Source organism: Pleurodeles waltl, chromosome 9, assembly GCF_031143425.1.
Source record: "Pleurodeles waltl isolate 20211129_DDA chromosome 9, aPleWal1.hap1.20221129, whole genome shotgun sequence".
Lineage (NCBI taxonomy): Eukaryota > Metazoa > Chordata > Amphibia > Caudata > Salamandridae > Pleurodeles > Pleurodeles waltl.
Window position 1 is genome coordinate 207,163,937 of NC_090448.1, and position 576,716 is coordinate 207,740,652.

General features: G+C 45.2%; 1 protein-coding gene across 4 annotated transcripts; it reads left to right on the forward strand.

The window, feature by feature from the left end:
- Positions 1–83,199: 83,199 nt before the first annotated feature.
- Positions 83,200–420,974, forward strand: FAM3D (FAM3 metabolism regulating signaling molecule D). Of its 4 annotated transcripts, none has more exons than XM_069206542.1 (11): positions 83,200–83,350; positions 100,801–100,947; positions 220,106–220,153; positions 311,237–311,344; positions 325,653–325,676; positions 351,906–352,029; positions 375,818–375,876; positions 379,289–379,339; positions 387,161–387,245; positions 391,461–391,587; positions 420,647–420,974. In XM_069206542.1, the coding sequence occupies exons 3-11, from the start codon at positions 220,141–220,143 to the stop codon at positions 420,734–420,736; spliced, it is 681 nt and encodes a 226-aa protein (XP_069062643.1). In that variant the 5' UTR covers positions 83,200–83,350; positions 100,801–100,947; positions 220,106–220,140; the 3' UTR covers positions 420,737–420,974. The 4 variants fall into 4 exon arrangements, with proteins under 4 accessions (XP_069062643.1, XP_069062646.1, XP_069062645.1 ...); XM_069206544.1 differs by lacking the exon at positions 83,200–83,350 and adding an exon at positions 83,392–83,502; XM_069206543.1 differs by lacking the exon at positions 83,200–83,350 and adding an exon at positions 83,393–83,506.
- The last annotated feature ends 155,742 nt before the right edge of the window (positions 420,975–576,716 follow it).

Here is a 576,716-nt window from a genome sequence, read left to right on the forward strand (position 1 = left end):
GGGATGCCCATGATAGAGGTATAAAAAGTTACCTTAGGTATCACAAAATACCTGCGTCCACATCCAAAGTAAACGCCAGATGCGAGATGCCACAGAGCCTTTCATTAAATGTGCGTTTAGTGAAAAGAAATGGAAAGCGGGCTGCAAATTATCAACAGGGGCCAAATTGTATTGGTGGTTAACTCTATAGGTGCATGTGTCGGCCAATGGCCGACACTCGCACACCCTCCCTGGTGCAGGCCACAACATTTGCTCGACACCAGAGAGGGTTTTTTAGAAATGTAAAGTGCTCTGGAGACACAGAAGAGCGATCACCCCACCAGAGGTTACAAATATTACAATATACAATATAAAAAGAATTGACTGGGCGTGTTTACCCTTTTGAAAATAGGTCAAAGCCACCCCACCCCCTGGGGGCATTTTTGTTAAAGAAAAAAAGTAGAAGGACCAATTCCCTGTCTTTCATGCTCCACAAATTGACATAAAGTCATACGCGGCACTCACAGGAATCTTGGAATTTCTTGTTTATTCTATAATCAATTAACCCAACACCTATACATTTATATATATATATATATATATATATATATATATGTAGATACACACTGGAAGATGAAGATCACAAGAAAACAATAGAAACTGGATCCCAAAGGATGCAATGAGTCACAAGAAAATGTAATATCCAAGAAAGAAGTGAATCAACCAGATGATCTCACCAAAGAACAAAAAAGAAATTCAACTACATTGTTTCAGCTTCCGCCTTCCTCAGATAGTACAAGATGGTTTGCTCAGTGGCTGCACAGCTGAGACTGCTGGATTTTCAAAAAGCATCATGAGTGAAGTTTCCAATTGGAATGTGAAATCAATGCAATCCTGAGAACTCTTCAGATATGCAGAAATCAAGTGGTATTGTCAGTGATGTTCAGTCCATCTGGATGCAGTGATTTTAAATGGTACATCCAGAAATGTTCTCTGATGTCCAGTAGCTCTTCCTTTAAAACATGTTCCACAGGGAAAATGTTCAAATCTGATAGTAAATGGTCCACAAGGTTAAAATGATTGGGTACCGGCTGGTCAAGTTTCTTGTTAATTGTTGCTGATTTGTGGTTCCTTTTTACATCTAAGACAGCATCTTACGTGTCGCTCAACAAGCATTGTTTCTGTGATTCAGTGCCAACGTCAAAGCTGTAAAAAACAATATGTAGAGAGAAAGAGAGACTCTATTAAGGAAGAGAAATCTCTTTCTCTCACGTGCATATATATATATATATATATACATATATATATATATATATGTGTGTGTGTGTGTGTGTGTGTATAGCAACATCAGTTTTGTCAATGCATGTCTGGTTTCCCTGGGGGCTGATTGCAGCCCCCAGGGAATCAACACACACACATAAAAGTGAAGTACAGAAAGAGAGAGACACTCTCGACATATATATATATAGTAGCGAATATACTGGTTGTCTCGTAGCATGCGTCTTCAAAGCAACGCACATACTCCAACCCCATATAAGGACTACTATTGACTGTTGTGTGATCCATTCCTGTCACGGGCACTAAGCCCAGACGCAGCAGTGGGGTAGCATTTTTATCACGACAAGTTGGGGAATCCTGGATGGCAAGCAGTTTGTAGATCCCTGTATATTCCTGTAGTTTACGTCACAGAAATGCAAGGAAAAACATTGCTTTTCTTCAATGTTTTACTGATGCAGGGCATTCTGGGGAAAAAAAAGTTTTGGGAAACCTCATAAGCGATACCTCCCTGGACTCCCTTTGATGTCAACTTGCCAGAAATGTCTGCATTTGATAGGTTTCCCTAAATGGTTCCTGAACCCACAACTAATTAGTACACTCACCTTAGTTATCATTATTTCCACAATACATTATAGGACCTTCACAATCATGGACACTAGGCCTAACCAGACAAGTGGTGTTTCATTTTTATCAGGAGATCTCGGGAAATGCTGGGTGGGAGGAGGTTTGTGGCTCACCTCAGATTCCAGAACTTTGCATCGCTGAAACATGAGGAAAATGTGTTTTTTTAGGTTTGCTAAGGTTCCTTGGTAACAAAACCAGGTGAGAGCCACACAAGTCACCCCATTCCTGATTCCTTAGGTATCTAGTTTTTAAAAATGTATAGGTTTGCTAGGTTTCCCTTGGTGCCGGCTGAGATAGAGGCCAAAACCTATAGCTAGGCACTTTGCAAAAAACATGTCTGTTTTCATTGGGAGAATGTAATGTAGGCCTACCCGCACAAATGAGGTACCATTTTTATCAGGAGACTGAGAAGAACACAGAATAGAAGAACAGGTGTTATTGCCCATTGTCTTTCTCTACATTTGTGCCTTTCAAATGTAAGACAGTGTATAAGAAAGAAGTCATTTTGAGAAACGGCCTGTAATTCACATGCTAGTATGGGTACCCCTAAGTTCAAAGATGTGCAAATGTCCACTGCTTCTAAACTCCATATCTTGTGCCCATTTTGGAAATACATAGGTTTCCTTGATACCTGTTTTTCACTCTTTATATTTCACCAAATGAATTGCTGTATACCCAGTATACAATGAAAACCCATTGCAAGGTGCAGCTCATTTATTGGCTCTGGATACCTTGGGTTCTTGGTGAACCTACAAGCCCTATATTTCTCCACAACCAGAAGAGTACAGCAGATGTAATGGTATATTGTTTTAAAAAGTCTGCCATAGTTAGAAAAAGTTACATAAGAAAACATTGACAGAAATGGGTGTTTTTTTCAATTTCAATATTTTTTTTATTTCAACTGTTACTTTCTATAGGAAAACCTTTGAAGGATCTACACAAATGACCCCTTGCAAAATGTTTACTTTTATCTTGTTTTCAAAAATGTTTAGCTGTCCAGGATCCACCAGTGGTTTCACACCGATTTGTGTCACAAAACTGGAAAGAGGCTGAAAGCACAAAAAATAGTTCCCTGATAAAATGCCAAAACTGTGTTGAAAAATTTGATTTTCTAATTCAAGTCCACCTGTTTCTGAAAGCTGGGAAGATGATGATTTTAGCACCACAAACCCTTTGTTGATCCCATTAGCAGGGAAAATACAGATGCTTTCTTCATGAGCACTCCCCACCCCCCTCCGAAAAAAAATGTTTTAGCTGTATTTTGGCTAATTTCTCAGTCTCCTCCAGGGGAATCCACAAAATCTGGGTAGCTTTAGAAACCTCAGGATGTTGAAAAAAAAGGATGCAATTTGGCTTGGATAGCCTATATGAACAACAAGTTATGAGGCGAAGCACAAACTACCCCAAATAGCCAAAAAAGGGCTCAGCTCTGGGGGTGGAAAGGCCCAGCAGCTAAGGGGATGCAAGGCCCATATCTTCATGTCTGTTAATCCTTACGGAATAATAATTAACCTCAGTATCTAAAGGCACTGTTATACATGGTATAATGTACTTCGGCTAACCTTGCATACCACCTATGGGATTAGTTAAATACAAAATTGTTTAAAGTGTGATTCTACCTTTTTCCTTAACAATACAAAATACATAGGCCCTCATTATGACAATGGCGATAAATACTGCATACCAACACGGCGATAGCCGCCAAAAGACCGTCGCCATGGCTACCATCTGTCCGCTATAATATGACCACAGCTGGATTTCTGTCACAAGAAGGTCAGAAACCTGGCTGTGGCCATACTGGCGGATGGCGGTGACGTGGCGGAGCGACCGCCAGCAACACCACGGCAGTAGAAAAATAATGCGGCCTGGAGATGTTCTTCTGGCGGGCGCTGCTGGCGATAGCAGCACCCCGTCTCGTCCCCTGCCAGAAGCACCCCCCTGGATCCAGGTAAGTTGGGTTTTGAATATGGGATGGGGTGGGGGCATTGTGTGTGTGTGTGTGTGGGGGGTGTGCATGTATGTGTGAGTGTGTGCATGAATGCAAGTGTGTGTTTAGTGTTGTTTGCTTGCATGTATAAATGTGTGTGAGTGCGTGTATGTATGGAAATGTGAATGCGTGTCTGCATGTATGTTTTGATGTGTGTGCAGATGTGGCGTGAAATAATGAACGTGTTACGACTCTGTCGTCCATTACTAGGTGGCACTGCAAGGGGACTGTCGGAAGCCTGGAAATCTCCTTGAACACTTTTCTAGAGTCCCTTGCTACCTCCCGTCTGTTTCTCTTTTCGCCATGGTATACTTTTGTAGTATTACATTTGCTCATGGGACTGCAAATCCCATAATGCACAGCCTGGTAGTCAGGAAAGCCTGGATTCTATTTCCCATTGTTTTCTATGGGAGAAGTCCAGTTGCTCCTTTTGACCGGATCCTCTCCTCCAGGACATGCGAGTGTCTGAAACTACACACACCTGAGACCACTCCTGTGCAGCCCAGTCATGTATTCCAACCGGGGTTTTCTGCAGCTTGGAACTGCTTATAAGCAGCCATTTCCTCAAGATCCCCGTTGTGTATTGGAATTCGATTCCTTTGTGTTACAGACCCCTTATCGGGTGGTGTTCTAGTCTTGTTCCTGTTCTGTTCCAGCTTGAACATGTTCCCTGTTCCTCTGCCCTGCTCCTGATTGTTCCAGCCAGAGTCTGCACCCCATCTCTTAGCCTTGTACCTGTTTGTTTCCTCCAGAGACTGGTCCCTGTTTCTCTGTCCTGCTCCTGCCTTGTTACAGCCTGAACCTGCTCTCTGTTTCCCTGTCCTGTTTACTGCTTATTCCTACTCCCTGTATTCCAGCCCTGTCCTTGCCTGTTCCAGCCAGACCCTGCTCTCTGTTTCCGAGTCCTGTCACTGTTTGTTCTAGCCAGAAGTTTGCACCCTGTTTTCCAGTCCTAGTCCCGCCTTTGCTTCAGCCTCAGTCTGTTCCCAATTCTTGCCTCTTAGTTTTTTTCCTTCTGTTTCCGTTTCCTCTCGGTGTTTGTGTCTGGTAAGTGTTCTATCAGTCTTCACCAGTGTATAAGTGTCCTCCTTTGTACTGGGGTTGGCTCCTGGTTTACAGAAGCCAAATTCCAGCCCCCATCCTTGTCTAGTGTTATATGTTGTCTTTCGTGCCTAACAGTGACACTGTGCTATTGCTGTTTTTACAGGAATCGCCACTGTGTTTCCAGCTGGAACCACAAGAGCGTGTTTTGTGCATGAAAGTACTATCCTTGTTTGTGCTCTAGGGTCCAGAGACAGAATCACTTCTGCTACCTCCTTTCTATGGGGCTGGCAGGGTGACTATCTGTAAGAGCAAACTGCACAGAGGCATTGACATTCCCTGTCAATGTGGAAGGTTCTGCGCCCTATTCTGTGTGCAATCCCAGCATGTTTGTCCATTAGTAATCCGTTTCCCGTTTCTTCACACAACGGTTGCACTGCTTTTACTTTTCTGTTTCCTGTGCCTGTCCATAGCTGTCCTTTCCTGTGTATGCCTCTAGCTGCTCTTTTGCCCCAGTACACTACCTCTTTAGGATATTCAGTGACCTCAAGGGACGTCCCAACCAGAGTCCTGATCAGACCCGCCCAAATCCGTGACTTAATGCACAACCCAAAAATTTCAAGCTCCCCAGGCAGCAAAGGCACACACAGACCTAAAATGTTTTGCTGTCATGTTAAGACACCCCTTTCTAAACCTATACATTCTCTGAAGACCTCTAAAAAAGGCTTTAGTTTAAAGGATAGACTTATTAAAGAAAATCAAAGATTGCAAATTCAGTACTACATTGCGTGGCTTGCTGATCCATCAATGTTCAACTATTATCATATCTGTGATTATGACCCCCAATCCCTGTCTGTAGAAGAATTACAAAGAAGTAATGAGTTTTTGGAGATTCTGTTACCTCAAACAGGGAAGAATGTTCCTAAATGTGAAAGTGCTTTTGCTACCTCTGCACAAGACACTTACTCTCAAGAAAAACTGGTTAATTCCTCGCCTCATGCTAGTGCATCCCAAGTTCACTTCCAGGACTCTGCTATAACAAAGAACCCTGATACTATCCAAGAAGCCACACTAGGGATTCCATTGTTTTCTGATGCGTGCTTCAGCCCATCTAGGTCAGTTTCTCAGAATTCAAAGTGCAGTGCTGACTCTTATAAAGACCTACCAGTCCCTCAAATCCTTCAAGTCAGCAGGCTAGACCCTGTATCTGAGGGCTCAGTAAAGACTGTGGTATTCCTTAGTTCAACACAAATGGCTTCTGCTTTTCCCAAATTGGATGACAGTACATCAGTCTCAATTCTTAAGTGCCGTGCTGACTCTTGTAAAGGCCTACCAGTCCCTCAGAACTTTCAAGTCAGCAGGACAGACTCTATATCAAAGGGATCAGTAAAGACTGTGGGATTCCTTAGCTCAACTTAAGAGGCTTGTGCTCTTCCCAAACTTGATGATAATACACCAGTCTCAATCCCCAAAAGCTCTGCTAAACCCTTTTCTATTGTGAGTGGGTGTGATAACAATGTAGACATATACACACTAAAAGAGCAGTTTTGGCAGATTAAAAGGCAGATATTGGACTTCTATGATGAATATGTTGTAACATACACACAAAATCTTGCATGTGGGCTCTTTTCATCAATGCACATTTCACTGTTGCCGGAACAAGACATTTTGTTTATCTGTAAGGTAGAAGAAGCAACATAGCAGCTGATGGAAACTACTGCAAGGCAATTTGAAAACCCGAAAAAAGAAAATGATCACCAGCTTTGGCTTAAAGAACAGCATGCTACTTCATGTGCCCCTCCAACGACTACTATAGAGCAGATTTTCCCTGCTATTAATGAATGTCAAACAACTGCTCCAGTTATAAATATATCATCCTCTTTTTCAGACTCTCTCTCAGCTTGTAATTCTCCAGAGAATGTTCCGGTACAGTTGACTGAATCTCTGACATCTCTGAGAGATTTCACACATTTTGATTCAAAGGATGGATCAGAGTCTTCAGAAGGTACTGTCTCAGCCCCTCTATCAGAACAAATAAAGCCAAAGGAAGAAGAGAGTTCTGATGCAGACTCCAAAAGCTGCACCTTAAGAAACCAAGAAATTACTTTACTGGAGATTAAGGGCAAGTTGTGCAACAGTGTTGAAGAATCTGAATCTAGTGATGACATTGGTTCCTGCCAGGCGGTGAACAAACCTGCAGATAGTGCTGTTCAAATGACATACACACCAGAATTTTCAGATTGTGGGGACACTGCTGCCCTTTCAAACGCTATCATAGAATTTTCAGATAATGAAGAGACAGTTCCTGTTTCAAGTGAATTAATGGATTTTTCTGACCGTGACGAAATACCCGCAGTTACTAAGAATGTAATGGACTTCTCAGAAAGTCTAAAAATCTCAACTGTGTCAAACCAAACTGTGGAGATTTCAGACAAGGAAGAAAGCCAGCAATCTAAAACTAAACAGCATACCGTAGGAAATGAGAGCCTTCTCCTAGAACTGGACACAGTTGCAGCCTCAACTACTGACCCTGACTTGCTGTTCCCTGCCACTGTGTATCCTGTTTCCAGCTCAACGGCTAGTGAAGAACGGATATTTGATCTAACGATATCTGATATTGATGTAAAACCAGCCACACTAATGCCACCTGTAGTGTCTCTGAAATTAAAGACTCCTGAAAACCAGCAATCTGAAACCAAAGCTCAAGTACTGAAAGATGTAATATCTCCCACTAAAATTAAAGACTTCAATTTGAATCTTGCATTTGAAGATCTGATGAAAAGTAATGTTCCTTGTGTTTTATTACAAGAAACCATCATCAACTCGAAGGCAAGAGCTGAACATTTGGATAACAATGTAAGGGAGATTTCTGAAGAGACTCCAGTTCTATTTCTTTTTAAAGAAAACATTTCTGATACCACGAATACACCACAGTGCACTTGCAATAAAGAAATCTCAATCTTGTCTGACCATCACCCTAAAGAATTAGCTTGTGGCACTTCTACATCTTCAGATGTTAATCAAGTTTCTAAAGACTTAAAAACTCTTGTTGATCCTGTAATTGATACTCCGAAGTCATCCAAAACTAAAGAACATTCTGACTTTTTCATGTATACCTTGAGAACACCAGTTACCCATGTCTCCCAAGTCTCTATGCTTTGCAAGCCTCAGACCACAACCAATGCAAATACTGCTGCAGAAACAGACATATCCTGATTGTCGGAAGGTGTTACAGACCTGACAGTTACAAATACGCCAATTATCTCCTCCAAAGAAGAAAGTACTGAACAGGAAACTAATGTCCTAAAGAATACCACCCATAATGCCATTCCAGATCTCCTTGCTCCTGAATCCACTTCACCAGAAACCTACTCCATGCACTCATCCCATATCAATCGAACAATAAAGAGGAAAGACATTGGAGCCCATATGGGTATTCATACATGCTTTGCTCATTGGATGAGTGACCTGTGGCAGGACTGTAAACTTATCAACCAAGGCTGGTGTTGGATTTTCTTGCTGTGGCTTTTCCTCTTCAACTGTTTTCAACCAAAGGATAGCCTTCTCTTCCTAAGCAGACTGTTGGGAGGGGGTATACTGTTACAACTCTGTCATCCCATTTCTAGGGGGTGCTGTAAGGGGACTGTCGGAAACCTGGAAATCTCCTTGAACACTTATCTAGAGGCCCTTGCTGCCTCCAGTTTGTTTCTCTTTTCGCCATGGTATACTTTTGTAGTATTACATTTGCATTTGCTTCATGGGACTGCAAATCCCATAATGCACAGCCTGGTAGTCAGGAAAGCCTGGATTCTGTTTCCCATTGTTTTCAATTGGAGAAGTCCAGTTGCTCCTTTTTACCCGATCTTCTCCTCCAGGACTTGCAAGTGTCTGAGACCTCTCCTGTGCAGCCCAGTCATGTGATTCCACCTGGGGTTTTCTGCAGCTTGGAACTGCTTATAAGCAGCCATTTCCTCAAGATCCCCGTTGTGCATTGGAGTTCGATTCCTTTGTGTTACAGACTCCTTATCGGATGGTGCTCCAGTCTTGTTTCTGTTCTGTTCCAGCTTGAACCTGTTTATTGTTTTTTTTCCCTGCTCCTGATTGTTCCACCCAGAGTCTGCTCACTGTCTCTTAGCCTTGTACCTGTTTGTTTCCTCCAGGGCCTGCTCCCTGTTTCTCTGTCCTGCTCCTGCCTTGTTACAGCCTGACCCTGCTCTCTGTTTCCCAGTCCTGTTTACTGCTTATACCTACTCCCTGTATTCCAGCCCTGTCCTTGCCTGTTCCAGCCAGAGCCTGCTCTCTGTTTCCCAGTTCTGTCTCTGTTTGTTCCAGCCAGAAGTTTGCACCCTGTTTTCCAGTCCTAGTCCCGCCTTTGCTTCAGCCTGAGTCTGTTCCTAGTTCTTGCCTCTGCCTCTTAGATTGTTTCCTTCTGTTTCCGTTTCCTCTCGGTATTTGTGTCTGGTAAGTGTTCTATCAGTCTTCACCAGTGTATAAGTGTCCTCCTTTGTACTGGGGTGGCTCCTGGTTTCCAGGAGGCAATGCCAGCCCCATCCTTGTCCAGTGTTATACGTTGTCTTTCGTGCCTAACAGTGACACTGTGCTATTGCTGTTTTTACAGGAATCGCCACTGAGTTTTCAGCTGCACCCACAAGAGCATGTCTTGTGTATGTAAGTACTATCCTTATTTGTGCTCTAGGGTCCAGAGACAGAATCACCTCTGCTGCCTCCTTTCTATGGGGCTGGCAGGGTGACTATCTGTAAGAGCAAACTGCACAGAGGCATTGACATTCCCTGTCACTGTGGGAGGTTCTGCGCCCTACTCTGTGTACAACCCCAGCGTGTTTGTCCATTAGTAATCCGTTTCCTGTTTGTTCCCACAAGGTTTGCTCTGCTTTTACTTTTCTGTTTCCTGTGCCTGTCCATAGCTGTCCTTTCCTGTGTATGCCTTTAGTTGCCCTTCTTCCCCAGTACACTACCTCTTTAGGATATTCGGTGGCCTCAAGGGGTGTCCCAACCAGACACCTAATCAGACCTGTCCAAAACCGTAACAGAATGCATGTGTGCATGTATGTGTGGATGAGTGCGTGTCTGCATGTGTGTGAATGGGTGAGGCAGGGATGTAATGGGGGGGCTGGGGGAGTGTCTGGGGAGGTTTGGGGGGAGGGGGACCTACCGCCATGGTTTTCGTGGCATTACGAACGCCACAAAAACCATGGTGGTAGGCAGGGTCATGATACCGCCGGCGGCACAATGGCAGCCAGCGGGTTGGAGATGCTTATCTCCAGCCCGGTGGCTGCTACTGCCATGGAGGTCGGAGTGGTAGATTGGCTTCAGCCAACCTGCCAATGTCATAATGTGGCAGAAGTACCGCCAGCCTGTTGGCGGTACTACTGCCACATTAGCTCTGACCACCGGGGTCATAATGACCCCCACAATCTTTTGATCCTCACAACTGAAGGATCATTTGATAATTGCTCGTTTTCACCATATGGTGTGGTTCTGGAGGCAAGTCTTGTATTATAGAACAATTTCTTTAAGTCTAGGTTTCTTGGGAGCTTTTATTATTTTGAGATGACTTTTCACTTAGTTCACTTGAAAGGTGTGATTTTTAAAGCACTCTTGCACTATTCAGTGTTATATTTTTACTGAGATTGCTTCTTTTCACAAACCTTTTAATTCTTCTACACAGTTCACCATGTGGAGCACTCTTTCTGGATACAATTTCACTCCCGCTTTTTTGTCCCAAGAGGTTAGGCAATAACGGTTTCCTTATGTGTATATATGTATATGAAGAGTATCCCTGTCCTTTTGTTTTGCTCATACCTCATTCATATGATTTCAACCGTGAAAAAGGTTTGTGACGAAACACATGTTGGCTGTCTACATGATGTAAAGCAGTGTACCAAGGATTGACCTACTATTAAAACAACATTGATGTTAAAACTATTGTCTGCTCAACTTCATGGGAACAGTTGAATCTGAACTGTCTGAAATGAGTGCTGTGGTACTATTTCTGAGGATTTAATTCAATAACTTTGGACTCACTGTAATTGGTATCTGGGGTAGTAGGATACCTGTTATCACTTCAGCACCAATCTCTGCACTAAGTGTGGTTGTTTGTACTTTGTCCGCTTACATAATCTGGTTCAGGAGGTGCGGTCTGAATTCTACTACTACCCGCAACTTTGACACCTACAAAGATTGGCCTGCTGCTTGGGTTATTCCCTGCACTGATACTCAACCAAGGCTGGCGTGCAAGACACACAGCCTCACACCATGGTGAAAAGGGGAGTGTGCACTGTCTAGAATGGGATGTGAACTGGAGGTTTATCCTTCCAGAACAAATTCTTATGGGCTCAATTTACAAAGGTGTCAATTTACTCATGTGTAAGTTTATTACTACACCGAGGTGTTTTTTGCTATTACTATTTTTCATTTATACCTATGTGTAAACTTACATGTGAAGCCTCCTACTAAGCATATTGCAACTGTAAGGTTATCTCTAGTAAATGTAATGCTTTATTTAAATGTCATCTACTAGATGGCCATGTCTGCTACAGGTTAGAAACCTCTGCATGTAGGGTAGAACCCTTGCACGGAGATGGTGAACTGCTTATTGGAGATGGAGACTTCTGAATAAAAAGGAATAAGCAGATAATATTCATGTGGCCCAAATCACATAAACAAGGCATCTATTCAATTAGGACACATAAATACCACATGCACCCATCACTATGACTTTCTCCTCTTCAACTACATGACTGTGCAGCCACCACGAACCCTCACCTCCCTCCAGGATGAAGACAACGGCTTTGAAGAGGAAGCAGAATGCTGCTGATCATGATAAAGCCATTGTAGGGAAATTTGTAGTTAAACTCTATAAACACCCACATGGGCTGCCTCCATTTAGCCACGTGGGCAGTAAAGCACAGAACACCGCCTTATGGCAGGGAGAGACAGACTGTCATTCTATTGGGGGAGGATGAATGGACTACTGAGGACATAAAGAAAAATGGCAGGATAAGGAGAGATAGGTAAGAGAAATGTTCTCAAAGATTCAGCTGACTAAAGTTCTTGCAAGATGCCCACTTGGGTCCCATCTAGATCTTACCCATTGGAGATGGCTCTCTTTTCAACAATGCTGCCTCTCCTACTAAATGTGCTGTTTTTTCCTGGCAGTTCTTATGTTACCCCTGGAAAAGGGGTAAGCACTGAGCCTCTTCTCTGTCCCTAAAGTGTATTGTATAACCACTCAACAAACTCTGCCCTTCCCCCAAACCTACACTGATTTGCACAAATCACATACATCTCAAACACACTCTCTGGCCCTCATTACAACCCTGGCGGTCGGTGATAAAGCTGCAGTAATAGCGCCAACAGTCTGGCAGTAAATACCACCAAATTATGACCATAGGGGAAACAGTTCAGACAGACAGCCACTTTACCACACCAACTGCCAGGGCGGAAGCCACAGGCACCACGGCGGCAACTGCCTACAGCCAGGCGGAAGCCAATGTTCCGCTCTCTGTATTAAGACACAGAAAACCACCACCTCTTCCAGGGCGGTACCAACAACATCAAAAGCCTGGCAGAAACAGATCTTAGAAGTCAAAGGACTCACCTGTGGAGACTCAGGGAAGAACCATGACGCCATGGAGCCCGAGCTGTGCATATTTCCAATGCTCTTTCTACGTCCTGCTCCACCACGAATACCAACAACGGCGAAGACGACCACTGTGAGTACAGCCACCTAGCACACAGGGGAGGGGGGAGGAAAAAGAAAGTGACACACACATGCAACATACATACACACACCCACCCCCAACACCATACACTCAAGGACAACACCAATAGATCAAAGTGAGTGTAATAAGATAAATATAGTAGCAATATGTGCATCCAAATCAAAAAGTATATACATATGTACAAACGAAGGGACACTGCCCAGTCCTCAGTGTTTCGTGAGCCACAGGGCCACATTACAAAGTCCAAGGCCCCACTTGACTCCTGCAACAACACAGAGAGAACACTGCAGGGGCATCAGTTCGAAAATAGGCAGGCACCTCAGGGGGCCGGGGGGCACCTCAGGTGGCAGATGACAGAAGACCAATGGTCCTGGAGAGGGCAACATGCCCTGTGCTTCGTCCTGGGAAGTGCGAGGCCACAGTCTCTCAAGTGGGTGACTCGCCCACTGGCTCTGGAGGGGGCAACATGCCCTGTGCTTGGTCCTGGGGAGTGCAAGGCCACAGTCTCTCAAGTAGGCGACTTGCCCACATACTCTGGAGGGGACAACATGCACTGTGCGCTGTCCTGGGGAGTACAAGGCCACAGTCTCTCAAGTGGTTGACTTGCCCACATGCTCTGGAGAGGGCATTGTGCCCTGTGATCTTCATCCTGGGGAGCATGGGGTGAGTGGGTGTCATACCCACTGGTTCTGAAGGGGGCATTGTGCCCTGTGAAGCAGATCTTGGGGAGTGCAGGGTCACAGTCTCTCAGCTGGGTGTCTGACCCACTGGATTTGCAGGGGGCAGGCTGCACAACAGCCTATGGAGACAGGACTACACACCTGTCTGCCGGTGGTGCTTCTGCTGCTGGTGGTAGTTGTGGGGGGAGGCTCCAGCCCATCCCCTGTAGCCTTGGACGGCTGCCCCCTGGTGGTGCTGCTGCTGGTGACAAAGCTGGTGGTGGTAGTGGGGGGAGGATCCTGCCCATCCCCTGCAACCTAGGATGGCTGCCCACTGGTGGTGGTGGTGCTGGTGGAACTGGGGGTGCTGCTGCTGGTGGTGGGGGGGAAGCTCCTGCCCATCCCCTGCAGCCTCGGACGGCTGCACCACCATGGTTGATGGTGTGGGCTCTGACCGAGTCCCAGCACAAGGCACCTTGTACTTACTGCCTGCTGGTGCAGGCCCCTTGCCCTTCCTGCCAGCAGCTGAGGATGGCTCCTTGCTCCATTTGGCAGCAGCTGGGGATGGCTCCTTGCTCCTTTTGGCAGCAGCTGGGGATGGCTCGTTGTACCGTTTGACAGTAGCTGGGGGTTGCTCCTTGCCCTTCCTTGCAGCAGCTGGGGGGTGTCTCCTTGCCCTTCCTTGAAGCAGCAAGGGGTGTCTCTATGCCCTTCCTTGCAGCAGCTGGGGGTGTCTTCTTGCCCTTCCTTGCAGCACTTGGGACAGGCAACCTTCCCATGTGGTTGCCTGGTGCCTGGGATCCTTTCCCACCTGGGGTTGTTTTGACCACCCTGGCCTGACGTGATGGACAGGGGGGAGGAGAGGGAGGGAAGAGGTCAACGGAGGAGAGGAAACGCTTCTCAGGGACATTGGGGCGGGAAGAGGGAGAAGGGTTGGGAGTGGAGGAAGAGGGAGTAGTTGTAGGAGGTGTCTGACCGCTGTATTTGGGTGCAGGTGCATGGGCTGGATACTGTTGGAGATGAATGGCTGTTGGGTGTCTGAGTGCTTTTGTTTGTGTACTTTGGAAGGAGGGGGCACAGACACAGGGGAGAGGACACAGGGGACGTGTGCATGGATGTGGGGGTGGTAACTACCAGTGAGGTGTGTGATCTGATAGGTGTGCTGGTGATGGTGGTAGTGGATGAGGATGTAGTGCATGCAGGTGTGAGTGTAGACGCAACTGGGAGGGAGATGGAGGACGATGAGGAGGGGGACACAGTGGAGGCGGTATATATTGGCATGTCTGCATCTGGATGGTGTTTGTGTGAGTGCTTGTGGGATGAAGTGTGGTGCTTGTGTTTTCATGTGCCACTCTTGTGTGTTGTCCTGTGTGCATGCTCATCTGCCTGTGTGCTTGTGATAGGTTGGGGTTGAGGGGAATGGGACTGAGAAGAGGAAGTTGGAGGGGGGAGGGTGGAACAGGTACAATGGCTGCCATCAGAGAGGAGGCCAGAGCCTGATTGATCTCTGTTGGGCCCCCAAGCCAGTGTGAATGCCCTCCAGAAATGCATTGGACTTTTGCATTTGGGCTGCCAGCCCCTGGATGGCATTCACAATGGTTGACTGCCCAACAGAGATGGATCTCAGGAGGTTAATAGCCTTCTCACTCCGGCAAGCAGGGCTAACTGGGGCAGAGCCTGAGGTGCCTGGGGCGTAGGAGATGCCCACCCTCCTGGCTGAGCAGGCAAGGGAAACTCACTGAGGGGCTGCTGGGAGGGTGGTGCTGGTATGGAGGTGGCGGCTGTACCTGTAGCTGGGGTGGGCACAGAGGAGGTGTCCGCCACCACCAGGGAGCTTCCATCGGAGGAGGTATCAGTGTCCGAACTGTCCCCTCCAGTCTCCACCGCAGTGCTCCCCTCGCCCTCCATCCCACTGGTGCCCTCACTGTCGGTGGACTCTGCCTCCTGGATCCTGTGGGTTGCAGCTCCCTCAGTCACCGGTGCCCCTGCTCCTCCGCACAATGCTGCTAATGCACATAAGGACAGGGTCACAAAACAAAAAGGGGGGAGCGACAAAGAATACACTTGGTCAGTGGCTGCACCAACACAACTGTTGGCGCACACAACACACCCACACACAGGGAACCTTCCTTCACACTAGGCAATGCACTACCAGAAACAATGCTAGTCACCAGGGCATGGGGAGGGACACATACCGCCAACTGCAGCATATGTGGGACCCACACACCCCTGCCCAGTAGTGGATGCCTACTAGCTAGGTTGGAGGAATTCACATCAGAACCCTGCCCGAAATGGGACCTACTCTGCAATGCCAGGCCTGGCATAGGGGGACCCACAGGCACACATCCCCAACCCGGATTCCACCCCACCAGATGTAAGAAGAAATGATGGGCACTGTACTCACCCCCTTGTTGCTGCTGTGATGCCCCCAAGTGCCCATCCAGATCCTGATAGGTCACTGCCATTATGCAGGCCATCAGGGGGGTCCGGGTTCGATGGGCACTCCTTCCTCATTGGGAGGCCATCCCCAGCTGCGCCTCCGCCGTCTTCCGTGCCCAGCGTTTCAGGTCCTCCCACTGTTTCCAACAGTGGATACTCCGCCTGCCTTAGACCGCCAGGGTCTGCACATCCTTGGCAATGGCACGCTATATACCCTTATTTTGATTGGTGCTGACCTGCAGAGGAAATACACACAGGAAAAGGTATTAGTCAGACCGTCCTGCCTGTTACACTCATGGCCCACCATATCCCTTCCCATCCCCTTACCCACAGACATGGCCTTGCATACATGATGCATGCTGCCCAGGGCCCATCCACCACCCCCCCCACACGAGGCCTTCACTCGCACCACTCCATGCATTGATGCCCCATGCATCGTGCTCACAGTGTACTCGCATGTTGGTCTGGAGGCCCATGCAGCAGTCGGTACTGGGGTAGGACCCCAACCACCAGTCTCTCCAACTCCGCCGAGGTGAAGGCACGGGCCCTTTCCCCAGTCACAGAAGCCATGATAGGTCCAGACACAGGTCAAAGCAGCACATGCATTGTAGGTCCTCTTCTGCTTAAGTCAGGTAGCAAGTGAGTGAACAGATAGAAAATGGAGGTGACGTCCGTGGCGGTGCATACCATCACCGCCGGCGTACATCACCATTGGCCTCTATACCCCATAGGGGCCAATATTATCCAATGAGGAGTTGCACGGCGGTTCCCGACCGCCTCCCGCAACAGCGCACAACATCAGCGGAATTACCTCACTTCCATTTGTCCCTTCATACAGGACAGCCGGACACCATTTGGGGGGGGGGGCAGGCCATGGGTCCTAACTGCATCACAGTTCACTATTGTACATTCAGGACATATGCCACCAATAAATTGTAAAACTCACATTATGCATTGAACTGTAGTGGTTAAAATGTACAGGTTATGACAGGCTCCTCACTCTTTTGCCCCATAGATTGCAACCACTGCAGATGAATAGGAGATGGAGACATCCCCCGTGTACAGACCCCTGGTGGACTTGGCAACAATGGAGGACAGGCACATCATCCTCAACAGGAGACTTGACAGGGCCACAATCACAGAGCTGTGTGGCCAAATGGAACCTGACCTGGTATCTGCTATCCGTCACCCCACTGGGATCCCCCTCTTGTGCAAGTACTATCAGTGCTTCATTTCTTGGCAACTGATTCTTTCCACGTGACAGTGGGCTTGGCAGCAGGAATGTCACAGCCAATGTTCTCAATAGTGCTGACTAGAGTGTTGGCTGCCCTGATAAAACACATGAGCAGCTACAACGTTTTCCCCCAGGTCAAGGATTTGGCCACAGTGAAGGCTGACTTCTATGTAATGGGACATATCCCCAACATTATTAGGGTTATTGATGGAACACATATTGCATTTACCCCTCCACCCCCTGGCAAAATGAACATGTCTTCAGAAATCGAAAAAGTTTTCACTCTATGAATGTGCAGATGGTGTGCCTGGCGGACCAGTACGTATCCCATGTCAATGCTAAGTATCCTGGGTCTGTGTATGATGCATTTATCCTGAGGAATAGCAGCATCCCAAATGTGATGGCCCAACTGCAGAGGCAGGGCGTGGCTAATAGGTGAGCCCTGGCTCCCACCCAGTGGATGTTGGTGTATGGGTATGGTATGGGCCATAAGGGTTAGTGTGTGGCTAACCGTTGTCCCTCGATATTTGCAGGCGACTCTGGTTACCCCAACCTCTCTACTGACCCCTATGAGGAATCCCAGGACAAGGGCTGAGGAACGTTACAATGAGGAACATGGGCGAACAAGAAGGATAATTGAACGTACATTTGGCCTCCTGAAGGACAGGTTTTGGTGCCTCCATCTAACAGGAGGATCCCTGTGCTTCTCACCCAAGGAGGTCTGCTAGATCATCGTGCACAACCTTGCCTTGAGACGCCATTTGCCTTTTCTACAGGAGGAGGAGGCTAAGATGGCCGTGTAGCAGCAGTGGTCCCTGTGGACAGTGAAGATGAGGAGGCAGAGAATGAAGATGAGGACAACAGAAGTGCAGTGATTCGTCAATACTTCCAATGACACATAGGTAAGACAGTGTTACTTCACATTTCATTGACTGTTTTATGTTTGACATTGTCATCGGCAGGCTGCAAATTCCTACTTCTATGCCCACTCACTTATACTTTGGCATCTCTTTTTGTAGATGTTGGTGCCCCACTGTCGCTCATGGTGTGATCACTACAGCCAACTACAGGTCTTTCCTTTGTAAACATTACTGTACAGTTGAATTACAATGTTTAAACCTTGTTAAACGAATACATAAATCATTTGACATACTACATACTTGTATTTCTTCAAAGTGTGTTTATTGCAGTGCTGTGATGAAAAGGGGAAGTTCAGTGGGCTGGGGGGATGATGGAGGAAAGTCCAGGTGAGAGTCCAGTCTATGTGTAGCACAGGTGTATTGTCCAAGGGGGCATAGGAAGGGGAGCAATGGCAGTTCAAGGTGGACAGGGTGACAGAATGGGACACAAAGGTGACAATCAGGTTAGTCTTATTTCCTGGCGGGGTCTTGGCAATTATCTCTGGCTTCTGCCTGGATCATAGAGAACATTTGCGGGGTGGTTCTCCTTCTGCAGGGGTAGGGGTGCTGGTGGCCTGTTGGTCCTGTGGCGGGGCCTCCTGTCCACTAGCGGCATTTGAGGTGGAGGGCTGTTCATTAGTCTGGCTAGTGGCAGGGGCCCGCTGGTGTTCCACTGCCTCTCTCATACTGTTGGCCATGTCTGCCAGCACTCCTGCAATGGTGACCAGGGTGGTGTTAATGGATGTCAAGCTCTCCCTGATCCCCAGGTACTGTCCCTCCTGCAGCCACATGTTCTCCTGCAACTTGTCCAGGATCTGGCCCAGCATATCCTGGGTATGTTGGTATGCTCCCAGGATCGCGGTGAGTGCCTCCTTGAGAATTTATTCCCTGGGCCTGTCCTCGCCCTGGCGCACAGCAGTCCTCCCAACTTCCCTGTTTTCTTGTGCCTCTGTCACCTGAACCGTGTGCACACTGCCACTGACCCCAGGTCCCTGATTGTCCTGATTTTGTGGGATGCCTGGGGTCCCTGTAGTGGTGGACACACTGCTGATTGATGTGTCCTGAGGACAGAGGTATGGGCATGCTGGGTGGGTGATGTGGTGGTGTATTCTAAGTGGGGAGGTTAGACTGTGTCTGGGTAACTGACTGTCTGGAGATCCCTGATGGGCCAGGTTTGCTATCCAGATCTAGGTGACCAGAGCTGCTGTCATCACTGTGGGCCTCTTCTGTGGGGGGGACCGGAAATTGCTGGCACCTCTTCTCCGGTGACATTGGCTGGGATACCTGTGGGGATGTAAATGTAGTGTTATTGTTTCTGTGTGTGACATATTGTGCGTCTGTGGGTTGCCCTCTATGGTTGTTATTGCCCTGGCAGCTTTGCCTTGTGTGAGTTGTTATTTGGTGGGCTAGCTGATTATCTCTAGTGTGCATGCTTTAGTGATAGTTGTCCATGTAGGTCTGTGAGTGGTGTCCATGCATTGGTGGTGCAAGCAGGGCTTGGCATTGGGATGGGTGGGTTGTGATGATGGGGTGTATGGGAGGTGGTGGAGTGATGGGAGTGAGGGTAAGGGAAGGGGTATGTGATGGTATACAGGTAGTGGGGTGATAGTAGTATAGAGTTGACTTACTAGAGTCCAGTCCTCCTGCTACTCCTAGTGTGAGTGGTGTAGGTGAGGGTGTATAGGGTGATGTGTTGGGGTGTGTGTTGTGGGGTGCATTTGTGGTGTACAAGTGATGGTGGTATGTGGCTCTGTTTGTGTGGGTGCTCTTGCTGTCTCTCTCTGTTGGCAATTGTTTGTGGTCGTAATGGGTTGTGGGTAATGTAGGTGTGTGTTTTACAGTGGTGTGGGTGTGGTGTGTGTATGTGTGTCAGGTGTGTGTAATTTGGATTGTCTAGTGTGGTGTTGTTTTGTATGTGTGTGTGTATTTTGAGTGCGGCGGTATGTACCGCCAATGGTTTAGCGCCATTGAATGTCCGCCTTTGTGATTCGTAGGTCATAATGTGTTGGGCGTTGTTCTGTTGGCGTAACGGTGTGGGTTTCGATACCGCCAGTTTATCACTGACCTTTGGGCTGGCGGACTTGTGTGTGTGGCTGTATAGTGACGGATTGGTGTGTGTGTGTCATAATTTGGTGAATGGATATCCACTGCATCGGCGGTATGTTGGAGGCAGTCAGGATGGTGGTAAGTGGGATTTACCGCCAATGTCATTATGAGGGCCTACCTCACTAAATAATTTGATGTGTATATTTATTTCATTTTATAATTTCTTCCTCTCATTCCATCAGTAATCTGAGTAAACTGGTTGCCACAACTTGGGCTAATTTTGCGGGGCAACACACAGGGTCACCTCTAAACTCAACCTGACAAGACACATTGGTATATTCTAATGCTGCCAATGCTAATAAAAAAACTGTAGAGGATTCTCATTACTTTGGTGCACTCTAAAAATGTTTTAAATTAGTGTTTGATTTGGACAAATAACTACTTAACTAAAACCTGGATATTCATTTTCCTAACAATAATATTCTCGTACATTTTTATAAACATGTTATGGCTGTTTGTTGTTGTCCTACACACAATCTGCAATTTCCTCTACGTTATGCTCATAGTGCTGCAACAAAACCCATACTGACTACTCAGTGCAATTGGCGGTAGATACAGGCAAGTATAAAACGTAATCTTTAGGATTTGGATTTATCCTATCTCTCTGCTTGTAACTGACAGGATGAGTGCATGTATAGTGCCCAACATTCCTATATCCACCTGTGTCCATATTTAATGTAATAATCAGTTATGATATGCCTTATCAAATGTATTTATCATTATAGTTTGAAATGTAATGAAACCACAAGAATATTGAAATTAGCCTTTTAGTTAATGTGCATTCGAAAGGCTGTGTGTGTCATGCTTTGTACCAAACCCATCATCACACCATCATCATACATGACTTGGGATAGGGTAGTCTTCTTCTTGTCTCTCTTTTCTATCAGCTAGAGTTAAACAGCAACCCTTGGTATCCACATTCCAACCAACACCAGAGCTCACATCAGGTAAGATGTTAGCAGCAACTACTGGGCCCTTTACCATCTAGTGATCAGGTAAATTTGAGAATATGTGATCATTGTTTCTACAGCTCATTATTTTCCTTTCACAGTATCCTCTGAATGGTATTACAATTTTGGTATTTAAGGAACATATATTGCATTATGGTTTATTACTTATGTTGCATGCGTTTATCTCTACTTTGGCATCATTTGTGTGTAAGACCACTTAAAATACTTTGAATCTAAAAATGTCTTTAATATATCATTTTATTCTCCCAGGTGCTGGATTATCAACTCCAACTTTTAAGGCACTGGTTTAGCAGCTCACAACAAAGGGGCCATGCAGAAAGAAAACGTCTATGGCAGGAATTGACATTGTATATCTATAATAATTGTATGCGAGGGTCAACATCTACCTTCATATGTTTATTTCAGTAATCATTTTACCAACTTCAAGAATAATTTATTTCTAAAATGTTATTTTAAGGTAGTCTAAAGAAGTATTTTCTAACAAAATGTTATTTTAAGTATTTCAAATATTTCTACCTTCTTGCAGGTACTGGGAACACTACTAGGTGCAGCGCTCCCCTAACGCCACCATGTGTGCACCATACTTAATATATGGAGCACCATGGCAGTAGTTAGGGAACTAGTGTCAGAATTGCTTTGCAGGATTAGTGTAAAAATAAATGACGCTAATACTTCAAAGCACCCAGAGGACAATCTTTTAGATTTCTTTGTACCATTTTTTCGGTTCCACTAATGGGGGAACCCCCTCATGCATACATTATACCTGGTGCATGCGTAATGTAGCGCAAAGGGTTAAAAAGTGGCACAGTGCATGCATTGCAATACATTGTAAATATGGCGCAGCGTTTTTCGCCATCCAGAGCCACAATGGTGTTAAAAAAATGATGTTAATGTGTTGTTAGAATGATGCTAGGCCCCTCTAAATCTGGACCTGAGTCTGATGATTATGCAGAACCATCTACAAGCGGAGGATGGCAGGCAATCTAGATAGAAAACCCAAGAGGTACCTTTGTAGAGTATCCTACACATTCCTTCCATGCAGGTGCTTCTCTCATCTTCTCTCAGTCATCTGAGGAAGAGGACACCAAGACGACAACCCTATCTGTGGTGGGCAACCTGCTGACCAAGGGCCTGATTTAGAGTTTGGGGGATGAGTTACTCTGTCACAAATGGGACAGATATCCTATCCACCGTCTTACAATGTCCATAGGATATAACGGAATCGTAACACGGAGGACGGGATATCTGTCAAGTGTGTAAAGGAGTAACACCATCCACCAAGCTCTAAATCAGGCCTCAAGTCAAATGGCCGCATAAATTGTAGGGATTGATGAGGTTGATGTAGCAAAATCTTGCCCTTTGTGAGGATAATTGTTTTCAAAAGCAGTTCACTGAGTGGAGTGATAAAGATTCAATGGGGGCTACTCTCCCATTGATTGTGGACTACCTTAAAGGACTCTCTCAGATGACTGACAAGCAGACAATGGATAACATTGTGAAATATCACCACAATATAGCAATGGTGCAACATGAACATCATTGTAGTTTGATTAAAAAGGGTGCAAAGCAACATGCCATAACCTTGAAGATGTTAGTGGCACTAACAAAAATGCTAATGCCAATCTATAGGACCAACGCATGCCTACAATTATTAAGAGGGACCACAACCTATGGGGCCTACAACACCCGCAACCCTGTTGTCAATCCCCTTACAATACCTTCACCTCCACCACATCCATCACCATTACCTCCACTACCGCTACATCATCTAGCACTGACTCAACCACCAAAAGCTCCGTTTACAAAAGGACTATCACAAATAGACTCATAGTAAGACTTTGTATCCAGCATTGGATAGGCAGAGTCACAGAATAATTCCCCAATAGTAATTTTACATTTTTAAACATTTTCTACCCTACTTACAACACACACATCAAAACACCTTTAAAAGCAGCATTTGTATGTTCTATTCTCACAAATACCTCTTTTTAATTGTCATCTGTGACCAATTTTGAATTTAAAACTTAGCGAAAACTAAATTATAATTGATTATTTGCTGACATTCTATATTGATGATGTAACTCTTTGTGAAGTGAATGCAAAGAACAAGAATTTAACATTTTTTGTGTTCTTATTTTTTTATTCATTAAAGCATATATATGGTAGAATTAAAAATAAATAATAGACAGTCATTGGGATTAGGCAAAAGGAAAATAAAAAGTGTCTTTTTTCTCAGTGGAAATTTAAGCTTGAAGGGGCAAAAAAAAACATGTTGGGAAATGTTAAGGACGGGGTCATCCTTTTTGCTCTGATCACAACCATGCTTTGACTGATGCTGGTAGTCACTGACTCTGAAAGTGCCCTGGGCTCTGCTAACCAGGAGCAAGGACCAGTGTTCTGTCCTCTAAATGTATATGGCCCTATAACGGTATACGGCAAATGGTGCCTTATTGTCAAAGACTACCTACCTATAAGTCTCTGGTATAGGGTAGGGTATGAAGGTTTCAAGACCCCCCCAGTGGACCTAATGCATTTAAGAGTGAACTGCTGTGGTGTCTGGTATTATTTTAAAACCAGGTCTGCTGTGCAGTCTGGTTTAAAAAAGAGCTATGGCCAAATTCAACTTTGGAATTAAAAGTGCTTCTAGCATCTAACACTACCTTTTCATTACCTATACATAACCCTTAATGTCTGCCCTAGGTGCCATAAGGGCAGGGACCATTGTTACAAAAAGCAAGGGAAATGTAAAAGATGTTTTATAAGCCCTGTTAAGGAAGAACAGCCAAAGACATGTCCCCTATTGTAGTGCTGCTAGTACCATAGGCTACCATGAGGAAGGCTTTATTAAATGTGTTAAAATGTATCTTTGATTTGGAGCTAGCTAGCAGTACCATTCACACTATCAAATTATTGGTCACATTGAATTCAACAACTTGCAAAGGTTGGATTTAATATACCTACTAAAGGAAAATAGTTTTAAAATTTACTTTCCTGAAGCTGCTCACTGAGGAGGTGTGAAGAGGCCTGGGGCTGCAACAGTACAGCCATTTGGTGGTAGGAAATTTGCTTCCTAGAGACACCAAGGAGAGGAAGGGGCTGGGGAGATAAGCTGGACTTCAAAGGCAGAATAAATGAGTCACAGGATTCAAGGTCAGCCCCCACTTAACTGATCCCCAGCCAGATGCAAGCAACCCCCCAAATTTGATTAGGAGAGGGGCTGAAAGGGAAATGTAGCCAGTAGTAAGACACACTTTTGGGTTGGGATACACAGATGCACACACCAAGGAGAGATTTTCTCAATTTAGATTTTTGGAAGAATATTGCATTCTTTGCCAGATTTCTGCCACACTTCACAGGACGTGGTCATAGCAGAGAGGGATATCCTTACCCCTGCTGGTTAGGGTGCTCCTCAACCTGCCAGCCCAGAACAGGGAGTAAATATGTGAGATCTGCAGGAGTTCCTATGAACACTGCCTGGACCAAAAGAAGAAGAGGAAGGACTGCCCTGCTGAACCCTTGGACTGCACCATTGAAGGCCTGCCCTCTGAAAGACTGTACCTGCTGCACTCACAAGACTCCGCCAAGAAAGAACTGTGCCTGACTCAAAAAGAAATGAGTGGACTCCATGATCAGCAACGGAAACAAAACTGCTCAAATAAGTCACTGGCAAAGCCAAACAGAAGAAATCCCCAGCTGACTATTGGCAATTGGAATTTTCCTGGACTGTGTAGATGCCTTGTGGGAAATTGAGCCCCAGCCCCCATTCAGATTCTCTGAGCCCTTTGCCTGAGCTGGTGGACACTTATTTTCACCATAGAAACTCAGAAAAAAACAGATTGCAATGTTTGGAAACTTTTCTGCAAAGTTTTGCAGAAAAGCTCCAGAAGGAGACCAGCTCGATGTCGAGAGCCAAGCTCCCGTTGTCGAATTGGGACAGCACTGGTCTGGCCCACTGGCAGCTCCTCACCGTCGATGTCAAGGACAAAGATTTCCAAAGGCTCACGAGATATCGCGCTACAGCAGACCACCAACATCGAATCAGACTCCAGACCCAAGGAACCTGTGGGCTCGTTGTCAAAAAAGACTAAAGGGCTCTTTACGACTTTGGCAGTCAGAATGAGTCAACTGTCAAAGCCGCGGGGAGGAGGCTGCTGTCATACCATACCATGGGCATTGGCTGTGCAGGGGCCCCCATGCGGTCCCCAGCACTGTCTTTTGACCAGTGTTTTTCATGACAGCGACCTCACCATGAAAAGGCTAGCGTAAAGTGGACTTGTGCTGAACTCAGCACCACCGTGGGTGAGAACGACTCTGACCGCCGCCACCTCGATGGGATCCATGATCCTCGTGGTGGCGGCGGTCCACTGGCGGTCTGACTGCCAGGGCTGTAATCTGGTGGTCGGACCACCAGGAATGCGGTAGTCAGACTATAATGGTGGCCTAAGTGTGAAGGTAAGCCTTTGACCGGGACTTAGCCCTCAGCCTATCCAACCCACACTCCATTGCGGTCTGCCTATAACTTTGACTTTGTCCCAGTTGACTGCGACCAGATAACTGAGAGTGGTGCTTTAAGCTGTTTGGCATTGCAATGCACATTTGTTTATGTAATCTTTACAAATTCATATCTATGGTTCCCTACATTGTATTTTTGTATTTTTATGTCATTGCAAAGACAAAATATTCTCTAATTTTAAGATTGGTGTTGGAATATTATTGTATTGTGTTTTATAGTTATTTGCTGTTTTGGTGGTATTATATGCTTTATACATACCTGCCTCCTACATTAAGCCTAACTGCTTGTTTGCAAAGCTACCAAGAGTTGAGCAAGGATTAATTTACTGTGACGTGACTGGACCTATTAGTGATTGTGGTATTTTTACCTGTGGAGGGTGAGCACCTCCACCTACTAATATTCCACTGCCCTACAAGGTCTATGTACAAAAGTGCACAAAATAGAAACATATACGGAGCAAACTGTGTCCAACATAATCCATAAAATATAGTCCAAAGTCCTAAAACAAATATCAAATCATCCAAAAAACTTTGAAGGAATCTTAACTTAGTTGATTTTCAATTCTTCCCCCGGGATGATGGAATCTTCTCCTATTGTCCCTCAGCCATATTGGCGGTGTAGAATACAAATAAGCAGCAAAACGGAGGATGGTTTGGTGATGCGATATTGGCCCAAAATGACTAGAAGATGGTTGACTTCCAGTTCCTGTAAGCAACTTCCTCTTTGTCATGGTTGGCAGAAATATCCACCTGCAAGTGTGACAGAGACTTCTGCATACAGGCAGAGGGGGGTTTGCATGCTGAAGCGATCAAACCTCCATGGGGAAAAACCTACAATATGGGGGGAACACAATTATAGTGAGTGCTTTTTTACTTGCTATATGTATGTAATTAAGGTGCCCACAATATCAGAGTGATTTCATGCTTGATTCTGACCTTTTGTGAGTAAAATAGTGTTGTCTCAGGATTGTATATGTGAATACTGTACTAATCCATAACATTTCATTGACTAGATACTTTCCAGTTCAATAAATGCAGCAACCAAATTAGCAGTTCTGTTGCTAAATATATTTTCCATTTGAGGCTGCACCTGTAAATACTGACCTCAGTTCTTTTCCCAACCTTAACAACCCGGATGTGACTCTAGACCATGGGTAATGTCTACATAGATGCCATGACAAGTGGGGATGTTTTGCAGCACTCCACAGACTACTAATATTGTGCACTCAGCATTTGAAGATTACAGAAGTAACCAACCTTTTAGGTCAAGGCACCTTCATTGTAACTTAAGACTACCAAAAATGTGTTCAATGATGGTGCATGTACGTGTCTAAACCATATCGTATCTCTTTTAAGACAGTGTGGTTTGACACCTGAAGGTAAGGAGGAGATGAAGAGAGAGAGCATACCCAGCTCCCCATGTGGCTGTGAAAATCATGTGTATCTAATGTGTAGTAGTGAGTAAAGAGTATGTTTGTATGAACCCCCAAAAGCGTACACATCCCCAGTCAGAGATGTTGTTACTTGCCTATTAGCCACATCCATCCATCAAAATCTCCAGCAAACCAGAGTGCAAGATGTGCCTGGCAAAAAATGCAGCTATCATGTGTGCTTCCAGGAAAGGATACACATTGAAGCAGCACCTAGCATCATAGACAGTTTGCACATCAATGGCATACCAGCAGTGTCTGTTGCAAAAGAGGCAGCTGAATTACCACATGGGTGCAGTCAATGGCAACTATGACATAATGGAAGCGGGCAAAAATGTAAACTTTCCTTGCCACCCATTGACTTTTCGCCAGTGAAAGTGGCATGGCAATAAACTGGTGTACTCCTCTTTACTGCGCCTAAGTGCCCAATGCAAGCATCAACATTGGCTTGCCTATAAGATGCCTATGTTGTAAGAAATGACTCTCTGGGAAAGACCCAGTAGCATGAAAATACACTGCTAGCAATATTTTAACAATATTCTGCCAAAGTAGTGTTTCAAAAATATCATGAGACACCAATATTGTGTCACAAAATATCATGATGTCAAATATATTGGGACAGACCACAGAAAATAATAATATTGGGCCACATGTATCAATGATAAGAACTGTGATTTCCAAATTGTGATTCTTACTGAAATGCAGCTTGGAAATTGAAAATTCCTAATGTCCCACAGTTTTGTTTTTTAAATAGCAATTTCTAGTGGGACATAAATCGACCTTCCTTATGAATATTAACAAAGTAGGTTACAAAATGCGACCCACTAGGAATAGCAACCATCACAGGGTTGGAAGCCTGCTGGGGTCAGCAGACCACTGTGTCTGTGATTGCTTTATAATAAAGCAACTGTTACTTCTAATGCAGCCCGTATTCCTGAAAAGGAAAGAGGGATGTGTTTCAAAAAAGAAAATGAAACTTTTTTGTTTCATTTTTTAGAGTAGGTACTGGCCCGTGGGAAATGTTTTTTTATATATTATAACTGAATAGTGTAAAAAAAAAACTGCTGCATGCCAAATAAAGATTTTCTGCTTTTTCCCTTTTTCCACTATTGTTATTTTGTGCCTCCATTATTTTTATGGGAGTGTGTTGTTGTACCTGTGAGTGGCAATGTGTGATGCTTGGCACACTTCAAGGCTTATCTGGAGTACATATGAACATTTTTTCTCACTTTTCTCACCTTTCTTGCTATCACCTGGAGACCTGCTCTGGATGGGTGGGCCACCTGGACACAGGCTGTGAGTGTTGGGTGCAGATTGGGCAGGACTCGCGGATCCAGGGCAGTTCTGGAGTCATTGTTGGAGTTTCTTGAGGACAGGGCAGATGTCCTCTGGAGTTCTTGGTCCTCTGCTGGGCAGGTAATCTTCTGGGGGTAGTTGAGGTTGCTGGTCCTGCAGGATGTGTCACCTTTTTGGTGCAGGAGTCTGTGAAGCTGCAGACAGGCCAGTAGGGCTGGGGCCAAGTCAGTTGATGTCTGGAGTCTTCTCTGCTGAAGTCAGCTTAGAAGTCCTTCTTCTTGCTTCTTTCTTCTTTTCTTCTTGAGGTCACCAGGAATCTGGTGAGCTATGTTCAGGGGTGCCCTTAAATCCTAGATTTAAGGACGTTACAGGGGTTAGAGGGCAGTAGCCAATATCTACTGTCCTTTAGGGTGACTACATTCCTATCCTTATTGGTCCCTGTCCTCCAAACCAAGATGGAGAATTCTGTAGGGAGGAGGTCACTCCAGATCTAGACACCTTAGGGGTGGTCCTAGCTAGAGTGGTCACTTCGCCCAGTTTTTCCTAATTTTCCTGCCAGACTTGCCACCAAAATTGGGGCCTCGTCTGGGGGACAGTCATCTCCACTAGCTGGAGTGCCCTGGGGTACTGTAACAGGAGGCCTGAGCCTTTGAGATTCACTGCCAATTGTTGCAGTTCCTGCAGGGGGAGGTATGAAGCACCTCCACCCAGAGCAGGCTCTGTTTCTGACCCCAGAGAGCACAAAGGCTCTCACCCCATGGGGTCAGAAACTTGTCTTTTAGTAGCAGGCTGGCAGAGGCTGGTCAACCTTACACTAAAGGGTTGGTTAAACTACAGGGGATGCCCTCTGGGTGCATTGTACAATATATCCAACACTGGCAATACTGTGGGTTACTGTGCAGAGAAGTTTGATACCATATTTCCCAGCCTTCAGTAGAGCAATCGTGGAGCAGTGGAGTCCGCAATGACAAACTCCCAGCCCATGTACTTAATATGGCCACACTATACTTACAATGTCTAAAAATGGTCTTAGACACTGTAGGGGCATATTGCTGATGCAGCTATGGCCCACCTGCGGTATAGAGCACCCTGCCTTAGGGCTGTAAGGGCTTCTAGAGGGGTGACTTACCTATGCCACAGGCAGTGAGAGGGATGCCATGTCGACTTTACCTTTTTTTTTCACACCAGCACACACACTCTGCAATGGCAGTGTGCATGTGCTCAGTGAGGGGGTCCCTCAGGGTGGCACAATACATGCTGCAGCCCTTAGGGACCCTCCCTGGTCACAGATCCTTTAGTAACACTGGTACCTTTTATAAGGGACTTAGCTGTGGGCCAAGGGTATGCCAATTGTGGGAACAATGGTATAGTTTAGGGAAAGAACACTGGTGCTGGGCCCTGGTGAGCAGGATCCCAGCACACTCTTGACAGCATTAATATCATGCAAGAAATGTGTGGGGGGGGAGAAACAATGCCAAAAGGGGCACTTTCCCACACAATGCCCTCCCGAACAAAAAAGGCTGAAACTAACCTTTCCCGAGAGAGTCTTCATTGTCTAAGTGGAAGAACCTGGAAAGTCTATTTGCATTCTGATGGGCAGTCCCTGGTCTATGTTCCACTGAAAATTCCATTCCCTGTAGGGAGACGGGTCACCTCAAAAGTTTAGGGTTCTCACCTTTCATTTGCATTAGTCATCTGAGAGGTCTGTGGTTGGTTTGAATAGTAAAGTGAGTACCAAACAAGTATGGTCCTTTTTCAGGAACCAAACCATAGGAAAGGCTACCATGTCAATGGCACTCCAACTCTGTTCCCTGGAGTGTAACCTCCTGTTAATGAAAGCAACGGGCTGGTATGGCCATCATCATTGGTCTGAGGCAGGGCTTCTCCTATCCCATGTTCAGAGGCATCTCTCTACACAATTACCTGCTTAAAGTAGTCTGGAACTTTGCGAACTAGTGCTGAGAACATTGCCTCCTTCAGGGTGTCAAAGGCCTTTTGACAGTCAAGAGTCCAGTTTACCATTTTGGGCATCTTTTTAGAGGTCAGTTCTGTGAGGGGGGTCACAATGGACCCATACTCCTTCACAATCCTCCTGTAATAACCAGTCAAGACAAGGAATTCCCTGACTTGAGTCTGGGTTTTTGGAGCTTCCCAGTCCAGAATTGTCTAGATCTTAGGTTGCACTTGGCCTCCACCTACAAGGTGGCCCGAGTATACAACAGTGCACTGCCCTATCTGGCATTTTGATGCCTTGATAGTGAGTAGTGAGGCCTGCTGATTGCAGAGCCTGCAAGACCTTTTCCAGGTGGATCTGGTGAACCTGCCAGGAAGAGTTAAAGGCAGCAATATCATCTAGATATGCTGCACTAAATGACTCCAATCCAGCAAGGACTTGATTCACCAACCTTTGGAAGGTGGCAGGGGTATAACAGTGTACTGATAACGCTCATCGGGTGTAGAGAAGCAGTCTTTTCCTTTGCTCCTGGTGCCATGCACATTTGCCAGTACCCTGCAGTTAAGTCAAAGGTACTGAGGAGTGTTGCTGTACCTAACTTATCTATCAGCTCATCTGCTCTTGGAATAGGGTGAACACCTGTCTTAAGGACAGAGGTGAGACCTCTGTAGTCCTCACAGAACCTCATCTCTTCCTTTCCATCCCTGGAATGAGTTTTGGGGACCAAGACCACTGGGCTAGCCCAGGGACTGTCAGAGGATTCAATGACCCCTAACTCCAGCATCTTGTTGACTTCAACTTTGATGCTCTCCTTTACTTGTTAAGACTGCCAATAGATTTTATTTTTGACAGGAAAGCTGTCTCCTGTGTGGCAGCATGGTTACACAGCTATGTCTTTCCAGAGGTTAAGGAGAAGAGCTCAGCATACTGCTGCAGGATGTGCCTGCAGTCAGCCTGCTGTTGGGCAGAGAGGGTGTCTGAGTAGGAAACTCCATCAACTGACCCAACTTTAGGGTTGTGTATAAGAAGGTCAGGGAGAGGTTAGATCTCTGCTTCCTGATCCTCACCAGTAACCATCAGCATGGTTAAATCAGCCCTTTCAAAGTACAGTTTAAGGCGGTTTACATGCATCACCCTTTTGGGGGTCCTGCTAGTGCCCAGGTCTACCAAGTAGGTGACCTCACTCTTCTTTTCCAGGATGTGGTAAGGGCCACTCCATTTGTCCTGGAGTGCCCTAGGAGCCACAGGCTCTAGAACCCATACCTTCTGCCATGGTTGGAACTCCACCAGTGCAGCCTTTTGATCATACCACTACTTTTGGAGCTGTGGTCTGGCCTCAAGGTTTTTGGTTGCCTTTTCCATGTACTCAGTCATCCTAGAGTGGAATCCAAGAACGTAGTCCACCACATCTTGCTTAGGCTTGTGGAGAGGTCTCTCCCAACACTTCTTCACAAGTGCATGTGGTCCCCTGATAGGGTGGCCAAACAGAAGTTCAAAAAGGGAAAACTCTACTCCTTTCTGAGGCACCTCTCTGTAGATGAAAAGCAAGCATGGCAGAAGGACATCTCATTTCCTTTTGAGTTTTTCAGGGAGCAGCATGATCATGCCCTTCGATGTCTTGTTGAACCTTTCAACAAGTCCATTGGTTTGTGAATGGTTTGGGATGGTGAACTTATAAGTCACCCCACACTCATTCCACATGTGTTTTAGGTAAGCTGACATGAAGTTGGCACCTCTGTCAAAAACCACCTCCTTAGGAAACCCTACCCTGGTAAAGATACCAATAAGGGGTTTGGCTACTGCAGAAGCTGTACTAGACTTAATGGGGATTGCTTCCGGATACCTGGTCGATGATCCACTACTATCATTATATACTGGTTTCTTGAGGCTGTGGGTGGTCCAGGTAGACCGACTCTGTCCACACCAACTCTTTCAAAGGGAAACCCAACCACTGGTAGTGGAATTAGGGTGACCTTTGGGAGGACTCCTGCCTTACCATTGGCTTGACAGGTGACATAGAAGCTGCAAAACTCCTTCATCTTTTGAGACATGTTGGGCCAGTAGAAATTGCTGAGAAGTCTATTCCATGTTTTAGTTTGGCCCAGATGCCCAGCTTGGGGGACGTCATGTACTAAAGTGAGGATGAATTCCCTGAACTGCTGATGCACTACCACTCTCCTGGTTGCACCAGGTTTGGGGTATCTGGCCTCAGTGTAAAGGAGTTCTTCCTCCCAGCAGATCCAGTGTGAGCCACTGACATCCTCCTTTTCCTGTGCAACTGCTTACTGCCTCAGTCCTTCAAGAGTGGGGCAGGCTCTTTGTCCCTGGCACAGCTAGTCCCTAGAGGCCCCCCTGGGCCCAAGACCTTTATCCGATAAGGATCACGTTCCATGGCCTCAGTTCCCTCAGAGGATGTTAGGACATTTTCCTGAGAAGAGGAGTCTTGTGTGTGTTGCTGTACAGAAACTGGCCCCCAGTCTTCTTGCCCTTTCTCTTGGAAGGTTGGGCCATTATTCCGGGCTCCAACACTTCTTTTTCAGCCTGTGCTCGACTTTGTGCTCTAGTTTTCACATACACCACCTCAGGGTTTCTCAGCATGGATGCATGGGTTTTGAGATATACCTCAGCCCAAGCTGAGGACTCCAGGTCATTCCCTAGTAGGCATTACAATGGGATTGCAGAAGAGACTACTACCTGTTTCAGGCCAGTAACCCTTCCCCATTCTAAGTTTACCATAGCCATGGGATAGACCTTAGTCACATTGTCAGCACTAGTAACTGGATATGAGTGTCCGTCCAGCCAAGCACTCTTTTTGGGGAAATCAGTTTTTCTGTCACCATTTTGACACTGGCACCTGTATCCCTCAGGGCTTCTACCTCACTCCGATTAAACAAGGGATGCTGTCTGAATTTGTTCATATTAGGGGGCCAGACAGCAAGCATGCCAACATCTACCCCACCCTCAGAAACTAAAGTAGCTTCACTGTGAACCTTGATTTGCTCTGGGCGCACTGGTAATCACACCTGGAGACTGGCTATACCACTTCTACCTGGTGCAGTGCTAGGGGGATTCTTTTGGGGACAGGCCAAGCCTCCAGTTTGGTGTCCATGCTGTTTACAGTTTAAACACCAGGCTTTTTTGGATCAATGTTTTTACCCTTGCAACCATATGAAGATTTTGAAGAGGCTCAGGGCACACCCTCCTGAACAGGTTTTTGAGGCCCTTGAGAAGTCTCTTTATTTTTATCCTTAGGTGTCTTGCCACCCTTCCCTTGGGGAGGCTTTGTAACCCCCTTTTTTGGTCACCCCAGTGGAAGTCTTGGTTACCATGACCTTGACCCAGTGGTCTGCCTTCTTTCCCAATTCTTGGGGAGAAATTGGACCTAGGTCTACCAGATATTGATGCAACTTGCAATTAAAGCAGTTATTTAAAAGACATTCTTTCACAAATAGATGATAAATCCCACTATAGTCATGCACTCCACTGCCAGTTTTCCAACCATCTAGTGTTTTCACTGAGTAGTCTACAAAATCAACCCAGGACTGGCTTGAGGTTTTGTGGGCTCCCCTGAACCTAATTCTATACTACTCAGTGGTGAATCCAAAGCCCTTAATCAAGGTAGCCTGCATGTTGTAATAGGATTCACCATCTGCTCCAGTGAGTGTGAGGAGCCTATTACTATACCTACCAGTGAACAGTTCCCAAAGGAGAGCTCCCCAGTGGGACTTGTTCAATCTTTTTTTTCCACAAGCTCTCTCAAAGACTGTGAACCATTTGGTGATGTCATCATCTTCCTCATACTTGGTGACAATCCATTTGGAGATTTTAGGGGTGTCAGAGTGTTCTCTGTCCCTAATTATTAAGTTGCTGCCACAATTAATGGGTGTTAATCCCATTTCTGATCTCTCCCTTTCTATAGCCAGGAGCTGTCTCTCCAAAGCTACTCATTTGACCATCCTTTATAAAAGGAGATCCTCTTCAATGAGGCTGCCCTCAATGTTCCCAGAGGAGCTGGACTCCCCTGTGGGAGACCCAGATCCTGTGAGTACTATCCTTGGGGTCAGGGTCATTTGGACCCTGTCCTGCCTATTTAGGTTAGGAGGGGGAGTTCATCCTCTTAGTCCCTAGCTTTTTCCCCATCTGAGGGGAGGTCTTTCTCCTCAGTAGGGTGTTCCTTGGCATACTCTGCCAAGAGCTCCTGGATCTTAGTCTTGGTAGGGTTAGAACCAGTTTTGATTTGTTTTAGTCGGCAGAAGGACCTTAACTCTCTCTTCCCAAGATGGAGGTAAGGGGTGAGGTTGAGCTCCACAACCATGTCCTCTGAGCTGCTCATTTTGTTACTAAAGTTGGGAATTAATTTTAGGAAATAAGAACTGCTTCATACTACTTACCCCTAACTTTGGTAACTTTAAAATCTAAAAAGAATGATAAGGGGACTTAACCAAGGCCCTAGTAGGACTTCTAGAAATTTAGAAAAATAGTCAGTTCAAAATTCAACTGAATCTAAAGGCAATTTTGGAACTTAATTCTGTGATCAGATATTGATTGAGTAGTCAAGCAAATGCAGTCATAGACTCCACCACTAATCCACCAATGTAGGAAGCTGGTTCTGTATATAATACCTCAAAATGAGATATAGTGTGCACACAGTCCAGGGGTTCCCCAGAGGTTTAAGAGAGGCCAAAGTAGATAATACTAATGTTCACTTTTGTGGTACTGTTGGCGAGCGGTTAGGCTTATCAGAGGGAAGTGGAAAGCATTTGTTGTACACACACAGTCAAGAAATGAGTCACACACTTAGGCCCATATTTATACTTTTTTAGCGCCGCATTTGCACCACTTTTCGATGCAAAAGTGGCACAAACTTACAAAATACAACTATATTTTGTAAGTTTGCGCCACTTTTGCATAAAAAATTTTACGCAAATGAAGTGCTAAAAAAGTATAAATATGGGCCTTAATGACTAAGTCCAGGCCAATTTTTTTAGTATAGTAAAAATTAATTTTGTTACTTTATTACTTGAACCAGAAGAACTTTGTTGCGGGTAAGTACACTTGTAAGTAGATATTAAGCATATGTATCAAATGTACTTTAGCAGATAAAACAGTTTACAAGTAAGTAGCAATTTTCTATTTAAAAGGTGAAAGTGTAATTTTTCATAGCAGTCAATAGACTCCTGGGGGGGAAAGTGTTAGCACAGAAAACAGGTTAGTACACGACTTACGATTTCACTCTTTGGAGGTTAAGATGTCCAGAGGTCGAAGTTTAGGTTGACCCCAACAGTGCACCACCAGCAACACAGGGCCGGTTGGTTGCAGCGGTCAAAGTTGGCGTTGGGTTAGCAATGGAATCCCATGAGGACTGGAGGCGCTTGAAAAAGATCTGCTTGCAGGTAAGTATCCACGTCTTCGGAGAGCAGACATGGGGAGTTTAAGTGAGCACCAAGGGGCCACAGGTAGGCACCAATCACACACCCTCAGTGGCATAGGGGCAGTCGGGTTCCGGGTGCAAATACAAGGCTGGGCGCCCAATGCTTTTCAATAGAGGGTCCGGGGGTCACTGAAGATTCTGCAGGTTGAGTTCAGGGGGTCGTTTCCAGAAAACAAAGGCTGGACAAGGAGGAGAGATGCCTGCTGAACATTGCTGGACCGTTGGTTGGGTCCCCAAAGCTTGGGGATTGCAGGTGCAGGGGCACCTTTAGGTGTCAGGAATCTTTGTCCGATCTGGTCGCGGTCAGGTTTTGGGTTTCAGGCTGCAGACGTCATTGTATTGGCCAGGAGGAATCAACCCAGGGTAGACAAAAGGTCAGAATCACCCAGGGAACCTGCTCTGGATGGATGTACCACCTGAACACGGGCCATTGTCATTGGGTGCAGAGTGGGCAGGACTCGCAGATCTGGGGTGGTTCTGGAGTACTTTTTAGAGTTTCTTGTGGACAGGGCTGCTGTCCTCTGGAGTTCTTGGTCTTCTGCTTGGCAGGCAGTCCACTGGTGGTTTGTAGAGGTTGCTGGATCGCCCTTTTGGCGCAGGAGTCTGTGTAGCTGCAGACAGGCCGGTAGAGCTGGGGCCAAGTCAGTTGGTGTCTGGAATCTTCTCTGCTGGGGTCAGCTTAGCAGTCCCTCTTCTTGCTTCTTTCTTCTTTTCTTCTTGAGGTCTCTAGTAATCTAGAGAGCCAGGTTCAGGGGTGCCCTTAAATCCTATGTTTAGTGGCTTTACTTTACAGGGGTCAGAGGGCAGTAGCTAATGGCTACTGTCCCTGAGGGTGGTCACACCCTTTCTGTGCCCACTCCCTTTAGTGAGGGGGGCACATTCCTAACCCTATTGATCCCTGTCCTCCAAACCAAGATGGACACCTGAGGGGTGGTCCTAGCTGGAGTGGTCACTCTTCCCGGTTTTTCCTAAATTTCCCACCAGACTCGCCGCCAAAAATGGGGCTTCATCCGGGGGTGGGCGTCTCTACCAACTGGAGTGTGCTGGGGTGCTGTAACAAGAGGCCTGAGTCTTTGAGGTTCACCGCCAAGCGTTGCAGTTCCTGCAGGGGGAGGTGTAAAGCATCTCCACCCAGAGCTGGCTTTGTTTCTGACCCCTGAGAGCACAAAGGCTCTCACCCCATGGGGTCAGAAACTTGTCTTTTGGTGGCAGGCTGGCACAGACTGGCCAGCCTTACACAGAAGAGTTGGTGAAAGTACAAGGGGCATCTCTAAGATGCCCTCTGGGTGCATTGTACAACAAATCCAACACTGGCATTAGTGTGGGCTTACTGTGCTGAGAAGTTGGATACCAAACTTCCCAGCCTTCAATGAAACCATCATGGAGATGTGGAGTTTGTAATGATAAACTCCCAGCTCATGTACTTAATATGGCCACACTGCACTTACCATATCTAAGAATGGTCTTAGACACTGTAGGGGCATATTGCTCATGCAGCTATGCCCTCACCTGTGGTATAGTGCACCCTGCCTTAGGGCAGTAAGGCCTGCTAGAGGGGTGACTTTCCTATGCCACAGGCAGTGGTTTGTGGGCATGTCACCCTGAGAGGGATGCCATGTCGACTTTACTTTATTCTCCGTACCAGCACACACACTTTGCAAAGGTAGCATGTATGTGCTGAGTCAGGGGTCTCTCAGGTTGGCGCAATACATGCTGCAGCCCTTAAGGACTCTCCCTGGTCATGGAGCCCTTGATACCAGTGGTACATTTTACAAGAGACTTAGTTGTGGGCCAGGGGTGTGCCAATTGTGGGAACAATGGTACAGTTTAGGGAAAGAACACTGGTGCTGGGACCTGGTTAGCAGGATCCAAGCACACTCTCAGTCAAGTCAGCATCAATATCGGGCAAAATGTGAAGGGTAACTATGCCAACAAGGGCACTTTTATGCACCATTGACAGCACTGGGAGAATGCTTCAAGTGGGAAAAGGTGGATTTCCAAACTGGGTTGATTGTAATGGGCATTGGGGAGCCTTTAGCCTTTGGGCCCAGTGAAGATTTTTACCTTTGGACTTGGATTAAGCTGCAAGCTGTAGCCAAAGAGGGCTCAACAAGACTGGATACCATCACTCGGAGGGCAAGCCGAAAATTATTTGCTGCTACAGAGAAGAACACAGAGGGAGCTACTGTGAAGTCAGAATGACCAGCAATGCACATTGGAAGGATCGGCTGGCAGGGACCTCCCAACAAATGTATCCAGCCTCCTGGAGCTACAACCTGCAGCTTCATCCTGCTGGAGATTTTCAGCTTCAAAAAAGTGACCAAGTGCGAAGGTAAAAATCTTCACTGAGACTCTGTCCAGCAGCTCCCAACAATGACGCCTCCTACATGGATACCATCTACTGATTTGCCCCACTGAACTCTACCTCCTCAGGAACTTTTCTTCAGAAGTTTTTCTAAGTCTGAATGCAAGCCATCACCGGGACCAATCCATCTTGTGTGTCCGACAAGTGTTGAATTGCGGTTGGTTTTTGATTTTGCTTCCGTCTCATGCAGTTGGCTGTTTTGCACTGAAACCTTTAAACATTCATAACTCTTGTTCTCCTGTTTGGATTTATTTTCTTGTGGTGTCCTTTTATTCATTACAACTTATTCTAGTTTTTTGGATTAGTTTATGTTGTGTTTTCACTTTGTTACTGTCTGTGTGCTGCAAAAATACTTTACACATTGTTGCTAAGTTAAGCCTAGTTAGGTTACCAGGAATACCCCTGAAAACATTTTAACCATTTTGAAATGAAGTAATGTTTGTGTTTGTAATAAATTGAGTCCATATCCAGAAATACCCTTAAAATTCTAAGCCTCAGTTGAAATTTGTTCATTAACTTGGAATGGGTTTACTGACTGCACAACATCGTCAGCATTAGTGCTGATTTTAATTTCTACCCTGTTCAGTACTACCTACTGGTGGAATACATGAATTCTTACTAGGTTGCCTTCGGTAAGGCTCAATGTACAGGGCAAACAATAGAAAAGATGGTAGGCAATGCTGTGTATCACTACATATTCTAAATTAGAAAAGCTATGCCGATCTAAAACCAGTCTAGTAATTGGGTTATGGTAGAGGATTTGCACAAAATTCATAAATGTATCACTGGTAACCATAATAGTCATGCTTGACCAAAGATATACCCAAGAAACCTGATCAAATGTCTTTTTGGTATCTAGGAGGATCATACCAACCTGTCTCGAAATTGTGTTAGCTATGTCAAATGAAGTGATAGCAGCGTTGATATGGTAAGTGGCATCTCTATTGGGGATAAAACAATGGTGTGGTCATACCAGAACTATGCGCAGTAAGCAGGGTGGCCAGTATTTTGCCATATATTTTAGCATCTGAATGTATTAAAGAAATAGGTTCAAAAAAAGGATTGTTTGCAAAGCAATGGTTTTATAGTTCCAGGAAACTGGAGTGTCCCCACCTTGAGCATCAATAACAACAAACAGCTTAAGCACAGGTGCAAGTAAGTCTGTGAATGTTTTGTAATACTCAGGTGGTATAGAGTCATTGCCACCGCCTCCCTTTATGGGAGAGACGGTATAGCCACCACCAAGTATAGCAAAGTGATATTGTCATTAAGAGCCTGCAGCTGATATTCACCTATTTCGGCGACGGGTAACTATTATATAGCTCATGGTAAAAATCCCCACATTGGTCAAGTATAACTTGCGAGTCAGCTTGCTGTTTCCCCTCTTAATCCTCAATATACTTTAACTGCATTGTGTGCCTCATTTCCTAAATTTTGTATGCTAAAACTCTTCTAATTTTATCACGTATTCATATTGAGACACCATATTGGCCTTATATGCTGTATCGACCTTCTCCCTTTAAACTCGATCATCATCACTAGGATATCTCACCAATTTGTGGTGTACCTTTTGCTCGTAAGGGTCTTTGACCGAAAAAGCCTAAGCTTGATTCCATTCCCATTTGTGTAATTGTAAGTGTAATTGATGTTTCTACATTGCTGAAGCTTGTTTTGCTTTAGAATGAAGTGCATAGTTGCCCTCTTTATATAGGCCTTTGAAGTGTGACAGACCACATTAGGAGCCCAGGAACCTCCATTAACCACTATAAATTCTGGTAATAAGCTAGTCATTCTATTGTAGTCTAGGTTTGCTACTAGTGACCTTGGAAAAGATAATCTGTGCTCATCCTTGTGGAAATCCGATACTTGAAGATTTTAATATATAGGAATATGATCTGAAGTGATCTTAGGACAAACTTCAATTTTTGAGACATGAATCGAGCCCTGCGAAATAAACAAAATATCAATCCTAGAATAGTGTCTATGTGGTTCAGAGTAATAGGAATACACGGAGATATCCAGGCTAAGTGTCCTTCCTGTGTCAACAAAACCATTAACTTTAGCTCTTTAATAATATGCTTAATTTTGATAATATGAGGGTTTGCAGACTGATTTGTTGCATCTATGTTATCATACAACTGAAAATGCCTAATATTATCAAGACCCCAGAATAGTATACCAGCTCAAAGTTTTGCATATCAAACATTTTGAAGTCATCAGTATTTGAGCCATACAGCGTGTGTATGGGCTATATTCTATGTTGAACTTTGCCCTGGGTGATTGCCGAACTACCCTGCTGGTTAGGTAGCATTTTGAGGTTTTTAAATTCAAAATGTGGAGAGCTTAGAATGGCCACCCCACAAACTGAAACCTGTTGAGCAGTACATATAATTATATTATAGCCCAGTTGCTTTAGTGGTGCCAGATATGTTGATGCTAGATGAGTCTCAGTGAGACCCAATACCAATGGCTTATATATTTATACTTCTTCCCTGTCTAATTGCCGGTTTTGGGGGTGATTTAGACAAGCCACATTCAAACACATTAGTTTAAGCTAATACAGTGTATGTTGGTTTGTTCCTCCCCTTCTACACTTGCCTTTCTTCAAATCAGTCCAGCAGATTGAAAACATACCAAGTTTAGCCATACCGAGTTTTTAATCTGAATACCCCTAGAAGCCCACCCTTGTGCGAGAAAGAAAAGCTTCACACAAACATAACCCACAGACTCATACCACCCTGCCCCCACTTGCTTGGGAAAAAAATCAATCCACTCCATCGTGGGTAGCACTCGATGGCAGCCCTCAGTGCATCTTCCCTCCTCCCCAGCTCGACAAACAAGGTATACCTATATATACGTGAGAATATGGACAGTTCTTCTAAACCTGATATAATACCCACATAATGTACATCACTGGATCTTAATAGAACCTGAATCCAACCTATTAAACATTGGGCATCAGATATCAAAATCTAATTCTTCCATCGGAAAAGACAAAAAAGACGTATAGCAAAGACTCTTAATTTAATGTCAGCAGCACCACTAGTCAGCTCAGCTCTATCAGGTGGCCCATTCTGCACGTCCTGCTTTTGACATTGCCAAAGGAGCAGGATGATGAAGTATACCACTAATAGTGGGTGAGGGCATTTTTATGCCTCAAGAAGGGATTCCTTAGATGGTATCTATTTTCAAACTCCATCTCATCAACGCTTAGGTATGTATGGTATTTACATATTGGAAAGGTTGATTGATGAGTAAATACCTTTTGCTTCCTTGTGTGTTAATTGCAGAAGAATAGTCACAGCACATCATTCCTTGAAGCACATTATGTTTCATCACTATTCTGAAATTTTAAGTGAGCAGGCTCCTGGATAATTACTTGAAACACAGCCACATTCAGAGAGTCAATCATTTGTCGCAGCTTCTACCCGTGATCCATCACTAGCTTGCAGAAATCAAAGAGCACAGGAAATTACACTGAGCCTACAATCAACACTGTAGATGGCATAGCTTTTAAATAGATTGACTGATGAAAAAAAAGTCCCAAATGTAAATCAAAATAGAGCCGGCCCAGTTCTGTTGGCATTTGGTTTGACATCAATGAAGGAGATAGGGAGCTGGTGTGCATGCTGAATCTGACAGTCCAGGTCCCAGTCCAAAAGGTATGGAAAAGCAAGTTGAAACAGCTGAATAATGTACTGCACAGGGTCATCTCCTTCTTTCCCCTCCGAGATCCCAGGACCCTGACATTGTTCTGCTGTTGGTGCTTTTCCAAGTCCTCCAGTTATGGATTGAATCAATGAGAGCTGGCCTTCATGCTCTCTACTTGCACTTGATTTCAGTGTGAAAACTTCTTCCGAATAAGGCACTCTCTGTTGAATTTCGAGGACCTTAATAACTAGTGAGAAAACTTTTTCAGCCATATCTGATGAATCTTTCTGTAGCCAAAGGTTATCAGCCCTAACCTCTGAGTAATGCTTCGAGGTTTCAGAGCAATGGGTTTGAATGAGTGGGTAATAGTGCAAGATAAGGCTCTGAGTTATCACTAGTATAATTAGTAAAATGTTCTGACTCTCCCACTGAAGTATGAGGTTGATATTCACAGTTGTTGAGGTTATCAATCCAAAGGCTCATGAGGAATGGTTGGCTCCAAGCACGCCTGTACTGCATGCTACTTTGGTCAATACTTGTCTAACAGTCAACATCCTGTCTGGAAGATTGAGCACGGATAATTGAATCCCTACCAGCCATGGAGATACTCTTCCACTTTGATATTTCACATGTACACAATTTGGGCTGCCCTTGTAGCTCGGGACAAGCTTTCATAATGCATGGGCCATTAGTTGAGCACCTTTCTTTTTTGGCATTGTAATGACCCACTGCAGTATTGAACTCTCCTTGGGGAGGCCATTCTACACAGTAAGACCTCCTCAAGCTGAGGACCTAACAGGAAGATCTAGGTAGTCAGATAGAGGTGCAACTGCATTCTGCCCACAATGCACGCTTTACCGACATTACCTAAAGTTCAAGGAATTCAAAGCATCTCTTGGGATCTGACCCTAATCTCTGGGTCCTGTAATCATATCAGAGAGCTGAGTGATGGAATTCCTTTCCTCAACCTCCTGGAAAGGGGCAGTTTTAAGGGGAGAGGCCACATTTTCCAAACAATAAGTCCCAGCAGGTGCTCACTGGGATATCCAGGTTACATGTCCTCCATGTCTCACCTAAAGCATGAGCCCAAGCTGGGTCTTTAATAGAATGTCTAATTTTGATAATATGAAAATTGGTTTCTTGCACCTAGTTTATAGTTCATAATACGATTGAAATCTCTTAATATTATCATGTCCCCGGACCAGTGTGCTGCTTTTGTGACATGTTGATCAGGACGCTCTAATAGTGACACCAAAGTCTGAGTAAAATCAATAGGTTGGACAGCAGCAGTCCCATCATTGAGCACCAGTTAGTTAGCAATCACTGTAGCGACTCAAGGAGCAATATTAAAAGCTTGATTCAGCTCTTCACCGTGAGAAGCATTCCAGCCATGCAGTGAGGCAATTCGATTGAGCAGTGCAGCAGCATGCTCTGAGAGAGCAAGTGGAGATGCTTGTCTGTGTGGCTCAGTATCGCTGCCACCGACGGCTTTCAACAGTAACTCGGCTACCAGCCGAGTGGCATTGGGGGAGAGAACTGACTCTGGTCCAGCGCCCATACCAGCAAATGATTCAACATGAATTGTGAGGAGTTTCAGCACTGTTCAACCAATTTGTGATTAAGCTGGTCACTGCTTCGAGCATCCTCACAAACCTGCAGAGTTGGATCCAGTCGCAATGCTGGTCAGTATCTGGCATCCCCCACACCTGCCTTCACTGGAGCTATTCCAGAAACTCAAGCAAAGTGTGTGAGAACGGTTCTCCAGGGCACAGATTTGCGAGCTAGTGAGGATTGGCAGTACAGTAGCTTCATCTGTCCCTTCCTCACAGATCTACATAGGGCAGGAGGCAGTGACTTCATTTGAGTGGAGGGAGCAAAGGAGAAGGTATGCACTCACAGAAGCCTCAACCTGCCGCCATCTTTTTTCCTCGCACCATGCCTTGCACAGTGGACCTTTCAAGTGAAAAATGCTTTGAGAGGACCACTTGGGTGCAAATAGTTTGTACTACTCTACACCTAAAAGTCAGTGATTTATGACAGTTCTCACATACCTGTAGGTTCTAAAGGACCTCCTAAGTGTGCAGGGCATAGTCTTAAGTCATGCTCTGTCATCATGTTTGCATAATCTACTATGCATAGTATTACAGCATGGGCAGTGGGTGCAGGTTTTCAAATATGGCTTTCAGCAAAGCCCCTTCACAAAGCATCTATAGCATTAGAGCACAGCAGCACACCCAGTGCAGGATCTGGCATGTGACAAAGCTCTGCACGGTCTCCTCATGTCCCTGGAACCATCTGCACATTTCCATTGATTTTGAACACTTAACCCAGGGCACGCGAGGTAACAACTGGCCATGCTGTGCAATCAGTTTCCCTGCTATAGAACATGCTATGCATAACCTCCAACCTTCTGCCATGTACTGCATGCCCAGGATGCAGACTGTGGCCTTTCATTTAATAACACAGTCCACTCAATCCCCAGATCTCAGAGCCTCCAGCATTCAGTCGTTGGTCATGACCCTCATGCTTTGTGTGCAAGATATGGCCCTTTTAGGTGTCCAGGCCAGTGATCGTCTTTTCAAGATAGCAAAAAATACCCCCATTCTGGAATGTGTTGCAGTCATTTAAAGATGAATACCAAGTGAATATCCAGGTTTCCGAACGGCATGTCACGGCATGCAAACTCTGCTATGAAATCCTTTATGTTTTTTTCCAATTTGGGGATGCAATTTTTGTTTTTGAGGCCCCCTCATCTTACCCTCGGCCACAGTATTTTCATCATGATCCCCAAGTGCACCGTTTTTTACCAGAAGTAGGATTCTCTAAGCAATCATCTTCACGTGAAGCAAAAGATGAGTTCAATAACATTTTAACATAGCTGTGCCTATTAGATTGCAGTGGACCACAGACTAGTTAAGAGAAGCAGACCCCCAAAATGGGTGACAACAAAACTTGCTGCCCGAGCCAATCATATTTGTTTAAAATTGGAACTGCACAGGTTTACAACTGTAATTATCTATATTCCTCAAACCAGTTACCCTTTTGAGAATAAAAAAAACGCACACAACGTGACCTGAGTAATGCTTGCAAATAGTCTAACTACTGGTAATCACTCGGGGTAGCATTCAAGCCCATAATTTTTTTGCCCACCAAATCACATTAGATTAGACCCAGCCATATGCGAATCAGCCTTAGTCCTGTTTAAATAGAAACAGTCCAGCCTAGACTGTCAGGCCAGTCCTTCTCCAAACCCAGTCAAAAGCAACGCCTGACCAGTTTCGGACAATTTGGCCTCTTTAGTCACTGACGCTCGATTCCCCTGCCTGGGTCCAAATAGGCCCTGGCTAGGCAGTTTAGACTGGACTGTTTCTACTGGATCAGGACCAAGGCTGACATCTGTAGGGTTGTGTCCAGTATAAGGCTATCTTCCAGAATTCTTTCCCAAGAGGGAGTTTTTTTTAATGTTCCTGTCTATGGAGAAGGAGGTTCCTTCCTGTGACATTTTTTCGTAGGGTGGTACGCATTCAACATGTTTTTAGTGAAGTTGTCTGAATCATTTTTATCATTTGATTGTCTTTGTTTATTTTGCGGTTGGTACACAATTTAATAGTTGCACTATGTATTTTGAAAATACTTTTCTGTGGAGCATTTCTAAATGTTTATCAGTGCTACATTTATAGAGCAAACGATTGAGATGTATGTCATTTACATACATTTTCAAGACATCTCTCTTTCACAGAGTCAGCTGCAGTAGACAGTATAATCTATTGTTATCAGTAATATTTTCTTCTCCAAACCATTGTAACACTCTGTCACCAGAAGGTTGACATCCACTCAGACACACAAAAATCAGCCCACCATCATGGAACGGGGATTCATGCAGCCTGAGTGCTCCAGTTTGTTTGTGAAAAATACAATTTCCTGGTGCAACATAAAATTCCCCTCTTGACTTGAGCTCCTCAGCAAATCATCTATTTGTTCAGTCACATTTGGGGTGTGACAGGGTAACTGTTGTCTAACCTTTTGTTGTCAACAGAAAAAGATGTTCAAGAATCACCAATGAAACAGGGACTTTAGCTCCGCCAAGGTGTTGAGCTATGCAAACATATGATGGGTTCACACTTATGTGATTCAACTTACCAAAAGGTTCTATCACAGTTTTGACAAATTTCAATTGAGTTTTAGGTCTATAATAAATAATGTTTGTGTTAGAACCTTGATAGAAGGGCCTATTGGTAACTTCAATCATTAATATTCAACCTCAACAGGAAAAATGAAGTTCCCGCCCCCACTAGACCTAAGAGGTTGGATCTTGGAAGTAAGTATGAATTAATCAACAAATTATTATTACAAATATGATGCAAGACGTTAGGATGGACTGCAGAGATCCGGGCTACGCTTCTTTTCCCAACAAGGAAAAGCTGTACTTTATATCCAGGATCTTGATGTGAATAACATGCAAAGGCTGTTTTCACCTGGTATAAATAACATGCAAACACCATGGAAATGAATAAAAAGGAGTTTGACAACATCAATATTTGTTCAACACTGGATTTCTTTGTGATGCACTTGGAAGATATATAAATAATTAAATAAGTTAATACTATCAGGGGATTTAGTACCCCTCAACGTTTGGAAAACTTGACAACCAACAAAAATAATTTATAATGGATTGACGCCATCATCAAAGCCAAAAATATATTTTTCCTAAATATGCCATGAATTATGCAAATTTAATTATGAAACCCACTACCCTACACAAATCACAGTGACACAATATGTATATACACAGGTTAAAGAACCTTACCTGTAACATGCACCAGGATCATTTGAGACTGACTACTTTGAAGGCACAGGAACTTACAGTATTATTTAAGTTTGTACAGACAAGTAACGTAAATGTGCCAATTTCGTATAAGCTAATTTTACCATGGTTTAACGAGATGAGTACAGGCACTTTACACTTGTTAGCAGGGGTAAAGTGCACAGAGTCCCTCCGCCAACAAAAACGAGTTCACTAAAGTGAGGAACTGAAAGAAAAGGGGGGGAATACTGTGCCAAGGATGCCAGGTCTAACAAGGTATATCCTGGGTTCAGTGTGACTGCTTCATATGAGTTGGGTGTTCAGTCCCACTGCCTATGCTTGTGTAGCAGATCAATGCTTGTTCAGTTCAAGTTCTATTTTCATCCTTCACACCCATCCTCATGTGTACAGACCATTGCATACTTAACCATATATGCCTCTGCCATTGTCATCTCATTCAAATCCAGCATCTTACACAGATGAAGACTTAAGTGAAAGTTGTGGTTGTGCACTATCCTTACTCATTGGTCCAGGCAGGTCAACCCAAATGATTTGTTGGCACATGAATGCTCGTGCCACATCAGTCTATATTCAATCTGTATAACCAACAGCTTCAATTAATACCAGTGGATGCCCTCCCCGATTGAATGAGTGAGTCTTCTCATGATGTGTAGGAAGGCTATCCTGCTGTGGTTTCGCTGAGTTCAGACGTTGGGCAACATCTTGTCAGACATGGATTTTTTGCACTTGCTTTTGTTCTTTTTCCTACTGGCAGAGATAGGACACTTGTATTGTATTGTATTGTAATCGTATTTATATAGCGCTTACTACCTCTGACGAGGCGTTGAAGCGCTTTTCGATGAGTAGCACGCTACTCCGGAACCCAACAAGAATTAGTGATGGATTAGTATCGTTTAATAATGAGAACAGTTTTAGTATTATTATGAGTTAATTTGAGCCGCGGATATGAGAGTTTGTTAGTTAGATTGACTGGAGTAATGGAGGGGTGGAGGAGAAAAGAAATCAAGAAGTGTTAATTGGGAGTATATCCTTCATTTACTCAACCCAAAGGCTTGGGATGAATAAGGGGGGCGGAGGGGGAAGAGTATGTGGAAGGGTTAGGGAGAGCATAGTAGCAGGGTGAGATGAATGCAGGAGAATTTAGTAGGGTTGTGTGGGAGGTCACAGAGGTAGAGTGAGGTTTGGTGAGTTAGATGTGGAGGTGGAGGGAAGAGCTTAGGCAGAGATATTTAGGAGATGAAAGTGGTAGAAGGGATTTGGGATGAGTCAGAGTGAGAATGGAGGATAGTTTGATAGAGACATGACATAAGAGTGATGAGTAGATAAGTGTGATAAGATGAGAGCAGGAATTCATAGATATCTAGTATAACAACCCAAAAACCAGGAGCCATGCAATGATCCACGAACATGGCAAGCACAGAAAAAACATATACACATACATACACACATATATACAGTATATATATATATATATATATATATATATATATACACACACACACACACACACATGAATACACACATATGCACATACAATACATAATTAGAATCATGGGTAAAAAAATACTTAGTCAGACAGGTTTAAAGAGTGTGTGTGTATTTTATTGTTATGACAGTAGCAATACATATTTTCCAAAGAAACTATAAATAAATAGAAATATACATATAATCTAAAAAAAATATGTATCCACATAGGCATATGCAGTTCATAGTTGTTTGAAAAAGGTGGTTATGAAGGAAAGAGCCCACTCTTGAGTAGTTTTCTGAAGACAAGAAAGTTATCTGTGGCTCTTATAGTTGGGGGTAATGAATTCCATAGTTTGGCTGCTTGGACGGAGAAGGATGTACCACCTACAGTCTTTTGATGCTACCAGAAGCACAATTCCCAGCTGTGTTTACATCCAGCTTATTCAATTGGCCATAACTGCCTTATGGACTTTGGTGCTATTACCTGTTTATGCTGGGCACTGTGTTGTGGCATGTCACTGCTGCTGTGGTTGGCAATGTTTGTTGTTCTAGTAGTCTGCTCTATGCAACTGGTGTACTGTTTTGTGGGATCTCAATGTGCCCTGATGGCAAAGCATTATGATTTGTCACCAGTGCTGCAGAAGCAAAGTGGTACCTATGTATATGCTTGTATGAGTGTGTTTTGTGAGTGTTTGTGTGTATATTAAACATACACTGTGGGGACAAGAAATAAAGAGTGTGAGAGAGAGAGAGAGAGAGAGAGAGAAGGTGACTGAGCAGTAGAGAAAGAGAGAGTGCCATAAAAGCTGTGGTTTTGCTCCCCTTCTCCATTACTTGTATTTGGCTTGGTGCTCGTGCCTCTTTCCCTATCTCCCTTCCTGCATCTAAGGATACGTCTAGTGTGTGGGGTCCATTTTCCAGGTGGTTGCAAGTTTTTGTGAACTGTAAAGAGACACAAATGCATGCTATGCTATTCATGCAATTGCTGGTGCATTAATCTTGATTATATACTAGCAGGGCATGCTTTCTTAATCCTGCCTTTTACTGGAGTATGGAGAATGTTGTACATTTACTGCAGCAATCTCGAACTTGGTCCCTGAATGCTGTAATCTTAGGGTTTATGTTTCATCCTAGACTCGAAAACTTGCGGCTGGTATTTTTCCTACATGGAGGAAAGATTCTCACAAGAAATGACTGGTGCAATGACGCTGGACGTACAAAAAATGTGATTGAAGGTGCGCTGAATGCCAGCCATTTGATGTTTCTCATTTGACCATCAATTTGTGTCTCCGTGTGTGGACAGGCTTTTCCCACTACTCTGAGTGACAACGACTGTACACTTCACTCAGTGGCCTGGTTGGCTACTTTTTCGTTTGCAAGATCACTATGTTTTCAGGTATGTATTTTGGGGTTATTTGCATCAAGTTTCATGTGTTTGCGGGGTGGATCTCCATCTGCAGGGGGTGGGGTGCTGGTGTCGTGTTCCTGTGGCGGTGCCTAATGTCCACTAGCGCCGGCGGAGGTGGAGGGCTGTTCATCGTCCAGGCTAGTGTTAGGGACCCCTTGTTGTGCAACAGTGTCCCTCCTGGTGTTGACAAGGTCTCGCAGCACTCCTGCAATGGTGACCAGGGTGTTGTTAATGGACTTCCGGTCCTCCCTGATCCGGAGATAGTGATCCTCCTGCAGTCACTGGGTCTCCTGAAACTTGGCCAGTACCGTTGCAATCGTCTACTGGGAATGATGGTAAGCACCCATAATGTTGGAGAGGGCCTCGTGGAGAGTGGGTTCTCTGAGCCTGTCACACAGCAGTCCTCCCAGCTTCCCTGTTTTCTTGAGACTCTGTCCCCTGAACCGTGTGCCCACTGCCCCCAGGTCCCTGATTTTCTTGGGGTGGTGGGTTTTCCTGGGTTCCCTGTGGTGGTGGACACACTGCTGATTGACGTGTCCTGGGGACAGAGGGATGGGCCCGCGGGTGGGTTCTGTGGTGGTGTTTCCTGAGGGGGGAGGCTCTGTGGTGGCTTGTGCAAGTGTCAGGTGAACCGACTGTCCAGAGGTCCCTGATGGGCCGGGCTGGTCATCTTGATCCAGTTGTGCAGAGCTGCTGTCATCACTGTGGGTCTGTTTCGTGGGGGGACTGGATATGTCTGGTACCTCCTGTCCGGTGACGTTGGGTAGGGGTCATGCAGGGGTGTAAAGGCATGATTATTGCATCTGTGTGTGCCATTGTGTGCAGTGGGTGAGTGACCCTGTACTCCAGTGCTTGCATTCTTTGATTGGTCCTTGTGTGATATTTGGTTTGAGGTCTGTGTGGGTATCTGTAGTGGACATGCTTTGGTGATCGGTGTCCATGCTTTGGTGTTGCATGCAGGGCTTGGTATTCGGATGAGTGGGTTGTGCACCCCCTCCCTTCCTATGGCGGCCGCTGCGCGGCAGAGACAGCGACCCTTGACACTCGGGTAGGTTGCATCCCCACCGCTGCAGCTCCGCCTGCCCAGGTACCTGCCAGGTAGCTTCTGCCTTCCTGCATTTACTTTCCTCCTTTGTCGGTCCTTCCTTTGTCTCACTGTTTGTACTTGTCTTCTGTTTGTATCATTTCTCTGTCTGTCTGTCTTTGTCTACACTTGGATCTTTGTCTGTTTTTGGCTCTTTGTCTACACTTGGCTCTTTGTCTATTTTTTTGGCTCTTCGTCTGCTTTTGGCTCTTTTGCCTGTTTCCGTTTCTCTGTTCCCGCCTAGCGCTTCCCGTGTTTCCCGCCGCCGCCACCCTTGCGGCCCGCCCCCCCTGCTCCCATTTGCTCTCCCTCCCGCCCGCCTCCCGCCTCCCAGCTGATCCCTCTTCCCCCCCTCCCTTCTTATGGCGGCTGCTGTGCGGCTGCGCCACTGGCGTGCCAAAGTCCCGCCCGTCTGCGCCCGTCTGCGCCTGGACCGCGCTCAGCGACAGAACCCCTGGCCCCCACCGCACTCAAAGCACCCGACTTAGATACGACACCAACTCCCTCTACGCACTCAACACCGGTCGAACAGCCTCCTGCTACCAAGCCAACCCCAAACGAACCCATGGACCCTTCACCTGCCAAGCCTGCAAATACACATTCCACCGTACCTGCAGACCCCCCACCGGCCCTCGCAACAACAACCACCTCAAGTGCATCCCCCTCAACACACGCTCCGTCCACAAGCACGCCATCGAACTTTGGGACCTCCAGGACACAACAGCACCAGACGTCGCCTTCATCACAGAAACCTGGATGAACGCCTCTTCGGCTCCAGACATCGCCATAGCCATCCCTGACGGCTACAGGATCGCCCGGAAGGACCGCGTCAACCAAACAAGAGGAGGAATCGCCATCATCTACAGGAACACCCTCAACATCACGACCACCACCGAAGACACCCCCCTCGCCGCCGAACACATACACTTCCAGGTCCACACCGACCCCAAAACAACCCTCAGAGGAACACTCGTCTACAGACCCCCGGGCCCACTCACCCAATTCAGCGAGACCATCACAGACTTCATCAGCCCGCACGCCCTAGCCTCACCTGACTACTCCTCGGGGACCTGAACTTCCACCTGGAGAAAAACAACGACAACAACACCACCACCCTGCTCGACAACCTTGCCAACCCCGGACTCAAGCAACTGGTAAGCAACCCCACCCACACCGCCAGTCACACGCTCAACCCCATCTTCTCCGCCAGCAACCACATCTCCTTCAGCCACTCCTCCGAACTACACTGGACCGACCACAGATGCATCCACTTCACCTTCAAATGAGAGACTCACCACCTCCGCACAAAGCAAATCCCCCGCAGACCCTGGAGCAAAATCTCCACAGAGCAGCTCCTCTCTACACTGAACCAAAACCCGCCGGCCATCGTCACCGACGCCAACAACGCAGCCCACAGCCTCACACAGTGGATCACCAACTGTGCCGAAAACCTCGCACCACTCAAAAAACCACCCTAGCGGATCCAGCATCCGGAAACCCCCATGGTTCACGGACGCCCTCAAAGAATCCAAGATATCCTGCCGCACCCTCGAAAAAACCTGGCGCAGGGAACGCCCCACAGAAAACATGACAGCCCTCAAGATCGCCATCTGTAAACACCACCAGCTGATCCGCTCCACCAAAAGAACATCATTCAAAGAGCGACTAGACAACAACACCCACAACAGCAAAGAACTCTTCAACATCCTCAAAGAGCTCTCCAATCCCAACGCCAGCTCCAACATCATCACACCATCACAAGAACTCTGCAACTCCCTCGCTACATTCTTCCACCGTAAGATCGTAGACCTACACGACAGCTTTGGACTCCAGACCCCACCCCACACCACCGAACCTACAGCTCCAACCACCACTACTCTCAACGCCTGGACCTCCATCAGCTCAGAAGAGACCAGAAGCATCATGAACACCATCCACTCCGGCTCCCCCTCGGACCCTTGTCCCCATCACATTTTCAACAAAGCCGACTCCGTCATCGCCCCCCATCTCCAGAACATCATCAACAGATCGTTCTCTTCAGCCACCTTCCCCGAGAGCTGGAAACACGCGGAAGTCAACGCCCTCCTGAAAAAAAACACGGCTGACCCCAATGACCTGAAGAACTTACGCCCCATCTCTCTTCTCCCCTTCCCGGCCAAGGTCATTGAGAAGACCGTCAACAAGCAGCTGACCGCTTTTCTTGAAGCTAACAACTCGCTCGACTCTTCCCAATCTGGATTTCGGGCCAACCACAGCACAGAAACCGCCCTCATCGCAGTCACCAACGACATCAGAACCCTGATGGACAACGGAGAAACATCCTCCCTCATCCTCCTGGACCTCTCAGCTGCCTTCGACACCGTGTGCCATCGCACCCTAACAACCCGCCTCCGCACCACTGGTATCCTAGGACAGGCCCTTGACTGGATCACCTCGTTCTCGGACCCTGGAACAATGGGCAAAGCTTCCATGGGCAAGAAAAAAGGCACAGGGTCTGGCTTGCCAGCCCCAAAAAGTACTGAGGTTCAGGAGGAATCCAATCCAAAGGGGGAGGATCTGACCTCTAACGGGAAGGACTCCCTCCCCTGCAAGCTCTGCCTGACTTGGCAGAATTGCAAGGGGCAGGTGAGCCCACCAGAGAAGAGTTGTGCCAGGGACAGAAAGTATCCCACTCTTAAGGGTCTGAGGCACACTACCTCCAGTCAAGAACAAGGGGAAGTCAGGGGGTCCCACAAGGGCTATTGGGAAGAAGGAGATCCTACACTGAGGTAAGGAACCCCAAACCAGGGGCAACCAGGAGAATGTTTCTAATCCAAGACACTCCCTTAGCAGGGCATTTGGGGCAGACCAAGATCTGGAACAGGTTGGTCAACCATTTTAACTGGCACCATATGTCAAGTAAAGTAAAGGAGTTCTGCAGCCTCTGTGTCATCTGTCAGGCCAGTGACCAGACAAGGGACAAGCCAAAGGCTCCCTTTCTCTCAGTAACTGCCAATGGTTGGGGCTCCCTTTGAAATGGTAGGGATTGACATTGTTGGTCCTGTAGACCCACCAACTGCCTCAGGTAACATATAACTTTGGAGGTAGTGAACCATGTCACCAGTTGTCCAAATGCAATACCCCTCAGGACTGTCACTGCTCCCCAGTGGTTAGGGTCCTGCTTGGTGTGTTCACCAGAGTAGGATTCCCAAAGGAGGTGGTCTCAGATGTTATGTCTCTCTATCTGAAAGTAACGTGGGATGAGCGTGTTTTTACCTATAAGTTCACCACCCCTGTCATCCCCAGACCAATGGTATTGTAGAGAGATTTAACAAGACCCTGAAGGGCATGAACATGCATTTGTCTGACAAACTCAGGAGGAGATGGGATGTTCTCCTCCCATGCATGCTGTTTGCATACAGGGAGGTGCCTCAAAAGGGAGTTGGATTCAGCCCCTTTGAATTTCTCTTTGGGCACTCTGTAAGAGGCCCATTGTGTTTGGTGAGAGAGTCTTGGGAGAAGCCTCTCAAGGAGTCCAAGCAGATTGTGCTTGATTGTGTGCTGGGCATGGCTGAGTACATAAAGAAGGCAAGCAGCAAACTGTAGGCCAGCCAAGAGCTCATGACGCTCTGGCATGACCAGAAGGCTACCATGCCTGATTATCACCCAGATCAGATGGTGTGGGTTTTGGAGCCTCTGGCTCCTAGGGCACTCCAGGCTTACCTGTCAAAAATAAGTTGTACATGTTGTCAGACCAGGTAAAAGCCAGCATCAAAGCTGAGATAGCTAAGAAGAGTTAAAAGTAATTGAGCGCTCTGATAGTCCCTGGGCCAGTGCAGTGGTGCTGGTACCCAAACCTAATCCCCTAGGTGGGAAGAAAGAAGTAAGATTCTGTGTAGACCACAGAGGTTTCAATGCAGCCACTAAGATTGACACTTACCCCATACCTAGAGCTGATGTGCTCATTTATAGGTTGGGGGCTGCTAAGTTCTTGGGTGCATTTGACTTGACCCTAGGATACTGGCAGATTGCCTTAAGCCCTCGAGATAAGGAGAGGTCAGCATTCCCCCTCCCCCACAGGTCATTTTCAGTTCAAGGTGATGTCCTTTGATTTGAAAAATGCCCCTGTCACCTTCCAAAAGTTGGTCAACAGAGTCTTGTCTGGGTGGGAATCTTTTAGTGCATCTTATCTGGATGATATAGCTGTATTAATTTCCACATGGGAGGATTACCTGGTCCACCTGAGGCAAGTGCATCAGGCCGTGCTCCAGGCAGGCCTGACTATTAAGGCAAGCAAATGCCAGATAGGGCAGAGTTCAGTGGTGTACCTGGGCCACCTTGTAGGTGGAGGCCATGTGCAAGCTCTCCATCCAAGATCCAAACCATCCAGGATTGAGAAGCTCCTAAAACCCAGACTCAGGCCAGGACCTTTCTTGGTCTGAGTATTACACAAGGTTTGTTCAGAATTATGGGACTATTGTGGCCCCTCAAACAGAACTCAGCTCAAAGAAGCCGCCCAAAAAGGTCATTTGGACCCCAGGGTGTCAGAAAGCCTTTGACAGTCTGAAGGAGGCTATGTGTTCAGCACCAGTGTTACTGGCCCCTGACTATAGCAAAGAGTTCATAGTGCAAACAGATGCTTCAGAGACAGGGATTGGGACAGTGTTAACACAAGTCAGTGAAGAGGGCCAGGGTCAGCCAGTTGCCTTCATCAGTAGGCGACTACTCCCTAGAGAGCTAGGATGGAGTGCCATTGAGAGGGAGGCCTTTGCTGTGGGCCCTGGAGAAATTGAGGCCATACCTGTTTGGCACTCACTTTCGTGTTCAAACTGACCACAGACCTCTCAGATGGCTCATGCAGATGAGGGGGGGGGAATCCAAAACTGTCTAGGTGGTCTATTTCCCTACAGGGGATGGACTTCACAGTGGAGCATAGACCATGGAGTGCCCATGCCAACACAGATGGCCTTTCCAGGTTTTTTCATTTAGCTGTTGTGGACTTCCAGGGTGTATGTTAGTAACCATCACCTTTCACCTGGGGTGTGGAATGTAGAAAAGTTCTCTTTTTTGTCTGGTCATATCCAAACTTTTTGGATAGATACTAGTGGTTGCTGACTCTTGGGTGTGCCCTGGATACTGCTAACCAGTGCCAGGGCCAGTTGTCTGTGTAAATTGAGCTAATTATAATTTGCTCTATCAATCTACGTATAAGTCCCTCATATATTGTAGGGCATGTACGTTTAGGGACCCCAGCATAGGCATAGGTGCACTGCTGAGATGCCCAGTGTCATTGTAAAGGCAGGCCTGCCTTGCTGGCTGCTTTTAACTTAAAGTTACCTTCAAATTTGACTTTGGAATTAAAACTACTTCCTGAAAGGTATGCCCTGTGTGTCCCCAGGGTTGGGTGCAGTGTAACTATAAGCAGGGACCTTATAAATGATGTTTTATAAGCCCTGGTGAGAGAAAAATAGCCGAATGTGTTTTTCCCTCATTGTAGTGAATGGGCTCCATAGGCTAACATTGGGAGACTTTATTTTTAATTAATCGTCTCAAAAGTATCTAACTATTTCAAGTAAGGTATCAAACTGACTTTTGTAATAAATCCAATAACTTGCCAGTATTGAATTTAATATAACAAATTCAGGGAAAGAGTTTTAGAGCTCTACCTGACCCTTGCCAACTTCAGCCCTGTAGTGCCCTTCTCTGATTGGCCAGCCTCTGGCAGCCTGGTCATGCTGCCATGATGAGGTGTGAAGTGGCCTGGGCGGATGACCAGGGAAGTGCATGAAGGAGGAGATCTGCCTCAGCAGATGGTGAAACAGGATGGGGGTAGAGCAGCCAAACTGGACTTCAAAGGAGGGTAGAACATTTGGGGCAGCTCTGGACCTCCCCCATTCCCTGCAAACCCAGACAGCCAGGTGCCCCCCAGTTAGATTTAAAAAGGGCTAGAAAGGGGTGTGTTAAGGGAACTTAGCCACACTAGTGGGTGGACTCAGCCAGATCTAATCTCAAAGATTGAATTTGTGCCATTTTGGACTTTTGAGGAATGTTGCTCCATGGGATTGTTTTTTGCCACACTTCCCAGGGAGTGGTCATCAAAGATGGTGATGGCCTGCACATGATTGATCAAGAGCCATTCCCCTCCTTTCCACCCCAGGAAGAAGGATAAATATGGCAGAGCTGCACCCACACCTCAGATCCGTACAAGGAACAATACAAGAAGAAGAATGACTTCCCTGCTGGACCCCTGACCTGCACCTGGACACTGCACTCTGAAGGACTGCACATCTGCACACTTGGGCTTCACCACTAAATGGACTTTGCCTGTCTTCAACTGTTTCAAGAAGAGACTCCCTGTTTGCTAGAGGTAGGAAATATCTGACGAGAGTCCCCTGCATCAAAGCTTGAAGAAACTGACCAGCTGACCTCTGTCCAGTGGTTATTTTTGTGTTTGAGACAGGTGCATTCTAGGAGCTGGAGTCCTAACACTCAAGGAGCACCTCAGAGCTTCTCGAACCTTGGGGGTAGTTGTGGACTCCTAAAGGACCTTCAAATAACTTCTGGAAGAAGATCCAGAAGTTTGGAGACGATTGGAGAACTTTCAGAAACTAGCTCCATAAAGGGACTGTCCCGACATCGTGAGTCAAGATGGCTTACTACAACCATGACCTAGCCTGACTTGCAAGTTCATCCCGCTAAAAATGTCCAGAGCCCCAGACTTCCAGGATTTCACTGGGGTCTCCTGGAAAGGTAATCCAAAAACATCAACTCGAAATCTGCTCGCTGTGGAGGGTCATCCAACGTCAGAGATAAAAAGCTCCAGAAAAGTGACAAAGTCTGAATGACAAAAGTTGACTGAGGTTAACCGCGCAGCCTATTTGAGGAGAGCTCCAGGTACATCAGATCCAATTTCAAGTTCAGCCTGGCTGAAGATTTCTGTCCTGAAAAATCGACTAAGTCCATAGTTAGAAGTCGTCACCAAGGTCTCCTGCGACGCATTTCTGAAGAGGGCTCCAGGGAGGTTGGATCCAATCTGCGTCTTCTTCCCAGTGAGAAATTTGTCCTGAAAAAAAAAAAGAAGTCAGAATGTAAAACTTTGACCGAGGCCTCCCGCTCACTGTAGCTGAGCAAGGCTCCATTGCGGTCAGCCTCAAATTTTGACTTTGCTCCGGTCGAGTGTGAGCAGATGTCCAGACTGGTGCTTTTAGGTTCTATGCAATAAAAAAAAGTATTGTTTAAAAATTCATATCTCCGGTTCTCCTTATCTGATTTTAATTTTATGGCAAGACCGGAGGCTCATATTATGCTTCTCTAACTTGCTTTATTTTCAACAGCAGCAGTCAAGAAACTACAATTCCCATGAGGCTAAGGGTAACAGTAAGCCAATGGGAATAGAAAACGTATTGTGTAAAGCACCGATAGGAACTAGGCACATAATATAATCACCATACTGGCCTGTGACCAGCCCTCTTTCTTGCTCCTCGCAGTCAAGATAAGTGTTGCGTCATGAATTTTTCTTATATCATATACATTATCAATGGTGTTATTATTGTTATTGTTTATACGCCGTATTCCGCTTTATTGCACAAACTTTTATTACTGTCTCTCTTGCCGAACTATTCCTTCTATATTCGGAGCTCCTCCCCTACCTCGCACCTCCTGGAATGCTGCTCGCCCTCTCTCCTTAGCCCAACGGTCTGAACGGTCGCAACGTCCGTTTACCGCGTCCAACCCGTTCCTCGCTGTCTCCTGATTCTGCTGCTCTTCTGCCTTGCTGGCATGCACTAATCCGCTTCCAGTGCCTTCCGATGGTCAAAGCCTCTGTTTCTTGAACCCCTCCTTCCTCCGACTCCGGTCACGCCCTGAGGGGCGTGTTCTTACATTCCCCACCATCTTTTTCTCCCAGAATTAACCCTTTCCTGTCCTGACATAATTTTCAGCTTGTTTTTTCTCTCATAATGAATAACATTAATTCTCCTGGGCACTCAAATTATGATGATGTTTCATTTAACCAAGATTTTGGTAATTTTATCAATGAAGCTGTGTCTAAAGCCATTTCTGTTACTATGGGAAAAATGACCAAAAACATTGAATCCTCTATTCAAAGTATGGTCTCCAAATCCTTACTGGCCCATTCTGCGGGGGATAGCAGAAAACGTAAATTTAAGGATTTGTCAACCCAAATAACCCCTCTGAAAGTCACCACTGCTTTGACTGGTGAAGTTTCTTCACCCCAGGTTGAGGACGAGTCTCCTCCCAAGCCTCCTTTTAAGGAGGGGAATTCATAGGTATCTCAAAAAAAGTTTACTTCCAAATCTAAGCACACTTTGAGCGTGCCAAAAAAGATTGTAATTTCACATATTTCTGATACGGATGATGATATGGGTGACATAGAGGATATGGATGATTCTTCAGATATATGGGGGTCCCAATCCCAGTCCTCCCCTCCTCCAAAAAAACCTAAATTTGACCTTTCCTCTTCGAACCCTTTCGCAGCCAAAGTGATCTTAGACTCAGACGGTAGTCCCATGTTTGATCCCTCACTCCTTCATCATCCCAACTCCACAGAATGGTTCCCTTCTTCCCATGTAGGAGACTACATTGCATCAAGACTAAGACTTCCCCTAGACAAAAACACGAGGGCCAAATTAAGATCTGAATTCCCTAGTCCTTCCCTTTGTTCCAACATTACCTCTACCCCTTCCATAGATCAACCTCTACTTACATTCTTCTCAAAATTCAGCAAGGATCCCCATAAAGGAGTCGACAAAGCCTGGTCGAATTGTCACGATAAACTCTTAGACCTGGTAGGCCCGTTGGCACGTATTTTTGATATGGCAGAATCGGCCAGAACGGAAAACTCAGACATTGATCCTATGGAACTTTACCTATGAATTCAGAAAGCCTTCTGTCTCCTAGGCAATGCAAATGCCGCCATTACTCATGAAAGGAGAAAAGGCCTATTGCTCAAATTGGACCCCAAACTGGCTAATCTGGCTTCAATGGATCCAGGTATCAAGGCGGACGGACTCCTTTTCGGAGATTCGTACATCAAAGACCTAGGCAAATTCGTCTCTACCTTTGCCTCCATTGATAAAGCCCAGCAAGCCATCAAAAAAGTTTTTACCCAACGGGTTTTTGCGAGGGCCGGTACAGGCAGGAGCAGCTCTACCGGCTGTTCCTTTCGGTCACAAGGACTCAGAGGCTCCTTCAACTCCTCATATGGAACACAATCTTTCAAGCCCCAGTTCTACCCCCAACGAGGCAGAGGATACCGGGGCCGAGGTCAGAGTGGATTCAGAAACAACAACCCTCAAGGAAAGCCTCATTTCTGGCCTTCCTCCAGTAGGGGGAAGCCTTCGCTTGTTTGCAGCAAAATGGCACACCATAACAACAGATCCATGGGTTCTCAATGCAATTCAAGGTTATTCAATAGAACTCTATTCAACCCCTCAGCAGATATATCCCCCCTCCTCTATGTTTTTCTGCAGAAATGTCTTCTCTCATCTCACAAGAGATTCATTCCCTTCTTTCCAAACAAGCCATCCAACTTTCCCTACCGGATCCCTCAGGCTTCCTAAGTACTCTCTTTCTAGTTCAAAAGAAAAACAACAAATTAAGACCGGTCATCAACCTCATATCCTTCAATCGCTTTGTTTACAGACACTTCAAAATGGAAACCATAGTCCATTTCAGAGATATTCTCCTTCCTTCCGATTACATGGTTCGCCTGGACCTTCTAAACCCATATCTCTCCATTCCTATCCACATGGATCACAGAAAATTCCTCCAATTTCAGTGGCTCAGACAAACTTACCAGTTTTCTTCCCTTCCATCAGCACCGGTAACGGCTCATCTCAGGTCCTTATGCATCAGGCTTCTCATCTATCTGGACGACATCCTCCTTATGCATCAGAACCGTCTATCTCTCCAGTCTCATCTCCAAACCACGTGTTCTCTCCTGTCCCAACTAGGCTTCCTCGTCAACAAGGACAAATCTGTTACAGTCCCTTCCCAAAAAATAGAATTCTTGGGTTTCGTAACAGACTCTTCTTCCGCTACCCTTCATCTCCCTCAACAAAAAGTCAAATCTATAAAACCAGAAATTCTAAAGATTTTTCACAGCTCCCAGATTTCTCTCAGATCCCTAGCCAGAATAGTGGGTCTCCTTTCCTCCTCAATTCAGGCCATCTTTCCCAGTCCCCTTCACTATCGGGCTCTTCAAAGATTAAAAATTTGTTATCTCAGGAAAGGCCTTTCCTACTCGGAAATAATCTTTCTCGATCAGGAGTCACGTTCAGAACTTCAATGGTGGATAGACAATTTAGATGCCTGGAACGGCCAAACTATCTTTGCATCAGCCCTGGATCTTGTGTTAGAATCAGACGCAAGCCTAACGGGTTGGGGTGCCCGTTGTGGTCCAATCTCGACTGGAGGTTCCTGGTCTTTAGAGGAGTCCAAATTGCGTTTAAATTATTTAGAGATGCTTGCGGGCTCCTTTGCAATCAAAAGCCAAGCAAAAAACAAGGTTCAATGCACCATCCTCCTCCGTATGGACAATGTATCAGCTGTCCGCTACATAAACCACTTAGGGGATACCAGGTCAAAGCCCCTAGCGGATTTAGCAAAAAGCCTATGGGAGTATTGCCTTCACAACCAAATCTCTCTCACTGCAGAATATCTTCCAGGCTCCCTCAACAAGACCGCAGACTGGCATTTTCGCTTTCTCAGAGACTCCAGCGACTGGAAACTCCACTCCTCATTGTTCCAATCTCTTCTCCACAAGTGGGGACCTTTCACGATAGATCTGTTTGCCTCCTGTGTGAACACCCAATTACCCCTGTTTTTCAGCTGGAGACCAAACCCGTCAGCACTAGCCTCAGATGCTTTCCTACAAGATTGGTCCTCTTCTCTCAATTACGCCTTCCCTCTGTTTATCATGATTACTCATGTCCTTGCTCAAGTCAGACCTCAGAAAGCAACACTAATAATTGTGGTTCTCTTTTGGCAATCCCAAGTTTGGTTCCCACCTCTCTTGGAACTAGCGATCGACTACCTGGTCCTCCTTCTGTCTTTTCCTTCCTTGCTTCGGAACACTCTGGGTCATCTGCACCCCCTTTTTACTCAACAACTTTCTCACTCTTTCAGGCTGGAAAGTATCGGGTCTTCCCGATCTTCCATTCTTATTTCGGCAGAAGCTTCAGACTTTATTAACAAAGCCTGGGCTCCGGGCACCAGGAAAGCTTACAGTTCCGCCTCTCTCTGGACAAGCTGGTGTGTAGGAAGGGACCTCAATCCCTTTTCAGCCGATATAATCTTCATTATCAATTTTCCAGCCACCCAAGCTAGTGGAGGTAAGTCATACAGAACAATCAACTGTATAGATCAGCTATAAAATAATAAAAATAATAATAATAATAATAATAATAATAATAATAATAATAATAATAATAATAATAAATAAAATTAAGACTTTCCTTCATAAATTACTAGGAAAATCTCCACTGTTTTGGTGTCAAATTAAAGATAAAAATATTTTCTATATTTATAAATTGGTTTCGGATTTTTAAACTGTTTCCTGTGTTTAATTTAATTATTCTTTTGTGATACTTGAACGATTTACACACTTTGGCACTCATTATGACATTGCAGTACATCTCACTTACCGCCATGCTGACTGACGCCAACATACTGCTGCGGGGATCCGTTCACCATATTATGACATACACCAATCCGTCACTATTCAGCCACATACACAAGTCCACCACACCAAAGGTCAGTGATAAGCAGTATCCAAACCCACACCGTTACGCCAACAGAACTACGCCCATCTCATTATGATGCACAAATCACCACGGCGGACATTCAATGGCGGTAAACCATTGTTGGTACATACCGCTACGCTCAAAATGCACACACACATACAAAACAACACTACATTGGTCAATTTGAATAAGATACACCTGACACCCATACACACACCACACCCACACATCCACATCACTATGCAACACACACCCACCTTACCCACAACCCTTTACGAATACAAAGCATTGCCAGCAGAGAGACACCACGACCACAGACACAACCAGAGCCACACAACGCCATCACCAATTCACCACCCACGCGTCCCACATTACACATCCCAACACATCACCCTACACACCCTCACCCACACACCTCACACAACACCCATGGCCCCACAAAGACACCCCCGAATCTCAGAGGAGGAGCTAAGGGTCATGGTGGAGGAAATTATCAGGGTAGAGCCACAGTTATTTGGAGCATAGGTGCAGCAGATATCCATTGCAAGGAAGATGGAGCTATGTCGGAGGATTGTGGACAGGGTCAACGCCTTGGGAGAGCACCCAAGAACAAGGGACTACATCCGGAAGAGGTGGAAGACCTATGAGGAAGGTACGTTCCATTGCAGCAAGACACCAACTCGCTGTACAGAGGACTGGCGGTGGACCCCCACCTCCTCCCCCACATCTAACAGCATGGGAGGAGCAAGTCTTGGCAATCATGCATCCTGAGGGCTTGGCCAGAGTAGCAGGAGGACGGTACTCGGGTAAGTCAACTCACTATTGCCATCATCCCCCTACCTGCATGCCATCACATACCCTCACTCTCACTCCCATCACTCCAACACCTCCCACACACCCCATCACATAACACTCATCCCAATGCCATACCAATGCATGGACACCAATCACAGACTTGCATGAACACCTATCACCAAAGCATGCACACTGGAGAGAATCAGCTAGTCCACCACATACCAACTTACATAAGTGAAAGTTGCCAGGGCTAATACAACCAATAGGGCAACCCACGGATGCACAATATGTCACACACAGAAACAATAACACTGCATTTACATCCCGCAGGTACCCCAGTCAATGTCAGCGGCGAAGAGGTGCCAGCACAATCCAGGCCCCTAACAGAAGAGGCCCACAGTGATGACAGCAACTCTGGTCGCCTGGATCTGGATGACCAACCTGGCCCATCAGGGACCTCTGGACAGTCGGTTATCCAGGCACAGTCAGTCCTCACTGTCCACAGGTTCCACTGCTGCCACACGGCCGTCTCCATCCTCCTCCTCCTGCAGAAAAGGCACATGGCGTCTCAGGGCTGGCTTGTGCAACATGCAGCATGCCACGATTATCTGGCAGACCTTCTTTGGTGAGTAGCACATGGATCCACCTGTTAGATGGAGGCACCGAAACCTGGCCTTCAGGAGGGCAAAGGTACGTTTGATAATCCTTCTTGTTCACCCATATGCCTCATTGTAACATTCTTCTGCCCTTGTCCTGGGATTCCTCACAGGGGTAAGTCACCTGCAAATATCGAGGGACAACAGTTAGCCACACACTATCCCATATGGCCCACACCATACCCATACACCAACATCTACTGGGTGGGAACCTGGGCTCATCTATTAGCCACACCCTGTGCCTCTGTAGTTGGGCCATCACATTTGGGATGCTGCTATTCCTCAGGATAAAGGCATCATGCACCAACCCAGTATACTTTGCATTGACATGCACACCATCTGGACATTAATTGAGTGAAAACTCTTTCAATTTCTGAAAACCTGTTCATTTTGCCGAGGGGGACAAATGCAATATGTGTTCCATCAATTGCCCCAATGATGTTGGGGATATGTCCCATTGCATAGAAGTCACCTTTCACTGTGGCCAAATCCTCCACCTGGGGAAAACAATGTAGCTGCACATGTGTTTAATCAGGGCAGACAACACTCTGGTCAGCAGTATTGAGAACATTGGCTGTGACATTCCTGCTGCCAAGCCCACTGTCACTTGGAAAGAACCTGTTGCCAGGAAATGGAGCACAGATAGGACTTGCACAAGAGGGGGGATCCCAGTGGGGTGACGGATTGCAGATTTTAGGTCAGACTCCAATTGGGCACACAGCTCGTGATTGTGGCCATGTCAAGTCTATAGGTGAGGATACTGTGCCAGTCCTCCATTGTTGCAAAGTCCACCAGGGGTCTGTGCATGGGGGTATGTTTCCATCTCCTGTTGCCATCGCCAAGGACGTGCGAACCCTGAGGAACTACAGCAGGCAGAGCAACCATTGTCGGAAACAGTGGGAGGATCTGAGACGCTGGGCATGGAAGACGGCAGAGGCCCAGCTGGGGATGGTCTCCCAACGAGGAAGGGGTGCCCGTCGAACCCTGTCCCCCCTGATGGCCCGCATACTGGCGGTGGCCTATCCGGAGCTGGATGGGCGCTTGAGGGCATCACAGCAGCCACAAGAGGGTGAGTGCAGTGCCATTCATTACAACATACGCATGGTAGGGGGTACCTGGGTGGGGGTTATGTGTCAGTGGTTGCCCCTAGGCCAGGCCTGACATTGCAGAGTAGGTCCCATGTTGGGCAGGGTTCTGAAATGATAATCCTGCTACCTAGCTTGATGGCATCCACTACTGGTCAGGGCTGTGTGGGTCCCAGGTGTGCTGCATTAGCGGTATGTCCCCCTCACCATGCCCTGGTGGCTAGCATTATTACTGGTAGTGCATCGCATTGTGCGTAGGGCTGTTCCCTGTGTGTGACAGTGGTGTGTACGCCAACGGTGGTGTTGGTGCAGCCACTGACCCAGTGTATCCTTTGTCTCTTCCCCCCCTTTAAGTTTTGTCATCCTGTCCTAATGTGCATTAGCGTCATCTGGCGGCGGAGAAGAGGCACTGGAGACAGAGGGAGCTGCATTCCACACGACCCAGGAGGCAGAGTTCACTAGCGCTGAGGGCACCAGTGGGACAGAGGGTGAGGGAAGCACCATGGCGGAGACTGGAGGCGACAGTTCAGACACAGATACCTCCTCCGATGGAAGCTCCATGGTGGTGGCGGACACATCAGTGACCACCCCAGCTACAGGTACCATTGCCTCCCCCGTACCAGCACTGCCTTCCCAGCAGCTTCTCATCGTGTTGCCCTTGCCCACTCACCCAGGAGGGTGGGCATCTCCTTCGCCTCAGCACCTCAGGCCCTGCCCCAGTTAGCCCTGCTGCCCTGAGTGAGGAGGCTATTGACCTTGTGCCATCCAGGGGCTAGCAGCCCAAATGCAACAGATGCAGCATTCCTGGACGGCATTCACACTGGCTTGGCGGCCCAACAGAGATCAATCCAGGCTTTGGCCTCCTCTCTGATGGCAGCCATTGTCCCTGTTTCCACCCTCCCCCCTCCAACTTCCTCTTCCCAATCCCATTCCCCTCACAAGAGTGGCACAGGGAAACACAAGCACCACACATCATCCCACAGGCACTCACACAAACACCATCCAGATGCAGACATACCAACATCCACAATTTCTGTGTCCCCCTCCTCCTCCACCTCCCTCCCAATTCAGTCTACACTCACGCCTGCATGCGCTACACCATCATCCACTACCAGCATCATCACACACACCTCACTGGCAGACACCTCTACAACAGCCATGCACACGTCCCTATGTCCTCTCCCACTGTGTCTGTCAGTGTATGACACCCACTCACCCCATCCTCCCAGGAACAGAAGCACAGGGCACGATGCCCCCTCCAGAACCACTGGGTATGACACCCACTCACCCCATCCTCCCCAGGATCAGAAGCACAGGGCACAATGCCCCCTCCAAAACCAGATGGCAAGTCACCCACTTGGGAGACTGTGGCCTTGCACTCCCCAAGACCAAGCACAGGGCATGTTGCCCCCTCCAGGACCACAGGGCATGTTGCCCCCTCCAGGACCAGTGGTGTTGTTCCATCTGCTGGCTGAGGTGACCCCCCTGTTCCCCATCCACCTGAGGTGTCAGCCTATTTTCCAACTGATGCCCCTGTAGTGTTCTCTCTGTGTTGCTGCAGGTGACAAGTGGGGCCTTAGACTTTGGCCTGTGGCCCATGCACATTGAGGACTGGGCAGTGTCCCTCGAACTGTACATATGTATTGTTAGAAATGGGGTTTTTGGGTGGCAGTCAGGTTACCCTCTGTCCAAGCAAGAACCCTCACTCTAGTCAGGGTAAGTCACACACAATCCAAAATTAGCCTGTGCCCACCCTCTGGTAGCTTGACACGAGCAGTCAGGCTTAACTTAGAAGGCAATGAGTAAAGTATTTATGCAATAAATCATACAATACCACCATATAGCACCACAAAAATACACCTCACAGTGTTTAGAAAAATATATAATATTTATCAGAACAATTGTAGGTCAAAACGAATAAAGTTGCAAGGTGAATTTGTAGAGATATCACTGAAAAGTGATATAAAGTGTCTTAAGTCTTTAAAAAGCAAACAAAGTCTCTTTCAAGCACAAAGTATCTGGTTTGGAGTGGAAAATCTCCTCAGAGGGCCGCAGAAGAAGAGATACGTGGAAAAATGGTGTGTGCGTCGATTTCTCCCCAGCACACACGGACTTGCATCGTTATTTTTCACACGGGGAAGTCGTGCGCCGTCGTCTCTTTCTGTGGATCGCAGGGATTACCAGATGTCCCGGGTCTGTGCGTGGATTCTCCTGCTTGTTTTCCAGCTGCGTGTCGTTCTGCGGGCTGTGCGGGCTGTGCGTCGAAGTTTCGCTCTCACGGCAGGCATCGCTTCGATTTCTCCTCTGGAGGTCGGGTGGCTTTGTCCTTGCAAGGCCATGCGTCAAAGTTCCGGTCGTCCCAAAGGCGGTGCGTCGATCAGAGTCGATGTGTGGCGTTTTTCTCGCCAAGGAACAAGCTGTGCGTAGAAAATTTTGGTGCACGGAGTGTCCAAGTGAAAAAGAGAAGTCTTTTTGGTCCTGAGACTTCAGGGAACAGGAGGCAAGCTCTATCCAAGCCCTTGGAGAGCGCTTTCACAGCCAGACAAGAGTTCAGCAAGGCAGCAGGCCAACAGCAAGGCAGCAGTCCTTTGTAGAAAGCAGACAGTTGAGTCCTTTGAGCAGCCAGGCAGTTCTTCTTGGCAGGATGTAGTTTCTGGTTCAGGTTTCTTCTCCAGCAAGTGTCTGATGAGGTAGGGCAGAGGCCCTGTTTTATACCCAAATGTGCCTTTGATGTGGGGGAGACTTCCAAGAGTGGCTAAGAAGTGCACCAGGTCCCCTTTGAGTTCAATCCTGTCTGCCAGTGTCCCAGTACGGGTTGTGGCAGTCCTTTGTGTGAGAGCAGGCCCTCCACCCTCCCAGCCCAGGAAGACCCTTTCAAAATTCAGATGTATGCAAGTGAGGCTGAGTACCCTGTGTTTGGGGTGTGTCTGAGTGAATGCACAAGGAGCTGTCAACCAAGCCCAGCCAGAAGTGGATTGTAAGGCACAGAAAGTTTTAAGTGCAAAGAAGTGATCACTTTCTAAAAGTGGCATTTCTAGAATAGTAATATTAAATCTGACTGCACCAGTCAGCAGGATTTTGTATTACCATTCTGGCCATACTAAATATGACCTTCCTGCTCCTTTCAGATCAACAGCTGCCACTTCAACAATGTATGAGGGCAGCCCCAATGTTAGCCTATGAAGGGAGCAGGCCTCACAGTAGTGTAAAAACGAATTTAGAAGTTTTACACTACCAGGACATATAACTACACAGGTACATGTCCTGCCTTTTACCCACACAGCACCCTGCTCTAGGGGTTACCTAGGGCACACATTAGGGGTGACTTATTTGTAGAAAAAGGGGAGTTCTAGGCTTGGCAAGTACTTTTAAATGCCAAGTCGAAGTGTCAGTGAAACTGTACACACAGGCCTTGCAATGGCAAGCCTGAGACAAGGTTAAGGGGGCTACTTAAGTGGGTGGCACAACCAGTGCTGCAGGCCCACTAGTAGCATTTAATCTACAGGCCCTAGGCACATATAGTGCACATTACTAGGGACTTATAAGTAAATTAAATAGTCCAATCAGGCATGATCCAAAGTTACCATGTTTAAAAAGGGAGAGAGCATATGCACTTTAGCACTGGTTAGCAGTGGTAAAGAGCGCAGAGTCCAAAAGCCAGCAAAACAGGGTCTAGAAAGTGGAGGGAGGCAGCCAAAAAAGTTAGGGGTGACCACCCTAAGGCATGTCAGGTCTAACATGTATATACTGTTAGATTGAATTTTCGTGTTTCTACTGTATTATTACACTCACTTTCATCAATTCATGTTGTCTTTGGATTCTTCCTGAGGGGTACGGGGTCAATATGTTTTATTACTGCAGTTGTATGAGTGTATGGTGTTGGGGGTGCGGGTGGGGGTGTGTGTTCTGTGTGTGTGTGTGTCACTCTCTTTATCCTCCCACCCTCCCCTGTGTGTTAGGTGGCTGTACTCACTGTGGTCGTCTTCGCCGTCGTTGGTGTTCGTGGTGGAGCAGGACGTGGAAAATCATTGGGAAGATCTGAAGTTCAGGCTCCATGGCAGCGTGGTTGTTCCCTGTGTCTCCAAAGGTGAGTCCTTCCACTTCTGAGCTCTGTTTCTGCCAGGCTTTTGATGTCGTTGGTACCACCCCAGAAAAGGTGGTGGATTTGTGTCTCTTAATAAGGTGGCTGGTACATTGGCTTACGCCTGGCTGTAGGCGGCTACCGCTGTGGTGGCTGTTGTTTCCGACCTGGGGGTCAGTGTGGTAAAGTGGCTGTAGTTACCGCCAGCCTGTTGGAGGTATTACTGCCACTTTATCTCCGACCGCCAGGGTTGTAATGAGGGCCTTTGTCTCCTAAGTTAAGCCTTGTCCCTCTTTGCCAAGCTACCAAGGGTTGAGCAGGGGTTAATTTATTGAGACCAGACTGGACCTACTGCGGGTTAGTTGCCTATTGCTAAGTGTGGGTACTTACCTGACCTTACCAATAAGCCACTTTCCAACAAATACAAATATGCAGATGCTGAATGTAAACTATAAACTCCAGATAGGTTTACCATATGGCCATATCTCAAAAGTAAGGAATAAAAATAGCTTCTGGAGGGAGCAGCAGTGGGAGTTGGCCGAAATAGTGCCTGAATGGTGTCGGTAGCAGTTGACAGACACTGAGGAAAGATGTTTTGGCTCAAGTAGCTAATTAAGGATTCTGCAAAGAAGATTAACAGAGAGGTGCACAAATGGTAAATATTGGGTGGCTACCAAGCCCTTTTTTAAAACAAAAGAGTATCGCAGTGCAACACAACACAACGCATGCACTCGTAGGTTCAACCCTAAAAAGATCCAGGAGCCATATTGAAATGGGAGCTTACAATAGGTCACTGGAAGAAAACCACCATATTGCATAGCTTACTTAAAAGTCTGTTCCCAGCTCCAACATGGAGAAATTGAGTGCCACAGCTATTCCCTTTATCGCGTGCAATTGATGCTTGACCATGCTTGACCATCCCAGGGCCGAAACACACCACTGTGCTGAGACCAGGTTTAAACATCTGATAGTGGACGCCAGCTGCTGTGTACCAAGTTTCAGCATCTAAGGCTGGACCATCCTCTCTCCATGCAACCGCAGAGTCCTACCCAGCTGTTGGTATACTGGCAAACCACCTCTGCATCACTTTGGACCAGGACACCAGAAACAAGGGGATAGAAACCAAGGAGTGCCTTTTAAGCCCCCTGAAAGCCAGTGAATCCTTCTCTTCTCTGATTCACCTTGCCTAAAACCCTGTGCTGCTCTTCTTGTCTCAAGTTCACCTCTTGTCTCCTATGATCCATCATTCACCTGCTCAGCTCCACCTCACCTCTTCCCTAGTTCAATTGGTGCCTACCATAATTCACTTTTTGCTTTGCTTGTTTCACATCTTTCTCTCCTGACCTGGTTATCTTTCACTTTCAATGAATTTACCTCATATATCGCCTTGTTAGACTCCTCCGTTCTGCTGTTTACCCTTCTCCCTTGATTGACATACCCTAGCCTTTGTTTCACCTATGCTCTCTTGTAGCCCATCCTCTATCACAGCTGCAACCACCCCCTCCCCACTATTTCCAATTTTCTGTTCCTGACCCACTTCCCCTAGAGTTCATATCCCCTTCCCCAACTGCTCTTCCACTTTCCACTAGGTTCCCACTCCTTTTGTCTTATTTATGTCTTCTTATTCATGTTTTTGCCTAGCTGTACTTCTCTCAGAAGTGCTATATCTGGTAAACAAATATATATAAATGCATTATCGTTATGCTGGAAACACATAGCTGACATGTTGAAACAGTGGTGTGATTGCTGCATGTTCATACAAGACAAAACAATCTGACAGGTTTACATCATACACACATTTTATCTATTTTCACATCTATAGCCCATTCGTTAGAAAGTGGGTTTCTGGTTGGCAGAGGCATGCACCCTGTCCAAGTAGGGACTACAATCCTAGGTAGGATAAGCAACCACACATTCTAAATTAACCTGTGCTCACTCTCCTGTAGCTTGGCACAGAGCATGCAGTCAATTTATAAGGCAACTTGTATAGTATTTGTGCAATAAATCATATAGTAACACAGTATAAACACCACAAAAAGTACTCCACACAAGTTTAGGAAAATAGATAATATTTAGCTGAATAAAATAAGACCAAAGCAAGAATCCAATATCCGTAAGTCAATATATGACTTTTTAGAGGTTTAAATAAGTCTTAGTCCATAGGAATGAATGGATGTATCATTTTAGCACAAAGTATCTGAAATGCATCAAAAATAATGATGCAGAGGGCGGCAGAGTAGGTGATGCATCGGAAAGTAAAGTGATAGGTTGATTATTCTGGTACGGCGCAGGTGATGCCTCGATTCTTTCCTCGCAGGCAAAGTGATGCGTTGATTTCTGGGTCGGCAGCCTTGGCTCCTTACAGCGGGCGGGGATATTTTGACGCCTAGGGACAATGCGTGGAAAATCCAAAATGCGGTGGGAGGATGAAACAGGTGCTGTATCGCTCTGGTAGGTGATGCAGTGATTTTTCAGCCTGGAGATAGGCGCTGTGTCGAATCTACAGGTGATGCATTGATTTTTGCAGGTGTTTTTCTCTCTCTGGTGAAGTGTTTGATGGCCCTGAGACTTCTTTAACAGAACGAAAGCTCAGTACAGGCCTTTGGAGATCACTTGTGGGGGAAGGCAAAGTCCTTCCAGCAGAGTCAGGGAGCAGCAGACAGCAGGGCAACAAGCAATAGAGCAGTCCTTCCAGAAAAGCAGTCCAGATGAGGATTTTTGGCAGCACAGCAGTCCCTCTGACAGAGTCCAGTTGTAAGTTCAGAGGTATCTGATTTTAGGGGGTCACAGACACAGTATATATACCCAAATGTGCCTTTGAAGTGTGGGAATCGTCAAAGAGTGGTTTTGAAGTGCACCAGTTCCCCTTTCAACCCACTATTAAGTGTAAGTGAGAGCCCTCTCCACACTTCCTGCCCAGGAAGACCCATCAATATGGAGATGAATGCAGATGCAGCTGAGTGTCTGTTGTTTATGGCCGTCTGGGTAGAATGCAAATGGGGAGCTGTCAACCAGCACAGACCAGATGGAGTTTGGAAACAGGCTGTAAGGCACAGAAAGCAGTAAGTGCAGAGGAATGTCTCTTTCTAAAAGTAGCATTTCTAAAACAGTAATGTTATATCCAACTTCAACAGTAAGCAGGATTTCTCACTACCATTTCAACCATACCAAACATGACAATGACACTGCTCTCAAATGAGAAATTACCATTTAAAGGTATGTAAAGGAATTTCCAATACTGGACTGTGAAAGGAGCAGGCTTCACAGTAGTGCAAAAACGACTTTGGGTGTTTTTCACTAAAAGGACATTGTAAAACTTACAAGTACGTCATGCCTTTTACTTACATAACACCCTGCTCTATGGGTTACCTAGAGCCTACCTTAGGGGTGGCCTATATGTAGTAAAGGTGGAGTTTAAGGCTTGGAAAGTAGTTTTTAATGCCAAGTCGAAGTGGCAGTGAAACTGCACACACATCCCTTGCAATGGCAGGCCTGCGACATGGTTGAGGGGCTACTTATGTGTGTGGCACAATCAGTGCTACAGGCCCTCTGGTAGCATTTAATTTACAGGCCCTGGACACATGTAGTGCACTTTATTAGGGACTTATAAGTAAAGTAAATATGCCAATTGGGTATGAGCCAATGTTACTGTGTTTAGGGGAGAGAGCACAAGCACTTTAGCATTGGTCAGCAGTGGTAAAGTACACAGATTCCTAAAACCAGCAAAAATTAAAATAGAAAAATGGTGGGAGGAAGGCAAAAAGTTGGGGGAAAACCGCCCCAAGGCTGTCAGATCTAACACCAGTTGTGTCCAGGATATGAGGTGAAGGTCGGGGAGCTGGGTGAGGGACTGGGGATGGGGGAGAAGACAGTAGTGATGTTAAATGTTCAATGTCAACAGAGGCCACATCTAAACCCTAGGAGAGAGGTGTTTTGCATTGGACAAGGTATATCACAGGTAAAGGGCACACGTAATTAAAAAGAGCAAAATCCTGAAAGTATGCAAGTTGATTTATGCACTCCCTTGCTTGAACCCTTCTCAGCATTGGCCCATCTACCATCTACTCTGGTTCACTTCCTCTCCCTCCTGATTTACACTGGTTCAAGTCCTGTATGACCTTTCTTCACCTTCTCTGCCCTGAGTTCACTTCCCCTCTTTTGTGTTCACTTCATATGTGCCTGATCCACTTGTCACTCATGCTAGCTCTTTCTCACTCCCAGGTTTGAAGCACCTCTCTCATGAATTTTCCATTCTGTCACATGATCCACAAGCTATGTACACTGGTTTACATGCTCTCTCTCTGGGTACGCACTCCTCTCCAAACATTTACTTCTGGGCACTCATACTCTGTTCCCTGTTTCATCACTGCTATCACTGGGTACACCTGTTCACTGACATGGTTCACCTGTCCTCTCCCCTGACCGGCATTTGAATTCCCATTGTTCACACACTCTCTGTTCTAGTTTATCTCCCCAGTTTTCATATCCTCTCTCCCCTGGTTCAGCTACCTCTCTCCTTTACTTCACCTTCCACCACACTGGTTCACTGCCAATCACAACTTTTATTCCCTGTTCTCTCTTCTAGCCAACCCTTCTCCATCTCATCTTATCCTTGTTTCATTCATCCAATCCACTTGTTTACTTTTCTACCCTGTTAGCTGGCGTTCCGCATTCCCCAGCTCACCACCATTGCCACCTCCTACATCCAGCCTTTACTGCATGAGCAGTCCTCTGCTCCCACAGAAATTGATTTCCCTAATGTAGGAGGCTGGCCTGGTTTGTAGTGGGTACCAATGGTACTTACACCTTATACCAGGTCCAGTTATCCCTTATTAGTAGAGTGTAGTAGTGCTCTAGCAGCTTAGATTGATAAAGGTAGCTATAGCAGATCAGCCAAGGCTGAACTAGGAGACATGCAAAGCTCATGCAATACCACTATTATCATATAGGTACTATATTATAAGAAAGAGAATACTCATAGTTACTAAAAATAAAGGTACTTTATTTTAGTGACAATGTGCCAAAAATATCTCAGTGGACATACTCGCTTAGGAGGTAAGTAACATACACAAAATATACACAAAGAACCAAATCAGGTAAGTAAAACAGTTAGAAAGTAGTGCAAACACTGTAAAACACAATAGGATGCAATAGGCCTAGGGGCAACACAAACCATATACTAAGAAAGTGGAATGCGAACCGCAAATGGAACCCTAGTCTAGTGTAATGTGTAGAGGGTCACTGGGAGTGTAAGAAAACACTAAGGGTGTCCAAGATACCCCACCCCAAGACCCTAAAAAGTAGGAGTAAATGCTACTACTATCCCCCGAAACACACTAAACTCGTGATAGAGGATTCTGCAAAGATCACAACAGACTGTAAAGCACTGAAGACGGATTCCTGGACCTGAGAACCTGTAAAGAAAGGGGACCAAGTCCAAGAGTCGCTAAAGTGTCCGGGGGGGCAGGAGCCCACTAAACCCCCAGCCGAAGGTGCAAAATTACCGCCTCCGGTTGGAAGAAGAGGCTGGTTTTGCACCAACGAAAGGAGGTAGGAGGTTCTGCTTTGTGCAGAAGATGTCCCACGGCGTGCTGGTGGATGCAGAGTTGTTTCCTCTGCAAAATACCTCAAACAAACCTTGCTACCTGCAAGAGTCACGGTTAAAGAAAAGGGTGCTGCCCGGGCCCAGGAAGGACCAGGATGTCGCCACTCAGGAGAGGAGACAGAGGGGGTCCTCAGCATTGCAGAGAGCCCATTGGAAGGAGGGAAGCACCCACAGGAGTCCTTGAACACGGGTTCAAGAACACTGAACATGGCAGTCATCTCAACACTGCAAAGAGAGGTCCCACGACACCGGAGGTCAACTCAGGGAGCTGGGCATCGCAGGACAGAGTGTTGCGGACCTAGGCTCAGCTGTGCATGAAGGATTTCTTGGAACTGTGCACAGAAGCCCTTGTAGCTGCAGATCACACAGTGCACAGGATTACTGTCTTTGGAGGGGAGGCAAGGACTTACCTCCTCCAAATTCAGACAGTTGGACTACAGGACAGTCTGGGCCACTTGGGTCCACCACCTGTGTTCCAGGGGCCATGCTCGTCAGGATGAGGGGACCCAGAGTAACGGTGAGGCTCTAGTTTGGTGCCTGCTGAAGCAGGGGGAGGATTCCGTCGACCCAAAGGAGATTTCTTTGTGGCTTCCAGTGCAGGGTGAAGGCAGGCAGCACCCAGAGCATGCACCACCAGGAAACAGTTGAGAAAGCTGGCTGGATTAGGCGCTACAATGTTGCTGGTAGTCCTATTGCTACTTTGTTGCAGTTTTGCTGGTGTCCTGGAGCAGTCAGCGGTCGATCCTTGGCAGAAGTCGAAGAGAGAAGTGCAGAGGAGTCCTGATGGTTTCTTGCAAGTCCTAATCTGAAGAGAAGCCCAAAAGAGAGACCCTAAATAGCCCTGAGAAGGGGATCGGCTACCTAACCAGGTATGCACCTATCAGGAGGGGTCTCTGACGTCACCTGCTGGCACTGGCCACTCAGAGGTCTCCAGAGTGTCCCCACACCTCTGACAACAAGATGGCAGAGGTCTGGGACACACTGGAGGAGCTCTGGGTACCACCCCTGGGGTGGTGATGGACAGAGGAGTGGTCACTCCCCTTTCCTTTGTCCAGTTTTGTGCCAGAGAAAGGAACTGAGGTGCCCTAAACTGGTGTAGACTGGCTGGTGCAAGGAGGGCACCATCTGTGCCCTTCAAAGCATTTCCAGAGGCTGGGGGAGGCTGCCCCTCCCCAGCATGTAACACCTATTTCCAAAGGGAGAGGGTGTAACACCCTGCTCTCAGAGGAAATGCTTTGTTCTGCCTTCCTGGGAATGAGCCTCTCAGACCCCAGGAGGGCAGGACCCTGTCTGTGGGGTGGCAGCAACTGTAGTTGCAGAGAAAACCCCAGAGAGCTGGTTTGGCAGTACTGGGGGTCAATGGTGGAGCCCCCATGGTGCATGGGATTGGCGCCCCAATACCAGATTTGGAATGATCTTAGACACCTTACATGGCCATATTTGGGGTTACCATTGCGAAGCTACATATAGGTATTGACCTATATGTAGTGCACGCGTAAAATGGCATCCCCGCACTCATGAAGTCTGGGGAATTGGCCCAAAACAATGTGGGGGCACCTTTGCTAGTGCAAAGGTGCCCTCACACTTAGTAACTTTGCACCCAGCCAGAGCTGGACATATAGGTGACTTATAAGTTACTTAAGTGCAGTGTAAAATGGATGTGAAATAGTGTGTGCACTATTTCACGCAGGCTGTAGTGGCAGTCCTGTGAAGGATTTGTCTGAGCTCCATAAGGGTGGCAAAAGCAATGCTACAGCCCATAAGGATCTCTTGGAACCCCAATGCCCTGGGTACCTAGGTACCATATACTAGGGACTTTTAAGGGTGTCCCCACACCTCTGGAAACAAGATGGCAGAGGTCTGAGACACACTGGAGGAGCTCTGGGCACCACCCCTGGGGTGGTGATGGACAGAGGAGTGGTCACTCCCCTTTCCTTTGTCCAGTTGTGTGTCAGAGAAGGGAACTGAGGTTCCCTAAACTGGTGTAGACTGGCTGGTGCAAGGAGGGTACCATCTGTGCCCTTCAAAGCATTTCCAGAGGCTGGGGGAGGCTACCCCTCCGCAGCATGTAACACCTATTTCCAAAGGGAGAGGGTGTAACACCCTGCTCTCAGAGGAAATGATTTGTTCTGCCTTCCTGGGAATGAGCTGCTCAGACCCCAGGAGGGCAGGACCCTGTCCGTTGGGTGGCAGCAACTGTAGCTGCAGAGAAAACCCCAGAGAGCTGGTTTGGCAGTACTGGGCGTCCATGGTGGAGCCCCCATGGTGCATGGGATTGTCCCCCCAATACCAGATTTGGAATGGGGGACAATTCCATGATCTTAGACACCTTACGTGGCCATATTTGGGGTTACCATTGTGAAGCTACATATAGGTATTGACCTATATGTAGTGCACGTGTAAAATGGCATCCCCGCACTCACGAAGTCTGGGGAATTGGCCCTAAACAACGTGGGGGCACCTTTGCTAGTGCAAAGGTGCCCTCACACTTAGTAACTTTGCACACAGCCAGAGCTGGACATATAGGTGACTTATAAGTTACTTAAGTGCAGTGTAAAATGGCTGTGAAATAGTGTGTTTACTATTTCAAACAGGCTGTAGTGGCAGTCCTGTGAAGGATTTGTCTGAGCTCCTTATGGGTGGCAAAAGCAATGCTGCAGCCCATAAGGATCTCTTGGAACCCCAATGCCCTGGGTACCTAGGTACCACATACTAGGGACTTATAAGGGGGTTCCAATGTGCCAATTAGAATTGGTAAATAAAGTCATTAGCCTACAGTGACAAAGTTAAAGGCAGAGAGAGCATAAGCACTGAGGTTCTGATTAGTAGAGCCTCAGTGACACAGTGAGGCACTACCCAGGGATACACATAAGGTCACAAACTATGAGCACTGGGGTCCTGGCTAGCAGGATCCAAGTGACACAGTCAAAACACACTGACATACACTCACAAACAGGCCATAAGTGGGGGTAACCATGCTAGAAAGAGGCTACTTTCTCACACTTAGCCAGCCAGAATATATCCCCAATAAGGCCACCCCTATCCCAGCATGCCATAGAACAGAAAGTCCCACCTAACCACATCCTGCCATGTCCAAGCATAAAAAAAACAAAATGTATGTTGGGACCGGGAGGGGGGGATTCAGGACTGAGATGAGGAAGACCTGTAGTCGGAGTAATGAAGTTTACTGGTAAGTAACCATGCATTTCTTCTGGCTGACTTCCTCTCTCCCTATGTTTTGACTTTCTCTTTTCATGATTCTAGCCAAACCTGCCTTAGATTAGGGGGGAAACACAGTGTTCCCTGTATTACGATCCAAGAGGAAATGACCACGGAACACTTGGTCAAGAAACAAAAAGATGTTTATCTCTGGCTTGATTAATTATTTCCAGACATCTATTCATTGAAAGCATTGGTCAAGATCTTAAAAGGGTGCTTATCATGGCTAATGGCCTCTAGTAAAGTTTAAATAAGATTTCAATTGAAAGCCATCTCTCGGTTTCTAATAAGCATTGACACCAAAATAATAAACTCTAAAAAAGCAGTCTGAATATACATGATATTACCCCCTATTTTGTGAAAAAATATACTCGCATTTTCCTAAAGGCAAAAAAAATATATATAAATATTCTTTTCAAATATGTGTATTAGACATTGAGTTAATTTTAGTTGTTGTTTAGGGTCGAGCCAGATGGAGCATCGGCTAGAGCACTGGTTGGCGCATGCGTCTTGCTCACGGGACATTTATGTTAACAAAAAAGGACTTGAAGCCCGCCTGTTGATTGCCTCTTGTTGGCTTGTCTGGTACTCTTCTTTTCAGCCTCGTAATTCATCACTGCAGGAGTGGCATCATTTCTATTCCTCTCTGTGGTGCAACAGAAGGCATGTGACTGGTAAAAATGCACCCAGCAGGACAAAGAAAATTGCAAAGTTTTATTTTCTATAGTTCACTTTCTTTTTCCGTTTGCCAAGTCTTCTTTTCTCACATTGCACTCATGTTTCATTTTGTTTTTGCTTGTGTAGACTGTTCTTGAATTATGGTGATTATCTTGTTCTAAATTTTGCAAAGCAACATTATTTCTTTGTTATGTGTAATTTCCAGAATATGTTTTAACATATAATTGTGCAGTACACCCCTTATCCACCGCACTCCAATCAATGCTAATCCACTCCATCTCACCCCACATCAATCCACCCCACTCAATCCAGTTCACCTCAGACCAATCCAATCCACCCTACTCAAATCCACCCAACTCCAATACAAACCACTCACTCCAATCCAGTCCCATCCTCCCTACCCACCCCATTTCGATCTGCACCACTCCAATCCAAACAATTGTCCTCACTCCTATCTGCCCCACTACAATCTGCCCCACTCCAACCCAAAACAGTATGTCCCACTCCAATCTGACCCACTCCAATCTGCCCCACTCCACAACAATCTGAGCTACTCCAAACCAATTTGCCCCACTCCAATCTAAAACAATCTGTGCCACTCCATTCCAACACAATCTGACCTACTCCAATCCAAAACAATCTGCACCACTCTAAAACAATTTGCCCCACTCAAATCTGCCCTAATCCACTGCAAAACAATCTGCCCCACTCCAATCCAAAACAATCTGCCCCACTTCAAAACAATCTGCACCACTCTGATCTGCCCCACTCCAACCCAAAAACAATCTACCCTACTCCAATCTGCCCCACTCCAATTCAAACAATCTGTCCCACTCCAGTCCAAAATAATCTGCCCCATCCAATCCAAAACAATCTACCCACTCCAATCCAAAATATTCTGCCCCGTTCAGTCGGCCCTATTCCAATTCAACAACAATCTATTACACTCAAAGCCAAAGCAATCTGCTCCACTCTAATCTGCCACACCCAATATAAAACAATCTGCACCACTCCAAGCTGTCTGACTTCAATCTAAATCAATCTGCCCCACTCCAATCCAAAAATATCACCCTAATCCAATCCAAAACTATCTGCCCCACTCCAAAACAATCTTCCCCACTCTAATCCAAAACAATCGGCCCCACTTCAGTCTGCCCCACTCCAATCTGCCCCACTCCAATCCAAACTAATCGGTCCCACGACAATCCAAGACAATCTGCCCCACTCCAATCCAGAACAATCTGCCCCTCTCCAGTGTGCCCCACTCCAATCCAAAACAATCTGCCCCACTCTAATCCAAAACTATCTGCTCCACTCCAGTCTGTCCACTCCAATCTGCCCCAGACCAACCCAAAACAATCTGCCCTACTCCAAACCAAAACAATTGGCCCCACTCCAATCTGCCCCATTACAATCCAAAACAATTGGCCCCACTCCAATCTGCCTCATTAAATTATGCCCCACTCCAAACCAAAACAATTTGTACCACTCCAAATCAAAGCAAGCTGCCTCTATCCAATCTACCCCACTCCAATCCAAAACAATCTGCCCACTCCAATCTAAAACAATCTGCCCTTCTCCAATCTGCCCCGAGCAATCCAAAACAATCAGCCCCACTTCAATCTGCCAGTCTCCAAACCAAAGCAATCTGCCCCACTAGAATCCAAAACAATATGCCCTGCTTCAATCCAAAACAATCTGCCCCACTCCAATACAAAACAATCTTCCCCACTCCAATACAAAACCATCTGCCCCACTTCATTCTGCCCCACTCCAATCCAAAACAACCTGTCCCACACCAATCTACCCCACGCCAATACAAAACCATCTACCCCATGCCAATCTGCCCCACACCAATCCAAAACAATCCATCCCACTCTAATATGCCCCACTCCATTCCAAAACAATCCACCCCACTTCAGTCTTCCCCACTCTAATCCATCCCTCCACCCCAACCCAATTCACCCACTCAACTTCATTCCACAACACTCTGATCCAAATCACTTCAACCCAATCCATCACACTTCCGTCTAATCCACCCACCCAACCCACTAAAGTCCATCCAATCCAACACATCTTACTCCATTCCACTCCAGTCCAATCCAGTCTGACTTAATACACCCCACTCTAACCCACCCCACTCCAAGCCACCTAAATCCACCCCGCTCCAATCCAATCCACCCACTCCACTCCTATCTAATCCACCATAGTCCACCCCATTCAAATTCAGTCCACTCAAATCCAATCCACTCCATCCCATTCCAATTCACCCCAATCAAATCCACCCCAATTAAATTCACCCCAAACAACTCCAAAAATACCCCCACTCTAATCCCATCCACCCCACTCCAATCCACCCCACCCCAATAAAATTCACCTCAATCCAATCCACACCTTCCCAATCCACTCCATCCCACCACAATCCAATGCACCCTACCCCAATCCAATCCATCACAATCTGATTGCCTCCAATCCTCCCCACTCAATCCAATCCCACCTCACTCCATCCCAATCCACCCCACTGCACTCCAGTCCTCTTCAATCCAACACACCCCAATCAATCTCCCCCATTTCATTCCACCATACTCCAATGTAGTCCACCCCATGCAAACCACCAAACTCAGATCCACCCCACTCCAATCCACCTCACTCTACTCCAATCCACCCCACTCCAGTTCAGTCAACTCCACTCAATACAATACATCCAGCTGACCCCACTCCAAATCAATCTACCCCACTCCAATCCACCCTATTCCAGTCCACTATACCCCACTTCAGGCAAATCCACCTCTCTCCAATCCAATCCTCCCCCTCCAGTCTAATCCAATCCACCCTACCCCACTCAAGTCTAGTTCACCCCACTCCAAACCACCCAACTCTAATCCAATCCACCCAATCCAATCCACTCCAACTCAGTCCTTTCACTCCAATCCAATCCACCCACTCCAATCCAATCTTATCCACCCCATGCCAATCCACCACACTCTAGTCCAGCCAAAGACAATCCTCTTCCCCATTTCAATCTACCCCACTCAAATCCAAACCACCCCTTTCATTCTACCCACTCCAATCCAACCCACTCAGTCCACCCACCTCTACCCCAATCCAATCCACCCCACCTAACTCCAATCCACCCTACTACCTCAATTCACTCCAACCCACTCCACCCTACTCCACTATACGTCACTTCACTCTATGTTACTGCAGTCTATGACACTTTGCCACTGAACCACTGAACTCTACTCCCCTCTCCTCAGCTCTAAGACACTCAACTCCCCTACTCCACTCTACAACACTCCACCAGCAAACAGACTAGCAAATACACTATACAACACTCTGCTCTGCGACACTCCATGCCACCAACATTTAGCCATGCTGAACAACAATCATACTGGAGTACAACGTGACAAAAACACATTGCCAAAGCCAATAGCTCTTGTATCGGCAAGACTGATTGGCTTTGCCAATGCTTCTTTTATAGTTTTCATGTAATCAGGCAAGGACTTCAAAGCACTAATGAAAACGTATGATCACAAACATCTAAATCGCTAGAAAAACGGCACTTCTGTCAAACGTCCTTTAATATAAAAATAAAAGTATATGAGTAGATAAGTCACCAATATATTAAAGTCACGAATCCTAAATATAATGGGACAAACCAGGATAGGGTTGTTACAGTTTCCTGTTATAAAGTGACAGCACTGCAAACAGCGTATACTAATTTGTTCCCCAGGAGTGTCTTACCTGTTTTTGAGACTCGTTTCCTGCTTTCAAAGTTGGAAGAAGGGGAGCTAAACCTTCAAAACTGGTTTGTAGAAATTGTAGAACATTTATCGAATATTGATTTATGCACAGTTCATGGTTAAAGTGGACACAGTCATTCCTAGGTCTTTTCCAAGTCTCCTCGGACTTATCGGTCAGGATAACCCGTAGACAATGAACAGCACTAGGCCACTCACACCCTTACAATAAAAAATTTGATAAACCTGACTCTGAAACCTGGTGTACAAGTGTGCATGCGTAAAACCTTACTAAATGCCATTTGCAAGTGTTCTTTTTAATTCAGGGGGATTTTTGTTCTCATGGAGAAACCCCTTCTATGTTCTTTCCAATTGTGGCAGTGTTCCCTCACGGTTCCACGCTGAATAGGCATTTACTCCTGCCCGCGGCAGAAGTAAATATAAACCCATATCTGAGGTGGGAATGAGCTCTGTAAAGAGTGTACATGCCCACAATCTCCTGAGTTTTCAACTAAGTTCCACTGCATCCTGCTCTGGAAAGGCCATTCTTCCGCATCTGGAAGCCAATGTATTTTACTCCAAGCATAATATTACACGATACTAGTGTAATATCATGCCCGCGTAACTTGATTTCGGTTACAATTTCTACTTTTGTGATTTGCAAAAAGAAACCTTCTCGCCCAAATAAAGCCACGGGTCCGCCTCAGTTAAGCAAGGGCACGCAAATAGCTTCGCCTATGTATGTAGGTCGAGAAGTTGAGACGTGAGACGGCTCGTCTGCTCTGGAGCGTGTATGTCGCTGTGCTCCTCCTACGCTGCGCCTGCTATTCAGCCTCTTGGAGCTGTGGGGCGAAGCGCTGCCGACCCATCCCTCTCCCCTTATTGAATTCCAAAGCTCTAAGGGTAGGAAGACTACTAGCTAGCTAGATATAAGAATAGTGAAAGGTTTCAGTTAAGATGTTTGCATAATATCGTTGGATAATAAGTCAAAGGACACATAGACTCTCGTGTAACACTTAGGCACCGGGCTGTAACCACAGTCTGCTGCGTAGTCTGCAAAGCATTGTGCAACGCTCGTTTCCTTATTGAGACATCGCTCCAGGAACCTGTTGCGATTAAGCGGGTGGAGCCAATTACAGGTGTGCAGTTAGAACATATAATTCAGGTTTTGCAGGCTGTCACCGTCGGCCCGGCCCTTCATCTCCTTGGCAACAGAATGACCCATTGCACCCGTACGTAGACTGTGCATATTCTATAGCAGGCACGGCAGCCGCTGAGCGGTGAGCTAACGTGGGGCACGTCTGTACACCCCTCTCTTAGACTGGTTTATCCCGTGTCGCGCGGAAACAAGAGCACTCCAAGGTAAGTTTAGTTAGCTGAAACCTATTACTTGACAGCATCAGTAAACGATCGCAACTTTTCCAAAACTCTGTTATCGTACAGCATAACCAACAGGAAAGTTCCGATAACTGCTGGTCTATGGCAAAGGCATGCGGTTTCTGGTTAAAGCGTCAGTGGGTAAAAATGTTCTGACTTCAGGACACAGTTTATTTATGAATGTCAAGGTCACATTTGTTGATGGTGCCTATGGCTAATAGTAACATACGTCGGTCGTTATTTTTTTGGAGGGGTGGAGATGGTGAAACCCCTGTAGTTTTTCTGCAAGCCGTGTCTTTCTTAATTCTAACTACATTTTCTAGCCTGCATAAACAAACGTTATATTAGTGAACTTACATTTTCGTGGCCGTTTATGTATTTTTTTTTTCCTTTTCGCTTTTTTTATCACTCTGGTATAATCCCCGAGTAAGAATAGTTTCATACTGGTTCTTCTGTGGCATGAGAGGGCTACTGTAGTAATAGGTGCATTTAACAGTTTATTTCCAGTGTTATGAATGTAATACGATCCAATGTTTCAGTCAAGGAGCTTTAGTGACACCATGTGAAATGACACCGAAGACTAAATGCGTTGTATATGCTCCTCGAAAATAAGACTGCGTTGTTTTTTATCTCCTGTTTCTCCATAAAAAATAATCTTTCCACACAATTTGTTCCTCCATGTCACATAAACCCAGTAGACCGGACAAATATAAAGCTCAGCAGAATGATTTGGTGACCATCATTAAGTGATGAAATTCATGTTATATTGGGAACTGTGAAATACCAATGCATTTTTGCAACAAAAGCACCCAAATCTGTATTATGTAGTGAATGTGTCTGAAATTTGCAAATTTATGAATATTGTGGCAAATTATGTGGGAAATACAGTAAATCCATAATGAGGCCTCTGAGCTCATCGTGTATTATGCCACCAGAACACTCCATGGCAATACTGGACCAAATCATCACGCGCGGGCGCGCACACACACACACACACACACACACACTCTCTCTCTCTCTCTCTCTCTCTCTCTCTCTTTCTATTACTGTCTCTCTCATAGGTCTGCATAATAGTTTTGGCCCTGTTTGATGAATCTTCACAAAACCTTCCAAAAGAAAGTTAATTCACCGTAGCTCCTTCCTGGAAAGTTTCGGGGTGATCATCAAGTGGGAGACAAGACAAAAAGGAGCTCCCAAATCACAAAATCCCCATGCATTTTCCATAGACTTCTTTAAGATAGGCTACAGCAAAAATGGCTAGATGCTATTACACCATATTTGGCAGGAATGTAGATTTTGGTCCACAGATAGTGCTTTTTGTGATTTGGTGTAAATACGTTTTGGTGTAAATACATAGTTTTTGAGAAATTAAGGGTAAAAAATAATTGTACATATGGCTGATTGGGCTTGCAAGACTCTTGAGACATTCTTGCAGGAGCGCCAGTTAAAAAAATGGATTGTCCTGATTGGCCCAGGGAGCTTTATTTCCCTTGGGCTATCTTGCTCTTGCAGGAGTCAGGATCCCACAAGAGCGAGCACTCTGATTAGCTACCAACAACATCAGAAAAATGTTACTGGCAGCCATCACAGGACTAGGGGACTCAGTCTCCTGTCCTGAAAGTAATCAATAAAGTAGTAGGCGGTGGCAGGGTAGGGATACCTAGACCACTTAGGCCTTGGGGCTCCCCCATAGCCCAAAAGGGCAATATGGTGGATGCCCTGGACAGGCACTAGGACATCTACCTTTAACAGTGCCACTCCCAGGTGATGTCGTCCCTGGGACCGAAATCATCGCAGGCAGAGGGCCGTGTCCCTCCCCTAAACATAACATTGGAACCAGGGGATAGGGTCACCGGAGCCAACATTGGTCCAGGGACAGGGGTCAAGTGCCCCCTCCCCATAAACATAACAGTGGGTCCTGGGTCCCAGGGCCAAAAGCGGCCTGAGGAACGAAGTTCCCGTGCCCTTCTCTCCTTGAAAATAATGCCAGGTTCCAGGGTATAGGGTCCCGAGGGCCGAAATCATCTGAGGGATGAGAAACTCATGCTCACCTGCCCCTTACAATTTATGGAATCCTCAGAGCCAAAATTGGCAGAGCAGGGCATCCACACATGCCCCCTCCCCTTTATTTAAAAGAATGCCCCCTCCCCTTTATATAAATATGTGGCCCCAGGGGATGGGGATCCCAGGGCCCATAATGGCTTGGCGAGAAGGTCTGCGTCGCTCATCTCACTTTTATTTTAATTAAGAAACAAACAGCCATGAAGGATGGGGTCCCTGAGGGCCAAGCCCTGTGGTCAAACCCCCACTGTGCAAGGCCTAAGGTTGGCTGTATTGGGGTGTCGGCTGCAAGGCCTGGCCGCATTTATGTATGGCAATTCAGTATTACACTACGTTTTAAAAAACCCTAGAACTTCACTTAAAAAAGCAAAGGCTAAAGTAACGTTATAGTTAGATGTGATAAAAATATTTTTTATTTTATCTTAGAAATTCACTAAAAATTCTGAAGGTTAAAATAACGTTATAATTAGGTGAATATGCACTGTTTATGACCTCACATATTGCTTCACTCCTGACGTTCTATAACATCATTTATGACATCACTGATGACATCTCAAGTGACATCATTGATGACATCAAGGATGACATCAGTGAAGACATCATTTAAAGAGTGTCATATTTTGATTTGTAGTTTGCATAGTGGCGCCTAACTACCATAGTACTTCTTTACATGTTTTTTAGAGCCTGTGTCCAGCTAAAGGGTGTGAGTGAATACAAAACACATGTGCTCCTAATACATCATAGTTGTGTACAGGTATTGAACATGTTACAAATGTTTATAGGTGACAGTTGAGAACTTGTGTTTAGTATGTTCCACACAAGATCTTAGGCTCTGTAAAAAATGTTTGCAACAGGGCAAAGATTCAACATATAACATACTAAGTGTTGTAAGCAACCTTTAATTATTAGACAGATCTGTCTTAGCATGACTCTTTCAATGTAACATTGAAAGCTGTGTGCACAAAGTATTCAGCTATGTACATGTGCATGTTTTGCATTCTGAAAATGGTGTATCTGTAAAGTTTGTCTGACAGTACGAAGGCTGCAGGATGAATGATCTTTAGCACCTTCAAACCTGGATTATTGTAAGCGAATCATGCCTTTCTTGCTGTGTTGCTGATTGCATTTCTCTCTTTTCAATTACTTAAAAGGGAAACAATGTGATGAGTAGCAGCAAAGGAAGGAGGACCCATGTTTTGAGCCAGCAGGGCTGGCCTGGATATAGTAAATGGAATAGATTCATCACCTGTATTATTAGGCTGAACGACTAATCTTGGGCAGGGCTGAATTAAGATGTTCTACCACATTCCTAAGAAGTTATTTAACACACAGTTACCCAATATTAGCACATATAAAGTCAGAGCCAGATATGGCAATGCACGTCAGACAGACGGTATTAATGCATTTCACCATGTGAGGAGGAGGAGGTGGAGCCATAGAGGGGCTGGACCTCGTACTCATAGCTCCCTAAGAGGCACTCTGCCCTCCACCAAGCCTAACACCCTCCCTCACCCCAAATAAACAAAGGGTCGCTGATGCTGTTGCTTATGTCCTTGTGGGTTTTCACACCTCCTAATGGACATTGGCTGCTTACAGACACACAGAAAAAGTGTTGGAAATCCGCTATATTTAGAGGTTTCCAGCTCACCTTAGCTGCCACCATGTGATTTCAGCTCATCGGGAGACCATGTGAAGGGAGCTGAAATTGTGTGACACACTGTGGCTCCATGTGAGTTGGCAAGCCTGGTCAGAGATGACCGAATTAAAGGGTTACAAGATAATTCAGAAGAGAAATCTCACTATAAATAACTAAATATATGATTAATTTATCACAATAGATGCGCCTATACACGTTCATGTTTGTCAGAGATGCTACAGAAATAAGAAATATGCTAAAAAAACAGTATTTATTCACATTCATGTAATTGACAGCAGAACTGTGACAGACACTGTTGGCCACATGCCAAGCATATTCTTAAAATGCACTTTTAATAACAATGTGCATGCAAAGTCCATCAGCCAATGGCTTCAGGTGAGACTCATGTTATTATTATTTCTGTATAATGATGAATGTATTATTTATTTACTAAAGCACGTGTGAAATAAGCCTGGTATGCACACTTCAGTGTCTAATGGAGATCCAAAAATGGGATGCAAAAAGGCAATTGTTTTAGGGGTTCGCCTAGGGGCAGATGAAATCCCTCCAGACAGATCCAAAAGTCAAGAAGACCCATGGAAATGAATCAGTGACGGCATCCTTTTGTTTCAATGGGACATGTCAGAGAGTTAATTCAGAAAACCAAACTGTGGTTGCCTTAATTTACAGAGATTCATACCAGTAAGAAAACTGCACATCATGTAAAGGTTAAGTTTTCAAAATGCCTCTGGAACCTACTGTATTTTATCTGATTCTGTCCAACAAAAATCTCTCTATCCCCCATGAGGCTAAGCTCTGTATGAAGACTGCCTCGATCCTCATTTATTTGGCTGCTCTGCATGTGCTGCTCGTCATGTGTTAGAGTACAATGACCATGTTGCTATACAGCAGGATTTAGCCAGACTAAGACATTGAACAGCCACATTTATATTTGTCCTGGCCAATGTGCCCAACAGGAGCCATTCTTAAAAATCTTCTAACTTTTTAGATTCACTTACCAAAAAATGTTTCAAGGCTAAAAGCATTACAAATTAGATCTTTAAGGCCATCATGTCACTTCTCCAGCCTCTCCTCACTCAGTTGTCATCTTGTTCCCACGCACTGCATACTACCATTAACATCTCCACAGTGAAAATCAGGCAAACATGGAATCACTTTTGGTTGTATCATGAATTGGAACAACTTTAAACCTAGGTATCCAAATCACTTTCAGACATCCTCATGGCTGATAAGAGCCTCCAGAACATTTGATGGAAATGTGATGCTTATTTGGGACCTGTAAGGCTCTGACACTCAAGTTTGTGCCATGTTCTTTTGTAGGGAAGACTTTAATTATTAAGACATTGACTGGGTGATGTTGGATGCATCTCTGTGGTGCCTGTGCACTAATGGGTGCAGCTGATGTCCTCTGGAGACTGCCAGAGGGATATTGTGGGCTGCTTGTTTGTTGACTAGGTATAGGTTGAGACAATGAAGTGTACAGAAATTCTAAAAGAAAATGAGATCCAGCTATTCAGAATGGAAAGTGAGAATTGTGCATTAAAGAATATATGCAAATAGTGATACTCTCTTCCTAGTTTTGGCTTCCAAATGCCAAACATGACGACAAAGTGGTCTCTTCCATTGATTCGTTACTTGCATGTCACTGGTCATTTTGTGTGTCCTCTAAAGGTAAAGTCTTGATCTGGTAACCTATTAGAGAACATTGTGGAGAAAGAGGACATCCTATGACAGTATTGACTTTACGTGGGAGGTTTTTAATATAAGATAGCCCTTTCCTATTCTCTTTCTTCCACGCTTTAACTTTAATCTTTCCTATAACAAGAGACATCATTGTGATACCTAATTTATAAAGGTGATTGATAAACTTACTAGTTGGAATTAAGTAATCTGGGTGAACTAGGCAAGTTGAATTACTGGACTAAGGGGCGGATTACGAGTCTGGCAGTCACAAGACCACCAGACTTGCGGTGGTGGTCATATTGCCATGGCTGTGGTGGTCCAACCACCACATTATGAGGTTGGTGTGCAGATCCAGCAACCTACCACCGTCCCCGCCTGGATCCAAGATCCCGACTGGCTGATGGGGTCCTGGTTGTAATCAGCCAGGGCAGCACTGAACTCAGCGATGCCCTGCTGATTAACATTGTTCTCTGCCAGCCATTTCATGGCGGTTTCACCACCATGAAAAGACTGTCAGAGAACAAGTGCAAAGGGCCACAGGGCCTTTGGCAAGGGCAGTGCAGGGGTCCCCTTGCACAGCAGCCTTGAAATGTGCACTGTCTGCTGTTCAGGCAGCTCACGGTTCAAGGGTGCTGGTGCACCCTGAATGCTGCTGGCTCAGTTATGAGCCGGGAACACTACTGCCACACCTTCCCACTGGGCTGACCGGCAGCCCAGAGGGAAATATGTAATGGGGCTGGTGGAAAGACCGCCAGCACCACAGTGGTCTCCTCGTTGGGAGTTTGGCAGACGGATGTTTCCGCCCACCAAACTCCTAATGACCCCCTAAGTTTTTAGGTCAAGCAGTTACTGATTATGCTAAATTTAACCAAGGTTAGGTAAAATTTTCTTCACAAACTGGACTTTGTAGTACTACACAACATACTGCAAAATAGTACAAAATGCTATTCCAAAACCTTTGTGCAGAGTTTACACCTCCGCCTTTCCTATCTTTTTCTGCCCGAATGTGGTGTCTCTGCATGTAAATGTGGGAGGGACAGAGAGAAGCGACTCAATAATTAGAAATACTTACTACTAAAGAAGAGGAGAAAAGGGAGGAGTGAGGAGGAGTTAATAGAGAGTAAAGTAGGGGTTTAGGGAGAAAACGACTACCCATCCACAAACGAGTGAATCCATTCCTAATCTCAAATTGCACTTCTAAAGTTACTACAGCCAAAAAGGGACCCAAAATGATATCAATGTAGTTAAGTCCAGCACCACACATGGCCAGCCACTGGTACTGCTACACTGTCCTATAGAAGTCAATGGAGTAACGGCCTTAAAATAAATCCCTATAGAAAATAATGTTACATTAAAAGAAATTAATTTCAATAGTTAAAATTATAAATAAATTTAATGTTAATTTGAAAATAGTACATTGTTGATTTCTTTATAAAATATTTTCATAACATTGCATTAAAAACTATGTGTAAAATACATAATAAATGCATCTATTCATCACTTTTAATGAATGCATAATAAACAAACAATTACTTTACATTAGAAACTATTTAATATTATAGTCTTACATTGGAAGAATTTATTTTATTGTAATTAAATATACCTTAAACAATTACATTTTTAATCCAAAATTTAGTTGATAGTGCTGTAGCTTTCTCTTTTGTTCTACATTAAAAAAATATATAACAAAATCATTAATATTATAAGTAAAATATATATTTACAAATATTTTCAAAGTTGAGTAAACTTTTTCACAATTCCCTATACTTTACCATGGGAAGATTCCTCAGTGGGAGTGGTTATCTCTGTATGGTAAAGTATACAGAAAGGTTCCCTGTTCCTTACCGTGGAATATCATTCTTTTTATGCTGATTTCCACATGTTTTCCCCTAATCTTTTACACACACATAATCTAGTGTGAAAACAAAAACTTGGAATATTGACAGCCCAGTAACTCCCATTAGAATTTACAGAACACTTATCATGAGGTCCCAAGTCTTCTGCAATAAAAACAAATGGACATTTTTTCCCCAGGGCAAGTCTTCCATTGGTGTCAGTAAAAATGATGGCATTTCTGACCCCCAACTAGGCACAGGCATATGCCTCCAAAAAAGAAGGTGCAGCGTTAATTGCTTGATGACAGTAAGTTCAAAACCTTCATTGGAAACAACAGCTGAATTTGTAGCAGAGGCTTATGAGGAAAGTTTATTTAGAACTTAGCCCCCCTCCCCACAAAAAATAAAAACAAACCACATTTAGGAACTGAGTGGCAAATTAATTAAGGGGGCTTGGGTGGGATTTTGGATAAAACAACCTAATGAGAGCCATGCACGTCACCCCACCTTGGATTCCCCTAGGTGTCTAGTTTACAAGTTTGCTAGGTTTCCCAAAGAACCAGCTGAGCAGCTGAGCTAGGGCCCAAAAACCACGGCTACCCATTTTGCAACAAACAGGTCAGTTTTGCATAAAAAGGAATAATGAATACATCTTGTGTTTTGGGCTGTTTCCTGTCGCAAGCACTAGGCCTACCCATGAAAGCGAGGTCCCATTTTTATTGGAGGGCTTCGGAGAATTCTGGGTGGAAGGAAGTGCCTAGCTGTGTGCAGATTCTAGAACTTTCCAGTACAGAAATGTGAGGAAAATGTTCTTTTACACAAAGTTTGAGATGTGCAAGGTGTTCTGGGTAGAACAACCGGGTAAGAGCCATGCAAGTCACCCACCCTAGCTTTCTCTATGTGTCTAGTTTTAAAAAATGTCCAGTTTTTCTAGGTTTCCCCTGGTGCCAGCTGTGCTAGGGCCCAAAAGCCACAGCCACCCACTTTGCAAAAAAAGTTCAGTTTTGTGTGGACAAATTTGGTGTAACCTTGTTGCATTTTGGGCCATTTCCTGTCGTGGGGACATGGCCTACCCACACAAGTAAGGTCCCAGTTTTATTGGGAGACTTAGGAGAGCACAGAATAGTAGAACAAGTGTTAGATAGAAGTCATTTTGAGAAATACCCTCTAATTACCATGCTGTTATGGGCACCCACAAATTTGGAGATTTGCAAATGACCCCTGCTTTTAAACTCTATATCTTTTGCCCATTTCAGAAATACATAGGTTTCCTTGACACCTATGTTTCACTATTTATATTTTACCATATGAATTGCTCTGTGAAAAGCATTGCAAGGTGCAGCTCAGTTATTGGCTTTGGGTACCTTGAATACTTGGAAAACCCACATACCCTATACAGTATATCCCCTGTTAGAAATGGGGTCTCTAGTTGGCAGATGTACACACCCTTTTCCAAGTAGGGACCACAATCCTAGTCAGGGTATGTCACACACAATCCAAATTATCCTGTGCCCACCCTCAGCTAGCTTGACACTGAGCAGGCAGGCTTATTTGAGAAGGCATTTGTGTAAAGTATTTGCACAATAAATCATGCAATAACACAGTGAAAACACCACGAAAAGACACCATACAGGTTTAGAAAAATATAAAATATTTATCTGTGTAAATTAAAGTACAAGTTGAAATATCACTTTTGCAATGATAAGAAGAGTCTTAAGTCTTTAAAAAGCAACAAATGTCTCTTGTGTGCACAAAGTACCTTGTATGCACACAGACGATGCGTCGATTCTTTTACATGCAGCAAGGACTTTGCATCTAAGTCCGATACGAAGGCTTGAATCCTCTTTGCAATGCAGGGTCTTTTGACGCCTAGGGACGATGTGTGGAAATCCTGGGTGTGCTGGATGAAGTCACAGGTGCTGAGTTGATCCGGTGGGCAATGTGTTGGGGTTTCTGTCATATGGCAGGTGCTGCAACGATTCCTCACACATGAAGTCGGTCTGCATCGTTCTTGCTTGGCGATGCGTCGATCCCAGTGGGCTGTGCGTCGAATTTCAGTCACAAGTCTGAAGCTGCGTCGATCTCCATCCAGAGAGGTGGGCTGTGTCGGCGATGCAGTGATTCTTTCCCCACTAGGCAGGCTGTGCATCGACTTTCACCGCACAAGAAGTTCCTTGGAAGAGTAGAAGTCTTTTTGGCCTGGAGACTTCAGGAAACAGTAGGCAAGCTCAATCCAAGCCCTTGGAGAGCAATTCTTAGCAGAGTCAGAGGCAAACTAGACAGCAGGCCAACAGCAAGGCAGCAGTCCTTCCCAGCAAAGAAGTCTAAGTGAGTCTTTTGGGAAGCCAGGCAGCTCCTCTTGGCAGGTTGCAGAATCTGGTTCAGAGTGTCTGTCCCTGGTAGTGTCTGAGTTGGTAGGGTCAGGGACCGAGTTTATATACCCAAAAGTGCTTTTGAAGTGGGGGAGACTTCAAAGAGTGGTTTTGAAGTACATTAGGCCCCCTTTCAGTACAGGTCTGTCTGCCAGAGTCCCAGTAGGGAGTGTGGCCATCCTTTGTGTGCGGGCAGGCCACTAGCCTTTGAAATGTAAGTGTCAAGCCCCCCACCCTTCCAGCCCAGGAAGACCCATTCAGTATGCAGATGTGTTCAACTGTGACTGAGCATCCTGTGTTTCTGGTTGTCTGGGGGAAATGTAGAAGGGAGCTGTCACCCAGCCCAGCCCAGACGTGGATTGGAGACAGGCTGTAAGACACAGATGGATTTTAAGTACAGAGAAATGCTCACTTTCTAAAAGTGGCATTTCTAAAATAGTAATGTGAAATCCAACCTCACCAGTCAGCAGGATTTTGTATTTTTATTCTGACCATGCTAAATATGACCTGTCTACCCCTTTCTGATCAGAGTCTACCACTCAAACAGTATATGAGGGTAGCCCTAATGTTAGCCCATGAAAGGAGCAGGCCTCACAGCAGTGGAAAACGAATATAGCAGTTTTCCACTACCAGGACATATGAAACACACAGGTATATGTCCTGCCTTTTACCTACATAACACCCTGCCCTGTGGGTTATCCCTACCTGAGGGGTGACTTATATGTTGAAAAAGGGGAGTTTCAAGCTTGGCAAGTACTTTTAAATATCCGCGATGCCGGTGGAGCGTCGATTTCTGCCACAAAGCTGGCGGTGTGTCATTTTTTTCAGCCGCATCTCGGAAGGTGCGTCAAATTCTTCCCTGCACAGCGGTCTGTGCGTGGATTTTCAGTCTTGGTCTGCCAGCTTCACCTTCCAAGTCCCTAGGAACTAGATAAGGCAACACTTGGCAGGGGACGAGTCTCAGCAGAGAGTCTAGGTGCTGGCAGAAGAAGTCTTTGACGTCTCTGAGACTTCAACAACAGGAGGCAAGCTCAGGACAAGCCCTTGACAATTTCTTCACAAGCAGGAAGGCACACAAATTCCAGTCTTTTTCATCTTGCACAGGCAGAAGCAGCAACTGCAGGCTAGCTCCACAAACCACAGTCTCAGGCAGGGCAGCACTTCTCCTCAGCTCTTCAGCTCTCCTCCAGGCAAAGGTCCCTCTTGATGTCCAGAAGTGATCTAAAGTCTGTGGTTTTGGGTGCCCTTCTTATACCCATTTTGCCCTTTGAAGTAGGCTTACTTCAAAGGAAAGTCTCTCTTGTTTGTGAAATCCTGCCTTGCCCATGCCAGGCCCCAGACACACACTCAGGGGTTGGAGACTGCATTGTGTGAGGGCAGGCACAGCCCTTTCAGGTGTAAGTGATCACTCCTCGCCTCCCTCCAAGCACAGATGGCTCCTCAGGATATGCAGGCTACACCCCAGCTCCCTTTGTGTCACTGTCTATAGAGAGGTGCAAACAGCTCAACCGTCAAACTGAGCCAGACAGGGAATCCACAAACAGGCAGAGACACAGAAGGGTTTAAGCAACAAAATGCCCACTTTCCAATCTTAAAATCAACTTTACTAAAATATGTATTTTTAAATTTTGAGCTCAGAGACCCCATACTCCACATGTCTATCTGCTCCCAAAGGGAATCTATGCGTTAATCACATTTAAAGGTAGCCCCCATGTTAACCTATGAGAAAGGTAGGCCTTGTAACAGTGAAAAACGAATTTGGCAGTATTTCACTGTCAGCACATATAAAACAAACTAGCAGGTCTGAGCCATGTTTACAGGGCTACTAATGTGGGTGGCACAACCCGTGCTGCAGGCCCACTGGTAGCATTTGATTTACAGGCCCTGGGCACCTCTAGTGCACTGTACTAGGGACGTACCAGTAAATCAAATATGCCAATCATGGAAAGCCAATTAAATACACATTTTATACAGGAGCACTTCACTTTTGCACTGGATAGCAGTGGTAAAGTGCCCAGAGTAACAAAAGCAGCAAAAACAGTGTTGAGCACACATCAACAACCTGGGAAACAGAGGCAAAAAATTAGCTGAAACCACGCCAAGGATGAAAAGTCTAGCAGTTACCATGTTTTAAGGGAGCGATCATGTGCACTTTAGCACTGGTTAGCAGTGGTAAAGTGCAGAGAGTACTAAAACCAGCAAAAACAGTGTCAAAAAAGTGGAGGGAGGCAGGCAAAAAGTTGGGAGTGACCACCGTACAGTTGTCAGGTATAACATCCCCACAAGCAGGAGGTATTCCTGCTAATTATCTGTACTTTTTTATTTCAACGCTTGGTTTATTTGGTGTACGCCTAGAAGAATCTACATAAATGAGCCCCTGCTGAATTTAGAATGTTGCCTAGTTTTCAGAAATGTATATCTTTCTCAGATCCATCATGGGTTTCACATCTGTTTCCACCACAAATTGGAAAAAGGTTGAAAGCACAAAATAGGAAAAACAGAATATCTCCCAGTAAAGTGCCAAAAATGTATTAGAAATGTTCTTTTTTTTTAATCAAGTCTGCCTGTTCCTGAAAGCTGAGAGAATGATGATTTTAGCACCTCAAACGTTTGCTGATGCCATTTGCAGGAAAAAAAAAAAACAGGCGCTTTATTCTGTGCACTTTGTTTTGCATTTTTTCACCAAAAAATAAAATCTAGCTATATTTGACTAATTTCTCAGTCCCCTTCAGGGCAACCCACAAACCCTGAGTACCTTAAGAATCCCTAGGATGTTTGAAAAGAAGGATGTGAAGTGAATTTGGCGTGGATAGCTTATGTGAACAAAACTTTATGGGGTCCTAAGCGTGAACTACCACATCTAGGCAATAAAAGGCTTAGCACTTGAGAGAAAAGGCCTAGCATTGAAGGGGTTAAAACCATAACACAGACATTGCTTATCAATAATTAGAAATGTGATGGACACATTTTAGCAGCTAAGGGGCATATTATAAGCCCCTAGTCCCACCTTGTACCATATTAGTGTCATTTAAAAAAAATGCTAATGTGGCCCAACAAGGCCATAATCCCACCGCCTAATTTACAAAGTGGTGCAATGCATGCATTGCGCCACTTTGTAACCCTTTGCGCTACATTATGCCCGCACCAGGCATAATGTATGCAAAGAGGGCGTTCCCCTGTTAGGGAGGGGGGGAATGGCACAAGGAAATCTAAGAGATTTCCTTGCGTCATTTTGTACGGCACATTTAACGCTTGCTCAGAGCAGGCATAAAAGGGGGCTTACAATATTTATAATGGGCCCCTATATACTCTGCAGGAGTAGTACCAATATTTTGGTGCTACTCCTGCAGAGTAAATCAATACCGTCATGAAAAATTACACTATTGCCCCCTACCCTGCTCCATGGTGCGCTGTATATTAAATACACCGCACACATGGTGGAGGTAAGGGGGCGCTAAGCAAACACTCTCTAGTGAAAGACCTTCAGTCTGAAGCATGTTAAACTTAGTGGCTTCAGGTAGCAATAAGATTAAGGGGGCATATTTAATAAACTTTCATGTAAATCAGGGCAGCAAGCAAAGTTGCTGTGCTACGATGTGTGAAAGAGAGGGGGCAGAAATGCTTCATATTCTCAAAGATATGGAGCATTCCTGCTCTCTCCTTGCACTGCTGCATTTCAGGTAGTCTAGTACCAATGCAGGCACCCTTGAACCGTGGTGAAAGGGTGCCTGAGTGGCAAAAGGAATTGTTTTGTCCAGGAAGGCAAACCTTCCTGCACAAAAACAATCTCTCTGCATTTCCCTCTTTGTATTTGAGCAGCAGGTTGCAGTACACATAGAAAGAGGAATTAATGAGGAGAAAAAAAGGTTTTCTCTTCGTTAGACCATTCTTTCAGGCAATTACAGGTATACAAACCTTTGTAAATCTAGAGTTGCATGAAATCCATGGGTGGATGCATGGGAACACCCATGTTCCACCCATGGAATGCCTCCCAGAATGAAATGTAATGTAATGCAGTGCAAGCCACTGTATTGCATTACATTTTTTCAAAGCCACGCATGGCTGTGCAAATTGCCAGTTGATTGGATTTGTAAATATCTACTAGAATTTGCATCATAGATGCACCACAAACGTGGTGCAACCATGACACAAAATGTTAGTACATATGGCCCTAAGGGACGTATTTACAAGCCCCGGTGGGGCAGCGCAGTGCAGCAAGTGTCTTTGCTGCGCTGCCCTGCACCACTAGGAAAGAAAATAAATGCACTGTATCTACAAGATATGGCACATTTCTTTCCTCTCACTCGGCCCTGGTGCAAAATGGGCTGCCTAGCACTGACCCAGGCACCCTTGCACCTTGGTTCAAGAATGTCTGCTTCTCAGACAGGATAGTTTTTGTGTCGGAAGGAACACCATCCTGCACAAAAACAAGCCATGGAGGCTTTTCCACTTTCTCAGTGTGCTGGAAAATACAGCACACAGAGAAAGAGAGAAAAATGCAGAAAAAAATATATTTTGTCTTGTTGCATTTTCCGTGAGGAGGCATAAGATTTTGAAGCATTCCCAGGTTCACAGATTCCTGTGATTCTGGGAATGCGTCAAAAGTCATGACTGTTGTGTGGGAAAACCCATTGCAACGCACATGGAGCACCTCTCTGAATCAGTATAATGCAATGCAGCAACTTGTGCTTTGTTGCCTAACATCATATCTACAAGGCCATGAAAAGCCACGCAAAGTGGCTTTTGGTGGTCTTGTAGATATAGGCCTGTACAGTGCACAGATGTTGCGTTACAAAAAGTGAGGCACAGGCAGCGCATAGGGCTTGTAACTGAGCCCCTACTAGACTATAAAAGTTATCCATTGCCTATAAGCAATTTTAATTTAATTCATCTAAATTTTCATTGTACTGCTTATCACGATTCATACACAATTATATAGCCTTGTAGTTGCAAAATACAAGTTCATTATGCTAGCCATGATGCACAAACATTAGAAAACCTAAAAGGATCACAAGACTCCATCCAAGCTAAATGTTCGGAAATCGTCGGGGGGGTTTTACTGCAAAGCTTCAAAATACACATGCCAGTTTTGAAAACTTCGAATACGGAAGTAGAACTCAATCAAAGCAGTAGTTTAGAGCTGAGCTAAAGCTGCAAAGTCGATTTCCTCAAAAAAGCTACTTGCTTCCTAAGCAATGGTGCCAAGGGAGTAGTCAGAAAATGAAAATATCCATACTTTGAAATTTCACTAATGATACGGCACGAGGAAAGCAAGTAAGCCCTACCTTTCTGAGAATAAGACTCTTTAACCTTAAATCATCTCATCTCTGCTTCCATCGTTCCTTTCATTATTCACAGCTTCCCTTTAAATTCCATCCGTTTTCATTCATTAGTCCTATCACCTATGCATATTTACATCTTTCTATTTTCCATTGTCCATCTAAGGACCTATCTTTTCACATATAGAGCTATCCAGCCTTCCTCTTTTCACTCTTCTGTCCATCCTTCCATTTGGCTATCCATCTCTTCATCAACCATTTCCCTCTTTCTTTCATTCTTTCTCCTAGTGATATTTTCACCCTTCTATTCAGAATTCAACCATCCCTTCTTCCACTCACTCTTCAGTTTTTTTTTTCATCCACCCTTCCTTCCACAAGGGCTTTTCTGTTTCATTCCTTCCGCCTTTTATTATTGTCACCCTTTCTTCCTTCTCCCCTTCCTCCTATCTAGTTTCCATTTACAACAATTCTTTCTTTCATTGCATTATTTTCTTTACTTGCCTTTCTCTCTCCCACAGCTGCTATTTGCTATTCTCTGTGTTGTGTTTTTTTCTTTGCCCTGACTTGACTTACAGAGCTACACTTCACTTCACTCCACCTCTCAGCCATGCCCTGTTAAGGCTTTAGTGCATTTTATGAGCTTTTGTCGGCCGCTGTACAGACTGAAGAGGCCAATGTAAAACTCATCAACTTTTAGTGGCCTTTTTAAATTGCTAGCGCAGGGGATTCGAGACATCGCTGGTCAACTCAGTATTTTGAACAGTGACAACAACAAGGACTCCATCTTATAGCCCATGTGTGGATTCCCAAAATGTTTTGAGGGGTAAGAGCAATGTTTACCAGTTATATTAGTTTCACCCGTGGCTGCATTTAAGCACCACCATCTAGATTTATGGTGGTGAAATACATCACATACTATACTGCCAAACAAGCAGTAAAGTCCATATATGCATGTAGCAGGCAATAATGGAGGGCTGAGATACGCATGAGAGGACTATTGTGATGAAGATCACGGTTATGTAATCAGGGGTAGGTTACCATTTCATTCATGCTCCCTGAAGAGAGGGAAAGTTAGGGGAATATGCATGGGAAGCATTATTTCCCTTAAAATGAAGTGAAAGGTATTTTTTATGCCTCATTTGACTGACTTACGTCGTTTGAGGAATTCCTTGCGACCACCATTTTGTTTTTTATTTGTCACCTCACAATATTGTTTTTTGCTTTATTCATCACAACCTGAGAGTTTCTTTTTGCACTTTTTGGTTTAAAAGTTTATATTTATTCTCTCTGTTTATTGTATCTTGCTTTTTGGAGGGTTTGATCCAGTTTATTGTGTATTTCAGACTACTCTCTTTTCTGAGGTGAACCTCACTTCATTAACTATATGTTTTACTATATATTGGTGCTGAATTATATGTCTTTGCTTATGGGCAGATCTAGGAACTTTCAATTGACTAACAACAAAGTACAGACCAATACATGTTCTGAAAATATTCCTTTGTCAAACTCACTTGCTCCTTTGTCAAATATGGAGAATGCTGGGACTACTACTCTCAATGCTACATTCTCAACACCTGTTTCTGCTTCTACTGTTATTAATGAAGTATCGTCCAAGCTTCTGGGTAACTGTTCGATGTCCACGAATAAGAGAGCTAAAAAGGATCCTCCATCTCCTATTAAAGTTGTAGATACCACATCTGTGGAGTTACTTCTTGGGGAAATAAGGGCGCTTAAACCATATATGGAAGATACAAGTAAACAATTATAAATATTAGACGACAACTGGTTTCTTGTGGAGAACAGAGCCTCTCATGTGGGTGGAAGGAAGAGTGGAAGTGCTTGAGGATTCAGTTGCATCTATCCAATCTCGTCAATCTGAAGTTACTATGATGACAAAGCACACAGAGGATATAGAAAATCGGACCTGAAGAAATAATCTACGTATTTATGGTTTGCCTGAAGGAATTAAAGGTTCAGACTCTTTATCTTTCTTGCAATCATTTCTGCCCAAAATTCTAGACCTGCCTACTTCTCCTGCTTTAAATGTACCTAGAGCACATAGACTTGGTCATTCTTCACATTTGGCTACGACATCAAAGAAACCAAGATGAATGATACTTTATTTTTTAGAATATGTAGAACTGCTAAAAGTTCTCAGAGCAGCAAGAGCTAAAGGTCAGATCACATAGTCAGGTTCTAAACTATTTTGTGCTCAGGATTATGCTAAGTCAAGGGCGGACAAACAAAAGAAATTCCTGGATATGCGTCCAGCATTGATGTCGCTTAATGCTCGATATAGTCTCTTCCATCCGTGCTTGTTCAAGGTGACTTACAATAATAAGACCACAACATATGAAGATCCAATATTACTTCAGCGATTTATTGATTCTTGTAGAAGTGAAACAATGGATACTTCCAAAATATCAGAGACTTGACTGATGTATTGATTTTTGTTTTTTGTTTTTGCTCTTATTTAATATATTTTCTCACTACTGATTCATGTAATATCGAAGGGATTTGACTGTTTCCTATGTTCCTCTCTTTTTAGATTTTCATTCATTAATGCACCCGTCTTTTGTGGTAGCAACCTGGGTGGCGGGGTCTCTCTTCCCTTCCGTATCTGCAGTCATGGAGTGAAGGTTGCGTCGTCTTCCCTTTGTGGTTTCACCACCCTCACGTTGTTTTTGTCTTATAGGTATGTTTTTATTCCTTGCTTTGTGTTTTTTCTGTAGTTTTAATGTTTCCTTCTCTAGTATATTCTGTTCGTTTTCTTTAACTTCATCTCCTCTGCTTTTACTATTTTTTCCTCCTTTTATTATTCCTGTTTTCTCATGTTCATAGTTCTATTTTTCTCTTTCTGTCCGTCAAATTCTTTCTTTTGGTTCAATTTCTCCATACTAATAATTGGTTTGTATGCATTATTTCATGGTTATTTTTCTTATTCTTTATATTAGATGACAATTAGATTTCTTTTATAGAAGGTTAAATGTTTGGGATTCCCAATAAAGCTTCAGAACACATATTTTAAAATTGAGAGCTGATATTGCCTTGTTGCAAGAGACTGTTATTATAGGTGATGAGGTGGCCAAACTTAAAAGACAATGGGTAGGCCATGTTTTGCTTCCCCAGGTAAAAGAAATGGAGTTACTATACTGTGCCATAAAGCTTTGAATATTTCAGATTTTTCTCAAGATTTTGATGAGCAAGGTAGATGGGTTATAGTTTCAATGAATATTAATAAAGTACCTTTACCTATATTTAATGTTTATGTTCTAACCCAACCAGATAAATCTTTTTGGAATGTAATATTAACTAAGTTAATGACTCTTTCGGATAAATATTTCATTTTTGGAGGAGATTGTAATATGGTTATGGATCCTTTTCTTGACTGTAAATCCAATTCTAGATTTGTAGCATTCACCATATTTTCACAGTTTACCTCCATAATTAAACAGAGAGCATTGACGGATGTTTGGAGATTGTGTAACCCCACATTACAGGAATTTTCCTTTTTTCCCCCAGTACATTCTTCCCAATCGAGAATTGATTATTTATTTGTCTCACAGCATTTCATACAACACGTTTTGAGTTCGGAAATAGGTTCCATATTAATCTCGAATCATGCTCCAGTGAGTATGTATCTTGATCTTATCGCACATATTCAGCCAAGTAATAGAGGGAGATTTAATAATTAATTACTTCTCAATACTAATTTTATTCAGCTTTTAGAAAATGATACTCCTCAGATATACGGGATGTATTCAAGGCGGCCTCTAGGGATTTTATTATTTTTTATGTTGCCAACAAAAGAAAAATGGCTAGTAAAAATGACTTTGTTTAATGGATCATATCAAATAACTAGAAAACCTATACTACTCTTCCAAATCTACAAGTTGTCTTAATGAATTACTTTAATCTAACTCAAAAAACTCAACTGATATTGCTATTCTTTTCTTCTTAAGTCCTGTGCTAGATAATACGGGGGGAAAAATAGATCAGGAAAACCTCTAGCAAATTACCTTAAAATCAAAAAAGATAGAACAAAGTTAGAATCTATTTATACTTTCTCCAACTTTTCATTACGTAAGAACGAAGGAATTTTGGATGAATTTGTTCATTTATTCACACAATTGTATACTCCTGATTCTGTTCCCACTCAGGATCTCATTTATCAATACTTGTCTACCATTAATCCACCTGTACTTCCCTCTATTAGTTCCAAGATTATTTGAACTTTTTACCTATTTTGTTAATGCAAAATCCTCTGGAGGGTCTTTCAAGAGTCCTTAATAGTTCTTATACCAAAAGATAACAAAGATCTAAAGCTTTGTAAGAATTATAGACCTATATCTCCAGTAAATGTGGATTATAAAAGTTTTGCTAAAATTATTGCTATGCATTTGGAATTGATTCTCACTAAGTCAATTGCTAAAGAGCAGTCAGGCTTTATTGAAGGACACTTACCATTGAATAGCACACGCTTATTTTTTAAATATTTTAAGAAAGCCTGTGACGTACAAGGACTCTTTATCTTCAATTGCTCTAGATGCTGAAAAAGCTTTTGATCGTGGTAATTGGTTCTTTGTTTTTTCAACGCTTTCATGGTTTGGAGCTAAATTAATAAATCTTATCTTATTATTGTATTCTTCTCCTAAAGCCGCTATTTTTCTAAAGGTCTCATCTCTCTCTTGTTCTCACTCCATAGAGGAGTTTGTCAGGGATGTCCGTTGTCACCGCTTTTGTTTGTTCTTGCCTTGGAACCCTTTTTATTGAAACTTAGAGCTAATCTAAATTTACATGGTTTCCAATATGGGGAAAGACAGATAACATTTTCGGCTTATGCTGATGACATATTACTTTTTATATCAAATCCGAAATCTTCACTTCCTTCCTTTCTATTCGAAGTACACAATTTTGCTTCTATTTCAGGGTATTAGTTAAATAAAGAGAAGTGTGAAATACTTTCCTTAAATAAATTCTGCTTTCCTGAAGATTTTAAATCTTAAAATTTTCACTGGAACAAGGATCAAATTAAACATCAAGGTCTGTGGTTTAAACCTTCTTTTAAAGATACAGTTTCTTGTAATTTTTTGCAATTATTTTCTGTTGTTGATTCTCTTATGTCTAAATGGAACCCTTTATGTTTATCCTGGTCGGGTAGATTAGATTCTCTTAAAATGATGTTACTTCCTGTAATCCTCTTTTATTTATCAAACATTCCAATTAATATCCCCTGTTTTTATTTTAAGAAGCTGAACACTAGTTTAATTAAATTTGTATGGAATATTAAGAGACCCAGAATGTCCCTCCAAAAGTTAATGAGACCTAAATGCAGCGGTGGGCTAACTTTCTGAATCCCTGCTCTTATCATATAGCTTTTTCTCTCAAGAAAGCTTCTTGTTTATTGAAGGGAGATGATTCTGCTTTTTTACCTTTATGGGTTGAAGTTGAAAAGTAATTTGTTGTTCCCTTTACATTTCTGGAGGTATTAACTCTGTCAAATAAGCCAACATCTATCTCCCTCCCGATTTTGAACAACTCATGTAGAATTCTGCAGCCTATTTTTGCTTCATACAATAAAGACAAAGTGCAGTTTCTTAATTCGTCAATTTGGTACAATAAGCTCATTAAGCTGAATGATAGCACCATCTACTGGAAATCATGACATTTGAAGGGGTTAAGATGGGAGCATCAATTATTTTAAAATATTTCCCCTCTTTCTTTTGTACAGGCACAACTTATTTTTTCCTTTCCAACCTCTTTTAATAAAAAAAATATGACGCTCTAATACATGTTGTAAATAGTTCACATCAATCTTTTCCATTTCAGCAAGCTCCTTTGGCCCGTCCTTATCCAACTAAGAATCTGTTATTAAAGTCTGCATCAGCTTCTTGTCTTTATCAAACTATTACAGAGATAGACCTAAATTAGCCTTATTTATGGAATAAAGTGTGGATTAAAATACGTAAATCCTTCTTTATGGAATAAAGTTTGGATTAAAAAACGCAAGTCCTCTAGAACAGCTAATGCAATTCAAAGGCTATTTTTTATATATAATAGGTTATTAATTACACCTTCTTCTTTACACAAAGTGAATTCTAACCTATTGTCCTCTTGTTGGTCCTTTAATAAGCCAGTTTCGGGTCTTAAACTCATGCTTTTTGAGTGTCCATATACATTTAAATTTTGGGTTAAAGTATGGAGTCAAATTAATACTATTTTGAAAACTCAAAATACCTTAAGCTTTGCAAATATATTTTTAGGTACCCTTGCCGCTGACTGGTTTCTTCTTCCGCAAAATTCTATTGTAATCTTGGATTTATTGTTGGCCGTTGCTTTTCAACAAATTACAAAAAATTGGAAGAACTCGTCTCAATTATCCTTTCAGGCTTGGTGGTATGGTGTATGTTATAATCACAGGCTGGATAGAGCTTACGTTTCCCCTGTATCCCTTGCTATTAAAAGGGACATGTTATGGTTACCTATTTCAAATTACCTAAACTCTGGCTTATTTATCGTGCAGTCATTTCCCCAGAAATGAGGAGGTTTCTAAACCACCATGAATTGTGTTTCTTTCCCTTTTTTATTGTACTTACTTACATTTTCTATAACTCTCTCTCCTAATACATTTAATAGATGCAAATATACTTATATTTTAAAGTATTAATATATTTAGTGTGCTCTTCAATTAAGCGTTTCTCATGAAATTGAACTGCTATTGTATTATTCCATTCCTGTCATCAAATGTATTTATCTTTTGAATATTGTGTTAATTTTCAATAAACTTTCTCTTTAAACTTAAAAAAAATGTAAAAGAGCTTACTGGGTTATACAATAAATGCAAATACCTGCATGCAACCTGTACGCCCTGAGTTTGGACCCTCCTAATCTTTCATTCAATTAAGTTTGTATTGCGATATTATTACTATGATTACACATGCATCCATGTATGGACATGCAGTATATCAGAATCCATAGTAGGTCAGGCCCGATATATCAGAAGTAAAATGCCTCAACCACTACTGTTGGGCTAAGTAGCCCCTGCGTGCCCTGTGGCCCTCTGAAAATGGTTCTGACATCTATATTATATTATTCACCATTCAGTCCACCATTTGCAGATACCTAATACCTATGATGGAGGAGAATGTTTACAGTCACAGAAGTTCCTAAAAAGGTATTAGTTTCTCTGATCTTTTCTGAACAGAGAGAAAAGCTGTGTCGGTATCTGCAGCCACTATAGTCAATCAGAGTGATTAAGAAAAACCTGTGCAGTACAGTTGTCTGCAATAGCAGAGATATCTAACGGTTAGTGAAATGCTGCAGTAGAGTGAAGTAGAGGGGAATGAGGAACAAAACTATTCATAATTTGTATGAGAGACAGAGTGATTACAATACATTGCCTGACCGTCGTTAAGGGTAAAGGGATAGACAATTAAGCGATCTGGAGCTTGTCCCAGCTTAGTAGAAGAAAGTGTAATGCCTTTCCTTAGGGCCCTGATGTAGTCATCAGTTATTGGGGAATATCTGTGTGGTCTGAAAACCTGGATAGCCAAGTTACTTTGCCTATGCAATTGATTGTCTCAAGACCTGACAGTATGATGCAGTAATTAACACTCTACAGTATCAATGCCCAGTCAGTGCTTTATTTCAGAGATTAAGGGCTCCATTAAATAGGTAAGCAGATAGTCAATAGTTAAGTTATAACTAAGATATATACAAAAAACCTAGATCCCCTCATTTATTAATACTCAGCCAAATTAAATACACATGTTTTTTTGTTAATTGGGTCTGCGAAGGGCATATAATATAATGTGTATTAAGGGTGGTGATTGGAAAGTGGCATTCAAAACTTGCTGTGATCACTATGAATATTTAGTCATGACATTTGGTTTGTGGAATGTCCCACAGCTTTGCAACACCTTATAAATTTTATTTTCCTAGACAATTTGGATATGTTTATGATTGCGTATTTTAATGGTTTACTGATATTGTTAGAAATTAGGTTTCTCGTTGGCTCGGGTATGCACCTAGACCAGGCAGAACCGACACACTCAAGTCAGGGCGAGGGAGTAACACACCGAAAGTAAGCCCTGCTCACCCCCTTGGTAGCTTGGCACGTGCAGTCAGGCCTATCCCAGAGGCAATGTGTAAAGTGAATGCACAACACACACAATACATGTGTTGTGCTGGCCCCACCGCAAAGGAAACACAACACCAAGTTATATAAAAAATAAACTGTATTGTACACAACATCATTAGACCAAGCACAACATGTCAGTAATACCCTGCTACCCAAGCAGGTGTCAGAACATTACACAGTACTATTACTCTGCAAAAGTCAGCAATAATCCCATAAAACACATCGGTTACTTGTTATTCTGTCACATAAGCATTAGTCAGGCAAACATTGCTAAAATGCACATATCATGGTAAAACACATATCCACATAAATGGCAATAAAAGGAGCATCAGAAAACACATGGAAAGTCATGAAAACATATCATCGTAAATCCACATGTCACCTACACGGTCAAACAGCATCAGGAAGGTCTGTAGGCTCAATCATATTGTGCAAAAATAACATTAGCGCTGCACATATTAGGGAAAACACATATTACCACCAAGGTCAAAACAGGATCCTGAAATGTATATTAAGCCTCCCTCTGCGCAAAATGTCATTGGAACAACGGGAATGCCCAGAACCATCAAACATTCCCTACTTTGCATGTGCCACATCCCTGAGGACGCCAGCTCTCCTTTAGCTCACAGCAGGGTTTGGGGTCACAAAACCAGCTTTGCGGGAACGGGGCCTTCATGGAGGTCTCCCTCGCACCCAGCAAGCCGTACAATCACAGGCAAGGGGGCCTGCGTGCACCCCCTGCTACCCACTGGGGAGACCTCTTCCCACACAAAAATGGTGCCAAAAGGGGGCGAAACAGTCCTAATGGCCCCCAGAGGCCACAACCGGCTCTCGTGAGGGCAGGAAGGATCAATTAACGTTTTGGAGGATTTGCAATTCTGTTGCAGCGACCAGGGAAGAGGGACTTACCGTTGCCTCCCTGCGTCCTGCTCCTCGGTGTCCCTTTCTCACCTGGGGGCACCACGCACACCCTTTCTGCTGGGCGGATGAGGCTTCCTTGCTGCCCGGTAAAAGGAGAGAGGCTTTTGCAGCTTCTTGCAACTCAGGGTACCAATCGTCTCCCCCAAGAGCACTACGCTGGCATTGCAGTCCTGGGGTGGCCCAGGGGGCAGGAGGGACCTCTGATGGGGGGCACCGATGGGGGGAGGCACTTCAATGAATTCTGGGCAATAGTTGGTGCCTGCCTGTGCCTGCTTAAACAAATAAAACAAAGCGCTCCTTTCTGGCTATGCTCAAACACAGGAGCATTCCAATCTAGCGCTGTCCTCGCACTTGAAGATATAAGATGACAGGGGAGCAAGGGCCTCAGCACCCAGCCACTGGAGACAGTAAAAGGGAGCACAGGGCAGTAAGGGCCGAACAAAGGCCAGCGCAAGGGGTTGCAATCAGTGGCAGGTCATCCTAGTGACCCAGCAGGTCACAGGTCAGCACAACAGTAGCAGTCCAAGGTGGGCCCTGGTGAGTACATACATCAGCATTCTGTGTCTAGTTCAGTTGTTCATAAATGTCTCTCTTAAACATGGGGAAATCCCCTGCAGTTATACTCAGTTGTGTACAACTTTTACAAAGAGGGGAGAGAAGAGGTTCCAACCAGTTCCAACTTGTTCTAGGAGTGTCCCCTGTCTCCTCTAACAGAGGCTCCAGACATGAGTTGGGGGTAAACAAGCCCTTTGTGTGAGGCCAGGGCACAGCCTTTAGAAGTGCAGGTATGCCCTGCCTCTACTTCACTCAGCCCAGGAAGACAATTCAATATGGAGATGCATCTCTGTGTCACCTCCACCCTCCCGGTGTACAGGCTGTCTGAAAAGTATGCACAAAGCCCAACTGTCTCTCTGCCCCAGACATGGATTGGAGTCAAGCAGCAAAACACCAGAGTCATAAGCACAGAGAAATGCTCACTTTCTTGAAGTACAAAAGGATGATAGACGACGTGATCACCCTTCATCAGCCAGGCTAGCTTGAACCCATTGGCACAATGAGCAAGGTACCCACGTCTTGGCATACCTTTCCCACTTAGGGCAACTTTAGCAACACAAGGGGATGGTGGACGGAGTGCTGAAACTTTTCAGATACTCACCCCCCAGTCACAGAGCTGGGTTTAATCCATTGTTCTTTGGCTCACCATGCCACCCCAGTCCCGTGCCTGCTATGGCAGCAGATTCAAGCTAATCTGACTGATGAAGGGTGATACCTTGAAACTGGTCCTAGGATGCTTGTTTCTGGTCCAGGGAGGACCTGGCCTAGCAGTTCCGGGCTTAACTGTTTCCATGGGGAACAGGGTCAAGACCGATTTGCATATGTCTGGGTTCAAACTGGACTGGCAAGGCAAGCAAAAAAAGTGATGGATTAAACCCGGATCTGTGACTGAATGTTTGATTTGTTCTGCATTCTGTCCATCTTCTGTAGTTTTTGCATTTGTCACCCTAAGTGAGAAGGAACAGAGTCAAGACCAATTTGCATATGGCTGGGTCCAAAGTGGAAGGTCATGGCAAGCAAAAACACTGATGGATTAAACGCAGATCTGTGACTGGGGCTGAATGCTTGACTTGTTATGCATTCCGTCCATCATCTGTTGATTTTCTTTTCACCTTCTAGAAGTGGCATTTCTATCATGGTAATGAAACATCCACCTATACCATTAAGCAGCATTTCTAACTTCCATTACAACAATACCAAACATGCCTACAATACCCCTCATAGATTAGACAATAGCCCCTAGACTTAAGGCAGTGCATTTCCAATGTAATCCTATGAGCAAGGCAGCACTCACAGCAGTGAGAAACCAAATAGGCTGTTTGTCACTACTAGGAAAGGCCACACAACCAGGCATATATCCAGCCTTATACATACAAAGCACCCTGCCCATAGGGCTAGCTAGGGCCTACCTTAGGGGGTGACTTACATGTAGTGAAAGGGGAGTTCCAGACCTGGCAAGTAAATTTAGATGCCAGGTCTGTCCCTGTGGCAGTAAACTGCACATGCATGCCCTGCGCTAGCAGGCCTGAGACTATTTGAAAGGCTACTTCTGTGTGTGGCGCAAGCTGTGCTGCAAGCCCACTCTCAGCATTTAATTTACAGGCCCTGGGTATAGGGATACCACTTTACAAGGGACTTACAGGTAAATTAAATGTGCCAATTAGGTGTAAGCCAATCATACCAACTTTAGAAGGGAGAGCACCTGCACTTTAGCACTGATCAGCAGTGATAAAATGCTCAGCGTCCTAGTGAAAACAACAAGAGGTCAGAAAAATTAGGAGGAGGGAGGCAAATGTGGGGATGACCTTGCAAAAAGGGCCAGTCCAACAGATATACTCTAAAAATATAGAGTTACACCTAATGCATGTGCAAGAAGTACTTAGCAGGCCATAAAACATTGCTTATGGGTGCAGCTAGAAAAGTGTGAATTTGGAGTATCTCAAGTGACCTTCCTTGATTTTTAAATATTAGGAAAAGGAATAAGCAATGATATGGACTAAGCCAAGACTTTGTCAGATTGGCCAACACACACACCAGTCAAAAAACGCAAATTGGTAGGGCATTTTAGCCAAGACTAGGTTGATATGTTGTATGTGGGATTTTATGTACTTCTTCTTTAATGTTCTACTAAATATTAAGGGAGCAGTGATTTAGATGCTATGGGGCCTAATCACAAACTCCATTTTTTAGTACTGAGTACTAGTACAGCTGTACTACTCACATACTGTGAACAAATGTTCACAAATCTATGTGCAGAGACCTCTGCCTCTCCTATATTTTCTGTGCAGAAATCTATTTCCAGCAGTGTGGTGGTGAGCTCAGTGTATGGAGGTACAAGTTTTTTGTAGTAACTGATGGTGGGTCATACAAAAGTAATAGACCTAAGTTTTGAGATTGAAAAATTGAGCTTTGTTGCTCAACCAAAATATACTCCTAGTTTACTAGCAAAAGGGGCAGGGCACACAAATCCATGTAGTTGCCGTTTCTGTAGTATGATGTACCTCTTGCAGTACTGCATGCTGTAGTAATATTTTGTACTTTACTGTACTGATATGAGTGCATGTGGCACTGCATACATACTTAAACGGATCCGGGTTTTAGCAATTGCACATTAAGAAAACATCTGTGTTTCTTCATATTGAAAGTAAATGATTTTCAGTTTAGTCCTGTGCCTAATTTTATTCCTTTGGCATAAATCAGTGTGTATTCCAGTATATGTGCTATCCAGTATATGTGCTATATGTGTACACAGAGAAGGCCACCCTTCCATAACATGCGTAGAACTTGTAGTTATTGCAACCATTATGCATGTATTTTGAGGTCACCAATCTCTAGTTTACTTCCAGTCACTTTTCCAATTTGTTAAACTTGTAGCCCACCAAAGGCAAATCCTGCTCCACAAGACAAACACAAAATATGATGATCCACCACAACCTTTACGTGCTTATTGTAGCAGAACCACGCATTAAATGAATAATGTGGCATCTTTTTTAATCACACAATGAAAATTCTAATATTTTTCTTTTTTTCAACAATATTTTTACAGACTTACAACGCGATAAATATGCATAACTGAAATTTGAATAATGAAAAAAGGCTTTTGTGGCTGTGCAATCTCTAAAACTTGTAACAGGACAAAAAAGCGTACCATTGCATTTGAATATTAAGGCTGCTGTTTAGGAAATTACAGATCCCAAATCTATTTTCTTCAGCACCCCGGACCTTATGCGAGCTGGGTGTAATGAAATGTACAGTCTGTTTAACTTTGATGTCATGCAGGCATGCATGAGTTCACATCTATATAATTGAATATGGGCGTGCTCGTGGTGATCAACGACCTGTGCGTCGGGAACCTGATTCGTTGGTTACGGTCAGAAGACACAGGATGAGGTCACTACGTTGTGGGCTCCTTGATGTAAGAAATAAACTTTAGCCTAAAGATGAACCTTTTCCTGCTCTGGAGTCCTGTTTAATCACTTATGATATCTGGCTACGAGCTGCACAAGACATTTATTTCTCCAGGAGCCCACCAGCTTTCTTTTAGTGGATCTTGGCTGCATTTCCTCACAATAGTTGGTTCATTCCTCATCGCTGGAGACTTGCGATCACTGAATGAGGTGAAATTATTCTGCTGTTTTGAAACAAGTGCCTCCTCACTTCCTTGCGCTTCCTCACGCTGCCGCACATTTGCTGTCTTGCTGTAAGCCATCCCTTATTTTAAGCATGGTGGCCGTATTGGATTGAGGAGAATTCGTTTTTGGAGCGATTTAAGAGGATTATTCACATCTGTCATTTGCTTTCTTTGTATTTATGCATTAATCGTCTGATGTTTTGATGATTAGTGTTCCAGCCATCTTACTTTGGGTTCAACTGTGAAAAGAAATGTTCAGGTCAGAATTTAAGGCAATTTAACAACAGTTGATAAAACATTTCTAATTTTCCTTAAAAGGCACTACAGTCCTGGTAGGTGGTAATTCAGTTGTTATAATAAATATTTGTAAATATTTTTTCATGGCTGTTCCTCTGCAAGTTGTTCAGCTTCCATCATTTTTACCAGTACCTGAATACTTACATCAGAGATCAGTTTGTGTGCAGTTGCTACTCTAAGAAAATGCAAGAGAGAATATTAAGCTGCAGGGATCCTTCTCTGTCTGAAGTAATTGATATGGTAAAAGGAATTGAAAGCGCAATTGTGTCATCTAAATTTATTTAATCTGTGTCACCTAGTAACTGTGTGGTTAATTCCATCCAAGGTTCTGATTCAATTAATGCGCTAGCATTAAAAATAAGGTTACCAAACCTGTTTATAAAAAGTCCACCTTAGCATGCTTCAGATGTGGTTCCACTTCACTTGTAGGAAATAGCCCTAAATGTCCTGCTTTAGGCAAAAAATTCATTAAATGTCACAAATTAGGTCATTTCCAATCTGTGTGTAGAGGTAAAAGTGTACTACAGGTTAGTAATCTTCAAATGCAGAATAATTTTGTCCCTCTGCAGAATGATTTTGATAAAATGGTTTTAACTGTGGAGTCTGCAGATTCTATTCAACCAGGTTTCATATATAAACGTCATTTTTGTCAAGTGATCATTGCTAATTGCTACACATTGAAAATGATGGCTGATTCTGGTGCACCTGTTTCTATTATCCCAGATCAACTTTATTACGCTAAATGGTCTGAAAAGTTTCACTTGTATAAAACTGATATTTCTCCCAAAGCATACGGGGACAATGATAATTATATGTTAGGATTTTTCATTGAAATGTTGTCATATTTGGGCAGACAAATTACTTCCAAAATCTATGTTGCTGTCAAAGGCAAAAATATTTTGGGCAGGCAAGACTTAGCAAACATGGGTTTGAAGCTTGTTCCTGGTTCTGACAATCCTGTACAAGTCAATGACATTCAAATTTCTTACATATATGACACTATTGACTTTCAAGCTGTTTTTAATTAAAAAATTGGAAAAATAGACAAGTTTGAGCACGCAATAAGATTGAAGTAGAATGCTTTTCCTATTGCACATAAAATCAGAGCTACTCTGTTAAGTGTGAGAGGATTTTAAAAACAAATTAGATAATTAAATCCTTGAAGGTGTAATTACTACCACTGATGCGTCTGAATGGGTCAGTCCCATTGTTGTAGTGCGCAAAAAGGATGGTGACATTCATTTATGTGCTGGTCTGAGATCTCTTTATAGGAATATTATAGCTGATTGTCACCCTCTGCCAAAGATTCAAGATCTTCTTGCAAATATTGGTACTGCAAAATTGTTTAGCTTAATGGATCTAAAATCTGCATATCCCCAAATTCCTTTAGCACCAGAGTCAACTGATCTCACTACATTTATGACTCCATTTGGAGCATATACGTTTTTGAGATTGTCTTTCGGTCTGGCTTCTGCTGTCAGCGTCTTTCAAAAACCTATGGATCACATTTTGAAAGGAATTGATGGTGTGCAGGCTTACCAAGATGATCTGCTTATTTTTTCAAAGTCTGTTTCTGAACATCTAGTTATATTAAGAAAGGTTTTGAATGTGTTTAAAAAAGCTGGCATCACTTTAGGTCTTAAATAGTGTACATTTCTAACAAATTAGTTGGATTGTCTAGGTCATTTTATTTCTTCTGAAGGCATTAAACCTAGGTTGTCACTGACTCAAGCCATCACTGATGTTACCCCATCAAAAGATAAAGAAACACTTAGGTCATTTCTGGACATGACAGAGTATTATTCTTGTTTTGTTCCGGGTTATGCTCAAGTAGTGCAATCCCTGCGGTCTTTGCTCAAAAAGGGCATATCTTTTGTTTGGGACAGTTCTTGCGTTAAAGCTTTACAATTATGTCAAACAGTTGATTATAAAGGCACCAGTTCTATCGTCATTTGTTTCAAGTTATAAATGTAGTATCCCGGTTGATGCTAGCCATCAAGGGTTGGGTGCTGTCCTTTGTCAGTGGGTTTCTGGGCAGGAACCTACTATCTGATTTGCTTCCAGGAGTCTAAAGCAGACAGAGGCCCTCATTCTGACCCTGGCGGTCGGCGGAGAGACGGCGGTCGGACCGCGAACAGACCGGCGGTATTAAAAATGGCATTCTGACCGCGGCGGTCCCCGCCGCGACCGACCGCTACTTCTCCACTCCGACCGCCACGGCGGTCATGACCGCGGGGCTGGAGTTTGCGCACTCCGGCCCGGCGGTCGTCCCAAGACCGCCAAGGGTATTATGACCCTGCCTACCGCCGCGGTTTCTTGCGGGCGGGAACCGCCGTGCGAACCATGGCGGTAAGCACTATCGGGGTCAGGGAATTCCTTCCCTGGCACTGATAGGGGTCTCCCCCACCCCCCACTACCCACCCGAGTCCTCCCCCCACACCCTCCACCCCCCTGCCACCCCCCAGAGGTGGTACGAACCCCCTCCCCACCCCCACCCCGACATGCACATACATGTACCCCGACATGCACACACCCCCAACATGCACATATACACACCCCCTACACACACATACACAACGGGGACACATACCCGCACACATACATGCCGACATGCCCACCTGCCGAACAGCACACATTACCCATAGACACAGCAGCACCCCCCGCCCGCATACACGCACTCACACACCCCCTCTACACACTCACACGCACACCCCATGCACGCACACATCACACAACACCCCCCCACCCCCTCCCCTCACGGACGATCAACTTACCTTGTGCGTTGGTTCTCCGGGAGGCGACGGGAGCCATAGGGACGTGACCGCCAACAGAAGACCGCCAACAGAAGACCGCCACACAGAAATGTGGGTCGTAATTCTGTGGGCGGTGTTCTGCTGGCGTGGCGGTGGAGGTTGACCAGTCTCCACTTTCCCGCCGACCGCCAGTGTGGCTGCTGGCGGTTTTCCAGCGGAACGCTCCCAGCGGTCAGAATGCGCACAGCGGCACACCGCCGCGGTCGGCGGTCTTCACCGCGGCGGTAACTCAGCGGTCTTGCGAAAAGACCGCCAAGGTCAGAATGAGGGCCAGAGTCTCATTGTAGTACAATCGAGAAAGAAGTTCCTGTGTGTTTTTGGGCTGTTGAAAAGTTCAAAACATTTATATGGGGTACTCAATTTGAACTTTTTACAGATCATAAACCGTTATTACATTTGTTGAATGGAAATGGAACAGGCAAAGCATCTTCGAGATTGGTTAGGTTGCTTTCTCGCCTACAAGAGTTCAATTTTGTAATTAAATATATTTCTGGAGGTCGAAATGTCAGGGCAGACTGTCTGTCCAGGATGCCACTACAAATTGTCAGTCTAGATGATGAAAATGAAGAGATAGAATGTGTTGTGGCAACGATTGAGGATGTTTTGGACTCTGTGGGTGGTTTTCAATATAAAGACTGGGTGGATGCATCTCAAAGATGTAGTTTGTATATGTAGATGTAGATTGACCCCTGACCTGCTTTAAGGCCAGGCTCGACTCCTCACGTCTGGTGGATCCTTCATTCTGCCCCGTGTCCCTGGCCCCGTCCCTGCTGCCTCGCTGCAGTTTACAGCAAGAGCTTCCAGCATTTTCTGCACTCGCTCTACATTTCGTTCCATATATATCAAATTTCGTTTTTACATGTGATTTCGTTTAAATCTGTGGCATTTGTGTGCCCCACTTTGTTTTTCGCGCTGCTCCTGCTGCCTTGTTTTTCACTCCGGCTCTTGCCGGTTCCCCGGCCCTGCTGCTGCATCCCCTGCGGCACCGCCCCCCTCGTGCTCCCATTGGTTCCACCCCCTCCCTCCTCCCAGCTGCTCCTCCCTCCCACCTCCCCCTTCTTAATGGCGGCTGTTGGTGCGCCAGAGGCAAGCCCGTCCGTGCCTGGACCGTGCCTAGCGCCAGGACCCCTGGTCCCCATGACCACCACGGGCAGCAACACCATTACACCGCCAGCACCCTCCACGCACTCAACACCGGACGATCACACGCCTACTTCCTGGCCTCCTCTGTCCACACCCAGGGACCATTCACCTGCCGGAACTGCAGCCTCACCAGCCTCGAAATCACCACACCTCCGGCTGAACCGGACAGCAACTACCTCCGATGCATCCTACTAAACACCCGCTCCGCACACAAACATGCCATCGAATTCTGGGACCTGCTCGACTCCTCTACCCCGGACGTCACCTTCCTGACAGAGACCTGGATGAACGCCACCCCGGCCCCAGACATCGCTATAGTCATTCCGGATGACTACAAGATCACCCGCAGAGATCGCACCAACGGAACTGGAGGCAGAATTGCCATCGTCCACAAAAACACCATCGCGGTTACAACCTGCACCGAAGACACCCTCAGCACAGCTGAACACCTGCACTTCCAGATCCACACCAACCCCAACACCACCCTCAGAGGAACCCTCATCTACAGGCCCCCTGGACCACAGCATCAGTTCTGTGACTCCATCGCTGACCTCGTCAGCAGGCACGCCCTAGCCTCCACCGACTATGTCCTCCTCAGCGATCTGAACTTCCACCTAGAGAATAACAACAGCCCCAACTCCACCACCCTGATCGACAACCTCGCCACCCTGGGATTCATACAACTCGTCACAACTCCAACACACTCCGCCGGCCACACGCTGGACCCCGTCTTCTCTGCTAGCCCCCACGTTGCCTTCAGCCACACCACCAAACTCCCATGGACCGACCACCGCTGCGTCCACTTCACCTCCGGAAAACCACCATGCACCACCGCACCCAACAGATCCCCGCCGCAACGGGAGTAAAATCAACCAGGACCAGCTGAACACTAGCCTTGCCCAAAAACCACCAAACGAACCCACCAATCCCAACCTCGCTGCCTTCAACCTCTGGCGCTGGATCGACGACTGCGCCAACATACTTGCCCCGCTCAACAAACCTTCCAACAGAGCTGCCAACAAGAGAGGCAGCTGGTTCACCCCGGACCTTCAAGCCTCAAAGCAAACCTTCCGGAAACTGGAAAGAAAGTGGCTCTTCGAACAGACACCGGACAACCATGCCGCCTTCAAGAATGCCATCCGCAATCACCATCAACTCATCAGATCTGCCAAAAAAATCTCCTTTGAAGACCGCCTGGACAACAACGCACACAACAGCAAGGAGCTCTACAACATTGTAAAGGAACTCTCCAACCCCAGCTCCAGCACAAACGACATCCCACCTTCACAAGACCTGTGCAACTCCCTCATCACTTTCTTCCACCACAAGATCACAGACATACATGACAGCTTCAACAGCCAGACCACCCTGCCAATCACCAACGCCCCAGACTATCCACCCACCCTCAACTACGACCCTCTGCTCGCCTGGGCCAACATGAACGAAGACGACACAATCAAAACCATGAGCACTATCCACTCTGGATCTCCATCAGACCTATGCCCGCACCACATCTTTAACAAAGCAAGCGCCACCATTGCACCCCACCTCTCCAAAGTCATCAACATCTCCTTCAAGACTGCGACCTACCCCGAAAGCTGGAAGCATGCTGAAATCAAACACCTACTCAAGAAACCCCTGGCAGACCCGAGACTGTGGCTCTCATCCTCCTGGACCTCTCGGCCGCCATCGACACCGTCTGCCACCGCATTCTACGCACACACTTCCACAACCCAGGGATCTGAGACAAAGCCCTAGAGTGGATCACCTCCTTCCTTTCCGGCAGAACCCGGAGTGTCCACCTCCACCCTTTCCGCTCCGAAGCCTCCAAGATCATCTGCGGCATTCCCCAAGGATAGTCCCTCAGCCCTACACTGTTCAATGTCTACACGGTCCCGTTCGCCCACGTCACCCGACTACACAACCTCAACATCATCTCCTACGCCGACGACACCCAACTGATCCTCTCCCTCACCAAGGACCCCCTCACCGCCAAATCCAACCTCCACAATGGAATGAAGGCTATCGCCGAATGGATGAGGAACAACAAACTGAAGTTGAACTCAGATAGGACATAGGTCCTCATCCTTGGCACCAAACCCTCAGCCTGGGACGACTCCTGGTGGCCGACCACTCTAGGAGCACCCCCAACACACACTAACCAAGCACGCAACCAGTGCATCATCCTTGACTCAACACTCTCCATGACCAAGCGAGTCAGCGCTGTCTCCTCATCCTGCTTCAGCACCCTCCACATGCTCCGCAAGACCTACAGATGGATCCCCACAGATATAAGAAGAACAGTCACCCAAGCCCTCGTCAGCAGCAAACTTGACTATCGAAACGCCCTCTACGCAGGAGCCCCGGCCAAACTCCTCAAACTACTGCAAGGCATAGAAAACGCCTCTGCACACCTGATCCTCGATGCCCACCGCCCCAGCCACATCACTCCCCTTCTGAGAAACCTACACTGGCCCCCCTGTCAACAAAAGGATAACCTTGAAGCTCCTCACCCGCGCACACAAGGCGCACCACAACACCAGCCCAGCCTACCTCAACAGACGACTCAACTTTTACACCACTTCCCGCCAACTCCGCTCAGCCGACCTCGCCCTCGCTACCGCATCCGAAGAGCGACTACCGGAGGCAGATCCTTCTCCCACCTCACTGCCAAGACCTCAAACAACCTTCCCCTGCCCCTACGACAGACTGAAGACCGGCTAGCTTTCAGAAAGCGTCTCAAGACCTGTCTATTTGAGCAGTAGCAGCACCCCCCCACCCTCAGCGCCTTGAGACCCTCCTGGGTGGTAGCGCGCTTTACAAATGCACTGATTGATTGATTGATTTTGCTAAAAGCAATGGTTTAGGTAAGAGAAGGGTGGCCAAAAGAACGCTCTCTGCCTGATTCTTTAAAATCATTTGCTCAAATTTCAGCAGAACTTTCATTAGTTGAAGGAGTTTTGATGCATGCTGATCATTGTATTCCACCTGTATCTTTACGCAGTAGATTAATTGAGTCTGCACATCAAGGACTTTTAGGTATCGGAGGTACTTCTAGAATTTTAAAAGAATATTTTTGGTGGCATTCAATGGATAAGAATGTTTCTCAATGGATTGACAAATGTGAAACATGCTTGTTATCTGATAAACATTAGAAAATTTCACAGACACCGTTACATTGTGTCCCTGTCCCTGTTGAGTCTTGGAACAAGATTGCATTGGATATTGCTGGTCTTTTTGATTTGTTACCCCCTGAACAAAGATTTCTAATGGTAATAGTTGACTACTGTTCGAAATGGATTTACTTTGAGTTTAGAGCATCTGTTATAAAGTTTTAACACAGGATTTTTAATATTGAAGGAGCACCAAAAGAATTGGTAACGGATAATGGTTCACATTTCACTTTGACTCAATTGAAAACCTTTTAGATTCACATCACATAAAACATCTCAAGGTTGCACTGTATTCCCCGTCTTCAAATGGTCTGGTAGAAAGAATGAACAGATTTTTGAAGGAGGGGATACAAACTGCACTGGCTGATATTACTTCGATGAAAACTTTTTTGAATACAAAAGTTTGGTCTTTTCTGATCACCCCGCACAGCACAACAGGGGTTTCTTCGTTTCATCTGTGATGAAAAAGAGACCCTAGGACTGTAGTTTGTCCTGATTGGATTAAAGACTTAGCAGGGCAACCAAAATGTTATTCATGCTGAGACTCAAATAAAATGAGAATTAACTCAATGATTAAACAAAATTTGCAGAAAACTCATTTTGATACTACACATCATGTAAAAGAACAGAATTTCTTAGTTGGTGATTGGGTTTTAATCAAAAGTCCGGTCAGAGTTAGAAAAGGTTGATCTATTTATTCTTCACCAGTTCGCAAATTGAAAGTATCTAAAGGTTCTTTGGTATTGGACAAAAAGGGGTGGTGGAGTAGAAGATGTGTAGTTAAACTTTCTAATTAACAGGCACAAAAGATTTTGGATAGCAAAAACATCCAAGAAGATGGTTTACAAGATACCTCTCATTTGTTTGTTAATCATAAGCAAAATATTGATGTAGTCAGTGATTCGGAAATTATTCATTCGTAGGAACATGGCAATGAAATTTTAGATCCAATCTTAAGTGCATCAGGAGATGATCCATCTGTTGCAGGCATGTCACGTGTTGCTGACGAAAGTCTTCACTCTCACGATAAAGTTTGCAGGACATCACGTAATGTTTCTGTACCTTATAAGTATAAGGATTTCTTTCTCTTTTAATTTGTTATCAAATAGAATGTTTTATTTGCAAAAGAGAAAGAAGCTGTAATGAAAAGTCTGTTTAACTTTGATTTCATGCAGGCGTGCACAAATTCACATGTATATATTTGAATATGGGCTTGCTTGTGGTGATCAACGACCTGTGCGTTCGGAACGTGATTCGTTGGTTACAGTTAGAAATAAACTTTAGCCTGAAGATTAACCTTTTCCTGCTCTGGAGTCCTGTTTAATCACTCATTTCACTGGGTTAGCTCTCTATGATATCCATAGACAGATGTTCTGAAAAAAAGCCATAGTGATGTGTAGATTAGGTATGAGGAGAATTTTTTCTTAGCTTTGGTTATGATGCCAGCTCTCGTTAGTTGCCGGTGGAAATGCAGCAAATATAGCCTGCAGCGCTCTGATTTACTAATAAATATGTAAGACACAGGGACCGTTTGTTCATATGTTTCACAGAGCACCCTGTTTCAAATCAAGTATTCAAGGAAACACTTACTCCAGTCTTACGCAGAATTTTAACCTACTAACTACAATGATTTTTAAGAGTTGGAAAAGCTTAGAGGAAAACTGAACAAATAAAAAAGTTTGAAGAATTATCAGAGGAATCATATTAGGTGTAGAAGGATTGGAGCTAATTTTTTTCACATTTTTTTGTCAGATTGAATCACCACATTTCAGCTTGGCACCTCCCATTAGCCTCCAATAGGAAGTGACTGTGTGCTGCTGGTATGTCACCCCTTTGATCTTGAATCAATAACAATTTTTTCATGCCACTTTTGTCCATTATTTAAGGTTGAAAGGCCCATTGGCAGCCAATTATGCACAAATGTTGGGGTTTTACCGAACTCTGGATGCATAGAAATTGGATCCACTTATTTGAAGCTAAATCCTACATCATTGTGTTTAGTAACAAAATATATATTGTTGAATTCCATGTAGTGGGAAGGACACCCGGATGTGTAAAACACGTTTTGTCCTTTCTTTTCTGGGAAACATTTCTGCTATGGAATAAACCCTTTCACATGCCTGACGAAATCTGATGATGATCCGGTCCCCTTCCCATCCTGTAAGGGAAGTTACTTCAGCCCTCGGCCGCAGTACCTTTCCAATCATTTACATGTTGAGGGAGAGTCAGATTTTATTGTGTAAATGTTCACAAAAGTACGTTTGAGGCCACTGATAGTACTATAAGGCAAACCACACCTTGTGATACCCACTTATCATCTCTTGTGTGGGATTTACTAGAGTTTCAGCCAGGCATAAATAGAGGATTTTTTTACAGTCGATAATTCCTCTGTGAATAAGGCCCAAAATGTCATAAACACAGTTGCTTTTTAATGATTGTGTCTAGGCCACAAAGGCTTCTTCAACACAGTCTACCACTAACTCATATTCAAAATATTACATGTTTTAGTCAATAAGTAAAGAGGATCCTTGTTCCTCAAGTCTTTCACAGTTCCTTACAGGGAATTTCGGCCTGGACCTCATCATATGGACTGCTCTACATCTGTTCCTTGAACTGGCGCATCAAACGTTGCACAGGTGTCTAAAGCCCTAACTCTAACTTGGTAAGTTCCTTCTCCTTCCGTGAGCCACAAATAGTATGTCCATCATACTGTGGTATTGGATCTATAAAATATCATACAAATTCACTACTGTTGGCCAGGTTGTGGAAGTCTTTTTCTTTTCTATAGCATATAATTCTTTCTTATTCTATTCAATGTTCTCCAGTAAACGAGAAGCACTGGTGTAATTATCCACATCTCTAACAGGTTATGTTAACCTTCCAGAAATGCAAAACCATTGTAAATACACAAAACATGTACCAAATTTTGGGTGAATGCAAATGTATGTTCCCTCCTCTGACGCTCCCCTGTAAATGTTTATTTTGCCCCCATATGTGGAAACTAGTCATGCAAAAAATAATGCATGCATAAGTTGCAGAGAATACATATACAAATACAGATTCATGCTTAAGCGTCTGTCAGACCACTGTATACACGCAACTTAATTATCCAGGCATATGTGACATGAGAACCTCAAAAATATTGCAAAATACATCATGCCTGGATTATACATGCATGTATTTGTACATTATCACAGTAAGTGGGAGTTTGGAAAACTAAAGGATTCTGCAAACTGCTGAGTGCCCAATTATGCACTCCATGTCGGCCTTATAAGACTGTTATCATCGGTAAGCTAGTAATTAACCATAGGTTTTTCCACAATGTCAATAACCTACCTTAAGTATAAAAGTCAGACCATTTGGGTCTGATTTTAGACAGTGCATATGCTGTCTCCTGCGAGACCTTTTGTTTTTTAACGGAGGGCTTACAGATCTCTTGTCTTCATTGTCACTGTTTTTTCTTGCTTTTTTTTGGCCAGCTGCCCTAGGCTTCATTCCTCTTCATGTTTGTCCCTCCCCTGTAGCACCATGCATAATTTATACCCTTTCACTGCTCATTGTTTTATGTGCTCTTTTTTGTTCTTTGTGTTTAAGTACTGTATGAGAGTGTGTGTTTTTCAGCTATCTCACTCATGTATTTCTCTCCCTCCATATTCCTCTAGCCTGTGGACCCTCCACTGTCCATCTGCCTGCCACCAGTCCCAACTCCCATCCTTTTTTGTCCATGTTCTTTTTCCCAGTCCCTCACTCCAACTGTCCATTGCCCGTCTGGTTACCATCAGCCTGTTCTGAGTACTTCCAGTGCCTCCCTCCATTGTCAGTTTTGCCCTCTTCTGCTATCCCTCTGTTCCCCCACTTTCTTCCTTTCATTGTCTGTGTTGACTCCCCCACCTTCCCTCCCTCTGTTGTTACTGTTGTCCAGCCAACCATGTCTCTGGGGTCTATGTTGGGAACCCCATTCACACTCTCTCCATTGTCTATGTTCCCACCAAAACCACCCTCCATCCATTATCTGTGTTGCCCCCCTTTGTTTTCTGCAGTATGATGCATACACTCCTGGCTGTATAATAGCCCTGATTTTTCCCAACCCACCTAGCAATAAAAGAAATGCTATGACGCACTACCTATTGATTGTGCAGCAGCACTTTTTCACACTCCCTTCTTTTTATGTGTTTTCCCTCCTATGTGCCCTTCAACCTTGCTGCCTTCCACTTGGCCCTCCATCCCTCCTTCCAGCAATTAAAAAAAACACATTAGTGCTGCCGGTGCTGACTGCATCATAGCATTTTTTTAAAAACTTTTAGCCATGCTACAACATGGCAAAAAAAATAGACAAAGATAATACCTCTAGTAGGTGAGACCTATTGGCTTTGCCAATGCTTGTTTCACTAATGGTGCCAACCTTTAATCCTTAGCAATGGTTCCATGGTACTTGAATATACCAAACTAATTCTGTGAAGCTGTTCAACTTGTTTCACGAGATCCCTTTCCTAGAACATTGCCTGCTCTCTTGGGTCAGTGCAAAGCTACTGGATGACTTTAAAGGAGTGAGTGAGTGCTTTGTTATTTAGTGACATGCTTACGTCATCTTCTTCGTAAACATTCCTTTAAAGGTGTGGACCGCATTTGTGGGTTCATTATGAAGTATGATTGGAGCACTAGTCTGGTTGTGACATGAGACTGCACCGCTTTTCTCTAGTCAAAGACTAGACCCATAGTTTCCTTAAAATGTAGGGCCTGATTTAGATATTGACGGATGAGTTAATCCATCACAACGGTGACGGATATCCCATCCGCCAATATCTAAACCCCATAGGATATAATTGGATTTAGATGTTGCTGGACGGGATATCCATCACAATTGTGATGGAGTAACTAATCTGCCAGTATCTCAATCAGGCTCCTAATGTTGAATTAATCTAAATAAATTCACTTGAGCAACTATGTAAAATATACATGAAAAATAAATCATAGACTCAGAGGAAAAGTTATTGCAAGTTTTACATTTCATTGATTTTTTTTTTGATTTTTTTTATTAGATAATAAAATAAGATGCACCAAAGGAAAATGTACTTGTTCACATCTTTTGTAGATCCACCACTGTGTGTCAACAGTTAACTTTTATAAGCTATAAAAGTGATTCTAGCTTTTTTAATGTCTGTGGGGCAAAATCCCTGATTTAAAAAATTAAGAATTGTATTAATTTGTTTTATAAAGCATTTAATATAGTGCTTAATTTGTAAAACAAAACAAAAAATAATAAGTTCCAGGACCCTTCTTAGGAGGCCACTGCAACTTGCATCACTCATTGTCCCTGTCAGCTCTGCCACTGCCGGTACCAATACGGCAGCTAACTATCACACCTTTTTCAAGTGTGACAGTTCAGACTTCCCTGGGCCATCTAAAGCTATAAGATTAGTCTATGGTAGAAGTGGAAAAGTTTTATTAATCACATTCAGTTTCAAGAAGAAGGCTTTAGACAGAGCACAAGTTAGTTAAGAACAGCTTAATATTCACTAAGAATCTCTACCACCTAAAAGCTTTTATTTTTTGGGTAATGGCCTATAAAAGAGAGGCATAAGTGAGATCACCAAACCTTCATCTTGTCACTAAAGGTGTAAATTCTTTGTTTCCTGCATTCATCTGTGGCATATTTGAAGCATGTTTTGAGAATGGCTGTTGGAATTTGCCCTTTTTGCAGGGTCATCCCCCAATCTTTTTTCCTCCTCCCTCTTATTTTTTCTGACCTATTTTTGTTGGCTTTAGAAATCTGAGCACTTTGCCACTGCTAACCATGGCTAAAGTGCATATGCTCTCTGTGTAAATTGTATTGTTGATTGGTTTCTCTGTGATTGGCATATTTGATTTATTAGTAAATTCCTAGTAAAGTGCACTAGAGGTGCCCAGGGCCTGAAAATCAAATGCTACTAGTGGGCCTGCAGCACTGGTTATGCCACCCATATTAGTAGCCCTGTAATCATGTCTCAGACCTGCCACTGCAGTGTCTGTGTGTGCAGTTTTAAACTGCCAATTCGACTTGGCAAGTGTACCCACTTGCCAGGCTTAAACCTTCCCTTTTCTTGCATGTAAGGCACCCCTAAGGTAGGCCCTAGGTAGCCCCAAAGGCAGGATGCAGTGTATGGTTAAGATAGGACATGTAGTAATGTGTTTTATATGTCCTAACAGTGAAATACTGCTAAGTTTGGTTTTCACTGTTGCAATGCCCATCCCACTCATAGGTTAACATGGGGGATACCTTCAAATCTGATTAAAGTGTAGATTCCCTTTGGGAGCAGATAGACAGGTGTAATTTGGGGTCTCTGAGCTCACAATTTAAAAATACATCTTTTAGTAAAGTTGATTTTAAGATCGTGTGTTTGAAAATGCCACTTTTAGAAAGTAAGCATTTTCCTGCTGAAACCAGTTCCCTGACTCTGCCTGCTTGTGGATTCCCTGTCTGGGTCAGTTTGACAGTTGGGCTGGTTGCACCTCTCACTAGACAGTGACACAAAGGGAGCTGGGGTGTAGCCTGCATTTCCTGATGAGCCATCTGTGCTAGGAGAAAGGGGGGTAGTGGTCACGCACACCAGAAAGGGCTGTGGCTGTCCTCACACAATGCAGTCTCCAACCCCCTGATGTGTGTGTGGGGCCTGGCCTGGGCAAGGCAGGATTTCACAAACAAGATAGACTTTCCTTTGAAGTAAGCCTACTTCAAAGGGCAAACTGGGTATAAGAAGGGCACCCACAAACACAGACTTTAGAACACGTCTGGAAACCAAGAGGAACCTCTGCCTGGAGAAGAGCTGAAGAGCTGAGGAAGAAGAGCTGCCCTGCCTGTGACTGTGCTTTGTGGAGCTATCCTGCAGTTGCTGCTTCTGCGTGTGCTAGAGGACATAGACTGGACTTCCTTCTTGTGAAGAACTCTCCAAGGGCTTGATTTAGAGCTTGTCTCCTGTTGTTTGAAGTCTCAGGGACAGCAAAGACTTCTCTCTGCCAGCACCTGGAGCCTCTGCTGAGACTCCTACTCTGCCCAGTGGTGCCCATCCAGTTCCTGGGACCCTGAAAGGAGAAGCTGGCAGCCCAAGAGTGGGAAATCCACGCACCGACTGCCGTGCGGGTAAAAGATCGACCCAGCTCCAGTCTGCAGCTGAAAAAGTGATGTGCCGCCCTCTTTGCGGGTGAAAATCGAAGCTCGCCTGCAACGCGACCGGAAGATCGACGCCCGTGGCTGGAGAAACGATGTGCAGCATCGCTGACAGAGGCTAGTGAGATCGCAACCCACGCTGCGTGGTTTTCAGATCATCGTGCGGCATGATTTCCGACGCAATCATCGCTGGGCATGTAAAAATGATGCAAAGCCTGCCCGGACCTGAGACTGCAGTTCAAATCGGCACATCGCACTCCTGCTGAGAGAGGAAATGGCACACGCCGACTCGACTGAAGAAGAAACAACGCACAGTCTCACTCGCGAGTGAAATCCACTCACTGCAAGCCCTTTTTGATACACACTCGCCCGTGCGGGGTTATTTTTGACGCACCCAGGTACATTTCCACGCTAACAGTGATAGCGTTGCGTTTAAATTTACCTGAAGACTCTTTTTGGTTTTTAATTCATAGCTTGACTTGTGTATTGTGGATTTTTGTCATTTTGGTCTTGTTTTGTTTAGATAAATATTCTCTATTTTTCTAAACCTGTGTTGTGTCATTTTGTAGTGTTTTCATTAAGTTACTGTGTTAGTTGGTGCAAATACTTTACACTTAGCACTCTGAAGTTAAGTCTTCTGCTCTTGCCAAGCTACAAAGAGGGTGAACGGGAGTTAGCGGAGGGTGATTCTCTTTTACCCCGACTAGAGTTAGGGTCCTTGCTTTAACAGGGGGTAACCTGACTGCCAGCCAAAGACCCCATTTCTAACAGTGGCCATGCCATACATTATAAATACAATCTATGACACCAGTATGTGGTTAACATTAAAAGAAAAAATACATAGTATGGTACATATTGCAATAGAAACAGGCTAAAAAAGTGGCAAACCATCAAGGATCATACAGATTCAGTGAGTTTCCCATTGTAAAGAAAAAATGTAAAGTGGTCATCTCTTAGCTGAAGAACAAAGCCAGGAGAAAATTACATTTGACTGCCAAATAGGCTTAGGTTATCTATGAAAAGTAATTAATCGAAATTATGATCTACTATTGACACGTCTAACTAAAGCGTACCTTGACATGGAATTTATCATCTCTGTGAGGGTTATCTTTAAATGTGTTCAATTCAGGCTAAGCCCAAATCCATGGTAGCCCACAATAAATCTCTACCACTGTTTTGTTTTTAGCCATTTCAGGATTCTAGTTAGGGAAGGTTGGGATAAGGTCAAAAAGTTGGCAATGCCACTTGCCGATTAATGCTTTCTGAAAAAATGAATCACCATGAATAAGGTCTGAAGAATAGCAAACATTCTTAGGGAAAAATTTAAACTGATCAGGTTTTGCGATGTAAAGCTGATCACAGAGGCAGTGGCTATTTTCCATATTTCCTAACTCTCTATGATACATGAAACAGTCTGGACCACAAGCTTTTATTGGATGCCTGGAACAGTCGACCTGGTTTAAAGGCACGTATTAACAGAACTGCCAACTTTTCCTTTCAGACCAGAGTCAGTGGAACAGAAGTGGATAGGCCACATTATAATCTTAAAGAGAGATGTCCAACATTTGACCATATTGTCAATATTCTTCTCCTACATACATTATTTCTATTTAAAATCATGATATAAAAGTGTATCTGCTCTATACCCTGAAAGGCTTCCGAGGAACAGAAACGCCTGAAGATACATTGGACACCCCTTTTGTTTGTTTTTATTGGAATCAATAAATTAACAACCTATTCTCATATTTGAATATTAATTTAAAGATTGCTATCTTACCTCATGATTATTATTTTAGAAACTCAAAATCAAGCCCTGCTTTTTGAGACAGTTTGTCCTTTTTTTATATTTTGAATACATTTATTCATTCAAACATGGTTTGTGACCTCTAAGTTATCCCACACTTTGCCATTTTGTACTGCACCATTCCTCAATGGACAGAGATACTCAAAGTTATGTATCCTGGATACATTTATCCATCAGTGACAAAGTTCTGGAGATTGTCTGTTTTTCCAACTTTGTGTGATAAATGTACAGACCACTAACACTACTATGAACACAATTCTGTATGTGCCCTGAATTAATCCAACTAGGTGATGTGAACTCCCCAACGGACTGATTATCAGACTCAGTTTCACTTAAACTTCATCAAGGAGCTAACGGCCCTCACAATTTTCCTCCAGTAGCACCCTTGATATCGATTCTTGTTTTGTGGCTACCTTTGTCACCACTGTTCTTCAACATTTACTTGAGACCGCCAGCCCAGGTATACTAATAGCTGAAATTCAAAATGGATGCAGGCGACACTCAGCTTCAAATCTGACTGGGTAGCCATCAGGGGTGTCGAATTTAATAAAATATCTACTTGTCCATGGACCAGGTTGCTTCTTAAATCTACTTTTCCTATACAAAATTCTACTTGTCCCTTTGGTGCCATTTAGTGTGGAGACACATTGTGGAAGCAAATTCATTAAGCAAGAGCTCTGATAATAGTTTCTCTGATTATGCTAGGGCTATTACTATAGTAGGGCTTGAATACTTGCAATTTCAATCCCTGCTGTAGCAATTTCCTTATTTTGCCACCTTTCTGCAGATCTACATTCTGGGTCTGGAGGAAGCAGTAAGCAATAGTTCCAGGGCTGGAAGGCCTTTGAGTCTACAAACCTACTAACTTGCATGTTTTAAGGTTTTTCACCAGCTTTTCTCTAATCTTTTCCTATGATGAGAAAGATTGGAAATGTACTTCTGACACTGGCAGAAGTATAAGTTCTTCCAGGGCTGGGATAAAAGTGGTTGGAGGGAAAGTGAAGTTGGAAACGCTCAATAGATTTTCACATGAGCAAATCTACACATGCATATTTTCTTGTGCTAAAATACAGTTCATAGATATTTTCTAGGAGTACAATTTCCTGGTCTACTTTTGTAGGTTCTTGTGAATTCATGAAAGCCACTAACTAATCCAAAGACATATACCATTGGTGCACTTTTGTGAACTTCTTTAGGAATTGGGTCCCTAATTAGGCCTGGCATTAACAAAGACATTTTGTTTTTATTAAACTTCTATTTCTTTCTCTATCAGTTGGCTTTAATGTGAGTGATCACATTCTGCTCTTCCACAGGGAGCGTATTGGCAACCAAAGTAGTTTTGTTCAGTGCCAGGAACTACTGAGGCAATCAGTGGCATAACGAAAGTGGAGAGTGCCACTGTGAAAAGAATACTGAGGGCCCCCTCCCCTTCAGACTCACTCAGGGCAGGTGCTGTGCTGAGGGGCCCCCCTAGAGAGAGACTGTGGGGCCTTTGTTATGCTACAGGTGGCAATGTGTGCTTCTGAAGACCAAAAACTTTTTTTTCTTTTTGCCAGTATTTGTTACAATGATGAGGGCCTGGCAGCTCCCACAACAATAAAGTGATACAAAAACCATATCAAAACAAGACATGCATTGACATAACCAAAAGACTCACAAAAAGTGTTGGATTGGTTGGCTGTGCCAGTGCTTGTCTATTTTCATGCTTCCCATAATCTTGTTGAAAATGGTTACACTGATTTTCCGTTAGGAATACTTTTTAGAAATACTAGCATGCATCAACACATTTTACTAAATGATGCTTCAAAGAAATAGCACCTAACATTTCACAGTAGCGAAAGGTTTTTTTACTACTTGCATTTTTTTCTGAACATTTATTTTAAAGCAAAGAATCATTACTCTTGCTTACAAGCTTCTGCAAACATTTGCATCTTATCAAAGAGCATTCTGGGAGCATTATACTTAGCCTCATATTGGTAAACTTTTCAAACGCATTTAAACGTTTTTTTTTTTTTTTACTGGAACCACTATCAGTAGTGCACTGTGACCTTAAAACATATATTTACAGTGCTCACCCTAATAATGAAGGCTTTTCATTCATGAACGATAAATACAAGTTTGAACAGTATTAACATATAGACCTGTATTACCTCAGCTGGGGCTGGTTCCATTTTCTGTAAACCAGCACCCAAAGGGTTTAGGCTTACTTGTCTCAAGGACAAAATAAACATGAAAACCTGTTGCCCTTGACCCAAAACAATAGGAATTCTACATCCTATAGCAGTTGCAGAACATCATAAAGTACTTAAGACACAGAGTCCACCAAAAGTAGGCATGTCACTATACCGGTACTTGGTCATCTGTTCTCAGAAAGTGGATTATTAATTTATAGAGTGGTTTTGCCATTATAAATGTAGTAAAAACATCCTAGTTAGGCTTATACCACATTTTATGAATATCTGTCCTCCAACCATGATAGCTGTGGCACACAAAATAAACTTCCCCAGCGAAATGTGTTTTCAAACAGTACCAACATTTCTAATGTCACTAAAACAATACAATTACATCCCCAAATTAATTTAGTAAACCAGAGAAAAAACGAATGAGCACAATTACACCTATTTGGGAAAGGTAAACAAGAAATGTGAATGCTAAAAAAATGAAAGCATGAATCACATAGAACAGGTAAATCACCAATGTAAAATATCAGTTTGCTATTGTCAAGGATGTAGTTGTGATTTCAGGACAAATGTGATCGAGTGGAGGTCTGGTAAGCTAAGTGGGTCACACTGCTTAAAATATTTACCTCGGGACTTGGTTTACTCTTTGGAGCTCAAACACTTACAGAAAGGCAGGATTCAAATCTGAAGCTGGCAGTGTCGCTCACAATTTCATACATCATCATCAAGCTCCTGCTAAAGGCATTGGTTTGGCACCAAAAGCTCTGAATGTGACAAAGCTAGATTTTATAGCCATTGAATTATCTTTGCCATTGGGTTACATTTGCCACTTTACCCAACTCCAAAGTTTTATATTTGGGCTTAGTCCTTTTTGCGGTTCTCAAAATCCACAAGCAGGGAAAGGATGGAAGTTGTAGTCGGGCAGGACTCCATCAGGTTGAATACCTTTACAGAGACACAGCCAAATTCAACCACCGCAAATAGTTCTGAGTTGGATGAACCTAGTTTTCTTGCCCTCTGATGGTACTCCTTCCCTGGGGATGCCTCTATCTGGTGTCCTCATTGATCAGTTGTGCCATCTTGGAGACTGGAGTCCTTTTGCTTTTTGTGCCTCTGGAAGTAAAAAGAGGAGATCAACAACGTAACCATCGGAAGGCTGTTTCAGTCTGTGGGTTCCAAAAGGAGTCTGGAATCCTTAAATCATATTCTATCAGTTATGCAGAATCTTCTTCTTTAAGGATGTTTTCTTCACACGTCCAGGAGTGTTCTGAATGATGTGTGGTGGTGATGGGGAGCTTTCAGTTTTATCATATGCAATAGCCAGTGAGTGGAAAGTTCCCTCTATCCAGTACTACCTACTTTCTCATAATTCCCCACCTCCTTTTACAGCACTTCCTCATTTAGCTTACTGCAAACCTTCCCACGAAACATAAAACAAGATGGATTCCACCACAGTGCACCTGGATGTACTCTTGCCTTGCCCTGGCTATTCCTCTATTTATGTGACGTGTTACCCTATATGTCATGGTTAGAATTGTATTTCAACCAGATTGACATAGGGATCAGATAGCATGGAATGGTCCTGGAAATGAATGATGGCAGTTGATGCCAGTCCTGCTTGCAATGTCCAAGTTAAATGTAGAGCTGTTAAGGGTGTCCGTCATTTTGACAATGGTTCCTGTTTCCTCCCAAATGACTAATCACTGTTTATTGATGATATGTGCACAACATCCCTGGATTTCCAAACTCAGAGTTCAAGTTATTGTCTTGCAAGAGCAGAGTCATTAACAGCCAACTAAGGATGTGTTGAGCCTCTGGAGTGTGACTGAGAGGTAAACTGGGCCTAAAAGAGTTTCCTCTAAGTTCAAACAAAGTACCTTTTCTGAAAGTTTCTTTTCCACCAAAGGTATCAAGAATCTAGGGGCATAAATTTACAAAGAATGCAAACAATTAAAGTAAATGTCGCTACACCTGTATTTGGTCATCCATTCTCAGAAAATGGATTATTGATTTGTGGAGTGGTTGCTATCACCAATTTAGTGAAAACATCCTGGTTAGACTAATACCAAGTATTTAGAGAATCTGCACTCCACCCCTGATATCTGTGGCACACAAAAGCAAGTAAAGTTGCTGTGAAGCATTGCTTGAATGGGAAAGAACAGGGTTGCATCACACCTGCTTAGAAGTGGTGCAGTTCTGATCTCTCCTGCACTGGTGCTCTTGTGGCTGCCACGTGGCAATGCAGGTACCCTTGCACCATAGAGCAAGTGCGTCCGCCTTCCCCTCAACATGGTTTTTGTGCAGGAAGGGGTTCTTTTCTGCACAGAAAATATACGTTAAGGCTGTTTTCTTTTTTTGTAGGTGTGCTGTAGGGAAAGGAGTTTGGTGCAAATCCATGCTTACAGTTCCTTGTCGGGGGGTTTTCTGCCAATGCCAATGGGTGGTTGCATGGAAACGCCCATGCATCATCCATGGAAAGCCTCCTTGAAGCAAAGTGATGCAAGGCAGGGTGCTGCCTTGCCTTACTTTGGGTTACAAATCAACACAATTGTGATTTGCGTTAGTTTGTAAATACCAGTAGAAGATGATTTCGGTGGATAGAAAAGCACATCTGAAATCCCACAGGGGAGGATTCTGCCATTGTTGCTGCCTCCCCGCCGGGTACGTTACGAGTTTCCCACTGGGTCAGCGGGTAGAAAACTCAGTTTCCACCCACTGGCTCAGCGGGAAACGGCCTACAGCATTGTCTTTGGCTTACAATCAAGCTGGCAGCAATGCTGTAGGTTGCAAAGCAGACAGTAAACATTGTGATGGTGCTGGCTAGGGGGGCGACTGCACTGCCCATGGCAGAGGAAACTTTGCAACACCTCTGTAATAAAGGATCTCCCATCAGAAGGAAAATCTAGAAATTTGAACCACATGTGAACAGACTGTTTTAGTTCACTGGGCTCTAGAGGCGATAAAACAAGAATAGACAATTATGTTTATCTGTCTCCCACCTCCATACTCTGGAATCTTTATGACTTTCAGAATTAGAACTCCTGAGAGAAGGAAGTCCCTGTTGTGAGAAATCTTGGTCTAGAGGCCCCAAGGCAATCAAAGGTTAGTGACCTCAATTCTATAATTTGGGGTCTTTCATTGTTGGTGTCCAGGGCACATATACTGAGGACCTTCAAACTGTGAACAAAGTATCTCTTTTAGCTTTAAAAATCAAAAATAAAGAGCTTGAATACGACGTTGGCGGATGGGATACTCCATCACAAATAGATATAATAGAACCTGTACTATGGCGAACGGGATATCTGTCACATTTGTGATAGAGTATCCCATCCACCAAGGTTGTTATCAGGCCCAAAGTCTTCTCCTGCCTCAAATCATGTATTTCAGGCAAATGCTAACAAATTCAGCTGGGCAATTTGTGCACTCTAGTTGTCGTAGTTGGACTCTTATTACAAGATGAGACTGCTGGTTTGGGGATGACAGCACTTTTGTTTGTAGGCGACTGGGCCACTCCTACAACAAGTCACAACTGTCGGCCTAACCCTCCCCGCTCACAAGCAGTACCTCACCAAAAACCCAGACAGTAAAAGGTGATTTCTGGCAGCCTTACGCATTGGCTATAGGGTGCAACATCTCAGGTAAGTCGTGTTGGAACGGAAGTTATCCTTTTCTCACTTTAGCAATAAGTTTACGTCACACACAGGCAATGAAGGAGATGCAGGAGAGTTTTCAATATATTTATTGAAAAGACTGCAATCTACAGTAAAATGCATGAGCTGCAATGATTAGGATAATGCATAATAAAAGAAGCATGATTGTAAAGATGAGAGCTGTGAATACAAAGGCTCCCATCATCTTGCAATAGAGATGATATGGAAAATCCATAGCATAGAGAACCTAATCCTTAACTTAATGAGAGCTAGGTGTGATAAACCTAATCTTCCAGTACCATGTCCATAAGAAGTGCCCACCAACCCTTGTTACCTCGGAATGAGGTCTAGGTCAGACTCCCTGGGGACACAAAGGCTGAACTGCAGTGAGGTGATGTGCAGCATAGATGGCATCTGGAAGGAATCTCTCTGATAACCTTGTCAGTGTGAGATCTATTTATACAAATCATGTAGGACCCCTGACACAGGTATGATCCCAAACAGGAGATAAGCGGGCAGGCTTGTGGCAACAATTATGTAAACACTTCTCACCAAATGTACATTATGTTCCTGTCACACATAACTGGGAAAGGGTAATGATGTAAATGCCTGCATACATCACTTGACTATGATGCTGATAGTGATGTCTTCACATAGTGTCACTGATAGCCCAAATCAAAACATGTCTCTAACTGTAAACAATAGCAGCCATGTTAAAAAAAGTAATAAAATAAATGAGCTAAGACAGAGCAAGCTAAGTAAGTTAAAAGTCACTAGGTGATGGGGCACAGACCTGCAAGCCAAAGGGCTAAGCTAATCTCCTGCTACCCGATAAAAACTATTATTGATTCAACACATTGTCACACCACTTTTATGTGACATTCACCAGAGGGTGTCCAGATCTCTCCATTACTATTCAGCCTCTTGCCTGCCTACTTAAACAATTATGGGTTAAAACATACCTTTATACTGATGACACCCAAATTGTTATCAGTCTAAAAGAAGGTCAGGCGAACCTGGCTTCTGGTTTTCTGGCCTTACTTGATAGCATGTAGAGGCACACAAATATTTTTTAAATTAAATCAGTCTACATCAGAAATTCTTCTTGCTTTAAATCTTTTATCTTGTGGGATTCCACCCAATGGCCTATAGTTAGGAACCTGTCCCACCCCAGCTTCATGTGTTGAAAACCTAGGGGTACATCTTGACTTGGATCTCAACCTTGAAAAACACATACATAACATCACAAATTATGTTTATTGCATATTTCTGCTCTCAGATCAATCATGCCATTTTTTTCTCTGCCTCACAAAATCAGCTTGGCCAATGCATTTGTCCAGTCCCGTTTGAACTACAGAATCTCTACCTATTTGGGCCTCCCACCAGAATACTCTCATTGGTGCAATACTCTCATTGGTGCAATACTCTCATTGCTGTAATACTCTCATTGGACTATCTCTTTCAATTTCACTGACTCTCTGTCAGACAGCACAATATCCTTAAATCCACTTGTTTCATGTTTATAGTCCTCCAGAGGTCTGTCCCTAAATCCCTAGTCAACAAATTCAAAATCTATGCCTCCTTTGCTCTTCCAAGACTAATTTTGAAATGCCCTACTTTGAATATGAAAAATAAGGTGACAGAACCTTCAGAATATAGAAAACAAAGCTGTGCAACAACATACCCACATAAACAGATCCCTGCTACCTCTATTAATGTTCTTGGAGGCAATAAAAACCTAGGTATTTACTTAAACCAAATTACATTGCACGGTGGCCTACCCTAGCAAGCTATTTAGCACCAACTGACTCGGTCTGGAGTGTTATCTGTCCTTTACAAAAAATGCATAAATAGACATACAAATGGACTGTCTTCATGAGTATGTTTGATTCACTGTTTAAGAATACACCACATCAATATGTAGGCAACTGAAAGATTTAATAATGGTAATTTTAGAAAGTTCAGTGAACACTGAGGCACGAAGAAAGCCACAGTTGGCTCGTTCACGCCAAAAAATGACGATGACCCTGTGATAGCTAAGGTTTATGGTAACACCAACACATCATCACTGGAATGTGCTGTGATTCAGTTGGAAGAATGGCACTGTTTTAGGAGAAGGTAACTCTGCTGGCCTGGATAGATTTTACTTTATTGTGCACTTAGAATAAATACATCTCATCGACTTTGTTGTCAGAATGGATTACTTCATTTTGGCGCCAATCAAGGAACCACTGGGAAAACAGAAGAAGTGGATACTGTTACAAGCAGAAGAAGATTTAAGCTCTAAAACAGCACTTTGATAATTACTTGGAAAGACAGTGACTTTTACCTTTTTAAACATATATTTGAAGATTCCCCTTATTTCTTATCGGATTTGTTGTATTTTCCGGCTCAAGCACAACTTCAAAAGGTCTCGAGCAAAACTTGAAGAAAATTTCACAGCGCTCTCTCACAAGACAATTCCCTAGAGACATCCATCTAGAATATCTCGATTTTTGCTGGGATGTCAATGTGCGTCAACAGTTCCGATCAGCAGAGTTGCATAGCAACACAGCAACATGTCCGATCAGTTGGGACTAGGACGTCAACATACATCAACACGTATGATCAGTGGAGTTGCATAGGAATGCAGCAACACGTCCAATCAACGGAGTTGTGTTAGCCCTCCAAACTTAAAACCAGCAAGATTTTTCTACAGACCCTACAAACAATAAATAAGAGGAAGTGTGCTCGCTGATGCGCCCAGCGTTTAACTTTAAAAAACAAATAAACAACAGGAAGAAAAGTGTGCTCATCGCTGATGTACACATCATAGTACTATTAAACAAACATTAAACAAGAACAATAACGTTACCATTAGTAAGGCAACAGTTGAGAACAAAGGGAATGCTCACCACTGATGTGTACAGCATTTTACTTAGGGTGTTTGACAGTAACAGAAAACAAAGTAAGTGCCCATAGCTGATGTGCTCAACGTCTTATGTCTTTCCTGTGGTATATCAACATAGTTCCTTTGGTATATCGAAACAAGACTGCTTATTATATTGAAGTGAAACTGAGGTGACACACACACACACCAGAGACCACTGATTTGCCAGAGTGGCTTTAGAGAAACACTCTCAAACGCCAATATGCAGTGTATTATTGTACAGTATTATAATTACCTTGTTGTGCAGAATGTACCGGTAGCACCTTTCTTTCTGGTTTCCCCGGGGCAATCCTCCAGTACCTTGGCAAAAAAGGAAGAAGGTTTTCAACCAATACGCCAGGGTGTGTGGGACCTCTCTCAGTGCAGAAAGAAAGACTTCACTTCTTATGAATTGCCTAGGTACGGAATTCCAAGAAGTATTTGAAAATCTTCCAGATTTGTCTAACAACAATGCAGCAGTTCTAAAAGAATATGAAATATGCATAAATTAGATTTACATTATTTACCTCAAGTCAGTACAGTGTTAGAAAGGCATCAATTTGGCAAAAGACTGCAACATTAAGGTGAATCAGTTGAACAATACATAACCAAGTTACGATGACATGCCTCGACTTGTACATTTGGTAATTCTTATGAAGAACGCTTAACAGATCAATCTTTGTTAGGGTGTGTGCTCGAGAAAGCCAAAGAGAATATGTGGCAAAAAGATAACCCATCATTAGACGAAGTAATTGCAATTGCAAAAAACAACAAACACTCAAAAAAGTGTGTCAAAGTTCTTCGAACGGATAGCATGATTTTGGAGAAGAAAGGTAAAGATGAAAAAGTAGAGGTAAAACAAATTATGAGTGAGGCTGCAGTAAATTACAATGCAAAAGTTAGAATAACCATGCAACCTAGAAAAAAGTTTACAGGAAAATGTTTTAGATATAGGAATTCTGTTCATATGGCCAATGATAAAAAATGTCCAGGTTGGAAGGTAGTCTGTAATAGCTGTGGAAAGAAAGGCCATTGTTCTAAGTGTTGTGAACTTCAAGACTCCAAGCGCAAATGCCGCCAAGCTGAGAAAATATGGAGACTAGAACCCTACTCAACCAACTTCTCCACCCTCAAAACCACCATTCGCACCCATCACCAACTCATACGCACCGCCAAAAGAGATCACTACAAGACACGCCTTGACAACAACTCCCAAAACAGCAAAGAACTCTTCACCATCATCAATGAACTTGCCAAACCCAAAGCCAGCAACATAGACCCCTCTCACACACACAGCCCCTATGTGACACCCTTTCCAACCACTTCCTCCACAAAATCCTGGACATCCACAACAGCTTCATATCACACACACCCACCACACATACCCCTCACTCACCCAACTCAACCCCCACCCAAGACCCCCCACCACACTATCCACATGGACCCCTACCACACACGAAGAAACCGAAAAAACCATGAACTCCATCCCCTCCGGTTCCCCCTCCGACCTCTGTCCACACCGCATCTACAACAAAGCTAGCCCTACCATCACCCCCATACTCTACAACATAATCAACTCCTCTTTCGACTCCGCCACCTACCGAGACCCCTGGAAGAACGCGGAAATCACTGCTCTCCTAAAAAAAACAAGCTGACCCGGAGATCCTGTCCAACTATCGCCCCATCTCCCTCCTCAGTTTCCCCGCCAAGGTTGCAGAGAAATTAGTCAACACCCGCCTATCCCACTTCCTCGAAGCAACCAACACCCTTGACCCCTCACAATCTGGGTTCCGCAAGAACCACAGCACAGAAACCGCCCTCATCGCACGCACTGACGACATCAGGACCAAAGTCGACAAAGGCGAGACCTTCGCACTCATCCTCCTAGACCTCTCCGCAGCTTTTGACACCGTCTGCCACCACACACTTCGCACACGCCTCCACAATATAGGAATCCACCACAAAGCCTTAGACTGGCTCACTTCATTCCTCACCGACCGAACCCAGAGAGTCCGCCTTCCACACTTCGACTCCAACACTACCAAGATCACCTGCGGAGTCCCCCAAGGGTCCTCCCTCAGCCCCACATTCTTCAACATCTACATGATCCCCCTAGCCAACATTCTCCGAGCACACAGAATCACTATCCTCTCCTATGCACCCAACTCATCCTCTCCCTCACCTGCAACCCCACCACCGCCAAAACCAACCTACACGCCACTCTCCTAGACACCGCCAACTGGATGACCACTAACTACCTCAAGCTCAACTCAAACAAAACCGAAATCATCATCTTCGGCCCCAACAAAACCACATGGGACGACTCCTGGTGGCCCACCACCTAGGTCCCGCACCCACCCCCGCAACCCACGCATGCAACCTTGGCATCATCCTCGACCCCTCCCTCTCCATGACACAGCAAATCAATGCTCTAACCTCCTCCTGCTTCCACACACTCCGCACTCTAAAAAAATCCTTCAAATGGATCCCCCCAGAAACCAGAAAGACAGTCACCCACGCACTCATCAGCAGCAGACTGGACTACGCCAACACCCTCTATGCCGGCACCACACTCAAACTCAAACGCAAACTCGATGAATCCAGAACACAGCTGTGCGCCTCGTCCTTGGCCTCCCCCGCCATGAACGAATCTCACCACACCTCAAATCCCTTCACTGGCTCCCCATAGACAAGAGAATCACATTCCAGATCCTCATCCACGCACACAAATCCCTCCACAACACCGGCCCAACCTACCTCAATGAAAGGGTAAACTTCCACACTCCCACATGCAACCTCCGATCAGCTGACCTCGCCCTAGCCACAGTCCCCCGCATCCAGCACACCACCACAGGAGGCAGGTCCTTCTCCTACCTCACCCCCAAAACCTGGAACTCCCTCCCCACCGGCCTTCGCAAAACCAAAGACCTGCTGGTCTTCAGAAAGAACCTCAAGAATTGGCTGTTCGACCAGTGACCCTCCCTGGTCCCCCCCTCCCCAGTTTACCCCCCTCCCCAGAGCCCTGAGACCCTCACGGGTGAGTAGTGCGCTCTACAGATTTCTTTGATTGATTGATTGATTGATTGATTGATTGAGAAAGGTTCCAATGGCAGTAAAGGAGAAGATGAAGGAAGAAATTGACAAATTAATTGAAAATGGCATCATTGAAGAAGTTGAGGCCACTGAATGGGTAGCTCCGGTGGTGATGGCACATAAAGTCAATGGTGATGTAAGATGGTGCGTTGATCTCAGAGAACAATGGTGATACAAGATTGTGCATTGATCTCAGAGAACTGGATAATGCTGTAGTTGTAGATCATTATCCTCTTCCCATCACTGATGAGATGTTATCTTCTCTTGATGGTGCTAAACATTTTTCATCTCTTGGCCTGACGTCCTCCTACCATCAGATCATGTTGCATCCACCATCCCAACATCTCACAATGTTTATTACGTCTTTTGGTTCATACACATTTCTCAGAATGCCGTTGGCTTGCCTCTGTATTTCAGAGAGCAATGGAGAAAGTATTAAAAGGCATAAATGGAGTAAAAATATATCAAGATGATTTCCTGGTGTTTGGGGGTGATTCGAATAGACATGATCAAAGATTGATGGAGGTTTTGGAGAGATTACAAGAGAGTGGCCTAACATTAAAATCCGATAAATGCAAAATTGATGTTTATAATATTGAGTACTTAGGTCATGAAATTTCAGAAAAGGGAATTCGACCAAGAGCTGAGTTAGTAAATACCATTAAAAGTCTTCAGGATCCTCAGAATAAAGAAGAACTGTTAACATTTTTGGGAATGGCAGAATTCTACAATAAATTAGTTCTGAGGCTTCAGGAAAGAGCAGGAAACATGAAAAGCTTGTTTTGTAAGGGAAGAAATTTGATTGGCTGCTGATTGTCAAAGTGAATTTCAAGACATTAAAGAAAGCCTGGAGAATGCATCAGAATTAGGAAGTTATAACTCCAAAGATGAAACCATCATAATGACGGATGCCAGCTCTAAGAGTATGGGGCAGTTTTGTTACAAAAATCATATGGAAAGAGTAGGACTATATTATTCATTTCAAGAGGTCTTAGAGGAGCAGAGTGTAACTACTCTGTTGTGGAGAAAGAAGCTCTAGGTGTATACTGGGCAGTGAGACAATTAAGGAAGTTTTTGTGGGGGCATAGGTTTAAAATAGTAACTGACTCCTCGCCTCTCACAGATGTGTTTATGAAGAAAGGAAGTGACATGGTCTTTCTGATCCAGAAATGGGTGGTAGCTTTATAGGAATTTGAATTTGGAGTATCCTAAATGCCAGGTGTATTGAATGTACAGGTGGATTGTCTTTCACGATTGTATGATGATCATAAAGATGAGGACATAGAAGAAGGAAATTATTTTGCTGGTTAAGAGTTTGATGAAGAAGTAAAAGGATGCTTGGCAACAAATGCAGTGATCCATGAATTGGAGTGGAAAATGAGCTGTTAACTGATGAAACCCTACAAAATGTTATAAAGATGACACAATTTGAGTGGTGCACAAAGCAGGAATGTGATGACAATTTAGTAGCATATTGGCAGGTGAGGAACAAATTAGCCATAGTGGATGGTGTCTTAGTAAGGGGTAGCAAGTTAGTTCCTCCGTTTGTCATGAGAAACAAATTAATTAATCAGGCTCATGCTAGTCATACGGGTATCTCTAAGACAAAAGAGAGAGTAAGAGCTAGTTATTGGGGGCCTGCAATTAATGTGATGGTGGAGAGGAAAGTCAAAATTGTTAAGAATGTGTGTTTTCTGATAAAGTGTTAAAGTGTAGCACATAACCAATGGTCATAAGAGAAAAGGCCTTGGGTCCATGGGTTGACATAGCTCTGGATACACTTGGTCCAATTAGATTAAAATCACATGATTAGTATGTCCTTATTTGCATTGACATGTATTCAAGTTGGCCAGAAATTAAGGTGATTAATTCTGTAAAATCTAAAGATGTTATTTGGTTCCTTGAAGGACTCTTTGGGAGAGAGAGTTTCCCCTCTTCTAGTCTCACTGATAATGTTGTCCAACTAACTTCAGAGTCGGTAGAGCTGTTTTTGAGAGAGGTATTAAACACAACAAGCATTTGCAAAGCAATAGGTCTCGCGTTCGCTCGAGTTAGAGCTATTAGCATGTAAATTGCTAACAAGACTTTTCTTGCCACATAAACTGAAAATGAAAAGTAAAACAGTTTCACATAAGCTAGCCGATGGCCGACATAAGCACTAAGCAGATACACAAAAGGAAACAGAAGTTCCCTCGCAGTCAAGCATATCGGCAAAAGTTCAATTATCCATGTAACCAGCAAAAATGCACATTCATGTAACCAGCAAAAGAGCAATTATCCATGTAACAGGGTCGATGTCATGCAAAGCACCCAACTACTGCCCAGAGAGATCACGCGGCCTCTGAATAAAAAGAAAAAGTAGTCCAGAAAACATATGGAAAACATGGAGCCTTGTATGTTTTCAGTAGTTGGCCGGCTCCAGGAGGACTAAACACCAAAAAAGGCATGACATATGCATGCCTTTCACTAATGAAATCAAGCACATTTTTTAAGGCAAATCCACAAACCAACCAAACGGATGGGCGTGCAGTAGGCTTGGTTAAAAGCCCACAGAGAGATTACGATGGGGACAGAGCTCTTTGCGCACTCAACCCTAAAAAGGCAGCGCTATATAATCCAGACTCTAATGGAGTTGTTGAGCAATTTATCATAGCACTCAAAGAATACCTACAATTGTCTCAAATGCAAGGTGTGAGATGGGAGGATGAAATGCAGAACAAAGTGCGCAACACAACACTCTACTACTGGTGTTTCACCATTTCAGTTTTTTAAAGGTAGGTTGCCTAATTCCGAAATTGCTCCTAGATGGGTACAGGATAAAAGGAAAGAGATAAATGATCAATTAGGTGATGTATTGGGCTGGACAGAAAGAGAAAGGAAGCAGAAGGATAAGAGGAAGACAAATGATGATGTTTTCAAAGCAGTAAAAGATACATCTGTGGAAGTGGGTGATTGGATTAAAATCAAATCCCCTGGAAAAGAGGGAATGTTGTCAAAATACAAGGGACCCTTTAGGGTCATAAAATTATTTAAAAATGCAATAAGAACAAGTGATCACAGGATTTGGAATCTTAATAGAGTAGCGAAATGTAATCCTGTTGAACATAGCTCAGAGCGAAAGTCTGAAGGTCATTCTGAAATGGACTCTAAACACAAGCTCAATTTGAGACCAAGGCAGAAAATAATGAAGCCAGCTCGGTTTAAAGATTATGTGTAAAATAAGTGTTCTTAGCATTTTAGTAAGTTACATATTTTTGTGTCAAGGCTTTTGTTGTAGTTAGTCTAGAATAATTTAAATTAAAGTATAGTCTCCCTCTTTAGTATTGTTTGTAGTTATAATAATATAGAAGTGTAATGTTAGGTGAGGGAGGTGATGTAATAACTAAGGTTTATGGCAACCATTACAGAGTTCTGTTTCTATGGAGCAAGAGTTCCAAGTGATGATGTGGTGATAGAACATCAACACATCATCACTGGAATGTGCTGTGAGTCAGTTGGAAGACTGACACCATCTTAAGAGGATGTAACTCTGCTGGCTCGGATAGATCTCACTTTATTGTACACTTAGAAAAAATACTTCTCATCTACATTGCTGTCGGGTGAATTACTTCATCTGAAAGATATAATGGTAATTTTAAAAAGGTCAGTGAACACTGAGGAACTAAGAAAGCCACAGTTGGCTCATCCATGCAAAAAAATGACAATGACCCACTCTCAAAGGTTTGACTTTATCACCTTATTGGGGTTTATGTGATACAGCAGAAAAACGAAACTCAGTGCTCCATAAGGAACTGATTGACAGTGACATAAATCATAAATATTCTTTGCCAGACCTGCATCTGAACTCTTGAGTCAGACACCTTCCCCAACATTCTTCTAGGTATGATCACCACGTTCCTTTGCTGGGCCCCCTCTTTTATAACCTACAGTGGTGTATAGTTGAGGGTAATCTTGCAAAGTGATGGTTAACTATACTTTTATTTGACCAACTGTGAACTCTCATCACTTCAAAATTAGTGATCCACATGAAAGTAGAAGAGTAATACAATTGGAGGGAACTACGAGACGTGAATGAATCAGAACATTCTCCCAATCTCCTCAGTGTCATCCGGTAGTGGTGCATGGAGGCAGCGAGACAGTAGGTTTTAATTTTAAATGGAAGGAGAGAACATGTTCTCAGCTCCTGGATAAATTAGCTTGCAGTTTCCATCCCTGTGCATATATCTTATCAGACTAACGTTAATATAAATCAAAGCTGGCATCTCTGAACGAATTCATATTACTAATGTGCTGTTTAACATGCCCATTTGGAAACTAAATGAAAAAGGAAAGGTTGTGCAATGACTTAAGATGCTCAGCAGTTCAGGCTCCATATAGAAGGACAAATGTGGTACAGTCTAAGAAAATTTCAAAGATGTACATGTATTTTGGAATACACTATTCATAACAAAATGTAAAAACTATAAACGTATCTCCTATGCAAAAATAATGCATTTGTATTGAGATGACACTTTAGTCATATTCATCACTAAAGTGATAAATATATAGCCTCAGCAGTCTAAAATATTCTAAAATTGTACTTGAAATGTTGCACAGTGCAATTTCAGCACAACGTAACATGCATCAACTCTCTTGTGACAGTCAGCATCAACATTGTATTGTTACCACAGTTATTAGTTGTCTTCCTCAGGACAGATAATATGAAATGAATACTTAGACAAATATAGATAGATAGATAGATAGTTAGTTAGATAGATAGATAGATAGATAGATAGATAGATAGATAGATAGATAGATAGATAGATAGATAGATAGATAGATAGATACATAGAACTGATCATATCCCTGCTGTAACTGTAAGTAAGATAAGGCACTTTCAGATGATATTCAAAGTTTGAATATCCTATGTTGGGGAGAGCGAAAATCAAGTTCCTTATCTGTGCAACAGGCCAAGGATACAAGAAATTCAAATTGATTGTAGAACACGGCATGAACGGCAAATTCACCAAAATGCCGGATGTCACATCACATGCCCTTTAAACTTCGATTTCACTTACACTCAAATGCCTACACATACACACACATTTACACTTACACACACATCCACGCTTTCATATACTCTCCCTCTCAGGTAAACACATACTAACCTGCAAGCATGCACAAAACATACATTTAAAAGCATTTTTTTGTTTCCTTAACTGCCAGAGAAGGATATATTCCAGCTAATTGAACATCATTTTTTATTACTCTAATAGCGAATAATGAAACATTATTCACTACATCTTTTTTTAGTACTCTAATAGTGAATAATGAAGCACTATTCACTATCAGTGTAATAACAAATGAGAGAAAACAATGTGGTGCCCCAGGCGACAGCCATAAGGACAAGCTGCCTATCAGGGGTGGCTCCACCTCTATGGTGGAGGAGCATCACCCCTCGACCAGCTGCAAACCTTTAAAAATAAAACAATAATAAATTATGTTTGTTATAGTTTTATTTTTAAATGGGTGGGGCAATGGGGGTTACAAGCACTGAGGGGAGTGTTCTCTACATTTGTTTCTGGCCGGCCATCTCGGGCTGGCCAAAGGGCTCTCCCCAACCCAGCAATGTGTTGCCCGGTTGGAGGGAGCAAGCCCAGTCTGCATTGGAGCACCCAGCCTGGGCAGCACAGCCAATCATATTGTTGCTTTGAGCAGTATCATGATTGGCCACAGGGCAGGCTGGGTGCCTGGAGTGAGGCGGAGAGCGGCGGTGGGTCGAAAAGGTCCAGGTAAGTTTTTTTTTTCTTCGTTTTTTTTAAAAAAAAAATGTATTCCCTCCACCCGCCACTTTTCCCAGTTGCCAGCCTCAACTGCTGCCTATGTGTTCTCAGCTCAGATTTTGCCACCTCTGAGGCCAGGGGTCACAAAATCAGTGCCAGGGGTCACAATGGGCAAACCAGGGGTCACAGATGTAACACATGGTGACCCCAATCTTTGTCAATAAGTATGTCCTCACCAATAAAACGCACTACCTGAGGGGAAGAATTACAATCTAGCTAAGTAACTCAGTTCAACTCTATAGCCCTCCTTACAAGTGGCCCCCGAGGTGATGCGATAATTATTGCATCTTTCAAAATCATATAACAAAGGCACTGGAATGTTAAAGGCACAGTAATTATTACAAGTTATAAGTTGTGCCTTTAAAATGGGACCTATCATGTGGGTTTTGGTGTTTTGTTCTCCAAAATCCACATGTACTGGTATTTATTTAGCATGTTTCCTCTGTAACTTACAGCAGATTTGATCTGGTGAAATTTATCAGGGGGAAAATTTCATGGAATACAGTACTTACCAGTGTTGCGTAGGTTCTCATTATCCTAATGAGGCTATTGGATTTGCGTGGCAGAATCACCTGAATTGTACTGTACTGAGTACAATCCACACCACTTGACACCTGCCGGCCTAATCCGGGTCTTCCCCCTAACTAGCAGCGCCTCAACTCTGCCCCAGAGCAGAGATGATTGTGCCAAGCGGGCGCATGACAAGAAAAACTCCTCAGGGGACTCATGATCAATCAGATTTCACCCCTTTCTCTTAGTTACATTAGCCTCACACAGGCAAAGTCAAACTGAGGCAGGATATAGTTCAATAAGGGTTTATTGATGTATCTGCTTCTTAGATAAAATAGCATGTATTGCAATAACTAGGATGATACATCAATATAGGCAAAAGTGTGACAGGGAGAGTGAAACACAAAACACTGTCACTAGGAGTGATATATATCTTTCCTACCTAAGCTGTGTTAGAGCACAGAGTGATAAGCCCTAATCCGCCCTTCAGGTTTCCCCCCTGGGAAGACATTATCCCCCATACCTGAGCAAGGAACCCTGTTGTCTTGCCATGGAGGCTAGGGATTCAGTAGTCTAAACAAGCAGCTGTCTCACTGCAGCCTGGAGGAAATCACAAAGTGAAATACTAAGAGCGTGATGCATTCCTAGGCAAAAGGACAATTAGATAGAGAAAATAAAACACCACCACAAATGTGGCTAATGTTAGAAGAACAAAGTGATGCTATGGTGAATAAAATGTGACTGGGCTAAAGTGCACAATAATGTGTATAGAATAACCCTTGTCTCCAAAAAGGGAAACATTGCTTTTCAAAAAAACAAAAATCCAACATTTGTCACTGTAGGAGACAGTGGGCTCTTTAAAAAAATATATATGTTTCTGAATTGGAACTTAGAATGCATGGATTGTGATCTGCTGTCTCTTGCTGACTGTGCTGAGGTAGCTCTTCTCCCATAGGAGCCGTGATGTATGCATGCAACACCTTCACCAGGTGCGGCCAAGGTGATGAATACAATGAGTGAACTGCTCGGGGTTCAGTCCTCTGCTGGCTATTGGTGTGGTGCCCCACGTTGTGTGAGTGAGAGCTGAGTGGGCCCACCACATGGGCCGAGAAGCCACTGTACACCACTGGGGATGGGCAAGAGCCCCATGTCACAATAGCACATTGGATGACGAGAACAGAGGAGCACTTACAGACCAAAGAATCCAAAACACCGCCGCTAGGCTCATCCTGGACATCCCTCACTGCAGCCACTACATTCCTCTCTGGTCCAAGCACCTGAGATACCCCCACTGGCTCCTGATTGAATAGAAAATCACCTTCAAGCTCCTCACGCATGCCTACAAGGCCCTCCACAAAATCTGACCTGCATACCTCAACCACTGCCTTGCCTTCCACACACCCACCAGACAACTCTGTTCTGCTCACCAGGGCCTAGCCATCATCCTACAGATCCGCAAGTGCACAGCTGGAGGAAGATCCTTCTTCTACTTCGTCACGAAGACCTGGAACTCTCTTCCTCTTCATCTCAGGCAATATCCCTCGCTGCCTCAATTCATGAAGGACCTGAAGACCTGGCTCTTCAACTGAACTAGAAATCCAGCAATTCAACTGAGCTGCAGGCCCCCACCACCAACCCCTCCAAGTGCTTTGAGACATGAACAGTTGTTTAGTCACGCTTTAGAAGAACCCTGATTTATTGACTATGTGGGTGGTGCCAGTACATGGCCAACCTGGCAACCAGCTGATTGAAGCACAGCAGCAGTGCTACTTTGCACTGTGCAGGCCCTGCTGCAGCAAGGGTACCATAAGGAGGCTCTGGCCGCATCATCAGGGAAGCCACAATGGGAGCAGTGTTCAGCAGAGGTGTGCAATTAAGTGGAAAAAATATGTTAACAGTGAAACTCAAGGTCTAAATATTTATTACAGGGCCATGGATGCTGAAAGGGGCCCCTAGTCAAGTTGCACATTGACAAGGCAATCCAAGCAACAGCTCTCCAACATCGGAGTGTACCATTTCATCTGCATGGCCAGGTCAAAGCCAAGCGGGGAAAACTCAATTGAAGGGATGTAATCGAAAAGGTATCATGATCTACCCTGTGGGTGTTGCCCCTTGTGATAATAGAAAAACCCAAACAGGCAAGTGGGTTTGGTCTGTGCATAGACATGAGATATGAAACTGCCTCACAAGGGCACAGGCAAGGAGTGCTGCATCACCCTATAATGGATCATATAATAGCAGATTTAAATGGGGCCAATTGGTTTTCACACTAGACTTGAACGCTGGATGTTACCAGTTGGTCCTGCATCCACGCAATTGATACATAACAACTTTTTCCAAGCACATGGGTCACAGAAGGTACAAGGGACTGAACTTTGGACTATCCTTAGCTGCTGAGGTGTTCCAGAATGCAATAAGAGAGACACTTTTGGGCCTTGAAGGCGTGCTTAATATCAGCAATGATATTCTCATTTGTTCTACCACTCTGGCTGAGCAAAACTGCTGCCTCAAAGCCATGCTTCAGAGACTCAAGGACAGAGGTCTCATGTTGCATAAAGACCAGCGCTTGTTCTTCGAGTCTAAGATTGAGTTCTTCAGGTTTGTATTCTCAAGGGAGAGGTTACAGGTAGGCTGCAACAATCAAGGAGGCCCCAGCACAGAAAATAGCAAGAGGTGTGCAGTTTCTTGGGCATGTTGTCCTGTTGTGCCTGTTTCCTGGCCAATGTGGCCACCTTGTCAACCCTTACTATGGCTAGAAAGATATGGACTTGGGGCCTAAAAAACAGGATGCACTGGATAAAATAAAGGGAGCCTTACTAGCAGATGCCATGCTGACATACATCAACCCAGACAGAGGAGACTGCATTGATGGGGGGATGCAATTTCTACGGGCCGTGCTGAACACAGGAGCAAGAACCAGTTGTGTGGGCCATATTGGCATTCACAAGCAGAGTCCTTATGGCCACTGGGGTGGAGTATGTGCCAATTAAAAGAGTGCCCAGGCAATGTAATGGTATGTCATCATTTTCACCTTTATGTGTATGGACGTGGCTTCAAAGTGGTAACCAAGTCACTTCTGAGCTTGTTTCCAAGGAATGGCTCCTCATCCTCCCTCTTGAATTGAGAGATGGACTGGGAAGTTGATGCCATAATGTTTCAGTGTTGTGTATCAACAGGGGGCCAGGAATCCAGTGGACTTCCTATCCCAGCGCTCCCATGATCAGGATGACAGCCCTGCCCTTGATAGTGGAGAAGATGAGGAATTTGTCCAGATGGTGTTACAGACCACCTGCCCGAGGGCAATGACAGTTGAAGATATCCGGCTAGATACACTGGAGGATGATGGCTTAAGGAGAGTGGCAGGGGCTATCGTCAATGATGCATGGAAGTAATTCCTCCAATATGCAAACCAATGGCATCTGGAGTAAAAGACCCGCCTGTCACATCTGTGGAGAATCAGAGGGCATCATCATGTGAGGGCATGATCTTGTCATTCCCAGAGCCCTGGAAAAACATGTGATTGTGTTGGCACGTGAGAGATATCAAGGTGCAGAAAGGCTCAAATCGAACTTGAGAGGGAAGATCTGGTTCCCGGGCACAGACTCCAAAGTTGAAGAGATAATACGCCAGTGACCTACGTGTCAGATAAGGGGGTGCCCCAGGTCGCTGGTGCCCATGGTGACGGAAGAACTAACATTGACTACATGGGAGAAGGTCAGCATAGACTTTGGGAGTTACCCAAACAGGAGAGTTGCCATGGTTATGGTCGATGACCAGTTGAAGAACCTGTAGTGAAGCTCGTAGTGATGGTGTAAGCTAACATCAACCTACTACTGGAGAAAACACTGGCAACCTATGGTTTATGAGGAATCATTCAGACTGAAAATGGGCCTTCATTTCAGGGGTTGGAGTTTTGCAAGAACCTGGTGGCGCTGGGGATATGACATCAGAAGATAATGTAGCAGTGGGCCCAGGCCAACAGCACTGTTGAAAGATTTATGAGATCTCTGAACAAGGCATTACGAGTGTCTGTGGTTTGCAACTGGAGATGTTAGATGAAGCGGGTGCCCAATTGAGGAGGAGAAGAATGAATGATAGGGGGAGAGCCAGGCTTCAAGAGAAGTGACTATGCTGCTGGCAGTCGGCAGTCAAGTGCTTTTAAGAAATCCCCACCCATGGTGGAAATTTTGGACGCTGTTCAAGAGTGAAGCGTGGATGGTGATGGCTGTAAAGGGGATTATGGTGATGACACAAAGGGGAGGTGAGATAACTACAAGGAACACTTAGGGCCTCATTATGAGTTTGGCAGGCAGCGGAGGCCACCCTCCAAGCTCTTTGGGCCGGAAGACTGCCACTCCGGTTCTCCACATGCTGGCCCTATTACGAGTTTCCCACTGGGCCAGCGGGAAACTCACCACAACATTGACGCCGGCTCCTAACCGATGTTGCAGTATGTCGGGTGCGACAGCCAAGTGCATGAGGCCCCCGGTACCCTGTCTCCACCCACTTTTGGATGGCTGTTGAACCTCCATGCAAAAGCTGGTGAACATGGGGGTCGTAATCCCCAGGGCAGCGCTGCTAGGATTAAGACTGTTGGCACCGCCGGACCTGCCAGGCCGGCTGTCAGCCTAAAAGTAGCATAGCTGGCAGTCCGACCGTGGCTCTTACGTGTGTTTAAATATTGGTGGTCTGACCACCATGGGTGAGTGTGGCAGTCTTAAGACCACCGCACTTGTAATGAGGGCCTTAGTGATTCAGGAGGCCCATGACTCTGTATGGAGAAGAGTATGGAAAAGATTGTGCAGCAGGGGAGAATGATGTAATCCTGCGGTGAGCTGAGAGTGCAATGGCTAGTAGCTCATAAACGTCCTAGTCAAGGGACCAACAAAGAGTGGTAATGGACAAAAACGGAGTGAAACCTGCGGCATCGGAATCAGAAGAGCCAGCTGTCTTGTAGAGCATGAGATATGAACTGAGGGCCAACCTGGCACCAAGGCTTTGAGAGTTTGTGTGTGCCACAGTGGACACCTTCCCTGATATCTAAGGTTGGATGGGTGTCCTGAGCTAGCTTGGCTCCAGTAGGAGCTGTGACATCTGCATGCAACACCTCAGCTAGATTCCCACTAAGTGATAAATAAAATGGGTGAACTGGTCAGATTTCAGTCCCATACTGACTATCGGTGTGGTGTCCCTCATTGTGTGAGTGAGTGATGACTGGGTCACCCACATGGGACGAGAAGCCACTGTACACTGCTAGGGTCAGGAGAGGGCCCTACAGCACAATAACACACTGACCACCATTTATGCATTCATAGCCAATGGCAGAGGGTTACAAATAGCAACCTTCCCAATTAATTCATTAAGCAGGTACTTTTGTGATAGTCTGTGAATGGGCAATTTGCAAGAAATCTCTTCCTACCTACGTCACAATACAAACTGCAAATTCACAAAGTAGTCAGCGTGGAAGGTGCAAACCCTGAGTTATGAACAGGAATTAGTTCATCAGATTCACAGATCCTTTATTTGCTTTGTAACTTAAGGAAATGTTCTTCCTCAGTGGATGTTTAACTATTTAAACCAATAGCATCCATAATGTTTAGGCAACTTTTTTTTAAATTATTTTTATTCATTCGGTCTAGAAATTTAGACCATTAAAATACAAAAAAAAACCATTCTTACATAGTAAAGTATTGCATAGTCAAATTTGCACCATTTGAACATAGGTAATACTATTGAAACATAAAACCTGCAATCATATAAATATCGACAATGTGCTACTTGGCACTAAAACTTTAAGCATACTTAAAAACAATAAAAACTGTATAATAAATACTTGGATATTAAGTTTTTGTAACAAATATCATAACAATTCGACTAAAAGAACATCTCTATAAACTTGTAAGGTCTCATCTTTTCCTATACGGGGATACAGGTTCGTAACAAAGAGATTCCTGAAAAAACCTCATAAAAGTTAGATAGAGTTCACTTCAATGACATAGTACCTATTGTATCTGAAGATTTAAAAGTTAAACATCAAAAATATAAATTTCATGTAAAAACCACCTTCTATATGCGAAAAAACTGATTCAGGAACCCATGGCTGATATGTACCTACGACGAATAGACAGGCTTCAGTTAAGTATTTGGAGACTGAGCTAACTACCAGTGTAGAAGTATCGTATCTGCATATTCTGGTAGCGTTAGCTCGGTCCTGCAATAATAAGTTTTTACAAAGGGGGATAATCCACCTCCTTCTAGGGCTCTTGTAAAGGGGTCAGAAAAACAGCATGTGCTCAGTTGTTTCCTTGCAATGGTGGCAAAATATACATCTGTCAATCAGAGAAATATTTGATGACCAACAAGCCGTGAAGCTATTAATCTGCAGGATGCCATATCTTAGCTGGAGAAATAGAGTACGAGCATATGCAGGTATAGGGAGATCCATGAAGCTCTCGGACCGGGGTTCGTGTTTGAGCTGGAGGAATTCTGATGTTACCCTGCCCGCCCTATTGCGGTGCAGTAAATCCTCATTGGTTTTCTCCCAATACCTTTTTTTGACAAGTTGTCTTGCATTAGAGGGGATCAACTCAGGGTGTTTCCAATAGAGGGGAAAACCTAGGTTGTCCCAGGCAGCTTTCATCTCCTTCAGCCATGGGATTTTCTTCGGACCTTGGGGCGATGCTAAGAGTTCTCTTATCGCCACCCTGAATGGTTCAATTTCGGTAGTTTTCCATAAGCGAATCCAGTAGGAAAGGGGTCTCAGGGGTGCTGTGTTTTTAATGCTATTTAATCCTAAATCAAGCCTGAGAGGGGTCATTGGTGTGCCTTTTCCTAACCTGGAAACCTGTCTAAGGAAATGATTTAAAGGGTCCAATTTTCTATGTGAGCCCCAAAGTTCCGCTCCATACAAGGCAGCCGCACGGATTTGTACATTATAAATCTCAGCAATTATATTCAGGGGGGGACTCGATGCCTTTCTAGCTCTACGAGCTAGTGCCCCACTTCTTTGGCTTATGATAAGTGCTCCTTTGTCAATAGCTGCCTCCCAGCTACCTGTATTAGAGAGCCTGATACCTAGATAGTCAAATTCTTCCACTTTTTCCAACGGAATTGAGTTAATTACTATTCTTGCACTGGATTTTTTCCTTGAGGTGCTGAAAATCATAAATTTTGTTTTCTTAATGTTGACATCCAGCCCATAGTCTCTGCAAAAATCGCAGAATTGGTTGACCAAATTTTGGATTCCTATTGGTGATTTAGCTAGAAGAATAGTATTGTCTGCATAAAGCAGACATGGAGTTTTCTTTCCAGCCAGTTTGGGCGAGTCATTAATACAATTTTCTAGGTAGTGGATGCAGTTGTTAATATAAAGCAAAAAAAGAGTGGGGGCCAGAACACAGCCCTGTCTAACACCTCTTTTAATAGCTACACGGTCTGTCAGTTCACCATCCTTACCGCACCTGATTTGTGCATAAGTATTATCATGTAATCTAACAATGAGTTTCAAAAGACCAGATGGGACCCCCATGTTTGAAAGAGTTAACCAAAGCATATTCCTGGGGATCAGATCAAAAGCGGCTCTGAGGTCGATAAAAATCACATACAAATTCCCCCTCCCCCCGGTCCACATTCTTCCATTTGATTGCCAGGAATCTTAGGGTTTGGTCTATAGTGCTAACTGCGGGTCTAAACCCCGCTTGTAAATCAGATAAAACTTCAGACTCCGAGATCCATTCATCTAAGTGGGACAAAAGCTGTTTTGCATAGATCTTTTGGGAGTTGTCAAGTAAACATATCGGTCGATAATTAGCAGGATTATTGGGGCAGCCTTTCTTGAAAATGGGAACTATCTCAGCCCCATTCCAAGAAGATGGAGCAGGAGCTCCCGCTGCAACTGCATCGCAGGTTAAATTGAGATAAGGTGCCCAAATATCAGGTCTTGCCTTATATAGATCGCCCGGGATCTTATCAGGGCCGGGGGCCTTTCCCCATTTAAATGAATCAATTGCAGCTCTAGTTTCATCAAGAGTAAATTTGATCGGGGAGGCTCCTTGAGTTATTGGAACGTCGCGGGTCCTAACAGATACTTCAGGTGGACCATCATATAATTGGCCGAAATGCTCCGCCCATACTGCAGAAAGAATAGTAGAGCCGGGTAAAGAGGCTGGATCGCTACAGTCATCTGCTATCAATTTCTAAAACTTGGAAGTGTCATTTGTTTTGGCAGTCTCCAAAATAGCTGCCCATCTAGCCTCTTCCCAGGTTCTGCGCGCCTTAAGACATTCCTGTTTATAGTCCTTTCTAGCTTTTCTTATGAGTTCTGCATGATCTTCTTTTAATGATCTCAATAAGTTGAGCTGAGCTTCTCTACATGAGTTACTAAACCACCGTGCACAGCCCTTTTTCTTGGGATTGCTAATAATCTCTTTTGTAAAGAGAAGCTTTAAACAATCAAACAGTTCAGTGTGGGCTAATAATATCCCCTCAACATCATCGTCCTCATTATAAGGAATCATATGTTGCATTTGATCAGCTAATAAGTTATATATTAATGAGAGTTGTTCGGGGGATGAAACAACAGAGTCCCATTTTACATTACGTCTGTTATTTGATAAGACGAGCTGTTGTACATATGCCTTAGAGTGGGGAGATTCAAGCGAGGAGAAAAGGCCTCTGGTCGTTAAAATCAATGGATCATGGTCACTCTCGTCGTGCTCATGTACCCTCATGTCAAACATGTAACCCCACAATCGAATGTCAAGGAGTATGTAGTCAATCTGGCTCCTGTGCACTCCACGCCTAAAGGTGGGGTGCAAGTTAATATCAGAGAGAGAGCGACCATTACAAGCTCGAAGACCGTGTGTTAAAGTAATATCAGCCACTAGATGCGCTGTTTTGTTCAGTCTCGGTTTTTTGTATGCAGTTAACTGGTGGATGCCCCAATAGGCATCCTCTTCTTTGTATAGCTCTTGGACCAGGGTATTGGGCTCAAATGAAACATTAAAGTCCCCTGCAATCAGAATAAAATGGGATGAAATATTGTTGTGGAGAAGGGTGTCCAATGAAGTAAGAGCATCAGAGTCGTAAAGGCTGCCTACACTTCAATTGTAGATATTGATTATTAATAGGGATCTATCCTCAAGATTAGAAACTAGTAAAGCCTGTAGATCAGGGCAGCCCGTATCTATGGCTTCGACCTTACAGCTGAGGGAACTGCTTAGCCATATTAATAGCCCTCCCGAAGGTCTCCCAGTGGGCGTCTTACGTGCTGCCACCCAATAGCTTTTAAAACCTGATCTGTATTTGTGTCCCAGTTCCCAAGTTTCTTTAAATAGACAGATCTGATGTTCGTCAATGAATTGGCCCCATCCAGGACTTTGCAGTTTGCTCTCCAAGCCAGCTATATTCCAGCTAAGAACTGTGATCAGGAAATTTGTTTTAACGTGACTGGCTTCTCTCTGGGAATGTACCCTAAGAGGGGAGGTATAATCAGCAACCTTACTGTTCCCCCAAAACATGTGATAACCCTTTTTTCTGTTACCCTGTGAATTGATCGCCCCATTGCGTACTAAGCCAGACAAATTCATATCTGTTGCATTGATAGGGGGGATATGCCCCAGGTTGTTAGTGGCAATTGTCATGAGTGGGTCTCCCTCCTCAATGGTTGGGGGTATGGTACTCTCAGGGGTTCCCAGATTGACTTGGTCTATCAAGGGCAGTGGTGGAGATGGCGTAGAGGTACTGGGGGCAAGGTAAGCAGTGTGCTCAGTTTCGTAGCTATACATAACCGCTCCACTTGATCCGTCAGTTAGTCAATCTATCTCAGAGAGACGGGTCAGAGAGCATCGCGGGTCAATTTCAGGATTTGACTGTGGCTGGGAGCCGGGGGGAACTCTGTGCACCAAAGACAGCTTGCTATATGCAGAAGTCGAGGGTGATGGATAAAACACTTGTAATCTGCTTAAGGAAACAGCCCCTGGTAAAGCATAGGGTCTATTTGCATTTGTAAAGAGCAGTTGAACAAGACCAGGCAACTTTATTTAAGCCAATATTGTTGTGCCTGCTAAGCCAGTAGTCAATAAGTCATATGGCTATTGGCCGGTGTTGGCTAAGTGGATAAAAAGGGCTGCGCACAAATACAGAGCTATTCGCCTCTAAAATATTTGGAGGTTGCCGTGGTGCAGCTGTTAAATCCATTATAAAGCTTTATAATCACACAGAAATAATGTTAGCTGCAGGGTTTTGTAAGAGCAATGCAGTTTTTAGAGCAGATATATTTCCTACAGTGTGTACAGTACAGCTTATTACGCTAAGCACAAAGAAGACTTACTGCAAATTGCTGCCATTTAATATGGACACATATGCATTTACGAAATGAACTAAACTACCTAAAGCCTGCTTTACTTTCAGTGGTGCTTAGGCAGACTCATTTATCATAGTAATGTTCCAAGCGTGCTTTCCACGTTGGAAGACTGGGAACAAAATGGCCATGATGCGCTGGAAGAAGCAAAGCTGTTTATCAACAGGCTGATTCAGCTCTGTAATCTCAAAATAATTAATTGATGTCATTTGCCTTGAATACCTAAACAAGATAATTATGTAAATTTGTGAAAGCATTTGCATATATTAAAGGACAGGAAATATGGAGTTGTACTAAACCGTGTGGGAAGAGGACAGAGGGGGAGCATGCAGGAGATCCCCAGCTTCCACTCTCAGCAGTCCTAGAAGAGAGCGGTGGGGGTCAAGCACCTATTGACTGACAAACGAAAACACACAGTTGCAGCAGGTAGAGTGGTTCTAGGGCCCGGGGGAGTAGGGTCCCACTCTACCATAATTATGGTTCTTTCTTAATACCAGTCCAGCATTTATGCGGCCTAGTTGGTCCCTTTGAATGAGTACATAAGTACTCTTGCTACATCACTGCTAAGTGAGCTTAAATTGATGCTACAACTATTTTGGATATATTAATTAATTTTTACATTTTAATATAGCATTCACATTGCATGAGAGCATGAGAGTGCTGTCCAACTGAGGTACAAAATCACAAGAGTAATATAGCGAGTCACCCATGAGTTACCTATGGCTTGAGTTTCCTCCAAAGTGAGGACAAATTGCTAGTAGATAAAGCAAAGAGGAGGATGTAGCAACCATTAATTGAAGAGGATTCAAAGAGCAAGTCCTGTTCATTGGAGATACAGAATGGATGAACAATAGGTGGAGACAAGAAGAGGTATGAAGGAAAAATGGAGTTATAAAAAGGTAAAAGTTGTGGAGAAGTAGCCAAGAGAATAAGGTGATGTTCATAAAAAGGAGTAAATGGAACCTGATTGAACCGGGTTGAAAAAGTTTTTAGGTAAGAAGAAGTTTAAGATAAGCGGTAATGTGTAGAACATGGAATGCTGTATTAAGGCCTGTTTCATAATATGACCTTACCTGCCCTTTCTAAAATATTTACCTTCTTCACTTGTCAAGTTGAGAGTATCTGCTCTTTTTTCTGACTTATGTGATATTTCCTGACCCTTTGTTCTGATGAGTGCTGTGGTTTGCAAATTTGAAAACTCACCAATAGGCACCCTTTATTGAACTGTTGCAATTTTAAAAACATCTAATGTTTTACACTTTGCTCGATGCAAACATCTTCCCATTCCCACTAAACTGCTGCAAATTCCCAGTCCTCCAATTCATGTTGCACTAGAATTTGGACAAATGCCATGACATTTTAAGGAGAGTTTATCAAGTTCAATGATGTTCAAAAAGGAAAATGTATTTTTAGAAATTCGGTTTTGAGTACTTCTGTAAAAAACTATGTTTTTTAAATCTCATTTTTAACAGAGTCTAATGAACATTTGTGTTGGAAATGGCCTCTCTACAGGGTCACCCCCAAACTGTTTGCCTTCCTCCTCTTCTTTTTCTGACCTAATTTTTGCTTGTTTTAGGACTGTACACTTTGCCACTGCTAACCAGTGCTAAAGTGCATATGCTGTCTCCCTTAAAACATGGTAACATTGGTTCATTCCCAATTGGCATATTTGATTTACTTGTAAGTCCCTAGTAAAGTGTACTACATGTGTCCAGGGCCTGTAAATTGAATGCTACTAGCGGGCATGCAGCACTGGTTGTGCCACCCACATAAGTAGCCCCTTAACCTTGTCTCAGGTCTGCTATTGGAAGGCCTGTGTGTGCGGTTTTACTGCCACTTCGACTTGGCATTTAAAAGTACTTACCAAGCCTCAAACTCCCCTTTTTCTACATATAAGTCACTACAAAGTTAGGCCCTAGATAACCCATAGGGCAGGGTGCTAGGTAGGTATAAGGCAGGACATGTACATGTGTGTTTTATATGTCCTGGTAGTGGAAAACTCCTAAATTGGTGTTCCACTACTGTGAGCCCTGCTCCTTTTAAGGATAGCATTAGGGCTACCTTCGTATACTGCTTGAGTGGTAGATTCTGATCAGAAAGGGGTAACCATGTCATATTTAATATGGCCAGAATACTGGACTTTGCTTTCTGAAATTCTGCTTGTGAAGTTTCTCCAAGGGCTTGGACTGAGCTTGTCCCCTGATCTGAAGTCTCAGGGACTCAACATACGGCCTCACTTATAAGTAAGGAATCGATGCATCGCTTGCTTTTCTGATGCACCGTCATCGTCACCCTTGTGGCTTTATTTTTTACACATACCAGGGACTTTTAGCTAAAACAACACACCCATTGATTTCTTTGGATTAAGACTCTTTTTATTTTAAAAATTCCTATCTTTGTTTCTATATTTTGGATTTTTGTTGTTTTGGTCTTGTTAATTTAGATAAATATTGGCTATTTTACTAAACTGGTGTAGAGTCCTTTTGTGTGTGTTTTGTACAAATACTTTACACATTGCCTCTGAGATAAGCCTGACTGCTAGTGCCAGGCTTCCAAAGAGGTGAGCAGGGGTTATCTGAGCTGTGTATCTCTACTACCCCGAGGGTCCCTGCTTGGACAGAGTGCAAACTGGCTTCCAACCAGCGACCCCATTTGTAACAACCTTGATTTCACAATCTTTCAAATTTGTCATGCATTTCCTACACTTCATCAGGAGTGATTTGATATTCTAACATTGGTTAAATAAGTAAATTGTAAACTGCTTGTTGTTAGGTAAAAAAATTCATTGCTACAACTGTGAACTACTTAGTTTTAATACTAGGTCTCAATTTACCACCTGCTCTACTAGGGTCGGAAATGTGTGTGCAAGGGCACCTGTGGGAGGGGTGGATCTGGTTGATGGGGCTTGTGCAGGGATTGGGAAGAATGTTCCTGACATAGGAGAGCAGTTCCTGATCACGCAGTGCTTTGGCTGAGGGTCATATTGGGCACAAGGAAATGGTTTCGGATTCAATGCAGCCCACTCCTAAAGCTATTGTACAGGACTCTTCCCCAGCCAGTAAACTGGTAAATCAGGTGTGGGCACAGCAGCTATCTCATAATTGTCCTGAGCGGAATCCCACTGTGTGATTCAACTTCGCACGACTTGTAATTGGGCCCCTTGTGTTTACAGTCCGCTATATCTAAATGTATTAGTAGAACCATTAAAATCAATGTTGAGAGGACGGGCGGTTCAATTCATAATTGAACTGCAGAAATGGAGTCCGGTCTGGTAAAAACACATGAGACAAATTGTGACAAAGTCCAGTAATAACGTAGAAGGCATTTGAGAAGCTTCATTGGCAGTATTTTAGAAAAATGTGCCAGGTGTGTTTTTTTTTCATGGAAGCCGGAGGTTGTTATTCTTGTCAGGTTAGGGCGCACCTTGACATTTGTAGCACAGAGGTACACCCAGTTCTCTGCACTCTAGTGGCTACAGCGTTGTTGCCAGCCGGCAAGCCTGTATATTTCTGAGAGCTACGAATGAAAGAATGCCTGTCACTCTACACAATGCCCTATCCCTGAAGTGGAAAAAACAGGCGCGGTGGAGCGAGATGGCGCACATTTGCGTAAGGACGTGTATCCTGCCCTGCTGCTAACACACTGGTTAGCTATAATGCTGATAAGGAGTGCAGTTCACCTTAGACTGCGGTGGAGGGGGGTAGCGCAGTGAGGGCGATACAAAGGTGAATGTGGGGGTTTGTGACAGTGCTGAAAAAGTTACCTCAATTTTCCATTACAAACCAAAGCCACACTTTACCAATGCCTCCTGTTAAGACGCACTTTATTTATCTCCCTAGGGACCCTTTTAAAAAAATTAGAGGCGCTTATTAAATTCAATAGTTTTTGGCCTTGATCGGAATCAAGGTACATTGAGTCGTTTTTGGACGCTACCGATTCCTTTAACTTTTTGGGAAGAGTTTTTTTTTTTTACTTTTAATGTCTTAGTCTGAATTATTTTTTTTTGCACTTAGACCTGTTGGTATCGGACAGCATGAACCCTAAACCAGAAACAGACAACTCGCTCTAAGAATAGTTAGTCATAAAGCGAGCAGAGTAGTGTTTTCCTGAGTTTGGTGATTTCATTATACTGGAAAAAATTGCATACTGGCTCAGAAATCCAATAAACAGAAGTGCCCTTTCGAGCTCCATCTGACCAACTTTTTGATCACAACTTTTGATTTCGAGCTCCATCTCAGCCAAGTTCCTGGAAATTTGACTGGATGCATCCAGGAACCTACCACTGTCTGAGAGACTATGCTATTACTACATCTCTGATTGTAACGGTAAACTTTTTCTATTCACTAAACCGTCAATGCCTATCTGATAATGTGCACTCACGAAATAGTTTAACTTCATCCGTGGTTCCACCAAAAGAAAGCAAAACGCAATTTAGATTTTCCGAAATTACCATACCTTCTTACATATTATCTTTGATTCCCATTTCCCTCTGTGGTAAATACTGCATAATTCACTAGATCCAAAAGCGTTATATTTAGTTTTAGACCTGGGGTAGCCAGGATGTTTCATTGTGAGCAATGCAGGGGGAGGGGTGAACACCTTTCAGCCATTTATTTTTTTGGGTCAACCACTGCAGGGCTGGCTTTAGCGTTGGTCGGCCCCAGTGCTACAATCTTTTTTGGCACCCCCGCCCAATGACCTACTTCTCCACATATTCCCTCCCTGCTACCCTCCAGTAGTACCCCTCCTCTCTCCATTCTCCCTCTCTCACATGTATTTCTTTTGTTTTAGATTGCTACTCATACCAGCACTTTACATCTCAGACATATTATACAGGGACAGTGAATCATACATGTGTGCATTTGCCAATACCAAATTTATATAAGGCAATGAGGATTACAAGGTGTAAGAATCACATGGCACCCATACTAGTAAGAAGTATATTTTACAAGTGTTTGGTCTGGAGAAGCAGAAACTCAGGATTTATAACATACCGCAGTGGTTGGAGTTGGCCCCTTTTTGTCAACTTTAGAAATATACAGTTAAAGACTGGGGGAAAATAAAACCTAACTGTAACCTATACTATGCAGTTTGCTTGCAGCTCTTTGTGATAATGCACTGTGCTGTTAGAATTGTAACGTATGAACTGCAAGTAATAAAAGGATCTCTATGATAAAATACTCTGAGTTATCCACATAAAATACAGTTCTGTGATCTGCATGGTGCACGTTCTTAGCAACCTTCTGAACTACTTTATGAGTCAAACTGCCACTGGACAAAACTCGATCTCTCTCCAGCAGGAACATCAATTACCAGAGTTATATTGCCATTCTTAATGTTGCCTGAAAACTGCTGGCCACACAAGGAACTCTGCTTGCAGATGTTTTTAAACTCATATGTTATTTCTAAACAGCACCCCAAGGTCCGCCCTGAGCCACTGCTTGTTTATGGTGCCCTTCACATTTCCAGAGAGCCTAAAGGAGTATTGCAAAGGTTTACATTTTACAGCAGTGAGTGATGAAGGCAAAGTTCGTCTCAATGATCCCAGCAGTAGCATGGTTGACAAATGTTTGATTTTCGCCGGTACACAAGAACAAGAAGTGACTGTGACTTTGAAAATGGATGATTTATGCTAGCTTGACAATCTGTTCCAATGCTGAAGTGATAGACACTCTGCATGCACAACATGAAGTGTTGGCTCGTAATGCCAGCACTAAAGGGATCCTAAACTCTGTTCCAGGCATCCTGGTGAAACTGATAATCTTAGTGCTGGTGAGAGAGGTGTCCTCATTTCCCATGAGTCACTTTAGGATGACAGTGACAGTGACTCTGTTCCTCGCAGTTGTTCCAAGGAGGGCTAATTTAGAGGCAGACAAATATAACATTGTCTAATTGTATTGTCCCTCAAGATTTCACTTCTAGAACTCTGAAGGAAGGGCCATGAAGGTAGAGGCACACCATGATACTCCACCATGCTGAACACAAGATGGTGTCTGGATATACTCACCTGCCATATGAAATCGGGGGGGATTCACCACATAATGTGGAGCAGGATTCAATGACAAAGCAACAAGAAAGAAGCAAGTGCTTACAGTCATGGAACCTCAGAGAAAGCTGCCCACATTCAACACAAATCAGAGTTGGGTGGAGTGGAGTGCAAAAGAGGGGGACATTGCCGCCCCATATGAAAGTTAGAGGCAAAGGTCAGGGAACACTGATGTGATGAGCCCTTGTGCCCACACTTTGATCTTGACCTGCTGTTCCTCAAAGGCTCCTCATAACTAATACATGGGATTTCCATCTCCAATTCTGCCCCTTGTTTCTGGCTGGCCCATAGCTTTTGACACATGTCCAGCCTGTTAAATAACTTTTTGGTTGGTGTGGGTAAGTATTGCACTTGCTGTCCTATCCAGGTGACCACAGCTAAAGAATCACTTGTGTGCACGTTCATCATATCTTAGATCTTAAATAGGAGGCAGCACTTTTTTGGCACACTCTAGACCAGTGATGTAGGTGAGCAAAAGAGTATAGACATGAGAGCCCAAGTGAGTAGTGAAGGAAGATTCATTTTCAAACTTGGGGGGCATACTCCCTGATATGGTACATATGAGCTCAAAAGCTTGGGCTAGACATGCACATTAAAATGTTCTAATGGCTGAGATATCTATAGGACTGACTGAGCCATTACCCTTACATTTTGAACAATGGACCAAAAGGAACTTTGGGTCAGCCCCCTTAATCCATTTGTTTGCTTTATGTCAGCCCCCCACAGTAATTGCTTGTTTAAAATCTGTCATTTCAGATAACCCATAGAAGTATTTTGCAGGTTTAGACTTGGGTGATTAGTATAGAAGAAGTTGCTTTCATATATGAATCCTTTTTTATGTTAATCTTCTCTTCTGAGCTGTGTAAAGTGCCACCATTAGGACATTGCTCCGCTATGCGGCTTTCTGTGCTCCTCCATGTTTGAGCTCTGCTGCTCCCAGGCAGGCAATGAATGAAGAAATTCATGGGTCAATTAATGGGAGGAGGATGTGGAGAGTCCTGGTGATGAGGAGAGCCCCTGAGAGACATCATGAGTTTGTGGAAAATCCCATGGCTATTCAAGAAACCTTTCACTGAGTGGCAGGTGCCTAGATGCTCTTACGTGGAAAACAAAAAGTTAATTATATAGCCAATAAAATGTTATGCTCATATGTCAGTGTTTGGTGGTAGCACTGTAAATGTTATTTTTAGCCTTGTGCCACAAGATCTGCACTAGCTGCAGAGTGGGGGCAGGTGCAGGCCACAATCACCAGTACTATTAAAATCAGCATATGCAGAGATGGCACAATGAGCACTGACCTACTGGAGCCCCTGAAGGATTTACTGGAAGCCCCACAGTTCAGGGAACTGTGCCCCCTCCCTAAACACAACACTGGTCACCTCTGGCCAGACTTCTTCTCAATTTCTGTTAAACAGAATGGGACATACCACACCTCTCCACCATGCTAGCAGTGTCAGAGCTGACTTGAATTAAGCAGCATCATCTCTGTTCCACAATGATAGATTGTTAGAAATTGGGTCTCTAGTTGGCAGAACCATGGACCTTGTCCAAGTAGGGACCACCAGTGTAGCCAGGGTAAGTCAGATACACACCCTATATTAACCTGTGCTCACTGTCTGGTATATTGTATGTGTAAAGTATGTAAATGCCCCTGTCCATAATCATTTTAAGATCCTCTTTGGCCCTCAGAAGAGCAGTTTCTGTGCTGTAACCCTTGCGGAAACCAGTCTGTGTAGAATGAAGAATGTTATTGGTTTCCAGGTATTCTGTAATTTGCCTATTTATAATTTTCTCTAGAGTTGTACTAGGAAGTAGAGAAACAGATATGTAGTTTCCTATCATCTCAGGGTCTAAGTCACGTTTTTTCAGCAGGTGACGGATGATGGCATGTTTCCATTACTTAAACACTGATGGTACTATCACCAGAGTAACAGAAATAGTAGCAGTAAGAACTCACCACTTGAGTACCCCGGGCGTACAGCTGCAAGTCCCCTCTCTGTGAATGCACTCTTTTCAACTCTACAGGTCTCCAAGGATCTGGATCCATCAGTCTATCAGTTCATATCTCACTGCCAGTATCATAGCTGAAATTGGTAAAAAGTCTTCAAGGGAGGGTGGGTTACCTAGTATTTGGTGGAACACCTCCATGCCCTTGTTATCAGCAGTAAGTGGCTCAAAGGTGGAGCAGAGAGGCCCCCCTCAGCTCATGGACCCAGCAGGATGGTCACAGATGTGAGGTGAGCCACTCTGACATCAAGTAAGGAATTTAGGAGATGGAGCTTCGCAGCTGTGCAGCCATCTTGGTTGCCGGCATGGCTACTCCCCTTCTTTTAGGGTAATGCTGACAGGTATAATGATCTACAGAGATTTGAAGATTGTACTTCAGATTAAAACAGTTTTTTTAGCACATGGTAAATATTTCACAAAATAGACAAAATAATGCTGTCATAATCTTCAGCGGATTCATAAATATCTTAGAACTGTTGCAGTTCTTGGACCACTATTGAAAAACTGAAGTGGCTGCACTTCATACACAAGGGAGGGAGAGGCAGATCAATATGTGGCAAAACAATGGTCAGAAGGCGCGTTTTGTAAACAGGTGAGATTTTCTGGTTGAGATATGGTATGCTTGTCATATATCTAGGTGATTGTTCTCAGGGTCGAGCCATCGAGGCTCTCTTTTGTACAGTAAATGGCTTGAAGCCTGCCTGTCACTTACTATTTGAGGGCTTCTCGTTAGTATTCTTTACAGCTCCTTAACTAGCCAGGTCAGATGTAGCAGAATATCCAGTCACTTCTGTGGAGAACCGACCAAGCACAGATTAATTCTGTGCCCGTCTGCTGCTCCTGACATAATTGAGGTACTATTTCTTGCCCACTCCCGCTGCCTGATCCTCCCTTAGTTTATTTATTTCCAGTTTTAGTAGCGAGCTTTGTTCGCGTGCACACCATCAGTGAATTTTGCAGGCAAGCCTTGGTTTCATTTTCTATTTTTTAACATTTCTCCCTCATAATTTGTCTGACTGTGGTGTCCTCTTTTATCTTAAGTCGGTTGTCTCTCCTGTTTCTCGATCCGGCTCTCTAACTTTTCTCCCTGGCTCAACTTTTTTTCAAACTGCCTTATAACCCTTTTCTTTCTCCTTTCTCTCTTTTGTACTTTGCTCTTCAAATTCTTGTGAGTAAGTGTGCCATACACACCTGAGCCCTTACAGCCTCTTTGCCTCTCCCTACTTTATCAGTGTCTCTATAATGTCTGTCCAGTTTCTGTTCAAACTGTTAGGTTTTCCCCTCTAGTTCACTGCCTCTCATCTCCGTATTTCCATCCCTAGGAACAGAAAGAGTTAAAGGGGGACTTTTTTAGCAAGCCAACTATTATGCAACAATAAATCAAAATTGTTGCAACTTTGTTGCTTTCTTCCAAGGACAATGCACACAGCAGAATTCAGCTAGACAGCAACAAATACGGTTTATTATTGTTTGCAGTCACTGCAAAGGTGTACGAGGGCCACGCTCCAGCCCTCTTTCATACCCATGGCCCACGATTAAATCAAAGACATTGGGGAACAAAACAATTCCAAGAATAAGCAACACACTTAACATAATTCTCATTACTTGCGATACTCAGTGTTTAATTTGTAACAAAATATGTGCCTGGGCCCTCGTCAGGAGGCCACTGCAACTTTAATCACCCATTGTCCTTGCCAGTGCTGCCAGCGACATTACCTACATAACTTCTAGCATAACACTCCTTCACAAGTGATAATTTAAACTATTCCAGGCTTCCAAAGGTATATGAATGGCTTGGGTGACAAGAATTATTTGTTTTTAATGTATATTCAATTAATAAATAGTTGTTCCTCTGCTCATCTCTAAGTTACAGTGCCACAGTGTGACAGGCTATCGTAAGTGCTGGTGTTCACAATTAAGTGCAGGTTCTGAGCACCGAAAACCACTGGTTCAAATTAAGCACTGGGGATACCTGGTTCACATAACCATCTATATCAAAAGCAGCTTTTTTATAACGATAAATACGCCCAATCAAGGTAAAGCATCTGGAGCTACTAATAAATGTTAGCGTTGCGCACACCTTGTCATCATTACAACAATCAACACCCAAGACAGTAGTGACTGCATAAGATGGAGTTATTAACTGTTATGTCTAAAGCTATATAAACATAGAATTGTCTCTACATGACTACAAGACTGTGTTTTAGAAATACAAACATTTAGGGCCTGATTCTAACTTTGGAGGACGGTGTTAAACCGTCCCAAAAGTGGCGGATATACCACCTACCGTATTACGAGTTCCATAGGATATAATGGACTCATAATACGGTAGGTGGTATATCCGCCACTTTTGGGACGGTTTAACACCGTCCTCCAAAGTTAGAATCAGGCCCTTAGGGCCTGATTCTAACTTTGGAGGACGGTGTTAAACCGTCCCAAAAGTGGCGGATATACCACCTACCGTATTACGAGTTCCATAGGATATAATGGACTCGTAATACGGTAGGTGGTATATCCGCCACTTTTGGGACGGTTTAACACCATCCTCCAAAGTTAGAATCAGGCCCTTAGTCTTCAAAAGTCAGTTTGATGAATGCAGTCCTGCTTTTCTGTTAAACCCATGGGCCCTCATTCTGACCTTGGCGGGCGGCGGAGGCCGCCCGCCAAAGTCCCGCCGTCAGGTTACCGTTCCGCGGTCGAAAGACCGCGGCGGTTATTCTGACTTTCCCGCTGGGCTGGCGGGCGGTCGCCTTCAGACCGCCAGCCAGCCCAGCGGGAAAGAGGCTTCCACGATGAAGCCGGCTCGGAATCGAGCCGGCGGAGTGGAAGCTGTGCGACGGGTGCAGTTGCACCCGTCGCGTATTTCACTGTCTGCGCAGCAGACAGTGAAATACATGTAGGGGCCCTCTTACGGGGGCCCCTGCAATGCCCATGCCAGTGGCATGGGCACTGCAGGGGCCCCCAGGGGCCCCGCGACCCCCCCTACCGCCATCCGGATCTCGGCGGTCCGACCGCCGGGATCTGGATGGCGGTAGGGGGGGTCAGAATCCCCGCGGCGGTGCAGCAAGCTGCGCCGCCGCGGAGGATTCAATGGGGCCGCGGTACACAGGCGGGACCCCGCCAGTGGTGCCGGTCCGACCGCGGCTTTACCGCCGCGGTCGGAATCCCCATTGGAGCACCGCCGGCCTGTCGGCGGTGCTCCCGCGGTCCTCCGCCCTGGCGGTCAAAGACCGCCAGGGTCAGAATGACCACCATACTTCTAGTTTGGTTAAAAATCATAACCCTTAGTTGTGCTCCAAAAGAACAAACAAAAAAAATATATATATATATATATATATATATATATATATACACCCTTTTTCCTCTATATTATAGTGTTTATTTTTGAAAAATAAGTGGTCCCTAAACATCAGCTTGTAATTCTTTCACTCCAGCTCCTTCACTACCCACTTTCACTCCAGCTCCTTCGGTTGCACACTGTAGTGACTCTATCATTGCATGATTTTCTTCGTGGCCTAATGTTCACACACACACAAATTATGGGGGTCATTCCGACCTTGGCGGGCGGCTACCGCCGCCCGCCAGGCGGAAACCGCCATGCGGCCGCCAATGCGGCTGCACTCACGCGGCCCCCATTCCGACATTCCCGCTGGGCCGGCGGGAATGAGGCCGCAACACAGGAGCTGGCTCCTAATGGAGCCGGCGGTGTTGCGGCCGTGCGACGGGTGCAGTTGCACCCGTCGTGCTTTTCACTGTCTGCTATGCAGACAGTGAAAAGCTGGCCGGGGCCCTGTTAGGGGGCCCCTGCACTGCCCATGCCAGTGGCATGGGCAGTGCAGGGGCCCCCAGGGGCCCCAGGACACCCCTTACAGCCAGCCTCTTCCTGGCGGTGCAAACCACCAGAAACAGGCTGGCGGTAAGGGGGTCATAATCCCCATTGCAGCGCTGCCCTGGTGGATTATCACCGCTGGGGCATAAACGGCGGGAAACCGCCGGCCCCGGCGGTGCGACCGTGGCGGTACCGCCGCGGTCAGTATAGGGAAGAAAGCACCGCCAGCCTGTTGGCGGTGCTTTCGTCATTTTTGCCCTGGCGGTCTCGGACCGCCAGGGTCAGAATGACCCCCTACGACTGGTAAAGTTGGACCTGCAACATGACCAGTCTCCATGTGCCTCTCCTAGATTGAGCATGTACAGAATTGGGATAAGGCCCCAATAAAGCGATATAGGAGTTGGGCCAACAGCTAGAATAAAACACGCATTGGTAAAGCTAAAAGGTCTTGCCTATTCATGATCTACAAGCTTTGTCAGTGCGTTTTTAGCCATGCTGTGCAATATGGTTAAATGTGACTTTAAACAAAATCACTATGACACTTTCAATGCTGGCCACTTCATAGCACTTTTTTAACCCTTTTTACTTTCAACCATGTTGCACAGCCTCTGTGCTGCTGTACAGCACGGCTAGGAAAAAAACACTGAGAAAGTCAGTAGATCGTGAGTAAGGAGACCTAATGGCTATGCCAATGCTTGTTTCTTATGTGGGCAAACTTTATGCCAGTAATGGCTCCAGATTTCTTCTAACTCAAGTACACACCTTTAGGGACCCAAGACTACAGTCTGTGTCCCTGGAAAGTGCACCACCAGCGCAGGTGACAGGATGCTATTTTTTAATCCTGAGCATGGGAAGAATTTTTTTTTCCTGTTAATCAGAATTGACCATAATGGCTACTGACCCGCTCGTCCAAAAGTTCCATTCTTATGTCATGTCCAGTCCCTGCTCTGATATCTATGTGAACATGACAAGTGTGTGTGTTGTGTATGATGCTGGCTAGCAGGACTCAGTGTATATTTTAAGTGCATCTGTGCTATAAAACAGTGGAATCCATAATGGATAGCCCTTGGCTTTGACATAGCATAAGTTTTAGGTGTTGAAAGAGCCACTGCAGACAGTCGGAGGGCACTGAGTGAATTTCTGAACTGGGTGGTGTAGCCCCACACACTAAAGTTTAGAGGGATGGAGACTGGACTATACTTAAAATAGTAAAAAAATCAAGGGATTGTTGATTAAGTCCTCCCAGAGCACTTCCATTTGGATGATGGCAGGGAAATAAAGTTTCTAAGAAGGACTTGAGACTTTTGACTTTTCTTAAGTGACCCACCCATATAGACAGATGACAGTTAGGTGCGGAACTTCACATGCATAGTGCTTGTGTTATTTGTACTTTTTCTTGGATCTGGCATCATCAGTACCTGGTGTGAGAGCCATCACCTTAAACAATTAATTATTTGCATATGTAATATGATTAGGAACCACACAAAACTTGTTACTGAACAGTAGACTGTGAATCCACCTCACTCACCTGGAAATTATAAAAGTGGAAGCACCGGCTCTTGTCCAAGCTGTTTCAGGGACCAAGGGTGGGAATATTTTCCAGTGGAGAGTAAGACCACAGATAAAACGAAGTGCTACTGTAAAGCAGGGCTGGTATCACTAATAGCCAGTCTCCCAGAGCACGAAGATGTCACCTGAAACTGTACACCGAATATTAAACTGACCTTTCCAGCTTCTGGCTGTTCGGGATAGCTAGTGCGTGAGTTATGTTTTTTTGGTCCTGGCACACCCCACAGGACCACAAAAAACGGCCTTACACTGGCCGTTTTAAGCCGGCCCACCTGGAAGTGCCTGATTGTCAAATTGCCTGAAAGGCCAGACCAAAAAAATGCAAGTCTTAAATGTGGTCGACAACATCCTATCATCCATATTGGGTGCAAGTACACGTTCTGTGCTAAAAAAAAAAAAAAAAAAAAAAAGGAAAAAACTCAAGTTTTTGTTCTAGTCATTCGTGATTTTTTTGGTCCGGGTGAAATTTCAGTTACAGTGACATAATTCATGTAAACTCTGGAAATTCGTGTTACCTTTCTTAAGCAAAACTCCATCAATTATCTACAATGCATAAATATACCGTGGCATAATTATTGTGCAGACATCCGGAACAATGTGAGTTATCAGAACACGAGCGGCCATTTTTCATAGCACTCTTGTTTTTCGTGCATTTATTAAGTGTAAAATGCATCTTTGCACCCATAATAATATAGTATTGAATGCTCCTTTTACATTTAGTGTAATTACATTGAGGTTAGCACAGTTTTCCCAACATTTAATATAATTACTCTAAAGCAAATTACGTGAATTTCGCGCACTCTTAGTGTTCCCTTGCTCAAGCACTAACATTTTACCATGAATTGGGTGTCATTGCACAACATAGTGTAAGGGCATAATTTGGGGAATTTTCCGCCACATGTGTAGTGCAGAATTGCGGAAGATTATGCTGGCACAGTGGAAATTTAGTCTACAAATTAAGGCAGCTAAAAAAACTAAAGAGAAAGGCCTAATCTATAGCTGGGTGTAAGAGCGGTGAGACTTTATAGGGTATGAACTCCCTCATTCATCAAGAAGTCAGTTACTGTAATTTCAGTTGTTTACCATCTCTATTTGTCTAAAATAACAGACCGTATTTAAGGGTACATTCTTTTTCTTACTAATTACAGGGTGTTGAGATAGATTTGTGCGTTCTGACCTCCGAGACGTGTTTCAATGCACGTATCTAGAACGTAGGGTAAACTAAAGAGCAAATATTTACATTTCCGCAAGGACCAGAGATAGATTGTGTAGGGTGTGAAATTCCTCAGTTATTAAAGATGAGTCAGTACATGCAGTTCCAGCTATTTACCTTATGAATTTCAGTTTTGCATCCTCTATCTTCGCCGGTACAGGGTGTTGAAGAGACAGATCTACGAGTTTTGGCCTGAGTCCCGACTTCAGGCATGTGACTAGGGAAAGATAAAACGAACAGGCGAAAGTGAGAACAAATAAGTAGGAGAAAGGGAAACAAGTATTTTTAAATAGTGAGACTTGAGACTTCTTTTAGTGTGAGTGTGAAGATGTGCCGAGTGTGTAGTTTTACAGGTTGTTGTGCTTGCCCGTTGAATTCTAATGCGGTGTATTGGTAAAAATGGACATCCTGGGTGATCGATTACAATATGTGCTCTGGAAAAATGATTAATGTTTTACAAAGCCAATAAAAATAAATTTATAAAGTGGGTCATATTTGCATCTGCATTTCGTCACATTGTGTAAGTCGGAGCACACATTATTATCTGGGTGCGCCTCAGCTAAAAACACCAGTGATAGTTGCACATAGGAAGCCCTATATAAATAAATGGACATTTAAATTACTTGTTGGCATTCTTAATAGAGAGGTCAAGGACTGAGCAGTAATGGAGTCTGATCTCCCCCTTCATCGTTGTACACAGGCTCAGTGCAAATTCGGACAAAACAGTACATTTCTGCTGGGCCAGAATACTTTTAAAGTGGCAGTACAAGTACATGGAGCAGGATGGCTGTGCATTTAATGCACAGTAAGAGCACTATACAGCAAGCCACCTATACTTCTCAAGGAAAAAAAGCAAGCCGCTCACAGGAGGGCTGCTGGTCTTTCATCGGGGCAATCGAGGCACACATTTTTAGGGACGCTGCAGCCCTTTCATTGACACCGTAGCATCACTTTTGACAGCCACAGCTGAATGCTCGAGAACTGAATGGGCATAGTTTGGATTCCCCTACACCCTTGAAATAAGGACAGTTGCACACAGATGGGCACTGCCAGAGTGTGCACTACTGCGCTGGGCTTCTCGTCATTTTGCTATAATTCCAGGACATGCCCCGACCTCTGGCATACCAGAAAGCACCTGCCACTGCACAGGGATATTGTGTAGCCCTGAGCCTTGGCCTTACTTTGCTCTGTTGTGCCAACTATGCCGGCGCAGTCTGGAAGCACGTGAAGCTCTCAGCTGGACTTGAGATGCTAGGTAGCTATAGAGAACCTCTGGGTGAGGTGCTAACACAATACTCCTGGCTTACCTGCCTGTCCAGTGTGCTTCACAACACATCTCTATCAAGAAAAACCATCAAGGAGCCAGCAGGGCCTGAGAAGTGTAGATGACAAGGCAGGTATATCTTAAATTTGCTGACACTACTTCAACAGCACAGGCTTTTCCCGGGACACAAGTCTTGTGGGAAACATTGCTTGGTGGGTCAATGTGCCTGCTGAGAAAATCTGTATGTAGTCTTCTGAAACTTAGGATGCAATCCTTTGATATTGTTTCAGTAGATAATTGTGCTTTTGCCCCAGGGATCAGCAGATAATCATCATATCCAGCAGATCTGTTTTATGTTTCCACATGTCAACAGGGCTGCAGTATTTTCAACAGCACAGTATCGGTACTTTATAACAGCATTTACGCGGAATGCTCTTTATTTGGGACCACATATGTTTCCTGTACCTCTTCAATGCATTCAAACCGAACCATTCTCAGCATGGCAGCGTTATTTTAATGGTGCACTACTGATATTTCTCAACAGGACTTCTATACCCGGAATCGTTGAAAATTAAAATTTGGCAGGAGAACAGCAATATTTTAACAAAATCAAAGAGCATTTGTCAAAAAAAGCTGGTAGACTTTCAACTGAACAGTGCAAGTACTACCAAGAACCGAATTATGTTGTCTTATCAGAAAGTAGAACGAGTACTGATTTTTCTCAGCAGGACTGGTTTCATGTAATATTTAAGTGCCAGTACTTCTTATGTGTAGGGGCTTCCATACTTTAAATAGGCAGGTCTTAGCAATTCTGAGGAGTGATGCTATTCCTTAAAGTGGTCTGTAGTCTGGATTCAATTGGCCTATTATTCCTACACCTTTAAAGTATCTCTGCAAGCAAGTAGACATAACCTGATGAAGTAATCTGTGACAACAGCGTTAATCGCTCACAGGAATCATAAGATAACCAATTTACCCTAAATATATAGTTAATGGCATAAGAGTGGTTTAATATTTCTAAAGTCAATAGACTAGTAATGAACTGACAAACAATAAATCAACAGGCACGAAAAAAGATCCCCTCTAAATGTATTCATCAGCATTTGGAATGGTGGATCCCAATTTTGTTTTCAACATTCACACCGTTTACGGTAGCCCATGAATTCAAAACAATTGTATAATTGTTCAGATGCACGAGAAAAGGGGACACACATGACCCATGGTCCTGCCTGCCAATTAGCATCCTGCATTTAGAGTAGGAGTTGTTTATCAAATCCATCTCCGAAGCTGTATGAAGAAGAAAACATCCTGAACCTAGTATAACCATGGGCTAGTATAAGGTAGCTTCCCAAAATGGTTGTAATCTTGCATCTTGTTGAGGAAATAATAATATTTCAGCCTTTCAGCATTTACACCTGAACCTTTAATAACACCAGTCAATCTTTCTGAACCTTTAATACCATCACTAAATCTTTCTAGCGCCCAGGTACCCTAAAAAACAGTTCTGGAAGAAAACATTGTTGAACAAAGTCACAATAGATGCAACAAAAGAAATATGTAAATGTCTGGTATTCTGGAAATTTCCCAACCTCTTTATCGATCTATGTGACTAAATGCTGCTAAATCAAGTAGGCCTATGCTGTGCTTTACAAGAATGCAAGAAGAATTATGAACTTCAAGCAAATTCTCTCTTGAAAGATGTCTTCTAATATGATGCTATCCAAGAAAATAGGGAGGTGGCTTTTTTTATGATCACAGTCATGTAACTAAGGGAACCAAAAAAACTTAGAAACATTAAGAACAATAGATGTACATGGCCCATCGAGATCAATGGATCTCTTGAGGCTATATCCCAATTTTGGATCCATAATCTTGGCGTGCAATTATTTTTGGATCCAAAACTTTAGATTTGCACCTATTTTGGATCCTCTAATTTCAGATAAAAAGTTTTGCGTTTGGTGTGCGAGTTATGATTTGCATGGCTTTTGTGTGAGTTATGTTTTGTTGTCTTAACAATACCTTATGAATTTCAGTGATTTTTTTGGTTTCATTTTTTTATTTTGTAGCTGTAACTGTATTTAAACTTTTGTAACTGCATTTCTAAGATTTTTCTAAGATGTATATATATTTTGGAACTATAACTGTATTTTAACTTTTGTAAGTGAATTTCCAAGATTTCTCTAAGATTTGATATGTCTATTTTATAACCAGTTTCTCACCCAACAAAACATGACCAGTGGCTGCTCCCTTTGGACAACCCTCATTATGCTCAGCCTTTAGACATGCATAACTATGGTTCAGCCAGACCCTGTGCACAGTCCTCAGCATGAGGGCAAATCCTTCAGCACATGGAGGTTAGCAGTGCACAGTGGGCATTGGCCGTGGGCAGCCTGGCCCTGCATCATACTTGCTGTGTGCTGCTAATCTCAACTGCAGATCACCTACACCTGTGCACCTCAGGGCTTGACCGCAGGGTCCTATTGAGCTGTGGGCAGTCAACCACTGCTATTCCTTGCCCTAGGCCCCATGCAACAGGAGCTGTAAAGCAGCCAAGTCCTGCCCCTAACTTGCAGTGTGTGGCACACACACACATGTGGCCATTGGCTAAGCACAGCAGCAGAGCACTTATTATAATTTCCCATTTTTGGCAGGATTTGCGAATCCTCCAAGGGCCCTGTGACAGAGTCCAAGACTGGTGAATCCACACATACGTAGTGAATCTCATACAAAATGTAATGCTTCTGACCTCACAGTATTGTCAACAATGAATAATAACACCTAAAAAAAAATCCAATTAAATAAAAAATACTCAAATAAATACTACCCCATTCATGATCATCTCTTTCAAAGTGAGAAAGGTAATGTGACATGTAATCTCATCTGTAAGATTATTTACGTCATTTGTAATTAGATCTGCCACAACATGAGATACGTATGAGCATTTCATTTTGTGCACAAGTTATCATTTGTATGGTTGTTTACAAGTTTTGATTGTGGTCCATAACTTGCGTATGTTAGTAATATTTTTATTTTCATTCATAACCATAAAAGCCTTTAGCTTTGTTTTTTAAGTGAAATTCCTAGTCTTTTTAAATCTATCTATCTATCTATCTATCTATCTATCTATCTATCTATCTATCTATCTATCTATCTATCTATCTATCTATCTGCTCACTTAAAAAAACTAAGGTTACAGGGATGTTATAGGCAGGCTCACATTTTAAACATACAAAACCATTGAAATTCACTTGTTATGGTTATCTCAGGTTACTATAACTTGTTCCCTAAGGTAACTTTAACCTGCACCCTCCCCATGCACAGTTTATTTCATGAAAAATGTCACTGAAAATATTACATTGATATTATCAATGATGTTCTCAAAGATGTCATGAATGCTGCAAGTTCTAGGGTAATTAGCATAGCATGATGAGGGCGCGAGTTATAGTTGCCATAGAGCACACGTTATAGTTACTTGGAATAACTCTAACTATAATAGGCAAATTTCAGTGGTTTTGTTCATTTAAAATGTGAGCCTAACTATAACGTCCCTGTAACCCCTAGTTTTTCAGTGAATTTAAATGGTTTTTTAACATCAAGTAATTTAAATTACTATACAATAATTTAACCACAGCCGCACACAACCTTTGGTAGTGCCCAGTGGGGGTAGGCAGCAGGGCCTGGCCTGTGGCCAGTCCCCACTGCCTACCCCCTATGATCACCCACCCCGCGTTGCATGCAGTGGGGGTTTGGCCACATGATGCACGGCCTTTAGCCATACATTACATGGGGTTGGGTCTCAGCAGCAGTTGACAAGAAAGAACCCACTCGTCACAGTCACTACATGAGCTATTGTGCTAAAAAAAGGCAAGGATGCAAACACCTCCATCAAGGATTACAGATAGCTTTTCAAGATGGAAATGCAGAGAAAATGTACTTGCTTTGCCTGGGCCATGCCCAAAGGTAGGCTGAATAGTACTTTACAGAAGTGGAGCTTCAACGTGAGCACCTGCTTTGTTTGTATCTGTACGTGCTTGCCACTGATGTTGAAATTCTGTAAAATGATCATCGTGCCAGAATAAATCCTGCCATGTGTATTTATCCAACAAGAGGCCACTGTTTTGTGAAAAATGTCTACCCAACTGGAATACTTTCTAGTGGGTTTTATTTTTATTTTGGGGGACTGTGGGTGGAGCGTTAAGGCCCCCATGGTCTCATCCAGTTCCCGACTCCTGCAGGTGCCGGCATTGCTCCCACAAGCAGGGAACTGCTTTAAATTGCAGCTCCCTGCTTGCAGGAGCAATGTTTCAGCATTTTCCCTGCACGCATTTTTATGTGAAGGGAAAGAGATGAAGACTTCTTTGACAGCTCCTGCTTGTAGAAAGCAAGTTATGTTTGCTTTTGCTTGGTGGGAGTTGTCAGCAAAACCAAACTGCTACCCCTTCAAAGGTGGGCACCTCAGGAGGTAGCAGGGTCTGGCCCTTGGGGGTGGAGGTCTCAGGACCATCTATGGCTCAATGATGTGGGCCACGGGGCCCCCCTTCATTGTTTAATTTAGACCCAAGGAGGTGGTGGTCTTCGGGGCAGAGGGTCTGCAACAGACCCCCTTCATTATTTTATGTCTGCCGTCAAGAGGTGGGTGTGCCTGGCCTGCAGAGGGGCATGGCCCCCTATGATTTATATAAATTGCCCCTGGGAGGTGGCAGACCCGGGCCAGCCGGGGGGCCGTGTAGGCTTCCCCACATTCATTCAGGATCCTTTTCCTCAGGGAGACGGAGGTCCCCTGGGCATAAGCAGGCCCAGTCAGTCCATTCACATTCATATTTTTCAGTACCCTGTGGATGTGGCAGTCCTTGGGGCAGTGGGGTGGCTGCCTGGCCCCCCGCATTCATTTACATGCTTTAGCCCTGGGGGGGGCAGGAGATCGTGGGCCATCTGGGTGTCGTGCAGGCACCCCCACATACTAAATTAGCAGTGCACTGGGGAGGTGGCAGTCCCCAGGGCTTTGATAAGCCCTTGGAGGTGGGTCCCATGGACCCCCTCCTATTTTTTGGCAATACCTCTGGGACCTGGCCCACCCAAGGGGAAAAATAAAAGCAAACACGGGAGACTGTGCTTGCTTTCAAAATAAAAAAAATTGCAGTGAAATTCAAGAGTCTTAAAGTGGCTGCCAACACTTCCAGCCAATCAGATATCTGTACAGGATCGTTGGTATTTGCAAAGGTGTCATGCCTCTATATATACACATTTGGATTTCTTTTCATTTCTCCTAAAATACTGAATGAGTTTACACCAAATAAGAAAAAGTCTAATTTGCAGACCAGGAGCTATCTTTCTGCCAAATTTGGTGTTATTCTCTCTAGCGGTTCGGGCTGCAGGCGTGTGTAAAGGGTCTATGGGAATTAACATCGGAAACTCACTTTTTTGACTCCACTTTTTTCTCTGCCCCACTTGACAGATCATTCCAACACTTCCCATGCACAATAAGATTCTTCAAACAATGCCAAAAATACAGGCAAGCCAAAAAACGCTTTTTCAATGACGCCCTAACTATAACTACCTACTGACGACCAGCAGTAGGCAATATCTATATATATCTATACCTATGTATCTGTATCTATATATACCTACTTATCTATATATCCCTATCTCCATCTCTCTCTCTCTCTCTCTCTCTCTATCTCTCTCTCTCTATATATATATATATATATATATATACATATATATATATATATATATATAGATATATATTGCAGCGCTCTGTGCTCTGTGTCCTAATAGACCACAAGAACAGCACTCCGGGCAGTTGAGCAATATTATCACAGTTTATTTAGTCTGCGTGCTAGGTGTGTTTTTTCCCAATATCTTCAGAATTTATTTGCTCGACATGCTAGTAGGTTTAAAGCACCAATGCGTTTTGGCTTCTACGGCCTTGAGCACAACGCCGACATGCAGTGTGCACCATTTCTTGTAAACAAAAATAGAAACAACACAAACAATGGACTAATTTAACCAAATCCTATAATATTCAGAAGAGACAAAAACACAAATAATTATTAAACTTCCCATTCCATAATGTAGAATAATAGCTCTTTTGCAAATGATATCGATGATATTGTCACCATTGGTCTCCGCCAATGATCAAACTCCTCCAATCAAAAAAGATATTTGTTGTAACCACTGCACGTACTAAAAACACACAATTAAAAACAAGACATTCTTGGGGAAATTCAGATGTGTGATTTTTTACACTTGAAGTCACAGAGACATATAAATCTCTTCATCAGTATTCAGCCCATTTGGTTCCATAGTGTCCACTCTAAGGATGTACTTGAATTCTAATTATCGCAAACATTTCTCTGTATCACCTCCTCCAGGGGATTTTCTAACACAGTCAGTGACACTAAGAGTCATACAACCTGGATCACTGCTATAGTACTAAAATAAATGTCTGGCTACTGGATAAGACTCATACTTATTCCTTATAGCCCCTAGGTGTTGTAGAATTATCTTGTGCACCTGCAATATCGTGCCACCTATGTACTTTATATGACAAGTGCACTCTAATAGATACACAGCATACTCAGTTTCACAATTTAGAGCTTTCTTGATGTATATCTTCTCTCATATTATTACTATTTGTGTTGCATTCTTCCCATGCTGACAAGCTTTACACTTACCACATCTCATAAAGCCATTAGTCGACTTCAAACACTGCGTCTTTTTGTACAGACATAGGGGGTGATTCTAACATTGGCGGGCGGCGGAGGCCGCCCGCCAATGTTCCCCCGTCAAAATACCGCTCCGCGGTCGCAAGACCGCTGAGGGTATTTTGAGGTTTGCCCTGGGCTGGCGGGCGGCCGCCAAAAGGCCGCCCGCCAGCCCAGGGCAAATCTACCTTCCCACGAGGACGCCGGCTCAGAATTGAGCCGGCGTAGTGGGAAGGTGCGACGGGTGCAGTTGCACCCGTCGCGTATTTCAGTGTCTGCTTTGCAGACACTGAAATACTTTGTGGGGCCCTCTTACGGGGGCCCCTGCAGTGCCCATGCCATTGGCATGGGCACTGCAGGGGCCCACAGGGGCCCCGCGGCACCCCCTACCGCCATCCTGTTCCTGGCAGGAGACCCGCCAGGAACAGGATGGCGGTAGGGGGTGTCAGAATCCCCATGGCGGCGGAGCGCGCTCTGCCGCCATGGAGGATTCTGGAGGGCAGTGGTAAACCGGCGGGAGACCGCCGGTTTACCCTTTCTGGCCGCGGCTGAACCGCCGCGGTCAGAATGCCCTTGGGAGCACCGCCAGCCTGTTGGCGGTGCTCCCGTGGTCGGTGACCCTGGCGGTCACCGGCCGCCAGGGTCAGAATGACCCCCATAATTTTATACCAACTTGTCCTTCATAGAGCATGTCTTCCTGTATGTAATCATGGGCTTGGCACCCTCATCCTTTCCAATTACTGGATCTTGCCTAATGATGGCCCAAAGCTTTTAGAATAAATGCCAACCCCTGCTATGTTGTATCCTGAAATATGTGATGAATCTGCAGGGGTCATCGGTCTCATGCTGTCTTGCCTTATGGTCAAACAATAACTTATCTTTCATATCTGGCTGCACTACTTGAAACTTCCTTTTAAGTTTCCTTACTATATATCGTCTGGCTCACTGTCTACCAATTGCATCTTATTACACCTTTTAAAGGGCTGCACTGGAACTGGAAATTCTTTTGAGCCTAAGTATCTTCCCAAATAGTATTCTATTTTTTAATGGCTCAGGGTGTGAACTGGTGACATGCAAGGTAGAATTCCCCACATTGTCCTTCCTCTAAATCATTGTAGTGATCTGAGAATTTTCCACCCCAAACCTCACATCAAGGAAATCAACACTCAAATCACGTATATGGCTAGTAAATCTCAAAATTATTGACAGTAATTTGATCTGCAAATATCTGCTGATTCTTTGTTCCCTTTCCACAATATAAATAGATCTTCAATGAACCTGTCCCAAACCACAATGTGAGAATACCAGTGCTCCAGTTCTGCACCATGTAGTACCTGCTTCTCCCACCAGCCCATAAGCAAAATTTCATAGCTGGTGGCCAAGCAGATACTTATCGCTCTCTCCTGCATCTGTTGCAGCAATTTATCATTCATCATAGAATAAAATAAATGCATTAAAAACATCATTGTATCATGTTCAACAACATCTCATTGTGATTATAAAAACTGATTGGCCTAGATCTTTAAAAATGCCTTACTGTCCTAAGGCCATCCTCGTGTCTAATACTAGTGTACAATAATGTTACATCCAAGCACATCATTAAGATTAAGTAATTATCTTCCCACTCAATATCAAACTTTTGTCTTAGAAAATCGAGATATCTTGTATATATGATGACAGGTTCTAGACTAGTGGCGGTAAAATATATTTGATAAATTTAGATACATTTTTTATAGACTATTAATAGCAGATATGGAAGGCCTGCCGGGGGACACTCCTTAATTTTGTATATTATGGGTATCAAAGATAATATTGGTATTCTGGGCTTAATTATTCTTAAGAAATTATATTCATCAAGATTGTTCATTTCTTTAAATCATAATAAAACTAATTTCACCTTCTCATACTTTGTTTGTGAAATCTTTTGATAACATTTTCCGTCCAATTGAGCATATGCTTCTTTCAAATAGATGTCTCTGGGCCACAGTACTACATTAAACCCCTTATCAGAGTTTCTCACAACACAATCAATGTTTTTTGCCCATTTATCCATCACATTTTTATATTTCACTGTTCTTGGTGTAGATGCCTGCTTCTTGACACTCACTTGCTGTCTCAGTGTTTTAAACTCCTGACGCATGTCTACAGTACACTATCTATATTGTCTTGTGGCATTTTTGAAACAACCTGTAATGTAGAGTTATCATAATCCTTCTTATCTCACTGAAACGTATATGCTTTCTTACCTTTGATAGATTCTTTATATTTCAACTCCTTCATCTCCCATTATACCTTGGTCTCTTAAAATATCTGAAACTGACATTTGTGGCATTACACCCTCTGCACTCCATTCCAATTTGGCAAGCTTTTTAATCAACTTGGCATCAGAAGCCAACAAATTGCTCTCAACCGATTGAGAGATTCTCCTATCCTTTCCACTCTTATATTCGGTCTTGAAATACTTTTTAAGTTTAAGTTTCCTAGAGAATATATACAAGTCTATCCTGCTCTGTACATAATTGAATGAGGCACCGGACAAAAGGATAATCCTAATGAAATATCTCTAAATCATCATCAGATAATGGGGTACTGGTTAAATTAATTACCATTTTGGCTTTCTTAACTTCTTGGAGAAACTCCTCATCGTCATTCCGGCAGGATTGTCTCCTCCTCTTCCCCTGCCCCCCTTTTGCTGCCTCTTCCTTTTTATTGTTGCTTTGGCTGATGGTTTGACTGACGACCTAATCTTTAAAAAAAATTCATCTTAAACTGTGGTAAATAGTCCTGTAGGTGCTGCGTTTCCTTCCCTGTCAGATCGTGGCCCAGTATCCAAACTCGAATCACATAGTGATAAATCCTGTCTAACTTGAGTCACTTCTCTCGTGAACTGTCTCCTGATATTGTCAAAAAGCTTTGAGAAGGTATAAATGTGCTCATTATCATAATCCTTCTTATCTAGCTGAAATGTATAGGCCTTCTTACTTTTGATAGATTCTTCATAATTCGCCAGTCTCTTTCTCATTTCTCCTTAGAATTTCTCCACCATATCCTTGTCAGTCTGCCTTAATATTTGTTCATTAATCTGTTTAATCTGGACCAGCAATGCATCACGGTCCAATAGTACATATTTCACAAGGAGACCCATCATCTTTTTTTTAGCTTTCTGCATTTAATTCTGCCCATTCTTTAATTAATGGGTGGGGGTTCTTGTATGTGGGTGTGATCATAATGCTGAGGCCCCTGAGGATCCTACCCACTTCCATATATCTTGTCAGAGATTGGATCTCCCACCACTTGGAGATGTCCTGCTGTGTCAATCTCTCTAATCTATGCAATAAATTTGACAAGTCCATGGTATCTGTCTTGCTGGTGCCAGGTTGAGCCAAGACATCACCAGTTCTGTCAGTGAGCTTATCACAAAAAAATATCTGCTGCTGCATACAGCCTTGTCTCTATTTCTTCCTCAGCCATCGTATGCTTTCCTTCTGCCAATTGCCAATTTCTTTTGCTCCAGTTATACTGCCCCTAGGTGGAAACAAATTTCCTGTGGCTGGCTCCGGCTTCGTAAAAATGTGCACACCGCTGTTAATAGGATTGGAGCAACCACCAGGGAGTCCTCCGACTTCCCTGTTGCCTCACCTACCTGTTCAGCAGTTGTCAATACATTACTGGGGGCTTGTTGACATGTAATGATCCTCCTGTGTTGTGTATATTTAGCATGTAGCCTAAACTCTGGGGGTAGTTTTAGAAACGCTCACGCCAGAGTGTAATAAAACACTGCAGCACTCTTGTGTCCTAATAGACTTCAAGAATGGCACTCCAAGTAGCTGACCAATATCTTCACAATTTATTTACTCGGCATGCTGGCATGTATAAAAGCGCCAGCACTTTTTGGCTTCTACAACCTTGATCACGACAACATATATATATATATATATATATATATATATATATATATATCTTACTGGCTGTCACCACTAGGTATTTATAGTTGGGTCTGCTTTTCCATAAAAAGCCCTTTTTTTTGGTTTGCTAATAACTTTGACCCATTTGATGAATCTTCACAAAACTTTCCAAAAACCAACCTCACACAAGTTGACACACGCCAGCTCCTTCCTGGAAGGTTTCAAGGTGATCTATCAAGTGGGGGCCGAGAATAAAGGTGTTTTTACAAAAAAGCAAAATCCCCATGCATTTTCCATATACTACTTTAAGATGGGCTGCTGCAAAAACTGCTGAGCAGATTTAAACCAAATTTGGCAGGAAGCTAGATTGTGCTCCACAGATTGTGTTCTGTGTGACTTGGTATAAATCTGTTCAGTAGTTTTTGGACATTAAGGCTAAACAACATTGTCTTATCCAGGTGGCTGGTTGACACCTGTTCGGTATAAGTCAATAAGGATGCTCAATGAAGGACCACACGCCAATTATGAATACAATTTAGCTTTACTATAATTTCACGTAAATGCAGGCATTTAGCACATTAACAATAGTCGAATAAGAATAGCAATGAAAAGCATCTATTCATATATATGTACACTACAGATAGTATCTATGTATACGAATGAGCAAAGAGTTCATTGACAGAGTAAGAATAGCAAATTAAAAAAAGCATCTATATATATGTATATATATATAAGTACACTACAAAGAGCATCTATGTATACATCTGAGTAAAGAGTTCATTGACAGATATAAACTTGGAATAACTGTATACCAACATGTGATACACTACGATGTTCAGGGAGAAGAATGTTAACGAGTTGAATACTTCAGATAAGCTTTGATTTACTGCAGGCTAAAATGGATATTTCAATTACTGTGGCAGACTCACACTACAGTGTTCAGTAAGGCAGGAAAAAAACTATAAACGAGCTGAATTTTTCAGATTATAAACACAGTGCAAGTATAATAATCAATCATAATAATAGAGCAGAGAAACAAAAAGCCTTTCATCCCTGGGTGGAACTCAACTTAGTCCACGAATGCTGGGAAGCCCTCTACCGCCCGCTTGGACCTCTCTCCCCCTCGAGCGTCACGGTTTTGGAACAGCAAAACAGGGAGGCAGCTCTGGGTCTGAAGATGACAGTTTCATAACTCCATCTGCGAGCTTCAAAATTCCCTCACCCACCTTTCAGTGTTTAAATAACCTGAAGCTTGGATTCTACCCCCTTCCAGTATTTTCTAGCTATGTTATCAGTATATGTCTCTTGGCTGCCTTGCCATTCCCTGGCCATTGTTTTCATTCCATCTTTTACTGTGGTCTCGTTCTCAAGGTTGAGACTGACTCTCCTTTACAGCCTGTTTCTCACACATGCAGCTGCGAATAAGTTTATCTACGAAATGTCAAAAGAAAACAAGCTTGTTCTGGCTTCGGCAGGCATCACGATCATCTACACTGTTCAAGCTAATTAGCCCTTTGCGTTACAATGTCTTCGCACCTTTCCCTACACTGATCAAACATATAGATATCTGCACAATTAGTCTCCAGAAATGCTCTTACTGGCCAATTTAAAGGGACTAGTCAATCCTGATTGGTTGATGATAACCTGAACAGTGTGTTTTGGCAGCCATTACAAGACTCACTGAATTGGTTTCTGTGTCTCGAAAATGAATTAAGAAATACGTAAGTGGGCAGGGTGAGTACACCCAGACCTCAAAGGGCTTGTGTGTGGGGCCCACTGGGAGCCCCCTTTATTGACTGGCCACATTGTGGACAACATGCTTTGGCAGCCATTACAGAACTATGGAACTTGTGCCCTCATTACAACTCTGGCAGTTAGTGCCGCCTACCACCATGCTGACTTCTATGGGTATTATGACCCACACAGAGAAATCTGCCACTATACAGACACCCACACAAGTCTGCCAGACCAAAGGTCAGTGATAAACTGGCAGTACCAAAACCTACACCGTTAAGTCAACAGAAATACACCCACAGCATCATGACCCAAGAATTACCAGAGTTTCTCACACGGTACAGACCGCCACGCTCAAAATACACACACACATACAAAACAACACCACATTGGACGATTCAAAATTCACACACCTGACACACCCACACCAATATAAAACACACACCCACATTTCCCACAACCCTTTATGACCCAAACATTTTGGCAAGTGAGAGAGGGACAAGCCAGGAGCACCCACTGAATCAGAGCCACAAAACACCATCACCCATACACCATCCACGCACCTCACAGCACACACCCCAACACATCACCCCACACACCCTCACACATACCACTTACACTACACCCATGGCACCACAAAGACACCCCAGGTTCTCAGAGGAGGAGCTAAGGGTCATGGTGGAGGAAATCATCAGGGTAGAGCCACAGCTATTCGGATCACAGGTGCAGCAGACGTCCATTGCTAGGAAGATGGGCTATGGCGGAGAGTCGTGGACAGGGTCAACGCCGTGGGACAGCACCCCAGAACAAGGGATGACATCAGGAAGAGGTGGAACGACCTACGGGGGAAGGTGCGTTCCGTGGTAGCAAGACACCAGGTAGCTGTACAGAGGACTGGCGGTGGACCCCAACCTCCTACCCCACAACTAACAACATGGGAGTAGAAAGTCTTTGCGATCATGCATCCTGAGGGCCTCGCAGGAGCAGCAGGAAGACTGGACTCAGGTAAGTCAAATCTTTACTACTTTATCCCCTACCCTACCTGCATGCATCACATACCCCTGGCCTTACCCTCACTCCCATCATTCCATCACCACACATATACCCCACCATCGCAACCCACCCATCCCAATAACAAGCCCTGCATGCAACACCAAAGCATGGACCCCATCACAGACCTGCATGGACACCCATCACCAAAGCATGCACACTAGTGACAATCACTTAGCCAAACCAAGCACAACTCAGACAAGCCAAAGCTGCCTTGCTAATAACAACCATAGAGGGAAACATATCCATGCACAAGATGGCACATGCCGATACAATAACACTGCATTTACATTTCCACAGGACCCCCACTCAACGTCACTGGAGAGGAGGTACCAGGCACATCCAACCCCGCCGCCTCCGAAGACGCCCACAGAGATGACAGCAGCTCTGCACGCCTGGGTCACGATAACCAACCTGGCCCATCAGGGACCTCTGGACAGTCGGTCACCCAGCTACAGTCCCAACCCACCACAGAGCCTCCCCCCTCAGGAAACACCAGCACAGCACCCACCCAGCGGGCCCATCCCTTTGTCCCCAGGACATGTCAATCAGCAGTGTGTCTACCGCTCCAGGGACCCCAGGCCACCCCACAAACACAGGATGGTCAGGGACCTGGGGTCAGTGGCAGTGGGCACACGGTTAAGGGGCCAGAGGCACAGGACAACAGGGAAGCTGGGAGGACTGATGTGTGATGGGGAGGACAGGCCCAGGGAACCGACTCTCCACGAGGCACTCACCAACATCCTGGGAGCCTACCACCATTCCCAGGAGACCATGGGCCAGATAGTGGCCAAGCTGCAGGAGACCCAGCGGCTGCAGGAGGGAGAGTACCTGGGGATCAGGGAGGACCTGAGGGACATCCATACCCCCCTGGTCACCATTGCAGGGGTGCTGGCAGACATGGCCAACACCATGAGGGATGCAGTGGCACACCAAAGGGCCCCTGACACCAGCCAAACCGAACAGCCCTCCACCTTTGCTGGCGCTAGTGGACAGGAGGCCCCACCACAGGAACAACAGGCCACTAGCACCCCTCCCCCTGCAGAAGGAGAAACACCCCGCAAACGGTCCCTGCGATCCAGTCAGAAACCAGACAACATTGCCAAGACCCCTGCCAGGAGATAAGACTCTCCTGATTGTCACCCTCTGTCCCACTCTGTCACCCTGTCCATCTTGAACTGCCATTGCTCCACTTCCTATGCCCCCTTGGACAATGCACTTGGGATACAAATAGAATGGACTCTACCCTGGACTTCCCTCTATCAGCAACCCAGCCCATTTCAATACCCCCTACACTTATTAGCACATAAATAAACACCCTTGGAACAAATTAAAGTATTGAGTCTTTGAATTCTATGACAAATGTATTACCTTCACAAACGGTAAACATTGCAAATCAAATGTACTGTAATATTCACATAGCTATGACCTGCAGTGGGCAGCAGTAAACACACCAGGAGCCAGAGTGGGGCACAGAGATCTGAAAATAGAGATGCCAAAGGGTACAGTAAGTGGCCATAGAAATAGGGAAATCAGGCTGCCATGTTCAATGTCAAACACAAAACTGCAATGGAAGGTGAAGTTACAGTGTCTTACCTGTGTGTCACTGGAAGTACTGTTGAATGAGTGTACTTCTGTTGTCCACACCTTCTTCCTCTGCCTCCTCTCTGTCACTGTCCACAGGCTCCACTGCTGCCACACGACCATCCCCAGGCTCACCCTCCCGCAGAAAAGGCACTTGGCGTCTCAAGGCCAGGTTGTGCAACATGCAACGATGATCTGGCACACCTTCTTGGGTGAGTAGTACAGGGATCCATCTGTCAGATGGAGGCACCGGAATCTTGCCTTCAGGAGGCCAAAGGTTCTCTCAATGACCCTCCTTGTTCGCCCATGTGCCTCATTGTACGTTCCTCTGCCCTTGTCCTGGCATTCCTCAGTTGGGTCAGTAGTCATGAGAGCTTGGGGTAACCAGAGTCACCTGCAAATATTCGAGGGATACCTGTTAGCCACACACTCACCCTCAGGGCCAAACCCACACCCACATACCTACATCAACCGGGTGGGGACCATGAGCTCACCTATTAGCCACAACCTGTGCCTCTGGAGTTGAGACATCACATATGGTATACTGCTATTCCTCACGAGAAAGGCATTATGCACAGAGCCAGGATACTTGGCATTGACATGGGGGATGTACTGGTCCGCCAAAGACACCATCTGCACATTCAGAGAGTGAAAGAGTTTCCTATTTCTGAACACTTGTTCATTTCTCGGGAGGGGGGACAAATGCAATATGTGTACCATTAATGGCACCAATGATGTTAGGGATATGTCCCAGTGCATAAAAGTCAGCCTTTAATGTGGCCAAATCCTCCACCTGCGGGAATACGATGTAGATGCGCATGTGTTTCAGCAGGGCAGACTACACTCTGGCCTGCACATTTGAGAACATTGGCTGAGACAACCCTGATGCCATGGCCACTGTCGCTTGGCAGGAACCACTTGCCAGGAAATGGAGCGCTTACAGGACCTGCACTAGAAGGGGGATACCTGTGGGCTGGCAGATAGCTGAAATCAGGTCTGGCTCCAATTGGCACACAGCTCTTGGATTGTGGCCCTATCAAGTCTGTAGGTCAGGATAATGTGCCTGTCCTCCACTGTCGCCAGGTCCACCAGGAGTGTGTACATGGGGGGATTCATCCTCAGCGTTTGTACTGTAGGGTGAAAAACAGTGAGCAGAGGGTCATATTCACACATATGTCAATATTAATATGCATTTCTTCATTTACAGAAACAGTATGTGAACTCGAGAGTTAGTTGAAATGCCAATGTCTGCTGTGAAGTTAGGTGCCATGGCCTGTACCCCCTTGAAATGGCGGCTGTCTGACCTGTGAGGAGGGACAAGTGGAAATGAGGTAATTCCACTGGCGTTGTGCACCATTGCGGTCGGCAGTCGATGACCGCCGCGCAACATCGCATTGGTTATCATTGGGCCCTATAGGTTCCAGGAGCCAATGGCGATGTACGCCAGCAGTGACAGTACGCACTGCCGCGGACGTGATCGCCATTTTCTATCTGTTCACTTACTTGCTACCTGACTTTCAACAGGAGAGGACCTACACTGCAAGTGCTGCTGTGACCTGTGTCTGGAAGTGACAATGGCTTGAGTGTCTGGGGAAAGGGCCCCCGCCTTCACTTCAGAGGAGTTGGAGGGCTAGTGGATGGAGCCCTACCCCAGTACACTTTACTCTATGGTCCTCTAGACAAACAGGTGAGTACACTGTGAGCATGATGCGTGGCCCATGAATGTATGGATTGCTGTGTGTGTAAGCCCCGTGTAGGGGGGGTCTGAGGGACCTGGGCAGAGTGCTGCATGTATGGTGGGGAATGTATGTGCGTAAGGGGATGGGAGAGATATGGTGGGCAATGAGTAAGAAAGTCCGGACGGGATTACTAATCCCTTTTCTGCTGTATTTTTTCTGCAGGTCAGCGCCCATCAGAAAAAGGGTATTTGGTGTGCCGTCGCCAAGGAGATGCGGACCCTGGGGATCTTTGACAGGCGGAGCAACCACTGCCGCAAACGGTGGGAGAACCTGCGCCACTGGGCAAGGAAGATGGCGGAGGCCCAGCTGGGGCTGGCCTTCCAGCGAGGAAGGGGTGCCCGTCGTACCCTGACCCTCCTCATGTTCCGCATCCTGGCGATGGCCTATCCGGAGTTGGATGGGCGCTTGAAGGCATCACAGCAGCCACAAGGGGCTGAGTTCAGAATCTGAATCATGACTTTGCACGCGTTAAGGTTTTACCTGGGTGTGGGATGTGGGCTGTGGGTGCCCCTAGGCCAAGGCGAACATGGCAGGGTATGTTCAGTGATGGGCAAGATCATATGCACTCCAACCCCAATAGTGTTAGTGGGCATCTACTACTGGGCAGGGTCCTGTGGGTTTCAGGTGTGCAACTAATGGCGTGAGGTATTGTACCCCATGGGCTGGTGACTAGCACTGTAACTGGTAGTGCATGGCCTAGTGCATAGGTCTGATCCCTGTGTGTTGTGTACGCCAATGGTAGTGTTGTTGCTGGCATTGACCAAGTGTATCCTCTGTCTCTCCCCCTCCCTTCTTGTTTTGTCACCCTGTCCTTATATGCATTAGCACCATCTGGCTGAGGAGCAGAGGCACCAACGATGGAAGGAGCTGCATCCCACATGGGCCTGGAGGCTGAATCCACTGACGATGAGGGCACCAGTGGGACGGAGGGTGAGGGGAGCACCACGGAGGAGACAGGAGGGGACACTAAAGACAGCGACTCCTCCCCGATAGAAGCTGGCGGTGGCGGACACCTATGTGCCCACCCCAACAATAGGTACAGCCGCCACCCCCGTACCAGATTCGCCCTCCCAGCAGCCCCTCAGCATGTTTTCCGTGCCTGCTCACCCAGGAGGGTAGGCATCTCCTTCGCCCAGGTACCTCAGGCCCTGCCCCAGTCAGCCCAGCTGCCCTCAGTGAGGAGGCTGTTGACCTCCTGAGATCCCTCTCTGTTGGGCAGTCAACCATACTGAATGCCATCCAGGGTGTAGCAGGGCATTTGCAACAAACAAATGCATACCTGGAGGGCATTCACTCTGGCGTGGTCTCCGCACTGATGGCAGCCATTGTCCCTGTCTCCAGCCTCCCCCTCCAAATTCCTCTACCTATTCCCAATCCCCTCAACCCCAGCCTATCCCAAGCACATCTTCAGACCAGCAATCACCCGAATCAACACACAGAAGTGGCTCAGGCAAACACAAGCACCACACTTCATCTCACAGGCACTCACACAAGCACCATCCCCATGCCGACACAACAACGTCCACTGCTTCCACTGTGTCCCCTTTCTTCTCCTCTTCTACCCCCTCCCAGTAGCGTCTCCACTCACACCTGCATGCACTACATCCTCATCCACTACCCCCATCACCAGCATGCCTATCACTACACGTCCCTCACTGGCAGTCACCACCCCCACATCCATTCACACGTCCCCTGTGTCCTCTCCCACTGTGTCTGTGACCCCTCCTCCCAAAGTACACAAACACAAGCACACACACACCCAACAGCCATCCACCTCACAACAGCATCCAGCCCATGCACCTGCACCCAAACACAGCAGACTGACACCTCCTACGACTACTCCCTCTTCCCCCACTACCAAAACCTTCACTCTCTTCCCGCCCCAGTGTCCCTAAGAAGCTTTTCCTTGCCACCATTGAACTGTTCAGTACCCCTCCTCCCCCTGTCCTTCACCTCGGGCCAGGGGTGCCAGAACCCAGCCCGGCACCTCAGCCACCCAGTCCATGGCCACTGTGGTTTCTGCAGCTGTGAGAGGCTCCAAGGAGGCACTCATCAGCCCAGTAAATGTGTGCCAGCAACACCTGCTAAGGCCAAGAAGGGTCCGCCACCTGGCAAGGGCAAGAAGGGGACAGCAGCCAGCAAGGGGAAGGAGGCACAACCAGCCAGCCAAGTCAAAGACTCAAGCTTGCAGAAGCAAGGGGGCACCACCATCTGCCAAGAGCAGGAAGGGGCACAGAACACCAGCCATGGTACTTCAGCCGTCCGAGGCTGCAGGTGAAGGCCTGGAGGCTACCACGACAGCTGCCAGCACTGCCACCTGCACCACGGACAGCACCGCCACCTGCACCGCAGCAAGCACCGCCACCTGCCCCACCACCAGAAGCACCACTGCCAGCAGCAGCAGCCCCAGTGGGCAGCCGTCCGAGGCTGCAGGTGAAGGCCTGGAGGCTTCCACCACCATTTCCTGCACCGTCACCTGCAGCGCAACTGGCATACACTGAGCAGCCTTCACCGCCGGAGAGCAGTGTGTAGTGGTGACTACATGGGCTGCAGTGCGTCCTGGCCCCTGCTAAAGCTGTTGTTGTGACACCCAGGTGAGAGACTGTGACCTTGCACTCCAAAACATCTGCATCACAGGGTGCAATGCCCCCCTTCAGAACCAGTGGAAGAAGGCATCCACTCTGCCCCTCCTTGCCAGGATGAAGCAGACTGGGCACAAGGACCCCTCCAGAACCAGTGGACAAAGGCATCCACTCAGCCCCTCCTTGCCAGGATGAGGCAGACTGGGATCAAGGTCCCCTCCAGAAACAGAGGAAGAAGGCATCCACTCAGCCCTCATTGCCAGGATGAAGCAGACTGGGCACAAGGCCCCCTTCAGAACCAGTGGAAGAAGGCATCCATTCCAGAGACTGTGGCCTTGCACTCACCAGGACCAAGCAGTGGGCAAACCACCCACTTGAAAGACTGTGGCCCTGCACTCCCCAGGACCAAGTGGTGGGCAAACCACCCACTTGAGAGACTGTCAGTCATGAATTATTTTATTTGGCTTAAACCTTAAAAGTATAAAAATAATAAAATATACAAAATTCGATATAAAAACCTACACATAAGCACACAATTATACAAAATAATTTAAAAAGGATTCCCTATTGCATAGTACATTCACACACATAATTCATAATTCTAAATCTTGCTAACAAACTCTACATACATAATTCTTTAAGTTATTTTAACCTTCGACCAATTTCATTTCCTAGTAGTTCTTTAAAAATACTGCATGGTAAACAAATCATTCCACATACAATTCTAACGGACTCAAATCTTTATAATGACATAAAGTGCAATTTCCAATTTAAAGTGCTCTACATTTTAAATCTGGCTGCTTTATAACGAGGCAAAATTTCCATATTTCCATCAACCAATTTAAAAACAATCTATTTGTGCCATTTCAAATTCTTAGTTCGTCTTTCCTCCCTACGGTATCCCCGGCACTGTAAGTTCAGTTAAGACCCCTCTTAGAAATTGGCCTAGTGCACAAGTTACATTCAAAAAGCTCATGTCTATCAATAGTCTAAGCACTTGATCCCAGTTAATAATTTTACATTCCTTAAAAACTGGTTATAAAAACTTCTTACGTACCTCTAAAAACCAATAGCAATCCAAAAGTAGGTGTTGCATGCTGAATTTGTGTTGTAAGCCACATGTGCATGTACCCTGAGTATCCTTAAGAAAAGATTTTGCTTTAGGGTCCATATAGCCTAGATTCAGCCCAATTCTGAATTTTAACACTGCGTCCGTTAATCTTTGGTTAGGTGGGGCCTTTATATAGGGAATGTTTTCCGGGTTCCTCCATCCCCCTACCATAGCCTGAGTTGATAATTTACACTCTAAATACTTCAGATCTATTTGAGAGACTGGCTTTGCACTCCCCAGGACCAAGCAGTGGGCAAACCACCCACTTGAGAGACTATGGCTTTGCACTCCCCAGGACCAAGCAGTGGGCATGGAGCCCACTCCAGGAGCAGTGGCGTTGTCCCATCTTCCGGCTGAGGTGCCCCACATTCCCTGTCTCCCTGAGGTGCCTGTGTGTTTTCAACCTGATGCCCCTGCAGTGTTCTCTCCGTATTGAGGCAGGAGCCAAGTGTGGCCTTGGCCTATGTGTTTTGGCCCAGTCGGCCACGGACAATTTTGAGTAGGCATTGCCACTCCTTTTGTATATATTGTATATTTTGTACATACTGTTTTTTTCTTTATGAATGTATTTCTTAAAATTACTAATATTACACTCATTTTACTCCATTCCTTTTGTTCTTGCTTTATTCCAGAGGGTTATGGGGTGTATATGTAATGTTGCATGTGTTTGTGTGTATTGTGTTGGGGGTGAGGGTGGTGGTGGGGGTGTTGCGGGCTGTGTGTGTGTGTCATTCTCTTTTTCCTCCCCCCTCCCCTGTGTGCTAGGTGCAGTACTCACCGTGGTCATCGTCGCCCGCGTTCATGTTCCTGGTGTCGAGAAGATACACCAGCATGGGGAACACACCTGCAGCTCGGGCTCCATGGCATCCAGGTTCTTCCTTGAGTGTCGAGAGGTGAGTCGTTTCCCTTCAGTGTTCTGTTTCCGCCTTGCTTTTGATGGCATTGGCACTGCCCTAGAAAAGCTGGCGGATGGGTGGGTTGTAATGCAGTGGGCGGTACATTGTCTTCCGCCTGGCTGTTGGCGGTTACCGCTGCAGTGTTTGTTGCCACCGCTGTGGTGGTCAGAGTGTTAAAGTGGCTGTATCTGTTGACGGTTTACGCCGTGGTCATGATTCCCTTTTTTTTACCACCGGCCTCTTGGCTGTATTACCGCCGCTTTATCACCAACCTCCAGGGTTGTAATGAGGGCCTCTGTCTCCATTGAAAATTTAGAACACATAAAGGGTGATAATAGATTTTAGTTACAACCAAAATAATTTGCTAGTGGTACAATGCTAATTTTAGGAATTGGGGCCATAACTACTGCAAAGCGTGTCAGGTAGCACACAGTGCCTAATCAAAGGTGAGAGGGATGGCACAGCCCTAACAACTTTAAACTGATAAGGGGGGACCATCCTGGGGCTGAGAGGACCCATTACCCATAAAAAAGACTCCCTGAACCTCCACCAGACAGGGTGGACCAAGTGATGGCAGTAATTCAAAGCTCCTGGAAATCTGTGGAAATTACCCAGTTGTGAAACTGAGCTTTCTGTGTAACCGTAAAACTATGGATTGGGTTGGTGAAGGAGAGAAAACATTAGCCGTGCTGTGGCCACCGACGACTGATAACCAACAAGCCCATCAATCTGTACAGAAACATGCATGCACACTAGAGGAGAGGGCAGAAGATGCCGAGGGGTGCTCTCGTAGGAGCAATAGCCAAATCCCGGTCGTGCCAGAGGGAGTGGAGGGCTAGGGCCCTAGTCCTATCTGGAGACTTGGCTTTGCTCCTTCGCCTTTGCCTCGTATCTCCATTCTTTCTACAAAGTCCCTGCCACCAAACCTCCAGCACTGGAGCATATCATTGAGACCCCAGATGGGCTCCGAGTGCCGCAGCCAATGTTGCAATAGAGGCCATTCCCATGACGTAAACAGTGGCCCGCAAATTCTCTCCTCCAGAGGAGATTCTGATACCTCTCCTGCCTCCACCCAGACCTCACCATCCCTTTTACTAGTGACCTCTCAGATGGCGGAAATCATTATTTGAATGCTCTTTTTGCTGCCTAATTGGAAACAACCAAGCTCTTGCATCCAAAATCTAGGGTTAAATTCTCACTTTTCCCCCTATGCATGGAGTCTCAGAATATTGTGCCTATGCGACCGCTCTTCCCCCTCTATCCCTCTCCCTTCTCTATTCCTTACCCAGACAAATCTAGGAATAGATGACGGCTTTCTCTCCCCACTGAACAAGTTTGCCTCCCCCAACCTTTCACACCACTGCTATTCCACTCTAGTACAAGCACGGGTAGGCACAACATAACCAGGTTGCGCTTTCCTTGGCTCAAATATATGCCTTACAGCCCGCCGGCTTACCCAAACATTCACCACAAGCCATGTTTCCAACCCTCTCCCTTAGATGACAACCTTGGAGATATGACACCCCCTTCTTCACGTTTGGTTGACCGGGCTCAGACCAATGAAGATGCCAACAAATAGGGTGGATCCACTCTAGCACCTTTTCTGACACACCGTGAGGCCACCACCTCACTCACCCAGATGGTTTCTCCTTGTGTCAAGTTTGATTGTGCCACCAGTTGCAGTAGGCTCTGCAAGTTTTTGTACCAACCAGTTATTACCCATACAAGCCTTCTTATCACACGAAGCATGGAGACAGCACGGAGACAGCACAGAGACAGCATGGAGACAGACATGCAGTGGAACACATGTAGTACAGGGAGATGGGTGCAGACACATGGAGGTACTTACGAACACACCTCAGGTTCATGGGGATAAGTTACCCTCATTATACATGTAATAACTCCGCTCAATACCACTAGGTTCTTCACTCTTAATGTCACGGGGATGTACACTGCACGGAAGCACTACTCAATATACTCCTGTATTAAAAGGCAACAGGTGCAAATAGTCTTCCTTCAAGAGACTCGCACTATGGCAGGGGAACTGTTACACCTTCAGAAACGATGATAGGGGTCTGTATGTACTACCACTTACTCAGCATATGAGAGGAGGACCCTAGTATGTATTTGCCCGGGTGTTCCCTTTCAGGTACTTGATGCAACCAATGACAAGGAGGGCCGCTTTTTACTACTTAAGGGATGGCTAGAAGGCATCCACATTCTCATAGGGAGCACATACGCCCAAACTCCGATCAGGAGACATTTGGACAGCACTAATAGCAAACTCAAATGCCTTGGATATTAGGAGGCATCTATAACTGTGCAGTCGACTTGTGCTTGGACCACTTCCACCTGCTGCTGCTATGCACCTTCCCCTTTGTACAGGTGAAATGCTTTGCAGGGTGGGTAAGACGTTGGACACTGGCAGACATGTGGGGGGTCCACATCCCAACTCAAGAGTCTATACATTCCACTCAGCACTACATGACTTGTACATGTTTTTAGACCATAAACTGTACTCACTCTCTCTACTGTCATTGGTCAATAGTGTGGACTACCCTTGCTGCATGGTCTCTGACCAGGATGCCCATGTGATAGATGTGGGTGTCCTTCATCTCCGAAATCCTACTTGATGCTTTCCCCAAGACTGACTAGATGACCATGTCTTCCAAAACACCTAGGAACCTCACATACAAAGACAATTGAATGGAAAACCTTCAAGGTGGTCATCCAGGGCATTTGTACCCATGAAATCTTAGGGCTCTGTAGGACACTTGACAAGGAAGTAGCAGAAGTGGAAAAGCACCTACCATCACTGGAGTCAAAGGCAGAGCAGGATGCCAACCAGCGTGCCACATTGGATGAGGCAAAGTGCCATCATACAGCTCTTTCTGGAGCACCTACTGTGTGTTAATCTCATTGCTTAAGTGGCTAAGACCCACAGAGAGGGAGATACATTCAGCTGTCACCTCAATTGGTTGATCTGTCAGGAGCTATGAGAGACTCCCATCCTGGAGCTAACTTCCCCCACTGGTGCACCACTGCATGTGCAAAAAGACATTCTCCAGGATTTTTACAGGTACATCTCTGGAGTTTATAGGGTGCCCCGCCAGGAACTGGACAGTGTGGATAAGTCGCCCCTATCACATCTCTCCCTCCCCAGATCATTGCAGACCAAAGGCCTTGACGCTCTTATCACAGAGACAGATGTCAAACAGGTGATTTGAGACCTTGACAGGAATAAGCCCCTAGGTCTGGATGGTCTTCCCATATAGTACATCTGCAGTTTTACTGGCAGCCTAACACCTCGATTAGTGGCAATGTATAACAACACCCTAAAGTCATGGGAGCTGCCACTCTCCCTGTGGGAATCTTTGTTGGTGTCCATTACGAAGCTGGGCCGAGTCCTCATATTGATCTATTGCCATACTATGAACCGACTATAAAATATTGGGCAAACTTTTATCCAGCAGATATGCACAGGTCCTTCCAGAATTCATCCATCTAGTCAAATTAGGTTTGTCCCTGGGTGCAGTAGCTCACAAAACCTTAGGCATCTGTTTCACATTCAGGAACATATACAGGACTATTTCCATATGCAGCATGCCTGGTACTTGGCATGGAAAAAGTGTTTTACGTTCTAGAATGGGAGTACCTATTCCAGGTTCTTGTGCAGATGGGTGTCACATTCATCTACGTTCTCGGTGTGATGTGGCATCTGACAGGGGCACACCCTCTCAGCCCTGCAATTTGTGATGGCATTGGAGCCACTTGCCATTAGACTATGGATGAATTGCCAATGCTGTGGTATACCCCTTGTGGACAGAACATACGCAGTGTCAGTGTATGCCAATGACCTACTATTGTACCTCTGAGATGTACGAACAGATTGATACCCCATTTTGTATGTGTTCAAGCTGTTTGCCAGGGACACAGCTTTGAGGCCAATTGGGGAAAGTCCTCTGTTTTTCCTCTACAGTCCACCTGACCCCACAAGAGATATACCTGGGAGGGACACTGTTTTGCTGTCAGAATACTGCAGTCTGATATCTATGGGTTTATCTATATCACTTCTCAACTGACCTCTTTATGGGCAACATGAAGCCCTCACTAATTGCACTGAATTCACAGGTGCAATTCTGGAATAGGTTGCCACTGACCACCATGGGGAAGATTGCTTTTTCAAAGATGGTGATCTTACCCAAGCTTCTGTACTACTTCACAAAACTACGCATAGACCCCCCACCCCCAGGGGCTTCTGTCAGTTCGACACACACTGCTGATAGTTGACGACATATAGCTCTGAAAAACATGCAGTTACCTACTGGTGGGGTGATTTGGGTGCTTCATTGTTTGAAGCCTGCTACCTAGCGGCCCAGCTGCAATGGGTTGCCAGTGGCTGGCAAGCAAACACCTAGAGGAAACATATCACAGCCTCTGATGGCTGCCATTTTCCGCAGCATCCTGCTCCCTAAACTTCCTCCCCAACCCCTGCGATCCCTGCAGATGCAGGTGGTACACAAATATATCACCAGACTGCAAACCATAATGAGGCAGAATATGCTCTGTGATCCCCGTTGCTAGGCTTTTCACAATACCCTGGGACATATTCTGTAGCAGAACTGCACAGTGGCAAGATCGGTCACTGACCACAGCCGGTGACCTTTTCGCAGACAGTCACTTCTTCCCTTTACACATCTACAAACAGACTATGAACCCCCCTCCATAGGGACAATGCCTCGCCTGCCATCAACTGTATATTAAGTGTTGTACTCTGTGGTCCATAAGGGATGAGGAGCCTCCGACTCATGCTGTCCTCCAGGCACTCATCCCCATGGGTGGAGGGCTGTCATCTAATCACATGGTTCGACAGAGCACTACAAAGCCATACAAGTGCTCCCCTAGAGCCCTTGCACACAAAGTGGGAGGACGACATGGGAAGGGTGCTAAATGACACTGAGTGGGAATGTTCTCTCCCTTTTCCTTAATGTCTATCCAGAAATGTCAGAATTAAGAATATACAATTTTGCATACTAAACTGCGCATACTTGCCCACCATACAGCAAAACCGTTATTTTCTCCACAGCAGAACTTTGATGCCCCTGTTGTAATTCAGAGGATTCAGATTTTCACCACATGTTTTGGTTCTGACCAGCCCTTGCAGCCTACTGGCAGGTGGTGCATGAGGCACTGTGGGAGGTCATAGAACTCTCAGACATAGACACCTGCAAGGTTTGCACCTTAGACATCTTCAGGCACAAGAAGATGTACACTGTGAGTTCTTGCTTTGTGAAGTTTGCCCTCTTACTTGGTAAACAAACACTTACCCTCCAGTGAAGAGCTCCAGCTGCCCCCCACTGGTGGTGGCATGGCAGGGAAGGAGAAGCCCTGCAATTCAAAGAGGCTCGCCACCTGCAATTCGAGTCCTTGCCCCTGAACTCTCATTCCAACCCTGTTTGGCTGTTATTCTGTCACTGCCCTTCCTACCCACCCTGCACAGTTAGCTTAGTACCCATACCCACCTCCTCACTGCCCTTTGTTGTCTGAGTTTATGCACTTGCCTGTTTTCTCCTGCCATGCATGGTCCGATGGGCTGCCATTGTCTTCCAATGCCTGTTTGCATGCCCTTGCTCCCTCCCTTTTGTCCACACTGTTCTATGGACTGCAACTGCCCCTCTTGTCTACCCTAAGTATTCAATGCCTGCACAGCATAGTCAGATGGCTGCCGCCTATCCCTGCCTTCTACACCCTGCCCTCCATGGGTGCGCTAGGTCTGGGGGCATGGACAATATAAGGTGGGGGACTCACAGGGCCCCCTTCCAGGGGCCTATGTTTGCCTCCAGGACCGTCACCTCCTTGGGCTAAAATGCTAATCATATGCGGGGGCCGTGCACCCCCCTGCAGCCTCAGGGACCACCAACTCGCCAGGACTAAAATGAATAAATGAGGTGAGTCTGTGTTGGACTGCCTGCCCTGTGGACCGCTACCTTCCTAGGGCTTTCATGAAATGCAGAGGGGCTGTGCAGCCCTCCCGCAGCCCCGGGGCCTGCTCCCTCCTCGGGGTTACAGTAAAAGAGTGATGGGGGTCCATTTCGACCCCTGATCCCTGGGGACCACCATCTTCCCTGTGCAATGCTCATTGGCATGACCCCCCCCATCACGGAGCCATTGACGGCTCCGAGGACCGCTATCCCCACAGGGCCGGCTCCTGCTATGCCCCAGGGTGCCCACCCCTGGGAAAGAGCTGTTGGCTTTTGCTTGGTGCAAGCTGACTGTCCCCACAAAGCAAAATCAAACAAAGTCTGCTTTCTGACAGTGAGAGCTGTCAAACAGCTCCTGCTGTCAGAAAGCACAGTTTTCATCTGTTTACCTGCACACACATATTCAAGCAGGGAAACAGATGAATATATTGCTATTTAAAGCATCTCCCTGCTTGTGGTAGCAATGCCAGATCCCAGGGGATGTGAGGAGCCAGCTAGGACCATGGGGGTCTTGAGGCTCCCCGCGGTCCTGTCACTCTCTTTCTCTCAATCCCAAATTGGGTTGGAAAAGAGAGAGAGAAAGATTGTCATTGATATGGTTGCTCCATACAGTGACTTACAAAGAGTAATACTAGCAAGATGTTTGGTACGAATGTTATAGTTACGCTTTGATGCAGAGGAGAACAGAGTCACTTTTGGCATAAAGGTCGGGATCTTGTGTTGTCACTCAGGAGACTGAAGGTTCAAATGCATTCTTCTTTTCAATGTGTCCAGAAAAAATCTCATTCTAAGTATATCATCCATCACAGTCTAAAATACTCTCTCTCCCTCTCCCTCTCTTTCTCTCTCTCTTTCAATCTGTTTCTCCCACACAGACCCTTGAGTACCCACTCACAGTCTGACTCTAACTCTCACACACCCACTCACAGACCCACTCAGATCCTCATGCACCCACTCACAGCTGCACTCAGACCCCCACATACCTAGTCACAGAACCACTCAGACTCTCACACACCCACTCACAGACCCACTGAATCCCTAATGCACCCACTCATAGATCCAGACAGACACTGATGCACCCACTCACAGACCCACTAAGACAATGGCATATCAAAGGTCACCACAGCAACTGCGGTACAGGGTGTCCCTGAGCTCCAGGGAGCCCCCTCAGCACAGCACATTGGGCCGAGAGATCCTGAGTGAGCCCGGAGAGAGGCCCCTCGATGTTCTTTGCATGGGGGCTCCCTCCAGATTTGTTACACTACTGAACTAAGACACTGATGCACCCACTCTCACACTCAGACAGACACTCCCACTGCCATTCTCACACCCGGAGACACCCTGTCACACCTATTCTCACACCCAGAGAGGCAGGTTGTGGCCAACTTCCACTGCGCATGCCCAAAAGCTGTGTGGAGCGTGGCGTTGGGTGTTTATTGGGGTTGGCTGCATAATCTGGCCACAGGCCAGACCCTGCAGCCAACCACCACTGCACATGGCCAAAGGTCATGCACAGCATGGGGTTGGGTTGCAATAGGGATTTGCCGCAGGCCTTATGGCAGTGGTTGGATTAACATATGGTAGTGAAAATTAATTTACATTTAAAAATGCATCGAAATTCACTGAAAAAAACAATGGTTACAAGGACAATATAGTTAGGAAATTGAATAAAAAAAAAAACATAGAAATTAACTGAAAAAAACAAAGGTTACAGGGACATTATATTTAGGCTCACATTTTAAACGTACAAAACCATAGCAATTAACCTGTTATAGTTAGAGCTCTCTCAAGTAACTATAACTTGTGCCCTAAGTTAACTATAACTCGTGCCCCCAACATGTAGTTTTTTTGTCAAACATTTTACACCACAAATATTACATTGATATTATCAATGATTTCATCAGCAAATGCCATAAGCAGAGGGGCCATCCTAAATTTGTCAGGATTTCATCTATACCCCAGTATGTAAGGATGGTCCAGTGGGCAGTTTCCAATGTCAGAGCAATGTGAAGGCCCCTGCCTGATTTAAGCAGGAAAGTAAGCATGTTGGGAAATCACTGGATTGTGTAAGTGGGAAATAGAGGCAATTGCATGTTGAAAAATGCACCTGTGTCATTCAGAACGGCATCCCAGAATTGTGCAAGCTTGGGACATTCCCACAGTAGATGGAGTAATGTCCCTGGGAACCCACAGTGCCGCTAACATTCTGCGCAGCGCAGGGTTGCCATTATGGAAACAAGGAGGTATGAGATACCATTAGGCGATGATCTTGGTGGCAGTGTCAATACTAGCAATGCTGTGTGCTGTGTGGCCTACTCTATAGTACACCTTCTCCCATTCTTTGGGAGTCAGCTGCCTGCCCCGATTGAGCTCCCAACGTTTCTGCCCTGGAGACCTAGGTGATAGAGAGGCCTGTACTTAGATGCTATACAATTCTGCGATCAGGTTTTTATCTAAAGTTTTCATTATCAGCCACTTCTCAAATGTTGTTACGGGCCATTGTGCTCCGGCTCGGTTGGGTGCGAAAGTTGGTGTTTCACTTGTATGTAATGTAGTCTCTCCTCTCATGGAGTGTGAAAGCCTTGCATATCTGTTCAAAGGAGAAAGGGCCATCATCATTGAAGAAGTGGCTGACAGAGCGAAAGCTGACATGCTGCCATTGTTAGAACACGGCCTGGTCTAGACTCCACGTGAAGTCTGCATTACCCACTATTGGCATCAAAGGGGAGGGGAATGTAGAAAGACCCTTGTGTATTGCTAATCTGTTCCAGACCCTTAAGGCAGATCTGGTAACCGGAGAGGAATAAAGGCCCCAAGTTTGTTGCAATGGAGGTAGACACTGGACCTTCCACAAATGAGCTCCTGCACCTCCTTGGTCCATGAAGAGCCAATGTTTCTCGGAATCTTCCAGCAACCATTCCACCATATAGCGGAGTTGCGCAGCCCAGTAATATTGTAAGATGTTCAGGAGCCCGAGGCCCCCCTCAGATGGGGGCTGGTAGCTCTATTCCAAACTCATGCGCTGATGTCATTAGGCCCAGATGATGCGGTTCATCGTTGTTTGCAAAGACTGGATCGTCCCTGGGGGAGATTCGGTCGGAAGTGTCTGAAAGAGGAAAAGGATTCCCTAGAGGGCAGTCATCTTTAATGCTGACACCTTGCCAAGCAGGGATAGATAGTATAACTGCCATTGGGCCAGATCTCCTTTAACTTAACTCGAAGGAAGGTCTGGTGTTTCAGGGCTGCTGTTTCTGCCACTGTTGAGGCCAACAGTATACCCAAAAATGGGATAGGTGTTGATGTCCATTGTATCAGGTATCAACAGGTTAGCAATGCCTCTGTATCCAGAGGTACTGAAAGTTTTAGAGCTTGAGATTTGTGGATGTTTATCCAAAAGCAAGAAACTACTCCAAACACCTCCACCTCTTCCAAAAATGCCAGAAGGACACTTAGAAGGTTATCCAGTGCTACAACAACATCATCGATCTAGATACAGATTGTGTGTTCTTCCCCCCCAAAATGAACTCTGGTAATACTCCAGTCGTTCTGCACTCTTTGGGTGAATGGCTCCAAGTGTAGCGCAAACAGCAAGGGTGGTAACGGGTATTCTTGCCATGTTCCCCTGCGAATAGGGAATGGAGCCGAGGTCTTACCATCAACTCAAACAGTCACCCTTTGATGGCCATAATTGCTCAAGATCCAAGTGCAAAACTGCACCCCACAGTTGAAGTAAGTGTTGCTGCCAATTATGGCCAGTGGACGTGGTCAAATGTCTTCTCAGCATCTATGGCCAGAAGCCTTTTTTCCCTTTGGGAATGCTTGACCATGTCGATCAGATAAAGAATCCTTTTGATGTTGTCACTACATTGGCGGTGCATGATAAATTCCACCTGGTCTGGAGCTATCAGGCCTGGCATTAGTGGATTCAGTTGAGCCTCTAATATACTAATAAATAGCCTAGCATCCACGTTGAAGAGGGAAATGGAATTATAAGTCCTACATTGGTTATGTCCTTCCTGGACTTGGGGATGACAACTATAGATGTTTCTGTCACCGAGGGCAGCACTGTGGAAGGGCCAGTGACCGAGCTGAAAAGCTGGGTCAGTATCAGGGCAAGCATAGTAAAAAAGGTCTTGCAGAATAGCTCCAAGTAACCATCTGATCTTAGCGATTTGAGGGGATTTGGATGGGCAAAGGCAAAAATAACTTCCTCAATTTAGATCGGGCGATCCACCTCAGACACCTGGTCTCCTGTCAGATGGGTTGTGAAAGACACCTGAAGGTAAAGGTCTGGGTTTTCTTGTCATAGAGATTGCTCTGAGTATACGTCCTTATAGAATTTGTGGAACCGGGAGGCAATGGGACCATCTCCCTTGATCTCCGCACCATCTTCCTCCAGTAAGGGCTCAACTCCTGCAGTCTGCCATTGTGCTTACAGTCTATTAGCTAGTAACCGCCAGCATCTGTTCCCCTCCACATAAAAGGAGTGTCTGAGATGGAGTAGGGAATATTCAGCCTTATCGAAATCTAGCCCCGCAAGTTGTTTTCTGGTCGACTCTAGCTGCTGCCAGACCCAAGGGGCGCCTCTGTAATCATGTATGTGTTCTAGTTCTCGTACCTGCTGTTGTAATTGCTCCTGTTTGTCCAGTGCAGCTTATTATCAACTGCCGAGATTGCAACAAACACTCCCCAAATAACTGCCACAAAAGTGAGACTGATGGGTCAGCTGTGTCATTTATGGTAAAGTAGTGAGTGATTGCCAGTGTAACCTGCTTCGACCACCTCAGGCATGTGTAAGAAGGTTTCCTTCAATCGCCATGGCTGGTAGTACGAGGTCTAGAGACACCGCGGCATGGCTGGGAGATGAGTGTGGTTCAATTTCTATGGAGGTAAAAAGGGCCTTAGTCCCTAAGAAACGGTCCAATCAGACATAAGTCTTGTGGGCGTGGGAATAAACGGCCAGATGTATCATTCTTCACAATAGCAATTACCTAATTGCGATTTTTAGCGAATCACAATTAAGTAATCACTATTGGAATGTATGAAACTCCAGGAGTTTCATACTGCGATTCGCAAGGGCTTTCAAATGGACCTACCTCATTCATATTCATGAGGTAGGTCACAATTTGCGAGCCATTGCGAATGGCTACAATCATAGGGATGGTGGCCTGCTGGGCTCAGCAGACCACCATGTCTGTGATTGCTTTTCAATAAAGCAATCTTTTCGTAAATGCAGCCCATTTTCCTTAAAGGAAAATGGGATGCGTTTAAAAATGTAAAATGAAAAGTTGTCTTTTCAGTTTTTAAGAGTAGGCAGTGATCCCACGGACCACTACCTGATCTTAAAAAATGTTTTTGCATGCATTCACAAAGGGGAAGGGGTCCCTTAGGGACCCCTTCCCCTTTGTGAATGGGTTCAAAACAATCATACATACCTCTGCGATTCGGTATTAGGAAGGGACGCTCTTGACACGCCCCTTCCTAATACTGAATCAGTATGTAGTCTCAAATCCATTTTGTGATATGGTAACAAGTTACCGAATCGCAAACTGGACTTGTTACATACCAAAATTCATTTTTTCGATCGCTATTGCAAACATATTTGATACATGTGGCCCAAAATGTGTAGTCTTGAGTCTGGGGATGGTGTGCTCTCCACAAGTCCTGCAATCTCATCTCTCAAAGCCACTGAGCACCTTTTAGGGATAACTCCCTGGCTCCCCGGTGTCTGTGGGAAGAACGGTCCAGGTCATTGTGAAATACCAGATAAGGTTCTCCCCAATCAGTATCAGCCTATCCTGTAGTGTCATGATCTCCATCACTGCTCTGCAGAGGAATCATTCCTGCCTATCATCTGTGGGATATAAAGAGCCTAGAATGAAGGAATAATCAGCCCCTAATTTCTGTAAATTTAGCACCCACTTTCCCTCGAATGGAACAGGAGACCAAAATGACCACCCCAGCCGTCTAGTTTGCTGCTGAAGAAACAATTTTTGAGGAAAAGCCTGTGACTTAAGTCTTTTGGCATTCACTCGAGACCAAGGGCCAGATGTTCCAAACTTTTTGCACATCGCAAACAGCGAATTTCACTGTTTGCGACGTGCGAAAAGCACATCACGATGCCCAAGGTGTTCCCCTTCCTAATTGCGAGTCGCAGCGCGATGCTGTATTGTTTTGTGACCGCGAATGCGGTCGCAAAGCAATCGCAGTTACCACCAGTGTCACACTGGTGGTAACCCATTCGCAAAAGGGAAGGGGTCCCCATGGGACCCCTCCCCCTTAGTGAATGGGCTGAAAAACATTTTTTCAGAGCATGCAGTGGTCCTATGAACCACTGCCTGCTCTAAAAAATTGAAAAAACAAAAACGTTTCATTTTTTAGTTTTGTAATGCATCTTGTTTTCCTTTAAGGAAAACGGGCTGCATTACAAAAAAAAACTGCTTTATTTAAAAGCAGTCACAGACATGGTGGTCTGCTGTCTCCAGCAGGACGCCATCCCTGTGAGTGCTGCCACTCGCAAGGGGGTCGCAAATTGCGACCACCTCATTAATATTAATGAGGTGGGCCTTTGCAACCCCCTTGCAAGTCGCAGATGGTGTCAGGGACACCATCCTACATTCTGGATTGCGACTCGCAAATTGCGAGTCGGTCTGACTCGCAATTTGCGAGTCGCAATCCAGATTTTTACTACATCTGGCCCTAAATGAGCTTCTTGCAGGAGGCTTATATTAGACCCTTGTTTTTAGAACTTACAGCCTTATGGTGGTCATTTTTGCCTGCCTCCTTCCACTTTTCTGACACTGTTTTTGCTGGTTTTAGGACTCTGCGCACTTTACCATTGCTAACCAGTCCTAAAGTGCATATGCTCTCTCCCTTAAACATGTAACATTGGTTCATCCCCAGTTGGCATATTTGATTTACTTATAAGTCCCTAGTAAAGTGCACTACATGTGCCCAGGACCTGTAAATGTAATGCTACTAGTGGGCCTGCAGCACTGATTATGCACCCCACTTAAGTAGCCTCTTAACCATGTCTCGGGCCTGCCATTGCAAGGCCTGTGTGTGCAGTTTCAGTGGCAAAGCGACTTGGATTTTAAAAGTACTTGCCAAGCCTTAAACTCCCCTTTTTCTATATAAGTCACTCCTAAGGTAGGCCCTAGGTAAGCCATAGGAAAGGATGCTAAGTAGGTAAAAGGCAGGACATGTACATATGTGTTTTATATATCCCGATAGTGGAAGACTCCTAAACTTGTTTTCCACTACTGTGAGGCATGCTCCTTTCACACAATAGCATTGGGACTGCACTCGTATACATTTTGAGTGGTAGATGCTGATCTGAAAGGGGAATCCAGGTCATATTTAGTATGGTCAGAATGGTAATAGAAAATCCTGCTTATAGGTGAGGTTAGTATAGTAGTAGTAGAGGTGAATATCTGCATACTGAATGGGCCTTCATGGGCTGGAAGGGTGGAGGACCTAGCACTTACATTTGAAAGGCCAGTGGCCTCCCCTCACACAAATAACCGATAATCCTCCACTGGGACCTTGGCAGACAGGACTGGGCTGAAAGGGAACTTGTGCACTTCAAAACCACTCTTTGAAGCATCCCCCAATTCAAGGCATTTTTGGGTATATAAATTGGGTCTCCTACCCCACCAACTCAGACACGTCTTGATCTACACCTGAACTCTGCCAGAGGAGCTGCCTGGCTGCCCAAGGGAGTCATCTGGACTGCTTTGCTAAGAAGTACTGCAGCCCTGCTGTTGCCCTGCTGGCCTCTGACTTTGCTGGAAGGACTCTGCCTTCCCCCAGAAGTGCTCTCCAAGGGCTTGGAGTGAGCTTGCCTCTTGTTTCTGAAGTCTCAGGGCCAACAAAGTCTTCACCTCTTCAAGAAATTCCTTGTGAGACACAAGACCTGCTGCAATCAATGCAAAGCCTGCATTGCAACTGAGAAATCGCAGCACAGCCGACTGGAATGACGCAGCCCCAACTTCCCGACTGGAAATTTGATGCAGCGCCTATCTTGCAACGGAAACCACCTACCGGATTGATGCAGCGCCTGTGCCTTCTTCCAGCGCATCACGGATTTTCAACACATCATCCCTGGGCATAAAAATATCCCCGCATCACAGTAAGGAACTAAGACTGTGGCCCTCATTACGACTTCAGCGGTCTTAAAAAAAGACCACCGCAGGCGCCACATTACCGCCAGTGCTGGCAGTATGCGTGGCACCCTATTTTGACATTTCTGCTGGGCCAGCGGAAGGAAACAGTGTTTCCGTTCACTTGGCTCAGAGGAAAAGTCACATCAACATTGAAGCCGGCTCATAATAGAGCCGGCGGCAATGTTGATGTGCAGCGGGTGCAGCAGCACCCGTCGCACAATTCACTGCCCGAAATTCGGGCAGTGAAATGCGCGATGGGGCTGTGCCTGGGGGCCCCTGCGCTGCCCATGCCAAGTGAATGGGCAGTGCAGGGGCCCCCAGGGGTACCTCGAATCCCTCTTACCACTAGCCTTTCCATGGTGGTGTTTACCGCCATGGACAGGCTGGTGGTTGGGGACTCATAATCCCCAGGGCAGCACTGCCCTGGGGATTATGACCGCCTGGTGGAAGCCTGGCGGCATAGTGGAGAGGCTGGCGGTATGGCTGTGCCTAATGTGCCACAGTCATAATACACTGGCGGAACACCGCCAGCCTGTTGGCGGTGTTACCGCCAGTGTTCCGACGGCCACCAGGGTCATAATGCCCCCTGTGTGTTGAAAAGACAAAACCCATTGCAGCGCTGGAAAAAATGATGCATCGTCTGTGCCAAGTCGGAACATCTGATGCAGCACCTTATTTTTCCATGCATCTCCTCCTCTGCGGTCTCCGTGCGCTGATATTTTTGATGCATACCAGGTACTGTGTGTAACAAACAGACAACTGTTTATTTTTAAGGATTGAGACTTTTAAATATTTTAAATGTGATATTTAAACTTGTGCTTTTTGGATCTTTGTCCTTTTTACCTTATTTTTTTAGAGAAATATTATCTATTTTTATAAACCTGTGTGGTGTATTTGTGTGGTGTTTTCACTGTGTTACTGTATGATTTATGACACAAATACTTTACACATTGCCTTCTAAGTTAAGTCTGACTGCTCAGTGCCAAGCTACCAGAGGGTGGGCACAGAATAATTTGGATTGCGTTGTGACTTACCCTGACTAGGATTGTGGTCCCTACTTGTACAAAGGTGTATACCTCTGCCAACTAGAGACCCCATTTCTAGCACTGCCTGTTCTAGGTATGATGTAATGGCTCAACGTTTGGTTGGGTTATTGAGACCTTTCACATTGAGTGTGGTAACCCTTAGCTTGTTGTGTGGTGTGTGAGTGAGTAGTAGCCGTTCTAGTGGCCCCCATCTAAATTCCAATCCTCTTTTCTTTGGTGGATGCCAGCCCTCTGCACAACTCCGCTTTGGTGGAAATCTATAGCATGTTGCACCCCTATGAAATGTGAGTATCCCCTTCAAAACATCAACATGAACAATAACAAAAACAGTGTCCCTGGTAAATCAAGACTGGTGACCGAAGCCAGCGATATTCCAGTGGAGTCTCTGTGATAGGGGTCTATGGCGAGTTTACCTCCTGGTCTGCGTCATCTCAGCCCCTCTGCCTCGGTAGACCCCCCTCCCCAGACTCAGCAAAGGTGATGAGTGAGAGCCCACATTAAACTTCAGGTTGTCTCTTGTTCACCGGAGTCATTGGTCAGAGTCTCTATAACCACTTGTCTCTCCTGTGCCACAGTTATACAGGGTCAGGTCGTTGACCTCTGACATGGGTCGGGCCTCTCTGCCATCTGGAGCGTTTTGTGGATTTCTGTCCCCTGGGGCCAGTATTGGCATTGACATCAGTGTCATCCTGGATCTTCAACACTTTGCTGTCTTCCATCAAGGATCGAAGCAGTTAAAGTTAAAGTTTCTCATCCCAGTGAGAGATAATGTGGAACTGATGACCCGAGGAGTAGAGGATACCTTTATCCCAGAGATAGGTGGTCACTGGGCCAAATTTCTGCCTTTTTTGAAGTGTTAGTGCTAAATGATTTTGGTGGCGCATCAATGTGTGACTTCTGAACATTAGGGGATGCAACTCTCTTACCTCATGTAGAATCTGCTCTTTAAACGGAAAATTATGGACACACACCAGGATGTCAGCAAGGTGTGAGGTCTCTGGGCATGGAGGGCCGACTCCACGCACCCTATCTAGCTTTATGTTCATTTCCAGAGTAGTTACCCAGATTTGGGCAAAGAGGGCTCTCACATATGGTCCAATGTCGTCTCCCTCTGCAGAGGTTAGGGCCCCTCTTATTCATATATTGTTGTGTCTTGACCTGTTTTCTAGGTCTTCCATGAGTGCGTGTAGGTCAACCTGCTGGTCCCTGAAGCAAATGACCTCCTGCTGGAGTTGCTCAATCTCTTCATCCTGGTTCCTGCAGACTGTTTTTAGATCTGGGGCGAAATATTGTTTAACTGTTTGAAGATCGTGCCTGAGAGATGTGAACAGGGCCTCTAGAAAGAAGAGAGTCACTGGGTCCTCTGTCCCCCTCCAGGTGCAGGTCCAGGCTGACAGAGGGGAGCCAATCTCCAGACAACCTCCATGCTGGCTTTGGGAGCAGGTCCTTAAGGGAGAGGTATTTTTTGGTATGTGCCACCATATTTAGTCTCAATGACAAAATCCCCTACCACAGAAAAAATTACAGCTCATGGACAATCCTGGGCCCCCAAAGATGCGCTGGCCCCTTGTTGGTGGAGGTGTGTGGTTTAGAAGCTGAGGGAATGGCACAGGTGTGGCTACAGGACCAGGGCCCACCAACCCTCAGTGTAGTCTTTCGCACTTTCTCTGAGTCCCCTCCCCGTTGCTGCAGGCCACCTCACTGCACCTTTTCTGTTGCATGTAATCTCCCTCACAGAGGTTAGGGCCCCTCTTATTCATATAATGTTGTATCTTGACCTGTTTTCTAGGTCTTCCATGTGTGCTTGTAGGTCAACCTGCTGGTCTCTGAAGCAAAAGTCTTCCTGCTGGAGTTGCTCAATCCCTTCATCCTGGCTGAGCTTGTTATCCCCCAAGGTAGAAATTCTATCCTCCATCTCAGCCAGGACCCTGCGGACTGTTTTTAGATCTGAGGAGAAATCTTTTTTAACTGTTTGAACATCATACCTGAGATATGTGAACAGGGCCTCTAGAAAGAAGAGAGTCACTGGGCCCTCTGTCTCCTCTCCCTCGAGCTGCAGGTCCTGGCTGGCAGAGGGAGCCAATCTCCAGCCAACCTTCCCTGCTGGCTTTGGGAGCATGTCCTTAAGGGAGAGGTCTTTTTTGGTACGTGCCACCATATTTAGTCTCAATGACAAAATCCCCTACCACGGACAACAAAATCACAGCTCATGGACAATCCGGGCCTCCAAAGATGTGCTGGCCCCTTGTTGGTGGGGGTGTGTGGTTCAGAACCTGCAGGACTGGCTACAGGCCCAACAAACCTCAGTGTAGGCTTTCACACTTTCTCTGGACCCCCTCCCCGTTGCTGCAGGCCACCTCACTGCACCCTTTCTGTTGCTTCTCTGGATGGCACTCACAGATCGTGCAGCAGGCCCCAACTTTGCTCCTCCTCAGACTGTCCAGTATCTCCCTCCGCCGCTGAGGATGGGGCCAGTCCTACCCTTCAGCACGTGGGCCCACACCTAAGCACTGGATGCCTTCTTGTCTCTGCCAGGGAGATCACCATCTCATGTAGAGCATGGAGGCCTACCTGTCCACTTCCTAGAGTGTAGCACGTTTCAACAAACTAGGCCGATAGGTTTGGGGTCGCAGTGGTTTCCAGCTTGGGACAGAGGTGCAGGTAGAATGTGCGTTCTGGGGTGTGGTCACTCACGAGTCCCAGGCACGCCAGGCTCCTTGGCACAAGAGAGGTACTATGCTCCAGTGAGTATGCGAAGATCATGGGGCAGCTATTGCCAGCCTCCTCTAAATCACAGTCTGCCCCATATGGACCTGGCTATGAGTCTCTATGCTGCAAGAGGCTTATGGCAGACAGGGAGACTCAGCGTCCCTATTTCCAACTCCTCATGTAGGTGGGTGCTCCAAACTTAAGGACGCAGGGCTAACGAAGCAGCCTATTTTCTGCAGCAGCAAGCTAAGTAGGCATCAGTAGGCAGCTGGAGCAAAGCGCTTTGGGCCTGCAACTCCTGCCCACTCAAGGACTCTCCGCTCTCAGTTCGCACCTGGGAAACCAGATGAAACAGTTACAGGTGTGCTCGAGGGACCTCCTTGGCTATAGCCTACTGCTGTGGGTTCATTTGAAACCCTGGCTTCGGCACATGTATTTCAGCTTAGGCCTGCGGCCTGTGCCCTTTTACCTAGTTACATGCTATGTTTTCATGTATTCATTTGAATTCATTTCAGCATGGCCTGCTTTTAGCTGGGATGTTTTACTTTTCTAATCAGCTGTTATTCTCTGAAAGTGTTGTTCTTTCAGTGCATTACATTTCACCGCATACCTCTGCTCAAGCTGCTCAAGGATGTACATGATAATCTATTTACTATTTTCTGCTACAAGAGTGTGCAGCCAGACTCAACACTTAGTCACGTGATCATGTCATGCCTGTTTCTCAAAACGCAACATTTGTTATAAAAACATCCCACAGACCAATGAAGGTAAGAGAGGTAATTCCAGCTGGAGTTTCCATCCTATGCTGTATTCATTGCCACGTTGCTGACTTCAGAACTGTCTCTGCAACCAACTGAGGGGATGACAGACAGACCCCTGTTTTCAGGTATGGGGAGGGTGTTCATTCCATGGACTAAGTACAGACAGAAAAGGGCTATCACTGCTATATTCTCATGCAGACGCTAGAAAGTGTAGGTAGGAATTCTTAGGCACAGTTTTATTCCAATATGTTGGGATTGTTTATTTGCTTTTCACTCATGGTCACAATTTGGACTCTGCTATGTTTCATCTTACTAATAAATGCAGCTCATATATTTTATCGTAGATTGCAGTCTTTTCAATAAACGCATTGAAAATGTTCCTGCATCTCTTTGTCTGCCTATGTGTGTGTGATAACAAGAAAAAGGGGCAGGATCTGCCTCCGATGACTTCCCTGAGGAGTCAGTGTCATGTATCAGGCTGCCACAAATCACCTTTACTTTTCAGGTTTGGCTGAGGTGCTGCTATCTAGCCGAAAGGGTTAGGTTTACAGCTACCAGACGGTGTGGGATTGACTCAGTCCCCTACATATGGTGGTGAATCCGCCCGAAACCAGGAGTCTTATCTCCATGGTAAGAGTCATACAACATGGAGCCACCCATGTTGGAAAGGTACTAATTTTACAGGTCTTCTGAGTATCTCTTTCTCACACATTCTAAAGGTACCCTAATTACCTTATAAGGGGACGTCAGTAGTGTTAGGGAAAAATCCTCCTCATCTAAATAGGGAGTACCTATCTCAGGCTGTAGGTTGTTCAAGTTTGAACCGCAAAAGGAGGCTTCCGTTGGTGTTCCCAACTCTGATTTCTGTCTTTTGATATGGCAAACCACAAACAGTAAAAATCCCAGAAAACTGTAGACAGCAAGTCACACAGTTTCTCTTAGCTAATGGACTAACCAATGAGGGTGGGGAAGTTACATTTGTGGTTGAGGCACACAGGGCATACAGAACAGAAATATTCTACTCATGGGTCAACTTTCCTGAAGTTAATGCAGACTCAAATGCATTTCACACATACAGAATAGCGAACATACCACAACAATACAGAGCATTCCAATAATTAGAGATACCCCTAACTTACCAAGAACACCATGATTGGTTTACTGGCTCCCTCCCACATGTAATACAACCTGTTAGATTAGATCCCTTAAGTAATGATGGACCTACATGGCCAACATTGGCTACATATACACCTCATCCCAATGTACAAGGTATACAGCAGCTGAATATACATATTATGCAATGAGTGTGTAGCAATCTATAGAAGCTTGATACAATTTGTAATGCAGATCTTAAACCTCCCCCATCCTCACCCCAACGAGGGCTGCTCCAGCTTTAAATCAATTGGCCATTACAGCGATAAATCCACCAACTGTCCTTTCAATAATGGGAAAAGCACCCACTGAGAGGGAGAAGATTCTGTTTAGGGACTGTGCGGTGCCCTGCCGCTGCCCAGAAAGTTTGTAGGAGCCACAGGTCTAGTCCCATCAGCGGCTCAGCCAATGTCACTTTGGTCTGGCAGGGGCAGCCCATTAGTGTCAGCCTTGAGTAGCCATGCAGTCATAACGCCACAGCACCAGGTGAGTCCCTCCTAGGGCCACCAGAAGATGGGCAACTGGTGGAGATCCCCGGCCCTGTTGAAACCTCAGCTTGGTTGTGGGTGGTGGGAGGCTCTATTATAGCATGGATCATCTCTGTGGTAGTGCAGCCATTGCCATCTTGCTGCTCATGGGGCAGTGCAGCCGCAGCTTCGATTCAGCTGTGATGGGGCCATCACCATCAGTCCCAGCAGGGCCCCTGATGCTCGGGAGGTTCCCGATCATGGGGGGACATTGCGGGGCTCTTCTTGGCTGTAGGCACGGGGATTGAACAGGGTCTGCCAGCAGATGGATCGGAGGGACGAGGAGACGCATCCTATCCATGAGCCATCTTGGTAACGCCCCCATTTAAAGGTGGGCCATGGTGCAGATCGTTGCACAGCGCCCTATATATAATACTGCCACAGAAGTGTCATGAAATATACAACAATAAAGAAGAGAAAAATGTTTAATAGTAAAAGAAAATGTATCATTAGGATGCATGTTCCCTTTGATTGTGTTTCAGACACTACAGTGAGGCAAAAGAAAGTTTTTAATTGTTACAAAAGGGAAAACATAAACAGCCGAATTACGTGCATCGCACTGGTGTCTGAGAGATTTTGTAGCTGGAAATTGGAAATTTTGACATCAGCGTTACCATTGGCTGTGCAATGCAAATCGCTATTTCAGTCAGTTGTTTCAGGCTTCTTTTACTGATGGTTAAGTTCAAATGTAATTTTACACATTTCAGTTAGTGAAAATGCTGATACAAAATTCACGGTCACCAGTGTACATTTGCTCTGTCACTGGTGTAGTGCATATAATCAGTCCATAAGTGTTTAGGGTTCGGAGAAACCAGAATGGGGGCATTAGGGTTACTATGCTTTGCTTTCCGCCTTCAAATTTTCCAAAAATATCGACGAGTAGAACATAAAGTAGTGCAAATACAGTGGATCTTAAGGATTGTTCCGGTCCTGGGCAAGACGTCTTGTGCAGATCCCTGTTCGAAACAAGTTTGAATTCACTATCCATATTCACCTCTTTCAAGCTCTCACGATCATCCCAAACAATGGTGAATTATATGTAAACTATTCAGATTCCAGGGAACCCCAAACTCTTGAAAGCATAAGCTGCTAATCATCAGTCAGCCAGAGCACCAAAAGAAATATTGAACAAGCAGTGAGTAGGTCCTTTCTTTTTGAAGTAGGATCTTTATTTTTTGTTACCATGCGCCAACAATATTTTATATGGATTTTAGTGTGTAGGAAAGCTTTGGTAAGGGTTCGTTGGTGGGTGTTCAGTTGTCCACTAACGTCTCCTGCCCTGCCCTCCCCACTGACGGGCGTTTTAGAGTTCAAATACCGAGTAAATTAATTTGCTTTAGAGAAATTAGTTTTACATGCATTTCTGAAGGAAATCTCATGAAGATGTTTTGTTTTTTAATGGTCAGTCATGCAACTCTGCTCGTCCCCAGGTGGCTGAGGAAACATCTTCACTTCCAAAATTGTCTGCCCTAGACATTTGACTTTGCTTCACTGTAGTTAATTTCCGTATCGTAGTACGCTTCACCAAAAAGAGAAAATCGACTCAAACCAAGATCTCACTTTCAGAGTCTAGACAATTGCTGTGGTCATTTATACATGATACAAATGTGATTACTTCATAAAACTGTTATCCATTTACCACTCTGCATACAAATGTTGATACTCATCTAAACCTATATTCACTTTATTTCACAAATACAAAAAGTCCACCATGCCTGAATCTGTACATATGACATTCAGATTTGATCAATAAGTGCACTGCCCTGAATTTTTTGTTCTGCATTGTATTCCCTCGGTTGCGTGAGATTAAGGATTAATGAGTATACTATTAAATAGGTGTCAAAAAACAGGCCACTCTTTTCTCCCTCAAAGCAGTGTAAACAGTCAAGATGACATAAATGTTTTGTGCAAAATTAAAATTGTGGTATTGTATTTGGTGGTCAAGTGTGTGTGTGTGTTTCTGTGTGTGTGTCTGTGAAATTTACCCCTGTTCCTGCAATAACATTTTAAAGAGTTTCCTTGCCTGATTATACGGGGCTTCCTTCATAATTCTGCAGATTAACTACCAAAAAGCTGGTGGAGCAGAGATACTTTCTGCACCTCTCAACCACGGCAGGCTTTCTGAATCTCGACATCTTGCACCTATTCTGCGGACATTTTTATCCTGAACATCTCTTGCATCATGCAAGAGAGCTGCTGCAAGGAAAATAATAGTAGTGATAAATCCACTATGGGACTCCAGCATGATGGACCTGTTATCGCTTATGTTTCTGTTTTTCAAACACACTTGCCCATTTTGAGAAACAAATGTAGCCAAGGTTCATTTTGTATTGTGAATTTTCCTCCCAGCGGCCAACGCCACCATGATTGACATTTTAGACATGGGCAGATGGGACGTGGCACCGACAGTATTCGATAAGCGGCGTTAATTAGGGTGGCTGCTGTAATACTATTCATACAAGTACCCTTCTGCCTCAAGACCGTTCTCAGTCTCAGAGCTTGTGGCAGCCATTTAGAGAGGGTAGATGAATCCCGTCTTCATCAGTACACTCAGACACACGAGGGTAGCTGAGAGGAGAGCATGTCTTGCAGCTGCCATAGGTCGAGCAAAGCAGCACGCAAGCACTGCTTTTCCGACTTGTTGGTATGTATCTGGACTTTGAACCACACACTCCGCATGCCCATCACTGTCACTTGTTCATGAGCTTGCCTTTCAAAAATCCTTTGTTATCATTGGTAAATGCTTTAAGTTTATCCCTTCTTGGGGCACTTTTGTTATCGCCTTGGGGAACAACTCTGTTGCATAAATAATTGCGATAACTTTGACTGCGAGCAACTTTCATTTTCCTTTTGTGTCTCTCCTTCGTGCTGACATGGCTGTTGTGGCGCTTTGAATCGGCTCTCTTATGTCAACTGTTTTACTTCGTATTTTCAGTTTGTGTGGCAAGAAAGGTCCAGTTAGGAATTTACAACGCTAACAGCTCTAACTTGAGAAATCGCGAGACCCAGTACATTGCAAATGCTTGTTAAATATCCGATTCCCTACTCCACTCAGATCCGTAGTCCTTTCCTATATATCAGATGGCAAATAACGCAGCGTTAAAGCAGTCAAATGCAGTGAAAGTAGCCAATGTCAGCCGTGACCCAAGTTTCGATAACTAGTTAAACCCTTAGAACAAGCATGTCAGAGTTTGATGTTTCACACTCCTAAAAGACTGGGATCCAGATGGTGTTACAGGATATTTGTCTCATGCATTTGACCATACTTTCTTAGCCAGTCACACAATGCTCACCTAGAAAGAGTTTTTTTTTTCATGAAGCAGTTTAAGTTACAGAACACATTTCTTGGCAGCTAGATTATGTGAACAGCTTAGTGGGACAGCCCATTCTAGATTCTGCTTCCCTCCTTAACTCCCCCCACCTTTGGATAAATGAAGTTACATGTTTTAACGTAGTTCAAGCTGGGAATCCTGCTTTTTTACCAACAACAGCAGGTGTGAAATCAAAACACAAATTAAAAGTTTTTTCACTTCATTCTGAATAGCTTAGCAAACGTGGCCTCTGCGGGGTAAGCCTCTGGATTCGCTGCATGTGCAGAGAAAGTAAAACACCAGCCGCAGCAGGACACCAGCTACAAACTCAGTGCAATTAGTATTTCAAGTCTGTAGTCGAAGCGGTCACCACGGCTGCAGATTTTCCGCTATATAGATATAGCGTGTTTTTAAGGATGGTACATAAAGAACTGTTTTCACTGAAGCCTCTGGTGCAACTACTGCTCAGGACTTTAATTAAGGTACAGAACGGCACCTCTCATCCGGTTTGGCTTAGCTGGTGCCCTGTGAGACCGAATAGTAAACAATGAAAAGTAATTGAGATTTTCCTAGCCTTGGTGTCAGAAAGACTAGTTTTTATGTTGTTAGTTTTTATGATGGCTATCAGGGGGCTCGTTATGTGATTGGTTAGCCCCATTGTGATGTATTCTTGTAGTTTTTTTCCCAGGGTTTCTGGGATAAGTAGTTCTTGGCTGCTATTTAATAAAGTGAGAAAAGTAAAGCATAATATCAGCCTCCGGTCTTGTAATAAAATCGGGAGCTTAGTTAGCTAAATATCCAAGGCACTGGAGGGTACAATATTCACAAATCCATTTTGAGGTCTGGTCAAGCACACCCAGTCACACAGCACCATGCGGACAGACAGGCATGCTCTACCTAACATACTCACCCACACACATGTTCATAGACACACCATCACCACCAAATACACACAAAATCTACACTACACATGCTAAAAAAATGACACACTTATTCAAAGACGTACATAACACTGACATTCCTTGGACACTCCTGTGGAACATCACGCAAGCAGCAGGTTTCGCAGGTAGTCTACAGTAAGGAGGTACCACAGGGCACCAAAATTGTTCCGTACCTGGTAAAAGTGGGAATGGTAGATAGACCATCCATTTTCGTAACTCCTCTCATTTGATAGCTGTCCTTGATAGACAGTAGCATTGGTTCAATATGGAGAGGCAGATATAGCTGAAGCTCTTATTGGATGGCTGCTTCCTCTTGTCAGGCTCCAATCATCCGCTGTAGATAGGAGATAGAGCCTTACGAGGACATTGTCTGCACATACTATTCTCTTTGAAAAGTTAAGCCCAATGTCTCACTTTCATTAAGTACACACTTCATGTATGGGATATTATGGGCTGCAATTCTACCTGAAACCTCACACATTCACAGTGTGCAGCTGAAAGCCAGTAAGCATGCTGAAGGCTTTAACATGGCTCAGGCCGTGACTTTGGTTACTGCACAGTGGTAAAAATGGCGAGACCCGTTTCCCAGCACTAGAGTGGACCAGCTGTCTATGTTGATCCCATTTTTCCTAAAGATCAAGGGCCTGATTATGATTGTGACAGTGCAACAGTCGGACACCCATTATGATGGTTGATAGGCCGCCGCCAATTCCTCAGAGCCACTGCTGCAGCCAGGGCCGGCTTTAGGGCTGGTGGCGCCCTGTGCAATGGTCTTTTTTGGCACCCCCCATCCCATGACCACCTTCTCGGATTCTCTCACTACCACACAGCAAATGTTCCCCTCATTTCTCCATAGCCCCCCTTTCACATATTCATTTGTTTTAAAATGCTGGCTTTACTAATCCACTCAGCTATCCACATAAAATATAGTTGTGTTGTTTGCAGCAGGCACGTATCACAAGAGGTTTCTTGATATTTTAATTGCTTCCTGAAGGCTGGACGCACAAGGAACTTTTCAGCAGGTGCTTTTAAATCGCAAGGTTCGAAGTTATTGCTAAAGACTGCGCACCACTGAGGTCAGCACCACTCGCACCACCCTAAAGCTGGCCCTGGGTGCAGCAGCTCTACTGACATTTTGGTCTTAGCTGGGTTTACGGTTCTCTCTTGTTATGTTCATCATCGCAACTCCACTGAAGTCAATGATTTTGGCATTGATTTTGGCAAAACCGGTGCCATGTTTTTTGCACCTCAGCACACATGTTGTGCTTCGAATTAAAAAATCGAAACTGGAGTTTGTTTCAGAGTTTACCTTGGGTATCATTGTTAGAACGATGGAAAACACACATCCAGTTCCCTTGTATTCTCTCTGTTTTCTCTTTTTTCTTAATTCCTGGGGCATTCGTGTGGTCAGGTTACACACCTTTCCCTAATGGGTGTGACCTTGTATGTGTGCCACTTCTTAACTATCTTCACCCTTCCTCACACACACTGTTCTCCACAGATCTCTTAACTCTCCACCTCCTGTTGAGTAGTTCTTGAATTCCAATATGGGAGTCCTTGCACAGAATCTGCTACAGTAAATGAACCCCGTATAGCTAAAGATGGTGGATAGCATTGAAAGCTAAGCGGGGATGATGTATTGCCTTGAGCATTTTTATCTACCTTGGAAGCTTCTGTGTGTTTAAGAATGGAATGTAGATCAATAAATACTTTAGTCCAGTCTATATTTATATATACTTAGTTAAAATATTTTCATTTTACTTCTTCGTTGACAAAGGGTCAAAATGTGCTATAAACATACTTGCATTTTATAAATATAATAGTCATATTTCCTCCTTGATGACTTGCTAATAGACGTAACCTTTGTTTTTCTCTTGCAGACTTCACCTGGGGTCTTTAAACAGGTTCCTCAGTGATGAGGGCAACAGGTAAGAAAACATGATTACCTTATGACCTAGTAATAGGCCCGACATACAACAGAAAATTGCTCTTTAGTGACTTTTGTTTTTGTGTATGTGTGGCATTCTGGGGGGGAGTTTGCTTGGATGGTAGAATGAGCTGGTGGCTTGGTAAATTGTTTCATTTGTGCATGTAATCATCCATGCACCAATTCATCCAACTATTGTCTCATTCTGGTGTTCATGCACTTGCCTATTCAAAATTTCACACAAACACACAAATTATATAAGTAGCATTTCCAGGTGAATACTTGACCCATTGGCTTAGTCACTGCTGCCTCACTTTCAGGCTTTGCTGATAATGTGTAAAACAGTGCGATATATTGTTTCAATACATTGATAACTGTACTTCAGTATGCAAGATGTTTATATTTTTAATATTTTTGAAAATGAAGTAGGAAGTCAATATGTGCATCTCATTAGTATTGTGATTTTCAAATTGATTAAATTGGCTGCAGATAGCTGACCATTTCACAGTGTGATACCTATACAGGTCCCATGTGTCCTTTTCACTATGCTTCTATAATAGTATTTCTTGCGAGGTGTACTTCTATCTCGACTTCTATCTCGACTGCCTGTGAGGGAAAACGTGACTATTCATTAGCACCTGCTGGATGATTTCTGTTTCTATAGTAAAGTAGAAAAGATCTGCTCTGAGTTAGCAGGTCAGATAGCTGAAAAAACGAATGCATCCATTTCTCGAATATTCTCTGGGGGTCAGAGGTTTGAATGTGAGCAGGTCCACTCAGGTACACGTCTTTTGCGGTACATAAAATATACATAATTAAGTTGGATAACGATTAACACCTATTACCTTCACAAGAGACCAGCCAGTTGATGGCCTGTGCTACATAACTTTATATACTGTTATTATTGTCAGGTGTTGTTCTGAATGCAGATAGGCTTTCTGTTGCTGAGTCGTAAACAATGGACAGAAAGATTATGAGTTATGATTTTTCGAAGAAAAGGCGAAACACTTTGATGTAAAATACTGGGGATCTCAAATGCTGTGAGCTTGGAGGGTGAGGGGGTATCGGGCGTTATCCTGGTGGATTTGTGCCTGCATGGTGGAAATCTGTATACTTTCAGAGGCACCACCACTGCTTCGGCTCCTCTGAAGGCACTTAAAGTTTGCTTAGCAGCTGCCACGTTTAGGTGACCGCTCACCAAACCTTTTTTACAAAAACAAATTACCCTAAAGGGAGTCTGTTTTTGAAAAAAAAAAGAAATGCTTTGACACCTTTGAGGGTTTCTCCCAGGATGTGTGAATCATTTTCGAAATAGCCACTTAGAGACAGCAGATCATTAATTACTAGCTCATAAAAATAAGTCCACTGAGGGCCAGCAGAAAATAACCTAACACAGTTCAGTTTTTAGAAAAAAATGTTAGTGTCCAAAAACAGTTTACCTCAATTACAACAGCAAATGTCTGTGGTGAGAAACACATATATTATTTCAGAACTGATTTTCCATATGTTCCTAAGTTGTCAGGAAGTCTCCTCGTGAGTGGTTATGGCCATGAATTCAAGTTAAAGAGTGTTTTTTTCACCCCTAGACGTGAAGGCCCCAGCCAGAAGTCTTGTTGCAGTTTCGAAGAAAACTGGACACCTTCCTGCCATCAGTCTTAACCATAGGCAGCTTTAAACGTACCAAGCCATAGGGGGACATTCCAGGCTTGGCTGGCGGCAGGAGCCGCCTGCCAAGCGGGAACCGCCAGAAGACCGTACCGCGGTCAAAAGACCGCGGCGGTCATTCTGGGTTTCCCACTGGGCTGGCGGGCGACCGCCAAAAGGCCGCCCGCCAGCCCAGTGGGAAACACCCTTCTACGAGGAAGCCGGCTCCGAATGGAGCCGGCGGAGTGGAAGGTGTGCGACGGGTGCAGTAGCACCCGTCGCGAATTTCAGTGTCTGCTAAGCAGACACTGAAATTCAAAGTGGGGCCCTCTTACGGCCCCACGACACCCCTCACCGCCATCCTGTTCCTGGCGGTCAAAACCGGTGAGGGGGTCGGAATCCCCCATGGCGGCGCAGCAAGCTGCGCCGCCATGGAGGATTCCCCTGGGCAGCGGAAAGTTGGCGGTACACCGCCGACTTTCCGTTTCTGGCCGCGGCTGTACCGCCGCGGTCAGAATGCCCAAAGGAGCACCGCCAGCCTGTTGGCGGTGCTCCCGCGGACCCCGGCCCTGGCGGTATTTACCGCCAGGGTCGGAATCACCCCCATAGACTGGAATGGTATATACTCAGAACAATTGTTCACCTGGAATTCGTTCACCCACTTCCATCGGTAGGCGGAGAAATCAACTCTGTGCATACATTTACTTTCATAAAGTAATTGATAACTCTAGCCTTAGAGTTGATTTGATTAAGATACAAGAAAATCACTTGTAGTGTAGTTACTCGCTGATCACATAACATATGCACATTTAGAACATGAAAAACTTAATAAACAGTCATGACGGTGCAAGTACACTGTGTCAAAATGTGAAAAAAAACATAGAAGTGATTAGAGAGGGATTTCGATATACAGGCAACAACCTTCAATATGTGCTTTCAATTACACACCTGTGATAATGAGTATAATGGCGGTTCCTTTTAGACCAGCAGTGATTAATGTGCTTCAATGTCTATGGCGTTTCAGACTCTTTTGAAATGTCAAGTTCTCTTCAGGGCGAATAGATGACAGGGACACCTGAATGAAGGAAGGCCATAGGGAAGCCAACTGGATCGATTAATCCCGAATGAAGAAAGGCCATAGGGATGTAAATGGGTCAATAATACCAAAACGTATGAGAATTCCAATTCCACCTATAGGTGAATTACATGGAGTGCACAGAGTGCAAAGACTGCAAAACAGGAAGAACAGGGGTGGTCTCTGCCATACAGAGTGGATTAGTGCCAGCGAGCCAGTAATAAATCCACACTCACATTGGATGAAACGTCCAAAGCAGGATATTGGAGACCGCTCAACATCACTTTCCCCGCTGATGAATCATTTGTCTTGTGCATAGATAGGAATAGGAGTTAGGCTCAGCCACTCTCTCCAGCAACAATAGAATCACAGTTGGTCATATGATATCACTTCCAAGGTGTCTTTCTTGTACTTGATTCTTCTGTGCACTTTGGGCGGCCAACTCCTCTATGTAGTAATGCACTGACTTCCAGCTGAGGTGAACCAAATGACATAGAGGTAATTCAGCAGTGGTTCTCAGAGGGACTTGAACAAATCTATAGTAAATTCCCACATTGTGCCCTCCCCAACTTAGAAGCAACTCTTCTGAGATATTGCTAAAACAAATCCAGGCAGTACTATTCTATTATGGAACTGCCTGAGCTTCCCTTGTGCATGTTTATTAAAATTGGGTTCCTCCTTCCCCTAACAGTACAAAACCTATCCAAACTTTTCCTGTCTCACAGTTGCTTCCCTGGATGACGGGAATCAGCCATGCTGTGGAAGGACCAGCTTCAAAGGCCACAATATGGGCCTCAGTACGAGTCTGATGGTCAACAGACCGCCAGACATGGTGGCAGTCATGACCCCCACCGGTTTGGCAGTCTGACTGCCAAATTAAGAGTTTGGTGGTCAGACAGTCAAACAACCACTGTCTCTGCCAGGTACGATGGGCTGACAGCACTGTAAGTTGGAATCAGCCAGAGCAAAGTTGAACTCAGTGCCTCCCTGCTGATTACAACCTGTTTCTTCACCAGCCTTTTCATGGCAGTTTCACTGCCATGAAAAGGCTGTCAGAGAACAGATGAAGGGGGCTGAAAGGGGGCCCTGCACTGCCCATCCCTATGCCATGGGCAGTTCAGGGAGTCCCCCTGTCCAGCATCTTCGTGATGGGCACTGTCTGCTGTGCAGACAGTGTGCCTGATGAGGGTGCTGATGCCCCCTGCGGGCCGCGACATTGCCGCCAGCTCGATTACAAGCCAGTGACAATGCTGCCACCACTTTCCCGCTGGGCTGATGGGGAGAAACCTTGGTTTCCACCTGTCAGTCCAGCCAAAAAGTCTGATTGGGGCCAGTGGGGAGGTCGGTAGTAAGGTGGCAACCACCCCTTCAGAAGTTCGGCAGACAGGTCAGCCCGCCCACCAAACTCGTAATCGGCCCTAGAATCTCAGTTTGTTCTAGGAAGACTCTGATGAACGTTATTTCCTCCTACCCCTGGGTCACTACAATAGGACATTTTTACCAGAGTCACTGAAGAAAAGGATAAATCCTGTTCATGAGCTGTCATGGCTCAGGCACAAACAGAGATCTATTTAAAAAAAAACATATTTGTGGCATTTGTATAAAAACTCTAAGCTTACTACTGAGTTGGGAGGGTTATTCAGAATTTGGTAGACAAGGCACTTCACCCCAAACACAGCAGAGTACTGTATCCACAGAAATGAGAGGTCGCAAACTCTATTTAGAGTCAGGCAAACCATCATTTTCCCAACGTCGGAGCCCACACATGCTCCATTAATAGCATCCTTAAACAGATGGCGCAGTTAACATCGGGCTATTGGTGTATAAACCTATCAGTCCTTTTTAAGGCGGATGTTGTGACATATTGTTTTCTGATTATTACTTTTAGGTATGGCCTGGTAGTCCAAAACAGACAAAATGACCCCAAACCCTGTGAGAAATCTTCAAGGGTGTCAAAGCCATTTATTTTTATTTTTTTTAAAAACAAACTCCCTTTAGGGCAATTTGTTTTTGAAAAAAAAAAAAAAAAAATGCTGCTTAGTCACCTACAAATGATGACTGCTAGGTAAACTTGAAGTGCCTCTGTAGGCTTAGAAAATCTCTGCCATACATATGGAGATCTCTAAGTATGGCAGGCAATAATCCACAAGGAGGGCAAAGGTTATAAACTACGCTTCTCCCCCGGCCCCCGGCTCACAGCAGGATGCCCACATAACTCTAAACAATCTAGTATGTTTTGAATACTAAGCAAAATATACAAACTATTGTGCCAATGGATTTTCTATGTGATACTTTTATATGTAATGCAGAACTGCAAAAAATAGCATGACATTTTAGCCTGTGCAGTGTCATTTTAGAAATCTGTTGCTGTAGTGACATTGCAAGTTACCCACTTAGCATGTCTCACTTCTAAACATTATTGTGACTATTCACAATGGTAACTTACACTTGTGAGTAATTTACAGGTGTAATTTATTCGTTCACTTTTGAGCATCCTTACTACTTTCACTACTGGTACAATCCAAATGTAAGGTTACTCAAAATTGTAGACTTACACTTCTTCACCCACTAAAAGAGGGGATGGGGCCAAATTAAGGAGTGTACGTGATTACTGTAAAAAAGAAACAGTAGTAAGCTCAGCATCACAAATGGCCCACTACTGGTACTGCAACACCCTCCTCAAAAATAGTTGAGGTAGGGACTTAAAAATAAATGCATTGGAAATAATGTTAAATTAAAATACCTTATTTAAAATAGTTAAAAATATAAATAAATATAATTGAATGTTGAAAAAAGACATAAACCTAGTATGCATTTATTATTTAATTATCATGTATTTTAATTATCTTTTCAGGATTTAAAAATGAATGTAATATTATTTTCATAAAAATATACATAAATTACTTTTAATTAATTCTGTATATCACCTTTAATAATTATTGATGCATACCCAAATACAGCTTTTTTTACTTTCAGTGTGAATTTATTTTGTATAATTTAAACTATTAAATTAAACTATTAAACTACTAAATTTAAACAAATAAAGAGAGATAGATAGATAGATAGATATATAGATAGATAGATCGATAACCTTAAATTAATATTGAAAATACGAATATTTTTGCTTATGTATTATAAAGTTTAATGAACTTTATTAATTGCCCCTATACTTTACTATTGGCCCTGCTCTCCATCCACCCAGTACAGGACAGTCTCCACCCAAACTCTAGAGTCCTCATATGGTATACCAAAGGGAAATTTAAAAAAACAGGTTTATTTAACTCAAAGCTAATTACTAAAAATATTTTTTATGTAAAATATATAGTAAATTAATATATTAAATTAATTTGATATTTTATATATTTATGTGAATGTAGAACACAATACAAAAATCTACAACATTGTTTATTTATTTTGAATTAAATGTTTAATTAATTGAAATAACTTTAATTAAATAACTAAACAATTTCTGAGATGTATATTAACAAAATAAATGCCCATATTAAGTAAAATAAGATTTGTTTGTTTTGCATTAATACATATTAAAAGTGGTTATAGAATTCAATACATTAAATTTAGTTATGTAATAGTTAAAGTTCATGTTTCATAAATTTATAAATTCATAAAATTTGTTAAAATATTTTATACTTTCTAACATTCTTTTTAGTGAACAAACATGCAAAGGTATAATAACACATAAGTTGGCAATCTCTAGGTCCAGTACATCCGCATACATTACAATTGGGGATATATCAGTTACATACATTCAAAATAAAGCAAAACATACACCCGCCCTCCCCCTATAAGTCCTCGGGGGGACAAGTTGGCAGACCCGGGCATTTACACAGGCCTCCACCAGCTGCTGGCTGGACTCAACCACTGTCTCTATATTCACTCCACTACCCCTACACTTCGGAAGATTTTTGGGGACATCCCTGGGCCTTGTTTAATATCTGTTTTCCCTGCATTTGCCAGTTCATATTTTGGGACCATTGGGTCACATCCAGGGTCGTCCCACTGTCCCTCAACTGTACACCATCTGTCTTAGCCACCATCAGTGAAACATTGCAAAAGAGCAGCATATATATAGTGGGTTTGGTCACTCAAAATCCCCAGGAGAACCAACTTCACGGGATGTCCTGTGACATGGCATAGTAGATGTCCTATCTTAGACCAAAGTGGCTGTATCAAAGGGCACTCCCAAATGGCGTGGATCAGGGTTCCTACCTTTGACAACCACAAGTGGGCCATGACTGTTGGAAATGAGTGACCCATAAATCTGCAAGATGGAATGTTTTTTGAGTAGTATTCCAAGAGTTGAAACTCCAGTGGGGAGTTGTCCTATATGGACTCCAGTAGGGGCCATATTTGCCAGCACATGCTTAAGCTGCATATACTGGTAACGCAGGCTATCAGCCGGCTCATTCTGCGGTCGTAACTCATCAAAATACAGCAGACCCACAGGGCCCCACACATCCCCAAGTTTGAAATGCCAAGGAGGTCCAATTTTTAAATTCAAGACCTAACCTACCTTGTGGTTTAATCAGGTCTGTTAGCAAGGCTGAGTTCCATAGTGGTACCTCCAACGTGAGTCACTCCTGCCAGGCCTGCGCCAGAGTGGCTTCCCGCCAAAATTCTAATGACCAGGTCAATGAAGGTCAGTCGCCAACACTCTCTCCCACCGTACAGCTCTTAGGGTATTGCCTCATGCCCGTAACCCTCCTATCATCCACAAACAATCACTGATTGTGAGAAATTGTGGTGACCGATAGTAAATTTATGTTAGATAAGGCTATGCCCCCACCACCTAAAGACCTTGTCAATATTTGTAGGGTGATCCTAGGGGCCCCCCAAACCCACAATTTTGGCTGGAAGTTATTTTTTATAAACTGCCACCCGTCCCATCAATGACAGTGGCAATCTTCTCCAAGGAGCAACCTCTAACTTCTAGTCTTATTGGATTTCCTCTAGGTTGTGCCAGTTGAACACTGAGTGGTCCCTAGTGGTATACATCTCCAAGTACTTACAGCTTTCCATCTTCCATTGCAAATGACTACCCCAGAGCACTGGGGGCTTCCACAGTGTAGGTGGGAATGCTATGGACCTATGGCAATTTATGTAGACTCCTGTATAATGGCCCAATATAGTATGTATTTCTAATAGGAATTGAGTGATTCGACTGTGTTGCATAAAGATGGAGATCGTCTGCATATAAGGAGATGATATCCTCTCAATCTAATTCAAATTTGATCATGCACAACTAGGTTTCACACCCTACCCAGTTGCCTAGTGGTTCCACTGTCAGGGCTTACAACAAGAGGGAGAGTGGGAAGCCCTGATGGATTCTGCATCCCAGTACAAACTCCTCAGATACTATGCCATTTTTCTGGACTCTTGCTCTGGGGATCCGTGTATAGTAATTGGACAAATGCTCAGAATTCCAAGCCAATCCCCATCTCTCTCAAAACTGCCTGGATGAATGGCTATCACAGAGAGTTACATGCCTTCTCCACATCAAAAGCCAGCACAACTACTGGCTTGTGGAAGGTGGCCGCCCACACCAGGACCCCAAGTAAGCATCTAAGCATCTGCCTCGTCAATCTGTTGGGCATGAATCCCAACTGGTCCACATGATTGAGTTTATCAATTATTTGGTACAATTGGTTGGCCATCACTTTGACCAGTGTTTTAGCTTCAGTGTTAAGGAAGGTAAAGGAGGTGCAGCAGGCACACTCCTCAAGGGTGCCTGCCATGTTTATGAATGAGGATAATGGCCGTTCTAAGGTCTATGGGCAGCATCACCTCGTCTCTAGCCTCATAGACCATCAGTAAAAGATGCTCTTCGACCTAACCTAAACATTTGAAGAATTCTGCTGGCAAACCATTGGAGCCCAGAGTTTTCCTGAAATGCATTTGATTAATGGTGTCCTGGAATTCAGACACCTTAATCTTTCAGTATATCAAGGCAGCATCCTCTGTTGATAGGAATGGAGTAGGGAGAACCTGCACAAATGCTTCCTTCTCCTCTGAGGAGCAGTGGAGTTTAGGCTTAGACGAATACCCATGTAATGCCCATCCCTAAGTCCACCCAAGCCAGCGTATCTGTCCTGAGGCATCTGACCCATCTTTGTCCCTCCTCTCTATGTACCAGCCAGGCCAGCAACATGCCCGCCTTGTTGCCTACCTTATCTAGCCTATGTTATCTCCCTCGAAGAGCTTCTGCATTTTGTTCACAACCACCTGCTATCTTCCTCTTTCTTATGGAGCAGGTCACCTCTTGTTGGACCAAGTGGGATTCCAAATCCTGCGCTACATTTTCACTTTTGTTTAGGACACCTCTGATGATAGCTTCAAGGTGTCCCCTGATGACCACCTCGTAGGCTTCCCAGAGGGTCACACCCAAGGCCACTGACTCTGCATTGTCACTAAAGTAGTAGTCCATAACCTAACACATCTGAGCCCTTGTGTCTCAGATGCAGAGGACCCATGTATCCAGTCTCCATTCGGGATGGCCCAGGATGTATGTGGAGTATAATGTTGTTAGTAGTGGGGAGTGATCGGCTATCCCCTGTTGAAGGAAACGTGTGCCACCTTATCATGTCCCTGCAGCTATGAGGCAAAGAAGTAATCAAGCCTGGAGAAGTACTATTTTCTAAACATCGTATAATAGTACTCACTATCAGTAGGGTGAGCATTACACCAGAGAGGCACTAGCACAAAAGCTGTCAAGAATTCTTGTAGGTGTCTGTTGTCAATGGCTGAGTGCTTGGCTGTCATGAATCTGTCCAGGTCATGGTGAAGCTCAAAATTAACATACTCTCCAATGATCAGGAGCCCTGCATGGGCCAGTGTGATCCATGTCCCCAGTCTCTCTAACAAAACAGACTACAATCCCAGTGGAAAGTACAGTGACACCACTACAATCTTGTCCCCATTCCATTCTAACAAAACTTCTGCATAGCACCCCTCCCTATTCATCCAAACCTGTGTAACAGTCAGTGAGAGTGATCTGTGTGCTAGGATTCCTACCCCACGTAATCCTGACATAAACCCCAAATGGACCAGGATATTGAACGGACTTCTGCCTATAAAGAAACAGTAATTCCCCACCTTATGTGTCTCTTGTAACAGGACCAGATCAGCATTCGGTTGAGCAAGGTTTCCCATCATTGCCTCACTTTTCAATTGTGGCCAGGCCATTCACATTCCACTTTATGATCTTAAAGCCCTCTCCCTTCTGGCCAGCCATCAGCAAGAGTCAAGTAAGCAATGTGCATTTTCTAGATCCTAAGGTATCCCCATTTTATAAAATCCTTTGCCATGTCCAGTACTTAATTTGAGACCGTGGTTGCCAGTAGGAGGCCCCAGCATCTGTTTTTGGGGATCGGCATATATTTCTGCTTAATCGTTGAGATTTTGCATGTTTTGTGTTTTCACTTTACTACTGTGTACTTCAACAATACTTTACACTTTGCCTCTAAGTTAAGCCTGACTGCTTTCTGGCAAGCTAGCAGAGGGTTAAGCACAGGTTAATTTAATGATGTTTGTGGTTCACCCTGACAAGGATTGTGGTTGTTGCCAGAGTGGGGCTTTCACCCTCCTCAACCAATAACCCAATTTCTTACATTAATGTTCAGTTTTGTAAGACATTTCTTATATATAATCTGACAACAGATTCAACTTTTATAAATTACCTAAATTGGCTTTTTTTCTTTTTCAAGTTCAATTTCTAACTCACATCTACTCCACCTGTGATACTTGCTTGAGAAGTTGGAGCTGGAGTTTAACATTGTTGACAGTCTCAAATTGGCAGAATTGAGGAAGTTTTGCAGGGAGACATGGCTAACCCTGGAGAAGGGGGCCACAAAATTTCAACAGGCCTCAGACTGTCAGGGTCCTAGGGCCTCATTATGAGTGTGGCAATCTTACTACCACCACACTCGTGGTGGCGGTCTGGACCACTGCCTATGCGGTAGTCCGACCACCACATAACAACCCTGGCGGTCCAACCACCTGGGAACTTCCAGCTCCACCAGGATCTTGGATCCCGGCGGTCTGGCGGCGGTTGAGATCCTAATCCACCAGGGCAGCGTTGCATGCAGCACTGCTCTGCATATTACGACCTCGTTCTCTGCCAGCCTTTTCATGGTGGTAACACCCCACTGTGCACTGCGCAGGCACTTGGCATTGGCAGTGCAGGGGCCCCCTGGTCCAGCACCATTGCAATGCTCACTGTCTGCTTTGCAGACAATGAACATGGTGCTGGTGCTGGTGCACCCTGCTGGCTACAGCATTGCCGCCGGCTCAGCTACCAGCCGGAGACAGTGCTGTAGCCTGTTTCCCACTAGGCTGGTAGGCAGAAACCGGGGTTCATATTTGCTATTGTAAATATTGAAATAATTATTTAAATTATAGAAAGGTATCAAATTTAGATGTAATAATGTAACATGTAATTTCTTTTTCACAAAAAATGTATTTAATATTTGTAAAGTAAATTTTTATTTGGTAAAATATTTATAATGATTCTTGTTAATGTTGAAAATTATAATTTCATTGTAAATAAAATGTTGGATTTTTTTGCTATGTATATTTAATAAAGGTGTTGCCTAAATCAATTATGAAAATAGAATAAACATGAATTATTTATAATGTGTAAACTAATGTTTGTGAGTATATTTATATGTTATAGGCTTATTAAAAATTATTGCACAATATTTGATTAAATAATTTTTTATTGTTTATCATTGGAATAAGTTCTGTTTTTGGGAAATATATTCTCAAATCTATTAGTTTTAATGTAACAAACACAATTTTTTATATTTAATTTGAAAAGTAGTAAAAAAAAATTGTCTTTTATGATTTTCATTTTTAGATTGTGATTTTGTATGTTGTGTTTCATATGTTAAGAATAATAATAAATATTAATAAAATATATGACAGTTTAATAATAATTTACATATTTTATATGTTAAGGTTTAATTCCAAATAAATTAAATATATATACATTTTTAGCTTAAGTTGCTGTGGGCATTATTACGACATTGGCGCAGACGGGCGATTGCACTACAGGCGGGCCAACAGCCACATTACGACCCTGGCAATCAGACTTCCAGGGGACCTCCGTTCCCGCCAGGCACATGGTTCTTCAGGGCTGACAGCGGTTGGAGCCGTTGTCAACCATGGCAGCACTGAGTTCAGTGCCACTGCGGTGATCACAATTCCAGTTCCCGCCAGCCTTTTCATGGCAGGTACACTGCCATGAAAATGCTGACATAAACAGTGCAATGGGCGTGGGCAGTGCAGGGGCCCCCCTGCCCAGTACCCTCATAATGCACACTGTCTGCTTTGCAGATGGTGTGCATTCCAAGGATGCTGTAGTTTCTATGATAGTAGCCTTGGCTCTGTTAAAGGAGGCGAGACCAATACAGTAGCACTGTTCCCGCCAGGGTGACCTGCAGAAATGTCGTAACATAATTTTCCCGCTGGTCAGTCCGATGGGAACATCATATTACGATGGGGGGTAGGCAGCTGGGTTCACGCCTCATCCCTGTGGGTTTGGCAGTCAGCTCATCCAACTACCAAACTCGTAATGAGCTGCAGTGTCTTTGAATCAATTTCAATTATATATTATAGATCAAATATTGTGTGTGAGTATGGATTATTGTTTTTGGATAATACATATTAATGTCTAGCAACTTGCCAAAAATGCTCATGGAACTAGTAAATATCACCCCTATGGTGACCAACACCTTCACCAAAGTGGGTTAGTTGTAAGTGGGAATAGTGAATGTCACTTAATTAGTATTTAACACCTTCCCCACATTAGTTTAGATTGGAATTGGAATAGTAAATGCCACCCCTTTAGTGTCTATCATCTTCCCCAAACTGCTTTACTTTGGAGTGGGAATAGTGCATGTCATTCCTTTTGTATCTAATACCTTCTTCAAAATTATTTATGTTGGAGTGTAAATATTTAATTACTCCATTTACTTGTTAAATACCTTAAATTGTATTTCAGTGCAGTATCATTTAATTAGTAATGTTGGATACATTCAAAACACTGTTGTTACTTGTATATTTATGATAAATTATACTGTTATATAAATCTTTCCTAGAATTAAGACATGTAACATATTTTTCAGTTTGTATTCATTTTTTAAAAGTTTATTTAATGTGTATTGTTACATTTTTTAACATATATATATTTGAAGTTTAAACATTTATAGATAAATAAACTATTTATTGTAAAATGTTATTATTAAATAAACAATGTAAATTATATTTAACTCCTTCGCTGCCAGGCCTTTTCCCCCTCCTGTCCTAGGCCTTTTTTTGCCTATTTGGGGCAGTTCGCGCTTAGGCCCTCATAACTTTTTGTCCACATAAGCTAACCAAGCCAAATTTGCGTCCTTTTTTTCCAACATCCTAGGGATACTAGAGGTACCCAGACTTTGTGGGTTCCCTTGAAGGAGGCCAAGAAATTGGCCAAAATACAGTGAAAATTTCGTTTTTTTTAAAAAAAATGGAAAAAGTGGCTGCAGAAGAAGGCTTGTGGATTTCCCCCTGAAAACGGCATCAACAAAGGGTTTGTAGTGCTAAACTCAGCAGCTTCCTAGCTTTCAGGGACAGGCAGACTTGAATCAGAAAACCCAATTTTTCAACACAATTTTGGCATTTTACTGGGGCATACCCCATTTTTGCAATTTTTTGTGCTTTCAGCCTCCTTTCAGTCAGTGACAGGAATGGGCATAAAACCAATGCTGGATCCCAGAAACCTAACCATTTCTGAAAAGTAGAGAAAATTCTGAATTCAGCAAGGGGTCATTTGTGTAGATCCTACAAGGGTTTCCTACAGAAAATAACCGCTGAAAAAGAAAAATATTGAAATTGAGGTGAAAAAAACATCAATTTTTCTCTACGTTTTACTCTGTAACTTTTCCCTGCAATGTCAGATTATGGAAAGCAATATACCGTTACGTCTGGTGGACTCCTCTGGTTGCGGGGATATATAGGGCTTGTAGGTTCATCAAGAACCCGAGGAACCCAGAGCCAATAAATGAGCTGCACCCTGCAGTGCGTTTTCATTCTATACCGGGTATACAGCAATTCATTTGCTGAAATATAAAGAGTAAAAACTTGCTATCAAGAAAACCTTTGCATTTCCAAAAAGGGCACAAGATAAGGTGTTGAGGAGCAGTGGTTATTTGCACATCTCTGAATTCCGGGGTGACCATATAGGGAATGTGAATTGTAGGGAATTTCTCAAATAGATGTCTTTTTTTACACACTCTCCTATATTTGGAAGGAAAAAATGTAGAGAAAGACAAGGGGCAATAGCACTTGTTTTGCTAATCTACGTTCCCCCAAGTCTCCCGATAAAAATGATATCTCACTTGTGTGGGTAGGCCTAGCGCCGGCGACAGGAAACACCCCAAAGCGCAACGTGGACACATCCTAAATTTTGGAAAATAACAGAGGTGTTTTTTGCGAAGTGCCTACCTGTAGATTTTGGCCTCTAGCTCAGCCGGCACCTAGGGAAACCTACCAAACCTGTGCATTTCTGAAAACTAGAGACTTAGGGGAATCCAAGGAGGGGTGACTTGCGGGGCTCGGACCAGGTTCTGTTACCCAGAATCCTTTGCAAACCTCAAAATTTGGCTAAAAAAACACATGTTCCTCACATTTCTGTGGCAGAAAGTTCTGGAATCTGAGAGGAGCTACAAATTTCCTTCCACCCAGTGTTCCCCCAAGTCTCCCGATAAAAATGATACCTCACTTGCGTGGGTAGGCCTAGCTCCGGCGACAGGAAACACCCCAAAGCGCAATGTGGACACATCCTAAATTTTGGAAAAAAAAAAGAGGTGTTTTTTGCGAAGTGCCTACTTGTAGATTTTGGCCTCTAGCTCAGCCGGCACCTAGGGAAACCTACCAAACCTGTGCATTTCTGAAAACTAGAGACCTAGGGGAATCCAAGGAGGGGTGACTTGCGGGGCTCGGACCAGGTTCTGTTACACAGAATCCTTTGCAAACCTCAAAATATGGCTAAAAAAACACATGTTCCTCCCATTTCTGTGGCAGAAAGTTCTGGAATCTGAAAGGAGCTACAAATTTCCTTCCACCCAGCGTTCCCCCAAGTCTCCCGATAAAAATGATACCTCACTTGCGTGGGTAGGCCTAGCGCCGGCGACAGGAAACACCCCAAAGCGCAACGTGGACACATCCTAAATTTTGGAAAAAAACAGAGGTGTTTTTTGCGAAGTGCCTACCTGTAGATTTTGGCCTCTAGCTCAGCCGACATCTAGGGAAACCTACCAAACCTGTGCATTTCTGAAAACTAGAGACCTAGGGGAATCCAAGGAGGGGTGACTTGCGGGGCTCGGACCAGGTTCTGTTACCCAGAATCCTTTGCAAACCTCAAAATTTGGCTAAAAAAACACATGTTCCTCACATTTCTGTGGCAGAAAGTTCTGGAATCTGAGAGGAGCTACAAATTTCCTTCCACCCAGCGTTCCCCCAAGTCTCCCGATAAAAATGATACCTCACTTGCGTGGGTAGACCTAGCGCCGGCGACAGGAAACACCCCAAAGCGCAACGTGGACACATCCTAAATTTTGGAAAAAAACAGAGGTGTTTTTTGCGAAGTGCCTACCTGTAGATTTTGGCCTGTAGCTCAGCCGGCACCTAGGGAAACCTACCAAACCTGTGCATTTCTGAAAACTAGAGACCTAGGGGAATCCAAGGAGGGGTGACTTGCGGGGCTCGGACCAGGTTCTGTTACCCAGAATCCTTTGCAAACCTCAAAATTTGGCTAAAAAAACACATGTTCCTCACATTTCTGTGGCAGAAAGTTATGGAATCTGAGAGGAGCTACAAATTTCCTTCCACCCAGCGTTCCCCCAAGTCTCCCGATAAAAATGATACCTCACTTGCGTGGGTAGGCCTAGCGCCGGCGACAGGAAACACCCCAAAGCGCAACGTGGACACATCCTAAATTTTGGAAAAAAACAGAGATGTTTTTTGCGAAGTGCCTACCTGTAGATTTTGGCCTGTAGCTCAGCCGGCACCTAGGGAAACCTACCAAACCTGTGCATTTCTGAAAACTAGAGACCTAGGGGAATCCAAGGAGGGGTGACTTGCGGGGCTCGGACCAGGTTCTGTTACCCAGAATCCTTTGCAAACCTCAAAATTTGGCTAAAAAAACACATGTTCCTCACATTTCTGTGGCAGAAAGTTCTGGAATCTGAGAGGAGCTACAAATTTCCTTCCGCCCAGCGTTCCCCCAAGTCTCCCGATAAAAATGATACCTCACTTGCGTGGGTAGGCCTAGCGCCGGCGACAGGAAACACCCCAAAGCGCAACGTGGACACATCCTAAATTTTGGAAAAAAACAGAGGTGTTTTTTGCGAAGTGCCTACCTGTAGATTTTGGCCTCTAGCTCAGCCAGCACCTAGGGAAACCTACCAAACCTGTGCATTTCTGAAAACTAGAGACCTAGGGGAATCCAAGGAGGGGTGACTTGCGGGGCTCGGACCAGGTTCTGTTACCCAGAATCCTTTGCAAACCTCAAAATTTGGCTAAAAAAACACATGTTCCTCACATTTCTGTGGCAGAAAGTTCTGGAATCTGAGAAGAGCTACAAATTTCCTTCCACCCAGCGTTCCCCCAAGTCTCCCGATAAAAGATACCTCACTTGTGTGGGTAGGCCTAGCGCCGGCGACAGGAAACACCCCAAAGCGCAACGTGGACACATCCTAAATTTTGGAAAAAAACAGAGGTGTTTTTTGCGAAGTGCCTACCTGTAGATTTTGGCCTGTAGCTCAGCCGGCACCTAGGGAAACCTACCATACCTGTGCATTTCTGAAAACTAGAGACCTAGGGGAATCCAAGGAGGGGTGACTTGCGGGGCTCGGACCAGGTTCTGTTACCCAGAATCCTTTGCAAACCTCAAAATTTGGCTAAAAAAACACATGTTCCTCACATTTCTGTGGCAGAAAGTTCTAGAATCTGAGAGGAGCTACAAATTTCCTTCCACCCAGCGATCCCCCAAGTCTCCCGATAAAAATGATACCTCACTTGCGTGGGTAGGCCTAGCGCCGGCGACAGGAAACACCCCAAAGCGCAACGTGGACACATCCTAAATTTTGGGAAAAAACAGAGGTGTTTTTTGCGAAGTGCCTACCTGTAGATTTTGGCCTCTAGCTCAGCCGGCACCTAGGGAAACCTACCAAACCTGTGCATTTCTGAAAACTAGAGACCTAGGGGAATCCAAGGAGGGGTGACTTGCGGGGCTCGGACCAGGTTCTGTTACCCAGAATCCTTTGCAAACCTCAAAATTTGGCTAAAAAAACACATGTTCCTCACATTTCTGTTGCAGAAAGTTCTGGAATCTGAGAGGAGCTACAAATTTCCTTCCACCCAGCGTTCCCCCAAGTCTCCTGATAAAAATGATACCTCACTTGCGTGGGTAGGCCTAGCGCCGGCGACAGGAAACACCCTAAAGCGCAACGTGGACACATCCTACATTTTGGGAAAAAACAGAGGTGTTTTTTGCGAAGTGCCTACCTGTAGATTTTGGCCTCTAGCTCAGCCGGCACCTAGGGAAACCTACCAAACCTGTGCAATTCTGAAAACTAGAGACCTAGGGGAATCCAAGGAGGGGTGACTTGCGGGGCTCGGACCAGGTTCTGTTACCCAGAATCCTTTGCAAACCTCAAAATTTGGCTAAAAAAAACACATGTTCCTCACATTTCTGTGGCAGAAAGTTCTGGAATCTGAGAGGGGCTACAAATTTCCTTCTACCCAGCGTTCCCCCAAGTCTCCCGATAAAAATGATACCTCACTTGCGTGGGTAGGCCTAGCGCCGGCGACAGGAAACACCCCAAAGCGCAACGTGGACACATCCTAAATTTTGGAAAAAAACAGAGGTGTTTTTTGCGAAGTGCCTACCTGTAGATTTTGGCCTCTAGCTCAGCCGGCACCTAGGGAAACCTACCAAACCTGTGCAATTCTGAAAACTAGAGACCTAGGGGAATCCAAGGAGGGGTGACTTGCGGGGCTCGGACCAGGTTCTGTTACCCAGAATCCTTTGCAAACCTCAAAATTTGGCTAAAAAAACACATGTTCCTCACATTTCTGTGGCAGAAAGTTCTGGAATCTGAGAGGAGCTACAAATCTCCTTCCACCCAGCGTTCCCCCAAGTCTCCCGATAAAAATGATACCTCACTTGCGTGGGTAGGCCTAGCGCCTGCGACAGGAAACACCCCAAAGCGCAACGTGGACACATCCAAAATTTTGGGAGAAAACAGTGCCTACCTGTGGATTTTGGCCTGTAGCTCACCCGGCACCTGGGGAAACCTACCAAACCTGTGCATTTCTGAAAACTAGAGACCTAGGGGAATCCAAGGAGGGGTGACTTGCGGGGCTCGGACCAGGTTCTGTTACCCAGAATCCTTAGCAAACCTCAAAATTTGGCTAAAAAAACACATGTTCCTCACATTTCTGTGGCAGAAAGTTCTGGAATCTGATAGGAGCCACAAATTTCCTTCCACCCAGCGTTCCCCCAAGTCTCCCGATAAAAATGATACCTCACTTGTGTGGGTGGGCCAGGTGCCTGCAGCAGAATAAGGCCCAAAATCTGAAGGGATAGAAGGGATAGCACAGCAAGTTTATAAGGGCATATTCTTTTAAACATCTTTAGACGGACTCTGCTTTGGGGACCCACATAAGTGAGGTGTCATTTTACTTGGGAGACTGAGGGGAAAACTGGGGAGTAGGAATTTTGTGCTGGAGCGGTGATCCCACTAAGAAAAATCAGGAAAATATTCTTTTTTATGCAAATTTTGAGGTTTACAGAGGAGTCTGGGTAAGAAAATGTTGGGGGAGCCACACAAGCCACACCTCCCTAGACTCCTTGGGGTGCCTAGTTTTAAAATGTTTCTTGGTTTTGTAGGTTTCCCTACATGACGGCCGCACCCAGGACCAAAAACATAGGTGGGCCCTCCCCCCCAAACACAGGTATTTTTGGAATATATCACTTTGATGTGTGCACATACGTCCGTGATGTGCCAAACACTAAAATTGTGAAAAGAAACACACTTAGGTTATGTGAAGAAGACCCCTCACCCACCAACCAAGTTGGTGGCATGCTTCATCATCGGGGTCCCACCCGAGGCACCTAGCGTGTCTCAAGTGTGCTGCGACGCCTGATTACAGCGGAGCAGGTTTTGTCATTTGTACCACACATACTGGTTGGATTTGGCACGAGGGTGAGTGATGGTTCAGTAGATCAAATTTTATTAACAAGAGATTTCACAAAAGTGAAATGCACTGGTAATAACTGAAAGGCCAAAAAACTGAACCAATGACTCACAGCTCGTGAGCTGTAAAGTCACGACAAGGCACCAACCGCTTTACAGTCCATTCACACACCTTTCATACATGACGTGCACTAGACCATTCACGCCGCCAGCCACGGGCCCAGCACATTACAAGACTCGCATCCACAGACAGCGCCAGTCAAGGGCCCATCACTTTCATACGCCCACATGCCTGATACAGCAATCACACCAGCTGATGAGTGTGTGGACTGGCGTTTGGCCGGCACTGCCAGCCAAGCGCCACCCCACCCACACCACCAGCCAAGCGCCACCCCACACACACCGCCAGCCCAGCGCCACCCCACACACACCGCCAGCCAAGCGCCACCCCACACACACCGCCAGCCAAGCGCCACCCCACACACACCGCCAGCCAAGCGCCACCCCACCCACGCCGCCAGCCAAGCGCCACTCTACACATGCCATCCCCTTTTTTTTGTTTTTAAACAACAAAGAAACCACTAATCATAAATTAGTACAAAACTACAAACACAAAAGCTCTAACTGAATACATGACTAATGCCAACCGTGAAACCGAACATATAAAAATATAAAACACCAGTTTACGCTCACGGAATTTCCCAATAATTCTTCTGTGTGTGGTAGCTCCTGAAACAGCCACCCACACACAGCCCAGGCTTTGAAGGACAATCAGGGCAGTACATCCTAGTCTCCTTCCTGATACCTCTTCGAGCACAGACTCTACATCTCTTAGCAGGAAAGTTTTTTTTGGCCGTGGGAGGAATGTGCTCAGCAAAGTGACGATCTTTCAATCTAGCCACATCCTCCACCACTGCTTCTCTAGGAACTCTTACCTGTTCCAGCACAACAAGGCTAGCTATGATAGACTCCTGAAATTTCACAAATGTCATCCTTGACTCTGGAGAACTATCCTTAAACACAACAAAAGCATTAAAAGTTGCCAAGTGGAACAAGTGAAGCGCTAATTTCTTATACCACACATAAGACTTACGAGCAGCAGTGTAAGGTTCTAACCTCTGATCTACTCTATCAACACCACCCTTGTGCTTATTATAGTCTAAGATGCACACAGGTTTGCGCACTTCGGCAACCTGACCCCAAACAGCCACAGGTGAAGTACTCTCATCATGGATGGTGCTTAGCATGTATACATCCCTCTTGTCTACAAATTTCAGAGCTAGCAGCTCATCATTCCGCAAGGCACTGCACTGTCCCTTCTCAAGTTTTTTACAGACAAGCTCTTTTGGATAGCCTTTCCGATTAGAGCGGATTGTGCCACAAGCAACAGTGTCCACTCTGAACAACTCCTTGAACAACCGAACTCCAGTGTAGAAGTTATCTACATATAAATGGTGACCTTTGTTAAACAGTCGTCTACCAAGTTCCCACACAATTTTCTCACTAACTCCAAAAGTGGGAGGACAACCAGGGGGGTCAATATTGGAATCCCTACCAGTGTAGACCCGGAAATTATAAACATATCCTGTACTACTTTCTGACAGCATATACAATTTAATTCCATACCGTGCCCTCTTGCTAGGAATGTACTGCCTAAAAACCAAACGACCCTTGAACAGGACCAAAGACTCATCTACAGATATTTCTTTCCCTGGAACATAGATCTCTGAAAACCGATCTACCAAATGATCAAGGACAGGTCTAATCTTAAAAAGACGGTCAGAATCAGGATGATCTCGTGGCAAGGCTAAAGCATTATCTACAAAATGCAACATCCGAAGAAGAAGCTCATACCGGTTACGACTCATGATGGCAGATAATATAGCAGTTGCCATCAAGGGACTAGTAGACCAATATGAAGACAGCGACGGCTTCCTTATCAGCCCCATCAAAAAAGTTAAACCCAAGAACTTTTTCAACTCTTCCAGATTTGTGGGAATCCACCGGCTAGCTCTAGAGTGTGGCCTAAGTCTGGCAGCGTTGTCCCTCAAAAACTGCTCTGCATACAAATTAGTCTGCTCAACAATCTCTTCCAAAAATATATCGTCCATAAACAACTCAAAAAAGTTGACGGGCAAAAAGTTTTCCGTATTAACTCGACACCCTGGAAAACCAGTAACCGCAGGCAACTGTGGCTGCTCCATGTTTGGTGCAACCCATGCGTCAGGTCTTCCAATGGGAAGCCTTTCAGCCGCTGGCTCCTGCACCATTGGCACATCACTGTCCTCCTCTAAAACAGGCCCTTCATCAGCACTGAGAGTGGCTTCATCATCAGATGATTCATCTCTGACAGAAAATTCACTTCCAGAATCCTGCACTTCCTCCTCTGCCTCAGATGCAGAGTCAGTCTCATATTCATGGTCAGAAGATGACTCAAAAAGCACACTAACAACCTGCTGAGCAGTCATCCTACGGCTGGCCATGATCCTTCCTACAAAAATTAACTGGACAAATACACCACCAACAACCAGCACTGTGTAAGATAAGTAACAAAGTATAGGTTTATCACTAAGAATTATAAACTCAAAAACTACACTGCTCCCTTGCCTGAAAAAGCTTGACTCACCAGCAACTACTCTGCACAGCCACAGCAATCACCAACGATATCCCACTAAAAAGAGAAAAAAAAAAGCAAATTAGACATAAGACAACACAATAATCATTGTGCATAACTCTAAGGACAATTTCACACACAATCCTGCATTCAGTACACCACCTACAAACGTGTCATTCATGCATTGCAACAATGCTCACTTGGAGTAAATTTATTTACTTACCTAAAACATGCAACTACGCAAACCGCAGGACAACTACTGCCAAAACTGCAACAAGCCACAGCAAAGTCAGCAAAAGCTTTGAACTAGAACAAAAAGGAGAAAAACTGTTATTATCATAAAAGCAAATACTTTGCCAGTTGACAAACACTCCGCCATTAACCATTTTTTCATTTTCCCTTGTGTCTAGTCTTCTCTGCTTGGGGGAAGATGGGCCTAAAAAAAATAGGCCAATCTACCCCCAAGGGGAGGGGGCAGAAATCGCCCAGATTACATTGCACCCTTTGGGGGGGGCGACCCTTGCCCAAGGGGCCACACCCCCACACAAAGCACATACACACACACATATAGTATCCCTGCGCTATGGGGATTCTGCCCCCCTTGGGGACAGAAAGGCCTAAAAAATAGGCATATCTGCCCCCAAGGGGGGCAGAACTGCCCAAAAATACATGTGAGCCCCTGGGGGCGACCCTTGCCCAAGGGGCCGCCCCCCAACACAAAAAATAAAAACCAACAATAAAATCCCTGCTGTCTAGTGGCTTTCTGCCCGGCGTAAAAATAGGGCCAATCTGCCCCCAAGGGGGGGCAGAAACGACGATAAATACATTGCGCCCCCGGGGGGAGCGACCCTTGCCCAAGGGGCCACCCCCCAACACAAAGCACACATACAAACATATCCTTCTGGCGCTATTGGGATTCTGCCCCCCTTGGGGGCAGAAAGGCCTAAATAAAATAGGCCTCTCTGCCCCCAAGGGGGGCAGAACTGCCCAAAAATACATGTGGGCCCCTGGGGGCGACCCTTGCCCAAGGGGCCGCCCCCCAACACAAAAAATAAAAACCAACAATAAAATCCCTGGTGTCTAGTGGCTTTCTGCCCCCCTTGGGGGCAGATCGGCCTAAAAATAGGGCCAATCTGCCCCCAAGGGGGGCAGAAACGACAATAAATACATTGCGCCCCTGGGGGGAGCGACCCTTGCCCAAGGGGCCACCCCCCAACACAAAGCACACATACACACATACTATTTCTGGCGCTATTGGGATTCTGCCCCCCTTGGGGGCAGAAAGGCCTAAAAAAAATAGGCCTCTCTGCCCCCAAGGGGGGCAGAACTGCCCAAAAATACATGAGGGCCCCTGGGGGCGACCCTTGCCCAAGGGGCCGCCCCCCAACACAAAAAATAAAAATCGACAATAAAATCCCTGGTGTCTAGTGGCTTTCTGCCCCCCTTGGGGGCAGATCGGCCTAAAAATAGGGCCAATCTGCCCCTAGGGGGGGCAGAAACGACGTAAAATACATTTGCCCCCAAAGGGGAGCGACCCTTGCCCAAGGGGTCGCTCCCCCACACCAATAAACACACACACATAACGAAATCCCTGGTGTCTAGTGGCTTTCTGCCCCCCTTGGGGGCAGATCGGCCTAAAAATAGGGCCAATCTGCCCCCAGGGGGGGCAGAAACGACGTAAAAAAAATTTGCCCTCAAAGGGGAGCGACCCTTGCCCAAGGGGTCGCTCCCCCACACCAATAAACACACATACACACACACACATAACGAGATCCCTGGTGTCTAGTGGGCATTCCTGCTGCCCGATCGCATCGCGATCGGGCAGCAGGAATGCTCAGAGACTTTGAGGGAAAGGAAAACCCTTTCCTTTCCCTCGATGCCTCTCTCAGAGCACCCCCACCCCGCAGGAAGGTGAAATACTTACCTTCTTCCTTGACGCGCTGGAAGCAAATGGCTTCCAGCGCGTCATTCCCCCTTTCCATGAAATCAGCGCGCGATCGCGCGCTGACGTCATGGGGAGGGGGGGGGGTGGGCGTGAAAGGGGAAGGGATTCCCCTTTCAGCCCTGGCCTGGGGGTGTTGGGGGGCGGCCCTCGGGGGAAGCGCTAGCGCTTCCCCCGACTGCCAGTCCCAGGACGTAATGGTTACGTCCATGGCGCCACACGGGCGCTGCCATGGACGTAACCATTACGTCCCTGGCGGGGAAGGGGTTAAATAGTATTTCATGGTGTACATTTCCCAGGTTTATTTCTAGTGTTGAACACCTATTAAATTGTTTCATATACATATTTTTAACATAATTTTAGCATACATTTGTCACTAAATCTTAAATAATTGTAAATTTTTTGACCATTATTTAATTTATACTTTTTAAACTTTTTACATGGTTTAATGTTTGTTTTTTATAGCTTTTAATACATTTGTTCAACATGTTTTTTACATATGTTCCCATTTATTTCTTTGGGGAGATAGTTGTTTTTGAATTTCATTTTGTGACCATTTTTTACCAGGGTTTTTGAGGGTGTGGGATGTAGGGAGGAGGACTAGAGGTTAAGTATAGTGTTGTTTGTGGGTTTTTTGTATCATTAGTTGTATTAACTGTAGTGTTTTTACTTAGGTGTTGGTTTGGTTTTTCATACACTATTTTAGTAATGTATTGATATGTTTTGTTATTCTGTTTATGTTACTTGCTTTTTTATAATTATGTATAATGTATACTTTTCGGAATGTAATCTTTCATGCGGGTGGGTTTTCTATTTTACTTTGCAGGTTTTTCCCTACAAATGTGTCCTATGGGTATTTGGACCCAGCACGTTTTTAAAGAAAATCTTGTTTGGTTTACAGTAAACCAATATTTTTTTTACTTTGATTTCCTTTTTTCGGGTTTCCATGAGTTTTTCTTTACTTAAATACTTTTTGGTTTTATTATGATTCCTAGAATATTTTGGATCAATGGTAACCTTGCTCATTCTGTAATGTGTGTAAAAATGTATGGACTGTAGGTTGGGTTCTGTGTTGTGTGGATTGGAAGGCATTGTGCCATCCTTCAACTGCGTTGTATGGTTTGGCTTCCTGTGTCAAGGTGCTGTCATGCACACTCCATCGTGGTGTGGTGTTTGGAATTTGGGTCAGCACCTGTGTCTGGAGCGATAAAGTCTGCCAACCCAAGTATCTTTATAATAATTAATTAAGGGCCTTAGTTTGTGTTTGTTTTGTTGGTAAAAAGAGATTTCTTATAATAAATTGTAGTGGTTAGCTACTTCGCTGACAGGGACATAGGCTAGAGCCATATTTTGTTTAAGCAAATTGACAGTTTATAACATATTATATACTTAGTGCACAGTGTTGGAGGCGTCTCCATATTCTTTGATTGTGATGGTAGTAACAGCCTTATATGGTTGTGTGGGGCTAAATTTGTAACATGGTTTGAAATATGGCGTGCTCAAAGTTTATGATAATTTTTTTGTGGGTAGCAGTTAATTGTTTATGTTCAGTGTGACTTAAGAGTTTGTGGTAAGTGTTAGTTTGATTTTTGGTGGTAAGGCATATATAAAAGGGATATTTGTGTTTTGACATTCACCATGTATGGCGTACATCTGAGTGAATGATTTGGGACACATTTTGAAGGTTCTGTCCATTATCCAGCTTTGACAATGGCTAGTTTTAATATGTAAACTGCTGTAGAAAATATAAGGAGTTGCCTATCATTGTTTAGGTTGTCATAAAACAGGAAGAATTCCTCATTATGTGTAGTTTTTCAGTGCTCAGGTATTTCAATATCTTGGTATCATCTAGTGGAGGAGAAGCATCTCTGGTCGCTTTTTTGTAGTTCTTGTAATTAAGGGCCATATTATGAGTTTACAACTCACATCATGGAAAGAGAAACTTGGCCATCCTGCATCCGGAGGAATTGACAAAAATACCTGGGGGAGTGGAGTATGGTAAGTCAATACACTAAAAATGTCACCAAAATGTATTGGCATGCATGCTCATTGCTCACCCTTTGCCACCCTCACTGTTGCACCACCCAACAGTCCAGTGTCCACCTGTCCAAGACCCCTGTCTGACCGCTGACAAGTGAATTAGACCCACCTGGGGAACCTACATCTCTGTATAGTGGGTGTAGAATGGGGATTGACAGCACTACAAATCCCAGCAAGCACTGTCCCAACATTACGAAAACCATAAACAGTGTAGCATACTCAAAATTGGCATTTATTACAAATTCCACACTGGAGTGTACTGACCTAAGAGGATGGCATCTGTATCGTCTGTGAGTAGGACAGGCACTGACAGCAATGCTAACGCCAGAAGGCCCTCCTATTTTCACTCCACTGAGCCACCACACTGTCCTCTGCTCCAATGACCCTCCTCCCTCTACTCAACCAGTGAACTGTATTCACCTGAGGGGATGGCATCTGTACAGTCTATGGGTAGGACAGGCCTTGAGAGCAATGCTAAGACTAAGAGGCACTGCTACTCTAACTCCACTCAGCCACCACACTGCCCTTTGCCATTATGACTCTTCTCCCTCTATTCAACCATATTCAACCAGTAAACTGTACTCACTTGAGGGGATGGCATTTGTACAGTGTGTGGGTAGGACCAGCACTGACAGCAATGCTAAGGCCAAGAGGCACTTCTACTCACTCCACTCAGCCAACACACTGTCCTCTGCCACTATGACCCTTTTCCCTCTACTCAACCAGTACACTTTACTCACCTGAGAGGATAACCCATGTATAATGTGTACATATCTCGAAGTAACATGACTGTATATCCAAGGAGGGCCTGTCCATGTAACTCCAAGAACCAGGCCAGTCCATAGAACAATGTGCATCTGCATGTGAACTCACAGGTAAAGTTTTACCACCTGGGGTAGGGTGCGTAGGAGGGATGGTGTGGGCCAGCGGCATGTGGCTGATGGGGATTGTACTGGTCAGGATACCATCGCCCAAGTCTTGGAAGAATACCAACAATCCCAGGATGTGATGGGCCAGGTACTTGCCGAAGTCAGGGAGATCAAGGAGCTACAGATGGACATGGACTCCTTAATGGGGGTCCTGAGAGACATCAACACCACCCTGAGCAGGGACAGTCAACAACACCAGACCCCTTCAATTGGCCAGTCAAGTCCAGCCTCTACTACATCTGTGGCAGCCACTGGAAGGAAGGCCCTGCCAGGGGAAAGACCTGCCTCAGACACACTGGCCTCTGTAGCTGAAGAACCCTCCCACAAGCAGAGACATACATCCAAGCATCCAGGAGGTGCAGATGGCAAGACACAAACCACTGCCAGCAAGTGAGCCCTACCTGATGAAACTCCTTTGTGTGCCTCTAATTCACTCGGTTGACTGTTCTCCAACCACTTACCATTTTCCATGCTAGTAGAACACTGAACTCTGCACTCCAAACGTTGTGGTATCTACTTTAATGATTACAACCACCATGACTGAGGCAGTCATTATGAACATAGGCGGTGTAAACCATGGCTGTCTGGACTGCCATATTATGTTCATGGTGGGACCGACACAGGCAGAATTCCGGAAGGCTACCGCCACCAGGCGCTGCCTGCCGGATAACGTACCTGTGTCCACAAACCTTTCCCTGGCGGTTTCCCCTGTCAGGAAAAGGCTGGCAGAACGGGGTCCTGGGTCCCTCCTGGGGACCCCTGCACTGCCCATGCACTTGGCCCCGTGCACAGCCCCGTCACTCATGTCACTGCCCGATTTACGGGTAGTGATATGTGCGACGGGTGCTACTGCACCCGTCGCACTGCTACATTGACGACGGCTCCATGTGGAGCCGTCAGCAATGTCCAGGCCCAGCATTCCGCTGGGCTGGCTGGCAGAAACACTGTTTCAGCCCGCTGGCCTATCAGAATGTTGTTTACAAGGCCGGCGGGGTCCTCAACGGGCTGGCGGTCTGTGTTTAGACCGTCAGCCTATACATGGCGGGAAATCCCACCGTGTTTATAATGAGGGCCTTAATCTTTCAAGGTCAATTTTTTTGGGGGAGTGTAACCTTAATTTCCTGTGCACATGTAAATAAACATGCCTTACACTAAAACAGTGCCTACTAGTAATTTGTCTTCATTTTGAGATGTTGAATGTGAAATCCATGTGATGCAAAGAAAAAATACATAAGATGGGAATGGATGGAGGGAAATGGCACAGGTAGTGGCATGCATAGTTTTACTACCAACACAATGACAGAAGTACCTAGTCACACCAAAGATTTTATTGCACTGTATAGCACATAGGCTGCCAAAATGTAATGACTGTCCTAGCCAAGAATGGCAGAACTATGTTGAGTCAGGCTAGATATATCAAGGTTCCGACGTCCCCCAGACCACAGAACAAAGAGCAATTTCAGACCTCATCCAGTAGAATAGGCTTTGACAGAAACAGATTTGTAGATGTTGTCATTAGTTTGAGGCTCATCACATACCAAAACAAGGTCTACCAACTTGGCATATGCCATGACACAGACAGTGGGCAGTATAACAGCCCCTATTCATAGGTCCATCCCATTACAATGAATAAGCATCTGGTGGTATGACACCAACCTATGTCAGTGTTCTGGCACAGGTGCTGTGGCCTGCAATGAGGAAACGCTTCGACAGCTACTTACAGGTCATAGTGGATCATTGCCAACATAATGTGAAGGGAGAATGCATGGCTTGCTCTGGATGACAACCAGTGGCGGCTGGCAGCTTTAGGAGGGAGGGGGGCATGCAGGGCACACACACACACACTCATTCTTTCACACACAGACATGCACGCACGCACATCCATTAACAACACTCATACCATTCAAACTTGTACGCACGCACCAAACATTCATTTAAAACATCACACACACTCATTCTTTCACACAAGCACGCATGCACATCCATTAACAACATTCATATCATTCAAACATGCACGCATGCACCAAACATTCATTTTAAAAGATCGCACACACTCATTCTTTCATACACAAATGCACGCACATCCATTAACAACACTCATAACACTTGATCATGCATGCGCGCACCAAACGTTCAATTTAAAACATCACACACATACACACACACACCCACTTACCTTCAGCCTCGAGGTCCCAGGAGGGTTGGGAATGCTGCCTTCCCTCATTGGCTGACCTGAGGTCAGCCAATGAGGGAAGGCATCAGTCCCAGCCTCGTCACAGAGTGGGATGGGGTCAGTGAGACTACTGACCCCACTCTGTGACGAAATGTCACTGATTGACACTCGCCCTGGGCGCATCAGGGCTTAAACCTGATCACCCAGGGCGAGTGTCAGTGGGTGAAGCTTTCCTCATCACCCAGGGGAGGGCCTCAAGGCACCTTTGCTGAGCCGAGGAGGTCACGCCCATCGGAGCTGTGACCTCCTCAGCCCAGCAAAGTTCAGCTCAGGCAGCCAGGAGTCTGCGCAAATCGCACATAGCTCACTCCTGGCTGTCTGAGCTGAAAATGAAGAGTGTCTGTCAGGCTGGCCTTTGTTCATCCTGACAGACACTCTTCATGAGAGGCAAAAGGTGGGAGGGCTTGGCCCCTCCACCCTATAGGATGGGCCGCCACTGATGACAACATGTATCAAAGTCATATGATCACACACATGGGGCATTTGAATTAACACACCACATCAAACAAGTGTATAGAGCACTTCAGATTTCCTCCCACCCCCTGTCATTGTTGCTTTTGGCAAAGGACTCATGTACCCCAAGTTCCTTGATCAATCCATAACCACTTCATAAGTCAGGACAGCTACATGCCAATGTCACAACTCTGAAATGCCCACATGAGGATGGCATGGTGAAGAGCCCTGAATAAAACACAATGCAAGGAGTTCTTGCAGGAAAAACACATACATATGAGCATAACCTTACATCAGAGTTCTGTAGATCCATACACATCTCCAGGAGACTGACAGAAACAAGGAAGATAATGATGGTATTAGCTTTTTTCAGTCAGAATTTGCTATTATACATTGGCTGTACACTGCATGGCATGAGATCCCCTGCCCTTTGTGAAAAACATGTCCTACTCAACACATCCTGTCAACTACAGTTTCACATAGAATCCCAGGATTCACAAATTATCACACATGTACGCTCAAGTAAAGTATTATTGATTGATGAGATCTGCCCACAACTCTTCACCTTCCTCCTCATCACTGTCATCCTCATTTGGCATTCCAGGATTCTCACCCGGTGACACTCCTAGCTCCCCCTCATCTGGTAAATATGGGATGTTCCTCTTCAAGGCAAGGTTGTGGAGCATGCAGCAGGCAAATGATCATACATACTTTTTTGGGTGAGTAGAGGAGGGCTCCACCAGTCTTGTCTATGCTCCTAAATTTGGCTTTCGGTAGCCCAAAGCCTACTCCACTGCATGCCGTGTTCTTCCATGGGCATCGTTGAAGCAGGCTTCCCCTGGCGTAGTTGGGTTCCTCACAAGTGTCAACAACCATGGACGGTTTGGATATGCAGAGTCCCCTGAAGTGGAAGGGGACATATGTGCAACAATCAGTCCCTCTCATTGTTTCTTCTGCAGTACACATTTGATATAAACATTCTCTCTGGGTACAGTCATGACATCAGCTGTGGAACTGCGCTGTTCCGCATGATGAAGACATCATGGACTGAACCTGGATAACAGGCACAGAGCTGTGAAATGTAGAGGTCTGTGAAACAAACAACTAGGACATTGATGACATGGAAGTTCTTCCTGTTCCAATAGACTTGTTCATTGCCATGTGGTGGAATCAAGGCAACATACGTACCATCAATGGCTCCCACAACATGTGGGATGTGTGCCAAACCATAGAAGTCAGCCTTCACATGGACGAAATCCTCACGCTGAGGAACCGGATATAGCTGTCCAGGTGTTTCCACATTGCTGAGACTACATCCTTCAACTCAAGACTAAACATAGGCTGGGACATCCCAGCAGATAGGGCCTCTGTATTTTGGAAGGACCTTGTGGCCAGGAAGTGCAACACCACCATAATGTGTACAATGGGTAGTATGCTATTTGGATGAGAAATGGCAGGCAGTAGATCTGTCTCCAACTGATGACAGAGACCCACAGTTGTTTGCCTGTTCAAACAATACTTCTGGATGATGTACCTGTCTTCCATGGCCTGAAGGTCTGGTAGTGGACGGTAGACAGAAGGATGTCTGATCCTTCCCCTCCCTGAGTACCTATGTAGGACAAGAAATGAGTATAGCCATCATCCAATTAATTTCTTGCAACATACATAATGCATGTTATTGATATACTGTGACAAGGCATGCCATGAGCAGATGACATGATGCTCAGTGCATGTTACCACTGTCAATTCCACAGAAGTAACATGCGTTCCCATTGCTTCACCGCAAATGTGTACACATTATCTACCTGGACAGCTAAGATTTTTAACATTAAAGATGCTACTTGGAATGTGACATAAGTTTTCCAATTTAAAATGACTAGGGTGGGTGTCTGTGGGCAAAATAAACTTGCAAAATGTGCCTGGAAATGTACAAAAATGCTGTGAAAGTAGGAAAACAACCATGACAGGACAAGACCAGCACTTATCAGTTGCCCAGACCATTTTGCAGACTTGTGACACATTTTTATTTGCCAAATACAACCGAAAATGCTCTTAAAAAGGCAGGTGCCTAACCTACTCTGGCAGAAGTCGTCATGGCAGTAGGCAGTTGCTGCAGCGGCGGACGAAGCCATAGACTAACATTGTTGCCAGTGGGAGTCTTGGGCCGATGGCTGTATCCGCCGGCGGTGACGGCTGTGTGTGTGGCAGGCGTGACCACCATGTTATGAATAATCCTTCACTTGACTACTGACATGGCTGCCAGCCAGACATCCATAAGCTGAGCTGCTGTGAACTGCCTCTGGTAGCAATCATGCCATGTCCAGATGGTGACTGGGCCCCTGCCTTCTCTCTGGATGAGCTGGAGAAGCTGGTGTAGGAGGTCCTACCCCTATATGAACAGCTCTATGGTGCACCAGAGGAACATGTAGGTCCCTCATGTTCACTTTTTCACAGGACATCACAATTTTTACCTCCTTACAGGCTAGATTGTACCCATGTGTGCCAAAATGTGCAGTAAAGGGCATGGAGCTGCAGCCGCTGTGATTTAGGAAGCCACAGAGTTTTGTCCCATAACTTTTGAAAACTCTGTCAGGATGCCAGGGCATATCCCACAAGATGTCAGTTGACCAAGCTAGTTAGTGGAGGGTGGTGGTTTGGTCTGCAGATTGGGAAATGTGTGTGGTCGTGTCCATGTTCTCAGTGACTGTTCCCATGCAACACCCATTAATTTTGATGCATCCCCAGATCTACAAGGATATGTAAACCCGAAACCTCTGGATGCGCAAAAACCTTATGCTTTCCCAGCGGAGGCATAACTAGGAGAAATATCTTTATTTATCCTCTTTTTCACCTCTTTCTATTTGCATAGAAAGAGGATAAAGCCTCCCAGAATTGTTTTTGTGCAGGAAGGTGCCTCTTCTTTAGGATACTCGTAAAATTCTCAATGAGTCAGTTTGCCTGGGGCCACTAAGGTGCACTCTTTTGATGCTTTATATTCCGGTGCTCCAGGAATTCTTTGAATTCTCAACTGTTGAAAGGCGGGCAATTATCAGACTTCAAAATGGCTGCAACGCCCAGTGTCACAAAGATGCCATCTTCTCTTTTAATGGCTCATTCGTGAGTTGTGGATGAGAGATCTTCAACTAATGAAAAACATGAGTATTCATCCACAGTCACTATAAGGTGATGTCCATTATCGAGTGGACCAAAACATTTGATGGCTTTTTTCTCTGCAGGCTTAGGGAGTTCTGGCATATTAAGAGTATGTTGAATAACATTTGAAAAAAGCATTTGCATAGATGAGAGGCCTTGAGTTCTTTTTGAACTCTCTCATCTAAATACGGAAACCAAACTCGGTTTCAGAGAGCTCTTTTTGTGGCATGATACCACAATTTCGTTTGTGAGGCACTTCAATTTTTTTCTGTCACAGACTCTCTAGAATCAGAATTCTTCACTCTTGCAGTATAACTCCCTCCTGAGATATGGACAGTTCATATTTGACATTTCTGTATTTTTTTATATTTACCATGACTGGTGAGAGGTCGAGTGTGTCAGTTCCATGACTGATGTGTAATTCACTCTTTTAACTTCAATATGTCACTATTATGGCTTGAGGCAGTGATAATCTAGGCTAACAAGATTACAGCTAGCGTATTTGATTTTAACAATGTAATTAATTTAGGCTTCCGCTGACTTGGATAGAGTACCTTGACCTTGTTTAGGCACTTTCGAAAAGTAGTCAGCAAGGTTTTGATCCTACCCAGATGAACCACAATGGTATAATTGTACTCTTGCAATTGTAGTCCCCATCATTCAGTGTGAGAAGGCATATTGGCTTTGGTATTGCCAAAGATAGTCAGTAAAGTTTGACGATCAGTTACCAGCATAAAAGGCTTTCCATACAGGAATACATGGAAATGTTCACAAACCCATACCACAGCTAAACTTTCTTTCTCAGGTTGCGAGTAAGCACGTTCTGTTTGGGACAAACATCTACTAGCATATGCCACAATATGCCTTTGAGCATTTGGGTGTCCACTGTTCTGTGCAAGGATAGTGCCTAACCCAACTGGCCTAGCATCAACAACAACATCTGTATGAAGCTTAGGATCGAAGCATGCCATTACAGCAGCATTTTCAATGGCTTGTTTGATTCTCCAGAAACTTCTCTCAAATTCTTGTAACCATTGAAATGAAATATTTTTCTTTGTCAACTCTCTTATTGGAGCACTTACAGTGGCAAAGGCTTGTATGTATCTTGAACAGTAACTGGCCATGCCAAGAAATGAACATAACATAGAAACATCTTTTGGGGGATCAACATCTGACAGTGCTTGTACTTATGCAGGATCGGGTGTCATACCCCCATCAGAAAAAATAAAGATGAAGAATTTTAGGTCTGTGTTGTGGAACTCACAATTTTTTGCATTCAAAATCAAGCCTGCATCGGTAAGTAAACAACATACTTGTGAGAGAGTTCTATCATGCTCCTGTCTAACTCTGAAAACTGATATCATCTGTATAATTTAAGGCATTCACAACAGGCTGTATGATAAGTTGAATGATGTTTTGGAAATGTTCTGCAGCAGATGACACACCATAACTAATGCCCTGATTTAGATATTGGCAGACAGGTTGCTGCATTACAACGGTGACGGATATCCCATTCATCGAAATCCAAATACCATTATTTTCTACCAGATTCCATATAGCTCACCAGCTATCCATCACCGTTTTGACGGAGTAACCCATCTGCTAATATCTAAATCAGGCCCAAAGTCTTTTGTATTGACTCAGAGCAAAATGTGTAGAAAAGGTTGTAATGTACCTTCCACTATTTTTGTGTTCCAGCTGATTATAACTGTTAGAAATGGGGTCTTTGGTTGGCAGTCAGGTTACCCCCTGTCCAAGCAAGGACCCTCACTCTAGTCGGGGTAAGTCACACACACTCCAAACTATCCTGTGGCCACCCTCTGGTAGCTTGGCACTGAGCAGTCAGGCTTAACTTAGAAGGCAATATGTAAAGTATTTGTGCAATAAATCATGCAATAACACAGTGCAAGCACCACAAAAATACACCACACAGGTTTAGAAAAAAATAGAATATTTATCTGAGTAGATTAAGGTCAAAACAATCAAGATTTGATAAATACAAGTTGAAATATCACTTTTGTAATGATAGAGTCTTTAGTTCTTAAGAAGTAATAAGTGTCCCTTGCAAGTACAAAGTACCTGGTTTGCATCCAAATTATCCGCACGGGACTGCAGAGAAGGAGATGCGTGAAAAACGGGAAGGTTTGTGACGGTTTCTCCGGGCGCAAACAGACTATGCATTGGTGCTTTTCCATGCAGCAAGGGTTTTGCATCGATTTTGGGCTCGCAGGCTTGGATCCTCTTAAGGTTGAGGGGGATTTGGACGCCCCTGGGATGATGCAGAGAAATCCTGGACGTGCAGGACAAATGTCGATCCGGTGGGTGATGCGGGGAAACTTCTGTTGCACAGAAGGCGCTGCTTCGATTCCTCTCGCAGGAAGTCAGGTTTGGCGATGCGTTGATCAGGTGGGTCGTGCTTCGAAGTTCCGGTCCCAGCGCTGGCGCTGCATCAATCTCCACTCGGGGAGCCGGGCTGCTTCATCCCAGTTAGGCGATGCAGTGATTTTCTAACCGCAGGGAAATCACCGCAGGGCAGACTGTGCATCGATTTGGGGAGACTGTGCTTTGATTTTTGCCTTCTTTGCAGAGATTAAGGCCCTCATTCTGACCCTGGCGGTTTGAAACTGCCAGGGCAGAGGGCCCGGAAGCACCGCCAACAGGCTGGCGGTGCTTCATGGGCAATTCTGACCGCGGCGGTAAAGCCACGGTCAGAAAAGGGCCGGTTTACCCCTGGCCCAGGGAATCCTCCATCACCGCCATGGGGATTCCGACCCCCTTCCCGCCAGCCTGTTCCTGGCGGTATACACCGCCAGGAAGAGGCTGGCGGGAACGGGTGTCATGGGGCCCCCTAACAGGGCCCCATAATGATTTTCAGTGTCTGCTATGCAGACACTGAAAATCACGACAGGTGCAACTGCACCCATTGCACCCCTGCAAATCCGCCAGCTCCATTCGGAGCCAGCTTCCTCTTTGCAGGGGCTTTCCCGCTGGGCGATCTTCTTGAGATCGCCCGCCGGCCCAGCGGGAAAGTTAGAATCACTGCGGCGGTCATTTGACCGCGGTGCGGTGTTTGGGCGGTTTCCGCCCGGTGGGCGGCGCCCGCCGCCCGCCGGGGTCGGAATGACCCCCTAAGTCTTTTTGGCCATGAGACTTCAGGAAACAGGAGGCAAGCTCAATCCAAGCCCTTGGAGAGCATTTCTCAGCAGAGCCAGAGGGCAGCAACGCAGATGCGAAACAGCGAGGCAGGAGTCCTTTACAGCAAAGCAGTCAGGTGAGTCCATTGGGCAGCCAGGCAGCTTCCCTTAGCAGTTTGCAGGTTCTTGTTCAGAGTTTCTTTCCCAGGAGGTATCTTGTCAAGAGGTGTCTGAGTTGGTAGGGTCAGGGACCAAGTTTACATACCCAAATATGCCTTTGAAGTGGGGGAGACTTGAAAGAGTGGCTTATAAGTACACAGGGTCCCTTTTCAGTTCCATCCTGTATGCCAGGGTCCCAGTAGGGTGTTTGGCAGTCAATTGTGTGAGGGCAGGCCACTGTCTTTTAACATGTAGGTGTCAGAACCTCAACCCTCCCAGCCCAGGAAGACCTATTCAGTTTGCAGATGTGTGGAGGTGTGACTGAGCATCCTGTGTTTGGGGTTGTCTGAGTGAAATGCACACGGGAGTTGTCAACTTAACCCAGCCAGACGTGGATTGTAAGGCACAGAAGGATTTAGGTGCAGAGAAATGCTCACTTTCTAAAAGTGACATTTCTAAAACAGTGATATTGAATTCAACTTCACCAGTCAGCAGGAGTTTGTATTACTATTCTGGCCATACTAAATATGACCTTGTTACTCTTTTCAGATCAGAATCTACCACTCAAACAGTATATAAGGGTAGCCCTAATGCTAGCATGTGAAAGGAGCAGGCCTCACAGCAGTGTAAGATGACGTTTAGGAGTTTTACACTACCAGGACATATAAACTACACAGGTACATGTCCTGCCTTTTACCTACACAACACAGTTACCTAGGGCCTACCTTAGGGGGTGACTTAAATGTAGAAAAAGGGGAGTTTAAGGCTTGACAAGTACTTTTAAATGCCAAGTCAAAATAGCAGTGAACCTGCACACACATGCCTTGAAATAGCAAGCCTGAGGCATGGTTAAGGGGCTACTTATGTGGGTGGCGCAATCAGTGCTGCTGGCCCACTAGTAGCATTTAATCTACAGGCCCTGGGCACATGTAGTGCACTTTACTGGGGACTTACAAGTAAATTAAATAAGCCAATTGGGTATGAGCCAATGTCACCATGTTTTAAGGGAGAGAGCATATGCACTTTAGCACTGGTTAACAGTGGTAAAGTGCGCAGAGTCCTAAAACCAGCAAAAACAGTGTTGAAAAGTGAAGGGAGGCAGACAAAAGTTAGGGGTGATCACCCTAAGACTGTCAGGTCTAACAATAACCTTTATTTAAATCAAGGCAAGAGAAGACCTTTGCATCATTTCATTATGTTATCATGTCAGCAATGTGTGAACCTTGATGTCATCCTTGTTCAACTGCCTTGTTTGCCTGACGCATGTCAACGCATATACACACAGCTCCTCCACTGTCCTTCTGAGCACTACCACTATGGGAGAAACCCATGGCACTGGACCAATAGAACGCTCAATAGTGTCATGCTTGAGTCACTATTCAAGTTCTTTTTCAACAGCTTCTTGTAAATGAAAAGCAATTTGCTATGTCTCTGAGCAATCGCATGGACATCCTCATTAATATGCAGCTGTACTTTCATAGTCTTAAACTTTCCTAAGCCATCAGTGGCTGAGTTGACAGGCACATGATGCTGTACCTTGAAGCACATGGATGGGTGCTTGCATCTTTCTTTTCTTGTGTTTACCACTACAAATGAACCTTGACATTTTATGGGCATCGATGCAGCCCATATATACACTTTGGTTTTCGATGGTGTAAAGCAGATGAAATTGAGATAGTTCAATATATTTCTTTTCAGGCATTATGTTTTTTGATGCACCACTGTTGACAATGAAAGGTATTGAAGAACCATTTATTTTCAATGTAATCTTTGGACAGTGTTTGTATGATTTTGGTGTTTGTCAACTTTTCTTTGACTGACATTTTTTCTTCACATGTGACCAGTAGAATATGCACACGTTTCTCTGAGGTAAACATTGACATGGCACAACCGTCTTCCTCACTTTCACTTGATATTGAGGTGGAAATACTGTTTGGCGATGATTTAGATGATGATCAACTTTGTTCAGTGTTCATTTGCCTTAAATGTTACTGCTTGGCCTTGTGGTCGTACGTCAAGTGTTGCTTCTGGAACATATTGTATTGGACATTTGCACTACCTATGCGTATTGGTTGTTGGGGCTACAGTTCCTAGAATGAACCTGGTCAGAATCCCCAAATAGCCACTGGACACTGGTCAGCTGGGCTCTTCTTGCAGGACTTGATGCAGGGGACTCTGGTCAACTCCTTTATACTTGTGGCTTACAGGGTGACCACTCCTGGAGTTGCAGAAGCAAGGCAAAGTCACTTTCTGAGTGAAGCCCAAAGTGTGCAACTGGTGCAGTCTTTCTGGGTGAAGTCCTTCAGGTGCAGACTGTCAGGATACTTCAATTCGATTTCCTCAGAAGCAGAAGATAACTCCTCAGTCCCGACCCGAGCTACTCACAACGAATATTAATCCTTCGTGCTGAGTACACCGGAGGGGGAAAGGGGAATGGGATAGTAGAGAGACTGCCACAGAGATGATGAACGCCAGTACTCAGTCTGCCTCTTCACATCTAAGATTGGATACAGCACCTGCAAGAGTCACAGTCGCAATTACTAGGGACATACAACATCAGTTTTTCACTTTCTACTCTCAACACTTAATTCTCTTTAATTCTATTATTTCTTCACTCACCCTGAGTTCTCTGTAGCCTTGCTTCTCTCTATAAATGATCTTATTACTGATTCTGGAAGAACTTCTCAATATTTGTTAGAGATTGGTTTTATGTTGCTAAATATATATATATAGTTGGTGATAATGCGTTCTTCAAATCAGCTGATGTTATTTAATTTCTTCTGTCTTATTGTGACTTCTGTCAATACTTGTATTTGTAAATGCTTGATTATTAAAGTTCGTTTCTCCTTTCTTACTTTGACATTTGTTGATAACTTGTATTTGTAAATGCTTGTTTATTACAGTTAGTTTCTCCTTCCTTACTTCGACATCTGTCGATAACTTGTAGTTGTAAATGCTTGTTTATTTAAGTTTGTTTCTCTTTTAAACTCTATTTTGGTTTATTACCATTGAATTTGTAAATGCTTATTTGTTAACAGTTTGTTTCTCCTTTAAACTTGGCCTTTGTTTATAACCTTGACATTTGTAGATACTTGCTCTTTTAAAGTTCGTTTTTTCTTTGACTTTAATATCTTAACCCCTTCGCTGCCAGGCCTTTTCCCCCTCCTGTGCCAGGCCCTTTTTTGCCTATTTGGGGCAGTTCGCGCTTAGGCCCTCATAACTTTTTGTCCACATAAGCTAACCAAGCCAAATTTGCGTCCTTTTTTTCCAACATCCTAGGGATTCTAAAGGTACCCAGACTTTGTGGGTTCCCCTGAAGGAGGCCAAGAAATTGGCCAAAATACAGTGAAAATTTCGTTTTTTTCAAAAAAATTGGAAAAAGGGGCTGCAGAAGAAGGCTTGTGGTTTTTCCCCTGAAAATGGCATCAACAAAGGGTCTGCGGTGCTAAACTCAGCAGCTTCCCAGCTTTCAGGAACAGGCAGACTTGAATCCGAAAACCCAATTTTTCAACACAATTTTGGCATTTTACTGGGGCATACCCCATTTGTGCAATTTTTTGTGCTTTCAGCCTCCTTCCAGTCAGTGACAGGAATGGTCATGAAACCAATGCTGGATCCCAGAAACCTAAACATTTCTGAAAAGTAGACAAAATTCTGAATTCAGCAAGGGGTCATTTGTGTAGATCCTACAAGGGTTTCCTACAGAAAATAACAGCTGAAAAAGAAAAATATTGAAATTGAGGTGAAAAAACCATCAATTTTTCTCTACGTTTTACTCTGTAACTTTTCCCTGCAATGTCAGATTATCGAAAGCAATATACCGTTACGTCTGCTGGACTCCTCTGGTTGCGGGGATATATAGGGTTTGTAGGTTCATCAAGAACCCGAGGAACCCAGAGCCAATAAATGAGCTGCACCCTGCAGTGCGTTTTCATTCTATACCGGGTATACAGCAATTCATTTGCTGAAATATAAGGAGTAAAAAATTGCTATCAAGAAAACCTTTGCATTTCCAAAAAGGGCACAAGATAAGGTGTTGAGGAGCAGTGGTTATTTGCACATCTCTGAATTCCGGGGTGACCATAGTAGCACGTGAATTACAGGGAATTTCTCAAATAGATGTCTTTTTTACACACACTCCTATATTTGGAAGGAAAAAATTTAGAGAAAGACAAGGGGCAATAGTACTTGTTTTGCTAATCTATGTTCCCCCAAGTCTCCCGATAAAAATGGTACCTCACTTGTGTGGGTAGGCCTAGCACCCGCGACAGGATATGCCCCAAAACACAACGTGGACACATCACAGAAAACAGAGCTGTTTTTAGCAAAGTGACTACCTGTAGATTTTGGCCTCTAGCTCAGCCGCCACCTAGGGAAACCTACCAAACCTGTGCATTTCTGAAAACTAGAGACCTAGGGGAATCCAAGGAGGGGTGACTTGTGTGGCTCGGACCAGGTTCTGTTACCCAGAATCCTTTGCAAACCTCAAAATTTGGCTAAAAAAACACATGTTCCTCTCATTTCTGTGGCAGAAAGTTCTGGAATCTGAGAGGAGCCACAAATTTCCTTCCACCCAGCGTTCCCCCATGTCTCCCGATAAAAATGATACCTCACTTGTGTGGGTAGGCCTAGCACCCGCGACAGGATATGCCCCAAAACACAACGTGGACACATCACAGAAAACAGAGCTGTTTTTAGCAAAGTGACTACCTGTAGATTTTGGCCTCTAGCTCAGCCGCCACGTAGGGAAACCTACCAAACCTGTACATTTCTGAAAACTAGAGACCTAGGGGAATCCAAGGAGGGGTGACTTGTGTGGCTCGGACCAGGTTCTGTTACCCAGAATCCTTTGCAAACCTCAAAATTTGGCTAAAAAAACACATGTTCCTCACATTTCTGTGGCAGAAAGTTCTGGAATCTGAGAGGAGCCACAAATTTCTTTCCACCCAGCGTTCCCCCACGTCTCCCGATAAAAATGATACCTCACTTGTGTGGGTAGGCCTAGCGCCCGCGACAGGATATGCCCCAAAACACAACGTGGACATATCACAGAAAACAGAGCTGTTTTTAGCAAAGTGACTACCTGTAGATTTTGGCCTCTAGCTCAGCCGCCACCTAGGGAAACCTACCAAAACTGTGCATTTCTGAAAACTAGAGACCTAGGGGAATCCAAGGAGGGGTGACTTGCGGGGCTCGGACCAGGTTCTGTTACCCAGAATCCTTTGCAAACCTCAAAATTTGGCTAAAAAAACACATGTTCCTCACATTTCTGTGGCAGAAAGTTCTGGAATCTGAGAGGAGCCACAAATTTCCTTCCACCCAGCGTTCCCCCACGTCTCCCGATAAAAATGATACCTCACTTGTGTGGGTAGGCCTAGCGCCCGCGACAGGATATGCCCCAAAACACAACGTGGACATATCACAGAAAACAGAGCTGTTTTTAGCAAAGTGACTACCTGTAGATTTTGGCCTCTAGCTCAGCCGCCACCTAGGGAAACCTACCAAACCTGTGCATTTCTGAAAACTAGAGACCTAGGGGAATCCAAGGAGGGGTGACTTGCGGGGCTCGGACCAGGTTCTGTTACCCAGAATCCTTTGCAAATCTCAACATTTGGCTAAAAAAACACATGTTCCTCACATTTCTGTGGCAGAAAGCTCTGGAATCTGAGAGGAGCCACAAATTTCCTTCCACCCAGCGTTCCCCCACGTCTCCCGATAAAAATGATACCTCACTTGTGTGGGTAGGCCTAGCGCCCGCGACAGGATATGCCCCAAAACACAACGTGGACATATCACAGAAAACAGAGCTGTTTTTAGCAAAGTGACTACCTGTAGATTTTGGCCTCTAGCTCAGCCGCCACCTAGGGAAACCTATCAAACCTGTGCATTTCTGAAAACTAGAGACCTAGGGGAATCCAAGGAGGGGTGACTTGCGGGGCTCGGACCAGGATCTGTTACCCAGAATCCTTTGCAAACCTCAAAATTTGGCTAAAAAAACACATGTTCCTCACATTTCTGTGGCAGAAAGTTCTGGAATCTGAGAGGAGCCACAAATTTCCTTCCACCCAGCGTTCCCCCACGTCTCCCGATAAAAATGATACCTCACTTGTGTGGGTAGGCCTAGCGCCCGCGACAGGATATGCCCCAAAACACAACGTGGACATATCACAGAAAACAGAGCTGTTTTTAGCAAAGTGACTACCTGTAGATTTTGGCCTCTAGTTCAGCCGCCACCTAGGGAAACCTACCAAACCTGTGCATTTCTGAAAACCAGAGACCTAGGGGAATCCAAGGAGGGGTGACTTGCGGGGCTCGGACCAGGTTCTGTTACCCAGAATCCTTTGCAAATCTCAAAATTTGGCTAAAAAAACACATGTTCCTCACATTTCTGTGGCAGAAAGTTCTGGAATCTGAGAGGAGCCACAAATTTCCTTCCACCCAGCATTCCCCCACGTCTCCCGATAAAAATGATACCTCACTTGTGTGGGTAGGCCTAGCGCCCGCGACAGGATATGCCCCAAAACACAACGTGGACACATCACAGAAAACAGAGCTGTTTTTAGCAAAGTGACTACCTGGAGATTTTGGCCTCTAGCTCAGCCGCCACCTAGGGAAACCTACCAAACCTGTACATTTCTGAAAACTAGAGACCTAGGGGAATCCAAGGAGGGGTGACTTGTGTGGCTCGGACCAGGTTCTGTTACCCAGAATCCTTTGCAAACCTCAAAATTTGGCTAAAAAAACACATGTCCCTCACATTTCTGTGGCAGAAAGTTCTGGAATCTGAGAGGAGCTACAAATTTCCTTCCACCCAGCGTTCCCCCAAGTCTCCCGATAAAAATGATACCTCACTTGCGTGGGTAGGCCTAGCGCCGGCGACAGGAAACACCCCAAAGCGCAACGTGGACACATCCTAAATTTTGGAAAAAAACAGAGGTGTTTTTTGCGAAGTGCCTACCTGTAGATTTTGGCCTCTAGCTCAGCCGGCACCTAGGGAAACCTACCAAACCTGTGCATTTCTGAAAACTAGAGACCTAGGGGAATCCAAGGAGGGGTGACTTGCGGGGCTCGGACCAGGTTCTGTTTCCCAGAATCCTTTGCAAACCTCAAAATTTGGCTAAAAATACACATGTTACTCACATTTCTGTGGCAGAAAGTTCTGGAATCTGAGAGGAGCCACAAATTTCCTTCTACCCAGCGTTCCCCCAAGTCTCCCGATAAAAATGATACCTCACTTGCGTGGGTAGGCCTAGCGCCGGCGACAGGAAACACCCCAAAGCGCAAAGTGGACACATCCTAAATTTTGGAAAAAAACAGAGGTGTTTTTTGCGAAGTGCCTACCTGTAGATTTTGGCCTCTAGCTCAGCCGGCACCTAGGGAAACCTACCAAAACTGTACATTTCTGAAAACTAGAGACCTAGGGGAATCCAAGGAGGGGTGACTTGCGGGGCTCGGACCAGGTTCTGTTACCCAGAATCCTTTGCAAACCTCAAAATTTGGCTAAAAATACACATGTTACTCACATTTCTGTGGCAGAAAGTTCTAGAATCTGAGAGGAGCCACAAATTTCCTTCTACCCAGCGTTCCCCCAAGTCTCCCGATAAAAATGATACCTCACTTGTGTGGGTAGGACTAGCGCCCACGAAAGGAAAGGGCCCAAAACACAACGTGGACACATCACATTTTTTTATAAAAAGCAGTGCCTACCTGTGGATTTTGGCCTGTAGCTCAGCCGACACCTGAGGAAACCTAGCAAACCAGTGCATTTTTGAAAACTAGAAACCCAGGGGAATCCAAGATGGGGTGACTTGCGGGGCTCTGACCAGGTTATGTTACCCAGAATCCTTTGCAAACATCAAAATTTGGCCCAAAAAACACTTTTTCCTCTCATTTCGGTGACAGAAAGTTCTGGAATCTGAGAGGAGCCACAAATTTCCTTCCACCCAGCGTTCCCCTAAGTCTCTCGATAAAAATGGTACATCACTTCTGTGGGTAGGCCTAGCGCCCACAAAAGGAAATGGCCCAAAACACAACGTGGACACAACATATTTTTTCGCAGAAAACAGAGGTGTTTTTTGCAAGGTGCCTACCTGTGGTGTTTGGCCTGTAGCTCAGCCGGCCCCAGGGGGGGGGGGCAGAAATGCCCTAAAATAAATTTGCCCCCCCAACCCCCACCCTCCCCCGCCGGGAGCGACCCTTGCCTACGGGGTCGCTCCCCCTGCGTGACATTGGCACCAAAAAACAAATCCCCGGTGCCTAGTGGTTTCTGCCCCCTTGGGGGCAGGTTGACCTAAACTCAGCCAATCTGCCCCCAAGGGGGGCAGAAATGGCCTAAATACAATTTGTCCCCCAGGGGAGCGACTTTTGCCTGATGGGTCGCTCCCCATCTCTAAAAAAAAAAAAACAAAGAAAAAAAAAAAGAAAAAAAAGAAAAATTCCCCTGGCGCCTAGAGGTTTCTGCCCCCCCCCCCCCGGGGGCAGTTCGGCATAATAATAGGCCGATCTGTCCCCCGGGGGGGCAGAAATGGCCTAAAATAAATTTGCCCCCCCATCCCCCACCCCCCCCCGGGAGCGACCCTTGCCTACGGGGTCGCTCCCCCTGCGTGACATTGGCGCCAAAAAACAAATCCCCGGTGCCTAGTGATTTCTGCCCCCTTGGGGGCAGATTGACCTAAAATTGGCCAATCTGCCCCAGGGGGGCAGAAATGGTCTAAATACAATTTGCCCCCCCAGGGGAGCGACCCTTGCCTGATGGGTCGCTCCCCATCTCTAAAAAAAGAAACAACAAAAAAAAAAAAACACAAAAAAAAAATTGCCCTGGCGCCTAGAGTGTTCTGCCCCCTCCGGGGGCAGTTCGGCCTAATAATAGGCCGATCTGTCCCCCGGGGGGGCAGAAATGGCCTAAAATAAATTTGCCCCCCCAACCCCCACCCCCCCCCCGGGAGCGACCCTTGCCTACGGGGTCGCTCCCCCTGCGTGACATTGGCGCCAAAAAACAAATCCCCGGTGCCTAGTGGTTTCCCCCAAGGGGGGCAGAAATGGCCAAAATATAATTTTCCCCCAAGGGGAACGACCCTTGCCTAAGGGGTCGCTCCCCACCTCAATAAAAAAAAAATGAAACAAAAAAAACAAAAAAAAAAAAAAATGGTCCCTGGTGCCTAGAGGTATCTGCCCCCAGGGGGGGCAGAAAAGGCCTTTTCAAAAAAATGCCCCCCCTGGGAGCGACCCTTGCCCAAGGGGTCGCTCCCTTTTGTCAATTTCTACGAAAAAAAAAAAAATCCCTGGTGTCTAGTGGGGTTTCAAAAACCGGATTGCAAGCAATCCGGCTTTTGAAACCCTCGGAGGGACTTCAAAGGGAAGGAAATACTTTTCCTTCCCTTTGAAGCCCCTCCGGGCCTCCCAAGTGATTGAAAAAGAAATGCTTTTGCATTTCTTTTTCAATCGCGCTGGAAGCAGAGCTTCCAGCGCGACGAGGGAGGCCCCTGTGACACATCAGCGCGCGCGCTGACGTCACAGGGGGGGGTGGGGGGGGTGGGGGGGTCAGGGGTGGAAGGGGAAGGTCTTCCCCTTCCATCCCCGACTTGGGGGGGAAGGGGGGTGCACGGGGGGCGCGCTAGCGCGCCCCCAAGTTCCCCTGTGCCATGGACGAGATGATCTCGTCCAAGGCACAGGGGAACTGTAGCCTTGGACGAGATCATCTCGTCCAAGGCACAGAAGAGGTTAAACAAGAACCTTGTAAACATAAGGTTAATTCATACATTAACTCTGTAGCCTTGCCGACTTCCACAGGAACGGTCTACTATCAAACTCTTCGAATAAACCTTGACAATATTTATCCGTTTTCTGTAATATAATCTTCAAATGTAATTTTACCTCACAGGAGTTTCTGTTCTGAAGCGCGCTCTCTCTCCACACAGCTGATTCCTGTCAGACCTCAGTTGAAGTGCAAGGCTTCCAGCTGGAGAGCTCGTAACCTAGCAACCAACCGATTGCAAGACTAGAACTGTAACTAACCTTCAGGACTCACAGCGGCCATCTTGGATCTTCTCTTCTTGATTCTTCCTTTGAAATAAGCGCAAAATTACTCTGCAAACCTTCTTCCATTTTGGGCTTTGCTGTCTCCACTGAGGATATCTCCTTGCTTTTCTCATGCACTTCTTTGATTTGACTTGGCAAGTTTGTGTGGTCATGACAGTACTCCCACTCAAGGAACAGTTCTCCAATTTAGGTTTGCTTGAGTAGGTTCTATGAAAGTTTCTCACTAATCTTGAAGCATGTACATACTCGTGCGGCTCCCAGGATCGTTCCTCTGGACCATAACCTTTCCAATCAATTACATAATAAAGCTGGCCATTGCGGATTTTGGAATCTAAGATTTGATTGACCTCATACTCTTCTGCAGAGCTAATCTGGATAGGAATTGGAGGGGAGTTTTGACGTAAATTTGGAGGACTGTTCTTTAACAAGGAGAAATGGAAAACAGGATGTATCTTTAGATGAGCTGGCAACTGCAATTTAACTGCCACTGGATTGATCATCTTGTCAACTTTGAATGGGCCTATAAATATTGGCTGAAATTTGCGATTTCCTTTGAGACGTAAGTGACGTGTGGATAACCAAACTTTGTCTCCTTTTGAATAAATGGGGCTCTCTCTTCTTTTTCTATCAGCCTGAGTCTTATATGAGTCTTTTGCTTGAATGATGTTTTTTCTAGCCCTAACTAACGTGGTCTGCAAATCCCTCACCATCTCTTCTACTGCAGGCACTGAATCATCTTCTTTACCCAACATTACATTAGGATGTCTACCATGGTTCAGATAAAAGGGGGTGAACCCAGTGGTGGAATGAACAGCATTATTGTAAGCAAATTCAGCTGCCCACATCAACTCGGGCCATTCCTTCTTTTTATCGAATAAATTGAGTCTTAAATACTGTTCTAACTCTTGATTCACTCTCTCTGTTTGCCCATCGGTTTCAGGATGGTAACTGGTAGAGTAACGAGAATCAATTCCTAATCTTTTACTAAAGGCCTTCCAAAAGCGAGAAACAAATTGGGACCCCCTGTCTGAAACTAGAATTTTTGGGATACCATGGGCGCGTACTATGTGTTGTGTAAACAACTGTGCAACCTGTGGGGCTCTAGGGATTTCTTTCAAAGGAATGAAATGCGCCATCTTAGTGAAAGTGTCTACAAAAACTAGGATAGTGTTAAAACCTTGACTACTAGGGAGGTCCACTATAAGATCCATAGTAACAGTATGCCAGGCCTGGGGTGCAGTGGGCAAATGTCTTAACAGACCTTGTGAAGCTGTTCTATTTGATTTCCCTCTTTGACATTTGTCACAAGTTGACACATATTGTCTTATCTGAGTTTTCATTTTTGGCCACCAAAATTCTCGTTGTATTAGATTTTGAGTCTTTTGAATTCCTTTGTGTCCAGCCAGTTGATCGTCATGATAAGCCTGAAGAATTTTTTCTTGCAGCTCCACAGTCGGAACATACAGTGCACCTTTAAAGTATGGCAAACCTTTTTTGATTTCTCTTCCTTGGCCTTCTTTGGACCACTTCAGCATTCCTTCGAATGTTAAGTTTTCTTGAATTTTTTTGGTTAAATTTTCATACAATATGGCAGATATGAACTTCTCTTGTGGAATAATCAATTATTTTTCTGGAGGCTCTTTAACTGCACCGGTATCAATTCGAGATAGAGCATCCGCCTTCCCATTTACTTTTCCTGGTCTGAAAGTGAGAACAAAATCAAAGTCTGCAAAATATAGGGACCAACGCAGTTGTCTAGCTGTTAGAGTTCGAGCTGATTTTAAAAACTGTAAATTTCGGTGGTCCGTGTAAACGGTCACTTTATGCTTAGCTCCCAAAATGTAATGCCTCCACTCACGAAAAGTTTCTTTGACTGCCAATAGCTCCTTATCCGCAATTGAATAATTTATCTCTGGTGGTGTTAATTTTCAAGAGAAATAGGCCACTGGATGTAATTGACCTGTATCTTTATGACGCTGGGAAAGGATACCTCCTATGGCAACATCTGAAGCATCTGCCTCCACATAATATGGCTCATCTGGATTGGGGTGGGGCAAGATTGGAGCTGAGACGAAGGAATTCTTCAAAAAATTAAAAGCATTTTCAGCTTCTTTTGTCCACTCAAACTTCACTCCTTTCTTCAACAATCGAGTAATGGGTGTAACTGTTTGAGAAAAATTGGATATGAATCTTCAATAAAAATTAGCGAACCCCAAGAAACTCTGGATCTCTTTGACATTGCAAGGAGAAGGCCAAGGTTGCACTGTCTTTATCTTGGCAGGATCCATACTAACTCCTTCTGGTGACAAAATTAATCCTAAGAACTGAACTCGTTCCACATGAAATGCACACTTCTCCAATTTTACATAGAGATGGTTTTCTTGCAACCTTGTGAGGATGGATCGAACATGGGAAATGTGCTCCTGTAGATTGTCGGAAAAGATTAAAATGTCATCTATATAAACCACGGCAATCCGGTCGAGGAATTCTCGTAATATATCATTAACGAAATGCTGGAAGGCAGCGGGAGCATTGCATAACCCATAAGGCATCACTTGATATATTCAAATAATCCGTATCGAGTCCGAAAAGCGGTTTTCCATTCATCCCCTGAAGCCACTCGATTCAAATGATATGCTCCTCGCAGGTCCAATTTGGTGTAGATTCTAGCATTCTTTACTTGATCTAATAAAACTGACACTAAATGCAGTGGGTATCGATTCTTGATGGTAACCTGATTGAGGGCTCGATAATCAATGCAAGTTCGAAGACTCCCATCCTTCTTTGGTATGAAAAATAGTGGGGATGACACTGGAGATTCAGAAGGACGAATAAAACCATTAGCAAGATATTGATCCAAATACTCCTTTAAATGTTGATTCTCTGCTTCGGTCAATGCGTATATTCTGCTACATGGCAATATCGCACCTGGCTCCAGTTCAATTTTGCAGTCGTAGGGTCGATGTGGTGGCAATTTCTCAGCCTCCTTTTCATCAAAAACGGCGACTAAATCCTCATATTCTTTTGGGATTTCTGCTGTCTTTAGTGCACAGATCATTGAAGAGTGTGATGATAAACAGGCCGCTTGGGACTTGGTGGACACTTCCACTCCATCATGAAAGCAATTCTCTTTGCAGTAAGAGGAATTCATCTTGATCGTTCTTTTGCTCCAATCAATTTGTGGATTATGTTCTGTAAGCCAGGGCAGACCCAAAATGAGTTGAAATTGTGGAGCATCTATCAAATTAAAGATTATCTGCTCCTGATGTCCACCAAAACCTTGCATCTGAATTGGTTCGGTCTCATGGGAAATGGGTCCTGAAGAAAGATTGGTTCCATCCACAGCTCTTACTACTTCCAAAGTAAATTTCTTGAAAAATCGAATACCCATTTTACGAGCGTATTTGATATCACAGAAGTTGCCCGTGGCTCCAGAGTCTATCATAACTGAGATCCCTTGAATTTCCTTCTCAAGGGTCTTAACTGATACTGTTTGTACCAAATGTGGTGCTGCGGTTTGTAAGGTATTCGCTACTCGTTGATCTAAAGGAGTTGTCTTGGGTTCTGCTTTCATCAGGGCAACTCCCTCTACTGATGAAGCTGGCCTTTTCCCGACTGAAGAGCTTTGGGTTTCTTGGGACAGTTTTTAACAAAATGCCCAGATGCACTGCAATATAAACATAGTTGATTCACTCTTCTTTTCTCTTTTTCTTCCTTAGATAAAGGACCTCGGATGGAACCAATTTGCATTGGTTCTTCTATCGTTATCCCTTCTCCGGCTCTCGTATGATCATTTCTTACACAATCAATTCTCAGGGGAAATGGTCGATGCTCTCTTCTCTTTTCTGCTCTTCGTTCAGTTAACCGGTGGTCAATCTGTAACACAAGATCAATTAACTCCGAAATTTCGGTGGGTCTATTTGGAACTTGTGCTAAGGCATCTTTCAATTCATCTCTCAGTCCACGATAAAATATGGCGGCTCTTTTTGACTCCGGCCAGGCAGTCTCTACAATGAGTTTATTGAAATGAGCCAGATAGGCTACTAGATCTTTATTACCTTGCCTGATTTCCAGTAGTTCATTGTCAGTGGCTTGAGCTGCAGTTCGCTGATCAAATATTCTTAAGAACTCTTCCTTGAAATTTTGGAAATTATATAAAACAGGATCATTTCTGGAAATTATTGGCATGGACCAAGCGGCCGCATCTCCTGTCAGATAAGACAATATAAATGCCACTTTGGACTGGTCTTCGGAAAAAATGACTGGTCTACATAAAAAATGCAATGAGCATTGGGTCAGAAAAATCTGCGCCTTATTTGGATCCCCACCGAAGCGCTCGGGTTGAGCCAAAGGAATAATAGGGGAAACCGCATGAATTACTTGAGTGGATATACCTGCAGACTGTGAAGGGCTAGGGATTTGTGAAAACACAGATTCATTTGATTTAGCGGTGTTCCCTAACTCATTTATTCACTGTTTTATTTGGACTGTTTCTTCTATTGTGTTATTTAATTGTTTCTGTAACCCTTCCAAAACGGTGGCTAATGCTTTTATATCAATTCCTTCTGCCATTCTGCTCAGGAGGAAATCTGTTTTCTTTCCCCCTAAAATTAGGGTGATGGCACTTCAATCTGTCAGGATACTTCAATTCGATTTCCTCAGAAGCAGAAGATAACCCCTCAGTCCTGACCCGAGCTACTCACAGCGAATATTAATCCTTTGTGCTGAGTACCCCAGAGGGGGAAAGGGGAATGGGATGGTAGAGAGACTGCCACAGAGATCATGAACGCCAGTACTCAGTCTGCCTCTTCACATCTAAGATTGGATACAGCACCTGCAAGAGTCACAGTCGCAATTACTAGGGACATACAACATCAGTTTTTCACTTTCTGCTCTCAACACTTAATTCTCTTTAATTCTATTATTTCTTCACTCACCCTGAGTTCTCTGTAGCCTTGCTTCTCTCTATAAATGATCTTATTACTGATTCTGGAAGAACTTCTCAACCTTTGTTAGAGATTGGTTTTATGTTGCTAAATATATATATATAGTTGGTGATAATGCGTTCTTCAAATCAGCTGATGTTATTTAATTTCTCCTGTCTTATTGTGACTTCTGTCAATACTTGTATTTGTAAATGCTTGTTTATTAAAGTTTGTTTCTCCTTTCTTACTTCGACATTTGTTGATAACTTGTATTTGTAAATGCTTGTTTATTACAGTTAGTTTCTCCTTCCTTACTTCGACATCTGTCGATAACTTGTAGTTGTAAATGCTTGTTTATTTAAGTTTGTTTCTCTTTTAAACTCTATTTTGGTTTATTACCATTGAATTTGTAAATGCTTATTTGTTAACAGTTCGTTTCTCCTTTAAACTTGGCCTTTGTTTATAACCTTGACATTTGTAGATACTTGCTCTTTTAAAGTTTGTTTTTTCTTTGAATTTAATATCTTAAACAAGAACCTTGTAAACATAAGGTTAATTCATACATTAACTCTGTAGCCTTGCCGACTTCCACGGGAACGGTCTACTATCAAACTCTTCGAATAAACCTTGACAATATTTATCCGTTTTCTGTAATATAATCTTCAAATGTAATTTTACCTCACAGGAGTTTCTGTTCTGAAGCGCGCTCTCTCTCCACACAGCTGATTCCTGTCAGACCTCAGTTGAAGTGCAAGGCTTCCAGCTGGAGAGCTTGTAACCTAGCAACCAACTGATTGCAAGACTAGAACTGTAACTAACCTTCAGGACTCACAGCGGCCATCTTGGATCTTCTCTTCTTGATTCTTCCTTTGAAATAAGTGCAAAATTACTCTGCAAACCTTCTTCCAGTTTGGGCTTTGCTGTCTCCACTGAGGATATCTCTTTGCTTTTCTCATGCACTTCTTTGATTTGACTTGGCAAGTTTGTGTGGTCTTGACACAGACCAGGGGTTCAGTAGGGAAGTCCTTCTTCTTCATTATCTTCTTCCAGCAGGGATCTCAATTGTTGGGAAGCTCTGCCATATTTGTCCTTGCTCCTGGGTTGCTAAAGATGGGGGGTGCCACTGACCATTGGGGTTCAGGGTACCACCCTCTGAGGTGACCACTTCCTGTGAAGTGTGGTAAAAATGAATCCCAGTGTTGTGTAGCCATTTTAGTTATAGCTCCAGACATGTTATTTTATCATACTAGGCTGGCTGCTGTGCACTCTAACCTAGATATATTTTATTTGGCTTTGTTTTATTATTCCTATAATAGCTAGTTTTGCAGTCTTGTTTTATTTTTCTCTATCTAGGTGTTTTTGCCTAGGGCAGCACTAAGTTCTCAAACAAGACATTCTTCCTCACTTTGCTTCTTTCAAGGCTGTAGTAAGATAGGTTGCCGGTGAACGTGGTATAAATTTTGTCTCTGACATTCATAGAAAAACACACATCCTTATGTAGGGACATTTTCTCAGAACATCAGCTGTTTTATTATAAAAATGCTTCCCTGTCCCTTACACGTTAGAGGGAGATTCCAGCCAGAGAACCACAACTGTATGCTGATTGCTGAATGCTTTGCTACAGCTGCTTCTGCAGACTTCAGGCCTTTGCTCAGGTATGGGGGATGATGTCTTCCCAGGGGAACCTGAAGGGTAGAATTAGAGCTTAACACACTGTGCTCTATTATAGCCTAGGTAGGAATTAGTCTATTGACTCTAGTGACAACATGGTAGCGTTATTTCTATGCTTTACTCTCCTTGTCACCATTTTAATCTTGTCATGCTGTATCGTCCTGGTCATTGCAGCACATGCTTTGCTATCTAAGATGCAGCTGCTTTATTAAAATGTTATTGAAACATATTCTGCCTCTGTTTATCATTGTGCATCTGAGACTAATGTAACTGAGAGAAACGGAGGACACCTGAGTGACCACGGTTTCCCTGAAAAATCAATTATGTCCTGCGCTCGGCTGCCCAATCATCCCTGCCCTTGGGTAGAGTTGATGCACTGCTAGTTAACCGGAGCAACACCCAGATTGGGGTGACAGGTGTCATCTCTAGTGGGTCAGACTCAGTGTCCCACACCGCTGGCAATTTTGCCACTCAAAATCCAGTAGTCTCATTAAAATAATGAGAGCCTACGCGACACCAGAAAGCAACATTCTTTAAAAATACGACATGGAGGAAATCTCTCCTTGAAGGTTATACTGGTGTGGTCATGTTTTCCTAACACACCCCTTCCAGCCCCTCTCCTAATCTAATTATTGGGGCTCCCATCTGGCTGGTGGAACAGGAAATGGGGGTGGTCCAGTATCTGTCCCAGGTGGCTTTATCGCCTTTTAAAACCACTTTGGCCACTCTTTACGATCCTGCTCTGCCATCTTCTGTAGCTGTTCTCCCCCCACCAGATGCTCCCTTTTTTTTATCCCAAGCCACTTCACACCTCATTAAGGAAGCTTGGCTCACGCTGCCAGAGACTGACCAATCAAGAAAGGGCACTAAAGGGCTTATTTTGGTGTCTGTGATAGTTACAATAAGTCCAACCTATGCAAGTGGTGGGATTCATTCTGACTTTTATTTTGATGCTAAACTTGACAGATTTAGCTCTTGTCTAGTGAAAATTAGACTTTATAAATTTTAAATAAGACTTTGAAAGTACTTTTAATTCCAAAGTAAAATTTGGGGTTAACTTTAACTTAAAAGCAGCCAGAAAGACCCACTTGCCTTTAAAATGACACTGGACACCACAGCAGTGCACCTATAGATGCACTAAGTATACTGGGGTCCCTAAACCTATATACCCTACCATATACCAGGGGCTTATAGGTAGGTTGCCTGGGCCAATTATAATTATGCCTAATTTGCATATTACATTTTAATCAGAGCACAGGCCCTGGGACTGGTTAGCACTGCCCAGGGCACCATCAGAGTCAGAAAACACCAGTTCTAGTTACAAATTGGGACAAAAAGGGTGGGGGCTTCTGCAATCAGCCCAGATTTCTCACAGACACCTTCCTGCACAAATATATCCTCAGAGGCATTTTCCTCTTTCTACGTGTGCACAGGAATTAACGAGGATGAATAAAGATATTTCTCCTCGTTACACCTCTGTTTCAAAGGAGTAGCATTTTCAAATATTCCCTGGTTTATTATTCTTAGTAAATCTGGGAATGCCCGAAAATCCATGGGTGGATTCATGGGAATGCCCATACACTCCACCCATGGAACACCTTACCAATGCAGAGTAATGCAAGGCAGCGACTTGCTCTTCCTTGCATTACTTTCGATTTACAAAGCCATGCAAATCCATGTACCGTGGCTTAGTAAATCCGAGTTAAGGGCTTGTGTTGCCCTGCGTCATTTTAAATGATGTAAGAGCAATGGAAACCCTTAGTAAATCTGGGGATGGGTTTGTTGTTCTTTACGTTTTACCCAGATTAGCCTTAATTACTCAAAATAGGGTAATCTCATAATTTCGGTAATTTTGCATCACAGCAGTAATGTAAATTACAAAAATTATTCAAATTACTCTGACATTATTAAAATATCAACCACCCCTAATTTTTACCAAATGTAAGTCCCGTTGTGCGTGACATAACAGTTTTCCGTAAATTGTTGGGTATTTTTTTTTTTTTTTTCTAATTTGATATTGTTTGAAGCAGCTTGAAATATTTTAAACGCATTTTTATGGGAAAATGCCTGCTACTTTAGGCTATGCCTATGAGGAATCAAGCCGAAGTTTTGCCATCTAAACTGTCGGTTGTCCAAGCAAGATTCATGTCATTAAGTTGGTGGGGTATACTTTCCTAAATAAGTAAATGAAAATCCGATAATTATACTATTTCAACTTCACCACACACCCTGTTGTCTGATGAAAAATGTATGCTACGTTAAAAGAATATCATCTAGATAGTGAGTCTTTAAGACAGGAACAGTGTGTTCAGTCCTGATAGCTCGATCTATCCCCAGCACATCACGCTTCAGCTTTAGTCTGGCAGTCTACGAGAGATAACATTAAAAACACAGAGACCTTGCAGTTAAGTAAACCGGAAAATAAGCTATTTATTTCCAAAAGCAATGGACCATAGGTTACTTTGAGGTGTTCCATTTTACTGTAGGCAACTAAAAATTATTATCTTCAGATATATTTCGCACGCTTCTTACTGTTCTTAAGTGGAAAACATATTTCATTCTCATATCTAAAACAAAAAATCGTTGCAGCAGATCTAATGTAGCGACCAAGACACTCACCTGGAAAATGCTTTAAAAAAAGGCAAGAGCACTGGAAACTACATCTGTGTCCTGCCAGCTCCAAATCAAATCAGACACGGAACATTACTTCAGAATTCGGTTACAAAGGTTTTCCAAAAGGTCTGGTTTGTTTTGCTGAGATTTATTAAAGTTTGATGTACATCCATTGCTGGAAAACTCGCCTTTGAGACAACAGCAAGCGTCCAGCTGTCATAAACACGTTTCTTACAAGGCTATGACACGTCGACGCTGTTCTTCTGCTCAGCCTGAGACGCGTCTGGTGAAAGAATCCTAAGAAAACCTCACTGCGGTGCAGGAAACCATACAGATAAGAGTGCAATGATTTTGTTGACTGTGATAAACGCGTCTGCACACAGAACGTGTGATTATGTTAATTGTCGCATCTTGGAAATGCCAGGGGAGTTTAAGAAATGTGATGCGCAGTTTATAAGGATGGTTAATTACCCACTGCGCCAAAATCACATAAAGAAAAGTAATAGTGGTAAATGATAACTAGGGCACATCTTGAAAATAGGCCCCCGGGCAAGTTGTTAATGCTATAATAGTGAAGTTTATAATAAAGACTTGTGTAATGAAACCGTGTCATTGTAAAGCGCAGCACGCCAGAGCAGTCCCGAATGGAGGAGGCAGGGTAAGAGAATCTAGTCACAACTGGGACAAAGTGATTAAAGCAGAGGTCAGCATTCACCACAGAGTTACGTATACGCCTGCTTTCATCAGGAAAGTATGGAAGCAGCATGGAAGTTCAAGGCGTTTAGGAAACAAGCTTATATATAAATGGTTATTTGGCGAGATGACTTACAAGGACAAGCCTGAAAATGGAACCATGAAGTTTTATATGACTGAATCTCGAAAACTCTAGAAAATAATCATTGACAAAGCCAATAGGTCCAGTTTTGTTATGGTGTGCGCACAGAGAGTAACATACATACATCCTTGTACAGAACACAACACAGGCATGGCCGATGTGGATTCTAACAACGCACATTAAAGTACTAGTGATGAGAGGGAAGTCACACGATCCCACAATACACGCCACACATACTGTTATATAGCCACGTGTACACTTTTATATCGCATATATAGGAATAAATAGAGGCGCGCATACAGCATACACGCACATGCAGCACATGTAGACATAGAAGGCCAGGCGACCAAGAAGCATCAGAAGGAGTCGTAAGGTGAATTCCTGAATCACCTGCGTAAAACCAAGTTTGAGAGGGCTTGTTAAATTAATTTATTACTCCTGGAAACATTAGTTAGTGGTGTTGGTGGCTAAATGAATTTATTAGCAACGTGAAGCTACGGGGAAGAGAACTTGGGAACAGTACTGATTTATTAGTGGTAGACCATAAGAGTCATTCAGAAGTAAGGCAATGAACCATGGAGCTTATTTACAAGCCCTGTGTGCTGCATTAGAGCATCACTTTTTTGAGGCTCCAGTGGCGCATATTGCAAGGCCATATCTGCAGGGCCACATAAACCACCCTGCATGGCTTTTCGTGGCCTTGCAGCTATGGAGCGAGGCAACGTACCACAAGTAGCTGGGTTGCCTCACTCTGTTATAGAGAGGAATGCCACGGGCGTTATGGTGGGTGCTCCCACTGAACACCCATGGCATTTGACACATTCCCAGATTTACAACATGCTGTAAACCTGGCAATACATCAAAAGCCTACACCTCCCCAAGGGAGGTGTAAGGGAGGCACAATGAGGAGAAATACCTTTGTTTTGCCTTGTTTTTTACCTCTTACTAAAGGTGCTGCATTGTGCAGCACACATAGTAGGAGGAAATCACCTCTATTGATTTTTTTTGTGCAGGAAAGTGTCCCTTTCTGCACCAAAACAATCATACCTACAACTCAGACACCCCTATGCCATGTGCAAGGGTGCCTGCATTGCTGCATGACAGCCAATTATGCACCAGCGCAGTGGGAGAGGACAGGAATGTGCCGTATTTTATACATACAGCACATTCCAGCCCTTTTCTTTTGATGCAGGGCAGCACAGCAAGAAGACTTACTCCGCTGCCCTGTGCCAACAAATTGTAAATATGCCCCATGTCTTCTACAACCAGATGCATAAGCAAAATGTACAGGGGAGAGGCTCATGCTTATTGTTATTGATGGTAACATGCATGTCTGATTTGGGCTCAGTTATTTGTAAGTTGAATGTGTTGCTACAAATCACACTCGTTACAGTTTTGCTAGAAAACTGCTGTTCTGGCTTACTTTAGTATTCACAAACAGACCACATTTTATGATAGCTAAAGAAGATAAGGCACCAGTCCTTCTACACATATCTATGTGTAGCCAAGGTATAGTCATAATGCAATGACTATGATGGTTATTTCACTTACAGCAGCAATATCTGTGTGTAAATTGCAGGGGTCCAATTTAAGTAGTCATAAATAAACTCAGAGTGTAAAACACCTTCATAAAACACCTTCTAAAACGTGACCTCTGTCTAACCCACAGAGAACGTGTAATGTATCATATTAAGATTTGTTTTGAAATTAATGGTCTCCTGGCAGGGATATATGTGTAACTTGTAGGGCTCATTTTCCAATTCAGGCAAAAGAGCTCAGTGGATCATGTTCCACCAATTTTCCATTATTCCAAGATTTTAACCTTGAGTACCAACATGCTGGGCGTTAATTTAACACTCAATATTAGTATGAATGCACATATATGTATACATATCTTCATTACATAGTGAATACAATGCATTCATAGCCATGATATTTTTGTGCTATTTTAACGAGGGTCGGATTTATCTTGCTGCCCCCTGTTCTTTGGCTGTCATCACACACATTTTTCAAGCATTTTCTCGGGCAGCCGTTTGCCATTTGCAGAGTCTGGTAAAACAGCATGTTTTATCTCTTTCCTGAGTTCTAAAATGATAGGGCAGTATGTATCCCAGGGCCTGATTTAGAGCTTGGCAGAAAGGGTTTCAAATTTGAGTAACGAAGAACAAAAAAGACACAATAATGACCCAGTGGGAGAAAATGACCTGGGTGTGGATGTCAATAAATTTATTGTTTTTGAAAAAAAACAAAATTCCAATTTGAAAATTTGTTTTTGAAAAATAGAAAATGTTAAAAGCTTGGTGGATGGCTGTCAGAGCAGATGGCCGCAACCCACAAACCTTTTGCACCTTTAAGAGAACAGCCATGACAGCGGTTCCTTTCAATGTGCCAAGATGACCACTGGGCAGGCGGTCATCTCTTAACTTGGCATATGGTAGGCTTAAAGGGTACAGAGTTGACGTCCTCCGCCACCCTCATGAAACGTAGTCTGTCTACCAAAGCTTAAATCAGGCCCTTAGTACCCTGTAGGTATTGACTGTGATCTGCTGAGCTCTTTTTGAACTCCGACGCCTGTCCCCATCCCATTTACTCCGACAAAAGAGACTGATAAGTGTTCAAGTGAAACATTTTGAGCCTGGTGCACTGGTGTGAAGGAGGCAGATCCCACCATACAGGATGCACGTGTGCTGGCGAACTGAATACCTTTAGTTCACTGGGGTGCCAGGGAGTACAATGAGAGTTGCAAACGTGTGCCATTTATGGGAAAGAATCTGTCATTCCCTTTCTCTCACTTTTCATTTACTTTCCTAACTTTCATCATCCATTGATGCTCATTTGATGCACCTGACCTTCCTGCTCCTGAAATCTGCCTCTGAGTCACTCACAGAGCTCTCTGTGGACCGGCCTGAGCCTGGACCAGTAACAGCGGCTGGCTGAATGATGGGGTCATGGTCGTTACTCTGATCACCCTCCTCTCCTTTACATATTGACATTTGTTGTGAAACAAGTGAGAGAGTGATTACACGACTGAGCAGAGTCACTGCCATTAATATGTTTTCTATTAAATGGGCAGTGAAGAACCAGCAGGATTTCAAATTAAAAGTTTGAAGCAGGGGGCAACGCTCAGGCACGCCATCATCTAACACGTTTGCATTCCACTAAGACTGCCTCTGACCTCCCTACTGTGCACTGACATGTGGCTCTCAGTACCGTGCTCACAAGTCCCAACACACGCGGCTACAAGTACTGTGCATTTTGTAAGCACAAAAAGCTGTTATTGCCCAAAAGGCTAATCAGCTGAGTCTTACAACACTACTGCATGACGCAGATAAAAGTTAGTGGAAACCACGTCCACTATGGACTGAACTGGCTGCTGCACCAAGCACTGTCAAAATCAATCCGTCGGGTGTTGTCTGACAGCCTTTTGACATTTTCAATGCTTGTTCTGTCATACGTTTTTCAAAAACATTGCTGCTGGAACTGGCAGGCCCCCTCTAATATTAAATACGATGGAAAGCAGTTTTAGGCTGAAAAGCATAAATTGCAATATTAGTGGCTGGTACTGAAGGGAACTTCACTTTTGTGTGTGGATCTGATCCACGTTAAAGAGTCGAATGACTTCACTCACAGTGACATTAGACAATAGCTAACGTGGTTTAACCCATTGCACCATGCTGTATGCTTTAATGGGATTGAAGTAAAATGAGAATGACACAAGAGATAAATGGATGAAGAGGGCTGGATATAAGTAAATAAATATACTATTTTTCTAAATTTAAAAGCTCTTGGCTAATGCCTGACCTGAAGAGAAAAACAATGTTCTGAATAGGACAGTTAGAAATGCCTGTGTATAACACTCCATAAATGATTAGATATTCCAATACAGCTCTTCAATTCTATGTATTCCTTATTTATAGCGTATCAATGATCGAATGTCACTTAGTAAATATATGCAGACATTTTAACAGAAAGGTGGTAAATAATGAGCAAAATATAGCAGGAAAGTAGATAAGTGCTGAGAATATCATTCTATGTAAGATAAGCAACCCAAATTCTACATGCACATGACTTACGATTACAAAGGACTGTAGTTAAAAATGCCATTTCAGGTCTTTAAGTTCATTGATGTTTGAACCTCAGATGTCAATACTTGAACGAGGTCATCATCGGGACGTTTTTTTGTAGGAGCTTTAAAAACTGCACTATTCATCGGTCCACCTATAATGTTGGTGTAATGGGGCGTTAGTAATGAACACATACAATTTGAAAAAAAGTGAGACAGTGCTCCGTCTACACTTGTTTGAGTTTGGAGACGGCAGGGAAAAACAGGTCAATGCGAATCATGGAAGCAGGGAACGAAATCAACTTGCACCGCTTTTTCAAGAATGGATAAGGAAAACCTTGTATTGTAGTGCAATGGACAATTGGATGCTGTTATGAATGAGAGTTGCAATCAACCAATGAATAATGAATATGAGATGCTGAATTTGCGTCTGACGCAACAACCTGTGACTGAAAAGAGTGAGCCTTTTGCCCTTCTCTGTATGGATTATATCAGCTGTTCTTGACATCTTAAACTGTCACTAGCCAGACCTTTAAAAAGGGTAAACAAAGGGAGTGGCAGAAGAGAATATTTCAGACACTTGAAATATTTTATTGCGGGCTGTGGTGCTGAGGAGGTTGTCTGCTCACTGCTAAAGTCCCTTATCTCATAAACCTCTAAGTAAAATTGAAGCCGGGGAAATACAACACTTTTATTCTGCAATTGGGTTCCTAGTTGGCAGAGGTAGGCACCCTGTCCAAGTAGAGACCACAGTCCTAATCAGGGTAAGTAAGGTACACTCTGTAAATTAACCTGTGCTCTGGTAGTTTGGCATATAGCAGTCACACTTAACTTAAGAGGCAATGTATAAAGTATTTTTTTAATACTTTAAAAACAGTGACACCGTAAAAACACCACAAAAAGACCCAATACCAGTTTAGAAAAATAGGGAATATTTAGCGGAGTAAAACAAAAACAAAACAACAAAAATCCAATCAATAGAAGTCGAGATATGAACTTCTAAATATTATATGTGAAAACAGTGCTTGGAAGACTATAGCGGTTAAAAGGTCAAAAGGGACCGGTGCAAAGTCAAAGTCCAGGTCGACCGCAATGGAGAGTAGGCCGGCTACACAGGGTCCACTGAACATTACCTTTGTTTGGAGTAATGCGTTGACGACAGGAAGACAATGCATCAAAATTTCTGCCGCACTTGGACAATGTGTTGTCATCAAGCTCTTATGGAAGTGAATGTGATACAACGTTGGTGGGCTGCGCAGTACGCCGGTGGTGGGTCCTGCAGTGGTGAAGCTGCTGTGTCAACAACGGGGATGTGATCCGAGGATTTTCCTGCTGCACCTGGGATGATGTGTCGAACCTTGTGGTTGTAGGGATGCTGCGTTGTATCCGTGAAGCAGCACATAATTGTTTTCTGCAACACTCAGGGAGATGTGTCACTTTTTGCAAGGTTCAGCTGCAAAACCCACTGCTGAGGGCCAGGAATGGAGGAGGCACCTCAGGCAAGGGTAAGACTCACAGTTGACCAAGTCCAGCAGCACCAGGAGAGTTACAAGCAGTCTTTGATGTCCCTGAGACTGCAGAAGAACAGGAGGCAAGCCAGCAAACCCTTGAAGATCCTCTGGTCAGCAAGATGGCTCCAGTCCTTGCCCTTAGCAGGGCAGGGACCAGCAGGGCATCTCAGCAATGCAGAGAAGCAGTTCCCTAGAACAGCCAGTCCAGGCAGAGTGGCAACCCTTACAACAAAGCAGTCTATACTCCAGCAGACTTCTTCCGTAAACCAGGAGTGATCTGAATTCAGTGGGTCAGAGGCCCAGTACTTATACCCAAAAGTGCCTTTGATGTGGAGGGTGACTTCAAAGGATCTTTCTGAAGCACATAGGACCCCCTTTCAGCCCAGCCCTGGCTTCAGACTATCAGTGGGGGGTAATCAGCCACTTTGTGTGAGCTCAGACCACTACTTTTTGAAGTGTAAGTGTGAGACCTTCCAAACCTCCTCCCCAGGAAGGCCACTAAATAGGCAAATGAATGAAGAAGCAGTTGAATGTCCTGTGTTGTGGGTGTCTGAAGGGAATACACAAATGCAGCTGTCACCCAGCCGAAGCCTGACATGCATTGGAGATAGGCTGTGGGCACACAGGGCAGGGAGTACAGACAAATGCCAACTTTCTAAAAGGGACATTTCTAAAATGGTAATTATCAATCCGATTTTACCACTAAAGAGGATTTATCATTACCATTCCAGTGATACCAAACACGATGCAGATGCTCCTCTCTGATAAAGAATTACAGCTTACAAGTATTTTAAGGAATTCCCAATGCTGACCTAAGAGAGGAGCAGGCTCACAATAATGATAAATGACTTTGGGAGTTTTCATTACCAGGACATGTAAAACTTAAAAGTACATGTCCTGCCTTTTGACTACATGGCACCCTGCCCTATGGGCTAACTGGAACCTACCTTAGGGTTCACTTACATGTAAGAAAAGGGGAGTTTAAGGCTTGGCAAGAGGTTATAAATGGCAAGTCGAAGTGGCAGTAATCTATACATACAGGCTCTGCAGTGGCAGGCCTGAGACATATTTACATGGCTACCTAAGTGGGTGGCACAATCAGTGCTGCAGGCCCCCTAGTAGCTTTTATTATTACTGGAAATGGGTATGTGGTATAGCACCTTAAAGGGACTTACAAATAAACTAAATATGCCAGTTGTGGCTGCATCAGTGTTACAATGTTTAGGGGAGAAGCACATGCACTTTATAACAGGTTAGCAGTGGTAAAGTGCTCAGAGTCCTAAGGCCAACAAAAAGATACAGCAACAACACAGAAGACCATCATAAGTATACCAGGTCTAACATTATGGTTTTCTTTTATTTTAATTCACATGAAGGCTTTTATGTTTTATTTGTGTTTTCTGCTTTATGGAGTATCACTTCTGCCATTTCAGACTGCTCAGGTAAACCTCCATAGAATTATTGCATGACTGAAAAGCATGCTTCAGAAACTAAATTAATTTATGAATGAGGGACCAGGCTCCTGGATTTGCCATGAGCTTCCCTTTTTTCACTAATTGTCCTGGCAGATTTCAGCAAATTTGGATTCTGTTTTCAGAGAGGGTCAACTAAAAACAGTGGGAGGCACTTTCTTATGTTTTTCAAAGCAGGATGAGTAAGCACATGTGTGAGAGGATGGTTCTGACTATCTGATCCGTCCCGATTTTTTGCTTTTTGATCTCCTGATTTCAACCTTTTACTGGGAGGAAGCCTCATAGTTGGGGACTCACCCACAGTAAACTCATGGTAAAATGGTCTGCGCATGTTTACCGCCGATGCCATCTTGCTAAGGAATGGCTGCCTTGGCACCACAAGAGTAGGAGGCCCAGGGCTGGTTGCACGTGATCATGTGTGCACAAACATGTGCACCTGCATGAGGGCTGCAGGGGGGAGGATTCCTGGTGTGCGCAGCCCAACAAATGCGCTTAGGTACCCTGGCACAGAAGGAACTATACAGAGTGGGTGGTGACCTGGAGTAGGCCTCATGAGATGGGTGTACACATGTGAGGGATAGTCAGTGTGCTTACTGTCTTTTCACTGCAGGGACACACAATTAAATGTCAATGGGAAAGGATGGCCTAGTGTACAACTCCAGTCCCCTAGGGTCCACAGAGACCAGAGTCGCACCAATGTACACTGAAACCTGTATGAAAAGAATAATGCAGTATGTTACAAAGGCATAGTTGCACAACTTATGGTTCATTCAGGAATGCCATCTTTCTCTGACTTCGCTCAGAATTAGGGTCAATTACTGCTGTGTCCAGCAGGCTGAGCGGGGCCTTGCATCAATCAGTCAGCTGTCTTCCCATGCCAGGAAATGGGCGGTGAGGCCCTGGAAGGTATGTCAGGGGGGAGGAGCTAACACTTTCAGAGCACATGTAGCACTAACTCCTGGATGACGCCATTATCAGCTATCCCAGAGGACTGTGCAGGAAGGGGGGGAAAGGGGCAAGGACGTAATGTGGCACCTCTGGATTGGTCAGAGGTACAGGCCTGCTGGACACTTCCACCCCCACTTAAAAGGTCTTGCACAACACAAAGGAGGGTCTCTCTCTTTGCTGTGCTTCACAGCAGGACCCTGGGACAGAAGACAGGTGATATGGACAATTGGAAAGAACAACCCACTGGAGCAGGGAATCTGCCACTGAACGACTTCAGACCCAGCGAGGCGCATGCCACGGCCAGTTAAGCTGGTCCCCTTAACCCCTGAGGACTATTTGGGGAAAGACTGGGCTGGCGCAAGGACAGCATGCTACCCAGATGAAAAGGAAGGCATCAGATGAAAGGCTGGCGCAGGGATTCAGTGGGCCTGACCCCCTACAATTTGGGAATGTTTCAGGCCAGGAGGCCTAATGAAATAGCTTCTGGTGGCAAGGGCTCACCACCAGGACCGAAGTGACACCAAGATCGTCGAAATCGGCCACTCAGGCCAAATATATCATCAAGAGAAGGGGGGGCCCATGAAGAAGCAAACCTGGGGAGCACCATCACGCTCCCAGCAAAGTTGTGGGCAGGGTCGCAACCCCTAAAGATGCTGGACGGGGCCCTGGACCCCATTCCAGGGCCCCACAATGAAGTGAAGCCGGGGGACGCTGTCACACCCTTGAGAAGATGCCCGGCGGCAGAGGGTGGGGCCGGTGGCCAAAGCAAGGCCGGGGAGTGCCAAAGATGAAGTCAGGGTTGCCGTCGCGCCGACTGTGAAGATGTCCAGAGGGGCCCCTGACCCCATCCCAGCGCCCCGATGGTGCAGAAGAGGAGGGGGGAGTGCTGCCGCACTCCCTCAAGTAGCCTGCCTGGCCGCAGCAGCTGTACCCATCTGTCCGCAGGAGTAGGCAGACACCATATAGCAGGATGGCTGGTCGGCAGGATAAGCCAGGGGTGGGCTCCCTGTGTGGGACCACTTACCTCATTTTGGGGGGTGTCTGGGTGAGACTGGGCACCCCCCAGGTGATGAAGAGCGACTCCGGAGGCATTGCGGCTCTCCCTGGCGCAGCGGGAGAGATGCTCATCACCTATGCACCCCACCCCACAATGCCTTGCGGGCACAATGATTTGTTTTGGCTCCTTGCCAGCTTGTGGTTGCCCTGAGAAGATGGGGCCACCACTAACAGAATGCCCATGGCCAGGGGGAATTGCAGGAGCAGTGCAGCCTCCCCCCAATGCAAAGTTGGTGTCCCCACCCTAGGGTGGTTGGGATAGGAGAATTATAACCCCCCCAAGGGTTCCAAAGCATTGTGAAGCACATGTTTGTTGGAACTTTTGTTGCGTAGTATTGAGTAGTATGTAGGTAATAAATGTGCTTTTACTTTATCAAAAGCAAAAGCACAGACTGAACAATCATTTATTGAGTGTTATTCTTGTGTGCTCGTGAATGGTGATTACTAGCCCACCTCCTTTGAGTAAGCATTGAACTGCTCTGCAACGCTACCCTATTAGAGCCAAGCGCTACAATGGGTGTTCGGTTCCCAGTGGTGGTCCAATGTGGACCCATTACTTGTGCAGGCTACACAAGTAATGACCAGCCTTCCAACAACCTGTTATCACAAAGCAATTCAATTAACAGGTATGATACTTGGTTTTAAAAATGTATTTTATGTATTTCCTTAGTAACTCCTTGTCTGTGTTTCTGTGTTAATAAGTGGCACAGTCATTATGTGCCCTTCGTTTGATGTAAATTTGTAATCCCTTTTCAGTTTTTTCTCCAATGTCACAGTTTTAGATTGCAAAATCTGGCCACCCTATTTATGGGGTTAATGATGTGATATTTGCTATGATCCATGCAAAGGAATAACTCTGCAGTGCAGGGGGAATCCACCATTCAGAGGGCCTGTATTCAAATTAAAGTCTGTAGATACCTTTGAGATAGGGGAGACTGAAGCCCCCACATTAAATTATACAGGGAGGGGGATTGTTTTTGTTTTATACCACAGGGTCCATTTTACACATCTGTGCTGAATGCTCAGAATCAATTGAACAGAAGCTAGAAGTGCTTGTCTGTTTTTTCAAGGACCCACATTGTGACCAGCTTTATTATTTGATTGGTCATCAGTCTTTCTGTATTCTACTCATTATACACACAAACACTGACACACACACACACATATATATATATATATATATATATATATATATATATATATATATACAGATATATATATACATATATATATATATATATATATAAAACATATATGTAAAAATATATGTACGTAGTAGGATGATGTATATACATAATATATATATATATATATATATATTCATATATATGTATATATGTATACTGTATATATATATACACATATATACATATCTATCTATCTATCTATCTATCTATCTATCTATATATATATATATATATATATACATATATAGTATGATGTAGATATATATATATGTGTGTATATATGTATATATATATATATCTACATCATCCTATATATGTGTATATATATATATATATATGTGTATATATATATATATATACACAAATCCTACTAGCAGTCGCCAGTAAGGAGTTGTAGTTAGGGCCAGGTTTCCATAGGAAAAGCGTTTCTTTTTTTGCCCATAACTTTGGCACCATTTGACTAATCTTCATGATTTTTTTTTAATTAATATGCCACTCACTTCAGCTGCTGTCTTGAACGTTTTAGAGTGATACATCAAGTGTGGGTCCCAAAAAGCATTTTCCCCATGCAATTTTCCAGAGGGTCTTTAGACACAAATACAGCCCGAACCATTAAACGGAATGACACCAAATTTGACAGAAAGCTAGGTCTTGTTGCACAGGTTGTCATTTTTATTATTTGATGTAAATGCATTGAGTAGTTTTTGAGACATTAGAGAAAAAATCAGTATAGATATCTGGACAGTTGATGTTGAGATATGGTCTGTTTGGACAATTTAAAGGAGGCTAGTCAATCTTGATTGGTTGATGACACCCTGAACAATATGTTTTGGCAGCCATTACAAGACTCAGGGACTTGGTCCCTATGTCCTGAAAATGAATAAAAAATATGTAAGTGGGCAGGATGGATAGACCGAGACCGAAAAAGGGTATATATAGGGGATCCCAAATGGACCCCCACACCTTTATTGTATGGCCATAACATGGACAACATACTGTGTCAGCACTTACAAGGCTCTGAAGCATAGTCCCTATTGAAATGCATTGTTGTGAACAGAAGGTTCTGAGGGGAACGTTGTGGTATCCTCACTTCTATACAATGTCTTTTCTCCCTGTTATATGTCCCCTGCTGCTCAGACAGTGTGACTTTGAGGTAATAGAATGCTGCTGTGTGAATTGTTTGCGTAAGGTCAGTTAGAATGTGTGGGCTGAGCCATAAGGATGCTCCTCCCGGTGGAGCTTTTCCGCTACCTTCATAACATCTTCTACCTGTAACTTGAGACTCATACCTTGTGAATAAATCTGATCTTGTTTCGCCTACACTACTGTTATCCCTCCATCATCATTTATCACAATAGCGACAAGCTGAAAAAGTACCAAGCATGAAGACTACAGCATTTCTGCAGGAACATGAGAGGAGAGGAGATTAAAACCGAAGATTACCTGAAACTATACAATAGACCTAATACTAAAATGGAACTTATGCTAGTGCAACCTGAACGAATTGAATTGCCCTAAAGGCCCCACTGATGTCTTTAACAGCTGAGAGCCTGCAGTTTGGGGCATTCTTGCTTCTTTTCATCAATTTCAACCCGAGCTTTCTGACATCTTTATCAAAGCAGGAGATGGACAGCCTTTCTGACAGCCTGCAGTCTACTCAAGTCACAAGTGCGTGTCTACTTGCCTGATTTGACCCGTTTCTACTGAATGCTGTATTTACACTTACGGGTTGGCAAGCACCAAAGAATTGGCTTGCTGAAGTTTATTTGAACACAGTTCAACCCCAAAGCCATATGCAGCACTGCTGATTAATCACCCAGCAGTGTTCCCAGTCAATTTCTTAAAGACTTTACTTTGATTCATTCTGGGTGATAGCTGAACCTTCAGCAAGGGAGCGGTTGATCTTTTTTACTTGTGCCTATTCTCACTGTTCAGACCCCTACTTCTTTGTTTACTTCATCCCTTGCTGTGCTATGCTCACCAACAGTAATAAAGGAATTCAGTACCTCCACAACATATCACTGAAAATGAAGTAGGATTATTTTCTCCACCATTCCCAACATCAAAAAAGGACTGTCAATCTCTATAGTTCAAAACAAATCTTTATTATTCCAGTTGTTCTGTGATTCTCTGAGGTGTCTCCAGGTATTTTACGTTTCAAAACATTTTCGGGTCATAGATCACTCATCAGGAGCTTTTATCATTATTTCTGGATATGGTTCTTTATTTTCTGTCTATTGGCTCACACTGTGCTTAATTGTCTGCCCTTTTGTATGATCTATGGTGGTCTGCATTTACTGTGTATTGCCTTTTGTGACTTTGTGTGTGATAATTTTATTTAGCTGTGGACTGAGTTCACCATTTTAACTTGGCAACTATGTACTCTAAGGAGTAAACCCCGTGTGCTGTTTGTGTGTGAGGCAGTATACTGTGTGAGTGTTGCACCTTATGCCTATGATACTTACAGTGGGGCTTATGTTTTTTTGCCCATATGTTTTTTACTTTCACTTGATCTTGCAGTTTCTTGTGATGGGGCACGGATCCTGCAAACTAAACCGTACTTACATTCATGTTGCTGGTGATGGGCAGTTGCATTGCACCCAAAGCATCATTGCTTTTACTTGTACTGGGACACACCAGACATTACCTACTGTTACTGGTGATGGGGCACCTGTGTTGCACCCAAACTATAGTAATTGTTACATGTTGTGGGGCATAGTAAATGCACCAAGACATTACTGATTGTTACTGGTGATGGGGCACATGCGGTGCACCCATACCATATTTTTTGTTGCATGTGTTGGGGCATAGTATTTGCTCCCGGACATTGCTTTGTGATGGGATAGTTAGATGCACCCCAAAAAATAATTATATTGCTACGACTTACTGTTGCTGGTGATGGGCATTTGCATTTCACGCAAACTATACTTGCTTTTATTTGTACTGGGTTACACCAGACTTTACGTACTGTTACTGGTGATGGGGCACCTGAGTTGCAGCCGAACCACACTAATTGTTACAATGTCTTGGGGCATAGGATATGCACCCAGATGTTGCTTACTGTTGCTGGTGATGGGCCATGTGTGTTGCGCCCATACCATACTTTCTGTTGTGTGTGGGGGGGGCATAGTATTTGCAACCAGACGTTTCTTTGAAATGGGCCTGTAAGTTGCAACCCAAATAATACTTACATTTCTACTACTTACTATTGCTGGTGATGGGTGCATTTTCTTTACGCTCAAACCTTTTTTTGGGGGCATATGTGTTGCACCCTCAGAGGAATGTTTTTGCACTTTATCGAATCTACCTATGTAGCTGGTTGATGGGCTGGTGTATTGCACCCACAGGGGCAAATGTATTGCACACTTGTGCTATATTACAGAGTCTATGGGCCTCATTGTGAACCTGCCGGTCACTAGACCGCCAGTTTCGCAGATAGCGCTCCGAGTGCCTCATTTTAACCCTGGTGGTCAGACCGCAAGGGAACTGCCAGCTCTGCCAGGATTGGAGATCTCAGTGGTCTGAAGGTGGTGGCTGTCCTAATCTGCCAGGACAGCACTGCAAACAGCGCTGCCCTGGGGATTACGACCCCCTTCTCCGCCAGCGGTTTTATGGTGGTACCACAGCAGAGAATGGGTGCAGTGGGCCACAGGAGGGTTCCTGCACTGCCCATGCACTTGGCTTGGGCAGTACAGGAGCCCTCCTGGCCAGCACCCTCGCAATGTTCACTGTCTGCTTTGCAGACAGTGAACATTGTGAGAGTGCTGGTGCACCCTGCAGGCTACAGCATTGTTTCCGGCTTGATTATGAGCTGAAGACAATGCTGTAGCCTGTTTCCCACTAGGCCTGCAGGTGGAAATTTAGGTTCACTAGGTCACATAGGCGGCAGCCACCCTGTCAGGAGTTTGGCGGACGGAGTTTTCTATCTGCCAATCTCGAAATCAGGCCCTATGTTTCTAGTTTGAGGTGGCACTAACTTTGCACCTCAATATTTTATTTTCTGCTCAGGAGGGAGAGTGTGAGTGGTTCTCCCATGTGATTTGTTCCCCTGTCCTTAGTATTTCTGTTTAGGTCTGTCAGTCTATGTGATTGTTATTTCTGATCTCGTGTTTAATTATTTCCTTCTCTGATCCATTTATTTTATGTATTGTGTGATTGAATTTGTACTTCCATCATTTGTCTTCTTTTTTATGAGATTTAGTAGTCCTCCTTATCTGCATTATTATTTCATATTGTTTCTGTAAAGAAGGGAGGTGTGTGGTATCCTCATTTCTATGCCATGCATTTTCTCCCTAGTTATATTTCCCCTGCTGCTCAGCCAGTGTAACTGTGAGGTAATAGGATGCTGCTATGTGCATTGTATGAATGAGCTCAGTTGGAATGTGTGCTCTGAGTGGCAAGGATGCTGTTCCCTGGGGGGTCTTTCTGCTACCTTCATAACATCTTCTACCTGCAACCTGAGACTCCTACCACGTGAATGAATCTTATCCTATTTCACCTACACTGTTGTTACACTGCATCATCATTTACCACAAACATATAAAGGGTGATAACAGATTTTGGTCACAAAATAAATCACTTGTTGATGGTACATACTCATTTTAGCAGTTGTGGTGTTTTCTGAGGTGACTTTACCATGTGAAAAGAGGTTATGGAAGGTGCTCCGGAAGCTAAAAGGCGATCATATTTTATTTAAATTCAAACTATCTTTCTCAGCCATATGAGAATGAAGTCTCACATTCTGAGTAAGGCGTACTTCCAACAGGAGCAGTCTCTCAGTTGTTTCCCTTGTGTTCTGCTGCAGCTTCACAGAATGTTCTAAAGCATAATTAGAGTGCTAACAGTCTTACTTATGACAAAAGTCTGGCACACATGAAGCCATCTTGATTGAATAAAACTGTTAAAAGTTCAAACATTAATTTATAAACTAACAAAATGAAGGGCCCATTTTGTCATAGAAATTATGGTTAGTGCTGTAGCCCTGGTAATCTGCAGCTAAGATGGCCACCAGAGAAAAAAGAGCCCAAATGTAGCACAAATATCACCCAAATGTAGCCGAAGTATTGCCCAGGGACAGAATGAGCAAAACACCACATTTTTTATTTTGTTGCAGTTTTATATAGTGCAGACTTGACCCAAAGGTATTGGAGTGATTTTCATGAGCATCCGTTACATTACACAGTGACACATTCATTTTGATTTAGGCATGGGGAGATTGAGGGCCTGATTTAGATCTCGGTCGATGGAATACTCCATCACAAACATAACGGATATCCCATCCGATGTATTAAGATCTCCACAGGATATAATGGGATCATAAAACATCAGAAGGAATATCCATCATGTTTGTGAAGGAGTAGTCCCCTCCACCAAGATCTAAATCAGGCAGTGACTCACAATCACAGGATGTTGAGCTAGCACCAAAACTCAAACCTGGTTCCCCAGTTACAAAGTCTGCAGCTCTGGCTGTAACGCCATATGCTCTTCCCTAAGTGTAGCATATAATCAAGAAATCAACTGGATTAAAAAACAAAGATAGAAAATAATTTAAAGGTGCTTTGTCACTGTTTCAGAACTCAGAAAATATGTTCTCATTTTAGTTTTTTAGAGCACTAACCATATTTTGTTATGGGAATAAGACCCTCCCATTTTTATTACTTCTAAAGGAAATGCTCTAGGTATTACAGTTTTGAGTACACCAAGATGACGTCAGGGGTGCCATACTTTTGTAATAAATATAGAATGTTAGCAGTCTAGTTGTTCATTAGAATACCTTGGGGAGGCAGATGTCAGGGGCTCGGACTTGGATAATTGAGCGTAGAGAGGAAATGGGACAAGTTAACTATGCTGGACAGATTGTAGGGGCAGTAACAGAATAAGGGACGATGGAGGGCTGGGGAAAGAGGGGCAGGGCCAATAAACCAACCATTCAGGACAGATAAGAAAGACTTTAGCAATATAACAGACTATAGAAGACAGAAGCAAGAGGTAGTAGCAGTACAACCATGCTTGCCAACAAACCTGATTCAGGTAGGAGACTCCTGATGTTTTTAAGCCTAAAGGGGCTTTATTTTATCTGTCTCCTGACTAACATCTACTCTTTATTATTGTAAATCAATGAGGAAAATCAACTCACCACATTTATGCTTTCAAATTCTCGCTCTTACCAAGTTTAAAATGATGGCAAGTATGGTACATTGCATCAGGGAGGGCAGGAGGAATGGGGCAGGGGTATGGACTTGGATAACAGTGGACAGGAGGCAAAGGCACCAAACTGACCTTATAGGGCAGGCGTCAGGAGTAGCAGCAGCACAATACCCGAGACAGGGCAAGCATAACAGCAGTGCAGCACAATGGACCGTGAAAAGCAATGGGAAGGTGACAGGGCCATGCACATGGACAGCAAAGAGCAGAAGGGAAAGAGGAAAGGGTAGCAAGCTCACCATACCTGATGGAAAACTGAGATTAGGGGGAAGGGGGAAGTGCAGGAGCAGCAAGCTTACCATGAGGGTAGGGAGGATGGGCATTGGAAGCCCAACACACCAAGGAGGGCAACAGTGAGACTATAATGGCAACACACAGATAATGCAAAGAAGGTGGAAGGGAGTCATTGGCAGCAAGCTGACCACACTGGGCAGGTGGGAGTGGCTGTGGCAGCACAGTAGACCCTGCAAGGCATGTGGGAGGGTTAGTGACAGCACAAAAGCCATGGTGGGCAAGAGAGAAGGGGCTGGGACATCATAAAGGACCATGGAGAACAGAAGGGAGGGGTAGGGGCTGGACACGGACAAGCGAGGGCAGGGTAAGGGGCTTCACAACAGTCCATGCAGGTCAGGCAGGAGGAGCAGCTGCAGCACAACAGAGCATGAAGGGTAGAAGGGAGAGGGCAGCAAAGTGGACCACTGATGACAGGAGAAAAGGTTACATGGATGTTATAGTTAGGAATTAGCATTTAAAAGTTCCCAAAAAACAATTTTACAGGGATGATATAGTTAGGTTCAGATTTTAGACACACAAAACCATAGAAATTAATCTGTTACAAGTAGAGTTATTTCAAGTAACTATAACTCGTGCCCTAAGGTAACTATAATTTGTGCCCTCGTCATCCACTGTTAATTACCCCAGAAATTATATCACTCATGACATCTTCTATGGCATCGTTGATATTATCACTGCAACATTTGCAATAAAGTTATTGATGAGAAAACTGTGCATGGTGGGGCTGTGAGTTACAGTTACCTAGTCCACTGCATGGACAATACACATCTGTTGAGTGTGTATACATATTTAATTGTATATGTATGTATGTGGTGATGCTATTGTATCAGATAATCTAAGATAAAGTGGCAATGCAGGATTGATCATGGAGTTAACCTTGTATATGAGCCAATCTATCCCAACAGATGATAGTCAATTAAATAAATATTGAAATAAGAAGGGACATGAGCCTTCTAAAAGTTCAAAACAATGAAGGTTTATTAAATAACGAAATGCAGTACAGAAGTCAAACATTATAATCAAAAATATGGCATGAAGTCAACCCTCAAAGATAAAATGATGATGCAGGTCTGCTCGCATACAGTCAGGGGAAACCAAATGTGGCTCACCTCCAAAAACATCCTCTTTTATAGAAAAAAAAACAGCGAAAATTGCATTGTCACCACAAGGTGATCAGACATCATTACAGAAATTGACAAATCAACACACAATGTGCTACAGCATCATCTAACAGTATGTCAACTCAGTGTCCTAATATGAGTATCATAACACCCCTTTTGTCGTGGTGTCATTGGGTGTGTCACTACAAATCTGATTACACTCAAAAGATTGGCAATCCTATAATGAATAGACTCACAGTAACATAGGCAGTAAGAGCCTTGAATGTTGCAAAGGCTTCCTTCTGAGTTCCTCAAGAACAGCATGTCAACACAAAGCATTATAATAATGCACATTTTGTTAATTTAAGTGAAAAGAGAATTGCAAACACACATCATGGCTGCCTTAGGAATCAAAATGGAGCATTGGTTTAGTTTGGGTGTAGTTGGGTCAATTACAGGAAAAATATAGTTTTGCATGGTACAATGTTTTCGTTTTAGTGTAAAAATGCTCATAACATTAAGCACACACATTTAATAAATCAAAATCAACTCTTACATATATATATATGTACTCATTCTTAATGCAACATTTGTGATTGTATGTTCATGTTTGGTCAGAGCTAGATACAAACATTATGATTTCTTTTAAACTTTTGAGAGCTTATTCTTAAATGTTATGTCACATCTCAAGGCACGGTAGCTTTTGTGCTAGTAAACATTATTGCGTTACCAAGCTACCAGTGGTACTGAGACCTGAAGTACTGATATTTTTCTATTATTTGGTGCCCAGTACTTGCTGCACATTATATTTCTGATTTACTTAAATTCCCTGTTGTTCTCTGAACTATTCATGGACCAATCTAATGGTATCCCCTTCAAACAATTAAAGAACATAAGTACTATTAATTGTTCTTCAAAAAGTCCATTTAAATCTGTAGAATGGGCCAGACTTCAAGTGCAAAGCTGAAAAGTGTGATTAATGACCCCTGTCACCTGTTGAAACAATTTATAATTCTGTGCGGAAGTAAATTCTTAATGAAGCGATGAGACTTTGATCTTTTATGCATGCCACAAATAAAAAACTAGAACCGATCAATGATAATTGGATGGCCATGGAAAAACAGATTGTGGCTGTTGAACAAAGAATGACTGACATAACAAATTCAACTTGTGGGGTGCCACAGGGTTCATCTTTTAGTCCTATGTTGTTTAATCTGTACCGACAACCACTGGTGGAGATTATAACTCCCTTCAGGATTTCTATAGTCTCCTACACTGATGACACCCAGCTGTTTTTCTAGCTCACTCCTGACTTGGATCCCTCAGCTTCCATTTTGGAACTGTGTCTGGAGCAACTAGCCGGCTTGATGAATAAATCCTGTATTAAGCTTAACGGAGCTGTGAGAAAATGGGTTGTTGGTTGACTGCGTTGTGATCTCTGGTCAAGCAACAGCCACAACCCCTTGCAGGGTGAACCACAAAAAGTCACTAAATGAACCTGTGCTTAACCCTGGGTAGCTAGGCACAAACAGCAGTCAGGCTAAACTTAGAGGCAATGTGTTAAGTATTTATGCAGTACACAGACAGCAACAAAGTGAAAACACAACACAATAAAAATCCCAAACCAGTTTAAAAATTAGAGATCATTTGACACTAAAACCATGATAATCTAATTAGGAGAACCAGAAAATGGCCACCTGGGCACGTTTAGCAACATAACCGAGGGTCCAGGAGTGGAGGGAGACATCTTGTGGGTGCAAGACTCTCTCAGGCTGGGTCCAGGTGCAGGTTTAGCATGGTGGGAGCCTGTTATATCCCTGTGGCGCAAAACAGGAGACCAACTGATTTAGCCCTTGGAGTCATTTCTGGAGTCCTGGGTGTATGTGATAATGCAGGGCTGGTCTCTGAAGGCCCCAAGCAGGATCCAGGCAGCAAAGCAGTCCTTCCATGTACAGAAGCAGTTTGGTAGAGTGCACAGCAGTCCTCAGAGAGTCCTTCCACCGGTCCAGTAGTGAACTGAGGAGCAGGTCTGAGATCGCTCTTTTTATACCCTGGTGCCCTGCTCCTAGAAGTTAGGAGACATTTCCAGAAGGGTACCCTGAAGTTGCAGGAATTTCCTTTCTCCCCTGCCATGGCTCCTGGCTGGCTGCACTGACAATACAGAGTTGTTAAGCCTATTTTGTAGTGGCAGAGCCCAGCCTATTTAGTTGCAAGTGGGGCTATGCTTAGCTCCACCCCCATCGGGTCAGTTAAAGGCCCATTCAGGCTCTGCTAAAACCCCTATGGTGTGAATATCTGTGGTGAATTCACAAAGTCCCCAATGTTAATACACCCAATTGTGATCTAAGGCAGGTTACAGGCACAGAGGGCTAAGGGCAGGAAAATGCCAACTTTTTAAAAGTGGCCTTTTCAAACTTGTGATAATAAATCTGACTTTACCATTAAAGAGGGTTTATCATTACAAGTTTATAGGCACCAAACATGACATATCTATTACCTTTGTTTTAGGAATTACAACTTATTAATTTTAGTAGAGAGTCCCTAATGTTATCCTAAAGGAGGTGGGAGGGGTAGTCCTCAGTAGTGAGAATACTAATTTGGGGGGTTTTCACTAGTAGGAGATGTAAAACTAAAACATACATGTCTCACCTTTTAATTACACAGTCCCCTGTCCTTTGAGCTACTTAGGGCCTACCTTAGGGTGACATATGTAATAAAAGGGGAGTTCAAGGCTTGGCAACGGGTTTTAAATGCCAAGTCGACACAGCAGTGGGACACTGCCTTCAGGCTGAAATGGCAGGCCTGGGACAAGTTTTAAGGTGCCACTTAAGTGGGTGGCACAATAAGTGCTGCAGGCCCACTGGTAGCATTTGATTTACAGGCCCTGTGCATATGGTATACCACTCTACAAGGGACTTACATGTAAATTAAATATGCCAATCAGGTATATGCAAATCAAATCATGTTTAGGAGAGGGAGCACATGCACTTTAGCACTGGTTAGCAGTGGTAAAGTGCACAAAGTCCTAAGGCCAGCAGAGCAAATATCCAGACAAAATGGATTGGGGGAAGACCACCATAAGGCTGATAGGTGTAACAGGAGCTAAAACGGAACTTATGATTCTCAGGCATTGTCCTTCTCCTCAACATGCCATGTGTTGGCCAGTATGTGTTGGGCCCTTGCCTGCCCCCAAAATAGCAATAAAAAGCCTGGGAGTATGGCTGGACAAAATCATTTCTATGGAAACCCAAGCACCAAACTATCAGCCAGCTGGTTCAGAATCCTGGGGAGGGTACGCAATGTTCTGGCTTTGCTCCCTTTGCTCCCCCAGCCCGTGAGAAGAATGATAGTCCATGCATTGATTCTATCTCACCTGGACTAAGGTAACCCACTCTACCTAGGTACTCAAATGGCAGTTATTCGGAAACTACAAGTTGTGCATAATGCTGCTGCCTCACTTTGTTAGCGATCCCCAGGTTTGAGTCAGCCAATCAAGGTCACGGGTGACCTCCACTTGCTCGCAGTTGCTCAAAGAACTGAATTCAAAGCCCTTTGTACTGCACATAGAGTCCTTCATGCATCTGGGCCACCTATTTTATGTCAGCTCATTCACCCTCATGGTTTTTCAACATTAATGTGGCTAAACTCTGGAATTCCCACCACCTGGCCATTCAATCCATGGACAATGAGCTTCTCTCTTGAAAACTCTTCAAACTTGGCTTTTTATGAACTCATTTTCCAGGTGGTACCTCTTTTCAACTAGCGCTGGGATGCCTACGGGTCAGAATACCCTTTTTAAATTCTATAGTATAGTAGTATAAATATCATTACATTGACTAAGCAGGTTGAAGAAACTCAAAATCAAAATAGGCTAAATAATCCTAGATTTTATGGTCCTTGAGAGGGTGCCAAGAGGGATAATATTCTTACCTTCCTAAAGTCATGTATCCACGGTCTAGGCATATTTTTTCACAGGTATATCCCTTTGTTAAAGGCAAAAAGCTCATCATTTTAGTAAGAAACTTCTGCCACATAGCAAAGGAGGGAAACTTGGAGGAATCATTATGTTATTGCTGGAGTAAAAAGAACTCATGCGAGTTGTCCAAGCCACAAATGTTGAAAAATCAGCTAAACTAGTTAAGTAATCAGCTATTCTTATATCAAGATTTAGTAGATCTTGCTATGAGGCTCACTTTAAAAGAAATAAACATAAGATACAGATATGTTCACCTTACCTCCTTAAATCATCCCTAATGGCAAATCTTACCCATTTAATGACTGTGGGGGTGATTCTGATTCTGGCGGGCAGCGGAGGCCGCCCGCCAGAATTCCGCCCCCATTATACCGCTCCGCGGTCAGAAGACCGCGGAGGGTATTATGAGTTTTTCCCTGGGCTGGCGGGCGGTCTCCAAAAGACCGCCCGCCAGCCCAGGGAAAAACTCCCTTCCCACGAGGATGCCGGCTCAGAAACGAGCCGGCGGAGTGGGAAGGTGCGACGGGTGCAGTGGCACCCGTCGCGTATTTCAGTGTCTGCAAGGCAGACACTGAAATACTTTGCGGGGCCCTCTTACGGGGGCCCCTGCCGTGCCCATGCCATTGGCATGGGCACGGCAGGGGCCCCCAGGGGCCCCGCGACCCCCCCCCTACCTCCATCCTGTTCATGGCGGCTTTCCGGCCATGAACAGGATGGCGGTAGGGGGGGTCAGAATCCTCATGGCTGCGGAGCGCGCTCCGCAGCCATGGAGGATTCAAACGAGCAGCGGAAAGTCAGCGGGAGACCGCTGACTTTCCGCTTCTGACCGCGGCTGAACCGCCGCGGTCAGAATGCTCGTTGGAGCACCGCCAGCCTGTTGGCGGTGCTCCCGTGGTCGGTGGCCCAGGCGGCCACCGGCCGCCAGGGTCAGAATGACCCCCTGTGATAGACTTAAAGCCTATCTCAGAAAGTGTAGAGTGAAATAAATGGATATATCACAGACTAATGTTAAGTAACTCAAGTAAACAATTTCTGGTATCTTAATGATTATGTTAACATTGTTGTTTGTGGGATGGCTGTCTTCATGACATCCACACTCTTGCATCACACTCTTGAACTGCCTTTCTGTCCCTTTTGTGCTTATTATATCTATTTTCGTTTCCTTTTATCTTTACTTAGTGTTTTTATTTATTTTTCCCTTCATATTTCAGGTTCTCTCAAAATGACTATTGGCTTTTGGGTTGGTATTTTCGTACACACACACACACAAATATATATATTTTGCCAGTATTTTCATTGTGTCAATGAACTGCATGTAAGAGGCTTGTACAACCCCATCAAAAATCTACGCATTTAAACTCATCTATTGAGAAGTAATTCAACGGTAGTGCTACTCCAATAAACTCACTGCAGTGATATTGAGTCTCTTAAACAATAAATGCAATAGGTATGCAATGTTTTTTATTCACAAGCTATTAGTCAAACGTAGTATGGAGCTTTTATGACACATATCCATACATTTTTCGGTAGTATCACAGCAGCATTATGATGAAGGAAGTTAGTCCCAATTAGATGCCATTGCCAATTCCGTTTACTTAATAATCGTAAATATATATGCACAATGCACAATGATCCAGCTTTTCAAAATATAATTCAATTGAAAGTTATATTGATTGACAATGAAATCTTTATTCTGACATGTGTTTCCAAGGATAGTTTTTTCCCAGAAAATCATATAAAGCTTTTGAAAGTACAAGCAACACTAGATTTCTTACTGCTGGGATAATTTTAAATTCCAATCCAGACTCCAGGGCATACATTGTCTTTCTCATCCTCATCCTCATCTATGTATTTATTAAAGAATTGACTATAGGCCTGATATAGAGCTTGGCAGAGGGGATTACTCCATCATAAATGTGACGGATATCCTGTCTGCCATATTACAGTCCCATAATGGCCTATGGAGATCGTAATATGGCAGACATGATATCCATAGCATTTGTGACATAGTAACCCATTCACGAAGCTCTAAATCAGGCCCTTTGTCTTTACTAGTAAATCTATTACTGCTTATAGAATTGAATCACAAATAGGGTACATCTTTATGTACATTTCATGCTCCTGCAATAACTTCTGTTCATCATATCTTCATAGGGAAGTCCTAATGGTAGATAGTGTTTTCAATAATTATTATTTGATCATTTATTTTAAAAGAACTCCTCAGTGCTTACACGAGAATATTTTCTCATTAGTAAATTAAGACACTTTTTGTATAATCAGGATGCTCATAAAACTGCATGAAGAGCGGTGCATATTTAATATTTGCAAATGAGCACTACTTTACATTTCTCTTAGCTATTCCTGTTAAATCAAATGAAACATTTAGACTATTTATATCTTTGCCTCAAGATTCTCTGATATGCTTTCTGACATTGAGGCAGTAAAGCTTGAGCTCAACAAAATCACTGTTTTAGAAGCCAAGAAATGCTCTTTAAAAATTAAAGAAATATATTTAGAAGGCTAAAATAAGAATTGAAAAGTATTAACAAATTGCTTTAAAATTTAAAAAAGAGAGTAACCCTTACAGAAAGGATAAAACATGCCAATGTCTCATTTCAGTATGCCAAAGCTCCAGGTCATGGTGGCCTGTCAATAAATTTAAACTCCCAGCTTTTTATTTTAAAATCTCCTAAGCTACCTATCTTGCTGAATCTTTTATATATGATGGAACTAAAAACTGCTCTTTTTTTGGAAGCTGCCATTACACTTATTCCTAAACTGAATAAAGATAACCATTACTGTAAGAATGTTGTACCACTATCTTTGAAAAATTGTGATTGTAAAATGTTTGCCGAAGTATTAACCTCTAGTGTAGAGTCATTTATTGTGTCTTCTATCAATCTCAATCAATCAGGATTGATTGGGGGCTGATTGTACTCAGACAATACTAGAGTTTAGTTAGTTGTTATATTGAAAATATCTTCATTAAAACAATCCTAGCCTTCATCACTTGATGCTGAAAAGGCATTTTTTCTGATTAATTGTTTCTGATAACATTTTCATAGATCACATTCTACCCTACGTTTCTTAATATGATATATATTATTTACACTTTCAGTTACAACATGGTACTAGGTAACCTTATCTACTTTGGCAAATGTCTTGAATATTTCCCAAATTCTATTAGAAATAATCTTTATATTATGGGCTGATTGCAAACATGACTATATAAAACTCTGTGCCTATGCACAAGATATTATATTAGATGTGTCAGATCCTGATTCGTCCTTACAAGTGTCTTTCTATGCTAAGTGTGAGAAATTGCATCTTTTTATGTGGTCATCCCCCTTTTTTGTGGACTGATGCTGCTGGCTTTTAACTCCAGCCTGCTATCCAGTGAACCATGTATTATGTGCCCTGACCACTAAAACATGGTAATATTTGGCTAACAACTAACTGGTATATTCACTTTCCCAGTAGGTCCATTGTACATGCTGAAGGAAATACACCATTGTCATGGAAAGTTGGATGTCACCAATGGATTGCAGTGCATGTTGTGCCGTCCACTAGGCTGACAAAGAAAACATCGTTTGAGGGCTACCTTTGTGGCTTGACCTGTAGCAATCAAGCCTACAGGCGGACATGTCAAAATAACCCAAAGTAAACCTTTTTGACAAGAACGAGACAGACTTTTAAGTGTTAAATCAGTCACTCCTAAGTAGGCCCTGTAGCTCACAAGGAGAGGTGCATAGTATTTAAAAGTGGTACATGCAAAAACTTAATGTTGGCACGTATTTAAAGTAACTAGCCTCCTAGGGATATTTTGACTGAAAAGTGTTGTAGTTGTCCTATGAGAAATAAACAGTTTAGTATAGCTGCCGAGGAGTGAACAGCTGATGTCCCCAAAAATATCCCTGGCTAGCATACAAGCTTCCTCCAGGGGCAGAAAAATTGTACCATATTAGATTTGCCTCAAAATAATGCACTGTCGGGTAGTTTGTCATAAAACACACAGAGTGTGCAGCAAAAGTGGGAAGTTTTGTCCTTGGAAATGTTTCCATTAATGGTTAAGCAGTGTCCAGAAGTTACCCCATCTACTAGCCTGTAAATTCTACACCTCACTCACAACTCATCAGAACACTTTCTGGGTTTGTGGAAGAACAGAAGATAGCTACACCTGCTGTTTTTGACTTGTGCTGAGACTTGAAGGGCTGGACTTGCTGCCACTTGTAACAGTACTTAGATGTAGACTCCAAGGGTCAGTTGGATTACCTTATTTGTGGCCACAAGGACACAGCATGCTGCAAAGGGCGTTTTTGCTGAAGTGCCCAGCTGATCAGTAGCTTCAGGAACTTTAATGGACCTTGCAGTTGGCTTCTGCTGGAGTGGGTCCTGGCCACCAGTCCTCTTCCCAAGGTCCTATGAGCCTTATAAGCGACAAAAAGGAGATGTTTCCGAACTCTGATAAGTTGAAACTTAGAACATTTTGGATTTCCAGTCCCTCCGGGAATATAATATTATATATATATATATATTTAATTATATTTTAACCAAAAATTATGTTACATTATTGTTTACATTCAAATGGGTATTAAAACAAGTTAAAAGAAAATAATACAGGTTTTATTTTTAGATATTGTTCAACATTAAATTACATTTTTAACATTATTTGCTATCAGATTTTATTTTAAGTCTCTACCACCATTATTTTTCATAGGAGCATATTGAAGTAAGAGTGGCTGGCCATGTGTGGTGCTGAATCTACATTTACTGCTGTTTGGGCCCTTTTTGGTGGTAGTAACTTTAGAAGTGTAGTTTGTGAATAGCAATGTGTCTATTCATTTATGGATGGGTGCAAGGCCCCCTTAAACCCTCCAATAACACCACCTAAACCCCTCCCTACTGTTTTCATAACCCTTCACATTTAGCAGTAAGCATGCCCCTTTTTTCAGGCACTCCTGAAGAACCTCCCACATTTAATACTATGCACTGAACTTACATGAGTAAGGATTTCCCCGTAGAAAAGGTAGGAGGGCTGGTGGTGAAGGTTTACACTGGTTGGATTGTAAATGGCATTTTGTAGTAAGTAAGTAGTACTACTGTAGTGATACAGTAACTAGCCCCTCCCCCCGAGTCACAAGGTTTGATTCCTTACAACCTGGACTAAGAACTCAGCTAATGTGATAAACTGAATCAGAAGCTCAGTAGGACTACAAGCATTACATTACCCAACGAACACTAAGAAGTGCTTCCTGGTATTAAGCAGCACCATAGGATGTGTCAGGGATGATTAGTGGATATCCTAAAGGAATGACACTCTGAAGTCACCAGGAAACCAAATATGAGTTTAAAATGCAGCAAGAAAGCAAGGAAGACTAGTCTATGATTATTCTACTTGGGTTTTGTTGTTTTGGTATGTCACTAAAGTATTATTTCTTTTTCCTTTTGTTTCCTCCATTTTTGTCTGTTTGGATTATTGGCGCTGGGTTTAGAAGCATGTTTTAGGTCTCATCTAAATATTTTATATACTTTTTAGATTCTGGGAATATTAAAAGCATATATGAACTTTTGGCAGTGTTTAATTCTTTTATTGAATAGTGAAATAGTTGGCTTATGAAAATCATGAGCAGTATGCACTATTACATTTACCCACAGAACGGATCAAACCATTAGTTACATCAGTACCTTGTTTTAACAAGTCTGCGTTGAATGCAGGTCCACTAAAAACACCCCAGGTTCTGAACATTCAATGCAAGGTGTAGCGACAGGTACCTGTAAAAAGAGTGCTGTCACCATGCACATGAAATAGTGGTGAGCACATCACAAGACTCTCCACATACCAACAAAATACACACCAAGATGTCTCATATTTATGTGTGATACCTTCAACTCAGCCAGGCTTTTTACACAGATGCGCTTTACAGCTTCTAGTTTTTGAGCTCATAGTTACATTGTTAACAGCAACATTTCAAGTTCCTGATTACAATGTGAAATCTGCTTAAAAAACAGGACTGACTTAAAGTGAGGACACTAAGCAGCTATGAATGTCCATCAGCAGCACCACCTTAATGTAGTCATACAAAGAGAGCCCAAAAATACACAGCAAGCATGCTTCTCCTCTAATTAACTATGTGCTTTATAACAATAACAACATAAAATGAACATGCTTTGTAAACACTGAAATTTAAAATGTGTTGTCTATTTTTAGGGTTAGGCAGCTGAATAAACTCTGATAAACACTAATTTTAAAAGGTTTGGAAAACACTAAGAAAATGCCAGTGAAATCCACCAATATTAAACACTGAAAACAAGACAGCCTACATGTTTCTGATTGGTTGATTTCGATACTTACAGTGCTGATGTGAGAGGTCTGGTTTTTATTTGACTTTCAGCATTCCAAGGGAGAACATTGCTTTCTGTGCTATCTTCAGCCAACCCTTTAGTGATTTCTTATTTTTTTATTTTTTCTGTTTAGTGAGGACACATCAGCCACTCTCTTGTAAGGGAATTTGCTCCCTCCATCCCATCATCTTACCCTGCCTCTCAGCGACAACTCCCTGCTCTTTTTGTTCTTTTTTTTATTTCTACGAGGACCCAGAAGCTATATATTGCAACCAGGCAACATTCTTTGTGGCATTTGATTTCCCTTCCACCATTCATGCCATTAACATCCACGTGCCTCTTGCCACCCATTCTCTTATGGTTTTGTGTCTTTTTTTAAATTTGCTAGGGGCCAGCAACTAGAATCTGTTATCAGGTTGCTCACTTGTCTGCCATTGGGCAATATCCACCACATACTTGTTTTAGTTTCCGAGTTGTCCAGCTGCCATATTGTAACAGTAAATGAATACTAAAGTAAAAAGATGACCCCTACATTGGCATGTGCCCAGAGGGTGTCCATCTTTGAATGATATTTATTTTGCTTCAAGGGAACTCGTTTCAAGATGCCCACCATGTATGGACACAAAACCATGGTACCCATCATGAAAGGATTTTTCCTGACGCATATGAAATATTCCACAGCAATGGACACCAAGCATACACAGTGGCAATCTTTGCATGATTTTTATTTTGCTTTAACATAAATCCTTTCAGTATCACAGCCAAAACAAAAGGGCTGACCTGTTGGCTTTGCCAATGCTTTTTAAACATATGAGGGAAAAGTTTGTTTAATAGAGAAATCCTGATATATTTAGACATAATATACTTTTCCTTTATGTTGGTAGTTTGCATGATCTTTGCTGGGTCTGTAGGAGGTCTCCTATAAATCACCAGAATTTCTTTGGTGGATGCTAAAAGGGGTCTACTTGGTATGTGTACTTTATCTATCACTGTGGCCTATGCATTCATCAGTTCTTTTCCTCAGTTGGCTATCAGGATTCAGTACTCTCTACAGATGATCTGGAGTGGTGTGAAGCAATCACTCCCTCTGAGTGGCCTGACATAGGGAGTGAGGGTGCTGATGTGTCAGGGTCACTATTTACAATTCATCTTCTGTTCATTGACCTGTCCATACTCCACTCACTTACAAACCATGTTCTCCCATAGTAGTCTGTTCTCTACCTACACCAAGCCATCTCCCTCTGCACTGTACTCTCAAGTGGTCCCTGCACTCTTGCCATGTGCTCTTCTTTGGAGCTCTTGACCTGCACACTACTGCTGCATTTGATGTTTGGCCCTTATGCTGTGCCCTGCAACCCTAACGTCCCTTTTGCATTTCCTCTTAAGTATGTTCTACATTTGCCTACATCCATGCACTTCTTTTCTCCTGCACCCTCTTTCTCGGTCATCCTCTTGCACTATGCTCAATGCTTCCCTTTTAATGCTTTCCCTGGAAAATGAATATGCACTCCTCCTGCACTCTGCTATGTGGCCTGCACTACTCTTTGAACATAACTTGTACTGCACTCTCTAGTGCTGTTCTTCCTTTGTACCATTCACAGCTCTCCACTTCAGGCTTTGCTTCTATTTCACTGTGCAGTACCCTACTATCTTCTCGCACCTTACACTTTGTACCTACAGTTCCTTGTGCTGCACCCCGTATGTGCTGCACTTTCCATATGTTACAATTTCCTACACAATGGTTTGTCACTTTACTCTGTACTGATGTTTCTATTACTGATGCTCTATTGATTCCCTTTCTTGACCAAGTACTTTATTTTGTTGGTAATCCAGAAGCTCTCATGTGGGTCAGTAGTGAGTCCAATTTTGGCTGTATCTCTTATGTGGACTAAAGATGGTCTATAATGTATATGTAAAATTTCTCCTATAACATGCCCCTCCTGCTCCTATGTTCTTCTTCTCATTCCTAACAAATACAGATTGTCCTCTATGTTCAACCTTGAATAAAATTCTCTGATAGAGATTCTCAGATGCTCCCTGTTAGAACTGGGGTTTCTGGTTGTCAGAGTATGAACCCTGTACAAGCAGGAACCACCATGCTAGGGAGGGTAAGCTAGATACACACTTACACACTTAGAGATAACCTGTACTCACCCTCTGGTAGCTTGGAACAGAGCAGCCAGTCTTATCTATAGAGGGAACGTGTAAAGTATTTGTGCAACACACACACAGTAACACAATTCCCCACACAAGATTTGAACAATATATTATATTATTATGAGTAAAACAAGACTAAAATGACAAAACCCAATAGGTAGAACAGGAGTAATTAATTTTGAAAGAATAAACCAAAAAGTAGTACTTAGAATCCAAAAGCACTTATGGGTTACTAGAGGTCGCTCTAGACCGGAGTAATTTTGAAAGTTCAGGCGATGGACAGCAGGCCGGCTACAGGACCTGTGCAGTGCCCACTGAAAAAGTACCTTGGATGGAAGAATCATCTATGTCGAGGACTCGAAGCACAGAGCAGAGGTGGAAATGCGTCACTGTAGATCGTGAAGATGTAGGCAATGCATCAGTTCCAAGCTGCATAGTACTGAGGAAGTGTTGAAGTTAAGCAGCGATGGTGATGCGTCAACGTCGAGCTGCCCAGAGTAGAATATGAGGTTGGAATCTGGGGATGATGCTTTGTGATGTCAACGATGCAGTGTCCATGGCTCGAACAGCAGCAGGGATGCGTCAGTGTTGAGTCGAAATGCACTGGTTCCAGTCAGCCCAATGTCGTTGATGCGTTGATTTTCTTGGGTTGCAGCACAGATTCTCACTTCTAAGTGCCCAGGACTGTATTGGCACCACTTAGCAGAGCAAGACTCACAGCAAACAGAGTCAAGGTGCTGGTTGCAGGTTGCAGACAGTCTTTGATGTCCCGGAGGCTGCAGAAGAACAGGGCAAGCCAAAAAGCCCTTGGAGTCACTCAGGGTTCAGGTGAGATGGGTTCAGTCTTTGCCCTCAACAGGGCAGAGATCAGTAGGCAGTAGGGGAGCTCATCAAAGCAGAAAGCAGCCCTTCCAGGGCAGCAGTCCAGCAAAAGGGCAGTCCCTGTAACACAGTAGTCCTTACTCCTGTCAGAGATCTTCACAGGTCCAGCAGTTTAATGATTTGGTAGTGTCAGAGGCACAGTACTCCTACCCGGTTGTGCCTCTGAAGTGAGCGTGACTTTAAAACAGGTCCTAGAAACACACAGGTCCTCCTTTCTTCTCAGCCTTGGCTCCAGAGTATCAGCAGGAGGTAATCAGCTGGTTGTGTGGGACAGAGGACACTGCCTACCCAGGTGTGTCACCTCTTTCTCCCTCTTCCTGCCCAGGAAGAACTATCAGAATGCAGATGAATGCAGATGAGTTCCCCATCACACTCACTCTTACTGTGTTTGTGGCTGTCTAGAGGGAATGCACAAAGTGTAGCTGTCACCCACCCCAGACTTGTATTGGAGACAGGTTGCAGGCACTGAGAGCTGTAAAAGCAGAGACATTTCCACTTTGTAAAATTAGCATCATTTACCCTAATTCCGAACTCCACTACTCCTAGCCCTACCATACAGTACACTTCCAAATAAAGACTTGGGTCCAGTCAGGTACATTTACTCAACCTTACGCTCAGCCATGGGTAGGTGTGGCTGTAAGCAGTAAGGCTTATCAAAGGAACAATGTGTAAAGCACTTAACAACACCAAACAACAGAAAAAGAAAGTCACACAACACAGAAGAAACAAGACACCAGGTTAGAAAAATAGATTAGACTTTTTGGTCTTAGAGACCTTGATCATCAAAATCCATTGGAAGGTTCCGTAGATAAAGATTTTTAAAGAAAAAAAATAACTTTAACATCATCCACAAACAAGCAGTGGTCAACAAAAACTTTGTAAACTTTTAAAAAGTTTGGAAATTTAGTTCAGCAACTCCAGCCAGAGATAGGCAACTAAGTCTGGCAGAACAGATGTCCACGGGGCCAGAGAGGATACTATGCACAGTTACCTGGCCACCAGAGGGTTTTTATAGTAAGATCCAAACTTTACAGGATGACCTCCATTGACGATAATGAAGTGGTCCTGATGCTGAGGGATGCATGCTCCAAAATGCTCAAAGATGCTCTGAATGCTGTGCAGTCCACGGGTGTGAAGTCTGGTCAACTTCTCGGTTCACAGGTGAGAGGGGGTGACTCTGACCAAGGAGTTTGTGGTCCCACAAAGTCCTATTTGCAGGGCTCCAAGAGCTGCTGCTGCAGACCGTGTACTTTTACAACACAGCGGTCACAGTGCAAATCCAGTCACAACCAACACTCACTAATCCAGCAGACAGCAGGGCACCTTTTGGCTATCTCCAAATTGTCCTTGAGGGTGCCCGGTGTTTGGTAGCAGCAAGACTTCTGCTGTGGCTACCAGAGAGGAGACTTGGGATCCTGCATCTTTAATGTCCTCAGTGTTGTTCTGGGGGGCCAGACCACTGACCTTTGGAGTCACTACTTTGGTCTTGGGCTGGGGATCAGTGTTTCCCCAAGCTAGGCAGGCAAAACATGGTCCAAACTCTACTAGTCCAAAGTACAGCAGGTGCAGTCGCTCTGGCATAGCAGCCTCTCTTTGTGCTCTTCCCACGCGTGCAGAGTGGTCTTCTTCTCATCCTCTTTCCAGACCCAGTGAGTACTGGGGGCCACATATTTATCCCAGGAAAGTGCCCTGAGGGGGACCACTAGGTCACTAGCATATGGGTTTCTGGGTCCCCTCCTACCTAATGATGAAGTTCCTGTGATGTGCAACATCGGGCTATCACAGAATGCCACATTCTAGCCCCTTCCAAGATGGCATGACCCTTTGTCAGTTGTGTGGAGCAAGGTATCCCACCCTAGAGGTGTGGCTACCAGGGGATAACAAGCCCACATTAAAAACAGTTTGGGAAGAGTTTCCCACTTCTGGCCATCTCCATACTGCCTGCAAGGACAAAAGGCATCCTCTTCAGGGATGTTGGGGCAGGCAGCCCATCAAAGGTAGCTTCTTCTTTGAAGCACACCTCTGGGCTAAACCCCTAAGTGGTCATCCTGTCAGAGAATGTGACTCCTCACTGCTGTGGCACTATCTTTGTCCTTGAGCCTGGAAGTCATTCATACATCTCCCCAGATGGGCAGAAAGCTGTCTGTGCGAGAGTACCTTTGTGAGGCTGCTGGAGGAGCAGAATACAGAGTGGTCACTTTTCCAAAAGTATCTGACTAATAATAGTGACATGAATTGACTTAAACATCAGATTGTAATTAATGTCACAATTCATTTCATACTTCACATGACCCAATTTGGTAACCTCAGTCAAGCATTAGTCAGGTGAGGACGCCACCCCAGTCGCCCTTTGTTAGCCAATGGAGCTACCAACCTTACCCACAGCAAAACAACAGTTTGGAAGTGTTGCTGTCAAGACATATCGAAGTATGCATGTCTCACTTAACAAAATACAGCTCCCTACCATAGGGATCTCTAGGCCTTCCTTAGGGGAGACTTGTATATCATGTTAAGGGGCAGGGTGCCATTAGTTTGAATGGCAAAGTCAAACTGAGAATGGACATACTATCCTTCTAGTCTATAGTGGGAGGCTAGAAGCCATTTTGTACCTTGTCCCATGAAGAGTGGCACGGACAGTGCTGCAGCCCTGAGTGGACACTCTGCCTTACATGTCCTGGGTACCACATACCAGGGACCTATAAGTAAGGCAAGCCTTGCCAATTGGGTGAATCCAATTCGACGTATGTGTTACATTGTTCTTCCTGGGCACCATCTGCTGCTCTTCCTCTGCGTTGTGCAGAGCAGCTCCCGAACTTCTGAATGTTTCACTCCCATTGCACACTGAGTTTGACATGGGCTTTTTATTTGCCTCCCATGTGTGATTTGTTTTTCTCCTTCTGTTTTCAAAAATTACTTCACTGAATAAATTATAAGTACTTTGTCTGACCTCTATGGGACTTTAAATGGTTGCCTGTCATCCAGTCGTCTTAATTATTTGTCCTAACAGAGACCCATGCACAGCAAATGAAGCACTGTATTTCATGTTGGGAGACATGATATTCAAAATTTCCTCCAGAGATGCAACTTGAAATGAGGAGATAGGTACACTGCCAAAAAAGAGAAAACTTTAAGTGTGCATCTTGAACCACATGAGCAGCAGGCATAGTATTCCTCACTCTCCTATTCTAGCAATAGTGCAGGACAGCATTAAAGCAAACATCAGGAGTTGTAGATTTCAAATTAGATATTACTTTTAGAATCTGAGTGTATGGATTGTAGGTTTATAGGTTTTTTGTGTACTGTGCTCATTATATCTAGAAAGAAAGAAATATTGTCCACCCTGCCCAAAAGTGAGCTTTACATAAAAAATCATTTTTTTACAAAGACTGCATAACAATGAATAGGAGCAAGATGTACGAAATCATTGTACAGCTCCAAACTCTGCCTTTCACTAAATATTAGTGTTTAGGAGCTCAAAATATATTTTACAGTGTACTAAAGCACTTTTGCGATTAAGAAAAGCCTTCCCGATCACAAATGGGCTTTTGAGATTCGTTCCAAATCGCCATTAGGAGAGGGTATGAAAGGGGAGGCCACTCCTATTTGTGAAGTGTAAAGTGATGCAACAGTGACCACAATTGTAGCTGCAAACACTTGAAAAGTTACGAGTATCTCAAAAGAATTGTACTGCTTCCTTCCTATTGAGCATCCTTGGGGAGGCCACTGAGCATTCTGCGGGCTATGGGATAAGTGCATGCCTCCCAAATGTCTTCCGAAATGGAAATACGTTTTAAAGCATCACTTTAAGATGCATGGCCTGCCTTCAAATAAAGACGTTTCTGTTTGGAAATGGTGTTACAGGGATGGGTGTGTTCTATCCTTGCAGACCATCACTCGTGTTCATAGCCAATTCCACTGGATCACAAATAGCAACCTGCCTAATTAATATTCATAGGCAGGTCTTTCTGTGCCACCCTGTTACTGGAAATGTGAAATGACTACTTATAAGTCAACAGGCCACATAACAAAATGACAGTCAGATCAATAAAAGTGTGCAGTTTGGACCCATTTAGACCTGCCTGTTATTTCTGGCCTTTCGTATGGTAGTGTTGTCACAGTGTTGCTGTACGCCATGGTTTTCACCTGATTTTTCATTAAATGTTCTTTATTTTCTTTTTTAGGTCTTTTGCGCCTTGCAGTGGTTCTGATCACATTATTTACAACATGGATGCTCACGCGTACATATTTTGAAACATATCTGAAATCGGACCAACTCAAACACGTTTTCGGTAAGATTAGTTTGAGTAAATATAACACCTGTGTTAATCTGAAGTTTGAATGGTATTTTTGGGGCTGATTTAAAATTTGACAGGAGGCCTGTTTCTTCACTAGGGCAACAGAGTTTCCTCTCCACCTACAACTAAATGGGGCCCTTTGTGATCGATAAATGTTACAACAACATCAAGCACTACAAATGTTGCCACATCCAGCATGTGGTTGGGTGTTCATCACCCGGTGCGCACAGCTTTTGACTATGCATGCTGTGAGTTTGGTCACAGTGCTTGGACGGCCCTGCAACCAACCCCCCATTGCAGCACACAGCTGATTGTGTCATGTAACAATATAAAGGGTGTCAGTTTAATTAAGGCAAACCTACTGGCTTTATCAAAGGTGGGCCTATTAGTTTATCAAGGAATTAGCACATCAAAATATATAAAGCAGACATATTGGCATTGTCAAAAAGCCAAATAAATATTTCATAAATTCATGGATTGAAAAGTTTAAGAATGGTCTTTGTCTCATTTTATTTTGAAAAAAACGTGTTTAACCCCTTGGGTGCCATGGACGTAATGGTTACGTCCCGTGGTGCAGCGCTGAGGGCTGGGCCCCCGCCTCCCTGTAGCAGGGCTGGATCACAAAATGAGGTATCATTTTTACCGGGAGACTGGGTGGAACTTTGGGTGGTAGGAAATTTGTCTTGGTGTGGTGATTCCACACAAAAATGTGGGAAAAATTTGACTTTTTTGTCAATTGGAATTTTGCTGAGGATTCTAGGTAAGAAAACACTGGGGGATCCACGCAAGTCACACCTCCCTGGACTCCCTCAGGTGTCTAGTTTTCAGACATGTTTAGTTTTGGTAGGTTTCCCTATATGGCTGCTGAGCCCAGGACCAAAAACGCTGGTGCCTCCCTCTCCGCAAAAACAGGTAGTTTTGTATTCGATCATTTTGATGTGTCCACATAGTGTTTTGGGGCATTTCCTTTGACGGGCACTAGGCCTACCCACACAAGTGAGGTACCTTTTTGATCTGGAGACTTGGGAGAATGCTGGGTGGATGGAAATTTGTGGCACTTCACAGATTCCAGAACTTTTTGTCACCAAAATGTGAGGAAAAAGTGTTTTTTTGGCCACATTTTGAGGTTTGCAAAGGATTCTGGACAACAGAACCTAGTGAGAGCCCCACAAGTCACCCCATCCTGGATTCCCTTAGGTGTCTAGTTTTAAAAAATTAACAGTTTTGGTAGGTTTCCTTAGGTGCCGGCTGAGCTAGAGGCCAAAATCCACAGCTAGACACTTTGCAAAAAACAGCTCTGTTTTCTTTGGGAAAATGTGAAGTGTCCACATTGTGTTTGGGGGCATTTCCTGTCTCAGGCAATAGGCTTACCCACACAAGTGAGGTACCATATTTATCGGGGGACTTGGGGGAACAATGGGTGGAAGGACATTTGGGGCTTCTCTCAGGTTCCAGAACTTTCTGTCACTGAAATGTGAGGAAAAAGTGTTTTTTGGCCACATTGTGAGGCTTGCAAAGGATTCTGGGTAACAGAGCCTGATGAGAGCCCCACAAGTCACCCCATCCTGGATTCCCCTGGGTGCCTAGTTTAAAAAAATACACAGGTTTGATAGGTTTCCCTAGGTGCCGGCTGAGCTAGAGGCCAAAATCCACAGCTAGGCACTTTGCAAAAAACACATCAGATTCCAATGTAAAAATGTGATGTATCCATGTTGCATTAGGCCTACCCATGCAAGTGAGGTACCATTTTTATTGGGAGACTTGGAAGAACACAGAATCGAGGACAAGTGTTATTGCCCCTTTTCTTTCTCTACATTTTTGCCTTCCTAATGTAAAACAGTGTGTAAAAAAGACGTCTATTTAAGAAATGCACGTTAATTCACATGCTATTATGGGGACCCTGGTATTCAGAGATGTGCAAATAACCACTGCTTCTAAACACCTTATCTTGTGCCCATATTGGAAATACAAAGGTTTCCTTGATACCTATTTTTCACTCTTTATATTTCAGCAAATGAATTGCTGTATACCCAGTATAGAATGAAAACCCCTTGCAAGGTGCAGCTAATTTATTGGCTCTGGGTACCTAGGGTTCTTGATGAACCCACAAGCCCTATACATATCATTGCAATCAGAAGAGTCCAGCAGACGTAACAGTATATTGCTTTAAAAAATCTGGCATTGCAGGAAAAAGTTTCAGAGTAAAACGTGGAGAAAAATGGCTGTTTCGTTCACCTCAATTTCAATTTCAATTTCAATATTTTTATTTTATTTTAACTGTTATTTTCTGTAGGAAAGCCCTGTAGGATCTACACAAATGACCCCTTGCTGAATTTAGAAGTTTGTCTACGTTTCAGAAGTGTTTAGCTTTCTGCGATTCAGCATTGGTTTTACACCCAGTTCTGTCACTAACTGGAAGGAGACTAAAAGCACAAAAATAGGAAAAATGGGGTATGTCCCAGTAAAATGCAAAAATTATATTGAAAAACGTGATTCAAGTCTGCCTTTTTCTGAAAACTGGGAAGATGGTGATTAGAGCACCACAAACTCTTTGTTGATGCCATTTTCAGGGAAAAAAACACAAGCCTTCATCTGCAGCCCGTATTTTGGCTAATTTCTTGGTCTCCTCTAGTGGAACCCACAAACTCTGGGTACGTCTAGAATACCCAGGATGTTGGAAAAAAGGACGCAAATTTGGTGTGGATAGCTTATGTGGACAAAAAGTTATAAGGGCCTAAGCACGAACTGCCCCAAATAGCCAAAAAAAGGCCTAGCACCTGAGGGGGAAAAGGCCTGGCAGCGAAGGGGTTCATAAAAAAAAAGATTTACAAAAAAATAGTGTTTGAGTCTTTTTTTTTTAAATTCAAGCTACAAAGTGCAACCATAAAACAAGGAGGATCTGCACTCTAGCTGAAGTGGGTAACGCTCCAGCATAGAGTGCTTTAAAAAAATATAGTAAGCTCTCCCTGGGTCATGGAGCCTGCGGGTCATGGGGAGCGAGTTGGCCCTCCTCTGCAAGCCACCTTTGAGCCCTGGGGACCCCAACCCTTGGGAAGAATATAAATTAAAGGGGATGGGGCATGTGGCTTTTCTCCTTCAAGCAACTATTGACCACAGAGACCTCTTACACAGAGCTGAATATAAATTAAAGGGGAGGGGGCATGTGCCACTATTGTACCCCGCGGACCCTATCCCCTTGGATTAATTTAAAAAAAGGGGAAAGGGCCCACAGCCTTTCTCCCCAAGCCGCTGTTGCCCCCTCGGGACCTCGTCCCCCAGGAACACATGTCTCAATAAAAGAAAGGGAAGCCAAGTGCCATCCTCCTGCAGGTATCCATGACAGAGACATTATTCCCCCAGGAAGCAATACTTGACAGTGTCCCAGGGTGCTAAACCCCCAGGACACAGTGGGTTCCTTTCTGGGAGAGTGTGGGCATACACTGCCGCACTTTCCTGGGCAGGGAACTCAGATTTGCTCCCAACCAGTGGTAAATGTAAAGAAAATGCTGCTTCTACACTGGTGGGATCAAACGAAAGGTGTCAGCTACTGCCATCACCCAGTTCAGTGCATTCCCCGATGACCCCCAACATTGTGGGGGCACTGGGGCATCCACCTATAAAAAAAGAAGTGGCTGACTCCTGCAAGGTCAGCCAGTTGGGGCCCTGGGGGCCAGTGTAACTGAGGTGGCCCAGGTGGGCACCCAGGCTTCCAGTTAATAAAACATATGCTGACTCCTGCCGGCTACACTAGTCGTGCTGGTTGGGAAGCTGTCCGGGGCCTGGAGGTCCCTGTGCCTCAAACAAAATAAAAGGAGAGTGTGTCCCAATTGGGTACCTGGAAATCTACTAAAATTAAAAAGAAGAAAAAATGGATAGCAAACGAGTGGCAGTAGACATTCTTTTATTATTTACTGCTCTGTAAAGGAGCTCTCCATAATGTCCTGCTAGGCGGGACATCATAAAGCAGTATTTTAATGTTTTGGAGACTGCAAGGGGTGTAGCAGCTCCCCATTAACATTAAAAATGTCAGTCTCCTTAGTCATTAAATCCATGACCCAAAGAGAACTTACCATATTTTTTTAATCCACTCCTAGTTGGAGCACTAAGCTCTTCAGCACCAGTTTAGGGCCTTAGCTTGATTTTATGATTGCAGTTTGTGGGCTGAAAAATGTAAAAAGAAAGACTAAAATATATGTTGGTTTTATTAAAGAAAAAACAATATGTCTCTGAGTCTTTCAACACATATTTCAGCCTCTGTAATGTATTAATAAAAACTATGTTAAAAGAAATACTCGCAGACGTGTTTTATTTTCTGAAAACTGTATTACACTTTTTTCATAATAATCACAATTACTAAACATTCTATTGTATGAATTACTGAAAAATACATTAGATTAAAAATGTTGATGATTTTTGGAGGCAGATGATAGTTCTGCTTCATGTATGTTGACATGCTTACCCCCTGAGAAAGTCAATAGGCTCACATTTTACACTTTGGTGCTGTGGCTATTTGCCAAATTTAGTACGTCTGCCTGAGTGCGGCCAGGACCTGCAAGACCTACATCACGCTGTGCATCCAAGAAAACTATGTGTGACGTGGGATTGGCTGCTGTAGGAGGCTGGCCTGGCTTGTAGTGGGTACCAAGGGGTACTTACACCTTGCACCAGGTCCAGGTATCCCTTATTAGTGTAGAGGGGTGTCTAGCAGCTTAGGCTGATAGAAAAGGTAGCTTAGCAGAGCAGCTTAGGCTGAACTAGGAGACGAGTGAAGCTCCTACAGTACCACTAGTGTCATATGCACAATATCATAAGAAAACACAATACACAGATATACTAAAAATAAAGGTACTTTATTTTTATGACAATATGCCAAAGTATCTCAGGGAGTACCCTCAGTATGAGGATAGCAAATATACACAAGATATATGTACACAATACCAAAATTATGCAGTAATAGCAATAGAAAGCAATGCAAGCAATGTACAATCACAATAGATTGCAATGAGGGCACATAGGGATAGGGGCAACACAAACCATATACTCTAGAAGTGGAATGCGAACCACGAATGGACCCCAAACCTATGTGACCTTGTAGAGGGTCGCTGGGACTGTAAGAAAACAGTGAGGGTTAGAAAAATAGCCCACCCAAAGACCCTGAAAAGTGGGTACAAAGTGCACCTAAGTTCCCCAGAGAGCACAGAAGTCGTGATAGGGGAATTCTGCAAGGAAGACCAACACCAGCAATGCAACAACGATGGATTTCCTGACGAGAGTACCTGTGGAACAAGGGGACCAAGTCCAAGAGTCACGATCAAGTCGGGAGTGGGCAGATGCCCAGGAAATGCCAGCTGTGGGTGCAAAGAAGCTGCCACCGGATGGTAGAAGCTGTGGATTCTGCAAGAACGACAAGGGCTAGAAACTTCCCCTTTGGAGGATGGATGTCCCACGTCGTGAAGAAGCTTGCAGAGGTATTTCCGTGCAGAAAGACCGCAAACAAGCCTTGCTAGCTGCAAGAGTTGCGGTTAGGGTTTTTGGATGCTGCTGTGGCCCAGGACGGACCAGGATGTCACCAGTTGCCTGAGGAGACAGAGGGGGCGCCCAGCAAGACAAGGAGCCCACTCAGAAGCAAGCAGTACCCGCAGAAGTGTCAGAACAGGCACTACGAAGTGGAGTGAACCGGAGCTCACCCAAAGTCACAAAAGAAGTTCCCACAACGCCAAAGGACAACTCAGGAGGTCGTGCACTGCAGGTTAGAGTGCCGGGGACCCAGGCTTGGCTGTGCACAAAGGAAATCCTGGAAGAGTGCACAGGAGCCGGAGCAGCTGCAAATCACGTGGTACCCAGCAATGCAGTCTAGCGTGGGGAGGCAAGGACTTACCTCCACCAAACTTGGACTGAAGAGTCACTGGACTGTGGGAGTTACTTGGACAGAGTTGCTGAGTTCAAGGGACCTCGCTCGTCGTGCTGAGAGGAGACCCAGAGGACCGGTGATGCAGTTCTTTGGTGCCTGCGGTTGCAGGGGGAAGATTCCGTTGACCCACAGGAGATTTCTTCGGAGCTTCTAGTGCAGAGAGGAGGCAGACTACCCCCACAGCATGCACCACCAGGAAAACGGTTGAGAAGGCGGCAGGATCAGCGTTACAAGGTCGCAGTAGTCGTCTTTGCTACTTTGTTGCAGTTTTGCAGGCTTCCAGCGCAGTCAGCAGTCGATTCCTTGGCAGAAGGTGAAGAGAGAGATGCAGAGGAACTCTGATGAGCTCTTGCATTCGTTATCTAAAGAATTCCCCAAAGCAGAGACCCTAAATAGCCAGAAAAGGAGGTTTGGCTACTTAGGAGAGAGGATAGGCTAGCAACACCTGGAGGAGCCTATCAGAAGGAGTCTCCGACGTCACCTGCTGGCCCTGGCCACTCAGAGCAGTCCAGTGTGCCAGCACCACCTCTGTTTCCAAGATGGCAGAGGTCTGGAGCACACTGGAGGAGCTCTGGGCACCTCCCAGGGGAGGTGCAGGTCAGGGGAGTGGTCACTCCCCTTTCCTTTGTCCAGTTTCGCGCCAGAGCAGGGCTGGGGGATCCCTGAACTGGTGTAGACTGGCTTATGCAGAAATGGGCACCATCTGTGCCCATGAAAGCATTTCCAGAGGCTGGGGGAGGCTACTCCTCCCCAGCCCTGACACCTTTTTCCAAACTCCTTTGTTCTGCTTTCCTGGGCCAAGCCTGGCTGGACCCCAGGAGGGCAGAAACCTGTCTGAGGGGTTGGCAGCAGCAGCAGCTGCAGTGAAACCCCAGGAAAGGTAGTTTGGCAGTACCCGGGTCTGTGCTAGAGATCTCTGGGATCATGGGATTGCCAGGATGGCATTGGGGGGGCAATTCCATGATCTTAGACATGTTACATGGCCATATTCGGAGTTACCATTGTGGAGCTATACATAGGTAGTGACCTATGTATAGTGCACGCGTGTAATGGTGTCCCCGCACTCACAAATTTCGGGGAATTTGCCCTGAACAATGTGGGGGCACCTTGGCTAGTGCCAGGGTGCCCACACACTAAGTAACTTAGCATCCAACCTTTACCAGGTAAAGGTTAGACATATAGGTGACTTATAAGTTACTTAAGTGCAGTGGTAAATGGCTGTGAAATAACGTGGATGTTATTTCACTCAGGCTGCAGTGGCAGGCCTGTGTAAGAATTGTCAGAGCTCCCTATGGGTGGCACAAGAAATGCTGCAGCCCATAGGGATCTCCTGGAACCCCAATACCCTGGGTACCTCAGTACCATATACTAGGGAATTATAAGGGTGTTCCAGTATGCCAATGTAAATTGGTAAAATTGGTCACTAGCCTCTTAATGACAATTTGGAAAGAAATGAGAGAGCATAACCACTGAGGTTCTGGTTAGCAGAGCCTCAGTGAGACAGTTAGTCATAACACAGGTAACACATACAGGGCACACTTATGAGCACTGGGGCCCTGGCTGGCAGGGTCCCAGTGACACATACAACTAAAACAACATACATACAGTGAAATATGGGGGTAACATGCCAGGCAAGATGGTACTTTCCTACAGCTGCTTTCACAGATTTTGATGCAGGGCCAAAGGTCATGCACGGCATGGGGTTGCTTGCCTTTGAGGGGTCAGACACAGGACGGCAGGCCCTGCGGTCAACACCACACCAAGCACGGCCTTCTGCCATGCATGGCAGGGGTTTAGCTGGATCTGGGGGGTTTGTGGCTGCCGACCCCACACCGTGCACCGCCAAAGGCCATGCACGGTGGTCGGTTGGCTTTACATATGGTACGAAGATATTAGTTTACATTACAAAACAATAGCCTTAGACATTTACTGAAGAAAAGAAAGCTTAAAGCAATGTTATAGTTTAGTGAAAATATCAGTGAAAATATAACGTTTTGTCAACTCCACTCTCAAAACCAATAAGAAGAGCATATCCATGGGCTGTATAATTTGTTCTAATGGTAAGTAATTTACAGAAGAGTAGTGGAACTGTGTCGTAATTTCAGTCTCTGTAGTGTTAAGTGCGTGAGACCATCCTCAGGACTAATTGCATTTGTGAAATCTGAGATTTCATAAGACCTCTCTTAATGAAAACAAAACCAAGAATTAAAAGTACACCTGTATGTATAAGTAATAAAGGGTGAGATAGTGAGCACTGCAATTGAGAAGTCACACATCTCTCACTGCAATTGTATGGTGCATGCTTAAAAACCATGTCGAAAATGTGTGAAAGATATTAAAATGCACTGAAACAATAAAACGATGTTTAGGGACATGTGATTCCCCATGGGTGTAGAGAAATTGACCAGACTTGATCTAGAGAAGTGATAGAAATGGGTAAAATATTATGAAAAAGGATGCTTCACAAGGGCAGTGCAGGACCAGAAATATAGTAAAATCAGATAAATGGCACATAAGTACTCACTAATTAACACTTGTTAAATATACCAAACAATGGCAGAGTCCTAAGTTGAAATTTGGCCAGACCTGTGAAGCAAAAAGTGTGGAAATTCATTAAAAAGTGGCACAATCAACTGTGGGCTCTGTTTCAAAATGGAACGTATCTGCACTGCACTGCACTCACCTTTAGTATGATGTGGAAGAACTAGCACCAGTGGCCAACAGTGAATCAAGTACACCAGTTCTCCTTCCTTGAAGTTGGAGTGGGGATGGAGCGCCAGCTTTGCGTCTATTTTTAAAGGTCAATATGACACTCACATTGCATACTTCCTGATTGCAACACTAAAACGTTGCTGAGCATAATAGTCATATTAAATGGGTCCTAATTTAAGGAAAACTGGTAAATCACTCAACTATCTTCACATTAGTATGAGGAAATTGATGTGGTGAGAAAAACAAATTCTCTGATGCAGTTCTTGGACCAAGTTTTCAACAATGGATGATACAATATGTAGAGTAGCAATCAGAATCCCAAATTGAATGGTGGCCATCCTAAAAGTACTTCATATGAGTGAATGTTAAAACTAATAGCTATATTGGAAGGCTAAATCAGAAGCAGTCAATTTGTAAACGAAATTTCAGATTCGGTTCTTGTCAAAATAAATCACAGCCAAAATACTTTGTATGAATTAATGTAGAGCCAACATAACTTTAGTTGGAGTAAAGTCAAAGTAGAATTACATTGAAAACACTGTGCGGTAAACAGTAGATTATGGTCATGGAAAGAACATGTATATATCTCAGTGGACTGAACTTGGTGAATTGATTCCAATGATATGTAGAAAACATGTGGCTAAATTCATGGCACAGTGGTGGCTATGCTAGAGTTAACCAGCATGGTTTAATATAATGGGTCATTGATATTCAGATGTCATTTGATCACCGTTTGAATGCATCGAGGTGAATGGGCACCAAAATGACATTTGTATTTGGACAGTAATTAATGTGTGAAATACTTGGATAACCGACCATGCTATACAACAGAGGCAGGCCTTTTGGTAACAATGGACATGCAAAGCCTCTACACCAGTTACTTATATACTTCTACAATGTCTACTTACTTGCAGAGCAATCAATATTATACACAGCAATTTTGTATGTTACTGAGACAGTATTTCTAAATGTAAGGTGCCAAAAGTCCAAAGTTGTAAAGTCTGCAGTGAGATATATGATGCACTGTGGAAGAGAAATCAACTACTTTCCTAATCCTCTTTTCATGTTACATGAAGGTTAGCATTGCTGGGAGTAAGGGCCTCATAACATGGTAAAATTGAAATTCTGATGGTATAACCTGTGAACATCCATCCACCATAAGTATTTATCCAATAATACAGAATAAATTTGTGAACCTGGAAAATGTAAGTAACAACAGGAAAGACTAATTTTTACATCTGATCTACAGGCTTTTTTATATTTCTTACCAGCTTTGTGTGATCATAATATAATAAATAGAAGATATAGGTATAGATGTGTTTTGGGTCTTCCTTCTTCATCCATTAGTCTGTTCAACTGTCATTGACAATTTGCTTCTACTCTTCACTGCATATTGCAGGGATACTGCAGGGATCAATGGGTCAGTCCAATTCAGCCATTGGCCCTTTTGCACTGTGACTGATGGCATTTTTCCTGCTCACATGAGCACGTCTACCTAAAAAGAAGAGCACCTCAGTGTCATGAGAGGGAGATTCATACTTTACATTAGTTAGGGCCTAACTATGAGTAGGGCAGTCCGACCGCCACATCTTGGTGGCCCGACTGCCAGATTAGGATCCTGGTGGTCAGACTGACAGGAGACTGCCGTCAGGATCATGGATCTCGATGGGTTGGTGGCAGTGCAAGTCATGGTGAAGCACGGTAGAGCCAATGTCAGCACCGCCGTGCTGATCACAACTTGCCTTTCTGCCAGCCTTTTCATGGTGGGGTCACCGCCATGAAAAGGCTGTTGGAAAGGCAGGAACAGGGCCACGGGGGGCTCATGAACTGCCCATGACCATGTTGTGGACAGTGTAGGGGCACACCAAGGCAGACAGTGCGCATTCCAAGTGTGCTGCTGGTGCAGACAGTGGAGCGGCATTGGCCTTGCCTCTATTGAGGGCCAAAACCAATACCGCCGCACACTCTGCGCCAGCTGGCCTGGCAGGACCTCAATATACTGCAGTGGGGAGGCCGCCTCTCCACTGTTGTATTGGCTGTCCAGTGGTCAGACTGCCAATTTCATAATGAGGCCCTAAGTCTTTTTTCTTTCAAGTCTGTTTTGTTTTTAGTCATCATTTGGTTTTAAACTAATGGCCCAATTCACAAAAAAAGTAATAAACCTGTACCTGTAGATTTATGTCTAAATGTAGATGCTGATTTACTAATTATTGGATTTCAGAAATAGTCTCAGAAGTGTGCTTGGAAAGTTATGTGAGGCACAGTTTCTAGACATAATTCTTTGAATGTCATGTGACTACTTCCAAGGGCTTCTAATCCCATTTCATAGTGGGAAAGTCCTTATTAGGATTTTTTTTTCTCCAAGAGGAACGCATTTTGCCCCTGATGGAAAAGCCCTTCCCCAAAGCTCCCACTAACCGCGAGTGTGATTATTTGCCCTTCCCATCCTGGAAGTAGAGTTGCTCCACTGCTAAGCCAGAGTAAATCTCCGACCTTGGATAGGATGGAAAGGGGTCTGGTTGCAGTTTGGGAATACAAACAAACAGATATGCTTGTGTGTGTTTCAAAACTTCCAAGGCAAAACAAATCTTGGGATGGCCACACTCATGTGAGCAAGACTACCCATGTAAATGCCTGCTCAGAATCCCTTTGTGAATGACTTTTTGACATCAAGAAGTCAAATTTGTTCTTAAACTTACATTTAAAGTGGAATTTAGCTCTGTGAATCAGGCTGTACATCTTTAGGTTACAATAATTTGAAGTCAATTGTATACCTTTTCTTTGTGCCAATAAAAATCCTATACTGTTGTGAATTAAAACTAAAAATAGTTTCCATGCCTGTTCTAAGTATGTACATCTGTCTCCTAGGAAGCATTTGATCCGTTCCAGTAAATTTATGTTAGCTTGGCGCAAAAGCAGTCAGAATTAACCTAGATACAAAGTGAAAAGTACTTATGCAGAACTTCAAACAGTAATAAAGTGAAAATACTACATAAGCCCTGCATCAACTTAGAAGAAATAGAGTTAAATTTATTAAATTATTCGAGACCAAAATGACAAAAATCCAATGTGTAGAACTGGAAATATGAAATTCTAAATATTTCAAGTAAGTAAAGTGCCTAATAGCACAAATCCAGTTGCCTTGGGGGGGCCTGTGAAGAGAAGGGAGAGCATTGTGGACGTTCGGTGATGTAGTGCGGAGAGCAGGGTGGGTGTAGTGAATGGATGCCACTGTAGTGCAGGGATACTGTCGGACTTCACGGACAATCATTGGTGATGCTTCGCCTTGGCGGTCACTGCGGGCTGTCGAGGATGTAGTGCGAAGTGCAGATCTCCTGCTGCTGTGCATCACTTCTTGTTGCTATGGCGTGAAGCGTCAGGTTCACCTGAGCTTCCCATTGGTGGCAGTGGGTCGGCAACATCTTAGTGCAAATAGGCCTGCTTGTGGTACCAAAAAAAAGCAAAAACTTCAGAATTTCTCATTTTCTTGAGGAGAGAGCTCAACTGACACCACACCAAGAGTCCAGAACCTGAAGGGCACCTCTTGGGGACCAGGAACTTACTCCAGTAGAGGGCAGCCTGGATCAGGCAGGTTGGGTGAGCAGATGCAGGAAGACCTATGGAGCTGGTTATGTCTCTGTAGCACAAACAGGAGGTCAGTCAGCTTTCCCTTGGAGTTACTTCAGCCTTGGATGAGAAGTGCAGTTACAGTCTTCCTTCTCAGCAAGCAGGGCAGCAGGCAGCAGAGCAGCAGAATAACGAGGCAGCAGAATAACGAGGTAGCAGAGTGGCAGTCCTTCTTGCAGCAAAACAGCAGAGCAGTCCTTCTGTAGTATCCACAGGTCCAGAAGTGTACCAAAGAGTTAGGTTTCAGGGTCCATTAATTATACTTGGCGCCCACTTTGAAGTAGGAGAAGATTCTGGAGGTTTCCACCACCAGAGGTGCTTACTTGGAATGTCCTACCTCCCTGTCCTGACGCCGGCTTTTCTGGGATCGCGGAATACTAGTGTCAAACCCTTTATGTGTGTGCTCTGGAAGAGCTTTTGTGATGTACACGTCAGAGATGGCCCATCCTGCCAATACCTATTCTTCTTTTCCTCACTGTCTGTAATAAATGTACACAGGAAACAGGCTGCAGGCACCAAATGATTATGACAAGAAAATGCCAATTTTCTAAAAGTGGCATTTTCATTATTGTAACCTAAAAATCAACTTTACCATTAACAACCGTTTTTAATTACACTTCTTTGGCCACCAAAACCAATGTTCCTACTTGTTCCTAATTGAAAGTTATCACTCAATAAATGTAATAAGTTAACCCAATGTTATCCTATGGGAGAGGCAGGCATGCAGTACCAACAATCAAAGTTAAGACTTTTTCACTCTCAGGACATGTAAAAGGTAAAAGTGCATGTCCAAAATTGTAAATACAAGACACTCTGCCCTATGGCCTGTTTATGGCACACTCTAGACGTAAATATCAGTAAGGAAGGGTTATGCCTCGCAAAAGGTTTATTTTGTCTTGTTGAAATGACAGTTTAAAACTGCACACACAGACTGCAATGCCAGGTCTGAGACATGTTTAAAAGGGCTAAATAAGTGCTTGGCACAATTGGTACTGCAGGCCCACTAGTAGTATTTAATTTACAGGCCCTGAGTACAAGTAGTACCCCTTTACTAGGGATGTACAAGTAAATTAAATGTGCCAATTGGGTGTAAGCCAATGACTCCATGTTTAAAGGCAAGAGCACACACACTTTAGTACTGATTAGCAGTGGTAAAATGCACAGTGTCCTAAGGTCAACATAAACGTGATCAGCAAAAATGGAGGAGTATGACAAACAGTTGGGGGAAAGACCACCCAAAGTCTGACAGGTCTAACACATTCAGTTCCCATGGTTAAGTGGTGGTATGTTTTCGTTTTTCTTTTCATTTTTGAGGCATATGCTTGTAATAAAAAATATATATTGCAACTGCCTGCCGAGACCAGACCTATTGTATTTTCCAGGGCCCACTATACTCATGATGACATGTTTTAGCTAAGTGACAATATAATACAACATAAAGTTCTGGATATCAATTCAGACATTGATAGGAAGGAGTAATAAAGAGTAATATATTAAGTTAAGGGCAGTTTGTGAACTTTTTTCCTAGAACTATAAAGAAATGAAGCAGAAGAGAATTCCTTAGCCAAAGAATACTGTTACCAATGTTACGATTTGGAGCTTCTTTCTTCCAAGGTAGAAAATGTATAGAAAATCTCAAGACCTCGAGAGAGATTATAAAGGTCTAACTATGTAAAAATATTTGTATGGAAAAAAATATTATTGGGTATACATATTGATAATAAAATGGAAATGTAGCAACCTCTGAAAAAAACCTCTGCATAAGTCAAATCTTGCTGGTTTAAGAGAGACATATTATATTGGAATAATGTTCAACACATATGAGTAAAAATGCTTTACTGTAATTATCTGAGTGGAGTAAAATGAAAATGCTTGTCCGCATGAGTAATTAATTTCTCGCAATAGATTTCCTTTGTTATTTTAATTTAAGTATTTAAAATGGATGTAAAATCCTATTTCTTTCCTAAATTTGTACAGTTTTCTATAGTGCCAGTTTTGAAATTATAAAAAAATGCAGCTCCTATTTAACAAATGTTGTTTTTATCCACCTAGATTTTGCACCAAAAGAAATTGCTGGTGAGTATAGAATTTATAATAACATTTATTCACCTATTTTGGATTATACTGAAGTGACTCGTGTAATATGACTAGGGAATCCCACACACATCAATAATGTTGTCATGTTTAGTAAGCATCAAATCTTTAATGAAAGAATACTCCCAGCTTTTTCGATTATTGATGCAAATGGAAGTGCAAGGTTTTTTCAGGGTGAACAATTGCATTCGACACACAAAGGAGGGTAGGTTGCAAATAGGGTGGGTGAAAGCTTCTGCTCTGCTGGCAGAGTTATGTAGTTTTGTTCACTCCACACTCCGCTTGGAGAGCTGAGTTCCAGCAAAACTCCACCAACCGCCACAAGTTTTTTCTTGTGCGCGGCCCTCCAACATTAAGTTGGCGATTGAGAATTTGCATCCCTGGCATGATATTCGAGCAGTAGAATGCCTCCCAGCTAGATTTCTCAGCAGGTTGCGAAGATTCACTGTGAAAATCGACTTGACTGGCAGAAAAAAGTAGTACCAGCTGGTGCGCCACATGGTGCCATTTGTGCTGATTTTACAGTGCTCCTGGCACTAAAAATCAGCATGAGCAGGACAGCGTGCCACCCACTTGTGGAACTCTGTGAAAACGTGCTGACTTTTTACAAAACTCTGCAAAATTCCTCAGAGTGAAACTATTAGAAATGGGGTTTCTGGTTGGCTATGGTATGCACCTAAGCCAGGCAAAACTCACCCACTCTAGTCAGGGCAAGGGAGTTACACTTCCAAGATGACCCCTGCTCACCCCCTTGGTAGCTTGGCACGAGCAGTCAGGCCTATCCCATGGACAATGTGTAAAGCGTTTGCACAACGCATACAACACACGTGACACACTATCCCCACCACAAAGGTAACACAACACCAAGTTCTATAAAAATAATCTGTATTGAACACAACATTATTAGACCAAACACAACATGTTAGTAATACCCTGCTACTCAAGCAGTTGTCAGAACGTTACACAATACTGTTACCTTGCAGAAACCAGCAGTAGTCACATATAACACATAAGTTACTTATTATTCTGCAACACAATCAGTAGTTAGGAAACATTACTACACAATACGCTTATCATGACAGTATCATAAGTGCCCATACTAAGAACATTAGAAAAAATATGGCAAGTTATGAAAACATATTAGCACATCATGCCTATAAAAGGAACATTGGCAAATATATGGCACATCATAAAGAAAACATGTTAACAAACAAGTCCCAGTGTGCCCCTACATGGAACATCCGAAAAGAATATGTCTATAAAAGTACCTTTTTTTAATGATGAGGGCACATTCAGGGCCACAATGTAACTGGGGCCCCTTGTGCTCCTCTGTGCTAAATGGGGGCCGATTTTATGATGGGGAAGGGGGCGGCGCACACCCCCTAAAGTTTTTCCATTGGGGCCCTTCCTATGGCCTGTGCTCAAATCCAGGTGCCTGTAGATTCTGTGGGCCTCCTCCCGGGCATGACTGGCCCACCCGGGGGGGGGGGTCACCTCCCGGCAACAAAGGTTCGAGCAGTGCGGGGGGCCTCTGATGAGGCTTCCTCCCACCCGCGACCTCTGGCAACAGCAATAGGGGCCTGGTGGGGCAGGGAGCATCCAAATAGGCTTCCTTCCCTGCCAGTCTTGGGGAGCAGAAATGAGGGCCCGGTGGGGTGGGGAGCCTCGGATGAGGCCTCCTTCCCGCCCTTCTCCACAAAGGGCTGACTCGCCCACACCCAACCTGGTGCGCGAGTCAGCTGCAGCCCGCCCAGGCCACAGCGGTGAACAGGCACCAAAGTGGATGGCTGCTATGCCCCGGGGGTGCTCCTTGGAGCATGCTTCGCCCCGGGGGGCACGCTAGGAGCACACACACGCCTGATCTCACTCTATGGTGCCCCCGAGCGCACCCGGGCAGCGCGTCTCTGATGCGCTCAGACCATTAGATCCCCCGGTCGCGGTGGTGATTTCCAACACAGCAACACGCTTACGAAGGGCTTGGGGGAAACAATAAAAGTGTTCCATGAGGCGCTATTGATTTAAAAGACAAGGCGCTCTCGGGGCACTTCAGGACCAGCAAATAAGGCATTCTCCAGGCACGGTAACCATCCCATAAGCAAGGTGAAGGCAGGGCTCCTCATGCGCTGTAAACTAGCAGTTGCAAGTGTCAGGGGCCACAGCACCCAGCCCCTGGATACACAACAAAATGGATCACAGGTCGGCAGGGCCCACCAACAAGCCAGCACAAGATTTATGCAGACAGTTGGCAGTTCCTCCTAGAGACCCAGCAGGTCACAGGTCAGCACAGCAGCAGCAGTCCAAGTCAGTTCCTGGTGAGTCCCTCCAGCAGCATTCTGTGTCCAGTTACAAGCAGGTTTAAGTCCCAAAGTGTTACCAAATTGTGGGGGAAAATCCCCTTTACGTATAATCTGTTTTGCAGTGGGTTAACAAAGAAGAGGAGAGGAGGTTCCAACCAGTTATAAGTGGTTCTGGGAGTGCCCCCTCTCTCCTCCAACAAAGGCTCCAAATACTAGTTGGGGGTCAACAACCCTTTTGTGTGAGGCCAGGACACAGCCTTTATAGACGCATGTGTGCCCCGCCTGCCCCTTCTCTCAACCCAGGAAGACCATTCAAAATGCAGATGCACCTCTGTGACACCTCCACCCTCCCTGTGTACAGGCCATCTGAAAAGTATGCACAAAGCTCAACTGTCACTCTGCCCAGACATGGATTGGAGTCAAGCTGCCAAACATCAGAGTCCTAAGCACAGAGAAATGCTCACTTTCTAGAAGTGGCATTTCTGTAATGATTATAAAAAATCCACCTACACCAGTATGCAGCATTTCTCACTACCATTACAACCATACCAAACATGCCTTCGCTACCCATCACAAATCAGACAATACCCCCTAAACATAAGGCAGGGCATTGCCAATGCAATCCTTTGAGAGGGCAGCACTCACAGCAGCGAGAAACCGAATAGGCTGTTTGTCACTACCAGGACAGGCCACACAACCAGGCACATGTCCTGCCTTCTACATATATAGCACCCAGCCCATAGGGCTATCTAGGGCCTGCCTTAGGGGTGACTCACATGTAGTAAAAGGGGAGTTCTGGGCCTGGCAAGTAAATTTAGATGCCAGGTCCCTGTGGCAGTAAACTGGCACATAGGCCCTACGCTAGCAGGTGTGAGACAAGTTTGAAAGACTACATCTGTGAGTGGCATAAGCAGTGCTGCAGGCCCACTTGTAGCATTTAATTTACAGGCCTTGGGTATAGAGATACCACTATACAAGGGACTTACAGGTAAACTAAATATACCAATTAGGTATAAGCCAATCATACCAACTTTAGAAGGGGGAGCACCTGCACTTTAGCACTGATCAGCAGTGGTAAAGTGCTCAGAGTCCTAGAGCCAACAGCAACAGGTCATACAAAGGAGGAAGGAGGCATAAAGTCAGGGGATGAACCCACAAAAAGGGCCAGGTCCAATAGAAACTCTGCAAGTTCTGCCTAGGGATAGTCACAAATATCACTTCCAATCTCTTTTGGTAGCATTTCTAGACAGAGACCCACCTTATACAAATCATTTCTGACCCTTCTTCTCATAGGGACTGTCCATCCCAAGCTGCCAGAAGGGGCTACCTGCAGAAGGGTACTGAAGGAACCCAAACCAATCATGGACTGTAGGAGGCTGGCCTGGTGTACCTATGGTACTTACACCTTATACCAGGTATCCCTTATTAGTGTAGTGTAGTCAGTGTTTAGAAGTCAGGCTTTCTAGAGGTGGCTGTGTGTGTGAAAGTAGCCTCTTTCTAGCATGGTTACCCCCATTTTTGGCCTGTTTGTCAGTGTGTTTGACTGCGTCACTGGGATCCTGCTAACCAGGACCCCCGTGCTTATGCTCTCTCCCCTTTAAATTTGGTTGGTGGATACTGCTAACACAGTATTACACTCACAAGTGGCATACTGGTGCCCCCTTGTAAGTTCCTCGTATATAGTACCTAGGTACCCAGGACATTGGGGTTCCAGGGGATACCTATGGGTTGCAGCATTACTTTTGCCACCTTAAAGAGCCTATGCAAATGTTTCTACATGACTGCCATTGCAGCCTGTGTGAAATGTTGCATGCACCATTTCACAGCCATTTACACTGCACCAGGTCATCTATAAGTTACCCATATACCAGGCCTTTCAACCCTGAAAGGTGGGTGTAGAGTACATATGTGTGAGGGCACCCCTGCACTAGCAGAAGTGCCCCCACGTCATCCAGGACTATTTTCCAGGACTTTGTTTCACACATTCACTGGACATAGGTCAATACCTATGTCCAGCTTCACAATGTTAACTCCAAATATGGCCATGTAAGGTGTCTAACATCTTGGAATTATACCCTAATGCTGATTCTAACATTGGTTGTATAATTCCATGCACTCTGGGGGCTCCAGAGTGCACCCCCAGTACTGATGTACCAGCCTCCTGAGGTTTTCCGGCAGCCTGAGTTGCTGGCACCTCACTGACGGGTTTCTGCCCTCCTGTTGCTCAAGCAGCTCGAGTCCAGGAAGTTACATCCTCTCCATTTGGAAATAAGTGTTACAGGCATGGAGGGCTAGCCTCCCAGAGCTTCTGGAAATGCTTTGAAGGGCACAGATGGTGCCCTCCGTGCATAATACAGTCTACATCAGTTCAGGAACCCCCAGTCTCTGCTCTGGGATGAAAATGGACAAGGGAAAGGGGAGTGACCACTCCCCTGTCCTTCACCACCCCACAGGTGGCACCCAGAGCTCCTCCAGCGTGTCCCTGGGTTTTGCCATCTTGGATTCCAAGGTGGTGGGGCCCTCTGCCAGCAGGTGATGTCAGAGCTCTCCCCTGATAGATGCTTACCTGTGTAGCTGACCAATCCCCCTTTCAGGGCTATTTAGGGTTTCTCCTCTGGGTGTTTCCTCAGATTCGGATTGCAAGACTCCGGCAGGAATTCTCTGCATCCTTTACTTCACCTTCTACCGACGAAACTGCATCTGGACCCTCCAGGAACTCTACAAACTGCAACAAAGAAGCAAAGGTGACTTCTGCAACATTGTATCTTCAGCTCCTGCCAGCAGGTGCAACTGTTTCCAGGTCATGCATCCTCCGTGGATTTCCTGTCTTCAGCCTTCACCAGAAGAACAAAGGAATCTCCCTTGAAGTGAAGGAGTCACTTACCTGCTTCACTCTGCAGCGACCACCAGTGGTATGGGTCCCAACTCCTGATGAAGTGTGTGGATCCAGCAACAAGGGTGGTGGACTGACATGGTCCCAATGGTCTTAAGGTCCAGCTGTCCAACTTTGGTGGAGGTAAGAGCTTGCCTCTCCAGACAAGAGAGTTCGCCCATGCACCGCGTGTTTTGCAGTTGCCAAGGTTTGTGTGTAACTTTCCACAAAGTTATTCAGGCACAGTACAGCTCTGGCCCCCAGCACGCCTTCCTTGCGATGCACAGCTTCCTGAGTGGTTCTCTGGCAATGTGGGATCCCTTTGTATCATGCTGCGAGGGCCTCCATTTGCACCTTCATTGTCCCCGTGCTGTGGAACTCCTGTGTGTGCTGCTTGGTCTTCTGAGGACTCTCTGAGTTGCTGAGAGCCCCCTTTGTCTCCCCCTCCTGGGTAGAGGCCACCAAGTCCCTCCTGGTCCCGGTCAGCACCATTTTCCGCCAACCGCAAGCTTTGCTTGTGCCAAGGCTTGTTGACGGAATCCAACGATGCCAGCCAGACTGCTGTCATCCATCTGGCGAGGGACATTATCTTCACCAACCAGGAACCCGCATCCATCTTCTTGGGTGCAGAACTGACTGTTCTTCTTCACCCGTTGTTCTTTTGCACCTTCTTCCGGGTTAGCAGGGTCTCATGTTTTTCATGGACACTCAGTGCTTCTTGGACTCAATCCCCTTCTTTCACAGGTCTTCAGGTCCAGAAATCCATCATTGGTGTCTTGCAGTCTCTTCTGGTTCTTGCATAATCTTCTATCATGTGTTCTTGTGTGTTCTAGGAAAGTTACTGTGATTTACTCCTGCTTTCCTGGGCTCTGGGGTGGGTTCTATCACTTTCCTTTGGTGTTTTCTTACACTCCCAGCACCCCTATACACAATACACTTGCCTAGGTGGGAAACCGACATTTGCATTCCACTATTTTAGTATATGGTTTGTGTTCCCCCTAGGCCCATTGCTGTCAGAGTCACCAGATCCTCGGGGTCTGCGCACGTTTCCAACATGTCCACCACAAGACAGCTCCAATACTCTGATTAGAATGTCACAGAGACTAAGAGAGTCCAAGTGGGGAAAAGGGGATTAGATAGGGAACAGCTGGGAAGGAGACCTGTAGGAAACAAAAGGTTAAACACAGAGTATCAAGATTATGTCACATTAAACTTTTACTAGACTATGATTCTAAGCATTGTCATACTGTAACTATGGATAACTTAAGCATGGACTAAATAACTAGGCCTCAAGACGTCTGGTTACCTGGGAAGAAATTAAGAATGATTAATACAACTTCTCAATGAATCTCTTAATGAAATGTTACACATTGACTAGAAACATAAGCACCCTCTAGAATTATGCCTTCAGAATCAAACATAGTCTTTTTGCATGAGGACAAGGAAATAATCTGAACGTTTTCTGGAACACCATAGGAGTTGTATTAAGGGGGTTATTATGCACATATAATGTAACATCTAGAATTCTAACACTTAGGGGGTCATTCTGACCCTGGCGGTCCGAGACCGCCAGGGCTAGTATGACTGAAAGCACCGCCAACAGGCTGGCGGTGCTTATTTCCCCTTTCTGACCGCAGCAGCAGCGCTGCCCTGGGGATTATGACCCCCTTACCCCCAGCCTGTTTCTGGCGGTTTTCACCGCCAGGAAGAGGCTGGCGGTAAGGGGTGTCCAGGGGCCCCTGGACAGTGGCATGGGCAGTGCAGGGGCCCCCTAACAGGGCCCCGGCCAGCTTTTCACTGTCTGCCTAGCAGACTGTGAAAAGCGCGACGGGTGCAACTGCACCCGTCGCACGGCCGCAACACCGCCGCCTCCATTCGGAGCCGGCTTCTGTGTTGCGGCCTCATTCCCGCTGGGCCGGCGGGCGCAAACTTGGTTTGCGTCCGCCGGCCCAGCGGGAATGGCGGAATGGGGGCTGCGTGAGTGCGGCCGCATCGGCGGCCGCGTGGCGGTTTCTGCCTGGCGGGCGGCGGTAGCCGCCCGCCAAGGTCGGAATGACCCCCTAAGTTTTTTAAATGCAGAAACATGAATTGCGCACACTGCAAGCGATCTGAAACATCAAGTTTAATTGCGGGAAATGAATCGCGCATTATGCCGATTCCAACGTCACCTTGTAAGTGCCACGAAATGGTTGTGCAACAATGAATATCATGAGTTCAGCACAAGAAATGAATCGCGCGTCTTGCCAATTTGAATGCCACCATGTAAATGCCATGAAATGGTAGCGCACAATGAATATCATGAGTTAAGCTCAAGAAAAGAATTGCTCATTTTGCCGATTCGAATGCCACCATGTAAATGCCATGAAATGGTAGCGTACAATGAATTTCATGAGTTTAGCTCAAGAAATGAATCGCGCGTCTTGCTGATTCGAATGCTACCATGTAATGCCATGAAATGGTAGCGTACTTATGAATATCAAGAGTTACACACAAGAAATTAATTGTGAATCTTGCTAATTCGAATGCCACCATGTGAATGCCAAGAAATGGTAGCGCAACAATGAATATCATGAGTTCAGCACAAGAAATGAATTGCGCGTCTTGCCGATTTGAATGCCACCATGTAAATGCTATGAAATGGTAGCGCACAATGAATATCATGAGTTAAGCACTAGAAATGAATCGCGCGTCTTGCCGATTCGAATGCCACCCTATAAATGCCATGAAATGGTAGCGTACAATGAATATCATGAGTTAAGCACAAGAAATGAATCGCGCTTCTTGCCGATTCGAATGCCACCATGTAAATGTCATGAAATGGTAGCGTACAATGAATACAAGAAATGAATCGCGCGTCATGCCAATTCGAATGCCACCATGTAAATGCCATGAAATGGTAGCGTACAATGAATATCAAGACTTACACACAAGAAATGAATCACACGTCTTGCTGATTCGAATGCCACCATGTGAATGCCAAGAAATGGTAGCGCACACTGAATATCAAGAGTTACACTCAAGAAATGAATCACGCGTCTTGCCAATTCGGGTATCAACATGCAAATGCCAGAAAAAACCAAGCACACATTCACATGCACAAGATAAAATCTTTCATCATGAAAATTAGGCCCAAGAACGCGAACATCTTCGAGAACAGGATCGGGGGCTCAACCCGACCTCCGTCTTACCGCCCTGATCAAGGATCACCAACACAATGAAGGGCATGGCCTGGAAGATCAAAGTAGGCCTCCGGAACAGGAGCTCAGGAAGTTGCATCTGCTCTGCACCGGGACCTCTGAATAGTGAGCACTTGGAGCTGGGCTGGCTCCCTTATATAGAGTCTTGGCCCAGCCCACAAACCACACCCAGTCATGCTGCAGAGGAAGCTTCTAGAAGGCCCTGGAAAATTTTCAGTCTTGGCCTGCCAGCTTCACCTTTCAAGGGCCTAGGAACTGGATAGGGCACCGCTTGGCAGGGCAGGAATCCCAGCAGAGAATCCAGGTGCTGGCAGGGCAAGTCTCTGATGGCCCTGAGATTTCAACAATAGGAGAGAAGTTCAGTTTCAAGCCCTTGGAGATTTCTTCACACGCAGGAATGCACAACAACGTCTAGTCTTTTCCCCCTTTCACTGGCAGAAGCAGCAACTGCAGGATAGCTCCACAAAGCACAGTCACAGGCAGGGCAGCACTTCTCCTCAGCTCTTCAACTCTTCTTCTTGGTAGAGGTTCCTCTTGATTTCCAGAAGTGATCTAATTTCCAGGGGTGCTGGTGCCCTGCTTACACCCATTTCTGCCTTTAAATTAGGCCTACCTCAAAGAGAAGTCTCTGTTGTTTTCGAGATCCTGCCTTGCCCAGGCCAGGCCCCAGACACACACCAGGGAGTTGGAGATGACATTGTGTGAGGGCAGGCACAGCCCTTTCAGGTGTAAGTGACCACTCCTCCCCTCCCATCAGCCCAGATGGCTCATCAGGAAATGCAGGCTACACCCCAGCTCCCTTTGTGTCACTGTCTAGAGGAGAGGTGCAAACAGCCTAACTGTCAAACAAGCAGAGTCCCGGAATGGTTTACGCAAGAAAATGCCTACTTTCTAAAAGTGGCATTTTCTAACACACAATCCAAAAACCAACTTCACTAAAAGATGTATTTTTAGATTGTGAGCTCAAAGACCCCAAACTCCACATGTCTATCTGCTCTCAAAGGGAATCTACACTTTAATCATATTTAAAGGCAGCCCCCATGTTAACCTATGAGAAAGATAGGCCTTGCAACAGTGAAATCCAAATTTGGCAGTATTTTACTGTCAGGACATATAAAACACATTAGTATATGTCCTACCTTAAACATACACTGCACCCTGCCCATCGGGCTTCCTAGGGCCTACCTTAGGGGTGTCTTACATGTAAGAAAAGGGAAGGTTTAGGCCTGGCAAGTAAGTGCCCTTGCCAAGTCAAATTGGCAGTTTGAAACTGCACACACAGACACTACAGTGGCAGGTCTGAGCAATGTTAACAGGGCTACTAATGTGGGTGGGACAACCAGTGCTGCAGGCCCACTAGTGGCATTTGATTTATAGGCCCTGGGCACCTCTAGTGCACTGTGCTAGGGGCTTACCAGTAAATCAAATATGCCAATCATGGAAGCCAATTACATACACATTTTATTTAGGAGCACTTGCACTTTAGCACTGGATAGCAGTGGTAAAGTGCCCAGAGTAACAAAAACAGCAAACACAGAGTCCATCCAGCATTCATCAACAACCTGGGAAACAGAGGCAAAAGGTTAGGGGAGACCATGCCAAGGATGTTAAGTCTAACAGGGGCACCTCTGCTAGTGCTGTGGTGCCCTCACAAACAGGTATGTTGCACCCTGCCCTCTGGTATAGAAGGCCTGCCATAGGGGTTACTTATAGGTGACCTGGTGAAGTGAAAAATGGCAGTGAAAGGGTGCTTGCACCTTCTCATGCAGGTTGCACTGATAGTCCTGTAGAAGCCTTTGTATGGGCTCCCTATGGGTGGCACAATATATGCTGCATCCCATATGGATCCCCTGGAACCCCAACACCCAGGGTACCTAGGTAACATATAATAGGGACTTATAATGGGGCGCCAGTGTGCCAATTGTGGGTGAAATACAGAGTTTTTGGAGAGAGAGCATAATTACTGAGGTCCTGGTTAGCAGTACCCCAGTGAACACAGTCAAGCACACTGATATCAGCAGAAAAAGGGGGTAACCATGCCAAGAAAGAGGGACTTGTTAGGCTTTGTCAGTAGGGCATAACTTGGAGCCTGTAGCACAGCGAGCAAGTGGCCCGTCAAGGCATACCTGTAGGAGGCTGGCCTGGTTTGTAGTGGGTACCTTGGGTACTTACACCTTATACCAGTCCCAGTCCCAGTTATCCCTTATTAGTGAAGTAGTAGTGTTCTATCAGTTTAGGCTGATAGAGGTAGCTATAGCAGAGCAGCTTAGGCTGAACTAGGAGACATTCAAGGCTCATGCAATACCACTTATAGTTACACAGTACTTATACACAAGTAAAGACAATACTAAGGGGGTTATTCTAACTTTGGAGGAGGTGTTAATCCATCCCAAAAGTGACGGAAAAGTGACGGATTTACCACCAGCCGTATTACGAGTCCATTATATCCTATGGAACTCGTAATACGGCTGGTGGTATATCCGTCACTTTACCGTCACTTTTGGGACAGATTAACACTCCTCCAAAGTTAGAATAACCCCCAAAGTGTTACCAAAAATAAATGTAGCTTATTTGGGTGACAGAGTACCAAAAATATCTTAGAGGCAATACTCCTTCTGGAGATAAGTATTATACACAGTATATATATTAGACACCAAAATAAGGCAAGTAATTAGACATAGGATAGTGCAAACAATAGGAAATGCTATAGAATGCAATGGGAGAAAATAGGTATAGGGGCAACACAAACTATATACCAAGAAAGTGGAATGAGAATCACAAATTCCCTCCTAGACAAGTGTAGTGTGTGCAGACTCGCTGGGAGAGTAAGAATACAGTAAAGGTAAGTAAATTACCCCACCCCCAGAGCGCGGAAAAGCAGGAGTGAAGCACTGCAAGTTTCCTTAGGACACACTACACCTCGTGATATGGATTATTGCAATAACCAACCAAGTCTGCAAACAACAACTGCTGGATTCCTGGACCTGAAGACCTGCAAAAGAAAGGGACCAAGTCCAGAAGTCGAAAGAAGTTCTTGGAAGGACAGGAGCCCCTGCCAACCCAGAAGAGGGTGCAAAAGAAGAGTCCCCATTTCGACGAAGACTGCAGTAATGCACCCTAGGAAGATGCCAGTGGGTTCCTGTGTGATGCAAAAGATGTCCCATGACGTGAAGATGGATGAAGACAGGATTTGATGTTGGAAGTCACTAACAAGCCTTGGTTACGACAAATGTGAGTTTTGTGTCAAAATGGTGCTGGCTGGACCTAGGAGGGACCTGGGGGCCTCAACTCTGTGTGAGGAGGAATAGGGGGCACTCAGCACTTTAGAGAGCCCTCAGGATGCCAGACGGCACCCACGGGAGTCCCAGGGACAAAGGAGGTGCAAAACGCGGTTGGTGCAGCACTACAAAGAAGGGTCCCACACCACCGGAGGTCAACTCAGTGAGTTGAGCATCGTAGGATAGAGTGCGGGGGACCTGGGCCAGGCTGTGCACAAAAGAATTTTGCAAATAGTGCACAGAGGCTTCAGAAGAAGATGTGGTGCACAGGGCTACTGTCGCTCTCAAGGAAGGCAAGACCTTACCTCCTCCAAATTGCATCCGCAGGACTTCTGGACAGTCTGTGTTGATGGGGTCCACCCTCTGTGTTTTTAGGAGCATGCTCGTCGCAGTGAGAGGAGTCCAGGAGTACCAGTCATCGACTTGGAAGGTGTCTGCGTAAGCAGGGGAGTCACTTTGTCACCACACAGGAGATTTCTTTGGTCCTTCTGGCGCAGGGTGAAGACAGGGAGTCCTCAGAGCATGCACACCATGGAAACTGTTGCAGTTGCTGGCTGGAGCTGAAGTTGCAGAAAAAAATCATCCCTTGTGGATACTTTGTTGCTGTTACAGCGGTTCCTGAAGCAGGCTGCGGTTGATCCGAGTTCAGAGGATGAAGTAGTAGTTGCAGAGGATACCTGCTGGAAACTTGCAAGTAGAATCTGAAGAGAACCCACCGGAGAGACCCTAAATAGCCATGAGAGGGGGATTGGCTACCTTATTAGGTAATGGCCTATCAGGAGGGGTCTCTGACATCACCTGCTGGCACTGACCACTCAGAGACCTCCAGAGTGCCCCCACACCTTGCAATGCAAGATGGCTGAAGTCTGGGACACACTGGAGGAGCTCTGGGCATCACCCCTAGGGTGGTGAAGGACAGGGGAATGGTCACTTCCCTGTCCTTTTTCCAGTTTCGCACCTGAGCAGGGGACAAGGGGTCCCTGAACCAGTGCAGACTGGCTTATGCTAGGAGGGCACCATCTGTGGCCTTCCAAGCATTTCCAGAGGCTGGGGGAGGCTACCCCTCCCCAGCCTGTTACACCTATTTCCAAAGGGAGAGGGTGTAACACCCTGTTTTCAGAGGAAATGCTTTGTTCTGCGTTCCTGGGACTGAGCTGCTCAGACCCAGGAGGGCAGAACCCTGTCTGTGAGTTGGCAGCAGCTGTAGCCTCAGAGAGCTGGTTTAGCAGTACTGGGGGTCCATGGTGGAACCCCCAGCATGCATGGAATTGGCTCCCCAATACCAGATTTGGAATAGAGGGGACAATTCCATGATCTTAGACACTTTACATGGCCATATTCAGAGTTACCATTGTGAAGCTACATATAGGTATTGACTTATATGTAGTACACGCGTGTAATGGTGTCCCAGCACTCACAGAGTCCTGGGAAATGGCCCTGAACTATGTGGGGGCACCTTTGCTAGTGCAAGGGTGCCCTCACACTTAGTAACGTTGCACCTAACCTTCAGCAAGTGAAGGTTAGACATTTAGGTGACTTATAAGTTACTTAAGTGCAGTGAAAATGGCTGTGAAATAATGTGTGCATTACTTCACACAGGCTGCAGTGGCAGTCCTGTGAAACGGTTTGACTGAGCTCCTTATGGGTGGCAAAAGAAATGCTGCAGCCCATAACGATCTCCTGGAAACCCAATGCCTTGAGTATCTAGGTACCATATACTAGGGACTTATAAGGGGGGTCCAGTGTGCCAATTGAAATTGGTAAATGAAGTCACTAGCCTACAGTGACAAATTTAAAAGCAGAGAGAGCATAAGCATTGAGGTTCTGATTAGCAGCGCCTCAGTGACACAGTCAAGCACTGTACAGACACACACATTAGGCCATAAACTATGAGCACTGGGGTCCTGACCAGCAGGATCCCAGTGTGACAGGCAAAAACATACTGACATACAGGTAAAATTGGGGGTAACATGCCAAGAAAGATGATACTTTCCTACAATACCCTTATCCATGTATGGTTTTACATCAAACACACAAAAGAGAGAAATGCTTAAAAATGGTCTAAATCTTTTGACTTCTAGGGACCCTAATTTAATTATTATCGGAATCCAGGGACCTCCACTGAATCATTACGAGGACCCCAACCTGAGGAATCTCAATAATTTGAACCACAAAACAATACACCAAAATACAGAAACAAATATTAATCAAACAAATACACAAATAATGACAAATTTCCGTAAATTCTCAAACAAATACAAAAAATTGAATATTCATTTGGAAGGTTGGAGCTCTTGATAATTGAAGTGAGGCTTCACATCGCCTATACTGTATTCTGTATGATGCACTTGCACTGGTCCTACTGACCAGTCTGCAGATACCAACTTAATTTTTAGCTTCCAATTTCCTTACATTTACAGAATCGAAAAAACATATACATATACACTTTAATAATGTGTTAATATTATTAATTTTCCAAGCAGTCTTGCACCCCCTGAGTAGGCAAAGGCAGCTTCCAGGGGTCCCCGGACCACAGGTTAAAAACCACTAGTCTAAACCACTTGCCAATCACTCTGGGTAGCATTCCAATCCACTGCCCTACTTTAGGCAGATACCTGCCTTAATCAAATCAGTACTGACCCTGCTCTTTATAGGAACAGTCCATCCCATACTGCCAGGCAAGACCCCTCTACATGGGAACACATGCAACCCAAGACCAGTCTCAGTCTTCAGTGAGGTGGGTCTCAGTATGATATTGTTCAGTCAAATCCCTTTTTTCCATTAAGTTCAACTGCGGCAAACCAGAACTATTTAATTTTCAGGTTGTTCCTGAAATGTATGTAGTTCAGTTCTAATAAGATGCTTCCACATCACTGATATGGGGTCAAAACCCTTTTGAATGAAAGTGACTACTAGACAAAACATCTTGTTGCTAGTGATCACTAATTTATCCAGGAGGATTAGGAAAACTAGGATGGACTGGCAGATGGTGGTGGATTGATGCTCATGATCATTAGTAACATATGGATTTTAGGATCTCAGGAATTCTTTTACTGTAAACAGGCAGGTAACTTGAGTTTGCTATTAGTTATCAATCTAGTTAAGCCTAGGGGAGTGTAGTCAGCATTAGAATGGTACATGAGGTCATGGTCCAGAGCAGTGGTTCCCAACCTTTTGACTTCTGTGGACCCCCATTTCATCTTTACTGGAACCTGGGGATCCCCACTGAATTGTTATTGGAATCCGGGGACCCCTCCACTGAGTCATTACTGAAAGCTGGGGACTTAATCTGCTCATATTTTTTAATTTTTTAAGCAGTCTCGGACCCCTGTGAAGGCTTTGCTGACCCCCAAGGGTCCCTGGACCAAAGGTTGGGAACCACTGGTCCAGAGCGTTGGAAGATGTTGGAAATCAGTGGTGTTTGGGAAGCTTCTTGTGGGATTCTGCACTAGACTACATGGTAGTTTTGAAGGAATGAACAGAGGGGCTTATTTACAATCCCCCGTGTGCTGCTGGAACATCACTTTTAGAGATAGTGTGGTGGATCACACTGCAGGGCCATATCTACAAGGCCATGTAAAGTCACCAAGAGTGTTTTTTAATGGCCTTGTAAATATGGACTGAGGCACGGCTTCACAAGTTGATGTGTTGCCTTACCCTGCAAGAGGGATATGTGCCATGTGCGCCATGGTGGGTGTTCCCACATAACACTCATAGCATTTGACACATTCCTAGATTTTAGAGATTTTGTAAACATGGGAATGCTTCAAAAGCCTACGCTTCCCCAGGGGAGGCATAAGGGAGGTGCAAGTAGAAAGAATACCTTTATTTCTCCACATTTTTCCTTTCTCTCTGTGTGCTGCATTCTACAGCACACAGATAAAAAGGAAAACACCACTTGTGATTGTTTTTGTGCAGGAAGGTGTCTCATACTGCATAAAAACAATCATCCCTACAACGCAAACACCCTTGCATGGTGGTGCAAGGGTGCCTGAACTGGATCTTGGCAGCCCATTGTGCACCAGCACAGAGGAAAAGGACAGGAATGCACTGTATCTGATAGATACAGTACATGCCTGCTCTTTTTTTTGATGAAGGGCGGTGCAGCACGAATCCTTGCTGTGCAGCCCTGTGCCAATACCTCATTAATGAGGGCCCGAGTGTGAACTTTTGAGATTGACAGTTGAGAAAGGACATGGACCAGGGGAGTTGGACTTTGAGAATCTTTATATTTAAGTGAGATAAGCACACTTGTCGACAGAGTTGAAGGCAAATTATGTCATTTACAAAACAAATTCTTCATTGTCTTTGGAAAGTGGGTTTTGCCAGCTCTTTGCAGCAGTAGTAAATTGTTGCCACTGATGTAATTATACTCATGGGCCAGCGAGTCGACTGTTGTCGCAAGGCACGTGTCCGCCATAGGAGTCCCTAACCCTGCTTAAGGCTTGATGCCCAAACATCAAGCCTCATGCAGACTCCTGATCTATCAGCCACTTCTTTCTCACCAGCAAAGTAATTTTCTTTGAATCCTGGGCACTGTACCCAGAGCTAATGCCACCTTCACATCCCAGAGCCCACATTCATCCCAGGTTCCTGCTGATTCCAGTGCAGGTTGTCTCTCCTTTCCGGGATGGGACACCCTGTTGGTGGAAATAAGCACATTACTGGAGCTGGTGTGTTAAACTTCACCCTGGCAAACAAGATAAAGTTGGGATCTTCGCAGAGAAAGAATTCCAAACGCCATCCAACTTTGTAGGTGGGAAGTAAATATTTGCCCCCCCTTGGTTTCTATTGTAAAAGCAAAATGAGCTAGGTAGCTACCATCATTCTGAGTAGGTCATCTGAGGTTTCGATTTCAGGCTCATAGTGAGCCGTTGGATTAGGCAGGATGTTGAAGTATATCCTTTCAAGAGGTGTTTTGTGTGAATGCAAGCATTTTGTTGTGCGAAGTGCCTTCACTACAAATGGCGCCATTCATTCCGATGAGCAAAGTGAAGGGAGTTAGCGGGCTCCCTGAAATAAGGAGCGCCGCAGAAACATTGTAAAGTGATATCCCACTGCAGATCTCACCTTTTTCAAGCAGGCAAAGATAGCAGGTGGAATACTGTGGAAGTATATGCAGAAGTCAGCAGGGTGGTCCAACTTCCTAATAACATTCCCGAAAAATGCATGATTTCTATCATTTCTATCATTTCGTTCCCATTGGAACTACTGAGCCCACTGATAACAGGAAAACCCTGAGTGGGAACATAAAAGAAATTATTACAGGCCTTAATGCTTTTCAAGACTTGGAAATATTTAAGGCAACATAGTAGGGTGACCTTCGAAGTGAAATGTGCCTTTATTTCTTTCTTCACTGCCACTGAAAATGAAAACGTTAATGGGTTCTAGTCTGTGGCTGTAGGTCAGTAGACATCTGAACGGTGCTAAGTGGCTGTGGTAAACTGAGAGTCGAGTTGTTTTAAGGTGCTGACTTTTGAGCTTGAAGTTTGCTTCTTAATGGTGACCATGACTTTAGGTTGATGTGCGTTTGGATAGGTACAGTTGTATTGCTTTTACATTAGTGTAATGAATTTAAAACTTTAAATCTGCAGATTGATGCGAGCAGTGTTTAGCAGCCGAGGCTTTTATTGTCCTACATTTTCTTTACCTTTGAGGTGCATTTTGAAGCGCCATTAGTCTGTATGGACAACTACCATGCGCATCTACGCAATAGTGCCAGTAGTCTTCGGCTGTCTAAAAAGTTTACTACTGATCAGTGAATGATGCAAAAAGACTCTGGGCTCTTGAATGGAGATGCCATTCAATAAATCTAATTTTGCTCATCTAGTGTTTAATAGTTAGATATTTTCTTCTGGATGTTATTTAATTTGTATTGTTATTTTTTGCTTTTCAGATCTATTTTTGTCCTGGACTAGAATCACTGTACCTCGAATGTTATTCTAACTCCAGAGAAATATAGTGATAGGTGCAGGTATTGCATGTAAGCGTCTGAGAGAAGAATGACAGTACACATAATCTAGCATGTTAAAATTATGTGCTTTTAGATGAGGGTCATTATTTTTCATAAGTTGGTTTCAGGCTTTTGGGTGCAGTATTTCTTGGACAAACAATGCACTCTGATAAAGTAGTGTTTTCTTCGTTTTTTAAAGGTACTATTTATGTTACTTACTGGTAATCTTCATTACCTCGATTAGGGATCCTCCTCGTCCCAGTCCTAACAAATGAGGTATGATCCGCTTTTAATAGAAATAGCACTTAAGTCCAATTTCTTTCTTTCTTAATAAAAATAGCTCCTCCCCCCAACTTCTACTGTTATGTTACCAAGCTGTGCCAAACAATGTGCGACCAGGGAGGGAATAGGGAGGGAAGAGGACTCGGGTGAAGGGGGACCCCAATTCAGGGTAATGAAGATTACCCGTTAAGTAATGGGAACATTCCTCTCTCATGAGCCCCTTCTCATCCCAGTCCTAACATATGAGGAAATGACAAATTGCAAAAAAAAACACCAAGGTGGAACCAAGAGTAGAATGCAAACCAATTTTATTAGAAAATGGGAATAACAATTACTTCATTGCTGGAGACAAAACAGCTGAACCAAAGTCTCAATCCAGATTCTAACAGACAGATAGACAATAGTGAGTAAGGAAAGTATGAGTGACTACCAAGTGTCAGCCAGGAAAGTTTCCAAGAGGGAAACTCCCCCAGCCTTAGTCCAGGAAGTGGAAACTGCCCTGGTGGAACACCCTTGGACATCATCAGGGAGAGGTTCCCCAACAGCAGCATATGCATGGGGAATAGCCTGCCGGACCCACCTACACAGGGTCTTGGTAGAAACCTTCTTCCCTTAGGCACAGAGCCATAAGCAACAAACAAGGATTGTGACATCCTGAAAGCCTTTATGTGCTCCAAATGAATCAGAAGGTCCCTCCTGACATATAGGGTAGATGCAAGAAAAGTGGAGGAGTCAGGAAAAACATGCAGAACAACCTCCTGTGCAAAATGAAAAGAGGAAGGCACCTTAGGAATACATTTAGGGACCACTCAAAGTACCACTTAGTCTGGAAAAAACTTCAGATAGGCGAAAACAGACAGAAGTGCCCTTAATTCACCTAAATGTCTTGCCAAAGTTATGGCCACCAAGAACACCACTGTCGCCGACAAGCAGACCCACTCAGCATCCTTCAAATATTCATAAGGAACAACAGGTAAACCTTGGAGAGCAACCTACAAAACCCTGAAGGAAGCACCTTCCTGATTACAGGCTCTGTAACCTGAAACCCTTAAGCAAACACAATACCAGGGGCGACAAGCCTGAACAGCAGCCCACTGAGCAGAAAGAGTGCTAGGGGTCAAACCTTTCACAAATCCATCACTCAAAAAGTCAAGGACGTTAAAGGAATCAGTGTGGGCTGGATCCTCATGCTGAGCACAGCCCCACTGAGAAAAGACCCCTAGTGTTTCTTATAGAATTTTCAGGATAGATTGCTTATGAGAAGACTAAGGGCCTGATTCTAACTTTGGAGGACGGTGTTAAACCGTCCCAAAAGTGGCGGATATACCACCTACCGTATTACGAGTCCATTATATCCTATGGAACTCGTAATACGGTAGGTGGTATATCCGCCACTTTTGGGACGGTTTAACACCGTCCTCCAAAGTTAGAATCAGGCCCTAAATCTTCAAAGCAACATGGGTAGAGCAACCTAAATGTACCAACCCTACCGTTCAATAGCCAAGCCATCAGACCCAGCTGAGTTACTGTCTGGTGCAACAGCTGTGGAAATTGCAAAGGAGACTGGTTGTGAGGGAAAACAAAAATCAGATCCTTGGCCAGAGACATAAGGAGAGGAAACCATTGACGGCAGGGTCAATAAGGTGCAATGAGGATTACCTGAACCTTTTTTTACCCTGAACCTCCAGAGGACCTTAGGCAGGAGGGGAATTGAAGGAAAAGCATACAGTAACCCCGGCAGCCACAAGACTGAGAAAGCATCCACCACCCAAGCCAAGGAAATGGAAGCTCTGTGTAAACTAAGGACAATGTGCATATCTAGGGGAGGCAAAAAGATTCAGCCAAGGGACTTTGAACTTCTGACACATTTGGTGAAACTGAGGCAGAGCCAAGTGGTAAGTCACTGAGGAAAGCAAGTTCCTGCTGAGTCTGTCCGCCCAGAAATGCATCTCTCCCCTAATGAACTCTGCCCTCAGATGCAGAACATTCTCCTCTGCTCAGGAACCAATCAGGGATGCAACCTGATTGAGGGGTATGCTCCTTGTGCCCCCCAACTGTTCAGGTAAGCCCTTCCACCTTGATGTCAAACCACTACATTCTGGCCCTTCAAATGTTCCTGAATGGCATCCAATGCCTTCATTAGCTCCATGAGTTCCCTCCAGTTCGAGGACTGCTGACTCACCCACTGAGACCAAGGATCCACCCTCTCCAAGTGATTTTAAATCAGCTCCCCGCACTCACATGCTGGCATCTGTTGTCAAGAGAATCAGGGGAGGGAGGGTAAATGGGACACCTTTCAACAGATGTCCCCAAACTAACAACCAGGAAAAATCTTGTTAAATCTGATCAGAGTGAGGAATCATGAACCCAATGACTGAGGATGTGATCCACGATTGACTTTAAATGAAATCTCGCCCAGGGGACCACAGCAGTCGAAGCAGCCAACAGACCTTGCACTTTCAACTAGCATCTTGTAGAACTTAGTGAATGTGTCAACAAGTCCCTCATGGACAACTGGAGAGAACACACTCTGTCGTTTGAAAGGCAGCACCCACTTGAATATCCAAAGGAGCTCCAAAAAACGTCTTCGCCTGTGAAGGAGTAAGGTGTGATTTCAGGAGATTCACCAAAAAGCCGAAGTTGCTCAAGGTCTGAAGCACTAATCCCACATCTTGGCGTGCCTTCAAAATGATAGATCATTCAACAACCAATCATCCAGATAAGGATACAGAACAACACCTTTTAAATATAAGAAAGCAATAAAGGGAGCAAATACCTTTGTGAAGACCCAGGAAGACATAGCTTGGCCAAACAGCAGGACTTGGGCATTGCACCACTTTGTAATCCTTTGCGCTACATTGTGCCTGTGCCAGGCATAATCCATGCAAAGGGGGCGTTCCCCCGTTAGGGGGACCAAAGAAATGAGACAAAGAAATCTAAGCAATTTCCTTGCAACATTTCTTTCGGCACTTTTAACACCTACTCAGAGCAGTCATTATAAGGAGGCTTCCATTGCTTACAATGGGCCTCTGTGTGCTTTGCAGGATTAGTGTCAGGATGTTTGCAAAGCGCTGGACTAGCGTAAAAAATGTAGGCGCTAGTCGCCTAACTACTGCTTTGGTGCAACATATTTTAAGTAAGGTGCACATATGCTGGTGTAAGGGGGTGCTAAGGGGCACAAGAAAAGTGGCACTGCACTGTATGCCACTTTTCATAAATATACCTCTAAGTTTCTACAAAAGTCCAGTTGTGTAAATCGAAAACTAGTAATCTTACTCAAAAGTGTAAGTTTCAACAAAAGTGAAATTTGTCAATAGCACTTTGTAGTAAATTTTGTAGTACAAATGTAGTACTGCAAAACTTACTATAAAGGGCAGTTTGTCAATGAAGCCCCCAGTCTGCTTACCAGAGGATGGCAAATTGCCAACAGGTTTTGTTTTTCAAATATGAGATGACCAAAGTAATATGTGCTGCTATTAAGCAAGGTGAAATATTGGAAAATGAACAGGTGGAGCTGATGGGATAGATAAGAATTTCATTCAGTGGCGTTTGCATTAGCCACTCAATTGCCTGATACTAGCCTGACTAGTAATAGAACAGATGCACTTAAGGAAAAAGAGAGACCATAGTAGGTATTGTCTGATATTGTACCTGACTTTTATTCCTTTACAGACTACTAAGAATGTATGCAGGAGTTGTATCTTGCAGGAGAAAGGTGATGCAGAATAGACAATGGAAGTGAAATGGAACATTTCCAAGCTTTTAACCTTGATGTTTCTTTTAGTCCCCCATGCCTTCTTTGAAATGATAACTTTTACATCAGATGCAGTGAATGAACCAGATCTGCCCTTGAAGATAGCTCTAGTGTGCTTGGAACTTGACACTTTAATTTCTTCAATACTCCTAGTGCAGCCAAAACATCCTGTTTTAGAGACTTTACCCATTCAGGAAAAGCAACAGGTTTGTGGGTGATTTTGAAAAGGATTTAGATAGATTGTTCAGCACCATTTTCGATTTAACTTACGAAAAGGGTGTTTGGGGGAATGGGTGGTGTGAAGCTGCAAGAAAACCTTGGACTGTATGGTGGATGCATTTTCATAAACAATGTCCTTCAAAGCAAACTAAAAAGTAATACATTCCACAAGCATCATAAATAATGTAGGCATGCAATTGGACAATACCTCTTTGCCTTTGAAAACTCTGCTAAGCAGTGTCCTTCACTTCTACCTTCCTGTCAGCTTCTTTTCATTACTTCTCCAGGTTCTGTCTAGTAAATCATCAGTTAAATGTTATCACTAGAAGCCTTCTGGACCCAGGAAAAAGGATTGCAACCCAGATCTCACTCTATCAGGTATTAAACAGTGACCTATCCCCAAAGCAAAACTGATCTGATAGACTCAGGCACTCATTATGACTTCAGCAGATGGAAGTGCCTGTCCGCCGAAGCCGTACGGTCAGAAAACCGCCAGTGCGTTGACCTGACCGTGAGGGCTGTTACGAGTTTCCACATACTGACCCAGCGGGAAACAACCCACAACATTGATGGCATCTCATTATAGAGCCGGTGGCAATGTTGCGGTGTATCGGGTGTCTGCCAAACAGATAGTGAGAAGCGCAACGAAGCTGGCCATGGGAGCACTTGCCAAGTGCATCGGCAGTGCAAGGGCCCCATGAGGCCCCCAATGCACTATCTCTGCCAGCTTTTACATGGAGGTGGAACTGCCATGTAAAAGCTGTCAAAGAGGGGACTCGTAATCTCCAAGGCAGTGCTGCTTGCAGTGCTGCCCTGGCGGATTGAGTCCGCTGGCACCACCAGGCCATTGGCTGGCAAAAAAGTGGCAGTGCTGGCGGTCTGGCTGTGGTGCGTTCGCCACGGTCATAATATGGAGGCCGGACCGCCACTGTGAGCCTGGCAGTCCTAGGACCGCCAGTCTCGTAATGAGGACCTCAGACTCTAAAGCTAATGCTACTGTTATACCACTCTTTTGACCTATGGCCTCATGGACTACAAGTCATAATAATGTCATAAAATGTATATTTATGTAGATGCCAAAATGCCAATACCTCAATTATGATATAGCAGCCAGTGCTGTCTTGTTACAAGAAAATATGTACCATCCACTTGAATTATTGTTCAGATTTAAGGTTTTAAATAAACTATACAAAGGCAATCATTTTGATTCCAAACACCAACTTTCTGAAAATATGAGTTTTTGCTCCTAGCTTTATATGGTAGTTAAATTAACTCCCTTATTCCAAGAAAAGTTTCTCATGTGCCAAAAATAAATATTTTTATACAAAGTATCAAGGTCTTTTGTTATTTCATGCCCACTATGTTAATAGCAACCCATTGTTGGGGATGCACAGCTAGCAGGAATCTACCACTCCCTTGTAGGATGGCATTTTCATTAGACTGACTCACTCTGCATCATGGAGCAGACAAACTGGCCCCATCTATTTTTCTTCTTTCTCTCTTTCTCTCTATTGGCTTCCTATGGATTTTAACAGATGCAAGCAGGTAAGGTCAAGTTTTTAAAATCCAAGGAAATCGAGCGAGTTAGTTGGAGATAAATGATTGAGGAGAGGAGTCTACACTGAGCACCCCATACCATGATTTCATATTATGAAAGAGTTATGTCCGAATAATGCATAGAAATATTTATAAAGAGGGGAGAAACAAAATCATACCACAAGGCACAAACGATAATACATCTTAAGAACAAGCAAAAAATAAAAAAAGACGCAAATTAAATTTGCAATCGATCTAATACTACTTGGTCACTGTTTTAAAGAATAATCAGCAACATCAATATAACAAGATTTGGATGTTTTCATATAGAAATATCTTTTAGACTCTAGTTGCCAAAATAAATAAAAAAAACATCAATAACTGATTGTCCTGTTTCTAGATGCATTGCCTTTTAAAAAGCTAGGTACACATGAAAGAAAAAATTAAGTAGTCCACAAACATCTGTATTGGGTCTGTGTCCCAGTCTTATACCACAGTAAGCCTTAAAAAAAGTCTTCACAGGGAACCCTTTCATTACTTACATCATATCTTCACCAGATTTCCCCTATTTCAGAACATATGATGTATTAAGCTTGACCAGGACCACCATCCCATGGTATCAGTCATTATCTACAAAAGTACAATTTGCCTATTCCTTTGTGTTACAAGCCATTATGCCCATTTTCATTGCAATCTCATTATACCCAGAAACTTTGCAAAAATGAATTAAGAGGTCACATAGACATGTGTTCACAGTTCACCGACCTGCCAGGTCAATAGAGGCCTTGGCTTCTACTTCCCCAGAGGAAGACTGCCCTCCATATTTTGAGATTCTAACATCTTGGCCAAGAGCCGTTTCTCCTATCTCTTATGCACTGGGTGTTTTCTCGCATACCGCCTTGGTCATTTGCATTTTTCCCCGAATTTCTTTTTTAGTCCCAAACAGAAAAAATGTATGTCAGAATTACCATGCGAAATAGGATAGGATTTATGATGTATACTGACAAATGGCCCGGTGACGGGTGTGCAGTCTATCAAGCCTTTTTATCAAGAAAGGCAGCTGAGGCTTTTCTGCCTGTAAGCTAGCACAGTGCCATTCGTTGAAAAAGGCAGATGAACCCTGAGAGTGGAGTGTGGGTTGAACCCACTTCACCAATATCAAAATGAGATCCCAAGGCTTGAAAACATCCCTTTAGCAGTTCTCGAATTCACTAATAGTATTAACAGATCATAAGAAAGCATAATACAGTGTTTTGTGCTGGATAACAGTTTTGTTGTTCTGCTCATTCCTGTACTGATTCATATCACTGTACCTCATCATACAGCTAGGTCACATCTTTGGAAATCTCATTATAGTACATCAAACCACTAATACCTGTGTTCTGTGACACGAGTAGGACCACTCCTTACAAGGATGTGAATGAGACACATGCATCAAGCATTAACAACATACAGCATCAGTAGGAATACAGTTTAACTTTAACACAGTACAACATACCATAATGCAAATAATCCCAAGTGTCACACCCATGTCAAACATGACAGTGAAAAAAGCTACATAAACTATTAACATTGCATAAGCACACTAACAAAGACCCTTGCATCAGTATCAGCATTCTCCACCATACCTCACAGCTCCCCCTCACCCTCTATACTATGGCACTGTGCCACATTATCTTCTTCAGGTAAGAACTGTGCACCAATTTCATTTAGCAGACAGCATGTGGCACATATCACAAAATAACAACATTGTCTCATGCACACACAGATCTACTTTCCATACCCCTGTATTTAATTGAGGTGAATTAGGGGTTCTGGTGATGGCCTCGAAGTCCAGATGCCATTAACTGCACCTCTGATGGGCCAAAACATAAAAACATTCTAGGAAAATACACACAGACCGATCATTCAGCAGCATTCATACCAATCATTACAAAAGCATTTATACAATTAAATGATTACAGGCAAGAGTACTGTGTCATTGTTACTACATCATTGAATTGGACTGTCTGTGTCGTGGCAATTGATTTTCCCCACCTGCACTTAACTGTGGATTGTGCAACCGTTTACCCCGAGAAATTTGATGGCTGAGACATACTTCACATCCCCGTCTGAAGAAAACACCATGTTCAGTCTTCTATGTGTCAAGAAGTGATGTGGTAGTTTTGTAAATGGCTTATGATACATGTACATCTTTGCATTTATGCTATAATAAAGATAGGATGGGTGCACGGTTTTATGTTGCCTCTAGTCAAGAACTATTTTTTGACCCTCATCCTCCAGCAATGTGGTCACTTCTTATTGGGATCATGTGGTACCTGCCTCCTAGTCGTGCCAGTGCCCTTGTTTTGGATTGACCTATGTACGGTAGTACATGCCATTCTTATACAGAACCAGTGTTAACTAGAGGTTGATTTTCAGAGCCTTTAAGGACTGACATAGTTCAAATTTCAAGGATACTGTTTATGCGTCCCTCATCTGGTGACTCTTTCTCTCTCTCCCTGATTAGCTAAACCTCTTAATTTTGCTGTGTATCAACTACAAGTAATGCTGTTGCCTACACTGGGGCCCCATCTGATTCCTATCTCATCAGACTCATGAAATCCCCTTTTTACAAAAAACTGGCCCTTGAAACAAATAGGGAGTGGAGCACATGCCATTCAATGAAATGATTAACCATCATTCTTTGATCTCATGGGGTAAGAGACACAAGACATGCTCTAACCTGGGAACCCCGTCTACCACATAATCATAAAAGACCACTGTCATAACTTTAAATAAAATCTGATATATTAAGACGTGTTCTGTTTTCTTTCCATTTAGCTACACGAGCACCGGCAAAGAAATGTGGAATTGAAAAACAGTGCCCTGAAAATTACTATGCATTTAGAATAATAAGTGGAGCGGCTAATGTTGTTGGCCCTTCAATGTGCTTCGAGGACAAAATGTAAGTCTTGGGGGAAGAAATGGTTTGCTACTATAGTTGTACTACTGTTTAATGTTCTGTGCTACCTTTTAAACTCATTACCACAAATTCACATCATAGAGTTATATATTTAAAATTGAATGATAAGTGGTAACTGATGCCCACCAAGATTCCACCTTCAAAGCATGCCTCGCATAATCTCCTTTCTGGTTGACTGCCTCAACAGCTCAATTCTCAATTAATGTGTTCCTAATTATGAATAAATGTACTTTTATATTTACTTCCGAACAATAGTTGACCAAACGTCATTGTTTAATGGGCTTATATCTCCAACGTGCTCCTCCTTCCTCTAATTTTTATTTTTAAAATAGCACAGGCTAGTACGACAGACCTCCATGCAGCTCTCATTGAACCACCTTTCCAAAACTGGGGGTTAAGCTTGTGTGAGAAAGCCATCCTTTTAGCCTGGTCAACCCATTTGTTTCTGACAGATACTGGTGGTAAATTACTTTGACTGTGCCCTGGACTCTGCTATTCAGGCCCAGGGCCAGTGCTGTGATTAAAAAGGTACATGGTATTTATCTATAATTACAATTGGCAATGGCAGAACCTTGTAAGACCCTAGTATATAATAGGGCAAGAGGGTTTCACACTACCTACAAGTCCCTAGTATGTAATAGGGCAGGGAGGTTTAGAGGCCCAGAAGATTTCCTGCTCTGGAAAGTGCACTGTTATGTTACCAGCTGTTATTTTTAAAGGCAGCCCTGCCTTGCAGACTGTCTTGAAAAAGTGAAATGTGTGCAAATTCGACTTTAGAAATTAAATGTACTTCCAAAGTGGTGCTCTATCTTAGTTTTTTATGTCACCCCTAAGGTCTCCCCTAGGTTCCCCCGAGGTGGGGTGCCATGTAACTATAAACAGGGACATTATAAAAGATGCTTCATATGCCCTGGTGAGGAATAATAACATCCATTTCATTTCCCCCATAGTAAATGCTTAGCTCCATAGGCTAACATTGGGATATTTCACTTAAGTATAAATATTGCTAGGAAGGAGCTAAATGTGTTATTCAAGTACTCAAAAGATTGGTAATGATAAATCCAACAACTTATCACTGTTGAATTTATTATAACTAATACAGAAAGAAAAGACATTAAAGGACTTTATTTTCTGTGACCAAAAATCCAGCCTGCTGGTGGCCTTTCCTGATTGATGAGCCTTTACAGGATCAGTCAGGCTGCTTTGGTGAGGTGATAGATGTCCTGAATAGAACAGAGGTTATCTGGTGGTGGGAGCTCTGCAGCTGCACAGCACAGGCCAGAATGGGATCTGGGTAAATCAAACTGGTCTTCAAAGAGAACAGGGCAGAAAGGGATGCTAGCCAGGTCTACCCCCTCTCCCTGTACCCCCCACCCAGATGGCAGGCCAAGGAATTTAGTTTGCAGATGGTCTGGAGGGGGAGTGTTAATGGAAATCAGCAACACCAGTAGAATGGTTAAGCCATGTCTTACTCTGCTGGAGAAATCCTCCATCTTGTTTTTTTGAAGTGCTGTCCTTTCTGGGACAAGAATCTGCCAAACTTTGGAGGAAGTTGTCATGTTTTTGGGTGGCACCCTGCATTTCATTGGACAGGGGTGCCCCCCTTCGGATCCCCACAGACTATTGATTAAATATGTGAGAGATACATAACAACTCAGGTGTGCTACCTGAAACTACAAAGAGAAGAGGGACTGCCCTGCTAGTCTGCACCCAAAGGACTTTTCTCTGAAAGACTGATACTGCCGCACACTGTGAACCACAGCTTTGAGGAATTTGCCTTGCTTCTAAAAGGACTAAGGAGTGGACTTCCTGAAAGCAAGAGGTTAACAGAGCTTCTCTGCACCAACTTTCAGAAGAAGACCCCAGTCTGTTGTGCATCCAGTGGACTTTTATGGATTTGGCCAGGTGCATTGTGAGAATTGTGGTCTCACACTTCCAAGGGCCAATGCAGTGCTGCTACACCCTTGGATATGTGTTTTGGACACTGAGACCCAAAGGAGAACTCCTGGAAGGAGATTCAGAAGTTTGGAGAATTTTGGAGAACCTTTGTAAAAAAACTCCATAAGGTGACCGACCTCTCAACGAGAGTCAATCCGCCCCTGATGAGCGCAACCCAGCCTGAATTTCAGGTTTGTCCCAATGAAGCTCTGGAGCTTTTCCCCCATCGATGAGACTTCTAGGATTCGACCATGGCCTCGCTGAAAATGAAGCCACCGATGTTGCATCGGATCCTGGCCTGACGACGAGCATCACCTAATGGAAGAGAGACAAATTCTCCAGAAAAAACAACTAATTCCAAAGGTATAATGTTAACTAAGGCCTCCCGCTAGGTGTAGTTGACCAGGGCTCCATCATGGGTGGCCTCAAATTGTGACTTGAGCCCGGTGAAGCGCGACCATATGTCCCCAGTTGGCATTATATGTTTTTAAGCACTAGAAAGCACATGTTTTAAAATGTATCCTTAAAAAAATTATATCTTCTTTTCCCTATATTAGATTTTTGTGGGATAATTATTGTGTGTTGTGTCTTACTTATTTACTGTATTGGTGTATTTAAATGCTTTACATACCTGTCTCCTAGTTAAATCTGCCTCATTGCTAGCTACCAGGGTTTGTGTAGTAAGACCTTGAGTAGTAGAACTTATGTTGGCAGGTTGACCTTGCTGCTAGTGGTAGGTGTATACTTATCCCTGCTAATCACCAGCTTCCAACAACTCAGAATTGTGGTACTTTGTTTTCCCATTAGTTGTATACATTTGTTGTTCAATGGTGCAATACCGGAGCTTCACTCATTGTGAGTACCAGATTCATTTAAGAGTACACAGTCATTCTTACCCAAAATGGTAAATCCACTATTCATTTTTTTACTGCATTCTAATACTGTTTAAGGGAAACATAATAATTACTTTATATAAATAGAGACATTTTTGTGTTTTTGCAACACTTCTTATTTATTGTCCCGAATTCATGAAATATATTGCAAGCAGTTCACTGAACCACAAATAAATGATAGCCCGAGAGTCCATTGTTATTTTTCCTGTTTTATAGGAAGATTTACCTCCGTATCTAAAATATGTAACTGTATAAAATGCCTTTGAGCATTGTAATCTAAAGCCACACAGAAATATGACTATCTGGGTTTCTCATATTTTATTATGTATTAAAATTCTGCAGAAATAATTGTTGTTGCGTCCTCGGATATTGTTTATGAGTATTCCCACAATTTACATTGCAAAAGAGTCAATCCTTTTTGAATTCTCAAGTAAAAATATACATTTGCACTTATAACTTCAAATCGACTTAGAATAATGGATATTACAGAAGCAACAAGGCATAAAATGTTAATTGTGCGATGAAACAAATGCAACAAAAGTAAAAAAGTGTATTGTTGGAATATGCCTAGGATATATTTTTGATTGGTTAAAGCAGAGGTTATGCCTAAATATTTTAAAAATACTGAGACCTCTCTTTGCACCCATTTGGGATATGCGTTGCTAAAGACACCCTCTTATAAAACATGTAAAAAAATGTACAAGACACACTTATAAAACATGTATTTGTTATGCAAGTCTAGTTTGTATGCTTGAATAACAATATCACGAAGAGGAAATCCGCAAAGTCCACATTTAATGCCCTATTCCATTGTAATTCGGTGTAATTTATTGATAATATTTGACTGGAAACTTTTGAATATTTACCATTAGACTATTTCTTACCATTTTCCTATGTACTATTTAATTAAATCAACGTGTTTTCTTTTGTTCGTACTCATAAATGAAGAATATGTGATATTTCACAAGGCCAAGGCTAATTTGGAGTTGAGTAGAATTTCCTCCACCCGAGTGATAGTGTAGTGGAGGAAATTCCACCACTCCCAAATTTAGCACGTCCTACCCAAACTTGAGAGTTTGCTCTCATCATCCAGGCTGATATCACCAGATACTTTATATATATATCTAGGCAAAGAATTGCTCGGAATATTTTCTATATCTTAATGGTAAATGTTTATGGCCATAGTTTGCTCATTAACATTTGCTTAGAATGACACATTTCCTTTTCCATTTTTTTTTTATTGAGAGTCCGTCCGCGGCACCCTGGTCTACAGACCACCCAGCCCACGCCCAGCATTCATCGACGACATCAGCATCCATTGACTACCTTCTCCTCTGCGACCTGAATTTCCACCTCGAGGACCGCAGCGATCCAAACACTACCGCACTACTCGACAACCTCGCCACCCTCAGCCCTAGACAGCTGATCACCGTGCCCACGCACATTGCAGGACACACACTGGACCCCATCTTCACCTCAAGCAAACAGATTACCATTGAGACCATCTCTACCCCAGACTGGACTGACCACTTCACCATTACCGCACCCAGTAGCCGAATCCGCGCCCCCATGAACCCCCACAGGAAATGGAATGAAATAACCAATGAGCAATTCCCCACATCTCTCCCAAATACCTCCCGCGTCCCTCCAATGATGCCAGCACCTCAGTACGGAATCTCAACGTATGGATCACCGAATGCGCCAACACTCTAGCCCCCCTCTGTCTAACATCATCCAAGCGCATACCAAAGAGAGCCAGCTTTTCACCAAGAACTCCAAGAATCCAAACGCACCCACAGGCGCCTAGAGAAGAAATGGAGGAATACCCAAATCAGAGAAGACCTCGCGTCCTTCAGAGCCACATCCCCCATTCACTGCCCACATATCAAGAATGCAAGAAAGAACGCACTCCGGGAGCGCATCAACTCCTCCACACACATCACAAATTAATTTTTCTCAGTCGTAAACAAGTTCACAAATCCCCCCTCCGAAGTCACTAGCATTCCCCGTCTCAAGACCTCTGAGACAAACTCACCACCTTCTTCCACACAAGATCCAAAACATCTATGACAGCTTCCTCCAGGAAAACCAACCCAGCACCAGAACCTACGACCGACCCACCCCCATAGAACCCATCCAGACGATCCACAGCTGGTCCACGCTCACCAGAGAAGTAACAGAAAGCATCATGAACAGCACCCACTCTGGAGCCCCCACAGACCCTTTCCCTTACCACAGCTATGTCAGAGCCAGCACATCCATCGCCCGAGCTCCGTAACATGAAAAACCGCTCATCAACACTGGCACCTTCAAAGAGGACAGGAAATGAGCCAAAGTACTCCCCCTCCTCAAGAAACCCTCGGCCGACCCATCAGAATTAAAGAACTTCCGGCCCATCTCGCCAAAGTACTGGAAAAAACCAGCAACACACCACTGCGAAATTTCATCGGTCAACAACTCTCTGGACAGCTCCCAGTCCAGGTTCAGCCGCAACCACAGCATGGAGACAGCTCTGCTTACAGCCACCGATGACATCCGATCACTTCTAGACCGTGGCCACACTGCAGCACTCATACTTCTCGACTTCTCAGCGGCCTTCGACATGGTCTCCCACAGCACACTATGCACCAGACTCCACAACGTAGGAATCCATGGAACAGCCCTGAAATGGATCCACTTCTTCCTCTCTGGAAGGACTCAGAGGGTCAGGCTCCCTCCCTACACATCTAAACCCACAGGAGTCAGCTATGGAGCTTCCCAAGCATCCTCTCTGAGTCCAACTCTTTTCAACATATACATGACCCCACTCGCAGCCATCATCAGAAGCAACAGAATGGACATTGTGTCATATGCCGATGACACACAACTCATCAATACCTTCGCTGAAGACCCGGACGCGTCCAAAAGGAATTTCCACCCGGGAATGGAAGCCTTCGCCACCTAGATGAGAGAAAGCTGCCTCAAGCTCAACTCTGACAAGACAGAGCTCAACATTTTCAGAAATTCCACTTCTGCATGGGATGACTCCTGGTGGCCCACATCTCTCAGCACCCCGCCTTCACCGATTGAGCACGCCCGCAACCTAGGCATCATCCTCGGCTCCTCATTAACTATGACCCGACAGGTAAACTCAGTCACATCCTCCTGCTGGCACACCCTCTGCAAACTCTGGAAAATTTCCAAATGGATTCCAGCAGACTGCCGCAGGACAGTCACCCACGCCTTAGTCACAAGCAAGCTTGACTACGGCAACGCTCTCTATGCCAGCTCCACGAGAAACATCAAAAAGCTGCAACTCATCCAGAACGCCTCCGCCAGACTTGTCCTTAACCTCCCACACCAAGAACATATCTCCCAGCACCTGAGGACCCTCCACTCACTCCCGATAGAAAAATGAATCACCTTCAAGCTACTCACCCACACGTACAAAGCCATACATAACGTCGGACCGGCATACCTGAACCCCTGCGTCTCCTTCCACACCCTGCCAGATCCCTCTGCTCCACTCAACTGGCTCTGGCCACTATCCCTCGCATTTGGAAAACCACCACTGGAGGATGATCCTTCACCTACATCACAGCAAAGAGCTGGAACAACCTACCCCTAAACCTCAGACAAACCCATCGCTCACCATCTTCACGAAGAACCTCAAGGTGTGGCTTTTAGGATGAGGCTCCACCCTCCCCCTTCTACTCTCACCCCCCAGCACCTGGAGACCCTCACGGGTGAGTAGCCGCGCTCTACAAAAACTGATTGATTGAGTGATATATAGCAAGAATCTACCCCCAAGATACAGCAGAGAACTTTTTGTCATTAAGGTTAGTGGTATATCTTCCTTTGCTGAGTGCTTCACTGTTTGTCTTGTTCAGTATAGGGGCCTGACACGATTTTACGGTTTCAAAAGGCCAATTTTGTCTTTTGCGACTGCTAAATGGCCTTTTCTAATGTACCATTCCCATTTCGAGAGCCGACATGCAAATACTGACTTGCAAAACAAGGATTGCGAATCGCAAAACATATAGTCATACATCTGGACGTAGGATGTATGATTTCGCACAAAATGCTGCTGGACTCTCTTGGTGATGGTCAGTTGAGAGGAAAAGAGAAGAAATCAGAGCAGGAAGTATGCTGTTTATTCTTATCTTCTAAATAGTTGTCACAGATTAATAAAAAACTATCTGTTTTACATCTTGAATATACCTCAGGACATGCAAGCAGAACTGTATCCTTTGTTAAAAGACTGAAAATCAAAGGGGGCAGGTTAAGGATCTGTTTTCGAAGAAATAAGCTTTCAGTACATACTGGAGCTTTTTACCATATTAGCAAAATGTTTTATATTTGCCTCCGAAAATACTGTATCCAGAATATCAACTACCACTGTATCATCAAAGTAAATGAATATAGATATTTATCTATGTAGCTTGACAAAATATATCACCAAGATAACCGTATGTGCAGTAAAAGGAAGCACTTCTGTATTTACCTGTGCACTTACTATGACGATTTAGTGTTAGTCGATATTATGATTGCAATATTTTTTAAGGTTAATATAATAAGCTCGAGAATTTGGCATACATCACTTTTTGGGGTTGGCAGAGACCATGAATGTCATAGGTGACGCTGTGAGCAATGCTCAGCATCGACATAGGAGCACAACACTGGTTTGAGAAGTAGAAGTGTTTTGCACGCAGGTTTTGTACAATGCCACTTATTTGCTGAAATGTCTTACGTCTGCAAAAAGATAAGTAGAAATTAATACTACGGTGGAAGTAGCAAGCAGAACGAAGAGGAAAACGAATAAATATTCATTCATTAAGGGCGAGTGGTGGCTCACAACTCGATTTTTGAATTGGGTTCAAGGCATTACAACTCCAACAGCGAAGTATGTCCAGCAATAAACCAGGAGTGTTCCATTTGCAATGAATTAGGACAAATTGCAAAGGTCTGTTGATATTAGTGGAACATGAAACAGTACAAGGAACTGAAATTCTAGTTGCTAAAGTTAGTTTTGTGTACGATTCAGAAGAACCCCGTGATGATGCAAATTAATAGCTCTCTTATTTAACATACAATATTACAGGCATGGGGCTTGACATTTTAGTGAAATCCTGCTCTCCATCTACGTTAATGTAGTTGCTATTTCTGTTCATTTTGGCCAGGTAGAAAACAAAAATATTAATCTCAATCCCAGTTGGTACACAGGGAGCGATGTGGACATAATTAGATTTTATTTAATGTTCTTTTAATTAATAGCAAGCCTAATGGCGAGTGCATACTGGTCACAAATGCAAATGGTATTAGAATGGCAATATCAAGAGGACCTAAAATGAGAATATATAAGTGCACTCAGTGGACGTTTTCAGAGAGGATGAATTACCTAAACCACTGAGGGGTGAGTAAGTAATGAGATATCAAGTTCTCAATATAGTTTTACAAAACATGTTGCAGCCAGAATATTAACTGCAAACATATTGTGGTAAGTATATATAGGTAAGTGTAGATTAGTTATACTTAACTGCACATATGTGTAACTACTGTGTGTGAGAAAACAGGGATTTTTTGAAGATGTCCCCTCACTTTTTGCCCCCATTTTGACTGATACTGGAGTTTTCTGAATCTGATTGTGCCTTGGACTCTATTAACCAGACCCATGGCCAGTGCTCTTTTGAAAAGGTGATCATGTGTATTTAAAACTAGTACTGACAACCTACCTGTAAGTCCCTAGTATGTGGTAGGCCAGGTAGGTTTAGCGGCCCAGAATATTTAATGCACTTGGCTGAAGGAAAATCAGTGGATCTCTTACAACTGGACTTTTATCTTTCCTCCTTCTGTGAAAGTTCTTCCTGTGTCCATAGATTGCAGAGGGTCCTGCGGACAAAAGATGCTTATGCTGCAGTGTTGAAATTCCAAGAACCATTAGAAGCTAGGTATGTTGCTTTGGGAATTGTTAGAAATGGGGTTTTTGGTTGGCAGTCAGGTTACCCCCTGTCCAAGCAAAAGCCCTCACTCTAGTCAGGGTAAGTCACACACAATCCAAAATCAGCCTGTGCTCACCCTCCGGTAGCTTGGCACGAGCAGTCAGGCTTAACTTAGAAGGCAATGTGTAAAGCATTTGTGCAATAAATCATACAACACCATAGTATAACACCACAAAAATACACCACACAGTGTTTAGAAAAATATAGAATATTTATCTGGATAATTGTAGGTCAAAGCGATCAAAGTTGCAATACGAATTTGTAAAGATATCACTGAAAAGTGATATTAAGAGTCTTTAAGTCTTTAAAAAGCAATAAAGTGTCTTTCAAGCACAGAGTACCTGGTTTCTGGTGGGAAATCTCCTCAGAGGGCCACAGGAGAAGAGATGTGTGGAAAAAGGGGTGTGTGCGTCGTTTTCCGCTCAGCACACACAGACTTGCGTCGTTCTTTTCCACGCGGGGAAGTCGGGCGTCGTTTTCCGGCGCGCAGACAGTCTCTTTTTGTGGATCGCGGGGATTACCAGATGTCCCGGGTCTGTGCGTGGGTTCTCCTGCTTATTTTCCGGCTGCGCGTCGTTCTGCGGGGCTGCGCGTCGAAGTTTCGATCTCACGGTAGGCGTCGCGTCGATTTCTCCTTGGAAGTCGGGCGTCGTTTTCCCTTGCGAGGCCGTGCGTCGAAATTTTGGTCTCACGGCAGGCGTCGCGTCGATTTCTCCTTGGAAGTCGGGCGGCGTTGTCCTTGCGAGGCCGTGCGTCAAAGTTTCGCACTCACGGTAGGCGTCGCGTCGATTTCTCCTTGGAAGTCGGGCGGCTTTGTCCTTGCGAGGTTGTGCGTCGAAGTCTCGATCGTCCCGAGGGCGTCGCGTTGATCAGCGTCGGTGTGCGGCGTTTTTCTCGCCGCGAAACAAGCTGTGCGTCGAAATTTTCGGCGCACGGAGCGTCCACGTGAAAGGCAGAAGTCTTTTTGGTCCTGAGACTTCAAGGAACAGGAGGCAAGCTCTATCCAAGCCCTTGGAGAGCACTTTTACAGCCAGACAAGAGTTCAGCAAGGCAGCAGGCCAACAGCAAGGCAGCAGTCCTTTGTAGAAAAGCAGACAGGTGAGTCCTTTGAGCAGCCAGGCAGTTCAGCAAGGCAGCAGGCCAACAGCAAGGCAGCAGTCCTTTGTAGAAAAGCAGACAGGTGAGTCCTTTGAGCAGCCAGGCAGTTCTTCTTGGCAGGATGTAGTTTCTGGTTCAGGTTTCTTCTCCAGCAAGTGTCTGATGAGGTAGGGCAGAGGCCCTGTTTTATACTAAGTTGTGCCTTTGAAGTGGGGGTGATTTCAAAGAGTCTCTAAGAAATGCACCAAGTTCCCTTTCAGCTCAATCCTGTCTGCCAGAGTCCCAGTAGGGGGTGTGGCAGTCCTTTGTGTGAGGGCAGGCCCTCCACCCTCCCAGCCCAGGAAGACCCATTCAAAATGCAGATGTATGCAAGTGAGGCTGAGTACCCTGTGTTTGGGGTGTGTCTGAGTGAATGCACAAGGAGCTGTCAACTAAACCTAGCCAGACGTGGATTGAAGGGCACAACAAGTTTTTAGTGCAAAGAAATGCTCACTTTCTAAAAGTGGCATTTCTAGAATAGTAATATTAAATCCGACTTCACCAGTCAGCAGGATTTTAGATTACCATTCTGGCCATACTAAATATGACCTTCCTGCTCCTTTCAGATCAGCAGCTGCCACTTCAACAGTGTATGAGGGCAGCCCCAATGTTAGCCTATGAGGGGAGCAGGCCTCACAGTAGTGTAAAAACGAATTTAGGAGTTTTACACTACCAGGACATATAACTACACAGGTACATGTCCTGCCTTTTACCTACACAGCACCTTGCTCTAGGGGTTACCTAGGGCACACATTAGGGATGACTTATATGTAGAAAAAGGGGAGTTCTAGGCTTGGCAAGTACTTTTAAATGCCAAGTCGAAGTGGCAGTGAAACTGCACACACAGGCCTGGCAATGGCAGGCCTGAGACAAGGTTAAGGGGCTACTGAGGTGGGTGGCACAACCAGTGCTGCAGGCCCACTAGTAGCATTTAATCTACATGCCCTAGGCACATGTAGTGCACTCTAATAGGGACTTACAGGTAAATTAAATAGTCAATCATGGATAAACCAATCAATAGTACAATTTACACAGAGAGCATATGCACTTTAGCACTGGTTAGCAGTGGTAAAGTGCTCAGAGGTCAAAAGCCAACAACAACAGGTCAGAAAAAATAGGAGGAAGGAGGCAAAAAGTTTGGGGATGTCCCTGTCAAAAAGCCAGGTCCAACATGACCCCCCCACCAGCCTTAAGCCAGGGGAGAACAATCACTATCCTGATGTACTTCCCTGTTTGAGGCGACAGAACAAGGACCCAGGCCCACAACAGCAGGGGCATGCTCCAGTTCTTCGCCTTCCTGACTCCAATTGGATCCCTCTGTCCATACTCTCAGGGCCCACTAAGCCCATCCATGGGGAACCTTTCTCCTTTCCTGCGGATCCCATCTGTGCAGCACCTAACCTTACATTGCTCACAGATGTATCTCAGGAGCAGGATAGTACCACCAGGACCAACACAGTGGTGTTGCCCATTCTATCCCCGGGGTGGGACACTTGTCCCCTCCCCAGGGATAACTCTGTCCACCCGGACAGCAAGCCACAGTGATTACTGACAGCTGCCAGGGATGAGAGCCAGGCCCCAGGCCTCTCAAAGCTCTCCAACCACTGTGGCTGTGGAGAGTGGGGGGCGGTAGACCCAGGTGCTGGGCACCCGTTAACCACTCTCCCTTCCACCAGGTCAGGGATGACAGCCTGAACCTGGTCCTCCCCTCTGGGGCTTTGTACCCTCCCTCCTGGAGCGGTACCCCCAGAGTCCAACATGGCCAGGGGGCTTACAGAAGTCGCCCTGTACCATTCCTCCACCAGTGCAGGGCTGTTAACCTGCCACTGGCCCTCCAACCTGGGGTCTGTACCTTCAGGTTGGACTAGGGCCCGGGGTGAGGCTTCCCTCCCCCTGCCCTCCCTTCTGGGGTCCAGCACCCTCCAACTAGGAGTGGCCTCCTCAGAAGACAACATGGTAGGGGCACTGTTATCAGTAGCCCCTCCCTCCAGGTCCGGGGGGACACCCTGAACCTGGTCTTCCAGCCCAGGGTCTGTACCCTCAGACTGGATCACCGCCTGGCAAACCAGGACTTCCTGGGAGGCACACCTACCCCCCACCAGGTCAGAGTTTAACCTCTGCACCTGCCCATTCAACTCAGAGTCACCACCCTGAAGTTGAACAATTGCCTGGCACGCCAGGACTTCCTGGAGGGCACACTGACCCTCCACCAGGTCAGAGTTTAACCTCTGCACCTGACCATTCAACTCAGAGTCACCACCCTGAAGTTGAACAATGGCCTGGCACACCAGGACTTCCTGGAGGGCACACTGACCCTCCACCAGGTCAGAGTTTAACCTCTGCACCTGACCACTCAACTCAGAGTCACCACCCTGAAGTTGAACAATTGCCTGGCGCCCCAGGACTTTCTGGGAGGCACACCTACCTCCCACCAGGTCAGAGTTTAACCTCTGAGCCTGGTTCCCCAACCCAGGGTCACCACCCTGAGGTTGGGCAATTGCCTGGCACGCCAGGACTTTCTGGGAGGCACACCTACCTCCCACCAGGTCAGAGTTTAACCTCTGAGCCTGGTTCTCCAACCCAGGGTCACCACCCTGAGGTTGAACCATTGCCTGGCAGGCCAGGACTTTCAGGGAGGCACACCTACCTCCCACCAGGTCAGAGTTTAACCTCTGAGCCTGGTTCTCCAACCCAGGGTCACCACCCTGAGGTTGAACCATTGCCTGGTATACCAGGACTTTCTGGGGGGCACACCTACCCCCCACCAGGTCAGAGTTTGACCTCTGAACCGGGTTAGCCAACCCAGAGTCACCACCCTGAGGTTGGGCAATTGCCTGGCACCCCAGGACTTTCTGGGGGGCACACCTACCCCCCACCAGGTCAGAGTTTGACCTCTTCACCTGGTAAGCCAACCCAGAGTCACCACCCTGAGGTTGAGCCATTGCCTGGCATCCCAGGACTTTCTGGGGGGCACATCTACCCCCCACCAGGTCAAAGTTTAACCTCTGAACCCGGTTATCCAACCCAGAGTCACCACCCTGAGGTTGAATCTTTGCCTGGCATGCCAGGACTTCCTGGGGGGCACTCTCACCCCCCACAAGGGACACGCCGTCCCCAAGGGCCACACAAGAGTCTGGTTGGCGCAGGTCTCCCGACCTCTGCCCATCCGGCAGAGTCTGGGTTTCCCCCAAACCAGAAACGGTCTCACCTGGGTCATTCCTGGGGGGCTCTGTTCTCAGAGCTGACCCCTGACTTTCAAGATCCTCCACTGGGGTCTGCCACCCCCTCTCAACCCTATGTCTGGACTTCTGCACCCCCCCACTAGGAGTGGTACTGCCAGACACCAGAACTGTTGGGATGCTGTCTACAGTCATCCCCCCAAGTTCTTCGGACACTGCGGGGCTTCCCTCAAAAGGTGGCCCTACGGTACAGGTTAGGCTCTGAGACCTACCTGGGACACTACCATCCTCTCCCACCTCACTTGGTCGGGAATCACCTAGACCACTCCCTTCAGGAGCACCCCCAAATGCCTCTTCAGACTCTCTGGTACTCACCCAAAAGTCTGCCTCCACTGTAAGTTCCCTGGGGTCAGAGAACTCACACTCCACCTGGTGTTGGCGTAGCTCTGGAAAATAAGGACCAGACATATGCTCTCCAGCAATTACATCACTCTGCCCTTCACATGTATTAACCACAGTACCCTTCACCCAACCACCTAGTAACTCAACCTTGGAAAAGCACTCTACTTCACCCTCCTGAGACTGGTGAGACAGTATCTGACTGTCCCTGACACTCAACCCAAACTCTTCTGGGATGTCTCTACACTCTATATCCAGGACGTCCACCAGGGGGGAACCCTTTTCTCTGTCACTCTCTGCTAGAGTCAGTAAAGTGTCCCTCCCCCCAGTAGGAATATGACTCCCTGTGCCAGTTCCCCAATCCTTCTCAGGGACCCTGTGCATAACGGGAACTACCTCATACCCTTGAACCGCCTGGGGTGTGTCAACTCTCTTCTTCAAGTTGGGCACCACATCTCTGGGCTTGTGCCCTTCTTCAGCAGTACTAGATGCAAGATTTTTGCTGCCACCATCTGAACTGGACTCAGCCCTTCCGGCCTCCAGTTTCAGCTCTTTACAGCTCAGCTCTTGAGCTGCAATCTTTTCTTCTTCCAGGGCTAAGAGACTTGCTGCCTCAGCCCTTTCAATAAACTCATCTAGCTCTTCCATCCACCGTGCTTGAGCCATGAGCCATTCTTTTTTCACTGGGTCTCTTTCCTCATCTGAGTCGTCCTCCTCCTCCTCTGAGGGGTACTTAGTCATTTGGTTTCTTGCTGCCTCTCTCTCTGCCCATCTGTCTTCCTCCCAGACTATGTAGGCACGTAGCATCTCTGCTTTAGTAGATCTCTTTGCTACAGGAAGGCCACATTCTCTGCAAAGCTTCCTTAGGTCAGCCTTAGTGAGGTGGTCAGTAGGCAAAAAGAATAAGTAGGTAAGCGATCCCATTCTGATAGGATCTTACCAGCCAAAACCAAAATCCAAAGTCCAAAATATCAATAGCATATCCAGGAGGACATCAGAGACCAAAAGTCAAAAAAGAGATAAAAAATCAAGTTGACCTTCAACTGTGGGTAGGTAGTGAAATACTTAGCTACTGTATGTCACTGCACAAACACAAGTCCTATCCTCACCGCTGATCACCAATGTTAGAAATGGGGTTTTTGGTTGGCAGTCAGGTTACCCCCTGTCCAAGCAAAAGCCCTCACTCTAGTCAGGGTAAGTCACACACAATCCAAAATCAGCCTGTGCTCACCCTCCGGTAGCTTGGCACGAGCAGTCAGGCTTAACTTAGAAGGCAATGTGTAAAGCATTTGTGCAATAAATCATACAACACCATAGTATAACACCACAAAAATACACCACACAGTGTTTAGAAAAATATAGAATATTTATCTGGATAATTGTAGGTCAAAGCGATCAAAGTTGCAATACGAATTTGTAAAGATATCACTGAAAAGTGATATTAAGAGTCTTTAAGTCTTTAAAAAGCAATAAAGTGTCTTTCAAGCACAGAGTACCTGGTTTCTGGTGGGAAATCTCCTCAGAGGGCCACAGGAGAAGAGATGTGTGGAAAAAGGGGTGTGTGCGTCGTTTTCCGCTCAGCACACACAGACTTGCGTCGTTCTTTTCCACGCGGGGAAGTCGGGCGTCGTTTTCCGGCGCGCAGACAGTCTCTTTTTGTGGATCGCGGGGATTACCAGATGTCCCGGGTCTGTGCGTGGGTTCTCCTGCTTATTTTCCGGCTGCGCGTCGTTCTGCGGGGCTGCGCGTCGAAGTTTCGATCTCACGGTAGGCGTCGCGTCGATTTCTCCTTGGAAGTCGGGCGTCGTTTTCCCTTGCGAGGCCGTGCGTCGAAATTTTGGTCTCACGGCAGGCGTCGCGTCGATTTCTCCTTGGAAGTCGGGCGGCGTTGTCCTTGCGAGGCCGTGCGTCAAAGTTTCGCACTCACGGTAGGCGTCGCGTCGATTTCTCCTTGGAAGTCGGGCGGCTTTGTCCTTGCGAGGTTGTGCGTCGAAGTCTCGATCGTCCCGAGGGCGTCGCGTTGATCAGCGTCGGTGTGCGGCGTTTTTCTCGCCGCGAAACAAGCTGTGCGTCGAAATTTTCGGCGCACGGAGCGTCCACGTGAAAGGCAGAAGTCTTTTTGGTCCTGAGACTTCAAGGAACAGGAGGCAAGCTCTATCCAAGCCCTTGGAGAGCACTTTTACAGCCAGACAAGAGTTCAGCAAGGCAGCAGGCCAACAGCAAGGCAGCAGTCCTTTGTAGAAAAGCAGACAGGTGAGTCCTTTGAGCAGCCAGGCAGTTCAGCAAGGCAGCAGGCCAACAGCAAGGCAGCAGTCCTTTGTAGAAAAGCAGACAGGTGAGTCCTTTGAGCAGCCAGGCAGTTCTTCTTGGCAGGATGTAGTTTCTGGTTCAGGTTTCTTCTCCAGCAAGTGTCTGATGAGGTAGGGCAGAGGCCCTGTTTTATACTAAGTTGTGCCTTTGAAGTGGGGGTGATTTCAAAGAGTCTCTAAGAAATGCACCAAGTTCCCTTTCAGCTCAATCCTGTCTGCCAGAGTCCCAGTAGGGGGTGTGGCAGTCCTTTGTGTGAGGGCAGGCCCTCCACCCTCCCAGCCCAGGAAGACCCATTCAAAATGCAGATGTATGCAAGTGAGGCTGAGTACCCTGTGTTTGGGGTGTGTCTGAGTGAATGCACAAGGAGCTGTCAACTAAACCTAGCCAGACGTGGATTGAAGGGCACAACAAGTTTTTAGTGCAAAGAAATGCTCACTTTCTAAAAGTGGCATTTCTAGAATAGTAATATTAAATCCGACTTCACCAGTCAGCAGGATTTTAGATTACCATTCTGGCCATACTAAATATGACCTTCCTGCTCCTTTCAGATCAGCAGCTGCCACTTCAACAGTGTATGAGGGCAGCCCCAATGTTAGCCTATGAGGGGAGCAGGCCTCACAGTAGTGTAAAAACGAATTTAGGAGTTTTACACTACCAGGACATATAACTACACAGGTACATGTCCTGCCTTTTACCTACACAGCACCTTGCTCTAGGGGTTACCTAGGGCACACATTAGGGATGACTTATATGTAGAAAAAGGGGAGTTCTAGGCTTGGCAAGTACTTTTAAATGCCAAGTCGAAGTGGCAGTGAAACTGCACACACAGTCCTGGCAATGGCAGGTCTGAGACAAGGTTAAGGGGCTACTGAGGTGGGTGGCACAACCAGTGCTGCAGGCCCACTAGTAGCATTTAATCTACATGCCCTAGGCACATGTAGTGCACTCTAATAGGGACTTACAGGTAAATTAAATAGTCAATCATGGATAAACCAATCAATAGTACAATTTACACAGAGAGCATATGCACTTTAGCACTGGTTAGCAGTGGTAAAGTGCTCAGAGGTCAAAAGCCAACAACAACAGGTCAGAAAAAATAGGAGGAAGGAGGCAAAAAGTTTGGGGATGTCCCTGTCAAAAAGCCAGGTCCAACAGGAATGAACTAGAGTAGTATCGCATGATGTCCTTCTAGTTGCAGTGTTGAGCTTTGCCCTGAGGAAATTATAACTTGTGCCTCTGCCATGAACCATATTTTCATCAAAACCTTTACTGCAAATATTACATTGATATTATCAATGATGTTATCAAAGATGTCATGGGTGCCGTAATTTCTGGGGTAATTAGCAGTGCACAGCGAGGTCGTGAGTTACAGTTACCCTAGGGCATGAGTTATAGTTACTTGAGATAGCTCTAACTATAACATGTGAATTTCTATGGTTTTGAACATTTAAAATGTTAGCCTAACTATAACGTCCCTGTAACCTTTGTTTTTTTAAGTGAATATCTATGTTTTTTTAAATTCTATTTCCTAATTATAACGTCACAGTAATCTTTGTTTTTTCAGTGAATTTCTATGTTTTTTTTAATGTGAAGTAATTTTCACTACTGTACATTAATCGAACCACCGTCATCCATGGCCTTTGGGTATGCGCAGCTGCGGTTGGCAGTAGGTCCACGTAGTCCCCCACCCCCAGCCAAATTGTTTGGGGGGTGGGGAGCCACGCAAACCCCCTCCCCTGGCCAATTTCAGCCCCAGGGATTCTATCCCCCGTAATATATTTATTTATTAGGGGTTGGGGGACATGTGGCTCCCCTTCCTGGTTCGATTTTGACCACAGGGACCCCATCTCTTGGGGCCCGTCCCTCAAAAACGGGCACAAGGCCCCCTCCCCTGGCCGAGTTCAGCACCGAGGACCCCAGCTCCTGGGGCTTGGTGTTAATATATTTTTTTAGGAGAGGGGCCAGGTGCCCCCCTCCCTGTGCTGATATTAGCCTCATGGACCCAGTCCTTTGGGGCCCAGACTAAACATTTTATATTTTTTGTGGAGGGGGGCCGCACGGCTGATTTTTAGTTTGCCCCTGGGAGGTGGGGTCCTAGAGATGATGGGAGGGCAAAGCAACCCGCTGCATTTTTTTGTATGTCTGCCCCAGGGAGCTGGTGGTCCCTGGGACTGCAGGGAGCCCAGGTAGCCCCCCCCACATTTAATTCTAGATTTGCCCAGGGAGGTGGTGCTCCGTGGGGCACAGGGGGTTCCGCAGGACCCCCCTACTTAAATAAAAGCATTTTGCCCCAGGGTGGTGGTGGTCCCTGGGGCTTTAGTACGCCCAGAAGTGAGACCTCATGATCCACCTCCTCATTTTTAACAGGCCCCTAGGAGTTGAGCCACCTGGAGGCTTCATTTAAACAAGCGTATTTAATTTCGGCAGATCGGTTGGGAGTCCCTGTGAAAATGCAAAATAAAATGCTTTTTTGCTCTGGGGTGTCCCTCTGGGACTTCAGCACCAGCGCTAAGGGGTCAGGGCCCCCCTACCCTGGCCCCTTTTCTTTTTTTTTCTTTTTTTTTCCTGGGACTTGGCTGAGTCCCAAGATGGCTGCCAACAAACAGATCTCAGCACGAGATTGAGAAGGTTTGCGGGGCCTTCACGTTCCTACTTATACACAAATTAGTTTTTTCTTCAATTTCTCAAAAACTATTGAATGGATTTAGCTGCCTATCACCAATGCAGGCACCCTTGCACCATAGTCCAAGGGTGCCTGTGTTGCAGGGAATCATTGTTTATGTGCAGGAAGGTGTCCCTTCCGAGATCAATAGTGGTGATTTGTTACATCTATGTGTGCTGCATTCTGCAGCCCACATAGAAGTAGCAAATCATCATTATTTAATGATTGTTAATGTGCATGAAGGGACACCTAGAAAACTGGGCTGATTGCAGAAGCCCCCTAACTTTTTACCCCCATGTTTCACTTTTTGCAAGTGTTTTCCTGACTCTGATGGTGTCCGGGGTCCTTCTAACCAGTCCCAGGGCCTGTGTGTAAAATGAGTATGTACGTTAGGCTAATTATAATTGGCTATGTCCACCTACCTATAAGTCCCTAGTCTATGGTAGGGCATGTAGCTTTAGGGACCCCAGCATAGGTGGTGCACTCATAGGTGCACTGCTGAGGTGCCCAGGATCATTTCAAAGGCAGGCCTGACTTGCTGGCTGCTTTTAAATTAAAGATACATGTAAATTCGATGTTGAAATTAAAATTACTTCCAAAGTTTTAAACTACCTTTTATTTTTACATATAATACACCCTAAGGTGTGGCCTAGGTGCCCCGAGGTTTGGGTGCAGTATAACTATAAACAGGGAACATATGTTTTATAAGCCCTGGTGAGGGAAAATAGCCAAATTAGTAGTGAATAGGCTTCATAGGCTAAAATGGGGAGACTGTTTTAATTAATAAAGTCTCCAAAGGAGATAGATATGGCATGCTTGGTCTCAAACTGATTGGTATAATAAATGCAACAACTTGCCATTTTTGAATTTAATATAACTAGTTCAGGGAAACAGTTTTAAAACTCTTCCTTAATGTTACCAGTTTTAGCTCTGTGGTGCCCTTTTCTGATTGGCCAGTCTCTGGCAGCCTAGCCAGACTGCTTTGATGAAGGAAAACACAATGGAAGTGCCTGGGGAGGATATCTGCCTCAGCAGATGGTGATACAGGATAGGGGGAGAACAACCAAATTGGTTTTCAAAGGAGGGAAGGACATTTGGGAGCAGCTCAGGGCCTCCCTCATTCCCTGCAAACCCAGACAACCAGGTGCCCTCTTGATTAGATCAACAGAGGGCAGGAGAGGGGTGTGTTAAGGATGTTTAGCCACCCCAGTGGGTGGGCTCAGCTAGACCTTACTCCAAAATTCAGTTTCTGCCATTTTGGATTTTTATTAAATGTTGCTTCATGGCTTTTATTTTGCCACACTTCCCAGGAAGTGGAAATCCGAAAGGGTAGTGGCCTGCCTGTAATTGGACAGCTGCCTACCCCCCACTTCTCACCCCAGGAATAAGAATAATTTGGCAGAGCTGCACCCATACCTCGGATCCCTGCTGGAAGAAGATACTGGAGAAGGACAACTGCCCTGCTGGAGCCCCTGGCCTGCACTTGGACATTGTACTCACAAGGACTTTGCTTTGCTTCCGTAACTCCAGGAGTGGACTCCCTGTAAGCTGCTGGTACAAAGGAGCTGCCCAGAGCCCCCTGCATCAAGTCCTGCAAGAAGAGCCCTGCTGACCAGCGTCCAGTAGCCATTTGAGGATTCTGACCATGTGCATTCTGGGAATTACAGTCCCAGCTCCGAAGGAGAGGCTCAGAGCTTCTGGAACCTTGGATCAAGTTGTGGGCACATGAAGGACCCAAAAAGGACCCCTGGAAGAAGATAAAGAAGTCTGGAAACATTTGGAACAACTGCTGTAAACAGCTTCATAAGTTGAAGAGGTGCATTGTGGGAGTTGTAGTTGATGACCATAAGAGGCAAACCAGAGCCTCTGAACGATTGGCTGGTGCTGGGGGTCACTTTCCTGTATCAAGAAACACATCTGAAAGTTAGTGAAACAGTGTTACATCGTAGGTGGCCTCAACTCTGGACTTTGTCCCTGCCCAGTGTTAACTGTTTTTTTTTAACCCCTTGAGCACTATTTGCTCCTTAGTGCTAGAATTACTTTTCATCTTCAACAATTCATATCTCCTGTTCCCTACATTGGATTTTTGTTGTTTTGCTTTCATTTTAGAGATAAAAATATAATCTATTTTTATAAATTGGTGTTGGATTATTATTGTGTTTTGTTCTTGCCTATTTACTGTTTTGTGATTTTTAAATGCTTTACACACTTGTCTCCTGAATTAAGGCTTGTCGTTCATTGCCAAGCTACCAAGGGTTGAGCGGGGATTAATTTATTCAGACCTGACTGGACCTAGTGGGGGTTAGTGGTCTGTTGCTAAGGGTAGGTACTTACCTGCCCTCTTTCCAAAATATATATATATATATATAGATATATATATATATATATATGTCTGCTTTTCTATACAAAGAGCATTTTTTGGCAATGTGTACTTAAAATACATATATTTAACTTAATTATATTACCATGTGTGGTAAAGATTTACATGGTAAAGGCTGCATGATAAAGGCATTGTATAGTACAGGCATCGTTGTAAAGGCAGGTTCCCTTTCTGTTGACTTTTTTAAAATAAATTCTCAATTTCCATTGTGAACTAACGTTATCTTCCTGCAGATCATCCAGACTGGTTTCTCTTATTCACCAACATGACCACTGAGGTCTGGTCCATTATAATAAATTTGTGGAAATAGCTGCTGCCTTATTAGAATTACTGGTAGCCACTTCTACCATAAATAGAAAATGTGTGGAGACTACTTGGCATTTTCTGCTCTCCTTAGCACTATTAAAAGACGTAAAATGAGGACAGACATCAGTAATTCATTTAGGGGGTCATTCCGACTTTGGCGGGCGGCGGAGGCCGCCCGCCAAAGTAACCCCGTCGGAAGACCGCTCCGCGGTCAAAAGACCTTGAGGGTCATTCCGACTTTCCCGCTGGGCCGGCGGGCGACCCCCAAAAGGGCGCCCGCCGGCCCAGCAGGAAAGACCCTGCAACAAGGAAGCCGGCTCCGAATGGAGCCGGCGGAGTTGCAAGGGTGCGACGGGTGCAGTGGCACCTGTCGCGATTCTTTCACTGTCTGCAAAGCCTTAATGGGGCCCTGTTAGGGGGGCCCTGCACTGCCCATGCCAGTGGCATGGGCAGTGCAGGGGCCCCCAGGGGCCCCACGACACCCGTTCCCACCATCCTGTTTCTGGCAGTGAAATCCGCCAGAAACAGGGTGGCGGGAAGGGGGTCGGAATCCCCATGGCGGCGCTGCAAGCAGTGCCGCCATGGAGGATTCCCTGGGCCAGGGGAAAACCGGCGGGAAACCGCCAGTTCCCCTTTTCTGACCGCGGCTTTACCGCCGTGGTCAGAATGGCCCTGGAAGCACCGCCAGCCTGTTGGCGGTGGTCCCCGGCCCTGGCGGTCATGGACCGCCAGGGTCGGAATGACCTCCTTAGTCTCCAAAATAATTCCTTGGACATAATGGTCTTGCTTTCTCTCTAAGGGCCTCATTTACGAGGCCCTTGCGCCACTGGACCCTCAATTTTTGCAACTCTCCGATGGCACAATATAGTGCACCATATCTACAGGGCGGCATTAAGCCACTTTTCCTATCTTAACCTGGCCTTGTAGATATGGGCTGCCCGACACAGTTTTCTGTGACTAAGGGGCGTGCAATGAGTGTTGCTGAGGGGGACCCATGCAACACCCTTTGCGTTTTTACACTGCCTCAGATTTATGAGAAATTTTAGACCTGAGGCAGCATCAAAAACTAACACCTTTCCAGGGAGGCGTTAGAGTGGTGCAACAAGGAGAAATACTTTTATTTCTTCTCATTTTTCGCTCTTTCTATGTGTGCTGCAATCTGCAGCACACATAGAATGAGCAAAACACCATTAGAGATTGTTTTTGTGCAGGAAGGTGTCCCTTCCAGTACAAAAACAATCTCCCCCACAATGCAGCCATCCTTACACCATGGTGCAAGGGTTGCTGCATTGGCACTAGGCAGCTAATTTAGTGCTGGTGCACACTGTATTCTTTTAAATATGGTGCATCCTTGCATTTTGGAAATGATGCAGCTTGGTGTAGCACTATTGCCTGCGGCACTGCCCTGAGCCATTTCCTTTTAGATGAGGCCCTAAATGATTTACATGTCGGTGCATCAGATTGATGATGCAGACATTTGAGCCTGATATTCTCCAGAAACCAAGCAACTGTTTATAGTAGCTGACTAGCGTCATAAAGCAAATTCCTCCCATGTGGCCATACCGTGATCCTCTGTTGCCCCAATTCATAAGGGGTCTTGTTTTGTTTTTTTGCATCTACAGTGCATACATTAAGATAAAAAATCTCAGAGTTAGTACATGTGCTGCTGACAACAGATATCAGAAACACAAATACCCAGATTTACTATGATTTTGTGCTGTTGCAAAATGATGAAAATGGCACATTGGTGTTTACTTTCCAGCTCAAAATATATTTTGCACTGGAAAGGCCCTTTTTCTAAGTGCAAAAAGCACATTTCTTTGTTCTGGGTCACTTTGCATCAAGGGAGTTAGCGGGCCATTACTTAGGTGCACAAACACCCATCGGCTTTGATGCAAAGCCTGATCTTAAGATAACCAGAACAGATTTTGGCCAGAAAACAACACCTCTATGAAGCAGTAGCTAACAAAGGGAAACGCGCTCATTTCTCACAAAAAAGCATGTTGCATGTGCGTTAAAGTGCACAACATACATCCAATGTGTGGGATACATGTGAATTTTTGGTTAGGCATAGGAATTTGAACTGGAAAGGGTTTGTTTCAAGTGCAAATTGTTTGCTAGCAGTGCACACTCACCTCTGCACCATAATGGAAGGCTGAGTCACGTGAGGTATTCTTATTAGTGATTCTTAAGCATAAAGGAAGACAGCAGCAGCTGCCCAATCTTAGTAAAGATGGCTCGGTGTTTTCCCTCCTGTACAACGCTGCTCAGCAAATGTGGGTGCTGCTCCACTTTGTGTAAAGAAAATATCTAGCCTGAAGAATCAATTATTTCCTTGTGCTTCTGAGCTGTGCTGTTTGCAGCTTGTGAAGTAACTCAGAGTTTTTTGAGTTAATATATATACTGAAAAAAGTGAAAAAAGCACAGACCTCTTTGGCATTGGTACAGCGCAGAGAATGGCATCATGATGTGGCTCTTTAACTTCCCATTGTTCTGTCCTTATGTGTATGGTAAAAGGTCTGAAGTGCATATGCAAATAATTACACGTGTTAAAAACTTTCCTGAAAATGTCAATTTTTGTATTTCAGAATCATGAGCAGTGTAAAAAATAACATTGGTCGAGGATTAAATATTGCACTTTTAAATGGTGAGTATGAAGTTTCATATTGGATAATCTCTTCTCTTTCTAACTTGAAGTAATATGTTAATAAACCGAGCTGGAAATAACACATTGTGATACTTCTTTGGTGCTTGTCTTAAACATTTGCATGTTAAGGGGCTGATTCACAAAGGTAAATTTATACTTTTGTGTAAGCTTACTATTTTTTAGGTATTCACAAATAATGAATTTTATTTTGCTAATCGTAGTTTTATGACGGTGAAGAATTCAGCAGATATTAATTTTGTATAAGTAAATAACATTCATGATTAATGACAAAAGATAGAGCGTGCCTACTTTTTACGTGAGGAGTTCTCCGCCCTGACTGCAGAGTCTCCTCAGTCGTACACTTACTATTAAATTGCAGTTTTGTGAACACCAAAAAAGAGTAAACTTCCACAAACATGTAAGTTTACCTTTGTGAATCAGGCCCTTAGAATATGACATTCACACTAATGTTTGCATGTGAGAGCCAGACAGAAACAAAGGCAATTTACTTTTTAAAGCTATCTCGCCTGTAGGGAGCTGATGTTAGTTTGTCACATCTGCCATTGTAGTGCTGTGAAAATAAAGTAAACTATGGATACTTGATCTTCCTTAGGAATTATTTGATCAAGGATCTAGACTGCTTCAGTCAGGAATATTAATTTTAGAAGCATTGAATTTTCTAAGAATGTTCCTAGTTTGTATACAATAAAAATGCATCATGTCCCACACTCATCAGTGCCAAAGCAATGATTTTATAGGAACATGTATGAAGTTAAGCATCACATACATTTTATGAAGTTGAACGTATCCTAAGAATGGATTCTAAATGTGTGCTTTTTATCATGGCTTACATGTTAAAAAGTACCTTTTCCAAAATTCCAATAAAACTTGAATTTGAATGTAACAACCACCAGTTTAAACAAAGTCAAACGTTATATGTGAATTGTGAATCTTTCACCTATAATCCTAGGACAGTTCGATGCAGTCGCAACTTTGTACTCTAATAATGACCCTTGGTTGTTATTGGCTAATGGAGGGGAGTGAAGGGTACAAATTGATTTTTGTGTTTCCAGTTGGTAGTTAATACACCTGGTCCATATTTACAAAGAATTTACACCAGCATTAATGCAAAGTAAAATGGTGCGTTCTATTTACTATCTGGTGCAAAATATGTTTTGCACTGGAAGGGTGCACTTTTTCACAGTGCAAAAAACACTTTGCTCAAAGGGGCGTTAATGGGGGTGATCAGCACAAGTAACCACAGATTTTGACATGAAGCCTGAGCTACTGAGCTGACTAGACCGACCTTTTAATTGACGACTAAGAAGCAGATGAAAGAAGGGGAAATGTGTTCACATCTTAAAAAACGACATAGTGCATGTGTGATACAACACTCATCCAATCCATGAGAACCTTCTGGATTTGTCTCTGCATAGGAATTTGTACTGGAAGGGTATGCTTCCCCCAGAACTTCTATACTACACGGCGCACACTCACCTGTGCACCAAGGTGCTAGATTGTGCGTTAATGCAAGGTAGCCTTCATTGAATGCCATCACAGACAATACCAGCAGGAGGCCAGACTTTTTAGCTATGCTGGTGCGTCGTGTTTTCCCTCTTCCATAACACATCGGAAGCAATTTGGATGTTTGGCTGCATTGCATAAATAATTGGTAAATCCGGGACGAATGTTCAGCCGCTCCTTCTCCTCCAATTTGTCTTTGTAGTTACAGACTGTCCCAGGCTGTTCTGCTCCTAGCACTATATCCTCCTCTGCTAATGCATCTGGGACTGGATGCCCTCTCCTGACTGCTTTGAGCAGGATTTAAGTAAGACTTAGTGAAAATGAAATTTCAAAGTCATCATGTGGAAAGAGATTGTTCCCTTCAGCGGATCATGTTCTGTACCCTTACCTGCCAGAAACGACAATGGAATGCTGTAATGTCCTTTTGATATTGTCAAACACAGCACCGGATCAGAATGCAGTATTCTGAAATGGCAAGTTTATGCACTTTACAGTTATTTACATCATGTCACAATTAACCATTTTCACGGATCTTAGGAAATATAAAATAGGTTGTGTACATTGCTATCATTTTATCTGTCTATCAGCTTCATTTTATATTAATTAATGCGGGTACTTACCGATTTTTTCATCAAGTTAATGTATGCAGCGCTCTTTGGATTCTGTACATTTAAAGCAATACATTTAACTTTTTATTGGCGATGTCAGAGATTATTTAGATGATTTTTGTATTTATCCCTGGCTGTTTCTTTACGTGTTTTTCATGCATTATGCTGTTATTTTTTTATCTTTCTTCTGTTTTATTTCATCACTACTCTTTCTGTGCCACTATCATTCCATCTTTACTAAGCTGTTTTATGCACCGAGCGGTACAGTTTTGTGGAACACATATACATTATCCAACTATACCACAAACAGTGAGGCTTTGACCGAAAATCAGGCATCGGGTATATCTTCAAGGCAAAATCCTCCTCCATCTCAAAATACAAAACTCAAGAAAAGTTCACTCCTAAAGAATCATTCCCTGGAAACGCAGCTAAGATCTATAATGCACCATCCAACCAGGTCAAACATTCTCCTTAATTCTCTATCTTGAACTAATACATTGAAAAATTCCCATTTCACAAACATGATCAACAGAAACATACTGGAGCGCATCAAGAGAACCAACATCCTTGTGTATATTTCCTGTCTCACAGTTATTTCGCCATTCATTTACAATTTTGCACCGTATTATTCAATAACCTTCTATTTAAAATTCTTACTATTAAGTATTTGCTCTCTTTGTGAATTATGCCGCTTCTTTCTTTCTAACTTTTTAACTTCACTGCCCACTGTGACATATGCCACTCCTTGTAACGTTCACTGTCACCCAGGCTAGAGGTATGGACTGCAGTATACAAAAAGTTAAAAACATTACAAATATGCAGACATTGGAGCCAAAGTCCTGGTAACACACCAAGTAAACCGTGTCACTGATGTCAACATTTTAATCAAGAAACAAAACCTTACAGATAACCCATTCGACTCGCACGTGCTGGTGACAATACTTAGTCTGAACTGACCAGTGGCTCCAAACAAATTGACGATCTCTAGAGCACGGAAGCATCAAGGCAGCGGCATTCAATTGCTTCCTTTTCAAGTGTTATCAATATGCCATTTTCATAAAAATAAACGTACTAATTAATGAAGTTTACAATACATTAAAATATCACTGTGCACTGATGTTACAATATGGGGAATGATTATATAAAAACTAAAATCACGTAGAGAATCTTTAGATCTAAGAGTAGGAAGATGTGAGATTATTTGAGAAAATACTACTCATGCTATACTTTTGTAGAGTTTTTCGTGTGATAATAAGCATTTCTTTTGTATATCGTCACAGGAGCCACTGGAGAGGTGATAAAAACTGGTTTCTTCGATATGTATTCTGGAGGTAAGTGTGTTATGATGGGTGTGCTTGATGCAGTTAGGAAGAGAGGTGCTAATACAAACCCCACATAAGAGCAACCTGTTCCTATTCGCAAACTACACATCTGAAGTTAATAGAGCCCTAATTGTGTCCAACAGGCTCAAATGTACCCCAGTCCAGCCTGTGAGTAAGTCAAGCACCACACATGGACTTTCACAGTTAATGCAACACACTTCCATAGAAAACAGTGGAGACTGGGAAATAAAAAATCATACCATGGAACTAATGCTAAAGTAATTAAATGAGTTCAACATCAAAAAACAAAACAAAACAAAAAAAAAAAAAAAATATATATATATATATATATATTTATATATATAAAAACATCACTTTACTCTCCTTTGTATCATATTCATGGTAACAATAGCGTTTGATCAACTGCATGTGTCCCTTTTTTGGGACACTTAAGGAATAGCGATTTTGGCCCACCCGCTATTAACAATTACTTTTTACCAATAGCACATGTCACATTATTCCCCCTTACATCATGCTTATGATAATACTAACTTTGTATGTATGGCACATGTCAGTTTATTGGAGCATTGATGGTACATTGAGTCAGGCCTATGCATTTTTAATAACAACTGCTTTTGAATAGTATAAGTTAATTTATTTGACTTTATATCAGGTTCATGATAATAATAACGTTTTATGTATAGCACATCTAACTTTATTGGGATATTGAAGGCAGATTGACTTTGGGTTATGCATTACATATAACAATTTTCTGCGAACAACATGTGCTACTTTGTTGGGACAACGAAGGCATATTAACCTTGGCTCAGGCACCACCTAAAATAACTTTTTATGGACAGCACATGCCACTTTATTGGGACATTGAAGCAACATGGAATATGTTAGAAAGAGTAAGACCACTTCTTTTCCAGGAACATTATTTAGAACCTTAGAGATAGCATTAATTTACATGGAAGTATTTGAGATCTTCTGACCGCATTCAGCTCCATTAGATCTGACAAAATCAATGTTTGTTTATGAAGGATTTCTTACATTAGCCTTTTAAATGTTTGTGAAATTAATATTTGAAAATATGGTGCCCCTCTTAGATATTTGAAATGTGTTATTATTTGTGCAATCATGGATTAAACATCTTTCAAAGTAAAAGTGAGGATGAAATGGGACAATCCAAAGGTTGGAAATTTGATGTGGAGTGTTCTAGTGGTTGGGTCACTGAGACTAAGAAAGGACAATGGGCCTCATCAACTGCCAAAGTCCCGCCGTCAGGTTGCCGCCAGTGTGGCCACCTTCCCATGGGCTCCATTAAAAGTTCCTCGCTGGGTCAGCTACCCGCTGGCCCAGAGGGTAACGGCCTACAACATTGATGCCAGCTCATAATCGAGTTGGCAGCAATGCTGTAGTGAGTAGGGTGCACCAGCACCCATCGCAATGTTCACTGTCTGCCTAGGTGAACATTGCGACAGGGCTGGCCAGGGGGGACCCTGCACTGCCCATGCCAAGTGCGTGTTATAGCTGGTGGAGAGGGAGGTCGTAATCCCCAGGGTGGTGCTGCTTGCAGTGCTTCCTTGGCGGCTTAGGGCTGCCAGTGCCTCGGTCCCTCCTGTGGAGGAGAACTGGTGGTTCTGGCGGTCCCACAGTGACATGACCGTCACAGTCATATTGTGGCATTCAGACTGGCGCCAAATTGGTCAGACCACCGCTTTGATGACAGTCAGAGTGCCACCATTACCCTGGCGATCTGAGGACCCCCTGGGTAGTTATGAGGCCCTCTGTGATATAAGGGTTACCATCAAGATTTACTATAAGGCACAGTCGAAGGTTTGATGCTGGAACACATTGGCCATTGTAATGTTTAATATGTGAGCACCGTGAGATAAATAGACAGCACATTTTCACCCATATTGACTTTGGGTATTGTTTTTTGGTATTACACACCACAGATTACTGCATTTTTGGGCCGCTGCATCACAAGTGTGGAGAAAGACTGCGTGAGGACATATATATATATATATATATATATATATATATATATATATATACATCTACATGTGGTCACCAGTAGGTAGTTATAGTTAGGGCCTAGTTTCCATAGAAAACGCATTTTTGGACTTGCCTATATCTTGGCACCGTTTGACGAAACTTCATGACATTTTTTTTTTAAGTGCCCTGGTGATTCTTGTTGTGCACAGAAAGTTATGAGTTGAGCGATCAAGAGGAGTCGAAAGAAACGGGAGGTCAAAAAGTTGTGTTTCCCATGTTAATTCCCATAGGACTTTATGCACAACTACAGCCTGAACCACTGGACGGAATTACACCAAATTTGGCAGAAAGCTAGCTTTTGGTACTCAGATTACGGTTTCGCTTATTTGGTGAAAATCCATCCAGTACTTTATGAGATATTAAAGGGGACATACATTTGTATATCTGTGTGCAATTGTGATGTATTTGCCAATGCACACGAGAACAGAGATACTGTGACTGGCTGGCGTTGAGCTGACTAGAAAGTTGTGGCCACCATCAATGGGAATGTGTTACAGGCCCCGGGGCTGAAATTTGAGATGGAAATTGGCAGAAGGGGTTAGGGTTGAATTACCCTGACTCCAGGGCTGGTATATAGGATATGATGACTTTAAAATGATTTTTTGTCGAGTTTTGCAATAATTGTGAAAAAAATCACAATGCTCAGCGCAGCCCTCCGTGTAATCCTGCAACACTTTCGCCAATATTGGCGACAATAAATAAAAAAAAATGTATCTACTCAGACAGTGACGCAACCACTGAAAGACCCACTGAGACTCTCATGGACCCACTCAGACTCTGACACTCCCACTCTCAGACCCAGTCAGACTTTCATGCACTCACTCACAGACCCGCTCAGACCCTCATGAACCAATTCATAGACCCACTCAGACACTCATGTACCCACTCACAGACCCAAACACTGATGCACCCAGTCACAAAACCACTCAGAGACTCATGCACCTACTCACAGACCCATTAAGAAGCTTGTGCACCCACTCACAGACTCACAAGACACTCAGGCACCCAGTGACAGGCCCACTCAGACCCTCACACACCCACCCACCGACCCACTCAGATCCTCATGCACCCACTCACAAATCCACTCAGACCCTCATGCACCCACTCACAGACTGACACAAACACTGATGCACCCACTCACAAATCCACCCAGACACTGACACACCCACTCAGACCCACGTGCACTCACGGGCCCAGTCAGACACTGAAACATCCAGTTACAGGCCCACTCAGACACTGACACACCCACTCACAGACCCACTCAGATACTGATGCACCCACTCATAGACCCTCCCAGGCCCTCATGTACCCAGTCACAGACTGACTCAGAAACTCACACTCCTACTCGCAGGCCAACCCAGACCTTCATGCATCCACTCACAGACCTGCTGAGACACCAACGCACCCAGTCACAGATCCACTCAGACACTGACACACCCACTTACAGACCCATTCAGAGTCTGATGCACCCAGTCACAGTCCCACTCAGACAGTCATGCACTCACTCACAGACCTACGCTATCTATGAGGTTAGAGATGTAGTCATAGGTATGTTTGTGGGGTTTTAAATACAAGTAACGTTTGGTGTATGTTATTGAAAAGTGTTTAAATATGTATTCACTGAAAAAACTAAGATTATAGGGGCATTATAGTTATGAAATAAAATGTAAAAGAAAAACCTTAGAAATTCACTGAAAAAAACAAAGGTTAGAGGGATGTTATACTTGGGAAATAGAATTTAAAAAACATGGAATTTCACTGAAAAAAACCAAAGATCAACATTTCAGTTAAGAAATAGAATTTAAAAAACCTTAAAAATTCACTGAAAAAACAAAGGTTGAAGGGATGTTATAGTTAAGCACACATTTCACACGTACAAAACAAGTGAAATTCAGCAATTATAGTTACCTCAGCTAACTACAACTTCTGCCCCTGTAATGCACTGCTTAAGAACTCACATATTACATCACTCATGACATAGTACCTTCCGTCACCGATGACATGTCAAATTACATCACTGATGATATCATCCCAAAAAAAAGTGAAACAAGCACTCATACAACCATAGAAACAATTTTACAACCAGACACACAACTATTCAAACACTCATTCATACACCCGCAAAGGTACTGATAGACACACTCACACAGACACTAACATAATGAGGTACTCATCATACATTCCTAAGTCACCTATTCATACACCTACATAGACACTCACACACCCATTCACACATTCATAAACAACCCAAACACCAGGTCAGACACCTGTATATCCACTTGAAAATATATACCAAACCTGCACACCACTAATATACACACTCACAGAGCAGTAGAAGCAGTCAGACACCCACACACTGAACTATCTTGTTACCGAAACAACAAATCACTCTCTAAATCAGACAGTAACACACAAAGTAAATCACCTATAGAACGAGTACCACACCCATTTACACAGCCTACCAGGACTGATACACACAGTCAGATACTCATTCTGACACTAACACACCAACTAACATACCAAAATCTACTCACACACCAAGTTACTCTCCCACACAGACACTAATACAGGCTGTCACTTATATATACAGGGAGTGCAGAATTATTAGGCAAATGAGTATTTTGACCACATCATCCTCTTTATGCATGTTGTCTTACTCCAAGCTGTATAGGCTCGAAAGCCTACTACCAATTAAGCATATTAGGTGATGTGCATCTCTGTAATGAGAAGGGGTGTGGTCTAATGACATCAGCACCCTATATCAGGTGTGCATAATTATTAGGCAACTTCCTTTCCTTTGGCAAAATGGGTCAAAAGAAGGACTTGACAGGCTCAGAAAAGTCAAAAATAGTGAGATATCTTGCAGAGGGATGCAGCACTCTTAAAATTGCAAAGCTTCTGAAGCATGATCATCGAACAATCAAGCGTTTCATTCAAAATAGTCAACAGGGTCGCAAGAAGCGTGTGGAAAAACCAAGGCGCAAAATAACTGCCCATGAACTGAGAAAAGTCAAGCGTGCAGCTGCCACGATGCCACTTGCCACAGGTTTGGCCATATTTCAGAGCTGCAACATCACTGGAGTGCCCAAAAGCACAAGGTGTGCAATACTCAGAGACATGGCCAAGGTAAGAAAGGCTGAAAGACGACCACCACTGAACAAGACACACAAGCTGAAACGTCAAGACTGGGCCAAGAAATATCTCAAGACTGATTTTTCTAAGGTTTTATGGACTGATGAAATGAGATTGAGTCTTGATGGGCCAGATGGATGGGCCCGTGGCTGGATTGGTAAAGGGCAGAGAGCTCCAGTCCGACTCAGACGCCAGCAAGGTGGAGGTGGAGTACTGGTTTGGGCTGGTATCATCAAAGATGAGCTTGTGGGGCCTTTCCGGGTTGAGGATGGAGTCAAGCTCAACTCCCAGTCCTACTGCCAGTTCCTGGAAGACACCTTCTTCAAGCAGTGGTACAGGAAGAAGTCTGCATCCTTCAAGAAAAACAGGATTTTCATGCAGGACAATGCTCCATCACACGCGTCCAAGTACTCCACAGCGTGGCTGGCAAGAAAGGGTATAAAAGAAGGAAATCTAATGACATGGCCTCCTTGTTCACCTGATCTGAACCCCATTGAGAACCTGTGGTCCATCATCAAATGTGAGATTTACAAGGAGGGAAAACAGTACACCTCTCTGAACAGTGTCTGGGAGGCTGTGGTTGCTGCTGCACGCAATGTTGATGGTGAACAGATCAAAACACTGACAGAATCCATGGATGGCAGGCTTTTGAGTGTCCTTGCAAAGAAAGGTGGCTATATTGGTCACTGATTTGTTTTTGTTTTGTTTTTGAATGTCAGAAATGTATATTTGTGAATGTTGAGATGTTATATTGGTTTCACTGGTAATAATAAATAATTGAAATGGGTATATATTTGTTTTTTGTTAAGTTGCCTAATAATTATGCACAGTAATAGTCACCTGCACACACAGATATCCCCCTAACATAGCTAAAACTAGAAACAAACTAAAAACTACTTCCAAAAATATTCAGCTTTGATATTAATGAGTTTTTTGGGTTCATTGAGAACATGGTTGTTGTTCAATAATAAAATTAATCCTCAAAAATACAACTTGCCTAATAATTCTGCACTCCCTGTATAGTCAGTCATACACCCAGTTAGACACCCATACAGTCACTGAGTCGAGGGGGAGGGAAAACACAAAAAAACTGACAAAAGGGGTCAGGATACAGGTACAGGCCAAAAGGGCTGTGCACAGCGGAGTTTGTGTTAACATGCAGTAATTAGGTATTAATTTACATTAAAAAACAGCAATTCACTGAAAAAACAAAAGTTACAGAGATTTTATAGTTATGTTATGGTTATAGTTTGGTTGACGTTTTACCCATGCATATGCGTGCAATGTGCAACTTTGTAACCTCTTTTGCCACATTATGCCTGCGCAAGGGGAGCGTTCCCCCGTTAGTGGGGCTGCAAAAATGGTGCAGTGGGGTAACTTTTGCAACTACTTTTAACGCCTGGACAGAGCAGGCTTTAAAAGGGGGTACACCTTTGCTTTCAATGGGCTCCTATATACTGTGCAGGATTAGCGTCAACATTGTGGCACTAATCCTACACTGTACATCAAGAGCATCAAAAATGTTAACGCTATTGCCCCTACCCTACTCCATGGTGCCCCATAAATTAAATACAGTGCACACATGGTGGCGGTATGGGGGCACTACGTAGCACAAGAAAAGTAGCGCTGCATTGGATGCAGCGCTGCATTGGATGCAGATTCCTTAAATCAGGCCCATAGTATTAAATTATCTCTTACCTTAAAACTGGTCAAGGAAAAACTACTTTTTATTTAAATAGCTTAGGAACTGTATCCGATGCATGTGATCTGAAACCTTTGACAATTATAATAAGTAGGTCTAATCTTTACTTTTTAATAATCAAGTATTGATTACTGAAAAGAGAACAGTTAACTCCTGAAGAATCTATATATTTTCCTTAGGCCTGCCGCTTTGAACCGATAAATAGTAAAATCCAGCCCGTTCTTTATGCTATGTACAAAGCATATGTTGGATTTGCGGAAAATTAGATTGAATGATGGTTTGCATATTTTTGGTCATTCAAAAACCATAACTGGAGCTAGTTTGCATTGGTCGAAACATAGAAGAAAGACGTCTTTGCATCGGCATATCACAAAATGCCCCTCCTTTGAAAAAGTTAGTGACTGCAAATGTGTTTGCAGGATTACCCTGCACTGATGCAAAAGCATGCTGGAATATGTAGCACAATTAACACAAACGGGCTGAACAGTAAAGCCACGCCATAACCCTGACTGTCTGACCAAGGACACACACTACAATGCAGAGCAAACTAAAGTGTGATATGGACTAATGGCTACCTGCCAAGTCAGGATTTGAAATACAAAGTCCTACAGATAACTTAAAGAATGCTAGAACCTGAATTCTAACTCACTCTATACATAACAAATACATCATGCTCAGTGATTAAGATGAAAACAGAAAGATGAGTAGTAACTCAATGTCACCCATTATAGCTGGCTGCTCCAACATACCACTATTTCTTCCCTACCCATTCACTCGCTTATTGCGTAATTCATTATGGCGCAATAGTCTGCTGTTCTGTTGTTCAGCAGTATTTGCTTCGTGTGAGGGTGTGTTGGGTATAATAGAACATCGTTCAGTGTTGCCCTATGACACACAGCTGAAGAATATGTAACAACACGTATTTCTTTTTGCAGATATAAAGTTGCTGCTGAAGTTCTTAGAAGACATACAGGATGGGACACTGGTACTTTTAGCCACTTTCGATGATCCAGCCACAAAGTGAGTGTGCATAGAGCTTGCTTTCATTTCTAAAGTACCGAGACATTCATGAAATTAATTTAATGAATAAACTAATATTTAAATACTGCTTTTTGATAAATAAACCATGCAATTGTTAAGATGTGTTAGGTTTGCAATCAATAAAGGCTCGATTCACAAATGTAAAAATACATATGACTATTTACTCACCTATAAATTTACTAACACACCTACTTGTTGCTATTCACCTTTTCCGATTGGAAAGTTACTCCTAGGTGTAGACGTACATGTCTCCAGCACCTGAAATCAAAGGATGTAGCCACATGTAACAGAATTTCCAAATGTGAAGTTACTACTGATATATTGTCACCACCAAGGTGATCTCACTGTAGAAAATATAAGAAAAACGATTAAAGTTTAATAATATATTTATTTTCTTAAACAAAAATATAATGAAATAGCAGAATATAAAAAATAAATGGATGTTAATTTAAAACATTTCTTATTATTTTGGAAGAAATAATATAAAACTGTTAAATAGTATGTCTGAAAACACTAGTACTCTAAATACATCCTTTCTTAGGGGTCATTCCTAGATTTTTTGCCTTCCTCACTCTAGTTTCCAAACCTTGTTTTTGTTGGCCTTAAGACTCTGGGCACTTTTACCCCTGCTAACCAGAGTTACATTGCATGTGCTCTCTTCTTAAAACATGGTAACACTGATGTATCCACAATTGACATATTTAATTTACTTGTAAGTCCTTAGTAAACTTCACTATATGTGTCCAGGGCCCGTACAATAAATGCTACTAGTCAGCCTGCAGCACTGACTGTGCCACCCACTTCAACAGCCCTGAAACCTGTCTCAGGCCTTCCACTGCAGAGCCTGTGCATGCAGTTTTAAACTGCCATTTCAACCCCAAACATTCCTTTTTATTACATATGTCACTGCTAAGGTAGAACCTAGTTAGCCCGGTGGGCATAGTCCAGTGTATTTAAAAGATTAGAAATGTACTTTTTAGTTTAACATGTCCAGGTAGTGAAAACGTTTAAATTTGTTTTGCACTGCTGCAAAGCCTATCTCTCCCAAAGGTTAACATTCGGATTGCCTTAAAACATCTTTTAAGTACAATTTCCAATTAGAAAGAGATAGAAATATGGAGCTTTGTGGCTCTGGACTCACAATTTAAAATCACAACTTATATATATATTACCTAGTGGTGGTAAGCCGAGCCCAGAAAAAAAATGTTAAAACAACCCCAAAAGGGGCCAGGGTAGGGGCACCCTGACCCCTTAGCTCATGTGCTTGGGTCCCAAAGTGACCTCCACCCCCCAGAGCTAAAAAGCATTTTTTTTAAATTGTTGCCACAATTTGTGGTGGATCCAGTGACAAAAACAAAAACAAAGTGTGGACTCCCGTGCTTCATTATTTTGAAGCCCCCAGCTGAGTCAAGTCGGGGGGGGGGGCATTATTTATTCTAGTGTTGGGTGGGGCCCGATCCTACCACAGCCCTGGCAACCACCACCTCCCTGGGCTTTTAACACTTGTAACGGGGGAGCCACTCATCCCCTGTAGCCCTGGGAACCGCTATTTCCCCAGGGCTTTAAATTATCATGATGCAGGGTGGCTGTGCAGACCCCCACAGCCCCAGAGACTGCCACCTTACCAGGTCAATCAGTAAAGTTGGTGTGGGTGGGACGCACAGCACCCCTGCAGCCCCGGGGACCACCACCTCCCCGGGGCAGTTAGTACATTTGGTGCGGGCCGTGGGTGCGGCCCCACCTCCAGTCATGGGGACCACCACCTCCCCCAGGGAAAACTGTAAAAAATGGAAAGGGGGTTAGTTTCAGATCCCCTGCAGCCCACTGTGACCACCACCTCACCGGGGCTATTGTGTGCTGGAGGCGGTCCACACGGCCCCCCTCATAAAGTCACTAATGACTCTGGGTACCACCACTCCCCAGGACCGGTTTCTGCTATGTCCTTGTGTGCCCACCCCTGGCATATAGCTGTCTGCTGTGGCTTTGAAGCTGCCACCATGTCACAGCAAACACTGTGCTCCGATGAAGGGAGAGCTGTCAGACAGCTCTCCCTTCATAGGCGCATAGGTTTCCTCTGTGTGCCTGTCCATAGAGATGCGGGCAGGCAGGCAGAGAAAACTTTATCAGCTGCCTCTCTGTGAGAGCAGTGCCAGCTGGCAGGAGGCGGGAGCCAGTTGGGACTGCAGGGGCTGGGCTTTGAGGCTCCCTCCATAGTTCCAGATAACCTGAAAGGGCAATCAACGAGCAGAAAGACATGAACAGAGGCAGGACCAGCCTTAGTGCTGGTGTCACCCTGTGTAACAATGTTTGTTGACGCCCCCCATGACCAACATCGGCCAACCATTCCGCCACTACCACCCTTTAACTGTGCCCTTAAGTTTCCATAACCACTCTCTCAGATGCATTTAATTAATTCTTTAGTGCCTCTCATTTCAGTGTATGGTGTCAAGGCACTTTACATCACACACACATTACATAGAGGCAATCAATCATCATGTGTAAGTCAGTGTGAAAGAAATGTTACATAAAACAGAGCACTAACAGATGTAGGAGTCACCTGTCATTCGTACAGGTAGGTAGTATAGTTTAAGAATCTTAGTTTGAAGAAGCACAAACTCCAAATTTAAAATGTAACATCATGGTTGGATTTTCTCCTTAATAAATAGGAATTGATTTATACCAAAATGAACCCTTTTTGCTACATTAGGATAATGAAAGACTAGGAAAATGTGTTAAATACCTCAACCTTCATTACATTTTGGCAGGTCAAACATGCTGAAATTTACAAGGCAACACCATATGGTAATTACTGTAACGTACGGTACTGTACGGTAGTTACGTGTTTTTGGTGCATTAAACACCAGAATCTGCATGTTATTCCCCACAAACTAATAATAGGTTTCATTTATCGCACATATAAAAAACAAACCCTTGGTATCGTTATTTATCTTGTGTGATAAATACTACCTAAACTTGTAATGAGGCCCCTAGAGCAGTCTTAGAATGTTCGGTGGAGGGATACGTGGAAGAGTGAAGAAAGAGTAACAGCCAGGATAATGCATCAGTCAGTAGGTTGGTTGAGACTGTTGATAGGATCCTTCCTTCTTTCAAACAAGATGATCATTGGCTGACCACATGCCCAAAATGAAATGGAAGAAGGATGAGACCCAGGAGAAGGAACAAGGGAAAAGCAATATCAACTTGTCAAAAGTGAGGAGGGACGTGCAGAAAACACATGGGATTTGACATAGAATGTTGTATCCTTTTTAATTTCCCGTATTCTGCCACCAGTCTTTTTCTCTGTTATTCTGATCAACTTGTAATTTTTTTCCAGATCCCACTAGCCAGAAAATTAAATGTGTATTTTTGTGGTTATAGGTTGTAGTATGATCATTATGAACATAAATAAGTTTTACCCCAATGGCGAATGAACAAATGAGAGAGTAAAAAAATTAAAACTACCGCCTGATTTTTGGCGTGTGGGAATGCACATGTAAAGCCTCACTTTCAGGATATAATTTGTGATAACAATGGCTAGAGAGCATCCACACCAACTTCTTGTTCTGCTGAAAGCATAACGTGGTTACTTACAAATGTTACAAATGCTCTTCTCTACAGTCAGACATTTAAATGTATTTAATAAATATCTTCTTGCTGCAGAGCCCGAACATAGGGCCCTTCTATGAGTTTGGTGTTCCGAGGACAACCAATCAAGGGGTGGCAGTGGTCAGGCTTGTAACCAACCATTGCGGCACTGAACTCAGCACCACCTGGGTGATTACAACCCCACTTTCTGCCAGCCTTTTCATGGGAATTCCGATGTTGTTGGGGGCCGCCGTGTGCGACGGAATTGACTTCATCTCCATGTGGAGCTGAGACCAATGCCGCTGCACAGTTTCCACTGGGCTGACCGGCAGAAACCTTGGTTTAACCTTGTAATGGGTCTGGTGGGGAGACCCCCAGCTCTGCAGCCAGACTCTTAATGAGGCCCTTTGTTTTCTCTTGAGATTTTGTTTAGTTAATCAGCCTACTAATGATGGATGCCATGTATGACACCTATCAGCACACATCTGTTAAAAACACTTAGCAACTGAAAATGTAGCTCCCAAGAGAGCTAAAAATTATCTAAGAGGCAAGAGAGAAGTATGATACATCAGTGAACCTTTTAATTGTTTGTGGCTCTTTATCTCTAAGGCTTAACGATGAAGCACGTAAAATTTTTACTGATATGGGAAGCAGCTTTTCAAGCAAACTGAAATTTAGAGACAACTGGATTTTCGTGGGAGGAAAAGGCCTGAAGAGCAAAAGTCCTTTTGAAGAGGTATTTGGACATATTTTTGCTATCTTCAAATATAAAGTGTGTTACCATTCTTTGTGCGTTTCTCATTGAGAAGGGGATTCAAGTCTGAGCCATGTAATACGCTCATGTCTGACAATGCCAATATTGTGTTTCCTGTTTCCATTATTTCAAACACTGTTAAAGGCCTCCAGCATTGTGTTCATCTGCAAGCAAACATGGGCAGGGGCAATCTTGAGCTAAGCCTCACTGAGCAAAATTTTTGTTATTTCCAAAGGGTTTTTAAAAGAGGGTACATTAAAATGTCGAAGTGAAAGGGAAACATTGAGAACAATGTTCACAAGTATTTTTTTATTTTACAAAAACACTGTACTTGATCTTAAATAGCATTCATTCCTGAACAGCTAATGCGAACATTGAGTTGACAGCAGTAAAAAGAGTTGAAAAGAAAGGGTTGCGTCTACTCCAGGGATTAACTAACAAAGGAGAGAGAAGCCATTTCACTGGGCCTGTTTCTACAAAGAATGGTATATGTATGAAACAGGTTAATTGGCAAAACTAAAGGCTGAGGAGTGGTTGTATGACTTTAATTGATGCAGCCATTTCATGCTTCTCCCTCATATAGAAGAAATCATGACTGGTAAGGTAGAATACATCTTTTTGATGTACTAGTTATTAAAGACTAGTTTATTGTTGCTTATTGGTCTCATTTCATGGGTGACACCTTCAGCCTCCCCTGTTTTCTAAGCAATCATCACTTTGCATTCGTAGACATGTAGGTTTGCTTTTTTTTCTGGTTGAAAGGATATTTTGTTTTGAATGAGAGGGTGATGATCCTTCAAAAGCAACAACAAAAGTCTCTGTGAGAGTGCAGCACCAAAAAGTCTCCAAATGTGTTTAGCCCTCTAGTACCTTGGCATAAAAGCAGTCCAGCTTAACTTAGATGTGATGTGTAAGGTATTTATGCATCACCCAAAAAATAATAAAATAAAAACACAACACAAGAAAAACCCCACACCAATTTAGAACAATAAGGAAAATCGCATAGAACAAAATTACATCAAAATGAATTGTCAGTCAGTAGAACCAGAGTTATGATTTTTTAAAATGTTTTTTAGTGAAAACTAGAAAAAATGATAAAAGCACCAACTGCTGACATCTAGATCTGCAAAGTCAAAAGTTATAGCTGTCAGTGATGACGGTATGATGAGATACATGACGTGAATTTGGCCCGATCGTGGCTTACAGTCAGCCTTGAAAGGATTTTTGAAGAAAAATGTCTGAGAAGGTGAAGTTCAGCATGGCAAGGTGTCTGGCTTTGTCTGACGCAGAGGTATTGTCATTGGGGAGCTGCTGGAGGAACTGTAGCAGGACGAAGCTGCAGGTTGTAGCTGATGAGGTCCTCACCTCCTAGTGCCCAGGGCACTCCATCCCTGGTACACTGCTCTTCCCCACCTGGAAGAGTGTGAGAGCAGGAAATGGAAAATCTCCGGCAGAAAGTGTGGGGGTCTTGGGGCTCCGCCTTCAGTCCCACACATAAAAAAAGATGTGGGTGCCCTAGATGGGCATCAGGGCACCCACGGGAAAAGTAAAATGTCGACCTCCATCTAGCACCAATAAAGGGTGCTGGCTGGGAAGCCAACAGCAGTGAATACCCCACACGAGCCTAAAGAGTAACTAAAGTAAAATGAGTGGCATGAGCCGCTGATTTGGAGTGCCCCATAATATCCTTCAAAGGCTTTTAAATTATTTTTTTTCCTCATGGTGCCCATTGTTAATGTTGAGGAGGGCTCGAGCTGCAGCACCTGCCCCAAGGAATATAAAAGAAAATAGAACCGTAAGTCTCCTGGGTGTAGGAGGCTGGCCTGGCTTATAGTGGGTACCTTGTGGTATTTACACATTGTGCCAGGTCCAGTTATCCCTTATTAGTAGATTAGTAGTGTTCTAGCAACTTAGGCTGATAGAGGTAGCTATAGCAGAGCAGCTTAGGCTGAACTAGGAGACATGCAAAGCTTCTACCATACCACTTATATCATTAGGCACTATGGCCCTCATTACAACCCTGGCGGTCAGAGTTAAAGCAGCGGTAATACCGCCAACAGGCCGGCGAAAAATAAAATGTAATCATGACCATGGCGGAAACCACCAACATAAACAGCCACTTTAACACTCCGACCGTCACGGCGTTAGAAACAAACACCGCGGCGGTAACCGCCAACAGACAGGCGGAACACAATATACCACCCACTGTATTACAAGAGGCCTATCCGCCACCTTTTCCGGGGTGGTACCAACGCTATCAAAAGCACAGTGGAAACAGTACACAGAAGGGAAACCACTCATCTCTTGACACCCAACGAGGAACCAGGTCGCCATGGAGCCTGAACTACACGTCCTGCCCATGCAGGTCTTCTTCCTGCTGTATCAGGAGCAGGAAAGACGCTGTTGACGACCACAGTGAGTACTGCACCTACAACACAGGGGAGGGTGGGAGGTAAAAGAGAGTGACAGACACACGCAACACGCAAAACCCCCACCCCCACCCTCACCCACAACACCATACACACAAATACATGCAGCAACATTACATATAAACCCCCTCACCCCTTGGAAGAACGCAAGGACAAAAGGAAATTATTTTAATGAGTGTAATCTATTAAGTCAAAGTTCAAAAATCAGTATATACAAATAAGTACACCAACTACACAAGTCCAGATATTACTCAAACATCGTCCGTGGCTCAGTGTCCCAAAATGCATGGGCAAAGCCCACACAAGATACCTTACTCGAAATGGAGAGAACACTGCAGGGGCATCAGATCAAAATTAAACAGGCACCTCAGGGGTAGGGGGGCACCTCAGCCGGATGAACGCACGATGCCCTGCACCACAAGGGGGCTCCATGCCCACTGCTGTATCCTGGGGAGTGCAAAGCCACAGTCTCCCAAGTCTTTCCAGTGGGTGGTGTGCCCACTGCTCTATCCTGGGGAGTGCAAAGCCACAGTCTCTCAAGTCTTTCCAGTGGGTGGTTTGCCCACTGCTCTATCCTGGGGAGTGCAAAGCCACAGTCTCTCAAGTATTTCCAGTGGGTGGTTTGCCCACTGCTCTATCCTGGGGAGTGCAAAGCCACAGTCTCACAAGTCTTTCCAGTGGGTAGTTTGCCCACTGCTCTATCCTGGGGATTCCAAAGCCACAGTCTCACAAGTGGATGTCTTTCTCCCCTAGTTCTGGAGTGGGCTTGGTGCCCAGAGTGCTTTATCCTGCCAAGGACTGAGGTAGTGGATGCTTTTCTCCACTGGTTCTGGAGGGGGCTTGGTGCCCAGAGTGGTTCATCCTGCCAAGGACTGATGTAGTGGATGTTTTTCTCCAATGGTTCTGGAGGGAGCTTGGTGCCGAGAGTGCTTCATCCTGCCAAGGACTGAGGTAGTGGATGTCTTTCTCCACTGGTTCTGGAGGGGCTTGGAGCCCAGAGTGATTCACATGCAGTGTGGCAGGTCCCATTCCCTCACCTGGGTGTGTGTGCCACAAGATTGCCTGGGAACAGGTAGCATGATATGCCATGGAGACAGAGACACACTCCACCCTGCTGCAACTTTGCCTGCCACCTGCAGGTGCAAACAGTGCTGAGAGCCATGCCTCATGGACGCTGGGCAAAGGTCCAGGACGTCTCCTGCAGCCTCGGACGGCTGTCCACTGGGGATGATTGCCATGTCAGCTGTGGTGGCACTGCCTGAGCATGTCGTGGGGCAGGTGGCTGGGCTTGCGGCGGTGTCTGTGGCAGAGGTGCTGGCGGTGGTGCATGTGTCTGCACCTGTTGAGGGACACAGCAGGACGTCTCCTGCAGCCTCAGACAGCTGCCCACTGGGGATGATGCTGGGGACTGTTGCTGAGGCAGCAAACGTGCAGGTGGTGGTGCTGGTGGCAGTGCTGGTGGCGGTGCTGGTGGCGGTGCAGGTGACGGTGTCCACGACTGTAGAGGTTGGTGTAGTGGTTGACAGAAGGGGTGACTCTGGTCCCTCAGTCAGAGCCACCATGCCCTGTCCTGACCTGCTCTTCAGCTTGTGTCCCTTCCCCACCTTTGTTGTTGCTGCTGCTGTCTTGCCACTGTCCCCTTTTGGTTTGGAGGAGCACTTGCTTGCTGGTAGGTGCAGCTTCTCCCTCTGGCATTTGGGCACCTTCTTCACCTTGGCAGGTGGCGGAATGGCCTGCATGCTGGTCTGATAGTGTGCTTGGGATAGGCGGAGGTACAGGGGATTGGGTCTGGGTGGAGGAAGTTGGAGGGGGGAGGCTGGACACAGGGACAATGGCTGCCATCAGTGCTGAGGCCAGAACCTGAAATACTCTCTGTTGGGCCTCGCTAGGTGGCACACTGGCAGCCCTGAAGGGTGGCGCACGCAATGAGACCGGAGTTGCTGGCACCACTGTGCTTGGGGATTTGGTGGCTGAGGTGCTGGGCTGGGAGCTGGAAAGCCTGGCCCTATGGGAAGGACAGGGGAGGTGTAGGGAAGGGGTCAATGCTAGCCAGGAAAAGTTTCTTAGACACACTGGGACGGGGAGATGGAGGGGGTTTGGGAGTGGAGGAAGAGGTAGTGGTTGTAGGAGGTGTACGTTTGCTGAATTTGGGTGAAGGTGCATGGGCCGAAGGCTGTTTTGAGGTGGATGGCTGTTGGGTGGGTGTGTGCCTGCATTTGTGTACTTTGGGAGGAGGGCTCACAGACACACTGGGAGAGGACACAGAGGATGTGTGAATGGTAGTGAGGGTGGTGATTGCACGTGAGCGGTGTGTGGTGATGGGCGTGCTGGTGATGGAGGTAGTGGCTGAGGATGTAGTGCATGCAGGTGTGAGTGGAGATGAGACAGGGAGGGAGGAGGAGGACGTGGAGGAGGGAGACACGGTGGAGGCAGTGGATGTTGGTGTGCCTGCATGGGTATGGTGCTTGTGTGAGTGCCTGTGGGATGTGTGGTGCTTATGTTTTCCTGAACCACTTTTGTGTGTTGATGTGTGTGCATGCTGGTCTGATGGTGTGCTTGGGATAGGCTGAGGTACAGGGGATTGGGTCTGGGTGGAGGAAGTTGGAGGGGGGAGGCTGGACACAGGGACAATGGCTGCCATCAGTGCTGAGGCCAGAGCCTGAAATACTCTCTGTTGGGCCGCCTTGCCAGAATGAATGCCCTCCAGGTATGCATTTGTTTGTTGCAAATGCCTCTCAACACCCTGGATGGCATTCAAAATGGTAGATTGCCCAACAGTGAGGGATCTCAGGAGGTCAATAACCTCCTCACTGAGGGCATCAAGGCTGACTGGGTCAGGGCCTTAGGTGCTTGAGGCGAAGGAGATGCACACCCTCCTGGGTGAGCGGGCACGGGACACACGCTGAGGGGCTGCTGGGAGGGCGGTGCTGATAGGGGGGGGCGGCTGTACCTGTTGATGCGGTGGGCACAGAGGTACCTGCCACCGCAAGGGAGCTCCTATCAGAGGAGGAGTCGGTGGTGTATGCTCCTGTCCCTGTCCTGGAGCTCCCCTCGCCCTCCATCCCACTGGTGCCTTCAGACTCCGTGACTTCACCCTCCAGGGCCATGTGGGATGCAGCTCCCTCCTGCTCCGGTGCCACTGCTGCTCTGCCAGATGATGCTAATGCACGCAAGAACAGGGTGACAAAACAAAAAGGTGCGGGGAGACAGAAAAGACACATGGTCAGTGCATGCAACACCACTACTTTTGGCGGACACAACACAGAGGGAGCAGCCTATGCACTAAGCCATGCACTAACAGTTCTTAGGAAAATCACCTGCCCATGGGGGACGATGCTTAAGCCCTTTTGCTGTACACCTGGAACCCACAGGAGCCTGCCTAGGTGTAGATGGCTACTACCACTATTGGGGTTGGAGTGCCACAGAGCCTGCCTAACAAGGGACCTACCCTACCAAGTTCACCCTGGCCTAGGGGAACCCACAGGCCACTTTCCCCACCCAGACACCTCATAAAGCGCGCAGAGTCAGCTGAATGAGAGTGTACTCACCCCCTTGTGGCTGCTGTGATGCCCTCAAGCACCCATCCAACTCCAGATATGCCACCGCCAGGATCCGGAACATCAGGGGGGTCATGGTGCGACGGGCACCTCTTCCACGTTGGCAGGCCATTCCCAGCTGGGCCTCCGCCGTCTTCCTGCTCCAGTGGCACAGGTCCTCCCATCTTTTCCGACAGTGGGTGCTCCGTCTATGGTAGACCCCCAGGGTCCGCACGTCCTCTGCGATGGCACGCCAAATACCCTTCTTCTGGTTGGCGCTGACCTAGAGGAAAAGTGAAGTAAGAATGGATGTTACTATCCCGTACAGTTCTTCTCACGCATTGCCTAAACACCTCCCACCCTGGCCCAGACATACATACACACACACTATCCTCACATGCTGGCCTGTCCCCCTCCCATCCTCTTCCATCCACGACATTCCATACAATCATGTGCCATCAACCATGCTCACAGTTTACTCACCTGTTTGTCTGGAGGACTGTACAGTTGCGTGTTCTGGGGGAGGACCCATCCACTAGTTTCTCCAACTCCTCCGAAGTGAAGGCAGGGACCCTTTCCCCAGACACTGTAGCCATCGTGGCTTTCAGACACAGGTCACAGCAGCACTTGCGGTGTAGGTCCTCTCCTGTTGAAGGTCAGGTATCAAGTGAGGGAACAGTTAGAAAATGGCGGCCACGTCGGCGGCGGTGCGTACCGTCACCGCCGGCGTACATCGTCATTGGCTCCTGGTACCCATAGGGCCCAATGATAACCAATGCTGAATTGCGCCGCGGTCTTTTACCGCCTACCGCGACGGTGTACAACCCCAGCACAGTTACCTCATTTCCCCTTGTCCCACCTTACAGTTCAGGCATCCGCCATTTCAGGGGGCCACTTGGCAGGCCAAATAACGGTGTCACACCTATTTAGGCCAGGAATACGGCCAGATAAAGGTACATGGAGAAATTGTACCATTTTTGTGAAAAACATTGTGATACCTAAGTGTTGTATGACCCTCTGCTCACCGTTCTCCTCCATAGGGCACGTCCGCTGGGGCAAGTGATGAGATGGCGGCATCCTCCGGTGTACAGACCCCTGGTGGACCTGTCCACAATGGAAGAGAGACACATCATTATCACTTACAGACTTGATCATGCAACAATGCAGGAACTGTGTGCCCAGTTGGAGCCAGACCTGATTTCAGCTATCCGCCATCCCACAGGAATCCCCCCTCTAGTGCAGGTCCTGTCTGTACTCCATTTCCTGGCCAGTGGGTCTTTTCAAACAACAGTGGCCATGGCATCAGGGATGTACCAGCCAATGTTCTCTAACGTGTTGTCCAGAGTGTTGTCTATCCTGCTGAAACACATGCGCAGCTACATTGTTTTCCCTCAAGTGGAGGATTTGCCCACAGTGAAAGGTGACTTTTATGCCCTGGGACATATCCCGAACATCATTGGTGCCATTGATGGTACACATGTGGCATTGTTTTGTGATTCAAGGGTGTTTATTTCTATGCAAATAAGTGGAGGGGGTGTGAAATGGGCTGGGGTGATGGTGGAGGAATGTCCATGGCAGAGTCCAGTCTATTTGTATCACAGGTGCATTGTCCAATGGGGCATAGGAAGTGGAGCAATGACAGTTTAAGGTGGACAGGATGACAAAATGAGACAGAAGGGTAACATTCAGGAGGGTCTTATTTCCTGGCGGGGGTCTTGGCAATGTTCTCTGTCTTGTTCCTGGATCTCAGGGACAGTTTGAGGGGTGGTTCTCCTTCTGCAGGGGGTGGGGTGCTGTTTGCCTGTTGTTCCTGTGGCGGTGCCTCCTGTCCACTAGCACTGGCGGAGGTGGAGGGTTGTTCATCATCCAGGCTAGTGTCAGGGGCCCGTTGCTGTGCCACTGTGTCCCTCATGGTGCTGACAAGGTCTGCCAGCACTCCTGCTATGGTGACCAGGGTGGTGTTAATGGACTTCAAGTCCTCCCTGATCCCAAGGTACTGTTCCTCCTGCAGCCGCTGGGTCTCCTGAAACTTGGCCAGTACTGTGCCCATGGTCTCCTGGGAATGGTGGTATGCTCCCATGATGTTGGAGAGTGCCTTGTGGAGAGTGGGTTCCCTGTGCCTGTCCTCCCCCTGTCACGCAGCAGTCCTCCCAGCTTCCCTGTTATCCTGTGCCTCTGTCCCCTGAACCGTGTGCCCACTGCCACTGACCCCAGGTCCCTGATTGTCTTGGGTTGGTGGGTTTGCCTGGGTTCCCTGTAGTGGTGGACACACTGCTGATTGACCTGTCCTGGTGACAGAGGGATGGGCCTGCTGGGTGGGTGCTGTGCTGGTGTTTCTCGATGGGGGAGGCTCTGTGGTGGCTTGAGACTGTGGCAGGGGAACCGACTGTCCCGAGGTCCCTGATGGGCCAGGCTGGTCCTCTTGATCCAGGCATGCAGAGCTGCTGTCATCACTGTGGGCCTCTTCTGTGGGGAGACTGGATATGTCTGACCCCTCCTGTCCTGTGACGTTGGGTATGGGTCCTGTTGGGGTGTAAATGCATAATTTTAGTATATGTGTGCCATCTTGTGCACTGGGTGCGGTACCCTCTACTCCTGCACTTGCGTCATTGTGTTTGCCCTTTTATTGATAGTTGTTTTGGGGTCTGTGTGGGTATCTGTACTGGACATGCTTTGGTGATGGTAGTCCATGCATAGGTGTTGCATGCAGGGCCTTGGTGGTGAAATGTGTGGGTTGTGATAGTGGGACAAATGGAGTTGATGGTGTGATGGGGTGAGGGTAAGGGTGAGAGTATGTGATGGCATGCAGGTGGGGTTGGGGTGATGTAGTAGTGAAGCTATGACTTACCAGAGTCCAGTCCTCCTGCTACTCATCCAAGGCCCTCAGGATGCATGATCGCCAAGACTTGTTCCTCCCATGTTGTTAGTTGTGGGGGAGGAGGTGGGGGTCCACCGCCAGTCCTCTGTACAGCAATCTGGTGTCTTGATACCACAGAACGTATCTTCCCCCGTAGGCCATTCCATCTTTTCCTGATGTCATCCTGTGTTCTTGGATGCTGTCCCACTGCATCAACCCTGTCGACAATTCTCCACCACAGCTCCATCTTCCTGTGTATCAGGTGTGTGTATTTTGAATTGTCCAATGTAGCTGTGTTTTGTAAATGTGTGTATTTTGAGCACAGCTGTGTGTACCGCCAATGGATTACCGTGGTTGAAAGACCGCCACGTTGATTCGTGAGTTGTGATAGTGTGGGCGTATTCTTGTTGGCGTGACGGTGTGGGTTTTGGTATCACCAGTTTATCACTGACCTTTGGTGAGGCGGACTTGTGTGGGTGTCTGTACTGTGGCGGATTCCGAGCTGTGGGTCGTAATACCTGAAGCGGAATTCCGCCGCCGCAACGGTATGTTGCCGGTCTTCAGCACGGCGGAAAGCGGGATCCTACAACATGTACTGATTTAAAAGTGTGTCATTGTCGAATGTACACAGCTAGAGAATTCCAGTGTCCAACATCCAAACATGCTCTGTGTAGATTGATGTAGTGTGTCCATACTTCCTGCTGTCACTCCCCTCTTACTTTTGGGTCCCTTAGGTACCAACCACTGCGGAGGACTAGGAGGAGGAGGCAAGCATTCATGTGCAGACCCCTTGTGGACTTGGCTACACTAGAGGCCAGGAATTTCATACTCACCTATCATCTGGACAGGGCCACAATCACAGAGCTGTGTGCAATACTGGAGCCTGATCGGCCACCTGCTATCCGTTGCACCACAGTAATCCCCCCTCTTGCGCAGTTACTATCAGTGCTCCATTTCCTGGCAACGGGCTCTTTCCAGGTGACAGCTGGCTTGGCTGCAGGTAGGTTACAGCCAATGTTCTCTATTTGATTGCAAGGGTTTTGGCTGCCTTGCTCAAACACATGTGCAGCTACATCGCATTACCCCAGGTAGATGAATTGCCCACTGTGAAGGCTGGATTCTATGCAATGGGACATATGCCACATGTTATTGGGACCATTGACGGGACCCATACTGCCTTAGTCCCTCCCCCCACCGGGCAAATGAACAGGTGTACAGGAATAGGAAGAGCTTCTACCCCCTGCCATTGTGCAAGGCTAATGTGTGTCCCTCACTTCTTGCAAGTGATTCCGGCTTCCCAAACCTGTCCTGGTTCTTGACCCCTGTTAGGAATCTGAGAACAGGGGCTAAGAATATGTACAATGATGCTCATGGGCATACCAGGAGGATTACTGAAAGGACCTTCAGTCTCCTGAAGGCCAGGCTCAGGTGCCTCCATCTGACAGGCGGATCCTTATGCTACCCCCCTGAGAAGGTCTGCAGGATTGTTGTTGTGTGCTGCATGTTGCACAACTTGGCCCTCAGACGCCATATGCCCTATCTGCAGGAGGAGGAAGGTGACAATGCACCTGTGGAAGCAGTGGACAGTGAGGACAGTGAGGAGGAGGAAGAGGAGGAGGATGTGGACAACAGGACACATACAATACAGCAGTACTTCTAAGGACCCTCAGGTAAGACTGTTGAACTAAACATTTCTCCATTTAAGTGTTGTGTTGTGTGGCTGTAGCATTATGCTAGTCACTGCCTTTGCATCCCAACTAACTGTCACCTATGGCTTTCCATATTGCAGATTGTGATGTGGTTACAACAGTGTGATGCTGTGATGTGTACAGACTGCTGAGACACATATGTAGGATTGATCAACATATTACTGGACATTTGTACAGGACCATGCAGTTCAAAACAGTTCAATACATTGTAAATTCACTTCTGATAAAACAAATTATGTCCAAGGGTGTTTAATAATTATACAATGCAAAGTGCAATAAAGTGGGGTGATGGTTGGGAAAAGTCCATTGTAGTAGGCCGGTCGGTTTGTTGCACAGTTTCAGTGTCCAAAGGGTCATAGAAAGGGGAGCTAAGGCAGTTCACAGTGGACAAGGTGACATAATGGAACACAAGAGGGACATTCAGAAGGGGCTCATTTCCTGGCGATGGTCTTGGTCTTGGCAACTGTTTCTGGTGTCTATCTGGGTCGCAGGGCATGTTAGTGGGGTGCTTCACCTTCTGCAGGGGGAGGGGTACTGGTGTCCACTAGCTGTAACAGATGTGGAGGGCTGGTCAGTACACTGGCTAGTGGTAGGGGCCCGCTGGTGTGCTGTGTACTCCCTCATGATGTTGGCCAAGTCACCCAGCACCCCTGCAATGGAGACCATGGTGGTTTGAAAGGCCTGCAATTCTTGCTTGATCTCCTGTTGGTGTTCCCCCTGCAGCTGCTGGTTCTCCTGCATGATGTTTATCACCTGACCCATCTTGTCCTGGGATTGTTGGTATGCTCCCAGGACATTAGTGAGTGTCTTCTGGGCAGTCGGTTCCCTGGGCCTGTCCTCCCCCTGGTGCACAGCTGTCCTCCGATCGCCCCTGGCCCCCTGTGCCTGTGTCCCCTGAAGGGTGTGCCCACTCCCACTGACCCCAGGACCCTCATTGTCTTGCCTGTGAGGTGTGGACTCGGGTCCCTGTACAGGTGGGCACACTACTGATTGATGTGTCCTGGGGACATTGGGTGGCTGCTGTGGTGTTGGATTCTGAGGGGGCAGACCCTGTAGTGGACCAGCTGTGGCATGGGGTAACCTACTGACCAGTGGTTACAGATGGACCAAGGAGTTCTTCCAGGTAGGGACATCCAGAGTTGCTGTCATCACTAAGGTCATCTTCTGGTGGGGGACTGGGTAGCTGTGGCACCTTCTTGCCTCTGAAATTGGCTGGGGCACCTGTGGAGATGTAAGTGGTGTATTATGCTACATGCCTGTGATATATTCCGCATCACTGGCTTCCCCAATGTTATTGCTGTTGCCCTGCCACCTTTGGTTGTGAATGGAGATGGATTGTGGGATTGTTATTTTCTCCATGCTGTGCATGAATTGGTGGTGGGTATACATGCAGGGCTGGAAGGGATGTGCATGCACTTGGTATGCATCCAGGGCTTGGCATTTCATTTTGATAATTGGGATGGTGCACTGCGTGTGATGGAGTGGGGTGATGGGTGTCAGGGTGAGGGGTCATGGTGGCATGCATCCATCCCAGCTACTCCAGTGAGTTCCTCAGGATGCAGGATTGCCAAGACTTGCTCCTCCCATGCTGCCAGCTGTGGGGGAGCAGGTGGGGGTCCACCACCAGTCCTCCTGATGGCGAGCTGGTACCTTGCTACACTTGAACCCACCTTCCCCTGTAGGTCGTTCCACCTCTTCCCTATGTTGTCCCTTGTGCATGGATGTTGTCCCATGGCATTCGCCCTGTCCACAATCCTCCGCCATAGCTCCATCTTCCTGGCAATGGAAATCTGCTGGACCTGTGCTCCATACAGCTATGGCTCTACCCTGACTATTTCCTCAACCATGACCCACAACTCTTCTTACATCTATGGGTGGTCTCAGGAGAAATTGGCGCTTCCAGTCACCTTTATTTCTAATTGTAATGCAGTTTATATTTGATTTTCAGATGGTGCACTAAACAAGGAAAACCACCCCAGTTCCCTGCACATCAACAATAACACATAGTTCTAACAGTGGATATGTATACAGAATGAAAATATAAAGTCTATCGGAGGAGTTCACAGAATATGAAAAAGAGTGAAAAAGTTATATTGTAGTTGATTATAGGATGTGTTCACAAAGAGTGAGACATGAGTTCAAAATGTTTTTGATATGATGGACAACTGAACGATGACTATACGTGGTATGGTACAGGAGAACTTCTGATAAAAATAGGCAGTACATGCAGACACAAGTGAATTACTAAATCAAGAAATGGACTCAAATAATAATAGAATCTTACATAAATGGTAAATAAACAGTTAAAATAATTTGTCACTGATATCAACATAAAGACGAGTTTGTATAATTATATTAATAGGGGTTATTCTAGCTCTATGACTCGGAGGTGGTCAATGGCCTTAAATCTGGCAAATATGAAGGAATTGAACGTGATAAACAGTCCCATCTCGACCTCTGTGAGTGAAAGATGTCGGTAGAGGGAGTCCCTAAGCTTAGTCCCTTTTTTACTGTTCGTGGAGTGGAGATTATAAAAATAATAAAGACAGAAAGTGAACTACAAGAACGGAAGGACGTACATTCATTATGGATGAGGGGGACAAACGAAGGTAAGCCGATTGAAGTTACGGGGTTCGGTGATGGAACGACTAAGGAATATAGCATAATGAAAAACTGGTACGACTAAGAATGTAGTGCATGAATATCAGTATTAAAATAACTCTTTTATGACTATGCTATAATTTAATAGAACAAGTTGACAAGTCCTAGGACACGGCAAACACATAGGCCTCAATGTACCTAATACATGGAGCCAAAATGTAGATACAGGACATGAAATGGGCATATTGGAAGACATACTCATAGGGGATAATTATAAGGGGGATAGTTAATTGGGAGGGAAGGAATTGGATGGGATGTAAGAAAAGTGTGGAAAGAAAAGGATGTTGATGCTAGATTATTTCTTTAAAGAGCCAAGATATAAGGGGAAATATGAATGAGGAGATTTGAGACGCAAGACAATTAGAAGTACCACACGATTAATATGATGACTAAGGATACAATAAGGAACGAATATTGGAGCACAACAGGATGTGTACAAAGTAACTAATCAACATGTAATTCCGATGGGGCAGGATTCAGTAAGTTTCAAGGGGTTTAAATATTCACTTTTCAATGCATGTACACGATTTGATAATCGAAATACCTCCTATAGGAGTCACTACATAAAGGAAATAATTATGCAACAGAATTATATTGTATATGTATACAGTGCATGATCATATAGGACATGGTATCGTAGATAAAAGGATGAGGTGAATTTACATTAAGGTCTCCACGTGTACTGTAGAGGAATGGAATGTTACTTGAATAGCTTTTGTGAGGTGGAATAATAGGAATACAATACCATGTATGTGTACATTGCAGCCCTGATGAAGTCACGGGGAGATTTCCCAGACAAAACAAGTGTTGGCAAGAATCTGAACTGAAATTGCTATTGTGAGCTGGATTATTGCACTGAAGTTGCCAATGTGATATGAAGAACGGATACTCTGAAGTAAAGAGGAATTTGGCAATAAATTGAGAAGACTGAACATTTGGACAATGGTGGGACGTGTGCCTTATTATACATGACCCACAACTCCTCGTCGGTAAAACAGGGGTGTCTTTGTGGGGACATGGGTGCTGTGTGGTGTATGCATGTTCTGCAGAGGGTGATGTGTGAAGTGGTGGGGTGTGTGGTGCGTGATGGATGAATAGGTAGTTGTGATATGTTTGTGCAGTTCTCTTTAGGATTGTCATGGCAAACTGTAGCGGTCTTTTCATGTTTGCAAAGGATTGTGGATGATGTGCCAGTGTGTTTTATAGTGCTGTTGGTCGGTGTGTGTGTATTTGTGTCAGGTGTGGGTTTTTGGTTCTGGGCAATGTTGTCTTGTTTTGTATTTGGGTGGCCATTTCCACCGCGGCGGTGTGCACCACCAATGGTTTACTGCTATTGAATGTCCGCTGTGGTGATTCATGGGTCATTATTTGGAGGGTGTTGTATTGGTGGCGTAACGTTATGGGTGGTAGTACCGACAGTTTATCACGTTCAGTGGGTCTGGCAGATTTGTGGTTGTGGCTATTTTCTGTCAGTTTTGTGTGTATGTGTCATAATCTGGCAGACGGATGTCCTCTTCTGCGGCGGTATGTTGGCTGCAGTCAGCGTGGAGGTATTCTGTATTTACCTCCAATGTCATAATGAGGGCCTAAATGTAAAAAAATGCTCTCTAGTACCTGAAAACAAAAAGTGTCAGCTGGGGACTTCTGGTCATGCTTGATCTGAGCAAAGTCAAAAGTTGAGGCTGACCGTAATGGAGCCCTGCTCAGATACACTGAGCGGGTAGCCTCGGTCAAAGCTTTACCTTCACACTTAGAAATTTTTATGGAGCTTTTTCTTTAGTCGTCGAGCGACATTCCTCTTCAGGACAGCTTGCCAATGCAACATTGTGATCTTGGCTCAGCGCAAGGTCCCAGTGAATTCCTTGAAGTCTCATCCATGGGAATAAGCTCTGGAGCTTCAGTGGGACGAAGCCGAATTCAGGCCCAGTCACAGTTCAACGTCACCGGCTTGACTCTCATCGACGGGTCAGTCACTTTATGAATCTTTTTTACAAAGTTACTCCAATCTTCTCCAAACATATGGATCTTCCTCCAGAATATTTTTAAGGTCCTTGAAAGTGTCCACAAACCTGATCCAAGTTTCTAGAAGTTTGGAGTTGCTCCTTGGAAGTTGGGACTACAGTTCCAAGAATGCACACGGTCACAATCCTCAAATGGCCACTAGATGCTGGTCAGCTGGGCTCTTGCTCCAGGACTTGGTGCAGTGGACTCTGGTCAGCTCCTTTGTACCTGTGGCTTACAGGAAATCCACACCTTGAGTTGCAGAAGCAAGCAAAGTCCTTTTCTTGGTGCGGCCCAAAGTGTGCAGCTGGTGCAGTCCTTGTGGGTGCAGTCCTTCAAGTGCCCACCATGGGTTCAGCAGGGCAGTCCTTCTCCAGTATCTTCCTCCAGGAGGGATCAGAATTGCTGGGCAGCTCTACCATATTTATTCTTTCACCTAGGTTGGCAAGTAGAGGGGGGGCTGACCAATGAGATGCAGTGTGCCACCCTCTGGGACAACCACTTCCTGGGAAGTGTGACAAAAATCAACCCCTGAAAGCAACATTCTTTAAAAATACAGCATGGAGAACATTTCTCTTTGAAAGTTACATCTGGCTGAACCCATTCAGTGGTGTGTTTCAGTTTCCCTAACACACCCCTCGCAGCTCCTTTCCTAATCTACATAGTGGGGCTCCCGTCTGGCTGCAAAAGCAGGCAATGGGGGAGGTCTAGTTTCTGTCCTAGGTGGCTCTCCCTCCTTTGAAAACCAGTTTGATCACTCTACACACATCCTGCTCTGCCCTCTGCTACAGCAGTTCTCCTCCCAACAGAGGCTTCCTTTGTTTCAGCCAAGGCCACTTCACACCTCATTAAGGCAGCCTGGCTCAGGCTGCCAGAGACTCACCAATCAGAAAAGGGCACTATTGGACTTGTTTTGGTAATTTTCAGAAATAGTTCTAAAACTCCTTCTCTGTACTAGTTAATAAATCCAACCTTGGCAAGTTATTGGATTTATTCTAACTTTTAATTTGTACCAATCTTGACAGTTTAGCTCTTTTCAGTGGAAATTAGACTTTATCATTTTTAAATAAAGCCTCCCAATGTTAGCCTATATAGCTAATACATTACAATGAGGAAAAACAAATTTGTCTGTTTTCCCTCACAAGGGCTTATAAAATATAGGCCCTCATTTCTACCTTGGCCGGTGGCAACCGCTGCCCGCCAAGTTGAAACCGCCAGGCGGCCGCCAATGCGGCCGCACTCCCGCGGGCCTATTTTGAGATCGCCGCTGGGCCGGTGGGTAGAAACCTGGTTTCCGCCCGCCGGCCCAGCAGGTATCTCGGCTGCAACACGGGAGCTGGCTCCAAATGGAGCCAGGGTGTTGCGGCTGTCCGCCGTGATCGTAATTCCCCAGGAAGCACCGCCAGCCTGTTGGCGGTGCTTCCATCAAAACAGCTCTGCCGGTCAAAGACCGCCAGGGTTGTAATGACCTACAAAATGTATAGAGTCCCTGCTTATATTTACACTGCACCCAAACCTTGGGGCGCCTAGGGAAGACCTTAGGGACTGCATTTGTAAAAATAAGTTAGTTTGAGACTTTGAAGTACGTTTAATTGCAAAGTTGAATTTGGGGTTAACTTTAATTTAAAAGCAGCCAGCAAGACTGGCCTGCTTTTATAATGGCACCAGAGACCACAGCAGGGCACGAAGGGTACCCTAACTACACTGGGGTCCCTAGACATACATGTCCTACCATCTACTGGGGACTTATAGGCAGGTTGTCAGAACCAATTATGAATATGCCTAATTTACATATACCATTTTACACAGAGCACTGGCCCTGGGACTGGTTAGATGTGTCCAGGGCACAATCAGAGTCAGAAAACACCAGTATTAGTGAAAAATGGGGCAAAAAGTAAGGGAGCTTCTGCAATCAGCCCAGTATATATATATATATATCCTTAGCTAGGGCATTTGTCATTCTACATCAGGACCAGAGGCAAGCGTTATGCATCTTCAAAGCTTACAACCAGAGCTGTTTAAAATAAAACTCCAGTCCACTGCACTCATGATGTCTTCTGGTCTGCCACCTACCTGAATGGCCTTAGAGGCCATGGCTCCCCTTGTGAATGATCTCCAAACTTCAGTATACCCACACCGGCTTCTGCCATGATCCATCATACCCACCTGACAATGGAAGATGAGGATACCACCTTAAACAGTTTCTGCATGGCAATGAGAAGCTGCCTCTCCCCTGGCGGTCTGATATCAGCTGTCATATCCTTGTACGCCTTAATGGGTCTACCACACATAATTTAGAGTGTTCCAAAAAAACAGGATAGGATACTGACCTAGTATCAATTTTAGATCGCCTGGATACGGTAAATGTGGCTCCTTCTGGTGTGTAAACTCTATCTAAAATATCCCGTGCCATTGTATTCGAGACTCTCTTACATGGTATTAGGTATAATAATATGGCCAGTTTTACAGAAAGTTCTTCCCGTGACAAGTACTGATTATCTTGCCAGCTCAATAGTAGTTTTAATACCACAATAACACCCCAGAGGCCCAAGCATCTGCGTTCTGAAGGTCTAGAAAATTGAATACCACTCATTAATTTACAGACACAATATTATTCCGTAACTCTCTTGTTGTCAATAGTATCATGCCCAGCTGAAATGGCTGACATAAAGGAATTTACCATATGTTATGCCAGCCCTGGCTGTGCCAAGTCTGCCGAAAAAATGTAGTACAAGATTAATTTCTAGCCCCAAGGATCTAGATGTCAATCAATACACCAATAATGCCTTTGTCTCTGAGCCAAGCGATATCCCTTGGTGGCGACCTTAGCCCACGCCTGTTGGATGAAGTCTATAGTGTCTGCCGAAAGTTGATCATCTTTCCAGTGTTCTCGGAAATCCTCCATGCCGTGAGGGAGAGATGGTCCTGAAGAACCATTGGGTGCAGACAACTCTGAGGATCGCAGTGGATCAAAGGGAACATGGCCAGTTCTACTGGGAGATCCCAAGACAGTTCCATCAAGGTAGGGAACCATGCTTGTGACTTCTATATCAGTGTTACTAACACCAGTGATGTTATTTGACATCTGACCCAACCCACTACCCTGGGAATCAGCTGAAAAGGTGGAAAGGCATATGGTTGATCTTTCAACCAGTCCTGGAGGAAAGCATCCACTGCTGCTGCATCTGGGTCCTGTCTCCAGCTAACGTTTCGTGCTAGTTGATGGTTCAATCGAGATGTGCAAAAAATCCAATTTGCCCGGTCCCCCATCTGTCCATTGAGCGATTGACTTTCCAGTCGCCTCTTTCCTTGAAGTTCTTAGAGTTCCAGTCCACCACTGTATTCTGAACCCCCGGAAGGTATTCCGCCATCGCTGAAATCTGATTCCCCAAATCCAATAGTATCCTTGAGTAAGGCTTCCCAATCGATTGATGTTTTGTACTTTGGAGATGTCAATTCCTAACAGAATATGACAGGATACTCTTTCCCTGGTGAGGATCCAGACAGGAGTTCCATGTAATTGGTGTGTAATTGCTGATCCTCTTCTGACCAGCTGAACCACATCAACATCAACGCTACATCCTGCTCCCCAGTCCAGATGGCGGCTGGTGTCTGATTCTAAGACTATGGGCCTCATAATGAACATGGCGGTTCAGACCGCCATGCCGGTGGCGGCGGAAAATACCACCACCGGCATGGCGGTCTGAACCGCTATATAATGTACAAGGGAGGGCCGCCACAGGCAACCCTCAGCCACCGCCAGGCTACCGCCGATAGGCAGCCTGACGATGGCGGATATCATTATTCGACAAGCAGTGCTGCAAGCAACGCCGCATCTCCGGATAATTAACCCTTTTTCCTCCAGCCTTTCCTGGCAGAAGGGGTCGCATGGGCTCCCGTGCAGTGCCCCGTCACGCAGGTCACTGCCCGATTTACGTGCAGTGATCTGCGCGACATGTGCTGCTGCATGCGACGCACTGAGGCATTGACGACGGCTCCATGTGGAGCCGTTGGCAATGTCCCGGCCCAGCAGAATGTTTGTTATTCAGCTGACGGGTTCTCAAGGTGACTGCCGGTCTATGAAAAGACCGCCAGCATGAACACGGCGGGGTTTCCTGCCGTGTTCATAATGAGGGCCTATGTCTGGCATCATCCCAAAGATTGTTCTTCCGTTCCAGGCATCCATTTGGTTTCTTCACCACTGAAGTTCTGTCCTGGCTTCCTGTCCTGACAAGAAGATTAGTTCAGAGTAGGTTATCCCCTTCATAGGTGCATCCCCTTAAGTCTCTGTAAGGCACGATAGTGCTAAGGACCCGGGCAGATGCATGACAAGAGAAGTCACACTATCCTGTCCAGTTGTCGAAGGGAGATTCTGTCTCACCTTAGGACGGTTCTGAGTTACTTCCAAATTTTGGAAACCTTTCGAAGTTGGGAGACTCAGGGAAGCTGTGACTGAGTCGATGAGAAATCCATGAGTATCATCTGTAGGGTTGGAATCAAATCGGATTTTGGGTTGTTGATGACAAAACCCAGTTCCTGGTGGAGCACAATAGTCATGTTCAAATTGTATCTGAGGTGCACTTGAAATTGGTCCATGAGAAGGATGTCATTCAGATAGATTATCATCCTTACCTCCCTCGTGCGTAGGACCTCCACTACTGATCGTAGAAGCTTTTTAAAGCACCAATGGACTGATGAGAGGTCGAAAGGGAGAGCCCAAAACACGTACACCTGCCCTCTCTACACAAACTGGAGGAATCTCTGATGAAGTGAGTAGATGTGATCAATGAGGTAGGCATCCTTGAGATCCAGCCAGACCATCCAATCCCCTTTTGAGAGAATGTCTCTTAGAAGATGGATACCTTCTAGTCGAACACTCTAAAGTTTATGGCTGGCGTAAGGCCCTTGTCCTTCTTCTCTACGAGGAATAAGTTGCTCAAAAACCCATGAGGATGAAGTATCTACCTGTAAATAGGGCCTTTTTCTAGAAATTATGTCACTTCTGTCAATCTATGAGATTCATCTCTTCTTTTGAGAAAACCAGAGGTCTCAGGCAAACGTCCTATACTGGAGATCCATAGAATTCTAGGTGAAAACTCCAAACCGTTTGGAGTACCAGTGGATCTGCTGTAATCTTCCCCCAAATGTGAGCATACTTTAGAAGTCTTCCTCTTAGTTTTTGATGGGAAGGAAGAATACTGCTTCCCAGAATTTCTTCTGCTAGCTCGGCTGTTCTTTCCTCTGCCTGAACCCCTGTTTGGGTAGACGGTTTCCTGTCGACCATCGTTCAAGCCGTTGTTCCTCTTGAACTGGCCTCTAGAGGGGCCTTGTTGGTACAACCGGCAGGAGGAGTGACACCTGCTTTGGCCGTCTCCTGCAACTACCTTCCTGGGAAAGATTATTTTTAATGGAAGATTGCGCTGTGTCTAGGACTGAGAAGGTTGCGGCGAATTTACCTAGTTTCCTTACAAAGAGTTCTCCAAAGAAATTTCCCTGAGCAATGACACCGGCCTCTGAGATTGCGAGCTCCCCAAGCTTGGGGCCTATCTTGATGAGGAGGGATCTCCGTAGTTCTGCCATTAACATTCAGTTCGCATTGCCAAGCAAACAGATTGCCCTTTGCGCCCGACCAGCCACAGTTTCTGTGGACATGGGAGTGCCTGACTGATTAGATTGTTCTTCCATCTGAATAATCTGTGTGAGTGGATCTACTACATCTAGGAGTTTATCCTGTCAAATTTCTCCAGGATCGATCTATGCCCTTTTTAGGGTCTCTCATATATTTGCTGAAGAATGGGCATAATTTGCCATCTATATCCAGCGTGTCCTCCACCTTCCCCTGCAAAAAGGGTCTGAGACATTCTGCCTTAAGCCTCACCCTAGCTTCTTTCTCTAGAAGTTGGCCGATCTTGTTAGGTACCTAGTCCCCCACTTTTTAGTCCGGAGTCACTCGAATGACCGGGGATAATAAATACCGGTGGGGTCAAACATATCTCAATGGTCTGCATCACCATCTGGGCTCTCAGAGGAATTGGATCCCAGGAACCATGGTCTGCCCAAGTCCCTATCCTTATCAGAGTAGATATCCTCATCTGAATCACCCTTCCCTCTATAGGGAACCCCACAACTGAGGTCTGAATTTGGGGTGACTTATTGCTATTTTCTCTGGGTCAATCTCCCTCCTGGTAGGGTGCATGTTTAGGCATGTGCTCACTCTCACTGAAGGTCTTGATCGGTGTTACACTTAAAGGTATTTTTCCCCTTTTTGTTGTAATACCACTATGGCCAGCTCCTAGCGATGAAGGGTCGCTAAAAACTCCCCAGGATAGTCTTGGCCATCTTATGTACATGATGTTGCAGGGGGGCCAGCGCTCTATAGATCACTTGGAAATGCGCTTGGTCCACCCCTGCAAGAAGGCTGTGGGGAGGCCATTTGTCTTCTGCATCATGAACGATGGAATATTCATGATCACTAAAGTGATCCATAATGCATGAGGGTGAGGGCACAAACAGTGATACACCACCACTTGGCAGCCCTCTTGTAAATGCTCACTATCCATGTAAAAATGGGTGCAGTAATTTGAGTTCACCACCAGGTGGCGTTTGAGTTTGTCGGCAATACTTTCTGTGAGGGAAAAATAGGGAAGCAACAACTAGAGCAAGGGTTTGCAGATGAAAAAACCTGAGGGAATTCCAAAGGGAAATCCTTCTCAGGGCCTCCCCAAAGGTGCGTGCAAGCCTGATGAGAGTGCTGCTTATGAGCCACCCTAGCAGGCCGTGATGCACCTGACAAAACCACCATTGGTGCAAAACAGCTCCCCTCCAGGACCCATGTGGGATTAAGGAGCATGCTCGGGCAAAAGCCTACTCCACGTAAGGGTTAATAAAATACCCAATTATAACAGTAGCAAGACATTATGCATGAACATGCAGCAAATATTAAGAAAAAAATAGTCAATAAGTGGGAATAGTTAAGAAGGCAACTACTTAACTGACAAGCAGTAAAGAAAGAGGAACAAGATGGGACTTCACACACTTATATACTGCAGACCATGTTATAATTAGACTATGGATGTTATGGACACTCATTCCCAATAGTTCATGGGATATGTAGCCTTTAAAGTCTTTTTGTGTTTCATACGTTCCGTGAAGGCTGCTATCTAATAAAAGTAAAGAAAGAAATGCACAATCCTCGCCTCCCCTCCTGACATAGACTGAATTCTGTAGGAGAAACAGCCTTTACAACAAAGACGGAACCCTGCATGCCATTACCACAAAGGCTTAACCACGCATGCAACTTTACCGCGCATGCCATTGCCACACATGCCTTTACAATTAATATGTGTTTACAACTCATGCCATTACAACAAGTTTTGTTGTATAGGAATGCACGGTAAAGGCACATTCGTTGTAAAGGTTTTACATGTAAGTATTAAGTAAATCTATCTATCTATCTATCTATCTATCTATCTATCTATCTATCTATCTATCTATCTATCTATCTATCTATATATATATATGTGTGTATGTATGTATATATATATATATATATACATATATGTGTGTGAATATATATATATGTATATATATATATATATATATATATATATATATAATATCTAGTAACAGGACTAGGACGGAGCATTTTCTTTTTTGCCAATAACTTTGGCGTCATTTGATGAATTTTCATAACATTTTCAAAGCTTATGCTTTGATCGGTTCAGCTGCTGCCTTTAAAGTTTTGAGGTGATCCATGAAGTGGGCCGAAATAAAGTGGGGTCCCAAAAAACCTTTTCTCCATTTTGTGTCTATAGGGATTTTGCATTCTTTAGACACGCCTACAGCTCAAACCACTGAACAGAATTACACCAAATTTTGCATGAAGCTAGATCCTGTTCCACATAATGTGCATATGGTGGTTTGGTGTAAATCCTTTCAGTAGTTTTGGAGTAATTGAAGGCCCACAAATATAGATATCAAGCTCCACGGATTCTCCAAAGATCCACAGCAAATCGATCTGTGGATCCATGCGCCACAGGGAGAATCTGATTGGCTGGCAGCAACCTGACATGAATGTTGCGGCCGCCATTTTTTTTCATTGGGAAACGGTCCCAGGGGCAGAAATTGTGGGTGAATTTAGATGATGGGGTCAGGATAGAGGTTCCTTGACCCCATGGGGGTTACATAGTTGTGTAAAAATAGTGACAAATGGCCTTCATGTGCCTTAAAACGTATTTTTGTTTTGGTTTCTGGGTTCAGCGCAGCCCCGGTGTAAATCCGTGTGTGGATCAGTGGATCTTGCAAAACGTCTAAAAAAATAGATATAAACTCATACACCTATTCGAATACCTAAACACCTTATCATTCACTCTCACACCCAGAGAGACACTGCCACATCCACTCTCACACCCACACAGATATTCTCACACCCACTCTCACACCCATGCAGACACTCTCACACTCACTTTTACACTCATAAAGACACTGTCACACCCATTTTCAATCCAGACTCACACTGTTACACTTCCTCTTACACCCAGGTTCTCTGTGCAGTGGTGGTTACATTAATGTATAGTGAAAAAAATACTTTACATAAAAAAAAAAGCGTAGAAATTAATTGAAAAAAACCAAAGGTTAGAGGGACGTTAGAGTTAGGCAATAGAATTAAAAAAACATTAGAAAGTAGGTTTAGTAGTTAGGTTTTAAATTTACTCTCACCCTCATGTAACTATAACCCACGCTCTCTGCATGCACTGCTAATTACCTCAGATATAACAGCATTCATGACAACTTCTATAACGCTATTAAAAATATAAATGAAGCATCAGAGGTCAAATTAAAAAAAGAAAAAATTGTGCATGGTTGGGGTGTGAGTTATAGTTACCTTAGAGCATGAGTTATAGTTACTTGAAATAATTCTAACTATAGCTGCTGAATTTCTCTGGTTTTGTACAAGTACTTTCACAACCTAACTATAACGTCCCTGTGACATTGTGCAGGAGGCCACACCCCAGGACCACCACCTCCACAGGGCAATTTGTACATTTGGTGCGGGGGCTGCATGGTCCACCGAGCCCCGGGCACAACCACTTACCTAGGGCAATGTCTGCATTTGGTGTGGGGGGCGCACACCCCTGCCCCTGAGCCCCAGGGACCACCACGTCCCCGGAACAGACAATAAACATATGGGAAGGGGGTATATTTTGGACCCTCAAGCCCCGGGGATCACCAGCTACCCGTGGCTATGTGCACATTGGAGGGGCACCAAACAGCCCCCCTTGTGGAGCCATAGATGACCACGGGGACAACCTGCTGTGGCCCCGGATGCCTACCCCCGGGACATAGCTGTTTGCCGTGGCTTGGCTGCATCTCTGAAGCTACATCCAAGTCACAGCAAGCAGTTAGTTGTTTCACACAGGGACCTGTCAAGCAAGTCCAGCTGTCAAAGAGCAGGGGACAGAGATCAAATGCTTCAGCAAGAAGGGAGCTGCTGTTAAATCAGCTCCCTCCCTGCTGATGCAATGGCACCACAACTGAAGCCTTAACGCTTCCTTCAAGGTCCCAGATAGCCCATAATTGGATAAAAAAGGTTTAAAAAAAGAAAGCAGTAGTTTGGTGTGAATGTCGCAGACCTTCACACTGAGTATTGGGGGTTTGAGTCCAGCTGGACTCATTATCCTATTTAAAAAAAAAAAAAAAAATTAATAAGGACAAATTATTATATTTCTTTCAAGTAACTATAACTCACGCACTAATTTAACTAAAACAGCTAATCATTCCAAATATTATGTCATTGATGAGATCTTGTATGCCATTTTTGATATCACTGCAATGTTTGCAATAACGTTATTGATAAGAAAACTGCATGGCAAGGGCGTGAGTTATAGTTACCTTATGGCAGAAGTTATAGGCAGTCATTCCAACCGCGGCTACCGCCGAATGACCGCACTGCGGTCAAAAGACCGCGGCGGCCATTCTGGCTTTCCCGCTGGGCCGGCGGGCGACCGCCCGCCGGCCCAGCGGGAAAGCCCCAGCAACGATGAAGCCGGCTCCGAATGGAGCCGGCGGAGTTGCTGGTGTGCGACGGGTGCAGACACTGAAAATCATTATGGAGCCCTGTGAGGGGGCCCCACGACACCCGTTCCCGCCATCCTGTTCCTGGCGGTATTTACCGCCAGGACCAGGATGGCGGGAAGGGGGTCGGAATCCCCATGGCGGTGCTGCAAGCAGCGCCGCCATGGCAGATTCCTTGGGCCAGGGGTAAACCGGCGGGAAACCGCCGGTTGCCCTTTTCTGACCGCGGCTTTACCGCCGCGGTCAGAATGGCCCTGGAAGCACCGCCAGCCTGTTGGCGGTGCTTCCGCGGTCCCCGGCCCTGGCGGTCATGGACCGCCAGGGTCGGAATGACCCCCATAGTTACTTAAAAGAAATCTAACTATAACTGCTAAATGTCTATGGTTTTGTAAGGGAATTTCAGAACCTAACTATAACGTCCTTGTAACCTTTGTTTTTTTTATATATATAAACCTACTGGTGGTTGCAATAGGTAGTTTTAGTTAAGACCATGTTTTCATCGTAAAAAAGAGTTTTGACTTTCCTATATCTTAGGCACGGCTTGACGAATCTTCACAACATTTTCCAAAAAACTTACTGCTGTGATTCTTGTTGCGCACTGAAAGTTTTGGGATGATCAGTGAAGCAGGGTTGAGAAAAAGTGGGGGGGGCAAAAAAGTTGCATTTCCCATGTTAATTCCCATGTGACCTTTAGACACGTCTACAGCCCAAACCACTGGACATAATTACAACACATTTTGCAGAAAGCTAGCCTTCTGCATGCAGATTGCTCTTTTGCTTGTTTGGTGTGATTTTGTTCAGTAGTTTAGAAGATATTTAAGGGCACATAAATTTGTATATCCCTGGCTGCGAATAATTCATGAAATTTGTGACTTTTCGCGAACACGTGTGAAAAAGAAGTGTTGCAATTGGCCTACCACAACCTGACTAGAAAGTTGTGACCACCATTTTATTTCACAGGACACGGCCCCAGGGGTGAAAATTTAAATTGAAAGTGGCATAAGGGGTCAGAGTGAAGGTACCCTGACCCCAGGGGTGTGTTATAGGTGTGTTTTAGGGGCAAATTATAGGTTTATTAAAATTTTGCATCACTATGCATGATATTTGTGAAAATTTGTGAATTTCGCAAATTTTCATGAATTCCTAAAATATTCACAACTATGGAAAAACCACAGACTCAATCATACACTAATTCATTCACTCACATGCACTCAGAGGCTCAGGCACCCACTCACACACCCACTCAGACACTCATACATCCACTCAGACCCACTCATAGACTCACAAGCCCACTTTCAAACCCACTCAGACACTCACGCACCCACTGACAGAGACCATGTAGCAAACCTGTGTTGCGCATGGCCAAAGGATATGCATGGCACAGGGTTGGGTGGTTATAAGGGCTTGGCTGCAATGCCAGGCCTTGCAACAAACCAAGCCCATGCACAGGTGATGACCGAGCGCGGCGGGTGTTAGAATAACGCATAGTAATTAAAATTACTTAAAAACCATAGAAAGTCAATGAAAAAATACAAAGGTTACAAGGACGTTATAATTAGGTTCTGAATTTACTTATACTAAACCTTAGAAATTAAGCAGTTATAGTTAGAGTTATTTGAAGTAGCCATGACTTGCGTGCTAAGGTAACTATAACTCGCGGCTTCGCCACACACAGCTAATTACTCCAAATATTATATCATTGATGAAGTCTTGTATGCCATTTTTGACATCCCTGAAACATTTGTAATAACGTTATTGATAAGAAAACTGTGCATGGCAAGGGCTCGAGTTATGCTTAGCGTAGCGCATAAGGGCCCTCACCTTGAGTCACCCAATTTTAAGAGGGAGGAATAAGCCATCTCATATAAAGTTTTTGTATATATTCAATAGGCACAAAGACCTACTTAGTTTAGAGGTGCCTTAGAGATGCCTTAAACCTCTGCTATTATCCACTTATGGGCACGGGTAATGTATTGGTAATGTATTTCTTCTGTGATTGTCTCAGTTCATGGAAGTACTCGGGGTCCACGGAGCCACCACAGGGGGTCCGCGAATGCTTACAAAATTAAATTATAGTAACAGATTAATTGAGTGCATATAAATAAAGTGCCTACTTGTATAATTCAACATTTTAAAACGTACTGTAAGTGTCAAGGAATTTCAAATTGGAGGCTAAAAATTAAATTAAATTAGTATAGTCAGATTGGTTTGTGGGAGTAGTGCAGATGTATTAAACATAATATATTATGGATGATGTGTGGCTTCAATTAAATTTAGTAAAGCTTCAACTTTTCTATTAAAATTAACATTTTTATTTTTATTTGTTTACACAATAAATAACATTTGTTATAAGTTGTCAATGTGTTTGAACAATGCTTGTCTCTATTTTTTGTGTATTATTTTGTGGTTCAAATCATCAACAATGTTTAGGCTGGGGTCCCCGGCTTCCCGGGATGGCTCCTGGGGGGGTCCCTGGATTCCAATGGTGATTCAGTGGGGGTCCTCAGGCTCCAGTAATGATAAAGTGGGGGTCCACAGAAGTTAAAAGGTTGGTCTATATTATGATTTTCATTACACTAAATCACTCACTTTTACGTCTGTAATTGATATGTATGCCAGTTTTGAGCTCGTATAATATCATGCAAACGTTTTTCATTGTGCCGAAGCAAATACCTGTTTAACAAAATATCAGATTTAGATGCACACTCAAGTGACAGTAGGAACATTTCAATACATTTTTATGCTGCCTTTTTCAGGGTTCCTGAAAATGATTTATATTAACACTACCAGTGTGTTGATTACCATGTCATTAATTTTCCAGTTTTACCCTGCAGTGCATTCATTTTAACAGACACATGGCCGTATTGCAGACAGTGTAGTGAAACAGGGCAAAGAGAGTAAGGAATCAAGGGATGCCTAAATGCAATATAAGGGAGGGCTGTGTCTGGTGAAGAAGCTGACTACATTTGATTACTATTAGAAATTGTGAGTTTGGTTTCGGGTGGTGAATGGTTGTAAGTTAGATGAGATGTAGGAAGAATGTATTGAGGACAAAACATTTTTGTAAAACTTTTTTTGCAGTTTTATATAGCAAAAACACAACCTGAAGGTATTGGAGTGCTTTACACGAGCACTAGTTACTTACATAAGGACGCATTCATTTTATTGGTTTTGGGCATGGGGAGCTATAGTGAGCTGCCCGGAATCACAAGATGTTGAGCCAACACCAAGACTCAAACCTTATTCCCCAGTAGGCAACTCTGGCCTATAGGCCACGTTATGTCCCTCTGTCTCCCTGTAATGAAGTTTGAGCATATTGTACAGTGCAGTGTAGACTCTACTAGATGGATCCTCTGCATGACCCTCAACTTTAGAAAGGGGGTGGCAAATTTACACCCCGGCATGGGGTGCATTAGTCCACAAGCAGTGAGGGATCAGATTACATCACTTCTCTTATTTTGCCAACACATCTATCCCCGACTTATGGTCTACACCGTTCCAGGTTCTGTACATTACGATGACTCCTGTGGAACTCTGCAGATATAAGTGGCAGGCCAGGATTGTCTGTTGAAGGTCAAGAACTAGTTGGTGCCCTACTACAGTCTGTTAGCATTGAGGTACAGCTCATTCCTGGTACTCATCGTTTTAATGTCATCTGCCAGTAGGCAGGTCAAAAAATATCATATTTCTCAGTGAGTCCTTTAAAAGGCCAATATGTTTAAGCTAGAATACAAATTGCTCAAATTAACCTTTGTTTTGTTTATTATTTCACAGCACCTGAAAAATGAAAAAGAGACAAACAAATATGATGGCTGGCCAGAGGTTTTGGAAATGGAGGGCTGCATCCCAAGGAAGCTAGGTTAAATGTATGTTTAGGGCCAGTGCTCATAGGATTTTGGAGCATTGCGCTGCTGAAGGATATGTACAAATTACTGAAGGAGATGCAGCGTGTCTGTGGAATACGGCCATTTGACAAGAACTGCTTCAGCTGTTTCAAATGCAAAGTTGATTTACACATGGTTTAAGGCAAAGTTGCATGTGACTGGTGATGTGAATATATATTTTTTTATTTATTAAAGGAAACATCCCTCAGGTAAAACAATGTTGTGTGTCTATGTGTTGTCTCATAGTCGATATACGGCTTAGTGTACTTTGTCTATTTTTCCTCTTTTGAGATTGGAATTGCCAGTGCAAACATTCTGTTTGCTATATGAGAATTACAAAATACAGTAAGGAGTCAGTAATTTATACGCACCATGACCTATGTGGCCATGAATCACCACACCAATTTAGTGAAGTTTAAACATTTATTGCTCTTATATTAACAATGCTAAGGTCACATATATGATGCGCAAAATCAAATGATAGCAATAAAGAAACAAAACAGGCTGTCCAAATCGTCTAAAGAATTTCAAACTCATAAGCGCAATTACCATTAAACACTCCAAAAGAATTATACAGAATAACAACAGTATTAGTTCAGAAATAACAAAATATTTCATTAGTTGTGCAGTTGAATTAATCATAAACAACTAATAATCATTTAGTTAATTTATTGGGTTAGACATCCTAGCTATCAAATTCTAATTTGAAAAGCATGTGTGGGGCTGGGCTTTGCACATGCAAAAATTAAAGATAAGACAAAAATATTAATTTGGAAAAACATCTAACTATTGCGCTAGCAAAAATATGCAGTTGGATTTCTAAGGGCAAAACCTTCAAAAGCAAAACAAATGCATATTGATTATACCTCTCCTAAATGAGGCAGCCACCCGCAGAGTCTTCATCAGCAGAGAATAGAATGATAAGAAGCTGGACAGAAAAACTGCACAGAATTTGGACTGAAAAGAACTACACAGAACTGACTCTGAATTGGGATGAACAGAATCTGACTTACATCACCTAAAATTTGGCTAAATTAAAATCCCACAAATCTCTAGCTAGGCTTCTATTGGACAAGACTATGATGTGTGATAGTGAGCAACCAATTGAATTACATCCTTTCTCCATTTTGTATCTTTCTTCATTCCTTGTCCAAGATAGGCTCATGTTTATGCTCCTCTCCAGTCGACAGTTTCCGCTGAATATTAACATTGTAGAAAACAACACAGAACATGATATTTAGCTAACATTACTTCCTACCAGAAACTAAGGCCCATTGCTAAAACTATCAAATGTTATCACAAGGAAGTACAAAATGAGCAAAACATTTCTTTTAGAAATGGGGTCTTTAGTTTGCAGTCAGGTTACCCCCTGTCCAAACAAGGACCCTCATTCTAATCAGGGTAAAGGAGAATCACCCTCAGTTAACCCCCACTCACCCCTTGGTAGCTTGGCACGAGCATGCAGGCTTAACTTCAGAAGCAAGGTGTAAAGTATTTGTACCAACACACACAGTAACTCAGAGAAAACAATACAAAATGGCACAACTCAGATTTAGTACAAATAGATAATATTTTTCTAATCAAAACAAGACCAAAATGACAAAAATCCAACATACACAAGTCAAGTTATGAATTTAAAAAGCAAGAGAGTCTTAAATCCTGTTGAAAACAGTGAGAACGTTGTTAGCGTACAAAAGTACCTGGGTAGCGTCAAAATGAAGCCACACGGGCGAGCGTGTGTCAAAAAGGCCAGCGATGCATCGATTTCTCACTCGCAAGCCAGAGCATGCGTCATTCCTCATCCGGTCGGGTCGACGTGCGTCGCTTCTTCTCTCAAGCAAAAGAGCGATGCGTCAATCCGGATGGGCACCTCGGGTCCGGGCAGGCTTTGCGTTGATTTTCCATGTCCAGCTATGTTCTGGTGAAATCCGGTCGCACGGTGTCAAAAAACTGTGCTGCGTGGGGGCTTGCGCCATTAACAGCAGTCGCTGCGGGAGTTGCACTTCGTTTCTACAGGCATGCTGCGTCAATCTCCCAGACGCAATGCAGGTGGAGCGTCGATTTTAGCCACGATGCCAGCGGCGCATCATTTTTCAGCCGCGAAGCGGGTAGTCCGTCAAAAAGATTCCCCGCAAGGCGGTCTTTGCACAGATTTCTGTCCTTTTCCACCAGCTGCACCTTTCACGGGCCCAAAAATAGGTTAGGGCACCACTTGGCAGGCAGGACTCTCAGCAGAAAGCCTAGGTGCTAGAGAGAGAAGTCTTTGTTATCCCTGAGACTTCAACAACAGCAGGCAAGCTCAATTCAAGGCCTTGGAGATTCTTCACCAGTGGGAAGTCACACAAAACTCAGTCTTTGTCCTCTCTCAGGCAGAAGCAGCTACTGCAGGCCAACCCAGCAAAGCACAGTCACAGGCAAAGGGGCAGTATTCCTCCTCCAGCTTCTCCAGCTCTTCTCATTGGCAGAGGTTCCTCTTTGTTCCAGAAGTAATCTGATTTTCAGGGGCTTGGGGGGCTCTTCTTATACCCCTTTCTGCCTTTGAAGTAGGCCTACTTCAAAGAGAAGTCTCTGTTGTTTTACAGATTCTGCCTTGCCCAGGGAGGCCCTAGACACACACCAGGGGGTTGGAGACTACATTGTGTGAGGGCAGGCACAGCCCTTTCAGGTGTAAGTGACCACTCCTCTCCTCCCTCCTAGCACAGATCGCTCATCCAGATATGCAGGCTACACCCCAGCTCCCTTTGTGTCACTGTCTAGAGAGAGGTGAAAACAGCCCAACTGTCAAACGGACCCAGACAGGGAATCCACAAACAAACAGAGTCACAGAATGGTTTAAGCAAGAAAATGTCTACTTTCTCAAAGTGGCATTTTCAAACACACAATCTAAAAAACAACTTCACTAAAAGACGTATTTTTAAATTGTGAGTTCAGAGACTCCAAACTCTAAATGTGTATCTGCTCCCAAAGGGAATCTACACTTTAATCATATTTAAAGGCAGCCCCCATGTTAACCTATGAGAGAGATAGGCCTTGCAAAAGTGAAAAACAAATTTGGCAGTATTTTACTGTCAAGACATGTAAAACACATAAGTACAGGTCCCACCTTTAACACACATTGCACCCTTCCCCTGGGGCTACCTAGGGCCTACCTTAAGGGTGCCTTTTATGTATAAAAAGGAAAGGTTTAGGCCTGGCAAGTGGGTAAGTCAAATTGACATTTTAAAACTGCACACACAGACACTGCAGTGGCAGGTCTGAGCCATGTTTACAGGGCTACTAATGTGGGTGGCACAACCAGTGCTGCAGGTCCACTAGTAGCATTTGATTTACAGGACCTAGGCACCTCTAGTGCACTTTACTAGGGACTTACTGGAAAATCAAATATGCCAATCATGGACAGTAAATGTACTCATACAATTTATACAGGGAGCACTTACACTTTAGCACTGGTCAGCAGTGATAAAAGTAACCAGAGTAAACAAAACAGCAAAAACAGAGTCCAGCACACAGAAACAACCTGGGAAGTAGAGACAAAAAATTAGGGGAGACCATGCCAAGGATGCCTAGTCTAACAATTTCCAATATGCACATTTTATTTTTCTAACACAAGTTTCTCTAGTTAGGTTCTTCAGTACACAATAATCATAAGATTTGTTTACTCATATTTTTATTAACAATGTTTGTTCTCTAACAATCCCTCCTCTGATGGCAATATGTGCCCTCACAAAAGAACACCTCATTAATGAGACAATTCAAAATTTAATATGTTTAGTATATCTTCAGATATTTATTCCATTGTTCAAAATTTCTCAAAATCACAAATCAAATTTCTAATATCGTAAAAGTATCTGCTTCTTATCTTTTCCATTTCTATTTCTTCCATCCTCTGTTTATTTTTCATCCTTTGCAATTGTATGAATTTATATAGCTTGTAAAATCCAAGTATACAAATGAGGAACATAACCACCATTAATAATGGTTACAGTATCATTACCACAGCACCCTGACCAAGATTTCCAATTTCCTATTTTAGTGAAACGTTTGCTTATATTTTCCCACACACTTGGTTGTTTCAGCTCCTTTAATTCAGAATTCAAATTTGTCAAATTTCTAATGTAGCTCCTTATTTCTTTACTGCTGTCTGGGAAAACGTGCAGCAATGTTGCGCCTTAAGCATCTGACAGACTCTGCTCTCTTTTGCTAAAAGAATGTCTAACGCAAGTCGGTTCCGAAGAACCATCGGACGTTCCACGGCCATTTCTGTTTCTGTTAGAAATCGGGTCTTTGGTTGACAGTCAGGTTACCTCCTGTTCAAGCAAGGACCCTCACTCTAATCAGGGTAAAAGAGAATCACCCTCAGCTAAACCCTGCTTACCCCCTTGGTAGCTTGGCAGAGCAGTAGGCTTAACTTCAGAGTGCTAGGTGTAAAATATTTGTACCAACACACACAGTAACTTAATGAAAACACTACAAAATGACACAACACAGGTTTATAACAATAGGAAATATTTATCTAAACAAAACAAGACCAAAATGACAAAAATCCACCATACAGAAGTCAAGTTATCAATTAAAAATCAAAAAGAGTCTTTAAGTAGTTTTAAAAACACACTAGTGCTGCTAGAGTGAAAATGTACCTGGTGCGTGTCAAAAATAACCCAGCACGGGCAGGTGTACGTCAAAAATAACTCTGCACGGCGCTACGCGAGTCGAAAATCCAGCCGCACGATGATCCGAAAATCCCGGAGCTCAGGTTGTGATCTCCCAGCCTCTGTCAGCAATGCTGTGCGTTGTTTCTCCTGCTCCGTGCGTCAATTCTTCGGTCGCATTTCCTGTGAGTGTCGTTTCTCAGCTCGGTGCGTCATTTTTCTCAGCCGCAGATCGGATTCGCGTCAATCTTTTCCCCGCACGGCGTTCTGTGCGTGGATTTTCTTGTCTTTAGGCTGCCAGCTTCTCCTTTCAGGGTCCCAGGAACTGGATAGGCACCACAGGGCAGAGTAGGAGTCTCTCCAGAGACTCCCGGTGCTGGCAGGGAGAAGTCTTTGCTGTCCCTGAGACTTCAAACAACAGGAGGCAAGCTCTAGATCAAGCCCTTGGAGATTTCTTCTCAAGATGGAAGGCACACAAAGTCCAGTCTTTACCCTCTCACTCTGGCAGAAGCAGCAACTGCAGGATAGCTCCACAAAGCACAGTCACAGGCAGGGCAGCTCTTCTTCCTCAGCTATTCAGCTCTTCTCCAGGCAGAGGTTCCTCTTGGTTCCTGAGGTGTTTCTCAAGTCTGTGGTTTTGGGTGCCCTTCTTATACCCAATTTCTCCTTTGAAGTAGGCCTACTTCAAAGTAAAGTCTCTTTGGAATGTGAAATCCTGCCTTGCCCAGGCCAGGCCCCAGAAACTCACCAGGGGGTTGGAGACTGCATTGTGTGAGGGCAGGCACAGCCCTTTCAGGTGTGAATGACCACTCCTCCCCTCCCTCCTAGCACAGATGGCTCATCAGGATATGCAGGCTACACCCCAGCTCCCTTTGTGTCACTGTCTAGTGTGAGGTGCAACCATCCCAACTGTCAAACTGACCCAGACAGGGAATCCACAAACAGGCAGAGTTACAGAAATGGTATAAGCAAGAAAATGCTCACTTTCTAAAAATCTTAAAATCAACTTTACTAAAAGATGCATTTTTAAATTGTGGGCTCAGTGACCCCAAACTCCACATGTCCATCCGCTCCCAAAGGGAATCTACACTTTAATCAGATTTAAAGGTAGCCCCCATGTTAACCTATGAGAGGGACAGGCCTTGCAACAGTGAAAAACGAATTTAGCAATATTTCACTGTCAGGATATATAAAACACATTACTATATGTCCTACCTTAACCATACACTGCACCCTGCCCTTGGGGCTACCTAGGGCCTACCTTAGGGGTGTCTGACATGTAAGAAAAGGGAAGGTCTAGGCCTGTCAAGTGGGTACACTTGCCAAGTCGAATTTACAGTTAAAACTGCACACACAGACACTGCAGTGGCAGGTCTGAGACATGATTACAGTGCTACTTATGTGGGTGGCACAACCAGTGCTGCAGGCCCACTAGTAGCATTTGATTTACAGGCCCTGGGCACCCCTAGTGCACTGTACTAGGGACTTTCTAATAAATCAAATATGCCAATCATGGATAAACCAATCACATACACATTTTGTAAAGGAGCACTTGCACTTTTGCACTGGTTAGCAGTGGTAAAGTGCCCAGAGTAACAAAAACAGTAACATCGGAGTCCAGCACACATCAACAACCTGCGGAACAGAGGCAAAAAGTTAAGGGAGACCACGCCAAGGATGAAAAGTCTAACAGTTTCCATAAGAAGTATTGATGCTTCAGAAAAATCTGTAACCATTTTGTCCACAATGGTTGATAATTTCCAATCTTCATGTCATTCAGAACAGCTCCTACAGTAGGAATAATTGCTCCAAATATATCCACAATTACTTCTGGATTAATTGCTCTTTCTGATCTTGTTCTTGATTTGTCATAAGTATCATTTAAGTTGTCAATCTTGTATATTTTAGGGAAAGCCACTCCTAGATAACAAGTCCCATACCATCCCCTAGGGAGACAATAATAGGCATTTTTACCTTTAATGTAGCACACACCAGGAATCAAAGGATCTTGTCCATTTAGCATAAAGTCCCATATATTTCTAAAGAGAAATACATGTCTGCATTCACTTGTGCCCACAAACTTAGTATCAGTTCTGGAATGAGCTCTGTATGTACAAAGCTTCTCTATGTGTTGATAGTCTAAAGCAAGCTTTCCTTGTTTATTTGTTAGACTATATTCATGATCATTCTTATAATTGCATTTTACTAAGCCCTTTTCTATTTTCCCTTTCATTGCTTTTCTTCAATCATCAGCCTGATTCCGGAAAAAAATTTCAACTGGTGAAAATGTACATGTTAAATTATTCCTCTGAGTGCAAGCCATTCCAAATGTCAGTGTAGACTCAAAGAAACCTTCTACAATGTCTATGTTTCTAGCTTGAGCAATGCTGCTCAAGTGTTGGATAACTGGAAAAAAGAAAAGACTAGGTCAAAATTTGAGTAATTATGCTGCTGTATGTGCTCTTGATTATTAAGCCTTGTTAATAAAAGACTACAACTAATCCCATAAATTATTGGTAAGCTATGATATGTAATCCTTTCTTGCACTGAGGAAGGATTTTGTGTACACACATAACATCCTCTCACATCCATAGTCTCAACATATTCATACAGCAAACGATAGCACACATTAGATCTCCTTGGGAATTGCTAAAGTGTAAATAACTTTCATCTTTATAGAACTTGTCTAACTCAGAAAGTGTAGCAGTCTCTTGTATTGGAGAAAATGTATAAGGAGTTTCAGCTTTTTTCAAAAACTCTGGTGCTTATGATTAATGACAAACGTATCAACACACATACAACTGCTATTCCAAAACACACATCTGTTCACCTATTGTTTCTATTGCAATTGGTATTCATGGCCTGTAACGAATCAAAAAGTGGAACGAAAAAAATATACAATTACCTATGCAGCCACAACAAAAATTAAAAATAATCTTAAATTTTCTTTGTGATTATTTACAGCAGATTTCAGGCTCCGCTGAACTTGTTAAAAATCGGTTTAGCAACTTTGTCAAAATCAGTTTCAAATGTCTTTTTAAGTAAATCACAATCTGCTAATCACCAACTATTATTTCCAGTGTTATGTCTCTCTTGGTCATTTGACAATGTAATTTCAAAACTCAGTTCAAGTGAAATTTCGAGGCTGAACTGGATTCTCATGATAAAAATAAAAGGACATAAACTTGTGTTTCCACTCATCAGCTGCAAGATATGCCCATTCAGGATCTGAGTATCTTCGACTTGCAATTCTCTTTCTTTTTGATTTTCGACTTGCACTCATTTCTTCTTCTCTGAAATCTGTTTCTTCTGCTGTTTCTGTTTCTTCATTTATGCTTCGCAATACATCAGGAACCTTTACAGTTTCATGCAAAGAAGGCCACTTACATCCTTTCACAGTTTTTATGGACAGTGATGGCACAACTGGACTTATGATTATTCTTGGTCTAGCAGGAATCCGACAAGTTGCTGGCTTTCACGTGTTTCACCTGCACCACTGACCCCTTCAGGAGGAGTCAAATCTGTGTGACTTTGATTCAACTCAGCTCCACTTTTCGGAACAAGCTCTGCTTTATCACTTTTTCCCAACTGTCTGCTTCTAGGAGAGTCCTCTTTAGAATTGACTCTCCTGCTACATCCACTTTTGTTTCTGCTGATAGAGGAGTATCAGGATTGTCCTCAATTTCACTGTCTTTAATTCTGCAGTCTCTTGCTTTGTTTTTGTCACTTGCTCTTCTTGAGACTGTACAATTTCTGCTGGTGCCCTCAGAAATACTGGATCTTCCTCTTCCAAGGGATATGGCACTTTACGAGTGTGACTTGCATGAATCCAGTTTTCACAGCAGTCGTCATCACTAGTATAACCTGGAAAGGTCCTTTCTACCTAGGTTTGAGGCAAGTCTTCCGTATGTGTTTCTGGATCACCACCCAGTCACCAGCCCGATGACTGTAACACTGGTCTTGGGATGATGGCACAGCTGTAGCTTCCACCTGGTGAGACAAAGAGAGAACTACATCAGCTAGACCCTTGCAGTAATCCAGCACAAGGTCATCTGTTATGCTTACAAGTGCATTTGCAGGAACAGCTGGCAATCTCATGGCTCTGCCCATTAATATCCCATGGGGCAAGAGACCAGTCTTTCTGTCAGGTGTATTTCGTATGCTTATCAGAACCAGAGGTAAAGCATCAGGCCATTTCAGATTGGTAGATGCACACATGTTTGCAAATCGAGCTTTCATAATACCATTCATCTGTTCCACTAATCCAGAAACTTCAGGTCGGTAACTACAGTGCAGCTTCTGCTTAATGTTTATGGCAGCACATGGCATTTTTATCACCTCAGAATTTGAAGTGACTTCCTCTATCTGATTCTGAAGAGGCTGGGAATCCAAATCTTGGTATTAACTCCCTAAATAACAGCTTTGCTACTGTGAAGCTATCATTTCTACGTGTAGGGTAGGCTTCCATTCAATGACTAAATATGCAGACAATCACCACCACGTACCTCAACCCAACACACACAGGCATCCCAATGAACTCCATCTGCATTCTGTTAAATGGACACCTGATCTTCTAATGTGACTCAGATTGACAACAGTTATCCTTCCCACATTCATTTGTTGGCATGTAATGCATCTATGACAAATTGCTTCTGCAACTTGTCTAAATTTTGGATTGAACCAGGATTGATTAAATGTTCACATCATTGTATCTCTGCCAATGTGAGTTTGGCCATCTTAATGTCTAGCCATTTGCATCACTTTGGCAGGACTACTTACCTTTCATTTGAAACCCGAATTTCATAAATTTGTCTGTGGTTGCCACCCAATTTTGTCCAGCTTATTTTTTCATCTTCTGAAACCTCAACTTGTAATCTTTTAATTTCTTCTCAAGTGCCAATCACTGTCAACAGAAAACTTAGCATTGTCTCGTCAGTATCTGTTACATTTTTCCACCCTTCATTGAAAGGGGCTCCATTAAGTGTACAATAGCTAGCAACTCAATCAGCATATCCATTACCCATAGAGATAAAATCATTTGATTTCTGATATGCAATGCATTTCACAACTACAACTTTTCCAGTAATTGTAAAGCTTCTAGCAATTCATGAATCATGTCCCCATTTCTTATAGGAGAGGCAAGAGGTCATGAAACCTCCCTGGGACCATAACTTCCCCAAATTGTGTACAGCACCAAATCCATACTGGCTGTCTGTGAAAATCGTAATTATAAGCTGTGATGCAATACAGGAAGCTCTAATAAGAGCCACCAATTCAGCCACTTGTGCAGAAAATACTCCTTGAGGCCATGAGGCTTCGGGTACACCAGTAATGGTGCACACAGCATATCTAGATCTCAATGTTCCCACATTTGGTCATTTTTCTCTAACGCAGTATCCTGAATATAATGTCTGGGTTTGGTGCACAGTTCAGTAACATCCAGGCAGTCATATTCCACTTCATATACATTTTCAGATTCAGCAGTTTCAATAGGTAGCAAGGGAGCAGGATTAAGTACCCCACGCCTTCTCAGGGTGACTTTCGGAGATCCCAAAATCAGTAACTCATAGCGAGTCAACCGAACATTTGTCAAATGTTGAGTTTTGGTCCTGGTAAGCAAGAACTCGACTAAGTGAGAGACCAGCACAGTCAAAGATTGTACCATCACAATGCTCTCACTCTGGGCAAGATTGGTACCAAACGCACCCACTTGCTTTAAACAACCTGGTAAAGCAGGGGCAACTGGATCTGATGTAGCTGAAAAATATGCTACTGGACAATTTACACCACCATGTACCTGTGTTAGGATAGAAAGAGCACAACAATCACATTCATGATAAAACAGTGGAAATTGTTTTGTGTAGTCAGTCATTCAAAGAGCTGTGCTCTGCACAGACTCTCAGCTCAGTACACCTTCCATACAAGCTTTATCAAGAGGCACTGGATCAGTAATATGTTTGTTGGTCAATCTTTGGACAGGCTTCAAAATTATGGAAAAATTGGGAATCCATTGTCAACACTAACTCACCATTCCCAAAAACATTCTGACATCTCTTTGAATAACATGAGATTTCATTGCAATATAGCTATAACCCTTTCTCTGGGCCCTTTCCTTGCACTTTTCTATATTTGATGTCCCAAATATTTCACCTCTTTTTGACAATACTGTTATTTTACTGGAGAGACGTTATGTCTATTTTCACCCCAATAATTCAATAAGGCAATAGTATCTTGCCTGCATGCTTCTTGTGTCTTTGAAGCAACCATCAAATCATCAATGTACTGGACCAATGTAGATTGGAAAGGCATTTCCAGTGATTATAAGTTTGTTTTCAACACCTGGTTAAAAATTGACGGGGATTCTGAAAATCATTGTCTAAACCATGAATACACATAATTGCAGAATTTAAAACAAAAAAGAACGTCTTTATCCTCATGTAGAGATACTGAGAAAACTGCTTGTGACAAATCTAATACTGTGAACTATTCTGTGTCACATGGAATTTGTAACAAAATCACTGCTGGATTAGGAACCACTGGTCAACATTTGATTACTATGTCCTTAATTTTTCTCAAATCCTGAACTATGTAACATTTTCCTCTAGGTTTTTGAAAAACCCATAATCGGTGAGTTACATGGACTGCTCAACACTTCTTTCAAAACCCTTTGTTCAATGAAATCTGCAATAACAGGACTAACTCTTTCAATTACATCTAGTGCCATGTGATATTGAGGAGTTTTTAGAAAAATTGAATTGGGTTTAACTGTGACTTTGACTGGTTCCACTCCTTTAGTTAAATCAATATCTTTCTCAGAAAAATCTCACACATTTAGAATTACTGTAACTTGTAGGTCATTTGGTAGGTCTTGTACTATAAATACAAGATAAAGAGTAATTAATTGGAACTCTTCATGAATTACATTACAGCCAACTGGTATGAATGATTCCTCATCATCACTATTTGTTTGAATGGCAATTCGATCATTTGTGCAAGTAATCGAACATTTTAATTTGCACAACAAATATCTTCCCAGTAAACATACTGGACTAGAGTCACAGACTACAAATGTATGCATTCCTTTAAAAGTACCAATTTTAACATGAATCGATTCAGTAATCAGGTGTTGATTCGCTACTTCTACAACCTGCATTTTTCTCCCAGAAAGTGGCACATTGGGAGCTTCTGCAGTTTTGACAGTAGAGTGTTCTGCTCCTGTGTCAATCAAGAATGAAACCTCATGACCTATAACTGTTCTATTTGCATAGGGATCACTCTTATCCACCTCTAATGAAGCTGCTAACACACATTCTTTTTCATCCAAACTCTCAATCACAATTTCATCACTCACTATGTAATGGGAGCTATGTGATCAATTGCTGATTGTTTTGATTTAACCTTTGACTCATGTTCTACTTAGGAACTGCTATCTGCTGCTGTACCATTGTAGCTTAAGGTATTTGCATTTGCTGCTGTTGTGGCATCATTTACCGGGTACCTGAAATTGTGGCGCCTGCTGTTGGGGAATTTGCATTTGCAGAATCTGTATTTGATTAGTCATATTTTGGGAATTTACCTGGATTAACATTAGTATTTAAATCAACACGATTTCCATTTCCACCACCACCATGTCCTCTTCCTCTCGCCTGTCCTTGTCCCTGAACCACCAGCATGTTTCCCTGTGGTTGTGTATCCCCTGCATCCCTGATTGTGCTGCTCTAATCTGCATCACATTCGCCTTTTCTTTCAACCTTTTCTGCTTCATGTCAATTTCGTCACTGCAGTATTTAGCAAGCTGCAATACTTCATCAACCTGTTTTGCTTGCCAGCAAATCAAATGACTCTTAGGTATGTTACCAATTTCTGGGCTCAACTCCTGCAGAAACCTGAACACAAAATGAATCATGTCTTTGGGCTTAATTGTCCTTGTTCCACTATAAAGGTTGAATGCTTGCAACAACCTTTTATAACACGCATGTATTGACTCCTTTGCATCCTGAGCTGTCCTATCAATTCTCTGCTAATCAATATCTTGAGGGAAAATTCTCATTCTCAAACATTCAATCACTTTGTAACACCTTTTCATCACTAAGGGAGACGGTGAACCTGTAACTGGAACTCATTGAGGCTCTCTTGTCAGCCAGTTAACACTCCTCTTGCATTCAATCCATAAATCAGCTGGGACCACTATTTCTAAAAAAAAACATTTAAATCCTCCCCAAAAACATTTTGAAAGTTACACAAACCTATCTGTTGATACCATTTGTCTGATTTCTCTGTCAGTCTTGGGTAATCATTTGTAAATGAAACAATATCACTCCTGCTCCAAGGGACATGAACATAATTGCATAATTGAGTTCTTGAGCCTTGTAAAGAAACATTATTATTCACATTAGGCACACATTGTGGAGTATTACATGGTGGACCCATCACTCTTTCAGGTGACACTAGAAATTAATTTGGAGACACTAAAGTTTGTGAGATCCCAGAACAAGTCACATCAATACGTGGACCTGTTTTGTCAAAAGTCTGAATAATTGGAGACTTAACTCCTGCAGTAGCATTGAGTTTCTCAATTTCTGCATGTGAGTTAAAATGTGAAAACATTGCAGCATTAACTAAATTAGAAATCTGCCTATTGCTCTCATTATTTCCCTGAGCATGCAATGGAACAACTGGACCAATTTTAACAGGAACTGTTAATGCGTCTGGACTCGGTGAAACATTCAGATTTTTCGAGTAAATCATTCCAGAAGTATCTGAACTGTTAAATCATAAATAGCTGAACAAAAGAACTTCATATAATTTACACTGGAAAGAACTGCACAGAACTGACTGATAGTGAGCAACCAATTAAATTACATTGTTTCTCCATTTTGTATCTTTCTTCATTCCTTCTCCGAGATAGGCTCAAGTTTATGCACCTGTCCAGTCGGCAGGTTCCACAGAATATCAACATTGCAGAAAACAGCACAGAACATGACATTTAGCTAACATTACTTCCTACCAGAAACGAATGCATATTGTTAAAACTATCAAATGTTATCACAAGGAAGTACAAAATAAACAGAGTGAGAAAGAGCAATAGATTTCAACGGACATCATGTCAACCACATTTCAAACATGCATGTTTTATTTTTCTAACACACGTTTCTCTAGTTAGGTTCTTTAGTACACAATAATTATAAGATTTTACTCATATTCTTATTAATGTTTGTGCTCTAACACAGCAAAAAAATCACTAAAAATAACAAAAAGGCGTTGATTACAAGTGCTTGTTAAATTACGAGATGCTATCGTTTGTCCATGGAATGTCACTTAGCAGGTGTCCCACTAATGATGCTCCAAGGGCACCTTGGCAACTGGGTGGAATGTCGAGGGAGAGTTGGGACAGCTGGTGGACTTGAAGAAAGCATATAATCTGTGTCTCTGTTGGTGGAAATAAAGATCTGAACTGGACAGGGTGATCTGCGAGATATAGGACTTCACCATCAACACCCCTGCTGAGTACACTGCGCCCTCACTAAATACACCATCACAGTTTGATTAATAAATTGCTTCCTTCCCAGTTAGCACTTACTCTATGTCTGGACTCTCAGTATGGATCTTTATCTCAGTGGCTGTGAGAAATTTTGTAAGCTGCAAACAATAGTTTCAAAATACGACTTATTTAGTAAGTCAGTTTTCTAGTCAATAAAGATAGTTTTAGTAGCTTCAAAGTATTTTTTTGAATGATTTAATAAATGTTTTATAATCAAGGCAAAGGGCTACAGAAACATGAAGTGTGTCCCAAATCTGTCCCTCCTCTGTCTGTCTCTGTCTTGCAGAATGTGGTAAGTCGAAATAATGCTGTCTCATAGGCTAGGAAAGTTAGAAAAGGACATTCAGTCCCCTCCATTAACTAGAAATTCCCACGCTTATTTGTCTCGTATGTATGCCTATCACACTGTTCTGTCCTGAAACAATTTATCGACTGTCCTTCAGCCTCTATACAATATCTGTAGCGAAATTAATAACTCTGTTGTATCTAGTAGCTCTGAAGCTGGGTGGCTGTCATGAAGATTTCTACACTCAATCCTGCCCTACTTAGCTTGTGCAGTCAGCTCTAGAATACCGTCTCAGTCATTCTATAACTCAGTTGCTGTATAATGCTCTCTGGTCATCTATGACACTCAGCTCCGGCAGCAGCAGTGGCAGAAGAAGTAGTGGCCCAAAGCAGAAGTCACTGTGGTCATCTCTCACGCTCACAATTGAACTCCAACTCCAACAATGTTCTTTCCCTAGGGCACCTTTTATAATTATTTTGAATGTTGCATTTGTTAACAAAGGTATACATTTCTTGAGATGTCACAGAGTTAAACAATGCTTCCCTTGACAAATAGTAGGGATTGGATACACATACTTTCTTTCACATGCATTCCTACCCTTCTGCAGGAGCAATTTTTCAAACATAAGTGTAATGCCCTCTCAATTCCCATTATTCAGATATTGTTAATGTTTCTTTCACATAAGCAGTTGTTATTTTCTAAATACACAACAGCACATAGCAAAGCAGTTTAGCAGGTGGGTAAAGATGTGTTTTTTTTGTTTAATATTTCTTTATTAGGTTTTTCAACTAAGCAGATGATCACATTGTGACATCAACATCCTGCCATAGGATAAGATATTGCATTACAAATTCAGTTGTTCGTTGATACCTTTTGCCAAAACAGTGACGCTCGCTGCGCATTCCTAAGAGTGTATGTGATGGGTGTCAGGGAATGTGGGAGGCGCAGGAGGACCTTTATCCCCTTGTGTGGGGTTCAGTCATCTTGTGTGGAAGCAGGTGAGTGATGTCCTTCCTTGTCTCGCTGATTGGGTTAGTTCCTGGGGCATACCGGACTAGACAAAATAGTGACAGGGCAGGGCTGGTACGCTATCATATTGGTGACGCGGGTCACCTGCCGTACATGGGTATAGACTTTGGGCCTGATTCTGACCCCGGCGGTCACGGACAGCCGGGGCCAGGGTTGGCGGGAGCACCGCCAACAGGCTGGCGGTGCTCCTCAGGACATTCTGACCGCGGCGGTTCAGCCGCGGTCAGAAGAGGAAAACCGGCGGTCTCCCACCGGTTTTCCACTGTCCTGCAGAATGCTCAATGGCGGCGCAGCTTGCTGCGCCGCCATGGGGATTCTGACACCCCATACCGCCATCCTGTTCCTGGTGGGTCGCCCGCCAGGAACAGGATGGTGGTATGGGGTGTCGTGGGGCCCCTGGGGGCCCCTGCAGTGCCCATGCCAATGGCATGGGCACTGCAGGGGCCCCCGTAAGAGGGCCCCACAAAGAATTTCAGTGTCTGCTTTGCAGACACTGAAATTCGCGACGGGTGCAACTGCACCCGTCGCACCTTCCCACTCCGCCGGCTCCATTCGGAGCCGGCTTCCTCGTGGGAAGGGTGTTTCCCACTGGGCTGGCGGGCGGCCTTTTGGCGGTCGCCCGCCAGCCCAGTGGGAAACCCAGAATAACCGCAGCGGTCTTCTGACCGCGGTGCGGTATTCTGGAGGGGGGAACTCTGGCGGGCGGCCTCCGCCGCCCGCCAGAGTTAGAATCACCCCCTTTGTTTCTTGCCAGATGTATTGTGGAGAATTATTCTTGTACCTCTGGCGGTCTATTGTATGATTTAGTCTTGATCTTTGTTAGGTACGTCTGCCAGTCAGCTGGTGAGGTCAGTTGGGTTTTTGTTGGGCCTGCAGTATGGCATAGCTTTTGTTCAACTAGTATGTAGGTATAGAGGTCAAATAGTTGCATTTGGTTGGCTGGTGAGGTTGCCGATTTACAATTCATGACGATTCTGTGCTTTGCTAGGACAAATGCAAGGTCTATGAATCTGTTCATGGCTTTGTGCATGGTTGTGAGGGTAGTTACCCCCAGAAAGCAGTAAACGCCACCTATGTTGTGTTTGATATTAGTTCTGTGACAGCCTCCCAATATGGGATCAAGCTTGGGCATTCCCTGACCATGTGGGTAAAGTCAGCCAAGCCAATGTGGCATCAATGGCATGTATCAGATGTTCCCGGGTACATGAGTGCTAGCCTATGTGGGGTAAGGTATGTGTGAGGTAGGTAAATGAATTTTTTAAATTTCAGTCTGGCATCAGTGGAAATGAGTTTTGGGGCTTCTATTGTTTGTTGGTTAGTTTCACCAAAAGAGCAGCATCACAATAGGTCCAGAGTTGAGGTGTAGGGGTTTTCTGTCCGTGCACATGGCTGGGTATAGGTGTGTAACTGCTTTGTGACCACCTCCGTGTGTTAATAAGACATGTAATAATGAGGTCTCCTATTCGTCATGCGTCTTTCACCATGTCCTATGCAGTACGCTGACTAAGGTGGTATATATCAGGAATGTGTTCTGTCGTATCCCGTAGCCTGCTGATAAGGTTTTAAATGTGCATAGTATATTGTCTGTCAACAAGTTCCCCGACACCACTAGGTCAGCATCTGTCCATGCCTGAGCATCTGGACACAGCTGAATGTGCTGCATCGGGGAATTGCCACCAGTGACATTTCAGGTGCATATGGAGCCCTGACGCATTTGTAGAGGCGTGAAATCTGCTAGTTCACCTCCCAACTCTGCTATATGTTGGCCTGCAAGCCATTTCATAGGCCATTGAATTTGAGCAGCTGCTTAGTAGTCCTCATAATGAGGGGCATCCAATTTGCTTTGGTCCAGTGGTGCATGCAGTTTGGTGAGTGCCACTCTGCGCCGGCACTTACCCCATGTTAGTGCGGTGAAGAGTGAGCGCATGTGAGTGCCGATTCTGGGTGGTGGTAGTAGTATCCGCAGGGGGAGAAGAAATACAGCAGTTGAGGTTGGGTAAGCATCTTAGCAATAGCTATCCTACCCATTGGTGAACGTTGCAAAGACATCCAGAGTTGGAGAGATGCCCTCATACATATGGCATTTGGCGGTGTGGTACACCCTGACCCCAAGGTATTTAAATGTGTTGTGCGTCCACGGTAATGGAGTGTGTGGGAGAGCCATGCGCTGGGGGTCTGACAGCACTGTTAGGGCGAACAGTTGTCCCAGTTCACCTTTAAGTCTGACACTTTCCCAAAGAGCTGCAGGAGGTCCATGAGGTACAGTATCACAGTGTCATCATTCTTCAGATATACCAATATGCTAGTGCATCATCGGCATAAAGCGAAACAATGTGCCAACGATTGGCCACTTGAAAGCCCTATTCCAGTGCTTGTGCACAAAGTGCCCAGGCAAACGGTTCCATTGCCAATGCAAATATGATTGGGGAAAGAGGGAGCCCTGTTTGGTGCCACACTCTGTGTGGAATGGGTTGGATATAACTCTGCCTGTTTTCACTCCTGCCATTGGTGAATTGTAAAGGAGGGCTATTCATTTGGGAAACTTCGGACCCATACCTATCTTTTTAGTACCACCCTTGAATAGGCCCATCCAAGAGTATCGAATTACTTTTCGATTTCTAGTGAGGCCATCCATGGACTAATTCTATGCGTTGTGCCCAGTCCGTCAACATAAATAGGCACCTCAGGTTCAGGAAAGTGTTCCTGCCTGGTAGGAACCCGTTCGATCAGAGTGTTGAGCGATAGGTATCAGTCTGTTTGCCAGCACTTTCCCAGTATCCTGTAATCCCAGTTTAATAGTGAAGGGGGTCGGTATGATCACATTTATAGTGGGTCCCTATCTGGTTTGGGAAGAATGACCAGTGTGGTTTCTAGCTATGAGGTTCGGAGTACACCCTCCGTGAGCGCTGAGTTAAATGTTTTCAAGAAATGTGGCTCCAGTGTGGTACTCAATGCTGCGTAAAACTCTACCAGCCACCCACCTGTTCCTGGGGTCTTACCTCTCACTGTCTGTTTTATTGCTTCTGCAATCTCTGTGATGGGCAGGGGGCTTTAAGGGCTTCTCTTTGGACCTCCTCAGGTGAGGGAGGCGGGTGTAGCTAGCAATGTGTAATAGGTTTAGAAGGCTTCATTAATTGCCACTTGAAAGTTTAATACTCGGCCCACGGTGTCCTAATGGCTGTTATTGGGACTCTGGGTGTTTTGGAGCAAAGTAGCCAATCCAGACGTTTGCCTGCATTATCACCCTCTGAGTGCTTCCTAGTCAAGTATTCCGTATAGTCCAACTTACATAGTTTCTCTTTTGTCTCTTTGTATTCCAAATGTATGCAGGGCAACCGGGCTGCCACTGTTTGGCCCATTGGTAACTGCTGCTCGTAAGTAGGAGTGTACATTTCCATGGTGTCTAGAGCACATCGCAGAGTTAGTTTAATGCCATAGACTGTTTATATCTTGTGTCCCCGTAAGACCACCTTGAAGGCATCCCATTATATCCCTGGACATGATGCTGTTCGTTCGTTGCTGGTGAAATAGGCAGTGATAGGTGTCAGTAGAGAGGACCCAAAGGGTTCATCCTTCAAGGCCTCCAATGGAAGGTGCCAAGTAGGCATGCTAATGTGTCCATGGCCCCATGCCAACTGGGGTAACAGTGGACAGTAGTCGGATGAAGTGTGCCAAAAGTATTCAATATGTTGGACTGTTGCCATTGCTGGGCTACAGTACACTATGTCTATCCTAGTGTGTAGATCTTGAAGCCCTGAGGAATATGAATACGCTCTGGTGAGGGGTGGTAAGTTTCACCAAGCGTCCGTGACCTGTGTATGTGGCCCAGCAGGTAAGGTGTTGGGAGAAAGTACCTTCCTGTGCCCCCAGCATCGCTGGATGATACCTTTTGATGGCCAAGTAGGGGACACAATTATAGTCCCTGCTCCAAAAGCAAGGGATCCCAGCATTGTGAAGAAAGGTCAGAGTGAGGGAGCACAGGAAATGTGCTTGGTTGGTGTTCGGCGCGTATAGGGATATGAAAGCAATAGTCAGCCCAGCCAGGATACCCTCCAGTAGTGCATGTCTTCCCTCAATATCCAGTTTGGTATGTGTCACCTCTATCGGGGTCCCTGAAGCAACCCATATAAGAGCACCCTTTGCATATCTAAAGTAGGTTGTGCCCCAACATCTCCTGTGCATGCTAGTGATGTCCTCCGCAGTTAAGTGTGTCTTAAGACTGCCACTTGTATACGGTGCCTATGCAGGTATTGATATATTCGGTACCATTTCCTGTAACCGGCCAGCCCTCGTACATTTCATGTCAACAGCGCATAATCTGTCCCTTGTCTAGTACCCGACATAACCATGTGTGTAGATAGAAGTTGGTGTTGCATGCTTCAAGTCCACTACCCCATCCCTCACCCCAGCAGCACTGCGTGCATTGTGGCATAAACAACAGTCAGTATAGCCTTGTTAACTGGCAAAGGTAAATAGATAACAGTCTGCAAATGCCCCATCCTGAGTCAGTATGCCTATGGGCATCTGGCCAAGAACACTTAGATGCTATAGTGGAAAAACAAGTGTGGGGAGCACCATCCAGCACCAAGCAAGCCTGTTAAGTCGGGCCTGCAGTTATATTATTTCCTCTGACGTTTGGGGGGTAATGTCCAGCCCCCACCAAGCAGAGTTCTGATCAGTGCGTGGGGGATCTTGGGTGGGTCTTGTTCAGGTCTAGCTGTTTCCGACTCCGGGAAAGAGGTGGATGAGTTATGCCTTTCGAGTTCTGCAACTGCTTGTGCCCTTTGCACTACTGCCTGTACTTTTATGGGACCCAGCTGTGTGTGTGCCCTCTGGGGCATGAGTCATTTTTGCTCCCTCCATCCACCTTAGGTGTCTGTATGTTCACTTACCTTCGTAGCTATTCCATTCCTTTCAACCCAATCCTGCTGTGAGGTGGCCTATGTTTGCCTTATTGTGGGCACCCCCACTTGTGGCGCTGTCAGTGTCTGGGTTGAGATCTCTGGTGTGCCCATGGTATTCTGACAGGTTGGTTAGGCAAATCTCTCTGCTGTGCCAGGTGAGGCTTTGAGTGAGAGCCAGTCAGCAGACTTTTATGGGTGTTGTCTTTAATGGCGGGTATTGAGTCTGTACGATAGGGGGCAAGCGATCAAAGGGTGAGTCATGCTTGCGGGGGCATCTGTTTTGTTCATTGACGTTTTCTGAAGTTTTCTGGAAGACCCTGGTGAGTTGCAGTTCTGGCTCCTTGGGGGGCATCTATTAGGCCCTCTGTGTCCTATATGGAAGTGCAGCAAGAAGGGCACTCCACACGCTATCTGCCTGCAGCCAAATGGGGGAAGGGTGAGGCAAGGTCTAGTTAGCTGCCGCAATGTGGGCCTACTGCAGGTTCCTAGGTGTGGGCCGGGTGCAGGGGAGTCTCAGACAGAACCGCATTGGTCCATTCATTGGAGATTGGTACATCAGGAATTCACATGATTTGCTGTTTTGTGCTGATCACACTAATACCCACATGCACCCCTTAGCATTGTGAGACCGAACAGCATTGAAGGTCTCACAAGTACGCTGGTGTATCAATTGAGACACATTTTTGGCTACTAGTGCTAGTCACATAAGCTCATTGTCTAGAGATTTGTGGACGATTTCCAGGAAGTGCTGTACATGCTATTCCCCACAAGGAGACGGGGGAAGGAAAAAGGGATTACGTGGGAGAAATTACTCGAATTGGACGGATTATTAAATGAAACCCTGAACAATCCATACCCTGAGGAGTCATATCGCAGTGATGAATTCTGAACACAGATGAATACATTTTTCAGACAGTGAAAATTATTCATTTTAGTCTTTCATATTAATCCTATTAATTTAACTAGTTATTTCGACTTGTTTTACAGGTTAATTGTTTTAGTTTAATATATTTAGTTGCTTTGCAGGTATCTAAATATGGCTGTTGCAAACACGTTGCAAACCCCACAATTTGTTTGAGAAATGGAGAAGCCCATCCTTCCGAGGAAGAGATGGAGTCATCTTTTTTACTCATATTTGGCAGCACTTTGGGGAGAAAAATTATCAGCAGCCAGGAAGCAGGCGGTGCTATTACAAAATTTGGGAATTGGAGGGGAGAACATTTATGAGGGTCAGGAAGAAATTGGTACTGGCAATGAGGAGGGTGAATCTAGAGATGTGTTTGAAATGTCTTTCAGTATGTTAGAAAATCATTTTGTCCCTTGTATTAGCCTGGTTATGGAGCGACACAAGATTTTTTTATCAGCGTCTAAGCCAAGGAATATCAGGTAGCCAATAATGTGGCTGCTTTGAGAAACTTAATGCGTGCATGTGAATTTGGTAAGTTAGCCGATTTGCTCATCAACAACTTATGCTTTGCACTGATGACAGAAAGGTCCAAAAAAGGTTATTAGGAAAGAACCCTTCCCTCAAACAGTTTCGGGACATTTTCACTGTTCAATAGGGATTCCTCAAACACTTTGAGCACAAAATCATTTAAACAAAAGGATGCTAAACCTGTGGTTCACAAATTTAGGAAAGTACCCAATCTAATGATTAAGTGGTTACAGGAGCAGTTAGACATCCTACTGCAAAATGTTTTTTTGAGGTATTGACTCCTCAGAATGGTTTGCTCCAGTTCTTAGTGCCCCAGAAGACAACGGGGCTAAGATCTGCATGGGCATTGATCATAGGGATCTCAAGCAATGCATCGGGGTAGATCACCAAGCTTAACCTAACATCATGGAAGCCTTTACCACTCTCAAGGGTGCCACAGTATTCAGAGTGATATATTTATCAGTTGCCTATCACCAGGTGATGCTTCACAAGGACTCCAAAGTCCTTACTTCCTTCGTCATACCGTTGGGAGCATATCAGTTCAAGAGGCTGCCATTTGGACTGGCATCTGCCCCAGCGTGTATCCAATGTCTGATGAAGTTGATGTTAGAGGGCATTTGATCTGTAATGTATTTTCAGGATGATATCATGCTGTATGGAAAAGATAAAAAGCAGCATGATCAAGTTGTGAGTTAGGTGTTGACCAGGTCAAAGGACAAGGATTTGACTTTGATGAAGGAAAATTGCAAGTTTGGGGGAGGTTCAGTTGAGTGTCTGAGACATACTATCTCGGGATAAGGAATCAGTCCTAAAGTTGAGTTGGCTAGCTCCATTGTTGATTTGCCTCCTCCATTCAATGAGGATCAGATCAGGACATTTTTCGGCATGGTGGAATATTATTCAAAATTTGTTAAGAGTTTTGCAAGTGTGGTGCGGCCCATCAGATTACAGCTTAAAAAGGGAGCTCCATTTGAGTAAATGGCGGAAGCAGCAGAGGCTTTCAAATTTGTTAAGGGAGAGATTGCAAAATTGCCAACTTTAGGCTATTTAGATGTTACAAAAAAAGACATTTTTAAAGACTGAAACCAGTTTGAAGGGACTATGCACAGTGTTATCACAAGTCAAGGATGGGGAGGCGAAAGGAGTGGTTTTCAGTTCACGCTCGCCTAAAGATGTTGAAGAGAGATACTTGGTTATTGAGCATGAGGCATTGACTTGCACTTGGGTGTTACACCAATTAAAATATTTCTTGTGGGGTCTGTCATTTATAGTCAGGAGAGATCATAGACCTCTTATACAATTGATGGCATGCAGGAGTATTGATAATGTTTCTCCACATAAAAAAAGGTGGAGGGGGGCTAATGTTAGTCAATTTTTAAGATTAGATACCTACCGGCTGTCAAGATTGTCCTACCAGATTTCATGGTGCAGTCACCCACCAGTAGGACAATAAGGGAAGAAGTGATGATGGACCATGTCATGTAGGTAAAAGAAGCAGCAATTGGCAAGGATGAGTGGGACAGAGAAGCTGCCCGAGAGGAAGTGAGAGAGGTTGTCAAAGATTTAGTGGTGTCAGAATGGCTGAATTTCAAGGATCTTATGGTAGATGTAAGGGGATTTTGGCATGTTAGGAAGGAACTTTGCATTGAAGGTGAAATCTTTTCCAAGGAAGTTGGAGTGTTCCCCCTTCAGTCCTGTGGAACAAGATTGTTAATGAAATGCACAAGGGGCACCTAGGAAGAAATCTGGCCAAAGCAAGAGTCAAAGAACGATACTGATGGCTGGGTTTGGATTGTCAGGTGGAGGGAGTAGTGAGAGATTGCAGCAAGTGTGCACCAAGTTACAAGAGAAAGGGACCAGAGCAGTTCCATTATCACTTGTAGAAGTACCAGGAGAACCCTGGGTTAAGTTGGGGCTTGATACAGTAGGGCCTTCCAAACAGCTGTTACTTGGAGAAAGGTTTGTGCTGTCACCACTTCCAAATGGGTTTGCGGGATGTTGTTTGAGCATGGTGACAACCAGAACAGTGTTAGAGCTTTTAAGAGATGTTTTTGCTTCAGAGGGGACTCTCACAACCGCTGTCTCAGACAATGGTGTTCAGTTTGTTTCAAGTGAGATAAGAGAATTTTTGGATGAACTAGGTATCACTCGCCTATGCATGGCACTCTATCCTCCACAGGCTAATGGCCTGGTTGAATCAATAAACAGGTTGGTTAAAGCATTCACCCAGTTAGAAGTAGAGAGAATGATTCTGTGAAAAGCAGTGCTCAGAGAAAAACTGTGGGCGCACCGCAATACACCTAACATGGTCACCAAATTATCACCTTTTCAATGTTTGAGGGGAAGACTTAATCCAGTTTGGTTGAAATGTGAGGAGAGAAGGAAGGCGGTTGACTCAATGGGGGTAAAGTGTTTTCAGGTGAAATACAAGCATTGATTTGATGACAAACACAATGTATGTGAGTAGTAATGATATGTGGGTGATTATGCTTTCGTGAAGAAGCCAGGATGGACACCCAAAGGGTGCTCTATATATTGGGGTGCAGGGTGGCTTTTTCAGATGAAGAAAAATGTAGTGGTTCTGGTGATGGTGGTGTTTGGAGTATGTCCAGGCTGACAAGTTGTGATGGGAGGGTTAAATATGGCGAAATTGCTTAGCCTGATGAGGAAGGGTCTGATGAGACAACTGCAGGAATTTTTTATTGCTACAAAGAAAGCAACCTCTTATTTACTTGACTATAAATGTTAGGTTCTAATGTTATTCCTTGCACCGAACGACTTAATGGTGGATGTTCTGAAGAAGGTGCTTCTGCACGCTAACGCACGTCGAATTCTTTGCTGTGGTTATATTGTTATGTTATAGAGACTTTATTAGTGATTTTTGGAACCCTTTATTAATGACTATGGTATTGCATGGTGATATGTCAGTAATGAGAATCGGTATGATCTTGAGTAAATATTCTATCAAATACTAATCAGATTATTCAATTTGTTTAGCTCATGTGTTTTGCATATTTATCTTTCCTCAATTTTTGTTTAAATTTGAACTTGTTTATTTGTTGAGAGATGTGTGACTGTGGAAGTGAAAGGTGTATGGATGTATTGTATATAAGTGGATATGATTTTAATTGAGTAGGTTTTGTACATTTGTTTAATTAAAATTGTGTAGTGGAATAATACATTGTATTGTTGTATTAATAGGAGATTGTTCTGCAGTTGTTTTTCCCTCTTTTTTTAATGAATTACAGTATGAAGTTTGCTTTATCATGTAGAGTGTCCTCCATTTTTTACAATGTATTCCTTGCACCTGCAGCAGCTGTGACTCTGTCATGCTGGTATTTTTAACCCCGTCACTGCCAGGCCTTTTCCCCCTCAGGTGCCAGGCCTTTTTTTGGTTATTTGGGGCAGTTCGCTCTTAGACCCTCATAATATTTTGTCCACATAAGCTACCCACGCCAAATTTGTGTCCTTTTTTTTCCAACATCCTAGGGATTCTAGAGGTACCCAGAGTTTGTGGGTTCCCCTAGAGGAGACCAAGAAACTAGCCTAAATACAGTTAGAATTTTGTTTTTTTGAAAAACAAATGGGAAAAAGGGCAGCAGAAGAAGCCTTGTGTTTTTTTCCCCTGAAAATGGCATCAACAAAGGGTTTTTGGTGGTTATATCACCATCTTCCCATCTTTCAGGAACAGGCAGATTTGAATCAGAAAACCACATTTTCAACACAATTTTGGCATTTTATTGAGACATACCCCATTTATACATTTTTTTGTGCTTTTAGCCTCTTTCCAGTTAGTGACAGAAATGGGTGTGAAACCAATGCTGGATCCCGAAAAGCTAAACATTTCTGGAAAGTAGACACAATTCTGAATTCAGCAAGGTGTCATTTGTGTAGATCCTACAAGGTTTTCCTACAGAAAATAACAACTGAAATAAACAAACATTGAAATTGAGGTGAAAAAAAAACACCAATTTTTCTCCACATTTTAGTCTGTAACTTTTTTCAGCGATTTCAGATTTTCAAACGCACTATACTGCTATGTCTGCTGAACTCTTCTGGTTGCGGGGATATATAGGGCTTGTAGGTTCATCAAGAAACTTAGGTACCCAGAGCCAATATATGAGCTGCGCCTTGCAATGGGTTTTCATTGTATACCGGGTATACAGCAATTCATTTGGTGAAATATAAAGAGTGAAAAATAGGTATCAAGGAAACCTTTGTATTTACAAACTGGGCACAAGATAAGGTGTTGAGAAGCAGTGGTTATTTGCACATCTCTGAAGTCCAGGGTCCCCATATTAGCATGTGAATTACAGGGCATTTCTCAAAAAGACGTGTTTTTTACACACTGTCTCATATTTGGAAGGAAAAAAAGTAGAGAAAGACAAGGGGCAATAACATTTGTTCTTCTATTCTGTGTGACCCCAAGTCTCCTGATAAAAATGGTACCTCACTTGTGTGGGTAGGCCTAGTGCCCGCGACAGGAAACGCAACATGGACATATTACATTTTTACATTAAACTCTGACGTGTTTTTTGGAAAATGCCTAGCTGTGGATTTTGGTATCTAGATTAGCCGGCACCTAGGGAAGCCTACCAAACCTCTGCATTTTGAAAACTAGACACCTAGGGGAATCCAAGATAGGGTGACTTGTAACGCTCTCACCAGTTTCTATCACCAAGAATCCTTTGCAAACCTCAAAAATTGGCAAAAAAGAACACATTTTCCTCACATTTCGGTGACAGAAAGTTCTGGAATCTGAGAGGAGCCACAAATTTCCTTCTACCCAGCATTTCCCCAAGTCACCGATAAAAATGGTACCTCACTTGTGTGCCCACGAAAGGAAATGCCCTAAAACGCTATGTGGACACATCAAAATTATCAGATGTAAAACTACCTGTTTTTTTGGGGGTGGGGAATAATTTGTCCCCCTGGGAAGCAAACCCCTGCCCAAGCGGTCGCTTCCCTTATGACAGTAAAAAAACAAAAAAAACATCCCTGGTGACTAGTGGGCATTTCTGCTTCCCGATCGCTTCACGATCGGGCAGCAGAAATGCTCAGAGAGACATCAAAGGAAAGGAAAGGAAAGGCCTTTCCTTTCCTTTGATGCCCCTCCCGCCCCCACCACGTGATCGAAAGAGAAATGCTTTTGCATCTCTTCTGATCCGCGCTGGAAGTTGAGCTTCCACCACAATGGGGATGGACTCTGATGAGGTCAGCGTGCGATTGTGCGCTGACGTCATCAGACATCACTGTGGGGGTCAGGGGAGTGGGGGTAACAGAGGAAGCGATTCCCCTTCCATCCCTGCCCATGGGAGGGGGTGCTTTGTCATCGGCTTCCCCAGAGGGCCCATAGCAGGACGTGACGGTTATGTCCTCAGCACCAGAGTGGTGCAAACGAGGACGTAACCATTACGTTCTGGGCACCCAAGGGATTAATAGATCTTGTATATATTAAGCAATTATTGTGGAAAAGTGTGTGTAATCGTTATTTTTAAACTTGTATTTTTGCTCGTTAGGCACCAAGCCTTGTCCTGGTATTTTGTGTTGCAATACAGATTTTTTTTCTTAATTCTTTTTAGGAGGGGAGATGCTATGGTTTTTGACTAGTGATGTTCTAAGGGCATCTAGACAACTAGGATGTCTCTGTTGGTGGAAATATACATCTGAGTTCATTGTGCTCTCCAGTGCATTATCTTAACACTGTGGAATCGCCTATTTACAATTATAAGAGGTGAGATGTCTATTGTACTCAGCAACTATCAGGTGCAAATAAGTTCTCAACCCATTTAAATCTAGGTTGGTTAAACATGCAGGGACTATAACAGGTGAAACATTTCACAGTGAATATTGGGACATATAGGCCCTCATTACAACATTGGCGGTAAATGCTGCTTACCGCCGTGCAGAAGACCGCCAACACGCCGCTGCGGTGGCAGAATTCCGCTACAGCTATTACGACCCACAGCTCGGAATCCGCCACAATACAGACACCCACACAAGTCCGCCACACCAAAGGTCAGTGATAAACTGGCGATAACAAAACCTCCACAGTCACGGCAACAGGAATACGCCCACACTATCACGACCCATGAATTCACGCGGCGGTCTTTCAACTGGGGTATTCCATTGGCGGTACACACCACCGCGCTTAAAATACACACACATTTACAAAACACAACCACATAGGACAAATCGAAATACACACACCTGATACACATACACACACCACTCTCACACACCCAATCCAATATAAAACACACACCCACATCACCCACAAACCCTTACTACAAAAAATTCCGAAAGAAGGCCAGAGAGAGACACCACCAGAAACAACACTAGCATCCACAGACACACAACATCCACGCACCTCAAACAACACACAACAACACATCCCCTCACACATCACAAGACACACCACCTCACCCACACCACATCATGGCACCATAATGACACCCCAGGTTCTCTGAGGAGGAGCTCAGGGTCATGATGGAGGAAATCGTCTGGGTAGAGCCACAGCTATTCGGATCACAACTGCAGCACACCTCCACTGCTAGGAAGATGGAGCTATGGCTCAGAATCGTCGACAGGGTCAACGCATTGGGGCAGCATCCAAGAACACGGGATGACATCAGGAAGAGGTGGAACGACCTACGGGGGAAGGTGCGTTCCGTGGTCTCAAGACACCAAATTGCAGTACAGAGGACTGGCAGTAGACACCCACCTCCTCCCCCACAACTAACAATATGGGAGGAGCAAGTCTTGGCAATACTGCATCCTGAGGGCCTCGCTGGAGTAGCAGGAGGAATGGAGTCTGGTAAGTCAACTCTTGACTATTATATCCCCCACCCTACCTGCATGCCATCACATACCCCCACCCTCACCCTCAGCCCCATCACTCCAACACCTCACATATGTCCCACTATCACAACCCATCCATCCCAACACCAAGCCCTGCATGCAACACCAAAGCAGGGACACCAATCACCAAAGCATGTCCACTACAGATACCCACACAGACCCCAAACCAAAATCACACAAGGACCTAGACAAGAATGCAAACCCTGGAGTATAGGGTCACTCACCCATTGCACACAATGGCACACACAGATGTAATAATCATGCCTTTACACCCCTGCAGGACCCCTACCCAACGTCACCAGACAGGAGGTTCCAGACATATCCAGTCCCCCCACAGAAGAGGCTCACAATGATGACAGCATCTCGGCACAACTGGATCAAGATGACCAGCCCGGCCCATCTGGGACCTCGGGACAGTCGGTTCCCCTGACACTGGCACAAGCCACCACAGAGCCTCCCCTCTCAGGAAACACCAGCACAGCACCCACCCAGCGGGCCCATCCCTCTGTCCCCAGGACACGTCAAGCAGCAGTGTGTCCAACACTACAGGGAACCCAGGCAAACCCACCACCCCAAGAAAATCATGGGCCTGGGGGCAGTGGCAGTGGGCACACGGTTCAGGGAACAGAGGAACAGGAAAACAGGGGAACTGGTAGGACAGCTGTGCAACAGGGGGAAGACAGGCCCAGGAAACCCACTCTCCACGAGGCCCTCTCCAACATCATGGGAGCGTACCATCATTCCCAGGAGACGATGGCAACAGTACTGGCCAACTTTCAGGAGACCCAGTGGCTGCAGGAGGAACACTATCTGGGGATCAGGGAGGAACTGAAGTCCATTAACACCACCCTGATCACCATTGTAGGGGTGCTGAAGGACCTTGTCAACACCAGGAAGGACACTGTGGCACAACAAGGGGCCCCTGACACTAGCCTGGATGATGAACAGCCCTCCACCTCTGCTGGTGCTAGTGGACAGGAGGCACCGCCACAGGACCACAACACCAGCACCCCACCCCCTGCAGATGGAGAGCCACTCCGCAAACGGTCCCTGAGATCCAGGAACAAGACAGAGAACATTTCCAAGACCCCCGCCAGGAAATGAGACCCCCCTGAACGTCAGCCTTCTGTCCCACTTTGTCACCCTGTCCATCCTTCAACTGCCCTTGCTCCACTTCCTATGCCCCTTTGGACAATGCACCTATGAAACAAATAGACTGGACTCTGCCATGGACATTCCTCCACCATCACCCCTGCCCATTTTACAACCCCCTCCACTTATTTGCACAGAAGTAAACACACGTCAATCACAAAACAATCTGGAGTCAGTCTGTGCTTTCACTAATGTGTAATAACAATAACTATGGAATATAGCAATGTTAATTTAATTGTCCACATACCAATGAAACACAGCTGTAGGGCTGGAGGAAATATAGCAGAGGCCATATAGTGGGACCCACATCTGTTAAATGGAAATTCAAAGTGACAAGTCAGGGTCCATACACTGGGTGAAAATGACAGACTTCTGATAGCTCAAACAATAGTATGAGATGTGTGAGACAGTGACATCTTCTTACCTGTGTCTCACTGGAAGTATTGCTTTATAACGTTGTTTCTGTTGTCGATATCCTCTTCTTCTGCCTCCTCTTCTTCACTGTCCACAGGCTCCACAGCTGCCACAAGACCTCCAGCTGGACCATCCTCCTGCAGAAAAGGCACTTGTCGTCGCAAAGCCAGGTTGTGCAGCACACAGCAGGCCACGATGATCTGGCTCACCTTCTTTGGTGAGTAGTAGAGAGAACCACCTGTCATATGGAGGCACCAGAACCTGGCCTTCAGGAGCCCGAAGGTCCGTTCAATCACCCTCCTAGTTCGCCCATGGGCCTCATTGTAGCGTTCCTCTGCCCTTGTCCTGGGATTTCTCACTGGGGTCAATAGCCATGACAGGTTTGGGTACCCAGAGTCACCTGCAAATTTCGAGAGACAACTGTTAGACACACACTAACCCATAGGGACAACCCCAGACACCTATTCACACTGTATAGGGTCCTTGTCCTCACCTATTAGCCACACACAGTGCCTCTGGAGTTGGCCCATCACATAAGGGATGCTGCTATTCCTCAGAATGTAAGTGTCATGCACTGAGACAGGAAATTTGGCATTCACATGGGAGATGTACTGGTCGGCCAAATACACCATCTGCACATTCATTGAATGATAGCTTTTCCGGTTTCTGTACACCTGTTCTCTCCTGCGTGGGGGTACCAAGGCCACATGTGTCCCATCAATGGCACCTATGATGTTGGGAATATGTCCCAGGGCATAGAAGTCACCTTTCACTGTAGGCAAATCCTCCACCTGAGGGAAAACGGTGTAGCTGTGCATGTGTTTCAGCAGGGCAGACACCACCCTGGACAGAACGTTAGAGAACATTGGCTGGGACATCCCTGATGCAATGGCCACTGTTGTTTGAAAAGACCCACTTGCCAGGAAATGGAGTACTGACAGGACCTGCACTTTAGGGGATATCTCTGTGGGATGGCGGATAGCTGACATCAGGTCTGGCTCCAACTAGGCACACAGTTCATGGACTCTTGCACGATCAAGTCTGTAGGTGACTATTACGTGTCTCTCTTCCATTGTCGACAGGCCCACCAGTGGTCTGTACACAGGAGGGTGCCGCCATCTCATCACCTGCCCCAGCGGACGTGCCCTATGGAGGAGAACAGCGAGCAGAGAGTCAGCCTACACTGAGGTATCACAAAATGTCATTTGCACACATTTATTAATCCACAATGTGCATGTTACTGTGTGTATGCAAGGCCTAGATAGGTGTGACGCAGTTATTATTAATGCCATGTGGCCCCCTGAAATGACGGCTGCCTGACCTGAAAGGTGGGACAAGGGGATATGAGGTAACTGCGCTGGCGTTCTACACCGTCGCGGTAGGCGGTCGAAGACCACAGCGCAATCCTGCATTGGTTAACATTGGACCCTATGGGTCCGAGGAGCCAATGACGATGTACGCCGGTGGTGACGGTACGCACCACCACAGACGTGACCCCCATTTTCTGTCTGTTCACTCACTTGACACCTGACCTTCAACAGGAGAGGACCTACACTGCAAGTGCTGCTGTGACCTCAATCTGGAAGCGATGATGGCTCATGTGTCTGGGGAAAGTGCCCCTGCCTTCACTTCGGAGGAGTTGGACAAATTAGTGGATGGGGTCCTCCCCCAGTACACACAATTGTACGGTCCTCCAGACAAACAGGTGAGTACACTGTGAGCATGCTGCATTGGCAATGCCTATTTGGAGTGGTGTGGATGGAAGATACATGGGGAGGACTGAGGCCTGCATGAGTGGACGGTGAGTGTCTGTGCGTCAGGGCAAGGGTGGGAATGTGGGCCAATGAGTATGACAGTCCGGACGGGTAAAGATCTTCCTTTTCCCCTGTACTATTCCTCTAGTTCAGCGCCCACCAGAAGAAGGATATTTGGCGTGCCATCGCCATGGATGTCCGTACCCTGGGGGTACACCACAGACGGAGCACCCACTGCTGTAAAAGATGGAAGGACATTCGCCGCTGGAGCAAGAAGACGGCGGAGGCCCAGCTGGGTATGGCCTCCCAACGTGGGAGGGGTGCCCGTCGCACCATGACCCCCCTGATGTTCCGGATCCTGGTGGTGGCGTATCCGGAGTTGGATGGGCGCTTAAGGGCATCACAGAAGCCACAAGGGGGTGAGTACACTCTCATTCATCTGCACCCATTGCGAGGTGTCTGGGTAGGGGAGGTGGGCAGTGGGTTCCCCTAGGCCAGGGCGAGCTTGGTAGGCAAGGTCCCTTGAGAGGCAGGTTCAGTGGAACCCCAAACCCACTAGTAGTTAGTACCATCTACACCTAGTCAGGCTCGTATGTCTTCCATGTGTGCAGCAATCGGGCTTAGGCCTTGTACCCCATGGGCATATGAATAATCTAGGAAGAATAAGTGCATGGTGTAGTGCAGAGGGCTGCTGTGTCTGTAGTGTCCGCCAACGGTAGTGGTGTTGCATGCACTGAACATGTCTTTCTTCTGTCCCCCCCCCCCCTTTTTGTGGTCTCCCTGTCCTTGTGTGCAATAGCATTATCAGGCGGAGGAGCAGTAGCACCGGAGCAGGAGGGAGCTGCCTCCCACTTGGCCCTGGAGGGCGAAACAACAGAGTCAGAAGCCACCAGTGGGACAGAGGGCGAGGGGAGCTCCACGGCGTGGACACAAGGTGACAGCAGTGACAGCGACTCCTCCTCTGATGGGAGCTCCCTTGCGGTGGCGGGCCCCTCTGTTCCCCCCGCATCAACAGATACAGCCGCCACCCCCCCTACCACACCGCCCTCCCAGCAGCCCCTCAGTGTGTGTCCCGTGCCCGCTCACCCAGGAGGGTGGGCAACTCCTTCGCCCCAGGCACCTCAGGCCCTGCCTCAGTCAGCCCTGCTGCTCTCAGTGAGGAGGCTATTGACCTCCTGAGATCCCTCTCTGTTGGGCAGTCTACCATTGTGAATACCATCCAGGGTGTTGAGAGGCATTTGCAACAAACAAATGCATACCTGGAGGGCATTCATTCTTGCCAGGCAGCCCAACAGAGAGCATTTCAGGCTCTGGCCTCAGCACTGATGGCAGCCATTGTCCCTGTGTCCAGCCTCCCCTTCCAACTTCCTCCACCCAGACCCAATCCCCTGTACCTCAGCCTATCCCAAGCACACCATCAGACCAGCATGCACACACCTCAACACACAAAAGTGGCTCAGGCAAACATAAGCACCACACATCCCACAGGCACTCACACAAGCATCACACCCATGCAGACATACCAACATCCACTGCCTCCACTGTGTCCCCCACCTCCACATCTCCCTCCTCCCTCCCAGTCTCATCTCCACTCACACCTGCATGCACTACATCTTCAGCCACTACCTCCATCACCAGCACACCCATCACCACACACCGGTCACGTGCACTCACCACCCACCCCACTATTCACACATCCCCTGTGTCCTCTTCCAGTGTGTCAGTGAGCCCTCCTCCCAAAGTACACAAACGCAGGCACACACCCACCCAACAGCCATCCACCTCACAACAGCCTCCAGCCCATGCACCTTCACCCAAATTCAGCAGACATACACCTGCTACAACCACTACCTCTTCCTCTACTCCCAACCCCCCTCCATCTGCCAGTCCCAGTGTTTCTAAAAAACTTTTCCTGGCTAATATTGACCTCTTCCCTACACCTCCCCCCCTGTTCGTCCCGTAGGGCCAAACTTTCCAAGTCCCAACCAAGCACCTCAGCCACCACATCCCCAGGCACAGTGGTGCCAGCAACTTCAGGCTATTGGAGTGCGCCAACCATCAGGGCTGCCAGTGTGCCACGGATCAAGGGCAAGGACATTCCGCCACCTGCCAAGCTAAAAAAGTTGCTACATTGCGGAGGGAGAAGCAGAAAACACCTGCCACCAAGGGGTCAGGGAGAACGAAATTGGATAGTGGCAAGACAGCTGCGCCATCATCAAAGGTGGGGAAGGGCCAGAAACTGAAGGGAAGGTCAGGAGAGAGCATGGTGGCACCGACTCAGGGACCAGTGTCACACCTTCTTTCCACGTTGACACCAACCTGTACGGCGGAGAAGATGGCCACCTGCACCGCCACCTGCACTGCCGCCAGCACTGCTGCCACAGAGCCCGCCGCTGGCACCGCTGCCACAGAGCCCGCTGCCAGCACCGCCGCCACAGAGCCTGCAACCAGCACCAACGCCACAGAGCCCGCAACCAGCACCACTGCCACAGAGCCCGTCGCCAGCACCGCTGCCACAGAGCCCGCTGCAAGCACCGCTGCGACTAACAACGCCGCACGCACTGCCGCGACTGACACCACCGCAAGCACAGCCAGCGGCCCCGTGACATCCTGAGCTAGTGGCACCACTGCAGACATGGCTACCATCCCCAGTGGTCAGTTGTCCGAGGCTGGTGGTGAGCTCCAAGAGCCTGAGCAGCTTCCAATAAGCATCACTTTCAGTGGAGAAAGGCATCCACTACCTCTTTCCTTGGCAGGATGAAGCACTCTGGGCACAAAGCCCCCTCCAAAACCAGTGGAGAGATGCATCCACTACCTCTGTCATTGGCAGGCTGAAGCACTCTGGGCACAAACCCCCTCCAGAACCAGTGGAGACTGTTATCTACTTGAGAGACTGTGGCTTTGCACTCCCCAGGATGAAGCAGTGGGCAACCCACCCACTGAAAAGACTTGAGAGACTGTGGCTTTGCACTCCCCAGGATGCAGCAGTGGGCAACCCACCCACTGAAAAGACTTGTGAGACTGTGGCTTTGCACTCCCCAGGATGAAGCAGTGGGCAACCCACCCACTAAAAGGACTTGTGAGACTGTGGCTTTGCACTCCCCAGGATGAAGCAGTGGGCAACCCACCCACTGAAAAGACTTGAGAGACTGTGGCTTTGCACTCCCCAGGATGAAGCAGTGGGCAACCCACCCACTGAAAAGACTTGTGAGACTGTGGCTTTGCACTCCCCAGGATAAAGCAGTGGGCAACCCACCCACTGAAAAGAATTGAGAGACTGTGGCTGTGCACTCCCCAGGATGAAGCAGTGGGCAACCCACCCACTGAAAAGACTTGTGAGACTGTGGCTTTGCATTCCCCAGGATGAAGCAGTGGGCAACCCACCCACTGAAAGGACTTGAGAGACTGTGGCTTTGCACTCCCCAGGATGCAGCAGTGGGCAACCCACCCACTGAAAAGACTTGTGAGACTGTGGATTTTCACTCCCCAGGATGAAGCAGTGGACAACCCACCCGCTGAAAAGACTTGAGAGACTGTGGCTTTGCACTCCCCAGGATGAAGCAGTGGACAACCCACCCACTGAAAAGACTTGAGAGACTGTGGCTTTGCACTCCCCAGGATGAAGCACTGGGCATCCCACCCACTGAAAAGACTTGTGAGACTGTGGCTTTGCACTCCCCAGGAGAAAGCAGTGGGCAACCCACCCACTGAAAAGACTTGAGAGACTGTGGCTTTGCACTCCCCAGAATACATCAATGGGCATGGAGCCCGCTCGTGGAGCAGTGGCGTTGTGCGTTCATCAGGCTGAGGTGCCCCCTCCCCCTGAGTTGCCTGTATTTTTTAGTTCTGATGCCCCAGCAGTGTTCTCTCCGTTTGGAGTCAGGTGTCTAGTGTGGGCCACGCCCATGCATTTTGGGACCAGTGGTCCACAGACAATGATTGGTGCACTATCCAGACTTGTGTAGTTGGAGTACATAATTGTATATACTGAATTTGGAGTTTTGACTAATGGATTTTTAGTGATTACATTCATTCAAATCATTTCCTTTTGTCCTTGCGATCTTCCAGGGGGGTAGGGGAAGTGTAAATGTAATGTTGCAGCATGTATTTGTGTGTATGGTGTTGTGGGTGAGGGTGGGGGTGGTGGTGTTGCGTGTTGCGTGTGTGTGTGTCTCTCTCTTTTCCCTCCCTCCTCCCCTGTGTTGTAGGTGCAGTACTCACCATGGTCGTCGCCGCTGTCGTTAGAGCTCCTGATAGAGGAGCAGGAAGACCATCGCCGGCAGGATCTGCAGTTCTGGATCCATGGCGTCCTGGTTCCTCGTGGGGTGTGGAGAGGTGAGTGATTTTCCCTTCTGTGTACTGTTTCTGCCAGGTTTTTATTTGTGTTGGTTCCGCCCCGGAAAAGGTGGTGGATTGCCGGGTTGTGATAGGGTGGCGGTACATTGTCTTCCGCCTGTCTGTTGGTGGAGTCCGCTGCGCTGTTTGTTTGTACCGCCATGGCGGTCGGAGTGTTAAAGTGGCAGTCTATGTTGGCGGTTTCCGCTATGGTCGTGATTCCATTTTTGTTTCCGCCAGTCTGTTGGCGGTATTACTGCCGCTTTAACACCGACTGCCAGTGTTGTAATGAGGGCCATAGAGTTTATTTTGCTGATCACCAAAATCCATATAACAACCCATTTTCGCTCCAAAACTCTGAGCCTGATTCACAAAGGTAAACTTACACTATTGTGTAAGTTTATTCTTTTTCAATATTCCCAAACTACGATTCAATAGTAACTTTACGATTGGAGAGACTCCGCAATTCGGGAGGCCGGGGTGGGGCGGAGTTCCACACATGAAAAGATATATCTGTCATTTTTGTTTGGGAGAAAATGGTCTTCTCGCATCAGGGGAAATTGAACTATGGATCAGGTTTATTAAAAAACAATTGCACAACACAGCACAGCAACTTAGTGCAATAAATTGTACAAGGGCAAAACACACGGCAGTACCATATCTACAAAGGTATTTCATGACTGTCATTATCCTCTGCTGTGATGCTCTAACAGCTGCCCAGCATCAATAGTGCAACGGTGTGTGTGACATCAAGCATGGGTTTTATACTGGAAGGGTACCAATGGAATACAATATACTATGAGGCATATTTACATGAAAGTGGCACATCAGCTATGATGCGCCACATTTCTTGCACCCCCTGCGCCCCCCTTAACACACCATGGTAGCATTGTATTTAGAATACCGTGCACCATGGTGAACGTTAGCACAACAGCATCAAAAATGTTTATGTTATTATGGCGCAAAAAATGATGCCGCTAGTCTAGCAATGCGTGGGCGGTACATTCGAAACATTGGGAGCATCACTTTAATACCTGCCTTGGGCAGGTGTTAAATTTTATGGGAACAATGGAGCAGCGAAATCTCGTAAATTTCACTGCAACATTTTTCTGGGCCTCCTAACAGGGGGTAAACACCCCCTTGCATTAATTACAAGGGAGGGGCGTTCCCACACAGGGAGGCCTGTAAAAATGGGACAGTGAAATTTACAAGCTTTCACTGCCCCAATTTTAGTGTAATTTTTGGCGCTAATCCTGCAAAGCGCCACAATGGCATCAACATTTGTGACGTTATTGTCCTAATGTGCGCTATGGCATAGGAATGCACATTTAAGTACCATGATACGCCTCTTCAATGCAAATGACAGCAAAGCCTATTTGTGTTACTTTAAGGATACTTTCCAGTGCAAATGAAATTTTGGGCTCGAAAGTAGATACAATATCAGCACTGCAATGGTTTATGTCAAGTTTTGTGACTTTGTACTATAACAATATAGTGGTGACTTCCACTATACACATTAGCCCTCATTACGAGTTTTGCGGTCTTCGGGCAAGACCACCATGTGAAATGGCGCCACCATACCGCCAGTTTTGGTGGTATAGCGACCACCGGATTACGGGTCACAAAACACAAAACGCCCCAAAACAGACACAAAACCAACATCGCCAAGCCAACCATGCCGAGACAATTCCAACTGTCATATTAAGAGACAACCTCCAGCACAGTGGAACATGCATGGCGGTAACCGTTGGCAGTTCGCACCACAACGGAACAAAAGGCACAGCCAAAAGTAGCCAACACCACATTGGCCAGTTCGATTATCCCACACCTGATACTCATACACACACCAAGCACACTTGCACATGCCACCAAATAACACCCCCCACTCACCCAGCATCCTATCCAACAAATACGAGCAGCCACAGCCACACTCAAGATGAAGTACACCCCAAACACAGCAAACAAATATCACACAGCACACATTGCACAAATCAACACCACAGCCTCCCAGCACACACAGCCAAACACCCCCACATCACCACACTCCCAGCACTGCACCAGACACGCACACCACATACCCATCCCACATGTCACACCAGAAGCATCCATGGTTCACCAACAATGAGTTGCATGACATGGTGAACAAGATCATCAGAGTAGAGCCACAGCTCATGGGAGTCCAGGTGCAGCAAACATTGATAGTCTAAAAGACTGAGTTATGGCAGAGGTTCGTCGATAGGGTCAACACAGTCAGCACATACCCACGCATAAGGCAGGACATTAGGAAGAGGTGGAACGACCTCATGTAGAAGGTCCGTTCCATGGTGTCAAGGCATCAGATAGGCAGCAACAAGACCGGCAGGGGGCCCCCACCTTCTCCCCTTCAGTTGACATCCTGGAGGGAGAAGGTCCTGGACATGCAACCCGAGGGCCTGACTGGCATCATCGGAGGGCTCGACTCTGGTAAGTCATCAATACCCTCCAAGCACCAACCAGCACCACCCAGCATGCCTCCCCACCAGCCACCACTCTCCAAACCACTACAACCCACCCCACTGCCCCCGTCCCAAACACCCCATGCCCCTCCTCTACATGTCGCACCACCCCACTCCCACCACCTCTACGCACACACTTCTAATGAACGGATGACAACCACCATGTGAAGAACCACAGCTCCCACAATCCAATCCAAATCAATGTCTGCAGTGCAGCAGCTGTCATGGCTATCACTGGGAATCAAGTCACTGCATGCATAACAACAGGGGCATAGCAACTACAGTCACACAACTAACATCTACCATTTCCATCCACAGGTCCCCCTTCAATTGACATCCTGCATAGAATGCCAGGCTCAGACTGCCCTCCCCAGGATGAAGGCCCCACTGGATGCCTGGATGAAGACGACTCGACAGGGCCATGTGGGGCCACAAGACAGTCCATCAACGTCACACCCACCCTGGACACACCAGACGCCCCTATCCATGTGGCAACAATACCACAGCCAGCCCCTGGACCCCAAACCTGTGCCCCAGGGACCTCACGATCAGAGGTGTGCCCAATAGTACAGGGGCCAGAGTAAAGGGCACACACCCCAGACAATGAAGGCCCTGCTGCTCTGGGAGTGGGCACGCTGTGCCAGGGGCACAGGCAAAGGGGGCCAGGGTTAGTGGGAGGGGATCCGTGGTCCAAGGCTTAGGAGAGCCACACCAACTGACTGCCCAGGAGGCCCTCAACCAAGTCCTGGGTGAATACCAGCACACCCAGGACACAGTGGCCCAGATCCTCGCTACTGTGCAGGAGAACCGGCGGATGCAGGGGCAATGCCATCAAGAGGCCATGCAATAGTGGCAGGCCCACAATGCCACCATGGCTTCCATAGTAGGGGTGGGCAAGGACCTGACATGTCCTGTGTGAGTCCACCACCCACCAGCAGGCCCCTACCACTGACCATCCCCCATCACAGCCCTCCGCGGTAGCCAGTGGCATGGAGGCCCCGCCACAGGACTTGTATGACACCAACACCCCTACCCCTGTAGCTGAGGAACCCCCACACAAGCAAGGACATCCAAGTAGATATCCAGTCGGACATGATGCCCAGACCACAAACACTCCCAGGAAGTGACCCTCTCCTGAACATTCTCCCTTGTGTGTGACTGAGACACATTGTCGACGGTCCACTCCCATATCTCCGTTTACCCATGGCCAGCAGACTGGACCTGGCCTACCCACAGCTGCCCAAACCACTCTGATGATCTCAGCCACCTTGACCCCACTCATCACCCCTTGCACTTTTGTCCATCCCAAATAAACAACAATTAAACACAGTTAATGCCTTCGTAGTTATTTGTCATGAGTACGAATGGAACTGCCAATGTGTGTACAACTGGCAACCCACTGCCCAGCACATGCATGGGAGGGTGACAGAGGGGGGAGCAAAATGCCGGGAGGTCGGTCATGGAGCAGCCAGTCGTTGGAGGTATGTGTCAAGGGAGGCAACAGGCCAGGCAAGGACCACAGTACCCCACTACAATGTCCTGAAAGTAGAGCAAGACAGGGACAACAATCACTGTAGGAGTCACAGATGCCAACTCAACACGAATGCACTGTAGGAACAGGTATCCAAGGCAGATATGGCAGTCGAGAACACAACCATATGGCCAGTACCAACACACAAAAATAACATATGGCAATCTAATGGTCCCACCCGCACAGCACCCAGCGCCAGACCTGAGCCCATCCCCACTGTCACCAATAACTATGTAGCAGTGCCACCCAATGAAGACTCCCAGAATATATGCTGCACAGATGCAAAAACCCTGTGTGACACACACACAGCAGTTAAACTGGCAGCTCAGGGAACATTGTACATACACGTTGATAGCACCAGTGCACCAGCACAACAGCTGCCTGACTATAGACCTGACTACAGGCCTGACCTGTACACTGTGACTACCTCAGTCATGGGCACATGTGACCCCCCCATCCCACCCAGGGTCAGAGCTGCAACCAATACCTTCAGTGGTTACAGACAACAGGTGGTATCAGGGACAAGGCAGGCAGGTGTAGAGGATAGACACCAGACAGTTGACACATACCTGTATCTCAGCCGAAGTAATGTTGAATCAGCTCCGCCCTGGAGTCAGCTGTATTCTCATCATCCTCCTCTTCATCACTCACATGTCCTCTTCAGCATTCACTGGTACAGCTACCCCCTCCTCTGCATCTGGCAATGGGATCTGACGCCTCAGGGACAGATTATGCACCATGCAGCAGGCCACAGTGATCTGGCACACCTTCTTTGGTTTGTAAAGCAGGACACCCCCGGAGACAGGCAGACACCGGAACCAGGCCTTCAGCAGGCCGAAGCATCTCTCAATGACCTGTCTGGTACGACCGTGGGCCTCATTGTAACGGTCCTCTGCAGCTGAAGTTGTATTTCTCACAGGTGTCAGGAGCTAGGGCAGGTTGGGATAGCCAGAGTCACCTGTGTGCATAGAGGAAAGAGGCATGTCAAGAACGGGAGAGCGATCGGGCAGGGACACAAGGGTGCAGAGAGCTGAGGGGCACACATATGTAGGGGGCACATACTGATGAGCTAGGCCTGGTCCCTCTGGAGTTGTGCCATCATGTGTGGGACGATGCTGTTCTTCAGGATGGAGGAATCATGCACAAAGCCTGGGCACCTGGCGGTCAACTGGGAGATGTACTGGTCCACGAGACACACCACCTACACATTGACTGAATTAATGTTTTTGGGGTTCCTATACACTTCTTCAATCCTGCTGGGTGGCACCAGGGCAATGTGAGTGCCTCAACGGCCATAATGACATGTGGGATGTGTGCCACACTGTAGCATGCAGCCCTGACAGTGGGCAGTTCGGCACGTTGTGGGAACCGGATGTAGCTGCACAGAAGTTTTAGCTGGGCACATAGTACATCCCTCAGGATGTTGCTGAATATGGGCTGCAACATCCCAGCTGCCAGGCCCACTGTGACCTGGAAGGAGCCTGAGGCAAGCTAGTGGAGGACTGACAACACCTGCACTGTGGGAGGAATGTCATTGGGATGGCGAATGGCAGGCAACAGATCTGGCTCCAACTGGGCCACCAGTTCTATGATGGTCACATGGTTCAAGCGATAGGTCTGGATGATGCAACGCTCCTCCAGGGTGGCAAAGTCAGCCAGAGGCCTTGTTAGAAATTGATTCTTTGGTTGCCAGTCAGGTTACCCCCTGTCCAAGTCACACACAATCCAAATTATCCTGTACCCACCCTCTGGTAGCTTGGCACTGAGCAGACAGGCTTAACTTATGTGTAAAGTATTTGTGCAATAAATCATGCAATAACACAGTGAAAACACCACAAGAATACACCACAAAGGTTTAGAAAAATTTAGAATATTTATCTGAGTACGTACTCGCGGAGCACAGGATGACTGATGGCAGGATACGCTTACTTTACTCAAGGGGCATCCACATTAATAATAGCATTGTAACAAACACAAGAAGATCATAAATTGCAACAAAATAATTATTCAATAATCACCAGCTAAACACGAATCTCTGCGTATGAGATCATCCTTTCTAAAATAAGAGAGTCCTGAGGAAGTCACGTGTTGACTGGGACGGTGTGAAGGGACTGTGATATGAACACTTTTGGACACAAGAGCTACTGAGAAGAATAAAGAAAACTATGGTTCAACTTATGGAAGAATATTTCATTTATGGATAGTTATAATTATCATAATATAGTGTCATAGGATTATTGTTGAGTGCCACTCAATTTCATTATTTTGGACAACATTGTTTGTTATCTGGGTTTTAGGGGGATTTCCCAGAGAGTAGGCACCCCTTGGATAGCAAATGGTTGGTTCTATTTGAGAGGGAGTGCCAATTACCCGACTTAAAATTACCCTGAAGAGTTTTTGTTATTTATCTGAGTAGATTGAGGTCAAAACGATCAAGAATGGATAAATACTAGTTGAAATATCACTTTTGTAACGATAAGATCAGTTTTAAGTTTTTAAAATTAACAATGGTCTCTCGCAAAGTAACATGGTTTGCATCAAAATTACACGCACAAAGACCACAGAGGAGGAGATGCTTTGAAAAAGGTGGTTATGCAATATTTTTCCACGCGGCAAGGGCTTTGCGTCGAATTCCGGCATGCAGGCTTGAATCCTCTTTACGATGCGGGGTCTTTTGACGCCCAGGGATGTTGCGTGGAAATTCGGGGCACGCAGGACGAAGTCACAGGTGTTGTCGATCTGGTGGGTGTTGCATTGGAGTTTCTGTCGCACAGCAGGTGATGCGTCGATTCCTCATGCCGGAAGTGGGGCTGCGTTGTTCCGGCTTGAGGATGCGTTGATCCAGTGGACTGTGCATCGAAGTTCCGGTCTCATCGCAGGCTCTGTGTCAATCTCCATTTGGGGAGCCGGGCTGCATCGTTCCGGTTTGGCGATGTGGGGATTCTTTCCCCGCTAAGCAGGCTGTGCGTCATTTCCGACAGGCTTTGTGTCAATTTTTTCACCGCACAAGGAGGTCTTTGCAGAGATTAAGGCCCTCATTATGAACATGGCGGTCCAGACCGCCACATAATGAACGTGGCTGAAATGCCACCACCACCAGGCTTCCTCCACCAGGCAGCCTGGTGGTGACGGCATTTCTGATCCGACTGGGCATCTCTGCAAGCAGCGCTGCCTGTAGGATAATGAGTCAGATTCCACCAGCCTTTCCCTGGCGGGCTGGCGGAATAAGTGACTTGGGCCCCCCTGGGGGCCCTGGCACTGCCCATGCACTTCGCATGGGCAGTGCAGGGGCCCCCATGCATGGCCCTGTCGCAAATTTCACTGCCCAATTTACGGGCAGTTAAATGTGCAGCCGGTGCTGCTGCACCTACCACACTGCTACATTACCGCTGGCTCCATTTTGAGCTGGCGTCAATGTTCAGGCCCTGCATCCAGCTGGGCCGGTTGGTGGAAACTCTGTCTCCACCCGCCGGCCCTGCTGGATGTTTATTAGGTGGCCAGCGGGGGGTTCTGTGTGCTGGCGGTCTTCTGTTGACCGTCAGCACCAATCTCAGCTCTGCCGAGATCGTAATGACCGCCTAAGTCTTTTTGGCTCTGAGTCTTCAGGAAACAGGAGGCAAGCTCAATCCAGAGGCCAGCAAGGCATCAGGCAACAGCAAGGCAGCAGTCCTTTACAGCACAGCAGTCAAGGTGAGTCCTTTGGGCAGCCAGGCAGCTTCTCTTGGCAGGTTGAAGGTTCTGGTTCAGAGTTTCTTTCCCAGGAAGTGTCTTGCCAAGAAGTGTCTGAGTTGGAAGGGTCAGGGACCCAGTTTATATACCCAAATGCACCTTTGAAAGTGGGGGAGACTTCAAAGAGTGGCTTAGAAGTGTACAAGGTCCCCTTTCAGTATAATCATGTCTGCCAGGGTCCCAGTGGGGGTTTGGAAGTCCATTGTGAGAGGGCAGGCCACTGTCCTTTGAAATGTAAGTATCAGGCCCTCCACCCTTCCAGCCCAGGAAGACCCATTTATTACGCAGATGTGTGCAGGTGTGACTGAGCATCCTGTGTTTGTGGTTGTCTGGGAGAAATGCACAAGGGAGTTGTCAACCAACCCAGACCAGAAGTGGATTGTAAGGCACAGAAGTATTTAAGTACAGAGAAATGCTTACTTTCTAAAAGTGGCATTTCTGAAATGGTAAGTTAAAATCCAATTTCACCAGTCAGCAGGATTTTGTATTACCAATCTGGCCATACTAAATATGACCTATTTACACGTTTCTAATCAAAATCTACCACTCAAACAGTTCATGAGGGTAGCCTTAATGTTAGCCTATGAAAGGAGCAGGCCACACAGCAGTGGAAATTTTTTTTAGGAGTTTTCCACTACCAGGACATATAAGACACACAGATATATGTCCTGCCTTTTACCCACACAGCACCCTGCCCTCTGGGTTACCAAAAGAACTACGTTAGGGGAGTTTAAGGCTTGGCAAGTACTTTTAAGTGCCAAGTCGAAGTGGCAGTGAACCTGCACACACAGGCCTTGCAATGGCAGGTCTGAGACATGGTTAAGGGGCTAGTTATGTAGGTGGCACCACCAGTGCTGCAGGCCCACTAGTAGCATTCAATATACAGGCCCTCGGCACATGTAGTGCAGTTCACTAGGGACTTACCAGTACATCAAATATGCCAATCGGGTATGAACCAATGTTACTATGATTTAAGGGAGAGGGCATATGCACTTTAGCACCGGTTAGCGGTGGTAAAGTGTGCAGTCCTAAAACCAGCACTAAGAGTGTAAAAAAGTGGAGGGATGCAGGCAAAAAGTTGGGGGTGACCACCCTAAGGCCTTTAGGTCAAACAGACCTGTACACCGGTGCATTCTTCATCCTCAACCTTCCATTGTACCTGGGAACAGGCGAGAGTTGGAATTATGTTGTGCACCATAGACTGTGTCGACGGAGTTGATGTGGCCGCAGGTCAGCAAATGTCACCCATGATGCACTAACATTCACACACATTACACATTGGACATGTAAAAAGACAGCCACCTGTCTGCATGCATGGGACAGGTGAAAGTGGGATCATCCCACCTAAGTAACACGTCATGGCGGTAGGCGGTCATGACCGCCGTGCAACTCACCATTGGTTAACACTGTTGCCTATGGGAGGCAGGAACCAATGGTGATTGCTGCCGGCGTTGACGGTGATGTCTGCAGTGGCAGTGACCGCCATTTCATGTGCTCATGTTCACTTGACTCCTGAACCTCATGCCCCCAAGACCTCTACTGCGTGTTCTCCTGTGTTCTGACTCTGGTAGCCCAGATGCCACTTCCTGCAGAAGACAGGGCCCCAGCCTTCAGCCAGGAAGAGTTAGAGCGGCTCGTTGACGGGGTTCTACCCATGTATGGACAGTTGTATGGGGCACCAGAGCATCAGGTGAGCCCAATTTCATTGCCCTGTATGTGATTTGTGCGCTATGGATGGGGGCCTTCGTAGGTGGCAGTGTGTATGGAGCATGGACATAGGTGAGGGGCCTAAGGCTACTTTGGGTGAAGACGTGTGGGTGCGGAAGTGTAATGTGTGCTGTCTACTGCTGTCCCAGGGATGCAACTCTCTATGACTGTGTCCTTCTGTCTTGTCACCCATGCAGGTCAGTGTACATCAGAAGAAGGGGATTTGACATGCCATCGCAAGCAAGTGCGGACCCTGGGGGTTCATGCCGGGCAGAGCACCCACTGCAGAAAGCGGTGAGAGGACCTGAGATGCTGGGCCCAGAAGACTGTGGAGGCTCAGCTGGGGACATCCTCCAACGAGGGTGGGGTGCCGTCAGACCCCGACCCCCCTAATGGCCCGCATATGGTCAGTGGCCTACCCTGAGGTGTATGGGCGCTTGAGAGCAGCACAGCAGCCACATGGTTGTAAATACTCACTCTCACTTGCAACGTGTTGCCATGGTGGCTCTGGGTGGGCACCATTGGGTAGCTGTGGCGAGGGTGCTAGGTAAAATGATGTCCACTATGGGTAGTGTCCATCTGGGCAGGTCTGGCATCATAGGTGTAGGTAATGCCATGCAGTCCATGGTAGCGGGGCAGATTCCTCCAATGTTTAAACTTTCCGGCCACCTACTAGCTAGATGTGCTTGCCAGCTCATGGCAACAGTATGATTAGACCTGGGGTGTCAGGCCATTGTGATTGGTCCTTGCCAACCACTGTGCTAGGAGTGGATCCAGGAACCTCAATCAGCTGGCAGGCACTAAATGTGTTCTAGCTGTGCAAGATCCTGTTGGGTGTGCAGTCCTTCACATGCCTATCTCAACAGCCACTCCACAAGTACATGTTTTTATCAGTCAGACCATCAGCGGTTGACATGTGCATTGTTGTGGTTTCTCCCTTGGTGTTCACAAGTTGAAGGTTGTGCAGGGGTGAGCAAAGTGTATGATGGCATGGCATGAAATGCTGATGTTCTACCCTGTGTCACTGTTGTGCTGGCATTGACCGCCTTCACCCTGTCTCTCATCTCGGTGGGGCAGACAACTATTGTGAATGCCATCAAAGGACTGGCATCCCAGATGCAACACTGGCCTACAGAGATTGTTTCAGGCCCTGGCCGCCTCCTTGATGGCAGCCAGTGTCCCTTCTACTTCCTTCCCCCTTCAGCTACCTGATCCCTCTCCCCTCACCCATCCAAGGCACACTTACTGACCCACATGCATCCACATCAACAGACACAGTATGCAAGGACAGACATAAGCACCACAAACGCCAGCACCGCCATGCACACACTCAACAGGCACATGCAGACATGACAACATCCACACCCTGCCCCGACTCCCCCACCACCCCCCCTCACAGTCAGTACACCACTCATACCTGCAGTCAGGACCACATCAAGATACTACCACATGTGCCCTCACTGCCACTGACTCACATTCATGCACCCCATACACCACTGACTCAGACACCACAACTGTCACACACCCACATGCAGCACATCCACCCTACCTGCAAACACCACCCCAACATACACTCACACATCCCCCCATATCTCCCTGCATCTCCTCCTCACCTCCTCCCAGTGCATCTAAATGCCCGCACTCACCCACCCAACAGTCGCCTGGCACACACAGATCATCCACGCATGCACCTACACCCAACGCACCTACTCGTACACACCTCACAAACATACCAACTACCTCCACTCCCAAACGTCCTTCCCTTGACCTCCTAAGTGTCCCCAAAAAATGTTTCCTCAGAGAGTTTTCCCTGTTCCCTACCACTGACCCAGTCTCTGTTCCCCCTAAGCACCCTGCTACCCTTCCAATGCCCTTGCCTTCCACCTCCCAGTCTACCACTGCCCCTAAACATGCCCCTCTACCACCTGCCACTTCCGCCCCTGTCACATCCACTGCTCCTCCTGACAAACCCAAGCCCAATCCCACTCCCTCCACTTTCAAGGCCAAGCCCACTCCCTCCACTTCCAAGGCCAAGCCCAACCCCCTTTCCCCTTGAAGGGCAAACCCAACGACCCTCCATCCAAATCTACCCCAAGGACTCCCCTCCAGGCCCAAGGCCCCCCCCACCCTCCTATCACCCCTGAGGATCCTGCATTCCTCTTTGGTACCCCTGCCATGTGGAGGCCTGCACTTTGCAGTCAGGAGTCAAGTTGGGGCATCAGCTTGTGCCCAGTGTGGTCGGGCCACTGTGGACTATTGGCTGGCCCTTGGGTCTGTTTGTAAATAGTTTATGGTTTACTAATTTATCTATGCCACAACACCATTGGTGTCAATGGTACCTACCTTGTCCTGGCTTTCCTTCCACATGTTTGTGTGGAGGTTGTGGGTATTGGCTTGTATGCATGTGTGTGTGTGTGTATGTTGATATGGGTGTTTGCATGTGTGTGTGAGAGTAACTTTCCCGTGTTGTGTGTGTGTGTTGTGTGTGTACTAATGTCATTCCCTCCAGTGTTTGCTAGGCTGGTGTACTTACAGTTGGTGTTGTGGTCACCGTTGCTCGTCTGGGAGTTGCATGGCCAGGCAGAGCATTGGGAGGAGTTGCAATTCATGTGCCATGGCGCCTACGGACGTGCCTGTGTTCCTGAAGGTAGGTGTTCCCTTTTATATTGTTTGTTTCTGCCAGGCTATTGGTGGCGGTGGTTCCACCCCGGAAATCCTGGCTGTGTGCTACCTCGTAATATGGTTGTGGTATACTAGCTTGAAGATTGCTGCCACCTGGTGCGCCGGCTCCTCAGCTGTGGCGGGCCGAATGGTAACTTGGCTGTGTTCTGCAGGTACCTTCCCGGTACTTGTGATATGGTGGTCTTTACCGCTGGGCCCGCGACTGTGCGTACGCCAACTCCACTGCAGTGGTACACTGACCGCCAAACTTGTAATGAGATCCATAGTGTTCCCTGCAATATCTCTGTATGATAACAAGGGCTGCTTTTCTCATGCACAGTGCTCCATTGCCACTCTATATTTTAGCATTGAACTTTCATTATGCAATTTGTAGACAATGATTGATTAGGATGTGAAAACTGTCAATATTATTTTGCAATCTAAATGTCATTGATGATATTTTTGACAAAATTATGGTGGTCATTACAACCTCGGCGGTCTTTTACCAAGACCGCCGAGGGACCGCCGTGCGGAAGACCGCCAGTAGTGGCGGTTTGCCGCTCGGCGTATTATGACCGTTGGCTGCCCTCCGTCATTTTTTCCGACGGAGAGCCGCCAACAGCCATACTTGCGGGCGTCGGGGAAGTGGAGGTTGCTCCACCTCCACCGCCACGCCAACAGAACATCGCCCAGCTAATCACGTCCTGTGATTCTGCGCAGCGGTGTTCTGTTGGCGGTGTGGTGTCGGCAGAGCTGCCCCCATGGCTCCCGTCCCCTCCCTGCGGATTGACGGAACAGGTAAGTCGATCGTCCATTAGGGGAGGGGGGTGGGGGGATTGTGTGTTGTGTGGGTGCATGGGGGTGTGTGTCTGTGTATGTAGGGGGGTGTGAGTGTGTGTATGCTTGCGGGGTGTTGCGTGTTTTGGGAATGAGTGCGTGTATGTCTGTAGGTATGTCTGTGTGGATGTGTGCGTGAATGTGGGTGTACGTGTCTGACTGTGTGTGTGGATGTTGGCATGTATGTCGGCGTGTGTGAGTGTGAGTGTGTAGGTGGTGCCTGCGTGCGTGTCGTGTGGGTATGGGTGATGTGATGTTGGGGGTCGGGGTGGAGAAAGGGGCCCTGCCACCTTTGGGGGGTGGCAGGGGTGGTGGGGGGTTTAGGGGAGGAAGTCGGGTGGGGGGTGGGGAGACACCTATCAGTGCCAGGGAAGGAATTCCCTGGCACTGATAGTGCTTACCGCCATGGATTTCATGGCGGTTCCTACCGCTGGAAATCCACGGCGGTAAGCCGGGTCAAAATACCAGCGGCGGTATTGTGACGGCAGCCGGGCTGGAGACCCAGGTCTCCAGCCCAGCGGTCGTCTCCGCCCTGGCGGGCGGAACGGAGAAGCGGCTGATGACCATGGCGGTAACCGCCATGGTCATAAACCTAAAAAAAAGACCGCCAGCCTGTTGGCGGTCTTACCGCCGATTTAACACCGTCCGCCAGGGTTATAATGACCCCCTATGTCTTATGACAAGTGTTCCGAAGAGTTGCACTAGGGTGAAAGTGCTCTGTCTGGACCTTCGCCTTCCTAAAGCCAAAGTCTCTTTAATACGAACTTCTTTCACACACAAAATGTGTGTTCTTGAAAATGTAGATCCAGTAAGAGAGAGTGAGGGTATAAGAAGACCTAAGCTCACTCCTAGATCATCTGCAGGAACCAAAAAGATATGGATAGGCCACCTCGCACACTTGTTGTGGAATGAGTCATCATTGGTGACCTACTATACCAAGGTAGGTAAATACCATCTGTGCTCAGATACAATACACTGGATAGTTGCAGGGAACTAGATTCTTTGTAAAATATCTTGGAGCATACTCCCCGGGTTATTTCTCTTTATTTGTATGATAACCTATATATGATTAAAGCTGTGCCACATAGAGACTAGATGAGTTATAATGAATCATCCTTCCACTTTTACCTAGCCAACATGTTTCAGCCTCCTCTATGCCTTTAAGGGTCATCAGCTGTCATCAGGGCTTCACTTAATTTAGTATCTCAGCCTCTATCACATCTATTCCATATATCACACTAAGAAAGACAGATATGTGCATTTAACCTGCTTTGTTTGACTTTGAACCTGCAAAAACACAAAACAAAGTTTTCAGAAAGCCACTTTTTATTCAAATTAAAAACCGCACTCTAAGTTTAGTGGAAGCAGCAAAATCAGACCTACCAAACTGTTGATCCAAGTTCATAATTCTACTTCTAACACCACAACTACAGCGCACCAAACCTGTACTCATGCACGTGTTCCCACTCATCTATGATTTCACCTCCATTACCTGAATTGCCATTAAGCGACTCAGGCAGTGCCTAATGTGCTGGTCTGAATGGTGAATGTCAAATGTTTATTTCTGTGCTCAGACCTATCTTCTGTCCCAGTCTGACACTGATTGAGTGTCATTCATCACTCTACCTGCAATCATCCTTCGTGCACACATTGCAACCTGAAATGCATCTCTTTAGATTGACATCCCAAATTAAATTTGTCTACATGTTTCATCATAGTCAATATTCCTTTTTGAATAGTCCATAAGTTGTTATTAAGTCATCAAAAGTCATACACTCGCCAACAAAAGGAAGCTGTTTCAGTAGTCTGTTTCCTTAACATAGATCAGTGGGCTCCTAGGCCAAAACACTAATGATTTCCTTCACAAGAGAATCAACCACAATGATATCATAGGTGTGGATTTTCCAAAAGGTGTGCCATGATATAAGTAAACAATTGAGCTTTCCTTTGCTATAAATCATGATTCCATAGCTACTTATCCCATTTCTAAAATATCTCTAACCACTAGTAACTGTGTGATTAATACATTAGTTAAAAACAAATTATTCAGTATTCATATGGAGACAACAATATTTACATTTTCACTTCTTATATTATCTACAACATATTCCTTGACATATAACGTATAACGGTTAATAATTGCTCTAGTCTATCACTGACCAATGTTAGTTAATGATTTGTATTTTTTTCTTAGAACTGGTTTATTTTTCCTCTTTAGAACAACCAATGTTCCAGTTTCAAGTAGAAAAATAGATTAATTAGTTCCACTGTCTTTCCTATCTCAATTTGTGGATTAATACTATAAGGGAAGGCAGGACAATGGCTGGATGTGGGAGCTATAGTGTACCCCAATATTCCAGGACACCTCAAAATTTAGAAACCTGAAATTGTACCTCATGTGGTTCTCCTACAAGAAATAAATCTGTAAAAAACCACCCCGCCCAACATCAACTTCGCAGAGTAGCATAAATGAGACCACTCAACAACTGAGTTCTAGATGAGGAACAAATTAAAGAGTTTTATTACAAAAATTGAAATTTAGCGGTATAGAATAAATCCCATGAAAGCTGAAAGTGTAAAGTTAGTACAAAGTAGTTAACAATCAGAAACCATTCTAAGTGCCAAATGAGCAGCAAAATAAAAAAAATTTCAGTCAGCATACCTACCGGACAGAAAGAAAAATCTTCTAAAATTACAAAATAATTGGACGGAGTCCTTAGTAGAATGCGAACGTCCTCTGGCTCACCCCCAAAACCAATGGGCTGTTAAACACAATTATTGCATAGAAAATTAGCAAAACGCTCAGATTCTGTATGGCATGGTCCCATGTAACAGTTCTTTAACAAATCAGAGTCATTCGTGTCAGCAGCATTATACGTTAGCACTATCCCCTTTCCAAGAAAATGTTCTGCTTTTACGGGTCACTGTCTCCAGATTGTTAAGAACAAAGGGGGTTATTACAACTTTGGTGGAGGTGTTAATCCGTCCCAAATGTGACGGATATACCACCAGCCGTATTACGAGTTCCATAGGATATAATGGACTCGTAATACGGCTGGTGGTAAATCCATTACTTTACCGTCACTTTTGGGACGGATTAACACCTCCTCCAAAGTTGTAATAACCCCCAAAATATTCAACATTTATCAGAGGTAAATCATGAACGTGCAAGATCAGGCTGAACTATGGAAACACCGCTGACAAAACCTTGAATGTTGCAGTGTATCTAGTACACCAGACGTTTCATTAAATGACTGTTGCGAAAAATTATATCAGTTGTGTTTGCTTTTACGGAGCCTGTGGAAGAGAAAATGCATATGGGAAGGGAGTGAATGCAGAAGTAGGAAACCGAGACAGAACCAGCATCCATTTTTACCAACATGTAGTTTTTTACCAACATGTATCATAAGTTTCTCATACTAATAAATACACTTCTAAACCTCATATTAAATTAATATCTACTGCATACATATGAACTCATTATTTGTGTATTGGATAAAACAAAACAATCATGAATACTAAATATTATTTGTCACCTAAAATTATGAACTTTAAAAAAAATATTCTAACAGTATAGTGGTTGAAATTGGGATGGAAACTAATAATGAAAAAAGTTGCAAAAAGGGAAGAGGAAGAAAGTAATGTGGTGCTGGTGAAAGAAGAAAGAAAGAGGGGAGGGTGTGGGTGTGTGGGGAAAAGGCAGAGAGTGGAGGACGTGGTAAGGAGGTGTGCGCAGAAAAGCAAAAGGGGAAAAATAAAAGACATGCCCTTGGTGTCCATAACCCAGCCAGTACTATGATATTGTTTTTCTGAATTCTCAAATGATCTAAACATCCACCCATTGGCACCGTAAGCACAACTGTTTCACCCACTTGATTTTTATGATGAATGCTAGCTCAACTGTTGGTCTCCCTATGCTGTTATGTTCTACTTCTCTGACATGCTGTCTGTTTGAGAGGCATTTTGTTTCCTGTGCTCACAAGTCAAAGTATCACTTAGTAAACATTGTCCGTTAGCAACAGTGCTTCAGGTGCCACTCAGGCTGCTGTGACTCTAAAAAAAATCTTTCCACACCGCTGATGCCTCAGAACCAAATAGTTAATTGTAGCCATTACTGCACAGCTAAATTGAAAGTTATGTCACCCCAGATGCCCCTTGGGTACTGCCACATGGCACAGTATTTCCTAGTGCTGTTTCCAGCACAACCAATTCACCTTTCCCCACGTGAGCCAACTTGGCTTTCCGAAATCCATACTAGAGTATACTACCTAGACACCAGAAGTGGAAGATGTATGACACTATGCCAAGTGAACAATTTACTTGTTAGAATACATAAACGGTAATTGGTCTTGTAGTAGGAAAGATGTGAGAAAGAAGGTGCAAAGTCAATTCAGGTTCAGTTTCCTCCCAGGTTCCAAAAATGAGAAAAAAAGGTAGAGTAGTATTATTTCAATTAAAAGGACAATAACAATTAATAGTATACTTAAATGTCATGATGGGCTTTAAATGTGAATTTGACTGTATGACTTTCAAAAAATATCATAAGTACAATTTTCAAAGCCAATTATTCTTGAATACGTTTTCAAAAGTAAATAAAATGCAATGTATTCAGCTCACAGTTGTTAATTCTACCTATAACTTATGAGCTTTCTCAATGCATGTGTAATATATGACAACTCAGTAATGTATCATTTGTGCATATGCAGAGCTGGTGGACCTAAGCACTGCATGTTCCTCTGCTTATTCCCACTTAGCACATTCTTGTGCTGTGTCTCTTCTAAAATGCATGTCTCATGGTCCCTACTCATAATTTGTGCTAAACCGATATCACCCTACCAATTCTTTAGAGCCAAACTTATGCTAGAGTAGAGAAGTATAGAACTACAAGTCACCTCTATAATCATTTTTTTTTTAAACCTCTGGAATTGTACAGCCCTGAAGAAGGTGTCTCTATGGGAACTCCATACACCGAAACGCGCGTTGGCGTATCCAATCCATATTGTATATATTAGTGGCGTACACAATCCATATTGAACTTATAAGTTAGCACATGTATGAACCCTATATAAACTAATTGTAAGTGTTTGCACATTGTACATAGATTTAAAGTTATAGCTGACTTTATACATATTGAAATTAATGGACTCAGAGATAATTTAGAGCTACCTCGGGATAGATTGCAGACCATTTAGTATCCAGTGCTGTTATCATCATTTTCTATGTACGTTGTATTTAGGTCCCCTATCCTTGGGGAGTGAGTGGTTTTGAATGTGTATGAGTCGGTATGATTGAAGTATTTTCAGGTGTGAGTGTGTAGTGTATTTCTGTTTTTCATGTGTCAGATGATAGGTGGGTCTTCGTTTTTTTATTTTTGTAATATTTTGTTTAATATATTTATGACTTTATAATATGTATGAAAATATGATAGACTGTATCTATGATTACAAAAAAATAGATTTCAATCAAGTTAATTTTGTATATTTATTAATAAGGCTCAAGAGATATGTATCAGTATACCTAAATTATATAGTTTGGTTTTGTACATTATATGTAAATAAGAGATTGTTGAGGTGGCCTATTGCTTGTGTTTAGTAGATATATCCCCCTGGAGGGGCCACTTTCTGAGTTACAGGTATACTTCTGTTACTTTTTGTTTACTGATATGGCCTACTGCCATGGTTTTCTTGGCTTTTCGAACGCCACGAAAGCCATGTTAGTAGGGGGGGTCATAATCCTGCAGGCGGCACAATGGCGGCCTCCAGGCTGAAGATGGATATCTCCAGCCCGGTGGCTGTTACCGCCGTGGTGGTCTGACTGGTACATTGGCGGGTTGGCTTCAGCAGTAAATCAGGTAAATAAACAGTTAGAAAAGTAGTGCAAACACTGTAGAATACAATAGGATGCCATAGGACACAATGGGCCTAGGGGCAACACAAACCAAATACTCCAAAAGTGAAATGCAAACCACAAATGGACCGCAGGCCTAGTGTAATGTGTAGAGGGTCGCAGGGAGTGTAAGAAAACACTAAGGGTGTCCAAGATACCCCACCCCAAGACCCTGAAAAGTAGGAGTAAAGATTCCCTACTACCCCTGAAAGACAGTAAGGTCGAGATAGGGGATTCTGCAAAGGCAACAACTGACTGCAAAGCACTGAAGACGGATTTCTGGACCTGAGGACCTGCAAAGGAAAGGGACCAAGTCCAAGAGTCACGCAAGTGTCCGGGGGGGGGCAGGAGCCCACTTAACCCCGGATGAAGGTGCAAAAGGGCTGCCTCCGGGTGGAAGAAGCCAAAGATTCGGCAACAACGAAAGGTGCCAGGAACTTCTCCTTTGGTCAGAAGATGTTCCACGGCGTGCTGGAGGACGCAGAGTGGTTTCCACGCAGAAAGACTACAAACAAGCCCTGCCAGCTGCAAGAGTCACGGTTGAAGAAAACGGGTGCTGCCCAGGCCCAGGAAGGACCAGGAGGTCGCCCCTTGGAGGAGGAGACAGAGGGGGCCGTCTGCAACACAGAGAGCCCATGCAGAAGCAGGCAGCACCCACAGAAGCACTTGAACAGGCGTTCAAGAAATCTGACCATGGCGGTCGACTCAACACAACAAAAGAGGGTCCCACGAAGCCGGTGGTCAACTCAGCGAGTTGACCATTGCAGGATGTAGTGCTTGGGACCTGGGCTGTGCTGTGCAAGAAGGATTCCTTGCAAAAGTGCACAGAAGCCCTAGCAGCTGCAGATCACGCAGTACACAGGATTACTGTCTGGCGTGGGGAGGCAAAGACTTACCTCCACCAAATGCGGACAGAAGGACCACTGGACTGTCGGGGTCACTTGGATCCAGCTCCTGTGTTCCAGGGACCACGCTCGTCAGGATGAGAGGGGACCCAGAGGACCGGTGATGCAGAAGTTTGGTGCCTGCGTAAGCAGGGGAAAGATTCCATCGACCCACAGGAGATTTCTTCTTGGCTTCCAGTGCAGGGTGAAGGCAGACAGCCCTCAGAGCATGCACCACCAGGAAACAGTCAAGAAAGCCGGCAGGATTAGGCACTACAATGTTGCTGGTAGTCTTCTTGCTACTTTCTTGCGGTTTTGCAGGCACCCCGGAGCAGTCAGCGGTTGAACCTTGGCAGAAGTCGAAGAGGAAGAGGCAGAGGAACTCTGGTGAGCTCTTGCATTTGTTATCTGACGAGAAACCCACAGGAGAGACTCTAAATAGCCCTCAGAGGAGGATTGGCTTCCTAACCAGGTAAGCACCTATCAGGAGGGGTCTCTGACGTCACCTGCTGGCATTGGCCACTCAGAGGCGTCCACTGTGCCCTCACACCTCTGCATGCATTCAAGATTGTAGATGTCTGGGACGTAGTGGAGGAGCTCTGGGCACTACCTCTGGGGTGGTAATTTACGGAGGAGTAGTCACTCCCCTTTCCTTTGTCCAGTTTTGCGCCAGAGCAGGGGCTTGGGGATCCCTGAACCGGTGTAGACTGGCTTATGCAAGGAGGGCACCATCTGTGCCCTTCAAAGCATTTCCAGAGGCTGGGGGAGGCTACTCCTCCCCAGCCCTTAGCACCTATTTACAAAGGGAGAGGGTGTAACACCCTCTCTGAGTAAATCATTTGTTCTGCCTTCCTGGGACTGGGCTTCCCAGACCCCAGGAGGGCAGAAACCTGTCTGAGGGTTGGCAGCAGCGGTAGCTGCAGAGAAAACCCCAGAGAGCTAGTTTGGCAGTACCAATGCCGGAGCCCCGGGGATGCATGGGATTGGCACCCCAATACCAGATTTGGCATGGGGGGACAATTCCATGATCTTAGACATGTTACATGGCCAAATTCAGAGTTACCACTGTGAAGCTACATATAAAATGTAAAATGTAAAACCTATTGTAGGTATTGACCTATATGTAGTTCACGCGTGTAGTGGTGTCCCTGCACTCACAAAGTCTGGGGAAATTGCCCTGAACTATGTGGGCCCTCACACTTAGTAACTTTGCACCTAACCTTCACTAAGTGAGGGTTAGACATATAGGTGACTTATAAGTTACTTAAGTGCTGTGTAAAATGGCTGTGGACGTTATTTCACTCAGGCTGCAGTGGCAGTCCTGTGTAAGAATTGTCTGAGCTCCTTATGGGTGGCAAAAGAAATGCTGCAGCCCATAGGGATATCCTGGAGCCCCGATACCCTGGGTACCTAGCTACTATATTCTAGGGAATTATAAGGGCGTTCCAGTGTGCCAATCAGAATTGGTGAAAATGGTCACTAGCCTGCAGTGACAATTTTAAAAGCAGAGAGAGCATAATACTGAGGTTCTGGTTAGCAGAGCCTCAGTGATACAGTTAGGCACCACACAGGGAACACATATAGGCCACAAACTATGAGCACTGGGGTCCTGGCTAGCAGGATCCCAGTGACACATATCAAACACACTGACAAATGGGGTTTCCACTATGAGCACTGGGGTCCTGGCTAGCACGATCCCAGTGAGACAGTAAAAACACCCTGACATACACTCACAAACAGGCCAAAAGTGGGGGTAACAAGGCTAGAAAGAGCCTACCTTCCTACAATCCACCATCTACAACTCAAGGTAATAATATTACATGTGTATGGAATTTCCATAGATTTGTAAGCATGTTACTTAATAACGTAACCATAGTGTTGAGCAATAGATTCATTTAACTGTTTTGTAACATTTGAATATATTATGGGAGTTGTAATAAAAATAATGTATGTTACTTTTTACACGTAGAAACACGTACACTGTGTGAGCTTTAAATAACTTCTCATTCAAAGTAGACAGTAACGAGAGAAGTACATTTAACCAAAAATTAATATTGTTTCAAGAAAAAAAGACTATATTAAAGTTTATTTACATTTTTCTCACAGATGTTTCACAACAGGTATAGCCTGATAATGTACAAGATGACATCAAAGAAAGTCCTTTTGATATTGAGGAATCCACACAAAGATCTGCCACACAGACACCTTAAGTACCATTCACAAGAAGAGCTGCAGTTTTACCACTCGCAGATTTTGAAGATGTAGCATGTTAAAAAACCACAGGCAGGAAGACCAGCTCAACATCCTTGAGACTGAGACAGACTTGTTGGAGGGTATTGCAGCTACATTGTAATGCCACAGCTTCTTGTAATGCTGGTGTTCTTAAAAAGGATGACTGTTCAGAGGCACCTCAATTATTTGGGGGGTTTAGAGGCTTCAATGCTTTCTGTGCAGCAACTGCAAGCAAAACATATAAAACGTGAAAATCATCAATTATTGTTTATGAATCATAGACTGCCTCACTAGTTTGATGTCCAAGAAAGCTTTAGAAAAATAGTTGAGGATGGTTGCATTATGATGAATTACAACTTTGCTAAACTCCCAGAATCTGTGGACAAACTCTCAACAATGCAACAAAAACATCCAACGTAAAGACATGTTAATATATTGGGCAGATCAATTAACCATCTGACACAGGCTACTACCATGTTATCGAGGTGTACTATAAATATCCAAACAGATATGGGTCATTGTTGTAGAGATGCGTCATGTGACGTAGTGCAGGTTACATCTGCCATGGAAAATATGCAAACCAGTACTATATTTAGGCCTGTAGATTTATGGGTAGGTGAGAGTAAAGAGGCATCAAGTTTAAGTAGTGTTTCCAGTTTAGGCGCACACCCCAACATATATCTTGTACAGATGTTAGTGGTCCTCCAGAGGCAGATACCGCTGAGAAATGTAGTGCAAGCAGAGCAAGAAGAAAGGACTAGTGTGACAGATGTGTTTTTTATATGCTGCTTACTTATGACTATATTGTGTTCCAAAACAGAAATCTATATAAGACAAATTTGTGTCTAGATACAATGTAAAAAATACCGTTATGATGCTTCATTAATAAAAAGGCTTTTATGGAGGTTAAAAGCAAAACAAACATATTTTTCATTTATTTTCCCTAAATTTGTTTCACCTACTTTAAAAAAAAATTGTCAATAATATCTGCACAACGTGCTCTCCCCTTAACAATATGAAAGCCAGCCTGTTGGTGTTGTATTTGTGCTATTCCTTCCTCAGGATCAGCTTCTGAGTCAGTTTCCATATTGTGAATACTCCCTGTTATTACGAGATTATGCAACATTTCACATGTAGCAATGGTTTTGCAACATATATACCAGGACAATACTGGACAGCTCTATCTCTCTTGTGCAGGTATCTGAAGCGTCCTTTAAGTAGTCCAAAGTCCTCTCAGTAACAGACTGTGTAGTTTTGTAAGCATGGTTGTATCTCGTCACTGCTTGTACTTGGGTTTAAATAATGCGTTAAAATCCAAGACTCTAATGAATATGCACTGTCTCCTAAAAAGTAAAGGAAGCTTACATTAGTATGGGTTATCAGATAAGATGATAAAAAGTGGGTTTCAAATATTTTATGTAGGCTTACCAAGTAGAAAACTGTCACCAACATCACCTTGAGACAACCTATTATATATACAACTGTGGCCGAACACATAGGAATCGTGCACTGCCTGGAAATCGGGCAGCAATGTCTGGTATTATGCAGGATGCATCACACACAAGCTGTATATTTAGGGGGTGACTATGTTTGCAGTTTTTAACAATAAATTCATTCGCAGATGGTGGATGTTAGAAATGGGGTCTTTGGTTGGCAGTCAGGTTAACTCCTGTCCAAGCAAGGACCCTCACTCTAGTCAGGGTAAATCACACACAATCCAAACTATCCTGTGCCCACCCTCTGGTAGCTTGGCACTGAGCAGTCAGGCTTAACTGAGAAGGCAATGTGTAAAGTATTTGTGCAATAAACCATACAGTACCACAATATAACACCACAAAAATACACCACACAGTGTTTAGAAAAATATATAATATTTATCTGGATAAATGCAGGTCAAAAACGATTAAAGATGAAATAAGCAAATGTAGGGATATCACAAAAAGTGATATCAAATGTCTTTAAAGTTAAGGTATTACTGTAAAAGCAATAAAAAGTGTCTTAAGTTTTCCTAGAAACAACAAGTGTCTCTTGCAGGGCAAAGTACTTGGTTTGCGTTGAAAAATCCTCGCAAGGGACCGCAGAGGAGGAGATGCGTGGAAAACGGTGAATGTGTGTCGGTTTTGCCCCTTCGCACACGGACTTGCGTCATTATTTTCCACACGGGGAAGATGTTGCGTTGATTTCCGGTGCGCAGACTTGGATCCTCTTTGGGTTGTGGGGTTTTCAGATGCCCCGGGGACGATACGTGAAATCCTGGGCTTGCAGAGCAAAGTTACAGGGGCTGATTCGATTCCGGTAGGTGATGCGTGGAATTTTCTTCCGCACGACAGGCGCTGCGTCGATTCCTCTCAGGAACTCGGGCAGTGTCGTTCTGAATCGGCTTGCATCGATCCAGTAGGGGCGGGCGTCGAAGTTCTGGTTGCGTTGTTGGTGCTGCGTCGATCTTCTGTCGCGAAGTCGGGTTGCGCAGTTCTGGAAACAGCGTGCTGTGAATTTTTCACCGCGAACAGGCTGTGCGTTGTTCTTGGCAAGCGGTGCGTCAAATTTTCGCCGCACAGGGATTTCAGCTGCAGGAGAGAAGTCTTTTTGGTCCTGGGACTTCAGGGAACTGGAGGCAAGCTCTATCCAAGCCCTTGGGGAGCACTTCTGCAGCAAAGCAAGAGAGCAGCAAGACAGCAGGGCAACAGCAAGGCAGCAGTCCTCTTCAGAAAGCAGTCAGGTGAGTCCTTTAGGCAGCCAGGCAGTTCTTCTTGTCAGGGTGCAAGTTCTGGTTCAGGTTTCTTCTCTAGGAAGTGTCTGAGGTGGTTGGGGCAGAGGCCCTGTTTTTATACCTAAATGTGCCTTTGAAGTGGGGTGACTTCAAAGAGTGGCTTAGAAGTGCACCAGGTCCCCTTTCATTTCAATCCTGTCTGCCCGGGTCCCAGTAGGGGGTGTGACACTCCTTTGTGTGAGAGCAGGCCTTCCACCCCCTCAGCCCAGGAAGACCCATTCAAAATGCAGATGTATGCAAGTGAGGCTGAGTATCCGGTGTTTGGGGTGTGTCTGAGTGAATGCACAAGGAGATGTCAACTAAACCCAGCCAGACGTGGATTGTAAGGCACAGAAAGATTTAAGTGCAGAGAAATGCTCACTTTCTAAAAATGGCTTTTCTAAAATAGTAATATTAAATCCAACTTCACCAGTCAGCAGAACTTTATATCACCATTCTGGCCATACTAAATATGATCTTCCTACTCCTTTCAGATCAGCAGCTACCACTCAAACAATGTATGAGGGCAGTCCCACGGTTTGCCTATGAAGGGAGCAGGCCTCACAGCAGTGTAAAAATGAATTTAGGAGTTTTACACTACCAGGACATGTAAACTACCTAGGTACATGTCCTTCCTTTTGCCTACACAGCACCCTGCCCTATAGGTTACCTAAGGCATACCTTAGGTGTGTCCTATATGTAAACAAAGGGGAGTTTTAGGCTTGGCAAGTACTTTTAAATGCCAAGTCGAACTGGCAGTGAAACTGCACACACAGGCCTTGCAATGGCAGGCCTGGGACAAGGTAAAGGGGCTACTGAAGTGGGTGGCACAATCAGTGCTGCAGGCCCACTAGTAGCTTTTAATCTACCGGCCTTGGGCACATATAGTGCACTCTACTAGGGACTTATAAGTAAATTAATAGCCCAATTGGGGGTGATCCAATGTCACCATGTTTTAAGGAGAGGGCATATGCATTTTAGCACTGGTTAGCAGTGGTAAAGTGCGCAGAGTCCTGAAGCCAGCAAAAATGAGGTCAGAAAAAGTGGAGAAGGAAGGCAAAAAGTCTGGGGATGACCCTGCAGAAAGGCCATTTCCAACATATCCCCCTTCCAGCCTAAAGCCAGAGTAGACTAATCAACACTCTGATGGACTTCCCTGCTTAAGGCGATAGAACATGGACAATGGCCCACTATTGCAGGGGCACTTGCCAGTTCTCCACCTTTCTGAATTCAGTGAGGCTTCTTTGTCTATACTCTCTGGGGCCACTGAACTGGCCCATGGGGAATCCTTCTCATCACCTGAGGACCCCATCTGTGAAGCTCTTAACTTTAATGTGCTCACAGAGGCATCCCAGTATGCAGACAGTACCACCATGGCCAACAAAGTGATGTGGCCCGTTCCATTCCTTGGGTCTGACTTCTGTCCCCAACCCAGGGAAAACTCTGCCCACAAGGACAGAAACCAACAGACGCCACTGACATCTGTCAGTGTCATGAACCAGGCCCCAGACCATCCACTGCTAAGTGGAGACACTGAGGGAGGCCGTTGGATGAGCTTCTCCTCTAGCTGGTGGACTGGTAGGGAGCTCCCAAGGGGCTCCTGGAGCATCCCAGAATGGGGGCAGTAGCCCCAGGGATCTTGCACCCCTTCTCCATTCTCACCAGTTCAGGGGTGGGACCCTGACACTGGTCACTCAGCCCAGGGTCTGTACCCTAAGGCTGAACAGAGGACAGGGGTGAGTCCTTCTTCACCATGCCTCCACATCTGGGCTCACATACCCTCCTCTGGGGAGTGGCACTGCCAGACATCTGAACTGTCAGGGCACCCCTAGGGGTCAACCCTCTCAGTTCTCCTGACATTGGGGAAACTCATTCCCCAGAATGCAGTCAATGGGCAGCTGGGGACTAACTATGACCCGCCTCTGGGTCACCTCCCCACCCCAATCTAGGGACACCAGGGTCATGGGAGGGAAAAATCTTCTCCAATGGCTGGAGTCACTCTACACACCTGTCCGGTGTACTGCTCTGGTGACACCAGTCTCCCCACCAACATGGTAAGACTAGCCTCTGTGTCTCTCAGAGCAGTGACTGGGACCCCATTCACTCCCACCTGGTGGAAGTGACTACTTCCACCCTCAGGGATCACCAGTTTACCCTCTGAGTCCACCACCCAACTAAAAGAGATGAAGGCATGGTCTACGACCTGCCCCTGGTGACTACTTTCCCCTAAAGCCACATTGGCCACCCCTGTAGAGGTCTCAATAATGGGTGATTTCTTCGGACAGACAGAGTGCCCTTTCCTGTGTCCTAGCTGCGAACACTCAAAGCAGCGGGGTTGGGAATGGGATGCTTTGGGCCACTGCCCACCAGAACCACCACACTGTTTCTCAGATGGGGCATGGTAACCCTTTACCCCCTTACTCAGGGACTTGTCTGGGTCATCTCTAACCTCCTCCTCACTCTGTCGGGCGGAACCAGAACCACCCTCCTTGGGGTCACTCCCAGATACCTTTTTGGACACTCTGGTGCTAGCCCAGAGGTCCGCCTCCTCAGCAAGCTTCCTGGGATCAGTCAGCTTACTGTCTACTAGGTGCTGGCGCAACTCTGTAAAACAAATACTGAGAATATGCTCTCTCAGAATGAAATTATACAATCCTGTGTAATCATCTACTTTTCAGCCCCGCACCCATCCATTCAGTGCCTTACTGGAAAAGTCAAAGAAATCTACCCATGTTTGTGTGGACTGTTTGGTGCTGTCCCTGAAAGTCTGACGGTATTTCTCAGGGGTCAGCCCAAACTTGGCAAGTAAAATGGCTTTCATAAGTGGGTATGTGTTTTAATCCTTTGGGTCCAGTGTGAGAAGTGTGTCCCTCCCAATTGCTGGCACATAACTCCACATAGCTGTACCCAATTGCCCTTCAGGAACCTCATGAGCCCTTAGTGCAACTTTCTAAGCAGCTAGCCATTTATCTATGTCATCTCCCACCACAAAACTGGGCACCACATTTTTGGGTATACGAACCTTCTTTTCTCCAGCAGGTCCTGCCTGTATGCTGCCACCACTACTGCTGGACTCAGACTGCTTCGCCTTAAGATCCAGCTCCTTGAGACTCAGTTCATGAGCCAACAAAAGTTTATTTTCAGCCAAGGCTGTCTCAGTTGCTTGTGCTTCTCTCTCTGCTCTCCTTTCCTCCTGTTGAGCCTCAATTTTCAGTGTTGCCATTTGCAATTGGAACTCCCTCTCCTCTCTCCTTTCCTCTGTGGTCAGGCCTTGATCAGAGACACTGCTCCCTGGTCTGGCAGGGGGCACAACTGCAGTGGTAACATCATCCACTGATGGCAAACAATCTTCTGAGGGGTCATCTTCTGGCTCCTCATTCTCCGCATCATCCCCTAAATGGGCTTCTGCCCAGGCCCTAAGTGCCACTTGAAAGTCTGTCTTTCTGGAGGCCCCTTAGGTGGGTACATTCATCTCTTTGCAGAACCCTTTTAGTTGTTTGACAGTATATGTCTCCAACAGGGCAAGGTCAAAATCTCCTGCTTGAGACCCAGCCTGAGACATGTTGAGTGAGGATTTAAGTTTAGAAAATTGTCAGGAAAAATGAATTTGCAAAAAGAGATGAAAATCAAGTTGACCTTCAACGGTGGGTAGGTAGTGAAATACTTAGCTACTGTATGTCACTGCACAAATACAAGTCCTATCCTCACTGCTGATCACCAATGTTAGAAATGGGGTCTTTGGTTGGCAGTCAGGTTACCTCCTGTCCAAGCAAGAACCCTCACTCTAGTCAGGGTAAATCACACACAATCCAAATTATCCTGTGGCCACCCTCTGGTAGCTTGGCACTGAGCAGTCAGGCTTAACTTAGAAGGCAATATGTAAAGTATTTGTGCAATAAACCATACAATACCACAGTATAACACCACAAAAAACACCACACAGTGTTTAGAAAAAAATATAATATTTATCTGGATGAGTACAGGTCAAAAACGATTAAAGATGAAATAAGCAAATGGAGCGATATCACTGAAAGTGATATCAAATGTCTTTAAAGTTAAGGTATTACTGTAAAAGCAATAAAAAGTGACTTAAGTTTTCCTAGAAACAAGAAGTGTCTCTTGCAGGGCAAAGTACCTGGTTTTTTTAAAAAAATCCTCGCAAGGGACATCAAAGGAGGAGATGCGTGGAAAATGGTGAGTGTGCGTCGGTTTCGCCCCCTCGCACACAGACTTGCGTCGCTATTTTCCACACAGGGAAGACATTGCGTCGATTTCCGGCGCACGGACTTGGATCCTCTTTGGGTTGTGGGGTTTTCAGATGCCCCGGGGATGATGCGTGGAATCCTGGGCTTACGGAGCAAAGTCACAGGGGCTGCGTCGATTCCGGTATGCGATGCATGGAATTTTCTTCCGCACGGCAGGCGCTGTGTCGATTCCTCTCAGGAAGTCGGGTGTCGTCGTTCTGAGTCAGCTTGCGTCAATTCAGTAGGGCCAGGCGTCAAAGTTCCGGTCATGTTGCTGGCACTGCATCGATCTTCTGTCACGAAGTTGGGCTGCGTCGTTCCGGACTCGGTGTGCTGTGAATTTTTCCCCGCGAGCAAGCTGTGCGTCGTTCTTGGCAGGCGGTGTGTTGAATTTTCACCGCACAGGGATTTCAGCTGCAGGAGAGAAGTCTTTGTGGTCCTGAGACTTCAGGGAACATGAGGCAAGCTCTATCCAAGCCCTTGGAGAGCACTTCTGCAGCAAAGCAAGAGAGCAGCAAGACAGCAGTGCAACAGCAAGGCAGCAGTCCTCTTCAGAAAGCAGTCAGGTGAGTCCTTTAGGCAGCCAGGCAGTTCTTCTTATCAGGGTGCAGGTTCTGGTTCAGGTTTCTTCTCCAGGAAGTGTCTGAGGTGGTTGGGGCAGAGGCCCTGTTTTTATACCCAAATGTGCCTTTGAAGTGAGGGAGACTTCAAAGAGTGGTTTAGAAGTGCACCAGGTCCCCTTTCAGTTTAATCCAGTCTGCCTGGATCCCAGTAGGGGGTGTGACAGTCCTTTGTGTGAGAGCAGGCCCTCCACCCTCCCAGCCCAGGAAGACCCATTCAAAATGCAGATGTATGCAAGTTAGGCTGAGTTTCCTGTGTTTGAGGTGTGTCTGAGTGAATGCACGAGGAGATGTCAACTAAACCCAGCCAGACGTGGACTGTAAAGCACAGAAAGATTTAAGTGCAGAAAAATGCTCACTTTCTAAAAGTGGCATTTCTAAAATAGTAATATTAAATCCAACTTCACCAGGATTTTGTATTACCATTCTGGCCATACTAATTATGACCTTCCTACTACTTTCAGATCAGCAGCTACCACTCAAACAATGTATGAGGGAAGCCCAATGTTAGCCTATGAAGGGGCAAGGCCTCACAGTAGTGTAAAAACGAATTTAGGAGTTTTACACTACCAGGACATGTAAACTACACTGGTACATGTCCTGCCTTTCACCTACACAGCACCCTGCCCTATGGGTTACCTAGGGCACACCTTAGGAGTGACTTATATGTAGAAAAAGGGGAGTTTTAGGCGGGCAAGTACTTTTAAATGCCAAGTCAGACTGGCAGTGAAACTGCACACACAGGCCTTGCAATTGCAGGCCTGAGACAAGGTAAGAGGGCTACTGAAGGCTGTGGCACAATGAGTGCTGCAGGCCCACTAGTAGCTTTTAATCTACCGGCCCTGGGCACATATAGTGCACTTTACTAGGGACTTATAAGTAAATTAAATAGCCTAATTGGGAGTGATCCAATGTCACCATGTTTTAAGGAGAGAGCATATGCATGTTAGCACTGATTAGCAGTGGTAAAGTGCACAGAGTCCTAAAGCCAGCAAAAATGAGGTCAGAAAAAGAGGAGAAGGAAGGCAAAAAACCTGGGGATGACCCTGCAGAAATGCCATTTCCAACAGTGGAGAGATGGCAAAATGTGTATCATTAACACAAATGTGTCAGACGATAAAATAAGAGTTTGATATGTAGTAAGTCCTTGAGAGATGCAGAAAAATAGATGTTAACATTTATTTTGGATATCATAATATCAAGCAACCTGTGGATAAAAATGTGGCAACACACTTTGGGACACTCATCCTTCTACTGCTATTAATCCCTGGTAACTTCCTGAAGCTAAAAGGTGTAGGCAACACATTACATACACATGGGGTGACATAGTATTGCTTCTGTCCGCTGGGGATTGGTAACTGTGGATGTAAATTAGCAATTAAATCCAAATGACCGGACTACTAAGCATATACGTATCAAAGATATCCTTCTCAGTTTGATCAGAAAGGGTTACCCTAAAATCATCTCCTGTCTCCTGCTCTGCATACCAACAAAGATCTTCATCCTCCTTGCCAGAACATACAAAGCCGCCATTGTGTAAGGGCATATGCACTTTGGGCAACTTGATATAAGTTGCACCTGATTAATGCCTGATTTGATTTGGTAGTAATTGCATTTCCTAAAACTGCATTTTGTGATCAGCTGCAATTTTGAAATTCCTATTTGCGATTCCTTATTTGGAATTGCAAAAAAAAAAAAATTACCAAATGGAAAAAACGCAAATTAGAAGTGTCAAATTGCCCTCTGACATTGCAAAATGGGGTTTTGCATTCACAAGCAGCCCTAAATAGCGATGGACAATGTGTGAGTGCCATAATGTTTATACATCTGGCCTCATGTCGCCGTACATTTGTCAATTTTTTGTCTGTACATATATTTGGATATATACATCAACAAAACATGGATGAGAGCACAGTCACATGGAGTCTGATACTTTAATAGGGTCAACCACTGTTTTTTTATTACAACGTTCTAAAAAACATCCAACAAAACTAAACTGTGATTTTGAAATATGAGCATGTTGATGACGTAAATAATGTAAACCAGTGTCACCAAATGATTAGCTTTTGAAAAGTGATCTTTTGCGATTAGAGAATGTATGGGATTCATCTGATGAAGCATCTGATGTTTTTTCAGGACTAAGGGCCAGATGTAGCAAAGGTTTTTACCCATTCTGTGTCTATGGGAAAAAGTGTTCGTACATATGGCCCTAAATGAGCAACAACAGAACTACTTATTTTTGCCTTTTTGCAGATTTGGAGTGATGCAGTGTTACATCATCGGTGCTTCACAATGTCTGAATTGCATTACTGAAAAACCATGATTGTTTTTTGATACCATGCAAAAATAGATGCATTAAAGTAGGTCTTAACATAAACTTTGGGCTCCCGGTTTAATGGTATTTATGTTTTTTAGCAGTACAATCCGTGCTTCTTCATGTTTATTTTTTGGTCATCCTCTTGTTATTTATCCATAGTTATTTTGTGTTTTTGAACAAATAAAGCCATAACTCGTAGATTTCCAAATGTATTTAACTGATAAATGTGTACATACACTTTGATGCCTGTCAGGTTTTACCATATAATACGGCCAAGTTTATTAAAATAATATACCCAGGTCAAATTATTAGCACAATAGCACAAACATACAAAGAGATGTGCAGTGATTCAAGGAAATCTAACTCCATTTTTAACCTCCCCATGCTTTGAACATGTATAGCTATTGGCTGAAATTCATCCATCAATCACAAGATGGAGAGTCACTCAAAAGAATCCACATTTTCTGTATTTTAGCACTCTTGAAAATAAATACAAACAGGAAACGTTTAGTTTTCTGTCTATATTTGCCTGTAAAAATCAGTAAAAATGCAAAAGTGAGAAGCTTACGTATACTCTACTCTAAGATGGAAAGGTAATGAGAAATAAAAACATTTCCACTCATTCTGCCTGTCACAAGGGGACGAAAGGTTGTGGTGCAAATCCATGTCTACGAATAGTAGTAGATAGGGATTTCAGTGAAAACCCATGTGTGGTTGCATGTGAACATCCATATACTGCCCATGAAACGTCCCTCGAAGCCAAGTCGTGCAAAGTAGTGCATAGTGCAACACTGTGTTACTTTGGGATACTTTCCAATGCAAATCCTGATTTGTGTTGGGTGGTTAATAACACCCCAACACTTTGGTGGTCATTACAACCCTTGCGGACGGTGTTAAAGTGGCGGTAAAACCGCCAACAGGCCGGCAGTAAAAAAAATGGAATTACGACCGTGGCGGAAACCGCCAACAAGGACAGCCACTTTAACACTCCGACCGCCACGGCGGTACAAACAAACAGCGCGGCGGTCACCGCCAACAGACAGGCGGGAGACAATGTACCGCCCACAGTATCACAACCTACCAATCCGCCACCTTTTCCGGGGCGGATTCACCGCGGATAAAAACACGGCAGAAACAGGAATTTCGAAGGGAAAATGCACACCTCTACACACCCCACGAGGAACGAGGACACCATGGACCCGGAACTCCAAATTCTCCCTGCGATAGTCTTCCTGCTCCTCTACCAGGAGCACGAACGCCGGTGGCGAAGACCATGGTGAGTACTGCACCTACGACACAGGGGAGGGGGGATGTAAAAAACAGGGACACACACACGCAACACCCCCACCCTCACCCACTAAAACACACACAAATGCATATCAATACATCACAGTTACACCCCCCATTACCCTCCGGAAGAATGCAAAGACAATAGAAAATTAGTGTAACCATTGTAATATATTAAAAACAAGTAGGCAGAAATATATATATATATATATACACCATGTACAAAATATGTACCAAGCATAGTAGTCCAGGTAGTGCACTAAGATAATCCGTGGAACACTGGGACCACACGGTTTGGGCGAGGCCCACACAAGATCCCCGACCATGATGGAGAGAACACTGCAGGGGCATCAGAGAGCAACAAAACAGGCACCTCAGTGGGAGGGAAAGGGGGGGCACCTCAGCCGCTTGAGTGCACGACGCCAAATCCACGAGGGGGCCACATGCCCACTGTTCCATCCTGGGGAGTGCAAAGCCACAGTCTCTCAAGTCTCTACAGTGGGTGGTCTGCCCACTGTTCAATCCTGGGGAGTGCAAAGCCACAGTCTCTCAAGTCTCTACAGTGGGTGGGTTGCCCACTGCCATATCATGAGGAGTGCAAAGCACCAGTCTCACAAGTCTCTACAGTGGGTAGGTTGCCCACTGCCATATCCTGGGGAGTGCAAAGCCACAGTCTCACAAGTCTCTACAGTGGGTGGGTTGCCGACTGTTCCATCCTGGGGAGGGCAAAGCCAGTCTCTCAAGTCTCTACAGTAGGTGGGTTGCCCACTGTTCCATCCTGGGGAGTGCAAAGCCACAGTCTCTCAAGTCTCTACAGTGGATGGGTTGCCCACTGTTCAATCCTGGGTAGTGCAAAGCCACAGTCTCACAAGTGGATGACAGTCTCCACTGGTTCTGGAGGGGGCATGGTGCCCAGAGTGCTTCATCCTGCTAAGGACAGAGGTAGTGGATGTCAATCTCTACTGGTTCTGGAGGGGGCATGGTGCCCAGAGTGCTTCATCCTGTTAAGGACAGAGGTAGTGGATGTCAGTTTCCACTGGTTCTGGAGGGGGCATGGTGCCCAGAGTGCTTCATCCTGTTAAGGACAGAGGTAGTGGATGCAAGTCTCCACTGGTTCTGGAGGGGGCATGGTGCCCAGAGTGCTTCATCCTGTTAAGGACAGAGGTAGTGGATGTCAGTCTCCACTGGTTCTGGAGGGGGCATGGTGCCCAGAGTGCATCATTCACCCCGTGACAGACTCAGTTGCGTCAGTGCCCCTGCCGCTCATGGGCTAGCGGTGCTTGAGATGGCGGTGCCCTGTTCAGCGGTGCTTGAGATGGCGGTGCCCTGTTCAGCGGTGCTTGAGATGGCGGTGCCCTGTTCAGCGGTGCTTGAGATGGCGGTGCCCTGTTCAGCGGTGCTTGAGATGGCGGTGCCCTGTTCAGCAGTGCTTCAGATGGCAGTGCCCTGTTCAGCGGTGCTTCAGATGGGGTGCCCTGTTCAGCGGTGCTTCAGATGGCGGTCTCCATTGCAGGGTCTCAGCTGCTGGCGGTCCTTCATGGCCCAACGGGCCTTTTGCCTGCGGTCCTTCATGACCCAGCTGGGCTTGTGCTGGCGGTGGCCTCCTGGGCAGCTGGGCTTGTGCTGGCGGTGGCCTCCTGGGCAGCTGGGCTTGTGCTGGCGGTGGCCTCCTGGGCAGCTGGGCTGGTGCTGGCAGTGGCCTCTTGGGCAGCTGGGTTTGTGCTGGCTGTGGCCTCCTGGGCAGCTGGGCTGGTGCTGGCGGTGGCCTCCTGGGCAGCCGGGCTGGTTTTGGCGGTGGCCTCCTGGGCAGCTGGGCTGGTGGTGGCCTCCTGGGCAGCTGGGCTGGTGTTGGCGGTGGCCTCCTGGGCAGCTGGGCTGGTGCTGGCCTCCTGGGCAGCATGGCTGGTGCTGGCGGTGGCCTCCTGGGCAGCTGGGTTGGTGCTGGCGGTGGCCTCCTGGGCAGCTGGGATGATGACTGTCTTCTCCACTGTGCAGCTCTTCCCAGACTTGCCGGGTTTCTTGTGGCCCCTCCCCACCTTGGAAGGTGTCACAGCTGACTCCACACTCCCAACGGGACCCCTGGGAGCGGCTTTGGTGGCTGGAGTCTTCACCCTCTCCTGCCGGGCACTGGCCAACTTCTGATGCTTCACAGGTGGGGGACTGTCTGTGCTGTGGCTCTGTGCCACACTGGCTGCCCTGGTGGCCGGTGCACTCCAGATTCCGGTGACTACAGGCACCACTGGTCCCGGAAATGTTGTGGCTGAGGTGCTAGTTCGGGACCTAGGAGACGGACGGGGTGGGGGAGGTGTGGGAAAGAGGTCAAGGGTGGACAGGAAAAGTTTTTGGGACACACTGGGATGGGTAGCTGGAGGGGGTTTGGGAGTGGAGGAAGAGGTGGTGGTTGTAGGAGGTGTACGTTTGGTGACTTTGGGTGAAGGTGCATGCGCTGGAGGCTGTCGTGAGGTGGATGGCTGTTGGGTGGGTGTGTGCCTGCGTTTGTGTATCTTGGGAGGGGGCGTCACAGACACACTGGGAGAGGACAGAGGGGATGTGTGAATGGTAGTGGGGGTGGTGACTGCACGTGAGCGGGGTGTGGTGGTGGGTGTGCTGGAGAGGGATGTAGTGGCTGTAGGGGTACTGCATGCAGGTGTGAGTGTAGACGAGACTGGGAGGGAGGAGGGAGACGAGGAGGAGGGGGACACAGTGGAGGCAGTGGATGTTGGTGTGTCTGCATGTGTGTGATAATTGCGTGAGTGCCTGTGGGTTGTGTGGTGCTTATGTTTGCCTGAGCTTCCCTTGTGTGTTGACGTGTGTGCATGTTGGTCTGTAGGTGTGCTTGGGATAGGCTGAGGTACAGGGGATTGGGTCGGGGTTGAAGAAGTTGGAGGGGGGAGGCTAGAGACGGGGACAATGGCTGCCATCAGTGCTGAGGCCAGAGTCTGAAAAGCTTGGTGAAGGACCGCCTGACCAGAATGAATGCCCTCCAGGAATGCATTGGTTTGTTGCAACTGCCTCTCTACACCCTGGATGGCATTCAAAATGGTAGACTGGCCAACATTGAGGGACCTGAGGAGGTCAATGGCCTCCTCACTAAGGGCGGCAGGGGTGACTGGGGCAGGGCCTGAGGTGCCTGGGGCGAAGGTGATGCCCACCCTCCTGGGTGAGCGGGTACGGGGCAAAGGCTGAGGGGCTGCTGGGAGGGCGGTGCAGGTAGGGGGGTGGCAGCTGTACCTGTAGATGCGGGGGCACAGATTTTGCCACCACCACAAGGGAGATCCCATCAGAGGACGAGTCCGTGTCGCTGGTGTCAGCTCCTGTCCCCGCCATGGAGCTCCCCTCGCCCTCCGTCCCACTGGTGAATTCAGACTCCGTAGTGTCGCCCTCCAGGGCCATGAGGGATGCAGCTCCCTCGTGCTCCGTTGCCACTGCTTCTTCGCCTGATGATGCTAATGCACACAAGAACAGGGAGACCACAAAAAGGGGGGGGAACGACAAAAGAAACACATGTTGAGTTCATGGATTACCGCTACCGTTGGCGGACACGACAGACACAGAAGCCCCCTGCACTACGCCGCGCTCTTGGGCTCCACTGTTCAATCTCTGGGAAATGGCCTACAAGGCTATGGACGACCTCTGCACACATAGATGACACAGGGGCATGACTACCTGTACTTGGCACTCTACAGAGGTGGGCTGGGGTGCCACATGGCCTGACATACGGAGGGTCCTTGCCTACGGAACACGCCCTGGCCAAGGGAAACCCACAGCCCTCCTCCCCCCCCAGACACCTTCACTGCGCGCAAAGTCAGCAGAATGAGTGTACTCACCCCCTTGTGTCTGCTGTGATGCCCTCAAGCGCCCATCCAACACCGGGTAGGCCACCACCAGGATCCTGAACATCAGGGAGGTCATGGTGCGACGGGCACCCCTCCCACATTGGGAGGACATCCCCAGCTGAGCCTCCGCCGTCTTCTTGCTCCAGCGGCGAATGCCCTCCCATCTTTTCCGGCAGTGGGTGCTCTGTCTGTAGTAGACCCCCAGGGTCCGGACGTCCTTGGCGATGGCACGCCAAATATCTTTCTTCTGGTGGGCGCTGACCTACATGAAATGTACAGAGAAAAAGAGAAGTTATTACCAACTGCACCGTCGAAGTGATTGGCCCCCATCCCTACCCTTGCCATGTGGCACATGCATTTACCGTCTTTCATGCACGCAACACTCTCCCCCCTTCCTTCTTACATCCAGCCCTCTCCACACAGGCATAGCCCATACAGCATGCTCCCAGTGTACTTACCTGTTTGTCTGGAGGACCGTGCAGTAGCGTGTACTGGGGAAGGACCCCATCCACAAGTTTCTCCAACTCCTCCGATGTGAAGGCAGGGGCCCTTTCCCCAGACACTCATGCCATTGTCTCTCCCAGACCGAGGTCACAGCAGCACTTGCAGTGTAGGTCCTCTCCTGTCGAAGATTAGGTATCGAGTGATTGAAGTGATAGAAAATGGCGGTCATGTCCGTGGCGGTGTGTACCGTCACCGCCGGCGTACATCGTCATTGGCTTCTGGGACCCATAGGGTCCAATGTTAACCAATGCAGCATTGAGCTGCGGTCTTCGACCGCCTACCACGACGGTGTACAACACCAGCGCAGTTACCTCACATCCCATTATCCCACTTTACAGGTCAGGCAGCCGCCATTTCAGGGGCCTACATGGCTTCATTTCCAACTGCGTCACTCATACCTAGGCCTAGACTCAACACACATACAGGCCACCTTTTGTGTATGATAGGTATTCTGTGTAAACTGTGGGTACGTACCTCTGAGTTGTTTGAATCTGTGATCGCTGTTGTCCTTCATAGGCACCGTCCGCTGGGACATGTGAGGAGATGGCGGCATCCTCCAGTGTACCGACCGTTGATGGACCTGTCGACAATGGAGGAGCGACATTTGATTATCACCTACAGGCTTGACCGTGCCACAAACCAGGAACTGTGTACCCAGTTGGAGCCAGACCTGATGTCAGCAATCTGCCATCCCACAGGAATCCCCCCTCAAGTGCAGGTGCTGTCAGTGCTCCATTTCCTTGCAAGTGGTTCCTTTCAGACAACAGTGGCCATGGCATCAGGGATGTCCCAGCCTATGTTTTCCAACGTATTGTCCAGAATGTTGTCTGCCCTTCTGAAACACATGCGGAGCTACATTGTTTTCCCTCAGGTGGAGGATTAGCCTACAGTGAAAGGTGATTTTTATGCCCTGGGACACATCCCCTCATCATAGGTGCCATTGATGGGACACATGTGGCTTTGGTACCCCCTCCCCCACAGGAGTGAACAGGTGCACAGAAACCGGAAGAGTTATCATTCTATGAATGTACAGATGGTATGTTTGGCAGACCAGTACATCTCCCATGTGAATGCCATGTTCCCTGGCTCAGTGCATGACGCCTACATCCTGCGGAATAGCAGCATCCCTTATGTGATGGGTCAACTCCAGAGGCACCGTGTGTGGCTATTAGGTGAGCACCTGGAAGCAAGTCAGTGGGAATGGTTGTCTGAGTCTGGGGATATCCCTCCAGGTTAGTGCGTGTCTAACAGTTGTCCCTCACCATTTGCAGGTGACTCTGGTTAACCCAACCTGTCATGGCTACTGACCCCAGTGAGGAACCCCAGGACAAGGGCAGAGGAACGCTACAATGAGGCCCATGGGTGAACTAGGAGGGTGATCGAGCGGACCTTTGGCCTCCTGAAGGCCAGGTTCAGGTGCCTCCATATGGCAGGTAGATCCCTATTCTACTCACCAAAGAAGGTGCGCCAAATCATCGTGGCCTGCTGTATGCTTCATAACTTGGCTTTGCGACGACAGGTGCCTTTTCTGCAGGAGGATGGTCCAGATGGCGGTGTTGTTGCAGCTGTGGAGCCTGTGGAAAGTGAAGACGAGGAAGCAAGGGAAGAAGACATGCACAACAGGGACTCAGTGATCCAGCAATATTTCCAGTGAGAGACAGGTAAGAGTACAGAGCTGCCTACTATATGTACTTTAACACTACAATCTCTCTACTGTGTGTCGTTTTCACCCAGTGTATGGTCACTGAGTTGTCACTTTCCCTTACGATTTCACAAATGTGGGTCCCACTCTGTGACATCTGCTTAGATTCCTCATGGACTAGAGCTGTGTGACATAGGTATGTTGGCATTAAACTTGCTAATACACTATTTCGAAATCACAGACTGGCTCCAGATTGTTTTGTGCTTTAAGTGTGTTTATTTAAGTGCTCTATATTGGAGGGGGTAGTGAAATGGTGAGGGGTGATGGCGGAGGAATGTCCATGGCAGAGTCCAGTCTATTAGTCTCACAGGTGCATTGCCCATATGGGCATAGGAAGTGGAGCTGGGGCAGTTTCTGTATGGACAGGGTGACAAAGTGGGACAGTAGGATGACAATCAGTGTGGTCTCATTTCTTGGCGGGGTCTTGGCATCATGCTCTGTCTTTGTCCTGGATCTCAGGGACCGTTTGCGGGGTGGTTCTCCCTCTGCAGGGGGTGGGGTGCTGGTGTGGTGGTCCTGTGGCGGTGCCTCCTATCCACTAGCGCCGGCGGAGGTGGTGGGCAGTTCATCGTCCATGCTAGTGTCAGGGGCCCCTTCTAGTGCCACAGTGTCCCCCCTGGTGTTCACGAGTTCCTTCAGCACCCCTACAATGGTGGCCGGGGTGGAGCTGATTGCTCTGAGTTCCTCCCAGAAGCCCATATACTGTTCCTCCTGCAGGCGCAGGGTCTCCTGAAACTTGGCCAATACCGTTGCCATCGTCTCCTGGGAGTGGTGGTAGGCTCCCATGATGGAGGAGAGGGCCTCATGGAGAGTGGGTTCCCTTGGCCTGACCGCCCCCTGTCGCACAGCAGCCCTCCCAGTTCCCCTGTGTTCCTGGGCCTCCGTCCCCTGGACCGTGTGCCCACTACCACTGCCTCAAGGTCCCTGTTGTTGTTGGGGTGGTGGGTTATCCTGGGTTCCCTGTAGTGGTGGACACACAGCTGATTGACGTGTCCTGCGGACGGAGGTATGGGCCCGCTGGGTGGGTGCTGTGCTGGTGTTTCCAGAGGGTGGAAGGTCTGTAGTGGCCTGTGACTGGGTGATGAGAACCGACTGTCCCGAGGTCACCGATGGGCTGGGCTGGTCATCTAGATCCTGTTGGACAGAGGTGCTGTCATCACTGTGGGCCTCTTCTGTTGGTGGTGTGGACATGTGTGGACCCTCCTGTCCGGTGATGTTGGGTAGGGGTCCTGCAGGGGTATAAAAGGATGGTTATTACATCTGTGTGTGTCATGGTGTGCAATTGGTGGGTGACCATGTACCCCAGTGCTTGCATTCCTGTGTGAGACCTTGTGTGAGGATGGTTTAGGGGGTTGTATGGGTATGTGCAGTGGGCATGCTTTAGTGATGGGCTTTGTTGTTGCATGCAGGGCTTGGTGTTGGGATGGGTGGTTTGTGATATTGGTACATATGTGAGGAGTTGGGTTGCTGGGGGTGAGGGTGAGGGTGGGTGTATGTGATAACATGCAGGTAGGGTGGGGGTTGTAATAGTTAAGATTTGACTTACCAGAGTCCATTCCACCACCTACTCCTGCGAGGCCCTCAGGATGCAGAATCTCCAAGACCTGCTCCTCCCATGTTGTTAGTTGTGGGGGAGGAGGTGGGGGTCTGCCGCCAGTCCGCTGAGCCGACAGGTGGTATCTTGAGACCATTGAACGCACCTTCTCCTGTAGGTCGTTCCACCTCTTCCTGATGTCCTCCCGATTTCTTGGTTGCTGTCCCACTGCGTTGACCCTGTCCACTATTCTTCGCCATAGCTCCATCTTCCTTGCAATGGAGGTGTGCTGCACCTGTGATCCGAATAGCTGTGGCTCTACCCGGACAATTTCCTCCACCATGATCATGAGTTCCTCCTCCGAGAACCTGGGGTGTCTTTGCCGTGCCACGGGGTGGTGTAGGTGATGTGTGTGCTGACATGTAGTGGTGTGTTGTGTGAGGTGTGTGGAAGTTGTGTGGGTGATGGTGTTGTGTGCCTGTGGATGCTGTTGTTCTTGCTGGTGCTCTCTCTCTGGCCTTCTCTCTGTAATTGTGGTCGTAGGGGTTTGTGGGTGATGTGGGTGTGTGTTTTATATTGTATTGGGTGTGTGGGAGTGGTGTGTGTATGTGTATCAGGTGTGTGTATTTCGAATTGTCCAATGTGGTAGTGTTTTGTAAGAGTGTGTGTATTTTGAGTGCGGCGGTGTGTACCTACCGCCAATGGAATAGAATACTGCGGTTGAAAGACCACTGCGTGGATTTCTGTGTTGTGAAAGTGTGGGCGTATTTCTGTTGGCGTGACGGTGGAGGTTTTGTTTTCGCCAGTTTATCACTGACCTTTGGTGTGGCAGACTTGTGTGGGTGTCTGAATTTTGGCGGATTCCGAAATGTGGGTCATAATAGCTGTGGCGGAATTCCGCTGCTACGGCGGTGTGTTGGCGGTCTTCTGCACGGCGGTATGCAACTTTTACCACCAATGTTGTAATGACCACCTTTGTGTCGATTTTGCACAAGTGACTCAAACCTGGTGGAAAAAGATAATAAATCTGGGCCTAAATCTGACAGTCAAATCAAGCAGAATAGTTATTACCACTGTACTGTTTTACTTTTAGGTTTTTTCTTGGACTCTAGATTAGCATAATTGTGACAGTTATGAATTTCTGGAGATGGAATGCTTGTGTTACATAAAATTCGGATTTATTCTCAGGTCTTTTTAGGTCTGGAGTTACTCAAAAACTTTTGATTGCACTTAACTTATGAATAAGTAATATACTTGCTTTCAGCCAGCCCTCTTAATCCATTCATTTATTGTTATGTATTTCTTCTGACCGCTAAAGCATTCTACACGTTACAATGGGCAAAGCATTCTACACGTGACAATGGGTCAATTCACTTTAGCTGTTGGCTAACCTCACTGAGTGACGGCCTTCTGCTTTCTCACAAATAGCCCAAGTCACGCAAAGTAGTTCTCTTCACTGCCACTGCGGCAATGTGTAATTTTTGAGATGAGAAAAATATTCTTGATTTTGGACATCTTTTTTTATATTGGCTAAGGCCTGGCAGCTCCTCACAAAGTAAACTTACGAAAGCCATGACTAAACAAAACAAGCACTTGCAATGCACTAGGGTCTCGCATTTCTCCGAGTTACAGCTATTAGCAGTTGTAAACTCCCAACCGGATTTTTCTTTCCACATTGAAAGAAAAAAACAGTGTGATCATGCTGCTACAGTTCACTTGTAATGAAACCACTGCACTATGCACTACTTTGCACGACTTGGCTTCAAGGGACGTTTCATGGGCAGTATATGGATGTTCACAAGCTACCACACATGGGTTTTCACTGAAATCCCTATCTACTACTATTCGTAGACATGGATTTGCACCACAACCTTTCATCTACTTGTGGCAGGCAGAATGAGTGGAAATGTTTTTATTTCTCATTACCGTTCACTTGTAATGAATGTAAATGATCGGCAAAAGTGCAATTATCTACATAACCGGCAAAAGTGCAATTATCTATGTAACAGGGTGGAGGTTATGCAAAGCGCTCAACTTATGCCAAGCGAGATCGCGCTGCGAACAAAAGATAAAAAGTAGTCCACAAACCGACGGGAAACAGCGAGCCTCGCATGTTTTAACCGGTTCTGTGCCGAGGACGTAGTGGTTACGTCCTACGGCACAGTGCTGCTGTGCCGAGGACGTAACCATTATGTCCTCGGCACACAGCTCAGAGGGAGCGTTCTCGCTCCCTCTGTGTGCTTCCCCCAACCCCATCAAAGGCAGGAATGGAAGGGGAAGCCCTTCCCCTTCCACCCCCGACCCCCCCAACCCCTCTGTGACGGCACAGAGCCTCCCCCATCGCGCTGGAAGCTCAGCTTCCAGCGCGATCGAAAGAGAAAAGATCTTGTGGGGAGGCCCGGAGAGGCTTCAAAGGGAAGGAAATGTATTTCCTTCCCTTTGAAGTCTCTCCAAGCGTTTCAAAAGCCGGATTGCTTGCAATCCGGATTTTGAAACGCCCACTAGACACCAGGGATGTTTGCTTTTTTTTTAAATTGTCATAAGGGAGCGACCCCTTGGGCAAGGGTCGCTCCCAGGGGGGCATTTTTTTTTAAGGCCTTTTCTGCCCCCCCTGGGGGCAGATCGCCCTCTTATTAGGCGGGGGCAGAAACCTCTAGGCACCAGGGATAAAAAAAATATATATATTTTTTTTTTGTTTTGTTTTTTGTTTTAGGTGTGGGGATCGACCCCTTAGGCAAGGGTCACTCCCATAGGGGGCAAATTATATTTAGGCCATTTCTGCCCCCCTTGGGGGCAGATTGGCCTATTTTTATGAGGCCAATCTGCCCTCATGGGGGGCAGAAACCACTAAACACCAGGGAGTTTTTTTTTTTGTTTTTCACGTAAGGGGAGCGACCCCTTAGGCAAGGGTTGTTCCCCTGGGGGGGAAATTAATTTTAGGACATTTCTGCCCCCTTTGGGCAGATCAGCCTATTCTAATTAGGCCGATCTTCCCTCAAGGGGGGCAGAAACCACTAGGCACCGGGGATTTTTGTTGTTGTTGTTGTTTTACAGATGGGGAGCGTCCCCTTAGGCAAGGGTCGCTCCCCTGGAGGGGCAAATTGTATTTAGGCCATTTCTGCCCACTTTGGGGGCAGATCGGCCGATTATAGGTCAATCTGCCCCCAAGGGGGGGCAGAAACCACTAGGCACCAGGGATCTTTTTTCTGTGCTGTCACGCAAGGGGAGCGACCTTGTAGGCAAGGGTCGCTCCCCGGGGAGGGTGGGGGGACAAATTTATTTTAGGCCATTTCTGCCCCCCCTGGGCAGAAACCTCTAGGCGCCAGGGCAATTTTCTTTTGTTTGTTTTTTTAGAGATGGGGAGCGACCCCTTAGGCAAGGGTCGCTCCCCTGGAGGGGCAAATTGTATTTAGGCCATTTCTGCCCGCTTTGGGGGTAGATTGGCCGATTTTAGGTCAATCTGCCTCCAAGGGGGGCAGAAACCACTAGGCACCAGGGATCTTTTTTTTGCGCTGTCACGCAAGGGGAGCGACCTGATAGGCAAGGGTCGCTCCCCGTGGGGTGATGGGGGGCAAATTTATTTTAGGACATTTCTGCCCCCCCTGGGGGCAGATCGGCCTATTGTTATTAGGCCGATATGCCCCCAGGGGGGCAGAAACCTCTTGGCGCCAGGGCAATTTTCTTATTTTTTTTCTTTTTTTCTTTTTTTAGAGATGGGGAGCGACCCCTTAGGCAAGGCTCGCTCCCCTGGAGGGGCAAATTGTATTTAGGCCATTTCTGCCCGCTTTGGGGGCAGATCGGCCGATTTTAGGTCAATCTGCCCCCAAGGGGGGCAGAAACCACTAGGCACCAGGGATCTTTTTTTTGCGCCGTCACGCAAGGGGAGCGACCTGATAGGTAAGGGTCGCTCCCCGGGGGGGGGGGACAAATTTATTTTAGGCCATTTCTGCCGCAGATCGGCCTATTGTTATTAGGCCGATCTGCCCCCAGAGGGTGCAGAAACCTCTAAGCGCCAGGGCAATTTTTGTTTTTTTTTGTTTTTTGTTTTTTTAGCGATGGGGAGCGACCCCTTAGGCAAGGGTCGCTCCCCTGGAGGGGCAAATTGTATTTAGGCCACTTCTGCCCGCTTTGGGGGCAGATTGGCAGATTTTAGGTAAATCTGCCCCCAAGGGGGGCAGAAACCACTAGGCACCAGGGATCTTTTTTTTTGCGCCGTCACGCAAGGGGAGCGACCCCGTAGGCAAGGGTCGCTCCCCGGGGGGGCAAATTTATTTTAGGCCATTTCTGCCCCCCTGGGGCCGGCTGAGCTAGAGGCCGAAATCCACAGGTAGGCACTTTGCAAAAAAACACCTCTGCTTTCTGTGAAAAAATGTGATGTGTCCACGTTGTGTTTTGGGCCTTTTCCTTTCGTGGGCGTAGGCCCACCCACACAAGTGAGGTACCATTTTTATCGGGAGACTTGGTGGAACGTTGGGTGGAAGGACATTTGCAGCTCCTCTCAGATTCCTGAACTTTCTGTCACCGAAATGAGAGGAAAAAGTGTTTTTTTGGCCAAAGTGTGAGGTTGGCAAAGGATTCTGGGTAACAGAACCTGGTCAGAGCCCCACAAGTTACCCCATCTTGGATTCCCCTAGGTGTCTAGGTTTCAGAAATGTGCTGGTTTGCTAGATTTCCCCAGGTGCCGGCTGAGCTAGAGGCCAAAATCCACAGGTAGGCACTGTTTTCTGTGAAAAATGTGATGTGTCCATGTTGTGTTTTGGGCCATTTCCTTTCGTGGGCGCTAGGCATACCCGCACAAGTGAGGTACCATTTTTATCGAGAGACTTGGGGGAACACTGGGTGGAAGGAAATTTGTGGCTCCTCTCAGATTCCAGAACTTTCTGTCACCGAAATGTGAGGAAAATGTGTTTTTTTAGCCACATTTTGAGGTTTGCAAAGGATTCTGGGTGACAGAACCTGGTCAGAGCCCCACAAGTCACCCCATCTTGGATTCCCCTAGGTCTCTAGTTTTCAGAAATGCACAGGTTTGGTAGGTTTCCCTAGGTGCCGGCTGAGCTAGGGGCCAAAATCTACAGGTAGGCACTTTGCAAAAAACACCTCTGTTTTCTGTAAAAAAAAATGGGATGTGTCCACGTTTTGTTTTGGGCCATTTCCTTTTGTGGGCGCTAGGCCTAACACACAAGTGAGGTACCATTTTTATTGCGAGACTTGGAGGAACGATGGGTGGAAGGAAATGTGTGGCTCCTCTCAGATTCCAGAACTTTCTGTCACCGAAATGTGAGGAAAATGTGTTTTTTTTGCGAAATGTTGAGGTTTGCAAAGGATTCTGGGTAACAGAACCTGGTCAGAGCCCCACAAGTCACCCCATCTTGGATTCCCCTAGGTCTCTAGTTTTAAAAAATGCACAGGTTTGGTAGGTTTCCCTAGGTGCCGGCTGAGCTAGAGGCCAAAATCTACAGGTAGGCACTTTGCAAAAAACACCTCTGTTTTCTTTCAAAAAATGTGATGTGTCCACGTTGCGTTTTGGGGCATTTCCTGTCGGGGCGCTAGGCCTACCCACACAAGTGAGGTATCATTTTTATCGGGAGACTTGGGGTAACGCTGGGTGTAAGGAAATTTGTGGCTCCTCTCTGATTCCAGAACTTTCTGTCACCAAAATGTGAGGAAAATGTGTTTTTTTTTGCCAAATGTTGAGGTTTGCAAAGGATTCTGGGTAACAGAACCTGGTCAGAGCCCCACAAGTCACACATCTTGGATTCCCCTAGGTCTCTAGTTTTAAAAAAATGCACAGGTTTGGAAGGTTTCCCTAGGTGCCGGCTGAGCTAGGGGCCAAAATCTACAGGTAGGCACTTGGCAAAAAACACCTCTGTTTTCTGTCAAAAAATGGGATGTGTCCACGTTGTGTTTTGGGGCATTTCCTGTCGCGGGCGCTAGACCTACCCACACAAGTGAGGTATCATTTTTATCGGGAGACTTGGGGGAACATAGAATAGCAAAACAAGTGTTATTGCCCCTTGTCTTTCTCTACATTTCTTCCTTCCAAATATAAGAGAGTGTGTAAAAAAGACGTCTATTTGAGAAATGCCCTGTAATTCACATGCTAGTATGGGCACCCTGAAATTCAGAGATGTGCAAATAACCACTGCTCCTCAACACCTTATCTTGTGCCCATTTTGGAAATACAAAGGTTTTCTTGATAGCTATTTTTTACTCTTTATATTTCAGCAAATTAATTGCTGTATACCCGGTATAGGATGAAAACCCACTGCAGGGTGCAGGTCATTTACTGGCTTTGGGTACCTAGAGTTCTTAATGAACCTACAAGCCCTATATATCCCCGCAACCAGAAGAGTCGAGCAGACGTAACGGTATACTGCTTTCAAAAATCTGACATTGCAGGAAAAAGTTACAGAGTAAAACGTAGAGAAAAATTGCAGATTTTTTCACCTCAATTTCAATGTTTTGTTTTTTCAGTTGTTATTTTCTGTAGGAAACCCTTGTAGGATCTACACAAATTATCCCTTGCTGAATTCAAACTTTTGTCTCCTTTTCAGAAATGTTGCGGTTTCTGGGATCCGGCATTGGTTTCATGCCCATTTCTGTCACTGACTGGAAGGAGGCTGAAAGCACAAAAAATCGTAAAAATGGGGTATGTCCCAGTAAAATGCAAAAATTGTGTTGAAAAATTGAGTTTTCTGATTCAAGTCTGCCTGTTCCTGAAAGCTGGGAAGCTGGTGATTTTAGCACTGCAAACCCTTTGTTGATGCCATTTTCAGGGAAAAAAACACAAGCCTTCTTCTGCAGCCCCTTTTTCCCATTTTTTTGAAAAAAACGAATTTTTCACTGTATTTTGGCTAATTTCTTGGCCTCCTTCTGGGGAACCCAGAAAGTCTGGGTACCACTAGAATCCGTAGGATGTTGGAAAAAAAGGACGCAAATTTGGCGTGGGTATCTTATGTGAAAAAAAAGTTATGAGGGCCTAAGCGCGAACTGCCCCAAATAGCCAAAAAAAGGCTCGGCACAGGAGGGGGAAAAGGCCTGGCAGCGAAGGGGTTAAGTACTTGGTTGCTGCGCTCGAGGAGGGCTAACCACCGGAAAAGGGGAAAAGGCATGACGTAGGCGTGCCTTCCACTAATGAAAGCAAGCAGATTTTAAACAGGCAAGCCCAGGAACAAATGAAAGACAACTGAAGTGACGTGAAGGGGGCCCGAGCCCTTTTCTAACTCCTATAGCGTCTCGCAAGCTCGACCCTAAAAAGGATTGACAATGCCAAGAAGCTGGCACATAACTCCAAATGTAGTTGCTTTGCTTCTTTAGAACTGTAATAAGGTTATCCGTTGTGTAACAAAGCATTTTAGACACCTATTAGGGTACTTCACTCATAGAAATAGGATTGTACATTTGAAGCTGAAGAACCTGAAATTTGTGAAGGGAACGGAGGAAAAGCATTGTTATTTTTGAATTTCTACTGTAGCAACAGCGACATCACTTTCATTTGTCAAAGTAGGTACATTACAGTTTTCTCCCATCCTTTCTGTTGGTTGTCACCAAGGGAGAAACGCTAAGTGTGTAACAGATTTCCACTGAGAACTCTCCACTCAGTCTGCGTCCCTGGATGGCGCTTATCACTGCTGAGGCGCTTATGATTTATTTCCGCATATTGCGGCTTCTGGCAATGGGACCATCAGCAAGAAGAGCCGCAGAAAGGTATTGAATGTACTTTTATTTTTCAGATTCGAAAAACAGAACCCTCACGGGGGAATGGTGGTTTGTTCAGAGAGCTGTTAACGCTGTAATATGTTCTGTAACATCTATATCCTTAATATAAAGGCTAACTTTCTATGAAACAGCAGTGGTTTTATCAAATGATGGAAAGCACTAAACGTGGGAAGTATCATTTTCTAGGGGACTGTTAAGTGTTAATGAAAAGATGAGCACTTTTCCCTCTCTCCTCCTTTCCTACTGTTGATATTGTTCATCATCAGCCAGGGCAAATTTCCGCACACAAGGGCCCATATTTATACTTTTTTAGCGCCACATTTGCGTAATTTTTTAACGCAAAAGAGGCGCAAATGTACAAAATACAATTGTAAAAAGTGACGCAAACGCGGCGCAAAAAAGTATAAATATGGGCCAAAGTGTTTTATTGCCTTTCTTTGCAGTTAAAAGCAGCCAGTCATGAGTGTACAATTCACCCTTTTTAGAGGCACAAACGTCTTTTAGGTCTTGAGTCCTCCTCAAGCAAAATGTCTAAACACAACAAGGTGATGGTTGGAATGCTTGAAATGATCTCAGTCACTGATAATCGCTTGGGCTTTGTTAGAAATGGAGTCTCTGGTTGGCAGTCAGTTGGCACTCTGTCCAAGCAGGGACCCTCACTCTAGTAAGGATAGGGAGATACACACCTAGGATAACCCCTGCTCACCCCCTTGGTAGCTTGGCACACGCTTATATCAGAGGCAATGTGTAAAGTATTTGTACCAACACACACAGTAACATAGTGAAAGCACCACATAAGGACTCCACACCATTAAAAAAAATAACTAATATTTATCTAAATCAAACAAGAACAAAATGATAAAAATCCAACATACACAGGCAAAGATATGATTTTTTAAAGTGAAATGAGTCTTAATCCATAGAAATCAATGGATGTGTTGTTTTAGTACAAAGTACCTGGTATGAGTCAAAAATAAGGTGGCACAGGCAACCGTGCGTCATAAAAACAACAATGTGTTGATTCCTTACAATGGAGGCCGTGCGTCAATTCTTTCTCCAACGGGCAAGCGATGCATTGATTCTTTCCTCGCACAGGAGAGATGCGTCGATTTCTGGACAAGCAGCCTTGGGTCTGCGCAGAGATGTGGCAAGTTTTGATGCCCAGATACGATGTGTGGAAAATTTGAATGCACTGCAGCGATAAATCCGCACTGAGCTGGCAATGTGTCAATTTTGCGGTGCTGCATCGATTTTTCAACCACGGTGAAGGCGCTGTGTCGATTTTTCTGCTGCTCGGCTACGGTGCATGGATTTTCACCTTGGGTTCACCAATTTCTCCTTTCAAGTGCCCAGGGACGTGCTGTGGCACCACTTGGCAGGGTAGGGGTCTCAGCAACAGAGCTCAGGTGCTGGCAGATGAATACTTTGATGGCCCTGCAACTTCAAAACAGGGGGCAAGTTCAGTCAAAGCCCTTGGAGAATCTTCACAATCAGGATACACATCAAAGTCCAGTCTTTGTCCTCTTTAAGGCAGAAGCAGAAACTGCAGGCCAACCCAGCAAAGCACACACAGCAAAGGGGCAGTACTCCTCCACCACCGCTTCAGCTCTTCTCCTTGGCAGTGGTCCCTCTTGATCCAGAAGTGTTCTAAAAGTCTTGGGTTTTGGGGCCACTACTTATACTCATGTCTGCCTTTGAAGTAGGCAAACTTCAAAGGAAAGTCTCTGTTGTTCACAAGATCCTGCCTTGCCCAGGCCTGACCCCAGACACACTCCAGGGGGATGAAGACTGCATTGTTGTGAGGACAGGCACATCCCTTTTGGGTGTAAGTGTCAGCTCCTCCCTCCCCACTCTAGCCCAGGATACTCATCAGGATATGCAGGACCTCCTCAGCTCCCTTGGTGTCACTGTCTAGAAGGAATTCACAAACAGCCCAACTGTCAGTATGACTCAGACATGGATCCCACAGGCAGGCAGAGGCACAGAATGGTTAAGCAAGAAAATGGCCACTTTCTAAAAGTGTCATTTTCAAACAGACAATCTACCAACAGTTGTATTTTTAAATTGTCAGTTCAGAGACCCCAAACTCCAAATCTCTGTCTGCTCTCAATGGGAAACTGCACTTAAAAGATTTTTGAAGGCAGCCCCCATGTTAACCTATGGGAGAGACATGCCCTGCAATAGTGAAAACCGAATTTGGCAGTATTTCACTATCAAGATATGTAAAATACACCAGTACATGTCCTACCTTTCAGATTATCTGCACCCTGCCCATGGGGCTGTCTATGGCCTACCTTAGGGGTGACTGTAGTAAAAGGGAAAGTTTGGACCTGGCAAGTGGGTACACTTCCAGGTCGAATTGGCAGTGCAAACCTGCACACCATGACACTGCAGTGGCATGTCTGAGACATGTTTACAGTGATACTCATGTGGGTGCAATAATCAGTGCTGCAGTCTCACTAGTGGAATTGGATTTAAAGGCCCTGTGCACCTCTAGCGCACTTTACTAGGGACTTACTAGTAAATCAAATATGCCAGTCAGGGATAATCAATCATAATCACAATTTTACACAGGAAGCACTTGCACTTTAGTACTGGTCACCAGTGGTAAAGTGCCACAGGTACCAAAAACCAGCAAAAAAAGTGCAGCACACTGTAAAAAATAAAGGGAGAGGAGGCTAAAAGACAGGCAAAACAACACCAAGGATGCCAGGTCTAACCTGTGTCCCCCCCAGCTGAAAGTGGGGAGAACTACCCAACCACATGGGAGTTCTCATCACTGAGGTAGAAGAATCTGGACAGACCATAAGCATTGGCGTGTTCTGTACTAGAGCGGTATTCCATCGTAAAGTCCACTCACTGTAGGGAGATGAGCCACCTCAACAGCTTTGGGTTCTCATCCCTCATCTGCATTAACCATTTGAGGGGCCTGTGTCTGTCTGAACCCGGAAGTGAGTCCCAAACAAGTATGGTCTTAGCTTCTTCAATGTCCAGACCTCAGCAAAAGCTTCTCTCTCAATTGCACTCTACTTCTGTTCCCTGGGTAGTAACCTCCTACTAATGAAGGCTACAGGCTGATCTAGGCCCTCTTCATTTAGCTGTGCTAGAACTGCCCCCACACCATGCTCTGAGGCGTCAGTCTCCACAACAAATTCCTTGGAGAAGCCGGGTGCCTTCAGCATGGGTGCCATGCACATGGCTGCCTTCAGGGCATCAAAAGCAGTCTGGCAACCTCAGTCCAGATCCCTTTCTTGGGCTACTTCCTGTAATTCAGCTCTGTCAAGGGGGCAACAATGTTGCCATACCCCTTGACAAACCTCCTGTAGCACCCGGTGAGACCCAAGAAGGCTCTCATCTCTGTCTCAGTCTTGGGGGATTCCCAAGCCAGAATGACATCAATTTTGGATTGTAGGGGGACCACCTGGCCACTCCCCACCTGGTGTCCCAGGTAAACCACTGATCCCTGCCCTATTTGGCATTTACTAGCCTTAGTAGGCCTGCCTTCTGCAGGGCCCTCAACACTTCACAGAGGTGCTGTAGATGTTCCCCCTAGCTGAAGTTGAATACTGCAAAGTCATCCAAGCAGGCGTTGCCGAAATCCTCCAGCTCAGCCAAAACCCGGTTGATCAACCTCTGAAAGGTGACAGCGGCATTTTTCAACCCAAAGGGTATGACGCTGAACTGATAGTGACCCTGTGGTTTTAAAAATGCTGACTTCTATTTGGCCCCATCGGTCAAGGCAATCTGGCAGTACCCAGAAGTGAAGTCAAACGTGCTGAGGAACTTGGCAGCTCCTAGCTGATCTATGAGCACATCAGCTTGGGGGAATGGGGTGCTTGTCAGTCTTAGTGATGGCGTGGAGTCCACGGTAGGCCATGCAGAACCTAAGTTCAGGGATGGCACTGAGGGCAGCAGCCTTTGGAACCAAGACCACAGAACTGGAACTCTATCACCCCTAATGCTAGCATCTTGGAAACCTCATCCTTGATACTGGCTTTAACCTTGTTAGTCATCCTATAGTTCTTATGCTTCACAGGTGGACTGTCCCTAGTGTCCACATTATGTGTACACATATGAGTGACCCCTGGGGTCAAGGAAAACAGAAAGGCAAACCGTCCCAGCAACTGGTGACAGTCCTTCTGCTGTTCCAGGGTCAGTGTTGGGAAGAGGTTCACACCCTTCACAGACCCACCTTTGTCTTAAACAGACAGGAGGTCAGGAAGAAGTTCACTCTCCTCTTCCACCCCACCAACAGCATGGTTAGTTCATGTGATTTGAGGCGGTTCACATGTAGGACCTTCAAAGGGTTCCTGGGAGTCTGTAAGTTCACCAGATAAGTGACCTTACTTGTATGCTCTATCACCTTAAAAGGCCAAGTCCACTTGTCCTGGGGCCATGACCCACATTTTCTTCCAGGCTCAAACTTAACCAGAGTGGCATTCTGGTGGTACCACTGTTTCATGTCCTCCTGGCTGGCTTCTAGGTTCGCCCGAGCGAGCTTCCTGAAGCTGGCAGTCTGGTTTTTAAAGCCCATCAGGTAGTTAAACATGTCCTGGGGGGCCTACAGGGAGCTTTCTCCCAGCCTTCCTTTACCAGACTCAAGGTCCTGTCACATAGTGATCATACAGCAGCTCAAAGGGGTTAAAACCAAGCCCTTCTGCGGTATCTTCCTGTAAGCAAAGAGAAAGCATGGCAAGAGGAGGTACCACTTACACCTCATTGGTTCTGACAAACCCATAATCACGCCCTTAAGGGTGTGGTTGAACCTTTCAACCAACACATTTCCTTGGGGGTGGTAAGGAGTAGTGATCTTGAAGGTTACCCTACACTCCTTCCACAGAGACTTCCAATAGGTAGACATAAAGTTGGTACTCCCATCATATACCATCTCCTTGGGGAATCCCATGCGGGTAAAAATCCCCATCAATGCCAGGCCCACTACAGGGTCTGTCACTGACCTCAGAGGGATGGCCTCTGGGTACCGGGTGGCATGGTCTACCAGGATAAACCTGCTACCTACTGCTGTCTTGGGGTGCAGAGGCCCCACAATGTCAATTCCCACCTGCTCAAAAGGAGTGCTGACAATAGGGAATGTTTGGAGGGGAGCCTTGCATCTACAATAGGTGACAGAGTGCCTACTCATTTGAGGCTAGTAAAAGTGAGTGACAATCCTCTCAAAAGTTTTGTCCTGCCCCAAATGTCTTGCCAAAGGCACATCATGAGCCAACCCCAGGAGGAAGATTCTGAAGCGCTCGGGTACCACCAGCACACGTGCTGGCGCAGGGACAGCAACCTTAGGCTCACTATACAGGAGGCCATCCTACCAGTAAATTCAGTGTGATCTAAACTCCTTGCTAGATACCTGGTCTGCAGCCTTCTGCCACAGACCCTAAAGGGAAGGGCATGACTTCTGTGCCTCACAGAACTCTTTCCTGGTGGGAGCCCATTCCTGCTGCCAATGAGTCAGCTTGGGCACAACCTCCAGCCACTTGTTCCACTGTAGGTTCTGGGGGGTCCCGCTCAGGTTCAGCCTCCTCCCAGACCATGGGAACTGCTGGGGCAGGTTTCTCACACCCCTTGACCTTCCTGACAGGCAGCTGGGCCACTCTTTCAGGCTAGAGGGCCTCCTGATCACCCTGACTGGATGCCATAGACTAGGTTGTCACGAATATCCACCCAGGCAGACCCAACATCTCCTAGTATGACCGGCACTCCACCTCACTCCAAGGGGAATCCTCCAGGTCATTACCTAGTAGGTTACATAAGCGTTCTGAGTTGTCTACTGCAACTACTTGGTGAGGTACTTTAGAGAACACTTGCTCTTCAGACACCAGGTGACACCGGACAGTAGTCACACTGGCTCCATTGTCTCTCAGAGCCTCTACTCTGTCCATTGATGGTCACCCACTACTTGTATTTCTTAGTGTTCTCAGACATGAGGGTCATAGGGTCCAGCTCACTGTTCCCTAGTGAGATAAGGGTCATCTCAGCTGGCTCTTACCATTCTCTTTGAACCAACTTCTCCCCAAGCGCTACACTGGCCAATCCCTGTGGCTGGGCACCAGTGGGTGATGGTGCCCGCTTGGGAAACTTGGTTTTCCCCCTCATGTGACCCTCCTGATCACATGCATAGCTCTTATGGGAACCCCTCTCTGCAGGCTTCCTTGTAAAGATCCCTGGCTTCTTCTAACCTGGGGGACTGGGAATTCGCACCCTGGGAACTAGGTTGGGGCCCCCCATACATATTTTGGACCCTGGTGCTCTCCCACCAGTCTGCTTCCTGGGAAAGCTTTCTGGGGTCAGTCAGCTTGCTGTCAATCAGGTGATGGCGCAGCTCTGGAAAACAAAGACTGTACAAGTGGTCCCACTCAATCAAATTGTACCGCCCCTCATAATCTCTTACCTTACTGCCCTTCACCCAACCATCCAGTGTTCTGCAAAAAGAATCAACACATTCTAACATAGTTTGAGAAGCCCACTTCTTGTAAGACTGGAACTTCTCCTTGTACTGCTATGGAGTGAAACAATACCTAGTGAGTAGGACATCCTTCATGGCAGAGTAGGTGAGCCCTGGGGATACCCTAGGGCTGTCAAGGTGTCCCTCCCCTCTACCTCAAACTGCTTACACAGACCCACCCAGTGTACCTCAGGAACCAGGTTCATGTGAAGAGCTGACTCATACCCCTTAAACCACAAGTATATGTCATCCTTCCTCTTGTTATCCTTTACCAGATTCTTTAGGAATGTGCACTCTTTTCTCAGGCTGCACTGGGGTATTTCTGCCACCATCTGTGCTGGACCTGCCCTTCAGATCCAGCTCCTTTAAACTCATTTCATGAGCCAACAACGTTTTTCTCTCCTCCCTGGCCAGTGCCATTTTCTCTGCTTCTGCTTCGCTGTCCAGTCCAGCCAATTCCACCTTGAGCTTCTCAAGCTCCAACTGTTGTTGCCTCTCTGCCTGTCTGTCCCTTTGTTCCTCTGGGGTCAGACCTTTAGAAGAAACACTGCTGCCTGCCCTGGAGGCCCTCCTTCCAGGCTGGTCCAAGTTATCTACCAAATCACCATGCATGTTCTGCACCTCCTCCTCCACTTCCACATTCTCCTCTGCTGTGTGCCCCTTAGCATCCTTTACTGCCAACCAGGCCCAGAGTGCCTTTTGCAGCTCATTCTTCTTGGTGGAGCTTGTGATTGGGCATTACAACTCTTTACAAAATTTCTTGAGCTGGGCCACTGTGTAATTTTCCAATTTCTCCAGTTCAAACACCACTTTTGCAACACTTGCTGATGGCTCACCAGACATATTTGTGGACAAGGTTCAATAAGGGTGCAAAGTCTCAAAGGCAGAGAGATCCCAAAAAGGATAAAAAGAAAAAGCAAAATAAATCCACGAGAAAAAATAGTATATGGTTGTGTAATGGTCTGCAATAAAAATGTAGTGTATACCAATCAATGTATGTCAGCTGCAAATAGAAGTCCTGTCCTCACCGCTGATCATCAATGTTAGAAATGGGGTCTCTGGTTGGCAGTCAGTTGACACTGTCCAGGAAGGGACCCTCACTCTAGTCAGGGTAGGGAGATAAACACCTAGGACAACTCCTGCTCACCCCCTTGATAACTTGGTAACTTGGCACAAGCACTCAGGCTTATCTCAGATGTGTAAAGTATTTGTAACAACAGACACAGTAACACAGTGAAAACACCACAAAAGGTCTCCACACCAGTTTAGCAAAATAGCCACTATTTATCTAAATCAAAGAAGACCAAAACGACAACAATCCAACATACACAAGCAAACATATGAATTTTTAAAGTGAAATGAGTCAATCTATATAAATCAATATACGCATTGTTTTAGCACAAAGTACCAGGTATGCATAAAAAATGGAGCGGCACAGGCAAGCGTGCGTCGGAAAAGTAAGTGATGTATGAATTCCTTACTTGCAAGTGAGGCCGTGCGTTGATTCTTTCTCCGATGGGCAAGCGATGCGTTGATTCTTTCCTCAGGGGGAAGATATGTGTCGATTTCCATACAAGCAGCCTTAGGTCTGCGTGGTGATGTTGCAGGTTTTGATTCTCAGGGACGATGCATGGAAATTCTAGATGTATGGCATGAATCCACTCTGAGCTGGCAATGTGTCGATTTTACCAGTGATGTATTGATTTTTCAACCGCGGTGAAGGCGCTGCGTTGATTTTTCTGCCGCTTGGCTAAAGTGAGTGGATTTTCACCTTGGGTTCACCAGCTTCTCCCTTCAAGTGCTCAGGGACTGGATGTGGCATCACTTGGCAGAGTAGAGGTCTCAGCAAGAGAGCCCAGGTGCTGGCAGATGAGGTCTTTGATGGCCCTGAGACTTCAGAACAGGGGGCAAGCTCAGTCCAAGCCCTTGGAGAATCTTCATGAACAGGTTACACAGCCAAGTCCAGTCTTTGTCCTCTTTAAAGCAGAAGTAGCAACTGCAGGCCAACTCAGCAAAGCACACACAGCAAAGGGGCAGTACTCCTACTCCTCCTCCAGCTCTTCAGCTCCTCTCGTTGGCAGGGGTCCCTCTTGATCACGAAGAGTTCTAAAAGTCTTGGGTTTTTGGTCAAATACTTAAACTCATTTCTGCCTTTGAATTAGGCAAACTTCAAAGGAAAGACTCTGTTGTTTACAAGATCCTGACTTGCCCAGACCTGGCCCCAGACACACACCAGAGGGTCAGAGACTGCAGTGTGTGAGGGCAAGCACAGCCCTTTTGGGTGTAACTGTCATCTCCTCCCTCCCCACTCTAGCCCAGAAGACTCATGAAGATATGTAGGACATGTCTCAGCTCCCTTTCTGTCACTGTCTAGAAGGAATTCACAAACATCCCAATTCTCAGTCTGACCCAGAAGTGGATTCCACAGGCAGGCAGAGGCACAGAATGGTTAAGCAAGTAAAGGCCCACTTTCTAAAAGTGGCATTTGCAAACAGACAGTCTAAAAACAAACTCTACTAAAAGATGTATTTTAAAATGTAAGTTAAAAGTGACCGCTCTCCCTGATGAACATTGCTGTCTGCTGTCCCAGAGGAGAGGTGTAATTAAATGTGGTTTTGTGTTTCCTTTACAGTTAGATAATAACACCAGCGTTATTTATAGTGAGTTGCCCTAGTTAGATGATTTTTCTAAATTATTTTTGTTTATTTTTATTTTTTTTGCCCGTATGTGTTAGCCTGTTTTCACACATGCAAGCCCTAATTTGTGTTAGAGATAGGGATGGTCCAGCCCTGAAATCTGATTGTTAAAACTGTATTTTGGTGATTTACTGATGTCACCATCATCTGCTCAGAAATCTGACGATAATGTTCATATTGTGTTGTTTCTAATCTATATTATTCTTTTGGAGTGTTTAACAGTAATGATGTTTAGTAGGTTAAATCTTTTCAGATGTTTCTGACGGTCTATGGTTTTCATGTATGTTTACAATTTAGTTTTACGCATCACGTATGTGATATTGATTTTGGGATTGTCGTTGAATAATTTTGACTACTACACTGTTCGTCAAGTCCAAAGATCTCTTCGACCTCAGTAGGTGAGAATAGGGATGGTGTCTCACCTGTGCATTTGTGGTTTCTGAAATCGAAACGGAGAGAAATTCTTCCCAGCTAAACGTGCTAAAAAGCCAATGCCATGGATTGATCCTGGTTCTGCACTATCAAAGTCATCAGCTGAGGAAGTATGGCGATAGCCCCTAAACAAGCTACTTTGAAATGTTCTGAAAGGGTGCCATTGATTTGAAAAATGATTTCTCAGCCCTGTGAAGAGACAACAAAATATTTTCTATTTCCTGAACATTTCGTACAATGATGTACCAGCATTGGGTTTACAGGAAGAGAGCTGAGCCTCCTTTAACTAATATTGCACTTCAGGCATCCATCCCAACACTATACGTTATAAAGTCTTTGCGAACCCAGCGTCCCCTAAAAGTCAATCGCCTGAACTACTTCCTTCTAATAGGTATATCTGCAAAACAGTCCAATATATTATACATGAACATGCCTGTCACACCCCTCCAGCACTGATCAGATCTGCCATCGTCAATGACGTGTAAGCATTGTGTGACCCACCTTTAAGTGTTCTGCAAAAACATTCACCGTTGAGCATCTGTTGGAGATTCATGGACATGGGGAGAATTCTGAATTCCAAACTGGGGTCAAAAGAAGATGGAAAACTTGCCATATTGTTCAGTATATTAGGCCTAATAACAGTACCTCTAAAAACGGTCTACCTGTTAAGAGATGATCTAGGAAGCACCTCGACCACACCAAGAAATCACGGAGTTGGTATGCCTCGTAATAAAGCAATATTAGTATGCCTAAACCCACTTTAGTTGCCAATTTAAAGCTTGTTTTCGAAGAGAGTCTTGCCCTTGTTCCCACGTGAAAAAACTGGTACAGATCAAGTGTATTTGCACCAGACGTTTATGACCGCCTTTAATGGGAAGAACTTTAAACAGAAACAATATTTTGAGCAATATTGTCACCGTGTTCATGACTATTTGCCCAAGGCAGGAAAAATAGTGGCTATTCCATATCAGGTGTATCCCTGGATATGTGATGGTAGAAGAGCTCCATTTAAATGGCGAGTGTTTTATACGCCAGGACTGGTCATCAGTTGAAATAATGAGACTTAAAGCTTCTGATTTGTGCATGTTTAGCTAAAATCCCGATGTTGCACGGAAATGCAGTTTAATTTTGAGGTAGGTCGATAGGTCTGACAGGAAGATCAAGATGTGGTCTATAAAAGCATACAGCTTGAGTTCTCCAATTCACAATTGTATCCCATCATTTCTTTTTTCATGCAATCTTTCTTATCATACAGCTCCAGAAATACTGCAAGTAAGAAGGAGACTTCGACAGACATCCCTGTTGGATGTCCCTTTCTATGTGTACCTTATGGGAGTCCCTGTCCTTGAAACAATTCAAGCAATTGGCGACATATAAGTAACCTGTTGTGGCCATTTCCAGAAAACGTTAGACAAACAATCTACCTTGTAGACTAGCTTTAAGAAGACCCTAGCCTACTCCTTCAAAGACTTTTTAGGCATGCAGTGATAGGAGCTCATGCTCTTACTTTTCTTTCTTACTTTTGTTTGCTAGGTCTATCAGATGCGTCATCTTTGTTTCCCACTTATCTTTAATACAAAACCAGCTCTGTATGTATTAACCGAGGCATTAACTAATCTAAACGTGTAGCCAAAACTGGCACAGAGATCCTAACATCCACAGTCAGGAGTGACAGTGAACTGAATACGCAGTTTTGCTCTGTGCCTTTGTTTGGCACAGTGACTCTGAACTCTCCCGTCCCTGCAACTGTATCATAATTCATAATTACAGTATCAATCTGCCCCAGCGGGAGAAAGTTTTGTAAAAACTAGAAGATAACCACTTGGATCTGGAGCTTTTTGGGATTACAGACCCTTGATCACTTCGATCATCTCTTCAGATATCACTGGGCTTTCTGGACCTACCCTCACACTATAGATATCATATCTACATCCGCTTCCTCTATGTACACTGTCATTTTGATAGGGTTCTGCTATTTTTAGAGAGTTCACCAGTGCTTCAAGTTTGTCTGGTTCCTGGCTTATGCTGACGTCCTCTCTCACTTCAATAACTTTGGTATATGTTTTTGCCTGATTTGTTTCGTATTGTCACTACAAGTAGCCTCACAACATAATTTCCCTACTTTAATTGATTTTAGATAATGAATGTTCCACCCTGGTAAGTTCAAATATGCAAATTTAACCCTGAACCGCCAGTATTTTCCAGCCACATCTTCTGGGACTGGGTTTTTTGTGTTTGAGTTCTAGCATATTTAGGTCAATCTGTAACACATGAATAACCCTCCATAATATTTCAAAGTGTGACCACTTCAGTTATGCCTATGCATCTAATAACCGCCTTAAGAATTTCCCAAATCATTTCCACACTACAGTCACATGTCATTGATAACTCGATATTCTTTACTCTGAGAGTAAATGGCTAACTGAATGTCAGATCTTTATGCAGTGTTCCCTTTAAGGCACCAGATAGGGTCTCTGGGCTCTGGTAGTTGTCCCCATCTCAATGTGCCAGTCCCCAGGACAAAGTCCAAGAGAGTCAGAACCCTAGAGAGAGATCTGGTAGGAGTATGTCTATGCTAGCATAGTTGTTGTGCTTGACTTTCTGGCTATCCAACACCAGATTCCAGTTACCTCTTTCAATAACTCTTATAGGATCTTGTCTTTATGACCTCATCTTGATCTACATTGTAGTATAGTTGCTAGGTCTCTAGCAAAAAACAAGCACCCTCCCAATATAATCAACCAGAGACACCACTCCTTAAGCCTCCATCCGCTCCTGTACTGAATTACCCTAGAATTTTCCTCTGGATTTTCCCAGTTCCTTATCCTCTATTCTTGGTTACCTTGTTTCCTCCTTCTGACTCTCCCAACTTCCCAGTCGCAGGCTCCTGAACATGTCATCTCAATCTACTGTGAAGTTCTTTATCTTTACAAGAAAGTACGCGGGGACCTTCCTTTTTGTAGTCATCACATTCTACAGTTGGTTTTGGTAGAGTAGAAAAAGCTCTGGGTCTCTGGGATCAGCTCTGCAGAGTTGGTTAATGACACCTTCCTTTCTTTGTGAATGTTGGTCATGTTGAGCTGAGTGCTCTAGGAAATCCACCTTTTCTGTGTGGTCATGATGGATTTTCACCTTTTGCTGGACTACTAATTTTTACTGGATTTAGAACGTTGTGCATTATACGCTTGCTAACTAGTAGTAAAGTACCTGTGCTCTCTTTTTAAACATGGTTGAATTTAAATACTTTTAATTGGTATATTTACTTGCCTATAAGTCACTAAATATGGTACAAAATGCACCCAAGGGCCTGAAGGTTAAATGCCACTAGTGTACTGCAGCATCTATTCTGTTATCCACTATAGTGGTAGTGCAAACATGGCATCAGCGTACCATTGTAGCATGACTGTAACAGTGCAAAACATGCACTATGACCTGTCAAATAAACTCTTTTTGAAAGATAAAACAATTCCTTTTAAATTTAAATATTTATAAGTTATTCCTATGTAGGCCTCATAGGCCACAAGTCATGGCCTATGGTATTTAAAAGAAGGATATGTAGAAAGCTAATGCTAAAATGTCCTTACATCTACATGCATCCAACAGCTATTTTCATTGTGGCTGGCAAGTTGTCCCATATAGAAAACCAGAGTACAGATTAAAATATGAATATTGTATCTCAGGTATGGGACCAGCTAGAAAAATAATGTTAATTATGTATTAAAAATCCTATGCAATTCAATTGTTAATTTGGATTTTTAATAAATATGAAGGGAAAGTAACTTTTAACCATTGGTTAGGAGGTGCCTAGGAGTCATTTTCACCCACTAGCAAATGCCAGGCATAAACGTGGCATCTCCCTGCATCTACTAGAGAACACTTTCTGGATCTGTGGAAGATCAAACGAGGAGTGGACCTGAGGGCTATGACCTGATACTAGCCCTTGACTGGCCCTGCCCCCTTTTGTACTCAGGGCAAAGAAGTGGACTTCAAGAATCATAAAAGTGACCTCCTACTCAAGCTACAGCAAAACAAAAAGCTACAAGAGGTATTTTCCTGTAAGTACTCAACTGGTCATTGGCATATGGATAAGGACTGGGCCTTGTTATTGGCCTCTCTCTGGGCCCCTTCCCTTTGAATCACTAAGTGCTTCCTCTGAGGTTCTGAGCGCGTTAGAAGAGTGCTCTTGTGGTGCATTGTGAATTAAAGGACAAAGTCAGATGGTAACATTTTGACAAGGGACACCCTGGTTGGTGTAGTCACCCCATGCTCCATCATGGTCAGCCTCAAACTGCACCAAGGTCCCGCTCTACTGCGACCATTGATTATCAATGTTGCTTTATACTTGTTTGTGCTATTTCTAACTAAACGTTTAAAAAATCATATATCCCATTCTCCTTACTGGATTTGTTTCATTTTTTTATGTCACTTTGGGGGTAATTCCGACCCTCGCGGTAAAACCGCCAGGGCCGGGGAGCACGGGAGCACCACCAACAGGCTGGCGGTGCTCCCTTGGGCATTCTGACCGCGGCGGTACAGCCGCGGTCAGAAACGGAAAACCGGCGGTGTACCGCCGGTTTTCCTCTGCCCTGGGGAATCCTCCATGGCGGCGCATGGATTCCGACCCCCATACCGCCATCCTGTTCCTAGCGGTTTTGGCCGCCAGGCACAGGATGGCGGTATGGGGTGTTGTGGGGCCCCTGGGGGCCCCTGCAGTGCCCATGCCAATGGCATGGGCACTGCAGGGGCCCCCGTAACAGGGCCCCACCAAGATTTTCAGTGTCTGCCATGCAGACACTGAAAATCGCGACGGGTGCAACTGCACCCGTCGCACCCCTTCCACTCCGCCGGCTCCATTCGGAGCCGGTATCCTCATGGAAGGGTGTTTCCCGCTGGGCTGGCGGGCGGCCTTCTGGCGGTCGCCCGCCAGCCCAGCGGGAAACCCAGAATAGCCGCAGTGGTCTTTTGACCACGCAGCGGTATTCTGGCGGTTCCAGCCAGGCCGGCGGATTCCGCCGCCGGCCGGGGTCAGAATGACCCCCTTTATTTATTACTTTTTACTATATTTGTCTAATTCTAATTGTGATTTGTATTGTGTTACATTTTGACTTTATTTCTGTTTGGTACTGCACAAGTACTTCACCCATTACCATAAATGAATCCTGCCTACTCTGTGTCATCACAACAGAAAATTGAGCTTAGGTTAATTTAGTGACTTGAAGGTTCACATTGGGAAGGGTTGTTATTGTTCCTTGAAATGGTTAGTCACTCACACCAAATAATAATCTAATTCCTTAAATGTGCCTCCTCTTTCTCCATTTTATGATTTTGGTATCTGAGCATCAAGGCTTGCCTTTAATCTGTTCTTTTTCTGTGAACTTTCCTAGTTGCAGAATAGTCTTTGCCAGTGAACCTTGATGAGTAGTGCCTTTGCTTCTGCCACTGAAAGATGAGATGAAATGAAGCGCCTTTACCAGTCAGGTGATGGCTGATGGGTCTTGAAATAAGGAGACCAGGTGTACCTCAAATGTGAAGTTTGTTGACCTTTGTGCTGCTGCCATAATTCTTCCTTCTAAAAGTGGTGGATTCTGGTGGGTATGTCACCCTGGAGAAGACAGCTGTTTTTCTATGAGTCATGTCTAGTTTATTAGGTTCTTAATTTTCAGATTAGAGAAGCACCAGAATGTAGGGGCAGATTTAAGAGTCCCTAGCGCCTGCTTGTGCCACATACCATATTTCTTTTTATACTAGTGTGGTCCATCGAAGTCAAAATCACCACACCAAATTTACAAAGTGGTGCAAGGCATGCATTGTGCCACTTTGTAAACCTTTGCCTGAAACCAGGTATTAAATGGAGGCTGACCAATGCGCGTTGCAGGCACCTCAAATGGATTTGCTGGATTACAGTCAACATTTTTGATGCTAATCCTACAAAGTGCTGAACTAGCATTAAATATTTTGATGCTAGTTCCCTAACTACCACCATGGTGAACATATATTGAATATGGTGCACACATGGTGGCAATAGGGGGCGCTAAGTGTACTAGACGAGAATAGGGACTCCCCAGGTTCTTATTTAGTTTCTCTGTAAGTGAATTTCAAGATTTTCTGTGTGGCTCTGAGCACCAGGGGTTCTTGCCTCGGAGAATCCACTTCCTCAGATCTGTTTTAACCTTTCTGTTCTAAAGATTACACCCATGGTCCCACCTCCTTCAGATTCTTCTTGACTACCCTCACAACCAAAGACACACTGAAGACAATGAAGACCATACACTCTGGGGCCCCCATGGGCCCTTGCCTCCACCACACCATTAACTGAGCCGCTGACACCATTGCCTCTAAGCTCCGCCTCCTCAGCTGACGCCTACTTCACCGACTTCTGGAAATACACCGAGATCAAACCCCCCCTCCTCAGGAAACCCTTGGCAGACCCCAGCGACCTCAAGAACTTCAGGCCCTTCTCCCTGCTCCCATTCCCAGCAAAAGTCATTGAGAAAGCCATCAACACCGAACTTTCCGCTTTTATCGAAGACCACAACATCCTCTACGCCTCCAAATGACATCCGTGCCCTGCTGGACAAGAGAGAGATGGCAGCACTCATCCTACTAGACCTCTCAGCGGCCTTCGACACAGTCTCCCACCACACCCTGATATGCAGACTTCACGAAGCCGGAAGCAGAGACAAAGCCCTCGATGGAATCCAATCCTTCCTCTCAGGCAGAACTCAACGAGTGAGACTTGCTCCCTTCCTCTCTGGCCCCTCTCCTACCACCCGCGGAGTTCCCCGGGGATCCTCCCTTAGCCCCACGCTGTTTAAAGTCTTCATGGCCCTGCTGGGTGACATCATAAGAAACTACGGAATCAACATCATCTCCTACGCCGACAACACCCAACTCATCTTCTCTCTATCTAACGAACCCAACACAGCCAGACACAACTTTAGCGAAGGCATGGGAGCAGTAGCCAACTGAATAAAAAACAGCTGCCTTCAACTCAACGTAAACAAGACAGAAGTACCCATCATAGGCCCTCAACCCGATGCGTGGAACAACTTCTGGTAGCCACCCACCCTCGGAAGACTGCCCACACCCACAAACCATGCCCACAACCTCAGGATCATCCTGGACTCCAAACTCAACATGGACCGCCAAATCAACTCAGACTCATCCACCTGCTTCCACACCCTCCGCCTCCTACTCAAGACCTTCAAGTGGACCCCTCTCAAACACAGAATGACCATAACTCACGCCCTCATTGTATAACTTACAGAGACCAAGTAAAACTTAGGCAGACAAAGCTATTATCAATATAGTTCTCAGGATACCACCACCAATTCTTTTCCCTAAATTTACAAACCATTTTCCACCTGCAGACAATCCATTTCCCATTGCTTCCCATGCACCTGTTGTCTATAACTGCTTCAGGTCGTTGTTCAGACTTGTCATAGTCAAAATGTACTTGCTCAGCTCCTTACTATTGTCCCGAATGTAAGTGCAGCACTGTTGAACATGCAACATCTTTCCCAAAAAGGATGTATAATGCAAGACAAATTTGTAAAGCCATTAATCTTACAGCAGCCATTTCTGTGCCTACTAACAAGAAGACACCTGCTGTATTTGTGGATAGGTTATCTACAATATTTGACAACTTCCTTATCTCGTGATCATTCGAGATCATTCTGACAGATGGAATTATGGCACCAAAAATATCTCCTGCATTCTCTGAAATACTGGCCACTCTATTGACTCTGGGTTTTGACTTCTCATCCCAAAAAGAATTATTAAAATGCTCCACATGATAAATCTTTGGAAAGACTGCTCCCATATAACATTCCATGCCATCATTTAGGCAACTGATAAAAAACCTTTTACCCACAGATGAAATAAACTCCTGATATGGCAGGGTGATGTCCAGCTAACATGAATGTCCAAACACTCTTGCACAAAAACATGTCTACATTCACTAGTACCTAAAATGTTTGTGCCAGTTTTTGATTTAGGTCTATATACACAGCTTCCCTATATGTTGCCATTCTAAGGCAAGGGATCCTTGACTCCCTGCTCATAAATGGGTTTCTGACTCCCTGCCCCAACTATGTAGCACTGCTTCTTTCTCTACCTTTGCTTTCATTGCTATTCTTCTGTCTTCAATTTGTTCCATAAACTCCTGTTTTACTGGGGTGAGACTACAGATCAGATTATTTCTATGAGCATAGACTGTACCCAGTGTCATGGTAGGTTCAAACCTCCACTGCATCAATGTGTGAAAACGAATATAATTTGAATAATAATTATGGAAATACTCTTGCTGATACTAAAGAGTCTACAACAACTACAGGAAATTCCAAAAGTCAAAGGGATACTATGATAAGTGATTCCATCACTAGCTCAGCAAGGTAATTGGGTGCAGATGTAACAGTCTTTAACTTCAATGGCATTTACATATTCATATAACAGCTTATAATATGCATTTGTAGACAGATTACCTCTGGAACCATCTACATGTATATCTTTATAATTGAACAAGGCCTTTTTGTTTGCCATGAGGCTTGTAAAACTCACAGATCACCTCTGGAACCATCTACATGTATATCTTTATCATTGAACAAGGCCTTTTTGTTTGCCATGAGGCTTGTAAAACTCGAGGCACTTAACCTTCTCTGAACTAATAGGTGTTGGTAAACTCAATCCAATGGGCAACAAAATAATCACAACAACTGTCACAATTAACAATCCTACACGTAAGTACTTAAGCCTAGTACTCTTGTTTCTATTTGACTCCATGAATTCTCTAATTTCAGACCAAAAGTTCAAAAATCGCAATTCAAAAATACAAAATATAAAAATGCAATTGCAGAAGCAAAACTACCAACTGTCTCTTTCAGTCCTTTTTATTTTTAAGTGTTAGACCTGGTATCCTTGATGCAGTCTCCCCTGTCTTTTTGCCTCAGCTTCCTATGTTGTGACTGTGTGCTGGACTTTGTTTTTGCTGGTTTTGGGTACTCTGGTCACTTTACCACTGCTGGCCAATGGTAAAGTGCAAGTGCTCTCTGTGTAAACTGTATGTGTAATTGTCTTTTTCATGATTGGCATATTTGACTTACTAGTAAGTTCCTAGTAAAGTGCACTAGAGGTGCCCAGGGCCTGTAAAGCAAGTCCTACTAATGAGCCTGTAGCACTGATTGTGCCACCCACATGAGTAGCCCTGTAAACATAGCTCAGACCTACCACTGCAGTGTCTGTGTGTGCAGTTTCAAACTGCCAATTCAACACAGCAAGTGTACCTACTTGCCTGACCCAAACCTTCCCTTTTTGTACATGTAAGGCACACCTTAGGTAGTCCCTAGGTGGCCCCATGGGCAGGGTGCACTATATTCTAAAGGTAGGGCATATACTGATGTGTTTTGCATGTCCTGACAGTGAAATACTGCCACATTCAGTGTTCACTGTTGCAAGGCCTATCTCTCTCATACGTTAACATGGGGACTGCCTTTAAATATCTTTTAAGTTCAGTTTCGCATTGGGAACAGATAGAGATCTGGTGTTTGGCGTCTCTGAACTCACAATCTAAAAATACATCTTTTGGTAAAGTTGTTTTTTGGATTGTCAGTTTCAAAATACCACTTTTAAAAAGTGGGCATTGTCTTGCTTAACTATTCTGTACCTCTTCCTGCTTGTGTGTTCCACATCTGGGTCAGTCTGACAGTTGGGCTGATGTGAATTCCCCCCAGACAGTGACACAAAGGGAGCTGGGATGTAGCCTGCATATCCAGATGAGTATTCTGGGCTAGAGTGGGAAGGGAAGAGCTGACATATACACCTGAAAGGGCTGTGCCTGTCCTCACAGAATGCAGTCTCTATCCCCCTTGTGTATGTCCTGGGCAAGACAGGATCTTGTAAACAATAGAGACTTTTCTTTGAAGTTTGTCTACTTCCAAGGCATAAAGGAGTATAACTAGAGAACCCAAAACCCCATATTTTTAGAACACTTCTGAATCAAGAGGAACTTCTGCCAAGGAGAAAAGCTGAAGAGCTGGAATACTAGGACTGCCCCTTTGCTGTGTGTGATTTGCTGGGTTGGCCTACAGTTGCTGCTTCTGCCTTAGAGAGGGCTAAGGCTGGACTTTGCTGTGTATCCTGCTTGTGAAGTTTTTTCAAGGGCTTGGAGTGAGCTTGCCCCCTGTTCTGAAGTCTCAGGCCATCAAAGACTTCCTCTGCCAGCACCTAGACTCCCTTGATGCGACTCCTACCTGGAAAATGGTGCCTTATTCAGTCCCTGGGCCCTTGAAAGGAGAAGCTGGTGAAAAAACAAGAAAAACCAACTGCACCAATGCCTGGACTGATGATGCTGCCAGATCCTGCAACACTGCCTGCAACTAAAGCTGTGGTGCCCGCTGGCATGCGATGACCCCAAACAACATTTCAAGCCTGAAGCCGCAGCAGCCACGCTGAAATCCACAACTCTGAGCTTCGAAGTGCCATGTCACTGATGTCCATGATACCTGACTCCACCGCAGCGCCTGCAGCCTCGTGGCGTAACGGCAACCCGTGAGGTAGACCCAACGCATCTTGACCGTCAGACATCAACCCCACTGGAAGTGTAAGGAATGGACCCTTTGCACAGCCGCTGCCTCATCTTCACAGCTCCGCAGCAAGGACCCGACACCTCGCACCAACCCCTCTGCTTCTCTGCTCTGCAACACCAGAACTGACACCCCACCTGATCCATCCAGCAACACCTCTATCCCCGACTCTGTGCACCAGCTTTTTTCCTCAGTTTCACAATGTGCTGTAGCTGCGGGTCCACGCAACTCTGCAAACGGTGCAATTGGCATCGGAATGTTGGTAACAACTCAGTCACCACACTGTGATAACACCAAATTGAAGCATTTGTGTTTCTAAGCGTTATATTGAAGTTTAATTTTTGAAAAGTCATACCTTTGCTTGTGTATGTTGGATTTTTGGCATTTTGGTCTTGTTCGATTAAGATAAATATTGGCTATTTTTCTGAACTGGTGTTGTGTCCTTTTTGTAGTGTTTTCACTGTGTTACTGTGTGTTGGTACAAATACTTTACACATTGCCTTTGAGGTAAGCCTGACTGCTTGTGCCAAGCTACCAAGGGGGTGAGCAGGGGATATCCTAGGTGTGCACCTCCCTTACTAGAGTGAGGGTCCCTTCTTCAACAGATTGCATACTGACTGCCAACCAGAGACCCCATTTCTAACAGTGAGCAAAGCAAATAACCATGATAAATAAAACAAAACCTTTTTTTCTCTTAAAAGTTCAGGCGTTAGATTTGAAAATGCTTCTTTATATTGCTACACAGTCCATCAAATGCTTCTAGTAAAGTTCAAATGTCTCTAATAAATGCACAGTTCAAAAATTACAAGTAAACACAATCAGGATATAGGCCCTCATTGCGACCCTGGCAGTGGGTGATAAAGTGGCGGTAATACCGCCAACAGGTTGGCTGTAAGTACCACCAAAATCTGACCATGACGGTGATAACTCCCATAGACAGCCGACAGCCAGGCGGAAGACAAAGTACCACCCACCATATTATGACACAGCACACCACCACCTTTTCCGGGGCGGTACCAACCCCAACAAAAGCCTGGTGGAAACAGAGCTCAGAAGTGAAAGGACTCACCATTGGAGACCACGCCGCCATGGAACCCAAACTGCAAGTTTTTCTGATGATCTTCTGCATCATGCTCCACCTGGAACACCAACACCGACGAAGACGACGATGGTGAGTACAGCTGCCTAGCAAACAAGGGAGGGAGGGAGTAAAACGAGAGTGACACACACACGCACAACACACACCGACACACACACATCATACACACAACTAGCTGCACATGTAAACCAATTGCACAAGACACACAGCAGAATAATACACAGGCTATAATGCTGGAATAACGACAATGTATTAGCATAACAAAATCCACCCCACAAACCAAATATATACAAATGTCCATAAAGGGTCAATGCCCAGTCCAAAGTCATGAGGGCACACAAGGCCACAGGGCACATTTCAAGGCCCAACATGTTCCCTGACACAGCCGGAGAGAACACTGCAGGGGCATCATTTTGCAAGTGGAAGGCACCTCAGGGGGAGGGGGGAACCTCAGCCGAAAACAAGAACATTCCAACTGGTTCTGGATGGGAAAACATGCCCATTTCTTTGTCCTAAGGAGTGTAAGGCCACAGTCTCTACAGAGGGTGACTCACCCACTGGTTCTGGAGGGGTCAACATGCCTATTGCTTTGACCTGGGGAGTACAAGGACACAGTCTCTCAAGTGGGTGACTCGCCCACTGGTTCTGGAGGGGGCAACATGCCCTTTGCTTTTTCCTGGGCAGTGCAAGGACACAGTCTCTCAAGTTGGTGACTTTCCCATTGGTTCAGGAAGGGGCAACATGCCCATTGCTTTGTCCTGGGGAGTGCAAGGACACAGTCTCTCAAGAGGGTGACTTGCCCACTCGTTCTGGAGGGGTCAGCCAGCACAATAGCCCCTGGAGGGTGGACTACATGGCGTCTGCCGGCAGTGACGGCTGCACTGTGGTGGTGGTTGGAGGAGTCTCCTGGGCATCCCCTGCTTTCACTGATGGCTGCCTTGTGGTGGTGGTTGGAGGAGGCTCCTGGGCAGCCCCTGCACTCACTGATGGCTGCATTGTGGTGGTGGTTGGAGGAGGTTCCTGGGCAGCCCCTACACTCCCTGATGGCTGCACATCCACAGCTGGCAGTGGGGGCCCCGTGACAGCTGGTGGTAGTGGCAGTGTTAGCCTGCCAGCTTCCGCTGGCATAGAGTGCCTCATCTCCTCCTGTCCATGGGTTGGGGATTCCTTACCCTTCCTGGCAGGGGTGGATGGGCTCTTCACCTCTTTGCCTGGTGGTGCAGGCTCCTTCCCCTTCTTCACAGCTGGTGCAGGCTCCTTCCCCGTCTTCACAGCTGGTGCAGGCACCTTCTCCTTCTTCACAGCTGGTGCAGGACTCTTCCCTTTCTTCCCTGGTGGTGCTGGCTCCTTCCCCTTCAGTGTTGTAGGTCTGGCATCCTTACCACCACGAGTAGGTGGTGCTACCAATGACCCCGTGAACTGTTTAGCTGAGGTGCTGGGCTGTGTCTTGGTACCCTGCCCATACATGCAGGACGGGGGAGGGCTAGGGAAGAGGTCAAATTGGGAAAGGAAAAGCATTTTAGGAACGGTGGGGAGGGAGGAGGGAGGAGTAATGGGAGTAGAGGATAAGGGAGTGGTTGTGGGAGGTGTATGTCTGCTGCATTTGGGTGGAGGTGCATGGGCTGTATGCTGATGTGAGGTGGATGGCTGTTGGGTGTCTGAGCGCTTGAGTTTGTGTCCTTTAGGACGTGGGGACAGACACGTGGGAGAGGACACAGGGGACGTGTGCATGGCTGTTGTGCAGGTGTCTGCCAGTGAAGTGTGTGTTCTGCTTGGTGTGGTGATGCTGATAGTGGATGTAGATGTAGTGCATGCAGGTGTCAGCGTGGATGTGACTGGGAGGGAGGTAGAGAAGGAGGAGGAGGAGGGGGAGACAGTTGAGGCTGTGGATGTTGTCATGTCTGCAATGGTATGTGTTTGTGTGAGTGCCTGTGGGATGAAGTGTGGTGCTTGTGTTTACCTGTCCCACTCGTGTGTTGCCTTGTGTGCATTCTTTTCTGTCTGTGTGCTTGGGATGGGTTGGGGTGGAGGAGAATGGAACTGGGAAGTGGAAGTTGGAAGGGGGGCGGTAGAAACAGGGACAATGGCTGCCATCAGAGAGGAGGCCAGGGCCTGAATCGTTCTCTGTTGGGCTGCCAATCCACCATGAATGCCCTCCAGGAATGCATTGCATTGCTGCATCTGGGAAGCCAGCCCCTGGATGGCATTCACAATGGTTGACTGCCCTACAGAGATGGACCTAAGGAGGTCAATAGCCTTCTCACTCAGGGCAGCAGGGCTCAGTGGGGCAGGGCCTGAGGGGCGAAGAAGATGCCCACCCTCCTGGGTGAGTGGCACGGGCAACTTGCTGAGGGGCTACTGGGAGGGCGATGCTGGTACGGAGTGGTGGCTGTACCTGCAGAGGGGTGGTCAGAGAAGTGTCTGCCACCACCAAGGAGCTCCCATTGGAGGAGGCATCAGTGTCTGTGTTGTCCCCTCCTGTCTCCGCCCTGGTGCTCTCTTCACCCTCTGTCCCACTGGTTCCCTTGGTGTCGGTGGACTCTGCCTCCAGGGTCCTGTGGGATGCACCTCCCTCTGTCACCGGTGCCCCTGCTCCTCCAACAGATGATGCTAATGCACACAAGGACAGGATGACAAAACAAGAAGGGGGGAAGAGACAAAGGATACACTGGGTCAATGACTGCACCAACACCACTGTTGGCATACACAGCAGCCTCACACACAGGGAACAAGCCTACGCACTATGCATTGCAATACCAGTGAAATGGCTAGTCACCAAGGCATAAGGAGGATCACACACCGCCAACTGCATCACACCTGGGATCCACACAGCACTGCCTAGCAGTGACCACTAACGAGCTAGGTTACCTGTATTTGACAAGCAACCATCACCCTTCAGAGGACCCATGCTGCAATGTCTGGCCTGGCCTTAGGGGCACCCACTAACACACAACCACCACCCAGATACCACCCCATCAGCCGTAAGTTGTAATGATACCCAATGTACTCACCCCCTTGTGGCTGCTGTGATTCCCTCAACCGCCCATCCAGATCAGGGTAGGCCACCACCAGTATGCGGGCCATGAGGGGGGCAGGGTCCGACGGGCACCCCTACCTCGTTGGGAGGACATCCCCAACTGGGCCTCCACGGTCTTGGGTGCCCACCGTCTCAAGTACTCCCACCGTTTCCGAAAGTGGGTGCTCCACCTGGCATAGACCCCCAGGGTCTGCACCTCCTTGGTGATGGCACACCATATTCCCTTCTTTTGATGGGCGCTGACCTGCAGAAGCAGTTAAGACAGGAAAACACCATTAAACTAACAGTCCAGGCTGTCACACACATGGCCCACCATGCCCGTTACCATCACCATTGGCACACACATTGCCTAGCGCATGACAGGTATACCACCAACAGATAATACCCCCCTTACACAATGTCTTCACACACATCCCCATGCATCCATGCCACATGCATCGTGCACACAGTGTACTCACCTGTTGTTCTGGAGGCCCATACAGCAGTCTGTACTGGGGTAGGACGCCATCCACCATTCGCTCCAACTCCTCCGAAGTGAAGGCTGGGGCCCTTTCCCTGGTCACATGGGCCATGGTAGGTTCCAGACACAGGTCACAGCAGCACATGCAGTGTAGGTCTTCTCCTGTGGAAGGTCAGGAAACAAGTGAGGAATGATTGAAGAAATGGCGGTCACGTCCACAGCGGTGTACACCATCACTGCCGGTGTACATCCCAATTGGCCACTGTACCCCATAGGACCCAATATTATCCAGTGAGGAATTGCACGGTGGTTCACGACCGCCTATCGCCACAACGCACAATGTTGGTGGAATTACCTCACTTCCACCTGTCCCTCCACACAGGACAGGCGGGCGCCATTTCAGGGGGGGGGTGAAAAGGCCTATCGACAATTGCTGCGTCACAGGATAAATAGGCACATACTTTGAAAATTACACTGCCCAAATACATGATTGCACGATGTGGACTGCTGTTGTGGTATAGTTTTTCAAATTGTGACAGCCTACTCATTCTTGTGCTCCTTAGATACCTACTGCTGTGGATGAATAGGAGATGGAGACATACCCTCGTGTGCAGACCCCTGGTGGACTTAGCTACACTGAAGGACAGGCACATAATACTCACCTATAGACTGGACAGGGCCACAATCACAGAGCTGTGTGTCTATTTGGAGACTGACCTGACCTCAGCTATCCGTCATCCGACTAGGATCCTCCCTCTTGTGCAGGTTCTATCAGTGCTCCATTTCCTGGCGACAGGTTCTTTCCAAGTGACAGTGGGCTTGGCAACAGGAATGTCACAGCCAATGTTCTCAATTGCGCTGGCAAGAGTCTTGTCTGCCCTAGTGAAACACATGTGCAGCTACATTGCTTTCCCCCAGGTGGAAGATTTGGCCACAGTGAAGGCCGTATTCTGTGCAATGGGACATATCCCCAATATTATTGGTATGACTGATGGAATACATATTGCGTTTGTCCCCCCACAGCAGAATGAACAGGTGTACAGGAATCTTAAGAGTTTCCACTCCATGAATGCTGGGGGACCAGTACATCTCCCATGTCAATGCTTAATATCCTGGGTCGGTGCATGATGCCTTTGTTATGAGGAATAGCGGCAATCCCAAATGTGATGGGCCAACTACAGAGGCACAGGGTGTGGCTTATAAGTAAGCCTTGCAGTGTATGTTAGAGTATGCCTCTGGTGTTAACCTCAAAGGATAGTGTGTGGCTAAATGTTGTCCCTCATTACTTGCAGGTGACTCTGGCTACCCAAAACTATTGTGGCTGCTGACCCCTGTGAGGAATGCCAGGGCAGGGGCTGAAGAACGTCATAATGAGACACATTAGCGAACCAGAAGGATCATTGAGAGGACCTTCGGCCTACTGAAGGCCAGGTTCAGGTGCCTCCATATGACAGGTGGATCCCTGTGCTACTCACCCGAGAAGGTCTGCCAGATAGTAGTGGCATGCTGCATGTTGCACAACTTGGCCCTTAGATACCATGCACCTTTTCTGCAGGAGGAGGAGACTAGAGATGCCGTTGTGGCAGCTGGACCCTGAGGACAGTGAGGATGAGGAGGCAGGGGATGTGAATTTGGACAACAGAACATTGGTGATCCGTCAGTACTTCCAATGACACACAGGTGAGACAGTGCAACTTCACATTTCTATGACTATTATTGTATTCTGTGTGGCAGTGGCATGCAGGCACTACCCACTTGTTACCTCTACTTACTGTCACATATGGATTATCATTTTACAGATGTTGGTGATATGACAACAATGCCCTGATGTGATCAATACAGCCAGCAACAGGTCAATTATTCTAAGCTCTCCTTATGTACAGTTCATTTGCAATGGATGTAGCTGTTTCAATCAATACAAATTTGCTATACATGAAATACTAGTAGTCGAGTTTTATCCAAGGGTGTTTATTGAAGTGAAAAGAAATTGAGTGTAAAGTGCAATGGAATGGGGTGATGATGGAGGAAAGTCCGGGGTATTGTTCTAGTCTGTTTGTAAGTGTTCAAGGGGACATAGGAAGGGGAGAAATGTCAGATCAAGGTGGACAAGGTGACTGAGTGGGACACAAGTGGGACAAATAGGACAGTCTCATTTCCTGGCAGTGGTCTTGGCAATTGTCTCTGGCTTCTGTCTGGGTTGCAGGGAATGTTTGCGGAGTGGTTCACCTTTTGCAGGGGGAGGGATGCTGGTGGTATGTGGGTCCTGTTTTGGGGCCTCTTGGTCACTAGCGGCAGTGGAGGTGGAGCGCTGTTCATTTGACTGGATAGTGGTGGGGGCCCGCTGATGTGCTGTTGCCTCCCTCATGATGTTGGCCATGTCTGCCAGCACCCCTGCTATGGAGATCAGGGTGTTGTAAATGGCCTGCAAGTCCTCCCTGATCCCCTGATACTGTCCCTCCTACAGCCGCCTGTTCTCCTGTATGTTGTCTAGGATCTGGCCCATGGTATCCTGGGAATGTTGGTAGGCTTCCAGGAACTTGGAAAGTGCCTCCTGGAGAGTCAGTTCCCTGCTCCTGTCCTCCCTGTGGTGCACAGCAGTCCTCCTTGTGTCCCTGTTGGCCTGTGCCTCTGTCCCCTGAATGGTGTGCCCACTGCCACTGACCCTAGGTCCCTGATTGCCTTGGGGGTGAGGTGTGGACTGGGGTCCCTGTACAGGTGGGCACACAGATGATTGTCAACACTAGAGCAATACACGCTCTATTGGCGACAAAAATGCAAAAACCCAGCACTCTCAAAACAAAGTAATTTATGCATTGTGCTGATATGTTGTGGTTTAACCTTTTGCATTGCAGAGTTCAATCCTGAAAACTTATTTTTAATATGCTTACAAATACTGTTCCTTTGCAATGTATTGCTACAGGTTTTCAGAGTGTGTTAGGGTCAGGCCCCTTTCCAGAGCCTTCCAGAGACTTTCACTGCAACATGCCTGGGCGTGGTTCTGGGCTGGGCCAAGACTCTATAAAAGAGAGCCAGCCCAACTCCCAGTGCTCACTATTCAGAGGTCCCTGTGCAGAGCAGCAGCTTCTTCCTGAGCTCCTGTCCTGGCGGCATATTTGGATCTTCCAGTCTTCTGCCCTAATCCTTCATTGGTGATCATTGTTCCAGGCGGTAAGACGGTGGTTGGACTGTCCCGACACCGTTATTTAGAATTTTCATATTCTTGGTTTAAATTCTTAAATGAGTAACAGATTACTTGCGCACTACCATTTCTTGGCATTTATATGGTAGTTTACAAATAAGCAAGACGCGCGATTTATTTCATAAAGGTTTGACTTCATTGCGCGCTACCATTTCTTGACATTTACATGGTGGCTTAAGAATCGGCAAGACGTGCAATTCGTTTTATGGTGTTTAAACATTGTTGTCCATTGCGCGCTACTATTTCTTGACATTTACATGATGTTTTACGAATTGGCAAGATGCACAACTCGTTTCATGAGCATTTAACTTTGTTGTTCATTGCGCGCTACCATTTCTTGACATTTTAAGAATCGGCAAGAGAAGCGCGATTCGTTTCATTGTACTTTGATCTTGTTATTTATTGTGAGCTGTTATTCCTTGACATTTACATCGTGTTTTACGAATCGGCAAGACGCGCGATTCGATTAATGATGATTTGACTTTGATATTCATTGCGTGCTACCATTTCTTGGTATTTTACATGGTAACACTCGAATTGGCAAGAGTTACGATTCTCTCCTCGAGTTTATTTCATGTTGTTTATTGTATGGTACTATTCTAAGATATTTATTATGTAATATTCGAGTTGACAAGTTATGTGATTTGTTTCCTGAATCCACATTGTGTTATTCATGGTGCACAATCCTTTTATGGTGTTTACTATATATATATTTATCTGCAATATGCGCAATTTGTGTTGAAACATTTTTAGAGTACACAGAAGGCCAGAGTTTCTAGATGCAATATTGTATTGGCCTAGTATACATTCTCAAAACAAGATTTACATGACTGGTTTAAAATTTAGTCAGAATGTTTTTTCTGATTCTCATGTAAAGGAAAGTACTTGAACAAGAAAGTTTTCATTTAATTCATCTTGATTCCCCTACAGGTATCCGGCCATCTTGAAACTTAGTCATTTTAAACTTAATTCATGTTCATGTTTTCAGAGTGGCTAGGCTTAGAATCATAGTCTAGTATTGATTTCAGGAGATATAATTTTCATATTGTATGTTCTAACCTTTATCTTACTACAGGTCTCCTTCCCAGCTGTTCCCTTCCTAATCCCCTCTTCCCCTCTTGGACTCTCTCAGTCTCTGTGAATTATCTATCAGAGTTTTGGAGCTGTTCAGTGGTGGACATGTTGGGAACGTGCACAGACCCCGAGGATCTGGTGACTCTGACATGATTGACTTGTCATGGGCACAGAGGTGTGGGTACGCTGAGTGGGTGCTGTGGTGTTGGATATTGATGGGGGAGGCTCTGTGGTGGTCTGTGAGTGGGCGTGGGTGACCAGCTGTCCAGTGGTCCCTGATTGGCCAGGTAGGTCCTGCAGATCCTGAAGTCCAGAATTACTGTCATCAGTGGGGGCATCTTCTGTCAGGGGACTGGATAGTGGTGGCACCTCCTCTCCACTGACATTGGCTGGGTTACCTTTGGGGATGTAAATGATGTATTATGCTTCAAGTGTCTGACATGTGTACTTCCCTAGCTTCCCCTCTATGGTTGGTGTTGCCCTGCCAGCTTTTGCTTGTGTATGGTGATGTATTGCGGTTCTGTTAGTTTCCCTATGCTGTGCATGCTTTAGTGATGGGTGTCCCTGCAGGGCTGGGAGGGGTGTCCATGCATTGGTATGGCATGCAGGGCTTGGCATTGGGATTAGTGAGATGTGTAGGTGCAGTGTGTGGGATGGAGTGGCGTGATGGGAGTGAGGGTGTGGGTGTGAGATGGCATGCAGGTATTGGGGTGGTGATAAGTAATAAATATTGACTTACCAGTGTCCAGTCCTCCGGCAACTCCAGCGAGTCCCTCAGGATGCAATATTGCCAGTACCTGCTCCCCTCAGGCTGTGAGCTGTGGGGGAGGAGGTGGGGATCCACCACCAGCCCTCTATGTCGAGCTGTTGTCTTGCTGCTATGGAACGTACCTTCCCCAGTAGGTCATTCCACCTCTTCCTGATGTCGTCCTTGCTCTTGGGTGCTGTCCCATGGCATTGACCCTGTCCACGATTCTCTGCCATAGCTCCATCTTCCTTGCTATTGATATCTGCTGTACCTGTGCTCCAAACAGCTGCAGCTCTACCCTGACAATTTCCTCCATCATGACCCTTAACTTCATCTCAATGAAACGAGGGTGCCTTTGTGGTGCCATGGGTGTTGTGTGATGTGTGTTGGTGAGGGTGTGTTGGGTGATGTGGTGGGGTGTGTGATGTGGAGTGTATCAGCCTCTGTAAAGACTTGGCCAAAAGGGAAATGTTTGAAATCCACTGGCTACAGTAGCCAACCATTCCCAGAAACATCCAGACCTCTTTCTGCATCTTTAGGAGGTTCATTTTCAGAATTGCTGAGATATTTTCTTGTGACACTTTCCTTGTACCTTTGTCAATGGGCTGACCTTGGTGAAAGACTTCTTTCTTACAGTCCTACAACTTAGTCGGGGAAACTTTTTGTCCATTCTCAGCTAAGTGGTTCAACAAAGCAATTTTATCAGTATTTTTCACTGGGATTCAGCAGTCCCATAATAGGAGAGTTACATAGACTTCCCGTTATGCCTTTTAGAATCTCCTGTTCTATCAGTAATCTATTATTTTAGTAATTCCTGCAATTATTTCAGGTGTCATAATATATGGGGGAGTTCTCGGACGACAGCATTCAGTTTCACAGTTATCTTGATAGGCTCCTTTAATGAGAGCTATCGCTTTTCCTAAAAAGTCCCGAACTTCAGGGGACACAGTATCTTTTAAATCTAGGGTAAGTCGTTACCTGTCAACATTGGGTACAATGTGACACTTGGGGTTTGATTCACAATCTTAAATGATGCATCTTCATCATACATTTGGATCTCAATACCACGTGGGGTACAACTGATGGAAAAATTCCACTTGCATAGCAAGTTACATCCATGCAGATTTACAAGACATGAGGCACATCCCATGAATTCATGTTCATCTTTAAAGAAACCTATTTTCACTGGGACAGATTCTGTTACAGGGTTGGATGACTGTTTATTTGCAACTCCTACAACAATTTTTCTTTTCCTGAAAGTGGGAAGTTTGGTACTTCTGCTATTCTGACAGTAGAACATGTGACACCTGTGTTTATTTGAAATGACACATGGTGGACGTTTACATCATCATCCACATATGGACCACATTGATCCACTTCTAAGGTAACACCTAGCAGGCATTCCTCTTCTTCTGTGGGGCATCCTAATTAAAAAAATGTCTAAAAAATGATCTTCACTCAGGTCAATTAAAGGACAATTGATGCAAACTGATTTGCATCTACATTTGTAACCTGATTTAGATTGTGTTGGGAAACATTTGTCTGTTGCTGGGACATTGGTGCTTCTGGAACTTGCATCTGCTGTCTCTGGGATACATTTGAATTTTGCATTTGGGGTCTCTGAACTCTGCATTTAAACCTCATTATTGCCTTGAAGTCTGTACCTGACTATTTGCACCTTTAAGGAGTTTGCCCCATTGCCCAACTGGCCACAACCATGACATGACATGACATAGATTGGTTCCTTCCAAGGCCTGTACATCAACAACACCACTCTGAACTGAAGGAACACCAAAGTCTCTACCTGGCTGCTGATAACCATTACTTTAAATCATCTCAGCTCCCTGCATTTCACTGGTATTCCCTGCAAACTGTTGAATCTGACTAGTTTTCTGTGTAGCTTTCAACTGCATCACCATCAACTTCTCCTTCAACTTTTTCTGCTTCAGTTCCATTTCATTACTGTAGTATTTTGCATACCAAAGGACCTCGTCAGTCGGTTTGCTCTGCCAATAAACAAAATGCTGCTGAATCATATGACTTATATCTGGCTTCAATCTCTGAACAAATCTGAACACAGAATGCCCCATATCGTTCACTTCTATGGCTTCAGTACCACTGAAATGCTTGAAAGTCTGCAACAATCTCCCACAACAGGAATGGATTGACTTCTTAGAGCCTGAGTCATCCTGTCAATCCTCAGCCCATCATAGTCTTTAAGGAACACCTTGTTGTTCAAAAAGTCAATCACTTTCCGGAACTTCTTCATTTCCTATTCAGACTGCCAATAGTCACTGGATCTCTAGGAGGTTCACTGTCAGGCCAATCAACAGCAACCTTGCAATCAGTCCATAAATTACTCAGAACCACATTGTCAAACAATGTATTCTAATCTTTCCACAGGCATTTAGAAAGTTTCACAAATCTTTATGTCTTTTGATACCACTCATTACAAAAGAGGCCCAGCTAAAAGACCTACCACTGGATGGATATGAAAAAGGTTTTTCTTGTTAGAAAAATCTCACCCCTTGGTGGCATGCTTCATCATTGGGTTCCTTCCCGTTCCGCTATGGAGCGGGCGTGCAATGATCTACAGGATATGTGGGAGCACTGATGTAGTCTTGTCAATGTGAATCACAGGAGGGATAGGAGTGGTGGGGTCTTGGGTGAGTTAAAAATACCTGTCTCCTAGTAATTACAATGATTTAATAGATCTGCTAATACCACTCCACAGGTTTCTCTTTCAATTTCAGGTATTCGTTTATGAAGGATAAACTATCATTCCTACTCCAAGGTACATAAACAGACCTTCCACCAGGAATTTCTCTCATGGGAAGCATTTTTACATTTCTCTAAACATGACCTGCTCCTGCCGGAGGCAAATCTGCTCTTTTTTTCTTCTGATCTCTTTTCTTTGCCAATCTTCCTTCCTAATTGTCTAAAGCTTTCCATTTCTGAATGTAAGAGATTAATTCTCTAACGTGCAATCTCATTCCAGGAGGTCTCATGTTCACTATATCCTTGTCAGTAAAGTCCACTCTGTAAGTTCTCTTCAAGGGTTTAGGTTTCTCCAAATCAACGTCATATCTCTTGGCTAATACAGCTAGTCTGTTATAAGCTTGACCTGCACATTATGCAATGTCTTTGCACACAAATAGCAATAAATCTTCAGTGTGAATCTCCAAGTGAACGTGGTCTGCATTTCCCAATATGAGCTCAATTCATTCTAATTTCAATCTGGGTATATTTTGTGGTTTATCTCTCTGTGGGGTATGTTCTGCTCTTGCACTGCAACTCATTCCTCCTGTTGCACATTCAGAACTCATATTATTCAGCAACTCATTTAATTGCTGGGCAGTAAAGCCTCGGAAACTTATTGGATTATTCTGTAACATTTCTGTTCCTGGATGACCTGAAAAAGGTTGACTTGTGGTGAGTGCAATAGACATGTCTTCTGGAGTGTTAAAGAGTTACCTTCTATTCAGGGTACTATAGTTGATTTGCTTAGGAGGTTCTCATATGGGCACAAAATATGGTGAGGATCTCTGATGAAACCTTGCATCAAGGGTAAATCCTGTTTAACTTGTCATTGAAGTCGGATCCTAAATCCATGTAGGGGTCAACGGTCTCGGAAGATAATTTATTCTCTCCACTTCTGAATCACTTGGACTTAGACATCACAGTGCACTGTTTGATGCAACTGGGACATTTGGGACACTCTGACCATCCTGACAATTCAGGACATGTGTCAGATTATTCCCAGTCATGGCTGGAACATACAACGTAACAACTGGAACTATTGTGACTGGAACTGACAATATATCTGGATTCAGGTAACTCAGTGGATTCTGTGGAAATGCCATTCCCACATTCTGTCCTGTCAAAATGGTATTTAAGCCCTGGCCTGGTTGATTTGGGGTAAACTTCTGCACAGGCTGATGTAAACTGAAATTTTGAACACGCTGATTCAAATTAAACTTCTGTGCTAGCTGATTCATTTTGGAACTCTGAACTGACTGATTTGTGGGAAAGCTCGGAACTTGTTGATTTACAGTAGAAGGTCATCCTACTGAACTCACATTTGAAAATGGCACTGTCTGATTTGGGGTCTGTTCAACTGGTGCAGTAGGCATATCAAAGGTCACAATTCTTGGTGTCTCACTTGTTGCTCCTATCTGCTCAAAATTATATGGATACCTAAGATTAACAATAGCCCTTTTATAAAATCATCATCCGAATCACACTCATAAGTTTCATCTTTCTTCTCAATACCTGCTGACTGTTCTGCTTTTTTGTCTTTTTTTAGTCTTTAGTTTAGTGCTTTCTCCTTCATCACCAGTAATGGCTGGATACAGCCTAGCTCCTTCAATGTTGTCTGCTCTCTAATCTTTTTGCTGCCTATCCAATCTTGCTTCTACAACTGTTTTTATTGCCTTTTTCATTCTACTCTCATACTTATCTCACTGTTTGAGAGCCTTATGTTCCCAAGTCGTAAATTGTGCAGGTCTTGGAGGCAGTTTCATCTGATAAACTACCCACTTTAGGTTTTCAATAATTCTTAAATTAAATGTTCCATAGCAAGGACATTTTAATGCACCTTTTTTCTCAGTAACTATATGCAATTACTCAGGGTACAAACATGCATGAAGATCTTTTTCAGACAAAACATAACAATCTAACGTACTTTCGGTTGGGATCTCTATTCCCTCTATAACCTAAATAAATACATCTCCTTTCAATGCACTCTTTAATGCTTTAAATGACAATTTTCAATCAAATTCAATGTCACAATTTACTTTTCATTCGACTCAGGAAGTAAATATGGCCTCATTACAACCCCGGCGGATGGCGGTAAAATGGAGAAAAGTACTGCCAACAGGCTGGCGGTACTTTTCCCCATAATATGACATTGGCGGATTGGCTCAAACCAAACCACCAATGTACCACTCCGTCTAGAACGGCGGTAACAGCCACCGGGCTGGAGATTTAATTCTCCAGCCAGGCGGCCGCCACTAGCCCACCCGTAGGATTAAGACCCCACCTACCCCCATGGTTTTCGTTGCTTCCTTACTGCCACAAAAACCATGGCAGCAGGCACTATCAGTGACAGGGAATCTCTTCCCTGTCACTGATAGGGGTCTTCACAGCCCCCTCCCCAGGTTTCCCCCATCCCCCACTCCAGACCCACCCCCTGACATACAAGCACCTTCACGCACCATTGTACACACTCATATACACACTCATACCCACATTCACCCACACATGCATACATCCATTCACACACACACATCCACACACACTGACATACATACAAGCATACACGCATTCATATAACACAACATACACGCACTCACACATCCATACATGCACACATACAACAAGCACCACACACCCGCATTCACGCACACACACATTCCAACACCCCCCACATACACACACACAACACCCCCCACACCCCTCCCCTGTCGGAGCACCTGACTTTCCTGATTTCAGGGGGACCTCCAGCAGGAGATGGGAGGGGGTGCTGCTGCTGGCAGCAGCGTCCACCTGCAAAACACAGCCAGGCCGTATCAGGTGTCATGATACGGTCTGCAGCAGTCTACTGGTGTGGCGCTGCTGCTGGCAGCAGCGCCGCCTTACCACTATCCGCCGCCATCTGCTGCCATCCACAGCCATGGACGCAGCTGGAATTCCCCCATCCTTCTGGAGGAATTCCGGCTATGGTCATAATTTGGCGGACGGCTGGTAGCAGCAGCGGCGGTCTTTTGGCGGCTGTTGCTGAGGCGGTTTTTACCACCAATGTTATAATGAGGGCCTATGTTCCCACAATTCTCTTTCTCGATGTTCTCAACGAATAGCAGCATGACATTCAGTGGTGTAGTCCAACAATACCAGCATGCCTTCGCACCAACCAACCAATACCAGTGCGATATACAATGACATCAACCTCACTCTTTTCAGTAACTAACCCTCCTTTGCATTTTCTCTCACACACTCTTCACGCGAACCTAATTCAAAATATACCAAGCAATAAAACCAACAACCTGACTGCTTACTACAGAATAGGGTAACAAAACACTTCAAAGCAGTACGGAGCTACACTTTCCGACTATGCTTCCACAAATACACAACAAATAAGACATGACCAGCTAATCTCACTCCGGTTGATACAGTTTCTTCATGCACACTCAGGATTCACTTAATACCTGCTATCCACTATTTACTCAAGGAATACTAGTGACACTGTTGATGACATACTAAGACAAGCACCTCACACTATAGCCCATAAATTAACGGTGTCTTCTACACATGTGCATTATCTTGTGATCTTAGGCCATGGTGGACCCGGTCAACAACAAAAACAGCTTTTTAGCACAAAGTGCACAAACACATAAGTGCAGAAACTCTGCAAAACACTCCACAGCATCCCACTTTACCACATTCTTTAGCCAAAGCAACACAAACACAAACTCCATTAATACTCATTCATTAACTGCAGAGAAATGACCCAGGAACTTCATCAATCTTTGGAACAAACCATGGGACAACAATTTTTGGGATGAGCCATACGCATGACAAACGTTTTAGGGATCACTAACACTATGCCTAGTTAATTCTCTAGCCTTGTGAGAGAAACTAGACCTCTGCTACCAGATCTGTTAAAACATTTTCCCTAAGGTTTTGCTTTAAACGAGGTCAATAAATCTTTTAGCTCAGCATAAAGAGGTGGAGAAATAGTTCCTTCAGGATCCCTTCAGACAACACAATTTAAATTGACAGTGTGACCGATGTGGCCTCACAAGGAGAACACAGTACTTCAAAGTACACTGTTCCAAAGTGGGAGGTCCCACAAGGACCCCACTGTGAGACACAGATCAATCTGGGTACTTCTGTAATTAGAAGCAAGGGCCCTCACACGCCCGAATAGGTGTCATGCCTCCTCCTTGGGCCTGCTCCTTGTCAGGCTGGTGCTGCAATGCCCGATGGGTCCCGCAGGGGGGTTCTTTGCCGTAGGTCTCTTGGTAAGTAGTGTATGTTGAGTGCAGGAATGAATTTAGCTCTGCGGGTGAGGGGAGTTAAGGACTGGAAAATGAACTTTAAAATTGGTATAGGCCCTTAAACATGTGTGCTTATTTACTTCCTAAAGGGTCTATGTCAAGGTTAAAAGCAAAGAGGGGAGTGCTCAAGGGATTAATGTTCCCGTATTCACTGCAACAAAAGAAAAGTAGAGTGAAAAAGGAAATTAACTTTAACCTACTGTGTAGGTCGACACATTTCAGACCTGTGTTTGTCACTAAAGGATCAAATAGCATTTCTTCAGGACTGAAAACAAAAAACTAGTCTACACTACAGAGACACTTTGTGTGTCAGTATTGTGTAGGAATGTGAAAGAAAACTTACAAATAAGCCTAGGTGCCCTAATTTTAGGTTGACCTGGAAAGAAAAGAAAAATTGTAGAATTTGTACAACATAAATGAATAAATACATTCTAAAGAACGTAGTGTGAGCACAGTGATCACATGCACACACCTTGTGGAATGATGTGGTGTTTCCGCCATCAAAGCTCTTGCAGAAACTCATCACAGTGCATGTGTTGTCACAGGAAAAGATAACATTGTCTATTTTTGTGTGACAACGTTTCCTTTCTTTCCAGGTCAATTTAAAATTAGGGCACCTAGGCTTAAGTTTTCTTTCACATTCCTTCAGCTGTGCAAGATGGTGCTTTGCCACAGCTGGCCAACCCTCATGCATGCACCCAAACCCAAGCTGTGCACGCCTTTGGCAGTGGGCAGCATGAGTTTGGATGCAGTGGGTGTTTTTTTTTTAACATTTGTTTCTGGAATCACAAATTCAGCCCCAAAATTTGCAAATGTAGGATCCACGGATCAGATGAAAAAAAATAATGAGGACATTTTTTGCACACAAGGGGTCGCTAAGGGGCCCCAATATGTGTCCTATGGGGTCAGGATACATGTATCCTGACCCCATATTTGTTTTTTCACTCATCTTCTCCAACCTTGAGCTAATGTGACAAACAAAATGGCAGCCGCAACATTTCTGTCAGGTTGCGGCCAACTAATCAGGGCCTTGCTTTTCCCCCCAAATCTGCAAATTTGAATCTGTGGCACTAGAAATCTATATTTTTAAAATTTGATTTCTCAGAAACATCTGAACGGATTAAAACCACAAAAAGTGTAATCTGTGAACTTGTGTCAAATTTGGTGTAATTCTGTTCAGCGCTTCAGGCTGTAGGCATGTCTAAAGAATGCAAAATACCCATAGAAACAGAATGGAGAAAAAGTGTTTTTCGTTTATTTCAGTGAATTTCTAAGGATTTCTTTCATTCTATTTCCTAACTATAACATCTCTGTAACCTTTGTTTTTTTCAGTGAATATATATGTTTTTTTAATGTATAGTAATTTTAATTACTGTAACTTAATCCAACCACCGCTGCACACGGCTCTGAGGCCAACACCCTATAAGCACTCAACAGCGCACGTCCTTCACCCATGTGCAGGGGAGATTGCCCACAAGACCTGACCTGCAGCCAGACCCTACGGCTAACATCCCCCAACCACCCAATCCCATGCTGTGCACAGCCCTTTAGCCATGGACACGTATTACACGCAACTTCTCTGGTTTTGAGAATAGGTGTGAGAAGGTGTATCTGGAGGTGAGAGTGGCTATCAGATTGTCTGTCTAAGTGTGAGAGTGTATACATCAGTGTTTTAGTGGGTTGTCAGTCTGTGAGCAGGTGTGTGAGTGGCTGCATGAGGGTGTCAGTGGGTCTGTGAGTAGGTGAAAGAGTGTCTGAGTGGGGCTGTGAGTGGGTGCGTAAGTCTCTAAGTGGGTTTGCGAGTGGGAGAAATTGATTGAAAGAGAGATAAAAAGAGAGACAGAAAGTGAGAGAGAAAGCATTTTTTTAGGCTTTAAGATCCCATATTCTTAGAATGAGATATTTTTGTTGGATTTAACAAAAAATGTATTTAATATTTTTTTTTAAAGTATATATTTTTTATTTAAAAAATGGTAATGAGTCCAGCTGGACTACCACCCCCATAGCTTGGTGAGAAGGTCTGCGACCTTCCCACTGAGCTAGAGTGTTTTCTTTTTGTTTTTTTAATATTTATTTTAGCCCTTCATGGGCTTTGAGGGGCCACGAGGATATATATATTTTTAATTTATTTAAATATATTTAAAAAAAATAACTAAATAATAATCAACAGCCCTTTGCGGCTGTTAGAAATGGGTCTTTTGGTTGGCAGTCAATTACACTCTGTCCAAGCAAGGACCCTCACTCTAGTCAGGGTAAGTCACACACAATCCAAATTATCCTGTGCCCACCCCCTGGTAGCTTGGCACTGAGCAGTCAGGCTTAACCTAGAAGGCAACGTGTGAAGTATTTGTGCAGTAAATCATACAATACCACCATATAGCATCACAAAGATACACCACACAATGTTTAGAAAAATATATAATATTTATCTGGATAAATGCAGGTCAAAACGATCAAAGATGCAATAAGTAAATGTAGACTTATCACTGAAAAGTGATATAAAGTGTCTTAAGACTTTTAAAAGCAAACAAAGTCTCTTTCAAGCACAAAGTACCTGGTTTGCGTGAAAAATCTCTGCAAAGAACCGCAGAGGAGGAAAAGCGTTGAAACAAAGGGGTATGCGTCGATTTCTCAGGCTGCACACGGCGATGCGTCATTTAGTTTCCACGCAGGGACGGCTGTGCGTTGATATCCAGTGCTCGGTTGTGGATCCTCTTTGGGTTGCGGGGTTTTCAGATGCCCCGGGGACGGTGCATGGATTTCCAGCACTGGCAGGATGAAGTCACAGGAGCTGCCTCGATCCGGTGGGCGTTGCGTTGAATTTTCTACTGCACGGCAGGCGCTGCCTTGATTCCTTCCTGGAAGTCAGCCTGCGTCATTCCGGCTCAGCTATGGGTCGATCCAGTGGGGCGTGCGTTGAATTTCCAGTCATTACACAGGCGCTGCATCGATCTTCTCGTTGCGAAGTCGGGCTGCGTCATTCCGGTTCAGCGTGCGGTGAAATTTTCACTGCAGTGCAGGCTGTGCATCGTTTTTGGCAGGCTGTGCATTGAATTTCGCAGAACAAGGAGTCCTTCTTGAAGAGATGAAGTCTTTTTGGTCCTGAGACTTCAGGGAACAGGAGGCAAGCTCTATCCAAGCCCTCGGAGAGCACTTCTTCACCTCAGCCAAAGAGCAGCAAGGCAGCAGGGCAACAGCAAGGCAGCAGTCCTTCACAGAAAGCAGTCAGGTGAGTCCTTTGGGCAGCCAGGCAGTTCTTCTTGGCAGGATGCAGGTTCTGGTTACAAGTTTCTTCTACAGGAAGTGTCTGAGTTGAAAGGGGCAGAGGCCCTGTTTATATGCCCAAATGTGCCTTTGAAGTGGAGGAGACTTCAAAGAGTGGCTTAGAAGTGCACCAGGTCCCCTTTCAGTTCAATCCTGTCTGCCAGGGTCCAGTAGGGGGTGTGTCAGTCCTTCGTGTGAGAGCTGGCCCTCCACCCTCCCAGCTCAGGAAGACCCATTCAAAATGCAGATGTATGCAAGTGAGGCTGAGTATCCTGTGTTTGGGGTGTGTCTGAGTAAATCCATAAGGAACTGTCAACTAAACCCAGCCAGACGTGGATTATAAGGCACAGAATGAGTTAATTGCAAAGAAATGCTCACTTTCTAAAAGGGGCATTTCTAAAATAGTAATATTAAATCCACCTTCACCAGTCGGCAGGATTTTATATCACCATTTTGGCCTTACTAAATATGACCTTCCTACTCCTTTCAGATCAGCAGCTACCACTCAAACAATGTATGAGGGCAGCCCCAATGTTATCCTATGAAAGGACCAGGCCTCACAGCAGTGTAAAAACGAATTTAGGGTTTTACACTACCAGGATATGTAAACTACTAGGTACATGTCCTGCCTACAGCACCCTTCCCTATGGGTTAGCTACGGCATACCTTAGGGGTGTCTTATATGTAGAAAAAGGGGAGTTTGGGGCTTGGAAAGTACTTTTAAATGTCAAGTCAAATTGGCAGTGAAACTGCACACACAGGCCTTGCAATGACAGGCCTGACACAAGGTTAAGGGGCTACTTAAATGGGTGGCACAACCAGTGCTGCAGGCCCACTAGTAGCATTTAATCTACAGGCCCTGGGCACACATAGGGGGTCATTCTGACCCTGGCGGCCGGTGGCCGCCAGGGCCACCGACCACGGGAGCACCGCCAACAGGCTGGCGGTGCTCCCACGAGCATTCTGACCGCGGCGGTTCAGCCACGGTCAGAAGCGGAAAGTCGGCGGTCTCCCGCCGACTTTCCGCTGCTCGGGGGAATCCTCCATGGCTGCGGAGCGCGCTCCGCAGCCATGGGGATTCTGACACCCCCTACCGCCATCCTGTTCCTGGCGGGTCTCCCGCCAGGAACAGGATGGCGGTAGGGGGTGCCGCGGGGCCCCTGGGGGCCCCTGCAGTGCCCATGCCCATGGCATGGGCACTGCAGGGGCCCCCATAAGAGGGCCCCGCAAAGTATTTCAGTGTCTGCCATGCAGACACTGAAATACGCGACGGGTGCAAACTGCACCCGTCGCACCCCTGCAACTACGCCGGCTCAATTCTGAGCCGGCGTCCTCGTTGCAGGGGCATTTCCTCTGGGCCGGCGGGCGCTCTTTGGAGAGCGCCCGCCGGCCCAGAGGAAATGTTAGAATGGCCGCCGCGGTCTTGTGACCGCGGTGCGGTCATTTGGCGGCGGAACCTTGGCGGACGGCCTCCGCCGTCCGCCAAGGTTAAAATCAGGCCCATAGTGCCTTCTACTAGGGACTTATAAGTAAATTAAATAGTCCAATTGGGTATGATCCTATGTTACCATGTTGAAAGGGAGAGAGCATATGCACTTTAGCAGTGGTTAGCAGTGGTGAAGTACGCAGAGTCTTAAAACCAGCAAAAACAGTGTCCAAAAAGTCGAGGGAGGCCGGCAAAAAGTTAGGGGTGACCCCACTAAGGCTGTCAGGTCTAACAATGGGCAATGAAGGACCACGAGGGAGCCCTCAAGGGCTCCCTCCCAGTCCCTAATTTTTTATTTTATTTTATTTCACTTTTTTTTATTAAAAAGCCCTTACAGGCTATGTGGCACTGTGGGGGAAGCCTTAAGGCTTCCCTCGCAGAGCCAATGCTTCAGCAAGCACGGAGCTACTTTAAAAGCAACTCCCTGTTTGCTGAAGCATTTCATCTCTGTCCCCTGCATGCAAGTGTTTGCTGTCGCTTGGCTGAAGCTGCAGTGCGGCCAGAAAGCCACAGCAAACAGCTATGTCCCAGGGGTGGGCACCCCGGGACATAGCAGGAGCAGGCTCTGGGGGGTGGCGGTCCCCAAGGCCACCAGTGGCTCCATGAGGTTCCCCTCCAATGAGAACTTTGCTCCCGGGACATGCAGCCCCCTGCTCAAACTACGGTGTTGCCCCAGGAGGTAGTGGTCCCTTGGGCAGCGGGGGCAGATGGGCCCCAAATTTATCATTAGAGCCCTGGGGAGGTGCGGGTCCCCAGGTCAGTGGGGAGACCAAAGGCCCCTCCCTGCTTTATTTTTTAGAAAAGCTCCTGGGACTTGGGAAACCAGGTGGCATTAACCTACAGACCACGCTTTTTTTTTTGTTTTCTCTATTTTACAAGCGGATTTGCGGATCCACTGCTTCTCCGCTCGTAACATAAAAAACAAGCATTTGCAATACAATAGGTCTCGCATTTTCTTGAGTTAGAGCTATTGGCATTGTAAATTCAGAACTCGACTTTTCTTGCCACATAAATTGGTCAACCCTGCCTCATAAATTTGTCTTTTCCTACCATGTAATACCAGTGCCCAGCATTTAAAGCACTTCCATTTACCGTCTTCCTCTATCTTATCACATAAACCTTTATCAGAAATAAACTATTGGTACTAGAGTGCAATGCTCAAAACACCATAACAAAAATATAGGCCCTCATTATGAACACGTCGGTGTTTACTGCCGTATTCAGGCTGGCGGTCATTTACCTGAACGCCAGCCCCCCTGGAACCCTGCCGGCCGCGTAAAGAACATTCTGCTGGGCCGGCGGGCGGAATCATTGATTCCGTCCACCAGCCCAGCAGAATGCCTGGTCGGGACATTGCCGGCGGCCCCACATGGAGCCGCCGTCAATGCCCCTGTGCGGCGGATGCAGCTGCATCCGTTGTGCAGATCACTACCCGTAAATAGGGCAGTGACCTGCACAATGGGGGCACTGCACAGGGGCCACTGCACTGCCAATGTCAAGTGCATGAGCAGTGCAGGGGCCCCAGGGGAACCCCAGAGCACCCCTTCCGCCAGCCTTTCCCTGGCGGGGGAACCCACCAGGGAAAGGCTGGTGGCTGTATGGATCGTTATCGGATGGGGCAGCAGGGCTTCCATGTCGGATGATGATTCCTTCCACCGTCAGGCTGCCTGTTGGAGGCAGACTGGCGGTGGAGGAGGGCCGTCTATGCGACCCTCCATGTGTACATTATATGGCGGTTCAGCCCACCATGCCGGTGGCGGTCTTTTTACCCGCCTCCGGCATGGCGGGCTGAACTGCCGGAAATCATAATGACCCCCATAATTTGGGACAGATTGGAGGATGTAAGGAAAGAGGGAGTCAGGAGTAAAGATGGATAGGACAAGTGGCATAGTAACAGTGTCATGGGCCCTGGAGTAAGAAAGAAAACTGGTTGACTGCAATTTCAGTAGGAAAATACAGCAGTCATTATAGTTGAGTGAGGTCCATAGGTCTCTGGCCCCCAGTAAAACTGCACCAGTTGCTCCATTGATAACTAGGTCTCAGGAGAGAAAGTGGATAAGGCAGAAAACGAGAAGTGAAAGGGATACAACAGACAAAAGGAAAAAAGAGATGGGGTCCCAAAGAAATAAAAGAAAGAAGGAAAAGAAAGAACGAGACAATAAAAACATAACTAAGAGAAGAAATAGAGCAGAATTGTGAGGCAAAGGGAAAGAAGCTAGCAGACGAAAGATAAAGAGGAAAATAAAAATGAACAGCAGAGAAAAAAAGAAAGCTGGTGAGAGAAACAAGCAGCGAAGGAACCATGGCATGTGTGTACTGGCACATTTTCTACAGACACAGAGGGAGAAAACCACTTTGATACTACGGGTCCAGACAAGTAACTTGTGGCTTCTATGTACAGGTGGGAAAAAGAGGATTTTATAGTAAAATGTGAATTGAACACCAAACAAAGGAAAGAAGAAAGATAAAAAATAACATGCAGGGATGCATACTGAGTCAAAGGAAAGAGCAAATAAAAAAGACAAGGAAAGAATAAAGGGAAAAAAATAGTGAAAGAATGATCGCTTGATGAAAAAAAGAAGAACCAAACAAGGAAAGAAATATCGAGGATTTTGCAAGCTTGAAAGAGGAGTTAGCAAGAGGAAGAAGGAAATTTAAAAAGGGAGAGGAGTAGAAATAAACATTTGAAACAAAGAGCGAAACTGTTAGTGTGTGGATTTCAAGAGCTGGAAAGAGACACGTGGGGGAGAAAGAAAACATTGAGAGTAAACAGAATAAAGGAAAGAGTGGAGACAGATAGGTGAAACAGATCCTCCCAAATAAAGATGGCATCTAAGAATAGATTTAATTGACTCCCCCACGTCCTAAAACAGAAGTCAGAGTGTGGAACAGCAGAGGGCAGTGCAGAACAGCAGGAGGTGCATTAGCAGAGTTGTATGTGAACCCCAGTGCAGCAATATTGGGGTGCGTCAGATCAGGATTGGGGGTATAAACAGAGCTGTGTCCCGGACCAGAACTGTAATAACAGAAAGGCAGCAGGTGAGGGATGAGAAATGGAGTGCCATGTAATTCCTGGTTTTGGATTAATAGGCGCTGCAGGTTAGGGTTGAGGTGCACTGACAAAGGTGTATGTGGGCTGCAGTACTGGAATAGTAATGGGCACACAAGGTTAGAAGTGAGGTATGTTAATGGAGCTATGTGTAAACCGAGTATTGGCGTGCCAGTGTTGCTGAGTGTTGGCCTGCTAGTGCCGTGGTGAAGCTACAAGTGTGGCCCAGTAAGGGAGTGGCATTGCCTCTGGACAACAGAAGCAACGAGTCCTGAAGGGCGTGTGTGTATGAGCTTAAGTACTGAGAAGAAATGTGCACTGAATGTTAGAACAGATGGATTCTGGGGGAGCTGTGGTGGTTCCCATCAGCAGTGGCATTGGATGTTAGACTTGAGGTGTACTGGCTGAGCTGTGTTTTGCTCTTTTGAGTTCACTATTGGCTTGGTAGTGGGACTGAAAATTAGAATTGAGCTGCTGTAACGGAACTGCAGGCGAGTTGGGTCCCATTATAGGAATGGAAGTGACCTTGCTGGGGTAGAACTGAGGTGCACTGATGGAACTGTGCCTGAGGTCCTAGTACTGACTGTAAGAACTGGGGTGCTGTGGCAGATGGTGTGTGAGGGGTTCTGGCACGGCTAAGGGGTTTGGAGTGTGTGAACTGAGATGCACTTAAGGAGCTGCACCGAGGTCCCAGTACTGGAACAGCAGTTTGTTCTGACTGTAAGAACTGAGGAGCTCTGGCAGACAGTATGTGTGGGGCTGCAGAACTAGCACGGCTAAGGGCTTGGAGTGTGTGAACTGAGGTGAACTGATGGAGCTGTGCCTGAGGTCCCAGTTCTGGAACAGCAGTGTGTACTGACTATAAGAACTGAGGTGCTCTGGCACACAGCGTGTGTGGGGTTCCTGACCCTAGCATAGCTGAGGGCATGGAATGTGTGAACTGTGGTGCACTGATGGAGCTAGGCTCGAGGTCCCCGTACTGGAGCAGGAGACAGTACTGACTGTGAGAACTGAGGTGTACTGGCAGATAGTGTGTATGGGATTCCTGCCCCTGACAGGGCTGAGGGCTTTCAGTGTGTGAACTGATGGAGCTGTGCCCGGGGTCACAGTACCGGAGCAGCAGAGTGTACTGATTGTGAGTACTGAGGTGCTCTGGCTATCAGCATGTGTGGGCTTCCTGGCCCTGGCATTGCTGAGGGCTTGGAGTGTGTGAATTGTGGTGCACAGATAGAGCTTTGCCCGAGGTCCCAGTCCTGCAGCAGCAGATTGTACTCACTGTGAGATCTGAGGTGCTGTGGCAAACAGCATGTGTGAGGCTCCTGGCATGGCGGAGGGCCTGGAGTGTGTGAACTGCCGTGCACTGATGGAGCTGCAGCTGAGGTCCCTGTACTGGAGCAGCAGAGTGTACTCACTGTAATAACTGAAGTGCTCTGGCAGACAGCGTGTGTGGGGTACCTGGCACTGGCACAACTGAGGGCTTAGAGTGTCTGAACTGCAGTGCACTGAAGGAGCTGCATCCAAGGTCCCAGTACCTGGAGCAGCAGGGTGTACTGACTGCGAGAACTGAGGTGCTCTGGCAGACAGCACGTGTGGGGTTCCTGGCACCAGCACAGCTGAGGGACTTGGAGTGTGTGAGCTGCTATGCACTGATGGAGGTACATCCGGGGTCCCAGTCCAGGAGCAGGAGAGTGTACTGACTGCAAGAACTGAGGTGCTCTGGCAGACAGCATCTGTGAAGTTCCTGGCATAGCTGAGGGCTTGGAGTGTGTGAACTGCCGTGCACTGATGGAGCTAAACCAGAGGTCCCTGTACTGGAGCAGCAGAGTGTACTGACTGTGAGAACTAAGGTGCTCTAGCTATCAGCATGTGTGGGGTCCCTGGCCCAGGCATGGCTGAGGGCTTTCAGTGTGTGAATTGTGGTGCACTGATGGAGCTATGCCCTTGGTGTCAATACTGGAGCAGCAGAGTGTACTGACTGTGAGATCTAAGGTGCTGTGGCAGACAGCATGTGTGAGGTTCCTGCATGGCTGAGGGCTTGAAGTGTGTGAACTGCCATGCACTGATGGAGTTGTGCCAGAGGTCCCTGTACTGGAGCAGCAGAATGTACTTCCTGCAAGAACTGAACTGCTCTGGCAGACTGCATGTGTGGGGTTCCTGACACTGGCATAACTGAGGGCTTAGAATGTGTAAACTGCATTGCACTGAAGGAGCTGCATCCGAGGTCCCAGTACTGGAACAGCAGGGTGTACAGACTTCGAGAACTGAGGTGCTCTGGCTGACAGCATGTGTGGGGTTCCTGGCACTTGCACAGCTGAGGGACGTGGAGTGTGTGAGCTCCTATGCACTGATGGAGCTGCACCCGGGGTCACAGTACTGGAGTAGGAGAGTGTAATGACTGCAAGAACTGAGGTGCTCTGGCAGACAGCGTGTGTGGGGTTCCTGGCCAACTGCATGGTTAAGGGCTTGGAGTGTGGGAACTGCGGTGCACGGACTGAGCTGCACCAAAGGTCCCATTACTGGAATAGCAGAGTGTACTGACTGCAAGAACTGATGTGCTTTGGCAGACAGCATGTTTGGGGTTCCTGGCCCTGGCACGGCTAAGGCCTTTAAGTGTGTGAACTGCAGTGCACTGATGGAGCTGCACCAGAAGTCTCAGTACTGAAGCAGCAGAGTATACTGACTGCAAGAACGGAGGTGCTCTAGCAGATGGCATGTGTGGGGTTCCTGGCTCTGGCATGGCTAAGGGTTTGGTGTGTGTGAACTGCAGTGCACTGGTGGAGCTGCGCCAGAGGTCCCAGTACTCGAGCAGCAGAGTGTACTGACTGCAAGAACTGAGGTGTTCTCACAGACAGCATATGTGGTTTCCTGGTCACTGCATGGCTAAGGGGGCTTATACTGTGGGAACTGCAGAGCACTGATGGAACTGCGCCCGAGGTCCCTGTACTACAGTAGCAGAGTGTACTGACTGCAAGAACTGAGGTGCTTTGACAGACAGCATGTGTGGGGTTCCTGGCTCTGGCACGGCTAAGGGTTTGGAGTGTGTGAACTGCAGTGCACTGGTGGAGCTGCGCCAGAGGTCCCAGTACTGGAGCAGCAGAGTGTACTGACTGCAAGAACTGAGGTGTTCTCACAGACAGCATATGTGGGGTTCCTGGCCACTGCATGGCTAAGGGTTTATACTGTAGGAACTGCGGTGCACTGATGGAGCTGCGCCCGAGGTCCCTGTACTGGAGTAGCAGAGTGTACTGACTGCAAGAACTGAGGTGCATTGGCAGACAGCGTGTGTGAGGTTTTTGGCACATCTGAGGGCTTGGAGTGTGTGAGGTGCAGTGATGGAGCTGCTCCTGAGGTCCTAGTACTGGAGCAGCAGAGTTCACTGACTGCAAGAACTTAGGTGCTCTGGCAGACAGCGTGTGTGGGGCTCCTGGCACTGGCACGACTGAGGGCTTGGAGTGTGTGAACTGCCATGCACTGATGGAGCTGCACCAGAGGTCCCTGTACTGGAGCAGCAGAGTGTACTTACTGTGAGAACTAAGGTGCTCTGACTATCAGCATGTGTGGGGTTCCTGATCCTGGCATGACTGAGGGCTTGGAGTGTGTGAATTGTGGTGCACTGATGGAGCTTTGCCCTTGGTCCCAATACTGGAGCAGCAGAGTGTACTGACTGTGAGATCTGATGTGCTGTGGCAGACAGCATGTGTGAGGTTCCTGTATGGCTAAGGGCTTGAAGTGTGTGAACTGCCATGCACAGATGAGCTGCGCCAGAGGTTCCTGTACTGGAGCAGCAGAGTGTACTTACTGCAAGAACTGACCTGCTCTGGCAGACAGCGTCTGTGGGGTTCCTGGCACTGGCACGACTGAGGGCTTAGGGTGTGTGAACTGCAGTGCACTGAAGGAGCGGCATCTGAGGTCCCAGTACTGGAGCAGCAGGGTGTACTGACTGCAAGAACTGAGGTGCTCTGGCAGACAGCGTATGTGGGGTTCCTGGCCCTGACACGTCTGAGGGCTTTGAGTCTGTGAACTGATGGAGCTGCACCCAGGGTCCCAGTACTGGAGCAGGAGAGTCTACTGACTGCAAGAACTGAGGTGCTTTGGCAGACAGCATTTGTGAGGTTCCTGGCACATCTGAGGGTTTGGAGTCTGTGAACTGAGGTGCAGTGATGGAGCTGCTCCTGAGGTCCCAGTGCTGGAGCAGCTAAGTGTACTGACTGCAAGAACTGAGGTGCTCTGCAGACAGCATGTGTGGGGTTCCTGGCACTGGTACAGCTGATGGCTTTAAGTGTGTGAAGTGAGGTGCACGGAGTTGCGAGTGGGATACCAGTGTGGAGCGGAAGTGGGCACTGTCTGTAAGGATTGTGGTGCCCTGGTAGAGCTGGGTGCCTAGGCTATAAGCAATTACAAGTGATCTTCCACCATTCCTCTCAGCACACAGGCAGGCACACTGGTAAAGAAAATCCAAGGAAGGGTGGGAGGCAGGCAGCTGACAGAGGGTGCAGAGCGCCCACAAAGACCAAATGTGACCAAGATAACAGCCTGCTTTAAAGTTTTAGAGTTCAGAGGAGGAATGCTCTGCATATCAAAAGGGAAGATTCCCTGGACAGGATAAGAAAACAAAGTCAAAAAAGTCCCCTGCAGACCAGATAAACAGGATAAAGTGTAATTATACAGTAGTTGGTCCCCGCTCCCATGCAGAAGAAGGCAGGACAAAGAGGCATGATTGACCACTAGCAAGCAAGGATTTTTAAATGACACTGTAACTAACAAATGAAATAGCTGGAAGCCCACAGAAGAAGTATACTTAAAAATATACACAAGGTCATACGCTTACTCTCGACCTACAATTGCTTTTTAGCCCCAGGGGGTCCCTTTGGGACCCCACCACCAGAGCTAAGGGATCAGGGAGTTCGTACCCTTGCCCCTTTTGTTTACTTTTATTTTGGGACTCGGCTGAAGCTGAGTCCCAAGATGGCAGACAACACTTTGACAGCTTCAGATCTCAGCACAAGATCGTTAGGGGTCGCAAATCCTTTGCATCCCTATATATAACACTTTTTTCCACCCTAATTTCACAAGAATTTCTGAACAGAATTACACCAAAACAAAAAAAGCACTCTTTCTGGATCAGGACCTACCTTCCTGCCAAATCTGGTGTAATTCCATCCAGTAATTTTTGCGCTATTGCTGTTCAACATCCCTATGGAAAAATGAATGGGGAAACCGAGTTTTGGGACCCCCCCTTTTTTATCGACCCCACCCCCCGGACGGATCACCCAGAAACCTTCCAGGCAGCATGTGTACTGGCAAATGTTTTTAGAAAGTTTTGTGAAGATACGTCAAGGTAGAAACAGGCTCAGACACAGCACAGGATACAATTTGAAATCCCCATCTTTTTCCGATACCACAGGAAATTTTATGTGTTTTGGCCCATATACAGCACGTTCCAAACATGACACGCCCACTACTAAATCCACCATTTATGCAGTTAACCAGAACACGTGATACATAAACAAAGAAGTAACACTCTCACTGCAGTTATCTTCCACTCTAATGCCAAAATCTTTATAAAATACCTATGCACAGATTCCTACTACTTAAGAACTCTTACATATGCAAGTACACTAGTCCAGTCCCAACACACTGGTTTTATGACCTCTGGGTTAAATACCATAAAAAAGTGTCAGGTCTTGATCATCAAACCCCAACCTGTGTTAACTGGGCCACACTCCTCCACAGTGTAGAGTGACAAATACCAATACAAGTCAAATAGCATGCCTATAAAACTCATTATTTTCACTTGAAAAAACAAAGATTATAGGGACGTTATAGTTAGGTTCTGAATTTACCCGCACAAAACCATAGACATTCAGCAGTTATGGTTAGAGTTATTTCAAGTTACTATAACTAGTGCCCTAAGGTAACTATAACTTGCGTCCTCGCCATGCAGTTTTTTCTTCAATAAATTGACTGTGAATGTTTAATTGATATTTTTTTGATGTTATAAAGGTTGTCATGAGTGCTGTAATATCTGGGGTAATTAGCAGTGCATTGTGAGGGCTCAAGTTATTGTTACTTTAAGGAGTGATTCAGGTGTGTCTTATTTTTCCTGCCATTGTATTTTTTTCACCCTTCTCACTCTCGCATTTCTCATTGCCTCGTGCCTTTTTTTGCCTTTTTGACCTTCTGTCTGTGCCTTATTCACACTCACTCTTTCAAGCCTCTCACTTTTGCCTTTTGCCTTTTTGTGCCTGTTGCTCTTATTTTGCCTCATTCACGCTCGCTCTTTTGAGCTTCTCACTCTCGTTTTTCCTTTTGTTTACCTTTTGTGCCTTTTTGCTCTCTTTCCCCTCACTCTCATTTTCCCTTTTGTTTGCCTTTTGTGCCATTTTTGCTCATTTCTCTCATTTTACCTTTTGTGCCTTTTTTGCTCTTGTTTCTTGTGCCTGTTTGCTGCACTTCTCTTTTCTATCTTTTTCCCAGCTGCCCTACCACCTTTCCCACTTCCACCCACCCACCTCCCCGGCTGCTTACCCGCTCTGCTGCGCGCTTCTCCCACCTCTTCTAGTCACCTCTGCTAGCCCTGCCCAGTTCACCTCTGTGCCCCTCCCACCTTAACAACCACAGCAGCGCCAACACCACCAACATTCTTGAATGCATGTAAAACATAGAACTCACCTAACTTGTCCACAATCCCACACACACCACAGGACACACTCTGGACCCCATTTTCGCCTCCAACAACCAAGTTATGTGCAGCCACTCACCAAATTCACCTGGACTGACGACTTCATCATCCATGTCAACATTACCAACACACACTCCACCACCAACACTTGACAGAGAGCCCTCCTCTACACCGGGAGCAAAATAACTGAAACCCAATGGACCGACAACCTCAATGGCTCCAACCCCGCGACATCACTCGACCAGGGTGTCAGGAACTTCAGCACATGGATCACAAACTCTGCAAACGACATTGCCCTCATCAAAGGCAGCAACTACAAAAGGTCCACAAAACAGGACAGCTGGTACACTGAAGAAGTTAGAACAGATAAACACATCTGCAAACAGTGAGAAAGAAAATGGCACACTACCAAGGACTTGACTGACAGAAACTCCATCAAGACCTCTCGAAACCTTTGCCATTGGCTTCTAACGGAGAAGAAGAGAGAGGCCATAGCTGCTCATATCGATCCCAGCTACAGCAACAGCAAAGAACTCTTCAACATCATCAGGGACTTCTCCAATCTCGCGTCACCAAGAAAAGCATCACCACTTTGCAGGAGCTGTGGGAAAACCTTGCAAATTTCTTCCACAACCAAATCTCTACTATCTACAAAAACTTCAAACCCCTAGACGAGCCTGCTGACTTCCTCAACCAACAAACTGCCACTGCTACCAGCACAGCACTCCAAATGACCATTTGCATCCTGCTCACCACCTAGGAAACTGCTGCCTTCATGAACTCCATCCATTCAGGAGCACCAAATGATCCCTGCCCACACCACATCTTCAAACTTGGAAGAGACAAAATCAGCCACAAACTATCTCCCTGCTCAACACCTCAATAACCATGGCCACATTCCCGGAAGACTAGAAACACACCTCCCTTTCCTGTCCAGAGTACTAGAGCAAGCTATCAATATCAACTCACCATACATCTTGAGCAAAACCACCTTCTCAACACCTCCCAGTCTGGACTCCTTAGCAACCACAGCACCAAGGTCACACTGATGGCAGCCACAGATGACATTTGAGCCCTCCTCAACCAAGGAGAGATGGCAGCCCTGATCCTTCTCGACCTCTCAGCAGCATACAGCACAATATCTCACCACACTCTGATCATCAGGCTACACAAAATTAGTATCCAAGGGAATACAATCAGATGGATTGTTTAATTCCACTCCGATTAACTCAGAAAGTTTGTCTACCTCCGTTCACCTGTAAACACAGTGGTGTGATACCATTTTGAGGGGTAAGATGTGTGCTATATCATTTGTCCTTAGTATAACCCAAGGAAATTATCTCTGGTGTCCCCAAGGGCTCATCACTCTGCCCCACCCTCTTCAACACCTAAATGATAGCCTTAACCAACATAGTCGGATCCCATGGGTTCAACATCATCTCATATCCAGACGACATTCAACTCATTTTCTCTCTCTCCAAGGATCCCACCACCACTATAGCCATTTTCCACAGGTTCATGACGAGTGTCGCCCACTGGATGAGAGACAACTGCTTGTCTCCCAGGCTTCACTCTTCTTGTGGCATCGCTGACCTTGGGTACCGGCATAGGTAGTCAGCAGGATTGTGGGAACCAGGTCTGTAGTCCACCTTGAACGAGTATTCTTGTAGCTGAAGCACCCATAGCTCAATACTGGGTAGTGGCTTGGACAACGACCCTTGAAATATTAATATTAGGGGTTTATGATCTGTGTGCACCATAAAAGGATGACTGCAGTTGGAGGTGTGAAAATGATGGCACTCCTAAAGGATTGCAATGCCTTCACGCTTGATCTGTGAGTAATGTTGCTCCTTAGGAGAAAGTGCTGTAATGGCAGAGACTAATGGGACCCACTGACCACATTCTTGTTCTGACACAAGGACTGCCCAAGGCTAGTGGGGCTGGCGTCGACAGACAATGGTAGATCTGGCATCCTTGGCCTGGTTTCCACCTAACTTTTCGCCTTCAGGCCTCCTGTTTTTGCTAACTTTGTTTTTGCTGGCCTTAGGACTCTGCACATGTTACCCGTGCTAACTAGTGCTAAAGTGCTTGTGCTTTCTGCTCAAAATATGGTAGCATTGGCTGATACCCATTTGGCATATTTAATTTACTTATGATTTCCTAGTCAAGCACACTACATGTTCCAGGGAGTGATACATCAATTTAAATGAGTTTAATTTACTTATAATTTCCTAATCAAGCCCACTATATGTGCCCAGGACTGGTAGATTAAATGCTACTAATGGGCCTCCATCACTTATTGTGCCACCCACTTAAACAGCCCTTTAAAAATGTCTCAGGTCTGACATTGTAGAGCCTGTGTGTACAGTTTAAACTGCCATGTCAATCTGGCTAATTAAACCTTTTTACCTGGTCCAAACCTTATTTTTTAATACAAATAGGTTACCTCTAAGGTAGGCCCTGGAAAGCCCCAATGGCAGGGTGCGCTGTGTTTAAAAAGTTGGACATGTAGTTTTAGGTTTTACATGTCCTGGTAGTGAAAACTGTTAAATTAATTTTTCCCTACTGCAAGTCCTATATCTCCCATATGATAATATTGGAGATGCCTTATAAAATTTTATAAGTGTAGTTTCCAAATATGAATAGATAACTGGTTCATGTATGATGTCTCTGGAATCCTAATTAAAGATCTTAACTTATGGCGAAGTTGAATTTTAAATTGTAATTCTGAAAATGTTAATTTAAGAAAGTCTGTATATTTTTGCCTACGCCTTGTGGTGCATGCACAGTCAGCCTACCTCATGGTCACATGACTGAGTGAAGTTTGCAGTGGAGCTTTGTATATTCCTCCTAGACAGCCACCTGGATGGGCTATCACTGGCAGGATAAGAGGGAGGAACTGGGCCAGCCTCACTTACACCTGAATAGGATGTGTGTTGTCTTTTCACAAAGGGCTTTTAATGACCCGGAATAGTTGCTGCAGTCAGTTTGGAGCCAGGGCTGGGGAGGTTGGGAATCCTATGCACTTCAAAGTTACTGTCCAGAAGCTTCTCCCACCTTCCAGAACCTTGGCACCAGTGTATAAAAGAAGGACCTCAGACACCACCACTTCAGTATACTTCTGGACCTATGGATACAGTGCCAGGGAGAAGGACTACTGTGCCGCTGAAAGGACTGTCATTCTGCTGAACTGCCACTCTGAAGGAGCTGCTGCCTTGCTGTGTTGCCCTGCTATCGGCTGCCCTCTTGCCTCTGGATGGAGGAGGAACTGGACCTTCAACTCACCTTGAATTCAGGATCCTGGAGTGACACAAAGGACTAGTCTTCTGGCCTCCCAATCTGAGCCTCAAGGATACAACAGGCTCCCCAACAGCTGCTACACCCACTTTCAGTGAGTTCCTTTCCCCTAGGAGGTGCCTCTCAGGCCCTGAATCCTTGGTGTTGCTCCTGACTTCTTAAATTAAAGCTGTGGGATTTGGCCAGGTCTGAGGCCACTCTCTCAGCAGAAAAGACATACCCCAAAAAACTGATACTATTCTTGAGAAAAGTACACTTTTCTCTGCGTAGTCAATCCACTGTCTGCAACACATTTCTCAAACTCTCTTGTTCATATATGAACGTGGCATACAAGAGGATCTCATCACTTAACTTAATGACCCCTGGAAGGCCCCTGGTACCTCCTGAATTGTATTCTGAAAAACGTCTGCTCCCCTTAAGGTGGTTATGTAGCCAGATGGAGGGTGGAGCAGCAGTTGATGTTAACGAGATTGGAGATCCATTTTTGAAAACCATGCCACTCCACTGAGCTCCCATATGATGTCATCATCTGTGGTGTGAGGTACCATTCTCTCTTTATAGCCACATTCAGTAGCCTCATGCCTATTCATATGGGGACCTCAGCCGGTTGTTGGGGTTTTTTTGTTACTCCACACTGGTTTTATGACCTCTGGGTTAAATACCATAGAAAAGTGTCAGGTCTTGATCATCAAACCCCAACCTGTGTTAACTGGGCCACACTCCTCCACAGTGTAGAGTGACAAATACCAATACAAGTCAAATAGCATGCCTTTAAAACTCAATATTTTCACTTGAAAAAACAAAGATTATAGGGACGTTATAGTTAGGTTCTGAATTTACCCGCACAAAACCATAGACATTCAGCAGTTATGGTTAGAGTTATTTCAAGTTACTATAACTAGTGTCCTAAGGTAACTATAACTTGCGTCCTCACCATGCACAGTTTTTTCTTCAATAAATTGACTGTGAATGTTTAACTGATATTTTTTTGATGTTATAAAAGTTGTCATGAGTGCTGTAATATCTGTGGTAATTAGCAGTGTATTGTGAGGGCTCAAGTTATTGTTACTTTAAGGAGTGATTCAGGTGTGTCTTATTTTTCCTGCCATAGTATTTTTTTCACCCTTCTCACTCTCGCATTTCTCATTGACTCATGCCTTTTTGCCTTTTTTGACCTTCTGTCTGTGCCTTATTCACACTCACTCTTTCAAGCCTCTCACTTTTGCCTTTTGCCTTTTTGTGCCTGTTGCTCTTGTTATTTTGCCTCATTCACGCTCGCTCTTTTGAGCTTCTCACTCTTGTTTTTCCTTTTGTTTGCCTTTCGTGCCTTTTTGCTCTCTTTCCCCTCACTCTCATTTTCCCTTTTGTTTGCCTTTTGTGCCATTTTTGCTCGTTTCTCTCATTTTACCTTTTGTGCCTTTTTTGCTCTTGTTTCTTGTGCCTGTTTGCTGCACTTCTCTTTTCTATCTTTTTCCCCAGCTGCCCTACCACCTTTCCCACTTCCACCCACCCACCTCCCCCACTGCTTACCCGCTCTGCTGCGCGCTTCTCCCACCTCTTCTAGTCACCTCTGCTAGCCCTGCCCAGTTCACCTCTGTGCCCCTCCTACCTTAACAACCACAGCAGCGCCAACACCACCAACATTCTTGAATGCATGAAAAACATAGAACTCACCTAACTTGTCCACAATCCCACACACACCACAGGACACACACAGGACCCCATTTTCACCTCCAACAACCAAGCTATGTGCAGCCACTCACCAAATTCACCTGGACTGATGACTTCATCATCCATGTCAACATTACCAACCCACAAACCACCACCAACACTTGACAGAGAGCCCTCCTCTACACCGGCAGCAAAATAACTGAAACCCAATGGACCGACAACCTCAATGGCTCCCACCCCGCCACATCACTCAACCAGGGTGTCAGGAACTTCAGCACATGGATCACAAACTCTGGAAACGAAATTGCCCTCATCAAAGGCAGCAACTACAAAAGGTCCACAAAACAGGACAGCTGGTACACTGAAGAAGTTAGAACAGATAAACACATCTGCAAACAGTGAGAAAGAAAATGGCACACTAACAAGGACTTGACTGACAGAAACTCCATCAAGACCTCTCGAAACCTTTGCCATTGGCTTCTAACGGAGAAGAAGAGAGAGGCCATAGCTGCTCGTATCGATCCCAGCTACAGCAACAGCAAAGAACTCTTCAACATCATCAGGGACTTCTCCAATCTCGCGTCACCAAGAAAAGCATCACCACTTTGCAGGAGCTGTGGAAAACCTTGCAAATTTCTTCCACAACCAAATCTCTACTATCTACAAAAACTTCAAACCCCTAGACGAGCCTGCTGACTTCCTCAACCAACAAACTGCTACCAGCACAGCACTCCAAATGACCATTTGCATCCTGCTCACCACCTAGGAAACTGCTGCCTTCATGAACTCCATCCATTCAGGAGCACCAAATGATCCCTGCCCACACCACATCTTCAAACTTGGAAGAGACAAAATCAGCCACAAACTATCTCCCTGCTCAACACCTCAATAACCATGGCCACATTCCCGGAAGACTAGAAACACACACCCCTTTCCTGTCCAGAGTACTAGAGAAAGCTATCAATATCAACTCACCATACATCTTGAGCAAAACCACCTTCTCAACACCTCCCAGTCTGGATTCCTTAGCAACCACAGCACCAAGGTCACCCTGATGGCAGACACAGACGACATTTGAGCCCTCCTCAACCAAGGAGAGATGGCAGCCCTGATCCTTCTCGACCTCTCAGCAGCATACAGCACAATATCTCACCACACTCTGATCATCAGGCTACACAAAATTGGTATCCAAGGGAATACAATCAGATGGATTGTTTAATTCCACTCCGATTAACTCAGAAAGTTTGTCTACCTCCGTTCACCTATAAACACAGTGGTGTGATACCATTTTGAGGGGTGAGATGTGTGCTATATCATTTGTCCTTAGTATAACCCAAGGAAATTATCTCTGGTGTCCCCAAGGGCTCATCACTCTGCCCCACCCTCTTCAACACCTAAATGATATCCTTAACCAACATAGTCGGATCCCATGGGTTCAACATCATCTCATATCCAGACGACATTCAACTCATTTTCTCTCTCTCCAAGGACCCCACCACCACCATCGCCATTTTCCACAGGTTCATGACGAGTGTCGCCCACTGGATGAGAGACAACTGCGTGTCTCCCAGGCTTCACTCTTCTTGTGGCATCGCTGACCTTGGGTGCCGGCATAGGTAGTCAGCAGGATTGTGGGAACCAGGTCTGTACTCCACCTTGAATGAGTATTCTTGTAGCTGGAGCACCCATAGCTCAATACTGGGTAGTGGCTTGGACAACGACCCTTGAAATATTGATATTAGGGGTTTATGATCTGTGTGCACCATAAAAGGATGACAGTAGTTGGAGGTGTGAAAATGATGGCACTCCTAGAGGATTGTGATGGCTTCACGCTTGATCTGTGAGTAATGTTGCTCCTTAGGAGAAAGTGCTGTAATGACAGAGACTAATGGGACCCACTTACCACATTCTTGTTCTGACTCAAGGACTGCCCCAGGCTAGTGGGGCTGGCGTCGACAGACAATGGTAGATCTGGCATCCTTGGCCTGGTTTCCACCTAACTTTTCGCCTTCAGGCCTCCTGTTTTTGCTAACTTTGTTTTTTGCTGGCCTTAGGACTCTGCACATGTTACCCGTGCTAACTAGTGCTAAAGTGCTTGTGCTTTCTGCTCAAAATATGGTAGCATTGGCTGATACCCTTTTGGCATATTTAATTTACTTATGATTTCCTAGTCAAGCACACTACATGTTCCAGGGAGTGATACATCAATTTAAATGAGTTTAATTTACTTATAATTTCCTAATCAAGCCCACTATATGTGCCCAGGACTGGTAGATTAAATGCTACTAATGGGCCTGCATCACTTATTGTGCCACCCACTTAAACAGCCCTTTAAAAATGTCTCAGGTCTGACATTGTAGAGCCTGTGTGTACAGTTTAAACTGCCATGTCAATCTGGCTAATTAAACCTTTTTACCTGGTCCAAACCTTATTTTTTAATACAAATAGGTTACCTCTAAGGTAGGCCCTGGAAAGCCCCAATGGCAGGGTGCGCTGTGTTTAAAAAGTTGGACATGTAGTTTTAGGTTTTACATGTCCTGGTAGTGAAAACTGTTAAATTAATTTTTCCCTACTGCAAGTCCTATATCTCCCATATGATAATATTGGAGATGCCTTATAAAATTTTATAAGTGTAGTTTCCAAATATGAATAGATAACTGGTTCATGTATGATGTCTCTGGAATCCTAATTAAAGATCTTAACTTATGGCGAAGTTGAATTTTAAATTGTAATTCTGAAAATGTTAATTTAAGAAAGTCTGTATATTTTTGCCTACGCCTTGTGGTGCCTGCACAGTCAGCCTACCTCATGGTCACATGACTGAGTGAAGTTTGCAGTGGAGCTTTGTATATTCCTCCTAGACAGCCACCTGGATGGGCTATCACTGGCAGGATAAGAGGGAGGAACTGGGCCAGCCTCACTTACACCTGAATAGGATGTGTGTTGTCTTTTCACAAAGGGCTTTTAATGACCCGGAATAGTTGCTGCAGTCAGTTTGGAGCCAGGGCTGGGGAGGTTGGGAATCCTATGCACTTCAAAGTTACTGTCCAGAAGCTTCTCCCACCTTCCAGAACCATGGCACCAGTGTATAAAAGAAGGACCTCAAACACCACCACTTCAGTATACTTCTGGACCTATGGATACAGTGCCAGGGAGAAGGACTACTGTGCTGCTGAAAGGACTGTCATTCTGCTGAACTGCCACTCTGAAGGAGCTGCTGCCTTGCTGTGTTGCCCTGCTATCGGCTGCCCTCTTGCCTCGGGATGGAGGAGGAACTGGACCTTCAACTCACCTTGAATTCAGGATCCTGGAGTGACACAAAGGACTAGTCTTCTGGCCTCCCAATCTGAGCCTCAAGGACACAACAGGCTCCCCAACAGCTGCTACACCCACTTTCAGTGAGTTCCTTTCCCCTAGGAGGTGCCTCTCAGGCCCTGGATCCTTGGTGTTGCTCCTGACTTCTTAAATTAAAGCTGTGGGATTTGGCCAGGTCTGAGGCCACTCTCTCAGCAGAAAAGACATACCCCAAAAAACTGATACTGTTCTTGAGAAAAGTACACTTTTCTCTGTGTAGTCAATCCACTGTCTGCAACACATTTCTCAAACTCTCTTGTTCATATATGAACGTGGCATACAAGAGGATCTCATCACTTAACTTAATGACCCCTGGAAGGCCCCTGGTACCTCCTGAATTGTATTCTGAAAAACTTCTGCTCCCCTTAAGGTGGTTATATAGCCAGATGGAGGGTGGAGCAGCAGTTGATGTTAACGAGATTGGAGATCCATTTTTGAAAACCATGCCACTCCACTGAGCTCCCATATGATGTCATCAACTGTGGTGTGAGGTACTATTCTCTCTTTATAGCCACATTAAGTAGCCTCATGCCTATTCATATGGGGACCTCAGCCGGTTGTTGGGGTTTTCTTGTTACTCCTATCAGAGATACCATGGTGTGGGACTGCCCACTCTGACTATTATGTTAGCTTCCTCAGTTCTGTCTTCACTTTTGTTTGGAGGAGGAATGGCACTCTGAGGTGATGAAGTGCCACTGGTTGAACTATACGGCCAATGTGAAGAGACACAATTTTATCCTTAAGGCATCCAATGCCTTCAAAGATGGTTGGTATTTTGTGAGTATATCAACCAGTTCACTGGTGTGTCCTTAGAGGGAAAAGAGACAAGGTGTAGGACTTCTCCGGTCCAACAGCTTAAGAGTGTGTCTTTGCCATCTTGAGTGACATATGGTGGCAGGGACTAATTTCTGTTACTGGGTAACCATAGCCGTGAATTATCCCTTAAGTAACAGAGGCTTTGTTTGGTCATAAAACTAGACTTTGGTTTTAGTCAGGGGTAGCGATAGCCAGGGTGAAAAAGCTTTCATAGGCATATTAAACCATTAAATTGATAAAGGCTTTTGTGTTGATCACCACAGGGAGTTTTGTTGATGCTACCTGGATCATACACATTGGCAGGGACCGGGTCTTGGGGACACCTTGTTCAACTGCGTGGACGATCAGTGGTCCAAACACTATCACAACATCATCATCGTCGATATGAGCTAGCTCCTCCTGGTCGGTGTCTGTATCTCAGCTGATCTTCTTCTGTCCAGCCTCAGCTCTCCTGTTAGAATGACGTAAATTGGCAAAGTGTTTTATTTTCTGTCATACCATGCATGTCTTCCCCCGCGCTTGCCATTCATCTGGTGGTGTGCTGGCCCACCTCTGTACCCACTCAGTCCACAAGGTGGCTGTTACGGTTTCAATTAGATGTTGAGCTTTGCTGCCTTTACTAGGTAGACGGGTTCTAATTGAATCAGTTTGCTCAGTGTTGCTTCCATGTGGGATGCCCACACCTTTAAGGTTCTTTGGGGCAACCCAGTGTGAGGATGCCATTTAGAAGCATCCCTGGTATTTGGAGAAAATGCTCATGGAGTTTAGAAGACGGATACCCTTGGATAACATGTCCTAAACTTCCTCAGTTTCGTTAGTGAAGGCACAAGTCATTGCGAGTTCTTTCAGCTGCACATGGAATGTGCATTGTGACTTCTCAGGTTCTTGCCCAGCTTAGCAAAATATGAAACACTCGTCCTTTAGGTTGGCCATGGGCTCAAATTAGGTGTTGAGAGCTGCAACCATCACTGCATACGTGTGAGGGGCCTGTTTCGTTTAGTCTGCAGGATAACTTGTAGATATGTGCCTCTGAAAGATGGAGAAGGAGTGCTCTTTGGCGTTCTGCAGCTACATTTGTAGTAGTTTGTGAAGTACAGTTCTAAACGTTCCATCAACAATTTCCATCTGGGGCACTGAGTGGATAGGGGTCTGTGATGAGGAATGGTTCTATTGCATGTATGTCCACCAGGGTTTTTGATGCCTAAGACCCTATGGTGTCTAGTCTGAATTCAACCAATGTGTGGGCATTATGGTCAGCAGTGATGCAGTGGCTTGATGTGTTATCGGTCAATCAAGCCTGGATGCCTGTATGTTGTAGTTCCCGCCCCAGCATGCACATATACTGCCACTTTCAGGTAGTGCCTTCAGCCAGCCTACATGTGAATGGCTGCTTTATGAGAGTAGTAGGAAAGTGAGAAGCCTAAGATCGATATCTCAGCTATGAGTGAGGCTCCAGTCAATCCGGCAGGTAGCCTCAGGAAGAGTGGTGAGAACTACCATCCACGAGCTGTGAGGAAGGAGTTGGCATGTCCACTTTCTCTCCGGCAGATGCTGGCACCACCCAGTGCTTCTGGGAGGGAGTACTCGGCAAGGAGATGGGGCCTCACCATTGCTCCCCGAGGTGCAGGGCAAGACAAAGCGAGCTCCAAATGTCAGGTGCCAGTGACTCTCATCAGCACAGATGTGGAGGAGGGTGATTCTGTGACCCTGGGCAACAGAGGGGTTTTTCCAGTGGCGTAAGGAAACTTGAAGGCTCTCCTGCAAAGTACGTGGAGGGGGGGCCATCTCTCCCTGGCCAACCACCTGACAGTTTTGCTGATGTGGGGGCCCTCCTGGAGATCACACCCCTCCACCACACCATGTTACGCCACTGGGTTTTTCAGATTGTCCTCGTTGTCATTGCTCTGATGTTTTGCAGGGGCCCAGGTACGAGTGCAGCGCTAAAATAAAGTAAAGTTCTCACTCTGGTATCTGGTGATATCTGCCCGCCCCAGAACTCGGCAGGCGTCTTCATTAAACAATGTTCCCTAGGGTCTTTACTTTAAACACTCCCGTTCTAGTGGGCCATTCCAGTAGCATAACGGAACATTCCACAGCATTACCAAGGAGTCAATTTGCAGCAAATGTCATATTGTCAGTTTAAGATATGAATGCAGGAATCTGCAACTGAAAAATGGCTCGCTCACCTTTGCAAAATGCTTGCCACTGTGAGGCACCATGTGGGGTGCTTTAGTAACTTCTATCAGCAGAGTCTCGTTGATGAGGTCACATAGGGGTCACATTGCAGCACCTGAGTTTTAGGCTCAGTTTGACCTGGAAGAGGAATGCAAAGGACGACGTGTGTTCAACATACAAGTAACCTATATCAATATTTGATTGGCAGATTTACCCATAGCAGATTTATTTTAGTAATTTAGTAAGTTCTGTTCTATCACGTTTGCATTTATTTAATTTCCTTTTTACACTTTGGTTGATGCGTATTTCAATTATGGCATAAACAAAAAAGCATACTACCACACCCATATGAAATTAAGAGTATTGTAAAGTGCACAAACTACAAAACAATTTCATAAACACGAGAAAAGCAAATAGAGTAGTTTTGCGACAAGGAAGAAATGATAAGTGAATACAGTCGATGTGGTACAAGGAAGGACAAGACTTGCTAAATCAACAATGGTGTTCATTCTATATGTGCTGGCTCCAATCGTTGTTTTGTGCAAGTGCCCATGCTTTTAAAATAAATGAGGCAGATGTTTTTAATTTAAGGAATCAGTGATTTATGTATGCTGCTAATTCAGATATAATATATTACTCTGCTTGCTACACACATATTATTCCAATCAGTTTGGGCAACTAATAGTAAAAGGAATAAAACCTGTTATTTTTATATTTGTAATAAAAGCTACAATTGATTTTGGGTGTATGATCTTGCCTTACTGGGACATTGATGAAAAGAGTACATATTGTGCCATGTGGGATTTTATGTTCTCGGAGTATCACGCTCCATTTTTAAACATTTACAAGACATATTAAATTGAAAGCAGACTTATTCGTATAACATTGCCAATAAAGCCTGAAAAGGGAGGAGGATAGCAGACTCTCATGCTTGACTCCACTGCTGAGTAGAGCAGCACGAGCACATCCACTAGGCATCCCAAACGTGCCTGTGTGTGTGACTGAGTGTGGGTGTGTGTGTGTGTGTGTGTGTGAGCTGATCGCCCCTATTGATACTAGCGGTTTTGTCAAGACACAAGGCAAGAAGTCTTGCCCTAATCTGATAGGAACTGAGGCCGTCCCCGTCGTCCATGCTTCCTTCAGTCATTGGCTGAGTCTTGCAGAGGCTCAACCAATGAGAGAAGGAGACCGAGACCTCACTGGCACAGTGGATACTTGGTGACCTTGCTGCCTCTATCTCTCTCTTCCTTTGCATCTGCCTGCCCGCCTCCTTATGTATCCATAAGTCTTTAGAATGTCCTACATGTCGCGTCTGGGTATTGGGCCTCCCCAGTATTCGAGAAACTGGCTAGTACAGCTTTATACCTCTTGATCCCTAGGAAATCCTAACTCGGCTCCATACAGCTTGGTATTGGGAGACCCCAACACAATCTTCATCTACAAACTCCCCTTTGTGTCTAGTGCTATGCAGATAGGTGGGTGAGTAGGGTTAGAAACCCAGGACCTATGTTTGTTTTTCTGAGTGCAGGCTTGTGTGTGTATGTTTCTTAATGTGTACAGATATTGACATGGCTGTGCGTTTGTGCAAGTATGAGTGAATGTGTGTCTGCGTGTCATTATTGAGGGTGGATTCATATCTTTCTGTCTGGGGACTGGATTGGGACAGTGAATCCCTGGGATCTGAGGGCATAATGGTGATTGTTTTAATCCTTCGCAGGAATTAATGCTTATTGAGGCCAACGGACCTTTGGACCGTACGAAAGGGTATGGGACAACCACAAAACTCAATTTCAATACAAACCTATTAAATAAAGAATATGATCCATTTGTCCACGCAAGGAAAACTCCAGTCAGAAATAAAGTTAAGGGGTTTATTACAAACTCAACTCAAAGTTTTGAAAATAACTCTCAATACAAAATTATAAAGATATTGAATCACCAAGGTTTGCCCAAGGCAGCGAAATAGATTCAGGCGGACTAACATTAACCCCTTCGCTGCCAGGCCTTTTCTCCCTCCTGTGCCGAGCCTTTTTTTGGCTATTTGGAGCAGTTCGCGCTTAGGCCCTCATAACTTTTTGTTCACATAAGCTAGCCACGCCAAATTTGCGTCCTTTTTTTCCAACATCCTAGGGATTATAGAGGTAAACAGACTTTGTTGGTTCCCCAGAAGGAGGCCAAGAAATTAGCCAAAAAAAAGTGAAATGTTCGTTTTTTTTAAAAAAATTGGAAAAATGGGCTGCAGAAGAAGGCTTGTGGTTTTTTCCCTGAAAAGGGCATCAACAAAGGGTTTGCGGTGCTAAAATCACCAGCTTCCCAGCTTTCAGGAACAGGCAGACTTGACTCAGAAAACCCAATTTTTCAACACAATTTTGGCATTTCACTGGGACATACCCCATTTTTACGATTTTTTGTGCTTTCAGCCTCCTTCCAGTCAGTGTCAGAAATGGGCATGAAACCAACGCTGGATCCCAGAAACCGCAACATTTCTGAAAAGTAGACACAATTCTGAATTCAGCAAGGGGTAATTTGTGTAGATCCTACAAGGGTTTCCTACAGAAAATAACAACTGAAAAAGAAAAATATTGAAATTGAGGTGAAAAAAACATCAATTCTTCTCTACGTTTTACTCTGTAACTTTTTCCTGCAATGTCAGATTTTCGAAAGCAATATACCGTTACGTCTGCTGGACTCTTCTGGTTGTGGGGATATATAGGGCTTGTAGGTTCATCAAGAACTCTAGGTACCCAGAGCCAATAAATGACCTGCACCCTGCAGTGGGTTTTCATTCTATGCCGGGCATACAGCAATTCATTTGCTGAAATATAAAGAGTAAAAAATAGCTATCAAGAAAACCTTTGTATTTCCAAAATCGGCACAAGATAAGGTGTTGAGAAGTAGTGGTTATTTGCACATCTCTGAATTACGGGGTGCCCATACTAGCATGTGAATTACAGGACATTTCTCAAATAGACGTCTTTTTTACACACTGTCTTACATTTGGAAGGGAAAAATGTAGAGAAAGACAAGGGGCAATAACACTTGTTTTGCTATTCTATGTTCCCCCAAGTCTCCCGATAAAAATGATACCTCACTTGTGTGGGTAGGCCTAGCGCCCGCGACAGGATATGCCCCAAAACACAACGTGGACACATCACAGAAAACAGAGCTGTTTTTAGCAAAGTGCCTACCTGTAGATTTTGGCCTCTAGCTCAGCCGGCACCTAGGGAAACCTACGAAACCTGTGCATTTCTGAAAACTAGAGACCTAGGGGAATCCAAGATGGGGTGACTTGTGTGGCTCGGACCAGGTTCTGTTACCCAGAATCCTTTGCAAACCTCAAAATTTGGCTAAAAAAACACATGTTCCTCACATTTCTGTGGCAGAAAGTTCTGGAATCTGAGAGCAGCCACAAATTTCCTTCCACCCAGCGTTCCCCCACGTCTCCCGATAAAAATGATACCTCACTTGTGTGGGTAGGCCCAGCGCCCGCGACAGGAAACGCCCCAAAGCGCAACGTGGACACATCCACATTTTTGAAAGAAAACAGAGGTGTTTTTTGCAAAGTGCCTACCTGTAGATTTTGGCCTGTAGCTCAGCTGGCACCTAGGGAAACCTAACAAACCTGTGCATTTCTGAAAACTAGAGACCTAGGGGAATCCAAGATGGGGTGACTTGTGTGGCTCGGACCAGGTTCTGTTACCCAGAATCCTTTGCAAACCTCAAAATTTGGCTAAAAAAACACATGTTCCTCACATTTCTGTGGCAGAAAGTTCTGAAATCTGAGAGGAGCCACAGATTTCCTTCCACCCAGCATTCCCCCATGTCTCACGATAAAAATGATACCTCACTTGTGTGGGTAGGCCTAGCGCCCGCAACAGGAAACGCCCCAAAGCGCAACGTGGACACATCCAAATTTTTTAAAGAAAACAGAGGTGTTTTTTGCAAAGTGCCTACCTGTAGATTTTGGCCTCTAGCTCAGCCGCCACCTAGGGAAACCTACCAAACCTGTGCATTTCTGAAAACTAGAGACCATGGGGAATCCAAGATGGGGTGACTTGTGTGACTCGGACCAGGTTCTGTTACCCAGAATCCTTTGCAAACCTCAAAATTTGTCTAAAAAAACACATGTTCCTCACATTTCTGTGGCAGAAAGTTCTGGAATCTGAGAGGAGCCACAAATTTCCTTCCAACCAACGTTCCCCCACGTGTTCCGATAAAAATTATACCTCACTTGTGTGGGTAGGCCTAGAGCCCGCGACAGGAAACGCCCCAAAGCGCAACGTGGACACATCCAAATTTTTGAAAGAAAACAGAGGTGTTTTTTGCAAAGTGCCTACCTGTAGATTTTGGCCTGTAGCTCAGCCGCCACCTAGGGAAACCTACCAAACCTGTGCATTTCTGAAAACTAGAGACCTAGGGGAATCCAAGATGGGGTGACTTGCGGGGCTCTGACCAGGTTCTGTTACCCAGAATCCTTTGCAAACATCAGAATTTGGCCAAAAAACACTTTTTCCTCTCATTTCGGTGACAGAAAGTTCTGGAATCTGAGAGGAGCCACAAATTTCCTTCCACCCACCGTTCCCCTAAGTCTCTCGATAAACATGGTAACTCACTTGTATGGGTAGGCCTAGCGCCCACGAAAGAAAATGGCCCAAAACACAACGTGGACACAACATATTTTTTCACAGAAAACAGAGGTGTTTTTTGCAAAGTGCATACCTGTGGATTTTGGCCTCTAGCTCAGCCGGCCCCAGGGGGGGGCAGAAATGCGCTAAAATAAATTTGACCCCCCCTTCCCCCCCAAACCTCCCCTGCCCAGGAGCGACCCTTGCCAACGGGGTCGGTCCCCCTACGTGACATTAGCGCCTAAAAACAAATCCCCGGTGCCTAGTGGTTTCTGCCCCCATGGGGGCAGATTGACCTAAAATCGGCCAATCTGCCCCCAAGGGGGGCAGAAATGGTCTAAATACAATTTGCCCCCCAGGGGAGCGACCCTTGCCTGATGGGTCGCTCCCCATCTCTAAAAAAACAAACAAACAAAAAAAAAAAAAAAAAAACCAAAAATTGCCCTGGCGCCTAGAGGTTTCTGACCCCCCGGGGGCAGATCGGCCTAATAATAGGCTCAGGGGGAGCAGAAATGGCCTAAAATAAATTTGCTCCCCCAACCCGCACCCCCCCAGGAGCGACCCTTGCCTATGGGGTCGCTCCCCCTGCGTGACATTGGCGCCAAAAAACAAATCCCTGGTGCCTAGTGGTTTCTGCCCCCTTGGGGCAGATTGACCTAAAATCGACCAATCTGCCCCCAAGGGGGGCAGAAATGGTCTAAATACAGTTTGCCCCCCAGGGGAGCGACCCTTGCCTGATGGGTCGCTCCCCATCTCTAAAAAAACAAACAAACAAAAAAAAGAAAACACAAAAAAAAAAATTGCCCTGGCACCTAGAGGTTTCTGCCCCCAGGGGGGGCAGAAATGGCCTAAAATAAATTTGCTCACCCCAACCCCCACTCCCCCCCCCCCGGAGCAGCCCTTGTCTACGGGGTCGCTCCCCCTGCATGACATTGGCGCCAAAAAACAAATCCCCGGTGCCTAGTGGTTTCTGCCCCCTTGGGGGCAGATTGACCTAAAATCGACCAATCTGCCCCCAAGGGGGGCAGAAATGGTCTAAATGCAGTTTGCCCCCCAGGGGAGCGACCCTTGCCTGATGGGTCGCTCCACATCTCTAAAAAAACAAAAAAACAAAAAAAAAACAAAAAAAAAAAAATTGCCCTGGCACCTAGAGGTTTCTGCCCCCCCCTCGGGGCAGAAATGGCCTAAAATAAATTTGCCCCCCCAAACCCCACCCCCCGGGAGCGACCCTTGCCTACAGGGTCGCTCCCCCTACGTGACATTGGCGCCAAAAAACAAATCCCCGGTGCCTAGTGGTTTCTGCCCCCTTGGGGGCAGATTGACCTAAAATCGACCAATCTGCCCCCAAGGGGGGCAGAAATGGTCTAAATACAGTTTGCCCCCCAGGGGAGCGACCCTTGCCTGATGGGTCGCTCCCCATCTCTAAAAAAACAAACAAACAAACAAAAAAACACACAAAAAAAATTGCCCTGGCGCCTAGAGGTTTCTGCCCCCCCGGTGGCAGATCGGCCTAATAATACCGGTGCCTAGTGGTTTCTGCCCCCTTGGGGGCAGATTGACCTAAAATCGGCCAATCTGCCCCCAAGGGGGGCAGAAATGGTCTAAATACAGTTTGCCCCCCAGGGGAGCGACCCTTGTCTGATTGGTCGCTCCCCATCTCTAAAAAAACAAACAAACAAAAAAAAGAAAACACAAAAAAAAAATTGCCCTGGCACCTAGAGGTTTCTGCCCCCAGGAGGCGCAGAAATTGCCTAAAATAAATGTGCTCCCCCCAACCCCCACTCCCCCCCCCGGGAGCAACCCTTGTCTACGGGGTCGCTCCCCCTGTATGACATTGGCGCCAAAAAACAAATCCCCGGTGCCTAGTGGTTTCTGCCCCCTTGGGGGCAGATTGACCTAAAATCAACCAATCTGCCCCCAAGGGGGGCAGAAATGGTCTAAATACAGTTTGCCCCCCAGGGGAGCGACCCTTGCCTGATGGGTCGCTCCCCATCTCTAAAAAAACAAACAAACAAAAAAAAGAAAACACAAAAAAAATATTGCCCTGGCACCTAGAGGTTTCTGCCCCCAGGGGGGGCAGAAATGGCCTAAAATAAATTTGCTCCCCCCAACCCCCACTCCCCCCCCCGGGAGCAACCCTTGTCTACGGGGTCGCTCCCCCTGCATGACATTGGCGCCAAAAAACAAATCCCCGGTGCCTAGTGGTTTCTGCCCCCTTGGGGGCAGATTGACCTAAAATCGACCAATCTGCCCCCAAGGGGGGCAGAAATGGTCTAAATGCAGTTTGCCCCCCAGGGGAGCGACCCTTGCCTGATGGGTCGCTCCACATCTCTAAAAAAACAAAAAAACAAAAAAAAAAAACAAAAAAAAAATGTGCCCTGGCACCTAGAGGTTTCTGCCCCCCCTCGGGGCAGAAATGGCCTAAAATAAATTTGCCCCCCCAAACCCCCCCCCCCGGGAGCGACCCTTGCCTACAGGGTCGCTCCCCCTACGTGACATTGGCGCCAAAAAACAAATCCCCGGTGCCTAGTGGTTTCTGCCCCCTTGGGGGCAGATTGACCTAAAATCGACCAATCTGCCCCCAAGGGGGGCAGAAATGGTCTAAATACAGTTTGCCCCCCAGGGGAGCGACCCTTGCCTGATGGGTCGCTCCCCATCTCTAAAAAAACAAACAAACAAACAAAAAAACACAAAAAAAAAATTGCCCTGGCGCCTAGAGGTTTCTGCCCCCCCGGTGGCAGATCGGCCTAATAATACCGGTGCCTAGTGGTTTCTGCCCCCTTGGGGGCAGATTGACCTAAAATCGGCCAATCTGCCCCCAAGGGGGGCAGAAATGGTCTAAATACAGTTTGCCCCCCAGGGGAGCGACCCTTGTCTGATGGGTCGCTCCCCATCTCTAAAAAAACAAACAAACAAAAAAAAGAAAACACAAAAAAAAAATTGCCCTGGCACCTAGAGGTTTCTGCCCCCAGGAGGCGCAGAAATTGCCTAAAATAAATTTGCTCCCCCCAACCCCCACTCCCCCCCCCGGGAGCAACCCTTGTCTACGGGGTCGCTCCCCCTGTATGACATTGGCGCCAAAAAACAAATCCCCGGTGCCTAGTGGTTTCTGCCCCCTTGGGGGCAGATTGACCTAAAATCGACCAATCTGCCCCCAAGGGGGGCAGAAATGGTCTAAATACAGTTTGCCCCCCAGGGGAGCGACCCTTGCCTGATGGGTCGCTCCCCATCTCTAAAAAAACAAACAAACAAAAAAAAGAAAACACAAAAAAAATATTGCCCTGGCACCTAGAGGTTTCTGCCCCCAGGGGGGGCAGAAATGGCCTAAAATAAATTTGCTCCCCCCAACCCCCACTCCCCCCCCCGGGAGCAACCCTTGTCTACGGGGTCGCTCCCCCTGCATGACATTGGCGCCAAAAAACAAATCCCCGGTGCCTAGTGGTTTCTGCCCCCTTGGGGGCAGATTGACCTAAAATCGACCAATCTGCCCCCAAGGGGGGCAGAAATGGTCTAAATGCAGTTTGCCCCCCAGGGGAGCGACCCTTGCCTGATGGGTCGCTCCACATCTCTAAAAAAAAAAAAAAAAAAAAAAAAAAAAAAAAAAAATTGCCCTGGCACCTAGAGGTTTCTGCCCCCCCTCGGGGCAGAAATGGCCTAAAATAAATTTGCCCCCCCAAACCCCCCCCCCGGGAGCGACCCTTGCCTACAGGGTCGCTCCCCCTACGTGACATTGGCGCCAAAAAACAAATCCCCGGTGCCTAGTGGTTTCTGCCCCCTTGGGGGCAGATTGACCTAAAATCGACCAATCTGCCCCCAAGGGGGGCAGAAATGGTCTAAATACAGTTTGCCCCCCAGGGGAGCGACCCT

Excerpts from the sequence above, each read along its gene's own strand:
- FAM3D (XM_069206542.1), top strand. Across the intron at positions 311,345-325,652 it reads CCAACTCAAACACGTTTTCG|ATTTTGCACCAAAAGAAATT; the intron begins GTAAGATTAGTT and ends TTATCCACCTAG. Across the intron at positions 387,246-391,460 it reads TTCGATGATCCAGCCACAAA|GCTTAACGATGAAGCACGTA; the intron begins GTGAGTGTGCAT and ends TTTATCTCTAAG.